Source organism: Mirounga angustirostris, unplaced genomic scaffold (assembly GCF_029215605.1).
Source record: "Mirounga angustirostris isolate CCGP_5_RB_7025 unplaced genomic scaffold, mMirAng1.0.hap1 SCAF_2, whole genome shotgun sequence".
Classification (NCBI taxonomy): Eukaryota; Metazoa; Chordata; class Mammalia; order Carnivora; family Phocidae; genus Mirounga; species Mirounga angustirostris.
The window spans coordinates 59,951,640-60,511,664 of NW_026991710.1; the positions used below are offsets into that span (position 1 = coordinate 59,951,640).

At 40.2% G+C, this 560,025-nt stretch overlaps 8 protein-coding genes, 4 long non-coding RNA genes, 1 other non-coding gene and 1 pseudogene across 33 annotated transcripts; 4 read left to right on the top strand and 10 right to left on the bottom strand.

Moving 5' to 3' along the window:
* Positions 1 to 52,057: 52,057 nt before the first annotated feature.
* Positions 52,058 to 133,011, bottom strand: RCHY1 (ring finger and CHY zinc finger domain containing 1). 9 transcript variants are annotated; one of them, XM_064584597.1, is made up of 10 exons: positions 132,879 to 133,011; positions 127,565 to 127,684; positions 127,211 to 127,326; positions 117,196 to 117,274; positions 115,191 to 115,235; positions 114,338 to 114,396; positions 114,223 to 114,249; positions 112,762 to 112,882; positions 81,354 to 81,478; positions 52,058 to 52,307 (listed from the first exon to the last, which is right to left on the bottom strand). In XM_064584597.1, exons 1-10 carry the CDS (start codon positions 132,966 to 132,968, stop codon positions 52,073 to 52,075), a joined length of 1,017 nt encoding a protein of 338 aa, XP_064440667.1. In that variant the 5' UTR covers positions 132,969 to 133,011; the 3' UTR covers positions 52,058 to 52,072. The 9 variants fall into 9 exon arrangements, with proteins under 9 accessions (XP_064440667.1, XP_064440673.1, XP_064440674.1 ...); XM_064584603.1 differs by lacking the exon at positions 132,879 to 133,011 and adding an exon at positions 132,679 to 132,810; XM_064584604.1 differs by lacking the exon at positions 132,879 to 133,011 and adding an exon at positions 128,301 to 129,183.
* Positions 133,012 to 133,073: 62 nt separating this feature from the next.
* On the top strand, positions 133,074 to 156,738 carry THAP6 (THAP domain containing 6). Its single transcript, XM_064584606.1, has 5 exons — positions 133,074 to 133,198; positions 134,105 to 134,207; positions 135,404 to 135,611; positions 142,349 to 142,474; positions 153,982 to 156,738. The coding sequence occupies exons 2-5, from the start codon at positions 134,128 to 134,130 to the stop codon at positions 154,234 to 154,236; spliced, it is 669 nt and encodes a 222-aa protein (XP_064440676.1). The 5' UTR covers positions 133,074 to 133,198; positions 134,105 to 134,127; the 3' UTR covers positions 154,237 to 156,738.
* Positions 156,739 to 158,238: 1,500 nt separating this feature from the next.
* Positions 158,239 to 175,719, bottom strand: LOC135363603 (uncharacterized). The gene is made up of 3 exons (XR_010409431.1): positions 175,359 to 175,719; positions 160,386 to 160,513; positions 158,239 to 158,506 (listed from the first exon to the last, which is right to left on the bottom strand). It is a non-coding gene; the product is annotated as an uncharacterized LOC135363603 (long non-coding RNA).
* Positions 175,720 to 176,405: 686 nt separating this feature from the next.
* On the top strand, positions 176,406 to 183,854 carry ODAPH (odontogenesis associated phosphoprotein). The gene is made up of 2 exons (XM_045879503.3): positions 176,406 to 176,483; positions 182,669 to 183,854. Exons 1-2 carry the CDS (start codon positions 176,417 to 176,419, stop codon positions 183,004 to 183,006), a joined length of 405 nt encoding a protein of 134 aa, XP_045735459.1. The 5' UTR covers positions 176,406 to 176,416; the 3' UTR covers positions 183,007 to 183,854.
* Positions 183,855 to 186,201: 2,347 nt separating this feature from the next.
* On the bottom strand, positions 186,202 to 188,407 carry LOC129045991 (uncharacterized). Its single transcript, XR_008506590.2, has 3 exons — positions 188,280 to 188,407; positions 186,849 to 186,933; positions 186,202 to 186,547 (listed from the first exon to the last, which is right to left on the bottom strand). It is a non-coding gene; the product is annotated as an uncharacterized LOC129045991 (long non-coding RNA).
* Positions 188,408 to 193,277: 4,870 nt separating this feature from the next.
* LOC135363602 (uncharacterized) lies at positions 193,278 to 195,533 on the bottom strand. Its single transcript, XR_010409430.1, has 4 exons — positions 195,315 to 195,533; positions 194,681 to 194,844; positions 193,708 to 193,759; positions 193,278 to 193,411 (listed from the first exon to the last, which is right to left on the bottom strand). It is a non-coding gene; the product is annotated as an uncharacterized LOC135363602 (long non-coding RNA).
* A 4,034-nt stretch (positions 195,534 to 199,567) lies between these two features.
* Positions 199,568 to 242,649, bottom strand: CDKL2 (cyclin dependent kinase like 2). 3 transcript variants are annotated; one of them, XR_010409428.1, is made up of 15 exons: positions 241,021 to 242,649; positions 237,576 to 237,771; positions 222,341 to 222,535; positions 221,639 to 221,817; positions 220,006 to 220,118; positions 218,651 to 218,790; positions 215,905 to 215,993; positions 213,765 to 213,900; positions 212,007 to 212,305; positions 211,311 to 211,404; positions 209,126 to 209,249; positions 208,777 to 208,883; positions 207,845 to 208,073; positions 202,732 to 202,820; positions 199,568 to 201,221 (listed from the first exon to the last, which is right to left on the bottom strand). XR_010409428.1 is itself a non-coding variant. In XM_064584596.1 (14 exons), the coding sequence occupies exons 2-13, from the start codon at positions 237,741 to 237,743 to the stop codon at positions 202,755 to 202,757; spliced, it is 1,710 nt and encodes a 569-aa protein (XP_064440666.1). In that variant the 5' UTR covers positions 237,744 to 237,771; positions 241,021 to 242,645; the 3' UTR covers positions 199,568 to 201,221; positions 202,732 to 202,754. The 3 variants fall into 3 exon arrangements, 2 of the variants coding, with proteins under 2 accessions (XP_064440666.1, XP_064440665.1); XM_064584596.1 differs by lacking the exon at positions 207,845 to 208,073 and having other exon boundaries at positions 241,021 to 242,645; XM_064584595.1 differs by lacking the exons at positions 199,568 to 201,221; positions 202,732 to 202,820 and having other exon boundaries at positions 207,574 to 208,073.
* Positions 238,428 to 238,534, bottom strand: LOC123849069 (U6 spliceosomal RNA). The gene has a single exon (XR_006791914.1). It is a non-coding gene; the product is annotated as a U6 spliceosomal RNA (small nuclear RNA).
* An 11,591-nt stretch (positions 242,650 to 254,240) lies between the features above and the next one.
* Positions 254,241 to 331,056, bottom strand: G3BP2 (G3BP stress granule assembly factor 2). 4 transcript variants are annotated; one of them, XM_045880991.3, is made up of 12 exons: positions 288,770 to 288,985; positions 272,410 to 272,528; positions 269,914 to 269,995; positions 268,948 to 269,121; positions 267,988 to 268,078; positions 266,429 to 266,531; positions 265,679 to 265,859; positions 264,602 to 264,700; positions 260,242 to 260,344; positions 258,752 to 258,880; positions 257,593 to 257,711; positions 254,241 to 257,174 (listed from the first exon to the last, which is right to left on the bottom strand). In XM_045880991.3, exons 2-12 carry the CDS (start codon positions 272,502 to 272,504, stop codon positions 256,902 to 256,904), a joined length of 1,449 nt encoding a protein of 482 aa, XP_045736947.1. In that variant the 5' UTR covers positions 272,505 to 272,528; positions 288,770 to 288,985; the 3' UTR covers positions 254,241 to 256,901. The 4 variants fall into 4 exon arrangements, with proteins under 4 accessions (XP_045736947.1, XP_045736952.1, XP_045736951.1 ...); XM_045880996.2 differs by lacking the exons at positions 264,602 to 264,700; positions 288,770 to 288,985 and adding an exon at positions 330,917 to 331,056; XM_045880995.3 differs by lacking the exon at positions 264,602 to 264,700 and having other exon boundaries at positions 288,770 to 288,983.
* Positions 275,920 to 285,355, bottom strand: LOC129045990 (large ribosomal subunit protein eL42-like; annotated as a pseudogene).
* A 191-nt stretch (positions 331,057 to 331,247) lies between the features above and the next one.
* USO1 (USO1 vesicle transport factor) lies at positions 331,248 to 421,761 on the top strand. 2 transcript variants are annotated; one of them, XM_045880989.3, is made up of 24 exons: positions 331,248 to 331,528; positions 355,350 to 355,436; positions 355,729 to 355,793; positions 365,414 to 365,490; positions 374,106 to 374,206; positions 374,555 to 374,657; positions 374,810 to 374,865; positions 380,608 to 380,728; positions 391,902 to 392,080; positions 395,586 to 395,726; positions 397,785 to 397,873; positions 398,276 to 398,430; positions 398,836 to 399,047; positions 400,474 to 400,494; positions 406,699 to 406,809; positions 407,143 to 407,261; positions 407,414 to 407,595; positions 408,486 to 408,607; positions 411,282 to 411,420; positions 412,775 to 412,938; positions 414,050 to 414,139; positions 416,776 to 416,874; positions 420,418 to 420,633; positions 421,557 to 421,761. In XM_045880989.3, exons 1-24 carry the CDS (start codon positions 331,463 to 331,465, stop codon positions 421,644 to 421,646), a joined length of 2,805 nt encoding a protein of 934 aa, XP_045736945.1. In that variant the 5' UTR covers positions 331,248 to 331,462; the 3' UTR covers positions 421,647 to 421,761. The 2 variants fall into 2 exon arrangements, with proteins under 2 accessions (XP_045736945.1, XP_045736946.1); XM_045880990.3 differs by lacking the exon at positions 400,474 to 400,494.
* Positions 421,762 to 447,108: 25,347 nt separating this feature from the next.
* On the top strand, positions 447,109 to 458,746 carry LOC123847602 (uncharacterized). 2 transcript variants are annotated; one of them, XR_006791576.3, is made up of 3 exons: positions 447,109 to 447,251; positions 454,224 to 454,399; positions 456,855 to 458,746. It is a non-coding gene; the product is annotated as an uncharacterized LOC123847602 (long non-coding RNA). The 2 variants fall into 2 exon arrangements; XR_010409432.1 differs by lacking the exon at positions 456,855 to 458,746 and adding an exon at positions 455,941 to 456,743.
* A 27,415-nt stretch (positions 458,747 to 486,161) lies between these two features.
* Positions 486,162 to 519,443, bottom strand: PPEF2 (protein phosphatase with EF-hand domain 2). Of its 5 annotated transcripts, XM_045880983.3 has the most exons (17): positions 519,330 to 519,443; positions 514,484 to 514,556; positions 509,673 to 509,800; positions 509,462 to 509,519; positions 508,416 to 508,591; positions 507,468 to 507,582; positions 506,453 to 506,499; positions 505,277 to 505,443; positions 504,588 to 504,624; positions 503,969 to 504,118; positions 499,290 to 499,676; positions 497,181 to 497,366; positions 495,247 to 495,389; positions 491,995 to 492,101; positions 490,212 to 490,375; positions 489,402 to 489,489; positions 486,162 to 487,107 (listed from the first exon to the last, which is right to left on the bottom strand). In XM_045880983.3, the coding sequence occupies exons 1-17, from the start codon at positions 519,354 to 519,356 to the stop codon at positions 486,854 to 486,856; spliced, it is 2,307 nt and encodes a 768-aa protein (XP_045736939.1). In that variant the 5' UTR covers positions 519,357 to 519,443; the 3' UTR covers positions 486,162 to 486,853. The 5 variants fall into 5 exon arrangements, with proteins under 5 accessions (XP_045736939.1, XP_054364865.1, XP_045736937.1 ...); XM_054508890.2 differs by lacking the exons at positions 514,484 to 514,556; positions 519,330 to 519,443 and having other exon boundaries at positions 490,290 to 490,375; positions 509,673 to 510,011; XM_045880981.3 differs by lacking the exons at positions 514,484 to 514,556; positions 519,330 to 519,443 and having other exon boundaries at positions 509,673 to 510,011.
* NAAA (N-acylethanolamine acid amidase) lies at positions 510,078 to 551,798 on the bottom strand. Of its 2 annotated transcripts, XR_010409433.1 has the most exons (12): positions 551,389 to 551,798; positions 550,653 to 550,817; positions 547,045 to 547,171; positions 542,336 to 542,426; positions 538,329 to 538,405; positions 534,183 to 534,355; positions 533,981 to 534,043; positions 532,939 to 533,005; positions 532,541 to 532,569; positions 528,813 to 528,890; positions 514,484 to 514,556; positions 510,078 to 510,129 (listed from the first exon to the last, which is right to left on the bottom strand). XR_010409433.1 is itself a non-coding variant. In XM_045880984.3 (11 exons), the coding sequence occupies exons 1-10, from the start codon at positions 551,787 to 551,789 to the stop codon at positions 528,815 to 528,817; spliced, it is 1,269 nt and encodes a 422-aa protein (XP_045736940.2). In that variant the 5' UTR covers positions 551,790 to 551,798; the 3' UTR covers positions 527,819 to 528,170; positions 528,813 to 528,814. The 2 variants fall into 2 exon arrangements, 1 of the variants encoding a protein (XP_045736940.2); XM_045880984.3 differs by lacking the exons at positions 510,078 to 510,129; positions 514,484 to 514,556 and adding an exon at positions 527,819 to 528,170.
* Positions 551,799 to 560,025: the final 8,227 nt, after the last annotated feature.

Sequence of the window (560,025 nt, forward strand, 5' to 3'; positions counted from 1 at the left end):
AAATCTTGCCATTTGCAATGACATGGATGGAACTGGATGGTATTATGCTGAGCGAAATAAGTCAGTCAGAGAAAGACATGTATCATATGACCTCACTGATATGAGGAATTCTTAATCTCAGGAAACAAACTGAGAGTTGCTGGAGTGGTGGGGGTGGGAGGGATGGGGTGGCTGGGTGATAGACATTGGGGAGGGCATGTGCTATGATGAGCGCTGTGAATTGTGTAAGACTGCTGAATCACAGACCTGTACCTCTGAAACAAATAATACATTATATGTTAAAAAAAAAGAAGAAGAAGAAGATAGCAGGAAGGGAAGAATGAAAGGGGGGTAATCGGAGGGGGAGATGAACCATGAGAGACGATGGACTCTGAGAAACAAACTGAGGGTTCTAGGGAGGATGGGGATGGGGGGATGGGTTAGCCTGGTGACGGGTATTAAAGAGGGCATGTACTGCATGGAGCACTGGGTGTTATATGCTAACAATGAATCATGGAACACTACATCAAAACTAATGATGTAATGTATGGTGTTTAACATAACATAATAAAAAAAGAAAAAAAAGAATTTATACAACTCAATAGTGGGTAAAAAATCTCATTCAAAAAATGGGCAGAGGAACTGAATAGACATTTTTCCAAAGAAAACATAAAAAATGGCGAACAGGTATATAAAGAGATGCTCCTGGGGCACCTGGGTGGCTCAGTCAGTTAAGGGTCCAACTCTTGATTTCGACTCAGGTCATGATCTCAGGATCATGGTATCAAGCCTCACATCGGGCTCTGAGCTCGGTGGGGAATTTGTTTGGGATTGTCTCTCTCTCCCTCTGCCCCTCTCCCTGCTCATGCTCTCTCTCTCTCTTTCAGCTAAATCTTTTTTTAAAATGGTGCTCAACTTCACTAATCATCAGGAAAATGCAAATCAAAATCACAATGGGATATTGCCTTACACCCGTTAGAATGTGTATCATCAAAAAGACAAGAAATCGCAAGTGTTGGAGAGGATGTGGAAAAGAGGAAGCCTTGTGCACTACTGATGGGAATGTAAATTGGTACGGTCACTGTGCAGGTTCCTCAAAAAATTAAAAATAGAACTACCATATGATCCAGCAATCCCACTTCCGGGTATATATTCAAATGAAATTAAAATAGGATCTTGAAAAGATCTTCTCACCACAAAAAGGAAATGGTAATTATGTGACATATGGAGATGTTCACCAACGCTGTAGTCATAATCATTTTGAAATTTAAGTGTATCAAATCAACATACTGTATACCTTAAGCTCACACAGTGTTGTCAATTATATACTAATAAAGGTTAAATACATATGTAATTCATACACATATACAACCAAAGCCCCAAGCCTGTACATCAGAGAAAACAAATGCCTGTACATCTGCAAAAAGTGGCAGCCGCTCCGGGGATGCTCTAAGTTCTGAGTTAGCAGATAAGGAGGGCCCTAAAAGGGCCTGAAGACAAACTCTTGGGGTAGTTTGTCAAGCACCCCGCCATTCCCCCCAACAAAGGACCATCCAAGAGATCAGTCCTTCCCTGTAAGCAGGTAGTAGAACAGTTATGTCATCAGCCCCCAGGAGGGGCAGTGAGTGTGGGTTCTTGGACAGGACCCTGATTAAAAAGTGAAGTCTCCACTTCGCTTTACAGGAATCCTCCCACCCTTCCCGTAGTCACCGGAAGCAGTCTGTGATAAGCAGATGCAACATTCAGACATGCTAAGCGGAACTCCCACATTCAGAAATCAGTACCCCCAACTGTAAGAGGAGGGGTCATATGGGCGCAGGCCGGAGTTCCATGCCCACCAGCTTCCTGGTGGTGGTGCTCATGGAGGCACGGTGGACATTGGCCAGGATGAAGCAGGAGACAAGCCCCCCACACACATACCCCACAGCAGGGCAAGCCTGACTGCCCGAGCCTGGGAGATGGGAGCCTGGGAGATGGAAGCCGCAGAAAAAACAGCCCTTGCTTCAACGATGCGGAGGTAGAGAGACAGTTTCTTTGAAGGAAAGAACATGGCGCTTTCTGAGGAGGAAAAGAGCAGCAACGCCACGGAGCGACAAGCTGGGCAACTACGCCGACAAGGCCAAGCGTAATGGCGCAGGAGGACAACAGGAGGCGGGCGGCCAACAGCCCGCACATGCGCACCTTCACGGACACGACCTGTCCTGCCTCCAGCACATTCTCGCGAGATGCTGTTCCTGCGCCTGACGTGATTTGGGGTGGCGGCCGGCGGCCTGAATTCCTCCTTCCTCGTGTTCCTGTGTTGCACTTGCGGGAATGACCGTCGCTAGTCCCCGGGGTGTGGAGTCTTTGGTTTGGGGCAGCGACAGTTGGACATCAGGGGACTGTCCATGTGGACACCTGCGGGCTCTCCAGGGTCCGCCACACTGAAACCCCAGCGCTGCCTGAGCAGACTCCTACCGCAAGGGCAACCACCTCAGGAAAGCTGGTGCGAACGCTTTGAAGTTGGGTTGCCCCGGGCGGGCGGGTGAAAACTATGGATCCAGTGGGAAGGCCTCTTGCATAACCGCATCTGCGGAAGTACGGAGGGTGTGCACCTGGTGGCCGAGGGCTTTCGCGGGCGCTCTCACCACTCGTGAGCCTCCTGCGTTATGGTAAGATCTTCTTCCAGTATGGAAGCACCTGGGCGTCTCACGGAAGGAAGGGACCCACGCCAGTGACTTGTTCAGCCTCAGACCCCCGCTCGCCACACACCCCAGACCAGCCTCTTAGCCTCCACAGGCCTGCGTCCCATCCTGCGTGGTTAACACGGATGGGACGCAAGCCTGCCTTCCACTGCTGTGTTGCGTCTGGTTTAGCCTCTGAATGTACCTTAACGCCTGCTCCACCTGCCTCTTTCCTACCTTATTCTTGCTATGTGGACGGTTATTCACATGTTCTGGTCCACCAAGTGTCACCTGGAGACATTCTGTCTGAAATATTCAAACAATACAGATGAGCGAGAGTCCCCTAGACTTGGCCACCCTGCCTGTTCACTGGTGGTGTCCTGGCCACCCTGGGGGCCTTTCCCTGTGCCCCCACCTGCAGCCTGCAGTCTTTGCAGGCTGTGGTATGCCCATCTAAATAGTGTCACCTTGTTCTTCCTGTTCCATGACATTTCTTTAACTTAGGAGTCTGGAAGTTATCCTTGGAGTAATTGCCACCACCACCACCATCAACAACAACAACAAAAGGATACAAACCAATAAAAAAAAGGGGGGGGGGGTCACAGATCCAGTAATCACTAGTAATTTGAGGAAAACAAATATCATAAAAGAAACATCACTGTTTAAATTGAAAAACGTATACACAAGTGTGATTGACTTGCTAGTGGCCTACCCAATATCCATTCTCCCTTTCTTCCTTACTACCAGAATTTTGATTGAATGACTTAACAAAACTCTACCTCTCAACCATGTCAGAAGAAACATACTGGCCAGTGAGATAGAAGTCTGCTGGGTATTTCTGGGTAAGTTTTGCTTTCCTAATTGTAACAGAGCTGTCCAGTTGTCTCCTAACATTCATTCTTCTCTTCTTTATTCTTGTTAGGACCCCCGATTTTAGCCCGTCTATGGCTGCCTAAGGGGTAGGGGGAGACTCCCTAGCAGCTAAGTGTGGTCACATTACTAAGTTCTAGCCGTTTTCTTGCTAGCTGGAGTAAAGAAATGATGACTAGATCTTGAGCAACCATACTGGATCACATTAAAGGAGCCACATATTTTATATGGCAGAACAAAAAGAAAAGGAGCCCAGGTTTCTGACATCATGTGGAATATCAGCTCTAGACCACCGACATCCAGATTTCATTAATACAATTTTCATCTTTAAGTCATAATTTTGGATTTTGTCAAATGCATCAGTTATACTAATATGGACACCAATCCTTCCTCTTCATTCTGTCTTTCCTTTTCTGGCCTGTAATACATACCCAATGCTTGGAGGTGCAATAGTCATGAAGCCACATTCTCAAAATGTTAGGATAAAAGGATAGAAGAAAAATATATATAATTTTTTTTAAAAAAGAGGGGAGGAGACTAGTCCCTGGATGACAACTCTAGATATTCATTTCTGGACTTTTGAATTCATGGGGAAAATTAACTCATTACTTGTTTAATTTACAGTTTGTTGTGATTTCTCTTACTTGAAATTGAATACAATTGAATACAATTTCAAGTACATCTAGTACTATCTAGTACATCTCAAAGAAAATAAGGCTGATACAGAAAAAACAAAATTTGTTTGTTGTATCCATAAAATAAGAATAGGCTATTAATGAAAATGAACCAATTATAAATCCTTAAATGAAAATATAAGTGGTGTAAAAACAAACTGAATGGACATAGCTCCAGAACAAATTAATGAGCTATGAGAGCAAGTTGAGAAAGTCTTCTGGGTAACAGAAGATAATGATGTCTGAAACGACAAAACAAATGGAGAGCATGGGCACAGTTATATTAGTTTCTTAGGGCTGTAGTAACAAACTACCACAAACTGGGTGGCTTAAACAACAGAAATCTATTGTCTCAGTTCTGGAAGCTAGAAGTCAAGGATCAAAGTGTTGACAAAAATTGTTCATTCTGAGGGCTGTGGGGAAGAATCTATTCTATGCCTCTCTCCTAGCTTCTGTTGGTTTACTGACAACCTTTCGTATTTGTTGGCTTACAGATGCATCACCCCAATCTCTACCTTCATGTTCACATGGCTTTCTCCCTGTGTGTGTGTCTGTGTCCAAATTTCCACTTTTTATAAAAACACTAGTTATATTGCTTACAGATAAGAAACAATTGAAGAATGAAATATTTTTTTAAAAAATAAATAATGGTAGAAAAATTCCCTGAGCTGATGAATGACATGAGTCTGTATGTAGAAAGAATCCATTGAGTACTGGGCAAGATGAATTAAAAAAGACCCACTCCTATGCAAATCATGATAAAATTTGTCAGGAATAAAGACAAATTTTTTAAGTATCTAAAATAAAAAATAAAGATTATACTTCAAAACAAAAATTAGATACACATCTGACTTCATATCAACATGACTAGAGGCAAGAAAACAATGGAGCAATAGGCTCAAAGTTTTAAGGGAAAATTATATTTGAACTAAGAAAAACTATAAGTCAAGTGAGATGGCAAATTAGAAATGATATCAGTTAGCAAGTGAGTAACTGTTGATCCAACTGCATTTCCATGAGCAGGACCTGATTAGTTCCAGCCAGTCAGAAAAATCCTGTTCTCTTGCTAGGGCTTGGCTCAGAAATGAGTAATGACACATTCCAGCTGAGACACCAGAGAAATTTGTTAGGCCTCTGGAGAAGTCCCTCCTCATTCTCCTTGGACTGGATCTCTTTTTCCCACTGGAGCAAACATGGAAAAATATCATCCATTGCTACAGCAGTTACCCCACAGCCACAAAAAACCAAGATTTAAGATGAAACTAACACCCACATTGCCTTTCTTAACTGAGATTCTGCAGAAGAATTAAGGCCTACTGAAAATGACTTGTGTGACTATTTTCTCCGTTGTCCCAAGGATGATTCAGAACTAGGTACCATGCTAGATGCATAGAGGATAAACTAATGTATTACATTCGATGGATACCTTATGTCATTAGAGCTTAATTTCTAGAACTGGGGGGCAACACACTATGATCCACAGGGCAAATCAGCTCACTACCTATTTTATTGGAACCCCAGGCTTATTTGTTTACATATTACCTATGGCTACTTTTACCCTACAAAGGCAGAGCTCATTATCTGTGAAAGAGATGGCCAAAAAAAAGTCTAAAATATTTACTATCTGGCTCTTTACAGGCAATGTTAGCCTCATTGAGAAGGACTGTGAAGAGACTTGGTTTTGTCCATCTTGACCTTTGTCCCATTATCAGCAAGCAGCAGGGGGATCAGGCTGATGAGTTTTGCTGAGATGTTACTTCTGCCTGTCACTTCATTCATAACCCTATCACAGAGTTGTTATGGGGATTGAGTCAATAACTGTAAAGCATTTAGAATGCTGCCTGGCACATAGTAAGCACTCAGTAAATGTTGGCTCTTATTCCAAACCCGATACCAACTACCATTTACTATTCTGCAGGTAGACAGTTTGGTCTGGGTTCAGTAGAATGATCCTTCTGATACTGGCCAGATTTGATCTTGCAGCTCCAAATAGCTATACATCAAATGTAGGCGACTGCTTCTCCAGGTTGTCTGGTCCAGGATGGTCCCACTTGCATGTCTAACAGGTGGCCAGCTGTCACCAGAGCAACTGAGCCATGTGGCATTAGTCTCTCTTTTTTTTTTTTAAAGATTTTATTTATTTATTTGACAGAGAGAGACACAGCGAGAGAGGGAACACAAGCAGGGGGAGCGGGAGAGGGAGAAGCAGGCTTCCTCCTGAGTAGGAAGCCCGATGCGGGGCTCGATCCCAGGACCCTGGGATCATGACCTGAGCCGAAGGCAGACGCTTAACAACTGAGCCACCCAGGTGCCCCGGCATTTAGTCTCTTATTCCCCAGCAAGCTAGCCTGGCTTTTCACATGGTGGTAAGAGGGTTACAGAGGCTCTAAAGTGAGGATGGCTTCTTAAGGCCTAGGCCTGGAGCTGAAACCACCACTTCCACTATATTTTATTTGTCAGACACATCACAAGACCAGTTCATATTCAAAGGATGGGGAAATAGACTTCACTTCCTGATGGGAGGACCTGCAGAGACACTCTGCAAAGGGGCATGCACACAGGGGAGAAGAATTGCAGTCATTTATATAAACAATCCACATTAAGTTAATATATCTTAACCTAAATTCAAATATCAAACAAATATTTAAGTACTTGATAAATGCCAATACTGTATGAAATGGTTTTGCTTTTCTCTTTCCTTTTGAAATTCAAAATTTTATTTGAACAGAATCCTTTTAGAAAGAAAAAAATAAATTCTTTTGCTCTTAGTAATTGTGTTTGTGGGAGGACATCTGAACACATGTTTTAACAAACCATCAAATTTAGCTGATTGATCCTCAGTCTTTTCCAACCATAGCAAAATGTTGAGCTTATTCTTGAATTTTAATTCCTCTTTAAATAAAACTACAAAATTAAATTCTAATTTTGCTTTAAATGCATAAAGTGATAGGTAATTTGATCTAATTTTTTTTAATTTTATTATGTTATGTTAGTCACCATACAATACATCACTGGTTTTTGATGTGGTGATCCACGATTCATTGTTTTCGTATAACACCCAGTGCTCCATGCAATACATGCCCTCCTTAATACCCATCACCAGGCTAACCAATCCCCCCTCCCCCCTCCCCTCTAAAACCCTGTTTGTTTCTCAGAGTCCATAGTCTCTCATGGTTCATCTCTCCCTCCAATCGCCCCCCCCCGCCATTTTTCCCTTCTTTCTCCTAATGTCCTCCACGTTATTCCTTATGTTCCACAAATAAGTGAAACCATATGATAATTGACTTTCTCTGCTTGACTTATTTCACTTAGCATAATCTCCTTCAGTCCCATCCATGTTGATGTAAAAGTTGGGTATTCACCTTTTCTGATGGCTGAGTAATATTCCATTGTATATATGGACCACATCTTCTTTATCCATTCATCTGTTGAAGGGCATCTCGGCTCTTTCCACAGTGTGGCTATTGCGGATGTTACTGCTATGAACATTGGGGTGCATATGGCCCTTCTTTTCACTACATCTGTGTCTTTGGGGTAAATACCCAGGAGTGCAATTGCTGGGTCAGAGGGTAGCTCTATTTTTAAATTTTTGAGGCACCTCCACACTGCTTTCCAAAGTGGCTGTACCAACTTGCATTCCCACCAACAGTGTAAGAGGGTTCCCCTTTCTCCATAACCTCTCCAACATTTCTTGTTTCTTTCCCTGTCCATTTTTGCCATTCTAACTGGTATAAGATGGTATCTCAGTGTGGTTTTGATTTGGATTTCCCTGATGGCTAATGATGATGAACATTTTTTCATGTGTCTGTTAGCCATTTGTATGTCTTCTTCAGAGAAGTGTCTTTTCATATCTTCTGCCCACTTTTTGACTTGATTGTTTTTTGGGTGTGGAGTTTGAGAAGTTCTTTATAGATCTTGGATACCAGCCCTTTATCTGTAGTGTCATTTGCAAATATCTTCTCCCATTCTGTGGGTTGCCTCTTTGTTTTGTTGACTGTTTCCTTTGCTGTGCAGAAGCTTTTTATCTTGATGAAGTCCCCAAAGTTCATTTTTGCTTTTGTTTCACTAGCTTTTGGAGATGTATCTTGAAAGAAGTTGCTGTGGCCCATGTCAAAGAGGTTACTGCCTATGTTCTCCTCTACGATTTTGAGTTTCCATCCATTTTGAGTTTATCTTTGTGTATGGTGTTAGAGAATGGTCGAGTTTCATTCTTCTGCATGTGGCTGTCCAATTTTCCCAGCACCATTTATTGAAGAGACTGTCTTTTTTCCATTGCATGTTTTTTCCTGCATTGTCAAAGATTATTTGACCATAGAGTTGAGGGTCCATATCTGGGTTCTCTATTCTGTTCCATTGGTCTATATGTCTGTTTTTGTGACAGTACCATGCTGTCTTGGTGATCACAGCTTTGTAATATAGCTTGAAATTGGGCAACACGATGCCCCCAGCTTTGTTTTTCTTCTTCAACGTTTCCTTGGTGATTCAGGGTCTTTTCTGATTCCATACAAATTTCAGGATTGTTTGTTCCAGCACTTTGAAAAGTGTCATTGGAATTTTGATCGGGATGGCATTGAAGGTATAGATTGCTCTGGGTAGCATAGACATTTTAACAATGTTTATTCTTCCGATCCATGAGCATGGAATGTTTTTCCATCTTTGTATGTCTTCTTCAATTTCTTTCATGAGTGTTCTGTAGTTCCTAGAGTATAGATCCTTTACCTCTTTGGTTAGGTTTATTCCGAGGTATCTTATGGTTTTTGGTGCTATTGTAAATGGAATCGTTTCTCTAATTTCTCTTTCTACAGTTGCGTTGTTAGTGTATAAGAAAGCAACTGATTTCTGTGCATTGATTTTGTATCCTGCCACATTACTGAATTGCTGGATGAGTTCTACTAATTTGGAGGTGGAGTCTTTGGGTTTACCACATAAAGTATCATGTCATCTGCGAAAAGAGAGAGTTTGGCTTCTTCTTTGCCAATTTGAATACCTTTTATTTCTTTTTGTTGTCTGATTGCTGTTGCTAGGACTTCTAGTACTATGTTGAACAATAGTGGTGAGAGTGGGCATCCTTGACGTGTTCCTGAACTTAAGGGAAAGGCTCTCAGCTTTTCCCCATTGAGGATGATATTCGCTGTGGGTTTTTCATAGATGGATTTTATGAATCTGAGGAATGTTCCCTCTATCCCTATACTCTGGAGAGTTTTAATCAGAAAAGGATGTTGTATTTTGTCAAATGCTTTTTCTGCATCAATTAAGAGGACCATATGGTTCTTCTCCCTCCTCTTATTAATGTGTTCTATCACATTGATTGATTTGCAAATGTTGAACCACCCCTGCATCCCAGGGATAAATCCCACTTGGTCGTGGTGGATGATCCTTTTAATGTATTGTTGGATCCTATTAGCTAGGATTTTGTTGAGGATTTTGGAATCCATATTCATCAGGGATATCGGTCTGAAATTCTCCTTTTTGATGGGGTCTTTGCCTGGTTTGGGGATTAAGGTAATGCTGGCCTCATAGAATGAGTTTGGAAGTTTTCCTTCTGTTTCTATTTTTTGAAACAGCTTCAGTAGAATAGGTATTATTTCTTCTTTGAATGTTTGGTAGAATTCCCCAGGGAATCCATCAGGCCCTGGACTCTTGTTTTTTGAGAGGTTTTTGATCACTGCTTCAATCTCGTTACTGGTTATTGGCCTATTCAGGTTCTCAATTTCTTCCTGTTTCAGTCTTGGCAGCTTATAGGTTTCCAGGAAGGCCTCCATTTCATCCAGATTGCTCAGTTTATTGGCATATAGTTGTTGATAATAATTTCTAATAATTGTTTCTATTTCCTTGGTGTTAATCGTGATCTCTCCCCTTTCATTCATAATTTTATTAATTTGGGTCCTTTCTCTTTTCTTTTGGATAAGTCTGGCCAGTGGTTTATCGATCTTATTAATTTTTTCAAAGAACCAACTTCTAGTTTCATTGATCTGATCTACTGTGTTTCTGGTTTCTAATTCATTGATTTCTGCTCTAATCTTAATTATTTCTCTTCTAATGTGTGGCTTAGGCGTCGTTTGTCCCTTTTTCTCTAGTTCTTTAAGGTGGAGAGTTTGTTGGTGAATTCGAGATTTTTCTATTTTTTTGAGTGAGGCTTAGATGGCTATGTATTTCCCCCTTAGGACCGCCTTTGCAGTATCCCATAGGTTTTGGACCGATGTGTTTTCATTCTCATTGGTTTCCATGAATTGTTTAAGTTCTTCTTTGATTTCCTGGTTGACCCAAACATTCTTGAGCAGAGTGGTCTCTAGCTTCCAAGTGTTTGAATTTCTGCCAAATTTTTTCTTGTGATTGAGTTCCAGTTTTAGAGCATTGTGGTCTGAGAATATGCAGGGAATAATCTCAATCTTTTGGTATCAGTTGAGACCTGATTTGTGACCCAGTATATGGTCTATTCTGGAGAAAGTTCCATGTGCGCTCGAGAAGAATGAGTATTCTGTTGTTTTAGGGTGGAATGTTCTGTAAATATCTATGAGGTCCATCTGGTCCAATGTATCATTCAATGCTCTTGTTTCCTTGTTGATTTTCTGCTTAGATGATCTGTCCATTGCTGAGAGTGGAGTATTAAGGTCTCCTACAATTAACGTATTGTTATCAATATGACTTTATTTTGGTTAACAGTTGGCTTATATAGATGTCTGCTCCCATGTTGGGGGCATAGATATTTACAACTGTTAGATCTTCTTGTTGGATAGACCCTTTAAGAATGGTATAGTGTCCTTCTGTGTCTCTTATTACAGACTTTAGTTTAAAATCTAATTTCTCTGATATAAGAATTGCTACCCCAGCTTTCTTTTGAGGTCCGCTGGCATGGAAGATGGATCTCCATCCCTTCACTTTCAGTCTGGATGTATCTTTAGGTTCAAAATGAGTCTCTTGTAGACAGCATATGGATGGGTCCTGTCTTTTTATCCAATCTGCAACCCTGTGCCGTTTTATGGGAGCGTTTAGGCCATTCATGTTGAGAGTGATTATTGAAAGATATGAATTAATTGTCATCATGTTGCCTATGAAGACGTTGTTTTTATAGATTGTCCCTGTAAATTTCTGTTGTATATTACTCTTGGGGTCTTTCTCCTTTTATAGAACCCCCCTTAATATGTATTGCAGGGCCGGCTTAGTGGTCACATATTCTTTCAGTTTCTGCCGGTTGTGTAAGCTCTGCATCTGTCCATCCATTCTAAATGAAAGCTGTGCCAGATAAAGTATTCTTGGCTGCATGTTCTTCTCATTTAGTACCGTGAATATGTCTTGCCAGGCCTTTCTGGCTTGCCAGGTCTCTGTGGATAGGTTTGAGGTTATTCTGATGTTCGTCCCTCTGTACATAAGGAATCTCTTCCCCCTAACTGCCCTTAAGATGGTTTCCTTAGTTCTAAGATTTGCAAGTTTTACTGTTACATGCCAGGGTGTTGGCCTGTTTTCCTTGATCTTGGGAGGGGTCCTCTCTGCCTCTAGGACTCGAATGCTTGTTTCATCCCCCAGATTAGGGAAGTTCTCAGCTACGATTTGCTCAAATACATCTTCTAGTCCTCTCTCTCTCTTCACTCCCTCCGGGATTCCAATTATTCTGACATTGGAACGCTTCATGGTGTCACTTATTTCTCTGATTCTATTTTCATGGATTCTGAGTTGTTTTTCCCTGGCCTCCTCTTTTCCCTTTTTATCTATTATATTGTCTTCCCGGTCGCTTATTCACTCTTCTGCCTCAGTTACCCTAGCTGTTAGATTATCTAGATTGGATTGGATCTCATTGATAGCATTTTTAAGTTCTGCCAATTCACCTTTTATTTCTGCCCTTAGAGACTCTGTGTTGCCATTAATTGATTTCTCCATTCTAGCCATTGTCTTCACAATTGCTAGCCTGAATTCCATCTCCAACATCTTGGTTATATCTGCATCCATTTGTAAATCTGCAGCATAAGTCATAATCTCTGAGTCTTTTCTATTTTGGGGGCTCTTCCTCCTAGTCATTCTGTTGATGGGTGTTTGAGGGAATGTATAGAGTCCAAATTATTGACCAGAACCCAAGCAAGATGCACCTGTTTTCTTGGGACCCTAGGGTTGCTGGCCTCTTGTTTTCCCAGCCTGTCTTCTGCAGGAGGGGCCTGCTGTGCTGTTACTCAGGCAACCCTGTTCGGGTGGAGTTGCCCTGTGCCTCTGTGGCAGGGGATGGGCTCAGTGGGAATCAGTTTGGGGGGCTTTTGTTCTCTGGAGGCTTTCCCTAGTGGCTTTCCGCATCTCTTCTGCAAGTCAGAGCAGAAGAGACCATTTCCCACCCTCTGCCTCAGAGCAGAGAGATCACAGTCTGTTCTTCAGTGAGCTCTCCAGGCCACACTGTCTCCATTTCTGTCCGTGCTGCTATAAACTGCAGTGTCCTGGGTCCTGCGCCCCTCCGCAGCGCTCCCAGTCCTGCCTCCAGGTCAGAGCACGTCTCTGCCCTTTGTGCTTGTAAAACCGCCAGCCGCTCCCAGTTCGCGCGCGCACGTGCGACCCCGCCGCTCAGGGTTTCCACCCCGGGGAATGCCCTAAAGTCCTTTCCCCGCTTCTACCGGTCTGCGAGTCTGTGCCCTGTCTGCAGCGTGCGAGGCTGTCACTCACCAGCGGTGTAGGATCCCCACGGCCAGGCACCCTCGCTGCCTTTTATCCTCCGATATCTGCCCGTGGAATCATGGCTCCCCGCTTCGTACCTCAAAACCAACCACCTGCGATATTCTGTTTGTAGAGATCCAGATCTTCTTACATCTCAGGCTGGTTTCGTGGGTGCTCAGAGTGGTCTGGTAGATATCCAGCTCAATTCTGGGGACCAGTCCCCTACTCCTCCACCATCTTTCCCCCCCTCCCTGATCTCCTAATTTTTTAACTTGTCATGAACATCTTTACAATATACTAAACCAAATATTGCCACATGTTAATCACCTCATCTTCAAAAATAAAAGAGTAATTTGACTTTTTTCCTCCACTTGAAAATAGAAACAATAAATAAGGATGAGAATTGGAGAAGAATCTAACAATGTTCTGGGACCTCCCAGCCTTCCTTTCTCCAGATGTATAAATCATCGAGTATTTAAATGATTAATACATTCATGATAAAGCTTACTAGAATAAATCACTTATACGTCTACCCTTGACTATCTAGATTCATTAGTGCTCTTAAGCAAATTAATATGTCTTCACATTCCAAGGCCTAATAAATATTATAGTCCCTTCTATTACTTTACATACTGACTTTCCAATACTTTTTCTATTAAGAGGATTTGTTGGGTGCTTGAGTGGCTCAGATGGTTAAGTGTCTGCCTTCGGCTCAGGTCATGATCCCTGGGTCCTGGGATTGAGTCCCACATCAGGCTCCCTGCTCCTTGGGAGCCTGCTTCTCCCTCTGCCTCTCTCTCTCTCTCTGTCTCTCATGAATAAATGAATAAAATCTTTAAAAAAAAAAAAGAGGATTTGTTTTCTGTCCTCCACCCCCAATTCAAGCAGGGTATATATTCACCTGCTTTCTAAGGCTTGGCTCCATACCATGGGGGCTAGCAGAAGAGGATCTTTTGAAATGCAACTGGAAAAAGAGAAGGGACATATTGGCTATTAGCATAATATAGTAAGATGTAATAGCAAACACTTATAAGTCACTTAGGATGTGCCAGACACTCTTCTAAGTAGTTTACGCACATAAATATATTAATTTATATAATTCTATAATACTATGATATAGGTGCATTATTTTCCTCATTTTATAGATGAAAAAACAGGAACAGAGGTTAAAGGCTTGCCCCAGGTCACAGAGCTAAGTGGTAGAGCAGGGATTTGGACCCAGGCAATCTGGTTCTAGAACTTATCAATTTAATTACTACATTATACTGTCTCTCCATAAAACACCCAGGAACCACGTTGAGATTATGAAAAATCTGATGATAGTGTAGATGCTTAATCCTGAGCTTGGACCAATGGGTAGCATTTCCAGCCATCCTTTCTTATTCCAGCTTCATCCTGGGGAAAACGAAATGCAGCTCAATGACTAATACCCAGAGCCAAAAAAGAAAAATTGTGGGGATTAGGAATTGGAGCTGGGGTTATAGGAGAAGGGCTTTGGGGAAATAAGGTGGATCAAGGTGAAGAGGGTGAGCCCACAAGACAAATGTTCCTGGGCTGGATGGGAAGAGAGTGATAGCATTGAGGATCACACAATATCTAGTGAAGGAGCACCATACACATTCAGGAAGGGGTGGAATGAGCTGAACAAAGTAAATGTACCACTCACAGTTTCTTGTCCTAAGGGGGTTCTTAATATGGATGGCCGTTGACTTTAGCCTGGGGTAAAAATCTGCCTGCACATCATCTGTATCAAAGACTTATGCCTAAGTAATTCTATCACCATGCCCCTCCAAGATTAAGAGCAATATAAGGGATACTATCATATCTTAAGCTAGAAAACATCTCTTCCACCTTCTCTCTTTTCCAGTCCTCTCTCCCCTTTTCTGTTTTTATCAACATGCAAACATATTGTTTCCTCCAAATGAAATGTATATGTTAATTTATTTGATGGCCTTAACAAAATTGGTCTAAAATAAGGCACCAGTACTCCAGTACTCTATAAGTAGTCACCAATAAAAGATCCTGAACTTTTCCAATAATTTACAGTAATTTTGTACACAATGATGACATGTTCAAAGGAGCAAGCTGGTTATAAACACAATTAAGATAAATTGAAGAGGGACAAGAGAAAGTAGGACACTGCAGTACAGATCACTACTGCCCTGGAGCAAGACTATGACCTCTAATAGAGAATTGCTCTCAGTTTGAAAAAAACTCTCAATATTTTACTGACCAGAAGCAATGTGTTACCCACTGAGTCAAAATTCAGTGGTACTTGGGGACCAGGCATAGGCAGGTCCAAAAGGTGTGAGTAACTCATATGAATAGGAAACTCAAGACTCCTCTTGGTATTGGACTGATGTTTCTTCCTTCATCCACGCATACAGTTTCACAGAGAGTTCTCTATGAACAAACATTGGAGGAAGGAAGTACTAAGACCTGGTTCACAGACAAGTCTACATGATATTTTGGTGCTGACTGGAAATGTACTGCTGCCACTGTACAGTGCTATTCAGGGATATCCCAGAAAACATGGGTGAAGGGAAATTGTCCCAGGGGGTAGATTTCCAAGCAGTATACTTGGTTGGAAGTTTGCCTGAGATATGGATATGAACAGTTACTTGAATATTAACAAATGGTTTGGCTAATTGTTCAGGGCCCAGAAGGCAACAGATCTGAAATATCAGTTACGATGAGGTCTGTGAAAAGGTCTATTGATGGATCCCTGGGAGTAGACTCAAAATGTGGATGCTTATGTCTTATGTGAATGTTCACCAGAAATCATCTATCCCAGAAAAAGAGCTCAAAGACCAGATGGACAAGATGATGCAACCTATGGATGTCAGCCAATCTCTCCTCAGTCAGCCTCTGAGGAATACCCCAGTAGGGCCATGAACTGAGTAGATTTGGTGTCAGAGATAGAAGCTCTGCATGGGCCCAACACATAGATTCCCTCCCACCAAAGCCAATCTAGCTACTGCCATTGCTGAGTGCTTAACCCACCAGATGCACCGACCAATGCTGAGTCCTCAGTATGGCACCATTCATCATTCAACACCTTCTACCTTAAAGAGACAGCAGTTCATCTTTATCAGAATTAAGATCTACTCCAGATCACCCTCCCTGGCTGCACTGTCTCTGGCAGCTCCAGCATCTGGGGATTTATAGGATGCCTAATCCATCAACATGGTATACTATCTCACCCTATACTATCTCAAACAAAGGAATCCATTTTAAGGCAAAGTCCTACTCCTACTTCATACCCCATTACCAGAAGACCTGAAAAAGTAATGGCAGAGCCTACTGAAGACTCAGCTAAAAAGCCTGTTTGGGATACACTGTTGGGTCACTCTTCTCCAAGATTCAATATATGCACCAAATCAAAGGCCAGTATATGGTACTGTGTCTCCACAGCTAGACTACATGGATCTAGGAGCCAAGGTGTAGAAGCAGGAGTAGTTATTCTAACCCTTACTTTCCCTAGCATAATTCCTATTTCCTATCCTGAAAAGGTAAGCTATGCCAAGTTAGAGTTCCTATTTTTCATTTGGTGTGGGGAGTCAGGAAATGTGGAGAACACTTCTACCAAGTGACACAGTGAAGATCTCACTGAATTAGAAAGCCATGACATTACCACCTGGCCACTTTGGGCTCCTTAGGCCCATGAACCAGCAGGCAAAGAAAAAGTCACTTCCTACTGAGGTAATCAACACTGATTATCATGAGAAATTTGGGTTGCTACTACACAATAAGAAAAGATTATTTATAGAATCCAGAAGATTCTGTGGGCTATCTCTTAACACTGACATTGCTTAGTTATAACTGTTCATGGACAGTTACAGTAAATACTACAGACAAAGCAACTAAGCATTCAGACCACTTAGGGAGGATGGTCTAGAACTCCTACCAGACTAGCAACCAAGATGAGCCAATGTGCTTACCCAGGGAAAAGGTAATCTAAAATGGATGGTTAAAAAGGCTGATGGTGAATATCAGTTATGTCCTTGGGATCAGCTATAGTAGTAGGTACTGCAGCTGAATTCACTAACCCACTTTAAGGGTTTTTAGCAGATTGCAAGTAATGTGGATTCTATGATGAACTGATTTTGTACCTCCCCTCTCAAGAACAAAATGAGGGCATCTTGGTCTTATAAAACTGAAGGCCCACTACCATAGCCTGAGAGCCAGATCTCAGACGATGGTCTGAGCAGTGTATCAAACACAGGTTATACATATCTCCAGATCTGTTCAGCTTTGTCTGCATCCTGGGCCCATGACCACTTCACATCTAGCTCTGTGAGCTATCTTGCCCTCCCTCTTACCAACCCACCCCCCCGCCCCCAGGAGAAGGCCGGACTCTGGTAGAAGCCACAGCAGCTCAGGTACCTGGACCTAACACAAGATCCACAGAAGCTCTAACTTCTCCAACAGCTGCCCTCCAAAGCCAGGTAACAAACCCAAAACTGCAAGGGAGTTAATGCCCCATGGAATAAACATTAAATGGCAAGAGACAAAAAATGGGAAAGAGCTGTCAGAAAAATTCTTCTCCCTTCCTTTCTCTGAAGTGGTGTGGTCCTTTATGGCTTGGCTGGCAGTATGCCATGTAAGTGAGCACCTGGTTGTGTTTTCTCATGAAGCCATGGCTGCTTTGCCTCCTGCCATGCCTCACATCCCATTTTTCATTTTAATATCCTTCAATAAAGGATTAGCACATAAGCTTTGCCTAAGTTTCTATTTTCTAGGAAATACAGGTCAAAAAAGATGGTATCAGACTCACTTAGGGAACTGTTTCAAAAGACAAGTATGCCACCATAAATACCACTTTGATAAATTGCGAGCTTCAAGTTTGTAAGGATGAGAAAAGTAGTAACACCACTGCATTAAACTTTGAAATATTTGACCTAAGTTTGATCCTCTGCTGTTTACTGTGTGATCTTGAGCAACTCACTGAGCCGCTCTGAGCCTCATTTCTCCATCTGAATCAACAAAGGATCAGCATGATACACATGGGCTATCAGGGAAGACTGCTTGGAGTGACTGTAAAACTTCAGGCAATTGACATAACATCTCCTAAGCCTCAGTCTTTTCATGCATACAATGAAGATAGTAATGCCACCTGCCTCACTGGTGTGTTTTAAAGATTAAATGAGATTATCATTCATACAAAGCACTTATAAAGTCTTTTATCTATTATTATCACCTCTGAAAAAGGGTACAAACTCCCTGCCTTAAAAGGTTGTTATGAAAATTAGCTGCCTTCTCCGGGCGGCTGTTGAAGTTGATTGGTTTAGGTCTGCGCACCTGAGTGAGCTGTAGTAAAGCATAGCATAAGTGTAAAATAATTTATTTTTCTGGGGAAAAAAAATTATTGTGTTATAATTTTTTCCAGTTTTATTGAGAAATAATTGACGTGCATCACTGTACAAGTTTAAGACCTACAGCACAATGGTTTGATTGACATATATTATGAAATGATTAAAATAGATTCAGCAAAAATCCATCTTCTTATATAGATATAGTAAAAAGAAGAGAAAAGAATAAAGGGAAAATTTTTTCCCTTGTGATGAGAACTCTTAGGATTTGCTCTCTTAACAACTTTCCTATATTTTCATGCAGCAGTGTTAGCTATAGTCACCAAGCTGTACATTACATCCCTAGTACTTATTTATCTTAAAACTGAAACTTTGTACTTTTTGAAAACCTACCTCCAATTCTTCCCCCCCCCCCAACCTCTGCATCTGGTAAGCACAAATCTGAACTCTTTTTCTATAACTTTCGTTGTGTGGGGTCTTTTTTAAGATTCCCATATATAAGTGAGATCATACAGTATCTTTCTCTGTCTGACTTATTTCACTTAGCATAATGCCCTCACATTCTATCCATGTTGTTGAGAATGCCAGGATATCTTGTTCATGGCTGAATAAAATTAATAATTTCCAATATTAATTTTATGTATTCCATTGTGAAATAGATAGATATACTTACACACCACATTTTCTTTATCCATTCAGCCTCTGATGGACACTTAGGTTGTTTCCATGTCTTCCTATTATAAATAATGTTGCTATGAACATGGAGGTGTTCTTTTCAAGTTAGTGTTTTCATTACCATTGCATATATTCCTAAAAATAGAATTGCTGGATCATATAAAAGTCCTATTTTTAATTTTTTGAGGATCCTCCATACTGTTTTCCACAGTGGCTGTGCTAGTTTACATTCCTACCAACAGTGCACAAGTGTACTCTTACCTCCACATTGTTATCTCTTATCTTTTTGATGGCAGTCATTCTAACAGATGTGAGGAGATATCTCATTGCAGTTTTAATTTACATTTCCCCAATGACGAGTAATGTTGAGTATCTTTTCATGTACCTGTTGACCTTTCATATATCTTTGGAGAAATGTATATTCAGGTCCTTTGCCCGTTTTTAGTTGGGTTTTTTGTTGTTTTGTTTCATTTTGTTTGCTTTTGAAATGTATGAATTCTTCATATGTTTTGGATATTAACCCCTGTCTTATAATTTATGTCTGGTCATTCTTCCCTTCCCTACTGATAGAAGCCTGGATCCTTTTACATTGTCTTCTCAGCTCAGTGAGTTGACTCCATGCCAGCACACATTTCAGCTCATATCTCCCCTGCCCCCCAACAAAATTGATCATTTCCTGCTTCTTCAGTCTCCACCCCTCATTTTCTCTAGCCCTGGCTACCCCCACACGAGGCAGATATAGCAAATAACAATATTGATAATGATTCACACCTTCATTCAAGACTTCACTTGAAACAAATACTCCAAATGCCCAAATCTGAGGAGAGTGGGTTCTTGCCTAAGACTTGGAAAGACAGATTCATATCAAGTGACCTTGTTTTGACATATGATTTAAAGTAGCCCCCTCTGCAAAACAATTTAGAATATAAAGAAAATGAGCTTAGCAAAAATGCCATGTCAGAATATATTATATAAGATTTTATAGATCTGTGTATAAAATCTGAGTCTGTTAGGTTGGCCAAGGATTATATTACCTTAATAACCTGAGAAGCAAGCATTCATCTATCCCTTCAAGTAATTATGTGAGATGGGAACAGATGAGCACCAGATTTTGCAACAGATCCAGGTTCTTGAGCAACATTATTAGAGCAGCTATGCTTCCTTTGCACTTGACTCACAGTCCTGTAACAAATTACCCATGGGCTCAGAGTAGCTAACAACAACAACAACAACAAAGCATGGAAGCACTGGGATCCAGTGCCATCATAATTCAGCAAAGATACAGCTAATGGCTGCTGAATCAGACACCAAAGTCCACAATGACCCTGTCCAGTTCTCATTACCATGTTGACCTCACCTGGAAATCCTCCAAAAATATTCATCTCCCACTTGGTCCCTCTTCAGAGATTTCTAATTACCATGAAACACTGTAATTCATACAATTAATGGTTTATTCCAGACATCCAGCTAATACTGATTTCCACTGTTTGCCTGGATTAAATGCTGCCTGTTACCAAGAGAACTTTGCAGCAATCCTTCCAGTTAATTAACATTTTCGGGCACTTCTCTGGAAGACAACAACAGAAGTTGCTATGTAATTGCCATTGTTTACCACAAACTGCAAGGTGCCATGGTTACTTCATCCTTGTCACTGTGATCACTGTCATCATTGTCATCATCACTATCATTACGAATATTTATTGAATGCCCACTTAAATGTACTCTTTTCCACTAAGTGCTCTAATGTGTCCTACAGCACAGCTTGACAAAGAAGCTAATCATGAAATAGCACACCAGAGTCTTTCCACTGTTCCAGTACTTTTTTAAAAAAAATCATTTTTACTCACTTTGGAACCTAAAAGTATGGAAGTATAAACATCAGCAAACTGTCCCTTTATTTGCTCATCTATACTTATTGGTATCTGACACATTATAGGCTCTTTCCATACTTGCTAACTAAATGAAGATATGAATGAATTTAATAAATAAGCATGCAGAAGTCCATAGTAAAAATATCCAATGACATCTGAGACTCCATATGAACACAAAGAGATTAAAAAGTAGCTGGTGCCTCTTGAGGGGTGGGTATTCAGGGGCATAGCACCCTCCTCCACCCAACATTTTATCCAGGGAAAATCAAGTCATATTTTTTCCTTTCAAAGGGAAAAAAATCATAGAAGGACAGACTCTCAGAGGCTCTCTTGAACATCATATGATCTTACATCGTGGTAGTTAAACTTTTTCTGTTAGGACACAGCTGATACATATGCAAAAACATTCTCATGGATATATCCAAGATTGAATGTAATCCCCAATATTTTCTCTTCAGGAAATGATGGAATGTAAATAAGGGATATGGGCATGACTGTAGGAATAGCCTTGAATTTTTTTCTTTTTTTTTCTTTTTTTATTATTATGTTAATCACCATACATTACATCATTATTTTTTGATGTAGTGTTCCATGATTCATTATTTGCATATAACACCCAGTGTCCATGCAGAACGTGCCCTCTTTAATACCCATCACCAGACTAACCCATCCTCCCACCCCCCTCCCCTCTAGAACCCTCAGTTTGTTTTTCAGAGTCCATCGTCTCTTATGGTTCATCGCCCCCTCCGATTTCCCCCCCTTCATTCTTCCCCTCCTGCTATCTTCTTCTTTTTTTTTAACATAATGTATTATTTGTTTCAGAGCTACAGATCTGTGATTCAACAGTCTTGCACAATTCACAGCGCTCACCATAACACATACCCTCCCCAATGTCTATCACCCAGCCACCCCATCCCTCCCACCCCCCACCACTCCAGCAACTCTGTTTATTTCCTGAGATTAATTTCTCATATCAGTGAGGTCATATGATACATGTCTTTCTCTTATTGACTTATTTCGCTCAGCATAACACCCTCCAGTTCCATCCATGTCATTGCAAATGGCAAGATTTCATTCCTTTTGATGGCTGCATAATATTCCATTGTGTATATATACCACATCTTCTTTATCCATTCATCTGTCGATGGACATCATGGCTCTTTCCACAGTTTAGCTATTGTGGACACTGCTGCTATAAACATCGGGATGCATGTACCCCTTTGGATCCCTACATTTGTATCTTTGGGATAAATACCCAGTAGTGCAATTGCTGGATCATATGGTAGCTCTATTTTCAACTTTTTGAAGAACCTCCATACTGTTTTTCAGAGTGACTGCACCAGCTTGCATTCCCACCAACAGTGTAAGAGGGTTCCCCTTTCTCCGCATCCCCGCCAACATCTGTCATTTCCTAACTTGTTAATTTTAGCCATTCTGACTGGTGTGAGGTGATATCTCATTGAGGTTTTGATTTGGATTGGAATAGCCTTGAATTTTGCTCTCATTTCTTTAGAACAAAAAAAAAAAAAAAAAAAACTTTCAAAAATCTTGGTGCCTGAACTCTTATTGGTAATGAATTACTTGGAAATACATTGCAGCTGATTTTAACATGGCTGGATCTCAACACAGCAGCCAAGAGACCTGGATTCTAGGTCCTGATCATACACTGGTTAGCTTTATGATCTAAAGCAAGTAACTTCCCTTTATTGAATTTCAGTTTCTTTATTGTAACATGAGAAGGTTGAACAAGAGTCACACTTCAGTTCTAATTACTCTAACTGAGGTCTGGTTGAGAGCCCTCCTCAGATTCTGAGGCTAGGAGCTAAATGTGGCAATCCTGGGAAAAGCCAAATCGGACTTAGAGCTTTATCAATGGTTTTTATATCTCTGAAAATAATTTCTCCTCCCATCACTTCTTATAGTGACTTCTACATTGTATAAAAAAGAGAAAACTGGAAAGTTTTCTCAAGCACAAAATATCTCACAGTATGCCTAGATTCTATAAGCAGGCTCTTTTGGACATTCATTGTTTGCCTAATCTTTCTTCCATTGGAGATCCACCTTCTCCTATTCTATAATAACCTTGCTCAGTCTGTGTTGTTCAAGTGCAAGTCACTGCACCCCAGAACAGACACAGACATAAGCCTTACACTTGCAGGATTCTTAATTCTCACAACTGTTTTGTGAGAGGGACAGAATAGGTATAGCTCTACTTCCCACTGTAATTGTAAGAAAACAAAATTGATTGGGTTTCTTGACTTGATTAAAATTATACATATAAGGAGCTACTATGACACAAATCCTAGGGGTTTTTTTTTTCCATTTCAAATCTGGTGTTCTTCCATTTCTCCGTAAGATTATGAACCCATGACTTGTCATTATATCCTCATCCTAGATAGAGACAGAGAACTTGCCCAAGATTCTGAGAATAAGATTAATATAATCAACCAATGTAAAAGAATAGAGCAGACATTAGCCCAAGTCATTACAAAGATACAGAATGTCTTCCAGGTTAAAGGTAAGAAGAGCAACACTGACTGTAACTTAATAATACTGATTTAAGGGACAGAAATGTTGTAAAAGAAGAATCTTTACATAAAAATATTTTAAAGGGTCCAAGAAGAAAAATATGACAATGCTCATCCAACAATGTCTGTGTAAAAGAAACATATAATCAGGGGGACAAAAGAATTTTAGTCAGTAGAAAGATGGTCTATGATGACAGGCAAGGCTGGTTCATCAAAACTCACCATAGCCTAAAAAAAAAAATTTCACAAGATTATCCTTTTCACTTTGCTCAGTATCTGTGTACTAATCCATGACATTAAATATCTAAACACACTAATTTATTTAGTTCAACAAACATGTCTTGAGTGTCTTCTGTGTACCAGACATTGTACTAGGAATTGGTAATGAAAGGATGAGCAAGAAATAGTCCCTATATTCAAGGAGGCAGGTGAACAAGAGGAAGGAGTTGAGAAAGATCCCTGAGATTCTGACTTGGGCAACTGGGTGGGTGCCATTAACTGAAGGAATATAAGAGGAACAGAATGGGAGCGGAAATGGGAAAGGAGTTTGGTTTGAGACATCAGATCACTAAAGAATGACTTTGCCTGCAAGAAACAACCTTAACCAGCAAAATTTAAACAACAAACATTCAATTACCACAGTATGAAATCTGGAAAAATGCAGTCCAGCCCAGTGCAGTGGTTCAACAGTATCATCAAGGATGAAAGCCCAATCCATCTTTTAATCCACCATTCTTGGCATGTTGGCATTTTGTCCTTCTGCTTGTTACCTCATGTTACAAATTCCAGAATGTATGTCAGCTATTTGATTAAAATGTCATTTGTCATCCCTCTTTAATCACTGTAATGAGTCACCTAAACCCCGATAATAACAAAATCAGCGATTCCAATGCATTGATCCAACAGGGAAGATAAGTACCAAAAATATACAAAACCTATTCTCCACTCTCCATCCAGCTATTACATAGGTAGTAAGAAGCATAAAAATACAGTCTTGATTGCTAGCTGGATATAAATAATTTCCTAATTCCAGAAAATCAAGCAAACAGTCATTAAACTTGTAAAAAATCTAAAAACTAATTTGTAAATGGCATTTTCTTTAGAAACCATGGGTAGTCCAGGAAGCAAGGGTGGAATGGCATTCTACAGATTATCTCCACTCTTCTCTTTCACATCCGTTAGAATCATGGTTCACCTGTTGAATGTAAATTGCTTTATGAACAGCTGTTCCTTCCCCCAAAGTAAACAGGCTGGACTTTAAAATAGCCATCTAGTCTGGGGTTTGCTGATATCATAGCTTCCTAACTTCCCCAGATGAAAAATAGTACATATAAATTTATTTATACATATGAAATATAAGAGAGTAGGGTTTTTCCTAGATAACTAGGTTAGCCCTTCACTGTTTCCCACCATCACCTGTAAATTCAGGAATGAGATTTGAATATTTATCATTAATGATTCATTAACATTCAACCACCTGAGGAAATTACTGTATTAATGTACATAAATGTCCGTTGGAATGTGTAAACAAGTTGAGAAACCTGACTCCTTTCATTCAAGGAAGTTATTATTCTCTTTATCAAAGTTAAAGATTTCCAAAGTAGAATTTCTGTTTGGGTTAGGAGGGCAAGAAGCAATAAAATAAAATACATCTTCCATAGACCAGAATGTTTAGTCCTCTAAAGAGGACACCATCCTCTAGAGGCAGACCTGGTAAAATGGTTTTTAAAAAGCCCTGATTGCTTCCCACCATCCTTTTTGACACCTGCTCACTTAAAGGGCATGCAAACATACACACATATGCATGCACACACACGTACACACACATGCCAACATGCCCTGGGCATGCCCTTTTTTGGATAAGCCCCTGTTCCTGAAAAATCAGCCTTACTTTCATTTACCACTTCCTCTAAACTCTTAGTATCCTCAGAATCTGATCTATCCAGAAGCCAAGAAAAAAGCTAATTATACTATTTACACCAGCAGGAGAAGGACTGATAGGATTTCCCCAAAGGGCAGTTGCACTTTAAAAAGCATGACTTATGCCAGACATATGGAAATCTAATAGTAGACCCTCAGGCAAAATAGGCTTTATAAAAGGGGCCTTTCTGGCCTCTAATCACAGCTTTCTCTACTTACAAAAAAAAGCTTTGTCAAATGTTTTTACTGTTCTCCAACCAAGGCACTTGACCAAAATAAAAACATTCCACAATACATCCAGACAATATTATAAGCCAAAAACAAAATAGAGATTTTTCTTTTCCTTAACTGCTGAGCAAAGTCAGTTAATGCCTGCATGAAATTTGACAGCTCTTTCTAGTATGTAATCTTCAAAGGACTATGCCATTAAGGGATTATAAAACTAAATGGAACTCTCAAATACCCCAAGTAGATCCTCAAAAAGAAAGTGTCCTTGGTTTTGCTTTTGGGAAACAGGGTGTGCAAAGATGCTCATTTGGGGAACTCTTGATTACCCAGTCCAACGGAGAAGAGCATCAGAATAGATACATTGAAACTGTGAAGCTAGATATCCAGTTGGTTTAGGAATGAGGCTCCTTATATAGATCTGGTAAAGCTTCCTAAGCAGAGAGGACAACAAAGCATATGCCTTGCACGGGGAATGAATTTGACTTTTCATAGAACAAAAAGAAGATTAATGTACAGATGGAAATTTATGGGTGAGGATATCAGAGTGCTAGAAGGGAGCCAGAAAATGCAGGACTTTACAACCCGATCACCTAACATCTAGAGTTCTCAGAAACCCTCATACAAAACATACATCATCAGTCAGGGTCCTCCCAAGAAATGAGAAACCGCTCTGGATCTTAAAACTACAGAGAACTGAATTTGAAGGATTGAGTAAACAGGTAGTCAAAGACCCCAGAAAGCAGAGACAATATGGCAAGGCCATAGCAGGAATCTGATACCACCCTGGGGCAGGAGGAATTATACAAGGAAGTGGCATCATCAGAGCCTAGAAGCACAGGCCATTGGAAAAGTTAGAAACAGGGCAGGGGGCACCCCATAAAGAAGCTGGACATCGTGAAGGTAGCTGTCTCATGAGAGAGTCCTCTCACCCTGGACAGGGCAAAAGAAGGAGAAAAACAGATTTCCCTACTAGAGCATTCCTACAAAATCTTTCATAAGCCAAAATGGCGTAAAGAAGCAATCACCATTACTTTCTATGGAAACATTTTTGAGCATTCCCAGACCCAAAAAAATAACCTCTCTTGGGCTTTTCTGATGTCTTAGGACATATCCCGCTAACGGATGCACAAAATAAATCGAGATAAAGCCCAGATGCTCACAGACACCGTTCACAGCTATGGCAGCTGGATGCTGAGATGCTGTGTGTAGTTGCCCGGGAAGAAGCTCGGTGGGGCCGCCCTCACTCCTCCGGGTGTTCTGCCTCTGTAATGGCTCACTGCAAAACAAATGCTGAATGTTATTTTCGCTGCCTTTTTTCGTAACAGCGAAAATTCTCTTTAGCTTTCCTTCAGTTAGCAAAAACAAGTACTAACATAGGTCTTTCATAAAAGCAAAGTGGCATAACGCGAACTTTTGGAAAAGCGGGGAATTATCTGTATCGGACTTCCCCCTCCTCCTCCTGCCCTGCAGTCTTCTGCCAGTACCTTCCACTGGCCAAACCTGTCTGGAATGCAACTGGCCAAACCTACCTGGAAATAGAACTCCCTGAGATACAGAGCAGACCAAGGGAAAGGTGTGAATTGCATCTGAGAGAAAACAGGCAAATGGCGAGCATGTAAGTCAACTCTAAGAGGAAGAGGAAATTCCCCCTGCCTGTACCTGGTCTAACCACGCAATTCTCTGGCAAGTCTTTCCTTATCGATCTGATTCCATCTGTGTGGCCACACAACTCCAGGACACGACCAGAGGGCAGGGTCCCTAACTGTAGTCAGTGTGATGGGTTTTTCGTGGAAGCTACAAGTCTCTCCTAGAGCCACACAGTGGCTAATTCTTACTGATGGAGATGATGGTGACTGCAGATGCAGAAGGAAGTCAAACTTTTAAAAACAATTCTATGGACACCTAAACAAATGTTGGGAATTTTATTATTTATTTATTTATTTATTTTTTGAGATGGGTTTGGAGGGACAGAGGGAGAGGGAGAGAGAGAATCTTAAGCCCAGCACAGAGCCCCATGCAGGGCTCAATCTCACAACCCTAAGATCATGACCTGAGCCAAAATCAAGAGTCTGACAGTTAGCCAACTGAGCCACCCAGGCGCCCTGGGGAATTTTCTAAGATCATTGAACGCACCAATTAGTTCTTTTAATATAACATCAAACTAATTTCATTGCTCCTCAGTGACCGCAATTATCATCTATCCAGTTACTTTAACCAGAAACTTGGGGGTCATACTTGTCTTTCTTTTTCCTTTTCCCCAATCAATCCCCGATGGCTTAGCCTTTAAAATATATCCCAAGTCCACCTATCCTTCACCCAAAATCCCCTCCATCTCCACCCCTAATCCTATTCACTTTTATCTCTTCCCCAGACCATGACAAATGGCCTCTCAACTCCCCACCCACTCCTATCTTCCTATCACTCACAGCCTCCTCTACCCCCAAGACTTCATATGATGACTCTTTTGTTATCTACACCTCAGTGCCAATGGCGGGTCCTCAGAGAAACCTTTCCTGACCACCTATTGAAAACTAGCCTCTACCCCTGCCATGTCACCCTGTTTTATTGTTTTCCTAGTATTTGCAGTGCCTGAAATTACCTTACTCTTGTATTTGTTTTCTTCTTACATTCTCCATTAGGAGGTAAGCCACATGAGGGCAGTAACTGATCTGTCCTAGTCACCACTGAAACTCCAGCACTATAAAAACTGCCTAGCACTAAATAGGCACTTGATAAGTATTTATCAAATAAATGAAAGAATTCATTCTTCTACTCTCCCTATTAGATTGCTTGACTTGGTCAACCATTTAGACAGCAGAGAGGCACACTATCTAAGATAAATTTATATTTAGAGTTCTGCATGTTTTGAGAGGGCTTTGAAAAGTAAAAGTTACCTCAAGAAATGTTTTAAGCCAACTGATCTGTCTTAGTCTGCTTGAGCTATCCTAACAAAATACCATAGGCCAGGTGACTTAAAAAACAGAAATTTATTTTCTCACAGCTCTGGAAGCTGGAAGTCCAAAATCGGGGTACCAATATGGTCAGGAACCGGTGAGAGCTCTCTCTTCTGGACTTCTGGATGATTGCTTTCTCAGTGTCCTCACATGGCAAAGGCAGATTTCCCTCTCTTTCTCTCTTCCTTTCATTATAAGGGCACTAATCCCATTATAAGGACTCTATCCTCATGATCTCATCTAATCCTAATTGCCTCCCAAAGGCCTATTTCCAAATACCATCACATTGGGGGCTATGGCTTCAACATATAAATTTTTAGGGGGACACAACTCAGTCCATAGCATGGCCATTAGAATAAAATTCACAAACATCAACATGGTACTAAGAATGAGTTGTCCCTCAGCTATGTCCACAATTTCCCTGGATTTCAGTCAAACCATACTCTGAAAAAATGACATGCTTTTTTCACACCTCTGCCTTTGCAAATTCCCTTCCTTCTGCCTGGAATATTGTTCCTCTTTTGTCTGCCTGATACCCTTGAAGATTCAGCTCAAGACTCCCCTTCTCCTAGAAGCTCTCCTCCCCCTACTTCATCCTAGATGGAGGTAGACATTTCTTTCTCTTTTTCTCTCTCTCTCCTTGCATTTCTCTTTTTATGCTCTTAGGATATTTAGCCCAGACCTTAACCCTAGGCTCACCTAGATTTTCATACCTTGTCATGATTTTTACTGCATGTATCTGTCTCTTCAAGAGGATTGTATGCTGTTTAAGGTCAGAAGTTATATTATATTCATCTCTGCATTTCTGGCACCCAACTTTTAGATGCTTAACCTGTGTTCAGTGAACAAACATAGAAATCAAATAAAACAAATAAATAAATTGGGCTCTGAATTCCTGGGTTCTAAAGTTCAGGAAGTGGGGTATATAAAGAATATGGTGCTTAAAAGACCTGGAATCATGAGAGAACATTGTCACTCACATCTCTCGACCTTGAATACAGATTATAAACCTAAGGAAAATCCTTTTAGTGCAGAGGACAGTGGGGGAAGGGAGGGAAAACTGAAGGGGAAGAAATAAAGGGAGACAAACCGTATGAGACTCTTTACTCTGGGAAACAAACTGAGGGTTGTGGAAAGGGATGTGGGTGGGGGGATGGGGTAACTCAGTGATGGGAATTAAGGAGGGCACATGATGTGATGAGCACTGGGTGTTATATGCAACTAATGAACCACTGAGCAAAAACTAATGATGTACTATACGTTAGCTAATTGAATTTAAATTTAAAAAAAAAAGAAAATGCCTTTTCTTCAGTGCTCTCCTATAATGGGCTTTTTTCATCACCACATCCACCTGTACACATTTTTATTTATTACATGAGGAGGACACTGTAGAATCTTTTTTTTTTAATAAAGCTCTCGAATTACAGGCATGTCACCATGCTATGCATTTGCTCTTCCGTTGCCTTGTATAAGTGGATTGAAATTACTTCTCTGATGAAATGTCTATGGAGAGTTGTCTCTTTGCCTTGTGTAGTCAGAGGGAAAGAAGGCAAAAGCAACTTTGTGAGATTGATGCCTTTCCCAGAACTCCCATTTATATCTCTTCCTTAATAAGTCAGTAGCCATGACAACCTCCAGGGAGCCCCAGAAAGCTTGGAGGCTACCTGTATGTGCCATCTGTTTTGCTCCATGGGCCTCCATCCAGGGGACTCAGGTCTGCATCTGGCTGAGCCACAGGCAAAAATACAAGCCTTTCCTGAAGCCAGTCTTTCTTTAATATGGCCATCCTGGCTCAGAGTCTACCATGGTTGCTACAGACTTATCTTTGACCCAGGTTTCTCTGGCCTATTGGCTTCCATCTCCTCTTTGGCTTCTGACTATGGCTCCCATTTGCTCTTCACTATTCTCTGACTTCACACTAAGTCCTTACCCAGAATGCCCTGCCCTGGGTTCCCAGTGGCTGCCATGACACTCTTGGTCCTGGCCCCAGCCTGTCTCCTTTGATTAATGGCTACCCAGGCCATTGCCCACATCCCTCTCACCCTCAACTCCCCCCTAGCCCCAATTCATCCCTTGTCTCTACCAGTTACCCACCTCTGCTAGGGCCATGATGATAGGTGAGTGTAGAAGCTCACACAACCCCATGGATGTAATAAGTGTGTTGCTGAGACATTTTTATCAGCTGAGATTAGACCTGGCCATCCGAATTAGGAACACCATCTCATATGCAAATTCGTATGTGCTTGGTTCTACCCTTGATTCTAGACTCCTGGATTAGACCCTTGGTAAATGATAAGAAAATGTATGGCTAGAAAGACCCCTGATCTCATAATTCCTTCAGTGAAGTTTTCTCTACTTTATCCATGGACAGTTATTTAAAGCTTAAGATTTTAAGATAGCAAGACCGATTATCACTCATTTTTGTCTTCTAAAAATGGCATAGTTCCAGGCACACGGTAAGCACCAAATATTTTAATAGAGGGAAGGGAGGAAAGAAGGAAGAATGGAAGGAAGGGGGAAGGAAGGGAAGGAGGAGGAGGGAGGAAGGGAGGGAGGGGATGGGAGGGAGGGAAGAAGGCAGATTTTTGGCACATAATAAAATGCGGTAGAGATAGAGGTAGCACTGTAGAGATGAAAAATCACTGAACTGGGAGTCAGTAAGGAACCAGGAACTGTAAACCTGACTCCACCACCAATTTGCCACATGACCTTAAGACATTCTGCCCCAAGTTTCTTTGTAGCTTCAAGGTCTGAGAAATGGAATCCAGATTTCATCAGGGTCAGCTGTACCCTCTTTTCTTTTCTTTTTTGTTTTTTAAGTTTTAATTTAAATTCCAGTTAGTTAACATATAGGGTAAAATTGGTTTCAGGAGTAGAATTTAGTAATTCATCACTTATATCTATCACCCAGTGCTCATCACAACAAGTGCCCTCCTTAATGTCCATCACCCATGTAGCTCATCCCCCACCTACCTCCTCTCTAGCAACCCTCAGTTTGTTCTCTATAGTTAAGAGTTTCTTAACTCTTGCCACCCTCTTTTTTTCCCCCTTCCCCTATGTTCATCTGTTTTGTTTCTTAAATTCTATCCATGAGTGAGATAATATGGTATTTGCCTTTCTGACTAACTTACTCGCTTGGCATAATACACTCCAGCTCCATCCACTTCGTTGCAAATGGCAAGATTTCATTCTTTTTGATGGCCAAGTAATATTCCTGTGTGTGTGTGTGTGTGTGTACACACACACACACATCTTCTTTATCCATTCATCTGTCGACAGACATTTGGGCTCTCTCCATAGATTGGCTCTTGTTAATAATGCTGCTATAAACATCAGGGTGCTTGTGCCCCTTCAAATTGGTATTTTTTGTATCCTTTGGGTAAATATCTAATAGTGCAATTGCTGGGTCATAGGGTAGTTCCATTTTTAACCTTTTGAGAAACTTCCATACTGTTCTCCAGAGTGGTTGCACCAGTTTGCATTCCCACCAACAGTGTAAGAGGGTTCCCCTTTCTCCACATCCTTACCAACATCTGTTGTTGCCTGTGTTGTTAATGTTAGCCAGCCATTCTGACAGGCGTGAGAGGGTATCTCATTATGGTTTTGATTTGTATTTCCCTGATGCCTGGTGATATTGAGCACTTTTTCATGTGTCTGTTAGCCATCTGGATGTCTTCTTTGGAAAATATCTATTCATGTCTTCTGCCCATTTCTTAACTGGATTATTTGGTTTTTGGGTGTTGAGTTTGATAAGTTCTTTATAGATTTTGGATATTAACTCTTTATCAGATATGTCGTTTGAAAATGTTTTCTCCCATTCCATAGGCTTGCCTTTAGTTTTGTTGATTGTTTTCTTCACTGTGCAGACATTTTTTATCTCGATGAAGTCCCAATAGTTCATTTTTGCTTTTGTTCCACTTCCCTCCAGCGACCTGTCTAGTAGGAGGTTGCTACAGCAGAGGTCAAAGAGGTTTCTGCCTGTGTTCTCCTCTAGGATTTTGATGGTTTCCTGCCTCACATTTAGGTCTTTCATCCATTTTGAATTTATTTTTGTTGTATGATGTAAGAAAGTGGTCCAGTTTTATTCTTCTGCATGTAGCTGTCCAGTTTTCCCAACACCATTTGTTGCAAACATTGTCTTTTTTCCTACTGGATTCTCTTTCCTGCTTTGTCAAAGATTAGTTGACTATGTCATTGTGGATCCAATCATGGGTTCTCTGTTCTGTTCCATTGATCTATGTGTCTGTTTTTGTGCCAGTAACATACTATCTTGATGACTACAGCTTTGTAATATAGCTTGAAGTCCAGAATTGTGATGCCTCCAGCTTTGCTTTCTTTTAAAAGATTTCTTTGGCTATTCAGGGGTTTTTTGTAGTTCCATACAAATTTTAGGATTGTTTGTTCTAGTTCTGTGAAAAATGCTGCCAGTATTTTGATAGGGATTGCATTAAATATATAGATTGATTTGGGTAGTTTAGACATTTTAACAATATTTCTTCTTTTAATCCATGAGCATGGAATGCTTTTCCATTTCTTTGTGTCATCTTCAATTTCTTTCATAAGTGTTCTATAGTTTTCAGAGAACAGATCTTTTACCTCTTTGGTTAGGTTTATCCTATGTATCTTATGGGTTTTGGTGCAATAGTAAATGGGATTGATTCCTTGATTTCTTCTGCTGCTTCATTATTGGTGTATGAAAATGCAACAGATTTCTGTATGTTGATTTTGTATCCTGTGACTTTGCTGAATTCATGTGTCAGTTCTAGCAATTTTTTGGTGGAGTCTTTCAAGTTTTCTACATAGAGTATCATGTTGTCTGTGAATAGTGATAGTTGACTTCTTCCTTGCTGCTTTGGATGCCTTTTATTTCCTTTTGTTGTCTGATTGCTGAGGCTAGGACTTCCAGTACTATGTTAAATAACAATGGTTAGAGTGGACATCCTTGTCTTTTTCCTCTCCTTAGAGGAAAAGCTCTCAGTTTTTCCCCATTGAGGATGATATTAGCTGTGGGTCTTCTGCATATGGCCTTTATGATGTTGAGATATGTTCTCTCTATCCCTACCTTGTTGAGGGTTTTTATCAAGAATGGATGCTGTATTTTGTCAAATGCTTTTTCTGCATCTATTGAAAGGATCAAATGGTTCTTTTCTTTTATTAATGTGGTATATCACGTTGATTGATTTGCAAATATTGAACCAACCTTGTAGCCCAGGAATAAATCTCACTTGACCGTGTTGAATAATTCTTTTAATGTACTGTTGGATTCAATTTGTTAGTGTCTTGGTGAGAGTTTTTGCATCCATGTTCATCAGGGATATTGGCCTGTAATTCTTTTTGGTGGGGTCTTTTTCTAGTTTGGGAATCAAGGTAATGCTGGCTTTGTAGAATGAGTTTGGAAGTATTCCTTCCATTTCTATTTTTTCAGAACAGTTTGAGAATAGGTATTAACTCTTATTTAAGTGTCTGGTAGAATTCCGCTGGGAAGCCATCTGGCCCTGGACTTTGTTTGTTGGGAGATTTTTTTTTTTTTTTTTTTTAGATTTTATTTATTTATATGAGAGAGAGAATGAGCAGTGGGGAGGGAGAGAGAGAGAGAAGCAGACTTCCTGCTGAGCAGGAAGCTGGATGCAGGGCTCAATCCCAGGACCCAGAGATTATGACCTGAGCTGAAGACAAATGCTTAACCAACTGAGCCACCCAGGTGCCCCTATTGGAAGATTTTAAATTACTGATTCAATTTCTTTGCTGGTTATCAGTCTGTTCAAATTTTCTCTCTTTCTGTTTCAGTTTTGGTAGTCTATATGTTTCTAGAAATATATCCATTTCTTCAAGATTGCCCAATTTGTTATCATACAATTTTTCATAACACTCTCATAATTATTTGTATTTCTGTGGTGTTAGTTGTGATCTCTCCTCTTTCATTCATGATTTTATTTGTTTCAGTACTTTCTCTGTTCTTTTTTGTAAGTCTGGCTAGGGGTTTGTCAATTTTATTGATCTTTCAAAGAACCAGCTCCTAGTTTCATTGATCTCTTCTACTGGGGATTTTTTTGTTTCTGTATCATTTATTTCTGCTCTAATCTTTATTATTTCCCTTCTTCTTCTGGGTTTAGGCTTTATTTGCTTTATTTATTTCCTTTTCTAACTCCTTTAGGTGTAAGGTAGGTTGTATATTTGATACTTTTCTTGCTTCTTGAGGTAGGCCTGTATTGCTATGTACTTCGCTCTTATTACTGCTTTTGCTGCATCCCAAAGATTTTGGACTGACATGTTTTCATCTTCATTCACTTCCATGTCTTTTTTAAATTCTTCTTTAATTTCCTGGTTAACCCATTCATTCTTTAGTAGGATGTTCTTTAACTTCGTGTATTTTTGGTCTTTCCAAATTTTTTCTTGTGACTGACTTCAAGTTTCATAGCATTGTGGTCTGAAAATATGCATGGTATGATTTGAATCTTTTTGTACTTGTTGAGGCCTGATTTGTAACCCAGTATGCGATCTATTCCCTTCCTGTCTATTCTGAGTTTCCTAGAGCTTAACTGTTTTTGGTCATGCTTTGTTCTCTCTGAACAGATCTGTGTTGATCAACTCCAGGGGGTCCCTGAGATTTGTGGGCTCTACCCAAGCTTTCCTATAGCACCTAGGTCTCAGAAATGTAACCCTAACTTGTCAAAGGCCAGGCAAACCTCCTAGCCAGCTCCCTGTCAAAGGAATCTACAATCCTCATTTAGATATCCCTCGATACCTCTCCCCCAACTAGTATCCCAGAGGGTTTTGGAAAAAACAGCCCTAGAATCTTCAAATAGCCAATACAGATGGCCCTAGATCTGAAAAACAGGAAATATCAGGTTCTAGGCTTGGGCTCCCATTCTCTAAACTGCCAACAGATCTGTAATTTCACTTTAAATTTGAATTCTATATAGTGTTTTCTAGTCTTATCTTAAAGTGACTTGTTGATTTTTAGGGTACTCCACAGCTTTATGTAAGTCACAGGCAGCAGGAAGGATAAAAAAAACTCATCAAGAGTAGCTTGAGGGGCACCTGAGTGACTCAGTCAGTTAAGCATCTGCCTTCAGCTCAGGTCATGATCCCAGGATCCTGGGATTGAGCCCCATGTTGGGCTCTCTGCTCAGCTGGGGGCCTGCTCTTCCCTCTGCCTGCCACTCTGCCTGCTTGGCACGCTGCCTCTCTCTCCCCCCCACCCAACCCCACGCTCATCAAATAAATAAATAAATAAATAAATAAATAAATAAATAAATAAATAAATAAATAAATGAATGAAATCTTAAAAAAAAAGAGTAGCTTGAGCTCATAGCAGTGGCATGAGGTATTTCAGACATTAATGCTTTCACCTACCCCAGAGCCTTTCATGTTGGGCCTCAGTGGAGGACGCTGCTTTTTGAAGACATTTTCAAGAGGAAAGAATTCATAAACCCTAAGTATAAAGAAAACAATAATTCTTAAGCTTTTTTCCCTCCCCATTCAGCCATTTTTGCCCTCTCTGGCTAACCTAGGCTATGACCCTCCCAGGCACACAACAGGGTGGGCATTACTAACTTTTATACTTTGCAGCAGGTGCCCCCCTTACCCTCAGCTTGGAAGAAATCCTTGAGTGTGCAGGAGTTTAGGCTGTAAGATGCATGGTTGCTCCACAGCCCTAAGACCTACCCAGTCCTCAGAACACTATGAAAAAGAAACATTGCCAAAAGACTAAAATCCCAATGACACAGGCATATATGGTTTACAATGGATGGTGCACATGTTTGCTTGAACTGTTCAGGATTTTTAAATTAAGGTTTATGAGGAGAAATTACTTTGAATCTTTGTCAAAGTTAAGTTCTAAAGCCCATCTTTGATAAGATCCCTATCCTCGGTCAATGAGATAAGAGGAAGAGGGTGAGACAGACCTATGGTATGGGCATCCAAGGCTGCTAGCTCAGAATATGTGCAAGATCCCAACCATGACTCTAGGATAAAGAGGCTCAGCCCTCATCCCTCTGCAACCAGGGCCCTCTCCAGCCCCCTGGGCCCTTGTAGCTCCCTCCTTGCCTATAGGCAAGACTGCAGGACCCCATAAAGCCTAACTTGTGCCTTCTGTCCCCACTTTCATACCCTAGTCCAGTCTTATCTGACTTCAGTTGCAGACCCTTTGCTTTAGACTCTGTCCTTGATTCATCACCAACTCTCTTTGGACTCTGTATTTTAGACAGTTCCTGTGGACCTTGGACTGTCCTTCACCTAGGATGTCGTCTCCATTCCCTTTTGCTCCCCAACTACTACCATGGACCAGTCCCACTCTACATCCACACCCAGCTCCAGAATCCTCATCTGTGCCAGAACCCTAGGACTCCCCACAGCTGCACAGGAAAGTTCATACTGACTATGCCCAGACACTTAAATATGTCATGTCACCTCTCAGGACCTAGAGGCTATTGGCCAAATCCTATGGGTTGGGATTCAAGGAAAACCTGCTCTTCAACCCATGTTCAAACGGGAATCCTTAGAACTCCAGGGATCCCACAAAGGTGCCACAGTGGTCACTCCAGACTCAAGGAAGGGTGACAAATAAGATGGTTTCTATACAACCAGCCTCCCTTCACCCAGAGCAGTTCGTTTTTGATCTGTCTCGCATGTTTGCCATTCTCAAATATGATTTTACTTAAAGTAATGGTTCCATTTTTTTTGGTTTCCAATCCACTGCTTAAATTTCTTCATGTAAATAATTATAACCAATTTGAATTATGACACTTCCCTTCAGTGTTTTAACTCTATAGTTGCTTTTTATTTTTTTAATAGCTCAAAACTACTACTAAGTGAACTTGGACAGAATCTTCTTCTACACACCTCAAGTGCAAAGCATTTGTTTGAAACCATTTCTGAGTGGGATCAGTCACCCCTGTTTTCTCCTCATTATCAGAAAAAAAAAAAAGTCTATTTTTCCTCAGCAGGATCTCTTTAGAGTGTCCATATTTATAACAACATAATTATAACCGATGAGAGAGAAATAAAAAATGTTAATGACCATTTTTCCTGAGAAACAGAAAGTCATTCAATGTTTGTAAATAAAATGCTATGGAAATGATCTTAAAAAAATACATTTAAATTTGGCATTGACCTTTGTAGCAGCCAGCCCTAGCTCTCTCTCAGCTGGGAACAGTATGCATAGGTATCTACAGCTTTCAACAGTAAATCTGTAAATCTCCTTCATTATGTGCTGCCCCTGAGCTGCCAATATAATCCTCATAAAAAGAAGCCACCTCCACCTCCTCGCTAGTTAACACATCTCCACAGAAGTAAGAGATGGAAATGAATGTTCTTTTTTTTTCCCCTGTGAACACAATATACATGTTTCTCTGAAGCAGACCCAGTGCGAAAGAACAGGCCCTGTTCTCCCAGGGTTGGCACCTGGCAGGAAGGAAAAGAAATTCTTCAGTCCTCCAGGCTGCTTTGCCACTCTTCCATGTTTCCCAGACCACACGCCTCATCAAAGGCCATTGTGAAAAAGGATTACACGTCTACACAATTACATGTTGTTTCACTTTATTAAGTTCGGGGCTCATGATACAGAGTTACCTACTTGCAAGAAAATAGGACACTTTCTCATTACATACAAGTCGACAAAAATAAGCTCAGGCCAAGCTCTGGCTTCATTCACTGCAGCCAGCCACAAAGCCTTCCTCAGAGTGGGAAGAGTGGCTTCTCTCCTCTCTGCCGGTATCCTGGCTGATCTCCTCCCAGTTCTTTTCCAAATCTACCACCTCTACAGAGAGCTGATTATCTGAGCCCGGTGAGTGTTTTAAACCCCTGTTAGTGGCTGCAGTTCCTTTTGATAAGGCCAAAATAACAAAATCTTCTCATTGTATCTTTACCAAAGCATCAATACATATAAGATAATCCTTGCCTTGTAGCCCATGTCCTCCCTCTTCCGGGATTCTTCAAGGGATGGTGTTAAATAATTTCACCTCATTTCCCAGCAACCACAGCAACCACCACAAAAGCCCTAATATTTTTTCTAGAAGTCATTTTAAATGGTTCTGTGATCTTGGACCATAGGATTATGACTTTTTCCTTCAGATGTTCAAACTATATTTCTCAGAGTTCTAGGATTCTGCAGAGTGTTTGGGTGGGGGAATGGTAGTGTCTTCCATTCCCACACCAAAGCAGCCCTACTTTTCTCTGTGTAATGCACTGGGGTTATGTAGCTATCCCTTAACTATTGGAAAGGCAGCAAGGTACAACCACTTCTAAACAGAACCCATACTATTAGATAATCACTCATACACCAAGACACAGGCGGGGCCAAACAGCTCTTTAGTTATCCCTTGAGTCCTAAGCCCACCAGAGGGTGGGTGTCAGAGAACCCAGCCTCTCTGGTCTATCCCCCCACATCTTCTTCTCCCCTCATTGCCCCCCTCCATCTCTTCAACCCACTTCCCTCCTCTTAGAATTCTACCTCTTCTTCTCTGGGAAAGGGGGAGACAAGTTGGGAAGAAGGCACTGCACATCCAATCCTTCTGGAGATAGAGCAGATAAAGAGCAAAGAACTCTATGCTTCCAGACTCAAAGTGAAATGTCCACAAGGTAAATCTTGTTCTGCTACCATTGCTCACTTCTGTAGCAAAAATAAAGGCATTATTGTGCCAACAAAGGCTCTAAATCTTTTTACCTTTGGCAAATACCCTTTTCTATTATCCTAACCTGATACAGGCTAGTGTTCCAGTATGAGAATTTCATAAGAAATGAGGATAAAAGAAGAAAACTGTGCCCTACCACACTTTGGACAGAGTTTTATTCCAAAAAAAAAAAAAAAAGTAAATTTGAGATTCTTTTCTCTCTGCCAAAAGAAGGACTATTCCTTTATCCTGGAAGCCAGAATGAAGAAGACACTTGAACAGGGTCATAGGCTAAGAGCTGCCTTTGATCCAGAATTGGCATGCTGGCACAGCATGTAGCAAGAATTAGAGCTTTGTTGTTGCAATCCACTAGATATGGGAGCTGTTCCACTGCAGTATAACTTAGAAAAGGCTGACAAATAAGAAATAACAACAAAGAAAAACTTAAACTGTGTGGCATTTTCTTTGGGACCAGGTGACAGGTGAAAAGAAAGTTTTTTTGAAATGATATGTGCCACCTCTGAATAGAAACTAGAAAGCCAGTACATGGTCCATCCCTCACTGCTCTTTTTCCTCCACCATGAGACCAAGATTGGGGCAGTTCCTCAGCCTAGATCCCCAAATGAAGAAGACACACGGGGCCAACCACAGAGCCATGGCCATGACAAGGATTGAGGAATGCACCTTTGTTGTTTTAGGAACCCCAAAAAAGTGTGAAAGGATACATTTATACATCTTTGTGTCTGCAGGAGAAAAGGAGGGAGGAAGGGAGAGAGAGAAAGAGAGGACAAGAGGAAGAACATGTTCAGGTTATCAATGACAAGAGAAATTTTAAAGGTAGAAGGATGTTTGGCATATTGTCTGTCGCCAATCGGACTCAAACAAGACCTAGATGGTAGATGAAGGGAGAAAATGCAAGAATTTCAATGGAAGCAAGCAGCTGCTGCCCTGGACCTAATTGATTATGGTTCTGAAGGAGGCACCACAGTGAACAAGTAACACTCATCACACTTACAAACCTTTTGTCAGCAATACCCCCAAGCAACTTCTTCCCTCCCCTTCCCAGCTCACCAAAAGCTCACCCTGATAATCCATATGCCAACATTAAAGACTCGCAAGAAAACTTGATTCTTTTTCCATAGCATAAATGCATTGTGAAAACCTTTCTAAATGTGAAGTCCTCAGGAATAGTGGCATTAAAAAGTGTCATGGTCCATCATAGAACCAGAATACCTTTTTGTATATGGCTGTAATGATAAATAAGAAAGACTTGCACACCGTCATCACAGCAGTTGGTGGGAGGGGGAGGAAGGAAGCAGGCAAAGCCTGCTGAAGGGGATGTATGCAGAAGGGGATGCATGTAAGCTTATTGTTCAGCCAGGAGAGGCTAGTATCCTTAAGAAACAAGTGGAGTTGGACAACCCCCAGATAAGAAAAAACAGAAAAGTCATTCTCGATTTCTCTTTCCTGTTGAGGCTTTATATTCAATCAATTACCAATTTCTACTAATTCCAACTCCACGGCATTTCATCTCTAATGGCTCTTCTTTTCCCTGACACTATTGAGTATAGCAATAGCTCTTCCTGGACCAGTGCAATATTTACAAGCTATGTCCCTGCTCCCCAGCCTCGCCCATCCATTCTACACAATGCCAATGGATTAATCTTCCTAAAACACAGTTGTGATATCACTCACCTGCTCCCTCGTGCAATGGACCAGAGTTCCAAGTCCCTACCCTAGCTTCCAAACTCCTCTCCAATCTGGCCCACCATTAACCTTCACACACTTAGAAATCTGACCAAAATAAAGGATTCATTCCTTTACACAACTGCCATCTTTTCCTTTCCGTACCTTGTTTGAGCTATTGCCTTCTCCCTTTATTTCCAATGTCTCAATCTTACAAATCCTTCAATGAGCCTCCTTGCCATGTCCTCCCTGAAGTTCTCTATAACCCTTCCAGTTAGCAGTCATTGCTCCCCACTCTGAATTCACAGCTCTCATCATGTGAGTTTCTTCTTGGATACTTATCACTCCCAGCTGGGGTCATTTGTGTACATGCCTGTCTCTCTTATAGCTTGCTGCAAGACAAAATCTGTCTTCTCCTTTATACTATGGAAGGAAGGAAGGAGGGGAGCAAGAGAAGGAAGCTTTGCTAGTAACCTCACCTCATAGCTAAACATCCCAAATGCCCTGAGTAGTCCCCCTGACAGATTTGGTGCCTGCTTTACTGCCTCCCTAGACTTTCCTTGTCTTTCCAAAATGTGGTGCAGTTATGGTCTCTACTTTCTTCTTCTCCCCTCATTAACTACCAAAAACAGTCCCAGATTAGGTTGCCAGATCCCTGAGCCCATCATTTCTCTATAGCAGTGATGGGAAAGCCAGGAATAGGGCAGAACACTTAGGAAGAGTCAGACCAGGCTGGGGAAAGGAGGTAGAAATTTCACAATGGAGAGTGCTCTGCACAACCATGAAGTTGAGGCATCAAATCAATTCACTTGGCTGCCTCTGTGCTACAACCTCAAATGCAAAACAGCCAGGTATCCCAACACCTTCCAGGGACAGAAGCACAAGGCTCTGAAGTGAAGAGTCCTCCCACAGCTCTCCAGGCATGCTGTCCTAGGAGCATCCATAGGGAATAATAACAGTTTGCTATGTTCCAGGCCCTCTGCCAAGTGCTGCACATGAATGATTTCATTTAATCCTCAAAATTCCTGCCATTTTATAGGGGAAGAAGCTGGGGCTCTCCTCTGTGGCCCTCTCACAGAGATCGTTAGCTGGAGTTGCCCCATGTCACTCCTGCAGCTTTGATGTGATGTGTAGACAGCTCAGATGGCAGGAGGGCCCCCTGCCTCCCACCACCATCACCACCACCACCCTCTCCTGTTTCCCTGGGAAGCTTCTCCTGGGAGGTGACTGTTTCAGCACAGCGATTTGCATGCAATCTTTTATTGCATCACCTGTTGTGCTCTGCCAACCGGCACTTCCAAAGCCCCGGCACTGATTGTAAAGCCCCTGTGTGACTTAATATGTTTGATTAGTTTTGAGTGTGGGGACAATGGATGCTGCCTATCTCCCATCAGATGTCATTTTTTCTTCTGGTCCCGCCACCTTTCTGATATCAGCGGTGGTAACCAGTCAGCGAGCACAGTCTAGTCATTGATGTTGGGTTTGGGCAGCCTGTCATTCCAAGAGGGCTGTCCTTTAAATCAAAGTCTGAGTCCATGCTGGTCACACATACCATCCCAGAAGAAGTCTTCACTGCCTCCTATAACCAGAATCTCTCCACTCACTCTGTATCCAGTTGCCAAATGCATCTTGCTCAACAACTTTCAGTGGCTCCTCATTGTCTCAATAATTAGGGGCAAGGGTTCTTGTCTCATGTTTCCAGCCCTTTCTGTTCTGGTACAAACAGCTTTCCAGCCTCATCTCCAGCCCTGGACTCCTGCTGAGTCCCCTCCTCCAAACTCTGAAATGCTGGCAGTGGTCTCCCTCTCTACTTCCATCCATAGAAGTCCCAATACTACCACAAGACTCAGCACAAAGGCTGAATATTTTCAGAACTTCCTTCATGAGTTCTTTCCTGATTCCTCATCCTGGATAGGATTTTTCCAATTGCTATGACTCCATGCAGTTGTGCCCCTGTTACTGCCCTCACAGCATTCTGTGCTCACCTACATTTTCCTCTAACTCAACTCAGAGGCAGACTTCCCTGCATGTCCTTCCCCACCAACACCACAATAGCAGCTAGCAGGGGCTCTCACACCCTCTTTATTGAGTTACATTATAAATTAAGTAACTACACGGACAGAGTCATTGGATTTATTCCTTTATCCCGGGGTTTTATCCTGAGATTTGTTGTTTTCCTTTTCCTCATTTCTCATTTCCTTTTCCTCATTTCTCATTTCCTTTTCCTCATTTCTCATTCCTCATTTCCTCATTTCTCACCAATCAAGTAGTGATTGTCCATTTTAAATCTAGTAACAATCCAGAAGTTTTCTAAATATCACTTACACACAACTGATCTGAATATGCTGGGAATTTCTCCATGTTATGAAGACAAAATGTGAAGGATACTGAGAAATGGCATTTTTTCCCCTCTACCGTGTCCTTTCCCAGCCTGGAGTCCTATGCAAAGCATGAGGGACAAACCTCTTTTTATTCCACAGCTTGTCCTATAGGTTTTACACTTTTCCTGAGTTAGAAAAATGATTAAGTACTTTTTGGTCAAAGGCTCCTGCTTGGCTCTAGACTCCAAGGGTAGAAAAATACATTAAGGGGCGCCTGGGTGGCTCAGATGGTTAAGCATCTGCCTTTGGCTCAGGTCATGACCCCAGGGTCCTGGGATCGAGCCCCACATTGGGCTCCTGGCTCAGGGGGGAGCCTGCTTCTCCCTCTCCCTCTGCCTCTCCCCCTGCTCATTCTCTCTCTCTATCTCTGTGTCTCAAATAAATAAAATCTTTTAAAAATAAAAAGAAAGAAAGATACATTAAAAAAGAGAAACCAAAGAGGCAGCTGGGTGGCTCAGTCATTAAGCATCTGCCTTCAGCTCAGGTCATGATCCCAGGGTCCTGGGATCCAGCCCCACATAGGGCTCCCTGCTCGGCGGGGAACCTGCTTTTCCCTCTCCCACTCCCCCTGCTTGTGTTCCTGCTCTTGCTATCTCTCTCTCTGTGAAATAAATAAATAAAATCTTTAAAAAAAAAGAGAGAAACCAAGGACATTAAGACGTATTCTGCTTAATTATGCCAATAAGAACTGAAAAACACAAGACATCATTAAGTGAAAAGTCAACACACAGAATGGGAGAAAATATTTGCAAATCATATGTGTGATAAGGAACATGTATCCAGAATATATAAACCCTTACAGCTCAATAATAAAAAAGACAACTATTCCTAATTTTAAAATGGATAAAGGGTCTGAATAGACATTTCCCCAAGGAAGAGGTACAAATAGACAGTAAGCACACAAAAAGATGCTCAACATCCTAGTCATTAAAAAAAAATGCACAAAACCACAATGAAATACCACTTCATACCTACTAGAATGGCTAAAACGTCAGATAACAATGAGTATTGACAAGGATGTGGAGAAATTATAACTCGTACACTGCACGATAAGAATGTATAATGATGCAGCCATTTGGAAGACAATCTGACTGGCATTTCCTCAACTGATTAGATTTAGAGTTACCACATGGGGCAGCAATTCCACTCTAAGATGTATACCCATGAGAAATGAAAATATATGTCCACCCAGAAACTTGTATATAAATATTTATGGCAGCATTATTCATAGTAGCCAAAAGGTGGAATCAACCAAATATCTATCAACACATGAATGGATAAACAAAATGTACTATATCCATACCCTGGAATATTATTCAGCTATAAAAAGAAATGAAGTACTAATACATGCTATGACATGGATGAATCTAAAAACATTTGCTAAGTGAAAGAAGCGAGTCACAAAAGACCACATGCTATATGATTCCTTTCATGTAAAAGTCCAGAATAGGGAAATCTATAGAGACAAAAAGTAGATTAGGGGTTGGTGTGGGCTGAGAAGGGGGATAAGAGAGATGAGGGATGATATGTAAAGGGGTTTCTTTCTGAGGTGATTAAAATGCTCTAAAATTGATTATAGTGATGGTTACACATATCTCTGAATATACTAAAAACTATTTATACTTTAAATGGGTGAACTGTATGGTATATCTCAATAAAGCTATTTTTTAAAGAGAAAAAGACCTCCTCTGCTTCATTCTGCTAACAGAACTGAAAAACAAAAAATTTACCCCTAAACAAATAAGGATTGTTAATCAGATGGATAAATTAGATAGAAAGAAAAAATTAATTACTAGCACCCCCACTACCACCACCTGCTGTTTCCCCACCTGAAAGGATCTTGTGCAGCCAAGGACTCAGACAAATCTAGCTACAATGGTCAGAGTTCTTTCCATTGTGAATTACAACAACTGAACTCAAATGGCTTAAGACAAAAAGAGAAAACATTGGTCCACAGAACCAGGAAGTATAGGGTTGGATCTGGGCCTCACACTCAACTAGGCCCAGGGATTCAAACGAGGTTGTCAGAACTCTCTTCCTTTTCCTTCCCTTCCCTTCCTTTCCCTACCTTCTCCTCCTCTCCCTCACCATGCCCCCTCCACTCTCTCCATCAAGAGTGTACTCCACAGGGACACCTGGGAGGCTCAGTCGGCTAAGCGTCCATCCGACTCTTGGCTTTGGCTCAGGTCATAATCTCAGGGTTATGAAATCAAGCCCTGTGTCAGACTCTGTGGTGAGCATGGAGCCTGCTTAAGATTTTCTCTCTCTCTGTCTCCCTCTGCCCCTCCCCCCTCCACTTTCGAGCTCTCAAAAAAAAAAAAGTACACTCAGTAGAGTCTTTATCAGTTTGCCAGAGATAGTATTGAAACATGTGGTCCAAGAGCAGAGAGAATGTGTTCATCAATCCTACTTTCATGGATGAAATTCTTAATTCCTGAGGAAGACTTTGGTTGACCTGGCTTAAACACATGTCCATCTTAGGCAAACTTCCATGACCAGAGAATGAAATGCTGTGTGTGGCTGGCCGGGTCTGGGTTACATGCCAAGGGGGTATGGATGTTAAAGGGACCAAAACAGTAATTGTCCATAAACTGGACTTAAAGACTGTTAGGGAAATTTTTTTACCCACCAGGAAAATGTCATCTAGGTCTGCTCCCTAAACCAGTCAATGTGCTTATTTGAACAGAACAGAATTAAGGAGATTAATTTGAGGAGAAATAATATTAGAAAGCCAACAGAATTCCAGGAAGGCCAGAGAATAAGGTCAGAAACAAGGGGTACACCAGAACCAAAGCTAACATCATGCTATCAAGCCATTGCCAAATGTTGTATACAATAGCTCGTACCCCTGCACTGGATCTTAAATGTCACCACTGTTGCCACTGCTACTCTGTGCCTGGAAACTGGATGGCTCGGTTGCCAGCCCACTAGAAGGATTATTCCCAGTGGCCAAGTGTTCAGCTGAAAAGTGAGGACTCTGTTCCTAAGAATGAGGAGAGAATGAATTTTGAGTATTCTGATCATGTATCCTGGTTGGCCTAGGACAGTCCCAGATGTTGTCCATTGTCCATTATCCCTTGTGTTCCTAACACTTTAATATTTGTCCTCGGCTTTCATTTTTTATAAAATTTAATTATCAAATATTGTATTAACGGAAGCTGGGAAGGGTTTGGTAGAGCTCCACTTTTCATTTCTGTGCTTTGGACCTGTCTGGTTATGTGTGAGATACATGCGAAGTCTCACATAAATACATGCATGGTAAAACCCAGAAGACAACTAGCAATAATAACACTTTTCTCTTTTTTTCATCTTTCCAGATGCAACAGAGCTAACACCTCCCTATAAGGGTCCAGATAAGGGAATTCATTGATAAAACAAAGTGTGTTCAGACAACCAACTCCTTCCAGTCTTGAGTGATAGTGGGCAAAGTATTTTGTGATGCTATCCCTGCCAGCTACTTGATGGATCAGCCAGTTGTGTTCTGACCTGTAGCATCAGCTATGAGGTATACAAAGCCTCTAGGCCACCAGTCAGTGGAGTCAATGGGAAATGGCTAGGGTGGATGCACATGAAATAAATGTGCAGAAATGGAGGCTGAGCAGTCTTGATGTGGGGTAAACAGGGAGTAGTAAGAACTCTCTTGCTACAGTGGTTTTGTCATTTAATATTCGGGATAAATCTACAATTATTGATTTTATTGTGTGGTAATGATTTTTTTTTATTTTAAGTTAATTGTAATTGCATAGGCTAATTATTTTAAGAATCCCCTTCCATCCTTAGAAGTGTCCCCGTTTAGACTGTAAATCACGTAGGCGCTGTAAAATGGCAGGAAACTAGCAATATGCGTCAGTCTGCCCTTCACCATCCAAATACCCATGAACATCTAAGCACCTCAAGGGAGATAACCACAAAATCTGCCTGAGTTACCATCCAGCTCAAACTCCAGGATCTCCGAGTACTATACAGCCTTCTCAATCAGGTCTAAATGCTGTTCCTCATGGTCTGGCAACCTCCAAACAAAAAATCAAGCTAGCTACTTCCAAAAGGCCCAGTGTTGGAGAATAAGACAGCAATTGTTATCCCTGCCCTGGCAGTAATGTCCTGGTTAGTGTGATGGTTAATTATATGTCAACTTAACTGGACTAAGGGATGCCGGGATAGTTGGGAAAACATTATTTGTGGGTGTATCTGTGAGGGTGTTTCTGGAAGTGATGAGCATTTGAATAGGTAGACTGAGTAAAGAAGATCCCTCTCACCAATGAGAGCAGACATCATCCATTCTGATGAGAGCCTGAATAGAACAAAAAGGTGAAGGAAGGGGAAATTTACTCTCTTCTTGAGCTGGACATCCATCTTCTCCTGCCCCCAGACAATGCTGCTCCTGGTTCTCAGACCTTCACACTCAGACTGATTCTTTAAATATCAACCTCCCTGATATTGGGCTTTTGGACTTGGACTGGAACTTACACCATTGGCTCCCCTAGTTCTCAGGTCTTTGGGTTTAGAGTGGAACTATACCACCAGCCTTCCTGGGCCTCTAGCTTATAGCTGAAAAAGTGTGGGACTTCTCAGCCTCCATAACTGCGTGAGCCAATCTTTCATAATAAACCTCTTTCTATACTTCTGTATATATCCTATTAGTTCTGTTTCTCTGGAGAGCCCTGACACCTGACAGTCAGCTAGTCTAGCAATTCCCTTGTTCTGCTCTCTGAAAAGAATGTTCTGGCCTGGGGCGCCTAGAAGGCTCAGTCGTTAGGCGTCTGCCTTCAGCTCAGGTCGTGATCCCAGGGTCCTGGGATGGAGCCCCGCATCAGGCTCCCTGCTCCGTGGGAAGCCTGCTTCTTCCTCTCCCACTCCCCCTGCTTATGTTCCCTCTCTCACTGTCTCTCTCTCTGTCAAATAAATAAAATCTTTAAAAAAAAAAAATAAGAATGTTCTGACCTACTGTCCTTAATAACCTTGGCTCTATCTTCGTAGAGATTCTATTTTTCTTTGTTTGTTATCCTCCATGAAGACATCTCAGGTGGGTATTAAAAAGTATAAAACAGGAGGGATGGGGTAATTGGGTGATGGGCATTAAGAAGGGCACTTGATGTAATGAGCACTGGGTGTTCTATGCAACTGATGAATCACTAAGTTCTACCCCTGAAACTAATAATACACTATATTTCAACTAAACTGAATTTAAATATAAAAAGCAAAATGAACTATTGGGACTTCATTAAAATAAAAAGCTTCTGCACAGCAAAGGAAACAGTCAACAAAACTAAAAGGCAACTTACAGAATGGGAGAAGATATTTGCAAATGTCTTATCAGATAAAGGGTTAGTATCCAAAATCTATAAAGAACTTATCAAACTCAACACCCAGAAAAATAAATAATCCAGTCAAGAAATAGGCAGAAGACATGAGGAGACATTTCTCTGAAGAAGACATACAAATGGCCAAAAGACACATGAAAAAATGCTTGACATCACTCAGCATCAGGGAAATGCAAATCAAAACTACAATGAAATACCACCTCACACTGGTCAGAATGGCTAAAATTAACAACTCAGGCAATGACAGATGTTGGCGAGGATGAGGAGAAAGGGGAACCCTCTTACACTATTGATGGGAATGCAAGCTGGTGCAGCCACTCTGGAAAACAGAGGTTCCTCAAAGCTTAAAAATATAACTTTAAATCACCCTTCATGGAGCTTATGGGAACCTCTGTGCACCTTCCATGCCACCTGGAAGTTTCAGGAGACTTTAAATTGCCCCATCCAAGCCCTCCCTTTCTATGTCACACCTTAGTGCCTGTTTTATACTTAAAAATTTTTTTCTTAAATTTTTTATTTAATGAAGGTTCCTCAAAAAGTTAAAAATAGAACTACGCTATAATCCAGCAATTGCACTACTAGGTATTTACCCAAAGGATATAAACACAGTGATTCAAAGGGGCACATGCACCCCAATGTTTATAGCAGCAATGTCCACAAGAGCCAAACTATGGAGAGAGCCCAGATGTCTATTGACAGATGAATGGATAAAGAAGATGTGTTATTTATTTATTCATTTATTTATTTATTTATTTATTTATATACATTATATATAATGTATTATACATTATATATATACATATATAATGAAATATTACCCAGCCATCAAAAAGAATGAAATCTTGCCATTTGCAATGACATGAATGGAACTAGAAGGTATTATGCTAAGCAAAATAAGTCAGTCAGAGAAGGACAAATACTATATGATTTCACTTGTATGTGGAATTTAAGAAAAAAAGCAGATGAAAATAGGGGGAGGGAAGGAAAAATAAAAGAAGAAGAAAACAGGTAGGGAGGCAAACTATGAGAGATTCTTAACTGTAGGGTACAAACTGAAGGTTGCTGGAAGGGAGGTGGGTGGGGGATGGGGTAACTGGGTGATGGGCATTCAAGAGGGCACTGGATGGAATGAGCACTGGGTGTTGTATGTAACTGATGAATCACTAAATTCTACCTCTGAAACTGACAATGCAATATATGTTAACTAAATTGAATTCAAATTAAAAATTTAAGAAAAAAATTTTTAAGTATAAAACAGGCAGTACCAGGCACCTGGGTGGCTCAGTCGGTTAAGCGGCTGCCTTCGGCTCAGGTCATGATCCCGGGGTCCTGGGATCGAGCCCCATGTCAGGCTCCCTGCTCAGCGGAGAGACTACTTCTCCCTCTTCCTCTGCCTGCTGCTCTGCCTATTTGTGCTCTCTCTCTATCTCTCTGTCAAATAAATAAATAAAATCTTTAAAAAAAAAAAAAAAACAGGCAGTAAGGTGTGACATAGAAAGGGAGGGCCTGGGTTGGGGATTTTAAATTTTCCTGAAACGTCCAGGTGGCATGGAAGGTGCACAGAGGTTCCCATAAGCTCCATAGCACTGGTGGTGTCAACTGGCCAGTCTTCCAAGGAGGTTACTGTGACAAGGGCACAGTGATCCTGGCCTGAGGGCTACAGGGCAAATGGTCTGATCTGGGTACTGGGTAGGACTCATAGCTGGGAGGACCTCAAAGCTGATAAAAACAAATGGAAGACATCAGAAGCAGAAACTAGCAGGATGCCCAGAAATGGGATCAGACCAATTGGCTCTCAGTGGACACGAGCCAGAGCACAGAAGGGACTGCCCTGAGCCACCAACATTAAGAAATTACCTTAGCTTCCATCTTGGAGAGGAGCAGATTTTCAGAAAATCTGAAAGCCCGAATCATCCATAGAGACTGAGCTAATTTAAAGAGACTGTTTCAATTACAGGATCAGCCTGACTGTACCATGTCGACCTAAAATTTCATTTTCACGCTCTACCCGATAGGGTGGAGGACTGATGAGAGCCCTCAGATCAGTTCTATGTTTACTTTAAACACATCTGTAGTGTCAGAAAATTTGCAACCACATTACAAGCAAAAAGTTTCTATGTTTATAGGCATTTTATCATGATAGTTTCATTTGCAGTGCATTTTTAAGAATGTGAACAGCTGTAGTAGTGTTTGCAGGAGTAAATTTCATCACGATGGCATATCAAAGACACATTCTAGCAGCAGGGAAATGGGAATTAGGAGAAATAAAATCTGGAGTGTCATATAAACTCCTACAAAGTGTGTGTTTGTGTGTGTGTGTTTTCACACATGCTTACACACCATGCACTGAGAAGAGAATTACCATTGCCAGAAACAAGACCTTGTGAGATAGAGAAGTAAGATAGCTGGGAGCGAGATCAGGAGCAGGGCAGTGGGGAGCCTATGAAGTTGTGCTAACACGTTAGGGCTCCTGGAAGCTGATGCTGGGCCGCCCTGGAGGTCACCTGCAGCTTCGTGGGGAGTTCACGTGCACGTTCCTGCTGGCCTCCTTCCTCAAGCACCTCCATCTCTCTACCTGCAGTCTTTCTCTGGGAATGTGCTCAGCATACCACCCTGGCAGGCTAGAAACGCTGGAGAGGTAATACCCCAGGCCCAAGTCTCAACAGTGACTGATGGGAGCTAGTGGATCAATACCCCATCTTCCTCTCTTTTCAGTAGGACAATTCTGAGAAGTGCTCTACCCTGTCTCAGAGGGCCCCTATCAGACTAAATCCTGGTTGTCTGCTGGAGCAGCCCACTCATTAACTCGGCTCCCCTCCCATGCCTGCTTCCCTTCTCCACTCTGCCACTGTGCTCCCTGGGGTAGCCTCCCAAGTCCAATCAAACACAGAGCCATGAGTCGGGGTCTGTTTTTAGGGAAACTCAGATAAGACAGCTAGCTAGACTGGGAATGGAAAGTGACCTGACTGACAAGCCCTAGCAATGAGCAAAGTATGGAAAAGAGCAGAAACCTCTATGTGTAAGATAACTTATAAAGGCTTATGCATCTCTAACAAACTTGTCCCGTCACTATGTTGTACACCCAAAACAAAGGTAACACTGTGTGTCAACTATACTTCAATTTTTTAAGAAAGGGTTTATGTATCTCTTTGCTCTTTTAAAGCTTTTAATATGCTGGCTAATTGAACATAATAAAAATAAATAAATAAAGCTTTTAATAAATTCCAGACCACCTTGGCCATGCTGGGGGAAACTAAGGGAAGGACTTTTGCTTAGGTGTGAGTGAGAGCCTAAAAGCTGACCCAGAATTGCTGCAGAGACTTGGGGGCCACATGGTCTGACTGTAGGAGCCTTTCAGAGACAGAAAGAGGCTTGCTTGATCTAGTCACCTCTTGACCAGCAAATAGTCTGCTGGGGGCTAAATCTTAGAGGTTGTGGGTTTTACCTTACCAAAGAAGACATTTCCCAGAATCTGTTTCTCCGAACCCACCATTTTCCTTCTTTTCAGGCAAGTATCTCTAATACACTACGGTGGTCATGAAACACATGCACAACAAGGTAGAGTGCAATTTAGTCTATGAGTTGACAGAAATGCTTAAAATGATGAAACAGAATATGGCTGTAGGATGAAAAACATTTCTTCTGCTGTGAACATATATTTAGTCCAGCTGCTTCTTTATTCTTGAGTACTTTGTTCCAGCAGTGCGGGCACCCACTGAGAATGTTATGCTAATACGACATTCTTCTGAGATGGTTTGCTGTGGCATTAATATTTGAGCTCACTTGTTGCAGCCTTCCCATTGAGCCAAAATGGGTGTGCGACTGACGGGTTGTGTTGTTCTTGTTCACCTTTCTTCGGATAATTATTCACCTTGAGAATGGTCAGCGCTGCTTTCCTGCTGGGCTCAGTCATGTCTAATGCTTTGATCCACTTCTTCCATTGATGTTGCCCTTTCTTATGACACTTGCTAATTGAATTTAGATCAGTGCCAACAGTATCTCTGAAGAAAAGAATTCAGGGGAATGCTTAAGAATATAATCATATTTTTCTCTCCATGTAGCATTCATTATGGTGTTCTCAATGACTTGCTCAACTTCACAGAGACATTAGCTTGTAAGGCCTGGGTCTGGATTTAGGGTCTTAGGAATGCAGCAAGATTTGGTGAATTGTTTATCCAGAAAACAGTGGCTAAGAACAATGTCACTAAGAATACAAAGTAAAAATTGTGATCAAGAAGAAAAGTAGAAACCAGACCTGGAGAAGCAGTGGCTGGCCTTAAGTTTTAGGAGAGCTACAGCTCTGAAGATGTAAATAAGCCAAGGGTCAAAAGCTGAGGCTATCAGAAACAGGTCTAGAAGCAGATTGTAAGAGGTTGGGTGAGGTTTTTTGGACTAAGGCCATGAACAATGCAAAGGTGACAGGGACTCATTTTGTGGTAGGCTAGTTTCATGGCTATAGTAATAATTATCTCACCAATTATATGCCAATTACTTCTGTGGTTTCCCCATTCCTGGGAATAGTGCTGTGTTGGACTTTCTGGCTCCCTTATGGTTGGATAGAGGCATTTTACTGGTTCTGAGCCATGAGTTTTAAGCAAATGCCATGTGTTTCCCTTCCAGCTCAGAGCATTTAATTGCCATTGCAAGACTCACCAGAGCCATCTTTTCCCACTGGAATGAGGATTGGCAACCTTCAAGATGGTGACTGCAACAGCAGCCTGGGTCTTCAAGTAAGAAACCATGGCGCATATTGTCATAGCAATGTAATAGGACAGATGGTGGCTATACTTGCAGTGAACACAGAAAAATGTATAAATGTGTCAAATTACTATGTTGTATACCTGAAACTAACATAACATTGTGTGTCAACCAGAATCAAATTAAAAAAAAAGAAAAGACAGTGTGGAGCCAAGCACCTAGCTGACCTGTGATGGATATGAAATAGCAAGAAATATTTTGTTTTTAAAGCCACTGAGATTCTGAACTTATTTGTTACCACAGGAGAATCTTACCTAACCTGTCTAATATAGTGAGAAAGAGGCAATTCTGCTGGGTTCAAAGAGATGAATTTGCTGAATACTACTCACATTTATACAAGAATCATGATGTAGTGAAAAGAACATGATAGGGTGGTTGGATGAGAGAGTGGGTGGATGGGTAGATACAAAAATATATAAGATGGTAGAAAAAAAAAGATAGTAGGAAGGGAAAAATGAAGGGGGGGAATCGGAGAGGGAGAGGAACAATGAGAGACTATGGACTCTGAGAAATAAACTGAGCGTTCTAGAGGGGAGTGGGTGGGGGGATTGGTGAGCCTGGTGATGGGTATTAAAGAGGGCACATGCTGCATGGAGCACTGGGTGTTATACGCAGTGAATCATGGAACACTACATCAAAAACTAATGATGTAATGTACGGTGATTAACATAACATAAAATAAAATTTAAAAAAATATGTATATATATAAGATGGTTAAATACTGATGATTGTAGGATGGAACTAAGACTTCAGGGATCCTGAGTTTAATCTGACCTCCTATTAACTGTGTGCTCAGGAATACCAGCTCATTTAACCTCTCCCATAGAACATCAGTATCTTCATCTGTACAACAGAGGAAAGAACATCTCAGCCTTCTCGAGAACTGTATTGACAACTGTGGCCAAGAGACTCCAGGTGGCCCACTATGATCCCTACTTCTTGGTGTCCAATCCCCTCCCCTTGATGTGGGCAGGACAAGTGGCTTACTTCTAGTCAATAGAATATAGTGAAAGTTACAGCTCATTCTCTGATTATATTATGTCATGTAAGGCTCCATCTTGCTGGTGGACTCTCTCTAGAAACTCTTTGCCAGACTTATTAAAATCAATGGGTAAGTTGAAAAAGCCCATGTACCAAGAAACAATGGGCAGCCTCTGGGAACTGAGTGCCCAGTAGCTGAGGACCCAGCAAGAAACCAGAGCTCTCAGTCCTACAACCATAGGAAATTAATACTGCCAATAACTTGAGTGATCTTGAAAGCAGATTCTTTTTCAGCTGATCCTCTAGGTGGGAACGCAGCCTAGCTGACCCCTTCATCACACCCTTGTGAGACCCCAAGCAGACAACCCAGCTAAGCAGTGCCCAGACTTCTGAACGACAGAAACTGAGAAAATAGATGTGTGCGCTGTTTCAAGCTGTTACATGTATTACTGTTACTTTATTATGCAGCAACAGAAAATGAATATAATACTTTCATGAATTAAGGCATGTCACAGCATTAAATAAACTGAGATGTGCTAAATACATGTTAGGTATTCGCTTCAAAGTACACCATAAACTTCATGGACGCTCTACATGGTACAAAGTCAAAAAAGTTACTCATATGTTTTGGGGATGGGGGGATCCACAAGTCATTTTTTAACCAAGTCTTCACATAAACTTTTCCCATTTTCCTTAAAATTACAGCATCTACTCTTTTATTCTGCCCTTGAAGTTCTGACGGCTGTGTCACTGATTGCTTTTGGTCTGTGATATACATAACTTCTATATTGCTGTCAATAAAGACAAAATCTGGGGTTTACTACTCCTTCTCAGAGAACTCTGAAAAGCCCAGGATATTTTAACTATGGATCCAATTTAATAGGTGCGCTTCGGCTCACATTCCAGTGGAATTGCCACTTTTATCATTTTTACTATTACCCTACATGTTGCCCTAACTACAGAGAGCATCAATAAGTGCTTGTACTTTGTGTCTAAGTTTTTCTTCTAGAGACTTAAAATGCATGTTGAAGGGATATTGTCCATGTTGATATGCCAAATTTCATCACAATTACGGAGTATAAATGATATGCTCTCAATTTCTGTTACCAGTAATAACACTCCTTGCCTTCTATGGCAAATCTCCTTCCAAGAACCCCTGACCCATGTATAATCAGCTCTGTGGCTCTGGGATAGGACAACATAGAGCTTTTCCCCTAATCATTCCAAATCTGCAGTACAATGATTATGATAATGCCCAACAAGGAGTATCCTCTAAGGGCCAGGCTCTTTGCAAACACTTTATCTAATTCTCAAAATGACCCTGCAAAGTAAGTGTTTTCATTTCCATTTTATAGATCTGGAAACTCTGACTTAGGGAGAATAATTTCCCAACCTGAAGTCATAAATCTGTTAAGTCACTCAACCAAGATTTTAAATCAGGTGTGTTAGACCATAGCCCACCTTCTTCCTCCACCCTACCAACCTTCTAACACTAAAAATTGAGAAAACATCATAGCACCAATTTAAGAATATTTCCCAATCTTCTCCCATTCATTAACATTTTTTAATGTTCTAGCCCTTTGTAGGTGGTATCTGTCTAATCACCAGTTTAGATATACAGTGATGCCAAACTCTGTAAAGGGATCTTCTATTAGTTAGGAGTACACTCGGCTATGAGTGATAATGCAAAATTACATTTGCTTAGGGGCCCCTGGGTAGCTCAGTTGTTAAGTGTCTGCCTTCGGCTCAGGTCATGATCTCAGGGTCCCGGGATCAAGCCCTGCATCGGGCTCCCTGCTCGGCGGGAGGCCTGCTTCTCCCTCTCCTCCTCCCCCTGCTTGTGTTCCCTCTCTCGCTGTATTTCTCTCTGTCAAATAAATAAATAAATAAAATCTTTAAAAAAAAAATTACGTTTACTTAAACAAGATACGAGTTTACTTCTCTTTCAGTAGGCCTTGTATGGATTTGGACATGATTAAATCCAGGACCCAGCCCTCAGGAAATTTACGATCTAAAGGAAAAAATAAATAACTGCTGATAATGTGAAACGGAATGTACACTTTGCTATAGTAAAAATAGGAGTAATGGGCTGGGGAGCACAGAAAAGGTGGTTCTAATTGGTAAAACCAAGAAGATTCCTTTGAGGAAGTGACATTGAATTAAGCTTTGAAGGTGAGAAAAATTTCAGTAGACAACAAAGGAGTTAGGGAGATATGTAAAATGCAAGGGGGAGACAAGGGCATTCCATGCTAAATAAATAACATGAACAAAAACAGAGAATAATAAAAGTGCTAGTCCATTTCCCATTTATAGAGAGGGTATGCATCTGGAAGAGGCTCCTTTTTTTCTTGTCCCCTCAATATCCACCCTTCCTTTCTTTCATAGTAATAGAATCTTTAGCTAAGGACATGGCCGCTCAAAATAAAGACGACATTCCCAGACTCCCATATAGCTAGTCTGACCACATGACTAAATTCTGATTGATGGGATCTATACAGATAGATGTATCATTAGATAGCAACTGAGAATCATCCTTAAGAAACCGGCCAGCCCTGTCCTTGTCCTCCTCTACTTCCCTTTACTTCCTTCCTACATGTAAGAATGTGATGTTGTGGCAAAAGCTTGAGCAGCCATCTTGGAATTTGAGATGCATTTGGGCATCATGTTGGAGGTTCCAATATCCTATAATTTGCATAGAACCTTCCCATAGGTCCAGACCAGCTTTTCCATTGGGAACAGGGTCAGTGGGGAAAATACTATGCCTGACCCTTGCTTGAGATCTACAATGAGAATGTGTCCTACTGAACAATGTTGAAAAGAGACACAGGCCGCCAAACAGACATCAATTCTAGATTAACACACATTCTTAGCTGTGTTTTTTGAATACATGAAGGGGATGGGTACCTGCTTAAATCCTTGTTTAAATCCTCCTTCTCTCCATATCTACTTCCCTCCCTACACTTTTTCTCTCTTTCAATCTCCAAATTCCCTGAAAATTTCCTTCAAAATCTTCTCCAGTAACTTTAACTTTGTTACTTCTCCTTGTACCCCTCTGAAGACCCCAGGCATGCAGCATTCCACAAAATATTTTATTGTTTTGTAGAATTCAATAAAAGGTGGTATTTTCAATGTTAGTCTTTGATTTTAACCCCTGAATGTGTCTCTGTTTCAGTAAGCAACCAAGAACCTCTAAAGAAACAATAGAAAATATGTGCATCAGACAATATTGCTTGCCTTCTCCAAAGGCATTTCCCTTGTTTCCTTACTAATAACACTTATTTTGTTCAGATTTGAGGAAGCAGTGTGCTCAAGGAAGTTTGGACTCTATCCCAGCACTAGAAGATTAAACATAATTAGCCAAGCCAGCCATGCTGATTCCATTTCCTCTACCAGTGATTGGTGTGAGCGTGGGCATATGACCCACTTCTGGTCCAAAGGGCCTGAGGAGAACCTAATAGGAACTTCTCAGAATGACTTTTCTCCATGATTAAAAAGAAGAAGAAGGGTCACCTGGGTGGCTCAGTCAGTTAAGCGTCCGACTCCTGATTTTGGCTCAGGTCATGATCTCAGGGTCTTGAGATTGAGCCCGCATTGGGCTCCATGCTGGGCATGAAACCTGCTTAAGATTCTCTCCATCTCCCTCTACCCCCCTCCCCACTTGCAAGAGCACTCTCTCTCTTAAAAAAAAAAAAAAAAAAAAAAAGGAGGAGGAGAAGCATAAAGGAAGCACTCTCTTTCCTGTTTGAATTCAGTTATGTGAGGACATGATGCTTGCAGCTATGGCAGTCATTTTGTGACCATGAAATAAAAATCAGAAGAATCACAGAGAAGCTGACCCGGGACCCAGATATCAACTGTGCTGCTGAATTAGCAAACCTCAGAAACTTATTTCCAAATTTGTGCTATGTGAACAATAAACTTTTTTTTTAGTCTCTATTAAGTATTCCATCTCTTATAGCAAAAAGCACCCTAACTGATAAAATATTCACGAATGACATCTATTTGCTTCCCTTTCACTCAATATTTCAAGGTTATTGAAGTTATTATAAATAAAATTATTGAATATTATTATAAATACAATCTTCATTTTTAGTTAGGTATAATTATAAAACAGACATAATTCATAATCTCTACTGATAGTATTTGATAGATACAATTAGACCTCCTAGACACATGAAGCTAAATCTTTATGGTCATCACAGTCAGGTCATTTTACAATGTCTGAAGGCAGTCTTTACCAGATGGTAAATCTCATTTTCATTTCCTTACCTGACTGGCTGAACCCACTGGCTGCCCAGCCAAAGAGGTTGACAGCCATGCGGTGTGCTCATCGAGTCTACAGCCAAGCTTGGTGCTTGACCTGAGACTGGGGGCCTTAGATGGCCCCAAGCCTCTCAGCAGAATGAAAAGCCAAGTGGTCAAACTGGAAGATCTGCACAGAGACCAAAGGTTTCCATAATAGCCTTGTTGAAACATTTCAGTGTTTCCCTTGGAAAATTCATGAGAAAGTAACAACGAGTCTGAACTGCTTTCTCCCAGCTGATGCAGGGTTGTTTTGAGTGCCCTAGGACAGCATAGGTTTGTATGCAGCCTTCTTCACAGTCATTTCTCACTATCACTGGATCTGGAATATCATGTACCCAGCTGTGTAATGTACCTGCCCTAATGCGCAACACATTTATTTTAAAATGCCATTTGTAGATTTTCTCAAGCCTACAAAGGACATAATGAGATAATGTGGTGGAAAGCACTCGGTAATCTGTGAAGTACTATAAAAATGTTGCTATTTTTATTACAACTCTAGATTTTTTTTTTATTTTAAAATGTTAAAGTGAGCAATGGCTTTATAAAAACCCTCTCATGGTCCCAGAGAGCTGCTACTAAGACATTGGGACACATACCTAGAGGTAGATCTGTGCTAATGGTTTCTACCATTTTTAAAGGCTAAAATTCTGTCCAAGAGACAGAAATAGTTCAGGAATCCCACCTTTTCCTCTGTCTCTTAAAACAGATAAATATGTAGTGAGCACTTCCAACCCTGAACAATTAAAACAGGTGTGGAAATGCCTTAAGGAAACCTAACTCAAAATTGGAGTAGGGTTGCCGTGAAAGCGGGCTCTCACACACGGACGACTGGTTGCAGCTTGCAAAGTCCCTGAGAAGAAGGAAGATTTCCTCCCCGCGGGGCCACAGCAAGCTGCCATCACCTGCAGCCAAGGAGAAGCCGCCACTACTTCTGGCTCTCATTTTCCTCCTGTCACCGGTGAGACCCCCTGAACTTGGAAGAGTCCTTAGGAGCCTCTGTCTAACTATCAATTTTATCTCGTAGAGACAAACTCATGAATTGCTGGAACAGAAAAAGAAAGATCTAGAGTACGGCCTGCACAGATAAATCATAAAATGCCATAAAGTGTCAACAGTTACCTCAGCTTCCTTGTAATGTTTCATTAGTATGACATTAATGTACATATAGGCATATTTTCTGAGCCTGCATGCACAACTTTATGCATGCCCATTCAGAGGCCTCCCCCTCTCAATATTCATCCCAAACCCTAATAAAGGCAGCCTGCTTACCTCTGTTGGGGAAGTCACTATTGCCCAAGACCTCATTTGTACCAATAAAGATCACTCTGTGCGGTCATTCCACCTGATATAGTCTCTGTCTGGAACTCACCAAGGAGTGGGCCCACTTTGGTCCAGTAACACTCCAATGGACTTTTGTTCAAAACAAGCCTCCCCAACTTACTCCTGTCCTCCATGAAAAGACACTCTCCTCTTTTGTTCTCCAGACTTGCCTGGAGCTCATAGTCTTTGCTTGTCCCAAATTGCAATTCCTCTGCTATTCCTGAAAAAACTGGAATTTGCTGGCTGAATTGCTTATCTTTTTCTTTTAAGAGGTTGACACAGGATAAACCCTAAAATCATCTGTAAAGTGAATGCAATACCTATTCCCTATGTTCTCACTATTCCCTGTGTTAAGCATAGTATCCAACCCAGCAGGTGTTCCAGAAATATGTGTTGAACTGAGCTGAATTCAGGAAAGACTGTGGAACTCTTTTTTGTTATTTAGATTCAGTTAATTAACATATAGTGTATTATTAGTTTCAGAGGTAGAGGTCAGTGATTCATCAGTCTTATATAACACCCAGTGCTCATCACATCACATGCCCTCCTTAATGTTGATCACCCGGTTACCCCATCCCCTCACCCACCTCCCTCCAGCAACCCTCAGTTTGTTTCATAAAGTTAAGAGTCTCTCATGGTTTGTCTCCCTCTCTGATTTCATCTTGTTTTATTTTTCCCTCCCTTCCCCTATGCTGCTCTGTTTTGTTTCTTAAATTTGTGGAACTCTTTCTATTCAAAGTGTGGTCCATAGACGAGCTATGGTGGCACCAGAGGGAGCCATACAGAATCTTGGGGCGCCTGGGTGGCTCAGTCGGTTAAGCGTCTGCCTTGGGCTCAGGTCATGATCTCAGGGTCCTGGGATCAAGCCTCACATCGGGCTCCCTCCTCAGCGGAGAGTCTGCTTCTCCCTCTGCCTCTCCCCCAACTCGTTCTCTCAATCTCTCGCTCTCTGTCTCAAATAAATAAATAAAATCTTTTAAAAAAAAGAGTCTCTTATTAAAAAAAAAAAAAATACCAAATCTCGGACTGCACTCCAGACCTACCAAATTAGAATCTGTTGGGTTTTTGTTGTTGTTGTTGTTGTTGTTTTAAGATTTTATTTATTTATTTGATAGAGAGAGACACAGCGAGAGAGGGAACACAAGCAGGGGCGTGGGAGAGGGAGAAGCAGGCCTCCCGCTGAGCAGGGAGCCCGATGCGGGGCTCGATCCCAGGACCCTGGGATCATGACCTGAGCCGAAGGCAGATGCTTAATGACTGAGCCATCCAGGTGCCCCATTCCACTTCTAATAGTCTATGCTTTCTTTCTAATCTAGCCCCTTGCATTAGTCTGCTCAGGCTGCCATAACAAAATACCATAGACTGGGTGGCTTAAGCAACAGACTTTTATTTTCTTGCAGTTTTAGAAGGTGGAATTCCAAGACCAGGGTACCAGCCTTTCTGGTGAGAGTTCTCTTCCTGCTTGCAGACAGCTGCCTTCTTGCTGTGTCCTCACAAGTTAAATAAATACCCAATAGGTCAATGAGATCACATAGATCAGAGCAAACAGGGAATTCAGCCAGCTCGCTTCTAGTCCTGGTTCTACCACTAAGCTCTGTCTGTTCGACTGAAGAATCGAGATGTTAGACAAGGTGATCACTAAGGTATGGTAAGTCTGAGTCCTGGGTAGGACAGCCAGTCCAGGAACCAGGGTTTCTGGACTCCAAGTCCAGGGTCCCTTCCAAACACATCAAACTACTTCTCCTAACAATGTTGTTAGGAGCTTAAAGAGCAACAAAAAAACCAACAAGCTATAACATTAAACTAAAAAATGTACCTCACTCTTTTGTTCCTTAAACCTAAATCACTTTGATTACAACCAATTCATGACAATTCACACTAATGAAAGGAAGCATTGCCATGAATAATTCAGAAACTCACTAATAATTGGCCCAGCTGTAAGGTGCTCCCGCCAAGAGAAGCATCCCGGGAGGCTGCCCTGGCTGGGTAGGGGGCAGGCCAGACTCACAATGCATGCAGATGATCTGCAGTATAGAAACAGCCTGTTGCCAGCTTCCAGATCAGGTTTACAAAAGCACAGTCACTTTCAGACCCTCTAGTGGTGGGGATTTGAGGACACCTTCAGTACCTGTGGCCAAGAGGCGAGGGGAGCTGTGGGTTTTCAAAAGCTGACATAACACAGAAGTCTACAAATATTCTGCCAGCTTCTCAATCAATTCGCATCACTTCTTTGTTCCAGGAGCTCTGTCTGCAGCCACCCTCACTCCACATGGCCGCTCCTGGCCTTGGGTACTGCTGTAGGAACCTGATGGAGCACAGCAGGAAAGACGCCAACAATCCCACGAAACTCCAGCGAGCCACTGAGCAATGAACTCCCTTCAGTATTCTCAAAGGAAAAGGGCGGGGCCTTTTCTACAGTGAATACTGTAGAAAATCACCTGTTGAGCATCTCCAAGCAATATACATTCTCCCCCTTCACTCCCTTCCCACTTCCCCCTGCCAAGAGTATGATACTCTGGGAAAATCTTCCCAAGCAGATCTGACTGAATTCACCCCCATCATTGGAGCCATACATCTTTGCTCCCACAACTTGGAGTTAAATTAAGCCTATTTCCAGCTTCCCTGAGCCATAGAGGAGCACCTTTTATGCTACTGCAGTCCTCAGAAAACATCAGCAACTACATTTGGTCTTACGCCAAAAACGTATCTGTGCATGTGGCACTAGCTACAGGAATGTAATCAAGTAATTGTTTAGAAAAAGCACGGGATACTTGTGCTCAGTGTGACCTTGAGTCTGTACCCCAACAGCTGTGAATGCTTGATGAGAGGGACTGAAGAGGACGGCAGCGCCCCAACCAGTAATGCCCCATATGTGGTATAATTTGAAGCTGACTAATCCAGACTTTAGGAAGTGTCCTATTGTTTGCTATTTTGTGATGATTTGTTGAAGGCATAGAACAAGATTGTATCCGGATCTGACACCTCTTATGTCCCAGTTTACATCCTCTCCGCCCACCTGTTTACTCATCATTACTGACGGAATCCACAGCACTCAGATGGAAACTGACCACACATTACGTCAACCACCCCAAATATACAGCCCACTTTGTGCCCCCAGGCTTCTCTGTCACTGTCAAACCATGTGATATGCCTGCAGACCAACCATTCTGGTCACACAGGTGGCTAAAAGTGGGAGGACGTTAACACCAGGGAGCAACCCTTGACCAATGGGCAACTAGAAGCAATAGATATGTTTTCTCTCCTGTCTGACCTTTACATTTTACACAGCCCCTCAAAGCGTCCCTGGAAGAATCGAGCTCTGGTGTCCCATCCTGGAGACCATAATGCACCTTGGATTGGTTTTCTCCCCTTTCCACTTTCATGCTTCCCAATCTGAACATCTTGAAAGCAAGACCTTTTCTCAGGCACTGCTTTCAGGAAGAACGCAGACCAGAATAGCTGTCACCAAAAGTGTCCTTAGAAAGCAGACCTTCTAATTATGCTAAGCGACATAAGTCAATCAGAGAAAACCATGTATCATATGATCTCACTGATATGAGGAATTCTTAATCTCAGGAAACAAACTGAGGGTTGCTGGAGTGGTGGGGCGTGGGAGGGATGGGGTGGCTGGGTGATAGACATTGGGGAGGGTATGAGCTATGGTGGGCGCTGTGAACTGTGTAAGACTGATGAATCACAGACCTGTACCTCTGAAACAAGTAATACATTAGATGTTAAAAAAAAAAAGAAGAAAGAAAAGAAGATAGTAGGAAGGGAAAAATGAAGGGGGGGAAATCGGAGGGGGAGATGAACCATGAGAGACTATGGACTCTGAGAAACAAACTGAGAGTTCTAGAGGGGAGGGGTGTGGGGGGATGGGTTAGCCTGGTGATGGGTATTAAAGTGGGCATGCACTGAATGGAACACCGAGTGTTATACACAAACAATGAATCATGGAACACTACATCAAAAACTAATGATGTAATGTATGGTGACTAACATAACATAATAAAATTAAATTAAATTTTAAAAAAAAAGAAAGAAAGCAGAACTTCTAGATGGGATTCTGGTTCTGAATCTCTTGTGGTCAGACAGAGATAAGGACCACTTAGGTGTTGGTATTTCAGGAAGTAATGACCCTGGGCATGCAGCAGCATCATGAACACCAAGATATTCCCATGGTGGATTATAGAAAGGAGCAAAAGAAAGTGAATCATTGAAGTATGTGACTTGAACAGTATGCCCAGTATGTTAACTCTAATGATTGTGAAGCTGTCCGGTTTCATTTAATAGATTTAGAAACCTTGACAAAAGACAGGCTCAGGTTAGCTAACTAGCAATTCAAGGCACACCGTGAAAGTCATAAAGTCTCCCTTGCAGAGTTTAAAGAGACCCTTAATCCTGCAGTCTGTGCTAAAAACCAGAGCCAACTGTCAGGGTAACAGAGCCACAAAGAAAACTGAATGCACAACTTCAAGAGTGTCCTGTGCTGAAGTCAGGGCCCCAGTGTGGAGAAAGGGAGAACCTAGGAGGTAGTAGAGACTCAGCATAGGGACCTGGCTGGAGGTGGGGCAGAAGCACCTGTGGGCCCTTCTCTGTTCCTGGGGACATATGAGGCAGCCCCAGGGCACTCAGAACTAGCCTGGGAACACCATGGCCTTGGCCATAAAGCCAAGGGAGACTCCTATCACTGTAATTTGAGTTGAATTTTGTAAATGTATCATTATCTTCATCATATCCAAAGAAAATCACTCTTAGACTTTGTTATATACATAAATATATTCAATCTATATATTTTAATATTTTAATATTTAAAGAATTTAAAAGGCAACTGACAACAAACTGGAAAGGAGCTAACTTGGGAGATTAGAAACAGCAGAGGCTTTCAAACCATACAGATGAGAGTTCAAATACCAGCTGTGCTACTTACAAACATACCAGTTTCTTCATCTGTAAAATGGACGATCTTGTTGTGAGTTGTTGGATGTTAAACAGTATGAAGTGTGTAAGGCTCCTAGCTCATAGGAAGCATTCAATACATGTTATCTAGATGCTTTTTTCACCAAGTAAACAATTGAGCCATGTCTTTCAGCATAAAATAAGCACTGGCAATTATCAATATTGTATGTTTGGTATAAACCAGGAAAATAATTCAGTTTACTAGTCTAGAGGGAAATTTCCTCATTTTAAGGATAAAATCAACCAATTTCTCACAATACTATAGCAATCCCCTCCTGGTTAATTTATGTGTAATATGTGAATAAGTTAAACTCACTCTTTACTAACAAAGCTAGCACAGAGAAATTTATATAAGAAACACTTGATTGAAGGTTTGGCTTAATTTTTATGGCATTAAACTGTTAGAGAACTTGGACTGTTAACAGTTTTTAATAATTACTGTCAAGGTTTCAAAGCTCCAAAATTGGCAGGGGTGTTATTTTACTTTTGAGTTTTAGTTCCATAACATAATATGGAGCAGAGATTTGGCTACTGTCCAGGGAATCTGATCCTGTGGACAGCTAAATAGGCCAAAAACATCCATTTCTGTAGCTAACCCTATGGTAGCAGATTTTGAATTGGCCACTTCATTCTGAATTTTTCTGGGTAATTTTCATGCCCAGGACCATGGTGGAGAAGGCTTAGCGTAGCCAGATCAGACAGTGAGAGATGGCTGCATAATTCAGTTCGGAAACCTTCACAAGACAAAGATCTACAGGGGATTGAATCAGTATTCTCTAGTTTAGAGGCTCCCTTCAGAGAAACCATTTGTAAAGCATTTCTGTAGGGTGATCCCTACTGAGAAAAGTCCTTCCAGAGGAAATGTGCAATTCAACTGCCAAGTCTCATCACTCACGTGAATGAGTTTTGGGTATTTAAAAATCATCTTAAGTGAATATTTTTCCCATCTAAGAAAGGCAGTCCAAAGCACAATGTATTTTAAAAGCAATACTGGTAGGTTAGAAAGGACCAGGCAACAGGTGATAGCAGATTATAAAAATACAAAACCTTAATTTTTTTGTAGAGAAAATGCAGTGTTACTCATTCTTTCATTCAATGCATGTTTATGGAAAGTGTATCAGGCCCCAGCATTAGGAAGGTAAAGACAACGAAAACATAGTTCTTGTCTTCCAGAACCTCATGGTCCATTCTATCTCAAGACAAACTGATAAAATATAAAACTATCTATGTAAATAGAATGTAGGAGTACTGGGAAAATAGAAAAAATAAAGCTACCAAGTCTAATCAATGGGAACAATAAAAGGTACATACACTGGCCAAACCTGAGAAGACTTCTCAGAACACCACGATTGGGAACATTCTTAAATAAAATAGCTAAATATTGCTTTAGTAGGTTAAGAGCTGGGACATGATAATGGAGCAGTAAAGGAATTCTTAAAATTATTCTGAGAGGAAAAAGTTGAGGAAGTTTCCCATGTGTGATAGAAGAGTGGGTAAAAAAAATATAGACAGTTATTTCTGTAGCCATCATATTATTTCATTTGCATATTTTGACCTATCAGTTGGAATAGGGGAGAATATTTGACCAAAGCCCAGACAATCAGATTCCTCCCCAGGGAATTTCGAATGAGGACCCAGTCAATCAAGTGTTTCCACCATGTGCTCAGAGAAGCAGAATAAGCCAGTTAACCTAGAAAGAGGACAATGAAGCAAAGAGAGAAACTGAGGTATTAGACTAGGCGCTCCAGGAAGAGGAAGAGTGGTCTCCTCTGTTCCTGGCTGGTTTCAAAGCCCTGGTTCCAGTCCCACCCGAGACCCAGGTGAACCAACTGCCCGTGTTATAGGAGATAGCCTTGCATCCATCTAGAAAATTCCCCCTTTGGGCTTAAACCAGGGTGAGAGATTTGTAACAAATAATCTCTGACTACAACACACCCCTCCAGCAAGACTGACCTGTTCACTAACCTCAAAATGCCATTGGCACGTCTAAGAAATATAAATTTCTACTATCCCCTCAGAGTCCCACCTCCCCAACACCCGCCCCACCCCTATACAAGTCCCTTGTCCTCAGTAAAGTCTTCATGCCTCACTACCTTTTAGATGAACTCCTAGGAGATCAAGACTAGAAACATAGTTTTGTCTTACTTTCACACCGCAGCACCTCCCAGATGCACCACAGTGTGAAAAGTTTTTGAAATCCAACATGCATCTCACATCGTAATTCCAACCAGCCACATTTCAAGTGCTCCATCATGACATTGGGCTTATAGCTACCATATTGGCCAGTGCAGCTCTACAGTTTGAATCCAAGATCTGCCACTTCCTTACTATGTGACACTAGATAGATTACTTACCCTCCCCGGGCCTCGTGAAGTTGTTTTTGCTTAGCAAATGATGTATTTCCTACAAATCCCTTAGCATCATGTCTGCCACAGAGAAATTTCTCAAATTTTAACCACTGATTTTATCACAAGATACAAGGGTAAACGGAAGGGAGAATCAGAGAAGATTCATACTTTGGTGGCATTCAGTAAAACAATTTAGCATAAAGTAACAAATGAATAAACATCCTATTTTCACTGTTAGAACTTCTGTGAGTTTTGTAGTGCTTAAGAGCTAGTTTGAGATTCAAATCCCAATTCTGCCATTTACAAGCTATATGAAATTGTATGAAAGTTCTTTAACCACTTGATTCTACAGTGCCTTCATCTGTAACCTGAGGAGAGTAATGGTATCTACCACATATCATTATCATCACTATCATTTTTATCATCATCATCATCACTATTGCTATTGTTATTCTACCATCCCAGATAGTTAATAGCATTGTAATCACTGGGTCTCAGGTCCTCAGCTTTCACTAAATACATGCTGACTTTTAGTTGACCCGAAATCAAATAATCTATTGTATACATAATCATGAATTTTCTCTATTCAATGTATACAGCCACACAAGGGCAAAAGCATAATTACAACAGACTAGTTAAAAATACCTGGTTTGCAAACATCACAATCCAATTCATAATTATAAGTGCTATGAAATAAAAGTAGGATGCTGGGGACTGGGCATATAAAATTAATGATAACCAGATATTGTCTATGGGCCCTGCCTACTCTCCCATCCCCTTCTCTGTTCTCCTTTATATCACAAGGGCTGGGAGCTTGGGAACTAAATGTCATGTATTCAGTTGCCAGCAGGATAGTGGGTAGGGTTTAGTCTAGAATACAGAGATACACTCATGTAAGATTCTGCTAACATTAGCAGAGAGGTGGGCTTTACAAAAGGGGGTTTTAATAATAGCTTCCATGTTCCCTTTAAATTCATTCCCTGAGGGCTGCAAGGATCCATGTAGGCTGGCTCTGGTTTCCTAACTGTTCCTGACCTGTGGTAGCATTAGAATCTCTCTGGCTCCTTGGATGGACCATACCATACCAGGTGGTGTCCTCTTGACTTTTGCTCCTTCAGTCCTCTCAGTGATTTCTGTAGGCAATTCACTTCCCATATTAAATCTTGTTCTGTTTGAGATACCTAGAGTGATTTCTGTTTTCCTGCCTGAACCTTGACTGATACTGTTGCTTTTCTCTGAAAATTGATCTTGACTCCCAGATCTAGCTGATGCCCCTAAGAGATGCAGGTAGTAAAATGTCAGGAATTAAATTTAGAAACTCTAATTCATTAACAAAGTTTAATTTCAATAAGGGTAACAGTAACAATGAAAAGCAAAAGCCACTGTCATTTCTAAACAGCAAAGTAAATAACTCTTTACAATAAAAGAGACCTCTTTTTTATGACTCTTTGCCTGCCTCAAAAGTCAACCTAAAAACACCGGTATGGACTGATTTGTTTATCCCCATCCACAAAAAAAAAATTCATATAGTGAAGTCCTAATCCTCAATATTATGGTATTTGGAGGTGGGACCTTTGGGGTGTAATTAGGTTTAGATAAGGTAATGAGGGTGAAGACCTCATGACGGGACTTATAAGAAGAAGAAGAGACCAGAGTTCACTCAGTCTCTGCCATGTAAGAATACAGCAAGAAGGTGGCCATCTGCAAACCAAGAAGAGAGCTCTCACCAGACACCATATCTGCCAACACCTTGATCTTGGACTTCCTAGCCTCCAGAACTGTGAGAAATAAACGTCTGTTATTTAAGCCACACATTCCCACACTAAGACAACATGTAATGCAAAAGCCCATGCTCTTAACCAGAAAATTGTATCTACTGCATAGCATGTACCTGAGAACCCCTATCACCCACTGGGGAGATAACCTTGGGCCACATTAATACCTATGCTCAGTCTCCAGCATCAGTGCCATCACCATGGAGAGATACCATATCCTGTAACAACTCTACTTAAAATCTTGCTTCCTTGACCACAGAAAACATTAACCATGAGTTAACCTAATCATTCCCATTACTGGAAACACAGAGGTAAATGCTGAAAAAATCTACAGTTTCAAAATAAGGCTGAAGCTAAGGTGGACCCACTTGATCTTAATTGAAATAAGTATGTGGTAAGTGCAATTCCCAGCAGTCATTCTGAAAACCATGCAGCACAAGAAGATTTTGTTTCCATCTAATTTAGCAAACCTTACCTAAAAATACCCCAAGATTCCCACTCACCCAGGAAAAAGTCCAGGGGTGGGGCCCTTCTCTAAAGAACTGGATTGAACAGAGATGTGGTCAAAGCCTCCTGTCTTGCTAGGCTCCTACTCTAATGAGACACAAAGCAGATGGATAAAGCAGCTGGGATTAGAACAGAGTGTTCTTTGAGGCTTCAGGCTCTGTGTTTCCACAGCAACATCATACCTGGAGGGAAGCAGCCTTGCAGCCTTGTGATGAAGCCTGGCACGTCTGTCTCCATAACGACAGGATCATGGCAACTTGGCCATGACCCCTCCCTCTTCCTCCTCAGCAGTGACCACAGTAACAATGCTACACACCCTCAAGTTCCAGACAGGCAAGTGTCCACCTCTGAACTTCTTTGATGGATGTCTTAGTCAGCTTCCCCAGATGCAGACCTTGAGATGAGGATTTGTGAGCAAGTGATTTATTAGAGAAGTGCTCCCAAAGAAAACCAGGAAGAAATATCACCACTTCAGAAAACAGTTTCGTGGTTTCTTACAAAACTAAACATATTCTAACCATATGATCCAGAAATCACATTCCTTGGTATTTGTCAAAAAGGAGTTGAAAACATGTCCACAAAAAAACCTGCACACAGATATTTATGGCAGCATTATTCATAATTGCCAGTATTTGAGAGCAAACAAGATATCTTTCAGTAGGTGAGTGGATAAACTGTGATACATCCAGACAATGGAATATTATTTAGTGCTAAAAAGAAATGAGCTATCAAGTCATGAAAATACATGGAGGAAATTTAAATGTATATTATAAACCAATCTGAAATAAGCCAATCTGAAAACTCTACATACTATAAGTGTCCAACTATATGACATTCTGGAAAAAGCAAAACTATGGAGACAGTAAAAAGATCAATGGTTGTCAGGAGTTAAAGGGGAAGGAAGAATGAATAGGTGGAGCACATAAGATTTTTAGGGCAATAACTACTGGATATTTACCAAAAAAAATACAAAAACACTAGTTCAAAGGGATACATGCACCCCTGCATTTATTGCAGCATTATTTACAATAGCCAAAGTATGGGAGCAGCCCAAGCACCCATCAATACATGAATGGATAAAGAAGATGTGTGTATATATATATATACACATATACACACACACACACTGGAATAATACATATATAATACACAATGGAATAATATATATATACATATATATATACACAATGGAATAATACTCAGCAATAAAAAGGAATAAAATCTTGCCATTTGCAACAACATGGCTGGAGCTAGAGAGTAAAATGCTAAGTGAAATAAGTCAGTCAGAAAAAGACAAATACCATACGATTTCACTCATATATGGAATTTAAGAAACAAAACAAATGAGCAAAGAAAAAAAGAGAGAGAGAGAGACAAACCAAGAAACAGACTCTTAACTATAGGGAACTATAGGGAACAGAGGGTCACCAGAGGGGAGGGGGTGGGGGATGGGTGAAATAGGTGAAGGGGATTAAGAGTACACTTATCATGATGAGCACTGAGTAATGTATAGACTTGTTGAATCACTATATTGTACACCTGAAACTAATAGATCAGTGTGTGTTAACTACACTGGAATTTTTTTTAAAACTTAACAAAATATTAAATATAAAAAAATAAATAGGGGTGCCTGGTGGCTTAGTCGGTTAGGCTCTGCCTTCGGCTCAGGTCATGATCCCGGGGTCCTGAGATCAAGCCCCGCATCAGGCTCCCTTCTCTACGGGAAGCCTGCTTCTCCCTCTCCCTCTGCCCCTCTCTCGTCTCTCTCTCTCTCAAATAAATAAATAAAATCTTTAAATAAATAAATAAAATAACATGAGTTTGTCAATTAAAAAAAAAAAGAAAGAAAGAAAGAGCTCCCAGAGTTAGTTCTGTGACATTATGTGCTGAGTAAATGCTGGGAAGAGGAGCAGCAGTACCCCAGAGGGAAAAAAAGAATTTTAGGGCAAAGAAACTATTCTGATTGATACTATAACTGAGGATACATGTCATTATAAATTTTTCCAAACCCATAGAATGTACAACACATGAATGAACCCTAATGTGGGCTCTGAGTGATGATGTGTCAATGCAGCTTTATCAATTGTAACAAATGTACCACTCTTGGGGGGATGTCAATAATGGGACAGGATATGCGTATGTGAGGCAGGGAATATATGATAAATCTCTGTACCTTGTATAATATTTCTATGAACTTAAAACTGCTCTTAAAAATGAAGTCTATTTTGGGGGGCGCCTGGGTGGCTCAGTCATTAAGCATCTGCCTTCGGCTCAGGTCTTGATCGCAGGGCCCTGCATCAGGCTCCTGCTCAGCAGTAAGCCTGCTTCTCCCTCTCCCACTCCCCCTGCCTGTGTTCCCTCTCTCACTGTGTCTCTCTCTGTCAAATTAATAAATAAAATCTTAAAATAAATAAAGTCTATTTTTAAATAAATAAAGTCTATTTAAAAACAAAAACAGGGGGCCTGAGTGACACAGTAGGTTAAAGCTTCCCACTCTTGGTTTTGACTCAGGTCTGATCTCAGGGTCGTGGGATGGAGCCCCAAATTAGGCTCCATGCTCATCAGGGAGACTGCTTGAGTTTCTCTCTTTCCCTCTCCCTCTGCCCCTCCTCACCGTGCTCTCTCTCTCTCTCTCTCACAAATAAATAAATAAGTAAATCCTTATCAAAAAAAAGAAAAGAAAAGAAGAGAAACTATAACTTATAGGAAAAAAAATAGAAGAAATCCTTGGAATCTAGGATGAGGCAACAAATTTTTAGACTTAACACCAAAAGCACAATCCATAAAAGAAAAAATTGACAAATTATACTTCATCAAAGTTTAAAATTTTTGTTCTGTGAAAGACCTAGTAAAGAAGATAAAAAGATAAGCTACAAATTGGGAGAAAATATTTGAAAATCACATATCCGACAAAGGACAAGTGCCTAGGATATATAAAGAACACACGAAACTCAACAATAAAAAAACTATCCAGTTGGAACACGGGAAAAAGACATGAAGAGATATTTTAGCAAAGAAGATACACAAATGGCAAATAAACAAATGAAAAGATGTTGGGTATCATTAGCCAGGAGATGGAGGTAGAGCAACCTTAAGCTTGCCTCCTCCCTCAAACACAGATAGAGAAATATCAAATCATTCTGAACACCCAAGAAATCGATCAAAAGTCTTAGAGAACAAAGCTGCACTCTACAGACTGGAAAAATGACCCCTGCAAGGTAGGAACTGCTGAGAGTTGGTTTATGGGAGAAAAGAGGCGTGGGCGCTCCCCAGCGGAGGGAGCCCTGATCGCAGTCGGAGTATAGCGAGAGGAGGAAAGAGAAAGCATGGGGGGAAAAAAGAGTGAAAACAGGCACAGGGGACTACACAAGAAAACTATTCCCCAAAACCACTAACAGGGAAAAAGAAGAAGGTTACAATACCAATTTTTTATAAACAGAGAGGCAGAGTCTCAAGTTTCAGAGGTCAGGCCTGGGGAGCTGAGTGGTGCTCGGGTGGAGGGGTAGGGTGGAACCCCAGCAGAGGGCAGCCTGAGGATCCCCAGACTCACACGGGGATAAAGTGGTTCCCCTGCTTGGAGTGCGTTTGGTAGAGATGATATGGCCTCTCTGCAGGCAAAGGACACTGCGGCCACCATTGAGCTGTCCTACTCACCAGTATAGGAACAAGGGCTGGCTAAGAGCAGCAATCCCGGGCACCGGCTGTGTTGCAATTTACCATAAACTCCAAACCGCTGCTTGGTTGCGCAATTGTTTTTCTGTGACAAGTTGACACTGGCCACAGCTTGGAGTGCATCTGAGAGAGGTGATACCGCCTCTCCACAGGCAAAGGACCCTGTGGACACCGTTGAGCTGCCTCGCTCACCAGTGTAGGAATAAAGACACCAGCGGAGGGCAGCAAGCCCCGGCGCTAGCTGTGTGCTGTGATTTACCATAAACTTCAGCTGCGCGATCCGCAACTATCTTCTGGGACAAGCCGCCACCAGCCACAACACAGAGACACCCCCCCCCCCCCAGGAGATCAGTGTGGGTCTGTGCCTCTGGGGTCTCTGAAGTGTGGGGTTTTGAAACACAGCTGCACCTGAGATAAACACAAGAGTGCCCTGCCATTTGGCAGGGGGACAGCTCGGACACAGAGTGAAGGCAGGGATCTGGTGGCAACCAGGGACACAGGAGATCATTGTTTGTGTGTCCGTGAGAGCTTCCTGAAGCGGGGTGGCGCACATTTCCCACTCCGAAGGCAAGAAAAGGGGTGAAGCCATTTTCTCCCCCACCAACCAGCTTGATCCACCTCAGTGAGCTAAACAGCACCACCAAGTGGAGAACAGAACCACTACACCATACCCCGCCCCCCGGCGCCCTGCACGCACATCCCCACGAGGAGGATTCCACCTGAGAACCAGGGCAGCAGGCTCCTCCCCCAGAAGACCGGCACAAACCCTTTGCCCGAGCCAAGTCTACTGAGAATGCTGCAGAGCTTCAACAATAGGGGCAACAGGCTCTAGTGTCCTTTGGATTTTTTTGTTTCTTAGTTTTTGTTTTTGTTTGTTGGGGGGGAATATAGAAAGAGCAATTTTTTTTAAAGATTTTATTTACTTAGGGGCGCCTGGGTGGCTCAGTCGGTTAAGCGACTGCCTTCGGCTCAGGTCATGATCCTGGAGTCCCTGGATCGAGTCCCGCATCGGGCTCCCTGCTCGGCGGGGAGTCTCTGACCCTCCCCTCTCTCATGTACTCTCTCTCTCTCATTCTCTCTCTCTCAAATAAATAAATAAATCTTTAAAAAAAAGAAGATTTTATTTACTTATTTGAAACAGAGAGAGCACGTCTGTGAGAGCACACAAGCAGGGGGAGCAGAAGAGAGAGAAGGAGAAGCAGGGTCCCTGCCAAGCAGAGAGCCTGCCACAGGGCTTGATCCCAGGACCCTAGGATCATGACCTGAGCCGAAGGCAGACGCTTAACCAATTGAGCCACCCAGACACCCCTTCAGAAAGAGCAATTTTTAATTTTTTTAATTTTATTTTTTATATTTTTTATTTTTTAATTTTTCTTTTCTTTCTTTCTACCGGTTTTTCTATCAAGTTTCTCATAACAAGCAGACCAAAACACACCTAGAATCTAGCTTCCTTTATTTATTTTAATTTCTTTTTAAAATTTTTATTTTATTTTGCCTTTTTTTCTCCTCCAAAATTTCAAGACAGAGGAATTCACCCCCAAAAGAAAGAACAAGAAGAAATGACAGTCAGAGATTTAATCAATACAGATATAAGTAAGATGTCTGAACTAGAATTTAAAACAATTATAAAGATACTAGCTGGGCTTGACAAAAGCTTAGAAGACACTAAATAATCCCTTACTGCAGAGATAAAAGAACTAAAGTTTACTGAGGCTGAAATTTATTTATTTTTATTTTTATTGTTATGTTAATCACCATACATTACATCATTAGTTTTTGATGTAGTGTTCCATGACTCATCGTTTGTGCATAACACCCAGTGCCCCATGCAGAACGTGCCCTCTTTAATACCCATCACCAGGCTAACCCATCCTCCCACCCCTCTCCCCTCTAGAACCCTCAGTTTGTTTTTCAGAGTCCATCATCTCTCATGGTTCATCTCCCCCTCCGATTTCCCCCCCTTCATTCTTCCCCTCCTGCTATCTTCTTTTTTTTTTTCTTAACATATATTGCATTATTTATTTCAGAGGTACAGATCTGTGATTCAACAGTCCTGCACAATTCACAACGCTCACCATAGCACATACCCTCCCCAGTGTCTATCACCCAGCCACCCCTTCCCTCCCACCCCACCCCCCACTCCCGCAACCCTGTTTGTTTCCTGAGATTAAGATTTCCTCATATCAGTGAGGTCATATGATACATGTCTTTCTTTGATTGACTTATTTCGCTCAGCATAACACCCTCCAGTTCCATCCACGTCGTTGCAAATGGCAAGATCTCATTCCTTTTGATGGCTGCATAATATTCCATTGTATATATTATACCACATCTTCTTTATCCATTCATCTGTACTCAGGCTGAAATTTAAAAATGCTATTACCAAGTTGCAAAACCAAATGGATGCCATAAAAATGAGGATGGATGAATCAGAGTAATGCATCTGTGATCTAGAAGATCACATTATGGAAAATAATGAAGCTGAAAAGAAGAGGGAAACAAAGGTAATGAACGACAAAGGTAAACTTAGGGAACCCAGTGACTTATTAAAACAGAATAACATTCATATCATAGGAGCCCCAGAAGATGAAGACAGAGAAAAGGGGGCAGAAGGTTTATTTGAGCAAATTACAGCTGAAAACTTCCCTAATCTGGGAAAGGACAGACATCAAAATCCAAGAAGCACAGAGAACTCCCATTAAATTCAACAAAAGCCAACCATCACCAAGGCATATCACAGTTAAGTTCACAAAATACACAGACAAGGAAAGAATCCTGAATGCCCCAAGGGGAAAAAAGTCCTTAACCTACAAGGGAAGACACATCAGGTTCACAGCAGATCTGTCCACAGAAACTTGAATATATGGCAGGATACATTCAACATGCTGGGTATATTCAACATGCTGAATGGGGAAAATATGCAGCCAAGAATGCTTTATGCAGCAAGGCTGTCATTCAGAATAGAAGGAGAGGTAAAGAGTTTTCCAGACACAAAAACTAAAGGAGTTCAATGACCACTAAACCAGCACTGCAAGAAATATTAAGGGGGACTCTTTGGGGGCGGGGGGGAGACCAAAAGCAACCAATACTAGAAAGGACCAGAGAACATCACCAGAAACACCAACTCTACAGATAACAAAAATGACACTACATTCATATCTTTCAATAATCACTCTGAATGTAAATGGACTAAATGCTCCAATCAAAAGACATAGGGTATCAGAATGGATAAAAAACAAAAACAAATCCATCTATATGCTGCCTACAAGAGACTCATTTTAGACCTAAAGACACCTGCAGATTGAAAGTGAGGGGATGGAAAACCAGCTACCATGCTAATGGACATCAAAGGAAAGCCAGAGTACCCATACTTACATCAGACAAACTAGATTTTAAAACAAAGACTATAACAGGAGATGAAGAAGGGCATTATATTGTAATTAAGGGGTCTATCCATCAAAAAGATCTAACAATTGTAAATATTTATGCCCCAACTTGGGAGCACCGAAATATATAAATCAATTTATAATAAACATAAAGAAACTCATGGATAATAATACAATAATAGTAGGGGACTTTAACACCCCACTTACAGCAATGGATAGATCATCTAAGCAGAAAATCAACAAGGAAATAATGGCTTTGAATGACACACTGGACCAGATGGACTTAACAGATATATTCATAACATTTCATCCTAAAACAGCAGAATACACATTGTTTTTTAATACACACAAAAATAGAATAGATCACATCCTGGGTCACAAATCAGGCCTTAACAAATACAAAAAGATTGAGATCATACCATGCATATTATCAGACCACAATGCTATGCAACTTGAAATCAACCATAAGAAAAAATTTGGAAAGACCAAAAATACATGGAGGTTAAAGAACATCCTTCTAAAGAATGAATGGGCTAACCAGGAAACTAAAGAAGAAATAAAGAAATACATGGAAGCAAATGAAAATGAAAACACGACAGTCCAAAACCTTTCAGATACAGCAAAGACAGTCCTAAGAGGGAAATATATTTCAGTACAGGCCTACCTCAAGAAGCAAGAAAAGTCTCAAATACATAACCTACATTACACCTAAAGGAGCTAGAAAAGGAACAGCAAATAAAGCCTAAAGCCAGCAGAAAAAGGGAAATAATAAAGATTAGAGCAGAAATAAATAATACAGAAACAAACAAACAAAAAAACAGTAGAACAGATCAACAAAACTAAGAGCTGGTTCTTCAAAAGAATTAATAAAATTGATAAACCCCTAGCCAGACTTATCAAAAAGAAAAGAGAGAGGCACCTGGGTGGCTCAGTTGGTTGGGCATCTGACTCTTGATTTCAGCTTAGGTCATGATCTCAGGGTCGTGGATGGGGCCCCACATGGGCCTCGGCGCTCAGTGCAGAGTCTGCTTGTCTCTCTTCTTCTCCCTCTGTCCCTCCCCTGCTCACATGCGTGCATGTGTGCTTTCTCTCTCTCTCTCTCAAATAAATAAATTTAAATTTAATTTAAAAAAGAAAAGAGAAAGAACCCAAATAGGTAAAATCATGAATGAAAGAGGAGAGATCACAACCAGCACCACAGAAATACAATTATAAGAGAATGCTATGAAAAATTATATGCCAACAAACTGGGCAATCTGGAAGAAATGGACAAATTCCTAGAAACTTACAAACTACCAAAACTGAAAACTGAAACAGGAAGAAATAGAAAATTTGAACAGACCCATAATCAGCAAAGAAATCGAATCAGTAATCAAAAAACTCTGAAAAAAAACAAAAGTCCTGGATGGGATGTCTTCCCAGGGGAATTCTACCAGACATTTAAAGAGTTAGTACCTATTCTCCTCAAACTATTCCAAAAAATACAAACGGAAGGAAAACTTCCAAACTCATTTTACGAAGCTGACATTACCTTGATTCCAAAACCAGATGAAGACCCCACTAAAAAGGAGAATTACAGGCCAATACCCCTGATGAACGTGTATGAAAAAATCTCAGTAAAATACTAGCAAATTGAATTCAACAGTACATAAAAAGTATTATCAAGTGGGATTTATTCCTGGCCTGTAGGGGTGGTTCGATATTCACAAATCAATCGATGTGATACACCACATTAATAAAAAAAAAAGGATAAGAACTATATGATCCTCTCAATAGATGCAGAAAAACCATCTGACAAAATACAGCATCCATTTTTTAGAAAAACCCTCAACAAAGTAGGGATAGATAGAACATACCTCAACATCATAATGGCCATATATGAAAGACCCACAGTTAACGTCATCCTCAATATGGAAAAACCGAGAGCCTTTCCCCCTACAGTCAGGAACAAGACAAGGATGTCCACTCTCACCATTACTATTTAACATAGTACTAGAAGTCCTAGCCTCAGCAGTCAGACAATGAAAAGAAATAAAAGGCATCCAAATCAGCAAGGAAGAAATCAAACTTTCACTATTCACAGATGACATGATACTCTATGTAGAAAACCTGAAAGACTCCACCAAAAAATTGCTAGAACTCATATATGAATTCAGCAAAATTGCAGGATATAAAATCAACATACAGAAATCTGTTCATGTCTATACACCAATAATGAAGCAGCAGAAAAAGAAATCAAGGAATCAATCCCATTTGCAATTGCACCAAAAACAATTAAGATACCTACAAATAAACCAAACTAAAGAGGTATAAGATCTATATTCTGAAAACTATAGAACACTTATGAAAGAAATTGAACATGACACAAAGAAATGGAAAAGCATCCCATGCTCATGAATTGGAACAAATATTGTTAAATGTCTATACTACCCAAAGCAATCTACACATTTAATGCAATCCCTATCAAAATACCACCAGCAGGGCATCTGGGTAGCTCAGTCAGTTAAGTGTCTGCCTTCAGCTCAGGTCATGATCTCAGGATCCTGGGACCGAGGCCCATGTTCGGCAACCTGCTCAGCGGGAAGTCTGTTTCTTCCTCTGCCTCTGCCCCTCCCCCATTGACTCGTGCTCTCACTCTCACTCTCTCTCTCCCCCAAATAAATAAATAAAATCTAACAACAACAACAACAAAAATACCACCAGCATTTTTCAAGAGCCAGAACAAACAATCCTAAAATTTGTATGGAACTACAAAAGACTCCAAACAGCCAAAGCAATCTTGAAAAAGAAATAACTGGAGGCATCACAATTCAGATTTCAAGCTGTATTACAAAGCTGTAGTCATCAAGACAGTATGGTACTGGCACAAAAATAGACACATAGATCAATGGAACAAAATAGAGAACCCAGAAATGGACCCACAACTACATGGTCAACTAATCTTCAACAAAGCAGGAAAGAATATCCAATAGGAAAAAAGACAGACTCTTCCACAAATGGTGTTGGGAAAACCGGACAGCAACACACAGAAAAATGAAACTGGACCACTTTCTTACACCATATACAAAAATAAGTTCAAAATGGATGAAAGACCTAAATGTGAGACAGGAAATCACTAAAATCCTAGAGGAGAACACAGGCAGCAACCTCTTTGATCTTGGCCACAGCACCCTCTTACTAGACATGTCGCTGGAGGCAAGGGAAACAAAATGAATAGTTCAAAAATGAACTATTGGGACTTCATCAAGATAAAAAGCATCTGCACAGTGAAGGAAACAATCAACAAAACTAAAAGGCAACCTATGGAATGGGAGAAGACATTTTCAAATGAAATATCTGATAAAGGGTTAGTATCCAAAATCTATAAAGAACTTATCAAACTCAACACTCAAAAAACAAATAATCCAGTTAAGAAATAGGCAGAAGACATGAATAGACATTTTTCCAAAGAAGACATCCAGATGGCTAACAGACACATGAAAAGATGCTTAACATCACTCACCACCATGAGATATCTCCTCACACCTGTCAGAATAGCAAAATTAACAACATAAGAAATAACAGGTGTTGGTGAGGATGAGGAGAAAGGGGAACCCTCTTGCACTGCTGGTGGGAATGCAAACTGGTGCAGCCACTCTGGAAAACAGTATGGAGGTTCCTCAAAAAGTTAAAAATAGAACTACCCTACAATCCAGCAATTGCATTAGTAGGCATTTACCCAAAGGATTCAAAAATACAGATTCAAAGGGGTACAAGCACCCCAATATTTTTTAGCAGCATTATCAACAATAGCCAAACTATGGAGAGAGCCCAAATGTCCATTGACTGATCAATGGATAAAGATGTCTACACACACACACACACACACACAGTGGAATATTACTCAGCCATCAAAAAGAATGAAATCTTGCCATTTGCAATGACATGGATAGAGCTAGAGTATATATATTATGCTAAGTGAAATAAGTCAGTCAGAGAAAGACAAATACCATATGCACTCACTCTTATGTGGAATTTAAGAAAGAAAACAGATGAACATAAGAGAAGGGGGAAAGGAGAGAGGGAAACAAACTATAAGAGACTCTTAACAATAGAGACCAAAGTGAGGGTTGATGGAGGGAGGTGGGTGGGGGATGGGCTAGATGGGGGATCGGTATTAAGGAGAGCATTGTTGTGATGAGCACTGGCTGTTGTATGTAAGTGATGAATCATTGAATTCTCCTCCAGAAGCCAATATTGCACTGTATGTTAACTAATTAAAATTTAAGTAAAAAAATATATCATTAGCCATTAAGAAAATGCAAACTGAAACCACAATCAGATATCCTTATGTACTTATCAAAAAGAGTAAAATTAAAAATAGTGAAAACATGAAATAAAATAGCAAGAATAAATTCTAAATAACAGTAATTATAACAGGTAATTAAACTCTTGGTTTGGATGAAGAAAACAAAACAAAACAAAAAATCCAATAACTGTTGCTTAGAAGAGCTACCCTTAAAATTATGTGGAATGATTGAAAATAAGGTGATTATATACAACCTTTTTCATGCACACGGATGATAGATAGATGATAAAGAATAAAATAAAATTCGCTTGTCAAGTTGAACATTTGCATAGCCTATGCTTGAGCAATTCCATTCTTAAGTGTATGCCCAAAAGAAACTCTTGCCCCTGAGCACTAGGAGAGGTTCAGGAATGTTCACGGTGGCACTGTTTGTAATAGCGAAAAAGTTAAAATCCTTTGATAGCATGATATGTTCGAATCATGAAATACTTTATAGAGGTAAACATGAACGAACTGCAATCCCACAGAACATGGATGAATACAAGGAGCATAATGTTAAGCGATAAAAGCAAGTCCATAAAGACTTACACATGGCATGGACACTCTTTAGAAGTTTAAAACCAGCTAATGAAAAACAATGTGTTGTTTACATATAATTGATACCTATATGTATGTGTGTGGGTATTTATGATAAAACAATTTTTTAAAGCAAGGCAATGATAAACACAAAATATAGGATAGCTCTTACCTTTGGGAAAAATAGGCAAATGGGTGGAGGAGCAGTGAACAGAAGCACATAGGCAGATAAATTGTTACTGTTTGAGTTCTTGAGGCAAGTGGTGAGTTAAAAAATACTCTTTTAAATCTATCTTCCTAAAGGGGTGAAAAAAGACAAACTAATTAGATATAAACCAGAAGAAGTCAGTATAGCAATCTTAAAACTAGACTAAGAAAGGATATATAAAATGAAAAACATCATATGGGATAAGGAGGGGTATGACATATTGGCACTAGGAACAAGAGATGAAGATGTAATGATCATGAACATATATATATATATATATATATATATATATATATATATATATACTTAATAATGTAGGCTTTAAAATATATGAATAACTGACAGAACAATGAAATAAATTAATCTTCTACTTGGAAATTTTTAAGTTACCATTTTCAGAAACTGATAACCTAAGTAGAAAAAGAAAGAGCAAAAGGGTAGCACATTTAATTCCCAAACTCAAACTGAAAAGCATGTTACTAAAAATACATGCAAAATGTATATAACCCATTCCAAACTGAGTTTGGGGCTTTTCAGAGCTGCCTCTTTTTCTTTTCATACATTTTAACATTTAGCCTTGAAAGCCTAGAGACTCTTCTAACTCTGGTGACAAAGTCTTTGCAAGATAAGAAGCAAATATCGCCACTTCCCCCTGAAGCTGCCAGAAAAGCACAGAATATTCTGCATCAGAAAACTGACCTGACAACTTTAAATCTAACAAAGATTTGTAAGACATCCAGATTTCAGAAACCGTTGTTATATCCTGGGGAAATAGTTGCTCATCACTAAGAGGCTTACAATGCTGATTGGCTGTTTTACAATGTGTTGCCCTGGTGATAATATTTAATATGGCATCTTTAAGATACACTTGTTGACTTTCTTTGTTAAGCCAGAAAGAGATCATTGGCACTTAAAATGCCTAGAGAAAACAAGTAAAATGGCTTTTAGATTTCCATTTTAGAGTTTGATTGAAAGTCTTGTCTTATTTAAATAAATGAATAACACTTGGGTTAAACAGAAAATCATGAGGGAAATTATAAGCTATTTGAACTAAATGACAATGAAAATACTATATATTAAAATCTGCGAGATGCACTTAAATAATATGTAGAGGGAAATTTGTATCTTTGAATATATTGAAAGAAGATTAAAAACAAATTAACTATTTCCCTTCTCCCTCTTCCTTTCCTGAACAATTCAATCCTAAATGTATCAGATGAGCCCAATTCTAAGATAGGTAGGCATCCACGCCCTCTGAATGGGGAGACGGTAAACCAGGGCAGCCAAGAGCTTAGAGTAGAAATATAAGAAGAGCGTCCACACACAGGAGTGGCCCCAACCTATCCATGCTGGGTAAGAGGTGACCTCCACCCAATGTCACAGGGAGTCAAGAGCCCTAGCAGGTGGGCAAGTCATCCCTGTGGAAGGGACAGCTGGCATGGGAGTTTGAAAGAATGAGCACAGGGGCGCCTGGGTGGCTCAGTCGTTAAGCATCTGCCTTCGGCTCAGGTCATGATCCCAGAGTCCTGGGATCGAGTCCTGCATCGGGCTCCCCGCTCAGTGTGAAGCCTGCTTCTCCCTCTGCTTCTGCTCTTCCCCCCTGCTCATGCTCACACACTCTCTCTCTCTCTCTCCTCTATCTCACGCTGTCTCCCTCTCTCAAATAAATAAATACAATCTTTAAGGAAAAAAAGAAAGGAAGGAAGAAAGAAAGAAAGGGTACAGTGAGGGCCACACAGGGGAGGGGATGCTGGCAGGGATGAGAAATTGACTGTATACAGGGGATTAATCAAATAAGTAAATAAAGGGTGTCCCAAAAGTCTTCATGCAATTTTAAGCTTTAATAATTTCAGAACCATAAATTCTACAAACATAACAAATTAATTTGAATATTGAGTATTAAAATTTCTTCTATACTTATTTTGATTTGCATACTTTGAGTGATACTTAATTTAAAATAAATTTTGTTTCAGTCTCTCCGAAGATGGCAAATGTTGACTGAAACAGGATAAAATTTAAAATGTATTATTCAAAATTCACAAAAATAAACAAGTGTAAAATTAATTTAAATAATTAAACTTTCAAATGATGATGGGAAGGGGAAAAAAAACCTAGATTATACCTGTTAGGTTGGATTGGAAATTAAGATATTGGTGCAAAGTCATGGTTTTCAATTTATAAGTTCAGAAATTAATAGACATGTGTGAGTCTGTGAGAGAAAGAGAGAGAAAGCGAGCAAGAGCAGGAAATACAAATATCCCCTAAAGTGTCCATTAACTGGGCAAGAAGCAGCGATACCCCCAAAATCAATGGGCACACCTAGCATTCAGATAATACCATTCTCCAGCAGAAGGAACCAGATCTTTTTGGAGCAATGGCTAATTCAGGCTGGGACAAGGTAAATACAAAGTTGACCCTAGATCATATTGTTGTGCCAGAGGGTAAGTAAGGATTCAAAGAATGATGGGAACGTGTTGAAAGAACACATAAGCTATCTTCAGAGGGCTTCCACTGACCAACTGGCACATTTGGATGTTGAAATAACTAATGATAGGGAAAATTATATCTCACTTAATAAATTTGGCAACATGACTCCATACTGATGTAAACAAATAAGTAAATTGAATGTTTGAGGGGAAATGAACTGTTTGCATAGCTTCAAAGTATCTCCCAAAAATATTTATCAAATAAAACGGGAGAAAGAATAACTTCACAGTGAACAAGTGGGGCAGACAACACATTAATCACACAATCAAAGTTTACAAAATTAGTAACAGGGCAAGTATGAGGCACGTGCCACCAGGCAGAACCCAAAAGAGAACACAACACCAATTCAGTGCTGTTCCCGCCAAAGGTGCATAACCTGAATGTAATCATGAAGAAACATCAGACAAATCCAAACTGAAGGACGGTCTACAAAAACAAACAAAACAAAACAAAAAACCTGGCCTGTAATCTTCAAAAGTACCAAGAATATGAAAGTCAAGGAAAAACTAAAGAACCATTCAAGACTATAGCTGACCCTTGAACAACACAGATTTAAACTGTGCTGGTCCATTTATACATGGATTTTTTTTTTCAATAAATACAGTATAGTCCTATAAATGTATTTTCCTTATGATTTGCTCAGTAACATTTTCTTTTCTCTAGTTTATTGTAAGAATACAGTATATAATACATATGACATAGAAAATACGCCCTAGTAACTGTTTATGTTATCGGTAAGGCTACCAGTTAACCGTAGGCTATTAGAAGTTAAGTTTGGGGGAAGTCCAAAGCTGTACATGGATTTTCAACTGCACAGGGGTCGGCGTGCCTAACCCCTGCATTGTTTAAGGGTCAACTGCCAAGAGACATGACCATTGAATGCAGCACACACAGGACCTTTTTTTATAACAGAACATTACTGGGGGGTATCTGGGGGGCACAGTCAGCTAAGTGGCTGACTCTTGGTTTCAGCTCAGGTCATGATCTCAGGGTCGAGAGAGCAAGCCCTTTGTCCGGCTCCACACTCAGCTCGGAGTCTGCTTAAGATCTCTCTCTCCCTCTCCCTCTGCCCCTCCCCACTTCTCTCTCTCTCTCCCTCTCTCAAATAAATAAATACATCTTTAAAAATAAATAAATAAATAAACAAACAAACAAATAAAAGAACATTATTGGGACAGTTTGTGAAACTTGAAAGGAGTCTGAATTGAATGGTAGTAGTAGAGCAATGCTATTTTCATGAATTTGATAGCTGTGTTGTGTGTATGTTGGAGAATTTACTTATTTCTTGGAAATAAATAATATGTAAGACTATTTATTTCCCTGGATCTCTGTCCGCAAATAGGTGTTATTGACTTTACTTTTCTTTTCTTTCTTTCTTTTTTTTTTTTTTTTGCAGTATGATAGATACTAAGTGATATTTCACTGTTACTTTAATTTGCATTTCCTGATTGCTTGTGAGTTCAACCGTCTTTCATTAAGATCATTGCCATTTGAGAAAAAAAATACACACACACATATACAATATAAATTTTGGATTTCTAGTCCTACTTGAGATATTTTCCATCCCTAGATTGTAGATTATTTTCCTGCAATTCTCTTTTGCAGATTTTTCATTGTGGTTTCTTTTCTTCATTTACATTATTAAACAATCTTAAAATTACATTTGTATATGGTATAATACAGGCACCAAGTATAAGTTCTAGATTTTTTATAGATTTTGTATTTATTAAATAATTCTAACTTCTCCCAACATGGTAAAATACCAGTTTCATGCATTTTAAATTCTTTTATATGCTAAGATCTATTTCTGTACTCCCTTTTGACCCATGTGTCTATTTCTTTATTCCTATGCCACTGCCATATTGTTTTGACTTGAATGGCTTTGCAGTGTATTCTAATAACTGATAAGAAAGTCCCTCCTTTGCTAGTTTATGTTGTTAAACTTTTCTTGACTATTATTAGGCATCTATTCTTATTCTTAAACTTTAAAATAATTTTACCCCATCCCAAAGAGATTTTTTTTAAAATGCCCTGTTGGTGTTCTGATCTAAATTTCATCAAATTTATATTAATTTAGGGGAAACTAACATTTTTATTATATTGTCCTCTCATTTAAAAACATTTTCTCCCCATTTGTTCAAATCTTGTTTTATGTCATACAATAAGATTTGGTGGTTTTCTTCATATAGTTCTGTGCTTTTCTTCTAAAACTTATTTCTGGGACACCTGGGTGGCTCAGTTGGTTAAGCATCTGCTGTCAGCTCAGGTCATGATCCCAGGGTCCTGGGATCGAGCCCCTAGTTGGGAATCCCTGCTCAGTGGGGAGCCTGCTTCTCCTTCTCTCTCTGCCCCTCCCCCTTCTTGTGCTCTCTCTCTCCCTCTCCCTCTCTCTCTCTCCCCCAAATAAATAAATAAAAATTTTTTAAAGAATAAATAAATAAAATGTATTTCTAAGTACTGTACTTTATAATGCTTGTCACTTATGTAAATGCTATTTTTACTCAGTGCTTATTATTAAAATAGAGGAAATGACTGATTCTTGCACAAGAATCTTGTAGCAATACCTAACCAAATTTTCTTATTAATTCTTGTGTATTTTTATTTACTGGTATCTTGGGTTTTCTAAATATGAAATCATATCATCAGCAAAAAGTAATAGTTTTCACTCTTCTTTTCCAATATTTATATCAATTACTGTGTTTTATTGCCTCACTACATCACTAATACTGCCCAGTCACTGTTAAATAGTAATGGTGATAGTAGACATTCCTGATTAGTTCCCAATTTGAGGATTTTAAATAATATTTACGGTCAGGTTTTGGTACCCAGTTTTTAATTAATTCTGTAGTAGAACTGGAAATAACCAGCCACACTGGCGATTCATGTGTAAACAAAGACAGGCCTCCAGGGGAGAGTCAGTTATCAGGTTAAGTTGCCTTCATCCCCTTGACCTTGCACAATTTTCTACGGTCAGGTAAACAACCGATCTCGAAACATCTCATATCACAGGAATTAGGAGAATGTCATGAGCATTTTGTAACATAAAGGAGTTTGGTGATTAACTTAAAAAGGAAAACTTGTGTGGCTAGCTAGTTCTCTGGAAATTTATGGGTTAACTGGCCAGTTGTTTGCAGTCAGCTGGTTAGCAATTTGGAATATTTATATGTTATCATACAGGTAAGAAAGCTTAATTTTTAAAATAATGGGACAAATAATGGTTGTCACCTAAAATGTACCAACCCAAATAATTCCCTTCTGCTCCTATTTTAGTTATAGCTTAATTGGGAATGGATGTGAACTTTTATCAAATATTCTTCCATATCTATGGAAATGATCATACGATTTGCTGGTAGAATAAAGTATATTGCTACATTTCTTATTATTGATTATCCTTAAATTTCTAAAATAAAAATACTTGATCAAATTTATTATTCTTTTGATTCATTGCCAGATTATTTCTGCTAATACTTTATAATTTTTGCATCTATATTCATAAATGAGATTTGTCTATATTTTCCCCCTATCTTTCTCAGGTGTCAGTATTAAAGTTACGATAATCTCATAAAATCATTTGGAGACATATTTGTCTTTTTCATGGCCTGGACTCATTTGAAAAACAATAGAATTATTCCTTTTTTAAAGATTAGATGATAGTTCTGAACCCATCTGTTCCCGAGTGTTTTGAATAGATCTGCCATCACCTTTCCATTCTCATCAATAGTAGTTTTCCATGTGTTCTCTGTTCAATCTTGATTATTTATATTCTCCTGGAAAATAAACATTCCCTAGAGCTTTTCAAATTTCTTATAATGAAATTGCACCATCATGAGTTAAAACGAGAATAAGCCTCAGAAATGAGAGTCAAATAAAATGAAATGGATACTAGCCCTTTATCTGATATGTCATTTGCAAACATAACATAAAAAAAAAATTTTTTTTTTAATGAAATGGGAAACTAAGTAAAATGAGAGTTAGCCTCAGAAAACCAGCAGCGCCTCTCAGCTGCTTCTCTCCATCATCCATCCGAGTTCCCACATGGCCTCAGTTTGCTGCCCTAGACTGGGAGGGGGGAATGGGGAGGACATAAGCAAATTTCCACTGACCACTTACTGGCCATGGGATCCTCTCAGGATCCCCATTCAAGCCGCTCTAATCTCGTCCCTGGACAGCAACAGCCTCTTCGCTGGTCCCCCTGTGTCTTGCCCTACTATGGTTTATCCTCCACACAACTATGAGAATATTCTTCAAAAGTATAAATTAGATGAACTCTCTTACTTGGAACTTTCCAAAGTCTCCCACTGAACCAGAAAAAATATCTGCGTTTCTGGCCACCGCATTCAAAGCCCTCCGTGAACTGGCCACCCTTGAAACTCTCCGACACGTGTCACTCTGCTTGTACCCCCGCCACCATGCTCCAACCACTCCGCCCTTTCTCTCTCTCTTAGAAGATGCCAGACTTGCTTCTGTCTCTTGCCCTTTGCATCTGCCATTGCTCCTGCTTGCAATGCGTTTCCTCCTTCCTGTTTTTCAGTTCTCACCTCAAATGTCCCCACCTCAGAAAGACCAGATCTGACCACACAGCTAGAACCCCAGGCATTGTCCTTCCTAACACTGTTTTATCTTTATAACACTTACCACTACCTACTTCTGTGTTTATTATCTATCTTCCCCCGTAGAATCTAAACCTCTTAAAAATAGAGACCGCCTCTGACTGCTATGTTCTTAGTGCCCAGTTCTTATTACCCATAATAAATACCTGATAAATATGTGTGATCAATTACCTGTTACTTTCTAGACAAAATTCAAACTTGTACCAATCAAGTGCTCCATCATCTGGCCTGGTTCCATGTCTTCAGGCTCACACTTCCCTACCTCCTGCCAGGATGCAACTGGGAGCAAGTGTGAAGTAGTGCTGGTCTGATAAACCTTAAAGAATAACCCTAAGGATATGAATGGCTGGTATCAAATCTTTACCACAATCCAAATATAGGGAGGGAAGGAAGGAAGGAAGGAAGGAAGGAAGGCAGGCAGGCAGGCAGGCAGGCAGGCACGTGGGGGGTGGGGGGTGAAGGAAAAAAGATAATCAAAATAAAGAGTTTGCTTCTTTAGAGGAGGATTCAAATAAAGAAAATTAGAATAAAGGACAGGAAAGTTTCTATTGCATGTTGAAAATTATAATACAAGATAGAAGATATTATAGGTATTAAAGGTACGAGCAAGAAAAGTGTTCTAAGACACTGCTAATTTGCTATGGAAATTTTACATATACATTTTAGTTTTCCAATTACATAATTGGTTTTTCCCAAAGACGAACTACCTGTAGTCCTTCCTTCCTCCCTTCCTTCCTTCCTTCCTTCCTTCCTTTATTTTTCTAGAGTCTCCAAAGCCTTGAGTACAGCATTGTCTGTGCAGCAGAAAATCAACCAACGCTTACTGAGCAACTAAAGGAATGGATGAGTCCAGGGTTCATGGGGTTGGAAGTGGGTCGTGGATGGCACTAACGTTGATGCCTCCTTCTGCAAAGTCAAAATATGTCCATGGAGGTAGCCCAAGAACCCATCCAAGGCCAGAGTCGGAATCAAGAATCACACTTCAGCCATGAGGAAAAGGCATTGGAAAATCTTTCCTGACGAGATCAGTGTGACACCACAAGTGTACCCGTCGATGAAGAGAAAATACCTGGCCCTCTGATGGGAGCCACTACATGCTTTCAGCACAGAAAGATAATGTGCAAGCACCAGAGCAGAAAACACTTAACATAATGATGAGCTGAGACTCACAATTATCTCCCTTTCTTGCCACTCCACTGTGAGCAGGAAAATGGCTGCCAGGGTCAGCTGTAAGCGTAAGGTGGCATTGAACAGCAGCTGGAGGGAACCTGCCTATTTCAACAGCTTCCACGGGAGTGCCTTCCTGGAGCATCTGACAGGTGATGCTAAGTGTCTAGGAACAGCAGCCTGAGGAGGTGAGGAGGACAGCCCGCCCATCCATTCTGTCCTGATCTGCTTGAGCATCTGAGCAGCACTTTCCTTGGGGCAAGTCAACAGCACTTGTCTCTCCGTAAATGAAAGGCAAGTGTGGATGTTTAAAGTGAGGGGAGGAGAGGGAAGATAAAATTCTTGCCTTAAAAATAGGGAGAGGGGCGCCTGGGTGGCTCAGTTGTTAAGCGTCTGCCTTCGGTTCAGGTCATGATCCCGGGGTCCTGGGATCGAGCCCCGCATCGGGCTCCCTGCTCCGCGGGAAGCCTGCTTCTCCCTCTCCCACTCCCCCTGCTTGTGTTCCCTCTCTCGCTGTGTCTCTCTCTGTCAAATAAATAAAATCTTTAAAAAAAAAATAGGGAGAAAATCATTCTGTGATCAACTATGTGTGTTCAACCAAAAGGGTTTCACCTGAGTGAAATGGTCCTGTCCCCAAACACCTAACACCTTTCACTTTCCTGAGGTCACCCGCCTTCGGGGAAGCGGGAGGATGGAGGTGCAGGTGCTAACTGGTACGAGTTAGGCTATGAGATGGAATCATGCAAGCTCCAAGACAGCAGTGATGTTACCAAGACTGAATTCCTTGTCAAATAGTCAACTCAATGGGTAGCAACTAGCAGTTCTTCAATGCGATAATGAAAAGAAGAGAGGACATCTGAGTACAGCTAGCATATTAAGGGTATTGTGTCTTGACAATATTTTTTCAGTCATATATACACACTGGAATGTGATGTCAATTATTTCTCGCTAAGTGGTTACAAGTCACAAAACTTTAAATGCTATGGTCCAGAAGGACAAAGATGGTTAAATCACCCCAAGTGACTGCAAACTCCCATTCCAAAAAACACTGGGGTTTCCTCTGAAAGCCTAGAAACTTCCTTTCTACAAATACAAAAGTATTTGTCCTTTACACAACAAATAAACATTCACAATGGGCCCTGTCCATAGGAAATTGTTCAGGCCGAAAACATTTTAAAGCACTTTTAGAAAACATTAAAAAAAAAAACAAAACAGGGCGCCTGGGTGGCTCAGTTGGTTAAGCGACTGCCTTCGGCTCAGGTCATGATCCTGGAGTCCCGGGATCGAGTCCCGCATCGGGCTCCCTGCTCAGCAGGGGGTCTGCTTCTCCCTCTGCCCTCTTCCCTCTCGTGCTCTCTGTCTCTCATTCTCTCTCTCTCAAATAAATAAAATCTTTAAAAAAACAAACAAACAAACAAAAAAACAAACAAAACACACGTTTGAAAGTTTCCCAGTCTATCCCTGGGGCTCCTACATGTGTCCTGGAGGAAATCAAAGCATGTCCACACTCCCCAGAATACCCTCTTTGGGTTGGCTGTTGGGATCTATAGGCTACATATGCATCTCAGTTAATAAGTATTTATGCAAAAAGCAGAACTTGAGGAAGGGTGAGAAACCACATGAACCATAGCGTGGCCTGGGGAGTGTTCTGCCCTGCTATGGGAGTGATCCCAAGGTAACAAAGACCATAGATTAAAAATATTAAGTGCAAAAACATCCGCAATTATAGCTGAAGGTTTCTCTCTCTGCTCACTAATGCAGCAAGAGGTTCACTACTGAAAAAAGCTGGCCTTTTCATCCATGACGATTGTGTCCCCTTCTTGCTTCACCAAAATGAATGGGGTGAGAATTACCTCAAGATCTTATGAATTCAAATGGCTTAGACTCAGAATTCTCCCTTTTGGCAACAGGTATTCTCGTTGTGTCAGGGTTTCTTGCTCTTTCCCTCCCACCCTTCCTACTTTTTGAAATGAACATGTGAACACACATAATTTACTAAGTATCAGACAGCATTCCAACCACTTTGTGAATATTAATTCATTGAATCCTCGCCACATCCCTAATGGAGTAGGTGCTCTGTGCCTCCATTTTATAGATGAGAAAACTGAGGTCTGAAGAAGTTACGTGGCTTTCCCAGGATCACACAGAAAATACATAGACTGCTTCCAGAGGCCAGGCTATTAACCAGGCCAGTCTGACTCTCTTGGCTATGACTTGCTAATAATTGTGCCAGAACCAAAGGTCTTTCTATAAAAAATGCATTGTTAATGTTTATTATGGAAAATATCAAATATATAGAAAAGTAAGTAGTATAATGAACCCACTTGTACCCATATCTCAGCTTCAACAATTATCAAATCATTTCCAATCTTGTTTCATCTAGAACCCTAGCTCCCAATAATAGATTATTTTGAAGGAAATTCCAGGCATCATATCATTCCATTTAAGTGGAATGATTTCTTGAGTGCAGTGCTAGCAGATCTTTTTTAATAATAGCTTTATTGAGATATAACTTACATACCATAAAATTTACTCATTTTAAGTATACAATTCAATGGTTTTTAGTATATTCACAGCATTGCACGATTATTACCACAACCAATTCTAGAGCACTTTCATCACTCCAAAAAGAAGCCCCATACCCATTAGCAGTCACTGCTCAACCTCTGTCTTCCTTCCCCCAGGCCCTGGTAGCCATCATTCTCTATGGATTTGTCTGTCCTGAATATTTCATATAATGGAATCACACAATATGTGGTTCTCTGTGACTGGCTTCTTTCACCTAGCATAATGTTTTTAAGGTCCATCCATGTTGTAGCATATATTAGTACTCCGTTCCTTTTTATGGCTGTATAACATTCCATTCTAGAGCTCTACCATATTTTATCCATCCATCAGTTGATAGACATTTAAGATGTTTTCACTTTTTGGCTAATGTAAAAATGATGCTGTGAACATTCACGTTCAAGTTTTTATGTGGACATATGTTTCCATTTCTCTTGGGTATATACCTAAGAGTGGAATTGCTATTTAATATAGTAACTCTATCCTCAACCTTTTCAGGAATTGCCACATGGTTCTCCAAAGTGACACCATACATATTCCCACCACCAGTGTTTGAGTGTTCTAATTTCTTCAAATGCTTACCAACACTTGTTATCATCTGTCTTTTGATCATAGCCATTCTAGTGGGTGTGAAGGAGTATCACATTGTGGTTTTGATTCTCATGTCCCTGATAACTGATGATGTTGCAAATCTTGTTCATGTGGCTAGCAGATTTAAACCTGCATTTCTCTCACTTGAGGATTCTCTCTGGAACACCTCTTTTAACTCTAAAATGTTTGCTCTCTATTCTTTTACCAATGAAATGTTTATCTGCTTTGGTGTCCTACTTTCTGCCTTTTTCACCCCAGTTCCCCATACTTCCAACTATTCCAAATATAGTATCTAGCCAGAGACCCCCACAAATAACTTTTTCTAAGTAGCTGTTCCATGTTTTATAGTCTTTGCAGAATCTATCACAGTCTGAAATAATCTTGTTTACCTGTTTATTGTCTGTTTTCCTATACACACACTAAAATATAAGCCCCATGAGGGAAGAGACCCTGTCTATTTTTTTACCACTGTATTCCCAGTGCCTGGAAAAAAGTCATAGCAGAAATTCAATAAATATTTGGTAATTGAATGAACAGTTCCTAGATTGTAGAGTTCTTACTTGATTTTGTTATGTATTTTTAAAATAAGGCATATTTCCTAAGGATGGTCTCTGAAATACAAAAGAGTGAAGTATGTCACACTTCATCACAGCACATTTACAAATGAAAAGCTATCGGTAACACTCTAAATACTTAACATGTAATTGAAATATTATGCAAGACAGTTAAGTGGTGTTTACATAGAGATTGTAGTATTATAGGGATGTGTTTGCTCTACTATATGAAAAAGAGCAAGGCACAAATATGTGTGTGTTACATTATGATCACAAATGGGGTTTTTTAAATGCTTAAAGAAGAGATTGCGAGAAGGGGCCTCTGGGTGGCTCAGTCGTTAAGCGTCTGCCTTCGGCTCAGGTCATGATTCCAGGGTCCTGGGATTGAGCCCTGCATGGGGCCCCCTGCTCAGCGGGAAGCCTGCTTCTCCCTCTCCCACTCCCCCTGCTTGTGTTCCTCTCTTGCTGTCTCTCTGTCAAATAAATAAATAAAATCTTAAAAAAAAAAAAAAAAGAAGAGATTGTGAGGCAATAAACTAAAATATTTACAGGGTTGTCTTTGGGTGGTACAATTAAGAGTCACTGTTTTTCTCAATAATCCTAAAATTTGTATGGAACCAGAAAAGACCCCGAATAGCCAGAGGAATGTTGAAAAAGAAAAGCAAAGCTGGTGGCATCACCATTCCGGACTTCAAGCTCTATTACAGAGCTGTAATCATCAAGACAGTATGGGATTGGCACAAAAACAGACACATAGATCAATGGAACAGAATAGAGACCCCAGAAATGGACCTCAACTCTATGGTCAACTAATCTTCGACAAAGCAGGAAAGAATGTCCAATGGAAAAAAGACAGTCTCTTCAACAAATGGTGTTGGGAAAATTGGACAGCCACATGCAGAAGAATGAAACTGGACCATTTCCTTACACCACACACAAAAATAGACTCAAAATGGATGAAAGACCTAAATGTGAGACAAAAATCCATCAAAATCCTAGAGGAGAACACAGGCAGCAACCTCTTCGACCTCAGCCACAGCAACTTTTCCTAGAAACATCACCAAAGGCAAGGGAAGCAAGAGCGAAAATGAACTATTGGGACTTCATCAAGATAAAATTTTGCTTTTGCACAGCAAAAGCAACAGTCAACAAAACCAAAAAACAACTGACAGAATGGGAGAAGATATTTGCAAATGACATATCAGATAAAGGGCTAGTATCCAAAATCTATAAAGAACTTATTAAACTCAACACCCAAAGAACAAATAATCCAATCAAGAAATGGGCAGAAGACATGAACAGACATTTCTGCAAAGAAGACATCCAAATGGCCAAAAGAATCATGAAAAAGTGCTCAGCATCACTTGGCATCAGGGAAATGCAAATCAAAACCTCAATGAGATACCACTTCAGACCAGTCAGAACAGCTAAAATTAACAAGTCAGGAAACGACAGATGTTGGCGAGGATGTGGAGAAAGGGGAACCCTCCTAGCCTGTTGGTGGGAATGCAAGCTGGAGCAGCCACTCTGGAAAACATAACGGAGCTTCCTCAAAAAGTTGAAAATAGAGCTACCATGCGACCCAGCAATTGCACTACTGGGTATTTACCCCAAAGATACAAATGTAGTGATCCAAAGGGGTATGTGCACCCCAGTGTTTATAGCAGCAATGTCCACAAGAGCCAAACTATGGAAAGAGCCAAGATGCCCACCAACAGATGAATGGATAAAGAAGATGTGGTATATATATACAATGGAATATTATGCAGCCATCAAAAGGAATGAAATCTTGCCATTTGCAAATGTGGATGGAACTAGAGGGTATTATGCTAAGCAAAAGAAGTCCATCAGAGAAAGACAAGTATCATGTGATCTCACTGATATGAGGAATTCTTAAGCTCAGGAAACAAACTGAGGGTTGCTGGAGAGGTGGGGGGTGGGAGGGATGGGGTGGCTCTGGGTGATAGACATTGGGGAAGGTATGTGCTATGGTGAGTGCTAATGAAGGGGGGGTAATCGGAGGGGGAGATGAACCATGAGAGACTATGGACTCTGAGAAACAAACTGAGGGTTCTAGAGGGGAGGGGAGTGGGGGGATGGGTTAGCCTGGTGATGGGTATTAAAGAGGGCACGTATTGAATGGAGCACTGGGTGTTATATGCAAACAATGAATCATGCAACACTACATAAAAAATAAATAAATAAATAAAGAGTCACTGTTTTTCTCTCTTCTTTCTACTTTTCCATATTTCCTATCATGAACATGTGTTAACTCTAATGATAAGAAACAAAACTAACTTTATTAAGAAAAACTAACTAATTACGGGGCACCTGGGTGCCTCAGTCGGTTAAGCGTCTGCCTTCAGCTCAGGTCATGATCCCAGGGTCCTGGGATTGAGCCCCGCATCGGGCTCCCTGCTCAGCGGGAAGCCTGCTTCTCCCTCTCCCACTCCCCCTACTTGTGTTCCCTCTCTCGCTGTGTCTCTCTCTGTCAAATAAATAAATAAAATCTTTAAAAAAAAAAAAAACTAACTAATTTGCATAGTACTCTCACCATAACTTAGAAATAGGTATTTTTACTGATTTTTATATAATTCTGAAGCAATAATTTATAAAATAAAAGCATCAGACCACAATTATTATTTACATTACCAAGTTGATTAGAGTAGTTTTCTCTTTATAGTAATGTTCCTGCAATAAACAAAAGATGAATAATAGAATAGTCTTCAGCCCCTAATAAAGTAATGGCTCTAAGACAATGCCTCAATGGCTACCAGTCATTATGTGTCCCCTAATGGAAGAAAACAATATAAGCTACAAGTACTCTTGACAAGAGTTTATGTTAAAACTGATCAATTTTATAGATCACGTTATCTGTTTGCAGGAAATACAGGGACTAGAAGAACATGACAAATGATACTACAGGGATGCAAGCAGCAAAATCCAGAATGTGAAGAATTTATAGGACAAACAACACATTTTCTTTAACAAATAAATTACAAAGGAATAAAATGAGGCAACTCTTTCTGCCCACGGATCCTGTCCCCATGCTTTAATAAAATCACCTTTTTGCATACACACACACATACACACACACACACACAAAACACAAAGGAGTAAAATGAATAGGGAGGTAGGGGGAAGGCTCTTATAGATTAAAAGTAACATAAGAGACATATCAACCAATCACAGTAAATAGATCTCCACTGTCCAATTTGATAGTCACTAGCCATTTGTGGCTAGTCCAAATTGAGGTAACTCCCTGATTTCAGACTACATTATAAAGCTATAGTAATCAAAGCAGTATGGTACTGGCAAAAAAAAACAGAAACATAGATCAATGGAATAGAAAACTCAGAAATAAGCCCATGTATGCAGGGGTGGTCAATATTCACGAATCAATCAACATGATACACCACATTAATAAAAGAAAGGATAAGAGCCATATGATCCTGTCAATAGATGTAGAAAAAGCATTTAATACAGAATCTATTCCTTTTTTTAAAAAGATTTATTTATTTATTTTAGAGAGAAAGAAAGAGAGGGGGAGAGGGGCAGAGAGAGAGGGAGAGAATCTCAAGCAGACTCTCACTGAGCACAGAATACAGCATCCATTCTTTTTTTTTTTTAAAGATTTTATTTTATTTATTTGACAGAGAGATAGAGAGCACAAGTAGGCAGAGCGGCAGGCAGAGGGAGAGGGAGAAGCAGACTCCTCACTGAGCAGGGAGCACGACACGGGGCTCGATCCCAGGACCCTGGAATCATGACTGGAGCTGAAGGCAGACGCTCAACCGACTGAGCCACTCAGGCGCCCCTACAGCATCCATTCTTGACCAAAAAAAAACTCAACAAAGTAGGGGTAGATGGAACATACTTCAATATCATAATGGCCATATACGAAAACCCACAACTAATATCATCCTCACTGGGGAAAAATTGAAAGCCTTTCTCCTACAGTCAGGAACAAGACAAGGATGTCCACTCTCACTATTACTATTTAACATAGTTCTAGAAGTCCTAGCCTCAGCAATCAGACAACAAAAAGAAATAAAAGGCATCCAAATCGGCAAGGAAAAAGTCAAATTTTCACTATATGCAGACATGATACTCTATGTAGAAAACCCAAAAGACTCTACCAAAAAATCACTAGAACTCATATATGAATTCAGCAAAGTTGCAGGATATAAAATCAATGTGCAGAAATCTGTTGCATTTTTAAAAAGATTTATTTATTTGTTTGTTTTAGAAAGAAAGAGCACACATGGGGAGAGGGGTAGAGGGAGAGAGAGAGAGAGTTTCAAGCAGACTCCATGCTCAGTGTGAAGCCCAACACAGGGCTCAATCTCACAACCCTGAGATCATGACCTGAGCTGAACCAAGAGTTGGACACTTAACCAACTACACCACCCAGGTACCAGTCAGTTACATTTCTATACACCAATAACGAAGCAGCAGAAAAAGAAATCAAGGAATCAATCCCATTTGCAATTGCACCAAAAACAATAAGATACCTAGTAATAAGCCTAACCAAAGATGTAAAAGATCTGTACTCTGAAAACTATAGAACACTTATGAAAGAAATTGGAAAGGACACAAAGAAATGGAAAAGCATTCCATGCTCATGGATTGGAAGAACAAACATCATTAACATATCTAAACTACACAAAGCAATCTATACATTTAATGCAATCCCTATCAAAATACCAGCAGCATTTTTCACAGAACTAGAACAAACAATCCTAAAATTTGTATGGAACTACAAAAGACCCTGAATGGCCAAAGCAATCCTGAAGAAGCAAAACAAAACTAGAGGCATCACAATTCCGGATTTCAAGCTATATTACAAAGCTGTAGTCATCAAGAGAGTATGGTACTAGCACAAAAATAGACACATAGATCAATGGAACAGAATAGAAACCCCAGAAATGGACCCACAACTATATGGTCAACTAATCTTTGACAAAGCAGAAAAGAATATCCAGTGGAAAAAAAGACAGTCTCTTCAACAAATGGTGTTGGGAAAACTGGACAGCAACATGCAGAATGAAACTGGACCACCTTCTTACATCACACACAAAAATAAATTCAAAATGGATGAAAGACCTAAATCTGAGACAGGAAATCATTAAAATCCTTGAGGAGAACACAGGCAGCAACCTCTTTGACCTCGGCCGCAGCAACTTCTTCCTAGACACATCGCTGGAGGCAAGGGAAACAAAAACAGAAATGAACTATTGGGACTTCATCAAGATAAAAAGCATCTGCACAGCAAAGGAAACAATCAACAAATCTAAAAAGCAGCCTAGAGAATGTGAGTAGATATTTGCAAATGACATATCTGATAAAGGGTTAGTGTCCAAAATCTTTAAAGAACTTATCAAACTCAACACCCAAAAAACAAATAATGCAGTTAAACAAATGGGCAGAAGACATGAATATACATTTTTCCAAAGAAGACATCCAGATGGCTAACAGACACATGAAAAGATGCTCAACATCACTCATCATCAGGGAAATACAATCAAAACCACAATGAGGTATCACCTCACACCTGTCAGAATGGCTAATATTAACAACACAAGAAACAACAGGTGTTGGTGAAGATGTGGAACTTCCCACAAAAGGGGACTTTTCTTGCACTGTTGGTGGGAATGCAAACTGGTACAGCTACTCTGGAGAACAGAATGGAGGAGGTTCCTCAAAAAGTTAAAAGTAGAACTACCCTACAATCCAGCAATTGCACTACTGGGTATTTACCCAAAGGATACAAAAATAGAGATTTGAAGGAATACACGCACCTGATGTTTATAGCAGCATTACCAATAGCCAAACTATGGAGAGAGCCCAAATGTCCATCGACTGATGAATGGATAAATATGTGGTGTACACACACACACACACACACACACACACACACACACACACACACAGGAATATTACTTAGCCGTTAAAAAGAATGAAATCTTGGGGCGCCTGGGTGCCTCAGTTGGTTAAGCATCTGCCTTAGGCTCAGATCGTGATCCCAGGGTCCTGGTATTGAGTCCTGAGTCAGGCTCCCTGCTCAGCGGGGTGTCTGCTTCTCCCTCTCTCTCTGCCCCTCCCCCTTGCTCGTGCTCTCTCTCTCTCAAAATAAATAAATAAAATTTTAAAAAATGAAATCTTGGGGCGCCTGGGTGGCTCAGTCGTTAAGCATCTGCCTTCAGCTCACGTCATGATCCTGGGGTCCTGGGATTGAGCCCCGCGTTGGGCTCCCTGCTCTGCGGGAAGCCTGCTTCTCCCTCTCCCACTCCCCCTGCTTGTATTCCCTCTCTCACTGTGTCTCTCTCTGTCAAATACATAAATAAAATCTTTTTAAAATAAATAAATTAATTAATTAATTAAATAAAATAAATGAAATCTTGCCATTTGCAACGACATGGATAGAGCTAGAGTATATTATGCTAAGTGAAATAAGTCAGTCACAGAAAGACAAATACCATATGCGCTCACTCATATGTGGAATTTAAGAAACAAAACAAATGAACATATGGGGAGGGCGGGGAGAGAGAGAAACAAACCATAAGAGACTCTTAAAGATAGAGAACAAACTGAGGATTGATGGAGGGAGGTGGGTGGGGTATGGGCTAGAAGGGTGATGGGTATTAAGGTGGGCACTTGTGATGAGCACTGGGTGTTGAATGTAAGTAATGAATCACTGAATTCTACTCCAGAAACCAATATTGCACTGTATGTTAACTAAGTAAAATTTAAATTAAAAAATAAAATAATAAAAAAAAGAAAAGAAAAGAAATAAGCCCATATTTTTGGTCAGTTAATCTATGACAAAGGAGGCAAGTATATGCAATGGGGAAAAGACAGTCTCTTCAATACATGATATTGGGATAACTAGATTGTTACATGTAAAAAAATGAAACTGGACCGCTATTTTCCATCATATACAAAAACAAATTCATAATGGATTAAAGACATGAATGTAAGATCGGAAACCATAAAACATCTAGAAGAAAACATGAGCAGTAAGCACTTTAACATCAGTCTTAACAATATTTTTTTGGACAGATCTCCTCAAGTAAAAGCAACAAAAACTAAAATAAATAAATGAGATTACATCAAACTAAAAAGACCTTGCACAGCCATCAACAAGAACAAAGGAAGCCATCAACAAAACAAAAGGGCAACCTACTGAATGGAAGAAGATATTTGAAAACCATATATCCAGTAAGAGATTAACATCTAAAATATTAACTTACACAATTAATATTTTTTAAGCCCAATTAAAAAATGGGCAGAGTACTTGAATAGACATTTTTCCAAAGAAGACATGCAGATTGGCAATAGACACATGAAAAGATGTTCAACATCAGGAAATGCAAATCAAAACCCCAATGCAATACCACCTCACACTGGTCAGATTGGCTATTATCAAAAAGACCAAAAATCCCATATGATTTCATTTATATGTGGAATCTAAAAAACAAAACGAACAAACAAAACAGACTCAGATACAGGAAACCAACTGTTAGTTACCAGAGAGGAGAGGGCTTAGGGGAATGAGCAAAATAGGTGAAAGGGCATTATGAAGTACAAACTTCCAGTTATAAAATAAATAAGTCATGAGGATATAATTTAGAGCATATGGAATATAGTCAATAATATTGTAATTACTGTATGGTGACACATAGTCACTATGGGGATCACCATATATCATAATAATATAAAAATATCAAATCACTATGTACACCTGAAACTAATAGGATATTGTATGTCAATTACACTTCAACAACAAAAAATTGAAGTGTGTAAAATATATGCCAGATTTCAAATACTTAATATGAAAAGAATGTATATCTGATTAAAATAGTTTATACTGATAAATATGAAATAATAATGGTAATATTTTTGATAGATTAAATAAAATATTTAATTTCTTTTACTTTTTAAATTATCATTAGAAATTCGTATATAGATTGCATTATATTTCTATGGTGGTCTGGCTTTTTTTTTTTTTTTAAGATTTTATTTATTTATTTGACAGAGAGAGACACAGTGAGAGAGGGAACACAAGCAGGGGGAGAGGCAGAGGGAGAAGCAGGCTTCCCGCCAAGCAGGGAGCCCGACGTGGGGCTCGATCCCAGAACCCTGGGATCACAACCTGAGCCGAAGGCAGACGCTTAACGACTGAGCCACCCAGGTTCCCCGGCATTATTGATATTATTCAGATTCTGATTTAAACATAAAAGTTGTTACATAAATATATAATTGTTCATTTGGTCATTGCTTTAGGTATGATAATAATATTGTGGTTATGGGTGGGTTTTTTTTAATAGTCCTTATCTGTTAGAGCTGTTTCTGAAATATGTAGGGACAGTATGATATTATGACTGGGATTTGCTTTAAAGTAATGTGAAGGGGGAAAGTGAGTAAGGGTATAGATATATAAGGCTGGCCATGAGTTGATCATGTTGAAACTGGGCAGTGAATTTGGAGTTCAGTGCATTAGACTCACCACTTTTGCATATATTTGACATTGTCCATGATACAAAAAGTTAGAAGGGGCCAGCATCGGGGTGGAGCTACGACTGTGTGCTTACTTTTAAGAAGAGCAAGATAAGGTGGTGGGGGCATGGGGTAACTGGGTGGTGGACATTAAGGAGGGCACGTGCTGTGATGAGCACTGGGTGTTATACACAACTGATGATGAATCATTGTACACTACATCTAAAAGTAATGATGTACTATTATGTTGGCTAATTGAATTTTAAATAGATAGATAAAAAGAAGAGCAAGATAGTAAATAGTGTGCCATGTCACAGAACCCCGACCAGTCATGCTTCGTTAGAGACTCCCTTCATGGCTACCCCATGCTTGATCTCGAGTCCTCCTTCTGTACTCAAACTCCTTTCTGCTCTTAGCTCTTACTTTGGAAATGCATCCTTGACTTAACTCTCTTATCCCAGATCCTCATGCTGATGGACCTTAATTTTGTATTTCAGTTGCTATTGCTGGGTACAAATCACCCCAAAACTTGGTGGATTAAAACAACAACAACAATCATTTTCTCATTATCTCTCATGGATTGAGCGGGTTGAGCCAGGAAGTTCTCAGCCTATCGTGTGGTTACAGTTAGGAGGTGATGGAGGCTAAAGCCATCTGAAGGCTTCCTCACTCTTGAGTCTGGCAGTCAATGCTGGCCGAGGCTGTCAGCCAGCACACCCACATGCAGGCTCTCCATGTGACCTCGTTTCCTAATAGCATGGTGGCTCCAGCATCCCAGTAGTATCCCAGGTAGGAAGTCTATATGCTTTATGACCAAGTGTAGGAAACGACTTCAACCATAGTCACCAGCCACCCACATTCAAGGGGAGAAAAAGTAGGTCCCACCTCTTGCTGGTAAAAGTGTCAATGTCACATGTAAAATGGACATCTTGTTGCAGCCATCTTAGAAAATTCAGTCAGCCATATTTCGGATTTCCCTTGGTATATACATTTTTTTTTCCTCTGGCGTGACCAGCTTCCAATTATCAGCAAGCCAAAGAGCACTTCTCCGCTTAGAACTATCATCCATCTTGTCCTGCTCAGCTTGCAGAGTCCCCATAGCAAATCATTCCAGCACCAGTGCTGCCTGCTCCCGGACTTCTGGCTCTACCCTTTACCCCTCACCATGCCTCCCTGGTCTTTAGCCCATTCCAAAATGCATAAGGACATAACACTGGCATTTAATACTGCTCACATGGAACACAGCTCACATACTCTGGAAAATACTCCACCTTTACAAACCTGATCCAAGAAATACAAACAGGCAGATATGAAATATGGTGGTGACAGGCACGTTTAATTAAGTTTTAAAACTATTCAATGACATGTTTGTGTCATCATTATATAATGGACAATAAGAGCCCTCAATGTCAGTAATCCCACAAAAGCTCTTACTTTTAAGTACCAGGTTGGAAAAAAAAAAATCATTCTGCACAGAAGAATCCTATTACCAGCAACATTGTGGCGCCCTCTGCTGTCAGGAAACAAAGTTTAAAGGTACCAGCATCCTTTAACTATAGACTGTCAATCATCTTATCCAGATGTAAAAGCAGAAATCAGAGGCGGTGGGAAATTATGGGGCTTAATTCAGGCAACAAAGTAAAGAATGAAAATCCAATCAGTGTAAGTAGCTTAATGGTAATAAGTAGGAAAGGAGCTAGGTAGAGAATCTCGAGAGGTAGCAGATATCAGAGACATCACAATATAGCTCTCTTTGTCTAAACCTTTTACATAAGTTAATCTTGACAAATTACCTATGAAACACAGAAAGGTTAAATAAGTTGCCCAAGGTCACAGCAAGTGAATGGCAGAGCCAAGATACAAACCCCAGCAAGCTGTCTCCAGAGCCTGTGACTTTAACCACTCTTCTCTACTGCCTAATAAACAATGATGATTATTAATGGGGAGGGACTTCTTCAAATGTATCAAGAATTATTATTAGGTATTATTGCTCTTACCTAAAAGAAAACGGACTACCAGGAAAATTACTTGCTCCATACTAAGCAGAGAAATTAGGCAGTAATCCAAGTCTCCCATTCACAATTAAGCCATTCTGAAGTTTGGAAGGTTCTTTTCCCTTCTAAATTTAGGAACATATTTGTTCTTTTGTGAAATCAAAATGTATTACCATGACCCCCAAGGTAATGTCCCTCATCCCAAACTCACGGAAGTCTGTCAGCTGATTTACAAAGAGAATGGATTCCTCCTACAACAAGCTGAAGTCTTACACAACTGGACTGATTCATCCACCACCCAACCAGTCAGCTGAGCAGATAGTCACTCAGATCCAAAGACTGGTTCACTTGCCAAGTGAAACCTGTATGGAGGAAGGAGAGAAAAAGCCTTTCTTCATAAAGGACAGAACAATGGGTTCCTATCCTCCTTCAGGAAAAAGTGAGTCAAACAGATCTGGGCCAGGATGAAAAGTATGTCCAGGGGGTTGGAGAGCTCTGGGCTGCAGGTTAAATAGGACGGGACCAAATTCCTGGTATGGTGCTGGAAGAACCTCACAATCCAAGGCCCTCTAGGCAGAGCAAGGAGCAAGGCCTAATCTGCTTGAGGCCATGTGTCCCTGGGCGGACTCCCAAGCCCCCTTCAGTCAGCACCAAGGTGATAATGGTAGAACCTAGACCCTGTTCCAGTCTTGGAGACTTGGGGACACTGGTACCATTCGCTGGGAGCACATGCTGCATATCACCTAAATGCTGCAAACAGGAAGATTATGAGCCTAATGTCCACTGAGCACTCAGTGTTTATCTTATTTAAACTTCACAACACAAACCCTATGCGATTATCACTATCCTTATTTTACAGAGTAAAATGTCTGGGTAGTGAAGAACTGACCCAAGGTCACATGCCAGTATGTGTTAGACTGAAAGAATCTGAACTTCCATCTCTGCTTCCAAAGTCCCAAGCTATTTCTATTGTATCAAGCAGTTCATGCGACAAACAATTCATAACATTGAGTAACTCTGAGTGGCCCTTCCCTGACATTTTAGACTAGACTAGAAGCCCAAATATTTGGATCTACAAATACACCTAGATTGCAATGCCCAACTATGACACTGGGAAGTACAGTTTGGAGGAGATGCCTCTATAATTCCATTATTTTAAACAAATCCATTAATCTTCACAATGAAATGGCCCTAAAGAAATACATCAACTTACAAAGAAAAAGGTCAAAAGAAAGGGATAGATTAATTCTAACAAATATTGCACTTTGCCTAGGACAACATGATTTGATTAAAAAAAAAAAAAATACACAGACTTACACCAGCCAGCACTGCTTCCCTCTTAAAATGACAGATGGGAAGGGGGTCTTGCTGGTGCCACAGTTCACACCATCCCTGAAGGTCAGGCCAATTTTACAGTCTGTACCAGAAAGAGGTTATTCATCTCATCCTCTGCAAATTACATTCAGCCCACAGGGGTTCACCGGATCCAGATTATCTTCCATCCAAAGAATGCCAGGAACTAGGGCTGCCTCAGGGTCTCTGAAGGAGGATTTCTCTGTATTCTTGCCTCAGCTACACAATTCTGCCCCCTTTGGAAATATTAGGAAGAAAGCCTCCATCCCTCCCTCCACGGCTTCCCCATTCACCCCACCCCACCAGAGGAGAGTCACCTGATAATGTTAAGATCTGAGAAAAAGCCATTGCACCTGCGTGGTCTAAGCCCTTTCTAGGGCTCTAGCCTTGCCCCAGGCAGCTGCAATATTTAGAACTCACTGCTCCTCTCCCTAGGACAGAGCCTCCTCTGGAGAGGGACGCCTGTAGCCTGTGACCTTATGGGTAAACTCAACTGAGAACAAGGAAGAGCAAGCTCAGTTCGGCCTGGTTCCAAGCCACAATCCCCTTTCCAGCTTTAGCAGCAATATCTGACTCCCATATTTACTTCTCAATTGATTTAAAACTTGATTCAGAACTCTGGAGGAATATAACCCTTTAAAACTTTAAGAGAAAGCACAGATCATATGAAGTTCAATGTCAGACACTGTACGAGACGCTCTAAAGGAAACGAATTCGACAAGGGACATTAACATGTAAATAATCTAAGCAAGGCAGACTGGAACAAATGCCAACCAGAGATTTCAAGCAAATGTTGTTGTGATGCCAAGTGGGAGGTGCGGAGAAGGGGGTAGGGACAGCAGCCCAGGGCATTCAGGGCTGGGTTTCTAAAAGTCCTTTGATGGATGTTGTAACCAGGCCCTGGAAGAAGACCCAGAACCATCCCTGCCTTTCAAGGTTCTTCACGTGCCAGCAGGCAGGCTTAATTCCTCAAGGTCCCCACACACTTGAGGATGAGGAGCCAATGGCCAAGCCCCACCTAAACCCACTCTACCAGCAATGGTTGCAGTTCCAGGAGCCTCTAGACAGGCTAAAGAGCAGTTTACCATACTTAGCTCTTTCTGAATTCTGACTCCAGAAAAACAGAACATGTGCACATGAGACGAGGAAAAGGACAAAGGGTGAAAATGGGACAGAAGTTGGAAGCAGTTTGCTGATTAAGTTTTGACTCCAATTTGAATATATGTTGTGTCTAGGGGGAAAAAGTGCAACCAGCCTGAAGCTTTGATCTTGATCAGAGGTTTACAAGAGTAGATGGTTGGCATGCCTAAGCAACATCATCTGGGCAGGGGCAATCCTTAATGAACTGAGGAGTGACAGGCGTCCCACCAGGGACCCACCATACCACGTACCACAGACTGAGCCTCTGTTAATTGACATCCATAGGAATCAAAGTTTAAATGCCTATTCTTAAAATAGAAGGCATACAAGTCACAAGCTTATGCGCACCTCCCAAAGATCCTATTTTTGTGGTCCCTGTGTGGCAGAACCAAGCCAAAAAGTTGTCCTGAAAAGGTTGGTTCTCAGGACTCCCTCCTTATTAAGCCACTGAACAGTCAGGTTAGAATTCAGCCAAGGCACTCCTGAAGCGCGTTCTGTCGGTCACACATTGGCCTCCCCCAGGCGAGGAACAATTCAAGGTCATTTACTGTCTTGCTCATTCTTTTTATAATCCAGCTCTACATACTGTGTCTGGCACAAAACCAGTGCAAAATAATTTTTGTTAAATGAGATAAATGAACAGATGGACCTAACAACCAGATTCCAACATGACTTGATTTCTGTCTTCTAGTTTGAGAAAGGTATACCAGCACACTTCAATCAGTATGTTCCAGTGTTAAATACTTGGGGGATAGGGAAGTCTCAACCAATTTTTGTATATTTGTGTACACACACTTCTATCAGATTCTTATGTATGATGAAAACTTAGGAAAAAGATTTTAACCTCACTAGAAATTCAACAAATTCTTATGAGCAAGATATGAGATGAAAACCCTATCACTGTCCTCAGAATGTAATACTCTTTCTCTCACCCTGACCCTGATCAGTTCATTGCTTCCTGTTTTGTCTTGCACGAATCAACTGCTAGAAAGCTTTCAGTAGCTTTAGTTGTACCCCCACCCAACTTTATAAACTGTTTTATAAACTGAAGCTTTATAAACTGTTTCATAAACAATGTTGAAATGAGGGGAAAAGAAAAAACTGAACTATAATAAAGGAAATGCTAAGTACTTTAAAACTGGTAAAAAGTGCTTATTGTTTAGAAGAGAGAGAGATTACAAAAGAATTTTGGACATTAATTAGCATTCATGGAAAAAGTAAACTTTGAGCTGGACTATGAAGCAGCAACAGGCCTTTGACAACTACATTTTTCGAAGAATGATTGTTCCGTGAAGGAACCATATGCACAAAGGAGCAAAAATTCAGAGGCTGTGTATTTTAAAAATATATGTAAATGAATAATGAAAAATAAAACTGAAAAGATAAAATTGGAACAATATTGTAAAGATTTCAAAGTAAAGAATCTGGGCTTAATCAAATGAACATTAGGAAACTTGTACATTACTTTGGCCTAGACTGTAACGAGTCTAAGTTTAGGAAAAGTAATCTGGCAGGATGGATAAATAAGGGGAGACAAAGTGAAATTCGGATGTAAGATAACCAGGTAGGTGTAAGACTATTAAGGGACTGAAAAGGGTGTGTGAGAACAAATGAAAAAAGTAGACCTGCCCAAAGGTGGCATATAATCTAAAGGATTAATTGGACAAACACAAGGAAAAAAATACACATGAAAATGACAGTAAGAAACAAGTCCACTTAGTAAGACATAGATTCAGTGACTATAAGGCAAACAGCAAAAAGTTTTAAGAGAATTTAAGCAGAGATGATTAAAGAAATGGAATAAAGAATGAACATCATTTCAAATTAATTGATTTCAAATTAATTTATTCACTACTGACCACCTATTAAGTGCCAGGCACTTATAAAATAGGATCTTGGCTCCACAGTACTCACATTCATTTTGATTCATGACCGAAACTTGAAAAAAATTAAATGAAAATTAAACATGCATACATTATAAAAATGTTTTAGTGGAAAAAAGCTTGGTTTTAAAATCTATGATGCCATAAGCATTCTTCAAACACGAGCACAAGTTAGTATCATACAGAGCTCCCTGTACTAGTTAAGATTCTAAAAGCTACAAGAGATAAAAACAACTTCATACATATTCTTGAGTGATAAAAGGAACCAAATGAGTTTCTGTGCACCAAGAAATTCATAAACGTATTGAATTATGGGCTTTTAAAATAAGTACACACTATATATAAATTCTGTGGCAGGGCAACCTTATTTCAGGGATGAGTCTGCTATACCTTATTTCATGGACAATTCTAACATACTTAAAATCAGACTAAGGGTTTAACATTTCTCTAAGCTTTTCTAGTTTCTAAACAGAAAAAGAAAAAACAATGAAGTTATCTGTTAAAATGTTAACATGGAAAATGTTAACCTCTGGAAGATGAGATTTTGAGTTTTTCACCTTTTCTTACATATTTCCTACAATAGGTATTTTTGAAATCAGAAAAAGCCAAAAAAAATTGATTACCCATTTTAAGTATTACATACTGAATGCTAAGGAGCTTCGAATTGTGAATGAAAACTGTAGGATTTTAAACATGAATTAACATGCCATGGACAAATCTTTGAAGAAATCCTGAGTACTACAGCCTAGAGACTTCATGGGCATCTGAAAACTGCTTCACGCACATGACTGGATGTAAACAAGCGGTTACATATAAATCCTGCATTATTTTGGACAAATATGGATCCTGAGTTGAAGATTCATGTAATCAGATTTTGAATTAAAGTATCTAAAAATGGACAGTCTATCAAATCATGAGCTCCTCCATGTAGAGGACTTAGCTATTACACAAGTAGTTGAACAAAATGGAAGTCTGAGTGAAAGGCAGGGTGCTACAGGGTGTTTGGGGTCACAGACCTAATCTGATTCCCAGCTCCCAACATTTAATAACGATCATTTACTCAAGCAGGTCATTTAACCTCTGAACCTCAGCTTTCTCATCTATAAATTGAAGACAACACTTACCCTACAGAATTATGATGATCAATACTAATGCATAAGCCTGGCACATAGCAGATGCTCAAAACATGAAGCTTGGTTACTTTTATACACTCACTCCTACTCAAGATCCAATGATTCTGTGATTAAAAGCAACAGGATTTAAATTAGTTTAACATGGTGAGATAACAGAATTAAAAAGTAGTACGTCTGGAAAATTAGTCTTTCCTTATCTGTATACTGACCGCTAACACCGGGCACAAGAACACATCAGCATTGCTGCTCTGCCTGGGCCAAGGAAACCGACACAGGGAGAGAACACAAGAAGAGCAGAAGACAGAAGACAGGAAGGCAGAAGAGAATAAAGATCTGGGCCCAAAACTGGAAATCAATACTACTGCCTTTATCCAGGTAAACAGATTTCAACAGAAGAAATAAATGTACCAGAAATGTTAGGATTTCTAGTTTTAAGACAAACTTTATTTGCAGGGGACTCAACTAGCTCAAAATTACAAAACTGGTGTTCAATAAATACCCATCAACTGATATGTACACATTTTACTTCCTAACCTAAAGCTCTTTATAAAACAGGCTAAGTTGGAGACTGGAATACTACTGTAAAAGCTGTACGATCATCAAAGCATTTTTGTGTATTTTGTTCCTGAATTAAGAGGTATATTTAATTCCATTACATGAGCCCAAAAAAGTATTATAAAATCAGAGATCTTACCAGGAATATTCCATGCCCCTTTCACTCATCCATACCTACTCTCAAGCACTTCGGAAAGAAAGAATCCACCCATTTACACCAAAGACAACCACTTCATGCATAAAAAAGGCAAGGAAAAGGCTAGTCATGAGGCATATGAGGAATGAGGCAACACCATGAGGGCAGGGACTTTTGTCTATATTGTTCACTGTTGTCTCCATAGCCATCTAGAACCTTACCCAGCACATAGTAGTTGCTCACTAAATACTTGCTGACCGAATGAATGAATTATTCCTTGAAGAAATAACTTTGGGAAACCAAACCAAAATTATTTTCAGTGTTGTTTTTCTTAAGGCTTGGAAGAGTTCTATTTTTTTTTTTTCCCCAACTACCCTAACGGAAGAATACTTCAAAAGAAAAAAAAAAAGAGGTTTTCTATAGAAATATATATGCACACATATACATGCATGCTTATTCGTATTTATAGAGAAATACATATGACTATATTGCCCAAGTTGAGCCAAAAATAGATAACCCTGAAAAAAACTTCCCATAAAACACTGTTTCAATATAATTTTATTAACAGTTATTACATCAAAATTCACATTTACAGGATCCAAAGGACTGTCTTAGAAAATTCTAAAGTATGCGCAGTAAGATTTCAACAGTAAGACAGAACATATTCTCATTATAGCACAGCCCTTAAAAAGTCAAGAATAATACTGAGAAATAAGTGCAGTTCTATCAAGAACTTTAGAAATGAACTCTTCGTGCATAGTGTCACTTAAAGCAAAGTCCCAAGGAAGTATAATATACTTCTATGGATGTGAATTTCAGTGGCAAACATCATTGGCTTCCAAACAACTGACACTAAAGGAATTTCCAATCAAAACACAAGCACAGTGGCTTTCGTCCAATATAAAGCTATGATAATTCTATAAAGAGACCCTGAATCCTTAAGTACATGTAATATGATTTTATGTTGTGACACTAGTACAAAACACATCAACTCTAATGCATAGTTTCGGACACATTATGACAACAGAATACTAAAGATAGCCTTTTTCTAGATCAGAAAATGCTGTTTTCCAGTGTAGTATACACTGGTCATTGCTGATCTAGTGAAATTCTACATCCTCCAGCTTGAGCAGTATTGTAGGATTCACAAATATTACATTTCATGCCTAATATATGGAACTGGACTGTAGATCGCCCATTGCAATCATTGCAGAGAATCTGAAAAGTGAAGAGATGAATTCAAATTAAGTATATTAAACCTTATAGATGGAAAATGGCATTGTCTGCTCAAAACAATTCCTCAAAAATCATACCGAAGAACTGAAACACATATAGCTAAGTCTAAACATTTCCCTAAATAGAAATGCCTTTTATTTGTTTTCTGAAAACTCTCAGAGACTATTAAGGTAACTTTGAATTTAGAAGATGAAAGTGTAGATTTGAGTCAAGAAGTCTTATTTTAAGACTGTTCCCAAATAGTATAAATAGTACTGAGCACAAAATCTAACATAGGCATAATCTGATTGACACCTATACTTAGAATTCAAAATAACATACATGATTTATTTTTCCTTGACACCTGCAAATTATCTTAGTTAATAAAACAAATCTTTACATAATTTTAATATTTTTGCTCATTCTTTAAGTTTAATATACTAAGTTCTTAATGCCTCAGGAATGAATCAAAGTCCAAAAAAGTATTTCCTAATTTAATAAAAAGAACCTTTTGGCATATCCCCAAAATGACAATTAGATGTCACTTGGGAATTAATCTCTTCTAGTACTGAGATCCCGAAAAATAAAAAAGGGGTTAACCTGAAAATAAATCAATGCATTACTATGTGAGAAAAGCATTAGCTTTAGAAGTCATACCCATAATAAATAGAAAACTTCCAAATTTGCTCAAAATTATAATCTGGAAAATTAAAAATACAATCTGAATGTAGAAAGATTAGTGATTGCCTAGAGCTAGGGGATTGGGGAATGGCTGCTAATGCGTATGGGATTTCTTTTGGGGCCAATAAAAATATCCTAAAACTGATGGTGGTGATGTCTGCACAACTCCAAGAATATACTAAATAGCACTAAACTGTACACTTTAAATAGACAAGTTACATGGCATATAAATTTTATCTCAATAAAGCTGTTATTTGAAAAAATTATCTACACGGAACATAGCACACTGAAGCCTATAGTAAAACATCACATAATTATCAATTAGTATTCTAAAAGTGATCCTTCATTGACCTTACTAGCAATTCAATTATCCACATGAATAAAAAGGGTAATGAACATTAAAAAAACAAATGTTTTTTTAATCATCAAATCAACAAATATGTATGCCTGAAATAAAATTTAAAATAATTACAAATAAAACATAATTAAAATAAAACATCAGACCAGTAATTCACCTCCACTCAGTTCCATTACTGACTGGCTCTGACGAGAAAGGTGTAAATAATTCAGAATAAAGTTTTTGCCTGCCATCTAGTGTTGGGAAGAATTGCATAAAGGTATTCTTAGTATTTTTTTGGTCTGGTCCTGAATTCAAAGTAACTAAAATCAATTTTTGGTCCTTTCCATTAATCATCACATTGGTGTCTATGCCAAAGCAGTATTTTTTAGACAGATTTGAGCAAAAAGGCAAAAATAAACAAGAACATCAACCAGGAACCTAAAAAGTTCTAAGCACGAATTATACTCACATCCACAGTCATGTTCTGATACTCTGATGGCATAGGAGTCTGTGCTACCTCATCATCCAGCTGTCTCCAGTACCGAGTCATATCTAAAGCAGAGTGCATACATAATGGACACCTGTAGCCTCTAGAAGAGATAGAAAGGTTATTTTCCAAACATTAAACAAGGAGTGGATCAACTCAGGTATACAAGATGATGCATGCTAACTGGTACATAAACCATCCAAAACAGAGCATTATTCTGTATTTCAAGATGACCTGTTACAAACCTGGGAACTTTTACACTATAGTTTCTAATTAAATCCTGTAACCTATGGTATTTTTTACACCTTCTTCTTTTTCCTCAGTTCTCTAAAGTGGGAAGGAATTCGCATTCTTCGTAGAATTTATTTAATATATTTTTTATATGAAGTTTTTTTTTAAAGATTTTATTTATTTATATGACAGAGAGAGATAGCAAGAGCAGGAACACAAGCAGGGGAAGTGGGAGAAGGAGAAGCAGGCTTTCCGGCAAGCCAGGAGCCCAATGTGGGACTTGATCCCAGGACCCTGGGATCATGACCTGAGCTGAAGGCAGATGCTTAACGACTGAGCCACCCAGGCACCCCTTATATGAAGTTTTTTATTTTAAGTAATCTCACACCCAACATGGGGCTCAAACTCACAACCCAAGGCCAAGAGTCATATGTTCTTCCAACTGAGTGAGCCAGGCACCCCTATATTTAATATATTTTAAAAACCTGTTCATCATGGAACACTACATCAAAAACTAATGACGTAATATATGGTGACTAACATAATAAAATAAAATTAATTAAAAAAAAAACACCTGTTCAGCTCCTTTTTTTAGCTAAATAACCTCAATTTCTTAATATATTCAGGCAATTCAGATTGTATCATTTTCTTTCTAAAAATTCTGAAGAATTCCCTTCTATCTGGCTCTTAAATTAAAAGTTCTACTTACGAATTTGCAGGACCAAAATACATTTACACAGTCTCTTATCTCCTATTTTCATTTCATTTTAACATCCTTCCCCCACAATAAAGTCTCTGCTTTAGATAATCTTGTTACCAGCTTTCTTTGCAGATGATTATCCGGGCCAATATAATGCTTTAACAGAATTTTGAGCAACATGCCTCAGCATTTTTACAGTGCTATGGATTGCCTTTGGCAGAGCCTGCACCCCTGGTAAGCACAGCCAGAAAAGAAGAGGTAGCTCTTGTGAGTTGTGGGATGAAATTAGGCATAATATAAGCATGGGGACAAAGATGCAGTCCTATATCCACAAGACGCTCTGCCCAATTTAACACTATTCATTCACCCTACCCATCTCAAGATAAATATCTGCCATGCCAGTAAGATGTATCAGCAATGTTAGCCCACTTCCACACCCCACACCAAAAAAAAAAAAAAAAAAATCAGACATCTTACAATTATAACTTCTAAAAATCCCATCAAACACTCACTCTTTCAACATTTCTTCATAACACGTTCTGAAAAAAATATATGACACTATTTTAGTAAAGCAAAAAGCATCTCCACTATTTTCAAACACTTCTGAGGAAAAAAGAATTACTTTACCTATGTAAAAGATGTCCACATGGCAAGACATGAGCAACAACACGGGATGTGTGAATGTCCTATAAAGGAAATAAATGTTAGTGTTTGCATGAAGACAATATAAATATCCAAGTACTTTAAATTCAAGAGGGAATATTTCCAAAAAAATGAAATCTTGCCATTTGCAACGATGTGGATGGAACTAGAGGGTATTATGCTAAGTGAAATAATCAATCAGAGAAAGACAATTATCATATGATCTCACAGATATGTGGAATTTGAGAAACAAGGCAGAGGATCATAGGGGAAGAGAAGAAAAAATGAAACAAGACGAAACCAGAGAGGGAGACAAACCATAAGAGACTCTTCAATCACAGGAAACAAACTGGAGGGGAGAAGGGTGGAGGGACGGGGTAACTGGGTGATGGACATTGGGGAGGGTATGTGATGTAATGAGCACTGGGTATTATATAAGATGAATCACAGACCTGTACCCCTGAAACAAATAATACATTATATGTTAATTAATTGAATTTAAATTTTTAAAAAATTTAATCTCAAAAGATGGAATGTTTTAAAGTTAGTAACGCCTCACAAATTTGCTACTCCCGAATTTATTTTAATATTTTAAGTAGCCTCCACGCCCAACATGGGGCTTAAACTCACGACCCTGATATCAAGACTTGCATCTCCACAGACTGAGCCAGCCAGGCACCCCTTTATTGCAATTTCAACATGACTTTTGCTAAGAAAATATTAGTTCTCTCTCTTTAGATGTCCTCAGGTTTTCTGGAGAATAAATGGATTGTAACTAAAAAAAAAAAAAAGAGAGAGAGAGGGAATATTTCCAAAGCAAATAACATTTTAAGCTTACCTCCAAACATATTGGACAATTCTGCCGGGAAACATTTTCAATACACTGTTTAAAAGAGAAACTCAAGTTACTAAAAGCTTAACTAGATGGAATGACAGTACATATTAATAAAAACCAGTGATAACGAAAACAATGATGCTAACTTACGAAAGATAATAATTAACATTAACACATGTCTCTTATATGTCAGATAGGAACTGAACAGTTAACTCACACAACTATTTCAGGCTTTGCACATTACTTGAAACAATGAAATTACTCAAGAAATTATCTGCATTTTACAAGTAAGGAAAATCAGTGAATCGAGATTTACCAAAGATGCAGAGGTAATAACGTTTGGAATCTTTTCAGCTTGTATGTGTTTTGTTCCAAAGCTACTTAAGGATATCGACAATGATAACGGTTCATGTTACTGAAGTTTACTACATGCCATATATTAAGTACATTACCTGCATTAGCTCAATCAGGTCCCACAACTATAAATGCAGGTACAATTATTACCCCATTTTACAGATGAGGTATTTGAGGCCTAGAGAAGCTCAGTAACTTCAAATGCAGTGGAACTGCATTTGAGCTCCAATAGGCTGCCTCCAGTGCCAGAGCTCTTAACTTGGTAAGACAGGGTGATTAAATGCGGGAAGGTAAGGGGAAGCACCAAGCCATAAATGATGCCCAGGTTTTTTAAGTGAGCACCTGAGTATATGATAATAGGACCATTTACTAAAATACAGACAATAAAAAAATAACTGACAAAGATACCGTAAGAGAAAATGTGCATATAGTTTTTGAAAGACCACACAGCTATCACCCTCCAAACTCAAGCCTATAAAACCAAACTCAATCTTTTAATTCCAGCAAATTCACTGTCCATTAATCAATTACTTAAAGCAAGGGCTAAAAACCTTAAGAGTCATCTTTACTCAGCCCCATTCTTTTTCCCTTCTACCTTGTCACCATATCCCAAATGCTCATTATTCAATTTCTCTTAACATTTGACTATTTTAGGCCAGCATCTATTTAAAAATCCTCATTAATGTTACCTATATCAAATTAAAATAAAAAATTTAACTGAAAAAAATCCTCATTACTCTCTCTAATCTCTGATGTTTTTTAGATTTTTTCTAAATAATGAAAAATAATTTTAAAGGGCCTGGTATCATGTTATAATTAATAGATCCAAAATTTAAAATATTTCTAACTATGAAAGGAAATATAAAAATATTTTCTGAATTTTCTTGAAGTGCTGTTACATTGCTATTGCTTCTTTATTATGCTATTTTAGTTATTCTTTTTTTTTATGACTTCTTATTTATTTATTTGACAGAGAGCGAGAAAGCACAAGCAGGGGGAGTGGCAGGAGAGGGAGAAGCAGGCTCCCCAATGAGCAAGGAGCCCCATGCGGGGCTCGATCCCAGGATCCTGGGATCATGACCTGAGCCAAAGGCAGATGCTTAACTGACTGAGCCACCCAGGCACCCCTCATTTTTAGTTATTCTTAAAACCAGTACCAATGAGATGAATCCATAAACCTACTTAGAAGTTGTCAACATTATGCTAATAACTGATATAAGGATTCTTAGACCCTATGGGGCACCTGGGTGGCTCAGTCAGTTAAGCAGCCAACTCGTGATTTCGGCTCAGGTCATGATCTCAGGGTCCTGGCATCAAGCCCCACATCGAGCCCCATGTCAAGCCCTGTGCTCAGCATAGAGTCTACTTGAAATTCTCCGCCTCCTTTTACCCCTCCCCCTGCTTGTGTGCTCTTTAAATCTTAAAAAAAAAAAAAAGTGTTCATATACACTATACAGAAGAAAAAGAATTGTAGATCAGATATTCTGAGGCATAGGTCTTAGAACACCTACTTAATAATGCTCAAAAATAAAAAGCAACATAGTTGTACTTGGTAATATCTGAAAATTAGCATGCTTCCAAACATATTAGGATTTAAGCTGGTTTTCAAACACAGTATTAATACTTCTTAAATTATGCAAACTTAATTATATACCTTGTGCTTTCCTTGGAGATTCATAGCTAGGCATAAGTTACATTTCAAACAATGGAAAAAGTCTTCCTTTGGACCAATCCTAAAAATATATGTGAAAGCCAAAAAATTAGGTTCATTTTTACTACAATGGCAATTTACTCATTTTTATGTTAAGTTTAGTTTCACTGTAAAGTTAGTTCAAATCACAATGACTAACATGGGGTAAACCCCCACCTCCCCAATATCCACTCCCCAAATGTAAGCACTATGAACAGAATGGTATCTATCCACGTTTTTTCTATAAAAGTATATACACAACACATATACACACACACACACCCTTTGGGTTTTATTTTTTACATAAATGGATTCTTTCTATATATCCTGTTCTGTGACTTTTTTTCACTGAACAACATATCCTGAAGATTATTCTGTCTATATAGAACCACTTCATTCTTCTTCATAATTACATAATATTACATGGTATGGACAGATCATAATTTTTAAAAGTATTCCCATATATAATTTACTACCTTGAGTTAATACAATGATATAAAAAAATATGCTTATACAGGGATGCCTGGGTGGTTCAGTCAGTTAAGCGTCTGCCTTCAGCTCAGGTCATGATCCCAGGGTCCTGGGACTGAGTCCTGCATCGGGCTCCCTGCTCAGTGGGGAGCCTGCTTCTCCCTCTCCCTCTGCCCCTGCTTGTGCGCACTCTCTCTCTCTGACAAATAAAAATAAAATCAATCAATCAATATGCTTATACAGACATCACTTAGCCCATCTGTTGATAATTTTTATAAGATGCCTAAAACTGAAACTATGGGATCAGAGGGTATTACACATCACTGGTTTTGATACTGACAGACTGACCTCCAAAAAGACAATACTAAATTATGCTCCCGCTAACAATGTGTGACAACACCTATGTTCCCCACACCGTAGTGAACACTGGTTACCTAGATGATAGACAAATAAAAGGCGTCATTTTAATTTGCATTTCTCAGGTTATGAGACAGGAAATATATTTTAATGTTTATGAACTATATGGATTTCTACTGTGGATTTTTCATGTATGCTCTGTTCATTCTAGGGTATCTTTTACCATTTTAAAACAACTGTTTATATATCCTGAATATTAATCTTTTTCATTTGTATATTTACCATATCCTGGTATGTCACATCTTTCTTGATTTATATATTTTGTCATACAGCCATTTTAATTCCTATGTACTAAAAGCCACTGATATTTTCTTTTATGGCTTATGCTTCTGCCTCTTGTTTAGGAAAGACTTTTGAAACCTATAGGTTATAAATATATGTATACCTCTAATACTTATGATTTTTAATTTTTATATTTTTCTTTCATCCATTTCAAATGTATTATGCATAATAAAGACAAGATAGCTAGTTGTTCCCAAATTTTTATTATTCCTTTCTTTCACCACAACAAAACACTTAGCTAGGCACAAGGGTGTCCTGAATAAAGACTATTTGCAACTTCTCTGGAAGTTGTGAACAAAAAAGATAGTGAAAATTTTGTGTCATGCCCTTAAAAAGGAAAGCTCAACAAACCCTAAACACAAGCAATATGAAAAAAACCCTATCATGGAACATCATAATCAAACTGCTCAAAACCAAAGATAAAATCTTAAAAGCAGCCAGAAAAAAAAAAAAGGCCTGTACAGAGGAACAAAGATAAGGATGACACCAGACTCCTTACTGCAAACAATGCATAATATATTGTACAGAATACAGTAGAGGAACATCTTTAAAGTATTGAAAGAAAAAACTGTCAGCTTAGAATTCTGTATCCAACAAAATATCTTTCAAAAATGAAAGCAAAATAAAGATGTTTCTAACATACAAAAGCTAGAACAATTCATTACCAGGAGATGCTGTTTAAACAAATCAGTCAATTTGGCATCAGTACTTGGAAGTCACAGTTAGAGGTGATCTGGCAGGCTCTGCAGCTCTCAAACTTCACCCCAACGCACAGTAAATCCTTTTACATCCTAACCCAGTTCTCCCTTCCCCTCTCACACATATATACACATACTCAAAATGCTAATAAAAGTTCCACATAACAATACTTATCCTTACCATGTATTTATCTATTTTTTAGTATTTTTTTAATGGTGGCAGGACTCACTAGATTCGCTTCAATTTAAAATTCACTACTCTATATAATACATCCTCTTTACTTCCATCCTCAATTCCAGTCTCTACCTCCACCTCCACTGTCCCTCACTCCGTTCTTTTACTGCCTTCTCTCAGGCTTGGTTATTTATTTACACCCGGGACCATTCTGATCTATTCAGCCTTGGCCTATCTCTGTTAAAACTTTACTCAAACTTTCCTAAAATTAAGACCACTCTAATCCGTATAATCTGACAAACACTATAGTAATGACTGCTTTTTAAGCCTATTCTTTCACAAACAGAATATAAATTTAAGAACCAGAATCATGCCTTCTATCCAGTCGTGCTCAATACATAACAAAGATTTGTCTGATGCTTATTTAATAACCTGCAGAAATGTGAAAACACACACTTCCTTAAAGTATCATTTTATCAGATGTTTTATTTCCCCACTGTAGTTACAAATTTATATAACTTTTTCAATTTTAAAAGTAATACTCATTCATTATTTAAAATGTGTAAAACCAGGGCACCAGGGTGACTCAGTTAAGTGTCTGCCTTCAGCTCAGGCGATGATCCCAGAATCCTGGGATCAAGCCCCACATGGGGCTCCCTGCTCAGAGAAGCGTCTGCTTCTCCCTTCCCACCACTCGTGCGGCATGCCTGCTCTCTCTCTCTCTCTCTCAAATAAGACCTTAAAAAAAAAAAAAAAGTGTAAAACCCAGAAGAACATGAACCAACAAATATACCAACAAATACCAAATTTAATCATGATCCCACCACTCATTGGTAACTACTGCTACTATTTTGGTATGTATGATATCCTGACAGACATTTTGTACCAATCATTCTCTCAATCCCTAAATATTATTTAAGAACTTACTTTTAATATGGGTTTGTAAATTTAACAATTTTCCAAGATACAGGCTGGTTCTCATTTTTCATTATTATATTTTTGTTATATCGGTACAAGACATAACACGATATATTCTACACATAATTCTTGGTACATATCTCAACTTCCTTGGGATAATCTAAAAATGGAATTATACAAAGGGCTGAAACATTTCTTAAGATCAGAAATCAGAACACCAAAACCACATCTGCCATATCATACTCTCATAAGTATCCTGGTGCTTATTTTATAACAATAAGAAATTATATTTCCCCATTTAAAAAAAAAAGAAAAAAGCTCATTCCAGTACATTTCAGGAAGGATGTATGCACCCACTGCCAAAAAATTCAGTGTCTGCCTGAACACTGTCTGCCTCTAATTAAAGAAAAACTGAAACCCTATCTTTAGGGCACATCACACTTGGAGAGACTTACTATCATAGTCAAAAGATTATCTAACTATCATGGAGCTATTTTAAAATATAAAATCAGGAATAACATATTACTAAACTCTGTTAAGAAGCACTGATTTCCTTATAGTGATTATTGCCTAAAGATAACAATTTTCAAGCCCAGAGACCAGAATCAAGCTTAGAGGTGTTTTAAGTACCAAGCACCAGTAGGAGAAATCTGATCACCTTTACCTTGCAGATGTTTAATGGACTAAAAGCAATAACTAGCAATAACTAACTATATTTCATAATATAGTTAAGACAAAAAAACCTGTCTTTAATATCCAAAAAAGGACTCACTGTAAAAGAGTATCAAAGAAGATTCAACTACAAAATAAGAAGACTGATATTTTAGCAAAAATATAATAATTCATGCATTCAAATGATTTTTTTAAATGTCATCATGACAGGGTAGTTTCCAACAACACTGCTATTGCAAAAACATTTTTTAACTTTAACTCTTTTGATATTTTTATTGTTTAAAAAAATTGTCATTATCTGATGGCCATGTCATTTCTTTTTTTTTTTTTTTTAAGATTTTATTTGACAGAGAGAGAGAACACAAGTAGGCAGAGTGGCAGGCAGAGGGAAAGGGAGAAGCAGGCTCTCTGCTGAGCAGGAAGCCGGATGTGGGGCTCGATCCCAAGACCCCAGGATCATGCCCTGAGCCAAAGGCAGCGGCTTAACCGACTGAGCCACCCAGGTGCCCCTGGCCATGTCACTTCTGACTAAACACAGTATTTGCCAATCTTATTTAATGAAAGATTTTGCTCCCAATGTCTTTTTCTTTTTTGGAGTGGGAGGGGGAACTGGAGAGTGGCAGAGGGAGAAAGAGAACCTTAAGACAGCTCCACACCCAGCATGGAGACTGACTCAAGGCTTGATCTCACAGCCCTGAGCTGAAATCAAGAGGTGGATGCCTGGGGTGCCTGGGTGGCTCAGATGGTTGAGCGTCTGCCTTCGGCTCAGGTCATGATCCCAGGGTCCTGAAATCGAGCCCCACATCGGGCTCCCTGCTTGGCAGGGAGCCTGCTTCTCCCTCTCCCTCTACTGCTCCCCCTGCTTGTGCTCCCTTGCTGTCAAATAAATAAAATCTTAAAAAAAAAAAAAAAAAAAGAGGTGGATGCTTAACCAAATGAGCCACCCAGGCACCCCTACTCCCAACATCTCTTAGCAAGTTTTAAAAAAATAAAAATGAATACCTCTGAAAATCCCCAAGGGGAGTGAATTTTCAGTGTGCCATAGACACTCTGAAGAACTGTAAAAAGACATTCCAAAGATTTTTGAACAATGACAATAGACATAATGCTACCTAAAATACCTACCTGAAGTGATCATAATCATGTCTATAACACATACCCTAGATGAATGGCCCCACAAGAAAATGAATGAACAATGTATTTTTTTTAAGATTTACTTATTTTTATTTGAGAGAGAGCGAGAGAGCAAGCGAGTGGGGGGGGAGGTGCAGAGGAAGAGGGAGAGAGAGAATAACCAGCAGACTCCCGCTAAGCATGGAGCCTGACGCAGGACTCGATCTCCTGACCCTGAGATCATGACCTGAGCCAAAATCAAGAGTTGGATGTTCAACCAACTGAGCCACCCAGGTGCCCCTGAACAATGTATTTCTAAGGAAAAAAAAAAATGGATTCCTCACCTAGTTATTTAATAGGAGGGACTTCAATTCACAGTATTTTATTACATGAAACCAGACCATCCCATTTTGCTCAAAGGATCTAACAGCATTCTTCCATCTTCTATGATGTTTATACACCAAAATTTACTTGGTATGGCTCCTAAATGGAGAAATGTTGAAAGGGAAGTATGTGTATAAACTATGTGGAAGAGGGGCATGTGGGTGGCTCAGTCCATTAAGCGCCTGCCTTCAGCTCAGGTCATGGTACCGGGGTCCTGCGATCAAGCCCCTCATCAGGCTCCCAGCTCAGCAAGGAATCTGCTTCTCCCTCTCCCTTTGCCCCTCCTCCCACTTGTGCTCTCTCTCTTGCTCACTCTCTCAAATAAATAAAAATCTTAAAAAAAAAAAAAAGTATCTTGAAGAAAACAGATGATGTAAAAATTGAAAAAATTTACAGGATTGACCATCCTAAATAAGGTGTTTATAAATCTAAAAATAAAAAATATTTTGTTATATTGAAACTAAAAAGTCACCTTTAAATACAATTACAAGCTCTCAAAGGTTTCAAAAACATTGAATTTGACAATGCATAGACAGAAGTAATGATAAGCCAGAATCTATTAGTGATGTATTTGAGATCTGGAATCAATATTATATTTTGATGGTATGAGTGCAGGAACTGAATAAATTTACAGGACTGTAAATTAATTACAAGCTAGAACCTACTAGAATTGTATCTAAAACCTGGAATCAGTTATTAACAAGATGGACATGTGCCAGACATTCAAAGGATATTGTCAAATGTCGTACATATCCCTTTAGAACTAGAAAAATGTGGAATCAAAATTTAGATTTGCAACATTTAAATTCTTATTAAAATTTCTAATGAAGTTGTTTTTCACTGCCTTTATTCTTCTGTCATTCACAATAAATATATAAATTATATAAATAAAAAATATTGTTATTTGTAAAAGGATTTAAAAATAGATGTTAAATGTTGATGACAAATTTTCTTCATATACAGACAGAAATCATAACACCAAAAACATTGTGCTAAAGATACACAACCTACACATTACTAAGTACCTACTGTATACATGGCACTCCCAGGTATACAAATTTAAAGTCTGAAAATACCTTGATCTCACGAAGCTTAATATTTACCAGGTAGAGGAATTTAAAAATTTGAAAACATCTTAATTTCATGAAGCTTAATATATGCAGGGTAAGATGAAATGTCTATTCTGCAGTCTCAACAACTTGAAAGTCAATAAATTAAACATAAAATGTATTGATTCCTTTGTTATAATAGTGGTAATTAAAAACTGTGTGCAGATCTGACATAAAAAATAACTCAGTACAAAGTGAAAATGAATTGGAGCTCATGAATCAAATAGGATGAACCCTAGAAACGAAGTTCTGTTAAAAAAAAATAGACAAATATATAGAACATGAGTTTAAAAATAAGCAAACCTAAACATGTATTGTAAACTTCCACTCCACAAAGATAAAGTAGCTTGTATAGGATCAAAGCTCCCACTGACAACTACAGAGGCTAGATTCAAAAAAAAACAAACAAGCTACTTAATAGCAGTAAAGAACAACTAAGGGCTTAAAGGGTCAATACCCTAGAGAGAAGGGAAATACCCTGAGGCAAAGCCAACATTCCCTGCTTCTTCCTCCTTAGGGAACTTGCAGTCCCTACACTATTCTATAAGAAGCTAAGCAGTAAGCAGTAGGTAAGAGGATAGGAAACCAAGTAAACCCTCTGGCAATTTCTCTGCTAGGAAGGCAAAAAACTGAAGGCCAGGTCCCACCACAAGAGATGCCCTGGTAAACACCCCTGGCTTTAAGTCAAGCCCCCTGAGGAACCATGTACTAGGAGCCTGAGTGTTAGGGAAAACAAAATAGAAGAGGACTTAATAAATGAAACTTGGCCTCTAATCATCTCAATCTTTAATTGGATCAATGGGATCTGTCTCTAATTAACTGCCTGCCAAAAGAAAATCTCTTTGGAAAAAATTAGCATCCAGAGCTTATACAATTTTGTCCAACAACCAACTAAAAAAAAATACGAAGCATGCCAAAAGGCAAGACTAAAGAACCAAACACCAAAGGAAAAAATATATAGAAATCAGAACTGACCCACAGATAATGAAGATAGTGGATTTCTCAGACACTGCCTTTAAATTACCAGTGATTAATATGTTGAAGGAAAAAAAAAAAAAGGTGAAGAATTTCACCTAAAAAATGGAAGGTACAGAGAGTGGGGGAGGATTAAATGTAAACTCTATAATTTTAAGAAGAAAAAAAAAAAAAAACCTAAAATGAAAAACTCAATAGATTAAATAGAAGATTCAACACAGTACGAGAGACCTGGAAGATAAATCAGTAGGAACTATGCAATTTAAGCATGAAGGGGTGGGGGGGAAGATAAATACAGAAAAAAAAAAACTTAAGAGACATATGGGACACAGTGAAAAGGTCTATACCTAAAGTCTCAGAAGAGGCAAAAGCCGGGGGCAGAAATACTGTCTGAAGAGATATTGGCCAAGAATATTTCAAAACTGACAGAAAACATCCTCAAGCCACGGATTCAAGAAATTCTACAAACTGCAAGCTGGATAAGTATTTCACAAACCTGTACACATCATGGAAAAACTGCTAAAAACCAATGACTTGAAAACATCGAGAGAGGGATAAAAGACAGAATATCTTCAAAGAAGCAGTAATAATCCTGTTAGGTGACTCTAAAACAGAAACCATGGCACCAGAGTATCTTTAAAATGCTAAAAGTATTTCTATACCTAAAAAAAGATAAAAATCTTAAAAATGAAGGCAAATAAAGACATTTTCAAAAGAGACCAAAAAACTGACAGAATTTGTCACCAGCAGAGCCTCACTAAAATAATGAAAATAATTCTTTAATTATGTTATGTTAATCACCATACATCATTAGTTTTTGATGTAGTGTTCCATGATTCATTGTTTGTGCATAACATCTAGTGCTCCATGCAGAACATGCCCTCTTTAATACCCACCACCAGGCTAACCCAACCCCCCACTCTCCTCCCCTCTAGAACCCTCAGTTTGTTTTTCAGAGTCCATCGTCTCTCATGGTTCATCTCCCCCTCCGATTTCCCCCCCTTCATTCTTCCCCTCCTGCCATCTTCTTAATGGAAAGAATTCTTGAAACTGAAGGAAAATAATCCTGAAGACAAAGGAAATGCAGAAAGGCAAGAGGAACAGAAATGGTAAATATGTAGGTAAATCTAAGAGAATATTGGCTGTTCAAAACAATGTCTGTAGAGTTTAAAATATACAGATTAAAAAACATGACAACAATTGCATGTAAATCCTCTTAGATAAGGTTCTTGCACTGCCCAGAAATAATAAATACATTACTTCAGTAAACCAAGGATGTATGTTATAATTTCCAAGATAACTGCTAAGAGAATAATAGAATGTATCTCTAACAAGTTTATAGAGAATAAAAACAAAATAGAAAAATTGCTGATTAATCCAAAAGAAGGCAAGCAAGGAGAAAAAAGGACAAATAGACAAATACTAAGGGAAAAGAAAATACTAAAATTGTAGATTGAGTTGGAAAATTGTACACTGTAGAGTTATATATGTATATTTATACAATTATATTAATAAGTAGACTAAATATGCTAATTAAAAGACAAGAGTTTTCATCAAACTCCATTAAAAAAAATCAACTATATTCTACTTACAAGATAAATGCCTTAAATATAAGTATACAGAATGTTTGGAATAAAAAAAGGGATAGATACACATGCAAAAACTAATCAAATGAAAGCTGATCTAGATATAGTAGCTCTTAAGACAGGAAATATTGCTAAAGATAAAAAGAGACATTTTATAATGATAAATGGGTCAATCATAAAGGAATATAGAACAATTCTATGTAAACACCTAATGATATTGCCTTAAAATATATAAAAACACAAAATATAGAAAAACACAAAAAAGCATATACTATATGATCCCATTTACAAAAGCTCAGGAGAGTGGTTACCTTTGGACTAGTGTATTGACTTGAAGGGGGCATAAGAGAGGCTACTACATTGATATAAACATTCCACTCTTTGATCTGGGTGGTGATTAAAAGAATGTTTTCCTAAGTAAATTCATAAGATACTTTATGATTTCTGCATCTTTTGGAATGTTTGTTATCCTTCCTTAAAAACAAATTACAGAAAAGCTAGAAAGTGATTTAAAATATTCAAGACTGGTTATCTCCAATGGGAAAGAGGAGAAATGACTAACGTGGAACACTTGGAGCTTCAACAGTATTGGTAACATTCTATTTCTTGAACTGAATGACTTATTGTATTAGTATACTTTATAACATGTTACATATGTGCTTTTGAATATATATTACTTCAGAATTTTTAGAAAAAAAAAATTCCTATATATGGCATGTCGAGAACAGCTTATCAGTGAGAGACTGGACTGTAGGTTATTTTTATTCTTTCTTTTTCCAATTTTTACAAAATCAGCCTATACTTTGAGAATTTTTTTTAAAAACTAATTTTTAAAAAAGAAAAGTCCACCTTAATTTTCCACTTCAGTTGCCAACAAAACACTTCAAAAGCATATTTTATATCCCAACGTTAGAATTTTAAATAGCTACACAATAACTGATGGGCTAATTAAATTATTACTACAAAAGAGGCATGAAAATTTTTTTTAGAGTAACGGAAATGTTTATCTTGATCAGGTTGGTAGTAACACAGTTATATATATTCGTCACACTAAACTGGACACTTAAAATGAATGCATTTTATTAGATACAAATTATATCCCAACAAAGTTGATTTTAAAAACTATTATTGCCCAGGTAAATTAAAAGTAATTAGAAAAGAACATTTTACATACAGTACCTACAAATTCCACAGTTTTCACAATGATACTGCTTCTTGTCTTTGTCAAAGAGATGGCATATACTGCAATAATATTCCCCAAACAATGTGCTACATTCTTCGCAAGTCTGTTGGGCCTAAAACAGACACATGTAATTAAAAATTAGATTAAATTTACCAAAACATTTTGTATTATTATTTGAATATCCACAATTTATGTTACAATATATGCAGATTTTTACAAGGTTTTAAACATTTAAATCAAAGATATTGCTTAGAGTTAAAGAAGTCTTACTTGCAATACTCGATTAAATTTTGTAAACCACCTTAACAAACATTTTTTAAAAAGAAAATAGAAATGTGATAAAATCTTACGTGTTGAATTTTTTCACAGTTTATGCACTGCACTTCCTTTACTTTAAAGCGATCTAGCTGATGATCTTCATTGTTATCATGACACAACCGACAAGTATAAAGTTTGTCACAGCAAGGTGCCTAATGTCCAGGGGGAAAAAGAGGTATAAGAAGAGAAAAACAAGTTTACAAGTTTACAATGCAAAAAAAAATTTTCTTCCTCCTCCTTCTGGAACAAAGTCAAAGAATACAACCAATGGATGAGTTTGTAAACTGATCCTAAACATAACTTTTCACTGTTTCTTAGCATATTTTAATTATTCCCCCACAATATCTATGTCTTTATCAAGCTAAACATAATCTAGTCCTTAAAGACTAAAGAATTATGAAAAATGGACATCCTCAGACAGAAGAACTAATCCCACAACACCCTAAACTCATCCTCAGCCTAAATGGCAGGCAGGCAACTTCTTCTGAGACATTTCCAGATAAATTCATTTACCTACTTCAACACTTAAACATTAACTATAATAAAGATTATATTTTAATTCACTTGTAATTATTAATCATCAACTATATCCTTGATATTTTAGAGGATACAATAAGTGTAAGAAGAGATAGTCTTTGTTTTGAAGAGTGGCAGACTACCAAAATCTTTTCTCTCCTTCCTGGACACATGATTGCCCAGCTATACTACAGTTCCCAGCCTTCTTTGATTTCAGCTGTGGCCAAATGACTAAGTTCTTACCAAAATTACCTCAATTGTGACTAAGTTCGGAAGAAATCAGTGCCACTCCTGGGCCTGAGTATTAAGAAACTGGGCATGCCTCCTCCTCCACGCTCCCTTTCCCCTTTCCATCAGACGAAACCTGGACATGGCAGCAACCCAGCTGATGACTGAATTCCCTAAAACATGGCAAAATAATACAATGGGAAAAACTTGTCCCTGGAGTGATCATGTGGGTCAGCCTCATCACCAAACTGGGTAATTCACCTTGAAATTGTTAGGTGGGAAAAAATAAACTCTTAATTCTTTAACCCACATTACTGTTGGCTTTTCTGTTACCCTTAGTAACTTAGCCTTATCCTACCTAGTACATCAAGAAGTTTCCAAGCCAGTAAGTTAACCCAGTACTTTCCAGTATACTGTGACCTTCCAGATCCACTCATTTTTGAAAATTTCTGATGATTTACTACAACACAGCTCATTCCTTAAAGATTTTAATGCTCAACTGGTACCCTTTCTCTCCCAATACTACTCTTGTCCTAAATCTTAGTGATCTGCACATCCATCATGATGGATACTCTGAACTCTGAACTCTCAATTCCTTGACTTTCTTTCTTCCAATGGTCTTGTCCTCCAACCCTCCTCAGCCACATATTCTCACAGTCATACCACAGAACAGTAGTTCTCAAATGTTTTGGTCTCAGGACCCCTTTACACTCTTAAAAATTGTTGAGGATCTCAAAGAGCTTTTGATTATGTGAATTATCTCTACTGACACCATACTATAAAATAAAACTGTAAGTTTTTAAAAATATTACTTCTTTTAAAAATAACAGTAACGAACCCATTACATGTTAACGTAAATGACATATTTTAATGAAAAATAACTAGTTTCCCCCAAAATAGCTGGATTCTCATTTCTGCTTCAAATTCTGTATTCAATCAGTTTAGTTGAAGTATATGAAGAAACTCTGTACTCCCACAAATATATAGTTGGAAAAAGGAGGAGTATTTTAATAGACTTTACAGAGAATTATGGATACTCTTCTCTGATACTACACCAAAACTCAACAACTCTAGTTGTAACATGGGCTCTGAAATTGTATCGGTGAACTTTTCTCCCTCTGTTACATCAAAATCCATTGCTCTATCTTGTACTTTGAATCAATCTTTTACCCACACATTAGTCATTTGGAAAATACCAGTTCACTGAGTTCTGTACCTCTTCCAAATGTTCACACATTTTACAAGCAATATAAAAAAATCCTATTTGTTAACATCACTACCGATCTCATCAGCAAAGTCTTTAGGTACTGGGACCCTTTTAAGCTCACAGAGGCTTATATAAGTGTTTCAAAATTCTAATTTTTTTTTTAAAGATTTTATTTATTTGACAGAGAGAGACACAGCGAGAGGGAACACAAGCAGAGGGGAGTGGGAGAGGGAGAAGCAGGCCTCCTGTCGAGCAGGGAGCCCGATGTGGGGCTCGATCCCAGGACCGAGTTCATGACCTGAGCCTAAGGCAGACGCTTAATGACTGAGCCACTCAGGCGCCCCTCAAAATTCTAATTTTTATGTGAAAGCTTGAATTTACCACTGTCGATTGTTTTCCTTGTAATGACAGTTTCTTTTCAACAGTTCACTTTTCAAGAAAGTGTCCACCAAATACACAAGTCTGAATAATCAGATTTCAAGTAAAAACTGTTATACGAGAAACTAGTTCAGTTCACAATCCAACTGCATAAGAACTTTCCTCACAATGACCGTTTAATTTTAGTATGCAAAAGTGCTTGACGAAAACATCCCATTTCATCAAACATGTAAAAAGACACGTATTCAAGAGTTGAGATTTTATAAAATTAGTATTTTATTGCTTTAATTTTATCAATGACATTCTTAAGTGAGACTTTTTTTTAAAAAAAACTATAGGTGTAGTACAGGTCAGATGCCAGCAGTTTTAATAACTGCTTTTGCACACACTGAAAAAGACAACATCTTAGTATCAGAAAGTAGTTTTGACTCCAAGGATCCCCCGAAAGGGCCTCAGGAATCACCAAGGGGGTCCATTCACCACATTTTGAGAACCACTGCTCTAAAACAAGAACTGAATCCTGTTTATATCATAATTTCAAGCATGAAATTCTCTAACCACTACCTCCTCTTTCCAACTCACTTCAATGTTTCCCTTGCACATACTCTAGTTCCTTCCTTCTCTCTCCCTCTACATACTCTCCTAACCAAAACCCCAAATCTGGTTAAATCCAATTTTCTCCTATATAAGGAATATCCAGATATAGCTGAAGAAAAACACACTGTTCTCACTTCTAAGTCATGATTACTAATAAAAAGTGGGTTTTTATTCATTTCCCTAGTCGATTCCCTCACTCTTCTACAGTCTAGGACCTAAAATCTAGATGATTATTTCACATTACTTCACATATTCTCTCTTTAAACCTTTAAACCTTTTCCTCCACCCTTACACTCCGCTCATAATCTTGATTATTAAAATAGAAATAATCAAAGAGGGGCGCCTGGGTGGCTCAGTCATTAAGCGTCTGCCTTCGGCTCAGATCAAGATCCCTGGGTCCTAGGATCGAGCCCCACATCAGGCTCCCTGCTCAGCGGGAGCAGGGAGCCTGCTTCTCCCTCTCCCACTCCCCCTGCTTGTGTTCCTTCTCTCACTGTCTGTCAAATAAATAAAATTTAAAAAAAAAATAGAAATAATCAAAGAAAACATTTTCTCACAAACTCTATCAACCTACTTGCAAATGTACCTAATACTTGGTCTTCCCTTCTGTTATGTTTTTCTCTAAGGCCAACTGCCCCACTTGTGCACTGGATCCCATCTTTGATTATTCAAGAGCAGTAAATGCTCCTGCAGTTTTTCCTTTCCCTCCTGCATTATAAAAAATGTTATCATTTCATGGGATGCCTGGGTGGCTCAGTCAGTTAAGCATCTGCCTTCAGCTCAGGTCATGATCCCAGAGTCCTGGGATCAAGCCCCACATCCGGCTCCTTGCTGAGCAGGGAGCCTGCTTCTCCCTCTGCCTGCAGCTCCCGCTGCTTGTGCACTCACACTCTCTCTCTGACAAATAAATAAGTAAAATGTTTTCACTTCACTGGGTCATTTCCAATATGCAAACATGCTGCAATACCTCCCATTTTAAAGGGAAAAAAATCTCATGATCCCACATCGCTCAGCAACCACAGACTCTTTTTTTTTGCTCTCTTTCACAACATAACTCCAAGAATTGTCTATGAAGGCTATTTCCAGTTTCACTATTCTCATTCTCTCAAATCCACTCCAATCAGGCTCTGTCCCAATCTCTCCACTGAAACTTCTCTTGTCAAGATCACAAGTGACCTCCTCACCAAATTTCAAAGTCAATTTTCAGTTCTTATCTTACTCAAACAGCAGCATTTGATTTAGTTGATTACTTCCTCCTCAAAATTCTTCACTTGGCTTCTGGTATTTAAGGAAGAAGGAGGGGGAAGGCAAAAAAGTATTTGATACTCAGGGTCAAGCATCTCAGCGCTATGAAACACAGACATATTTATGTGGTTTCTTGGGGGAAAGGGCCAACATGCTGAATTCAGTTCTAGTCATCAAGTTACAAAGAGTAACAGTACATATCCGTGGAAATGGAATCAGAAGGATAGCATTCGATTTGCTTACACAACACTTGGTGAACAACTAACTTTGAAAGAGCTTCACCCAGTGCACTGAAGGAATGTTCACCAAGCCTGGCCTACAAGAAGGCTCTAAATTGTCCTTTCAAGCCTCATACTTTTTTTTTTTTTTAATGAAACAGGAACTTCTATCACCTCTATTTTACAAATGGAGCACTTGCTCAAAAGCACGGATCTATCAAGGGTCAGAGCTAGATTTGGGGGCAGGGCTGTGGGACGCCAAAGCTCAAACTTTCTAAGTAAAATCTTTAAACTGCTTTTTGCAGCAGCAACAACAAAAATCAGGCAACTTTAATTGAATGGGTGCCAATTTTAAAAGTTCTAGATTGACTAGCAATTTTCCTCAAAGTAAACAACAAAAATAACATATGCATAGTGGGCACTTTCCTACACATAATCTATTTAATGGCAATTACACGGCTGTCTTTCTATTTCACAGAAACATTTTCTTGGCAGGCTTAGGCATATCCACTGACTCTAAAATGAAGCTGGCAAGCTGTAAAAGTTACTACAGGAGCTGAATTCGTATTCCGATTCTCCACTTACTTATCCCTCTTCCATTATTTCACCACACACCTGGAAGTCACCCTGGCGAAAAGCCAGCTCAGGCCCGGGGCTGCCTCAGTCTACTTATAGTAGCAAAAGACTTAAATAAACCCATTGATGAAGTGACTGATGTGCACGCCCAGACCCTTCCCAAGCAGAGAGCTTTGCTTACAAAGTGTTAAACAGGAGAAAAGGTGGGGCCTGTGGTGGCCTTGCCAAAACGTTCTCCACGGCAGGAACCCAATTCGAGATGGAGAAGGTACCCTGACAAACGGCTTAGCCTCTAACTTAAGCCCAAACCTAACCGCCTTGCCCACTCCGCCCCCGCCCGGCCCGGCGGAAGCCTGTAAAGGAAGAGCCCATTGAAGTCACCTTCAGGAGACATCCTCTGTCATAGTGCTCGCAGCCCCGCCGCCCTTGCTTTTGGCCGCGGGCGCCATCTTCCCACGCCGAAGCCGCCATCTCCTCCACCTCCCCACAAACTCCACAGACCCTTCCCCCAGAATGAAAACCTCGCCCAGAGTAGCGTCACTAGCACACCCCCTCCCGGCCACAGCAGCCAGCCGAGCTGATATGGCGGCTGAGCACGTGACCCGGGGCAGCCGGATTTCCGGTTCCCGGGGCTACGGGGCGGAAGTGAAGGGAAATGCAATCTCTGTGTTCGACGTTAGTCGCTGACTTCGCTGCTAACGGTAATAACTCTTAGGTTGCTTCTCCTCCCCCCACCCACCCCCATCGCTACTCGCCCAAACTCTGGGCGTGGTTCGGGGCGAGGTGGACCTTAGCGGCGCGGAGACGCCCGGTGGGCCCCCTCACCCCGAGGAAGGGACGCTCTCCGGCCGCATCCGCACCTGTGACAGGGCGGCCCCTCCTTTTCTCCCTGCGGCGGCCCGGAGCCTCGAGAAAGGGGCGGAGCTCCGCGGGACCCTGGGCTCTGAGCCGGCTACCTGCGCGCGCTGCTCCTGCAGCTGCTAGGCGCCAGGGTCCTCGCCGACCGTTCGAGCTGCTGCTTTTACTCGTTCTTCATTCCTTCCAAATATGCATTGACGTTTACTATGTGCCAGTCACCAGTTAAGCATGGGGACAAAAAGCGAGAAAAAACACAAGCCCCACCATGCCCTCTTGGAACTCCCACACTAGTAAGGGAGAAAGACATTAATCAGAGAATCACTGAAATAAGATTACAACTTTGAGAAGTGCTAGGTAGAAGTGTGTGTTCTATGAGAGCTAATGCTAGATGCGATCTGATTGAATCTGAGTGTCAAGGAAGGTTTCCCTGGGAAGCAACACGTAGCTAAAAGATGAGAAGAAGTTAGTATGCAAAGGCCTTGTGGCACGGTGCCTGTAAGAAGCCGCGGAAGGGAAATGTACAAGACTGCAGGATTGACTCAGACACCTCAGAATGCGTAGTGAAATACGATTTGCCTTATAAAGAGCCAAGCCCCTGGAAAATTTTTAAAGCTGCCGGTGTTGGAAGAAAATATTTGCCTTTGGCTTTCTAGCATGGTTTCACAGTACCTAAAAACATGCTGGGAAAAGTAAATATGTTGCCCTTAGCTTTGAAGTTACTAACTCTTACCGTTTTAATTTTCTTTCAGTTCTGTTATGAGTTGCTAAAATCATGGTGAAATGTTGCTCGGCCATTGGATGTGCTTCCCGCTGTTTGCCAAATTCCAAGTTAAAAGGACTGACATTTCATGTGTAAGATTTTGCTGTAGTTAAGCCAAGTACTTCTGACTGTTATAAAAAGCCAAAGACAGTTCCACTTAAATCTTCAGTTTTGATCTTTAGTTCCCAAATCTGTAAATAGCTTTTTTTAGCTCAATTTGAAGTGACAGTGATAATTTACATTTTTATAATTTAGTTTAAAAGTTTAAGATACCTGCCAAGGTATCAGAGGCTAGTAAACAAAAATATCAAGCTCATTTTTGCTAATATTATTACTTTGCATTTTAACATACCTTCAAAGAAATTCAGTTTTGTTTACATGGAGTTTACAACCTGAAGCAAGAAAGGATCTTTGCCCAAATATGTCCTGTCCTTTCTATTTAGAAATAGATCAAACTTACGTTGTAGAGAAAAAAATATAAATTACAAGCTCAGACCAAGGGTTCTTTAGCAGTATTACCAATAAATCAAGATGTTCCAAATTTTCTATTTTAGCCATTCTTCTGACAGCAAAGGAAAGGAGTAATAAGATTTAATAATTATTCATTTGCTAAAGGTTTATTTTGCTGCTTTTGCGCCAGGCACTGTGCTACGTGCTAGAGAAAGATCTGTTAACTACTTTGCTACGTATGAGGAAACAAAAAATGAGTACATGTACCCTACCTTTTCCAAAAAAGATTTGAATCAGTTTGGAAAATTGAAAAGATACGGTTATTGGTTTCCAGATCTCTCAAAATAGTTCTTATCTCTAGAACTTCAAACTCTGCAGCAGTTCTTTGCCTCATTCACTAAGCATTTATAGGCCTGTTGTGTATTAAATGCTCTACTAAACAACTTTCTGATGCTGACAGAAGAATGAAAGTACAAGGTACTCTATTCATCTGGGATAAATTCTGGATATCGCTTCATGTAGGCAAAGGCCGAAGTGATATTATCACGTATAGATGAAGAAAAATCTCCAGTTGTGGGTCTTCCTATAATATCCATTGAAACTTTTCTTCTTTATAATATGAAGAAAATTGAAATGAGGGCTGTATTTCTGCAGCATGATTGGTAGAAAAATCTATTAAAACTGAAAGTTCTGAAAGCATGCTTCATGATGGCTTCCTGAATATTCCATTTCCCAAGAGTAATAACAAACTCATCAATGAACCAGTTTAGTCCAGCCTTAATTCAAGTATCTATCAATAGTGTTCAATTTTAAAATACTTTTTGTATTTTTTTTCTAGATTCCCCACAGATGAAAACGTCAAAAGAAAATGGGTATTAGCAATGAAAAGACTTGATGTGAATGCTGCAGGCATTTGGGAGCCTAAAAAAGGAGACGTGTTGTGTTCAAGGCACTTTAAGAAGACAGATTTTGACAGAAGTGCTCCAAATATTAAACTGAAACCTGGAGTCATACCTTCTATCTTTGATTCCCCATCTCACTTACAGGTTTGTGTATGAGACACTGCTTACCATCATTACTCATTTTTTATGGTACTGTTGAAGAACCTTTACCACTCAGGCTAACATTTTATTGTTTGCTTATTCCTCTGAAATCCATTTTTTGAGTTTTTGTATTTGTAAGCTACTGCTTCAGCTTTCGTAATATGTAGTAGGAGTATTTTACCAGTAACCACTCAGAAATATTTGTATGTTACTAAGATTTGTTGAAGGAGACTGGCTTTAGGAGTTAACATAACTCAGGATTTGTATCTAAACAATGGAGGAAAATAAGAGGGTTGAACTGAAGTTCCAAGTTGCCAGTCCTCCTCATACTGGAGCAAAAGTCAAGAGCAGAGCCACTAACAGGACCAAAGCATACTTTAGAGCTACATGCATTCAAGCTTAAAGCCTAGGTAGAACTAAAAGGAAGAAAAACAAAACAGATGAGAACAGGAGAATGAAAGGAGAGAAAAGGTGAGAAAAAGAAAAGGATTGTATAAGTAAAATCTAATTGAATTTTGTGTTTTTTCTCAGTGGTATTAGTGTTATAGATTGACTGCCTTGCCTTTAGTATCTCTCTTAATATACGGTAAAGTGTTTCTAGTAACCATAGAGTAACTGATTCCAGTGTAGAAAATTCAGGGAGAGCCTGTGGGTTCCCAGAACAACAGTAATGAACCTCCACTGAAAGGTACCTCCTTCCCAACAGCTGAAAATAAGGGAAGTATAGAAGGTCTTTGACTTACAACTTTTCAACTTTATGATAGTGCAAAAGCAATATGCATTCAACAGAAACCATACTTTGAATTTTTAATTTTCATCTTTTTTCTGGGCTAGTGATACGCAGGATGCAATACCATACTCCTATGGTGCTAGGCAGTGGGAATGAGCTGCAGCCATGTGGTCACAAGGATAAACAACCAATACACTAACAACTATTCTGTACCCATACAACCAGTCTGTTTTTCAGTTTCAGTACAATATTCAATAAATCACATGAGACATCAATACTTCATTATAAAATAGGCTTGGGGCACCTAGGGGCTCAGTTGGTTAAGCATCCAACTCTTGATTTCTTTTTTTTTCTTTTTTTTTTAATGTGTTAACTAAGTTTATTGTGGTAATCATTTACAGTATAAACATGTCAAATCATCACACTGTACACCTTAAACTTATACGTTTCATGTCAATTATATACATATTTTTTAATTTTATTTTATTTTATGCTGCTATGTTAGTCACCATATAGTACATCATTAGTTTATGATTAGTAGTGTTCCATGATTCATTGTTTGCATATAACACCCAGTTCTCCATGCAATACGTGCCCTCCTTAATACCCATCACTGGGCTAACCCATCCCCCCACCCCCTCCCCTCTAAAACCCTCAGTTTGTTTCTTGGAGTCCATAGTCTCATGGTTCATCTCCCCCCTCTGATTCCCCCCTGCCCAACTCCTGATTTATGCTCAGGTCATGATCTCAGGGTTGTGAGATCGAGCCGTGTGTTGGACTCCATGCTGGGTGTGGAGCCTGCTTAAGAGTCCCCCCCTCCCTCTCCCTCTGCCCCTCCCCTCCTTGCTCTCACTCTTGCTCCCTCTCTCTCTAAAAAAATAAAAACATAAAATAAAAAATAAAAGAGGCTTTGTGTGAGATAACTTTGCTCAACTGTAGGCTAATGTAAGTGTTCTGAGCATGTTTACAGTAGGCTAGGCTAACTATTCTGTTCAGTAGGTTAGGTATATCAAATGCTTTTTCAACTTACAGTATTTTACATTTACATAACCCCATCATAAGTCAAGGAAGATCTGTAATCCACAAGTGTACCTGCTCCTATGTGGTCTTGGCCACTATACCACTGTCTTTACTTGGTCATATTCCAGTGCCTGAGTGATCAAGTAGAGACTGCCTCACTCTCTCCCATATTAATAAATGTACAATATCTTGTGCAATTCGTTGTGAAGGTTTTTTTTTCCCTTATAGCAAGTGTCATCTAGCTTTAATGTTGAGAACCTTAAGAAATGTGGGCATAATTAAATAAACCATAAGTTACTGACTTTCAAAAACTATTTATATCCTTGTAACAAAAGAAGTTTTTCATTATAGGAAATTAGATGATGGAAGCAAAAAGAAAATAAAAATTAACAATCATCAGGGGCGCCTGGCTGGCTTAGTTGGTAGAGCATGCGACTCTTAAATCTCAGGGTCCTGTGTTCAAGCCCCATATTGGGCATGGAGCCTACTGTTAAAAAAAAAAAAAAAGTGGGCGCCTGGGTGGCTCAGTCATTAAGCATCTGCCGTTGGCTCAGGTCATGATCCCAGGGTCCTGGGATCGAGCCCCATATCGAGCAGGAAGCCTGCTTCTCCCTCTCCCACTCCCCCTGCTTGTATTCCCTCTCTCACTATGTATCTCTCTGTCAATTAAATAAGTAAAATCTTTTAAAATATATATATATTAAAAAAATTAACAATAATCACATCCAAAGATAATATTTTTAACACTTCAGTGTGTATCTTTCCAGTCATTTGTTTGTGTATGTATATAAATTCATCTATAAATATTCTTACAAAAATATAAGTACACTGTAGATTTGAACCTTCAGCAACAGAGTTTGAATGCATGGGTCCCTTTATACACAGATTTTTTTCAATAAATAACAGTATAGTACTATAAACATTTTTTCTTCCTTAGGATTTTAATAACATTTTCTCTAGTTTACTTTATTGTAAGAATACAGTATAGAATACATATACAAAATATGTGTTAATCAACTATTTGTGTTGTCAGTAAAGCTTCCAGTCTACAAACAATAGGTAGTTAAGTTTTGGGAGAGTCAAAAGTTATACACGGATTTTCAACTGTGCAGGGGAGTTGGTGCCTTTAACCGTGCATTGTTCAAGGATTAACTGTATATCCTTTCTTAATTTGCTTCCATATCTCTCCCCCCACCTCGCTCTCATCTCAACATTTATATAGTGTTTATTATGTGCCAGGCACTATTCTAAGCACCTTATATGTAAACTCATTTAGTCTTCTTAACAACCATGTGAAATAAATACTATTATTACTCTCATTTTACTACTTGAGGAAACTTAGGTCCAGAGAGCTGGAATACCTTCCCCAGGGTGGCACAGCTATTAAATGGTGGAGGCTGAATTTGAACCCAGTCATTTTGGCTCCAGAGTCCACTGTTAACTACTACTTTCCAGGATGTTAAATGTTTTTCCATAACAATGGCTTTCAAACTTTAGTCTATATAAGAATTATCCAGGGAGCTTGTTTAAAATGGAGAATCCAGGACACCTGGGTGGCTCAGTCGGTTGAGCAACCTACTCCTGGTTTGGCTCAGGTCATGATCTCTAGGTCATGAGATGAAGCCCTGCATAGGGCTCCATGCTCAGCAGGGAGTTTACTTGAAGATTCTCTCCCTCTGCCCCTCCCCCTGCTCACACTCTCTCTCTCTCTCTCTAAAATAAATAAATCTTTTTTAAAAATAAAATAAAATGGAGAATCCTGTGCCCCAGATAATGTGATTCACTAAGTTTGGGCTAGAGTCCAGAAAGCTGCACATTTTAACAAGCATCCCACATAATTGTGTTGCAGATCTACAGATAATATTTTTAAGAGAAACCTATATAGACATCAATTTTTATTGATTATTATTTTAGTATAAAGTTTATATTAAAATATACATATGGGAAAGTGCACACATCATAAATGTACCTAGCAATAAATTGTCATAAAGTGAATTAACTCCCTTTAAACCAAGATATAAAATATTACCAGCACCCCAGAAGCCTCCTTCATGCTCTTTTCTAGTCACTCTACCCCCAAAGGTAAATACTATCCTGACTTTTATCACTGTCTCTCATATAAATCGAGTCAGTATGTACTCTTCTTTAGCTCAACATTTTGTATGTGTGATTCGCCCATGTTTTTTTTTTTTTTTTCCAAGATTTTATTTATTTGAGAGAGCACGAGAGGGGGCAGGGTCAGAGGGAGAAGCAGACTCCCCACTGAGCAGGGAGCCCAATGCGGGACTCGATCCTGGGACTCCAGGATTATGACCTGAGTGGAAGGCAGACGCTTAACCAACTGAGCCACCCAGGCACCCAGTGTTGTAGTATGTGATAATAGTCCATTTACTTTCTTTGCAATATAGTATTCTATTATCTAAATAAACTATAATTTTGCTTTTCTACTGTTGATAAACATTTGGGTTTTCACCTCAGGTCTATTATGAATGATGCAACTCTGAGTGTTTTTGTCCATGTGCCTTTGGGTGCACATAGGTTCACATTTCTGCTGAAATGAAACCTCTTCTGAAGTGGAACTGCTGGGTCCTAGGGTTGTGTATGTCCAGCTCAAGCAGTATTGCCATCATTTTCCAAAGTGGTTTGCCAATTTGTAGTCTCACCATCCACATATAAATGTTCCTCTGGTTCCATATCCTTGTCAGTACCTGGTGGTACCAGTTTTACAAAACATATTTAGTGACCATGTAGCAATTGATTTGATGTAGGAACAACAGTTTATGTAACCAATTACTATTGTATATAGATTATCATCACTTACTATTTTAAACAGTGCTGTGATGAACATTATTCTAGCTGAATCTTTGTACATATCCTTATTGTCTCAAACTAAATTCCTGGAAATAAAATTGTTGCATCAAAGATTACACACATTTTTAAAGCCTTTGCTTTTGATACAGATCCCCAAAGGCCCACCAGAAAGCTTATACCAATCTACTCCCCTATTACCTTTGCATGAAAGTATCCATCCACCCTAGTCCTCAGAGTAAGTTGTGTTTTTAACCTTTGTTAAAATTGATAGGCAAAAATGGCATTTTAATTTATTTTTAATTTATTTTGAATATTGGTCTCTACATTTTTTATGCATTTATTAGACATTTATATTTTTTCTTTTGTGGGTTACTTATTGAGGTCCTTTTCTCTCTTCATCTTTTTCTAAACTACATGTAAAAACACTGCATATTGAAGATACGGATTATTTAACTGACATCTGTGTTGCAATTACTTTTTGCTGTTTTTAGTACTAATTATCAGGTTGGTTTCAGTTTTCTGTTTTGTTTGAAATTCAGATGTCTCTTTTAAATAGTCAGTTCTATATTTTCTATTGAATTATCTGCCTTTAGCCTTCCCCACCTTAAGATAATATAAATATTCCCTATTTTTTTCTACTTTCTAAGGATTTTCATTTTTACATAAATTTTCAGTGCTAGAATTTCAACATGATTTATTACATATTAAGGATATAACTTTTTCTTAATTCATTTTTACATGATTTATAGCCTTTCTCTTTTTTTAAGTATTTTTTTTAAGATTTTATTTATTTATTCGAGAGAGAGCAAGAGGGAGAGCACAGAGAGACTGAGAGGGAGAAGCGGACTCCCTGCCAAGCAGAGAGCCTGATGCAGGACTCAATCCCAGGACCCCGAGATCATGACCTGAGCCAAGGCAGACGCTTAACCGACTGAGCTACCCAGGCGCCCCTATAGCCTTTCTTCACTTATTTTTTTTAAAGATTTTATTTGAGAGAGAGAGAGAATGGGTGCATGCGCATGTGCGTCTGAGGTGGGGGGAGGGGCAGAGAGACAGAAGCAGGCTACCCACTGAGCGCAGAGCCAGAGGCAGGGCTTGATCTCAAAACCCTGAGATCATGACCTGAGCTGAAACCAAAAGTCAGATGCTTAACCAACTGAGCCACCCAGGCACCCCAGCCTTTGTCCACTTATTTAGACTGCAATTTTTTTTCCTAAAGCCTTTTATCCACTTGATCTATTTCTAGATTTTCCTGTCTCATCTTTAAGAGGGTAGCACATTCTATTAACTATTGTTACTGAGTGATGTATCTTTAATAAGTGGTAGGACATATTCTTTCTCAATAGCACTCTTATTTTTTTTAGGAAAATTTGTGTTTCTAGATGAACTTTAGAGTTATTTTCAGGAAGTTCCTTTAAACTAATCGCAGAGATTAAACTCGTACTGTTGTTGCTATGTTATATGTGGACCAATATTGCCTGTAAAAAGATTTTATATATAAAAAAGGGCAATATTGGTCTATACACTACAGAATACCATATAATACATACTAGTTCATATGCTAGAACATCAGCTCTAGTCTCCTAGCGGCCAATAAAAAGAATAGAATACATTGGGTTACCTGGTTTGCACAGTCAATACATTTTCTTAAAACTCATGCTCTCTGTTAAGGAGAAGCAAAACATTTTTCAGCAATAGCTATGAAAAGAATGTTTCTCTTGAGGCCTCTTAAAGGAGACATTGCCTAATGTAGTGGACAAGACCTCAGTAACATCCTTAAAGTAAACATGACAGCCAATTTCGTATTAAAAATGCTGTCTCTTTTACAAGCTGAGTGCATACCACCAGAAAACAATTTAAAATAAAATTTGAGAGTGGATGTAAGCACTTCAGACCAAATCTGCCTCTCTATGGTGGCCTCTCTTGACCTGGGGCGGGGGATGGGGAAAGGGGATCTCTAGGTTATTTGGAGGATTGTATGAATGGCAAATTATTTTTTAATAAATACTAGTTTGTATTAAAAAAATAATAATCTCAAAGGAATTTAAAATTTACTGAGTTTTTCAAGCAGTGTCCATGAAAATAAATACTGTATTCCACTACACAAATTTAAGAAGGAATAAAAATTTTAAAAAGGACAGAAGTATCTACAATAATTGTTATTAACTCTTCTTAACAGGGGAAAAGAGAAAAACTTCATTGTAGAAAAAACTTCACCCTCAAAACCCTTCCAGTCACAAACCACAATCATCAGCTTGTTGGTGCTTCCTCATGTACTGAAGAATTCCAATCCCAGTTCATTTTTGTAAGTAAAATTACTTACTGACCTAATGCTGATGTTTTTAAGATAATATGTCTTCTCCATTAGGATTAGAGTAGAGGTTTAGGTGTTTGAGATAGAGATATAAATATAGATATAGATATAGATATAGATATAGATATAGATATAGATACAGATACCATGTCCAAAAATAATATTGCTTCCCAGGGCCATTATAATTTTTATATATGCAGTAATAATATAGAAGTAGTTAATCCTTTGGTTACATATTTAGTTGAAAGAATGCTTTCACACAGATATATTTACCAAGAAAAATGCAATAATTAATTCCTCCCTTTAGGTACTGTATCTTCTACATGAAAATATCTAATAAAAAATATAGTTACCTCTTTAGGTTTTCTTAAAGAACAGTCATACACATACAGAGTTTTCAAGCTTGCATTATTATTCATCTCATTGTGTATTCCTGTTAGAGCCATACCTGGAATCCAGATGTTTTACTTTCTTGATTACTATAGCTTTATAATAATTCTTGAAATCAGGCAGTGTTTGTCTTCCAACTTTGTTACTTTTCAAAGTTGTTTTGAATATTCTAGATCTTTTGCATTTTCATGGGAATTTTAGAATCACTTTATAAGGATTTCTACAAACATTCCTGCTGGAATTTTAACTGGGATTGTGTTGAATCTACAGATTCCATTTGGGAAGAATTGACATCTTAATGAAACTATTTTAAGTCTTTGAACCTGTGAACTCAATTGTATCTCTACATTTATTTATGTTTTGAACTTCTCTCAGCAACATTTTGTAGTTTTCAATATACCAGTCTTTCGCTTTGTCAGATTTATCCCTAAGTATTGTATGTGGTTGGATGCTATTATAAATGGTGTTGTTTTGTTTTTACTGATAGTATATGGAAGTTGATTTTTGTATGCTGATCTTGTATTTGGCAAACTTGCTAAACTCACATATTAATTATAAAAGCTTTTTATAGAGGCTAATAGATTTTCCACATAATCATATTGTCTGTCTTTAAAGACAGTTTTAATTCTTCCCTTCCAATACGAGGCCTTTTATTTCTTTTTCTTGCTTTATTGTACTGCTTTGAACTTCCAGGGCTATGCTGAATAGAAATATTTAGAGCTGATCTCCAGGCTTTCTCCTAAAATCAGGCTTTGCTCCTGATTTTAGAAAGCAGGCATTCAGTCTTTCACCACTAAATATGTTAACTGTAGGTTTTTCATAAATGCCTTTTATCAGATTAAGGAAGTGCCTTTCTGTTCTAGTTTGGTGAGAGTTTTTATCAGAAGTGAATGTTAGTTTTGTCAAATGCTTTTTCTGTATCGAGATCATGTGGTTTTCTTTTGTAGTTTGTTAATATGATTAGTTATATCAATTGATGTTTGAATATTAAACCAGCCTCATAATAAACTCTACCTCATGCTGTGTTATCATTTTTATATATTGTTGGATTAGATTTGTTAAAATTTTGTTTAGAATCTTTCCTTGTATGTTCAGTCAGGATATTGGGCTGTAGTTTTCTTTCCTTGTAATGTCTTTGTCTGGTTTTAGAATCAAAATAATGCTGACCTCAATGAATAAGTTAGAAAATATTGCCTCCTTTTTTGATTTTCTGGAAGAGTTTGTATAGATTCGTTATTATTTCTTCCATAAGTATTTGATAGAATACCCCAGTAAAACTATCTGAGCATGTGGTGGGAAAAGTTTTTTTGGTAGCTTGTATCCTCCAAGGGATTTGTCCATTTTATCTCAGTTGTCAAGTTCATTAGTTTAAAATTTGTTCATAATATTTGCTTATTATCCTTTTAACATATATAGAATCTGTAGGGATATTATCTCTCCCATTTCTGATATTGGCAGTTTGTTTCTGTTCTCTTTTATTGCTGATCAGTCTGCCTAGAGATTTCTCAATTTTATTGATCTTGTCAAAGAACTAGCTCTCATTGATTTTCTTGCTTTTTTGTTTTTGTTTTCTACTTGACTGATTTCCATTCATCTTTATTATTTTATTTTTTCTACTTCAGTAAAATTTGCTCATCTTTTTCTAGTTTCTTAAAATGAAAGCTAAGGTCATTGACTTGAGGCTTCTTCCTTTCGAATATAGGCATTTAGTGACATTAATTGCTTCCTAAGTATTGCTTTAACAACCCTCCATAAATGTCTTCATTTTCATTTAGTTCAGGATATTTCCAAATTCCATTTGGATTTGTTCTTTGAATTATTTAGAAGTGTGTGCCATATAGTTTCCAAATATTGGGGAATTTTCCAGTTACCTTTCTATTAATTTCTAATTTAATTATATTGTAGTCAGAGAATATAGGTTGTATGGCTTGAAATATTTTTAAATTTATTGAGACTTGTAGTCTAGAATATGGTCTATCTTGGCAAATGTTCTGTGTGCATTTGCAAAGAATGTACATTCTGCTGATGTTGGCTAGAATGTCTTAGAAATATCCATTAAGTCAAATTGTTTATAGTGTTGTTCACTTTTCATCCTTACTAAACTTCTGTCTGCTTGCTCTATTATTGAGAGAGGAATTTAATCTTCTGGTAATCTTCTAATTCTCCTTGAAGTTGTCAGTTTTTACTTGTTATGTTTTACAGCACTGTTATTGGGTACTAAATATTTAGGATTGTTATGCCTTGATAATTTAACCCTATTATTATTAGGAAATGGCCTTCTTTTTTTTTTTAATTTAATTTTATTATGTTATGTTAATCACCATACATTACATCATTAGTTTCTGATATAGGGTTCCCTGATTCATTGTTTGCGTATAACACCCAGTGCTCCATTCAATACGTGCCCTCTTTAATACCCATCATCGGGCTAACCCATCCCCCAACCCCCTCCCCTCTAGAACCCTCAGTTTGTTTCTCAGAGTCCATAGTCTCTCATGGTTCGTCTCCCCCTCCGATTTCTCCCCTCTTCATTTTTCCCTTCCTACTATCTTCTTTTTTTTTTTTTTTTAACATATAATGTATTATTTGTTTCAGAGGTACAGGTCTGTGATTAATCAGTCTTACACAATTCACAGCACTCACCATAGCACATACCCTCCCCCATGTCTATCACCCAGCCACCCCATCCCTCCCACCCCCCACCACTCCAGCAACCCTCAGTTTGTGTCCTGAGATTAAGAATGCCTCATATCAGTGAGATCGTATGATACTTGTCTTTTTCTGATTGACGTATTTCGCTTAGCGTAATACCCTCTAGTTCTATCCACATCATTGCAAATGGCAAGATTTTGGTTTTTTTGATAGCTGCGTAATATTCCATTGTGTGTATGTATGTGTGTGTGTATGTGTGTGTATACCACATCTTCTTTGTCCATTCATCTGTTGATGGACAGCTTGGCTCTTTCCATAGTTTGGCTATTGTGGACATTGCTGCTATAAACATTGGTGGCATGTACCCCTTCGGATCACTATACTTGTATCTTTGGGGTAAATACCCAGTAGTGCAATTGCTGGGTCGTAGGGTAGCTCTATTTTCAACTTTTTGAGGAAGCTCCATACTGTTTTCCGAAGTGGCTGCACCAGCTTGCATTCCCACCAACAGTGTAGGAGGGTTCCCCTTTCTCCACATCCTCGCCAACATCTGTCGTTTCCTGACTTGTTAATTTTAGCCATTCTGACTGGTGTGAAGTGGTATCTCATTGAGGTTTTGATTTGGATTTCCCTGATGCCGAGCGATGTTGAGCACTTTTTCATGATTCTGTTGGCCATTTGGATGTCTTCTTTGCAGAAATGTCTGTTCATGTCTTCTGCCCGTTTCTTGATTGGATCATTTGTTCTTTGGGTGTTGAGTTTAATAAGTTCTTTATAGATTTTGGATACTAGCCCTTTATCTGATATGTCATTTGCAAATATCTTCTCCCATTCTGTCGGTTGTCTTTTGGTTTCGTTGACTGTTACCTTTGCTGTGCAAAAGCTTTTTATCTTAATGAAGTCCCAATAGTTCATTTTTGCCTTTGTTTCCCCTGCCTTTCGCGATGTTTCTAGGAAGAAGTTGCTGCGGCTGAGGTCGAAGAGGTGCTGCCTGTGTTCTTCTCCAGGATTTTGATGAACTCCTGTCTCACATTTAGGTCTTTCATCCATTTTGAATCTATTTTTGTATAAGGTGTAAGGAAATGGTCCAGTTTCATTCTGCATGTGGCTATCCACTTTTGCCAACACCATTTGTTGCAGAGACTGTCTTTTTTCCATTGGACATTCTTTCCTGCTTTGTTGAAGATTAGTTGACCATAGAGTTGAGAGTCCATTTCTGGGCTCTCCATTCTGTTCCATTGATTTTTGTGTCTGTTTTTGTGCCAGTCCCATACTGTCTTGATGATTACAGCTTTGTAATAGAGCTTGAAGTCCCAAATTGTGATGCCACTGGCTTTGCTTTTCTTTTTCAACATCCCTCTGGCTATTTGGGGTCTTTCTGGTTCCATACAAATTTTAGGATTATTTGTTCCATTTCTTTGAAAAAAGTGGATGGTATTTTGATGGGGATTGCATTAAATGTGTAGATTGCTCTAGGTAGCATTGACATCTTCACAATATTAGTTCTTCCAATCCATGAGCATGGAGCGTTTTTCCATTTCTTTGTGTCTTCCTCAATTTCTTTCATGAGTATTTTATAGTTTTCTGAGTACAGATTCTTTGCCTCTTTAGTTAGATTTATTCCTAGGTATCTTATGGTTTTGGGTGAAATTGTAAATGGGATCAACTCCTTAATTTCTCTTTCTTCTGTTTTGTTGTTGGTGTAGAGAAATGCAACTGATTTCTGTGCATTGATTTTATATCCTGCCACTTTACTGAATTCCTGTATGAGTTCTAGCAGTTTTGGGGTGGAGTCTTTTGGGTTTTCCACATAAAGTATCATACCATCTGCAAAGAGTGAGAGTTTGACTTCTTCTTTGCTGATTCGGATGCCTTTTCTTTTTGTTATCTGATTGCTGTGGCTAGGACTTCCAATACTATGTTGAATAGCAGTGGTGATAGTGGACATCCCTGCCGTGTTCCAGACCTTAGGGGAAAAGCTCTCAGTCTTTCCCCATTGAGAATGATATTTGCTGTGGGTTTTTCATAGATGGCTTTTATGATATTGAGGTATGTACCCTCTATCCCTACATTCTGAAGAGTTTTAATCAAGAAAGGATGCTGTACTTTGTCAAATGCTTTTTCTGCATCTATTGAGAGGATCATATGGTTCTTGTTCTTCCTTTTATTAATGCATTGTATCACGTTGATTGATTTGCAGATGTTGAACCAACCTTGCAGCCCAGGAATAAATCCCACTTGGTCGTGGTGAATAATCCTTTTAATGTACTGTTGGATCCTATTGGCTAGTATTTTGGTGAGAATTTTTGCATCCATGTTCATTAGGGATATTAGTCTGTAGTTCTCCTTTTTGATGGGGTCTTTGTCTGGTTTTGGGATCAAGGTAATGCTGGCCTCAGAAAATGAGTTTGGAAGTTTTCCTTCCATTTCTGTTCTTTGAAACAGCTTCAGAAGAATAGGTATTAATTCTTCTTTAAATGTTTATAGAATTCCCCTGGGAAGCCATCTGGCCCTGGGCTTTTGTTTGTTGGGAGATTTTTGATGACTGCTTCAATTTCCTTAGTGGTTATGGGTCTGTTCAGGTTTTCTATTTCTTCCTGGTTCAGTTTTGGTAGTTGATACATCTCTAGGAATGCATCCATTTCTTCCAGATTATCTAATTTGCTGTCATATAGTTGCTCATAATATGTTCTTGTTGTGATCGCTCCTCTTTCATTCATGATTTTATTTATTTGGGTCCATTCTCTTTTCTTTTTGATAAGTCTGGCCAGGGGTTTATCAATCTTGTTAATTCTTTCAAAGAACCAGCTCCTAGTTTCGCTGATCTGTTCTACTGTTCTTTTGGTTTCTATTCATTGATTTCTGCTCTGATCTTTACTATTTCTTCTCCTGTTGGGTTTAGGCTTTATTTGCTGTTCTTTCTCCAGCTCCTTTAGGTGTAGGGTTAGGTTGTGTGTTTGAGACCTTTCTTGTTCCTTGAGAAAGGCTTGTATTGCTATATACTTTCCTCTTAGGACTGCCTTTGCTGCATCCCAAAGATTTTGAACAGTTGTGTTTTCATTTTCATTGGTTTCCATGAATTTTTAGAATTTTTCTTTAATTTTCTGGTTGACCCATTCATTCTTTAGTAGGATGCTCTTTAGCCTCCATGTATTTGAGTTCTTTCCAACTTTCCTCTTGTGATCGAGTTTTAGTTTCAAAGCATTGTGGTCCAAAAATAGGCAGGGAATGATCCCAGTCTTTTGGTACTGGTTAAGACCTGATTTGTGACCTAGGTTGTGATCTGTTCTGCAGAATGTTCCATGGGCACTAGAGAAGAGTGTGTATTCTGTTGTTTTGGGATGGAATGTTCTGAATATATCTGTGAAGTCCATTTGGTCCAATGTGTCATTTAAAGCCTTTATTTCCTTATTGATCTTTTGCTTAGATGATCTGTCCATTTCAGTGAAGAGGGGTGTTAAAGTCCCCTATTATTATTGTATTGTTGTCGATGTGTTTCTTTGATTTTGTTATTAATTGGCTTATATAATTGGCTCCTCCCATGTTAGGGGCATAAACATTTACAATTATTAGATCTTCTTGTTGGATAGACCCTTTAAGTAGGATATAGTGTCCTTCCTCATCTCTTATTATAGTCTTTGGTTTAAAATCTAATTTGTCTGATATAAGGATTGCCACCTCACCTTTCTTTTGATGTCCATTAGCATGGTAAATGGTTTTCCACCCCCTCACTTTCAATCTGGAGGTGACCTTGGGTCTAAAATGAGTCTCTTGTAGTCAGCATATCGATGGGTCTTGTTTTTTTATCCAATCTGATACCCGGTGTCTTTTGATTGGGGCATTTAGCCCATTTACATTCAGGGTAACTATTGAAAGACATGAATTTAGTGCCATTGTATTCCTGTAAGGTGGCTGTTTCTGTATATTGTCTATGTTCCTTTCTGGTCTATGTTCCTTTTAGGCTCTCTCTTTGCTTAGAGGACTCCTTTAAATATTTCGTGTAGGGCTGGTTTGGTGTTCACAGATTCTTTTAGTTTTTGTTTGTCCTGGAAGCTTTTTATCTCTCCTTCTATTTTCAATGACAGCCTAGCTGGATATAGTATTCTTGGCTGCATATTTTTCTCGTTTAGTGCCCTGAATATATCATGCCAGTCCTTTCTGGCCTGCTAGGTCTCTGTGGATAGGTCTGTTGCTAATCTAATGTTCCTAGGTTACAGACCTCTTGTCCCGAGCTGCTTTCAGGATTTTCTCTTTGTCTCTGAGACTTGTAAATTTTACTATTAGATGTCGGGGTGTGGACCTATTTTTATTGATTTTGAGGGGGGTTCTCTGTGCCTCCTGGATTTTGATGCCTGTTTCCTTCCCCAAATTAGGGAAGTTCTCTGCTATAATTTGCTCCAGTATACCTTCTGCTCCTCTCACTCTTTCTTCTTCTTCTGGGATCCCAATTATTCTAATATTGTTTCATCTTATGGTATCACTTATCTCTTGAATTCTGCCTTCATGATCCAGTAGTTGTTTATCTCTCTTTTTCTCAGCTTCTTCATTCTCCATCATTTGGTCTTCTGTATCACTAATTCTCTCTTCTGCCTCATTTATCCTAGCAGTTAGAGCCTCCATTTTTGATTGCACCTCATTAATAGCCTTTTTGATTTCCACTTGATTAGATTTTAGTTCTTTTATTTCTCCAGAAAGGGTTTCTCTAGTATCTTCCATGCTTTTTTGAAGCCCAGCTAGTATCTTTATAATCGTCATTCTGAACTCTAGTTCAGACATCTTACTAATGTCCGTATTGATTAGGTCCCTGGCAGTCAGTACTGCCTCTTGTTCTTTTTTTTTGAGGTGAGTTTTTCCTTCTTGTCATTTTGTCCAGAGGAGAATAGATGAATAAGAGATAAAATGCTAACAGGGTAACAACGACCCCAGAAAAATATACACTAAACAAATCAGAAGTGACCTTCCAGAAAGTGGTCACTTTTCTGTTCAGAGAGTTGCTGCTATTCTTTTCTTCGATCTCCTGTTGAGTTTGTAGGTGTTCAGAATGGTTTGATACCTATCTAGCTGAATTCCTAGGACCAGATGAAATTTAGGTCTCCTACTCCCCTGCTCTCTTGCTCCTCCCCGGAAATGACCTTCTTTATCCCTGGTAATGTTCTTTTGCTCTGAAATCTATTTTCTCTGATAGCAGTATACCCACTTTTTTCTTTTTCATTAGTGTTATATATTGGTAATCGTTCCCAACTTATGGTGATTTGACTCATGATTTTTCAACTTTACGATGGTGCAAAATCAGTGGACTTTTCAATAGAAACCGTATTTCTTGTTTTTAATTTTCATCTTTTCCTGGGCCAGTGATATGTGTCACTATACTCTTTTATGATGCTGGGCAGTGGCAGCAAGCCAGTCAGCCACACGATCACAAGGGTGAACAGTCAGTACACTTAGAACCATTCTGTGGCCATACAACCATTGTGTTTTTCACTCCCAATAATAGTTTTCAATTAATTACATGAGATATTCAACACTTTATTATAAAATAGGCCTTGTGAAACCCATCATAGGTGGAGGAAGGTCTGTATCTTTTTTCGCTCTTTTACTTTCAACCTATTTGGTTTGAAGTGCGTTTTTTTAGGTAGCTTATACTTTTGGGTCTTGATTTTTTTAATCTAATCTGATAATTTCAGCCTTTTACTTGGGTTATTCAGACCATTTACACTTAATGTGTTTATTGATATTGTTTGGTTTAGTTAAATCTGTCATCATATTTGTCTCCTACTTGTTCCATTTGTTCTTTGTTCCCATTTTCTTCTTTTTCTGCCTTTTTTTGGATTAATTGAATTTTTTTGGTTCTATTTTACATCCTTTTTTTGACTCATTGGCTGTAACTTTTTGTTTCATTTTAGTGGTTGCTTTTGAGTCTATAGCATTCATCTTTAAATTATCAAAGGCTATATCCAAGTGATATTATTCCACTTAACACATATCATAAGAATCTTAAAATCGTCTACTTTCATTTCCCTTCTCCCAATTTTTGTGTTACTGCTATCATACATTTCACTTTTACATATGCTATAAACCCCACACTACATTGTTAGAATTTTTGTTTTAACAATAAATTATCTTTTAAAGAGATATAAATAATAAGAAAAAAAGTCTTATACCTTACCCATGTAGTGGGCATTGCCAGGGCTTTTCATTCCTTGGGGTAAGTCTGTATTTCCCTCTGGTTTCATTCTGTCTGAAGAACTTTAATTTCTTACAGTGCAGCTATGCTGGTGATGAATTCTTTCAGCTTTTATATTTCTGGAGAAAAATCATTACTTAGTCTGTTTTTGAAAGATTTTTTTCATTAGGTATCAAATCCTAGGTTGATAGTTTTGGAGATTGTTTTTAGTTCTTCAAAGATGTTGCTCCACTGTATCCTCACAGACATTGTTTCTAATGCAAAATCTGTCATCTTTATCCTCTATATATCTAATGTTTCTTGTTTTCCTTGCTTTTAAGAATTTTTCTTTCCCAGTGGCTTGAATAATTTGATTATGATTTACCTTAGTTTAGCTTTCTTCATATTTCTCATGCTTGGGATTTTTGAGCTTCTTTATCTGTGGGTTTATAGTTTTCATCAAACTTGGACAAATTTTGGCCAAGGTTTCTTCAGATATTTCATTCTACCTCAACATTTCTTTCCATTCCTTCAGGGATTCTGATTGCATATGTATTAGGCTATGTGAGTCACACTACCACTCACTGATGCTCTCCTAATTTTTTGGTTTTTTCTAGTTTTGTCTTTCAATATTCCATTTTCTCTCTGTAGTCTATTCTGGATAGTTCATATTGCTGAGCCTTCACCTTCACTAATCTGCCATTAATTCCCTCCAATGTATTTTTCACCTCACACACTGTAGATTTTATCTCTAGATGTTCTATTTGTTTCTTTTTTATATCTTTCATGTCTCTGCCTAACTTTTTGAATATATAGAATACAATTTTAATAACTTTCTTAATTCCCTTATCTGCTAATTCCAACATTTGTGGCAGTTCTGGGTTAGTTTTCATTGACTGATTTATTTCTTATTATGGCTCACATTGTCCTATTTCTTTGCATACCTGATAAATGTTGTGTGCTGCACATTGTGGATTTTACTTTGCTGGATGCTGGATATTTTTGTACCCTGTATTCTTGAGCTTTGTTCTGGGATACCACAAAATTATTTGGAAACAGTTTGATCCTTTCAGGTTTTGTTTGTTAGGCAGGACTAGAAGAGTGTTCTGTCTAGGGCTATTTGTTCTCCACCACTGTGGCAAGACCGTTCTGTATACTCTACTCAATGCCCCATGAATCCTGGAATTTTCTAATCTGGCAGGAGTGGGAATAGTGGCCATGCCCTCTGAACACAGAGCACTGCTGGTCCTTTCTGGTCACTCTTTCCTCAGACTTGAGCAGTTCCCTACCTGTGTGCACTGAATACTAGAAGGGGAGCCTGTCAGGATCTTCAGAGTTCTCTCTCCTCTCTAGTACTCTCTCCTGTGAATGGTAGCCACTTTGGTCTTCCTGGACGCTCTGCACAATCTTCTCAGTCTCCCGAGCTCTGCAGCATACGCACTCTCCCAAGGCAATAAGCTGGGGCAGTCGGCCATAGGGCTCACCTCTTAGTTTCCCATCCCTCCAGGATTGCTGCCTTCCTTGCCTGATATCGGTTATCTTCGTAACCTTTTTTTATGCCTTTTAGCCACGTGTTGGGTTTTTTAGAGAGGAATCCATCCAATCTCTGTTATTTCATGTTGGCTACAAGCAAAAGTCCTCTTTGCTAATTTTAATATTAAATAACAACTTTTCAAGATTATTTTATAGTGCCTTTTTAAGATATGTCACTGTTACTTTCCCTATATTCAAATGAAAAAAAAGTATACCCAGCAAACTTAAGCATAGCCATAGTAAATATCAAGAGAGCTTAAATTCTCTCTCTAAAAGCCCCAAACCAGAGTCCTCTCTAAATATATAACACTCAGCCTGAGGACCTGCTCAAGTGCTCCTTTTCTGTCATCTCCTTTAACATGAATATTCATCAATATAAAATAAAATAGTTGAAAGTGTAATGATTAAAGATTTGTTGGTAGGTAAAACATAAACTTAGTGGCCCTACACCTAGGGAATGAAAGCTGGATAGTCATTACAAGTGTCATGTTCATAGCAGATATTTACCCCCCAAGGAGCAGCGCCTCCCCTCTGTAGATTCTGTACCCCTCATGTTACGCCTAGCCTTAGATAAAGGAGGGAGGCACTAGGCACCCAAAATACTGCTTTTACCTGCATCTTCTTCCTGTGTTCTTTAAACCTCTAAGTATCACCAACTTAAAGATATCTAAGCATTGTGAATGGAAGAACAGCCTAGCTATAAGCTTTTATGTTAACTACTTGTCTCTCTGATTTAATAACTTGGTGTTTATGTTTTTAGGAACATAGCTACAGTGTAATGGACAGTCCAAAGAAACTTAAGCATAAATTAGATCATGTGATCAGCGAGCTAGAGGATACCAAGAAAAGTCTGCGGAATGTTTTAGACCGAGAAAAACGTTTCCAAAAATCATTGAGGAAGACAATCAGGGAATTAAAAGATGAATGTCTCATCAGCCAAGAAACAGCAAATAGACTGGAAGCTTTCTGTTGGGAGTGTTGTCAGGAGAGCATAGAAAGAGACTATATTTCATGAAATAATTCCATGTTATGTTCTACCTAAAATTAACATTGGTACAGCTTTTTAGAAAATAATTCTCATTTGCCATCATTAAATATTATCCATCATTTAGAGTGCTTCTTTGGATCTCCCATAGCATTATGCATTTAGTTGTTACCCAAAGATTTTTTTTGAAGATGTACAGAAATGTGTGCTAGTTATCATGTTTTTGTGTGATTTGTGACAATTATGTTTTTATAGAGCTAAACTAGTGCCAGGTCACTATCGTAAGATGTTAAAAGATCAAGAAGATTCCACAGGACTTAGGAAATGATATCAAATTAGTCACATTCAGCAATGGTAGTAGGAACTGGACTCTGCTTCAGCAGCATCAGATTTTTGGCTTCAAAGGAGTACCTTTACTTATGTATGCTTTATGGTAAGTATGTTGAATTATACTTTAAATGTATTTTACTATAAAGCAGAATTCATTTATAACACATGTCTATCTTGGATCCAATCCAAGGTGCTTTTGTTACTTGTAATACCAAAATATTTTTTTTACATAGCATCCCATAGTCCTGACCCTGAGAATCGCATATGGTACAGATCTGTTGGCTTATAAAGTTGTTCAGAACCAGGTTGAGAAGACCTCTGACAAGGTCTCAGTTTTTCAGTACGGTACATCGTTCCTCCCCTCTAGGAACACTTTGATATAAGCCCACATTGGTTTAAAAAGTGAAAAAGAGTACTAAATCTGATTTTTAAAAGTTGGTTGTGGACAGTTGTTCTGAACATTTTGTTTCATTATAAAGGAACGTCTTCAAAATCTAGACGCTAGTACTAGCTGAATATTTTTAATGCTCCTTTTTATTTTACAGAAAGTAATATTGCTGACATTTCTAAAATACAAAATATAGGTGAAATCATTAAAAGATAATGATACGGCTCTTCCAATTGCGATAGGATTTGGAGAAAGGGTTAGAATATTTTCCTGTAATTAGGAAAGTATACTATCCAAACACTTTTGTTTAAAGAAAGAAGGTAAAGCAGCAGCTTTAGAATAGCTTCTAACTGAATATACAAAAGAAGAACCCTTAGCTAATTTTTTATCTAAGTGTCAGAAATTTAGCTTTTCTTCTAATTTCTTATTAAGAACAACTGAAATTAAGAATCAAAAATACTGTGGATTAGAATAAAAATTACCAGCCCACAGCCAAATTCTACTTTGAAACGCATGTACGTATTCAAACCTTGTTCAGATGTCTATGCTATAGTAGTTAGAATTTGAGTATCAATTGTTTCATTGTGTCAACTAGAAATGAATTGCATTTTGTGCTAACATATTCATGGAAATTTTGTGTTATATTAATATCAGTAAGGATATGGTCACTTGAATTTTCTTTGTATTCAAGAATTTTCTACGTGTTAATGCATGTTATATTTTTATGTAGGATTCCAAACCTTCCCTCTAAATGGGAACCTTCCCACATTTCAGAGGTCAGAATTATATTAAGAAGAAACACTGAGGTCATATCTTTTCACTACCTAGAAAAAAATCTCATTAGCTACCCATTATTTATTTTAGTTATTTAATTTCGAATTAATAACGGACATTCGAAGGGGAAGTTTGGGTGTGATCTTAGGTTTTATAGAGATACTGTGATAGAGATGGAGACTTATTTTGAGTATAAAAATTAAAGTCAGTGGACAGTGAAGAAAAGTAGGATCGATCCAAACACAGTACATCCAAATTCTGGCTCTCTACTGGCTGCTTAGAATGACTCCAGCCTGAGAGACCTTTCCAAGAGTCAAAGCCCAGTTGGAGCCTTGGTCACAGTTGCCACAGTCACTTTTACCACTTGTGTTCACAGTGAACTCAGCCCTTGTCTTCTTTGTCATTGGGCTTAGTATCACTGAGAGATAGGTGACTGAGAACAAAATATTGGTATCATCAAAGACCCGGAGCTACCCATTTGCTCTTTATTCTTATGGAGAAATGATTACCAATAAAAATCGGACATAAGAAATAGGGTTCTCCTCACCCGCCACCCCAAACAAATGCCTAGCCTAGACACAGTAAATACCTCAGTCCTCTGTTCCAGATATTCCAGCCTAGCCCAGGGAGAAACGGTCCTGTGCAGGGCAAACCAGTCACCCCATCCAGAGATGCCTCAGGCAGCTGAGGCCAGCCTAAGGGTTTCACTTTGCTTTAAAGCTTAGAGTAGCCTCTGGATCCTGGAACAAACCAATACACCAGTTAAACCTCAGCACCAAATCAGGTACAAAGGACTTGACATGGCATTTTTCTCCATATCAAGTTTAAATCGCTAGAAATAGACTTTGGTTGCTAAAGATAATCACAATTATACCACAGTCTTTGGGAAAAGGTGAAGTGTATTAAAATATATATTTAGTTTTTAAAAAGGGTAAAATATTACAGAAATAATTGAGGAGTGAAGAATGCATTATTCATTTGAAAAATAAATATTTTCTCCCGTAATGTATGTGGGTTTTATACAGTTACCCAATAAAATGAGCAGAGAAAAATAAAGAGTATATATACTGTGGTTTTGCTTTCATTTCTTCTGCACTTTTTCCCTCCACCAATACCTCTAATATCATAGGGTCTGCTACGTTAGATGACCCAAGTGGCAGACCTGCTTTTACCACAATATGGATGTGCCATATTAGAGCCCTTTCCTGCTTGGGCTTCACTCAAAACTGGCAGCCTTTCGTGTCACCCAGTGTGACAGCTGAGAGCAGTATTTTTAGGTGTGAAATGTGCTCCCTTCTTTATAGTGGGAGATGTAGGTCATAATAATTTGTCTGTTACTTCGGAGGGGATATTTTAGCATGCCCCTGCTCCCTGGACACTCCTCCCCGCAAATTTTACTGATACGGTAGGCTTTGGAATGCATGGGGTTTGGTTTTTTTTTTTTAAGATTTTATTTATTTATTTGACAGAGAGATAGAGAGCACAGGTAGGCAGAGTGGCAGGCAGAGGGAGAGGGAGAAGCAGGCTCTGCGCTGAGCAGGAAGCTGGACATGGGGCTCGATCCCAGGACCCCAGGATCATGACCTGAGCTGAAGGCAGCCACTTAACCGACTGAGCCACCCAGGTGCCCCGAGTGCATGGTTTTTATCTTACCCTCTAGAGCACATGTACTTTATCAAGGCCTCAGATTTACAAGTTACATCTTGCTCGTGCCATTGGATTAATATAATCCATCAGTTTGGTGACCTCAGTGACTCTCTGTAGGATATCTACCTGGTCTGGGTCTCTTTCTGTTATATTAGTAGAAGCCAGAGAGTTACATGGCCTTGTTGTTCATTCCATGTGAGTGTGAACTGTTTGTGATTCTGTTTTACAGGGATGGAAAAACATGTGCCCACCAGATAGGTAGTTACGTACCACGTACCCATAGCCATGTTAACCTGCTCTAGCAGGATGTCACATCTGGCGCAGCATCTGTAGTCGGGGCTCCTCCTCCATTGAATTTGCCTTAGTCCACTGTTATCTTGCAGGCTCTGTCTAAATTTTGCAGAATAAATAGAGCTATGATGAAGACTACCACTCCTGCATCTGGTATGTAGGGCTGTCAAGGTGGCACCTTAGCCAACTCCACAGAAAAATCTGAAGCTGAGCTGGTGAGGAGAAGGAGTTGACATAGCAGACCCGAGACTGCTGTCCTTAGAAAGACCTGCCTACAGGGTTGGCTCTTGGCCGGCATCTGGTGGCTTCAGTTTCGAGAGGATTCCCGCCCTTCCAAACTGAGAAGAAGCTCACTGTGCCTAAACTGTTTGTAGAAACAGTATGGTTTGTAGTGAACACCTGCTTTCCTTCTGGGAGTCTGGAATTCGGGAATGTGTCAAGCAGGGCCCCTGCCTGTATGACGAGCCACAAAAAAAACCTTAGACACTGAATCTTTAATGAGCTTCCCTGGTGGACAACATGTCATACCTGTTGTCCAATTCAGTGCTTGTTGAGGGCCTGAGTCTGCGTCCAAAGAAAGAACTGCTCTATCCGTAGGAAGATCAAAGGTGTAATTGGCTCCTCCATTGGAGCAATGGGGGGAATGTGCTAGGCAGTAGCTGAGCAGAGCCAGGTTCCAGCTCCTGGAGGCAAGCCTGGGTGGGGCGTGGGCTGTCTGCACCCATTGCCTGCCTTCTCATAGGCCTCACGGCCTTCCTTTCATATCGCTTCCTCACCCTTCAGCACAGTTCTAATCATTGTTGCAGCATCTCTCACCTTCCTCCCCGCTGTGCTTCTGGTCGTGGAATTGGGCCTGACGCAAGACAGGAGCTGGCAAAGGCAGAAAAGGAAGAAAAAAATGTCAGATCAAGACCAGGAAATCCAGGAGCAGAAGAAGATACACTTTGTAATCAAAGAACCACATGGTAATTAGTAGCACGAGCAACAGCAGTTGAAGAGCAAGTGCTGAACTGAGCACATTCAGTAATTCTACGCATTTCTCAAGTGCCAGGAACTGTGTGTCAGGGAGTGTGCTGGGCACTGCAGAAACAACAAAGACCCAGTTCCTGTCCTCGAGGAGGTTACAGACTAGTAACGAGTTCCAGACCCCGTAATCCGGGGACAGCAAGGAGGGCGTGTCAGGAGAAGAATGGGCTGTCTGAGGCCTTTCTCCGAACCGCTGTGCACTACTTTGTAGGACCACACACATGCTCAGATTCACATCACAACTTCTTAAAGCATCAGTCTAGGAGTCTCATTCTCAATCGTCTAATATTTGTCTTTGGCACATAGAGAAGTTTATAGACTAATAACACTCAGTGCAAAAACCCATCACATGTATGGTTTTTAAAGCCCCATACCCTATCATGAGGGATACAAAAATGATAAGATGAAGGTATTCACAACCTACAGGGACACACAAGTATCTAACGAATGCAGAGAAGTGGCCAGTGTGGCAGGACTGTGGCAATTAAGGTGCCAGGACTGGGAGACTAATGGAACCTCAGAGTTCCAAAATGGAACATTAGTGTGTCAGTGTGGGCGTTTTTCAAGTTCTGTCCCAGGATCTGGATTCTCTCTCTCTTTTTTTTTTTTTCATAGAGAGCGAGAGCCCAAGCAGGGCAGCGGCAGGCAGAAGGAAAAGCAGGCCCCCCGCCGAGCAGGGAGCCCGATGCGGGGCTCAGTCCCAGGACCCGGGGATCATGATCTGAGCCGAAGGCAGATGCTTAACAGACTGAGCCACCTAGGTGTCCTGGACCTGGATTCTCTTTGTACCTCTTCGGATATGAGAGTAGAAGACCAAACCACCTGGGAGAGAGCCAAACAGACCTAGGTTCAAGGCCCAAGCCTGCCACTTTATTACATGTAGGACCAAGTTACTGAAACCCTCTGAGCATTTACAAAGTAGTAATACACCCAGTTGTGGTGAGAATTGTATTTAATTGTGTGCAAAATATAAAACATACAATGAGCTTTCATATATTATTTTTCTTTCTTTAAATCCCATGCCAAACGCATGGAAAAAGAAGATTAGAACAAGGAGAAGGGCAGAAGCAAGAGGGGAAATGCATTTCGTAGTGAACTGATGATGGTACAGACGATGGTGGCCTTAAATAAGCTTCTCTCTGTAGGGTAGCTCAAAAGCAGTCCCTCTGAAAGAGAAAACTGTCATCGCCATTCTCCTCTCCATCCTCCCACCTCAGCCCTGGAAAAGCCATTCAATCCAGATTCAATGTCTCATTTGTTCATTTGTTCATATAGCATCTTAGTGCTGCTCAAAATGTGGTTCACGGACCAGTGTACAAAGTAAGGAGCGCGCTCCAGAATATAAATCAACTATGTCACAAAGCACAGTCAGTTCAGTTAACATTTGTTTTAAAGATTTTCATATATTTATTTGAAAGAGAGAGTACAGAGGGAGAAGCAGACTCCCCACTGAGCAGAGAGCCCAACACTGGGTTCGATCCCAGGACCCTGAGACCATGACCTGAGCCAAAGGCAGACGCTTAACTGACTGAGCCACCCAGGCGCCCCTTCAGTTAACATTTTCATACCAAGACCTTTTCCCATGAATGAAACAGTATAATGCTTTACATTCTGGACCAAGTGCATTAGCTCATTCTGGACCAGTAAAAAAGAGTTCACAGGCTAGCAGCTTGGAGTAGCACTGTGTCAGAGTATCAGGTCACCAAATAGTCTTTGAACTAACCTTAGCTCCTTGTGGTAGTCAGCAGCAGAGGAGTCCCGACAGATTTGTGTCCGATAATAAACTTCCCAAATCCCTGTGGTGGAGCTTGTGCAGTTGAAGGATATCGCATCTGACTCAGCAGATCTGACCTGGTGTTTTTTAAAATAGAAATGTTTTATTAAACAATGCTAGTGAGGTGTCCAGGCGGTGCAGGACGCTAACCACAAATACAGATGATGAGCACCTTGTGGAGACGGGCATTCAGCTACAGACCTGCCAGCAAAGGGTACTCAACAGACAATTTAAAATGAATGGTCCTGGTGCTTATAAAAAAGGTTGATTTTATAATGGTCCAAAATGTTGCCAGGCTACACACAGTGAAGGAAATTACCTCTGAAATCCTGAGGATTTCAACAAACGTTTTGGTTGCCACTCTATCACGCACTTGTAGATGGGTCTTAAGAGTAGAGAATGTCATACTGATATGTACATTTCACCTTTCTGTGGCCATCAACATGATCTGGCCATATTTTGTTGAAAAAATGGGAAACAGTTTTAACCAGCAATAAAATAAGGCTATCCAAAGGCTCAAACCCACCAAGGCCCCCATAGCTACTGGGAAATTTTAGAGTGAAATGAAAATGCATTCTATAAATCTAAAAACAGTTTCAGCAAGTTATTTTTAAATGTGCCCTATGGCAAAAAAGCTCTGCGTGTGCCCAGAGACGGCTACTGAAGGACTGCAAGAGCAAAAAATGGAAAGCAGCTCAAATTCTATCAAGTGATGATAAACTATGGTGCACCCAGATAATGCAATAATAAGCAATAATTGAAAAGAGAGATCAATCTGTATGTATTGGCATGGAATGAAAAGGCATTTTAAGTGGAAAGAAATAATTTTGGGGGACCTGAATGACTCAGTCGGTTGAGTGTCCACCTCTTGGTTTCAGCTCAGGTCATGGTCTCAGGGTCCTGGGATGGAGCCCCACATTGGGCTCTGCGCTCAGCGTGGAGCCTGCTTGTCCCTCACCCTCCCTCTCTGCTCCTCCTTGTGCACTCTCTCTCTCACTCTCACTCTCTCTCTCAGATAAATAAATAATCTTTAAAGAGAAATAATTTAGATGGCAACTCAAAATAGCCCATTTATAAAAATTTTTTAAAAACCCTTTACAAAACAGTTTCTAAGTGTGTGTGCAAACATACAGAAAAAGGAATCAATATATGTCAAACTGGTAAAAGTGGTTATTTCTGGAGAGGGGAGCATATACTTCCTGGGACACACAGAGAGAAAGGGAGAAGACGAAGGAAAAAAGGGAGGGGAAAAAATTCTAACAGCATTCTACAAATGTAAATCAAAACCGTTTCATCTCTGAAACCCTAAGGGTTGCTTGCTATCAGCCCTCATCATCTCCTTGAGACATTGGCTAATGTTGGATCCAAGTCTTGAATTACTACCACTTCCTGTGCCACCTGGATATTTCAAAGAACTCTCTCAAACCCCTACCAGCTTAACTATTGAGATGTACAGAAACCACTGTCTGGGTAGGTGTGGTTACAAGATTGTAGTTAGCTTGCCTGTGATTGGTCACCTAGCAGAACCCTAGGGGAAAAAAACAAAAAACAAAAACAATGTCTTCATCCCCTGTTAAGAAACTTCCAATGAAGGGGCGCCTGGGTGGCTCAGTCAGTTAAGCGTCTGTCCTCCGCTCAGGTCATGATCTCCCTGCTAAGCAGAGAGCCTGCTTCTCCGTCTCGTTCTCCCTCTGTGCTCGCTCTCTGTCTTTTCAAATAAATAAAATCTTTTTTAAAAAAAGAAACTTCCAGTCAAGCTTTCCAACTGACTGAATACCTCAGAAAGCTAAAACACATGACTTCAAAGTCTTATACCTGAGAAGTGTTGCACACTCTCACAGAGTATTTCACAATTTTCATAAATCCTCATATTTTTGCCTTTTCTTTGTCTTGTTTCAGATATCCAGGTTCTAGAGGAAATATCTGTCTGAGGCAGAAAATTATTATTTTTCAGTAATAATGATAGTTAACATTTACAAGGTGCCAATTTCTATTCAAAGTCCTTAAAGGTAATAACTTATTTAACCTCACAACAACCCTATGAGGTAGGTACTATTATTATTCTCATTTTATAAAAGGGTGAGGGAATTAAACAGAAAAGTTCAGTAACTTGCCCAAGGTCTCACAGTATAATGGTATAATGATACATATTCTCATCATTATACAAAGAGACACATTGTCAACCCTGATCTATAACACCAAGCCCAGAGATTTGGATTCACTAAATGTGAATTACTGTTGAACATTCCTAGGACCCACAGGCTAGGCTTCAATCATTCCATTCAGATGCTCTGTTTGGGGCATTTAGAGTCTGAAAGATAAAATGTGACCTCATCCTGTGTCTGAAGCTGGGGAAAGCCCAGAGTTACTCATCACCACAATCTGGATCTGTCTGATGCCACCACCAAGCATAAGCCAGGCAGCCGAGCACTCAGGGTGAAGTCACCTTCCCACACACAGGGGCAAGACATTCAAGCATCCTTGGGTTTCACCTGCTCGGGAGTCTGTCTAGTCACCTGGTTGCCCTCAGTGCTTGGGAAGAATGCATGGAATGATAAATACATTGATCCTCATCTCTGTCAGTGCCTTATCTAACCACTGGAATGGAGACAATCTTCTACTCTGTCTACACCTATCGTTTATAAATAAATACAAGAGAATAAAAGTTAATGGTTCTTTCCTAGCAACACTAGGCTTAAAATAGAATCTTCATTCCGTATGTGCTTTGCTACTATGAGATTGTGTAGGTTATATTTCAGAGTTTTAGCAAACCACATGCAGTCCACTGTATGGCTTCAGGTACAGCTGGACCCAGGGGTTCAAATTGCTGTCCTCATAATCTGATATCTCTCCACTCTGCTTTATCAGGGAGGCCCTCCCTTCAGGTAGGCATATCTCTTCCCAACTTCAAGTTCAAAGGCAAGGTATGTGTCTCTTTTCCAGTCACTCATAACGAAAGTCCCAGGATTCATTTTTACTGGGGCTGATTGACTTGGCGTCAAATGCCCATCCTGAAACAATTGCTGTGGCCATAGGAATGCTATGTTAGGACTGGCAGGCACAGGTTACAAATAATCCCGGAGCCAGGCGAGTAATGATGTTGGTTCCTCACAGGGAACTCAAGGTTAGATAATCAGAAGACTTGGGATGATTCTGGGATGGCACTAGAGCTCAGAGCAGAGCATGGGCTCTGAGAGGTGTGGTGATGGGGACATCACTCCAGAGTGAAGATTTTTGTGTTAGTAAATCTCTTCGTGTGTGTTTGTCTACCAGAATAAAGGGGAATGGTGGAGGAGTATTTTTAGTCCTTATTATGATTGTAGTAGATAAAGCTGCCCTTAAGTACACAATTTCATTAAATGGGAAGCATACAGAATCATTTTATCATTATATTTGGCCCCGAAGTTAGATCCTCTTCCTGATCTCAGGACAGAATCATCCTCTAACTCACTGTACACCAGTCATTCCCATTCACTCATTCATATGCTCATGCATTCATGCAGTCTGGAAGAATCTACTAAGTTATCTGCCACATGAACAGCACTGGGGGTCATCTTCAAATAAATGACACTCTTCTAAGCAGCGTTCCACCCATTCTCTCCCTATGGACTGTTATTCTTCCCACTAGTCCTGTGAAGTAGGTGCTTTCAACATTTCTGAGAGAATATAATAAACATTCAAACAGGGTGATTGTTTTAACTTTTTATAATGGGAAGTTCCAAACAAAAGTAGAGAGTATAATGAGCTCAAATGCAGTCGTCATCCAGCTTCAACTATTATTAAACATGGGTGATCTTGTTCTATTTATATCCCCACTCACTTCCCATCCTCTTGATTATTTTGAACAAATCTCAGACAGCATATAATCTGTAAATATATCAGCATCTATCTCTGAAAGGTAAGCATTCTGTTTTTTTTTTCTTTTGGACAAGGCCATGTATCATTATTACACCTAAAATAACCGCTTAATATTAGAAAAAAATGCAGTTCACATTCCCCTAATTGTCTTTTTTTTAGTTTATTTGAAATAGGACTCAAAGTCCAAACATAATTGACTTAAATCTTTTAACCTGTTGATTCTCCTCTTCCTCTTTATTTATTTTGCCTTGAAAAACAGTTGTTTTAAAGAGGGGCAAACCAGAAATCAGACTCTTAACTACAGAGAACAAACTGATGGTTACCAGAGGGGAGGTGGGTTAAATGGGTGATGGGGATTAAGGAAGGCACTTGTGATCAGCACCGGGTGTTGTATGGAAGTGATGAATCACAAAATTCTACACCTGAAACTAATATTACACTAGATGTTAACTAACTGGAATTTAAATAAAAACTTGAAAAAGAAAAAAAAAAATAAATGGTTTTAACAAATAAGTCTTTTGTCCTACACCACCTGGATGAATTTTAAGGATACTGTCACACAGCTTTCCCATCAATAAATTGACAACCAGGGTCTCAGGGCACACCTAGCCCAGTGATTAAGAATAAGAGTTCTGGAGCTGAACTGCCTGGGTTTCTATCTTGGCTCTACCACTTATTAGCCACAGGACCACCTCTCTGTGCCTCAGTTTTCTCATCTTTAAAATGGGGGTGAGAGGCGCCTGGGTGGCTCAGTCAGTTAAGTGTCTGACTCTTGATTTCAGCTCAGGTCATGGTCTCAGGGTCGTGAGATCAAGCCCCACATCAGGCTCCACGCTGGGCATGGAGTCTGCTTAGGATTCTCTCTCTCCCTCTCCCTCTGCTCCTTCCCACCCTCCCACCCACTCATGCCCTCTCTCTCTCTCTAAAAAATAAAATGGGGGGGGGGCGCCTGGGTGGCTCAGTTGGTTAAGCGACTGCCTTCGGCTCAGGTCATGATCCTGGAGTCCCTGGATCGAGTCCCGCATCGGGCTCCCTGCTCGGCAGGAAGCCTGCTTCTCCCTCTGACCCTCCCCCCTCTCATGTGCTCTCTCTCTCTTGTTCTCTCTCTCAAATAAATAAAATCTTTAAAAATATACATATATGAGGGGTGCCTGGGTGGCTCAGTTGGTTAAGTGTCTGCCTTCGGCTCAGGTCATGATCCCAGGGTCCTGGGATCGAGTCCCGCATCGGGCTCCTTGCTCGGCAGGGAGCCTGCTTCTCCCTCTGACCCTCCCCCCTCTCATGTGCTCTCTGTCTCTCTCATTCTCTCTGTCTCAAATAAATAAATAAATAAAATCTTTAAAAAATAAATAAAATAAAAAAAATAAAATGGGGGGATAAATTGTTTTGAAGATTCAATGGCTTGATGTATGTGCAATGATTAGAACAGTGATGCTTAGAATACGGCAAATGATAGATGAGGAAATTGAGGGTCCGTGAGGCAGAGTGGTCCTAGCTGTGGCTGCTGCTAATTGGTGGCAGGGCAGGGACTAGAACACAGATTTATCCCACTGCTTTAACACTGTTTCAAACCATTGACGAATAGGCGCTCTCTGCCCTTGATCAGGATGTTACTGCTATTCTGTTGTCAAATCACTAGGATGACTTTAGGAACCTTCTCCAGGCCTCAGTCTCCTACTCTGCAAAAATGGAGGAACTGGAGATGTGCCTGAAACTCCTTTTAGGAGAAATCCCAGCAGAAGACACCCTAGGCAGGCGTGCAGGGCAGCCAGGCAGGCCCCACGGAGCAGCATCTTCAAATCAGTGCCAAGCACAGAAGCTTTCGATTCCCCGCAGGAGCATCTGCCCCGCTCCTGACAGAGAACCCTGAGCCACCCCCAGGCCTCCGGGAGATAGTCCTCACAGCTAGGCCCTCAGCCTGACTCCCCCAGCACCCCTCAGGCTGCCTGACACGCATGAGCCCGCGGCCCCGCACCCCTAATGGTGGCCTCCTGGACCCCTCACGGGCCGTGTGAGGGGAATGGCTCCCCACACAGCGTTGGCAGTTCCTGCTGCGGGAGACCAGCCTCACTGGGCATAACTGTAGCTTGCCTTTGCTTCTCCCAGTCTGTGCAACAGACAGGGCCTTTAGGCCGACGGGACTGCAAAGATGAGGGAGACCAGGGGCCGCTGGCCCATCCCTCAGGCAGGCATCCTGCTGGGTCCTTGGCAGTGTGAACGGGGGTCCGCAGAGCAGCCCAAAAAGCCACAGATGGACCAGAACAGTCCGGCCTTCTGAACATCGCTGGTCCAAACTGCTGCTGCTGGTGCTGGTGGTTTGGTTTTTTTCCCTCTCAGACTTCCATTTCAATTAATATAGAAGGCTGGTTTATATTGTCTCCGTTTGAACCCTAAAACCAAAAACCATTTTCGTTGTAGCCAAACCCAGTATCTTCAGAGTTTGAGCGCCTTGAAATTCTAAACACATTTTTAAACCACCAAGAAGGAGGGCAAAGGAGACCGCGGTCGGGGGGGTGGGGGGTGGCAAAGCAGGGAGGTCTCCACTATGAGAGTCTCCCCAAAATAAAGAGGTTCGACCTAAGTTAGAAGACAGGCTGCCCTGAGCCCAGGAGGGGCTGCTCTCCTCATGGGCATCTTGCTGAAGGATACGCGTGAGAAGCAGTGCAATGCTCACAAACCAGCCAGAAATTCCTCAAGTCATCCCACACGTGTCTGGTCAAGGAGCACTTGGCCGTGCCTTTCATTATCCACCAACACTGAGGTTCTTCTTTAGAAGCATTTGGCTTCAGTCTCTTCACCTGTACTTGTCCCCTCAACCCTCAGGGCCACAGGAATACATGTGAACGTGCGAGAGAGAGAGAATACGGTGGGTATTCATCAGGGTCCTCTGAAGAAACAGAATAGGATGTGTATGTAGAGAGGGGACGATTTATTTTGAGGAACCGGCTCAGGTAATTACAGAGGCAAGACCAGAATCTGCAGGCTGGGCGGGCAGGCTGGACCCCTAGGGAAGAGCCCATGTTGCCGCTCAAGTCCCCAGGCCATCTGCTGCAGGACCCCCCTCTTGCTCCCACTCAGGGGAAGTCAGTCTTTTGTGCTATTCAGGCCTCCAGCCGATTGGAAGAGGCCCACTCCCAGTATGCCTGGCAACCTGCTTTACTCAACATCCACCAATTTAAGCGTTAATTTCATCCAAAAAACATCCTCACAGAATCATTATTTGACTAAACATCCAGGCACCACGTCCCGGCCAGGTTGGCAGGTAAAAGTAAGCCTCACAGGGTGCAAGTGGGAAGAAAAAGGAGATTAAACCCCCGCTGAGGTCAGATCCGAAAAGCAGGGCATGGCAGACAGCTGAGACCCTGGGCAAAGCCACCTTCCTGCCCTCGCACCCCCTTCCCTGAGCAGGACTTGCCAGACAACGAGGTGCTCGAACACCTGTACACCAGCAGACCCCCTCGTCCCGCTCCCTCCCAGGCATCTGTCTATGGTTTATTCTGGAACAGTTTACTGAGTGCTCACTCTGTGCCAGGCACTGTGGCTCCAGTGTAATCACGGCTCAGGTCTTCTGTATCCCTAAAAATAGTTAAAATGGTAATCTTTATGTTGTCCATTTTATCATAATTAAAAAAAAAAAAAAAAAAAAGACGGAGTCCTTGCCATCAAGGGTCTCAAAGTCCAGAGAGAGAGGACAGACAGAAAGCAGTTTCAGCGTAGGCGTTACCCATGGTGAGAGAAAGCATCCAGAGAACCCAGACCCACCTCGGTACAGAAACTGCCCCTCCCTCGTCCGCTCATCCTGTCCTTTCCCTCCACTGTGGGCAGAGCTGCTCTGGACATAATTATCTCCTGGCCGCCACCACCAGTCGGGCTCCAAGCAGACCCTTCTTACTACCTACGTATGAAAAGCTCACTTCTCCAGTCCTGCAGCTTCGAGGTAGCACTCCACAGACTAATCACTTGGTACCAATTTTTACTGTCCCAATTTTTCTTTATGGAAGAAGCAATATTATAATAACTTTTTAAAACTCACTATAGGGGCGCCTGGGTGGCTCAGTCGTTAAGCGGCTGCCTTCGGCTCAGGTCATGATCCCAGGGTCCTGGGATTGAGCCCCGCATCGGGCTCCCTGCTCGGCGGAGAGCCTGCTTCTCCCTATCCCTCTGTCTGCTGCTCTGCCTATTTGTGCTCTCTCTCTCTGTGTTAAACAAATAAATAAAAATCTTTTTTTTTTAATATTTTTTTTTAAAGATTTTATTTATTTATTTGACAGAGAGAGACACAGCGAGAGAGGGAACACAAGCAGGGGGAGTGGGAGAGGGAGAAACAGGCTTCCCGCAGAGCAGGGAGCCCGATGCGGGGCTCGATCCCAGGACCCTGGAATCATGACCTGAGCCGAAGGCAGACGCTTAACCAACTGAGCCACCCAGGCGCCCCAAATAAATAAAAATCTTAAAAAAAAAAAAACAAAACTATAATCTCACCAGCTGATCATCCCCAATCTCACAGTCAAACGCTCAGACCAAAGGTGTGGTGTTGTCTAGGACTCCGGTGTCACTCATAACCTCCTTCCAATTCACCAGGAAATCCTATCAAGTCTACCTTCAAAATTTGTCCAGAATCTCCCTATTTTGTTCACCTCCACTGCTGCCTCCCCAGCCCATGTCACCATCATCTCCTCCCTATACTATTGGTATTTTAAGTTCTCCCCTTGCCCCGCAACAGTCTATTCTCTACAGAGTGGCCAGAGTCATCCTTTCAAAATGTACGTAAGATCGTGTCATGCCTCTCCTTACAATCTTCCAATGGCTTCCCATTTCCCTCAGGGTAATGATCTGGCCTCCATTTCTCCTTGACCTCATCCCCTAGTCTGCTCCGGCAATCATGGCCTCCTTGCTGTTGTAGGTTACACACCATGCCTACTTCTGTCTCAGGGCCTTTGCACTGGCTGTACCCTCTGCCTGATACACTCTTCTCCAGATAGCCACATGGATAACTTCCCTAACTCCCTCAAGCCCTTGGTCAAACATCATCTTCTACTTAAATATGCAACACTGTCCAACATTTCTTACCCTGATTATCTTTTTATTTTTCTATACCACGTATTACAGAATCTTTTAACATTCTAACGTATTCTAACATGTTATAGAATTTACTCCTTTTTTTTTTTTGGTTGTTGTTTATGCTCTGTCTCCATCCTAGTAAAATGTGAACTCAAGTAGGGCAGGTATTTTTGTCTGTTCTGCTCACAGATGTACCCCAAGCCCCTGGAATGGTATCTGGCACATACTGGGCGCCCAAGACATAGTTGTCAAGTGAATGATGAGGGCAAAGTGCACCTCCCAAAGCAACACTCCCCAGTCCCAAATGCCCTGCTTCTCTGGGCTCCAAACCAGGGAGGGGGAAGACATGAGGAACTTCCCTCTAAAAATGTCACAAAGCCTTCTTAGACTAGCGCTCCTTCTGTGACAACACATGTCACTACTGTATAATGGAAATTTTTTATCAGGGCAACCTGAGCCCAGACAGTGGACAGAATGAGACATGCAAGTAATTCCATCTTGGTTGACATGTGGTGGGGACAAGTTCACGTGCCAAGATGCAACTGAACCATACGAACCTTCAGGCACCAACAACTATTTCCTGACCAAAAAAAAAAAAGGCATTATAAATATTACTATCTTTGTCGTAGTCTCAGGCATTTAGTAATAGAAAGTTGTTCTCTTATTTTTCACAGGAACATCGATTAGCTTCCGTCTGGTTTGTTGGGGTTTTTTTTTTTTAAGATTTTATTTATTTGACAGAGAGAGACACAGCGAGAGAGGGAACACAAGCAGGGGGAGCGGGAGAGGGAGAAACAGGCTTCCCGCCGAGCAGGGAGCCCGATGCGGGGCTCGATCCCAGGACCCTGGGATCATGACCTGAGCCGAAGGCAGACGCTTAACGATTGAGCCACCCAGGCGCCCCCAAACCTCCGTCTGTTAACAGACATTCTGTTTAAGTGACACATATGGGAGATTGACTGTGGGGCGGGAAGGTCATGTGGCACCACAGGAGTAATAGACACAAATGAAGGTAGTAACATCTCCAGTGGCCCAGGCCCCATGACCCCCCACCTCTCTTCTTCTAGTAACTGTGCCCACCTGCCCTTCCCCAGCCACCTGACCCACAGGCTGGGCCACCCAGAGTTCTTCCCTGGGTTGTTTCTAAGTGGAGCTATCAGGGAAGAGCCTCTTTCCTCACAGACTGTTAAACCAGAAGGATATAAAACAAAAGATGCCATTAAAAGAAGAACATAAATGCACTAATGAGTTAGTGAGTATACGAATGAATTTTTGAAGCAATGTAAATACACTGAATTAGAAGAAAGAACATGAATTTTGAAGTCGGGAAAGTCCCGGTTCTGAATCTCTACCTTACCACTTAATATTTTTGAGTCTATGAGAAAGAAATGTAACTCCTCTTGAGTCCTACATCACCTCCTCATAAAATTATTGGCGGGGGGAACAACACCTAACACAAACCAGCTACATGGATCCTTCCCCTTAAGTCAGTGTATTATGGAACCCCGAAATCAGACTCGTGTTCCCAAAACGCAGTGAGCCAACCTCTGAGTCAGCAGGTCTGATCCACAGAAAGCTTTATTACCAGAAGGGCAGCCCAACGGGAAGGCAGGGAATCAGTCCCAAGTCTGCCGTGCCCTGTTGGGCCTAGGAACAGTTTATGTATGATTAGCAAAGTATGCAGTGGTTAGGGCAGGAACCGAATGGGCCTGGAAACTTCTTGAGGAGGTGGTTGAAACTTCTCCAGGTTACATGCCCCTCCACATCCCGGCACCATCCAGGGGTCCTAGTTCCTTACCTGTTAACCTCATGTCTGATATCGGTTCTGCAAGACGGACGTTATCAACCTGCATCCCTCCCCTGGTCCCTATAATTTACTTCAGAAAAAAAGAACAAAAATGGGGCGCCTGGGTGGCTCAGTCAGTTAAGTGTCTGCCTTCAGCTCAGGTCATGATCCCAGGGCCCTGGGATCAAGCCCCGCATCAGGCTCTCTGCTCAGCGGAGAGCCTGCTTCTCCCTCTGCCTGCCGCTCTGCCTATCTGTGCTCTCTCTCTATCTCTCTGTCAAATAAATAAATAAAATCTTAAAAAAAAAAAAAAAAAAAAGAGCAGTGACCCAGAGCCCTGAGAGCTTTCCTGATGTTGAGAATATGGACATTAGAATCTCACTGATTAGCCTTCAACTAAATGAAAAAGTGATGATTTGTAGATTTTTTGAAGTATATGACTGCAAAGATTTTTACCAAAATCACCGCATTTGAAATAAGTTTTCAGAAATATTTCCTTTTTTTAAGGTAAATAAAGACTTTCTGCAAATTAAGCTAACCTCACAACAGCTTCACTGATTTTACGTGTTGTTGAACACTTGGTTCCACTCAGTATATAGCATCCAAATAAAATATGGCAAGACTTAGTAACTATATACATCACCAATAAAGAAGTAAGTTAGAATTTTGTCATGGGACACCTGGGTGGCTCAGTCGGTTAAGCGTCTGCCTTCGGCTCAGGTCATGATCTCAGGGTCCTGGGGTCGAGCCCCACATGGGACTCCCTGCTTCTCCCTCTGACCCTCCCCCTGCTCGTGCTCTCTCACTCACTCACTCTCTCTCAAATAAATAAAATCTTTTTTAAAAATCCTGTCAAATAAGAATACTATGAAATTTTTTAAAAATTCTGTTCCTTTTGATCTATCAGCTATTGGGTGCTACTGGAGATCTTAAGGTCCCTAATTTGGTCTCCTGACCCTGTAGTTTTGGTCTTGAAACAACAGGACTGGAGGTTTGGCCCATCCTCCTAGGTCTCCATCAAAGCATTTCTATGTTAGTACTGGCTCGAGAAGCTTGAAAAATTAAACTGGTGAGGAGAGGCAGAGCAGATGCCTTTCAACCCTACTTCAGCTACCTGTGCTTCAGGATGAGAGCAGTCTTACTTGTGTCGAGCAGAGGGTGGGACCCGGCTCCTTGTTGAATATACTCATTCCTACTTCTCGAACTCACTTTGACCGAAGGGAGAAAACTGGCTTTGCAGGTTGGCAAGATTTTGAAACTGATTTGATCACCCATGGTGGGCAAAAAGTCTTTCTCTTAATAAATCTGTTTCCATTGTGGTGTTCTTTTTAACTGAAACTTGGTCCTCCTCTGTAGCAGTTTTCTAAAGTCTCAAAGAAATGATCAACCCACTTCAGATGAGGTTGCACTGTACGTTATTTTTTTTAACAGCAACACTCTTGGCTCTTGGGGCCAGAGATGACTTTGTCGTGGGGCACTGTGACAACAAAAAAATGTCTCTAAACATTGCCCGATGTCCTCCATGAGAGGAGGGAGCAAAATGCCCTCCAGCTGAGAACCACTGACCTATACAGATATTTTCATTCATTCCTTGGAAGAGCAAGACAAGGCTGAGGATTAGAAGCAGAGAGATATGGTTGTGGTTGGGATCTAAGTTAGAGACTGATGGAAGATAGAGTAAAGCCATTGATGAAAATAAATCAGTAATACAATTTTGGATATTCATCTAAGGAATGTGGATTTTGTGTTTTAGGCAACAGAGTATCATGAAAGGATTTTTAGAAAGAGAGTGATACCATCGGATATTTGTGTAAAGAACATTTTCTTGATCTTAGAATGAGAGAGGATTGAAACGACAGTGGCTATCACAAAACTCTGACATGGTAACCATGTGAAATGCAGCCTCGGAGGTGGAAAGGAAGTGACAGCCCCGCCTGCTGATGGAGCTGACAGGGAGGCTCTCAGGACGCGTCATGCCCACCTCTTCTGTATGCTTTGAGTAGTTCTTTGGTTTCCATATCAACATCACCATGTGTGGCTTCCTTTGCAGGTGACCTTTTCAGGGTATTTTCACTTTATATATCCTGAGTTTGTTTGGTTTTTAGTCTTATTTGCCACAGGCTCTAGTACACACACACCCTTCTTTGCCTGTTTCCTCTTCACATGGGTTTACGCGTTCAAAGGAACATCAGGGAATCTGATCCGCCAGCTCCAGGGCAGACCTAGCAGGGGAGCTTAGCCCCATTTGCATGAGTATCTTTTAAGTCTCCCAGAAAAATAACAGAACAAATTTAGGGTCTGGTGGTTAGATGCCATGCATTCAGAATTAATATTTTTTCAAAGAGAAGGGGGCAGAGTCAGCAGCCTGGGTCCACCTCTCCATAGCTTGTTCCTGGTGGGCAGGAAATTCATCCAAACAGAAGAATAATCTATAGTGTAGAGCACTACCCGAGACACTGTTTGATTATGTGATAGACAAATCTACCTGTCGGCTCTTCTCTCACTCCACTTCTCTCTCGTTCCTTTTGATATTATCAACAGAACAAAGGTTTTGTTATATACTTGAAAAAAAATCTGTTCCTTTTGAAGCTTCATTACTTTATAAATTTTAGGACAATAGATGCAAACAGGGGAAAAAATTACACCATTTTGCTTTTGTTATTTATTTTCATGAACATTTAAATGGAAAACTCATCAGATATCCAATACAGAAAAGAAAGAGGATCAGAAGAAATAACACAAATCTCCAACAACTAAAAGTTTGGTTAGTGGCGCCTGGAGGCTCAGTCAGTTAAACGTCTGCCTTCAACTCAGGTCACGATCCCAGGGCCCTGGATCAAGCCCCACATCGGGCTCCCTGCTTCTCCCTCTCCCTCTGCTCCCCAAACCATGTTCATGCTCTCTCTCACTCTGTCTCTCTCTCTCAAATAAATAAAATATTTTTTAAAATAAATAAAAGTTTGATCAAATAATTTACAATAAATCCATAAAACGGAACACTAGGCAGTAGGTAAAGAGATTACATGGATCTAATTTGATTGGCAAGGCAATGTGTTTCCAATGCAGGGGGCAAAGTAGCATATGACATGGGGCTATGAGCAAACGCCAAAAAAGATTTCTTGAGACGTTTTCGGTGCAAAAAGGTGGTTTTACTTTAGCACGGGGACAGGACCCATGGGCGGGAAGAGGTGCACTTTTGCTGTGTGAAGCTGGTGGTTATATGCTTCATGCTCAAGGGGGAGGGGAATTGCAGGGAGTATTAGATCATAGATGTCTTCTTCGAGTTTCTACTTGTAAAACTACTTTCGCAAGATTTCTCTGGAGTTTATCATTCAGCTGCGTATTAGCTATCAGTGAGATGTACAGACAGTCATGAGACCCTTTAAGAATGTAGCAGCCAGCAATATTTGATCCTTATCAGAACGATGCAGGCTATAGGTCAGCTTTCTGGGCTAAAGATGAACATTTTTCTGCCTCTGTCCCTCATCAATATATGTAATACTCACTCACGTAAAATTATAGATGTTTCTCTGCTTCATAACCTCCAGTACTTCCTCTCCCTTAATCCTCAAAACCCCTTATTGTTATTCCCTAGTTAATATTTGATGTCCCTGCCAGACCATAAGCTCCATGAGAGCAGAACCCCATCTTTTAGCCCTGGCACCGAGACCAGTGTCTGGGATGTGATGAATGCCTTGAGCTAAGGAACTGAGCTTGTTCTCCATGATCCCTGCTTCCTTTCCAAACTGCTAACGAACAGTCCATCTGTCCTAGAATTTTGCCTAGGATCATTATCAGGCCTGTACGATTTACCACTTTCTAGTTTGTGATTCTTTGCATTCTTACTCATTTTGGTCCTCAGTTTGCATGGTCTCCCCCGTTAGATTGTTAGCCCTTCAGAGCCAGGGACTGGGTTCCGTTTTGCTCTTCCTGCAATGCCCAGGAAAATGTTCTGCTCAAAGTGAGGCCTTTTGAGTGACTGAATGATTGGACAAGTATAACCTCCTAAGAGAACAAATTAAGAATTGGAGTCACTATAATTTAATCACAGCCATAACCTCTCCCTTCCATGGGCCAGGCACTGTGGTTGGAGCTGTAGGTCAATCACTTCTTTCATTCAGCACAACAATCCTCTGAGGGAAATACCCATTTTACAGATGAGGCACCTGCAAGCTGGTGCAGCAAGGGCAAGGGAAGCAAGGGCAAAAGAGACTCACTCTTGGTCACGCACATAGGAAGAAAAGGCATCAAGACTGGAGCCAGTTATGGGGCGCCTGGGTGGCTCAGTCGTTAAGCGTCTGCCTTCGGCTCAGGTCATGATCCCAGGGTCCTGGGATCGAGCCCCACATCGGGCTCCCTGCTCGGCGGGAAGCCTGCTTCTCCCTCTCCCACTCCCCCGCTTGTGTTCCCTCCCTCGCTGTGTCTCTCTCTGTCAAATAAATAAATAAAATCTTTTAAAAAAAGAAAAAAGACTTCTTAAAAAACAAAAAAGATTGGAGCCAATTTTTCCAACTCCAAGATCCATGCTCTTACTCACCTGTGGCCATCCCCTCCCATTCCCTCCAGACAGACAAGAGTTCTTCTCTCAAGAAACAAACCAGGCACAGATGTATCACGTCCATCATAGGGGCAACATGATGAATCAGAAGGAGCCCTGGAAGGACAACTCAGTTAATCTCCCAAATGATTCCTGTTTATGTAGACAGCGACCATGGCGGCTGCTCGACAAGATAGCTTTCGGACACCGCTGCCCTTGGTTCCTCGACAAAAGCAGAGAAGAGAAGAAACAGCCGGAAGCTCTGATCCGAAGCCTGAGAACAGCGTCTTCAAGCCACCCGGGGCCGGAAGCCTTTGGATAATGTCCACCCCATCCTGTTCAGCTTTTTTTGAGTAAGTAAACTACACAGAGGGAAGCACTGTTGAGTATTTCCTAGAGAGACTCTTTCTCTTGCAGAGGGAGGCCCATAGAGCAAGTAAAGAGAAGACGCTAACGGGAGAGAAGATTTGAGGGGATTAAAAGGATAGTGAGGGCGCGGTTCTCCACAATCTGACTCCAAGGACAGAGGAATGACGTTTGGCTGTCATTGCAAGAAGCTTCTGGTTGATAAATACTGTCTGGAATTTCCTTGCTGATTTCTCACCCTCACACCGCAGGCCCCATCCCTGTGGTCCACTGTGCAAATGCAAATTACCTGAATCAGGCTGCGGGTGACTCACCGACCCCCCCTTTAAAGCAACCTTGGGTCCGGGGCAGAGACTGTGCAGGGTGGAAGTCATGGCTCGCAGACTCTGCTTCTCCTACTGGCTGTTGGTCTGCTGGGTGGTGGTAACTGTGGCAGAAGGTAAGGGTTTTGTGTTTATGATCCTGTGGGTCCCTAATTAATAAGTTGTGTGAAAAGACAAGATTTGGCTCCATGACTATATCCATATCCATACATTGGAAATCATTTTGTCAGCTTCCATTAGCTTGTGTGATTAAAGGAGAAAGAAGCTAAAATTTATCATCTGAAGACCTTGATCCTACTCTCAGCCCTAACTATGTGACGTTAGACGTACTTAACCTTTCTGATATCAGTCCCCTTGTATGTGAAGTGACGGATAAGGATAATCATTATGGGGGTTATGAGGACCAAATGAGCTGTCATGCCAGAAAAGCTCTTCAAGCTTAAAACACTATACTAGTTATTACTGTTGTAGAGGTAACAATTTCCACCCTGAATTACAGCAACATCCTTCTTGTTATCCCCAGCAGCACCATAATTTACATATGGTGGCTGTTCAGTCTCTGTTTGTTAAGTGATTTAATTAATCGCAACTAGTCAGCTGAATCTTGGTGCTACTAAAGTGAGCATAGATTTCTTTCTCTAAGATTATATTAGATTCTATCTCTTCACTGCTCCTATTCTCTTTCCTTTCCCCCATGACAAAAATTCCCAGGTGTCCTGAACTTTAAAATTGGTCTGCAAACCCCTGGGGGAAGGAGAGAAAAGGCTAGGGAGGAGAGGATAACGAGGAAGGAGGGGAAAAATTGCTGGGGGACCTGGGTCTAATGTTTCACAGTTCACCTTAGTTCCAGAACTAGATACTGTTCAGGGAGGCAAGACCCAGGATCAGACCAAGTCCCTGAGGGCTCTGCAGGGGCTCAGCCAAACCCTACTCATCCCCCAACACGTTCTTTGCTCCCCTCCCCCAAGGCTGGGGGCGAGACCACCAGAGATCACCTTGCCCAACCTGTGCCCGAACTCTGGCGATCAGAGGGCGATCACACCGCCCTGTTCCCAAGACCAGACCCCCAAGCACCACCTGCGGAATGTGACATCTAAAAGAGGCTTCGTGGGGCGCCTGGGTGGCTCAGTTGGTTAAGCAACTGCCTTGGGCTCAGGTCATGATCCTGGAGTCCCTGGATCGAGTCCCGCATCGGGCTCCCTGCTCAGCAGGGAGTCTGCTTCTCCCTCTGACCCTCCCCCCTCTTGTGCTCTGTCTCTAAAATAAATAAATAAAATCTTTAAAAAAAAAATAAAAAATAAAAGAGGCTTCGTAAAATAGAACTAGCCACCTGACATCTTTCCAGAAAGTGAAGCACTCTTCAGGAACCTTTGCAAATATACAGCTGAACAAGTTCTAATGGCATTATGGGTTTGTTCGCATCTAAAAAGCACCAACTAAAAGGTGAGATTTGACTTCTGGATTTGGCTCATGCCTCCCCACCGTCCGGCAGACTGGCCTGGGAATCCTTCAAATGTAGCTTCGCTCTATCCAAGCAGCCTCGGTGCCAGTTCGCCGCTCACTTAGCCGGGCTGCGGCGCCGCCCGGTCGCGCCGTGTGCGGGTGTCCAGACTCGCCCTGTCGTCCTCTCCCTCCTCCACGGCGGCTGCGGCCGCTCCCTCTTGCGGCTCTCACCTGTTCGTTGCGATTCGGCTTCGTGTGCTGGCGTTTAAACGTCACGATGGTGTTGCCCTCGCAAAGACTTTCTTAAGCCACATAAATGAAACCTCGCAGTCTCTGTCCCTCTCTCTGTGACATCTGGGAGTTCTTACAGCCGCTTGTACATCATCCGTGACCCGTACCGCATTCTGCGCCGTAGCACAGACCCGTGTATCCGCCGCGTCTGCGCGCTTCTCGAGGCCGGCCTGGGTCTTTACCTACCGTCTCTGCATTTGCCATAGCACCTAGCACAGTAGCCTGCACGCTGGAGAAATGAGATGTGAGCACGGAACTGAAATCGTTCTTTCTCTGTAGAATTAGAGATTTGGCCAAAATAGCCAATCATTCTGTGAGTCTACAAAAGGAACTCAGTTGCAGTTATTGTGAGTAAATTCATCCTGGGAGCTATATTCCTTTCTGGTTCAACGCTGAAAGCCCATGAGAATTTTTCTACGATTCCATGAGCCATATAAAGGAAGAACTGCATACTCGAACATCATGTATAAAGATTACTTCTCTTAAAAATCAGTACTGTTCATTACAAACCATTTATTGTCTGCCCAAATAACCACAGACTACAGGTAATTGTGGTTTTTTTTAAAGAAAAGGAACTTCTCATCCTTACTTAAAAGAAAAAAAAAAGTATTAGCTATTGGTATGCTATGCATTTCATGTCTAGACTATAATAAACCCACTTAAAATTGATTTCCAAACTTCAAGCAATATTTTGGCTTGATTTTTTATTACACTCTAAGTTTAAATGTAAGTTATTATTGAAAATTTTCTGGGACTGGAATTAAGTACTCACTGAGCTTCACAAAAATCTACAGAGAGGAACCCTCAACATCTGCCTGCCCATTCATTCAATTTCTTGACTATGTCCTGAGCACCACTCTAAGCCAGGGACTGCTGTGGGTGCTAGGGACAGAGCCGTGACCAACAGAATCAACAGTCTCTGCTCTCATGCAGGTCCTGTTCTAATAACATCTGTAGGCTTTAGTCCTATCAGTAGTGTACAGATTTTATATATATAAAGTGTAACAAGATGGGCCCAAGAAAATGGGGCTTGTATTGATAGAATCTTTCCATAACATTCAAGATGAATAATAACACTAGGAAACACCTACTAAATGCACACCGTGAGTCAGACATGTTCTGAGCACTTTACATATCTTATTTCAGATAACACAAAAAGCCAATGAGATAGGGAGTATTATTTTCTTCATTTTATAAATAAGGATAAGGAAACTCAGAAAAGTTGAGGAACCTGTCAATGGTCACAGTTACTAAACGGCAGAGCTCAGGGAGCCCAGTTCTAGAGTCCATGCTTTTAAACACTATGCTCTTCTGCCGCTCAAAGTGTTTTCAATCTGCATGGAAATATTTGACCTACTTTGGTCTGATCAAGGTCGCAGAAGGGTTCTCATCTTTGGCGGCATGTCAGTATGCTACATATTGAAAAGCATTTATTTATAATGATCACATTATCCCTGAGAGGTGGAAAGACGGTAACTTTTGCAATTATAGAAACAGAGATTTCTCCCAATCAATTCAATTCCACTGCAGGCCCTAGAGATGAGGAGACAGCGGTCTACAGGATGGTCATGTGGATGTTTCAGTGGAGGAGGAATATAACCACGAATAGTAATGACATGACTGATGAGTATTCCAAAAGTGGACCCCCAGGGTGGTATGGAAATATACTGCCAAGGGCCTTAAGCCAGCCTCAGGGTAGGAAAGGCTTCCTGAGGAAATGAGGCATGAAATCTGTGTAGGAGTTAGCCAGGCAAAAAAGACAGGAAATGGTCCTTAGGCTTCTGGAACCAACTTGGTAAAAGCTCAGGACCATTGATGACTTTGCCAAGGTAGTTTTTGTGGAGTAGAGAAAGCACAGTCAGATTCCAGTAGATTAAATGTGGGGGGGAGGCATGAGAATTGAGCTGGAACTGTGTAGACTTCTCTCTGGAGAGAAATAGGAACCAAGGAAGTTCATTAGCAGATCACTGAAGTTTTCTTTCTGAAATATGAAGCTAGGTAGTCTACTTAGAAAGGTAGAGAGACTTTTGAAGAGAATTCTTCAAATGAATGAAGAAGAATGAGAATTTTGAAGAGGCTTTGAGGAGAATATCAAAGGTTTAGAAGACAGCGGGAATGGAGCAGAACAAGGAGAAACAAAGAATGGATGAGCAGTGTCAACTCAGCCAGAGTTGGAGACCATGAATGGCATCAACCTCCTTACCCAAATGTGTGGCCTTACCCTGTGACAATTTCCCAAATCAATCCCTGTGGTTCCCACATTTTACAACACTTGTGCTGGCCAATCAGTGACCTGAAATAGTCATCATGTGTCTAGTTCACCGGAAGAATGTAGTTTTATGTGGTCCTGCCCACATTCTTGGGTTGGTTACTGGGACAAGCTTGTATCTTGATCTGGAGACCTTGGAAATTCCCAGAAGGCTGAACACTGCAGGACATCCCAGAATTAGAGAAAAGCTGCCTAGCAGGTTCTAACACCCCGTAGTCAGCAGGAGGATTTGGTGAGTAGCCTCAGGTTTAAGAAATGAGATGAGCACAAGGGGTGGGTAGTTGGTTTGTTTTTAACATCTGGAATACAGCCTGAGTAGCAGAGCTCAGGCCTAGCTAAGTCTGATCTGATAACAAAAATGTCAAGATGGAGCTTAAGAATAAAGCTAGTTCGCTAAGGACTGGATTCTCATCTTACAGAGTTTTCATGTTACAAAGGTTCAGAACTGATCTGTGTAGGAGGAAAGAATGAGTGATGTGGGATTTAATCATCTTCTGTGGTTTGAAACGTCTTAATCTAGTTTTAATCATAGGATTTCAATACTCAGTAACCTGGGTGGGTATGGAAGAAAGGGTCAGTATTTCATTCAGAGTAGACACCCATTCAACTAACTTAAGAAAAGAGTAGAGTAGAGCTGGAGGTAGAGTGATTACTAAAAGGATATCTCCATGAACCTTGAGGACATCCAGGCTTCAGAGGGATCAGAATATATATATATATATTAGAATATATATATATATAAGAGAGACAAGAGACTATGTTACCACATAGTCTCTTGTCTCTCTTTTTCGGGCCTTCCCATGTTATAGCTTCTTTGGAAAGACTGGCTTCTCTACTTACTCGGCATTCAACTGGCCAAAACCTAATACTCCAGTCCCTGCCCTGCACTTTCTACTAACATCTTCCACCAACTGAGTCTCTGTTGAAATTCTCAAATGAGAATCTGATTGGTCACTGGTCAGCCAATGAATGAGCTGAGTGTCTATCAGCAGGCCAATCAGCCATAGCCAAGGATATGTAGGACCGACCTTTCCAGAGGTTGTGGGTAAAACAGAATCTCCAGAAGGAGCTATGAACACAAGCAGGCAATAGGCATATCCTATACAACCAAGAAATCTGGATTAGGTTGTTCCAAAATTAAAGGGAATCTAGCTCTTTTGAAGCACTTCAGTACTCTCAGCTTCCTGTAGGAGTTTGTTTTGTCATCGTTCACACTCAGCAGCCCATTCCAGGCCTGTATCGTAAGCCTCCAAGAAAATGAAGGAATAAGTTTCTGAAGGGAAGCTTACTATTTCACAGCCAAGTCAATTGCATGATATAGAGAAGGGTCTTCTCTCTAGAGAAGACCTTGAGACCTTGACACTTGAGCTTGATCCAAATCTCTTCTCAGAAACGAATTTCATCCTGGTTCTCAGTGCTTGTTCCCCTTCCTCTTTAGGGAATGATTTCACTGCTAGGTCCAGTGAAGCGCACCTTTGGGATTAACAGCCCTCAGGAAGGGCGGTTATTTTTATTTTCTTAACATTAACTCTTTTTCTCTACTGAATTTTCTTTATTCAGTTATAATTTATGAACAATAACATAGACAAATCTTAAAGGTACAGACTGATCACATTTTACATATACACATATATGTATGTTATATACGTACACGTGTGTAAATATAAATATGTGTGTGTGCATGTGAGTGTGTGTGTGTGTACCTCTGTATCCACGTGACAACCCTCTGGATCAAGATCTAAAGAATTCTACTTTTTCCACAAAATAAAACCTACCCTAACTGTAAATTAGTTACTTTTCTGCAATTTTTTTAACCGTAGATCAGTTTTTTCCTTGAACTTACGTAAGTGGGATCTTACAGTCTATACTCTTCTGTGTCTAACTCCTTCTGCTCAGCAGAACACCCATGGATGCCCCCGTGTTGTTGTAGTATCTCTTTCTTCTCGTGGCTTCCTTTTCATTGTGTATACACAATTTGGTTAACCATTCTCCTACTGATGGACACTTGCCCTGTTTCCAAGTTTAAGCTAATATGAATCGGGCTGCTATGAACATTCCTGAAGTAGTCTTTTGTAGATATATGCACCCGTTTCTCTTGGATACATTCCCCAGTGTGGGACTGCTGGGTCATGAGGTGTGTCATGTTTCATTCTGTTGGACCTTGGCGGTTTTTTCAAACACACTTTGAGACTTCTCTAGTTCTCTCTCCTAGTCTTTCTGCCCTGCTACCACCTAAAGGATTTCCCTTCTGCTTCTGTGATCAGGCCTGTTTCCTGACTTGCATGTTTCTCTCCGCAGGACAAAAAGAGGGAGCCACCCCTCCTGGAGGCTCACAAGATAATGGAGGTCCTACAGACTGCCAGATCTTTACGCTCAGCCCTCCACCCCCCAGGAAGAATCCAGTGACAAGGATCCAGCTTGTCACAAGGACACCCAAGTGTCCCTTTCATTTTTTTCCATGGCAAGGGCCTAGAGTCCACTTTAGGTTTCCACACAGACCTTTCCTTCCTCAGAAGTGCAACCACCGGTTTCTGTTTCGTCCATTTTTTTGGCCACACGGTCACCTTACTCCTCATTATAAATATTTTCCCAGGGGAAGACTCTGGAGAGGAAGCTCATCTGAGGAAAGCAGATAGAAAAGAGAAGCCCCAGGGGCGCCTGGGTGGCTCAGTCGTTAAGCGTCTGCCTTCTGCTCAGGTCATGATCCCAGCGTCCTGGGATCGAGTCCTACATAGGGCTCCCTGCTCGGCGGGAAGCCTGCTTCTCCCTCTCCCACTCCCCCTGCTTGTGTTCCTGCTCTCGCTGTCTCTGTCAAATAAATAAATAAAATCTTTAAAAAAAAAAAAGAAAAAAGAAAAGAGAAGCCCCAAATATGCTGAAGCAAAAGAAGCCAGTGCCTCAGAGAAGACTATAAACAGATTTCTGCTTTCTTCTTCCAAACTAAAACAACTGGACTTGAAGTACCTTAAACACCACAGACTAGAAATTGTTCTTCTTGTCAGCAGGGAAGATACCGGTTTAGAGGTTATTCAGGTTTGCAAAATGGGAGCAATAACTGCATTACCCTTATCCCCAACTTTTTAAGATCACAGGATATTGATGCAAATAAGATCCTAAAATGGGTAGTTCCAAGAATTCCTCTACATACTGAGATGCCAGAAGAATCAGCTGTCTTCTAAATTCAAGTGAAAAGCATTTAAATAAATTGATATAAACCAATGAAGACAATAATGACACCCTTTTTACTCACTGTAAATGCGCCCTGCTCTGTAAGTTTTCCAAAGTAAACTTTAAAGGAAATTGTAGAAAACTGATAGTTTTATTTTATTCTCTATTTGGCAATGGTGTAGCTGGTGGTTATTCATTTACTGTTTCACTGAGGTGTAACTGACATTACATTATATTAGTTTCAGATGTGCAATGTGATGATTCCACATTTGTATATATTGCAAAATAATCACCGCAATAAGTCCAGTTAGCAACCATTACCATACATAGTTACAATTTTTTTTCATGTGAGAACTTTCTAGATCCACTCAGTTTTCTTTTTTTTTAAGATTTTATTTTTTGACAGAGAGAGACAGCAAGAGAGGGAACACAGTGGGGGGAGTGGGAGAGGGAGAAGCAGGCTTCCCGCCGAGCAGGGAGCCCGATGTGGGGCTCGATCCCAGGACCCTGGGATCATGACCTGAGCCGAAGGCAGACACTTAACAACTGAGCCACCCAGGCGCCCCCCCACTCAGTTTTCTAACAACAACAACAACAACAAAAGAATTATAAACATTAAAGCAAAACAAACTTACAGGGAGTCTGAGAGAATACCTTGAAGATATCATAAACCAAACTACCTACCTTAAAAAACTATTTTTAACTGTAATATCTAAAGTTACTTTAATGGTGACTTTTTAAGCAACCCCCTCCTCTCTCACTGTTTCTCCCATTATCATCGTATGGATACTAGCTTAGATTACATAGTTCCCCTAAAACTTTCGACACGGGTCTAGGCCCAACAGTCTGATTAGAAGTTTACATGGATGTTTTGGTAACTCTAGAGCTCCACAGACGTAAGTTCACTCACCTATAGGAACCCAAGGGTGCAACAGAAAGAATAAATCCCACTGACTGCATTCGTTGGCTATCACTGTAGCCATTCCGTAAAATGCTGCCTCCTGCTTGTGCCGCTCCCCTTGCCTGTAACACAGAAACGGGGCTTTTGCGTATGGGGTCAGTGGTTACACCTGTCCCTCCCAGGTGCAAAAGTTGCTGCAGTGCAGGTACTTCGACAAAGGGAAAAAGGGGACACAAAGGCGTGAGGGCGCTGGGAGTGTTGCCTGGGGAATGGAGGGACCGAGAAAACCACCATGCTGTTCTGCTATATGAAAAAATAAAAAGGAAGAAAATAAATTATTTCCTTCACTCACTTCATAGCAAACTTGCTTATAAGGACAGATATTTGCTGCAAAATTACAGGCTTAAATAAAACCTGTATTTGAAATCCTTGCTAAAAAACTCGTATTTTGTAATGTATTTGCTCTCTCATTTGCTTTCTTTCTGATTAGTGGGGCATAACCAGAAAAGGACCAATCTAGGGGCACCTGGGAGGCTCAGTCGGTTGAGCATCCAACTCTTGATTTCGGCTCAGGTCATGATTTCGGGGTTGTGGGACTGAGCCCCAGGTCAGGCTCCACACTCAGCATGGAGTCTGCTTAAGATTCTTTCCCTCAGGGGCGCCTGGGTGGCTCAGTTGGTTGGGCGACTGCCTTCGGCTCAGGTCATGGTCCTGGAGTCCTGGGATCGAGTCCCGCATCGGGCTCCCTGCTCGGCGAGGAGCCTGCTTCTCCCTCTAACCCTCCCCCCTCTCAGGTACTCTCTAGCTCTCTCATTCTCGCTCTCTCAAATAAATAAATAAATCTTTAAAAAAAAAAAAAGATTCTTTCCCTCTCCCTCTGCCCCTCCCCCCACTTATGTGCAGGTGTGCTCGTTCTCTCAAATAAGTAAAATCTTTAAAAAAGAGAGGGAGGGAGGGAGGAGAGAAAGAAAGAAGGAAGGAAGGAAGGATGAAAAGGGCCAACCTTGGGCAAACTTGAAGACAGGGAAAGGCTCGTGTTTGAATCTCACCTCCCTTTCTGGACCCCTTCTCTTCCAGCATGCTCCCCACCTCCACCGCTCGCTGCTCACCTAGGCACTCCATGTGCTCACAGGGCCACCAGCTGCCCAAACGAATTTGCTTGGACGGGGCTTTCTCTCCCCAGACATTAGAACTTCTGCAATCCAAGACTCAACTACTCTGAAATGTAGTCCATGAAGACCTCATTGGTTGATAATATAAACCTCAGGAAACCAAGACAAACTGAAGCTTAGCAGCTTCAGTCCTTCACTCACTGCATCTGTTATAGAAAGCAGGCTGCTCCTGTAGGGTTTTGTAACAAGGACTGTTTTCAAAATAAGTCTGGGTATAATTGCATCATTCCTCACCCTTGAACATGCATAGAGTTGCCTATATGAGAAGTAGCCTACACCTGGAATTAAAAACACATGCCTCATGACTTTAAAAAAAAACGCATCCTTCTGCCTAATAAATTGTTCTTTAAAAATACAGTGATGGGGCGCCTGGGTGGCTCAGTTGGTTAAGCATCTGCCTTCAGCTCAGGTCATGATCCCAGGGTCCTGGAATAGAGTCCCTGCTTCAGGCTCCCTGCTCAGTAGGGAGTCTGCTTCTCCCACCCTCACTGACCCTCCCCCCATGCTCTTTTTCTCAAATAAATAAAAAAATCTTAAAAATATATATATATAGTGATGCCGGGGCATGGGCTCTGACCTCCACAGGGAGTATGCTTAGGATTTTCTCTTCCTCTCCCTCTGCCCCTCCTCCCACTCCCCCACTCCTTCCCCACCCCCAATAAATAAATAAATCTTTAAAAAAATAGTGATGCCTAGCAGGTGTATTGACTCAGGGGGAGAATACTCTTCATCACTAATACTTCAAAGTGATTTTATTTATCAGATATGTTCCTCTTCGGGGCACCTGGGTGGCTCAGTCGGTTAAGCGTCTGCCTTCGGCTCAGGTCATGATCCCGGAGTCCTGGGATCGAGTCCCACTTTGGACTCCCTGTTCAGCGGGGAGCCTGCTTCCCCACCTCCTCTGCTGCTCCCCTTGCTCGTGCTTGCTTGCTCTCTCTGTCAAATAAATAAATAAAATCTTTAAAAAATATATATGTTCCTCTTAGAATATAGGTGGTATTTGCTGCTTTTGAAGCAGTGGAAGGGTGTGATAACTGTTGCATGCATCTTTGCTTTGTGGTGTGAACAGCTATGCAAGTCTAAAGTTCCAATTATGCTAAAGAGGCATAACCTGAACCTAATCATCAGACAAACCCAGACTGAGGAACATTTACAAAACACCTGCTGTGTAATTGTTAAAAATGTAGATGTCATGGTAGACAAAGTTTAAAGGAGATTAAAGAGATATGAGGGGCACCTGGCTGGCTCAGTTGGCAGAGCATGTGACGCTGGATCTCACGGTAGTGAGTTCGAGCCCCATGTTGGGTGTAGAGGTTACTTACCTAAAATAAATAAACAAACAAACAAGATTAAAGAGACAAGATAATTATTTAATTATCTTTAATTAAACTTTAATTATTTAATTATTTAATTATCTTTAATTAAACATGTGGTCCTAGAAGTGGGAAGGAGAGGAGAGATTGCCAGAAAAGAAATTATTGGGAAAAATGGCACAATTTTAATGTGGACCATGTGTTAGGTAATAGCCTTTGTCAGTGTTAAATTTTCTGAATTTGACAATTATGTAAGAGAACATTCTTACATAAAAACATGAAGTATTTGAAGGTAAAGGAGTATGATTTCTGCAACTAAATCTCAAATTATTCAGGAGGCAGCCAAACCAGGAGAGGAAGAACACGCAGGCTGCATGGGGTTCGCTACTGAGTGATTGGTTTGTGGCACATTAAAACGCTGGGGTTTGCTAAGCTCCTGATTAACAATGGAAAATTTTCTGTTCTCTTTCAGAGAGCTGACTTATTTTATAAATGTTACCTTTTGGCATCCGGAAACTCACTCGAGGAGGCGTGTTAGTTTGCCAGCTCCACTATCACGAAATGCCACCGCCTGGGAGGCTTAAGCAACGTGAATTTACTTTCTCACCGTTCTGGAGGCTGGAAGGCCGGGATCAAGGTGCCAAGAGGATAGGCTTCCTCTGAGGCCTCTCTCCTCGGCTTGCAGATGGCTGCCCTCTGCTGTCTCTTCACATGGTCTTTCCTCATGCCTCGTGTCTTTCCCGTGTACGCAAATTTTCTCTTTTTTTTTTTTTTTTAAGATTTTATTTGTCAGAGAGAACAAATAAGCAGGGAAAGTGGCAGAGGCAGAGGGAGAAGCAGACTCCCCGCCAAGCAGAGAGCCCAATGTGGGGCTCGATCCCAGGACCCTGGGATCATGACCTGAGCCGAAGGCAGACGCTTAACTGACTGAGCCACCCAGGTGTCCCCAAATTTTCTCTTCTTAATAAGGATACCAATCAGATTGGATTGGGGCCCACTCTAAAGTCCTCATTTTAACTTAAATCACTTCTCTAAAGGCCCTATCTCCAAACAGAGTCACAGTCTGAGGTACTGGGGGTTAGCACTTCAACATATGAATGTCAGGGGATAAATTCAGCCCCTACAGGAGGTATCCAATTTTGATAACAGTTAACTACTAAACTCCCAGAACAGCTGCATGATCTAGAGAAAGCTGGCTTTGATTCTAAAGAGTATTACAATGCTCAAGCACTTTTAGACATAAAGAAAAAGAGAGAGAGAATCAGCACTTTCCTGTTTTAAGCACAGAGCATATATTTGACTTATTTTTATGATAAAATATAAGTAAATATCAGGTTCCTACTAGAACCTCCAACCTTGTTCTAAACAGCAGAGAGACGAAGGAACCCAGGACGGGAGGTCTGTTGCAAGAGGAGACACAGCTGAAGCAATGTACTGGGGCCGTAAGTTGTATAGACCTCAGCAAGTCCTAGGGTCAGCCAAGTAAATCCGCCGAGTCATCGTGAAAGAGCTCTAAACTGGAAGCACAAAGTCCATCCACAGTAGAATGGCTGGATAAATTGTTATTGTATTGTATACCGCACAGCAAGGCAAAACCATGGATTACGGCTTCACACAACAACATAAATGAATCTCACAAGTTCATGTTGAGTGAAAGAAGTCAAAGGTAAGAGGGAGCCTGCTGGGAGCTGGAAATATTCCAGGTCTGTACATTTATGAAGATTCATCAAGCTCTATGCTTAAGGTTTATGTATCTTACTATAGGTAAGTTATCACTTAAAAATCTTTAGTGCTGTAGTGTAAAGGAAATCTGTAAATATATGCTAATTATAATTGTAGATTTATCAAACAAGCATGCAAATATTCTATTGACTGGTAGTTGGCAAGGTTATATAAAATAATACTTAACTGATAAGTCAGACAAAGAAAGACAAATACTGGGGCGCCTGGGTGGCTCAGTCAGTTAAGCGTCTGCCTTCGGCTCAGATCATGATCCCAGGGTCCTGGGATCGAATCCCACATTGGGCTCCCTGCTCAGTGGGGAGCCTGCTTCTCCTTCTCCCTCTGCTGCTCCCCCTACTTGTGCTCTTCCTCTCTCTCTCTGTCAAATACATAAATAAAAATCTTCAAAAAAAAAAGACAAATACTGTATAATATCACTTATATGTGGAATCTAGAAAAGCTAAACTCTGAGACACGGAGAGTAGAGTGGTGGTTACCAGGGGCTGAGGGTAACCTGGGAAATGGGGAAATACTGGTCAAACTTACAGTCATAAGATTAATACGTTCTGAGCATCTAACATGCAGTATGGTGTTTATAGTTAATAATACTGTATTATAGACTTGAAAGTCGCCAAGAGAGTAGATCTTAAATAATCTCACCACGAAAACCGAACTGGTAATTATGTGACAGGATGGAGATGTTAACAAACACGACAGTGGTAATCATACCACAATATGTAAGTATGTCAAATCACCATGTTGTACACCTTAAATTTACACAGTGATAGATGTCAATTGTTTCTCAATAAATTGGGGGGGAGCAATATTTCACTGGAACATCAGCTCATAACAGTAAGCAGAAGACTGCATAGTATGTACCAATAAGCGTTTATCTTTCCCAGCTAAGGCAAATTTAAACCAGAGTAGTTTGAATAGCCTCAAATATAACCCTATACTTCATACAGTTGGTGAGCCAAAGAACGACACAAAGAGATTAATACACATTCCAAACAGAAAATATCTCTCACAATTTCAACATTGGAAATGTACAATAAGTGGGGCACCTGGGTGGCTCAGTCGTTAAGCGTCTGCTTTCGGCTCAGGTTATGATCCCGGGGTCCTGGGATCGAGCCCCGCATCGGGCTCCCTGCTCGGCGGGAAGCCTGCTTCTCCCTCTCCCACTCCCCCTGCTTGTGTTCTCACTCTTGCTGTCTCTCTCCATCAAATAAATAAAAATCTTTAAAAAAAGGAAATGTACGATAAGCATTATTACTACGACAGTAGCAGTTCAATGATTTGTACAGAAGGAACCATAACAAAGTGTTAGATCTGAAACCCCCTGACACAGATGTCAGGTCCTTACAGTGACCTACGTATGACCTGGCCTCCCCCTCCCCATCCTCAGGCCCTCTCGCTCTGACCTCATCTCCTACTATTCTCTTCCTTTCTCACTCCACTCAGACACACAGCATTCCTCGCCGATCCTCAAACAAACCAAACACACTCCCTCCTCAGGGTTCTACGCTTGCTGGTGCCTCCTTCGGCAATGCCCCAGATATCCGCATTCTCCACCGGGGTCCTTCCCTCACTTCTTTCAGGACATTCATAAAATACCACCTCTCCTTTCCCTGGCAACCCAATCTAAATATGCAGGCACAGATGCTCTTCCTCACCCAGTTCCCAGCTGTGTTTCTATCCCTAGCATGTATCACATTCAATTACTCTAAATGTATTCCTAGTTATCTTTTTATTATTTGTCTTTCATATCAGAAAATAAGTTCCTTAAAGGCAGTGATTTGTACCTATTGCGTTCACTCCCTTATGTCCAGGACTTAAAACAATACCTGCATATAGTAGGGACGCAATAAATATTTGTTAATGAACTTTTAAACTTCCTGATATTCAACCCCTAATTGCTTCCAAATCAGTTTCCACATATCAGGAGAACCTCAGGATTTTAAAATCTCTAGAAAAAAGGAATTCCTATTGAGGAGCAGAAAATAAGGCACATACATTCCTCTCAAAAAAAAAAAAATTACTGCCACCCATGCATATCTTTGACCTTCTTTTAGGAATTTTAACATGAATATTCCTCTGTTTCACTGCATATAACATTTCTCTCTTTTGGTAGTTTGCTCGAGAACAGGTCGGAATGGCAACCAGAGATAGAGAATCCACCAATTTAATTGCTCACTCATTTTGTAATTTTTTTCAGGCTTTTACTAGCAACATCTATATCTTAAAAAAAAAAAAAAATCTGAGTCCAGTCCTCTTTGTAAAGTTTTCCTCCATGCTAAGGCAAGACATATAGGTTTCCTGGGAGGACTAATTATCTGAGATGTCTCTTCAAACTGTTATTCTTTAAATCTCTGTTCACCAGGCAAGAGAAACTGATTTTCTGGCAACAAAATTAATAACACATCTTCGTTCATGTTCTAAACAGAAGGCTTATTACATGTTCTGTACATAGTAAATTCTTTAATTTCTTTAGAAAGGTCTTTTAGAGGCGAGGGGGTGGGGGGGAAGGGTGAGCCTGGTGATGGGTATTGAGGAGGGCACGTTCTGCATGGAGCACTGGGTGTTATACGCAAACAATGAATCATGGAATGCTACATCAAAAACTAACGATGTACTGTATGGTGACTAACATAACGTAATAAAATAAAAAATAATAAATAAAATTATTATCATAAAAAAAATTTCCTTCACTTGCCAACCTTCATTCAGAATAGAGGTAGAGTTCATACAGTAATTATAATAAAATTGTGTTCAAAATGTGTTTGAAAGTTCCGCTCCCATATTGGCAAAGCATTTCTTGTTTTCTATAGTTCCTTTTCAGTTTTGCTCGGTGATACTTTTCTCAAATCATCATGTGGAGAAGTACATTAAGGGCTTGAGTTTTAGAGACAAAATGGATCGCTTATTTCCCCTCAACAACATGCTCTACGCTATTTCAAATTCCGAGTTCCGGTGGACTGCCGGCCGACGTCCACATACCAGCCCGCGGACACCAAGGTCGCAAGTGCCTGGGCTGTCCCAGGCAAACGGCCCAGGCCACACGCCAACAGAAACAGCCAGTGTCAGCGCAGACCGTCAAACTTCCATTCATCGTGAGCATCGGCTTACATTCTGCTGCTTGTACAGAAACCGCACGCGAGAATCATGCTTCCAGTGACTCACAAAATGTCCCGAGCCCTCTTTGGATTAGCACTCTTGGAAGGGGCCGGATCGGAACCTCCTGCAGCTCTGCTTTTGCTCTTCTGCTCACATTGCATCACCGCGAGGCAAACTTCCTTTCATAATTCTCCAACTACCTTTTCTTTTACTCGGGATTGTCGGTGAAGTCCCCAAGCTTTCCCCACCCAACCCGGACTCCCGCCAGCCTAGCCCTCCTCCAGCCACCGCTTCTGCCTTCTGACCTCTGAGTCACTAGCCACCTGACCTCAAGGCAGCGCGGACGCAATCTCAGAGACCAGGGCCATCTGCGCAGGTCCCTTCTGCTCCCCTGGTGCTTCTTAAACCCCTGGGACGGGATCCACCGGAGTGTTTAACTATCAATGTCCACTAGAGGGCGCCACTCCGCGGGTTGTACCCTGTGACGGACCTTGGATCACAGTTCTCCCTTGCCACCCCTTCGGTTCAAATAGATTAGGAACTCATCAACACTGAGCCCTTAAAATGGAAAAAGACCATGGGCAGAAGGAGCGGATCATACCCCTCAGGTGAAGTTCATCTCTGGTTTTAGTACTTTGGCCCTTGTGGAGGAGATGGCTTACAGGGCGTGCTGAGTACAGTGAGTGGGGCTTTACTGCCACCTCCTGGATCATGGCGTGGCAGCACTGGGCTACCCGGGGCAGAGCCAAAGGAGTGGGCTGTCATCTTAGTGACAAGGATTTAAAGCCAACTGTAGCAACCCCCAAGCTCAGAATTTTCACAATTCTTAAATAATTCCTGTCCGCCCAAACAGAACTGACTTCTCCTTCAACCTCTACCCGAGAAGGGAGAAGTGCTTATCTCTTACCGATTTATTTTTTCTCAGAACCCAGCAAAAGAATGAGAACATGACCACCTTATTTAAAAAGACAAGTGTATTTAAAAATACTTTCTGCTGGCTAGCACTGTGGAAGACAAGCATGGCGGTTCCTCAAAAAATTAAAAAGAACTACCATGGGCGCCTGGGTGGCTCAGTTGGTTAAGCGACTGCCTTCGGCTCAGGTCATGATCCTGGAGTCCCTGGATCGAGTCCCGCATCGGGCTCCCTGCTAGGCAGGGAGTCTGCTTCTTCCTCTGACCCTCCCCCCTCTCATGTGCTCTCTCTCATTCTCTCTCTCTCAAATAAATAAATAAAATCTTAAAAAAAAAAAGAGAGAGAGAACTACCATATGATCCAGTAATTCCACTACTGGATATTTACCCAAAAAATACAAAAACACTAATTCAAAGGGATACATGCACCCCAATGTTTATTGCAAGCATTATTTATTTACAATAGCCAAATTATGGAAGCAACTTAAGTGTCCATCAATAAATGAATAGATAAAGAAGATATGGTGTATATATACATAATGGAATATTATTCAGCCATAAAAAGAATGAAATCTTGCAGGGGTGCCTGGGTGACTCAGTCGATGGGCGTCTACCTCCGGCTCAGGTCATGGTCCCAAGCTCCTGGGATCCAGCCCCGTATTGGGCTCCCTGCTTGGTGAGCCTGCTTCTCCCTTTCCCTCTGCTGCTCCCCCCGCTTGTGTGCTCTCTCTCTCTCTGTCTGTCAAATAAATAAATAAAATCTTTAAAAAAAAAAAAAGAATGAAATCTTGCCATTTGCAACAACATGGATGGATCTAGAGAGTAGCATTAGCTAAGCGAAATAAGCCAGTCAGAGAAAGACAAATACCATACGCTTTCACTCATATGTGGAATTAAAAAAAAACAAAACAAATGAACGGAGAGGGGAGAAACAAACCAAAAAACAGACCCTAAAATAGAGAACCAACAGAGGATTGCTAGAAGGGAAGGGGGAGGGTGGATGAAATAGATAAAGGGGATTAAGAGTGCACTTACCTTGATGAGCACTGAGTAATACATAGAAGTGCTGAATCACTATATTGTACACCTGAAATGAATATAACACTGTATGGTAACTACATGGAATTAAAATAACATTTAAAAAATAAACAAATACATTCTGCTGGCTGGGTTACATTTCCCAGTACAAAATAATTTTGATCTAAAATATAGCTTGAGGGGCACCTGGGTGGCTCAGTCCGTTGAGCATCTGACTTGATTTCAGCTTAGGTCATGATCTCGGGGTCTGGGGATCAAGTCCTGTGTTGGGCTCCCCACTCGGCTCAGAGTCTGCTTGCCCCTGTCCTTCTGCTCCTACCCCTGCTCTCTCTCTCTCAAATAAATAAATATAAAATATAGCTTGAGCCAAATTATATTATCTAAATCTGGTGCTTGCCTTTGTTTTCAGTAGATAGGAAAAACATTTATAAAGGAAAATCTCCAAAACTCAAGCTATAATCTACCTTCTTTTAAAGACCTTTAATATCTTTCATTTACAGGAGGAACCCAAATGACTGATAAATATAAAAGAAAAAATACATAAAAATACATGTAACTGGGGTGCCTGGGTGGCTCAGTCGCTTAGGCGTCTGCCTTCAGCTCAGGTCATGATCCCAGGGTTCTGGGATCGAGCCCACATCGGGCTCCTGGCTCAGTGGAGAGTCTGCTTCTCCCTCTGCCCCTCCCCCTGCTTGTGCGCTTGCTTTCTCACTCTCTCTCTGTCAAATAAATAAATAAAATCTTAAAAAAAAAAATACATGTAACTTCAGTAGTAAACAAGAAAATGTAAACTAAAGCAAGATAATTTTCACCCATCAGACTGGTCAAAATGGAATTATTAGTAATATCTAATATGGTCTGGGTGTGGGGAAATAGATTTTCTTACACACTGTGGGTATAAATATACACTGGTACAGCATTTTTGGAATACAGTTTGGCAGAATCAGTCAAAATCTAAAGTGAAGCATACCTGGGGCACCTGGGTGGCTCAATGGGTTAAGCGTCTGACTCTTGGTTTTGGCTCAGGTCTTGATCTCCGGTCATGAGATCGAGCCCTGTGTTGGGCTCCGTGCATAGCAGGAGTCTGCTTGGATATTCTCTTCCTCTGCCCCTTCCCCTACTTGTGCTCTCTCTCTAAAATAAATAAATAAATCTTCAAAAAATAAAAATAAAGCATGCCTGGGTGGTTCAGTCAGTTGAGCTGCCTTTGGCTCAGGTCGTGATCCAGGGGTCCTGGGATGGAGCCCCACGTTGGGCTCCCTGCTCAGTGGGGAGTCTGCTTCTCCCTCTACCCTTCCTCCCTGGTGGTGATCTCTCTCCCTCCCACACTCAAATAAATGAATAAAATCTTTAAAAATAATTAAAATAATTAAAATAAAATGAAGCATAACTTTTGCCACTTCAACTGTCCATCTCTGGTGAGCATTGTGATTTTTTTCTCCAGCATCCTTTCCACATATATTTCCCTAGCTTTGTAGAAGCCAGGTGGTACCACAGGTAAACTTCATTGGCCTAAACCAATCAGCACCATCCTGTTTCCTTTTGCTCCCATTATTAATTCCGACAAAGGAATTTAACAAAGGCCCAAGCCAATAAGTACATACCATTCCCTTGGCTACAGTGCTTGATTCACAGTGAGCAATATCCAAATTCAGCTTAGGATGAAGTGAAGTTTTGTCTGAAGGCTAGAGAAACACACGTCCTCCTCCATAAGTGAATGAAGAAGCACGTGGCTCCGGGAGTCAAATCTCCCAAACTGTATATTATCTAAACAAAAATTTAAAAATTCATTCCAGATCTAAAGAATCATACTCCTGTACTTAACAAACACATATGTCTCTACCATTTATTGAGTGATGCTGCGCACGTTCCTTAAACCTCCTAAGCCAAGTACCTTGCCTATAAAATATGATTTACATTCTTTCCTTTGTAGGATTATTATTACTATTGTCACAAAGAAATCACTGTGTTAGGGGCACCTGGATGGCTCAGACAGAAAAGCATGTGACTCCTGATCTTGGGGTTGTGAGTTTGAGCCCTATGTTGAGTGTAGAGATTACTTAAAGAAGGGGTGGGAGGAGAGGAGGGAGGAGGAGGAGGAGGGAGGAGAAGAAATCAATGTGTGAGATGGTGTGGAACTGAAATAGATAAATAACTTATGATTCCCAATCTTTAGAGACACAGACAATTTAGTGGGGGTGGTGACACTGGATTATTGTTCTTGCCCATGTGACTTCAGAATCAGGGCCTGACTCTTCTGGAGGGTCTAGGAACAACTTAATTAACAGCTTTTCTACTAAAAAATATATATAGTGGGGGCAGGAGGAGGACAGATAGTAGGTATACATGTAAGCAAAAGGAATGATGATCCAAGGAAGAGGCTAAAAACACGTTGGGGAGGGAAGTGGCCAATTAGAACACTATTGTCATGGGGTGGAGGGAGAGTTTTCAATTCTAGCAGCTACATTAATAGAGATCATTTTCTAGATCTAGAGACATGGAGATAGCCAAATGGAAATTAACTGACAAAAAAACCTAATGCTCTTGACTGATAGGAGATCCTCGCATGAACTAGGGACAGAAAAACATGCTGAATTAAGATATTTTTGTTTCGTTTCCCTTATTCTTTCTTATTTTAATTCATGTTAACCAATAATACATTTTCTAAAATTTTGCTAGAACCTTCCTCACTTCTACAGGAGATGACCCTGCATGCCAAAGTAGAACATAAAGGATTGAATGAGACTATGCAATGGGGGGGAAATAAAATTTCACTGAAAGCAAAAGAAAATGATATTTTGTGGATGGGCTGGTAGGGAAAATTTTCTCAGTGTTTATACATTCAACATTAGATATCCACAAACATCGATAAACACAAAGCTCTAAATCACAAGTTACTTACAAGTGTTGGGGCGCCTGGGTGGCTCAGTCGTTAAGCGCCTGCCTTCAGCTCAGGTCATGATCCCAGCGTTCTGGGATAGAGCCCCTCATCAGGCTCCCCGCTCGGCGGGAAGCCTGCCTCTCCCCCCTCCACTCCCCCTGCCTGTGCTCCTCTCTCACTGTGTCTCTCTCTGTCAAATAAATAGATAAAATCTAAAAAAAAAAAAAAAAACAAGTGCTGACAAGTGATGTCAAGGTTTGTGGTAAGATACTTCTCCAAAGGACATGTTAAGAAACAAAATGTATGTTAACTACAGTTTAAATTTTTCTCATGTCTGAAGCTATCAAGAGGAAAAATAAGGCCCTCAAAAAGCAGTGAATGAAAAACATAATTTTTCATTCACATAGAGGAGTGTTAAGAGTCCATTACTAATGTAAAAACACAACACAAAACAATAAAGAAAAATCCATTTAGTCCAATTAATGAGGACCAGCCTTAAAGCCTTAGGAGCAGTGACCCTGCTGTTTCTAATTCCCTGCCAGTGGTTCATTTATATTGAGGAGGGCTTAGAAAACAAGTCAATCACATTTTTCAGTCTAGTCTGATTCAGAGTTCACTACAGATTGAGACTTCTACTGTCGCACAACTCAGATAAAAGAACCAATAATGAGCAGCGCCGGGGTGGCTCAGTTGTTAAGCGTCTGCCTTCGGCCCAGGTCATGATCCCGGGGTCCTGGGACCGAGTCCCACATCGGGCTCCCTGCTCCCCGGGAAGCCTGCTTCTCCCTCTCCCATTCCCCCTGCTTGTGTTCCCTCTCTTGCTGTGTCTCTCTCTGTCAAATAAATAAAATCTTTAAAAAAAAAAAAAAAAAGAACCAATAATGAGAGAGTCACATAAGGAAACCCATCTTCTTTGTTTCCATTTCAATAGGAAGTCAGCTATTCCAAACAAGCAAGGGATTCTCAGTCAGGAGACCCAAGTTCTAAGCCTCAGTCTGTCACAACTTTGACCAGGTAGTCTTTACAAGACATGTTTCTTTATGACCACGCTGCTTGTATCATGTGCTGTACAGGAAAATTAACTCAGCAACACCCCCAAAACAAATAATCTGATTAAAATGAGAAGACATGAACAGACATTTCTCCAAAGAAGACATCCAGATGGCCAACAGACACATGAAAAGATACTCAACATCACTCATCATCAGGGAAATGCAAATCAAAACTACAACAAGATATCACCTCAAACATATCGGCAAAGATATGGAGAAGGAACCCTCATGCACTGTTGGTGGGAATGCAAACTGATGTAGCCACTGTGGAAAACAGTATGAAGTTTCCTCAGAAAATTAAACCCAGAACTACCATATGATCCAGTAATTCCACTACTGGATAGTGGAATACAAATATACTAATTGTATTGAATACAATACAAAGAATACAAAAATACTAATTCAAAAAGATACATGCGCCCCTTTGTTTATAGCAGCATTATTTACAATAGCCAAATTATGGAAGCAGCACAAGTGTCCATCTATAGATGAATGGGTAAAGAAGTGGTATATATATATACAAATGGAATATTATTCAGCCATTAAAAAGAATGAAATCTTGCCATTTGTAACAACATGGATGGATCTAGAGAGTAGCATTAGCTAAGAGAAATAAGCCAGTCAGAGACAAATACCATATGATTTCACTCATGTGGAATTTAAGAAACAGAACAAACAAACAAAGGGGAAAAAAAGACAAGCCAAAAAAAACCCCTTTTTTTTTAAAGATTTTTTTATTTATTTATTTGAGAGAGCGAGAATGAGAGAGAGAGAGCATATGAGAGGGAGGAGGGTCAGAGGGAGAAGCAGACTCCCTGCTGAGCAGGGAGCCCAATGCAGGACTCGATCCCGGGACTCCAGGATCATGACCTGAGCCGAAGGCAGTCGCTTAACCAACTGAGCCACCCAGGCGCCCAAAACCCCCCCTTTTTTTTTAAAGGTTTTATTTATTTGTTAGAGAGAGAGAGAGAACAGGTGGGAGGAGGGGCAGGAGAGGGTGAAGTAGACTTCCCACTAAGCAGGGAGCCTGATATGGGGCTCGATCCCAGGATCCCGAGATCATGACCTGAGCCGAAAGCAGACGCTTAACCGAATGAGCCACGCTGGTGCCTCAAAACAGACCCTTAAATAGAGAGCAAATAGAGGGTTACCAGAGGGGAGGTAGGTGGGAGGATGGGAGAAATAGGTGACGGGGATTAAGAGTACACTTACCATGTACTGAGTAATGTATAGAATTGTTGAATCACTATATTGTACACCTGAAACTAACATAACACTATGTTAACTATACTGGAATTAAAATTAAAAACTTAATTTAAAAAAAGACAACTTGCCACCCCTGTATCCAGAGTTTCCAAAAAAGAATTAACAGATTATTTCAAATTTATTTGTTGAATTCCATACAATGTTGTATACATTATTTGTATGCTCTTAAATAAATGCAAATAAAACCATCTGTGGAGCTCAGTAAGATATAATATTTATTAATTGTAAAACATACATCCACACAGCAAGCCCATTTCTCTCCACGAGGACATACACATATTTCCTATTAGGTTTAATTGCATCCTTGTAAGGAGAGCAAAGTAATCTTAAACTGAAAGAATTATTTTTGGTTCAGTATCTATAGCTCCAGTTTGCAAAATCTTCTTTTTCAAGTAGTTCTGCCAAGGTTCTAACCACATATGATCCTCCAGTCTCAGCTTGCACTTACAGTAAATTATATTTAGTTCCTTAATTCTAAAGTTCACGAACTGTTTTCATAGACAAAAGATACCAAAAGCAAATATAGAAATGAAAAAGTAATTGATCTTAGATCCTCAGACATTGAGGTGATATGGTCATACTGATCTTTAAATAAAAATAACACCAAAATAAGCTGGAAAGCCACTTGGCTTTTAAGTATTGTCTGCTTCCCACACTGTACAGTCTGTTGGCAATACTTTTTAAAGTAAAAATAAAACAATATCTCAGTGTGAAGCCTATTCATGCCTACACATTAATTTTGTCTACCATGTTAGTCATACCAATCTAGTCAAACACCTGGTCAGAGGTTAAAAATAGAGCTTCAAAATCAAGACCGAATTTTAATTGAACCACCTATAGACTTCTACTTTGGAATCCCTCAATTGGCCTCCTCCTGAATGTCCTGCTCTTCTGAGGACCAAGTATCTAAAGTCAGAATTTCAATATTAAGCTCCGCAGAGTAAGAGAGAAAAGTGCTAGTTAAATTCTTGGGCTAAGTACTAATCAGTGCCTTTTGGAAAAAAACAACACATTGTCAACTGGTTAAGGCAAAAATCCCACACAAATTCTGGTCCCCTTAACAACCATTCTCTAAAACAATAAATGCCAAGTATGACCAGCACACTAGAAATCAAAAACCTAGAGCCAAACTGGCTTAAGCTTCCCACCTGAAAGTCGTGGACTGGGGCACGAGAAAAGATGTGTGGACTGTAGGTAGACAGTTTTGCCTGTTGATGAAGAACTTTCGGGAAGGCCTAAGGGTTTGAGGAAACGAGAAGACGGGAACCCCTCTGGGTGCTGTCTGCTATCACCTTCAAACTATCAGCAGACAGGAGTGAAGTCCATAACAGAGGACATTTCCTTCCCAAAGCCTCTTCAGAGTGGAGTTCAACAGTAATTGGCCAAGAGAAAAGTAATCAGTCCAAGTCAGTCGGTAAGCCAGCTTCCCATCTCCTAATTCTGTATGTATATACTTCCTTTCTCAATGACAAGCATAGTCCTCAACTCGAAAGATTACCTACAAAATTCTCCTTTACCATTCTTAGTTCAATCCTGTTCCTGCATGCAGGAACACTGGCACCAGAATCTTACAATAAAGAAGACTATCTAAGGTCAGAGTCACACTAAATCATTAGACATAAAAGGTTTCTTTGAGAAATTTGCATCAGTGTGGTTCTTAGAAAATCAGCAGAGAGGTCAGATTCCCATAATATAATGATCAAACATCAACAATAATCACAGAAACCAAAGACATATGTCTATCTATAGAGAGCAATTACATATCTCCTTAAAGCCTAGAAACAAGCAAGCTTTTTAAATGTATATTTATAGTTAAATTAGGGTAAAGGAAACATTTTCTCTTACTGATCCTAATTTTTTCATTTCTTCAACAGATCCTAGTTGTTATCACCTCCTCCACCAAACCCATTCCTAAATAAATGTACACGTTTATACAGATAACACAGAAAGTTCATATAACATGACCATTATAATGTTTCTTTGTCCCTTTTTAAACTCATTTTTAATCTTGGGTAATTTTAAATGCACAATCTACTAATAGTAAATACACATTCATGTAACAAGAACCATATCACTATTCTTCCATCGGATATATCTTGAAATAGCAACAGTGGACTTGAAAGGTGACAGGATATCAGTCGGGGAGGGGCTTCCTGGGAAACACTTGGAAGTCTTTGTCTTTTTTCTTCTGCAAGGCCTTTCTCAGAAAATGCAGGCAGTTCCGAAGTAAAGGACAAACCCACGAATCTCTCTTTGTAGGATATCAGCACTTTTGTGGCAAGACGATGTCATCTCAAGGGCTAAAGCAGCATCTAAAATCACAGGGGGACATATGCCCAAATGGTCTACATAAAATCTTCCTAGAAATGGATTTCTATCTCACTTGCTTCCTCACATTGAATATATTTGTAATATTGTAAGTATTACACAGTCTAAGAAAACTTTAGACCATATATATCAAAAACAAGATTTTAAAGGCAATCTTTAGGACAATTATCAACCGAAACTGTCATGTATAGCATACCATCTCCTTGTATGTAAATAATGACTAGTTTTGACAACATAGATCCAAGTTTCATAGGGGCACAGTTTATAGAGTATGTGTAATGAGTGCATTGCAAAGACTTCTCCCAGGGCCTGGGAAGGGACCCATACCAGCGAGGAACTGAAACTTAAGACTTGTTCACTTCACAGTAAATTCACATATGATGTCACAGACGTTCCAAAGGCTTTGTGGAGGTTAACAGATTAATTCCAACAACACATTTATGAGAATGTGGGATTTTATTATCATCACATTTTACAGAGTTAATAAGATACTAAACATTGGATGACTTGTCACATAGTAAATTACCACTCAAAAGGTCCGATTTTTGTTTTTCGGTTTTTTAGTACTAAACAGTTATACTTAAAAGGAAGGCAATCCTGTTACCATTTAAAATTGACATTTAATTTTTCAAATCACTGTTGGTGTCTAGTCACTTATTAATTTATTCTGTTTTCTTTAAAAAAACATGTGTGACATGTGTTTATCCTGCGAGTAGGTCCACAGTGGGGTGGGAAAGTGTTCCAGTGGGCCCTGTTTTCACTGTGGTGACACATGGTAAAGCCTGGAGCTTGCGGGGCCCTTTTTACTGTGGTGTTGGAGCAGGACAATGATAAAGTCCATTAGAAGCAAAAAATAAAAATAAATAAAAGGAAGGCAATCATCTAGTATAGTGCTGATCCTTCTTTATTGGGAAAAAGATTACCAAGCAATCATTTTGTCTTTCTTGCTTTAAAAGCCCAAAGGGGGGGGGGGCGCCTGGGTGGCTCAGTTGGTTAAGCGACTGCCTTCGGCTCAGGTCATGATCCTGGAGTCCCTGGATCGAGTCCCGCATCGGGCTCCCTGCTCAGCAAGGAACCTGCTTCTCCCTCTGACCCTCCCACCTCTCATGTGCTCGCTCTCTCTCGTTCTCTCTGTCTCAAATAAAAAAAAATAAAAATAAAAAAATAAAAGCCCAAAGGGACAAATGACTGATAATGGAGATAAGTATATATCCTTCCACAGCACTTGTCACTGTAAATTCACATTACTGTAGCCAATAAAATACAGGAGATTAGTTTAAGAGCAAGAGATGCAAGCTCTATGAAAAGGGATTTCATCCCAGAGACAAATGCCACTTCTGGTTTTTTTTAAGTGGCACATCTCTTTCTCTATCAGGAGTTCTCATGGAATCAATCACTGGAGAATACTTTAGCTGCAGAATTTGAACTTCAGCAAGCTATAAAATATTTCCCATGGAGGGTTACTTTGCTTTAAGTATGAGAAACCAGACATACCCAGTTCAGAACCAAAATGATTCTCAGTGCTGGTGTTCCATTCGACGCAAATCAGCCTCCGAATCATCTGACAGGGGAGATCCTGATACCTATAAGTTAATAATCAAGCATTACAGATTCTCAATAATTATGAAAGTCCCAATCCTCCCCAAATCCAAATTCTTGTTGTTCAAATATCAGATGTTTAGAATTAACTACTCATAGCTCAAGTTGTTGGCACAGAAGAGGATGATGAAGTAAAGAGATGTTATTCTTTGACCTCTTTGTTGATACATATGTTACAAGATACTTCTGACGTGCAGAGGTAGTACAAACCTGCTGCAACCCATCTCTCCTACTTACCGAACAAATAAAACCCTTTAAGAAAAATATAAAAAACAACTGAAGATTAAGGAGAGGAGTCAAAAGTTGGTAATGTGGTCCTTCACATGGGGGTCAGTTTCCAATTTTGTCTGTTTTTCACTCCTATGCCTTTGCCCAAAAAGCAGGCCCTAGTCTCAGAGTAATGAAGAAGTACAAGAGGCCAAAAGTCTGAAAGAAACTCCCTTGTTATCCCAGAGAAACCAGGAAAAAGGGTCCCTGCAAGCCAGGAAGTATGGGGGGAGAGGGATGGTCCTGGAAGGAAGAGAATTAGAGGAGGGGACCCTCTAATTCTGTGTATAGACCCACAGGAGTCTCAGCCCAGTTCCTGAAGCATGTATGCATGGGATAGCCCCACCAGCACAGCAAAGGCTTGGGAGGACTGAACTGAGATTTGAATTACCTTCACAAGCCTCTAGCTAACCCCGGAGCCACATAAGCACAGGACAGATGCAAACTAGGATATCAAAGACTTAGAGAACTGAGGTTTGAAACACTTCTCACAGGAGATAAGGCAGAATTTATAGGGTGAACAAAACTTGGATGACTGCCTGCTAAAACAAAAATTTCAATATTCTCCAGAAGATTATAAATGATTAGAACAGGACCCAGAGACTACACAACATAACATTCACGGTTTCCAAGATACAATCAAAATTATTGGCCATAAAAAGATCCAGCGGGGCACCAGGGTAGCTCAGTCGGTTAAGCATCTGCCCTCGGCTCAGGTCATGATCCCAGGGCTCAGGGATCAAGCCACTCATCGGGCTCCCTGCTAAGCCAGGAGCCTGCTTCTCTCTCTCCCTCTGCCTGCTGCTCCCCCTGCTTGTGTGCTCTCTCTCTCTCTCTGTGTAAGATAAATAAATAAAATCTTAAAAAAAAAAAAAAAAAAAATCCAGGCATGTGTGATCAATTCTCAAGGGAAAAGGCAATCAACAGATACCAATCCTGAAATGGCCCAGATGTTGGGACTTTATAAACTTAGATAAGTTATATAGATAGATAGGGAGAGAGAGAGAGAGAGAGACTTTAAAGAAGTAATATAACTATGTTACATGAGGTAAAGGAAAACAAACTTGAAATGAATGAAGAAACAGGAATTCCTAGCAGAGAAATACAAGCCCAAAAAAAGAACCAAGTAGACTTTTAGGACTTAAAAATATAGTATCTGAAATTTTAAAACCTCTCTGGACGGGCTTAAATAGCAGAATGAAAATGACAAAGTGAAGAGTCAAAGAACTTGAAGATAAATCAATAGAAACTACCCAATCTGAACAGCAGAGATTAAAAAAAAAAAAAAAAAAGATGAAGGAAAGCAGAGTCTCAGGAACCTGTAGAAAATACCAAAAGGTCTCATATCTATGTCATTGGACTCTCAGAAAAAAAAGAGACAGAAAGATTATGGCACAAAAAAATATTTGAAGAAATAATGACCAAAAACTTCCCAAATTTGGTAAAAGAGGTAAGTTTATAAATCAAGAAGCTCAGCAAATGCCAAACAGTATACATTCAACGAAAACTATGCTTAGATGCATCATATCCAAGCTAATGAACATAAAAAGATAAAGATAAAATCTTGAAAACAGCTAGACAAAAATGAAACATTACATACAGGTGAAAAATTCAAATGCCTAAAAATGTCCCACCAGAAATCAGAGAGATCATAAGATAAAGGAATGATGTCTCGTAGTCCTGGAAGAAAAATTTTTAAAAAGCAACCTACCAACTCAAATTCTTTATCCATTGAAAATATATTTAAGGAATGAAGGCAAAATAAAGTTATTATCAAATGAAGTAAAACTAAAAGAGTTTGTCACTCATCAGACCTGCTCTGGAAGGAATGCTAAAGAAAGTTTTTCAAGCTGAAGAAAAATGATACCAGAAAACAAAACTGTAATCTTTAAGAAAGAAGGTAAGAACAACAGAAACGGTAAGTGGTTAGGTAAATACAGAAGACTACTTTTCTCCCTTAATTGCTTAAAATATTTATGACTGTTTACAGCAAAATGTATGACCTAGTATAGTTTTCAATGTACGTAAATAAGACATATAAGTCTAACATAAAGTCCAGGTTGAAGTAAAAGGAAATATGTTTGCAAGTTTTCTACATTTTATAAGTGGTACAATATTTACCCTAAGTACACTGTGAAAGATTAGTTATGTACATTGCAAAACCTAAAGCAATCACTAAAAAAAATCATACCAAGAAATATCCCCAAAAAGCCAATACTAAAAATATTCAAATACAAAAGGAGACTGGAAAGGGAAAACAAGGGAACAAACAAAAAAACAAATAATATAAAGAGCTAGATCTTATATCTATATAAGATATATATTATATATATTGTATCTATATAATATATAGACCTAGATCCAGATATATCAGTAATCACATTAAATGTTAATGGCCTAAGTATTCACTAGCAGGCAGAATTCTGAAGCTATCCCCCTAAGATTCCTGCCCCTGCTTAGTCAATCAAACTAATTTAGCTCCTGCTATGAAGCAGCTTTGCACAAGGAATTAATGTTACTAATAAGCTGACCCTCAGATAGAAAGATTATCCTGGCAGGCCCAGGATAGGCCTGGCAAACCAATCACGGGCACTCTTAAAAGCAGAAGAGTAAGTCAGAGATGAGACAGAAGGGGAGGCAAGAGAGGATCAAAGAGTCAGAAGGACTTGCCCACTATTGCTAGCTTTGTAGATGGGAGAAGTAGGCCCCAAGGCAAGGAATGTGGGTAGTCTCTAGAAGCTGACAACAACCCCCAAGGGTCAGCCAGCAAAGAAACAGGGACCTCAGTCCCACAACCTCATGGAACTAAATTCTGCCAACAATCTGAGTGGGCCTGGAAATAGATTCTCCCCTAGAGCCTCCAGAAAGAAATGCAGCCCTGCTGACATCTTGATTTCGACCTGTGAGACCCAAGGAGAGAAGCAGCTATGCCCGGGCTTCTGACCCACGGAAACTGTGAGATAGGAAGTATTTTAAGTTGGTAGCAGTATATTAGCAGCAAGAGAACACCAATACACATTTCAATTAAAAGAACTGAACTGACAGAATGGATACAAAAGAAAGACCCTACTTATAGGAAACACTGTAAATTTTAAAAACAGACTGTATGAAAGTAAAAAGATATACCATGGAAACAAATAAGTATAAGTAGGCTGGAGTGGCTATCTTAATCTCAGATAAAATTAACTTCATGGCACAGAGCACTACAAGAGATAAAGTCAGACATTTCATAATGATAAAAGGAACAGTGTATCAGGAAGACAAAAACAATTTTAAGTGTATATGTACCTAATAATAGAGATTTAAAATACATGAAACAAAAATAAACAGATATAAGAGAAAAATAAGTAATTCCACAGTCAGTAAAAGATTTTGACAGCACTCTTTCAGAAACTGATAGGACCAAACAAACAAAAAAATCATTAAGGACACAGAAGATCTGAAGAACACTATTACCACCTTAATCTAATTTCACATTTATAGTAGGGTATATCTGACAACTGAAGAATATATACATTATTTTCAAGGGAACAGGTTCATTCACCAAGATAGGCCATATGCTGGGCCATAAAACATATCTCAGTGAATCAAAAACAATCAAAATCATACACAGTATATTCCCTGACCACATGGAATTAAATTACAAATCAATAATAATAAAATACTAGGGAAACCTCAAATATCTAATTATAAGACAACACATTTCTAAATAATTCCTGGGTTAAACGAGAAATTACAAGGGAACTAAGAAAATGTTTGGACTGAGTATAATGAAAATACAACATATCAAAATTTGTGGGATGAAGCTTCACCACTGCTAAGAGAAAAAAACGTGTAGCTACGTGCATAGAAAAGTACATAACGGGTGTAAGTGTGTAGGAAGTGGGCGAGTGGAGACAGATTCCATGGATTATGCCATACTTTACTTACAAAGATCTATCTTACAGATGTTCCACAAGTCTATAAAAATAGACTTTTATAAATATGAAAATGTTTGTGTTAGGCACAGAAACAAAATTTGGTTCAACGTATTGATCCATACCATGAAAAGCGCAAGGCAAGTCACAGCTTCTGCCAGAAAGCCTCTTGCTTTCAGTCTCCTGTTGTTTCCCTTCCCATTCAGATTTTCCACACACACACATTCATCTTATTTTGGTATTAATTTGTGTTTTTCACTACACTTACTTTCTCCTTTAGTGTATTTTAAATACAACTGGGAAATGAACAAGTAAACTAAGAATAAAAATGCAGAACCAGTTTATAAATATAAGAGGATTAGTTCAAAGGAACAAATAAAAATTTGAAGTATGAAGGCCGCCAAAGCTTTTCTTCCATTTCATGAAACTAGATTTGGTTATGTACCCCTGAAAAGTGGTTTTGAACAATAGTACACTCACAGAGAGCAGGTGAAAATTCTGCACCTTTAAAATCCACATTAAGTTTAGAAGTATAAAAGGAATTTATTGAAACTCTGTAGTTCCTAAAAGTAAAATGTGTGATGGTAATTAATCTTCACACAACAGGAATTTGTTTAGTTTTGATTATGTTGCTGCAGAAATTGTTAGCAGAAGATAAGGCAAAGTAATAGCAGTCAATAAACCTGTTTCTCAGTATCGCTGGGTAACCGTCTCTGTAATTTGTTCCCCTCAACAATATTATTCCCCGTGTTGTAGAGCTCTACAAAATTATTTAAAGAGTAGTGGTAGAAAAAAACATCCACATAGAGACAGAAGCCACATACAGGTGCTTTCTAGGGAACAGAAATGCTTCAATAACGAGGATGCAGAATTAAATTCCAAAACAAAAGTTGTCCAGCGTCAAGGAGAGGTGAGAAATCTGTAAGTGCGATGATGCATATCCAACGTTTACAACTAGTTATGGTTGGCTCAGGAAACTTAAAAGTCTGCCTGTTTTCTTAATGTGAAAATGGGTGATACGACTGTTGTTGAAGCAGCAGAAACACAAGTATTCTGAAGAATTAAGAGAAATTACAGAAAAATAATTACATATGGAAGAACCCGTCTTTAACATGCGTGGAGTGGATTGTCTTGGGGGGAAATGTCGAATAGATGATACATTTTAAAAGAATAAAAACAATTCAAGGAATGAAATATGGGTTATAACATTGGGGTTAATGCAGTGAAATACTATAAATTACCACAAACGTTATATAAAAGCCATAGTTAAGCTTTATACACACACACACACACATACACACACACATGCATTTTTAATCTCTAAAAAAGTGATTACTGTAAGCTAATCTATATATAGAAAATGTCTATATAACTATATATGTAATAAAGGTACTGAGGGCAATGAACAGTAAGAAAAAATTTAACAAACAAAATGGTATAGATCCTACCAATAAATGTGCCCAATCCTTAAAAGCAAACTTTCCCTAAGCTAGTTTAATAAGGAATTATGAGACCCAAGTTCTATCCAACCAAGAGAGGATTTCTGGGGCGCCTGGGTGGCTCAGTCGGTTAAGCGACTGCCTTCGGCTCAGGTCATGATCCTGGAGTCCCGGGATCGAGTCCCGCATCGGGCTCCCTGCTCGGCAGGGAGTCTGCTTCTCCCTCTGACCCTCCCCCCTTTCATGCTCTCTCTCTATCTCATTCTCTCTCTCAAATAAATAAAATCTTAAAAAAAAAAAAGAGAGGATTTCTGTACCTGATGTAATGCAATACTGGGCGTGTGCAAGTCAATAGTGGCCAGAGAAGGAATTCGAGATTCTGAAAGATTTTTGTTCTCTTTCCTTATTAACCTGGAATTTCGAGCTAAATAAAAATAACCATAAACACAGTGAAAAAATTAGACATTTTTTTAGCTTTTCCACATTCTGAATCTGTCCCTCAGTGTGTACTTAGTGTATACATTTACTTACATACAGCTGTACATATTTACATAAATATGTAAAGTTACTCTAATTTTTATATTTAGTATTTTGTTAGTTTATTTAACATACATTTTCAATAATGTATACAAAAAGGCTGAAAAAGTAAAAGCATTATAAACATACCTATGCCTTCCAAGGCTCTTAGTTCAGGGAGATGATTATAGTTTAGTTCAGGCAAACGGACATCTGTCTTAGAGTATTCCCTTCTTTTCTTATTTGCCTCAAGTAGGCTCTTTTCACTAGTGACCTAATATCAGAATGATTAACACAAGTGAATTAGCTTCCAGGTAAGCTTGGCTTGCCCCTTTTGTAACTAATATATTGATATCCTAAACTTTAGGAATTTAAGAATAACACAAAACTTCAGAAGTCCTGCAATGAGCTTTTGAGTTTCTTTAACTGGATGTTTCTTCTTGTTCTCTGAATAGAGTAAGTGTTAAGGCTCTTGGTTCAAATCAGTTATAAAATAATTAGTTCAAAAGAACTATCTGTAAGTACAAAAAAAATAATGAGTTCAAACTACTAGATTTACATATTCAAAGAGTGACAAATAAAATATATAAGAGATGCTTATAATAATACATTATTCACATCTCAGAATTAGAGCATGAGGCAGGCGAGAGGGGTATTGGTCTTCAACCCAGATGTTGAAGAAAGTTTAGGCTTAACTCTGCCTCCATTAATTTTCATCAAGAAGAGACTCAAGTGTGTCTTCTCCCCACTAATCTCTACCTCCTCTCTTGACTGCCTCTTAAAAATAAGGACAAACAGAAATAAGATCTAAAATTAACAGACAGCCTTGATTATGCAATGCCTGAAAGAAAGCCGATATCAATTCCAGCAACGTGGTATTGAGCCAGCTACTCTGAAAAGCCTTGCTGATCAAAGTAATCTGCCAAAGCAGACCAAGAATGTAAAACACAAAAATATCTACAGAGAAATCAGTAGGGTGTGGAAGAAAAGGGAAGTACTATGGTTATAGAAATTGTGGGCCAAGAATAATAAAAAGAAAAACAAATGCAATGCCCAAATCATGAGAGATATGAAAAGAAGGCTATATTTTTCAGACTGAGGATAATGAGAAGGGTAGAGGAGGGAAATCTGGGAGAAAAATACTCCTTTGGGAACACATCCACACCTCCCATTCCCTGGCAGAAGAATTAATTCACCACATTCCTTAAACATCTTCTATGTGCTAGACACTGTATTAGGTATAGGGTAGAGCTGTAAGGAAGGAAACAAACAAAACACATATTTCTGCCTCGGAAACTTACATTCTAGTTGGAAGAGACAGACAATATATAAATAAGTGAATATAGAGGCTGTTAGGTGTATGCAATGGGAAAAAATTAAGCAAGGAGAGAGGATAGAGAGTAATGGGAGACAAAATGAGTTCAAATATTAGGGAGGACCTCACAATAGGCTTCATGTAAGCCAAGGAGGAGAAAAAGCAAATTCTTTGGATTATCGGGGGAAAGAATTTTCTAAAGCAGAGGAAATAACAAGTGCAAAAGCCCAAATGTAGGAGCATGTCTGGTCACGTTCGATGAATACAAGGAAATCAGTGGGTTGGAATGGATTGATCGAGAATGAGAGTAGCCGGAATGGAATAAAGGGATGAGGAAGTCAATCAGGGATTTCCAGGCCCTGTCAAGGACTTTGGTCTTTATTCAGAGATGACAAGACAATGGCGGGTTTTGAGTGGAAGAATAATGATGATTTAAGTTAACTTTAAAAAGAAGCATTCTGGCAGCTATGTTGAGCATAATAACACTCCTCTGAATCTTCAGAAGACCTCTGAACCTTGTACATGATTCCACTATTATAATCTGTCACTGTTTGAATATGTTGATCCTAAACTAGACCATGAGCTCCTTGAAGAGAAGGATTTGATTTATCGATCTCCAGTGTCTCATATATAATACATAATAAATTTTTGTAAATGAATAAACAGAATACTTTCACCAAAAATCTGGCATGAGTGAGGTACAATTTATCTTGTCACCTACTCTACAAAAGAACCTATCACCAAGTATTAAGAAAATGTAGTATTACCAAAAAAATTAAAGCAGATGTCATTTAAATAATATCTTATAATTAAACTTCTAGACTTGCAAAACTTACTTAAACCTTAAGATTTTCACATTTCTGATTATGACAGGTTGGGATGATATACATATAATTAAGGTTCCACTTTATGATATGTCTCCAAATAAAAGACTCAGTTCTTCGCTATTATATTTAAAATGAGTAGAAGTCTAGAAATGACTAATGCTTGCTCTTCTACCACTGGGAATAGTTCACTTACTGATGAGGTCACATTAATATTATAAATGCCTGATGGAGAATGTTTATTTGGTTTAACAAATGGAATACAATACTTCTTGGTTTTCTCATCCACTCTGTAACAACAACAAAAAATTTAAGTTAGAACCAGCGGTAATTATTTTTCAAGCACAAAACCAAAACCAAATGACACAAAACCAAGCGACCTGCAGTTTAATCAGCATTTAATGCCTGTTCTTAAATACACAATGAATATAGATCTGGTGAAACATTCTGTCCTTTGCCGCTATCCTCATGCCTCCCACCTAGCTCCCAACTCCAACCAAATAAATTACTTTCCTTCCAGCAAAATTTCCAAAATAAGCTTCTTTGGACCACCAAACTCCCACAGCCATACCATGTAGCAGCAGACCCTTAAAACCAATTACTGCTTTTATTATGATAACCTCCTTTCACATTTTTAGACTAAATAGTTGTAAAGCTTCTTCACCTTAAACAGTACACAATCCTTCTTTCTTAATACTCAGGTGAGGTTTTTTTAATCAAATGCTAGTAATTTTCATCACGTAGGCCAAAAGGCTTTTGAAACAGAATCCTGACAAGAAAGAAGAGCACCCAGAAGCCTGAAACTAACATAATATGGCTGAATTGACAAACACTTGCAATTTGCAAACATACCCTTTAAACAACTCTTTGTTCTTATTTTCCTAATTCATACCTGTAACTCGGAACTCCTGGGATAGTCACCATTCCAGAATTAATACCGGGAGCCACCCCAGCAAGGCTGTGCGCAAGGCGAGGGATTGCCACGCCCGGACTTCTAGAGTGGTCCACACTGCCATCGCTGCAATCTCGGAGGTTGGTAGGAGGCACCGTTCTGAGGTGGCTCATCCCATTGTCAGGGAGACAGCTCGTATTTGAAGCTCGACTGACTTTTTCAACCTTTTCTCCATCCATTTTTGACCCTTTTATTTTAAATACTTTAGAATCCTTAATTTTGGGATCAGCATTGGTATCCTGACCATTAATAAAAATGTTAATAACAGTATGTCAAATATACTGCAATAAACAAAATATATTGCCTTTGCTAAAAAAAAAAGTTAAAAACATTAATGATCTGAGGAGAATGAAAAATCATCTCTTCCTATAAAGAATTTGTCAACCAAAGCAAAATTCCATAAATACCACCTCACTGTGCTCCTGTTTTCTTTATTCTATCTATAGAATTAAAATTAAACCCAGGATTCTTGGTCAGACATGTATTTTGAATAAAAATGCAGGGGCGCCTGGTTGGCTCAGTCGTTGGGCATCTGCCTTCCGCTCAGGTCATGATCCCAGGACCCTGGGATCGAGCCCCGCATCGGGCTCCCTGCTCGGCAGGGAGTCTGCTTCTCCCTCTCCCGCTCCCCCTGCTTGTGTTCCCTCTCTCGCTGTGTCTCTCTCTGTCAAATAAATAAATAAAATCTTTAAAAAAATTTTTTAAATAAAAAATAATGCAATTCACGGGGCACCTGGCTGGCTCAGCCAGTAGAGCATGCAACTCTTGATTTCAGGATTGTAAGTTCGAGCCCCACAGTGGGTGCAGAGATTACTTAAAAATAAAAAGTCTCTAAAAGAAAAAGAAATGCAATTCACACTAGCATCAGATTAATATGATACATACATATAGCAAATTTATATATATATTTCAGTAGAAAAAAATGTGAAAGAGGAACGAAGTATGCCCACTTTTGTTCTTATATATATAAAGTACAAATTGAAATATAAAATTGATAACTCCTTCTTCTTTCAGTTCACTTGAGAAACTGGGAGTGGGTTGGCAGTGGACTTGAATTACCTCACCAAGAACAGATTCTGGATAACCTACCTGCAAAAGTAAACTTCAAATAATTTGAATATCAATTTTAAAATGCTCTATACAAAATTTTTAAAGTGATCTTTTTCTCTCCTATCACTTAAGGAAAAAAATGGTTTGTGTCTATGTGTTTACATGTGAGCACAAGTATCTAAATGTTCTTAGATGAATATGATTTCCTGACAAGATCTATTGCACAGTCTGATACACAGTAGGCACTCAATACATGATATGTTAAGACAGTTTTTTAAAAGGGAATGTCTAAAAAGAAGATAACATTTTTACAACTAATCTAAAAGTTAACGTGTTCACCACTCAGAAAACCTTTCTTCATCTTCATTTTTTAACTCCAAAAATTTAAGGACAAACTAAATCTAAAACTGAATATACACTGAAGCACCTAGGAGGATCAGTTGGTTAAGCGTCTGCCTTTGGCTCAGGTCATGATCCCAGGGTCCTGATATCGAGTCCTGTGTCGGGCTCCCTGCTCAGCAGGGAGTCTGCTTCTCTCCCTGCCCCTTCCAACCCCCGCCCCTTGTGCTCTCTCTCTCTCTCTCTCTCAAATAAATAAATAAATAATCTTAAAAAAAAACTTAATACACATTAAGACATGGTCATTACCTGTACCACAAGTGTTTTTCTCTCTTCACATAAGGAATCATCTTTTTCCTTTTCCTTCTTTCTGTTTTGGGATTTTTTAGATAAAGAAATATTTCTGGCATCTTTCTGTACTTTCAATTGTAATTCCTGAGAAAATCTACATAAAAATACATTTGTCAATTCAATAAAATTGCATAAAACAGATAAATCTAGAAAAAAATTCATTTTCAAGGTATTTATTTTTAAAAATTGAGTATTAAGGGACACCTGGGTGACTCAGTCAGTTAAGCATCTGTCTTCAGCTCAGGTCATGATCCTGGAGTCCCAGCCCCACATCTGGCTCCCTGCTCAGCGGGGAGTCTGCTTCTCCCTGTCCCTCTGCCCCTCCACCTGCTCCTTCTCTCTCTCTCTCTCTCTCTCTCTCACTCACCCTCTCTCTCAAATAAATAAATAAAATCTTTTTTAAAATTGAATATTAAACTAGACTATGGGGGCACCTAGGTGGTTCAGTTGGTTAAGCGGCTGATCTTTGGCTCAGGTCATGACCCCAAGGTCCTGCGTTCAAGCCCAGCATTGGGCTCCCTGCTCAGCAGGGAGTCTGCTTCTCCCTTTCCCTCTGCCCCTCCCCCCTGCTCCTACGCTCTTTCCCTCAAATAAATTAAATCTTTAAAAATAAAAAAAAGAAAAGGAATTGTGTATTTGAAATACAAACTATACTAGCCACTTTATTCATGGAATATTTTTATTTAAAGACTGACAGAAAACTACTACAGTTATTCAGACTTGGGGTATTCTGCAGACTTTTTTTTTTTTAATGAAGAAGGGAAAGCAACAGGTAATATTTGTGTTAATGATAAAATTCAAATTTTTATGCAAAATTAGAATTCTGTTAAACTTGTGTCCACTACTGTGACCTTAACAGATTCCCAATACTTAAAACGACTTTTCTGATGACAGAGAATGTGGCTTTTTGAAACCATATAATGAAACATGTTATCATTTTAAAGATCTACATTATTTAACAAAACAATATTTTCCAAATGACTCATAATGATGTTACAAAAGCATGCATGGGTAAAAGATCTATTCAAAGTGCAAGTTAGAGGGGTGCCTGGGTGGCTCCGTCGTTAAGCGTCTGCCTTCAGCTCAGGTCATGATCCCAGGGCCCTGGGATCGAGCCCCGCCTCGGGCTCCCTGCTCGGCAGGAAGCCAGCTTCTCCCTCTCCCACTCCCCCTGCTTGTGTTCCCTCTCTCGTTGTGTCTCTAATCTGTCAAATAAATAAATAAAATCTTTAAAAAAAAAAAAAAGTGCAAGTTAGACAAATGGATTTTAATGTAACAGGGTAAGAAAAGTTCACTGATATGTTTCAGATTCCACAACGCAACCAGCCTTTAAGAAACTACCACTGTCAAGTTTTGGTATAGTATCACAGTTTTGGGTATGGCATCGATAAAGAATACTCACAATTATCTAAAAGGGCTATTAAAATACTCTTCCATTTTGCAACTATATATCTGTGTGAGGCCAAAGTTTCTTCATACATCTCAACCGAAAGAACATATCACAACTAATTGAATGCAAATGCAAATATGAGAGCTGGGGTATCTTTTATTAAGCTAAAGATTAAATCGAGTTGCCAAAATATAAAGCACTGTCATTGCCCCTCATCTCACTATCTTTGGTTTTGTCAGCTGCACGGATGCCAGCAGCTGGGGCAGCACAGGAGCCCACGCTGGCAGCTCTGGCGCACCCAGGTTGGGCCCAGCAAGGTCCCAGCACAGCAGTGGCAACAGCGTCGTGGGACTGGCTGTGGTGTGAGGTCAGGGGCAACGGGAGACGGCACCTTTGCAAATGCATCAGTACCCAAGATGATGGCATCTCACAGCTGGCAGCAACATACTAATCAGTGACCTGAGGGGTAGATGTCTCCAGTGGGACACAGAAAAAAAAGCACGAAGTGACTGCTTCACGAAAACCAAGATCCCTAATTTAGTGAATTCAGGGGGCCACTTCTAGGCACTGCATAATTGCTAAGGGTGAATAGAGGTAGGGTTGTAAATATTTGAGATCCTATAAAAGCAGGTGGGTAGAGAAATAAGAGAATACCCTTACTTTAACTCTAGGATGGGGTGCCCCAGAAAACATGAGTCGGTACCATACCTCTCAGCAAATCCATCCATATGAAAGAAATCATGATGGAGGAGCTCAGCACAGAAGGGTCTTTTGTCTGGGTCAATATGTAAGCATTTCTGGAAAACCAAGGAATATACACAGCTCATATCAATGAAAAACTGCCTACATTTAGATTTCTAAATATAGAAAAATAGAAAATTGGGGTGCCTGGGTGGCTCAGTTGGTTAAGCATCTGCCTTCAGCTCAGGTCATGATCCCAGGGTCCTGGGATTGAGTCCTGCATCGGGCTCCCTGCTTAGCGGGGAGCCTGCTTCTCCCTCTGCCCCTCCCCCCTCCCCCCTGCTCATGCTCTCTCTTTCTCTCTGTCTCTCAAATAAATAAATAAAATCTTTTTTTTTTTTAAGATTTTATTTATTTATTTGAGAGGGAGAGAATGAGAGAGAACACATGAGAGGGGATAGGGTCAGAGGGCAAAGCAGACTCCCCGCCGAGCAGGGAGCCCGATGCGGGACTTGATCCAGGGACTCCAGGATCATGACCTGAGCTGAAGGCAGTCGCTTAACCAACTGAGCCACCCAGGCGCCCCAATAAATAAAATCTTTGAAAGAAAAATAGAAAATCGCTCTTTATGGTCAATGAATTTTAAAAGCACATAATAAATGATAAAGAATAAAGAACAAATCTAGGCCATGACCACCAATGGTTGCTAATATCGCAAAAAGAAAGACCACCAGATGTAGTCTTGCCAAAAATCAACCTGATTCAGATCAAGCTCTAGTTCTGAGTTTATAAGAAATACAGGACAGGGAGGAACATAAAAGCTATACTATGTGGAAAATTCTAAGGGTCAAACCACCTATTTTCTTTATCAAATAAATGGCAAGGTTTAAACAAAAAAGAAAGAGATGAATATGAGCTTGTAAATTAAGATATATCAACCAATTGTGATCTACAGATGTCATGTAGATCCTAATTCAAACTATAAAAAGAAATTATGAGAAAATCAATGAAACTTTGAGCATTGGCTAGAAGTTTTATAATATTAGGGAATTACTGTAAATTTTTAAAATTTAAAGCCCTTGCAGAATGGAAGGGAAAGGGCCTATTCTGTGTATATTACTGTGCCGGATACTTTACATTATTTTATTTTAATGCAGGTCTTGTTCTGATTTATTGGAACCACTCAATGCCAATAAAAATAGAAGGAACTCAATAAATAGCTTTAAGTGAACAAGAAAAGTTCTACAAATAATTAAGGTATTTATAAGTGAAATAATATAGTATCTGGGATTTGGTTCAAAATACTACAGAAAACATAGTTGAGGAGGGTGAAGATAGGTAAAAGATTGTCAAAAGGTTATTAATTGCTGTAGCTAGATGATAAGTACACAAGGGTTCATTATACTAGTATATTCTTTCTTTTCTATATTTGAAATTTTCCATTATAAAATGTTTAAAAGTTATATAATTCTGTTATAAGGGACATAAATTGGATAATAGTTTTACCTTAATTCCCTTTAAATCTCTATAGACATCATAAAGCTGGTCTCAATAAAAAATATTTGAATCTGTTAGAAGATTATGTAGAAAAGTAGACATATATTCTTCTAAGAACTTGTTATAATTTTTTATAAGCTTACTAAACTTTTTTTAACAACTCGTTTAAAAATTTTAAAAAGTAAAAAACATCTTGCGAAAATGTCATATGATCCTGGTGTTTCAGATATACTGTACTTATTTTATCAATACTTCAAGAGAGTCCAAATTAATAAGAATTTTTTTATTTTATTATGTTATGTTATTCACCATACATTACATCATTGGTTTTTGATGTAGTGTTCCATGATTACAATTCCAAAGGTCCAGTAAGAATTTCCCTAATATCTTCCTCAAAGACAAGGCAAAGGTGATGATCTTTTATTTGTTAAGTTCACTTAGTGAATCCAGTGGCTAAGCAACAGCCTCTTTAACAAGATAGTACAGGTCATGATCTTATGCCCTATATTTTAATATTTTGCTACTTCTTTTCCTTTCTTTTTATTTCCTTATCCTACTTGTCTTCTCTTTTCCACTTGCATAGGCTTACATCTTAAGTGTTAAACATATTGTTGTGAGGATGTTTTCATACTTAAAACATGCTAGATAACAATAGTAAATGGTTTCTTAAAACAAATAAATTTTTCAGGCCTTTCTCTCTGAAGATCCCCCTGCCAAATTATTTAAACTCTTTCTTTATGTACAAAAATTAAAATCAGGGGCGCCTGGGTGGCTCAGTCAATTAAGCCTTCAGCTCAGGTCATGATCGCAGGGTCCTGGGATCAGAGTCTTACATCAGGCTCCCAGGGAGCCTGCTTTTCCCTCTCCCTCTGCCACTACCCCTGCTTGTGCTCTCTCTCAAATAAATAAAATCTTTAAAAAAAAATTAAAATAAACAGAAGGGTGTCTGGCTGGCTCAGTCAGTGGAGCATGCAACTCTCAATCTGCCGGTTGTGAGTTTAAGCTCCAAGATGGGCTTAGAGCCCACCGGCCAAAAAAAAAGGCGGCAGGGGTGGGGGGCCTCCTGGCTGGTTCAGTCGGTAGAGCATCAACTCTTGATCTCAGGGTCGTGAGTTTGAGCCCCATGTCAGGGGTAGAGTTTACTTAAAATAAATTAATTTAATTTAATTTAATCAATATTGAAATTGTTGACCTAAAAGATCAACTAGACAAGAATAAGAGAAAACCAAGTCTCTATAATATAAATTCACTATAAGAAAGTAAACAGTATGATTACCTTTGCTAAATCTATCACAACTTCAGAGAGCTTGGGATAGCGTCTTTCAAGAGGTTCTGTTTCCTTGATTTCCGGCAACCTTACTCCAGCAAACACAGGATTTTTATAAAACAGCTCCTGATGTCTTGGAATTAGATTACCTGGAAGTGAGAATAGCACATATCTCTGTCATTATACATCATGATAGAAAGAGCAAAGAAATGGGTAAAGTGGATTGGACAAAAGAGTGGAATACTACTTATGGACTCGGGGCTCTCTCAGCATGCAAAATCAACCAAAACAGTGTTCTTATGGTGGTGACACCCGGCAATCTTCATAGTGGTGTTAATGCAAGTTAACTCAAGAAAATTAACATTCTTATCTCAACCTACTCATTTAGAAAATTCAAAAGCCACAATATATAGAACTGAAATCATAAGGGAGCACAGATAAAGGACAAGTAAAGAACATTTTATAATTTTTTAGATATAAGTACCAACACTTCTTTTCTAACAACAAAGCTTAAAGTGCTGTCCAAAACAATGAAAATATCATTAGTCATATGATCCGAATCCAATCTAGATAAATCAGTTCCACCCTTTAAGAATTTAATTTTAAAATTAAGATTAAATTGTTTTAATTTTTTTTAATTAAAATTGTTTAAAAAATTCTTAAATCTGCTGATTTTGTACCTGTGTCTAAGGTCTGATTTGAGCACTTTTATCTTTTTCTTCAATTTTAGTACCTACTCTAGTGTAAAATATGAAAATTCTGCTGTAAGAACCTATTGAATTGTTTATTGAATTTTTACCCTGGAAATTTAAAATCCAATAGTTAAATAAATCAAGTATTTTCCCATTATTTCCATTTTCCAAGTCCCATCTATGAACATGAAGTTGATATTTCAACAAATGTAAGAAGACTTTGATAGTCTAGCTTTAAAATTCTGTCCAAAGCACTAAGATTAAACTACCTAGGAAGTCTCTGTGTCTCTCAGTTTGAAGGAGAGGATGAGGGTAATAGTCATATTACAGCAAACGCTTGCTAGCCCAAGGAAAATAAATCATCATTTGCATCCTCTACATGTGATTTACTGAGTGCAAAAGTACAGAAAAAATTTACAGTCTTTGCTCTTTTCTTTGTGGGGAGTGAGACAGGAGGGTGGATGAGAGCATGAATAAGCCCATACGTCAGACAGGCCAAAGCCAGACTGAGAATGAACTAATATAGACAGATAGATGAGATTTTCCTATCTGTTCCTTGCTGCCACTTAAAACACATACCATCTTTAACATACCGACAACTTGTAAAACCAAGACGAGCAAAAACATAAGGGAAAAACCTCTAAAATTTAAAATGCAGATGTATAATCTTACCTAAACACATCATAATATGATATAGCTGATCAATATCAGAATCTCCAGGAAAAAGGGGTTCCCCCATGAGCATTTCAGTCACCAGACAACCAATGGCCCACACATCAACAGCCCTGGAATAGAAGAAATGTGGTATAAAATCTGGCATCCTACTATGTTTATTGTCACTGAGTCTGTTCTGCATATTACTACTTGGTATTTTGGGTATTGAGAACAGTAGTAGTAGCAAGCTTTAAATTACCCATAAAAATACATTTCCCTATAAACTTCAAGTACTAATTCCCAATTTTACCCAAGTCAAATTTTCAGGAACTTCAATTATGTGACATAAGTGGGAAAAGGCTTCTGAAAAGTCAAAATCTTTATTATGTGTACTTTATTCTGGAAATAAGCCTTTTGGGTTTCCATTCAGAGCCTATTTGTTCTTTGTTTACACGTGACTCTAACAAGGTTGATTAGTCTATCCCACCATACACTGAAAACAGCATCCCAGAGGTTGTCGGAGACACATTCAGTAACAATAAGGAGAACTGATAGTAGTAACAGGGGAAAAAAATAGAAGAACCATCTTAAAAATCAGTCACAAGAATTTAATGGGCTGGTGTCATTAGCATAGGGACAACTACCTTGAAATTTCTTTTTTTTAAGATTTTATTTATTTATTTCCCAGAGAGAGAGAGAGAGCACAAGCAGGGGGAGCAGCAGGCAGAGGGAGAGGGAGGAGACTCTCCGCTGAGCAGAAAGCCCAATGACAAGGGGCTCGATCCCAGGACCCCGGGATCACGACCTGAGCTGAAGGCAGATTTTTCACCGACTGAGCCACCCAGGCGCCCCTACCTTGAAATTTCTTAAGGTCAGAGCTGAATTATAAAATGGTACAGGGGCGCCTGAGTGACGCAGTAAGTTAGGCGTCCAACTCTTGGTTTCGGCTCAGGTCATGATCTCAGGGTCGTGAGATCCAGCCCTGCATTAGACTCCATGCTCTGCACAGAGCCTGCTTAAGACTCTCCCTCTGCCCCTGCCCCCTCTCTGAAGTAAATAATTTTTCAAAAAAATAAAATAAAATGGTACAAAACTTACAGTATAACAATAAAATGAGAACTGAGAGTAATCAAGAAAATACTAAATGATGTGTGCACTGAAAACACAGAAAATACAGAAAACATTTTAGAAAGGTTTCTACCCAAAGCAGTAGAAGTTACCATCCCTTCTTCTCTGAAGAATTCGTTCATGCAGATAAATCATGTTTTAAAAACACTTCACTCAATTATGTTTCCACCCCAATTTGCCCGCTCCACCTTGCCTCATTCCTACAGTGTCAGACTTATCCAACGTTCCCTCTCTTTACAAGTGATAAACATACCTATTTCCGACCCATCGTAAAACACAGACCACTTACTCACCTTAATTTCCCTACCTTTAAAATAAGTATGCTTTCCCCAACTCACTGCACAAAAAAAACCTTTAAAGGAGAAGCACCAAAAAGAACAAGTCACCTTATAAAGGTCCCTAAATGCAAAACTTCCTTTCAGTGTTAGAGGGATCTTTTATTATATTAGAAACATTCCATTTTATCAAGAAAAAAGTATTAAATCTGCCCTCCCTGCCCTCCACCCCCTTGTTGATATCTTACTTGCCATACTTGACATCACCAACCAATAGTTCTGGAGCTCTGTACCATCGGGTTGCCACATAATCAGTATAAACTTCCCCAGGGGCTGCCAATGTTCGCGCAAATCCAAAATCACACAACTTGACAACGCCAGACTGGGAGACTAATATATTCTCTGGCTTTATATCTCTGTGTATGATCTAAGAAAAAAAACCAGAATATGACACATATGGGCACATCAAGTTAGGCAAATTATTTTTTGAGCACCTGCCATGTGCAGGGTACTGTTTTTGTCCCTATGATGAATACAAATAAAAGCATATAAAATTGTTCCTGGCTTTAAAGTAACTGGGACCTGGCTAGGCAAGAAAGGACACTTATGCTTGAAATTTCACTTAAACAATCAAAGATATTGGATGAAATATATATTACTAAATACCAAATCAATTGTTCTATTAATGACTACTCTCAAGACTAATGGAGTAAGGCTATCACTGAACACTAGAGTGGTCATGGAAAATTTTTATGAAAGGAGTGCCTTCTAATATAGGTCTCTAATACTACGTGTGACCTGGATAAATATAGAAATGGAAGGACAATCCGAGTGAAGGAGAGTAAAAGAGCGAAGCCTGGTCCAAACTTCAGGCTAGGCAAGTGTCTCATTAACTATGGTCTCTGGTAAGTTAATCATTGGCAAAATAATTATTTAAACTAAATACTTACATTGTGACTGTGACAAAATCCAATTCCATTAATAATCTGAAACAAATACTTTTGAACCAGTTGGTAGTCTAATCCATTGGGAAAGAGCTCCAAGTCATCAAGAATTGTATGGTCAACAAATTCAAAGACTAGGTACCATCGTTTTTTTTTCTTACACACTTCCAACAGATTCACCAGATTTTCATGCCTCAGTTGCTGTTGTAAAAAAAAATGCAAAATCATTTTTACAACATTGAATTATTTAGCAATCAGTCACAATCTAAAATATTAGCATAAGAAAAACATATAAATAAAATTCATGAACAGTATAAATTGTTAAAAGAATAGTCTTGTTTTTCAATTATAGTCAAAAGACCATACTGCCCTATTCTCCTCTCAAAGAACACAATAAAACCAATGAGAAAAAAAAATGTAGCTCCATCTTTGATGAAACTAAGCAGGATCTATGACCCCTACCCACAACAAATGAGGTGGGACTGCCAAATGTAGTCAAGGTCAAAACAGAAGTTTAGGAAGCTACCAAGAGATGGCCTGTGGCTAAAAAGCTGGGAGAGCAGAGTAATCCAAAATTGGTGACATACCCTGAAAAGGAAAAAAAAAAAAAAAAAAAAACTCCTTCTTTGATAAAATAGGAAAAAGATTCATGGGCTGTCAGTGAAAGCAACCCTGGAACTGAATGGTACCAAGGAACAGCAGGGAAGTGAGGCCTGAATAATCACACAGAAACTCCTCCGCTGGAAGCAATCTCTTGGTGAGGCCAAATAGAAGGCAAAATAACTCATTATGAACAAACCAGCAAATGCAAGGATTAACAGAAGTCAATCCCACAAATCAGGCTTGCATTGTAAGGAACATTGTGAACCATGTTGGATTCCTGCTAGCCTGGAACAAGATCACAGTTTCTCCCCCAAATGAACCTTCTACAGATAGCTAGTCCAGGAAGGGCTTACTTTGTTACAAGATAAGAAACAATCAAAAAGAAATCAATCCAGGATCTATTCAAAGATACTATAAGAAGGGGCGCCTGGGTGGCTCAGTCGTTAAGCGTCTGCCTTCAGCTCAGGTCATGATCCCAGGGTCCTGGGATCGAGCCCCGCATTGGGCTCCCTGCTTAGCGGGAAGCCTGCTTCTCCCTCTCCCTCTGCCTGCCGCTCTGCCTACTTGTGCTCTCTCTCTGTCAAATAAATAAATAAAATCTTTAAAAAAAAAAAAAAGATACTATAAGAAAAGAGGAAGAAAGGGGAAGGAACAGAAATGGTGGATGAATACTCATCAGATAATGTCACCACCATTAAAGGGAAAGAAACTACTAGAACACAGCCCTGAAAACCTTCAACGAAATAATGATCCAGGAAATTTATACCCAAAAAAATTGTCATTCATATAAAAGATGACAATGAAAATTCTGAATATAAACAGTGAATCCATTAGTGAGGGACTAAGTCTTAGCAAATGTGGGCATCATGGTCACAAAACTGAAAGTGAATATTTAAAACCTAACAAGGCACAAATGATATTACTAACAAATTTTGAAGAAAGAAGAAAAGATGCAAACAAGAGTGTATGTGTGCTGATTTCCTTGTCAATGGGTCAAAATTATATTTTCAAACTGCAATTTTAAATTACAAGGCCTAATTATAGGTTTCATGGTAAACACTAAGATAAATAAGATGTTTTTGAAAATCAGACGAGTGGCAGAGAAAAGGAAGTAGAAACATAATAATTACAAAGGATTAAGTATATACAAAATTCTATAGTTATAAAAGTAACAAATAGGAAAAAATAGGAAAAAGTAAAAAAATACTAACAAATAATTACAAAAGGTAATTTCCAAATTATCAAAGGAAACATATCCAATATTTTAAACATAATTCAGAGATTATATAGAAAAATATTTTTAAAGGTGTACTAAAACAGCATAATATTATAAATAATGATAACCAATATTTACATACTCCTTACTATGTTCCAGACACTATTCAAGCACAAAAACCCTATGAAATAGATACCATCATTATTCTATTTTATAGATGAGGAAACTAAAGCACACAGAAGTTAAGTAACCGATCCAAGGTCACAAAGCAATAACTGCTAGAGGCAGGATTAGAACCCAGTCACTGTGACCTCTGTCTTTTCCTGAAAACACTTCATTTTTGTTTAGTTCCTCCTCCATGTCTAGAATGTCTGCGATATAAGCACATCCAGACCTGCAGCTGACTTGAAGGCAAAATATTTAGATTTCTTATTCTTTTTTTTTTTTTATAAAGATTTTATTTATTTATTTGAGACAGAGAGAATGAGAGACAGAGAGCATGAGAGGGGGGAGGGTCAGAGGGAGAAGCAGACTCCCCGCCGAGCAGGGAGCCCGATGCGGGACTCGATCCAGGGACTCCAGGATCATGACCTGAGCTGAAGGCAGTCGCTTAACCGACTGAGCCACCCAGGCGCCCTTAGATTTCTTATTCTTAACCACTAAGCCATACTGACATTTTTTTAAAGATTTTATTGATTTATTTGAGAGAAAGAGAGCAGGAGGAGGGAGAGGGAGAAACAGACTCCTCGCTGAACAGGGAGCCTGATGTGGGGCTTGATCCTGGGACTCCGGGATCATGACCTGAGCTGAAGGCAGACGCTTAACCGACTGAGCCACCCAGGCACTCCCATACTGACTCTTAAAGTGAAAACTAAGACTGCACTTATCTGTTACATCATAACTATAAATGGGCTAAACTCACCTATTAAAATAAAAGATTCCAGATTGAATCACAAAGCACTTTCCAAATATATCACTGGTTAAGGGAATTAAGAGGTATCCATACAACGAAATAAACCGCAGCAATTAAAAGAAAAAGGTAGAGGCAGCTGGGTGTTACCTTTTCAAAAATCAAGGTAAGTAGATAAATAAAATATGTATCAGTGTGTGAAAAGAGAAACTGAAGCACATTAAAATTTATGTGAGCTTATTTGATCAAACGTCAATTTGCACAAGGCATCATCAAACTGAGAGAGGTTAAGAGTACTCTAGTGGTAGAAGCTAAGGGAAAGGATTTTATAGAGCAGACGTGGAAGCAAAGTGAGGAAATTATTTGGTTGGCTGTCCTGTATGTGGTTGCATTACTGGTAAAAGCCTAGTTTGCTGTTTGTGAGTGGTTGTTTTTAAGTTCCAGTATCTGAACTGGAGCAGACTCACAAGTGGAAACCTTTGCAGGAACCAATGCCAAGGCAGGAAAACCTGAACTGCAATTGACAAATTACTGGAGGCTCAGCGTGGACAAATCTAAAAGTTAAAAACTCCAGAAGAACCCAATCACAGAGGGGCCCCCACAACATTGTGAGATTTATCTCCAGGAGCTTAGCCAGATTCCCACAGTCAATTTTGGAGAAAACTCTCCTCCTTCCACAGGAGGAGGAGAAAGGAACCATTCTGAAATATGCCAGAGCTGTGTTCTTAACAAGGCCTGCCCTCAGCAAAAACTAGTTAAGCAGAGTCTAAGCAGCTGTGGTATTATCAGAGCCTAACTGGCCTGAGGAAGGGAAATACTCAACTTCATCCTACTCTAGCCATCCTGTCCCACCTAAGGAAGGGAGAAAAAACTGAGAAACACTTGCAAAGTTCACTGTCCAGAACTATAGGCAGACTAAAAGACTGAGACCTACCATAAGACTATAAAGCTCTTTGCCTCCCCCTTACCTCACCTCCACATTACTAAAGCCTATTTAGAGCAGCTCCTTCTACCCAGGACATCATGCCCAGCTATCAAGAAAATATTACAAGAGGGATGCCTGGGTGGCTCAGTCGGTTAAGTGTCTGCCTTCAGCTCAGGTCATGATCCCAGGGTCCTGGGATGGAGCCCCTCATCGGGCTCCCTGTTCAGCGGGGAGTCTGCTCCTCCCTCTGCCTGCCACTCCCCCTACTTGTGTTCACTCTCTTTCTCTGACAAATAAATAAATTTTTTAAAAAGAATTAAAAAAAGAAAATATTACAAGATATGCCAAAAGGCAAAAAACAAGAGACAGAACAAGTATCAAAACCAGACATGGCAGGGATGCAGGAATTTAAAGCAACTGTGATTGATCTGCTAAGGGCTGTAATGGGTAAAGTTGACAGCATGCAATAACAGATGGGCAATGGAAGCAGATAGATGAAAATCCTAAGAGCCAAAAAGAAACGCTGGAGAGGGGCGCCTGGGTGGCTCAGTCATTAAGCATCTGCCTTCGGCTCAGGTCATGATCCCAGGGCCCTGGGATCAAGCCCCGCATCAGGCTCCCTGCTTGGCGGGAAGCCTGCTTCTCCCTCTGCCACTCCCCCTGCTTGTGTTCCCTCTCTTGCTGTGTCTCTATCTTCAAATAAATAAATAAAATCTTAAAAAAAAAAAAAAAAGAAACGCTGGAGATAAAAAACACTAACAAAATGAAGAATGTCTTTGATGGGTTTATTTGTAGACTAGACACACCTGAGGAAATAATCTCTAAGCTAGAGGATATGTCAATAGAATTCTCAAAAAACAAAAATAAAAGAGAACAGGGACAAGAAAAGAAAAATACCCAAAGACTGTAGGACAACTATAAAAGGTATAGCATACATGTAATGGGAATACCAGAAGAAGAAGAAAGAGAGAAAGGAACAAAGAAAATATTTGAGGGGCGCCTGGGTGGCTCAGTGGTTAAGCGTCTGCCTTCGGCTCAGGTCATGATCCCAGGGTCCTGGGATCGAGCCCCGCATCGGGCTCCCTGCTCTGCGGGGAGCCTGCTTCTCCCTCTCCCATTCCCCCTGCTTGTGTTCCCTCTCTCGCTGTGTCTCTCTGTCAAATAAATAAAATCTTAAAAAAAAAAAAAAAAGAAAATATTTGAAACAATAATGATTGACAATTCCTCAAAATTGATATCAGATACTAGACCACAGATCCAGGAAGCTCAGAGAACACCAAGCAGAATAAATTCCAGGGAAAAAACAAACAAAAAACCTACACATAGGCATATCATTTTCAAAATATAGAAAATAAAAGATGATGAAAAAAATCCTGAAAGAAGCCAGAGGACAGAAACATCTTACCTACCCAGAAACAAAATAAGAATTACATCCACCTTCTCCTCAGAAACCACACAAGCAAGGAGAGTGGAGAGAAATATTTAAAGTTTTGAGAGAAAAAAACCACCAACTTAGATTTCTGTATCCTGCAAAATAATACTTCAAAAGTAAAGGAAAAATAAGAGTTTTGAGACAAACAGAAATTGGGGAAATGTGTTGCCAGTGGACCTACCTTGCAAGAAATGTTAAAAGAAATTCTTTAGAGAGAAGGAAAATAATATAGGCCAAAAAATCTGGTCTACATAAAGGAAGAGCATCAAAGGAGTAAGTGAAAGTAATATAAAAACTTTATTTTCCTTATTCTTTTTTTTTTTTTTAAGATTTTATTTATTTATTTGACAGAGAGAGAGCGAGAGCAGGAACACAAGCAGGGGGAGTGGGAGAGGGAGAAGCAGGCTTCCCACAGAGCAGGGAGCCCGATGCAGGGCTGGATCCCAGGACCCTGGGATCATAACCTGAGCTGAAGGCAGACGCTTAACGACTGAGCCACCCAGGCGCCCTATTTTTCTTATTCTTAATTGATATAACAGATAAGTTTGTTCAAAATAATAAGAGCAATAATGTATTTGATCATATATGCTTATGAATATATCTTATGTATATATATGCTTAGGTATGCTTAAATATAAGTGAGATGTGTGGCAGCAATGATACAAGAGACAGGATGAAGGAATTAGGATTACTTTATTATTAAACATTACTCATACACACGGGAAGTGGTATAGTGTGTATCTGAAAGTGGATTTGGATTAGTTGCAAATGTATGTTGCAAATTGGAGGGCAACCACTAAAAAAAAAAAAATTTAAAAAGAACTCTAACTGATAAGCTAAGAAAGGAGGAAAAAAATGGAATCATATTAAATACTCAATTACAACCACAAAAGGCAGAAAAAGAGTGGAAGACAAAAACAGAAACAAAGAACAAGGGCAACAAATTGAAAATAGTAACAAATATGGTAGATATTAACCCAACTATATCACAAAATAGTCACTTTGAATATCAATGATCCAAATGTACCAATTAAAAGAAGCAGATTGTCAGAATGTGGATCAAAACAAACTTACTATATGTTATCTATAAGAAATACACATTAAGTATAAAAATACATATAAATTAAAAGTAAATGGATAGAGGGGCACCTGCCTGGTTCAGTCAGTAGAGCATGCAACTCTTGATCTCAGGGTTATGAGTTCGAGCCCCATGTTGGGTGTAGAGATAACTTAAAAACAAAATCTTTAAGATAAATAAATAAGGTAAATTAAATGGATGAAGAAAATATACCACACTAATCAAAAGAAAGCAGGAGCAGTTATTCCAGACTAAACCAACCTGCAAAGTAAGAAAAGTTATCAAAGATAAAGAGGGCATTACATAATTAAAAGGTGTCAATTCTCCAAGGAGGCATAATAATTCTTAACATGTATGTGCCTAACAACAGAGCATCAAACTATATGAGGTAAAAACTATATGAGGATAGAACTGCAGGGAGAAATAAACAAATCCACTATCATAGTTGGAAATGTCAACCATTCCTCTCAGAAATAGATAGATCCAACAGGTAGAAAATCAGTAAGGACACAGAGTTAAATTCAACAACCCCATCAACCAACTTGATATAGCTGACATCTATAGACTACCCAACAGCAGAATTCACATTTTTCTAAAGTCCAAATGCAACATTCACCAAGATAGACCACATTATAGGCCTATAGAAAAGCTGGACAAAATTATAAAACCACTATTCTAAGGGACAAGAGAGATAAGATAATAAAGAATATCTAGATAAGATCTTGAAGATGGAGACCCAGGAAGTGAGCCAAGCAATTAGAGCTATTTTTTTTAAACCCTGGAAACAAGGGTGCCTGGGTGGCTCAGTCGGTTGGGCGGCTGCCTTCGGCTCAGGTCATGATCCTGGGGTCCTGGGATCGAGCCCCACGTCCAGCTCCCTGCTCAGCGGAGAGCCTGCTTCTCCCTCTCCCTGCCACTCTGCCTACTTGTGCTCTCTCTCTCTGTGTCAAATAAATAAATAAAATCTTGGGCGCCTGGTGGCTCAGTTGGTTAAGCTACTGCCTTCGGCTCAGGTCATGATACTGGAGTCACAGGATCGAGTCCCACATCAGGCTTCCTGCTCAGCAGGGGGTCTGCTTCTCCCTCTGACCCTCCCCCCTCTCATGCTCTCTCTCTCTCATTCTCTCTCTCAAATAAATAAATAAAATCTTTAAAAAATAAATAAATAAATAAATAAATAAAATCTTTAATAAATAAATAAATAAATAAACCCTGGAAACATACCAATTCAGAGAGAAGATTAAGAGTCTGAGTGGCACTTTTGACAGTCTTGTGGCCTAACGTAATAGTGATTGGTGTCTGGGGACCATCAAGGTAGAAAGAAGGGGTACAGCCTGATGAGACACTTTCACTTTGGGTTGGCCCTAAAAGTCCACAAACTATGGTAAGGGTGAATAATAAATAGGCATTCTCATGGACTACAATTCAAATTCAAATAATCTGAATTCCTCAAATTGGATTAAGATGATGACACAATGTTAGGTTTCCTTGTGTACCCTCAAGAGTGCCCTCAAGAGGGGCGCCTGGGTGGCTCAGTCGTTAAGCGTCTGCCTTCGGCTCAGGTCATGATCCCAGGGTCCTGGGATCGAGCCCCGCATCGGGCTCCCTGCTCGGCAGGAAGCCTTCTTCTCCCTTTCCCACTCCCCCTGCTTGTGTTCCCTCTCTCTGTGTCTCTATCAAATAAATAAATACAATATTAAAAAAAAGAAGTGCCCTCAAGAGCCTCATAGAAGCAAATACAACTCCTCTCAGGGGAAAGATATCATCCAGAGACTCAAGCTATATGTATACAATTTTTAAAAATTAATACAGGCATATCAAAAAGTTAACTTAATAAAAAACCAGGAGAAAAAAACCAAACAATAGAAATAAACATATGGGAGATCCAGATAATAGGTACTAGATAAAGACTTTAGAAAAGCCTAGGGGCGCCTGGGTGGCTCAGTCGTTAAGCGTCTGCCTTCGGCTCAGATCAGGATCCCAGGGTCCTGGGATCGAGCCCCGCATCGGGCTCCCTGCTCAGCGGGAAGCCTGCTTCTCCCTCTCCCACTCCCCCTGCTTGTGTTCCCTCTCTCACTGTCTCTCTATCTGTCAGATAAATAAATAAAATCTTAAAAAAAAAAAAAAAGCCTAATTTAAGTAGTCAAGAAAGAACAAGAGTTTTGGCAGCAAAATGGAAACTATAAAAAAAAAAAATCCAATGGAAATACCAGAATTGGAAAATATATCTTTAATTAAGAAATCAATGCTTGGGCGCCTGGGTGGCTCAGATGGTTAAGCGTCTGCCTTCGGCTCAGGTCATGATCTCAGGGTCCTGGGATCGAGTCCCGCATCGGGCTCCCTGCTCCTTGGGAGCCTGCTTCTCCCTCTGCCTTTCTCTCTCGCTCTGTCTCTCATGAATAAAAAAAAAAAAAAATCTTAAAAAAAAAAAGAAATCAATGCTTAATCATAAAAGTTGATTGGAAATTATTGAAACCTAGCTACTGAATTGGAGGATAGGTCAGAAGAAAATATCTAGAATGAAGCAGAGACAAATGAAAGGTTGAAAAACACAGTATAAGAGACATATGGGGAAGGTCTAATATATGAAACTGAATTTTTTTTTTAAAGATTTTATTTATTTATTTGAGAGAGAATGAGATAGAGAGCATGAGAGGGGGGAGGGTCAGAGGGAGAAGCAGACTCCCTGCTGAGCAGGGAGCCCGATGCGGGACTCGATCCCGGGACTCCAGGATCATGACCTGAGCCGAAGGCAGTCGCTCAACCAACTGAGCCACCCAGGCGCCCCTGAAACTGAATTCTTAAATGGAGAAGAGAGAATAAGACAGTAGCAATACATGAAACAATAATAGCTAGGAATTTTCTAAAAGTGACAAATGACATTATTTTACAGATGGAAGAGACATAAATTCAAAGTAAATAAATATAAAGAAACCCACATCGAGGCACATTATTGTAAAATTGCTGAAAATCAAAGTCGAAGAGAAAACCTTAATACATCCAAAGGAAAAAAGACATACTAAGAAATATCTGACATTTCAATAGAAGCAATGAAAACCAGAGGAACAGTGGAATGATACCTTGAACACACTGAATGTAATGAACTGCCAACTTAGAATTCTATATCCTTTGGAAATAGTCTTTTAAGCAGAAAGTAAAATAAAGACTTTTTTTCAGACAAACAAAAGTGGACAGCATTTCTTACCAGTGGATCTGCTTTAAAGAAAATAAAGGATATGTTTTAAATACAAGGGAAATGACCCTAGATGGAAGCTCAGAAGTATAAGAATGATTGATGAGTAATGGGAAGGGTAAATATTAGATATGTCCTAATAAATACTGACTGAACATTTGGGAAGGGATTTAACTATATGTAGAATTAAAATACATAGCAGAGATATCACATATATCTGTAGTGATTCGCTAGAATGAATATGACTGTGAGATACTGGCACAAACTTAGACAAACAGACCAATGGAACAGAATAAAGAGTAGAAAAGTCACCCCTACATATAAGGAAATATGGCAAATGAGGAATTCAGAGCACTGGAGAAAAGATGGTATTTTCAGTAAATGTTTCTGGGACAACCAGACATCAATAAAGGAAAAATAAGACTTGACTGTGCCATACACCATAATGAAGATCAATTCTAGGTGTATTGAAATATAAATAGGAAAACCAAAGCTATTAAGCTTCTAAATGATAATATGGAAGGATACCCTAATCTCTTAAGTAGTAAAAGACTTCTTAAGCAGATATAAATGGCACCAACCATAAAAGAAAATATTAAAAACTTGACTACATTGAAATTGACTACTGTTGAGTAAAAGATGACATTAAGAGAGTGAAAAAAAGCTTTTTATGAGGATGATAAGTGGTTAGGAATGCTTGTTTATTTGGTAAATGTGGGGGGAAAATCATGGCAGTGATTAACATACAAGTCAGGATAGTGTTTACCTTAAAGGAGAAGGAAGGAGCTAAAGTGACTGGGATAGTACAAGAAAAGCATTGTTGACACTGTTTGATTTCTTGACCTGGTGGTGGTTCTATGAATGTTTGCTTTCCAATAATTCATTAAGCTATAATTATATTTTTGTGCACTATCTATATATTGGTTATATTTCATAATAAAAAGTCATTTAAAAATACAATACTCAAAATTAACAATTCAGTGATGGAGATTAATCATAATGAGGAGAAAATTAGTGAACTAAATGATGAATCAGAATAAATTATGCAGAACAGTGCATAGAGAGACAAATAGATGAAAAGAAAAACAGGTAAAAGACAGATAATTCAATAAGAAGATTTATGTTAACTGAAGCCCAAAAACAGAAGAAAGGGAATGAGTTGAAATAATATTTGAAGAAATAATAAGTGAGAATTTTCTGGAATTAATGGAAGAAATCATATCATAGATTCATAAAGACTTCAATGAAGCAAGATAAATTAAAAGATACCCAAACTAGATACACTATAGTGAAATTTCAGAAAAACAAGATCAAAGAGGAAATTTTAAGTAGCCAGAAAACAAAACCAACTTATGCTGATTAGAATTAGGATAGTTGTGCAGCACCTGGGTGGCTCAGTCAGTTGAGTATCTGACTCTTGGTTTTGGCTTAGGTCATGATTTCTGGGTTGTAGGGCTGAGCCCTGCATCAGGCTCCACACTCAGCACGGAGTCTGCTTGAGATTCTCTCCCTCTGTCCCTCCCCCCCTCAAATAAATAAATAAAATCTTAAAAAAAAAAAAAAAACGTGGGGCGCCTGGGTGCCTCAGTTAGTTAGGTGTTTGCCTTCAGCTCAGGCCATGGTCCCAGGGTCCTGGGATCAAGCCCCGCATCGGGCTCTCCACTCAGTTGGGGGTCTGCTTCTCCCTCTGCCTCTTTGATCTCTCTTGCTTTCACTCTCTCTCAAATAAATAAATAAAATCTTTAAAAAAAAAAAAAAAAAAGAAATACTTGTGACCTGGATAGAGAAGGAAGGAAGTAGTGCCTGGAGGATACATAAGGGAAGCTTATGAAGTGATTTTAATGTTCTCTCTCTTGACTTACATGGTGGTAACATGGAGTTGTTTAATTTTTTAAAATACACAGAGATGTATTCCTATGAGATATACACTTTTCTATATGTCCATTTTATATCAATAAAAAGCTGAATGGAAAAAAAAAGATGCAGAAATAAAAAAATAAGTGTATAAAAGAGCAGCAACTGGACTGACACCTGACTTCCCAGGAGCACAATGGAAGCCAGAGGGCAAAGCAATGTTACCTTCATTTTGTTAGAAGAAAACAACTGCCAACCTAAAATTCCATATATAGCAAAAATATCTTTCAGGGATGACAGCAAAAAAGACACTTTCATGCAAACTAAAAATGAAATGTTTTGTCTACAGTAGATCCTCACAAAAGAAAATCCTAAATAATACACTCCAAGAAGAGAAGAGATCCCAGATAAATGGCCAGGTTTGCAGAAGAAAAGGAAGAACAAAGAAAGTTATAGGTAAATATAAACCTAAATGAACCCTGAACAATAATTATGTCTTGTGATGTTTAAAAAATATATAAAAATAAATAAATGAATAAATAAATAAAAATATGTTAGAGTTAATACACAACAATGTTAGCATATTAGAAGGGAATAACCAGAGATAAGTATTGTAAGGATGTGTACTACCTAGAAGAAGAATACAAGTATCAGATAATGTTAGACTTCAACAAATGTCTATGATAACCACTAAAAAGTGAGAAATACGATGTATAATTTTTAAATTATTAGAGGGAAATAAAGAAAGGATAAACATAATTAATCCAAAGAAAGAAAAGAAAAAGAAAGACAAAAGCAGTAAGACAAATGGCACATATTAAGATGGTAGATTTAGGGTGCCTGGGTGGCTCAGTCATTAAGCATCTGCCTTCAGCTCATGTCATGATCCCGGAAGTCCTGGGATCAAGCCCCACAACAGGCTCCCTACTCAGCGGGGAACCTACTTCTCCCTCTCCAGCTCCCCTCTGCTTGTGTTCCCTCTCTCGCTGTCTCTCTCTGTCAAATAAATAAATAAAATCTTAAAAAAAAAAGATGATGGATTTATACTGAAATATACCAGAAATTGCATTACGTGTAAATAGACTAAATATTCCAATTAAAAGGCAAAGGTTGTCAAACAAGATGAAAAGCAAAATGTGACCATATGATGTTTACAGAAGACACATTTAAATAAGAATTGAGAAACTTCCAAGTAAAAATGTATAAAAAGACATGCTATGCAAACACTAACCAAAATTAAATAGTGTAGCTTTACTAGTTTCACACAAAACAGACTGTAAGACAAAACATTAATAATTTATTTCATGATGCTAAAACATTTGATTCAACATGTATAATAATTCTAACTTCAATGCACTAATAACATAGCTTTTCTGTTTGTAAGGTTAAACATGAAATGAACTATAATGAAAAACAGACAAACCAATAAACTCAGAGGAAGTTTTTTTTTTAAGAGAGAGAGCACTTAAAAAAAGAACTCTTTTTTTAAGAGAGGGAGCTGGAGAGGGAGAAGCAGGCTCCCCGCTGAGCAGGGAGCCCGATGCGGGGCTCCATCCCAGGACCCTGGGATCATGACCTGAGCCGAAAGCAGATGCGTAACGACTGAGCCACCCAGGCGCCCCTCAGAGGAAGATTTTATTTCTTCTCAGTACTAGATAGAAAAAGCATACAAAAAATCAGTAATAATTTAGAAGATTTAGAAGATTTAAATAACACAGACTTAATGGAATACTTTTCAAGCACACAAGCAATTTTTTTTCATTGACTTATACTCTGAGCCAAAAAAGAAAGTATCAAAAAATTTGAAGGGCGGGGGGGCACCTGGGTGGCTCAGTTAGTTAAGGGTCTGCCTTCAGCGGTTTAGCATCTGCCTCCAACTCAGGTCATGATCCCGGGGTCCTGGGATCAAGCCCCGTATCTGGCTCGCTGCTCAGCAAGGAGCCTGCTTCTCCTTCTCCCTCTGCCTGCTGCTCCCCCTGCTTGTGCACATGCTCACTCTCTCTTTTTCTGTCAAATAAATAAATAAAATCTTAAAAATTTTTTTAAAGGGATAAAATGTTACATAGTATATATTCAGATTATAAGGGCCTTGCTTGGCCCCTGGGAACTTGGATTTCATGAGGGTTCCCTTCATCTCTAGACCTGATAAAGTGGATCAATGTACAAAAAGTTAAAAATAGGGGCACCCAGGTGCCGCCGTCAGTTAGGGGCAGCCTTCGGCTCAGGTCATGATCCCAGGGTCCTGGGATTGAGCCCTGTGTCAGGCTCCCTGCTTCTCCCTCTGTGCCTCCCCCTACTCCTGTGTGCTCTCCCTCTCTCTCTCTCAAATAAATAAATAAAATCTTTTTTTAAAAAGTAAAAAATAGAGCTACCCTATGACCCAGCAATTGCACTATTAAGTGTTTATCCAAATGATACATAATGATCTGAAGGGGCACATGCACCCCAGTATTTATAGCAACAATGTCCAATAGTCAAACTATGGAAAGCGCCTAGATGTCCATCGACAGATGAATGGATAAAGAAGATGTGGTGTGTGTGTATATATATATATACACACATATATATGCATATATAATGGACTATTACTCAACCATCAAAAAGAATGACATTTTGCCATTTGCAATGACATGGATGGAACTAGAGGGTATTATGTGAAGCGAAATAAGTCAGAGAAAGAAATATATCATATGATTTCACTCACATGTGGAATTTAAGAAACAGAATAGATGAACATAGGGGAAGGGAAGGAAAAATAAGACAAAAACAGAGAGAGAGAGAAACCATAAGAGACTCTTAAGTATAGGGAACAAACTGAGGGCTGCTGGAGGGGAGATGGGTGGGGGGAAGGGATAACTGGATGATGGGCATTCAAGAGGGCACTGGATGGAATGAGCACTGGGTGTTGTATGCAACTGATGAATCACTAAATTCTACCTCTGAAACTAATAATATACTATATGTTAATTAAATTGAATTTAAATTTTTTTTAAAAATTAAATTTAAAAAAGAAAAGAAAATAAAGAAGATCAAACATTGGTTCTTTCTAAAGATAAATAAAATTGATAAACTTTTGGTGAGACTGATTACAGAGAGAGAGAGATCACATAGCAGGCCTGAGACTTAGAAAGGTCTGCTTGCAAAGTGAGCCCTTGCTTGGCCCCTGGGAACTTGGATTTCATGAGGGTTCCCTTCATTTCCAGAACTGATAAAGTGGCTCAATGTACAAAAAAAATTGTTTATGCTGAATATCTGCATTCCTTCTGGGATTCTGGAATTTTGGTAGAGCCAGGCAGAGGGTGTCTACATGAACATCACCCAATAAAAACCCTGGATGCTGAATCTCCTGAATCTCCTTGGTAGACAGTATTTCATGTGTGTTGTCACAGCTTGCTTTTGGAAAAAACAAGTGCATCCTGTGTGACTCCACTGGAAGAGGATTCTTGGAAACCTGTGACAGGTTTCCTCTGGAATTCACCCCATGTACCTTTTCCTTTGCTGATTTTGCTTTATATCCTTTTACTGTAATAAATCATAGCCATGAGTACAACTATATGCTGAGTGCTCTGAGTCCTCTTATTGAATCATGGAACATGGAGTGTCTTTAGGACTCCCAACACAGATGACAGATAGATATAGATAGATAGAGAGATAGATAGATAGATAGATACAGAAAGAAGCAACAAATACTTTCAAAATCATGTTTATATTCATAGGATAAATGAATATGCATATATAATTATTTTATTTGTTTATTGTCAAAAAAGAAATTTATGTCTTAAATCTTGGCATGGAAATTAATATAAAAACAGTAATTTTTTCCTAAAAATGTAATCTTGGTCAAGAAACAACTTATTCGGGCTCCCTGCTTGGCAGGGAGTCTGCTTCTCCCTCTTACCCTCCTCCCTCTCATGCTCTCTGTCTCTCATTCTGTCTGTCTCAAATAAATAAATAAAATCTTTAAAAAATAAAAAAAATAAATAAAAAAGAAACAACTTATTTTTTTAACTCAATATTGGTATTTACTCACCTTTAGTAACTTGATTTCTCGCATAGCAATTTTTTTAACCATTTTGTCATCATCACTTTCTAAGAACTTCTTGATGGCCACAATTCTTCCACTATCTTTATTCCTACACTTCATCACCATTCCATAGCTCCCTTCTCCAACCAATCCTAGGTTCTCATATTTTTCCATTTTAATTCAAAACCAGTAGGAATTCTTGCTGGGGAAACCAAAACACAGAGTTAATAATGTTGAGTATATTAATTTCTTCCACCTTCCCAGTAAATTAATTCTTCCGCACTTGTTTTCCATATTAGAGCAGTTGCTGTGTTAATGGCTGTTCTGTTCTGACTCACAATTTCTTACTGTTCCTGCATCTAAGCTATGTTTTCAAATTATTTCATTTAGACAAGACATTTCATAATAGACAATAATTAAAGCCATTAAATTTAAATTATTAAATGTTATGTTAATGAAATTCAATATATATATATTTTTGTAGTTTTTAATTTTATTATATTATGTTAGTCACCATACAATACATCATTAGTTTTTGATGTGGCGATCCACGATCCATTGTTTTCGTATAACACCCGGTGCTCCATGCAGTACATGCCCTCCTTAATACCCATCACCGGGCAAATCAATCCCCCCTCCCCCCTCCCCTCTAGAACCCTGTTTGTTTCTCAGGACCATAGTCTCTCATGGTTCATCTCTCCCTCCAATTCCCCCCCCATTTTTCCCTTCCTTCTCCTAATGTCCTCCATGTTATTCCTTATGTTCCACACATAAGTGAAACCATATGATAATTGACTTTCTCTGCTTGACTTATTTCACTTAGCATAATCTCCTCCAGTCCCATCCATGTTGAGGTAAAAAAATATGGAACGCTTCATGAATTTGCATGTCATCCTTGCACCAGGGCCGTGCTAATCTTCTCTGTATCGTTCCAATTTTAGTATATGTGCTGCCGAAGCGAGCACAAATTCAATATATTTTTAATTCAGATAAAGCAATATTTGAACTATCATGCAAAACAATTACAGCTTATTTTAGAAAAACGCAACTCCTTTTCACTCAGAGGTGAAAAAGCACAAGTGAGTTTTGTTTTGTTTTGTTTTTTAAGATTTTACCGTTCAGTAATCTCCTCACCTAAGTGAGACTCAGACTCACAGCCCTGAGATCAAGAGTCACTCACCCTACCAACTGAGCCAGCCAGGCGCCTCAATGAGTTTGGTTTTAGTGAAGATCAAATTTATTTTTTTTTACATCAGGTTTAAAAAAGCAAAGTTGAGGGGCACGTAGGTGGCTCAGTCAGTTAAGCGACTGACTCTTGGTTTCAGCTCAGGTCAAGATCTCATGGGTGGTGGGATGGAGCCCCAAGTCAGGCTCAGTCTCAGGCTGGGGGGGGTGGGGGAGGGGAGTCTGCTTAAGGATGCTCTCCCTCTGCCCTTCCCCCCACTCATGCACTACCTCTCTCTCTCTCTCAAATAAATAAATCTTTAAAAAAAGCTAAGTTGAACATCTTTATGCACTTTCTACTCAGTTGGAAAAAATATTTGTTTACAAAATCATCACCAAGTTAACACTAAGAAACTTTGATAAACTATTTTTCTTTACTTTTCTCTGTAGTAATTAAATTCCCACATTGAAAGTACAAAATAACAACACTGACATCACAGTATATAAGCAAATTGTTTAAAAATTAAATTCTAATAGTAACAAATACAATATTTCAAAAGTCCTTTTTATGATTACTCACTGTAAGTATGATCATTTGAATTTTGTGTTTAGAATTCTTTTACATCTCATGATATGACATTTTTTGGATAATGGCAATTCTAATAATGACTGATGGAGGATCAGTGATCATTCCACTACATATTTTGGTATAGAAAAAAACTTTTTCAGTTCAAATACAAATAGATTCTAACTCACAAGTCTTGATTGTCATGAAATATAAAAGCTAATAACTCCAAAGTTAAATTTATTTTTTATATCTGATTTTGCAATTAAATTCCAGAAACAAAGAATAAAAAATATTTCTCCTAATCCCAGTATGATTCTAAAAGTTTTGGGAGAAAAAAACAATCTTTGGGTAACTATATATTCAAATGATGATTTATAGTTTATTTTTTTAACCTAACAATACAAAAATACTCATTCATAAAACGTGGAAAGAAAAAAAAAACTCTCACTTATCTCATTAATTGTGTCCTTATGGTAATCTAAAACTAATTTACCCAGATTGTGAATTGTGATGTTTTATTTGCTTCCATATTAGTACACTGATAACAAAGACAAAACAAATACCCTCTTTGTTCTAGCAAACTGTGATAACCCAGTGTGTACACATTTTCATCAGTTTACCCTAATAATTTAGGGTTTAATATACATACATAATAAGGCATAGATATACATGGAAAACCAGAAGACTGACCTGAAGGGGGAAAAGATGAAAGTAAATTCCAGTCAACACCAACTCCAATTATTTCATATTTTACCACTAGCTTTGATAGTAGGTTCTATAAACTGTTTACAGAGCAGTGTCCATAACACTAACTTTCCACATATTTGACATATTAACTTCCATTTAATATCTACTATTTTTAAATAAAATGTCTGAAAAAAATTCTCAGTGTAATTCTCTCTCCTTTACTGAATTTTTTTCCTTCCATTAAGACAGCATGCTTTATTAAGATCTAGACTTTAGGTTTCTCATGCCAAGAACAAATATAGCTGGACTTTATAACCTGGATCATTTTCAAACATTTTGCAATTGGTGTCCTCAATATTTGAAAATGCAAAGTGAACAAAATTAAGATTACCTTAAGCATGTCTAAGATGTTCTGAAGCATATCACAAGCTAAGATTAAGCAAGTTGGCCAGTCCAAGTTTATTCTGGAAACCAACCACACACGTAGTCACAGCACATTGAACACACCTGCTTTTTCAAGTGGCACTGCCCACAAATACCTTAGAAGTCTCACAGTTCGGGGAGCGCCTGGGTGGCTCAGTCGTTAAGCGTCTGCCTTCGGCTCAGGTCATGATCCCGGGGTCCTGGGATCAAGCCCTGCCTCGGGCTCCCTGCTCGGTGGGAAGCCTGCTTCTCCCTCTCCCACTCCCCCTGCTTGTGTTGTCTCTCTCTATCAAATAAATAAAATCTTTAAAAAAAAAAAAAGAAGAAGAAGTCTCACGGTTTAAAAAGCCTCTTGTTTCCTGAAACAGTTACTCATAAACTACAATTTTTCACGTCTTCTACTCCTGGTGTGTAAGGGTAATACAAACTAAAAGGATGCCTGGCCAATTGGCAATGCGGTATTCCTGGACATGTGCCATGTAAGCATACGGTTCTAATACCAACAATCAGATAATAAAAGTAATGCTTTTTATTTTGTTAAAGACAGATTGAAATCTATCACAAATCAGAGAACGAGATAATAGAAGCTTTTAAAAGTATTATACTTACTGTTTCTTTAAAATCCTTTCACATGGAAAGACCCAAAGGTTTTCAACTTGGAAACAAATTTGAGATGAAATGCATCTCGCTCGCAGGTCTACAAGATGCTGATTAGCAAACTAGCAATTCCGGAGCTGGTCTGATTTCTCCTGGAGACACAGTCACCGGACCGGGGCGAATCAGGCAGGGAGGCAGATTGGCCTCGGCCTGCCGCAGGCTCACACTCAGGGGGTCCGCGGGCCGCATGCTGCCGTCGTCAAGGCAACGACCTCACTCTGCCCCAACCATCGGCACAGTCTCCCGAGAGGGATACAGCGCAGGTCAGAATGCGTCCACGGCAGGCACCAACACGCCTGTTAAGGCCAAGGCCTGTAAAGAAATTAGTTGGGTGGGAGGGCACCGTCTCCCAGCTCTCAAGGTGCCCAGTCCCTGGAGTCTGTGAACCTGCTTGTCTCCAGCAAACCCTGGGCGAAGGCGTTGGCCACCGAGCTAGCTGCAAGGGGGCGGGTTCCCACCCGTCCGGCCCCGCCCTGAGGGCCCCAAGCCTCCCGCGTTCTGATTGGCTGGGCCCTGTCGTCACGAGCTACGATTGGCTCAGCGCCAACCGCCCTGCCCCTTCACCTAGGGCTTGGCCCAGGTTCTGTGCACTGATGCGCAGACACCAGCACCCACTTTATACTTCAATTCTCAAGTAGAGCGGCACCTTTCTGCCTTTGCCGGGAGACCTTTCCTCGCAACTGAGAGCAAGAGGCGATTCCGGCGCTCACGGAGAGAATAAGAGGGTGGTGGTTTTGTGGGATTGGGAGAAAACAGAAGGGGGAAAACAGGCACAGAGGGCGATGAAGCATTCCTCGCAGCTTCCCTGCGGGGGCGGTGAGCAAGACCCGCCCCTGGCGCCCCCACCCGGGAGGGTTCCCCCTGACCGCGATTCGATGCTTCCTTTCCAGTCGGGGCAGTGGGGCCAGGCTGGGCCAGGTAGGTGATGAGGGTGACAGCCTAGGAAGTGATGATTAGTAGGTGAGGCAAGGTGAAAGCAAGTAGGTGACAACACAAGTGACATTAGGAGGGACCTCGAGGAGGACAGCCTGGGCACTGAAAGCGAGGGACACACTTTAAGTGGAGATAATGGAAGAGGGAGAAAGAACATGAATGAAATAAGAGAAGGGCTAGGCCATCAGAGGAACTAGAAGAGATGTGCGATACCGGCCTGTGGCAGCCAAATAGGGTGCAGTTGGGGGTGAGATGTTAAAGGTACAGACCATGGCTTAAGGCTAGATCCATGACCAGGCAAGACTGGTAGATCAGAATGACGCAAAGGCTTGAGTCACATAAGAAACAGGGATTTCCTCATCTTCAAGTAGTTTGGGGTTTAAGCCATACCCCTCCAGTGAAAGGCCTTAAGCACTCAAGTACTTATTTTCACATTGTATCACGAAGAGTATGGGAGCCTGGCTGGCTCAGTCCGGGGAGCATGCGACTCTTGATCTCGGGGTCCTGAGTTTGAGCCCCTCGTTGAGTGTAGAGATTATATAAATCTTTATAAAAAGAAATCATGAAGACTAAACGTTTTATAATCGTATTTGGGCTCTAGAACACCTTGATCCAATTAAGAGAATGTCCTGGAACAGCAGATATTTATAACTATAGTCAATATTAAGGTATTAATTCTTTCTTGTATACTAAGAAATAAATATTCTGATTTATAAATTATCTTTTGTAAGCTTGGTTAGCATGAATTAATCTTCCAGTGCTTGATCACCTTGGTCAAGCTGCTTAAAATCTAGTTCCTGAACCTGTAATCATGAGGAGCAGACCTAGGACCTGGGCATGGAAAGAATATAATTCTTTGGCCAATCCAAGATGTCCTCATGTAGAAATTAGCTCTATCCCTGGATGTGACCAAGTAGGAGGGAGCCATGCCCTGTTTTGTTACCTCTATAGGCTATAACAGAATCTGATGAATTTTTTATATGAATTCAGGAGACCCCCTTTTATAAAGTGGCAAATCCATGTTTGTTAGGACTGAAGTTTGAGAACAAGAATACAAAAATATCGGGGCACCTGGGTGGCTCAGTCGTTAAGCAGGGAGCCTTCGGCTCAGGTCATGATCCCAGGGTCCTGGGATCGAGCCCCGCATCAGGCTCCCTGCTCAGCGGGAAGCCTGCTTCCCCTCTCACACTCCCCTTGCTTGTGTTCCCTCTCTCGCTGTCTGTCAAATAAATAAATAAATAAATAAAATCTTTAAAAAAAAATACAAGAATATTTTATTTTTCCAACCTTACAAATATATTCAACAATATGAACATTTAAAGGCCCCTCCAGACAAGAGGCCCTGAAGCTTAAATAACCTGTTTATATCCCACAGGGAACCAAAAGGATAAAGACTAAAAAACTAGATTCGGTGAATAGAATGCTTTCTTTCAAAAAGAACTAAGTTTGAAAGCCAACTGTGAAGGAGACATAGGGTATTCAACAATTATACATCCTGGGTAAAGCTACCTACAGGTTTGCTGAAGAGGAGGTAGCATTAGGTAGAAGCAGGATTGGGTTATTGCTTATTTTTCGTTTTCAACTGGGAAATCTTTGTAGGGAAAAAGAATGGAGAGAAGCTTTAAAGAGGCAAGAAAAGGAATAATGAAAAGCCTAGGACAGGTAGTGAAGGTGGTAAAGTATGAGAAGGTCTTAGCCTTGAAGAGGCTTAAAGAAAAAAGGAAAAACTGAGAAAAGTGTAGGACAGACACAGTGGCTGGTCTAGATCTTCTCAGTAAAAGAACTTCATTTTTGCTGAAAAAGATAATGGTGAGATTGAGGCTCAAGGATTTGAGAGCAGAAATACCTTGAAATAGTTACAAAGAAGTCATTTTGATATGAAAAGAATATAAAATAGTAAAATGTGCCCACTTGAGCCTGGACACCATGAATTTGCAGTGAAACCAACTGACTCTATTTTATAGGACTTGGCATCCCCAGGGGCAAGAATGGAGAAAACAAATGGCACACAAGCTAACTCTTAGAGAATTGGTACAGCAAGAATAATAAACAAAGGAGTTAAGAAATCAAGTATGATGGAGGGGCACCTAGCTGGCTCAGTCAGAAAAGCATGTGACTCTTGATCATGAGTTCAAGCCCCACACTGGGTGTATAGCTTACTTAAAAAAAAAAAAAAAAAAGAAAGAAAGAAAAGAAATCAAGTAGGATGGAGAAAGCACCATTGAAATGGCTTGCCATGGGTTCCAGCTAGATAGGAAGACAAATTTTGACAGAATTTAGCTAATAAACTGAAAATGCAGAGGCACTGAAGGAGTGGAGTTCACATAGGCATGAAGTTTAATGGGAGTGAAATAGGAGAAAAAGTGACTGTTAAAGCAATTTGTGAATTTAAGACCTTGGAATTGGCACAAGATGATGACAATGATGGGTTCTAAAGGGTGGAATGTTTGGCTGTTCCTTTGGGTAGCTGAAGATTACTGAAGACTGTCATTGGAATTGAGTTCAATTCCATGAGGTCACAGTATGAAAAGTGATGAACTTTTTTGAAAAATCATAACATGAACTACTCAAGTGGGAAAATACAGGGAGAGGTTGAGAGGGACATTTTAATCACTAAAAAAAGTGAAAATATTGTAAAAATCTAAAGAAAACAATGTGGGTGTGCATGAGATTGGCAACAAGAGAGGAGAAGTGGAGATATGGCAAAGAAACAAAAGATAAAAGAGACTAAGGACCATATGACCTAGCAATTCCATTCCTAGGTATACACCCAAGAAAAATGAAAATATATGTTCACATAAAACTTTAAACAAATGTTTATAGCAGCAATGATATTCATAATAGCTAAAAAGTGAAACTCAAATGTCCATCAACTGATGAATGGATAAACTATGGTATATCCATACAATGGAATATAAAAAGAATGAAGTATTGCTACATGCTACAACATGGATGAATCTTGAAAACATTATGCTAAGTGAAAGAAGTCAGATACAAAAAGCCATGTGTTAATTCCATTTATGTAGTGTCCAGCATAGGCAAATCCATAGAAACAGAAAGATTAGTAGTTACCAGGGACTGAGGGAGAGATGGGAATGGATTTGGATTTGGATGGGTATGGATTTCCTTCTAGGGTGGTGAAAATGTTCTGGAATTAGATAGTGGTCATGGTTATACAATCTTGTGAATATACTAAAAACCACTGATCTGTATTAAAAGTGTGGATTTTATGTATGTAAATTATCTCAATACAAAATAGACTACAGGACAAGAAATATATGGCCTTCCCAGAAATCTTTTTCAATAAATTTACATATTTTAGCTTAGAGTAGCCCAACTGTCTTCCTCACTTTAGTGATCATCCCTATTAAATGACTCTTGGCAATGATCATTCTCTACACATCTTGACATCCAAAAACTATGTGCTTGGGTCAGTTTCTTGCCAAACAAACAAACAAACAAAAAATACCTCTCACTTAGGTCCCATGAGATACTGAATTATCATAGGTTTTTGGCATCACTTCAAATGAGTCACCAAGTGAACAGAAGGGTCATAAAACTTCAGACTACAGAAAGTAGTCTTTATTTTCAGTATATTATAGAGCATGGAGCTATGTATGAATACATCTCATTCTATGAAGAAAATGGACTTATTTTGAAATCCTGGTTCTTTGATGGAAGGACACTTGCCATAGAAGAGAGAATTCTGTTCTCAACCTAGTAGTTGATTCAATGACCTCATTACTACATATAAAAGTGATTAAGATGACAATTAGTTTTGAACACCTAAAGTACAATATACCACTCACTTTGCCAAATTCAACATATATCTATACTATAACAGTGTGAACCTGGAAATCCATTCCTCAAATGTTAAAAACACACATTGTTTGCACTGGTAACATGCCTCTTACAAAAACTCCCCCTTGACGTTCCATCTCCCTCTAACCTCTACCCCATTCCTCTAATCTTTATAACAAAACTTGGGAAAAACTATTTCAGTGATATGATAAGGCTGAAAGAAAGCCTAAGAGAATCAGAAGTAAACGAATAGACTTTTTCTGTGAAGTCACTATGGCCTATATCTTGCCAAGGCCATCTGTAGCAGAGATTACTAACTACTCACAAGCTGGTTCCTTTTTCCTGTACGTATGGCTTGTTTATTTTCTGCAATCTCCATTGAGATTGGGGTCATGTGACTTAAGTCAAGCCAATGGAACATGTGGTATCTACCATTCCCAGTCCTGGCCCATAAAAATCTCCACACAAGATCCTCCATATTCCTTTTCTCTTTCACCTGGCTATAACAAAGATGACTACAGCATGATCTTAGAGCCACACATTAAAGCTGGTAGAGCCTTCATTCATCTGTGTTCCTAAATGACCAAGTGGGGCAGGGCCAGACCACTGGCCTCTTCACTACCACTCTTTTTTTTTTTTTTCAAGATTTTATTTATTTATTTGACACAGCGCCAGAGGGAACACAAGCAGGGGAGTGGGACAGGGAGAAGCAGGCTTCCCGCCCAGCGGGGAGCCCGATGCGGGGCTCAAACCCAGGACCCCGGGATCATGACCTGAGCCGAAGGCAGACGCTTAATGACTGAGCCACCCAAGCGCCCCAACTCTCCTATTTTTTATAGGTAAAAAACAATTGTTGGTGCCATTAGACACTTTGGGGTCTATTTACTATAGCAGATAGCCCAGCTTAATTAATTCACTACCTTATTTGACCTCAGCAGCATTTGACACAACTGTCTATTCTTTCCTTTTGAGATAAACTCTTGAAACATAGCTTTCCATGACACCAGTACTTGCTATATTTTGTCTCCCTCAGTTTCCTTTGCAGGCTTCTCCTGTACTAGAACCCTGAATTTTTTTTTTTAAGATTTTATTTATTTGACAGAGAGAGCACAAGCAGGGGGAGCGGCAGAGGGAGAGGGAGAAGCAGGCTCCCTGGGGAAGAGGGAACCTGACGTGGGGCTCGATCCCAGGACCCCGGGATCATGACCCGAGCTGAAGGCAGATGCCCAACTGACTGAGCCACCCAGGTGCCCCTAAAACCCTGAATTTTAAGAGTATTTGAGGGCTCAGTCCTCACTCAGCCTCTTCTCTTCTGTACACTTACTCCCTAGGTGATCTCATCTCATCCACCAGCTGCAAAGACCTATACTGGCCACTCATAGCACTGAGCTCTCCTCAGAGAACTCCAAAATCAAACCACCTGACATTTCTTCCTGGCTATTCAATTGGCATATGAAACTTAGCATTGCTACTAGAGAACTGTTGATTTTTCCCTCCACAATCTACTCCTGCTCCTTCAATATCTCAATAGAGTACAGCTTTCCACCCAAGTTCCATAAAAATCCCAGGGATCATCCTTAAACATTCTTTCCCTCACATTCAGAATCTAATCCATAATTAAGTTTTCTAGGTTCTATCTCCACAATATATCTTACTAGCTGACCATTTATCACCGTCTTCACAACTGCAACCCTATTCTAAGCTACCATGTCCATCACCTGATATCCCTTCCTAACAGTCTCCACACTAATTCAGACCACATCACCTCCCTGTTCAGATCCTTACAAGCCCCATACAAGGGTAAAATCCAAACTACAAGGCCACCCACAATTTAGCTCTTATCTCTTGTTATCTGCTGTTATGGCCCCACTGGCCTTATTGCCCACGTACACACCAAGCTTCCAAACACAGAGCCTGTGCATTTGCTCTTCATTCTATTTGGAATGTCGCCTACCAGTTCTTATCAAGACTTCCTTCTATTTTGGACCTCAAATGTACCTCTTCAGAGAGGCCTTTCACCACCACCCTCGGTAACGATTACGCAACAGCCCATTTCCTGTCACTATTACATTCTTCACTACTTCTGCCCTCTGTTAGCCATGTGATCTTGGAAAAGTAGCTAACCCCTGTGCCTGAATTAACTCTTTTGTAAAATAAACAGTACTCTTCCTCACAGGATTACTGTTCGGACTAAATGAGTTGTACTGTGCCCAGAACTTATCAAGACTGAAATTACTTCTTTCCATGTTTGTTGCCACCCTCCCTCAAAAGATACAAGTTTCCAGAGGGTAGGCTATATACCTGCTGTATTGCTAACCAGCACCTAGGATGATTTCTGGCACATACTAAGATTCTAATAAATATTCATGGACTGCTGTGTAAATCCTTCTCACTTCTGTCACACATTTGTTACTTGAGTGCCTGCTTTAAAACATCACTCTAAGTCACTTCTGGTAAGTCATCATGCTACAGCTCTCATGTCTGTTTTCTAAGTCGCTATCCTTATCACCAATATGCAAGAATTTTTTACCTCTACAACCTTTAGTTCACCTTCTTTCAAGATTTTATTTGAGAGAGTGAGCAAGCAAGAGAGAGAGAAAGCACTAGCCAGGGGAGGGGCAGAGAAGCAGACTCCCCACTGAGCAGGGAGCCCAATGTGGGACTGGATCCCAGGACTCCGGGATCATGATCTGAGCCGAAGGCAGACCGATGCTTAACCGACTGAGCCACCCAGGAGCCCAGTTCACCTCTTTAAAACCAAAAACAGAGCACCTGGGTGGCTCAGTTGGTTAAGCGACTGCCTTTGGCTCAGGTCATGATCCTGGAGTCCCAGGATCGAGTCCCGCATCGGGCTCCCTGCTCAGCAGGGAGTCCACTTCTCCCTGACCCTCCTCCCTTTCATGCTCTCTCGCAAATAAAATCTTAAAAAACAAAACAAAAAAAAAATTAAACTTAATAGGGTATTCGGTTTTAAAAAATATATGTAAAATGGTGGGCCCTCAGACATTATTCCTTTTTATCAGCTCAGAGATGTGGAGTACTTGACAGCAATTTGATTTCTCAATGACTTTTTTTCAAAGTCTACCCCTAACGTAGGGCTTGAACTCAAGATCCAGAGTTCAAGAGTCACGTGCTCTACCGACTAAGCCAGTCAGGCACCCCTGCAGCGATGTGACTTCTGTCCAATTCTCTACTGTGCCTCATTACTTAATGCTGTGCTTCCTGAATGTAGTTCCTGATTAAGGGAGCCTTAATTTTAGGATCCAACTAAAGCTGGAGGCTGTGATTTTACAATTTGCTAAAATAACCCCAGGATAAAAAAGCATTGCATTCAAAGTTTAAATTTCTGGTATTTCAAACTTTTTTTAAAAAAAGATTTTATTTATTTGAGAGAGAGAGAGAATACAAGCAGGCGGAGCAGCAGGCAGAGGGAGAGGGAGAAGCGGGTCCCCCATGGAGCGGGGAGCCTGATGTGGGGCTCGATCCCAGGACCCTGGGATCATGACCTGAGCTAAAGGCAGACGCTTAACTGACTGAGCCACCCAAGCGCCCCTCAAACTCATTTTCTAAAATAAATCATCCTTTAAAGCAGACTGACCCTTTTGGCTAATGCAGTATTTCAAATTATGTCATACTAGTATGACTGCAATATCCTTTCTGAGCTTCAGTCTACTTGGCTGTAAAATAATGACTAACTTGCCTAAATATTAAACCAAGATGTAAAGCTACCAGAAGTGTGACTCAATTTACCTTTAAATATTATAGAAAACTCATTTTAGAAATAAAAATGGGGGGGGGGCTGGGTGGCTCAGTCGTTAAGCATCTGCCTTCGGCTCAGGTCATGATCTCAGGGTCCTGGGAGCAAGCCCTGCATCGGGCTCCCTTCCCTGCTTCTCCCTCTCCCACTCCCCCTGCTTGTGTTCACTCTCTTGCTGTGTCTGTCAAATAAATAAATAAAATCTTTAAAAATAAATAAAAATGGGTGTAAAGATATTTTACTGGTTGCACTATTTTAAAGTGGAAACGTCTGCTTTTCATTGATAGCTGTATGTTATCCAGAACTTGTCATTGTCAATTCCTTTTATCAAAACACCTCCTAAATTCAGGTGCCAAAAAATGAGCTACGTCTATTTCCTTCCCTCTGATGTTAAGTCTTGAATTACAGTAGCTTTTTAGTTTTCCTGCTTCCATTCTTGTCCTCCTAGCGTATTTTTTTTTTAAGATTTTAATTACTTGAAAGAGACAGAGTGACAGCACAGGTGGGGAGGAGAGGGAGAAGCAGGCTCCCGGCTGAGCAGGGAGCCCCATGCGGGACTCAATCCTAGGACCCTGAGCTCATGACCTGAGCCAAAGGCAGAGACACTCAACCGACTGAGCCACCCAGGCGCCCCTCATACCATGTATTCTTGACATGGCATTATTCTATCATTCCCGTGCTTAATTTTTTTTAACGGCTTCCTGCAGGAATTAGAAAAATAATCAAATAAATTCCTTACCCTGGTTGAAGTGATCTAATCCCCTTATGTCTCCTACACTACCTCTTAACCATTCTGACAACTCTTGACCCCACTTCACCAATCCCAGCGTCTTCCTACCTTCCCTGCTTTTCCAATTTTACAGGCTTTAAATTAGCTGGTCCCTCTGGCTGGAGTGCCAGAATGGGTGGTCAGGGAACACCATCCTAAAGTCAGTGGCTACGTTATCTTAATGCTTTGCATAGCATTTACAACTACACTTTATCATTATTAATAAGCTCAGGGAGATCCATGCTTCTCTTATTCACTCACATTAACTTCAAAATCAAGAACAGTGTCTGGCACGCAAAGGTGGCTCAATCTACACTTTATCAAGTGTTAAATGGTTTGTCATTAACAGTGTAACAGTATATAGGAAAACACATACACCCATGCTAAAGTATTTACAGGGACCATCTAGATTAGACTATGGGAGTTCATTCTTTTGGATTATCTGTATTTTCTATAATGTGCACAGCATGTTTTTAATTGCAGTTAAGTATACATAAAATTGACCATTTCATATACTGAAATAAGGCACAAACCAAAATTTTACACAATCCTAGACAGCCTGATCCTTTCAGGTCCAGTTTAACATCAAAATCCAAGAAGGTTTCACTAGCACTCCTGCCTCCTCACCCAGAAAGCCTGTTTTCCCTTGTGTTTCACAAAGCATTTTATTTCTCCAATTATGCAAGTGAGAAACTTAGAATTCTTCTGATACCATCCTTTCCCTCACCAAGCCCTGGCCATTTTACCCAAGTCTTTCAAATTCTTTAGATTTTTTTTTTTAATGTTCTTTATTTATTTATTCATGAGAGTCAGAGAGAGAGAGAGAGGCAGAGGCAGAGGGAGAAGCAGGCTCCTCGCCTAGCAGGGAGCCCGATGCGGGACTCGATCCCAGGACCCTGGGATCATGACCTGAGCTGAAGGCAGACGCTCAACCGTCTGAGCCACCCAGGCGCCCCCAAATTCTTTAGATTTCTAACACCAATACTCTAGCAGCACACTTCAGTACAACCTAGTACCACCACTCGAGTATCACAGCTCTTGACTGAGATACTGGCAGTATCCATTCACCTTATTTACTCATCACAGAACTCCTTCAATTTGTTTACTATGTAGCTAGAGACATTTCAAAATAGAATTACGTGGGGGCGAGGGGCGCCTGGGTGGCTCAGTCGTTAAGCATCCACCTTCGGCTCAGGTCATGATCCCAGAGTCCTGGGATCGAGCCCCGCATTGGGCTCCCTGCACCACGGGAAGCCTGCTTCTCCCTCTCCTACTCCCCCTGCTTGTGTTCCCTCTCTCGCTGTGTCTGTCAAATAAATCTTTAAAAAAAAAAAAAAAATAGAATTACCTGCCCCCACTTGTTAAAATTTTCAACGTCCCATTGCTCTTGAGATTAAGACCAACCTCAAGGCCAGCAAGGCCATTTATGGTCTGCCCTCTAGCCACCTTCTTAAATATGCACCCACATACTTCTTACAGCCTGAAAAATGGATAGGAGGGAGACAGAGAAAATTGAGAACAGATGAGACTTCAGATATTTCTAGGTTAAAGAGGTCAGAAAAGTGGGATGTTCATTATTAGAGAGCCAGGTATGCATAAATCACTTAAGAGAAAATACATTGTTTTGGACTTCTGAACTTTGAATTATAATTTTTAGGACTTCAAAGAGGTCCATGGCAGAGAGGATTTAAAAAAAAGTGTTTGGGGGGCACCCGGATGGCTCAGTTGGTTAAGCGTCGGACTCCTGATTTCGGGTCAGGTCATGATCTCGGGGTCATGGAATCAGGCTCCGAGCTCTGCAGGCAATCTGCTTCCTCCTCCCCCTCTGTCCCTCCCTCCACTACTGCTACTACTGCTCTCTCCCAAATAAATAATCTTAAAAAACAAACAAAAACGTATTTGGAACACAGGATAGGACGACAGCAAAAATGTAATGGAGTCAAAAATAGTAACAGGTTAACACTTGCAGAGGACCCACTACATTGTTTGAGGTGCTTTATAAGATTAAGTCACTGAGAATCCTCACAATCACCCACCTTACAAATGAGTAAACAGAAGCGCCAAACAAGATCAACCACTGAATGGCAGAGCTGCCACCACTGAAGCCCAGGCTGTCTCCAAAGGCCTCCTTCTTGACCATTTTACTATATGGAAGCTACTGAATGTACAGTATGTTGAAGCTAAAGTTGTGCCTGTACTAAATGACACCACCCAGACAAAGTTTACCAGGAAAGAGACTGAGGACAGAAGGGATTGGGGGTGGGGGTGGTTGTCGTGCCTGGAGTTTTGAGGTGGTAAGATCAAGTACAGAAAACAAGAGCAGTTAAAAGAATACTAAGTCACAAAAGTGAAAGAAAGGATTTGAATAGGCAGCCAGCTTTATCAAACTCTTAGAAGGAAAAAAAAAAGAATCTCCCAGATCAAGGCCAAAGAGATCAATTAATTTGGCAACAGAAGCATAGTAATCTGTCTGTGAATGTTTAATTCTGAATCTGCATTTAGAGCATTTTCACCGGTATTTGGTAATACTAAAAACACTTTCCTATTCTGAAGCATGTTAAGCATAAAATGTGCATATATACATAAACAGATCCAAAGATTTTAGTCTCTGTCAAAAAAAAAACCAAACACAACAACCCAGAAACTTCATTACTTAGGAATTATTTGGCTTAATAACATAAATTATTTTAAACAATTACTCTGTATGAACCTACTGAAACCTATCACAAAGGAAAATTTTGTTCATGATGTAATATTGTTCATTTATCCAGTCATTTTAAATAATTTAGAACTCTGGCATCAAACTAACCAAAATAATCTACTACTAAATAATTAGAAAATCTTACGGAACACAATAAGAAGGGGAAAAAAGGGTCTCTGTTCTTCTGTAGTTAAAATATAAATTATGATGAGCAAGTTGTCCTAATTTAAAGGAAAAATATGAACATCTACCCACTAAATTCTCTTTCACTTGCCACAGACTACATCATATTGTAACTGAAATGGAGCATCTTGTGTGGCTGAAATCATCAAACATTTTGTTTCACATAAGCTTCCTGGACCAAATGATCATTTGCTGCTTCAAATTTGGTTGTTTTCAATGTTTCAATAAAACATATATTTTATCCCTTCTAAAAAAATGTTTTTACCTAGTCGTAACGTTAGATCAAAGTTATTACATTATAATTAAAATTGAAAGTGAATTTACTATACATTTACAAAAATCTTAAGTCTTCCTTCCTTGAGAGTATGGAAATAATGATTATTCTGGTTTCTCTCCAGTACAAACTTGTGAAGACTGATTCAAGTAATCTTCATAAACAGTGTTATGAATACATCATCAGGAAAAAATGATTTATAACCATCCCCTTTAATAAAAGTCTCAAGTTCTAAAATTATATATGCATTAGGACCTCATTTTGCATTTGAAATACATGCTTGTGAATGTGACTATTTTTCCTTCAATATTCTATTAGAGCTTGACAAATTTGTTCCAATTTCTGAATTTGGTCATGCCTGTAACTTCAGAAAAACTCAATCTTCCCATCCTCTTTTCCTTTCCTTCTGAGATAGGAGGTAGCAATCGCCTGGAAAACTCAAGTTTTGGTTTTTCATTAAATAAACATTTAGTATAAGTAGTTTAATTTCGATCATTCTCACCTTCCTTAAACTTATTCCCTTATGCGATTCTTTAACTTGTATTCAAGTTAGCTAAGTGAACTGGGATACACCTATAACCATGTTCAAGTTGTACTTAAATGTTTTTACTTTTTTAGACATCAAATTTCACAAACAAGCAGCAGTTGGTTTTAGAACAATTCCTTATTTTTACTTAGGTTGTATGAAATGCAATTAGGAGAAAATACTTTGGAACACAAACCTACAGATTAAATTAGGGACATAGATAAACGCTGCAGACATCAGTAGTTTATTGTTTGTTTAGTCCAAACACATTCAAAATGGAAACTCAAAAGAATACTTTTCCACCTGAAACAATTAAACTAGGTTCTACTAGCATATAATGCTTAACACATTACAGCAATAAAGATGGTAATCCATTGTCTTCTATACTTACTAAAGCCAAGATGGTAAAGCCAATTTGGTTGCAATAGTGTCATAAGGATAGAATATTACCATCAAAAAAAAAAAAAAAAAAAAAAAAAAAATCAGCAAATAACAGTAATGGTCAATGAATATTTTTACTCTGGTTCACTGAAAAGGGGACAAAATGTTAAAAGTCCACAGTACTGCAGGTGAACAATCACCATGTAAACTTCTCCATGTGATGTTTTAATGTTTTATTCATGGTATGTAAAGACTGAAGCTGAATGGCTCTTTAATTTTCTATTACACTTAACATTGGTCATTACTTTTGGTGCCAGAACACAGTTTTCATGGGTGGCAGGGCAATATCTTAGATTGGAAATTATATATATATTTAAAATGGGAAGGAAAGAAATAAAAGAGTAGAGGAAAAATATGCTATAAAAAACAACAAAACAAAACACTGACAATAAACCACTTATTTAAAAGTAGTTTGAATAAAGGCTTCAAAACTCAAAAGTAATTTTCTGGTAAGAACTTCAAGTACTATACATCAGAAAGTGTAAAAGTGTTCAAACAGGAAAAAATCTTTAAGCCCCCCAAAATGGAAACTATGAGAAATCTGTGTCCCCAAAATATATGCAATAGTGCAAGACTTTTCCCCAAACATGGAAGACCTCATTCAAGGGGGAAAAAGGACAAATTTAATTTCACTTATATTGCCCAGTACATGAAAAACAAAATATGTGCATCATTTGCTAGTTTACTAAATAGCAAACAGTTTCATAATTCAGATCCAGTTTGCTACTATGTCAAGTGCATTTTTTTGTTTTTACTAAGAATGGAGAAGTCTTCCATGCTAACAAGCAGCTTTAAGTGGTCACACTTAATTTACCTCACTCCTAGCCTGAAACATCAGAAACTGTTATGTACCGAATGCTCCAAGCATAAAATTGGATATCCTTTGCCATACTTGCGGTTTACTGGAACTTGCTATAAAGACAGACAATAATCCAGCAGCTACAAACTTTGCTCACAGAATTGTTTAGAGATTTATGTAAAAATAAAAGATGTCGTCCCAGACTTAAAATTCAGAGCCACTCGGGTGCTGACATCAGTTCAAGAATTGTGCAAAATGAATGACAGTTCCCTGCCCCCCAAATAGAAAATGCAAACACTTAGGAGCTGCTGTTCTTCTCTCTGAAAATTGCAGTATCCTCACTTCAGGTTTACTTGCCGTTTATGGAATCTGACTGCTTTAAAAAGGTCATAAAAAATGTACATCAAGTTGACTGACTTTTCCAAGCACCTCTCAAGTGATACGCTTCAACGTTCACATTCATGCTAAGAGAAAAGTCAACAAGAGACTTACTCAAATAACTGACTTCCTCCTCCTTCCCTCTCCCTCCCGAACACACAAGACTCCCTCCCACAGAGAACACAAAGTTGTTAACTGAAGAACAAAGTAAATAATATGCTAGTCAATTTTACTGATTTTAAAGATACTGCAATTTTTATACACTTCAATGATTTTTCAACATTTTGCAGCTGTTTGGCTTTGCAGCACAGCAATTCATACACTATACTGTACAAAATTACCAGCAAGACTGGAATGATGTATTAATAGAAGGCACCATCATGCTTATTACATTACCAGAGAACAAAAATACAGTAAAGACAATTTTCACTGTACACAGCTTAAAGAAAGGAAAAAGGGAGGAGGAGTGTGTTGAGCAGCCAGCCATCCCTGTACTGAAGAGGGGCAGGTAGAAAAATCTTAGATATGGAGCTACTAAATCTGGTCTAATATTCAAGACCATAGCATTTGAAGTTCTGATTTTTGTTATTTAGTTCATAACTAAATGATTCCCTTCTGGAATATACTTGTAGTCTTGTTAAGGTTTATGTGTACACACGCTGGTCACAGCAAGCAGATAAAATGCCCTCATCATTTCATAAACTATTCTCTACTGGAAAAAAAGATGAAAGATTTTTTTTCCCCTGTTGCCTCCTGTTGCAGATGTCAATGTTAATGAGTTCAGAGTACCCATTAGTGCATTCTGATGAGTGCATAACAAGTTTCTGTTGGGTTGTATTTTGGGGGGGAGCCAAGAAAAAAGGCAAGATTCTCCAATTGCACAAATTGCACTATTTGTGTTTCCAACATTAATAGGCAGAAACAGTAACACTTAAACAAAATGTGCAGCAGAGGATTTTTTTTTTGACTCAAAGGACCTGAATTCAGTTGGGCATGTCCTTTTAAGTTCATTTTGTTGTAGATAGTTTAAGATATGGTCATTTCTCAGTCCTTAATTCTCCAAGTCTAGATTTATAAATTAACAATGTGAATCCTGTTGTGAAATTGGGGAAATAATGTCCACCTCAATTTAACTGATAACCAAAAGATGCTTTTCACATCAAAGAAATGATCAAAAAGGCTGTGTCACATTCCAAAGCCAAAAAAAATTAACAAGAATGCAAACACGATGAATAATGTACCACTGCCAAGACTTTGCCAACAGTGGAGCTTCAGCGACGCTGTCCTGTGAAGCGGCCTTCCATCTGCCCGGTTCCTCTTCCAGAGCCCAGTTTCTGTGCCATGCCACCTCTCGGAGGAGGTCCTCTTCCATCCCGGTCACGCATCATTCCACCACCCACAATGCCACGTGGACCACCAGGACCTCGATCATTGCGCCTAATATCCCTGCGATCATCGCCACCACCTCTGGTTTCTCGCTCTCTTGCGGCTCTTGTTTTTTTCTCTTCCACATTTAAACGTACTTCACCTCGGAACATAATTGGCTTTAAAAGGAGAGAAAAAGATTTACACAGGCAGGTTAGAGAGTTAACTGTCATGTATTCCTTTACTTACCTAAGTAAGAAAATCCTGACAAAAAACTTCCAGGAAATTTTTAATATACAATCTGTTCGAACCTTCTTCACCAGAGCAAATAATGCAATTTAAAATAATCCACACCTCAAACTGGTCTGTCATAAGTAATTAATTGTGTGGTAAAAAAAAATAATAATAATAAAAAATAATCCACACCTCAAACTTTAAACTACTAACACATCTTTATTCTTTGCATAAATACCATTTCTGATAAACTATTTTAGCTTCACCATTAAGAAAACATCTTCCATGGCTTTAAAATGCACCTAATCAGTATTACATACGGAATAATAAAGTCGAACTATGTATACCCTTTCAGTCACTTACTTTTGCAATTAAGATTCTCTGAACTGGTTCAGAGTCATCAAAAACCACAAAACCAAAGTTTGGAAGCTTTCCCCCAACACCCTTGGTATTGATGCGAAGTTCCACAACGTTTCCAAAACCTGTGAAAATATATATTATTACACACCAAGGGTTAAGTATTTTTTTTCACATTTTTAAATTTTTATTATGTTAATCACCATACATCATTAGTTTTTGATGTAGTGTTCCATGATTCATTGTTTGCATATAACACCCAGTGCTCCATTCAATACGTGCCCTCTTTAATACCCATCACCAAGCTAACCCATCCCCCTACGCCCCTCCCCTCTAGAACCCTGTTTGTTTCTCAGAGTCCATACTCTCTCATGCATGGTTTGTCTCCCCCTCCGATTTCCCCCCCCCTTCATTTTTCCCTTCCTGCTATCTTCTTCTTTTTTAACATATAATGTATTATTTGTTTCAGAGGTACAGGTCTGTGATTCAACAGCCTTACACAATTCACAGCGCTCACCATAGCACATACCCTCCCCAATGTCTATCACGTAGCCACCCCATACCTCCCACCCCCCACCACTCCAGCAACCCTCAGTTTGTTTCCTGCGGTTAAGATTTCCTCATATCAGTGAGGTCATATGATACATATTTTAACAGAATACTTTGTAGCTTTAATTGTTGAGGAGAAATAACCTTAATCTACTTGAACCAATTCAAAACAAATGTTACAAGCTGCTACATCCAGTGACAACCAAGGTACATTCACTCATACAAGTCATTCACACAAAGATGCCAACAGCCTGGCCGCTTGGTTTGTTACCCTTCTGAATCAGTCCTCTCCAAAGGAAAGTTGTATGCAAGGTTTTACAAAAACAATGATATTTTCTATTTCTGACTTATATTTTCCAAAAGCATCCCATCCCCAAATTTAAGGCTGAATCAGCTCTTTGTTTTACCCTCTCCAACTAGGCCAGTCAACACTAAGTACAGTCATGGGGAAACATCTAATAGAACCTTCTACTCCCTTCTGATCGATTAAAGTGATTGGTACCTGGAGACCTACAGTTTATAGAGAAAAGTTTTTCTAAAAAGTTCTAACTCCATTATGAGAAAAGCTCTATTCCCCCCTGCTTAATTTTCCAATAAAGCAAAATAAACCACTCACTCATGAAGAACTCTTTCAGTTCATTTTCATCAATATCATGTGGCAAGTTACCAACAAAAAGTTGATGACTGTCTGGATAGCGAATTATTCTACGGTTGTCAGATTCGTTCTGTTCAATATCTCCTCGGCCTGAGAAAAGGAATAGGACAGATATTAAAGTTTATAATGTCACATAATAACTAAGCTCAAAGCAATGAATGTACAATAGATATTCTTGTTTTAGTTTAATAAGAGAGTGAACTCCTTGAACAGAGGTGGAAGTGCCTATTATTAGTAGGTTAGTTAAAAAACAACATGACACAAAGTGTAAAGTGAGGGTATTGACTAGACCGCTAAAGTACCTTCTTCTAGATCTACTTGTCTGATTATATGAAAGTCCAACATTAGTACAAATGTTCCTCCTTAACCAAACTCTTGCCATCACCCAGGAACCAAACAAATTTCAGATATTGTTTAGTATTTTGAAGTTTGCAAATTAATCTTTGGTTGTATGAAATTATAGCCAAATCAGTAAATTTAATAGTAATAATATCTTATTTAGGCAGCCTGTACTGATCCTCCCAATAACACAAAGAACACAGTGAGGCATATTAAGGAAAGCATCACATAAGAAAAGTTTGTGTAATAACTAAATGGCGTAAGAGAAGCTCATATTTTAAGGGTCTCACTGAAGACCATAAACTCAAGCAGTAGCAAAGCTAGGACAAACCCCAGTTCCCATGACTTCTGGTTTAGTAACACATCACTTTATTTTACTTTTGTGGGAAAAATTACATATGCTATTAATAGATACTATCTCCCATCTCCTCCCAAAAGCAATCTAAACATACTTATAGAATTCAAATAGAGGTGCTACATATATTAGCTAACAATGGAAACAAGTCAAAAATCATGGCAACTTACTTAATACCTAAGACAATCAAAATAAGAAGAATCAGGGTGTGCTTATTGTTTATCTGTGAAGAGATAAGAGTGCTAAGTAAGAGAGTAGGTTATTGGCAGCTCGGTTTTGAATTCTTAGAACCAGTGACAATAACCAAATAAAATCTGTCTCAAAATTTTTACACCTTCAAAATACATGTCTCCATCGCATGGCATCTAATCCTCCCCTACAAGTCAGTTGTTCTGCCCCAGACTGTACTTTAGCAAGTTACTTAAACCTTTAAGAAATTTTGTATTGAAAGGAACTGTATATAAAGTACATTATAGTAATTTTTTTTTTTTAAAGATTTTATTTATTTGAGAGAGAGAGAATGAGAGAGAGCGAGTACATGAGAGGGGGGAGGGTCAGAGGGAGAAACAGACTCCCTGCCAAGCAGGGAGCCCAATGCGGGACTTGATCCAGGGACTCCAGGATCATGACCTGAGCCGAAGGCAGTCGCTTAACCAACTGAGCCACCCAGGCGCCCTCACATTAGAGTATTTTAAGTTCAGTCTTTTCCAACTTTCCAAGTACTAAATGCAAAAGGCCACAGAGGCGGCTGACTCACCTGGTCTTGGTCCTCTAGGAGGGAAACCAGGTCGTTCTCTAGGTCGTTGTTCACGCACACGAGGTGGCTGAGACTGAACTTCTGGTTTAGCTTCAACTCTTGGCTAAAATACAAGGGAAAAAACACATTATAAAGAAACTCATTCCACAGGAGACAAAACAACTAAAGCAACTACCAGCAAGTCACCAGCACACAAAATGGTAATTTTAAGTTTAGAATATTTTTAACATAGTGTCCTATGTATGTGAAGAATAAATTTTTATAAAGATATTCTGTACCAATCTAGGACTGTAGGGTAGGTTTGTTTTCCCATTCAAGGATACATAACTCAAAATAAGCTGCTTTTTACAACCACATTTTTTCAATAAATTTCCACACTGAGACAGCATTAAAGGTACTGCTACAAAAGTCACAAAAATGCAAGATGAGCCACTCCATGTAAATGCATATGCAAAATAGCCATCTTTATTTTAGACAAAATTATGACACATACTTTCTAATTATCTAGCTGCCCTTCAAATGTAAGTGCTTAGCCAGTATCTTCTAAACCCCGCCACATAAATAAATCTTAGAACAATGGATAGTTCAAAATATACAATTCAGCTTACTCTAGCAACTAAAAAATCCTACCTTTAAGTTAAAATTAAATAAACAAGACAGAAGCATGTATAAAACACCTCAGAATCAAGGAGTCCTTTAGCTCCCTATTGTTCTTCCTTATGGAAAAGGTAGGCAACTCTTTAAGGACTGACCCCAACAATTTTCTTTAACTGCACCTTGGGGCAGGGGCAGGGGCAGGCAAGGAATAATAGGACATTTTAAGAGGACTTCCAAAAATTTCTGCCAACTGCTGAATTACACACATATAATTAACTATTTTACAACAAAATAACATCTGCATCTTCTTTTACCTTTTCCTCAATACAGTGGCATTTTCAGTATTCCCATACTCTTCGGCCATCTATTGCCCAAATATTTATGGTCCAAGGAAGAGACAAAATACACCTTTCAAAGAATGCTGAAAACACTCAGCAGGATATGAACAAAATGTTCTCAAAGTCAGAAAACTAGTGATTTCAGCCTATCTTCATGTCTGATCATCTCTGAGGACCTCAGTCCAGCCAGTGTCTCAAACTCTTTCGTCATTTATATGACTGGAATATCATAACTTACAAGGACAAATTTTGATATGAAGAGTTATGTTTCTTCCAAAAATGACAATTTACTTTAAAGGATTTCACCCACTGTAATCAAAAGGCATATTAATTCCTATCCTAGCAGTTTTTAACAGATGTCTCTTTCCAAGTTGTTTTTCCATGAAGATTTCCCATTTCCCTCAAGATCAAGTTGCTTCCCATGTTCTAAAACTTTGCTAGTTAAAAAAATAATTTAACTCTCTCCAGTTTTCTCAATTACTTATATGTATTTATTCCTCTAAGGACTGTATCTTATCTTAATTCATTTCTGTAACACCCAAAAACCAAGCACAGTGATGTTAGGCATAGATGTTCAGTAACTCTTAGGTTCATTTAAAATTAAATTACATTTTTAGTTCTTTAACATGTTCTGTGCCTGACAAGGGATCCTATGTTATAACCCTGGGAATATTGCTATTTGTATTTGGAGTTTAACACTATATGGTAATTTAACCCGAAATGTGATGCCTAAAAAGGACATTTACAAATTTCACTACACTAAGGGGGCCTAAAAGCACCAACTTACTTCAGTATGAACATAAAACAGAATTAAAGAATAGATGTACCCTAACAAAGTTCGATGAAGCTAGTGTGTTTAGGAAATAAAAATAGCAAATGTGTGTAGCTTTTAATCTAAAAATTTCAGAAAAACCTTAGACACATTGAATCCAAAGGATATCAAAGAAATTAAGAGGTGTCCTCACTGACCTAATTTAAATTTTTTTCAAAACTGATTACCAAAACAAAAATAATGGCAAGTAGCAAAACAGAAAAATTCATTATCCTTTAAGGATTTAAAATTAAAAACAAACAAGTAATTTCCAATGTCTTTCAAATAATTCATACAGTGATTTAGCAACCTGACTTTCAGAAGGTATTTGAGGATGCTAATGCAAAAAAAAAAAAAGAGAGAGAGAAACAAGATCTAACAATATTCCTTTCAATAACTGATTAATTTATGTCAACTAAGCCAGCTGTGCATTTATAGTTCTTCAGACTCAATTTCATGATTAGAATGATTTACTCCAACAAAATAAAATGTCTAACATCTCACATACTACACTTTAGAGCCCTACAAATTAATCCCATGCAACCACAAAGTGTGCTCAGATGACAAATTCCACAAAAGAAGGTCAAACAGAATATGAAATAAAAATGGAACCATCAAATCAAACCAATGACAGCAGGTAAAACCACAGTAAGTTCTTTAACTGAACATAAGCTACTTAGATAATCTAGTCAATTTCCAGACAAAACCTTTTCACCAAGAAATTAACTTACCTACTTCTAAGTTAATTCCTACCAATACACTAAATTAAATTTAATTCTCCTTTTATTAAACTATGCTAAAAGTGTTAAGGCAATGGATATACTACACCAAAGTAATTAAATTGAAGGATTTATTAAATCAAATGGAAAAATCATGAATCCATTCTAAATATAGCCTAAAAAGATCAGAAAGGTTTTTTTTTTTTTTTTTTTTTAAGTTTTATTTATTTAAGTGAGCTCTACACCCAATGTTGGGCTGGAACTCACAACCCCAAGATCAAGAGTTGGATGCTCTACCGACTGAGCCAGTCAGGCACCCCAGAAAGTTAAGGCTTAAACTGTACATGTTTAAATATGTCTTAATAAGGGTATGGGTTAGAAAATACAATCTAATCTCCTACAATTAAAAAAGAAAAATAACCTCACAACTCAAAAAAAGATTTTCCCCTGTGCAAAAGGATAGGATTTAATGTAATTCAGACATGCCTTAAATATAGTACTCTTCTTTGATGTAAATGGAGATACATTCCCCTCCAAAGGGATAAAGAAACCTATAGGTTTAAATGAGTCACAAAGGGACTCTGGTGTCTAACTGCATGAATTCAAAGCCAAGCCATATGCTATTTATACAGCTGTCTGATCTTAGGTTGAGGTACTCTAGGCCTCAATTTACTCATCTGTGAAACAGGAATAGTAACAGTAACCACCCTTACAGGGTGACTGTGAGGATTAGATGAGAATGAATATAAAGTACTTTGCACAATGCCTGGCACATACTAAAGGCATAATAAGCATTAGCTATTTTAACTTTTAACTAGCAGTAAGAATAAAATATAGCCAACACTCAGAAGATGAAGTAACAATCCAAAGGACTCCAAATGCAAATCTGATAAATCAAGCATTTCAAAAGAAAATTCAGACGTCACTCATCAGGTCTTCAGAAGGGTTGAAAAGCACAACCAATACTTGACAAATTAATTTTCTTCACTAAAACAGAATTCTGGTTTGGATCTGACATTATTCAACATTTCCTGAACGTCAGCTGAAAAAACAGGTATCTTGAGGCTATGTATTCTATTATGTAGCTGACTACATGTACCAACACCATAAAGACTGTCTAATGATTACTACTTTTTTGAAACCTCAAAGTTTCACTGTTTAGAGCATATAAGAGGCATATACAAAAATAATTGTATATGCATTAACGATTTTAAATGTAAATTTTTTAGTGGAATAAAGTTTGATTCAAAATGTAGAAAAAAGAATTGAATACCTTTTAACTGCACTATAAATTTAGTTATATTTTTAGTTAATTCTAAACTATATCTAATAAACCATTAGGTAGCCAGTGTCTTATTTTCAATGTTTTTGAAAGCTCTGAAATGGGTAAGATGACAAACAGATGAAAAGCAGAATACTGGAATGATCAGTTAAGTGAACACTACAGTCATAAGTTGGTACAGGCTTCAATTAAACAGAATGAACCACTTACAGACTGAGAGCTTAGGCAGTGTATTTTTAGAAGCTGTTTTTTTTTTTTTTAAAACAGTGATTTTTATAATGCCATATTACTTTGTGCCTTTCCTTAAAATATTTTTGCTAAATAAAACTTTAAAAGGAACATTTTTTTGTTATTTTAAGAAGCCTTTTAAATGACTCTATCTATCCATCTATCAATCAAACCAACTTAATGTGTATTTCACACCCAAACCCCAAATACCACCTATGCAGATGATAGAGATTTGGCATTTAAAGTGGGTGCACTGACATTTAATACAATTTTTTTTGTATATTTAATCCATAATTTCTGATTGACTCATTTAAAGAAGTATAAAAAAGATAAGCAATTGGCAATGTAACAAGGATACAATCCAATGTGTTCACAGATTGGTTACCTGTGAGACTGGTGCTTTAACATGGGGTGGAATTCCAGAGGAAGAAACAGTACCACTAGGAGGCAGGTTTTTACTGGTCACTGAAGCCCAGGAGAAAGCCTGCAGGAAATGCAACAAACCTAGACTACTAATCATGGAAAACCACCAACATTCCTATAGGGAAACTTCCAAATATATATTTTCTTTTCATTTCTAAACTATTGTTCTATATTGGAGGACTCCTCAAAAGAAAGGCACACACACACATGCCAGTCTATGTGCCAGCTTTCAAAATCTCATTACGCAAGATTATTTGTTTCGTCTGAACTACTAAATAAATCCACAAGCAAGTTCCTCTTTGCTCTAAGGAGATGAGCAATGGCAAACAAAACCGCTAACTACACATGCTAGGAAAAAAAGAACCTAATAGAACCAATTTCTTTCCCCTTTTGGGGGAAGATAAGGTGTGTGATGGTGTTGAGGGGAAGGATAGGAAAGAAGAGAGTACTCACTGGAAACTTTAACAGACATTCACAAATTGAACAAGGAATCTCCTCTCACTACTCATATATACTTCAACCTTCTACTTTACAGAAAGATAAAAGATGTTTTAGGTAGGCTTAAATGATACACTATGGGTGTCACTTATCTTTCCAAGATAGTTTAATTGGTGTATAAGGAAATTGCTCCCATTTTAACCAGAAATAACGGTATCTCTTCTTTTAATAGGCCAACTTGTTTAAGTTGGGAAATTTCATGACTCCAGTTGCATCCGTGCATAGAGGACTTATACAGAATGGAAGAGCAACTCTCAGCTTTATACATGGACTCAAATAATTTCATGTAAGAGACTAAACACTGCATACAGACAAGGATTAATCCTAAGTTTCACTCTTAGGGGTATTTGGGGAGGAGGGGGAGTGTGAATACAAAGAAATTTCCTCAGGATTGCAAAAACCCCACAGCTTTCATTTCCATAAAAAAGCATAGTTTACTATATTAAACCATTTAACATAATAGAACAAAGGTCATGCTTCATCAATGGCACCAAATGTGGAAGTGTGCTTTTACAGGCCTAAAGAGTTCCTCTGATCTAACCTTTGGTGGTTCCTGTGGCAGAGAAACAGGTTCAGCGGGAGGAGGAGAAGTAGACTTCTCCTCTAACTCCTCTAAGTTCTTCTCCTCCACTTGCGGCTTTAGTTCTTCAGTCTTTGTTTCAGATTCTGGCTCAGGTTCAGGTTCATGAGAGGATTCTTCCAAAGGCTCCTCTATGCCATTACTATAATAAAATATTTTGTTCATTTTTCAGTATGAGTGAAATGATCAGTTCTAATAAAACAAAATGTAGTATTTCTCTAATCTAATGGGCATAACTAGTAATAAGTTGTTTTGAAGCAGAAGTCCAATAAGAACTAGAAGGCAGAAGGAGTAACAGTCTTAAGCAGCATTTCTTTAACCCCATCATTTTTAAATGGAATACTAAATTACTAAAAATGTTTACTTCAATACTACCTATAAACAAACCACATATTTATAAAAATAAAATGCAATGCTCTCTGTGTTGTCCCAACTATTCTGCATTATCAGTAAGTAAACACTGTTTTGGGTAAAACCATGTTCAATTTTTTATGTAAATAAAACAACTCCAAATTTCTTGCATATATATATAATATATACAAATATATATTTTTTATATATATATTTGAGCACTATACATAGTGCTCCAATACTGGCCTGACAGGTACCTTTATCAAAAATTTACTTCTAACAGTAATCCTAGGAACAAAAACCAGCTAGCAACTACATTATAGCTTAGACCAAATCTGGCCTTGCAAACACTATTCTTACGCCACAGGGTGAGCTTCATAGTAACCACTATCAGCATTTTCTTGCACAGGTTCTGGAGATGGTTGCCTTTCTTCTTGTTCCTCTTCTACCTCATCTTCTGATTCTGACAATACAGAACACACATTTCTTTTTTAAGAGACTCAACAAACAATTTCATATACATATTTTAAATGTTTAAGGAAGTGATAGGATAGTTTTAAAAATTGACCTTTATCGGGCACCTGGGTGGCTCAGTTGGTTGAGGGACTGCCTTCGGCTCAGATCATGATCCTGGAGTCCCAGGTTGGAGTCCCACATTGGGCTCCCTGCTCAGCAGGGAGTCTGCTTCTCCCTCTGACCCTCCCCCCTCTCATGTGCTCTCTCTCTGTCTCATTCTCTCTCAAATAAATAAAATCTTTTAAATAAATAAATAAATAAAAATTGACCTTTATCTTACAAAGGCATTCAAATGCAGTATTCCCTGTTCTCTTAACAACTGAAAAGCAAGCAAGATGAAGTTTGGTATTTATTTTTATTTTTTAAAGATTTTACTTATTTGGGGGTGCCTGGGTGGCTCAGTTGGTTAAGCGACTGCCTTCGGTTCAGGTCATAATCCTGGAGTCCCGGGATCGAGTCCCGCATCGGGCTCCCTGCTCGGCGGGGAGTCTGCTTCTCCCTCTGACCCTCCCCCCTCTCATGCTCTCTGTCTCTCATTCTCTCTCTTGCAAATAAATAAAATCTTTAAAAAAAAAAAAAAAGATTTTACTTATTTGTCAGAGAGAGAAAGAGAGCATGCGAGAGAGTAAACACAAGCAGCGGGAGTGGCAGGCAGAGGCAGGCTCCCCGCTGAGCAAGGAGCTCGATGCAGGACTCGAACCCAGGACCCCAGGATCATGACCTGAGCTGAAGGCAGACGCTTAAACAACTGAGCCACCCAGGAGTCCCTTTATTTATTTATTTAAGTAGGCTCTAAGTGTGGAGCCCAGTGTGGAGCCCAATGCGGAGCCCAACGTAGGGCTCAAACTCATGACCATGAGATCAAGACCTAAGCCAAGATCAAGAGCCTGACACTTAACTGACTGAGCGATGCAGGTGTCCCTATATTAAAAAATGATCTAGTAGTAAGAAAAGGAAAGGATAGGAAATAAATTATTTTAAGCTGTAACTCAGTTTCCTATGTCACATCTATTCAATAGTACAATAATGAAAACTAATATAATAAATGCAAGATCAATAATTATGATACAGCCAAAAAATTGACAGCCAAAAGAGATATATTAAATAGGAAAGAGCAAGCTTTGAACCAGCATAATTCCATTTTCATAAAAATACCTAAGGATGGGATACAACAAAATTCTAATAGGCACCAAACTCTTGGTTATATATAGAGGATGAGACTGAAATTTGTTTTATTTTCTATGTCTGATTTTTATATAATATCATACAAACACACCTATTTCTTTTTAACAAAAAGGAGAAAAAGGGGTTTGACTCAGTTACAATAGAGGCAAATTTCTTTAAGTTTCGTACTTTTCATGTCCTTAAAGAATACTGATAGAAGCCTTCTATCTTAACCTCACCTTCATCAAGCTCTGGTTCAGAATCACCAAATACTTCATCTTCATAACGAAACATATCATTGTGAACATAAAACTTATTTGGAACAGATCCCTACAGGAAAACAAAATCCAAATATTCCATTAAATACTCATAAATGTGGCAGTGCATAAAAAGAACAAATTACATGGCATATGCAATATCTATTTTAACACTACAGAAATATGTAGACTCAGTATAATTTTCTAAAATTAAACACGCTATATTAATATAAAGTATACTATAGAAGGTCATTCAAATATTGGAACTCAAGAAATGGGTACTCAACAGAAGAGAACCAAGACTAATTAACAAATGAAACTGCCATTTTAACATATAACTTACTAAATAAGATACTTTTTATATTACTTTTGTAATCTTAGTAAACCTATTGATACATTCCTATCAGTAGACTTTAACTTCTAAATAGGCAGTGAAAAAAATAAAACAAAAAAGACAGGCAAAGTGCATACACACACAAAGCTCAAATTACAGTTGACCCTTGAACAACACAAGTTTGAACTGCACGAATCTACTTACACATGACTTTTTTCAATACGTTACAGAACTGTAAATGTATTGTCTTATGTAATACCATTTTCCTTTCTCTAGCTTACTTTATTGTATGAATACAATATAGAATTACAGAATACATATAAGCTATAAAATGTGTTAATCGACTATTTATACTATCAGTATGGCTTTTGGTCAACGATAGGCTATTAGTAGAGTTAAGTTTTTGAAAAGTCAAAAGCTGTATGTGGATTTTCAACTGCCCTGGAGGTCAGTGCTCTAAATCCCTATGTTGCTCAAGAGTCAAATGTTTATCAACGGGTTCAATACCAAGTTCTCAAGTTTAGCTACATATAAACCTGTAAGAAGAAACTCTGGACACTTCACGCAACAAATAACAATCAAATAAAATCATACAAATGAAAACTTACTTCAGGAGCCAGAACAAAGGTTTGCATAAACTTCCTCTCTGGCTGTCCACTATTAGATAGCAAACCCATAACCTGGACAACTACTCCATCACTCAAGGTTGCATGAGCATCCACATGACGAATTTTAGTATGACATTCACTGAAGTTCAGAGATAGTACTTTGTGGTGTATATCCTTTAATAGAAGAAAGGAAGGAAGAAATACAAACTGTTGTGATACTTCATTACTTAATACTATTGCGCTTCACTGATTTCCTCCTAACTCTAAAATATTAACTACATAATCTTTCTGCCTCATCTGAATCCCTTCCACCATGATATGCATTACTGCCAGGTTGATGTTCCTAAGCCACCATTTTCAACATGTCACAGCTCAGTACAAGAGGTCACTATGGCTATCTCATATTAAGCAATAATACGGGCTTTATATAGCTCTCTCCCAGTATTCTGTATTAAGTTTTTAATCATTCATACAAAGGGTGTTGACTACTCCTTGACCTCACAGCTGATTTTACTTTACTCGGTTTGTTGGTGCCATTTCTTCTGCTTTTAATTTCCTCTTGTACACTAAGGCCAAATTCTGTAATTCAGCATCTAACTAAAGCCCCATATCCTATATAATGTCATAAAGTACATATACTTCTGTGCACTCCTATAACATAAGGTTTAGCCCATGTTTGTATAAACTTAATATATTGTTCTCAACTGTTTCATGTATAAAATACATCAAGGATAGATAATTTCCTAATTTCCTATCTTCTTTGTATCCAATCCAGTGTAGCACCCTTATAAATGGTATTTGTAAGAACTGAAAGCTCACTTAACAACTACTGTAACATAAATTTCTAGTTACAAGTAATGATCACATTCAGGAAGAAACCCATTCGCACAAAAAGGCTATTTTCAACTATCTTAACACAAAAAAAAAGGGAAAAAAATCTAAAATGTGTATGAAATTGATACTTACATTTTGGCCATAAACAGCTTCCTGGGGCTTTCCACTAGCATCTACTCCACCATGAACATAGGAAGAATTCCTGCCATAAAACCTATAAAGTCAATGATATTTGATTAACATTCAATTGTCAAGAAAAGCCTAAGAGGCAGGAGAGTTCTGGTATAAAACAGACCTAGCTTGCATATCTGGCTTTGTCACTCAATAGCTGTATAATTCTGATGAAGTTACTTATGGTCCTTAAGTTCAGTTTCCTTGGTTATCAAACACAATTAACAGTAACTACTCCACAGGGCTGTTGTAAGGATTAAATGAGTAACGACAGGATTCAGGCCTGGCACACTAAAAATACACTCAATTTACTTGCAATTCTCATCTAATTCCTATCATATCTATTTTTTGAAGTGGAAGAATGAGATATTCAAAATACATTCTAAATACTGATGCTGGGGTAACTGACCCAGTTTTTCCCTTTAGATACAAAACTCAGTTATCTAGATTTGTTTGGGAATCAGTTGCTGTTTAACATTCTACTCAAAGTTCCAAATGATTACTAATTCCAAAAGCTTAGATTAAAGCAGTTTAGTTAGATTTACAATCATTGAAATAATTCAGAGACCAAATAAGAAAATCTACATTACTTCAGTATCTGATATCTCCTTAATATTTTATACTGCTCTTAAGTACATGATTAATTAGTATTTCTCTGGCATTACCTAAAGCAATTAGAATTAATATCTTTCTAAATTAAGGTTATCAAACATGCAAAATTAATATTTTCATAAACAGAACTCAGCTCCTATTGTTAATGAAACATTTAAGACTTCATCTATGCCAAGCAATGTCTCTCAGTGCATTACATATATTAATTTATTTACCCCTCCTCTAACAACCCCATGAAATAAGCACTATTATATAAATGAGCAAACTGAGGTTCAGAAGAAATTAACTCTCCTAAGGCCACACACTAATCAAGTGGGGTAGCTAAGACATAAACCCAGACAGTCTAGTTCCATAGTCCATGTTTTTAACTACTACCTGTATTGTTAAGTTTACACTATTTTCTCGCATGTACCACTGGCAAACATGTAAACTTCTACCATTTTTCTGGAGGACAACCTGGCTTTTCTAAGGAAAAGCCTTAGAAAAAATTACACCTTTAACAATTCTGCTTCTAGGAACTTAAGAAAATAACTAGAAAAGTGCACAAAGATGCACGTATAAGGATACTGATCACAGTTTGTTAACAAGTGAAAAATTACAAACTGATTTTCATTAATAGGTAAATTGGTTATATTAGCTAAGTATAAAACAGAAGTTTATGGGGGTTTTTCTGGAAATGATGGTGGATAGCCTTATTGTCACTATAAAAAAAAAAACAACCCACAAAAACATGCTAATACCTACATTAAAAAAGACTAAATTTCAGACAAGGAAAGGCCCTATTAATTCCATTCTCCCCCCCCCACCCCAAACTCCTTTACATACACTGTCAGCAAGAATATCTTTTATTTCTCTAATTAGAAAAATGTACAGGTATTCACTTTTTTTTTTTTTGAGGAGGGGTATTTGTTATAGAAAAATGTCTTATGGAATAATACAAGACATATTGCAAAATCTAACTTTAGAATGCCCCGCATACTTATAAAGAGGACCTAGCTAAAAGAAAATAAGTCCTTTTAACAGCTTTTCCCATATGAAGTGGCAATGATTTATCCCTTAACTCACGTGGCTGGTGTGTTCTACAACAAAAACTTGCAAAACCTAATCCTTATAAAAGGATCATTTATCTTTCACCTGCTAAAATACACAGGAAGAACAAAAATTATAAATACCACTCACAATACAAATCAATTTCATTTCAACCTCTGGAAAAAATAAGCTAACAGATGTCCAACTCCTGCCAAAATAGTAAACAAGGCTACTACTGCTGTTTTACCAAGAAATACTATTTTGCAGATCAATCAGAAGAAATTTTCACAAGTATAATCACTTAAATGATTCATTTTCTAACACTGCTATAAGGAACTTAAAAAAAAGTCAACTAATGACTATGATTTCAAAGTGCAGACTAGAACCCATTAGTTGGTCAAGCCCAAGCTTTATTTAAATGAAATACAAAATACTGAAGGATATAATTGTGTACACAGATATGAATGTGTTATATAATGGGATATAATGTGAAGACTTTTTTTTTTTTACCGTGGATTTCTTTCTTTCTTTCTTTCTTTTTTTTAAAGTAAAACAGGACTTGAACTCACAGCCCTGTGATCAAGGCCTGAGCTGAGATCAAGAGCCAGACACTTAACTGACTGAGCCACCCAGGCACCCCTGTGGATCTCATTTTTTTAAAAACTTGAAAAAATGATTTTAGCCATTAGACAATTAAAATATTGGTTATGGTTTGCAAAGAAACAACCAGAACACGAATAAAGACAAAATACTATGTAGTCCTATTCAAGAAAACAAAACTAAATAAAAAGACTAAATAATCCATTTAGAATTTACCTGTGTAAATATTCTGGAGCTTTATTCAGCAAAGTATAATATTGCCTCACAAACTCCCGCCCTACAAGCAGCGGACTGGGCTTCTCCATAACCATTTCTTTGCTGCACAATGTCAAATGCTAAGGGAGCAAACACAAGAACAATTAACTATTAAAAAGTCATCTTTGTAAACTTCCAGGAAGTAAATTTTCTTAGCCATACCAAAAGGAATAAAGAAAATTAATACATTTATTGAAAACCAATTAACAACAACAAAATAATAAATTCTCAACTACTGGTAACTTCCAACACCTGCAGTTCCTCGTCGTCTCTGTTCCTCGTTGCCTCCCCACCCTCCCCCACACAGTTCTTCTTCTTATTCCCCAGAAAGTAGCGTGCTGCCTCACAGTATGAACACCATAACCAAGTCTTTTCCATTCACAGTACCTCTTTCCTCTGGGGACTATAATCTAGGTCCGTGGATTCCAATGGTTGATTTTTTGAAAACTAGGCAGAAAGCACAAGTCAGGACCAGAAGATTAGACTTATTATGGGAAAGTACTGACTAGTATCTTCTTTGTATTCGCTCTCCTTAGAATTATTTCACTGCTTCAAAATGATAATTACCATTAAAAACCGGCAATAACCTGAGTACTCAGAGAATAGTATTTTTTTACATTTGGTATATGTAAAAAAATTCTTTCCATTAATTAAGTAATAAGCATCTAACTACATTGCTAGGTGCTCTTTAATAAAGGGGACAGCCCAGTGGGTGAACAAGATTAAGACTTTACCCTCAAGAAGCTTATAATCTGGTGGAATTTAAGAAACAAAACAAACAAGCAAAAGGAAAAAAAAATAAGAGACAAATCAAGAAACAGACCCTTAACTCCAGAGAACAAACTGATCGTTACCAGGGGGGAGGTAGGTGGGGGGGTGACTTAAATAGGTGATCAATATGATGTATGGAAGTGCTGAATCAGTATGCTGTACACCTGAAACTAATATAATACTGTATATTTTAATTCCAATTACTATTTAAATATATTCAACTGGAATTAAAATAAAAACTTAAAAGTTTATAATCTGTCATGGATTATAAACAAGCACATAGGAAACAGAAGGGGTTAGGCACTATAATAAAGTACTGCTAAGCTGAAATCTCAAAGATAAATCAAGAAAAACAAATACACAGGGCAGGGGGAGGGGTCTATGCTGACAGGGAGGGGGATTAAAAATGAGAAAAACAAATACAAAATACAAATAGAAACACAATCATTTAAAGTAAATGACTTATATATGGTTATAGCCCCCATCAGTCAAAATTATAACATTAGGAATTGGAGAACAGGGAGAAAAAAAAGAGGAAGTTAAATATTACTTGTTTAAATATATATTTATAATCAAATGCCCTTTCCTATTACACTTTAAAGTACTGAAAAAAGGGCACCTGGGTGGCTCAGTCATTAAGCATCTGCCTTCGGCTCAGGTCATGATCCCAGGGTCCTGGGATCCAGCCCCACATCGGGCTCCCTGCTCTGCGGGAAGCCTGTTTCTCCCTCTCCCACTCCCCCTGCTTGTGTTCCCTCTCTCACTGTGTCTCTGTCAAATAAATAAAATCTTTTAAATAAATAAAGTACTAAAAAAAAAAAAAAACCCACAGCATCTGTATTTATTGGGCAAACTGGGATACAGTTTAAATTCCTGCTTAACAAATGAATCTCAATGTAGATTTCTTTCTTTTTTGGTGGGGGGGGGGGGGGAATGGCAGGGGGGAGAAGAGAGAGAATCCTAAACAGGCTCCACGCCCAGTGCAGAGGACAAAGGGCTCAATCTCACAACTCTGAGATCATAACCTGGGCCAAAACCTAGAGTCACACTTAACCGACTGAGTCACCCAGGTGCCCCTAGGTTTCCTTTAAACAAAAAACTTTAGGGCGCCTGGGTGGCTCAGTTGGTTAAGTGACTGCCTTCGGCTCAGGTCATGATCCTGGAGTCCCAGGATCAAGTCCCGCATCGGGCTCCCTGCTCACCAGGGAGTCTGCTTCTCCCTCTGACCCTCCCCCCCCCATGTGCTTTCTCTCTCTCATTCTCTCTCAAATAAATAAATAAAATCTTTAAAAAAAAAAAAATTTATAGCGAAAGATAACCTGCCATAATCATTACAATTATGACAGTATTTTTAAATAAAAATCAGGAGGGGCACCTGGGTGGCTCAGCTGATCGTCTGACTTCAGCTGAGGTTATGATCTCAGGGTCCCGGAATCGAGTGGGGCTCCACACTCAGCGGGGAGTCCGCTTGTCCCTCTCCCTCTGCCCCCACCCCCACTCGTGCTCTCTCTCTCTCTCATATAAATAAATAAAATCTTTTTAAATAAATAAACCATGGCAGAGCCTACAGTCAAGACTAGCTCTATACAACCCGAGTGACTCCCAATTCAACTTTTACATAAGACTCTATTAGGTTTTCTCTCCTTTTACAACTGTCCTGAAACAGTATACAAAACCCACAAATCTGTTTAAAATTTTCAATAACGCCTCACCTGCTTTCAAAAATGGTTAATTCACTGCTTCCAGTGGCAGGGTCTGGGGATGAGGCAGTGGAAAGAAGCCTTTGAAGCAGTTCAAGGAGATGGAAGAGGAAGATAAAGTTTTCCAACAGAAACAAAAAGACAAGAAGCTGGAGGAGCTAAAGTGAAGGTTATAGGGAAGGGTCCCCGGGCCACAGGTAGAATTGAGAAATCTGGCAAAAAGTAAGCAGTTACTTGTGTCTCCATTAGGAGATGGTAACCCTTACTTACACTGCTGTTTAAAACACCTGGATTCTCTGCCATTAACATCTGCTGCTACCTATAGCTAGAATGAGTGTGTCTAGGAGCCTGTTGTACATTCAAGAATAAACTTCGGGAAAGAAAAAAAAAAAGAAAAAAAACCCCAAACAGTGGGACTCATCTTCTCTTTACTCCCTCTTACTCAGCCATTGCTGCCTTAACTGTAAGGTCAGAGTAAACCCAGACTAGAATCCTGCCAGTCTGCTCTTCAGTCTTTGTTCTACCTTGAATTCAATACCACCTACAATTATACCAACTCTTTAAAAAAAAAAAAAGAAAGAAAGAAAAATTTAATTCACAAAGTAGAGTCAGATAGTGTCATTTCAGGTGTCATTAGTTTCCCCCCAAACTTAAAAACTTCCAATAAGGACTAACAAATCCTAATGCATAAATGAATTCTCATTTGCTATTTATTTTTTATTTTTTAAAGATTTTACTTATTTATTTGACAGAGAGAGACAGTGAGAGAGGGAACACAAGACTGAGAAAGGGAGAAGCAGGCTTACCACTGAGCAGGGAGCCCAACGCGGCGACGCGATCCCAGGACCCCGGGATCATGACCTGAGTCGAAGGCAGACGCTTAACGACTGAGCCACCCAGGTGCCCCCCATTTGCTACATTTAAAGTAACAAAGCGGGCGCCTGGGTGGCTCAGTCGTTGGGCATCTGCCTTTGGCTCGGGTCATGATCTCAGGGTCCTGGGATCAAGCCCTACATCGGGCTCCCTGCTCCACAGGAAGCCTGCTTCTCCCTCTCCCCTCCCCCTGCTTGTGTCTCTCTCTGTCAAATAAATAAAATCTTTAAAAAAATAAGTAAATAAATAAAATAAAGTAACAAAGCTAAGCAACATAGTATTTTTATTTTGAATGATGGGGAAGTGTGAAGAACAGTAGACTTATCTAATAAAATTTTATAAAATAACTAAAATGTGAAAATTAATACATACTTAAATACTGTAACTGATGCTAAAATAATACTAAGATGTGGGAAGATGCTCACTTATCCTCTAAATAAAATAGCTATGTACAAAATAGTTTTGTTCAAATGATGAATAATAGAAATACTATTTGGGACTGTTTATGGATTTGGAGATTCCCATGTTTTTCTTCTTTCTCTTCCATATTTCCTACAATGACACTCTTGTCATTTATCCCAAATCTTTCATCACATTTATAAAGGATATATTTACCTACCATTTTTGTCACATACATATAACAGTAAAGTTAAAAAAAAGTACTGAATACATAAATCAATATCAAAGAAAGGTCAAAATATACTAAAGAGTTATTGTAACAAAGTTTGAGAGGCTTTCAAATGCCCGCCATCTATATATACAATCACGAAAGTATGGTGGTCACATCATCAATACAGATCAGATAGACAGGCAAGGTAAACACACAGTGAAGGCAACTTTCAAGAGATTATTATTCAATAAATTGAATTATTCAGGGGAGGTAACTTGAAAAGTGAACCTCAAATGGTGGATGAGGTAAGGCAATGCTAATCTGTTAAAAGCCTAAACAAAGAGCTATACAGAGGCTAGGCAGAGTCCATCTTTAGCTGTAGGGAGGCTTCCCTCCACAGGGAATGATAAAACAAAAAGAAGTTACCTATAGAATGGTGCTACAATTTATACTTAAATATAACTTACAAAGCAGTTACTTCTTCACTATTAACTCTGATTTAAAGTGAGTCAGAATTTAGTGGGCTAGGGGCACCTGGGTGCGCAGATAGTTAAGCATCTGCTTGGGCTCAGGTCATGATCTGTGTCCTGGGATTGAGCCCCCAGAGTTGGTCCTGTCTTAGTGGGTAATCTGCTTCTCCCCTCCCTTTGCCCCACCCTCTGCTCATGTTCTCTCTGCCTGTCTCAAATGAATAAATAAAAAAAATCTTTAAAAAAAAAGAATTTAGTGGGCTAAAATATAATTGGTGGAAATTAACCATATCAACCAGAAGATAAAGATATTAGGGACAAAAGGGAAAAAAGTAACCTCACTGACTTACCTATTTTTTAATGACACACTAATTTATTTGTTCTACACAAACAACTGACATCTTGCCCATCTTCCCATTTTCTCCCCTACAGTAGGAAAATTAACAGTGCAATACACAAGGAATGCATCAAAGAAGCATTAGAATTTAATTATAAATGAACCACCAACAGGTAGTTTGGGTAGCTGTAGGAAGTTAAGGCTTGGAAAATTGAGTAATACACAGTTTGCATTTATAATTCACACACAACCAATGTATACAAAAATCTGGTCAAGAGGAAAAACAAAAGAGACAAATTACACCTTCAGAATAAATGTGATTACAAGAACAATTATGCTGTTTTTATTATTCACAGCGAAGTACCCAACTCTTAGGTAAGCAATTTCTGGGATTTGGATCCTTCCATTTCTTTTTTTAATTCCTTTTTTTTCTTTTTTTAAGATTTTATTTATTTGAGAGAGAGAACACGAGAGGAGGGAGAGGCAGAGGGAAAAGCAGGCTCCCTGCTCAGCAGGGAGCCAGACACCGGCTCCATTCCTGGGACTCCAATCCCAGGACTCTGGGATCACGACCTGAGCAGAAAGGCAGACGCCTAACTGAGCCACCCAGGCACCCCTAAAAAAATTTTTTTTTTTTTTGAGAGAGTGAGAGAGAGCACAAGGGGGGGGGGGCAGAGGGAGACGCAGGCTCCCAGCTGAGCAAGGAGTCCAAAGCCCGATGTGGGGCTCGATCCCAGGATTCTGGGATCATGACCTGAGCTGAGGGCAGACGCATAACCGACTGAGTCACCCAGGTGCCCCCCCATTTCTTTTTCAAAAATTATTTTAAAAAACCACACAGAACATGGGACAAAGATTTTAACTAAGACCATGAAAAAGTTATGACCTTTTTGGATCTTAATTTTCTAATTTACAAATTGAGATGTGATCTCTGGTCAAACCTACAAGACTATAGATTCAACAAAGCCAAGATTAAAGGATACTTATGTACAAAAAGAATCTTCAGTTGGTTGTTAGCTCTAGCACCTTCAAAGATATGAACAATCGGGGTGCCTGGGTGGCTCAGTTGGTTAAGCGACTGCCTTCGGCTCAGGTCATGATCCTGGAGTCCCGCATCGGGCTCCCTGCTCTGCAGGGAGTCTGCTCCTCCCTCTGACCCTCCCCCCTCTCATGTGCTCTCTGTCTCTAATAAATTAATTTAAAAAAAAAAAAGATATGAACAATCATCTAACGTTTTCTTAATTAAGGTAAAATTACATGTATTAAACCCCACTTTTCCCATGAACACTTGAAAATGTGGAGATTTCTGTCACACTGGGATGCATACTGTAAAATTTATTTTCCTTATTAATTAAAAACAATTGGTCCTTTTAATTCATCCAGATACCAACATGATTATATCTAGTTTCCCTCACTATTGAGAGCCTCAACTACTTCAGAAATCTTATCCCACTTAAAATCCCCACATACTGTATATCTTCATCAATAAATATCCTTTTATTCATTCTTGTTTCTTAAAATGATTCCTCTCCATTTGCCTAGACTAATTCCTGAAATATAGCTACTCCAGCTCTCATGGGATATTGCTATCAATTGCCACTATCTTTTCTGAATTCCTTAATATCATTGAGAGGGAAGTGGAGGAGAAAAAGGAAAGTAACACATATACACAAGAAAGAAAATAAAGTCACACTGGGCTTCATCCTACAATATACTTCGATTTCTTCAATTTCAAAATACTTAAAAAAAAAAAAAAGTTATCAACCAAAGGAATTTTTGGTTCCTTCCTTGAATAAAACTTCAGGTTTTAGTTAAGTACTTAGGTTTTTTGCTTACTTTCTGGTTAAAAGTAAGTTTGGTGAATCACTAACTAGTACAATGGAGCTGCCCACAAAGCATACAATCTCAGGCTACAACATAAATGTAATGTCTAAAATGAGCTGACAATTCTACTCTGTAAAAGTTAAATACTGATTGAACAGTAAATGGAAATTACAGGAAGGTAGATTTAGGTTCAACATAATACAAGATTAACCAGAATAGAGCTATTTCATAAATAGCCAGTCACTGTATTTATTTCAGAGACTGACAACAATTTAGCAGGAATATAGTAAAATAATCTATGTCTAACAACATTAGATTAGGTTGTCCCAACATTAGGATTCTAAAAGTCTATTAAACAAGAACTAAGACCTTTGATTCCTACTCCAATACTCATTCCATACCTTCCTATCCCTAATGACTGAAATCCTATGCATTTTTTGGGAACAGATATTGTACCCCTGAAAATCTTTCCTGATTCTTCTATAAACTATTATCTTTCCTCTGAATTCTCGAAGTACTTTGAGTTTTTATCATGGAACTTTATTAATCATATTGTTCCCTAAATTACTAACTGCATTAGTCTTCCTCAACTCTCCTCTCAAATATCATCTGAGCTCTCCCTTAAATATAATTCTCTGGAAAGTCACAATGTTTTTTTTAATTGATGGCACTACTTTATTTCCATCTTAAAAGACCAACTGCAGGGCGCCTGGGTGGCTCAGCTGGTTAAGCAACTGCCTTGGCTCAGGTCATGTTCCCAGGGTCCTGGGCCCTGGGATCGAGCCCCACCATCTGGCTCCTTGCTCAGCAGGGAGCCTACTTCTCTGCCTGCTTGTGCTCTCTGTCAAATAAATAAAAAAATAAAATTCTTAAAAAAAAAAAAAAAAGGCCAACTGCAACCAAATGAAGTGAACATAACCTCTAGATTTTATTGTCTTCCTAATATAACAAAGTATGAAGCTTAGAACTGGATCACTTGGCCCTTTCTCTTATCTCCTCCCCGTTCAAAATGCTTGCATCTCTTAATAGCCATCATTCTCTTATATCTGCAATCGGGCTCAACACATTCAAGCCCTCAGCACACTCTTCTTTGTAGTTTTAGCCTTTTTACAGAAAATCTTAGTCTGCCCACCACAGCCACGCTGCTTCCTGTCATAATGCTGCTTTCCCTGGGCATAAAGAGAATCTTTGCCTTTCTTGTACTGTGTAACTTTGTGGAGTTGGTGCTTGCCACACGTCTTGCAGAAAGTCCGGCGGGTTTTAGGAACGTTCACATTTGTCAGAGCACTATCAGCACAGAAAGTTGCAGAGTCACAATTCTTAAAAATCCAATGACCTCTGCTCAGTCTTCCACTTGTCTGCACTAGCATTGTTGATAACCTCCTCCTAATGCTTCTAGGTTTCTACGGATAAGGCAACTTCCCTTCTCATCAAAATGCAGAAGTTCTCAAAGTTCTGTCTTCTAACCTGGCAATTTCAGAGTCTAATGGCTTTAGCTCTCATATCTACCTAAATGTAAATCTAGTCTCTACCATGAACTCAATTTTTACATTTTAACCCCATGCTGAATAACCACACATGCCCTCATAGGTTACCAATATATGCATCCCTCAAAATGTTTTCCTTATTTCTGTTAATGATGCCACCATCCTCCTGGCTAGAATGCTCAGTCCTAAGTGACTTTCCTTCTTTAAGCTTCAAACTGTGAAATCCTGCCGACTCAAAAGTCTCTCGGAATTTGTCCCATTCCTTCCACTCCCACTGAATTTACACTCTACATCTTCCTCAAATCTTCCAAGCTTCTTTATCATGTGCAGCATACATTAAATACAGTAAAATCCAAACACCTGAATTTAATTTGAAGTATAAGGCACTCCATAGAAATCCAGTCTGACATTCATGGTCCTGACAAACTTTGCAAATTTATCTCCCATTATACTTTTCACCTCTGTAACAAATTCTGTGTTCGAAGAACACTATGCCACTCACCATCATTCTCTGAACCTGCAATTTTCATTCTTTAGGTGACTGTCTTATTTCATTCAACCTAAGATGGGTGAATAAGTGGGAAAACACAAATTCTTCCAACATTTAATGAATGTCTACTATATATGTATCAAAAACTATGCAAGGAAAAACAATGGTGAACATGAAGGACTTGATCTGCTGCTCCACTGACTAAAGTCCAGTGGGAAACAAAATTCCTAAACACAATTATGTTAGAAATCCTACAGCCCTATCACAAAGAATATACCATTTGAAAACTGGAACAGGCATAGAAATTAGACATGCAGAAAATGAGAAGTTAGTATCTCAAGCTAAAGCTAAAAGAAAATTTTAGGGGATGTCCATCTCCTCAAAACCTCATGCCACCAAATTCTTCCCCTATTCACTCTTCAAAAACCTGCTCAAGATCTCATTCCAGGGGCACCTGGGTGGCTCAGTCGTTAAGCGTCTGCCTTCAGCTCAGGTCATGATTCCAGGGTCCTGGGATCCAGCCCCGCATCAGGCTCCCTGCTTGGCAGGAGGCCTGCTTCTCCCTCTCCCACTCTCCCTGCTTGTGTTCCCTCTCTGTCTCTCTGTCAAATAAATAAAATCTTAAAAAAAAAAAAAGATCTCATTCCAATTCTACCTCTGGCTTTCCTATCTAGGCTCCATCAGGCAGGATTAACCATTTCTTCCTCTTAGTATCATAGATCTCTTTATTAGTGTACTTAATCCTAATAATACATGTACATGAGCACAGGCACATCCCTCTCCTATTGGGAAGACCTCTACGCTAATGCTAAGCATAAGCCTGGCAGCGTTATGCTTCCTGCAAGGTGCTCAAGAGACATAATCTTTGCAGCATCCACCACTGCTGTGCATATAACAGGATTAAAAAATCTGTTGAATGATTCTGATACTAAAACCCTAAGAGAAGCAACAACTAAAATACAAAGATATTTCAACAGTTAATAAATAAAACTATGGAAGAATGTTAATGAATAGCTTAAACACATTAAGCACACAATTTCAAGATATCTTTAAAGTCAATCACTGGCGCGCCTGGGTGGCTCGGATAGTTACACGTCTGCCTTCGGCTCAGGTCATAATCTCCGGGTCCTGGGATCAAGCCCCACATTGGGCTCCCAGCTCAGCTGGGAGTCTGCTTCTCCCTCTCCCCTGCTTGTGCTCTCACTCTCTCAAATGAATAAATAAAATCTTAAAAAGTCAATCATCTACACTCCTGTGCTTATTTATATGTAAATGTATATTCGTACACAGTCATCTACAAGAATACGTACTACTCCTGTAATATGAAGTTAAGAGAGTTTTGAGGTTAAAGGCCCAAACAAATCAAATATAGCAGTTTTGGCACAAATAATTTTAAGAACTTTTAGAACTTTTTTTTTTTTTTAAAGACTTTATTTATTTATTTGAGACGGAGAGAATGAGATACAGAGAGCATGAGAGGGAGGAGGGTCAGAGGGAGAAGCAGGCTTCCCGCTGAGCAGGGAGCCCGATGCGGGACTCGATCCCGGGACTCCAGGATCATGACCTGAGCCGAAGGCAGTCGCTTAACCAACTGAGCCACCCAGGCGCCCCAGAACTTTTAGAACTTTAAAATCAGAACTTAAAGCTCTAATTTTAGAACTTTAGGAAATTTTAGAAATTCCACCCCCAAAATTAGCATTACAACAGACCCACACAATATAGTCAATTTCTTTTCAAAGGTACCAAGGTAATTTTATCTTTCCAACAAAATGATTTGGGGACAACCTGACATCCACACATTAAAAACAAAAGGAAGTCTGACTCATACTTGGGACCCATGTACAAAAATTACGTTGAAATGGACCACAGACATAAATGTAAAACCTAAAATTCTAGGCTTCTAGAAGAAAACTTTCGTAAACTTATGTTAAGATTTTAATAAGACACAAAAAAATTTTTAAAAAAACCCTACAAATTGGACCTCCATCAAAATGTAAAACCCTTCACTTAAAGTCACCATTTAGAAAATGAAGACAAGCCACAGTCTGAAAAAAGGATCTGTAGAATAATATATGATAAAGGACTTGTATTCAGGGGGAAAAAAAAAAAACCTCTAATAAGTTAAAAAAAAAAAAAGCATTACTGAAAGCTAAAGAAGTTGGTATTACATGATTCTACTGATAGGGCATTCTGTAAAATGCAAAACTATAGGGTTAAAACAGATCAGAGGCTGGAGGCAGAAATGAATATCAAGGAATAGGAGAGAACTTGATCGTGGTGGTGGTTTCATGACTGTATGTCTGTCTAAAGTCATTAAACTGCGCATAAAGAGTGGGCTCTACTGTTGGTAAATTATTCCTCAAATTTTAAATTTAGCAATACAATTATGCTTCATTATGTCAATCATTTCATGAACATTTATGGAGAATCCCTTAACGCAACGTAAGGGTAACCATGGTACCCTGAAATTGAGAATATCCAGTTCAAAAAAGGGCAATTTATTCAATGTCGACACCTTTCACCTATAAAATTAACAAAAATGAAAATTATTGGTAATATCCAGTACTGCTGAATGTGGGGAAATGGGCTCTTCCACAGTGATGGTGAAAATATAAACTGTTACAACCTTCTGAAGATGTAGTTTGGCAGTTTTAATAAAATTAATTAAAATTGAATGCATATAACCAGTAATTCCACTTCTAAGACACATTACAAAGAAATACACATACAACTGCACAGAGATGAATATTCAAAGTTGTTCATTGCTACAAAAGAAAATCAAGCAGTCTAAATGTCCATCAACAGGAAAATGGAAAGCTATAAAATACCAAATTATTCACGCATTTAAAATAGGGAGAAATAAGATTAAAGTTATAAATGTGGACAAGAACTGCTGTCCACAAAAGTAATAATCAAATTGTAAAATAATTTACAAAGCCCATCTTTGGAAAAAGCATGATTAAAAAACATACACACACACTTATGGGTGGGGGGTGCGGGGGGGGGATACAAGCTATATACCAATTCTTAACACCACCGGTAAGACATTAAATCCTATTTTAAAATTTTCATTTAATTTCTGATAACCTAACAGATACATGTTACTGGTTAGAAAACATAGCTCTAGGGGTATCTGGCTGGCTCAGTCGGTAGAGCAAGCAACTCTTAATCTGGGAGTTGTGAGTGTGAGCCCACACAGGTGTAGAGATTACTAAAAGAAATAATTAAACTTAAAAAAGAAAAGAAAACATGTCTCTAGAATAAAGGCCAAGAGTGAGAATTCATTCACCACTACTACTAAAACAAGCAATCCCTGACATTATGCCTATATTAATGACAATTCATGGTTAAAGTTTAAGTGTGCTTAAATATTACCAACTAATTGAAGATAGGATTGAGGAGGCTGGGATGGGGAAAACAGACTAATACCATGCTGGAATTAAAATTGAGCAGTTACATACAGAATGAGTAATAAAGAAAAACTTACTGGAAAAAAAAAAGAAAAAAAACCTTACTGCCTAGGATCCTAAGGTGCACTCTCCAAGGCTTCCAAAAGCTGATTTAAAAAACATTTGATACGCTCACTTGATATAATACTACTTTTTGGTAACCTGATATTAACGGTCTTAGAAACAAAAATGTAATAAATCAAACGCTGACTATAATATAAAGCACCAATTCATATAATCATTAAAATACTGTCAAAGACAGTAAAACCATCGAAGAAAATACTGCACACGGTATAAAATTTACAAATAAAGTATGATTTCAATAATGTAAAGGCTATGCATGCACTTGGGCAAGAAAATGTAATTAATTTTTTAGATCTACTCTAGCAAAATAGTTTTCAGAGCAGATTACAATAGAAAAGACATGGTAATACAAGCAAAAAAATGTATTCCATCAGTTCTCTTTAATCTCAGGGATCTCTGAAATGGCATCTCCATTCTCATTAAAGGAACTTCTCCATACAGTGATAAAATGGCTAGATCTACATAAATCATAAAATCTATTACTGTTAACTTCAAACACCTGGCTGCAACCACAATATATAAGCCTCGAAATGCACAGTCAAAAATTCACTCTGAGGAGCCTGGAGTGTCCTGACCACCATTTATAAAGAGGGATAACTGCAGCATCTTTGGTCAAGTATGGGGGGGGGGGGGGTGGCGCACGCAGGAAACGGGACTAGACTTCTAATCACTGCAAACTACTGACATGAAATTTCATGTCACATTTGGATGGCCATTTCAATGCTTGGAAAAAACAGCCAAAATGAAAATTGCTAAGAAGCTTAGACACTATGTCATCTTATTAAAAAAAAAAAAAAAAAAAAAAAATCAGGAAACCAAAAGAAAATTACAAAATTTTTTCAATCTACAAAAATATTGTTTCAGCACTGTAAAGTTACATGTACTGTATCTTGATTTCTATAAAAAGAATAAGATCTCTAGTAACAGGATGCAGTTCTTTACAAGAAAGAAACCATGTTACCAAAGGCTATGTCTATGCTAGGACACAGCTTATCTCTCGCATTGTATACTTAACTCCTTTTCCCCTCTAGAGCCCCTTACTCAGAGCTGGGGTCACACCAGTCAGGCCCAGGCCCTTTCTCACTGAGCCATGGACTATTCCCAATCTCAACACCTAACCACATATTAAAACTGGACTTTCTGAAACTCCAGACGTCTTTACCAATCCAAACAGCAAAGAATCTTTTTAAGATCTTTTTATTTTTAAGTAATCCCTACACCCAACATGGGGCTGGAATTCACAACTGTGAGATCAGGAGTACCATGTTCTACCGATTGAGGCAGCCAGTCGCCCCCAACAATGAATAGCTCATTTAAGTACCAGTGGTAGAAATAAATAAAAGCCTTTTCTTTTCTCAGACCCCAAAGTGAAGGAGGCAAATTTTGAAGTTCAGAAACTCTTAAAATTGACCAAGCATTAGGAAAAGGACAGCTGTGTCATGAAAATAAAAGCATATATTTATGTTAACCTTTAAAGTTTAACAAGTAACCTACAGGTTCCTTTATCTCCTTGAAATAGACAGGATATTTAACTTCATTTAGAGAAAAGGAAACTGATGGTTAGAGAGCCTAAGGAAAGCAGTTTACAAGGTCCCTCAGTTATAGTTAGGAGAGAGGATTTGAAATCAGGTCTCCTGTCTCTAGTGATATTTTCATTACACCTGGTTAAGAACAACTACTTTAGAAGAACAGGTATAGACACAAGAACATAAAAATCTTTTGAAGTCCAACTGCTAGCTTATTTGATACTGTTGGGAGGAGCGAAAAAAGAGATGGCAGTAACATAATACAAAAAAAAAATCCAAGAGTCATCCCAAAATATCTACAATGATGTACCAAAATAAGGTAAACTATCTAGAATTTAAAAGATATGAATAAACAGGATATGAATAGCCGTCAAGAAACTGATTCTATTGCTTCTGAAGCCAGTCCAGAGTTCTGGGTTAAGAACCAATTTGTCCTAGCAGCTCTTAAACAAGCACCTATCAATGTAGAGTAACTAAGTCATGTTTGTCAAATTCTACTGAAATTAAATTCAGAAGCAACCCTTAAGTTTGTACCTATCAAACCCAGCCTTGAAAAGGGGTCATTCTCCACTTCTGTATCAATTCAGCGTAAAATGTGGAAGTCTTAAAGTAACCTAAGAATTAATGTTCAATCCTGATAATGGGTAATCAATAGCAGTAATTTTGCAGGATATGAAAGCTGGTAAGAATCTAAACACACCATTAGTATTTACAGATTTTCAGCAACTGATATAGAATTTTTTATTTTTGATCTCTCATAAGTAAAATATGGATAGAGTATTTCCTGCTACCAACAGTACCAATATTACTGAAACTCAAGAATCAAACTACTAGGAGCACTGCATCAAAAACTAATGATGTAATTAATGTATGGTGATTAACATAACATAAAAAAAAGAACTAAAAAGAAACTACTAATAAACACTAAATTAGAATATCAAATTATTTAAAGACTTTTTTCCGGTGATGGGGGGGGAAGACTTTTTTCCTTCTCCTTTCTTTTACTTCTGATCCCCACAAATATTTTGGTTCTCTACTCAGACTTGTTCACCACTAATATTTCAACCCCAAATATTTAAAAAACCTGAACCATAACTCTTAATAAGCAATCCATTGGAGGTCCTTATCCTCCCAATTCCTTGATAGCCTTTCAGAATTAAACAGCCTCTAGAGACTAAATCATAACACAGGAATACACAGGACTAATTCCCCAAATTTAAGAAAACAGGAAGGTAGTATCACCAAGAAACTACACATAATCCAGTTCTAAGAAGTTCAAACTAATCATACCGTGTATCTTTTAAAACCAGGAATTTTGGACATCAAAAGGACCACTGGATACTAACAGGGCCAAGTGTTTACTCAGAAACTTTGTTCACATGCCTAAGGCTATATTAACTGCCAAATATGGAGCTAGACAAGGAATTCCCATCTTCTTTCCCTCTAACATACAGGGCTGCCTAACTGCAGTTGAGGGTTCACGGATCCAGGTACCGGCAATCCTAACATTTAGAGGACTAGCACAGTGTGTGGAGCCTTGAACCTAAAAACCGTATTTTAACCCAAGTTGAAATCTTAACTTAGGGGGAGCGGGGTCAACTTTGCTATCATTGCAGGTTTGGTGCACGAGTTTTGTTGTTTTTTAAAGCAAAGGCACCTACCCTCAAAAAAAAAATCTGTTAAGAAATTAGGTGTGCCTTGGGGGGAAAAATTCATCTATGCGGAAAACTGTAAATGCAAATCTATATTCACTCCAAATCGGCACAGAGCCATCTTAAGAAATCTGCTTTTAAAGACGCAGATAAAATTCGATCAGATTCGGCTAACAAAAATCAACACAATCTAGGGAAGCTTATATTCTTCCCGTTGACTATTCTTCCCGCACCCCCCCCCCCAAAAGTGGGGGAATAGGAAGAAACCCATTTCCCAAAGCACTGAAACATCTTTTCTATTCCTGGGTCAATATAGGATTGTCTGCGTAAAAAGAGCAAGAAAAGGTGTACGTTATATACAGCCCGGGTTTCTGAACACGTTAGGGATAAACCCGAAGGGGGGTCAAAGACCGAGGAACACTAGGTGCTGGGTAAGCAAAGCGGCGGCTGCCTTCAAACCCGGATTCTGTTTCGATGCACAGAAATGGTGCCCGGAGGCCGCTACTTTCGCATCTGCGTCGCTTCTGCCTCCGCCGACACAGCCTCTTTTCCCCTCCCCCACGGGCGGGGCGGCGACGGCCTCCCGGCTCCCTTAGAACCGGGGAATAAGAGACGCAAACCCCTCGGAGACAAGGCTGGTGGGCTCCCCACCCTAAAACATCCTCTCCGGAAAGCCTACTCCTCCACGTCTCGTATTGGCCTCCACCAGCGCGCCTCTGGGAGCTGCTGCGTCCCTGTTCCCAGCTCGCCACCCCATCTCCAACAAATCCGGGCCCCACCTGTGCCCTCCGGGCCCTCCATCCGCACAACGCGCGCCGGTCACCTCCCTTCCCACGCGGTCTCCCACCCCTCACCTGAGAAGAAAGGTTTGGCTTCTTTCACGCACACACGGCAGCGCAGGCAGCCGGCAAGAACAATGTCTCTCTCTGCCGCGACACCTCCGACACTACGGCTCACGCACAGGACGGTTGCCTCGAGCCGCGGCGCGCGAAGGGAATGTCCCCTTCCGACCACCACACCGACCTCCCTTCTCGGCCCCCGTACACACCTCCAACCAACAGCGGCGGCGGGTACGTCGCGCGGAGGTCAACAGGAGAGTCGCCGAGGACCGGCTGCAGCGGATTCTTCTCGCTCGCCGCCCCCTCCCTCCGACAAACCTCAAGCCTCGGAAGCCGGAGAGCCGCGAGCTCGTTTCCTTACAACCACCTCTTCCCGGGCGCCAGGCGCTGCGGCGAGCGACAAGGAACACGGACGTCCCGCCCCCTTTGCCACCGCCCCCTCTTATTGTTTTACCCCTGCCGAAAGGGCTGGGGAACCCCCCAGCACGGCTTCAGCCAATCACGCATCTCCTTCGCGAGCTGGACCCAACCTTCTCGTTTCTCTGCGGAGCACGCGCAGAACGCCGCCGCGCTCACGTACTCTCGCGCCCAGAAAGCCGGGGAACCGGAACCGGCCTCAAGCCGCGGCGAGAGTCCGCTGATTTGACGTCACAAGGAGGCTGTTTTTTTTACTGCTCTACGGCTCTGGCCTCGCCGCCCTTCGAGATTGCGCCCGAACAGGAACCGGTTGGCTGCAGCGCTGTCTTTTGCGGCGTCTTTTGGAGAGCGATATTTCTGGTCCCTTTTGATTATTAATGTTGAAAGGGAAGGAATTTTCTCTTTGAACTAGGTGTCTGCAGGTTGCTGCTCTAGACCATAAAATGCAGCCGGTGGTTTCAGCTGTTTGCACCCCAAACTCAACCTATATTGTTTATTAACCCATCCTAGGAAACGGAGGTATTAAACTCCACCGAGAAGGTCAAATTCACCCTAACCGTTCAAAGCAATATATGTTACGGAATCTACTAGGTGCTAGGCCCTGGGATGTAGAAAAATATGATGTGGCCTGCAAAGAGAGGGAAAGAATCTCTTTGTGTGCCTGTTGTGTATTTAGGTGTTGCTAAATACACACTAAGCGTTTTACATACTAAGGCCGCTAAAAGGCTGAAATCCCAGGAGATATCAGGATTACAGCCCTGTCCTAGATCTAGGCCCAGACTTGGCCCCAGGGCATAGCTGGGAAAACACTAGACACTGACTCTCGTGACCTTGATTCATGGAAAAAGCCAAATCTTAACAGTCAAGGAAGCCACTTTGCACCTTAGTTCTGGCAATGTCTCTCAAAAGGATATCAAGACAGCAGAGGCATTTTTGGAAGGAAGGGCTGAGAAGATGATGAAAGAAATGAAAGGGCAATTAGAAAAGGAAAGAACATATTTATTATATGCCCATGTACCAAACATAATGTGGGAATAGACATTTCATCAGTTTTAAGAGCAATTTTAAGGTATTTTCCACATGTGAAACCCGAGGTTTACAGAGGCACTGGCAACATCTGAACCTTCAAAAACTACACTGTTTTTACCTTAGTTTGCTTAATCATTTTGTTACATGAAAAATATTTGAGAAGACCATAACTTTTATGAAATGAACTTTGACGTTTTTTTTTCCTTTGAAGCATAACATATTACATGAAGATTGCCCTTTAAATCTAACTCTTCAAATTACTTTATGTAATTGTTTAAGCATAACAATAACCCTATAGAGTAGTTACTATTTTATGCCCATTTTACAAATGAGGAAGCTGAAGTTTAGAGAGATCAAATAACTTGCCAAGCTCAGACAGCTACTGTTGGGTGAAGCTAGGAATTAAACACTAGCAGTCTGCGATCACACTCCATGCCCTTAGAACCACAAGTTGTAGAATACTCTCACTGTATTAATTGTCAGGATTTACCTCCTCTACTACTGATTGACATTTTGATTATTTCCAGTTTGGGGTTCTTATTCACAACCACTGTTATTCTTCCCGAAATGGATCCTAGTGCATAGATACAAAAGTTTCTCTAGAGCAATGGTTCTCAGATCTTAACGTACATCAGAATCACCTGGAGTGCTTGTTAAAACACAGATTGCCAAGCCCCACTCCCAGGGTTTCTGATTCATCAAGTCTGGGTTGAGGCCTGAGAATTTACGTTTCTAACAAGTTCCCAGGTGATCAATCTATCGCTCCTCTCCTAACCACACTTTAAAAACCACTGACTGGGGCGCCTGGCTGGCTCAGTCAGTGAAGCATACAACTCTTGATGTCGGGGTTGTCAGTTCAAGCCCCACGTTGGGTGTAGAGATTACTTAAAAATCTTAAAAAAAAAAAAAAAACGGGCACCTGGGTGGCTCAGTCGTTAAGCGGCTGCTTTTGGCTCAGGTCATGGTCCCAGGGTCCTGGGATCGAGCCCCCATCAGGCTCCCTGCTCCGCGGGAAGCCTGCTTCTCCCTCTCCCACTGCCCCTGCTTGTGTTCCCTCTCTGGCTGTCTTTCTCTCTGTCAAATAAATAAAATCTTTAAAAAAAAAAAAGAGTCGGACACTTAACCAACTGAGCCAACCAGGTAGCTCTATCCATACTCTTATATAAAATAATATACTAGTTACTTCATTCAATACTTTCCAACTGAACTGAATGCCACCATAGGTCTTCTCTGAGCACTGAATCAAGAGGAAACCCTTCACTCTCCACCTCTCACCCTGTTCTATTTCTGTTCCTAGCACTTCTCACTGCCTGACATGTATCATTTGGTGGGTTTTTAAAAATTGTTGGCCTCCCCAATAAACTCTAGTTTCATAAGGGTTCAAATTTAGTCTGTTTTGTTCATAGATGTATCTCTGCCACAAAGGAGACATTCAAAAATAATTAATGAATAAACGTGTGTGTATGTGTGAGATATATATATATATAAAGATAGATGGAAGAAATGGGGTCATAATTAAACAGTGTTTTGCAGGATACTACTTTTTTCTTTTTCTTTTTTTTTTTTTTTAAGATTTTATTTATTTATTTGACAGAGAGAGACACAGTGAGGGCAGAATCACAAGCAGGGGGAGAGGGAGAGGGAGAAACAGGCGCCCCGCGGAGCAGGGAGGCCGATGTGGGGCTCGATCCCAGGACCCTGGGACCATGACCTGAGCCAAAGGCAGACGCTTAATGACTGAGCCACCCAGGCGCCCCTTCTTTTTTCTTAACAATATAATTTGGGCATCCTTTTATGTTAGTACATAGGTCTGCTTAATGTTTTTTTTTCCCAATGGTTACATAGATGAGGAATAACTTTTTAAGCTTAGAGGCAGGAGAATCAATTATAAAGAAAATTATGAGGATATAACCAAAATAAATATAAGCTATGTACTTGTACACTGCTGTCATAAATTTGAGTCAAAGGACTAATAAAATTTGATAAGAAATCAATATGAAAACCTAATCAAGGGGCACCTGGGTAGCTCAGTTGGTTAAACATCTGCCTTTGGCTCAAGTCATGATCCGGGAGTCCGTGGATTGAGCCCTGCATCAGGCTCCTTGCTCAGCAAGGCATCTGCTTCTCCCTCTCCCTCTGCTCCTCCCCAGCTCGTGCTCTCTCACTTGCTCCCTCTCTCAAATAAATAAATAAAATCTTAAAAAAAAAAAACAACCTTGGGGTGCCTGGGTGGCTCAGTTGGTTGAGCGACTGCCTTCGGCTCAGGTCATGATCCTGGAGTTCCGGGATGGAGTCCCGCATCGGGCTCCCTGCTTGGCGGGGAACCTGCTTCTCCCTCTGACCCTACCCCCTCTCATGTGCTCGCTCTCTCTCATTCTCTCTCTCTCAAATACATTAAAAAAAAAAAAAAACCTAATCAGAAAACATGCAAAGGAAGTCCAATTCATAGAAAAAAGTGCATAGCATTAAACACATATGAAGAGCTGTCAAAATGAAACAAGGGCAAACCATAAATAAATGTAAATATTTGTAAATGAAAACATCCAATATTCAAAACCAAGCCCCTTTGTACATTTCTGTTGGAAGTAAATGTTAATTAATCCTTTAAAAAAAGTAATTTGGCAAGATATATCAAAAACTTTAAAATGTTTGCACTTTTTAAGCCAATAACTCCACTTCTAGGTATATAGCCCTCTTAGGATATGCACCAATAAGTTTGCTATGGGGATGCCTGGCTGGCTCAGTTGGTGGAGCATGTGACTCTTCATCTCAGGGTTGTGAGTTCAAGCCCCACATTGGATATAGAGATTAGTTAAAAATAAAATCTTAAAAAAAAAAATAAGTTCATTGTGATGTTATTTATTTATCACCATTTAAAAACTGGAGGCAGGGGTGCCTGGGTGGCTCAGTCGTTAAGTGTCTGCCTTCGGCTCAGGTCATGATCCCAGGGTCCTGGGATCGAGCCCCACATCGGGCTCCCTGCTCAGCCGGGAAGCCTGTTTCTCCCTCTCCCACTCCTCCTGCTTGTGTTCCTGCTCTCGCTGTCTCTCTCTGTCAAATAAATAAAATATTTTTAAAAAATTAAAAAACAAAAAAAACAAAACTGGAGGCATCTTAAAAATAAAAAAATTAATTAAAAAAATTAAAACTGGAGGCATCTTAAATATCCAAAAATCATAGTCTGTAGTCTAGAAAACAAGAATGGAAGTGACTAATGAGTAGAAATTTCCAGTCTCTATCACAGTTTAACATGTCTGGCAAGAGTAAACTACTCTAAATGTTTTATTTTTTTTATATTAAAGATTTTATTTATTTTTTTGTCAGAGAGAGGGATAGAGAACAAGCAGGGGCTGCAGCAGGCAGAGAGAGAGAGGGAGAAGCAGATTCCCTGCTGAGCAGGGAACCCAACGTGGGACTGGATCCCAGGACCCAGAGATCATGACCTGAGCTGAAAGCAGGTTCTTAACCGACTGAGCCACCCAGGCACCCCAACCTAACCGGATCTTAAAACGCATTATCACCATTTTGCTGAGGAAGTAGGTATGTAAGAGATGACTTTTCATGCATGTTTCAAGGCGCCCGTAGGACTCCAAAATATGAAGACTAGGCACTGGGGGTCAAATCCAAATCCTGAAAGGATACTTGTTTTTCTTGCAAAGTATCTTTACTCATCACAATTTTAGCATTCCAACACTTACATGACATTTAACCTTTTGAGACAGGCATAACAAATGTCTTGGGCTAGGAACCAATTCAGTTAGTAAGGATTAGGATGCCAGCAGCATAGTCTGGGCTTTGGGGCCAGGCTGCCTGGATTTCCATCCTAGCTTCACTTCAACACTTGTTAGGTATATTACCTAGGTATTTTACTTCAGGTAGGATGCTTAACTTTTCTGTGCTTCAGAGTTTCTCATCTGTAAAATGGGAACAATAATATTTATCTTATTAGAGTACTGTGAAGATTAGATGTAAAACATCTACAACCATGTCTGGCCCATGGGTAAATGCTCAATAAACATAAGCACTGAATGTTTGGTGCTTTAAAAAGCATAGGCACCGGGGCGCCTGGGTGGCTCAGTTGGTTAAGCGACTGCCTTCGGCTCAGGTCATGATCCTGGAGTCCCGGGATCGAGTCTCGCATCAGGCTCCCTGCTCAGCGGGGAGTCTGCTTCTCCCTCTGACCCTCCTCCCTCTCCTGCTCTCTGTCTCTCATTCTCTCTCTCTCTCAAATAAATAAATAAAATCTTTAAAAAATAAAAAATAAAAAAAATAAAAAATAAAAAGCATAGGCACCAATTGCTTTCAACTGATTCCTTCTTCCATGAATGCTCATTGATTTGCTTGGAAGTAAAACTTACATTTGTATAGCATTTCACAGTTTTCAAAACACTTTCAAACACAATTCATTTCAGTTTCACAAGCAATTCACCAAGTAGGCAAGCTGCGCAAGGCTAAAAGTGGCCAATTTAGAAAGAGACCCCAGAATCTCCCGGGGTTCCTGCCACTATACCACATTCCACTCTTAAATGATGAACCTCCGCAGCCTTGGAGCAAGGCTTCCGATGGAAAACAAGTTACTTGGGAATTTCAGGGCTCTCTTGGTGCAGCTGGCTCCTTTGCAAAGCTTTCTGATGCAAAGAGAAACCCGCTCCCAGGAGTAGGATGAATCCATTCCTTTTAGAACAGAATAGAAGAAAGGCTATTATAGCCTGAAGAAAGAATCAAACGTTAATTTTCCCTGAAATCTTTCCATCCATTATCCTTGTAAGCCTGGGACAGGTTAGGGTCTAAAGAAATGTTCTTCTCCATTTGATCATTGTGTCAAAATACGTCACCCATCCAGAAAGGTGCGTAAAACATTTGAGTGACCTACCCATTTGCTAAGTATAAAATGTAACAATATGACTGCCTGCAGTAGGTGGTAGGTGTTAGCTACCTAACTGGTTTTGATCATACTATTAAAGTCTTCAAGCAGAGGAGATTCTTTTTTTTTTTTTTTTTAAGATTTTATTTATTTATTTGAGACAGAGAGAATGAGAGACAGAGAGCATGAGAGGGAGGAGGGTCAGAGGGAGAAGCAGACTCCCTGCCGAGCAGGGAGCCCGATGCGGGACTCGATCCCGGGACTCCAGGATCATGACCTGAGCCGAAGGCAGTCGCTTAACCAACTGAGCCACCCAGGCGCCCAAGCAGGGAAGATTCTAAATGCTACCAGCTTGGGAGAAAAAAGGCTGCAGACTTGAAGGAGGTCACTTCGTCAGAATTTAGAGATGAGAATCTCATCAAAAATCACCCCAAAGTTGATTTCAGTCGGAAGAGCGTGTGACTGTTGATCTCTAGGTGGTGAGTTCGAGCCTCACGTTGGGTGTAGAGATTCCAAAATAAATAAATAAATAAACTTAAAAAAAAAAAAATCAACCCAAAGAATTAGGTTACAGGATTACAAAAGTAACCCATCTGATTAATGGTTTGTAAATTCTAACAGATTCTATCCAATGCTCATGAAGTTATGATGACAGCTAAAATCACCTCGGGCTGAGTGATCTAAAAGATACAGTAATCCTGGGAAGTACAACTAAACATAATGTAAATAAAGGAAGAGTCATCTGCCCTGAGTTGCCTGAAGTCCAAAAAGTGATGACTTTGGAAGGAGGCAAAATTTCACCAGTATTTATCTTGCACTGTCCAGGGTAGATTATATTTGGCAGACACGAATATTCTAGTCATTACTGGGTTACACGGTGTGTTTACTTTTTCAAGCCTTATAGTCTGGATATGAGATGCCTTGAGGTCATCCAGTTCTCCCCTCTTAATGCTCACCAAGCACTCTGACCCAGAGGAGGGGCCCTGCTCAGCAGATAATCTATTCATTGAAAAGGCATATCCCCCTTTGTGAAATAGTATTCTGGTGGGTTATTAATCAGTCTCTAATGGATTAACTCAGTGTCAACCAGTGTACCTGAGCCAGATTTCCTTGTTGTGGGAGAGGAGGGAAGCTGAGGGGCAATCCTCCACTTAAATATAGGAGTGGGGGAAAAAAGGGATGAAATCCCATTTTCTTCACTAACTAGTTTTTGTTGTTTGTTTGTTTGTTTAAGTAATCTCTCCATCCAATGTGGGGCTCGAACTCACCACCTGGAGATCAAGAGTTACATGCTCTTCGATCAAGCCACAGAAGCACCCCTTCACTAATCGGTGTTTTGATACTGGTCAGGTTAGTTCACTTTTTCGACCTTTAGTTTCTTCAGGGATAAACAGCCAGCGTTAGGTTTGTTGGCAGGATTAATCATAGTGTTTAGCACAGTTTCTACCATAGATGGTATATAGGTCTGATTCCTATTATAAAACTGAGGCAGACCTTCAATATTGGGGGACCTCAGCACGGCAGGGTCATAAAATCATAAACAGACATTAGCCTAGGTCTACCCTCCATCCCTCCACTCTCCATTCTCCTCTTGGGTCAAATATGTGATTTGGTAGTACAGAGAGACCATTCCATGAGTCTTTGTCTTAAAAAGACAGTCAAATTCAGGAGCAGGAAAAGCATACAGTACCTTTAAAAGCAAATTTATTTTCACCAAGTCTCTTTTAGCAACCAGGCTATAAAACTGTTCCAGGTAGTGGGGCACCTGGCTGGCTCACTCGGTGGAGCATGGGACTCTTGATCTCAGGGTTATTAAATTCAAGCCCACACACTGGGTGTAGAGATTATTTAAAAAAAAAAAAAAATCAGAAAGAAAGGAAGGAAGGAAGGAAGGAAGGAAGGAAGGAAGGAAGGAAGAAAACAAAACTATTCCAGGTAGTAAAAAACCCAACTGTATGCAAACTACAAGGCGTTCATCATACAGACCAAAAACTTAAAAGACAGGAAAGAAGTTGTGAAATTTCTTCTGATTGGAAAAAGATCATCATAAAAAATTATACCCTTGATACTCCCTGAAAGCATTTTGGCTTTCTTCTACATTGCCCAGTTGAGAGCAAAACACTGAGTCTCAGCAACAGGCCTTATTTTCCACCCACGGGTTTCCAGGTGTAACCATTTCCTTGCAGGTTCTAGGCTAGCTAACGTCTGGATTCTGGCCCCATGGCAGCAGAATACTTCTCTAGGCTTTACCTCAGCAGGAGGCATATATGAGGTTTATGACGAAGGCAAGAATCCTCCTCAGAATCAAGATTTGTCCTATCCTTCTGGTCAGACCAGATGCCTGGCTTTTAAAAATATCTCTACCTCTCTTATTCCGGATTGCCACTCTGACCTATGCCTTGTTGACTCACACTCTCTGGGTGAGCCGGGCCATGGAAGAGCATTCCTGGCTCCTACAAGCTGGCTCAAAACAGCAGCTCCCAGTTACATTCCCACATCTAGCTGGGCTTCAAGGATCCCAGACCTGATCTCTAACACCAGAGCCATGGCCCCAAATTACCCAAGTTCTTGTGGTGACTTGAAAAGGGAAAGACAACTGAAAGTTAGTGACCAGAAAGTAGTCCCAGATAAAGTGTGTTCACAGGGGCAATAATGTTGGAAGCAGAGGTTTTTTCTCTAAGCAACCAAGAACTGTAGAAAACCCAAGGAACTTTCAGCCCGTTAAGTAAAAGAATTATAAAAGAGTTTGGGGCTTTTCTATAAGCAGAGTTAGGAAAAGATTTTTTTAAAAAAAGCGCTCCTAAGAATTGTTAGAGTTTCAGATCTATTTATTTCCTTTATGATTTTCCTTAATGTATTTCCTTATATGTTGTTCTAAACCAGTTTTTAACCTGAGGTCTATGCACATTTTCAGGGGATGGAGATAGAGGATGTTCATGAAACCATGCACATTTTGTACCTATGTGTGTATAGTTGACCCTTGAACAACATGGGGGTTGGGGTGCTTACTTGCGTGCAGTCAAAAATCTGCATATAACGTTTGACTCCCTGAAAACTTAACTACTAATAGCCTACTGTTGACTGGAAGCCTCACTAGTAACATCAACAGTAGATTAATACATATGTTGTATATTATATGAATTCTATACTATATTCTTACAATAAAGTAAGCCAGAGAAAAGAAAATGTTACTTAAAAATCATTAAGGAAGAAGAAATACCTTTATAGTACTGTACTGTATTTATTGAAAAAAATCTGAATATAAGTGGATCTATGCAGTTTAAAAACCGTGTTGTTCAAGGGTCAATTGTATATGTCTTTTTTTTTTTTTTTCTGAAAAAGTCTGTATTTCATTGTCTTCTAAATGCATCTATGTCCTAAAGGGTTAAAAACCCACGATCTGGGGGTGCCTGGGTGGCTCAGTCGATTAGGCTCTGCCTTCGGCTCAGGTCATGATCCCAGGGTCGGGGATCGAGCCCCGCGTCAGGCTCCCTGCTCAGCGGAGAACCTGCTTCTCCTTCTCCCTTTGCCTGCCACTCTGCCTACTTGTGCTCTCTCTCTATCTCTCTGTCAAATGAATAAATAAAAATCTTAAAAAAAAAAAAAAACCTGTGATCTGAACCACATTCTTCTTCAGTGTATATCAAGGTAAGTTGGTTTATTAAGATGAAGGCTTTAGGGGCACCTGGCTGGTTCAGTTAGAGCACGCAACTCTTGATCTTGAGGTTGTGAATTTAAGCCTCACATTGGGGGTAGAGTTTACTTTAAAAAAAAAATGAAGGCTTTATAGTATAAAGAATGCTATGTTCTTCTCTTTTTTTTAACGTTTTATTTATTTATTTATTTATTTATTGGAAGCACTCATGCACGTGCTTGAGCGGGGGGAGGGGCAGAGGGAGAGTGGGAGCATCTCAAGCAGAGTCTGCTTGAGATGCTCCCACTCTCCCTCTCTCTTCTTGCCCCTCTCCCTCTCTCTAATTAATTAATATCTTTTTTAAATAATTTTTTTTTTAGATTTTATTTATTTATTTGACAGAGAGATACACAGCGAGAGAGGGAACACAAGCAGGGTCAGAGGGAGAGGGAGAAGCAGGCTTCCCGCTGAAGCAGGGAGCCCAATGCAGGACTCGATCCCAGGACCCTGGGATCATGACCTGAGCCAAAGGCAGATGCTTAATGACTGAGCCACCCAGGTGCCCCAAAATAAAATTTTTTTTTATTTAAATGGTTTCTATTTAATAGTAGACAAAATAAGGATAATGTGCATTTCATAAAGCTGCATGTTTTCCATGAAGGATTATTTAACTAAACCTAAAGTTTAGAAATGAGGTAATATTATGATTTCTGAAAGAAAACTAAAAGAAGGGTCACATAATTAATCATTTTTATTAATAACTTGCTTTCAAGGAGTGTGTATGCTGATAGGAGGGATGCATACCAAGAATTTTAATGTCACTGTAACAGAATAAGGTTTAAGACAGAGATCAGCTCCGGGCGCTGTGAGAACAGAGAAGGGGCAGTTAAGTCAAACCAGAGGTTCGAATTCACGCAGGAGGTGACACCTAAGCAGGGTCTGGAAGGTGAAGCGAGAGGGAGCCACGGAAGAAAGTGCAAGGGCTTACAACCACTGTCCCAGGCAGAAGAACGGCAAGAGCAAAGGTGATGGAACCTGTGTCGGGAAGTACAACTGTTTGCTCTAACTACAACATTGAGTTCAAGGTGGGGCATGACGTCTCAGAAGGCAGGCGTGGGGAGTAAATGGCATTTCACAAAAAATTTTCTTCAAGTTTTCCCACTGTATATAAATCCTAGAAAAGTAATTTGTGCAAACACTTCCATCACAGAACGCTTATTTCTGTGAGGAACAAAGACAAGACATACATCTTGGAAAAGCTGGGCTTAATTTCCGTGAACTAACTCCACCTTTCCTCTCTATTTTTCTCTGCGAACTGAGAAAATGTACAGTTTTTAAGCATTTAAAAGCAGTACTTTTTTCTCGCCTTGGAACTTTCAGGGGTCTGATGACCTTTCTTGTACAATGTGGGATCTTAAGGGAATCACAGAGGAAGCTGGAGCAACGCTTAAGTCATAGAAACCTGCAGAAGTAATTGGTTTCTGCCTGACTGTTTGCTTGGGGATACATTTTTCAAACAAATCATTTTTAGGGATTTCTGACTAAACATCAGGACTAAAAACATCATTGCTAATTTTATGGGCACAAGGGAGTAGTTATCTAGTGAAAGAAGCACATTTATTGGTTATTATGTTTGTTGGGTGTATTTTATTTTTATTTTTTTTATTTTTTTAAAGATTTTATTTATTTATTTGACAGAGAGAGAGACAGAAGAGCACAAGCAGAGGGAGTGGCAGAGGGAGAGGGAGAAGCAGGCTCTGCACTGAGCAGGGAACCCGATGCGGGACTCGATCCCAGGACCCTGAGATCATGACCTGAGCCAAAGGCAGATGCTTAACCATCGGAGCCACCCAGGCGCCCTGTTGGGTGTATTTTAAATGTCAGAGCCTCTGTTATCAATGCTTCTGATCTGGCTGGCCTCAAACCAAGATACCGACCTCATACCCTAGTTACTCTGTGAGGCTTATTTTGGGGAAGAGACCACAGCAGGAGACCTGAACCCTTCCCCCCACTTTCAGAGCTGCTATAAGATACCTGAACATTCAAATACATTAGGGAAGGCTTAATCCACAAAGACCTTCCTCCTGCTTTATCGTGGAGGGCAAATCTTGTTGGTCCATAAAAAGAAATTCCAGAGGACAAATTTCTGTGCAAAGTACTTTGCCATGTTTAGCAAGCATTCCACTAGTCTGTTTGAGAGTGCAGGGAGAGAAGAAATTGCCAAGGAAACTAGGCACTTTCTAACACTTGTAGGTATAAAACCACTACTTCATCCCTAGCTCTATGTTTGGTCTTATACTTAGACATTCTTGGGTGAAGAAAGGGGCTGGTCTACAGTACTGGATATTAGACGTGAAAGAGAAAAAAAAAAGTTTAAATAGGAGGAAAAATCATAAGCAGTTCCCAAAATAAAGATCCCAGGGAAAAAATCCCAGAAAGAAAGACCTAGATAAGGAATTCAAACTCTTATGTTTGTTAAATGTTATAAACATTTAAATTTATTCAGTTCAGGGGGTGCCTGACTGGATCAGTCAGTAGATCAAGAGTCCTTTGATCTTGGGATTGTGAGTTTAAGCCTCACGTAGGATATAGAGATTACTTACAAATAAAATCTCTAAAAAATAAAATCTCTAAATCTCTAAAAAACCATAAATTTATTTAGCTCAAATTTAATGAGTTGGCCAACTAGCTCTGCAAGACCAAAACTGTATCATTTGCCTTCAACAATGTCAGTCTTCTGAATTAAAATTCCCAAACAAATCCTTCAGGTATGGATTATTTTCATACTGAGCAAGGGAGGTAGCTTATTTAATAAATCATGTGAAGAATATTTTGGAGTCTCAATGAACCTTTCAAGTAACTTGTTCTGAAGAAAATTAGGTTAATTTAACATCAAAAGATCATCATGGCTATGGGCAATAATATGGTTGAAACTCACAAACATAATGTTGAGTAAAAAGGCAGACACAAAAAGGGACATATTCTATAATTCTATTGGTACAAAGTTTTAAAAAAGGCAAAACGAATCTATGTTTGTAGAAGTCAGAAGAGTGATTACCCCTGAAGGAGGGAGGCATACAGGAAGCTTGAAAGATGCTGAGAAGGTTTGGTTTCTTGAACCCAGGCGCTGGCTACATGTGACTTGAGTTTGCACAGTTTTACTGAACTGTATACTTATGGTTTATGCTTTTTTCCTGCACATAAGTAAGAAATAAATTAAAAACAACAACAGGGGCGCCTGGGTGGCTCAGTCGTTAAGCGTCTGCCTTCGGCTCAGGTCATGATCCCGGGGTCCTGGGATCGAGCCCCGCATCGGGCTCCCTGCTCCACGGGAAGCCTGCTTCTCCCTCTCCCACTCCCCCTGCTTCTGTTCCTGCTCTCGCTAACTCTCTCTCTGTCAAATAAATAAATAAAATCTTTAAAAATAAATAAATAAATAAAAACAACAACAACAAAGATCAACATGGGTCCTGCATCAATGAAGCACCTGGGTTAAAAACCAACATTTGAATCCAGAACAGGGAAATCTATAGAGAAGGAAAGTACATTAGTGGTTGGTTAGGACTGGCAGTTGATGGCTAAGGGGGACAGAGTTTCTTCTTGAGGTGATGAAAACATTCTAAAAATGACTGTGGTGATGGTAGCACAACTCTGTGTATATCGTAAAAAAAAACCAACCACTGAATTGTACACTTTAAAAAAACAAAAACAAAACCTATATTTGAAGAACTATTGTTATTTTTTTAAGATTTTATTTTTATTTTTTTTTAACTATTTAATTAATTTATTTATTTGACACAGAGAGAGACAGCTAGAGAGGGAACACAAGCAGGGGGACTGGGAGAGGGAGAAGCAGGCTCCTGGCTGAGCAGGGAGCCCGATGCAGGCTCGTTCCCAGGACCCTGGGATCATGACCTGAGCTGAAGGCAGACGCTTAACGACTGAGCCACCCAGGTGCCCCCAAATAAATAAATAAATCTTAAAAAAAAAAAGAGAGATCAGGTAAGTATTAGGATTTGGATCAATGGAGAGAATGGCGTTGGGCAGTCCAGATAATGGGACATGAAGAACAAAAAAAAAGAGCCATAACGGCACAAAGTATCAGGGAAAATGGAGGGACTTGAGAAGTTTCTGGAGAGCAGAGATTACAACCTGGGAGCCTGTAGGCCAGATCCAGCTCACAATTGTTCTGGTTAGCCCTCACAGTGTTTAAAAGGTTTCTGAATTGATGCTTCATATTTAAAATTGGGAGATTTCATACCAAAATCCAGATGGCCAGCTTTTCTTGAAAAAGATGATGATTTGACAGCACTGGACACACACTCCACATGTGAACAGTGGGAAGATCAGTAGCTACTGCTCCCTCAGGATGGGGCACCCTCTCTTCAGTTTTGGGCAGCCTTTACCACCACCTGCTTCATCTCTTCATTTACTGGCCTGCTTCTCCAGGTGTTCAATAATTATCTAGTTAATGAATCAATTAGAATAGGAGGGAGAGATGGGGCGCCGGGGTGGCTCAGTCAGTTAAGCATCTGACTTCAGCTCAGGTCATGATCCCGAGGTCCTGGGATCAAGTCCCACATGGGACTCCCTGCTCACAGGGGAGCCTGCTTCTCCCTCTGCCTGCTGTTCCCTTCTGCTTGTGCTCTCTCTCTCTCTCTGACAAATAAATAGATAAAATCTTAAAAAAAAAAAAAAAAAGAATGGGAGGGAGAGAGAAAGAAGAGGAAGAGAAGGAAAGAGAGTCCTCCTATTAATACCAAAGAGTTATATCAAATGCTCACACTGTATACCTTAAACTTATAGAATATTATGTATGACTTATATATCAATAAATCTGGGGGGAGAAAAAGAAAAAAATAGGGCGCCTGAGTAGCTCAGTTGGTTAAGCGACTGCCTTCGGCTCAGGTCATGATCCTGGAGTCCCAGGATCGAGTCCCGCATCGGGCTCCCTGCTCAACAGGGAGTCTGCTTCTCCCTCTCACCCTCCTCCCTCTCATGCTCTCTGTCTCTCATTCTCTCTGTCTCAAATAAATAAATAAAATCTTTAAAAAAGAAAAAAAGAATAATACTAAAGAGAGTAACTGTAGAAGACCTCACCAAATAGCACACCAATTTAAGTGTAGACTATGGCATGGGGTGAAAATCACCTGAAGGCATTTTCCTACGCAGCAATATGATCAAGGTGAGTGCTTGAAAATTTTACGTGCAACTTTAGCTAGCACATATGTCAAAGGAGTGCTTGCCTGACTTTATGGAACACTAGTAAAATTAGGCCCTCCGACTTTACATATGATACACAGTTGAAAATAAATAATGAAAAGAATGCTAATAAAATTAATGATTTAAAAAAAAATCTACTTCTGAGGTAAGTATACATTTATATCTCACCAAGTTCCAGGATTTAAGATGAGAGGAAGAGCTGAAGTGTGAGGTGCCACATCCAGAAACAGTTGGGGGGATTTTCAGTAATTTTGAGGATGAAGTAAAAAAGACATGAAGGAAATTGTGGCAGGAGGACACAGAAGAAGGGATAACAATCAAGACCTAATGAATGTCCAGGAGAATGGCCCTATGGCTCAAGGCCCAGTTCCCAGAAGACTCTGTCAGTGAAGGTGGGGGACATCGACTGGTGGGACTGGGAAAAAAATAAAACAAAACAGGATATGATTGTCTGGGAAGGGACCTGTTAAAACTAATCAACACTTCAGGGCCTCAGCAAAACAGGCCTCATACCTACAGGAAGCACGACATTCTTGGGAAGGCAAGACAAACATCATTGAGGTCCTCAGGATGGAAGGCTATGTGACTGCAGGCCCTAGCAGGCCCGCCAATCAGACTCAATTCTAAGTTTGCCAAATTGTGATCCTTCAGTTCCTGCCCTGATGTTTCCTGAACTGGGCAGGTCTGAGTGTGGAGGGAATGGATACAGGTGTGCAGCCCCTAGAGTTCAAGATGGGAGCGGGGCTAAGAAGTCCCGGGCATCCCCAGAAATTAGCTAGAAACATGCATCAGGAGCTCAGGAAAGAAGGCTGGAAATTGAGATTTGGGGGGAATGCTGAGAAATCAGTGCTAAGGGAGAAGCACATCACCCTCAAAGCATTCACATTTAAGGGATGTAGGGATGGGAAGGAACCACCATAAGAGTCAAAGATTCACACAGAAAAACCTGAATAGAACAGAATCATTTAACATCACAAGCTAAGAGAGCAAGGAGTTTAAAAGAAGGGGCTGTTAAGAGACTCTTAATCATAGGAAACAAACTGAGGGTTGCTGGAGGGGAGGGGGTGGGGGGACGGGGTAATTGGGTGATGGGCATTAAGGACGGCATGTGATGTAATGAGCACTGGGTGTTGTATAAGACTGATGAATCACTGACCTCCACCTCTGAAACTAAATACATTATATGTTAATTAATTGAATTTAAATAAATTTTTAAAACTTTTTAAAAAAATAAAAGGGGGGCTGGTAACAGGCATTTACCGAAGAAAGGACACACAGGACAGAGACTGAAATAATGTCCAGGATCTGGCTGGTAACCTTCAGAAGAAGAGTTTTCATGGAAAGGGGTGGAACCCGGCTTGCAAGAGGTTAAGAATAGGAAATTAGTGGGTGCCAACCAATCCATTGGTATTTATGGCAGTAAAGTTGGAGGTGTGTTTGTCTTGGCTGTGGATTTGCTAGGCTATGACAAGCGCACACTGAACTCCTGCCAGGCCACCCCCTTTCATGTCTGAAAAGAAATAAGAAATCACCTAGATCATGTATGCTTACTTAGTCCTGTACTTGTTATATTTCTTCTTTTTCAAAATGGAAGCCAACAGCTCTCCAATTCCATCCATGGTTGCCAACAGTCCCTCACGGTCTGGGCCGTGTTGAAAGAAGGACCACGGGGCTCATTCCTCTGGGAACATGGAGGGGTCAAGGAGCAGTAGACTGACTACGCAGGAGGGGATACGTTCTTTCCTTTGCTGCGCATTTGTGTTTTTACTTCCACACAAGTGCCCAGTGGCCTTGGCAAAACAAAAACAAAAACATTTCAACCTGTAAATGATGCAGGCGCAACAGGCAATTGCCAACCTTCTAGCAGTTGTTCCCGGTCATTGGTGTCGTCACGGAAAAAAGACTAAATCAAGAGTGCAGACACCAGTGGGCAGCCTGCTAATTTTATAATTATAATCCTTTTATACAGTTCCCTGTTCACATGCACACAAGGTCAACAAAATTAAATTCACAGCATTTTCTACAGGGTAGGTGTTCAAATATACTTGTTTTTAAGCAGCCAGAAAATGGTCATTGCTAATAAAAACGATTTAAAGGAAACAGAACTTCCTTGAAAAGTACAAACCCTTATATTCGGACTTTATTTCACATCCTCTTTAAAAAGACAAGTGATTTGGGCTTTCTTATACATGGCACCGAAAACAGAAGCCTTAGAGAAAATAATATAAGAAAATTTAAATTATGAAATAAATGTATTTTGCTGAAATATTTATGGATGAAATATGATGCCTGGGATTTGCTTCAAAATGATAAATAATTTAGGGGATGTGGGTAAGGATATATATATATATAATATATAATATATAAGATTAGCCTTAAATCGATAATTATTTAAACTTGGCAATGAATATGTAGAGATTTAATACAGCATTCTCTCCACTTTCATTTGTTTGACATTTTCCACAATATAATGTTTTTAAAAAGTACTGTACTTTTGTAAATTAGATAATATCTTGCAAACAAAATTGAAAGGCAAGCAATAAACTAGGGGGAAATATGCAAAATGCTACCCTGTAAGGGTTTATATCCTCAAGGGAGAAACAGTTCTTACAAATGAATTAGAAAGACTAATAACAAATAGAAAAAAATGCCAGGAATGGGTAGTTCACAAAAGAAGAAATACAAAAAGCTAATAATCATATGAAAACATAATTATGGGAGAGAGAATAATGGTCCCCCCAAGGATGTCCATGTCCTAATCCGCAGACCTGTGAATGTTACTTTACATAGCAAAAAGGGACTTTGCAGATGTTGATCACAGATTCTGGGATGGGGAGATGATCCTGGATTATCCTGACAGGCCCAAAGTAATCACATGGGTCCTCCTGAGAGGGAGGCAAGAGGACCAACTTTAGAGAGAAGGCGACCTGAGGAAAGAAGCAGAATCTGTGAAGGAGATTCAATGAGGCCAAGCTGCCGGCTTTGAAGATGTAGGAGGGACCATGAGCCAGGAAGTGCAGGTGGCCTCTGGAAGCTGGCAAAGGAAGGAAACCGATTCTCCCCGAGAGCCTCCAGAAAGAAGCAGCCCTGCTGCCACCTTGTCTTTAGCCCAGTCACTGTGCCTGGAGGAAAACACACAACACTGCCTTCTGACCTCACTTCAAATTCCTGCCTACTGACTCCCAGGGGCCCTACCTCCACCACCACTACAATTCCGCACAATTTCTTGTCAATTTCCCCTCCTAGGTAACTATGTCACAGCTTTTCTGCTCTCCTCAAGTTTGTAGACAACTTCTCCCCACTTGGCCTCCCAAGGCATTCCTGTTGTCTCTGCAGTTGCTGGAGGGAGGGACTTCATCACGTGCCCACAACCCAGCTGAGCAATCAGGGCTCTTTCCTGTTCTCCTGCCCTACACCCTGCACTCCTCTGTCCCTCCTGTTGCTTTCCATATACCATGCTCCTTCCAAAGGCCAAGCATCCCTCTCACCTACCCAAGAATATCACTCTGGCAATTGTCCATCATCACGTTTTTCCCTCTGTACTGGATCGTTCCCATCAACAGAGAAACACTCTTTAAAGTTGCCCCGCTGAAAAGCAGTAACAAACTTCCCCTACCATGTTCCCTTCTAGCCACATCCCCATTTCTCTGCTTTTCCTCAGAGTAAAAACTCTGCTATCTCTGATTCCTCTTCTATCCTTTTTGAACCCACTCCAATTGGTTGTTAATTCATCCTGGGCAAAGAGCTGCACGGTGGGAATCATTATATCCATTTCCAGAAGAGGAAATGGAGTCTCAGAGACGTGGGGCAGATTGTTCAAAACCACACACCAGCACCCAGCTGATTATGATGGCGGGGCCCTTCCTAGTCAACGCTTCGGTCTGGCTCGACAACTTTCTTATTTTCTCCTGTACATTGGACCATGCAGCCAGTCTCCTGTAACACTGGCTTATAAATGCCGATAAAGCATTTATAAGATGTAATTCCAATTACTTTATGGACTGCAACATAATATATAATATTTCAGATTTTATGTCTGTGTCATGGCTTACATGGAGATGTTTTCTCTTGTAGTTTCTGCTTTTAGGAGAGATTGCATGAATATTTCCTTAAGCTATGAGGCTACATTACTATGATCTATACTGTATCATTTTATTCGTAAGTTTATTATTTTAACTAATACATGCTCCATATGGAAATGTAGGAAATGGGAAGCAAAAATAGATGAGCCACAATCACATGACCAAGTACAAATACTGTTAGCACTTTTTTTTAAATTAACATATAATGTATTATTTGTTTCAGCACATTTCTTTCTTTCCAAGTTTTCATGTGTTTTTTTTCTAGTTATACTCATAACAAATATAGAAAAGCAATCTTGCATTATCTACTAAACTATGCAAAGAAATCAACATAAATAAAAACATGTATACTTAAGGATGGGGACTGTTTAATTCCGCATAGACAAAAACAGGAAATAAATGTTCAATAGAAGAATAGTTACATAATTTGTTTCCTCCTCCCCAGAGTCAAAATAATACTAGAACTTCATTGCATTGTTGTAAGAATTAAATTAGATAATGTGTAGAAAGCATAGAGTATATAAATAAAAGAGAACTGCTCAGAGAGCATGTTACTTTTACCTTGGCTTATCTCCTCAACCCCGTGTTCTCTAATTTAGCCATTTCCAGCTCAGGTCAAAGTGCTCTAACCTGGCCCCACAATTCCAGAATTTCCATTCTAAGGCTCCAATGAGATGAGGTTATTCTGTCAGCCAAATAGATACCAAGGAAACTTAGTCCTCTGTGTCCTATTTCTCACAAAGATGAGTTCTGCTGCATTGTTTTATAGGTGTTCAATATGTCTCTCTGATGGACCTAAATCCATCTCTTAGCCACAAATTACCAACTGTAAGAAATTATCTTTGAGTTTGGCCTACACCCCTGGTTTGGCCTATACCCCTGGTTTGTCCCTTTCTCTTTTGATGACTACTTTGTCAGAGTTTTCATTCACTTCTCCCTTGAGACAGCAAGCACTCGGTCTTTTTAATCCTGTATTTAGTTTTCTTGTCCACTTTTAGCATCTCACACATCAGGCATAAAATAAAACTCCGAGCAAATTAAATAGTGTTGGTACAGTAAGTATTTTTGGAATGAGATTGTCTTTCCCTTTTTTTTTTTTTTAAGGTAATCTCTACACCCAATGTGAAGCTCGAACTCATGACCCTACAATCAAGAGTCCAGTACTCTACTGTCAGCCAGGAGCCCCAAGATTATTTCTTTTTATTGTCCAAAAAAATGTGCCTAAAATATACTATTAGAGGGGCACTTGGGTGGCTCAGTTGTTAAGCATCTGCCTTCAGCTCGAGTGGTGATCCCAGAGGCCTGGGACCTAGCCCCACATCTGTTTCCCTTCTCAGCGGGGAGCCTGCTTCTCCCTCTCTAGCTACTCCTGCTTGTGTTCTCTCTCACTGTCTCTCTCTGTCAAATAAATAAATAAAATCTTTTAAAAATAGATATATACGGGCGCCTGGGTGGCTCAGTTGGTTAAGCGACTGCCTTCGGCTAAGGTCATGATCCTGGAGTCCTGGGATAGAGTCCCACATCGGGCTCCCTGCTCAGCAGGGAGTCTGCTTCTCCCTCTGACCCTCCCCCCTCTCATGCTCTCTCTATCTCATTCTCTCTCTCAAATAAATAAATAAAATTTTTAAAAAAATTAAAAAATAAAAATAAAAATAGATATATACTACTAAAGTTTATTAATGGTACACTTAAAAAAGGGGAAAAGATTAAATAATATTGGACAATAATTTTAAACCACTTGGTTTAAATAAAATATTTTTCTTATGCGCCTTAATTTGCTAAAAGGAATCTTGTTGAGTAAGCAGTATTCTAAATGTGGAATGACAGTGTCATCTGGATCCAGTAAATAATATCCTAGTCCTCATGTTTGTTTATATTTGTTGTACATTCCAGCCACTTGTTAGAAAGTTTCTAGGCTCAAATACAAATACTGATATAATTTTGGAGAACAATTTTATCCAATTATCTTATACCCACTAGCATACTCTAGAGGAAAAAAATAGACCATGAAAAGGGGTCCAGAATATGCCACTGTGGCATATAAATTATTTTGAGAAGGCATTTGACTTTTTGAAATCTTTTATCTTCCTAAAAGCAGAGCCTCCCAAAAGAACTCAGAACCCAAACTGTCACAGAACAATGAGGTTAGATTGATTCTTATCACCAGAGACATTGAGAAGTCTCCACACCTAAACAGACATTATCACAAAACTACCATCTCTCCCATCTATACTGGTAGGAGCTGATGAATCTTTCCAAAAACTCATCTGTTTTCCCATAAATGTCCCTTTCCCTCCTCCCCTTCCCTTACTAAGAAGTCTTTTGTTTTCCAGTTAAGTGCCCTTCCTCCATTCTCTTCCCCCATTAAGATGGTACAGTACAAGCCCCAAACTGTAACTGCCCCTTTAATGCACATTTTCTATAAAGTCCCATATATATATATTAATAAAAACACGTGATTAATTTTTGTCTTTTTTCTTGCCAATCTGTCTTCATTCGGTTTAACTCAAAAGCTCCCAACAACTGAACCTAAGAAGAAAAGTTTTTTTTCCTCCCTGACAACCTTATGATCTAGCATTTCCAATATTTCTTTGCAAATGCTGAATTTTAAATCTTCCTACATGCCCTACCATAAGAAAAGCATCATGTATGGATTCATTAGCAGGACGATATATGGAAGCTACAGCAAAGGTAACTAATGTCCTGGATGTCCCTGCGCACCCACCCACCCTGGAATTTGGGAATAAGATTGGCATCAGACAGAGCAGAGATAAATCAAGTCATCCCGAAGAGACTTCCAAATGATTCCATGAGGTAAAGCTGGACCATAACCAGACTGAATACGTAAATATATTTACAGATGAAGAAGTGAGTGAAAAGGGTGGTTGGTCAACCCTTAAAGGATTAAAAGAAAGGAGCCCAGGGAACAACCTTGGGGCAATGCCTGCATTATCCAGACATATGACCATTTGGCCACTACACAGGAACAGTAGGGTCTCCAGAGCAGGGAAAAAGAGTCTCCTATACTTCCTCAGTTGAAGGACAGTCCTGAAAGTCACTCACTTTCTTTTGTTTCAACAGAGTAGGCACTTAATAAGTGGAAGGAAGGAAGGAAGGAAGGAAGGAAGGAAGGAAGGAAGGAAGGAAGGAAGGAAGGAAGGAAGGAAGGAAGGAAGGGGCGAGTGAGCAGGGGGTTCCCACATGCAACCTTTGGACTGTAATATGGATTCCCTGTAACTTCCTATAGGGTGAGAAAGTGCTGGCAAGAAATCTCTTCCTCCTGACAGTTGATATTTCTTCTTACATATTAACAAAGGAGCAAACTTGAGGGTGGTGCAAGGTTACGTTGGCAGAAGCCCGTTTCTCAGCATTTCAAGCAATTTGCGGACCATTTATGAAGACCAGGTTCTGACAACAGGTAGGTGTAAGGAAGCGGCCAGCAGCCTACAAGACAACACCTCTCAGCCCTCCATCCACAGCACTTGCCGCTTAAGCAATTTCCATTGGTTTCCTCAGCCCTCAATCCTTTCATTCAACAACTATTAACTAAATGTCTAGAAGGGCCAAACACTAAACTGTGTGTAGGCCCACGAAACAGACAAAACAGGGTTCCGGGCCTCCTGACGTCTGCTTAACTGGGTGTACAGATTAGCAAACAGGCCAGTGTAACACGGTGGGGGTAAGCATAGGGGAGCACCAGATTCATGGGTGGGGGTGGTGTCTTCTAAATTGAAAACCAAAGGGCGAGCAGGAGCCAATTTTGTGGATGGGAAGTGGTCCAGGTGGAGTTTGGTAAGCAGAGGCAGACTTCTGGAGGTAAGAACAACTAAAGCTGTTTAGTCTAGAAGCTGGAGTTTAGGAAAGGCATTGGGGAAGAGCAGAGGACTGGGGGGTGGGGAGGGACAAGGCCAATTTTGAAGTCTGAGGGGCTGTAATAAATCAAACATTTTGAATTTTATCCTGAGCACAGTTGGGGGTGGGGTGTAGGTACTGAGGTGTGTTAGCCCAGAGAGAAACCAGATGAAGTCTTCTTAAAAATATCACAGGCCACAGCAAGAAAAAAGGAGGGGCAGGAGGAAGATGTAAGGCAGGGAGTCCCTTTAACAACTTAGGCAACTGGCGTAATAACGTACCTTTAATTCATCATTTCTTTCCCTCTTTTGCTATTTAATTTATAAGATGTTTTCAAGGTCATTTCATTTTCTTCTGAGTTTTAAAGATAATTTTAACCTAAATATAATTTCATTTGTTGGCAACATCTTTTGTCCATCTTGGAGTAAATGCTTCTCTTGATAAATAAATTTTGGATCTTAGGCAAAATGCACACCCCTCTGTAATTTTTTTTTAAGTTTTTTTGTTGTTGTTGTTGTTAATCTCTACACCCAATGTGGGATTCGAACTCACAACCCCAAGATCAAGAGTCCCATGCTCTACAGAGTGATCCAGCCAGGCATCCTTCCAATTCCTTAATGATTTTTAGATTTAATTTTATTTTTTATCTCTAGCTTTACATTGAGATCTCCTGAACAAAATTGGGGAGGAAGTGCCCGAGAGGATAATCCCCCGGGAGGGGAGGGTCTTGGGTAGTACATTTAAATGCCTGATGTCCCCACCTGGAGTTCTTCAGAGATGCAAACTGCCCACTGGAGGAAACAACACTCACAAAATCCTGGGCTGCACCTTCAGGCTACCTGGGAGGTAAAGGCCCACCCAGGGAAACCTGGAGGCGGAAGTCTGATGTAAATCTTTATATTCTCAAAGTGAAAGCACAAAGGCAGGGCCCCACAGGCATTCTGTTGACCATTTCAACCGAAATCAGGAACAAGTTAAGTCACCTTTGTACTTCCCTGTGAATTTTCCTGTGAATTGTGTGGTCTGTTTCCCTGTGCTGATTACCTACAAAGCTCATTTAAAAAAAAAGAGAAGAAAGAAAGAAAAGAAAAATCCAGCCTGGGCTAGTCAGGATTGCCAGGTTGGGAGAGCATATTCTGCCTAGCATGAGGCCTGGGCAGGAAAGGTCCCCTGGGCAGAGTGAGGGTGTGGAGAGCAGGCTGGGAAGAAAGGAGTCTGGGCACGGAGGACGCCCCGAGGCTCAGGAGTGGAAAGCCCCTAGAAAGTTGCTTCTACTGCCACTTAACAGGAGCTCCTGAATGAGCACTGGCAGGGTCCTTAAAAAGGCGTGGACAAGCCCTGTGGAAGAGGACCATGAGGAGGGGATGAGTATAAAGGCTTCCCCACATCTACAGATCATTACGTATCAGGAAGTTCTGCTGTCCTTAGAACTCATGGATAATAGTACCAATAGTTATCATTCATTGAGCACAAGAATAGAGCTTAGAAAAATGAACACTCAATATATGCCAGGTACTGTGTAAGAACCTTACACAGTGCCTGGCATATTCACACGTGAATGTATACACACACACACACACGCATACATATACATAATACAAATACATCTCACTCAGTGAATCTTCAAAGTAGTCCGACCGGGTCAGTTGCATTATTTCCATTTTATAGTGGAGGAAATGGTCTTCAAGTGCTTATATATGCAGCAAAATATAATTCACAGTAAGTGAACTGGAACACAGGAAGTGCTCAATACAAGTTGGCCACTACTAAAGATCTACATTAGATCACAAGTAGCAAATTAACAGTGGAAGGACTATTATGCACAGCAATGGAAACTAAAAGCTAGTAACCTTAACAGCAAAAGGGAAATGTAAAAAACAAACATCCAAGTGCATAAGTGGAAATGTGTTTGATGGGAGAAGAGCATAATTTTAACACAAATATGTAAAAAACATATGATGCTCCTATACCCAGATAAAATTATACATTCATAACCAGGTTAGGGTGAAGCAATGGACCTGGGATAATGTCTATAACATTTTTTTTAAATCTATAACATAAAACAATTATCAAATTGATGAATGAGGATGCCATTCACATTTCTTCAATAAAGCATCATCATAGGTTAGCTTAATTCTTTTTTTAAACAAAGATTTTATTTATTTATTTGAGAGAGAGAGAGCACAAGTGAGGAGGAGGGTCAGAGGGAGAGGGAGAAGCAGGCTCCCCACTGAGCAGGGAGCCCAACTTGGGACTAGATCCCAGGACCCTGGGATCATGACCTGAGCCAAGGTAGCCACTCAACCGGCTGAGCCACCCAGGCACCCCTAGGTTAGCTTAATTGTAATCCTATGGTTTAACAAATCAATTTTAAAAAAATGTTGGATTGGGCTTCTTTAGTCTTGTTAAATATAAATTTTATAAAATTAAAATAAATTCGTATTTTTCTTTTCTTTTTTTTTTTAAGATTTTATTTATTTATTTGACAGAGAGAGAGACAGCCAGAGAGGGAACACAAGCAGGGGGAGCGGGAGAGGGAGAAGCAGGCTTCCTGCAGAGCAGGGAGCCCGATGGGGGGCTCGATCCCAGGACCGTGGGATCATGACCTGAGCCGAAGGCAGACGCTTAACGACTGAGCCACCCAGGCGCCCCTCTAAATTTGTATTTTTCAAGCTTTATGGCATTGAGCGGAATAGGATTTAATGAAAGTAGACTATTATTTAATATTACATACTGAAGCGAGAATAAGTCTTGAGAATAAAAATGTAGACATAATCCTAATTGAATGAATTAGCTAATTGGTTTTCTTAGCTACAGTTACCATTAATAGATGCTTTTTGGTCAACGTGTATCTAAACTAGAAATTATTATGAAATAATAAAGGCAAATGTATATGTAATACAAATGGACCCTCTATTATTGAATATGGGCATCAACAGAATTAAGTGAGGACTGTGCCGTGCGCTGAAATGCTACCTCTTGCTTGGTGGGGAAAGGTGCTGTCTGAAGGGAGGTATTCTTTTTTTTTTTTTTTTTTTTTGAAGTAGGCTCCACCCAATGTGGAGCTTGAACTCACCACCCTGAGATTAAGATTTGCATGCTCTACTGACTGAGCCAGCCAGGCGCCCCTGAAGGGAAGTATCCTTGATTTCAAACCAAAAAACTAGGCTGTGTGAGGGTGGGCCTCAGGAAGGTTGTCAGGACCTCTCCCTTGCCCTGACTCTTGGCCTGGTCTTGAGGAATCTAGGTTACTACCCCTCTCCCACTAGGCTTGGCTCTGAGAAGGGACCTAGCATTTTATTCTGCCCCAGCTCCTAGCACCAAGCCCGATAAATGATTGCTGCTTTTGGGGAGTAAGGAGGGCCCCATCTGCATCAATAGTCCAAGAGCTAGGAATTCAGGACCCCCAGTGAGCTGCAAGCTGAGGATCAATAAACTCTCCTAATAACCAGTTTACCTAGCTTGACATCACTCTCACTCTCTGTATGTTTCCCTGTGACATCTCCTAGCAGATAGAACCCAGCTTTAGTGAGGCTCAGCTGTATACTTGATTCACAGCCACTGGTCCTCAACCTTGGAGGGGAAACAGTGCCTCTCAGAGGCCAACATGCGGTGGCAGCAGTAATGTGTTAGGGACCTGAGAAGATACATCTTGGGGAACAGATGATTATGGTCCAGGTGATCATCTCCACTGGGATCTTCTTTATGTTAAAGTCTGGAAGGCTTATTTTTATTTAAAAAGTGTCTTTAAAAAATTTTTTTTAAAGATTTATTTGAGAGAGAGAGAGAGAATGCTTGACTTGAGCAGGGGGAGGTGCAAAAGGAGAGGGAGAAAAGCAGACTTCCCCCTGAGTGCCGAGCCCTACACAGAGCTTGATCTCTGGACTCAGAGATCATGAACAAGATCATGACCGGAGCCAAAGGCAGGTGCTTGACCGACTGAGCCACCCAGGTGCCCTTCCATTAACTGTCTTAATATTGCTACTCCCATCCCCTTTCAAAATGTTTTTAACAGAATCATCTATTCCAAAGGTTGCTAGCCTGTTAATTAATTATGATTCCCTTCAATAGTAACTTGGTGCTAAAGTCTGAATGTTTGTGGGCGCCTGAGTGGTTCAGTCTGTTAAGCATCTGCCTTCGGCTCAGGTCATGATCCCAGAATACTGAAATCGAGTCCCACATCGGGCTCCCTGCTCAGCGGGGAGTCAGCTTCTCCCTCTACCCTTCCCCCCGCTCATGATCTCTTTCTCACTCTCAAATAGATAAATAAATAAATAAATAAAATCTTAAAAAAAAGTCTGAATATTTTTGTCACCCCCCTCCACCCCCCAAATTCATATGTTGAAATCCTAACCCCCAATGAGATACTAGAGATGAGGCCTTTGGGAAGTTATTAGACCATGAGGGCTCCATATGGGATTAGTATCCTTACAAAGGCAACCCAAGGAAGCTCTTTGTTCCTTCTGCCATGTGAGGACACAGCAAGAAGCCAGCCATCTATGAACCAGAAAGTGGGTCCAGACAGGAATCTGCCAGCACCTTGATCTTGGACTTCCCAGAAGCCTCCAAGACTGTAAGAAATAAATTTCTGTTGGTTTTAAGCCACCCAGTCTATGGTATTCTGTTATAGCCACTCATATGGAAAAAAACACTTGGGTAATAATAAACCAGTTCTGCTTACCCTTGGCTTCAATTTTATGAGAGGATAGAAGCTAAAGTTGGCTAGTTCAGTTAAATGCCAGGGAGAAAGCTTATTGATCATCCCATCACATACCAGGTACTGTGCCAGGTGCTAAGCACCGAGCTATTATTGAACATTAACAATACCTTATATAAATGGCAAAGTGTAGTGTCCATTTGGACTGCTTCTGGAGTTGGTGGATGACTCCACGTGAGAGACAGAGCAACCTCACCTTATCTCCATATGTTCTGGCAAGAACACTGCTTTGTCACAGACTGCAAACAACTGGGAAACAATGTTACTGGGTGGACCTTTGGAACCCACTGGTTAGTATTCCCCTTCCCGCAAATGATCTACTTCCCCAAAGTGAGACAGCTTAGTCTGGGAAAGTAAGTACCAGGGTTAATCTATGGCAGTTGTCAGGAACGGCCAATGAAATGATTAGAGATTGATGTGGGAAAGCAGGAGAGGGCAGAGGCTCTGCAGTCAGAAACCTCCGATCAAATCCCAGCCACTGAGCTCTGTGACCTTCAGCAAGTTACTTTACCTCCCTCCTTCGAGTTTCCTCTTGCAAAAAGGGGATGAGAATAGCGATATTAAGACAGTTAATGGAGGGGCGCCTGGGTGGCTCAGTTGGTTACACATCTATCTGCCTTGGGCTCAGGTCATGATCCCAGGGTCCTGGGATGGAGCCCTGTATCAGGCTCCCTGCTCCGCAGGGGGCCTGCTTCTCCCTCTGTCCCTCCCCCTGCTCATGTGCGTGCTTGCTTTCTCCCTCCCTCTCAAATAAATAAAATCTTTGGTTTTTTTTAAGATTTTATTTATTTGACACAGAGAGAGAGAGAAAAAGAGAGAGAGAGCACAAGTGAGGGGGGGAACGGGAGAGGGAGAAGCAGACTCCCAGCTTAGCAGGGAGCCCGATGCGGGGCTCGATCCCAGGACGCTAGGATCATGACCTGAGCTGAAGGCAGACACTTAACAGACTGAGCCATCCAGGCGCCCAATAAATAAAATATTAAAAAAAAAAAGACAGCTAATGTAGACAATATACAAAGTGCTTAGCACAAGGACTTGTTGGTACTAATTGCTGGTGTTAGGAAATAATACCAACTACTACCACGCGCAGGTAAAACTGAAGCTCAATGAGTCTTCACAACAAGATACACCAAATCTTCTGTCCTCCCACCCCACGTACACTCTGTAAGCCCAGATACAGAAGAACACAGGTATAATAACGAAACATTGATTAAGCACAGGTCCTATCTGGGCCACAATAAACACCTGATGCAAGCTGAGCCGATCAGATTTCCAGAGTCTTACGGAGTCAGTTACAAAGAGCTGGGCTGTGAGGTTCTGGTGAGTTTGGGCCAGGGTTGGGGCAATGGCAAGCTAATGCCACTTGCAAGCTTAACATAATGGCAGCAGAGGGGCCATGAGTCAGCAGAGAAAACGAGGAGGAAAGAAGCAAGACAGTGGAACAGACTCATGGAAAAAAGCATAGGAAAGAGAATATGAAGCTTGACAGACCTGAACTGCACCCCCCCCACACACAACCCCCCTACCCCCCCACATAGAGTATCCTTATGTTGACTCTCCAGTTCTCATGAGGCTGGGCTGTACTTCCTGCCTATTTCCTTTAAGATTCCCCCATATCCTTACAATAGACCCTTCTTTTACCTGAATTCTTTTTTGTTGTTGTTGTTCCTTTAAACAGGAGCGGCTGTAGACTGTCCTAGAACTCAACCTTTACAACCTTCCATGGTGCAATTTCAGAATAATGGAAATAGAGGCATCACAGTGAATGAGGTGAAGGGTGAACCAGAGGGAGGATGTAGAGATGTAGCTATAAGTGACAGCAGAATATTGGCATCTACATATTTTAAATTTTATTAGTGAATTTTCACTTAAATATGTGAGCAAGAGGCAAGTTACCGAATAAGCAGAGGTCCGGCCTTTGTACCTCAATGGGGCTGTTATTCTATTTCTTTCTTTTTTTTTTTTTAAGATAGATTTATTTATTTATTTATTTATTTATTTATTTATTTATTTATTTATTTATTTTAAAGATTTTTATTTATTTATTTGAGACAGAGAGAATGAGAGAGAGAGAGCACATGAGAGAGGGGAGGGTCAGAGGCAGAAGCAGGCTCCCTGCCGAGCAGGGAGCCCGATGCGGGACTCAATCCAGGGACTCCAGGATCATGACCTGAGCCGAAGGCAGTCGCTTAACCAACTGAGCCACCCAGGCGCCCCAGTAACTTTCTTTTTAAAAGATTTTATTTATTTATTTTAGAGAAAGAGAGTGTGAGCAGGGGGAGGAGTAGAGGAGGAGGGAGAAGGAGGGGGAAAGAATCTCAAGCAGATTCTACACTGAACGCAGAGCCCAATGTGGGGCTCCATCTCAAGACCTTGCAATCATGACCTGAGTGGAAAGCAAGAGTCAGACGCCTAACCAACTGAGCCACCCAGGCGCCCTTTTTAAGATTTATTTATTGGGGTGCCTGGGGTGGCTCAGTTGGTTAAGTGCCCAACACTGATTTTGGCTGAGGTCATGATCTCAGGGTCGTGAGATCGAGCCCCATGGCGGGCTCTGTGCTGGGCACAGAGTCTGCTTGGGATTCTCTCTCTCCCTCTGCCCCTCCCTTCCCCCTCCAACCCCCCCACCCACGCTCTTGCTCTTTCTCTCTAAAATAAATAAATAGTAAGGTGCCTCTTACTATTTTTTTCTTTATTTATACCTTACTCATTTTGTGGAGGAGATGGTACACTCTAGTAGGAGTATTTGACAATGAGAAGGATTTGGGAAGGCTACCGATATATCCCTCTATATTCCAGAATCTGGAATATCCAGGCTATCAGGGACTCTCAAAAAGACGTGGCTGCAAAGATAAGGAAGAAAGAAAGGTAGTACCTAAACTTGGGAAGACTTTTGGATCTTTCCCCAAGACAAACTCATGTGTTAAGGGTAAAATTTGTTTCCAGAATCTTATCATTGTTCTTTTCTCAATGTGCCCTTCCTAAGTTACCTGTTGCCACAGGATACTCATACTGCCTACTCTGAAACCCACTCAAGTCTACCCTTCCTGAATATTATCTAATGGTCCTCTCTTCAATTAAAATGTTTATTCTTGCAAAGCATGGCTCTCATTTAGCATTTAAGACATATGATAGAAAAAAAAGATACGACAGAATTAATTTATGCTAATACATAAAGGACCGTTTAGTCTAATGATGATGTACTTTTCCCACTGATATTTCCACTTTTTTTTTTCTAGAGAGAGAGGAGAATGAGTGGGAGGAGGGACAGAGGGAGAAGTAGACTCCCCACAGAGCAGAGAGCCCGATGCGGGATTCGATCCCAGGATGCTGGGATCATGACCTGAGCCGAAGACAGATGCTTAACCAACTGAGCCACCCAGGTGCCCCTGACATTTGCACTTTAAAAGAAGATATTTGTTGATCCAAAGTCCTTCAAAGCATACTTTTATGCACTGTAATTATTGGGTTAGGCAGATACTTTTTGATCTAGGGGTCTTTTCAGGGCCTCTTAACCCACATGGTCTTCCCCTACTGGAATATATATTACATAAAGGCAGACATTGTTGTCTGTTTCTAATCATTGTTGAATCCTCAGTGCCAAAGACCGTGCATGGCATAGTAGTTGCTCAAATAATGTTTGTTGAATGAATAAATGGTGATTTCAGGATTCAAATCCAAGTCTGTCTGGCTTTAAAGTATAATGTTCATTCTACTATATAAAATGGTCTTTTTCTTATGCACAATGAATCATGGAACACTACATAAAAACTAATGATGTATTGTATGGTGACTAACATAATTTTAAAAAATGGTCTTTTTCTTACAATGAATCTTGTCACCTACCTTATATTAAGAGGAAAAGAGAAGATAAATAAAGGAAAGGAAGAAGAGAGATGGTATCAAAGTGGATGAAATGAAATTCAGGCTCAGGCATTAGCTGCAATATGGGGCCCGCTGGGCTTCTTCTCCCAAGCAAATCAATAGTTTTGTCAGGGCTCCAGATGTTTCTCTTCCAAAACTGTTTCTATTTAATATCTTTCCTAAGTTTCTTATTATTTGTGATTTTTAAAAATTTTTATTTTATTTTTTAAACTTTTATTTTTTATTTTTTTTTAAGATTTTATTTAATTATTTGACAGAGAGTGAGCACAAGCAGGGGGAGCAGGAGAGGGAAAAGCAGGCTCCCCACTGAGTAGGGAGCCTGATGCGGGGCTCGATCCCAGGACCCTGAAATCATGACCTGAGCTGAAGGCAGACGCTTAACAAACTGAGCCACCCAGGTGCCCTTATTTGTGATTTTTTTTAAAGCATGCTTGTTAAAAAAATAATTATCCAGTGGAAATGATGGAACAGCTGAAAGAGGAAAACATTACCTAGGATCTTCCTACCAAAATACAACCACTCTGAATTCACACCTTTGCTTCTTCCTATGCTTATATTTTATTTTTATTTATTTACTTATTTTTAAAAGATTTTTATTTATCTTAGAGAGAGGGAGCATGTGCACGAGTAGGGAGAGGGGCAGAGGGAGAGGGAGAGAATCTCAAGCAAACTCTCCCCTGAGTGCAGAGCCCAATGCAGGGCTTGATCACACGACCCTGAGATCACGACCTGAGCCAAAATCAAGAATCAGATGCTTAACCCACTGAGCCACCCAGGCGCCTCCCTATGCTTATATTTTAAACTTAGCTATTATCATTCAGTATATATAATTTGAATCCTGATTTATTATTTTTCTACCATCACTTTTTGTCCTGTACTGATATTATTCCCTGATGTTCAGTGTAAAATCCTCAGTTAACTGAAGTGAGACTTTGCTGCCAATTGGTATTAAATTTTCATAATCTTACATACTGATTCTGTGACAAGGGAATTTTAAAATTCCAAGTATTATCACTGACAGAAGAGGAAAGGTTTTTACAGTTCCCTCTCTCTGTTAAATATTTTAAAAACTGCAAAGAATCAATAAAACATACAGTTGTGTTTATTTATAAGACTGAGCAAATGCCATTATTCTCTAACCACTTTCTCCTCCCAGATCTTTCCAAATGATTATCCCTGGGGGAATGAAGAGCCATTCCCCCAAAGAAGAACAAATGTCTTAGACTCTAAGGAGGTGAATATGCCCAAATATAAAGAAATTTGCATCGAGTTCTTATTTAATATACACATAATGCTGTCTTAGTAAATGGTCCTAGAACAACCACTCCTCAGTTGTGTAGATTAATACAGCATAGAGGTAGTTTTAGTTGTATAGCTGAAGAGATGCCAAAGGATTCGAGAAAATATAGAATTTCCAAACCAGTAAAAGGTAACTAAGGTGTAGTGACTATTTATTACCTGTTCTATTTATTACCTGTGTGACTACAAGTGGTTTAAAAAAACCCAAATAAATAAAAACCTGTCCCCACTAGTTGGGGAGGGGTATTTTTAAGTATCAACCATGTTACTGGCTTCTTGGTAGATGTTTTACAAGCATTATTTAATCCTTACAGTGATGCTTCTAGGTTGGCAAGTTGCTTATTCTGTGTTTATTCTTCCTTCTTTACTATAAGAATCTTTATTTATTTATTTTTGGCCCTTCACCTTTGCTCTTCTTCCTCTCCAGAATAAGGATGCCATGCTGGAGATGAAGCAGCTAGCTTGTCACCACCTCAAGCCGGGGATGGCTGAGCAGAAAGATTCCAGCTTAGACCATGGATGACATCTTAGAGCTACCCCATGCCAGCCCTGTTCTTCCTCCCTCCTAATTCGTCTAAGACACTCTTGGGTTTCCTGTGATTTGTTGCAGCACACGGTCATCCCAACTGACACAGCAATGTTAAGTCACTTCCCCAAGGCGACACTGTCCAAAAGTGGCAAGATGAGAATGAAAACCCAGGTCTGTCTCGGTTTGCAAACAAAACTTGCCTTTCTGACCCAAGCCATGCTGAAGTCTCTGGGAAATAGGAATAAGGATTTCTAGCCTTTCAGGAGGATAGGCACACAGGAGTGTACCTATAGCAGCACCTCTCCCAGAGGACAGACACCCAGTAGTTTGCTGAATCAGGAGTTCAAGAACCCAAGCACAACTGTTTTCAGTATTCTGCTTATACGGAGCTATTTTAAGTACTGAGGAAAAAAAAAACACACACACACACAACTGTTTCTGTGGGTGTAATACTCTAGCTACAGAGATTAGTCAGCAGTTCCATTGAGTTTCTCAGATCTCTCGCCACTCTATCCCCTTCCTCTTCTCTGCCTCCTCTCTTCTTCATAGAAGCCCTTCTCATCTTATCAGTCAGCTCCTGCAAGCCCAGCTCCCCACCCCGTCCCACCCCCCAAAAAGGAGGAGGGGGCCTATGGATTCCAAGAGAAAAGCTCTATGAACAAAGTGGCTCATTCTGCTGGGGAAGACAGGAGTTAGCCCACAGGAGGGGCCATCCTTCCCAGATTGGCAGGGAAAAATCAAATACAGGGAGCTGAACAGCAATCCAGAGGAGCAGATTCTAAAAGCTCCAGGCAGGGGAGCTAAAGCTGCAGGAAGGCACTGAATCCTGCAAGGACACAGTGGAGCTTAGAATCGCTCATTTCTATTACAAGGAAATGTTTTAAATGTGTAGTTTTATTGATTTGTTTTGAAAGGTATGAATTATGAACTTTGTAAAAACAAAGATCTTGAAACTTACTATACCATGAAATAAGTACCAAAATACCAGGAGAGTCATTTTGCTCTGACCCAGATACTAGAACCAGACCTAGATAGCAGGGCCCTCACAGGAAGGAGACTGGCTGCGGCAGTGACCTATTGGGACCTTGGACTCTGATCTACTTAGGAGTCACTATTCACATACCTGGGGAAGAGGGAGCAGTTTTAGGACTTGGGTCTGGAGCACTTGGGTCCAACAGGCTATGGTCCTGCCCTGGAAGAGCCATGTGTGTATGAGAATATTGGAGGTGGGGAGAGGGTAGTGGGGAGAGCAAGCTGCAGCTCTTCTAGCTCGTAATACTACCTACAACTAGGGTGGTGTTTATGAGATCCCAGCAAGACAGCATCAGGGAATGGTCAGGCTGAAGAGACTTCTCTTCTTTGCCTCTCTGCTCATGATCTTCTAATCTTCCATTTCTCTGCAATGGACACCTGAGCCCCTGGCAGAGAATTATGTCCTTAACCAACTCCCTCTTTTCTCAAACCATCTGCCTGTGTTGGTAATACTAATATCAGCCTTTAACTAATATCTGCAAGTTACTGAGCCCACCCCCAATTATGTGTGATGTATTCAACAACCACAGGCCATTGGCACCTCATAGTCAACTTCATTAAAGGGCTGGAATTGGGGAGAGAATGGACTTTGGAGGTGTGAGCTGGCTTTGAAAAGTTCTGGTCCGGGTCAGCTAACCATCCTGCTGGCCTGGCGGCCCCATCTACCTTCACAGACTGTATTCTGATCTCAGGAGACACCCTACAGAGTCCCCGGGCACCCCATCCCCTCACACGTACTCACTTGGGCCATAGACTCAGACAAATGAATTAGGTCAGCTGCAACTTGCTCTGGGATCATGGATTGCTGGTAGACGTGGCAACAACTCCATAATAAACCATCTTAAGCTTCCATGGAATCTTGGCATCAGCCAGGATTGTGAACTTCAAAGGATTTGGTCTAGCAATGGACTGAGACAGTAAAAACCCCATCCTAACTATTCAAGACCTGCCTGTTGGGCTAGCTGGAAGATCGTGGGTGTGGTGAGGAGGTGAACGCAAATTCTCCACAGTGGGCAAGAGTGCCGGGGCCTGGATCTGATAAATCCGTCCCTCAATAAATCGTTTTATAAAAAGTCCTTTGGAACTGAAAATGGGATCTCCCAATTTAGATGTTTCCTAAGTAAACAATTTGGTTTATTGTATTTTCTCAAAAATGAAAACACACCTGGACCACATTTTTTTTAAAGGGTAAAGATACAGCTTTGCTTGTAGACAGAAATACAACGCAATGTGAAGTTACTTTTATTACATAATGCAGTATGATCTTTTGAACCTTTTGCAGAGAAACAGAACTGAGGCTAGCAATATGTTAGTAGCACTGCTGAAAAAATATTTTTCAAAAAAATTGGCAAGCAGTCAAGTCCATTAGGGCATAGTGAACATCTATTGTTTTTTCTATCCTGATAAACTTTCCCCTGGCACAGTATTCCAGATTTCCTTTGAAGAAAGTCCCTGTTCCCCTATTCTTATGCCTTATGCTTTGAGATGAACTGAGGACTCTCACTGCTGGCTTTGGAGGTGGGCACATGAATCAAGGCCAATCAATGTATCTCATGCACTGGGCTATAGGAATTGACCCAACATGTGGGCACATGACTCAGCCAGATGCAACGAGTCACGAGGAGAGAGGTTAGGAGTCTTCAATGATGAACTTGGACCTAAAAGATTACAGGACTGACAGCTGTCTTGCCCCTGTATGTAGCCAGAGAAAGAAACCGATAAAAAGAGCAGAGCCCAGGGCGCCTGGGTGGCTCAGTTGGTTAGGCGACTGCCTTCGGCTCAGGTCATGATCCTGGAGTCCCGGGATGGAGTCCCGCATCGGGCTTCCCTGCTCGGCAGGGAGTCTGCTTCTCCCTCTGACCCTCCTCCCTCTCATGCTCTCTGTATCTCATTCTCTCTGTCTCAGATAAATAAATAAAATCTTTAAAAAAAAAAAAAAAAAAAGCAGAGCCCAGAAATAGAGGAAGCCCAGATCCTGGGGACATTGTCTTGATGCCCCAGATTAAACCATATCTAAAGTAACAGACTTTCCAGTGACATCAGTCAATATAGTTTCAGTTAAGTATAATTATAGAGAAATATCTTTATAGTTCAGTTTTTGAGAAAATGATAGCGCACAAAGATGATCTGGCTCGCCATTCCAACCTTTACTGAGTACTTACTATGTTTCAGATATTAAAGTAATTTTTCCTTTTTTTTTTTAAGATTTTATTTATTTATTTGACAGAGAGAGACACAGCGAGAGAGGGAACACAAGCAGGGGGAGTGGGAGAGGGAGAAGCAGGCTTCCCGCGGAGCAGGGAGCCGACGTGGGGCTCAATCCAGAGACTCCAGGACCATGACCTGAGCGGAAGGCAGTCGCTTAACCAATTGAGCCACCCAGGCGCCCCAATAAATAAAATCTTTAAAGAAAAATAATATTTTGAAAAGCACTTCACGGGACACAATAAGGATAAAGATATGTACACTCTCTACATACTGACCGGGAACAATCTCCAAGATATATTAAATGGGATAAAGGTGTAGAACAGCATATATGATGTGCTACATTTATTTATGTTATTTTAAAGAAAGAGAAAGACAGAGGGATTAAATATACATATTTGACTATCTAGAAGGATAAACAAGAACGGTTTACATATTGATTGCCTGTGTAGCCAAGGAATTCAGTAAGGGAACTTTTTACTATATACCCTTTTGTACTTTTTATTTTAACCATGTGAATGTATTACCTGTCTTAGAAAAGGAGGAGGAAGGGAAGGAGGAGGAGGAGGAGAAGAGGGAGAAGAAAACCATTTATTAGTGTGAATCTCCAAGCAAGGTAAGCTGACCATTGGGAGGTTGAGATGGTTCTCCCAGTGCACTGAGATCTAATCCTAAAAATACAAATTCTTTCTCCCACAGAACATTTACCTTTACATATGACTAAACATGAATTATTAAGTTAGTCATGAAAGGCCAACAAAATGGGGCGCCTGGGTGGCTCAGTCGTTAAGCATCTGCCTTCGGCTCAGGTCATGATCCCAGGGTCCTGAGATCGAGCTCTGCATCGGGCTCCCTGCTCCGCAGGAAGCCTGCTTCTCCCTCTCCCACTCCCCCTGCTTGTGTTCCCTCTCTCACTGTGTCTTTCTCTGTCAAATGAATAAATAAAATTAAAAAAAAAAAAAGCCAACAAAATATTCATCAGCTAAAATTAGCATGTTAATAAAATTTTCTGAGGACCCTGATACAGACTCTATTGAGGAAGCGGGGCTGCCACGCAATGCTTAGCAACGCTGCAGAATTTCTGCTCCCATGCACACAGGCTGAAAGCAGGAATTTCCTCATCTGGGGAATTCATTCACCCACTAGAGTTACCAAGTGCTTACTATGTGTCAGATACTGTGCTAAGCATATAGCATAAAGCATTTCACAAAAGGACTAAAATCACTGCCCTATGGACTTACATTCTGCTGGCAAGGAAGATATAGACAATAAAAAAGATAAAGATGTTAAATATATACTATACTCCATGAGTCCTACAATGAACGTTTTTTTCACATTTTATGAGATCTGAAATTGGGATGCATCTTTTGGTAGATGCATCTGACAATTGGGAGGGCTTAATTTTTTTCTTTCTCAGAGGGACACTTAATGGTGTCTTAGGTCTGATGAAATATAGGAAAATAATACATATGGGAAAATATTTGGGAAATATTTCCCAAATAATACATATGGGAAAATACCGTATCACACTGACAAGTGCTACAGAGGAAAATAAGCAGAGCAGAGGGAGAAGAAGGAGTATGGGGAAACTGCAACTTACAACAGTCAGGAGAGACCTAGGTAACATCTGAGCAGACTTAATTAAACCGGTGAAGGAGCCAGCCATTCCTCTATATGATGGAATAGCAGCATCCCCAATACAGGAAAAGAACAAGGGGAGAGGGGAGAGTAAGTTTCAGAAACACAAGTTGCTAGTGCAGCTAGAGTGGAGGGAATGTAGCAGATGAATTCAGGGGGATAACAGAGGGGCCAGATTATATAGAGACTCACAGGCCATATTTCTACTTAGTGCATGATCATTGCCTTGAGGGTACAAGAGGCTGGGTAGTATAGTACCTACGAACACAGGCTTTGGAGCCAGATCTCGGATTTATGTCTTACCTCTGCCACTTCCTAGCTGTATGACAGCAGGCAAATTATTCTCTGCTTGTTTCACCATCTGTAAAATGGAGCAACTCTCACTACCCACCTCCTAAAGTTGTTGTGAGGATTAAGTATTTTATGTAAAACATTTTGGATAGACAGAGCCTGGTAAATAAGGCACACCACCTACGTGTTTAACATTGTTATTATTGATTATGAATTTCAATAGCTGCCTCATCATTAGTAATTTTTCTGTATGTTGTTTGGTTAATGGACAGTAATGCATAATAGTATCAACAATGTTTTTGGGGGCACCTGGTTGGCTCAGTTGGTAGAGTATGCGACTCTTGATCTCTGGGTCACGAGTTCAAGCCTCATGTTGTGCGAGAGTTGACTTAAAAACAAAAAACAAAACAATGTTTTTGGACACTGACTTTGCAGTAATTAGTCTCTAAAGACCTGTGTCTGGTGTATTTCAAATACAAATTATCATCTCATCTTTCTAAGCAGGTATAGACAATACTCAACCACACCACCATCCCTCCAACCAAAAAACAATCTTGTGTAATTATATTTCATTGCTTTGTTGAGTTTGCCATGAGAAAGTAAGGATGGGGAAAGTGGGCCACTGAAGAGACACTGAAGTAGGGGATTGTAAAGAAGCAATTTAAAAAATGAATTTCAAACCAGTTAATTTTGTTAGTTGCTTTGTTATCAGGTTTGGTTTAAAGAAAAACCACTTTTATTCACCCAAGTTAAAATTTTTGATTATGTGTATTTTAATGATTTGTGGCATTCTTATCTGGAACGTTTAGATTTATGGAACTCCGAAGTATAAATGGCGTAAGTTAGGTAGTCACAACTTTTTCATGTTTTCTCTTCCTTTATTTAAGAAACTTGAACATCTATCATACTAAAGGAATTATACTAAATGATTAACGGGTACAAACAGGAAAAAGACAAGATCCTTGACTTTTCTCTATAAAATCAGTGGAAGTACATTTATATGTAACTCCCTTTCTCTTAAATAAGGAGTCCATTTCATGGCTATTCCACAGTCATGATGCCTCTGCTCCCCTTTCAGACCCCAAATGAGGGACAAATTAGCTACTGTATCCTCTCTACTTCCTCTTTTTTTTTTTTTAAAGATTTTATTTATTTATTTGATAGAGAGAGACACAGCGAGAGAGGGAACACAAGCAGGGGGAGTGGGAGAGGGAGAAGCAGGCCTCCCGCCGAGCAGGGAGCCCGATGTGGGGCTCGATCCCAGGACCCCGAGATCATGACCTGAGCCGAAGGCAGACGCTTAACGACTGAGCCACCCAGGCGCCCCGCTCTCTACTTCCTCTTGAGACTGGAAGTAGTGAGCAGCTCCACCCCTTGCCAGACACCAAGACAGAGGCAAGACTCTGAGGTCAGGGGCAGAATGAGGGCTCAACCGTCACCTCTTCTGGACGCAACTGTCCATCCCTCCTGCCCACAGTCCTTCCCGCCCAGGGGATGCTGTCAGGGAAGAAAACAGGTCAACTGGAGGGAAAACTCACAGTATGCTGTTACTGACCTACAATAGTCACCAGTTTAAAATGAAGCAGGGCACTTTGACAAGGTCGGTGCCTTAAAAGAATTTAGCTAAAATGTCAAAGCACTGTTTTTTTATTATGAAAGAATATATGCAGTAGATATCCATGAGCTCCACTCCAGATTATGGGGTAGAGTGAGGCACAGGAAGGTGAGGAGAGGCTCAGGAAGGGGTGGGGCTTAGAGACTGAGTGAGGTTCTCGGCACACAATTACTTGGGAATAGCAATGCTGAGCATTTATTGGTCACTTTTTTAGGCTGCAATAAAATGCCCCCACGGAAAATGTCTGAAGCAAATGTCAAGCGTCCAGTTTTAAAGCAGAAGACAACGCTTAGTGCAGTATGATCCCAACCATTCTGCAAGTCACCCAAGCTTAAAACCTTGGCAGCAGGATGGGGCGCCTGGGTGGCTCAGATGGTTAAGCGTCTGCCTTCAGCTCAGGTCATGATCCCAGGGTTCTGGGATCGAGCCCTGCATCGGGCTCCCTGCTCTGCGGGGAGCCTCCCTCTCCCTCTGCCTCTGCCTCTCTCTCTCTGACTCTCATGAATAAATAAATAAATAATTAAAAAAAAAAACAAAAACAAAACCTTGGCAGTAGGAAAGCAACCTGCACCATAGCCTCTGTGATATCTGTTATCTACAATTCCACCTCACAGATGAAAAAAAGGACCCTCCTCCTCGGCATAATATTCATATATCCATAATGTCTTCTTCATTTATCCATCAACATCACCTTTTATGACAGTGCCAAACATACAGAGATACAAAAATGAAAAACATAGTCCTGCCCTTAACAGTTTGGCTTCACAAGCATTTATTGAGTGCTTTCCACATATTAACTGCAAAGGGCTATCACAGACATATGTATCTGAATTTCAGGGAAAGTTTTTCAGATGACGCCAGAGTTAAGTCTTAAGGAACCAGTAGGAGTTTCCTTGATGAGGAAGTGGGAGGGGAAGGGCATATACAGGCATAATTGCAGAGTATGTGGGGGAGGCGGGAGCTGGAAAGATAGGAGCCAGAACATAACAGGCCTGTATGCCAAGCTACAGAGACTGGATTTTATTATGGAGCAGGTGGACAACCACCGGAGGATTTTAAGAAAAGTACCAACATGGACAGATGTTTTGTTGTTGTTAGGCTCATCCAAGGGTGACTGGACTGGAGACTGGACTGGACAGAAGCCAGGGCTTGAATGCAGACAAACTAGTTAGGAAGCTACTGCTATAATCGTGGTGAAAAATGATGAGAACATAAACTATGTCAGAGGCAGAGAGGATGAAGAGCATGGGACCTGTTTGAGAAATATTCTATAAATAGAAATGAAAGGACTTGAATACTGGACATGTGGGGGTGAAATCCAGAACATAAGATTCCTCCCAGTGTCCTCCTTCTAGCTTAGGCAATTATTTGGCTAGTGGTACTGTTGAGGGTGGCAAGACACAAAGAAGCATATTGATTTTTTTTTTTCCTTTAATGGAGGCTGGGGAAGATGATGAGGTCAATTTTAAATGTTGAATTTGAAACCTGTAGGGGATCCAAGCGGAGAGGTGTATGAATTAGTAAGCTAACTCGACTCTGTGCTTTTTAAGCTCAAGAAATTTACAAGAATACTCCAGGAGCATGTGTACCTACCTGGGCAATCTCATTTCGAAAGGGACAGGGCATTCCATTTTGGAAAAAAATGACATTTTTCATGTTTAAAAAAAAAACACTGAAAATGCAGGGGTTGAAAGTTAATAACAAAATATTATGCTACTAGCTGCCAAACTGACACTACAGATCAATGTATTTTCTCTAACAAACTAAATGCAGGCAGGGTTCGATCGGTTTCCACCTCACACCACTTGAAAAGAGCGGCGTACCTGGTGTTAGGATCTAGGAATTCCTTTTATAACAGGTTTGAAGAGCAAGAACTGAGAAATGCGCCCTCCGGTGGCAGTGGAATGAGGGGGCTCTAGCACCCTTTTTACCACCAAACAAAGCCCTGTAAAGAAATGCAATTTACTAGGATCAGGAGGCCATAAGGCTCATTCTGCCAAACCGCAAAACAAAACGAACCCTCCCAGGGGCCGGGACCCCTTACCTGTCACGTCGGCCGAAGTAAAATTTCACTTTCGACTCAACAAAATACGACCCCAGATTCGATAGCTTGCAGTAAGTCCCTTTCGGCGACAATTAAACACCCCGCAAGCCAAAACACGTACACTACCGGGATTCTCTCCAGCCGGCAGGGCCGGGCTTCGACCACGTGGGTGGTTGGGGCCAGCAGTAGCTACCCGCGAAGGGCGGGAGTAGGAGGCGTGTCTCTGCCGAGGGAGGCGGGACCTGCGCAGTGGGCGGGGCTTGGGCGGATACGGGCTACCGGCCTCCTCTCGCCTACTTTTCCCCTTTGCCTTCGCCCTTCGAGCCGCCACGTAATGCCACGTCCCCGCGCATGCGCATCTTGACTAGTGGTGGCGGCTGTTTCCGGGCTTAGGGGGCTGGAGCGGCCGGCCGCGGAGTAGGAGGCGTTGGTGGTAGCGGCCGGGGAGTGCGGAGTGCGGGCTTGGGGGCCAGGCCCTGCTGAGGGCAGGGAAAGTTACCTTTTCTTTCCCGAAGGGGCCGGTAGAGCCGGTGGCTGAGCGACAAGATGAATTTCCTCCGCGGGGTAATGGGGGGTCAGAGTGCCGGACCCCAGCACACAGAAATCGAGACGGTGAGAGGAGCGCGATGGGTCCGGGACTTGGGAAGGGTTCGGGCAGGAACGGGACGAAGGATTCGGGGGCCTGGAGGTGACTTCCCGCGCCCCGCCGTGGGCTGGGGGTCCACATGCCACCTCTGCCTTTGCCTCCCTTTCTCTGCTGAAACCCCCGAGTTATTCCCTTACGCCCCCAGCGCAGCCCCCACCGCGGCGTTTCGGCCAGGCTGACAGAAGCCGCGCCGCAAAGCTCCACAGGCCCGGCGTGGAGGGTGGTCCTCGGGTGGTGCCGCCCGGGAAGGGCTCGATCCTGGGCTCAGGTGGCTCGACCTGTCTCCTATACTCCTCGGGGCCGCGGGCCCTTGCCTCCTTTCGCCTGTCTCCACTGGCCGAGAGGAACCTGAAGTCCTGCTCCCTCCGTCGCAGCCAGGAATGGCACATGGGGGAAGACTGCAAGGTTTAAAACCCAGCTGTTGACTCGAGCATGTGGCTAAGAATAAAACGATAGTTTGGGGTCACAAAGCCACCTGCTCCTGTCCCTTCAACTGGAGGAAGGTCGTTCTGCCAGGTGTTAATAGTTCAGACCTCGTTTTTCGGGCTCCTCCAACTCTATGCCATTTGGGAAATATTCGCTTGGACTTACAGGGGTATTTCGCGCTCAAACCGCTTTGGGACACATCCCTGGCTTTCCCTTACACTCACTCCATTCAGAAGTCTGAACCCTTGGTAACACGATTTGCAGCGTCACTTTAAAAACTTGTTAACCACTGAAAACAGTATTTGGTAGTTGGTTCAACGTTAGGTTTAGGATAAACTTCCTTTGCAGTTTGGTTAGTTTCTATTAGAAATGAGTGTGTGTGACATTTTAAAAATAAACTATTTGAGAATAATTTTAGATCTACAGAAAAGTGAGAAAGTATGACATTTTAAAGGTAAACTTTGGGTAGTATTCATAGACATAATTGGGATGTCTGTGAACATAGGTCCTATGTTCTGTGTTATCAGGATCTTGAAGGATAATAATAGCTTTCATTTGTCAAGTTCTTACCGTGAGGTAGGTACTATGCTGAGCTCTTTATATTCTCCATTAATCTAACCACTCTGCAAGATGGATGATAGTACCTTCACTTGACAAATAAAGAAACGAGGTTTAGAGAGGTGAAGTAACTTGACCAGGGCCACACTGTTAGTAGTAGTAGAGCCAGGATTCAACCATGGTTTGCCTTACTTCTCAGCCTAGGTTTTCTTGCTGATGCTCATATTTTAATATTTGGGAATTTTGGAAATGTATCTAATATTAAAATTAATCTCTCACATCTGGATTAGAACAGTTTAAAGCAGAAGTTGAAAGCTGGTGAATCTCTTTTCCTTCATTTGAAAATCAGGAGATTTCATGTGTGCACACGTGCACACATGCGCACGTGCACACACACACACACACACTGATATTTGACTTCTTTTGTCTGCTCCCACATGGCTACAAGGCACCCAAAGTGCCCTATTATAAGACAATGCTCTCTACAGATTACCAGAGTCACAGCCTACTTCTTCAGCTTGTGTTCATTTATTTTATTTCTGATATTTTTTGAGGCAGCAAGTATGGTTTATTAGAAAGTGCTTCGGATTTAGACCTTGATTTGAATCCTTGTCTTTCACCTCTAATTTGACTGGACCAGGCAAGAGATGGATAACACCCTGTGAGTAAAGTAAGGAAACCGCCTGCTTTTATGGGTGTAAATGAGGATTAAGTGAAATAAAAAATAGAGCCTGGCAGGGCGCCTGGGTGGGCTCAGTCGGTTAAGCATCTGCCTTTGGCTCAGGTCATGATCCCAGAGTCCTGGGATCGAGCGCCGTTAGGGGCTCCCTGCTCAGAGGGGGAGTCTGCTTCTTCCTCTCCCATGCTTGTGCTCTCTAGCTCTGTCTCTCTCAAAGAAATAAGTAAAATCTTAAGAAAAAAAAAAGTAAATAGAGCCTGGCACTTAGCATGTGCTCAATAAAGGGTAGTTTTTATTACATGTTTTTTTTGTTTTTTTTTTTAAAGATTTTATTTGTTTATTTGACAGAGAGACACAGCAAGAGAGGGAACACAAGCAGGGGGAGTGGGAGAGGGAGAAGCAGGCCTCCTGCGGAGCAGGGAGCCCAATGTGGGGCTCGATCCCAGGACCCTGAGATCATGACCTGAGCTGAAGGCAGACGCTTAACGACTGAGCCACCCAGGCGCCCCTTTATTACATGTTTTTAGAGGAAGACTATTCTTTTTTTTTAAACAGTTGGCCTTGTCACAATGACTTCTGTAGAAAAGATGGTGTACAGTTGAGTATAGGATTTTAAAGTTAGAAGGTCCTTTGCAGATCATCCAGATTGAACCCCCTCATTTTACAAGTTAGGCACAGATCACTAAAGCAACTTGCACAGTATTACAGAGCTGAGACTAGAACACTGATCTTGCCATAGTGAATGGAACAACATAATTTTTACACCGTGATTTCAAAATGAAGCTTGAGTATCACTTGTGTATGTTGTTTATGTAAACTGAAAGGAAAGTGAGGGTCCTTGTTCTTGCCTAACTTTGAGCATGTATACTCAAAATTGGAAAAGTAATTTGTCTTATGGAGAGAATTAAAAGTTTACTCCCAAGTTACAGTGTGAATTAAGTTTGTTTCACCATCTCATTCCACTAGGAAATATAATGGGTAAAAAGGCTTATGGGTCACTAATTTGTAAGTATATTTGTAGAGCATCAGTAGAATGAGTGGTACAGTTTTAGATGTTTTAATTGGTGATTTGATCTGGTCAGGGTATTCAAGTTGCCAGAATTGGGAACCTCCAACTTACACATTATTGTTTAATATTTTGTAATTTTTTCCATTTCTGTAAAATTATTTTCATTGTGGTTTTCCATCTTTTGTGCTTTTCTCCAGCAGAAAGCCTCTTTGTCTAAGGTCTACCCGTCCTTCATTTTTTTATATCTTGTTTATTATTTTTTTTGTTAAAGATTTTTAAAAAAATTTTAAGTAATATATACACCCAGTGTGGGGCTCAAACTTACAACCCTGAGATGAAGAGTTGCATGCTGTAGCGACTGAGCCAGTCAGACACCCCTAAAGTCTAGCTGTCCTTTAAATTTTTTTTTTTTTAAGAGAGAGAGAGTGCAATTCTGTGCCAGGTGGTGGGGATAGGAGGTGGGCAGGGGCAGAGGGAGAGAGAGGGAGCGAATCCTAAGCAGGCTCCACGACTGGCGCAGAGCCTGACCTGACGTTGCCTCCATCTCAGGACCCTGAGGTCATGACCTGAACCAAAATCAAGAGTCGGATGCTTATCCAACTGAGCCACTCAGGTGCTTTAAATCCACCCTTATTTTCCCTCCCACCAAACTGCAGATAATCTCTTTCCCCTCTGAGCAGTCTTCACATTTTAACTACATTGCATTTCTTAAGCTTTCTACTATTTGTATGTTTCATCTTTTCTAGACTCTTAAATGTCTTTAGGGAAGAGTTCATAAGTATTTTAATCTTTGTTTTTCCATAGTAGTAGATATTCAGTAAGTATTCGTTGAATGAATTATAGGGGTGTCTGGGTGGCACAGTCAGTTAGTCCGCCTCTTGATTTCAGCTCAGATCATGATCTCAGGGTCATGAGATGGAGCCCTGTGTTGGGCTCCGAGCTCAGTGAGGAGTCGGCTTGAGATTCTCTCCCTCTGCCCCTCCCCCTGCTTGTACTTGCTCACTCTCTGTCTCTGTCTCTGTCTCTAAAATAAATAAATCTTCAATAAATGAATGAATGAATTACAGTGGTATATGAAAGAAATCCCACATCTATGATCATAACAGCTTACAAATTACTAGGTGCTAAAACAATACCTTTTAAAGACTGTAGGAATCAAAGTTCTAGAATGATTGATGTCCATTTTGTCAAACTTTTTATTTAAGGGATTTTTCAAATTTACTGTGCTTTTACTGCTTTCTTTTTCTTTTTTTTTGGTGGGTAGCAAAGCAGTTTATTGAGTAATATTGAGTGATAATACGAAGCTCCCCAAGAGGGAGGGGACCCGAGAGGGTTGCCCCGTTTTCCTGTTTTCACTTAGTGAACTTAAGTATCTTCTAAATGTGTTAGAGTTACCTTACTGATTTTTTTTAAAGATTTCATTTTTAAGTAATCTTTACACCCAACGTGGGGCTCAAGTTTACAATCCCGAGATCAAGAATTGCATGCTTTACTGACTGAGCCAGGCAGGTGCCCCTATTATTGATTTTATAGTACCTAACTTATAAGAGTAGCTTTGGATTGGTATTAAGATGTTCTCTAGAGACAAAGTAGTAAATACTTGTATTTGTATCATATGATAAGTAATTCTATAAAATTTTAAATATTTTAAGTCTAGAATTTCATCCTCATTAAACTTTGCATATTTTAGAGTCAAATACCCGTTTTAAAAAAGTTTTATTTGTTTAAGTAATGTCTACACCCATTGCGGGGCTTGAACTCATGACCCTGAGATTAAGAGTTCGCATGCTTTTCCAACTGAGCCAGCCAGGTGCCCCTTAGAGTCAAATACTTTTAAATTTGATTTCTCTTTTTCGCCTTAGAGAAAGGCACTGATTTCTGGTGATTGAAGCCTCCTTAGGCTGGACATACTTTGCTGGGTGCAAATAAACACTAATTATACTAAAACTCCTACTTATTTTTTTGTATGCATACATAGTTAATTTTCTGTCTACCTTTCAACTAATAACCTTTTTTTTAGATTTTATTTATTTGACAGAGAGAGTACAAGCAGGCAGAGTGGCAGGCAGAGGGAGAGGGAGAAGCAGACTCCCCGCTGAGCAGAGAGCCCAACATGGGGCTCGATCCCAGGACCCCGGGATCATGCTGAGCCGAAGGCAGTCGCTTAACTGACTGAGCCACCCAGGTGCCCCAACACATGGGATTTTCAAGAAACTAGCTTTTTATTTTTTTTTTAAAGATTTTATTTATTTATTTGACAGAGACACAGCGAGAGAGGGAACACAAGCAGGGGGAGTGGGAGAGGGAGAAGCAGGCTTCCCGCGGAGCAGGGAGCTGATGCGGGGCTCAATCCCAGGACCCCGGGATCATGACCTGAGCCGAAGGCAGACACTTAATGACTGAGCCACCCAGGCGCCCCAAGAAACTAGCTTTTTAAAAAACATTATTGGGGTGCCTGGGTGGCTCAGTCATTAAGCCGCTGCCTTTAGCTCAGGTCATGATCTCGGGGTCCTGGGATGGAGCCCCACATTGGGTTCCCTGCTCAGTGGGGAGTCTGCTTCTCCCTCTGCTGCTCACCCCGCTTTCTCACTCTCTTTCACTCTCTCTCAAATAAATAAATAAAATCTTAAAAAAAACAAATCCCAAGTGTTAACATTTGATGATAAATCATGGGGTGGGGGGGGTTTCTTTTCTCAAGTTGTATTCCAAGGCATAAAAGTTGCTTAAGTCCTGAAAAAGTGTGTGGAATTACCGTACTGAGAAGTTGTCTCTATTTTTTTTTTCTTTTTTTTTTTTTTCTTTTTAAAGTAAGCTCCAGGCCCTTTGTGGGGCTTGAACTCATGACCCCAAGATCAGGAGTCACATGCTGTACTGACTGAACCAGCCAGGTGGCCCAAAGTCATCTCTTTTTAAATCAAACTTTGATCAGCTGGCTTAAAAAGCAGAAGAGCTAACAATATAGAGACAGCTATACTTTCTTATGATAAAAATTATTATTAAGGAATGTGTGCTTAAATTTCGAAATGGTTTTGGTTTGGTCAAGCATATTTTATACCACGTTACTATAAATGTATAGTCCGAAACTCTTATTTGGGTTCGAGTTTCATATTCTACATTAATAACCGGGTCATTGTCATCACTGCAATGTGTTTTCTCTCTTGGCTCTCTTGCAATAACAGTGTCAGAGAAACCATAATAATGATTTGTGTTTTGATCACTTCTGTATCCAACCAAAGATGTCTCATATTCTTTTCATGTAGTGTCTATTGAAAACTACATGGCTTTTTGAAGGGTTAATATATAGATTATTAAGGGCAATTTTAAAAAACTAGAATCATTTAAATATTAGACATGCTACCAGTACCAATGTATGTTCCAAAAAAAGTGAATGGATGTACCTAAATTTGTTACCAATGAAGTGTGCTGGGTAATGATCAAAAACAAAACAAAAAACCTAACATTTATACAAGGTTTATTTATTTATTTATTTATTTAAGTTGTTTGTGTTTTTTTATAGATTTTTATTTTTTTTATTTATTTTTTGACAGAGAGAGAGAGACAGCGAGAGAGGGAACACAAGCAGGGGGAGTGGGAGAGGGAGAAGCAGGCTCCCCGCTGAGCAAGGAGCCCGATGTAGGGCTCGATCCCAGGACTCCGGGATCGTGACCTGAGCTGAAGGCAGACGCTAAAGGGCTGAGCCACCCAGGCGCCCCTATACAAGGTTTATTAAGCAGTTTACAAATATTTTCAAGATGGAGATATAAAGCAAGTTGTGTTTGCCAATTTTATTTGACCAGATCCCTTTTTTCCTCAGGAAACCTTGTGGATCTGAGTGTTCTGAAGAATATACTTTAGGAAAAATTGTCCTAGAGAATATATTTTTTATTTATTTATTTTTTAAAGATTTTATTTATTTATTTGACAGAGAGAGAAACAACGAGAGAGAGAGAACACAAGCAGGGGGAGTGGGAGAGGGAGAAGCAGGCTTCCCGCCTAGCAGGGAGCCCTATGCCAGGCTGGATCCCAGGACCCTGAGATCATGACCTGAGCCAAAGGCAGACCCTTAAACTGAGCTACCCAGGCGCCCCGAGAATATATTTTTTAAAGGAATGCTACATTTAACAAGTCTTTCATTAGCATCTGTTTTATGTAGTTTTTGAGGTGTTACCCATTTAAATACCTAAAAGATAAAGCACCAGATACCTAGTGCTTTATGGTTTGATAATTAATTATAATCTTGAATCTGATTATCTTTTAGGAGAGAATAAAATAATTTCTTATGTAAATTTGCTGATAGGAAGTACCATTTTTCTTTCTTTACTCATTTACCTTCTGTTGTTTATACTGCATCATTTTTTTTGTCTGTTGTGGAAATCCTAGAAAAGGCCTGCTTATATTTTTATACCTCAGGCAGAAATGCTATAAACATTTTTGTACCAAAAGTTACCTTTAACTTGAAATCTTTTGTGGTGTTAAGACTTTGAGATGCTAGCATTTGTGTTAGGTTAGTTGGTAGACAAGTTTCATAATGATGCCTTGCTTGGAAAGAATGTATTTTCGGAAAGCATTGTTCATTTCTTAGAGAAAGCATGGAGAATAAATGAAGCAGCATATTACCTTGGCTGACTTATTGTTAACTGTAATGGAAATAGAGTGTGTTAGAGTCATTGGATTTATTTTGTGAAGAGACTGGTGTTTGACTTTGTAATGTTCTCACATTTTTTTTAGATCTTAATAATTTAGGTCATCTAAAGATAAGACTGATAAGACTTTTGCTTGTTTTATAAAACCTTCTGAATTGTAGAGTTCAATTTAAAATAAATTTCTGGTTCTTGTGTTCTAGAACACTAATTTTTTTTGTTCCATTAAAACAATGTAAATGAATTCGTTATTGGTTAACATGAATTATTTTTTTTTTTAAGATTTTATTTATTTAGTTGACAGAGAGAGAGAGGGAAGAGTGAACGCAGGCAGAGGAAGAGGGAGAAGCAGACTCCCCGCTGAGCAGGGAGCCCGACATGGGGCTCGATCCCAGGACCCTGGGATCATAACCTGAGCCAAAGGCCAACGCTCAACCGACTGAACCACCCTGGCGCCCTTATTTAAGTTCTACAGTAAATAGTCGTGGTTGGGGAAGTTCTCTCCAGGGAAGCTGTAACTATGTTTTAAGTTTCATGAAGGCAGTTGTATGATCAAATATGTTGGTATTAGATGCTTGATAAACATTTATTGAATAAATATGATGGAATAACTGAGTTAGATTTTTTTAACTGGCATTCCTGTTCTTTATTTTTTGCATGTCAGTTAAGTAGTTAACTGAATACTTTAAAAAAATAAGGGTTTCTGTTAGGAATTCTGAGGAAATACGGCAAACTACATTATGTCAGTGTCTTTAAATTGTAACCGTACCTTCAGCATGCTAGTTCTATGCCACCTTCCTCTTTTCCCTTTTTACTTTTCAGTGGTTTTTCATTTTCACATTCCTCATCTCACTTTTTTCTTTCCTAGTCATTCCTGTTCCCACTGCTGCTTTTTTGGTCCCTTTGTGTATATCTGAATAAAAATAAATGGAACTATTGGTTAGCAAATAACAAACAGATACTAAATTCCAGTTATTAGGCTGTCATTCTGATTATGCTCAATTTACCAATTGTTAGTGGATTATTTGTCCTTTTCAAATTTTTCTTGGTAAAATTGTGAATGTCACATGACGATTACTAAAAACAATGAATAGTTCTGATACGTAATCATCTCCATGAATTGCATTATGTTATACATACTATTTTACTAATTAGCTTTTTAATTTTTTTATGACACAAAATGGCAAACAGTACTAGTAAACTTTAAGACCCCTTTGACTACCATCTTTAATTTCAGTTCTCTTTGCAGAAATAACCATGAGGCTTTTTTTTTTTAAGATTTATTTATTTAATTGAGAGAGAGAGAGAGAGCAGGTGTGCAAGCAGGAGATAGGGGGAGGGAGAGGGAATCCCAAGTTGACTCCATACTGAGCGCAGAGCCCTTCATGGGGCTTAGTCCCACAACCCTGAGTCACGACCTGAGCCGAAACCAAGAGTCTGAACACTTAACCAACTGCACCACCTAGGTGCCCCCAGAAATAACCCTGATTCTTTTTTCTTTTTTTTTTTTTAAAGATTTTATTCATCCATTTGAGAGCAAGAGAGGGAACACAGGCAGGGGGAGTGGGAGAGGGAGAAGCAGGCTTCCTGCTGAGCAGGGAGCCAGAAGTGGGGCTCGATCCCAGGACCCTGGGATCATGACCTGAGCCGAAGGCAGACGCTCAACGACTGAGCCATCCAGGCACCCCATAACCATGATTCTTAATGTGGTATAAATCCTTCCAGAGTTTTATGACTAATTATGCATTTGTACAATATAGAATTATGTATTTGTGTGAACATATTTATCTTTTTTTCATAAACGATATACTGTTTATAGTGTTTTGCAGCTTACCTTTTTCATTGATATGTCCTGGAGATCTTTGCATATTAAAACATAGAGCCACTTTATTAGAATTATTTAAAATATCAGATTTTCAGTTACTTTGTTAACCACACTATACTCAGATTATAAAAGCATCTTTTTTTTTTTTTTAAAGATGTTATTTATTTGACACAGAGAGACACAACGAGAGCGGGAACACAAGCAGGGGGAGTGGGAGAGGGAGAAGCAGGCTTCCCGCAGAGCAGGGAGCCCGATGCGGGGCTCGATCCCAGGACCCTGGGATCATGACCTGAGCCGAAGGCAGACGCTTAACAACTGAGCCACCCAGGCGCCCCTAAAAACATCTTGATAACAGGATACATGTCCAATGCATCATTGTATTTATCTCTCAGAACACCTAATACTTTGCATGATACAAACTAATTGAAGAACTACTGTCTTTGAGTTTTTCCTTATTACCCCTTTCTGATCCTTCTAAATTAAACTTAACTCTGAGTCAAATTTTATTCAAATATGTTTTTTCTTTTTAGAACTGTTTTTGTTAATAAATAGTATTCTGTTGTTTAATGCAAGAGTCCACAAACTCAAATCCCAACAGTGTCAGTTGTGTAACATCATTGTTCAATCTAGTAGGTCAGGTTAGAAGAGAGCAGAGCTCTGGATGAAACTGGAGCCTGCACATCCTGGTTTGACAGTGTAGATGGAGCTCAACTCCAGCCAGTTGTTGCCTCCAGAAATGTAGGCTCAGAGAGCCAATTTAATGTAATGGTTAAGCACTCAAACTGCTTGGCTTTGAATTCCATGCAACCACTTACTAGTTTTGTGAACTTGGGCTTACCCACTGTGCCTCTTTTTCCTCACCTCTAAAATGTGGGATAATAATAGTGCCTATTGTATAGGGTTTTGTGTAGATTAAATGAATTTAAAAATATATAGATCTTTAGAAAAGACTGGCACATACTAAGTGGTATATATTGCCATATTTTAACAATTCTGAGATGCACATTAACGTGTAAACAGCTCTGAAGTCAGATTGCATCATGTAATTATAATTGGCAATATATCTTTTTTCTTGGTGTTACATTAAAAACTGGTGGATCTTGGGGCGCCTGGCTGGCTCAGTCAGTAGAGCATACAACTCTCAATGTGGCGTTTGTGAGTTCGAGCCCCACATTGGCCATAGAGATTATTTAAAAAAGACGATGGATCTTATAATTGATGGCTTCTTAAATTGTGTGAAATACAGTATTAGTTGTCATTAGCTATCAGGCTAATTTTCTTCAAGAAAAGGTGGAAATCTGGATTTTTATATGAAATCTTTCAATTTTGAAATGTTGGCTTAAGGGGCACCTGGGTGGCTCAGTTGTTAAGCATCTGCCTTCGGCTCGGGTCGTGATCCCGGGGTCCTGGGATCGAGCCCCACCTCTGGCTCCCTGCTCGGCGGGAAGCCTGCTTCTCCCTCTCCCTCTCCCACTCCCCCTGCTTGTGTTCCCTCTCTCGCTGTGTCTCTCTCTGTCAAATAAATAAAATCTTTAAAAAAAAGAAAAAGAAATGTGGCTTAAAAATTATATCAAACAGTGTCATAGGCCAAATAGATTTTTCAAATAGTATACCAAACAAATACATAATTACTGATCAGGTAAAATTGAGTTTTTTGGGTTTTTTTTAAGATTTTATTTATTTATAGGACAGAGAGAGAGACAGCGAGAGAGGGAACACAAGCAGGGCAAGTAGGAGAGGGAGAAGCAGGCTTCCCACAGAGCAGGGAGCCCGATGTGGGGCTCGATCCCAGGACCCTGGGATCATGACCTGAGCTGAAGGCAGACGCTTAACGACTGAGCCACCCAGGCGCCCCTAAAATTGAGTATTTTTAACTTATTCTAAGTTTTGAGTATTAAGCAGCCTTAGAGTTTATCTAGTTTATTCTTCCATCTTGCAGATGATGATACAGACTTAGCAAGATATTTAAGTTTCAGTCAATCCTTATTATTCATGGATTCCATATCTGTAAATTCACCTATCTGTTAAAATTTATTTGTAACTCCAAAATCAATATAAGTAGCACTTTCAGGTCATTTGTGGACATGTGTAGGGTAGTGAAAGGTTTGAGTCACCTGATGTGTATGTCCCAATTTGAGGTCAAAGAAAGAGATGTTCTACCTTCTTGTTTCAACTCTCATATTAAACCATTGTCCTTTTCACAGTCTATTTAGTGTCGTTTTTGTGCTTTTTGTTTGTGATTTCGCTGTTAAAAATGACCCCTAAGCATAATGTGGAAGTGCTGTCTAGTGTTCCTAAGCATAAGAAGGCTGTGGTGTTTTCACAGAAAGTATGTGTGTTAGATAAGCTTCCTTCAGGCATGAGTAATAGTGCTGGTGCTGTGAGTTCAGTGTTAATGAATCAAGGACATGTACTGAAAAAGATGTCTTTAAAGAAATACACATAAAACAAGGTTATGTATTGGATTGATTGAGGAAAATGTGACCGCAGACTCACAGGAACGTAGCTCTGCATTCTTCTTAAATGCAAAGGTTCAGTATCTGCTAATTCATTGTTTATAGTCACTCACAGAACATAGAACTACATGAATGACAAGAATCAACTGTATTCAGAAAGTAGATGAACAGTGAGTCATCCGGTGCTATGGTAGAGCACATAAGAGAATAAAAGCTAGATCTAATATATTCTGGAAATTTCTTTAAATTTTTGTTTAGTTATTGAAGCAATAGTGAAAACATGCTTGTTATAAATAATTCATATCAGTATGTAGTCTAAAATTGCCACTTTCTTCTTCTTTTCACTGTCTCATTTCCCATTACCAGGGGTAATTGCTGGTGAAGTTTGGCATACATCCTTCCAGAATATTTTCTTTGCATTTACCAATATGTTTATTATACAAATGAGTTTCTTTTTAAGAGTGGCATAATTATATTCACAGATATTTGTTTTGTTTTTTTTTAAATTTAATAGGGGTGCCTGGGTGGCACAGTTGGTTAAGCATCTGACTCTTGGTTTTGGCTCAGGTCATGATCTCAGGGCTGTGAGATAGAGCCCTGCATCAGACTCTGCGCTCAGTTGGGAGTCTGCTTGAGATTCTGTCTCCCTGTGCCTTCTCCTCCCCAAGTAAATAATCTTGAAAATTTTAACAGTAGGTATTAGGATATTTCTATTCACTAATCAGTAAACAGATTTTTTCCCCCACAGAATTTATTTAGTTTTAAAGATTTTGTTTATTTATTTGAGAGAGAGAAAGAGCGTGTGAGCAAAAGAGCACAAGCAGAGGGAGCACAGAGAGAGAGGGAGAAGCAGACTCCCACTGAGCAGGGACCCCAATATGGGGCTCTCTCTCAGGACCCTGAGATCATGACCTGAGCCGGAGGCAGCCAGTTAACCGACTGAGCCACCCAGGTACCCTTCCCTCCCCACAGTTTTATTTTATTTAGAAGTTTCTAAATATATATATAGTTGTTGGGTTTTTTTTTTTTTTTTTTTTTTTTTTTTAGATTTTATTTATTTCACAGAGCACAAGCAGGGGGAGCAGCAGGCCGAGGGACAGGGAGAAGCAGGCTCTCTGCTGAGCAGAAAGCCCAACCCCTGCAATCATGACCTAAGCCAAAGGCAAATGCTTAACCGACTGAGCCACCCAGGTGCCCCTGCCATCATGTCGATGAGAGTGTTGAAGACTCAGACAAGAGTTTGTGACTTCAAATACCCAGTAAATTTATGAATTTTGCTTTGAACTATGAGTTGGCTTCCTTGGTTAGTTTCTGAGATAGTGAGTTGCTAGTAACAAAGTCCCTCACCTCAGGATCCCATTTGAGACACTGAATAAATTAATCCTTTAACTTTGAAATACTGCCCTTTTCCCTTCTGATGGTATAACATAATCATTCCGTCTGCTTCCCTACTTTTCCACTTGCTTTGTTCTTGTTACCCATTACCCACACTTCCGACTATATCCAAATCAGTGCTTAACTTGGGGCCATCTGACCAACTAGGTTATGTAAAGTAGTACTCTCCACCTAATCACTATCTCATTTCCCTGATTATTTCCCCTGTCATGCTTATCACTTTATCTTTTTAAAATTTATTTTATAGTCTCCTTGCCATTATCTTTTCATTAGAATGGGTACCTTCTATAGTGGCTCATTGCTATTCCCCCAGAATAGAATTTTGCAAGGCCTTTCAAAATGTCAAGCACTGTAATAATATTTCTCAAACTGTTTGTGGTGAAAGACCAGTTGCTTTAGTTGTTGGTTTTTGGTTTTATTTTGATTCTTTTTTTTTTTTTTAACGCAATTCTCACAGACCAATATTTCTGTAAAATACAATAAAAATGAATGGCTGGGAAAATGGAATGACAGTATGCATACACGTACTCATTGCATAAAAACATTAAGACCTGGTTTTTTTATTAAATAGATACAAAATTAGTTGTTGTAGAAGTTTCTAAATGCTTAGTCCCAGTTTCTGAACTGAACTTGTCACAGACCACTGCTTTCTGGTTGCACTGATCATAGCTCACGTGAGGGTAGAAGCACTCTAATATTTGTTGAATGAATGAACGAAATCACCCACTTAGGATGATGGTACTGAATTCTTCAGATACATTGCTCCTTTGACCTTTGTCCTTGCCAAAACCCAGAATATTTGCTAAGATACAGAAGAGTGATTGCGGATTCATGATATCACACTTCAGCTAGCTTAATCACTGCTGGCTTTGATTTTCTAATTATATCTTTTAAAAAACAATATTTGACTACATGTTTGTTTAAGGAAAAGCTGTAGAAGTTGAATCCCAAACAGTGGCTGTTCCAGACATTTTATTCTTTACAGCCCTAGCCTCTTAAATTCAATTAAGTTCTTTCAGTTATTCTTTTGCCTTATTTATCCCTTCAGCTCTTTGCCCATTACCACCACCCTAATACTTTTTTCTTAACCTTATTCCTTGTCTGTTATAATGAGCTGACATTTTTTTTCTCTCTCTAATCTCCAATTTGTCCTTATTTCTCCAGTCCAGTTTGTCCTTATTATCTCAGCCGAGTTAATTCTAAAAAAGTGAGTATGTATTGGGGCGCCTGGCTGGCCCAGTTGGTGGAGCCTGTGACTCTTGATCTCGGGGTTGTGGATTCGAGCCCCATGTTGGGTGTAGAGATTATTTAAAAATAAAATCTTAAAAAAAAAGTGTGAGTATATTATTTTTTGTTGTTTTTATGAAGTACTTACAGAGTGCTGATTTTTTTTTTTAATACTTGGTAGGTTCTTTTTTTTTTTTTTTTTGGTAGCTTCTGATTATAGCTTTCCCAAAGTAAAGCTTCAACTCCCTTAGAACAGGGGACTACCCTGGCTGAGCAGTTAAGTCAAAGGCTTATCAGGGTCCTTAGTGGGCTGTAGTGTAAGTAAAACCTATTCATAAAAACTGCATTTCAGTCTCTCCCTATTTATAAAAAAAAAAATCTTGCTGTCCATGTAGTTTGCAGCAGTAACTCAGATTCACATTTTTCTGTGTAGGAGGCAATATAGGCTATTAGAGTGTGGGCTTTGGAGTGAGACAGCTACAGCTTGGGTAGAGAGAATCTGAACTGTGCCACCAAACCGGCAGTGTATTTTGGGGTGTATTGCTTTGTTTCTGAGTCTTAGTTTCTTCTGTAAAATGAGTTTCTTAGCTTAGGCATTGCATCAGCTGCCATAACAGAGGCCAGAAAATGGGTCTAACCAAGATAAAAGTTGATGTCTTTCTCCAGCTAAAGTCCAAATTAGAAAGCAATCCCTAGGATAGGGTAGTTCTGCTCCTCAGGGTGGTCCAGTGGCCCAGGTGCTGCTTTTTATCTTGTTCTACCATCCCCCTAGGATGCTGCCCTTGTTCGAATTGTTGAAGTTGCCTCAGTACTACCAGGTTCAAGTTCCGGGTTGAGGGAAAGAGAAAAAAGAATGAAGAATAAATAGCTTCCTTTTTTTTTTTCCTTTTTAAGATTTTATTTATTTATTTGAGATAGTGAGTGAGACTGCGAGAGAGAGCACGAGTACAAGCCGGGGGTGGGGGTTGGGGGGGTTGGGGGGGTTGGGTGTAGGGGGTGGGCAGAGGAGAGGGAGAAGTAGGCTTTCCGCAAGCAGGGAGCCCAACTCAGGACTTGATCCCAGGATCTGGGATCAGGACCTGAGCCAAAGGCAGATGCTTAACCAGTTGAGCTTCCGAGGTGCCCCAAATAGCTTCCTTTTAAAGACAAGGACAGGACCTGGAAGGTACTAACAACTCATTGGCCAGAATATAGTCACTGTCTATGCCTAGATGCAAGGATGACTTGGAAAGTAGTCTAGGTAGACAGTCATGTGCCCAGCTAAAAGACCGGGGGTCCTAATAACTGAAAGGAGAAAATGGAAAATGAGGGACAATTACATTGCATTGAGTTGGTTTTTCAAGTAAGGAATAAATGGCATTTATGGTCTTTGAGATCTATAATTTCTGAATATAAGTTAAGCATTCTTGTGCTACAGAATTTTTGCTTGGTAACTATCAACTGAAAAATATAGACGGTGTTTGGCCTAAAACATGGCTAAATCTTTGTAAGGTTTGGAACTTATATAATATGTTTTCCTTTCATTTGGTTTCAGCTGTCTATAAAGAGTAGCAATGTAGCACTTCATTATAGAGAGATCACTTATTTGGAAACTTCAACAATCTGAAATTTTAACAGGAGGTAGTAGGCTTTCCTGTAGCAAAAGTAGAAGTTGCAAGGTTCATGTCCTCAATCTTGATTTCAAGCCTGAGTGGTTTTTTGTTATAGAAAAATTATATTAGTATCTAGCTTAATTATCAAATTCTCGCTCAGTAACAAATTAAAATCTGCAAAATTTGAATGGTCTGTTAAAAACATACATGATAGAAGTGACCACCAAAAGCCTGATAGGATAGAAGAATAATACAAAAAAGTCATAAGAAGCTTGGTAATAATAGAGTTTGTTAATATTTATTGATCATTTATAGGTACGAGGTACTAGGCAAAGCCTTTTATAGTCATTACTTCATTTAACACCTAAGACATCCCCATATGTGATATTGGAGAGGACTTAAGTTTAAATGCTAAGAAAGCTTATAATTATGTTCAATTACAAGACAGAAGCTTGTAATTAATTTTGGGTTACTATCAGAAATAACTAAAATGAAAAGACCATTTCAGTGCCTGACAGAGGTATCTGAAATAGTTCAATCTAATGGTTCTAGATAAATAAGTTGTTCCTATAATTGCTTTGATTCTCATTGGCTTGCAGTATGGTTGACTGCTTTGAGTTTATCTTAAGTTGCAAGAAAGAAAGTTCTGATTAAAATCCCCAATTTGGAAGAATATGTACTTGGCATTAAAACCCAGGTTTAATAGATAAAAAGCATGTTTATCTTCTTAAAAATAGTCTTGATAGGTGTTTACCCAAACTCAAGAATGGATTTTATTTCTGTAAGTATAAATAGTACACTTCGAAATGGTAATTAATTTTAATATATATATATTTAAGATTTTATTTAACGAGAGAGCATGAGCAGGGGGGAGAGGCAGAGGGAGAGGGAGAAGCAGAGTCCCTGCTGGGAGCAGAGAGCCCCATGTAGGGCTCCATCCCAGGACCCTGAGATCATGACCTGAGCCAAAGGCAGATGATTGACTGAACCACCCAGGCGCCCCAATTCTAATATTTTTAAGTTACATTTTGCAACTACCTAAAAATAGTGATTTGCTCATTAATCAGAGCTTATTGAAACAGATACTTTGAACTCATTAGAAAAGAAATATATTTTTAACTAACCTGTAATCTTACATATTCTTATTTTTTCTCCACATTATTTTAGATCAGTTATTATTCCCAGAAATGGTAAATTACTGTAAAAGGGGAAGTTTTCATATTTTAGAAAGTCTCTTTTGGTGTATTGTTTTAATAGAACAAGTATATATGTTTGTATGTGTGTGATATAAAAATTACTTTTTTTGGTTCATAGATATATAAAATTTAAAAACTCAAATTAGACCAATTTTGTTCTTGTGAACATGAAATGCTATTTTATACATTAAAATATGTGCAGTTATAAAGAAGTAATTTTCTGTGCCTGAAATTCCTTCCCCATGTTTTCTTTTCTTTTTTTTTTTTTTTTTAAGATTTTATTTATTTATTTGACAGAGAGAGACACAGCGAGAGAGGGAACACAAGCAGGGGGAGTGGGAGAGGGAGAAGCAGGCTTCCCGGTGAGCAAAGAGCCCGATGTGGGGCTCGATCCCAGAACCCTGGGATCATGACCTGAGCTGAAGGCAGACGCTTAACAACTGAGCCGCCCAGGCGCCCCCTTCCCCATATTTTCTGATGAACTACTTATCTTTTAATTCTTGACTCAAGCATGACATCCTTAGTATACCTTTTTTTTGGTTAAGATTTTATTTATTTGTCAGAGGAGAGAGAGAGCACCAGCAGGGGGAGCTGCAGGCAGAGGGAGAGGGGGAAGCAGACTCCCCACTAAGCAGGGAGCCCAATGCGGGGCTCAATCCCAGGACCCCAGGATCATGACCTGACCTGAAGGCAGATGGTTAACCGACTGAGCCACCCAGGCGCCCCTTAATAAACCATTCTTTTTTTTTTTTAAGATTTTATTTATTTGACAGAGAGACACAGCGAGAGAGGGAACATAAGCAGGGGGAGTGGGAGAGGGAGAAGCAGGCCTCCCGTGGAGCAGGGAGCCCGATGTGGGACTCGATCCCAGGACCCCGGGATCATGACCTGGGCCGAAGGCAGACGCTTAACGACTGAGCCACCCAGGCACCCCTAATAAACCATTCTTAAGCAGTATCTGTCTTAATCTGTTTGGGCTGCTATAACAAAAATATTAGTCTGGGTGGCTTAAACAAGCAACATTTATTTCTCAGAGTTCTGGAGTCTGGGAAGTCCAAGATCAAGGCATTGGTAGACTCTGTTTGCTGAGAGGCCGGCCTGCCTTCTGGTTCACACGCAGACATCTTACCGTGCCCTCACTTGGCAGAAGAGGGCACAGGAGCTCTCTGGGGTCTCTTGTATAAGGGCACTAATCCCATTCATGAGGGCTCCCCCCTCACAGCCTACTCACTTTCCCAAAGCCCTATCTCCTAATACCATCACATTAGGGGTTAGGATTTCTAAGTTTGCATTTTGGCGGAACATAAACATTCAGTCTCTAGCAGTTTCACTTTCAGGTAGAATTGACTACATTTTCTTTTGTGCCCCAGCTTTATCCAGCACATACTTACATATCTTTAGCTTGTTATACTTTATTTAGGGGACTGTCTTTCTGGGCAAGCTTGTTGTGGCCAGAGACCATATCTTATTTTGGTTGGTGCAACAACAAATACATGTGTACTTAATGTGTGTGTATTGACTGAGTGATGACTGTGCATTCTAGTTTAAAAAATTTGGACTTTATAAGCAACAGAGAACCAATTGATATTTTTTATTATGCTAGCTTATTTTTATCAATTAGGAGCTGGTTTCATAGTATTTTGATCAAAGTGAAGATAGCATCTTTAAAAGATGAGTTCAGTCAGTTATGAAAATATCCTAGAAATTCCAATAAAACATAAACCATTTCATTTTACTCCATTATTCTTTTTTGTTTATAAAGGTGGTACCTATTTTATCAAAATGTAAACATGAGAAATAATGTAAAAAAAATGAACATTTCCAGCAATCTACGAAAAAACAATATGGTACAGTCTTAATTTTTTCTATATATATTCACATTGTTTATTAATGGTATTATTTTAAACCAGAATGAACTAATGCTAAACATACTGCTTATAGGGGTTTTTTTTCCCACTTAAAGTATCTTGGACATCTTTTCATGTACGTAAAAATGGATCTGCTTCATTCATTTCATCACCCACATAGTCTGTGTGTACTATATGTTAATTAACTGTTCTCTGATTGATGGATGAGCCTTTGTATCCCCCCCACCCCACACTTTTTTTTTCCAGTAACTTGCAGGAATTTATTGCTCACAGTTCTGGAGGCTGGAAGTCTGAGATCGGGGTGCCAGGCCTCAGACTTCTTATTATACTCCTCTGTGGCGGACGCTGGATTTCCTTTTTAGCTATTAAAAGTACTGCTACAAAGAACATCCTAGAATAAAATATTGTGTAATTGTGGGGGTGTTTTTAAAGGCTAAATTCCTAGAAGTAGGAATGCCTGGCTAAAAAAAGGGTATGAACATTTTAAGTTGTAATAGTTTTTGCCAAATTGCAGCTTTTTTAGGTTACTTTCCCTATAATAGAATATAAGCAAGTTAATCTATATCCTTACCTATCGTGGATAGTTGTTCTATCTTTTTTTTTTTTTTTAAGATTTTATTTATTTAGAGATCACAGGGTCCTGTGATCAAGCCCTGTGTCGGGCTCCCTGCTTGGCAGGAAGCCTGCTTCTCCCTCTCCCACTCCCCCTGCTTGTGTTCTCTCTCTCGCTGTGTCTCTCTCTGTCTGAAACTGCTAGAGACTGAATGTTTATGTTCCGCCAAAATGCAGGGGGGTGGGCAGAGGAAGAGAGAGAATCTCAAGCAGACTCCACACTGAATGTGGGGCTTGATTTCAGGACCTCAGATCACAACCTGAGCCGAAATCAAGAGTCAGCACTTTTTTTTTTTATGATTTTATTTATTTATTTGACAGAGAGACAATGAGAGAGGGAATACAAGCAAGGGGAGCGGGAGAGGGAGAAGCAGGCTTCCCGCGGAGCAGGGAGCCCAATGCGGGGCCTGATCCCAGGAACCTGGATCATGACCTGAGCCGAAGGCAGGTGCTTAATGACTGAGCCACCCAGGTGCCCCAAGAGTCAGCACTTAACCAACGGAGCCACCTAAGTGACCCAGTTGTTCTGTTTAAAAAATCATTTTATTGGGGTTCCTGGATAGCTCAGTCCTTAGAGCGTGTGAGTCTTCATCTCAGGGTTGTGAGTTTAAGCTCCACAGGGGTGTAAAGATTGCTTCAAAATCAAATCTGAAAAAAAATTAAAATCATTTTATTAAAGTATATAGAAAAGTATGCATGTCAAATAACCTCACAACCTGAACACACCCCTAACCAGCACCCAGATCAAGGAACAGAACATTACCAGAACCCAAAGTCACCTTTGTGCTCCTGTTCAGTCACTGCCTGTCTCCATGAGTAACCACTATCCTGACTTCTAAAAGCACAGTTTAGGGGCGCCCGGGTGGCTCAGTCGTTAAGTGTCTGCCTTCGGCTCAGGTCATAATCCCAGGGTCCTGTCATGCGTTGGGCTCCCTGCTTGGCAGGAAGCCTGCTTCTCCCTCTCCCACTCCCCCTGCTTGTGTTCCCTCTCTCGCTGTGTCTCTCTCTGTCAAATAAATAAAATTTTTTAAAAAATAAAATAAAAAAAATAGAAGCACAGATTAGTTTTGCCTGTTTTTTTATTTTATAAAAATGAAATCATATAGTATTTGTATTTGGTACTATTTTAATTTTAATCTTAGTGAGTCTTATAGGTAAAAATAACGTATTTTAACTTGTATTTATCTTAATAACAACTGAGGTTAGCTTTGTGTATATCTCGAAGCTTTTTTAAAAAATTAACAAGGCTCAAATATTCGCATATTTAAAGCACAGAAAGTTCACTGAAAATAAAAACAAAGCAAACCGCCAAACTCTAGGATTACCATCATCTTGAGGCAATATTCCTAAAGCTAAGTTTCTCCATCAGCATCAAGTAGATTTCAAGTGTCCACATTCAACAAATAATTGAAGAGTTTCTAGACATGGAAGATCATATTTTGACACAAATCTTTATATACGTTAACCAGAGATGAGACTGAGGCTAAAGTTCAAGCCCTGCATGGTACTGGGACTCAGTACTCCATGGGAGATGTTCGGAATCTCATATATAGAACTAGTGCTTGGGTTTGGGGCTAGGAAAAAGCAGAAAATGCCTATAAATGATTTCCTATTCATACTAGCAGTTATAAACTACCTAGAAAAAATTAACAAAAGTTGTACAAGACCCAAGCAGAGGAAACTACAGTCATACTTAGGAAAACTATTTTGGGCCTAAGAAATCCCTTAAGATGAGAGCAACAGGCCTCATGTTTTCAAGAGATAATTATGTAGTTTTTCTAATGAGAAAAAAACCCAGTTGTTTAATAAAGAGAAAGTTGTACTGTTAGCATTTTGGAAAGTCAGTGTAATTATTATGAAAGTAAATGCAACTTAAGGTAGAATAATTTCTAAGTGTGAGCAGTTAGAATGAATAAAATCAAAAAGTAAGGCTAGGCTTGGTTATACTGTATCTGCAGTATGAAGAAATGCAAATCAGCATAGTAAAGACTTAGAAATCTTGCAGTGCAGAAGCCTATTTAATTTTGTATAACCTTGTGTTTCCTGCTGCTTCTGTGATCATTAGAAATCTATTAATATCTTCTGGGACGCTAGAAGTCTGCAGAACATAATTTGGAACACACGATATGTATTTAAACACCACTAATTCAGATACGTAGGGTACAAAAGTGTGACTGATGTGCCAAAGTGTTATTTTTAGACTCTTAGTAAGAACTGTCATTAAAGAGTAATAACTTAAAATAATAACTGTTAGAACTTAAAAGGACCCGAGTATCATGGTTTTAAAAACTGTTCTTTATCAGATGTTTTCAGGTATTTTCATCCAGCGCACCTGGGTCGCTCAGTCAGTTAAGCGTCTGCCTTTGGCTCGGGTCATGTTCTCAGGGTCCTGAGATCGAGCCCTGAATCGGGCTCCCTGCTCAGCAGGGAGTCTGCTTCTTCCTCTCCCTCTACCCCTCCCCCCTGCTCATGTGCGCGTTCTCTCTCTCGCACGCGCTTTCACTCTCTCAAATAAAATCTTTAAGAAAGCCAAATATTTTCATCCAGTCTGTGGTTTACCTTTTCATTCATTTTTTTTTTAATTTTAAGACATGCAGTTAATTCTTTTATCTGTTACAATTTTTTTTTAATCTAATTTTTTTGAGAGAGAGAGAGATAGAGCGGGGGGGCACGGGGTGTGGAGGTGGGAGGACAGAGAGAATTTTTTTTAAAGATTTTATTTATTTATTTATTTATTTATTTATTTATTTATTTATTTATTTATTTGAGAGAGAGAGGGCGCACAAGCAGGGGGAGCAGCAGAGGGAGAGGGAGAAGCAGGCTCTCTGCTGAGCAGGGAACCAGATGCGGAACTCAGTCCCAGGACCCCAAGATCACGACCCAAGCCAAAGGCAAATGCTTAACTGAGCCACCCCCGTGTCCCAAGAGAAAAGCTTAAGCAGGCTCCATGGTCAGCATGGAGCCTGACACAGGGCTCCATCTCATGACCTGAGATCATGACCTGAGCCAAAATCAAGAGTTGGAGGTTTAATCAACTGAGCCACGCAGGTCCCCCTTCCAGATTTTTTTTAAATGCAATTTTACATACATAGTTTGGTACTTTTGCTTCAGTGGGCTCATAATTTATATCAAGTTTTACAACTTGCTTTTCTTTTTTTCCCACTGTTTTATTATCATGGTATTTACACATCAGTACAGTTAATTGTTTTGAATAGTTACATAGTATTCTATCAAAGAATGTATGATAATTTAGTTTTTCTTTTTTTTTTTTTTTAAAGATTTTATTTATTTGAGAGAGAGAGAGAGACACAGCATGAGAGGGGAAAGGGTCAGAGGGAGAAGCAGGCTCCCCGCTGAGCCAGGAGCCCGATGCGGAACTCGATCCCAGGACTCCGGGATCATGACCTGAGCCGAAGGCAGATGCTTAACCGACTGAGCCACCCAGGGGCCCTAGTTTTTCTTTTGACGCACAGTTGTTTCCAGTTTTTTTCCATTGTAAACACCCAAAGGTTTATTTTAAAATTCAGCTTGAACTTTAATTCCTGTTAAGGAATTAAAAGCTTTTATAATAGAAGCAGTTCATCTTTCTAGTTCTTGAGGCACGCTTAAAACTTAAAATTTTTGATATATCAGTTCTTGTTCAAATATTTAGTAGAAACATTAGGGTGAAGTTTAAATGTAAACATGTACTTAAAATTTTTTTTATTTTATTATTTTTTAATTTTTAAATTTTTTTTTCAAGATCTTATCTATTTACTTGACAGAGAGAGAGCGAGCACAAGCAGGGGGAGCAGCAGGCCGAGGAAAAGAGAGGAACAGGTTCCTTGTGAGCAGGGAGCCCAATACGGGGCTCGATCCCAGGACTCTGGGAACATGACCTGAGCCGAAGGCAGACCCTTAACTGACTGAGCCACCCAGGCGTCCCTAAAAATTTTTTTTTAATAACTTCCCATCTTCTACCATAACCCTGCTTCCCTCTTGGCTCAAACAGTTGTAAATGGCATGTTTCGAAAGCTCTGATTCTACTAATGATTTCTCCTAATTCCTCAATTTATATGACTTAGTTAACTTCTCTTCCACCACTTTTCTTTTTCAGGAGTCTGTGAAAAATCTTTCTCTGAAATAAGATTATAAAACCACCTAAATAGTTACTTAGATTTGTGAGAGACTATTTCCATGACATCCCATTTGTTGATTTTTTTTTTTTTTTTTCAAAATTAGATGGTATAAATTTAGGGGGGAACTTTATGTTTCTTTTTTGTTTTTTTGGATTCTGTTAATGCTATTTCATTTTTCCATGACAGATTCAAAAGCTTTGTGACAGAGTGGCTTCATCTACTTTACTAGATGATCGAAGAAATGCTGTGCGTGCTCTCAAATCATTATCTAAGGTCAGTAACGCTTTATCACTTACTAAGCTTATTAAGTTGGACATTAGTTACTTTATTTTTTTTAAAGAGTTCATTTATTTATTTGACAGAGAGAGAGATAGTGAGAGAGGGAACACAAGCAGGGGGAGTGGGAGAGGGAGAAGCAGGCTTCCCGCCGAGCAGGGAGCCCGATGCGGGGCTCAATCCCAGGACCCTGGGATCGTGACCTGAGCTGAAGGCAGACGCTTAACGACTGAGCCACCCAGGTGCCCCCAGACATTAGTTACTTTAACAACATTTTTCTTTTATGCAGAAATACCGCTTGGAAGTGGGTATACAAGCTATGGAACATCTTATCCATGTATTACAAACAGATCGGTAAGTCTCTTTTTAATGATTTTTCTCCCTAATTTTTCTTGCAATTTTAATTAATTTGTTTTAGAATTACTATTCTAGAAATGATTAACTTATTAAGGTTATTAAGTTTTTATTGTCAGTTGTCGTTTCAATAAATATTGGACACAAGGAGCAAACCACTGTGCTAAGCATTGAGACAGACATAATCTCAGGGGTTGAAATCTTTCCATTATATAAAATGAAATGAAGTGACTTCTCATTAAAAGCTGAAGATTTGGGGTTTGAATTGGGCAATTGGATGTTCTGATACTCACTTAGATGTACTCAAATATACTATTCTATAATATAGTATACATATTATTATATATCATTTATCCAGACTTGTTTTTTTGGAGAAATAAACTGGACTAATAGAGTGAAGTGTTAAATCTGAGCATGTCCTAAGAGACATGTTAAATCTGAGCATGTCCTAAGAGAAAGGTCGCTCAGCCTATTTTTATCTCTTTCAATTCCTCTTTAAGAGATTTTATCTGCATTTTTTTTTTTTTAAGATGTATTTATTTTACAGAGAGAGTGAGTGCACATGCAGGAGGGAGGGGCAGAGGAAGAAGGAGAGAGATTTTTTTTTTTTAAGATTTTATTTATTTATTTGTCAGAGAGAGAGAGAAAGAGCACAAGCAGGGTTAGTGGCAGGCAGAAGGAGAGGGAGAAGCAGGCTCCTGGTGAGCAGGGAGCCCAATGTAGGACTCGATCCCAGGACCCTGGGATCATGACCTGAGCCGAAGGCAGTTGCTTAACCGACTGAGCCACCCAGAAGCCCGAAGGAGAGAGATTCTTAAGCAGACTCCATGCTCAGCCCAGAGCCTGATTCAGGGCTCTATCTCACGATCCCGAGATCGCCACCTCAGCCAAAACTAAGAGTCAAGGACTTAACCGACTGGGCCATCCAGACACCCTGCCTCTTTGGTTTTAATTAACAGCTGTGCATGGATAAAAAAAAATCTTACCTCTAATTAAATATATATTATAACCTTTAACTGCTCAGTGGACATTTTTACCATATCAAGATATCTCACAGATATCTCAAATTCAGAATGTTCAAGAGTTAATTTATCTCTTGTTTTCCTGCTCCTAACTGCCTCCTCCCACCATCTCCTTCAACTGCCTTTTGACCCAAGTCCAACCTAGTTGGTATTGCCTTTCCATTCAGGCAAGAAACTATAGGATTCGTGCTGAACTTAGCGCTCTCCTTAACCCATTACACTCATCTAGACCAAAACCCAGCTGGAATCCATGAATTTCTCCCGATTTCCTTTTTTAATCTTTAGTTCTGGCTCAGTATCAATCACTGAAACCATTTTCAGAGCCACTATATTAGTTATCTTTATTATTATTATTGCTTTTGCTGTATAACAAATTACCTCAAAACTTGGTGGCTCAAAATAATCAATATTTATTATCTCACACTTTTTGTGGATCAGAAATTCAGCAGTGACTTAGCTAGGTGGTTCTGGTTCAGGGTCTCTTATGAAGTTGTAGTCAAGATTTCAGCCAGGACTGCAGTCATCTGAAGGCTCGGTTGGGAAGATCTGATTCCAAGATGGCTCAGTTACTTTGCTGATGGCCGGAGGCTTCATTACCTCACCATGTTGCTCTCTTTATAAGGCTGCTTGAGCGTCCTTATGATACGGTAACTGGCTTCTCCCAGAACAGGCAATCCTAGAGACAGAGCAAAGAGAAAGCCACAAGGCCTTTTAGGACTTAGTCTCACAAGTCACATACCATCAATTCTACCACATTCTGTTTGTTAAAAGCAAGTTAATAAATACAGCATATGCCTAAGAGGAGAATTAGATTCTATCCTTTAAAGGATCTGTATCAGAGTTTTTGAACATAGTTTAAAACCACCACTACCTCCAAACTGTATTCTTTGTCTCCATTCAGTCTATGCATTATAAGTCTGATGTATAAACCTTTTTTTACTTAATGCATTTCAGCAGCTCAGTGCAATGTGAAGTCTAAGTTTTTTTTTTTTTTTAAGATTTTGTTTATTTATTTGAGAGAGACAGAGAGAGCACAGCAGGGGGAGAGGCAGAGGGAGAGGGAGAAGCAGACTCCCAGCAGAGCAGGGAGCCCGACTCAGGGCTTGATCCCAAGACCCTGGGATCAGACCCTGGAGATCATGACCTGAGCCCAAGACAGACTCCCAACCAAATGAGCCATCCAGGCACCCCTGAAGTCTAAGTTCTTAAACAAAGCAAAGCATATAAGCTTTTTAAAGGTCTTGGTATTGCCTGTCTAACCTCAAAGCCTCTTTTTCAGTTATATTTCAGCAATGCCCAACTGCTTGTTCATACCAGTTAGGACCTTTCCTCTTCTCAGACAGTACAACCCACATTGACTACCTTTTCAAAGCCAACTAATTCTTTTTTTTTTTTTAAAGATTTTATTTATTTGACAGAGAGAGATAGCGAGAGCAGGAACACAAGCAGGGGGAGTGGGAGAGGGAGAAGCAGGCTTCCTGCCAAGCAGGGAGCCTGATGCGGGACTCGATCCCGGGACCCCGGGGTCATGACCTGAGCCGAAGGCAGACGCTTAACGACTGAGCCACCCAGGCACCCTCAAAGCCAACTAATTCTAATGCATTTGAATAAATGCATTGGATATGTTAGGATTATCTGTTTTATTGACATCATAGTGAGTAACTGTGGTAGGCAAAATAATAGCCCCCCAAGGATGTTCACATCCTTATTACCACAGCCTATGCATGTTACCTTAGAGGGCAAAAGGGACTTCGCAGATGTGATTAAGGACTTTGAGATGGAGAGATTATCCTGCGTTATCCCGGTGGGCCCAGTATAATCCCAAGGTTTCTTAAAAGTGGAACAGGAATGCAAAAGAGGTCAGAATGAGGTGATATGGAAGATCTGCGCCTGTCGTTGCTGGTTTCAAAGATGGAGGAAGGGGGTCTCTAGAGAACTGCAAAAGGCACAGAAACAGATTTTCCCCTAGAGCCTATAGAAAGGAAGGCAGCCCTGCTGAGACCTTGATTTTGGTGCAGGGAGACCCATTTCAGACTTCTGACTTCCAGAACTCTTAAGATAATATATTTGTATTGTTTAAGCCACTAAGTTTGTGGTAATTTGTTATAGCATCAATTGAAAACAATTACAGTAAACTAAAGTTAGTTATCTGCTTTAAATAATATTCCAGGTTAGAGAAAATGGATCCTAGATCAAAAAAACTTCAGTGTGATGATTATACATACATATAATCTATAATTTTTCCTTTTTATTCTATGTACACCTTTTCTCACCGAGTCTTACAAAGTTAGTAATGAAATGACTAACATCTCAGTATGGAAAATAGAATGCTATCTGTTATGGAAAGTGATTGTCATTTTAAGTGCCCAGCTGAGAATGAATGTGTAGATATTAGATATTCTTTTTTTTTTTTTTTTTAGATTTTACTTATTTATTTGAGAGAGGGAGAAGCAGGCTCCCTGCTGAGCAGAGACCCCCAATGCGGGACTCAATCCCAGGGATTCCTGGGATTATGACCTGAGCTGAAGGCAGACGCTTAACTGACTGAGCCACCAGGTGCCCCGGTAGATTTTGAAAGCATGATGGATGATGATGGCATTTAGAGTAGAAAGCAATAGTGAGACACAGGACACAAAGATTCAGTGAATATGAAGAAGTGATTAGGAGTGATAAATGAAAGCTAAGATGATGGACAAAGTGGATCACAACCAGATGTAAATCTCAAATGAAGCAGGCTTTAAAAATTATTATTTATAAAAAATATTATTTTATCATTTTGTTTTTGAGAAATTTTGAGGAACATCTTTTTTTTTTAAGATTTTATGTATTTATTTGAGAGAGAGAGAGAGAGTGAGAAACAGCATGAGAGGGGAGAGGGTCAGAGGGAGAAGCAGGCTCCCCGCTGAGCCAAGAGCCCGATGTGGGACTCGATCCCAGCACTCTGGGATCATGACCCAAGCGGAAGGCAGTCGCTTAACCAACTGAGCCACCCAGGCGCCTGAGGAACATCTTTTAAGAGAATATTAAGGAACTGGGAATAGAAAGAAATTTCCTCAAAATGATAAAGAGAATCTATGAAAATCCCAGAACATCAGATGCAATGGTGAAAAACTGAATGCTTTCCACCTAAGATCAGGAACAAGATCACGATGTTCCCTCTAGCCACGTCTATCCACACTGAAATTGAAGTTCTAGCTAAAGCAATTGGGCAAGGAAAGGAAATAGAAGGTATACTGATTGGAAAGGAAGAAGTACACATAAGAAATTATGTAAGAAATTACACATATTTGGGGTGCCTGGGTGGCTCAGACAGTTAAGCATCTGCCTTCGGCTCAGGTCATGATCCTAGGGTCCTGGGATCAAGCCCCACATCAGGCTCCCTGCTGGGCGGGGAGCCTGCTTCCCCTTTCCCTCTGCCTGCTTCTTCCCCTGCTTGTACACTCTCTCTCTCTGTCAAAAATAAATAAAATCTTGGGGCGCCTGGGTGGCTCAGTCGTTAAGTGTCTGCCTTCGGCTCGGGTCATGATCCCAGGGTCCTGGGATCGAGCCCCACATCAGGCTCCCTGCTCAGCGGGAAGCCTGCTTCTCCCTCTCCCACTCCCCCTGCTTGTATCCCCTCTCTCGCTGTCTCATAAATAAAATCTTTAAAAATAAATAAAAATAAAAATAAATAAATAAATAAAATCTTAAAAAAAATTACACATATTCACAGATGATATGATCGTATATATAGAAAATCCTTAGGAATCCACTAAAAAACTATCAGAACTAATAAATTCAGCAAAATTGAAGGATATAAGCTCAATATAAAAAATTATATTTCTATACACTAGCAATAAACAATCAGTAAATGGAATTAAGAGGACAATTCCACTTAAGTAACATAAAAAAGATTAAAATACTTTGAAATAAATTTTACTAAAAAAGTACAAGAATTGTTCACTGGAAACCACAACACATTATTGAAAGAAATTACCCGAGACACAAATAAATGAAAAGACATTCTGTGTTCATGGACAGAAAGAAGGAATTATTATTAAGATAGTAATACACCCCAACTTGATTTATAGATTCAGACAATCACTATAAAAATCCTAGTTGCCATTTTTGCAGAAATTAACAAGCTGATCGTAATGCACAGGATCCAGAATAGATCCCAAACTACCTTGAAAAAGAACAAAGTTGAAGGGCTCATATTTCCTGATTTTAATACTTACTACAAAATGATAATAAACAAGACTTTGTGGCACTGGCATAAGGATAGACATAAAGCTCAACAAAATAAAAAGGCTAGAAATAAAACCTAACATTCATTTGAACTGATTTTTGGCAAGGATGAAAAGACCATTCAATGGAGAAAGAACAATTTCTTCAACAAATGGTCCTGAGACAACTAAGTATTCACTTTACACCATACACAAAAATTATCTCAAAAGGGATCAAAGAGGAGCGCCTAGGTGGCTTAGTCGGTAAGCGTCTGCCTTCAGCTCAGGTGATGATCGAGCCCCGCATCGGGCTGTCTGCTCAGCAGCGAGTCTGCTTCTCCCTCTGCCCTTTTCCCCCCTGCTGTGTTCCCTCTCTCGCTTTGTCTCTTTCTGTCAAATAAATAAATAAAATCTTTAAAAAAAAAAAAAGGGGATCAAAGACCTAAATGTAAGAGCTAAAGCTATAAAACCCTTAGAAGAAACATAGGCATAAATTGTCAAAACCTTGGCTTAGACAATGGTTACTTAAATATGACACTAAAAGCATAAGCAAGGAAAGACAAAACAAGATAAACTGGACTTTGTCAAAATTAAAAACTTTCATGCTTCAAAGGACCCTATCAAGGAAGTTAAAAGACAACCCATAGGATGGCAGAAAGTATATGCAAATCATATGTTTGATAAGGGACTTATATCTAGAATACATATATAATTCAACAACAAAAAGATAAGTAACCCAATTAGAAACCGGCAGATGGGGCGCCTGGGTGGCTCAGTTGGCTGAGCGTCTGCCTTTGGCTCGGGTCATGATCCTGGGGTCCTGGGATTGGGCTCCGTGTCGGGGAGCCTGCCTCTCCCTTTCCTCCCTGCTCGTGCTCTCTCTAGCTATCTCTCTATCTCTCTGTCTCTCTCTTTCTCTCTCAAATAAATAAAATCTTAAAAAAAAAAACAGGCGAAGGATTTGAATACAAATTTCAACAAAAAAAGTATACAAATGGTCAATAAACAGATGAAAAGATGCTCAAAATAAATAGCCAATAAGGAAACACTAATCAAAACCAAAATGAGACACCAAGCTGCGCTCACTAGGATGGCTGTTAAGGAAAAGAAAAAGGGGACAATAACAAATATTGCTGAGGAGAAACTGGACCTTCAAACACTGCTGGTGGGAATATAAAATGGTGCACCCTCTGTGGAACTTTGGCAATTCCTCAAAAAGTTAAACATGGAGTTACCACATGACCTGACGGTTGCATTCTTATGTATAAAACATGTTCACACAAAAACTAGTGCTTGAAAATTCGTAGCAGCATTGTTCATAATAGCCAATACAATGAAAATAGCCCCAATGTCCATCAACTGACAAATGGGTAACAAAAGGAGGTTCATCCCCTACAATGGACTATTGAGCCATAAAAAGGGATGAAATACTAATATGTGTTACAAGAGGGATGAACCTTGAAATATCGTTCTAAGTGAAAGAAGCTAGACACAAAAGCCACATATTACATGTTTCCATTTATATCAAATGTCCCAAATAGTCAAACCTATAGACACCAGGCGGCTCAGTGGCTGACTCTTGATTTTGGCTCAGGTCGTGATCTCAGAATTGTGAGATCAAGTCCCCCGAGTTGGGCTCGTGCTGGGCATAGAGCCTGCTTAAGATTCTCTTCCTTCTCTCTCTCCCTCCACCCGTCCCCCTCAAAAAAAAAACCCCCAAAATCTATAGACACAGAAAGTAGATTAGTGGTTGCCCGGCACTGGGGGGGAGGAGGGTATAGGGAATGATGGCTAATGGATACGGGGATTTCTTTTGATGTGATGAAAATGTTCTGGGTTTTGGGGCACCTGACTGGCTCATGCCGTGGAGCATGCAACTCTTGATCTCGGGGTTGTGAATTCAAGCCCCGTGTTGGGTGTAGAGATTGCTTAAAAATAAAAGTTTTAGGGATGCCTGGGTGGCTCAGTCAGTTAAGTGTCTGCCTTTGGCTCATGTCATGATCCCAGGATCCTGGGATGGAGCCCCGCATCGGGCTCCCTGCTCAGTGGGGAGCCTGCTTCTCCCTCTGCCTGCAGCTCTCCCTGCTTGTGCTCTCTCTCTCTTTCTCTCTGACAAATAAATAAATAAAATCTTTAAAAAATAATAAAAAAATAAAAGCTTTAAAAAAAAACCAAAAAGAAAATGTTCTGGATTTAGATAGTGCTGATGGTTGCACAACTCTGTGAATATACTAAATCCACTGAAATGTATACTTTAAAAGGGTGAACTTTATGGTATACAAATTATATCTCAATTTTTATTTATTTATTTTATTTTATTTTTTTAGATTTTATTTATTTATTTGACAGAGATAACAGCAAGAGAGGGAACACAAACAGGGGGAGTGGGAGAGGGAGAAGCAGGCTTCCCGTAGAGCAGGGAGCCCGATACAGGGCTCGATCCCAGGACCCTGGGATCATGACCTGAGCCGAAGGCAGATGCTTGATGACTGAGCCACCCAGGCACCCCTGTATCTCAGTTTTTAAAATTACTATCTAGGTGTCATGGTTTGGAAACAGTGAGAAATTAGACAACTTTCAGGCTCTAAGTGTAGAACTTAAGAAAATGAGCAGTCTCTCCTCAATATGACTATAAAAGAAGCAGACCCATGGATGGACAGATGGAGAGTTTCAAGCCATGTCAAGAAAGGAAGCTTTCTGATGCAGCCAAGGATGAAGGAGATGCAGTGGAAGAATTCTGGGAGTGTTAGTTGGAAAGCCAGGAGAAGAAGCATAAAACAGTAATGAAGAGGGGCGCCTGGCTGGCTCATCCCATAGAGCATGTGACTCTTGATCTCCAGGGTCATGAGTTCCCCAGGCTCAAGATTGGGCATAGAGTTTACTTAAAACAACAACAACAACAAAGCAAACAAACAAAAAAACAGTAATGAAGATGAGACGTGGAAGGAGATGGCTGCAGAATACAGACCTTTCTTTGCACTCCATGAAGTTAAAAAAAATAACTCCAAACACTTTGAAAACAGAAAGCAATAAATATCAGAGGCAAATGGAAAGGGAATTTAATTTAGTACAAGAAAGGGAATGAAACACAAGAGGGCTCATAGAAGCTTAGCTTTGTTGTCTTAAGAGGCACAATAAAACACCAAGCAGCCCCTAACATGATACAATTATGATTTCACACATTCATTAGCTAATAGTACACCCTATTTCCAAGCATGGTGCTTGGCACATAGTAAATGTGCAGTAAATGTTTTTAAAAATCTAGTTCTTAACCTTTATCTCAGGAATATCTAGGGATGCCTGTGTGGCTCAGTCAGTTAAGCGTCTGCCTTCAGCTCAGGTCATGATCCTAGGGTCCTGGGATCAAGTCATGCATTGGGCTCCCTGCTTGGCGGAGAGCCTGCTTCTCCCTCTGCCCCTACTCCCCACTGTGCTCTCTCTCTCAAATAAATAAATCTTTAAAAAAAAACAAAACAAAATTTTTCTGTGAACAACTATGATCTCATACTCCCTGATTTTATAAATAGTAGTATTTTTACCATAAGTTTTTTGTTTTGTTTGTGTGTTTGTTTGTTTTTAGAAAATAAAGTATAGATCAGGGAAACAAATTCTAGTAGTCCAACCAGGGATAACACTGTTAAATACATATCTCACAAAACATGTATATAAACATAAACACATACCCATAAAATTACCTGAGTTATACCAATTTTGCTGGTTTTATTTTTTTTTTAATTTTTATTTTTTTTAAGATTTTATTTATTTGATAGAGAGAGAGACAGTGAGAGAGGGAACACAAGCAGGGGGAGTGGGAGAGGGAGAAGCAGGCTTCGCGCTGAGCAGGGAGCCCGATGCAGGGCTCAATCCTAGGACCCTGGGATCATGACCCGAGCCGAAGGCAGACGCTTAACGACTGAGCCACCCAGGTGCCCCAATTTTGCTGGTTTTAAAGTTGAATTTACTTTACAAATTTATTTACAAGTTGTTTTTTAGGAAAAAAAAAATATATATATATATACACACGCACACACACACACAGGAATGTATATGTATTTTTTGCTAAATGGGGCCATTCTATACATTAATTTTTATATTTAAGTTTTTCTGCTGGCATTATATCAAGGGTGTTTTAATTACCATGTCATTAAACATTCTTTAAAAACACTGTTTTTCATTGCTGCTATACTTTTTTTTAGTATTATACATTTAGGTTGCTTCTAATCTTCCACTATTATAAGTAACCTTTATACGTTCTTTAAGTTTGTACTCTGATATTTTCTTAGTGTAGATTTTAGATTAATGTTTTATACTGTCTTGCTAAATAACTGTCTAAAAATGGTCATAACAGTTTATACTTAAGCAGTGTGTAAGTGTAATAATTTCTTTTTTCCAGTTCGGATTCTGAAATAATAGGTTATGCTTTGGACACACTATACAATATAATATCTAATGATGAAGAAGAAGAAGTAGGTAAGTTTCTTTTATTATGTTTTCTTTTTTTTCTTTTATTGTGTTTATATACATAAAATAGCATATGCTATATATCGTGGAGTTGTGCCAATTTTGCTGGTTTTAAAGTTGAATTTATTTTATGAATTTATTTATAAGGGTTTTTTCTTTTTTAACCAGTAAGGAAAGACAGGCTTAGTCCCAGAAAAATATATTTAAAATGATTGCTTTGTATGTTATTTAGAGATGGAATTAGAGTCTTCTTTTTTATAAAATACTTTTTTTTTTAAGAGTTGGATGCTTACAGAGCACCTAGGTGGCTCAGTCGGTTAAGCATCCAACTCTTGATCTCAGCTCAGGTCTTGATCTCAGGGTCATGAGTTCAAGCCCTGCATGAGGCTCCATGCTGGGCGTTGAGCCTACTTGGAAAAAAAAAAAAAGACAGTCGACTGAACCACTGAAGCACCCCTTTTTTATTTAAAAAAATACATATATATAAATATAATTTACTTATTTATTTATTTTATTTGAGCGAGAGAGCAACAGAGAGAGCATGAGCAGGCAGAGGGGCAGAGGGAGAAGGAGAAGCAGACTCCCTGCCAAGCCAGGAGCCTGATGCGGGACTCGATCCCAGGACTCTGGGATTATGACCTGAGCTGAAGGCAGATGCTTAACTGAGCCACCCAGGCACCCCTATAAAATCTTTTGTCCTCTTTTTGTATTTGGTTTTAGTTAGGCAGTATGAATATTAGTAATTTCAGATTAAATAAATCATTTTTGGCTATTAAAAAATGAACTTTTGGGGTGCCTGGGTGGCTCAGTTGGTTAAGCGACTGCCTTCAGCTCAGGTCATGATCCTGGAGTCCCTGGATTGAGTCCCACATCGGGCTCCCTGCTTGGCAGGGAGTCTGCTTCTGCCTCTGACCCTCCCCCCTCTCATGTGCTCTCTCTTTCTCATTCTCTCTCTCTCAAATAAATAAATAAAATCTTAAAGAAAAAAAAAATGAACTTTTATTTATATGTTATTATCCGGTGACCAATATGAAATTAGAGGGGTTTTTCCTAATAAATACTTCAACTTTTAACATAGGACTTTTGTTAATTTATAAAGGGCAACAACATATTAAATTTAGAAAGTTTCTTTACGTTAGTCTGGTGTGAAATGATACAAATCAGTTCAAAACTCACACACTTCTTTGGTACATCTTTTTTTTTCCTATTTTTGTTTCACATTACTTGCATATTTAAAATAAGGTAGTCTGTCATCTTACTTTATTTTATTGTTGGTATGTGAAATACTTAGCTAGAAGTCTATATACATTTCTTTCTATATATTGTAAAAACGTATTCACTGAGTAACATTTGACAGTGCTGTTGAAGAATGCATTCTTCACATCAGGTTGGCTATTGAAGGACATAGTGGATGTTTCATTATTCTAGACAACCAGAAAGGTGGGCATTTTTGTGCATTTTAGAAGTTTAATTTAGATTATAAGCTCTTTTGAAATTGTAAGTAGACAAATTATAAAGAAATGTAGATAATTATAAGTGTGTATATATTTTATTATGATAAAAATAGAGCAGAAATATATATAGATATTAATTTCATAGAATATCAGTAATAGGAACATTTGAAATGGGTCAGGTCAAATGGTCACAATTTCTTGTACTTAAATATCCTTTTTCTTAAATTTTTATTTCTCTGTGGTATCTAGCTAACAACTTAACTTTATTAATTTCTCAGGGTTGAGAAAAAAATTTTTTTAAGATTTTATTTATTCATTTGAGAGAGAGAGAGCACAAGTGGGGAGGAGGGGCAGAGAGAGGAGGAGAAGCAGACTCCCCGCTGAGCAGGACGCCTGACGTGGAGCTTGATCCCAGGACCCTGGGATCATGACCTGAGCTGAAGGCAGATGCTTAACTGACTGAGCCACCCATGTGCCCTGAAAAAATCTTTAGTAAACATGATTTGGTACCCATGGAATAAGAGGCTGTCAGTCACTGGACAAACACTTAAATACAATGCACACAAGAACACACTCTGAAGAAAAAGACACTTACCTTCCTAGTTATTTCTCAGATGAGAAAATTAGGTGTAACACACTTGTTAGAACATTACAATAAAAGACATTTTCTTTCTTTCTTTCTTTCTTTTTTTTTTTTAGTTTTAGATTAGAAATTTAGCTCTTTTTCTAGTCTGTAGCAGATAATTTTTGTGTTTTAAAAAATTGCCTGGTGATGGGTATTAAAGAGGGCACATTCTGCATGGAGCACTGGGTGTTATGCACAAACAATGAATCATGGAACACTACATCTAAAACTAATGATGTAATGTATGGTGATTAACATAGCAATAAAAAATTTTAAAAAAATAAAATGAACTGGTCAAAAGAAAAAAAAATCGTGTAGCAGCAATATTTTTAGTTAGGTGGTTTTACTTCATTATAAATTTATAATATAATCATGTTTAGAGTCCAATTTTTTGTCTCTATGTGTTTGGGCTCTGTATTTTTAATTCATCCAAAAAGGATTCTTTGGATAAAATAAGTTAAACAGTTCTTTGGGGAAACAGTAGTAGAATCACTTTTTCTAGGGAAGATTAAAATAGGAACTTAAACTTTGTTCTGAAAATTTACTTATCCTGAAGGACCAATTTAAAAAAATTTAGATATTGAGAAATATGCCCTTCAGTTCTATTATTGATACTTTTCCTCTATTGCTTCATCAAAAAGTAATTCTTAGCTGATATTATGAACTCCATCTTAGAGTTCTTTACCTTGGGGATATTTACAGTCCTTTAATTTAATGATAAATCTGTCTCATAATCCTGAATATATTGTGTGTGCTTGCTGTATCTCTCTTAGGCATTTTGAATAAAATGAATGAGTCTTTTCTTCCAAGAGATTATATTGCTTATTTGACATTTTTAAGCTCTTATTTATTTTATTGTGAATACTACTACATAGAAACTGTTTTCTTGGGGCGCCTGGGTGGCTCAGTCGTTAAGCGTCTGCCTTCGGCTCAGGTCATGATCCCAGGATCCTGGGATCGAGCCCTACATCGGGCTCCCTGCTCCGCGGTAGGCCTGCTTCTCCCTCTCCCGCTCCCCCTGCTTGTGTTCCCTCTCTCGCTGTGTCTCTCTCTGTCAAATAAATAAATAAAATCTTTAAAAAAAAAGAAAGCTTTTTCTCTGTCAGGACAGTCTATTCAAATTACTTTTTGTGTACTTCTTGGAGAAAACTTTTGAGGCAGTTTATATAAAATAAAAATATTTGAATATGTATACATAAAATTTTACGTGTACTCAGCAAGAACTGGACAGTGTTCCAGTTTAGAGAATACTTACATGTTGATATTGTCCCTTTAAAATAATGCATGCACAATAATGTCTAGTGACTTTTTTTTATATTAATTCATAGAACTCACCAATTCATTGTCTTTCCTTTTTCTCGTGGTCTGTTTCAAGTTCCATTAATTTTTAACATTAATATTTCTGTTCCTCATAATTAAAGTAACCAAGCTTTATTTTGTTTTGCCATTGTTCCTAAGATCCTTAACTTTTTAAAAATGAGGATGGGAATAGTCTTATCTAAAGTAGGTTTAAAATGGTGCATAACAAAGTTAACTATACTTAACAAAAAGCTAACTAACTTATTAAAGTGTATAGCCTTACCATTGTGATATTTGAACCCCTTGTTTGAAAGCAGAAAATACCAAAACATGATGCCTTTACTCTGTGAAAATAAGCTGGTTTCCTTTCTGGGTAATAGAGATTAGTCATAGTTGTTTCTATTATTGTTTCTTCATTTTTGTATAGAGCTTTAAAATTTACAGTGCTTTCATGTCCATTGTCCTCTATTTGAGCCTCATAGCATCCTGTGAGGTAGGTGGTATTTTTCTCTTTTCTAAAGATGAGAAAAGTTAATTAATTAATTAATTAATTAATGGTGAGAAAATAGAAGCCCAGAGATCATGTAACTTACATAATATCAGCTAGTAAGTAGGATAACAGTATTAAAAAAAAAAAGATTTATTTATTTATTTTAGAGAGAAAGAACATGAGCAGTAGAGGGAGAGGGAGAGAGAATCTCAAGCAGACTCTGTGCTGAGTGCAGAGCCTGATGCAGGGCTCGATCTCACAACCCTGAGATCATAACCTGAGCTGAAACCAAAAGTTGGATGCTTAACGGATGATGGCACCCAGGTGCCCCAATAGTATTTTTTAATATACTTTTTTCTAAATATCCCATAGATTTCTTTTTGTTTGTTTGGTTTGGTTTGGTTTGAAGTTTTTATTTAAATTCTGGTTTTTTAAATAGATTTCTGATTTAATAAATTGTGGCTATTTTTCTGAGTAGATTATCTTTAGTAAATCTTGTGATTTACATAACTAGTTTATAGAAGATTTAGACAAACATTAAAAAACACAGGTGTGCTTGTTTAATTGAGCACAGTGTAAAAGATAACTTGATATTCATTCACTATGAGTTAGGACTACTTTTACTAGAATATCTCTTTCTATAGAGCAGTTTTGTCCTCTGTAATACAGGTTATGACCTTGATATGGAATGGAATTCCGAAGAGAAGGTCCAGAAATATTTTTTTTTTGGTGGGGTTTTTTTTCGGGGTTTTTTTTGAGAAAGAGAGCACGTGAGAGTGCATGTGTGAGTAGAGGAGTTGGGGGAGAGGCAAAAGGGGAGAGAGAATTTTAAGCAGCTCCAGGCCCAGCACAAAGCTCACCTTGGAGCCCAACACCAGGCTCAGTCTCAGAACCCTGAGATTATAACTTCAAGCAAAATCAAGAGTCAGTCTTGCCCGACTGAGCCACCCAGGTGCCCCCCAGAAATGTTTCTGAATATTGTTTATGCCTCTGGGGAAATTAAAACTGTAAATAAACATTTGAAGAATAAAAATATATATACATATTTTGTTAAAAGCCAGTCATATAAATAGGCCTAAAATGTTTTCAGAGGTATATAATAAGGACTTTTAAAAAGCAATCTTTAATTTGATACAACTGTCTTAGACTTATTTTCACTACAGTAACAAAGGACCATTTAATTCTTACATTTTCATTTATCTTACACTAAAGAGTCATTTACTTTTACAGGCTATATAACATATAGTATATAATATCTATACAATGTAAAAAAATAGACAGTTCTAAAAGTTTTAAAATAAGTATATTGGATAAGAGAGGATGGTTTACTTGTCTCATACCTTGGCTTACATATAAAATGTGATTTCTCATGAGTTTAATTTTGGTTTATAGCTTTTAGATATAATTAGTGTAGTAGTTGGCTTATGTAAACTACTTATATATAAACTACTATAAATAGCTTAATTTACTGCTATATGAAAATAGTTTGTATGTTACTTTAATTGCATAGCTAATTTTTTGCAAGACTCTAAATAAAGTTGAGAAGTGCTGTTATGACTATAACTTAAAGGAAGTGGAGTTTATCTCACTAACACTGTTTTTTAAATCAATAACATTAAAACAGAAGGAACTGTAGATCCTTGGAACAGGATCATATTTTACTAGTTCAATTCAAAACATAGATCTTAATTATATACTGTTAAGCTACAGTATTTTATACAGTATAACTACAGAACAAATCATATGTATTAACTCTTATTCTTGCCAAGTTATTAGCTTGTGCTCAATGCAGACATTGAATTAAACTCTCTTGGGTTAAACCTGCATTCCTTTAAAGTATAGCACAAAAGTCCCAGAGTCCTCTGTATTAAAAGGTCCCATAGTTAAATAAACATAATATACTATATTCCCCTCTGAAGCATCACAAAATTTACATTAGTACATTAAGTGCTGAGAATTCTGCAGTAAAGAAACCGATTCAACTTTGTTTAATCCAAATACATTTGGGCAAAGGTGCTTGCTTTCATCAGATACTTACTAACATGCCACACTGTCCTGCATTTTGAGAAATACTAACCAAGGCTTAAACCCATAGCTTGGTTATTTGCATTTATCTACATAAAAACTTTTCAGCATTTTAAAATAAATTTCATAGGAAGAATTCATTAAGTCTGTATATGTTTTTTTCCCTTCCTTTAATCTTAGATTAGTTTTTTTTTTTTTTTAAGATTTTATTTATTTATTTGACAGAGAGAGACACACAAGCAGGGGGAGTGGGAGAGGGAGAAGCAGGCTCCCCAAGGAGCAGGGAGCCCGATGCGGGGCTCAATCCCAGGACCCTGGGATCATGACCTGAGCCGAAGGCAGACGCCCAATGACTGAGCCACCCAGGCGCCCCTCGATTAGTTTTAATAATATTCTCGCAAATGTCAGTGACTTACTCTGAGCTTGTCTCCAGAGGTCACAATCTTTTGGTCCAAGGGCATTGTCTGTCTTATAAGCAAGGTTGTTTGACCCACTTAATATTTAAAATAATTTAAATAAGTTGCTGGTATTACAAATTGGGAACTTTCACATGAGATTTTGGATTTTAGATTTCTGTTTTTAAAAAATCTGCGGACTGACGATAGCTGGGCCTGCATTCACACTTGGCAGTCAGTTGCTGCTTCCCCTAGGCAGGGCATATACTCTCTCCAGCCTTCCTGTCATCTCACACCCAGCCTGCTGCACTCACATATATTACTGTCTTGCCCCTACAGTTTTTATTCTCCAGCATAGTCACACCGCTCAGAGAAGAACCAGCTTTGGATTTCTTCTCCCTCACAGCAGCTTTCTTCTTCTTCCTTTTTTTAAAGATTTTATTTTATTTGAGAGCAAGAGCGCACATGCGTGTGAGAGAGTGCAAGGGGTTTGCAGAGGGAGAGGCAGAAAATTCCAAGCCCGAGGCAGGGCTCCATCCCACAGCCCCAAGATCATGACCTGAGCTGAAATGAAGAGTTAGACGCTTAGGGGCGCCTGGGTGGCTCAGTCGTTGAGCGTCTGCCTTCGGCTCAGGTCATGATCCCAGGGTCCTGGGATCGAGCCCCGCATCAGGCTCCCTGCTCTGCGGGAAGCCTGCTTCTCCCTCTCCCACTCCCCCTGTTTGTGTTTCCTCTCTCACTGTGCCTCTCTCTGTCAAATAAATAAAATATCTTAAAAAAAAAAAAAAGTTAGATGCTTAACCCACTGAGCCACCCAGGCGCCCCACAACAGTTTTTTTTTTTGTTGTTAAGATTTTATTTATTTGCGAGAGAGAGAATGAGAGAGAGCATGAGAGGGAGGAGGGTCAGAGGGAGAAGCAGACTCCCTGCTGAGCAGGGAGCCCGATGCGGGACTCGATCCCGGGACTCCAGGATCATGACCTGAGCCGAAGGCAGTCGCTTAACCAACTGAGCCACCCAGGCGCCCCACAACAGTTTTCTTGAAGTATAATTGAAATATAATGATTACACATAAATAAATGTACAATATGATGAGTTATGACATATGTATAAACCATGAAACTGTCACCACCACCACCAAAATAATGAACATATCCAAAAGTTCCCTTGTGCTTGTTTGTAATTAGTCCCTCCTCCTAGCCCCCATTTAGTCACCCATCTGCTTTATCACTGTGGATTACTTTGTGTTTTTCTAGAATTTTTTATAAATGAGATCATACAGTATATACTTTCTTCTTGGGTTTTTTTTTTTTTTTTTTGGTCTGACTTCTTTCCCACAACATAATTATTTTGACTTTCATCTGTTTATATCAGTAGTTCATTTTTTAAAATTGTTGAGTAGTATTCTATTGTATGAGTATACAACAGTTTGTTAGTTCATTCCCCCCTTGGTGGGCATTTGGGGTTGTTTCTAGTTTTTAGCTGTTTCATGTAAAGCTTTTGTAAACATTCATATACAAACAAGTCTTTGTGTGGACATATGTTTTCATTTCTCTTCAGTAAATACCTAGGAGCAAAATGGCTAAGGGATATAATAGGTATATCTTTAGCTTTATAAGAAATTGCCAAACTTTTTTCAAAGTAGTTGTACCATTTTACATGCCCACTGGAATGTGTATGAGAGTATATGAGAGTTCCAGGCCCTCCACATCCTCTCCAATTCCTGATATGGTCAGTCTTTTAAAATTTTAGCCATTCTAATAGGTGTGAAATAGTATCTCATGGTAGTTTTCATTTGTAATTTTGTAATGAATAATAATATTGAACAACTTTTCATGTGTTTTTGGGGGGGGTCATCCATATAACTTTATTCTTTGATGAAGTATTTATTCAAATCTTTTGTTCATTTTTACTGTTTTTTTTTTATACTTGAGTTGTAAGAATTCCTTATATATTCTAGATACAAGTCCTTTGCAGCGTTTATTTCACAAATATTTTCTTCTAGTCTATGATTTTCCTAACATTGTATTTTGAAGAGCAAAATTTTTAAGCTCCCTTGTACCCTAATTAGAAGTTTAACCTAAAAATGTCTTTGAAAAGATGTGGAAATTTAGATGTCTTTTCTTTGACTATCATATTTAAACATTTAAGAATAACTATTTATTTAAATGATATTGAAAGTTATTTTAAGGATAATCTTTTCAGCATAATTGTGCTATCACTACCAGCCATACTGTTCTAAGAAAATTACCATTTCTGCTTAGCTCCCTCAACAAAAAGGATACTTTAAAATAACGTAGCATCATATTGAAGTACTTTATCTTTGAATATTACAGAAGAAAATTCCACAAGACAGAGTGGGGATTTGGGAAGCCAGTTTACAGAAATTTTCATTAAGCAGCAGGAAAATGTCACTCTCCTGTTATCTTTATTGGAGGTAAATAATCTTGCTATTTTTGTCATCTTAATAAGCTTTTTTTTGGGGGGGGGTGTTATTGAGGAAGCAACATATACATACCTTTTTAAGGTCGTGAAATTTGTAGTATCATTGCAAGAGATTCACATGCATGTTTTAAGGTATTTTGTTAAAGTATTGTCTGCTTATTTCCATTTTTACCTTACCAAGTTTAATCATTTATGTTAACTATTTTCTTTTTATTTCTTAAATTACTTTTTTAAAGTTTGCTAAACTGTGTTTGTAGTTTTTAATACCACTATTGAAAAAAATGTTTTTCTTAAAAACGTAAATTACAGATGTTAAATATTTTAAATACTTATGTTGCAGGAGTTTGATTTCCATGTCCGCTGGCCTGGTGTGAAGCTTCTTACTTCTCTTTTAAAACAACTAGGACCTCAGGTGCAGCAAATTATTTTAGTCAGTCCCATGGGTAAGTGACTCATCTTAAATAATTTTGATTTAAAAGTGAGGATCATTCCTAAAGAGGGGGACTGAAATGATGTGTTAATAAATTGCATAATTTAAATCACTATTTTTGTATTTTTGATCTGCCACTATTTTTCACACGGTTATATGTTCTAGGTGTTTCAAGATTGATGGACTTACTAGCAGATTCCAGGGAAGTTATACGTAATGATGTAAGTTAAATTCGAAGAAGTCTAAGAATGTGCAACTTTTTTTCCCCCTCTCTTTGCAAATGAAATCTTTGTTGATCCTTATTCAGTGTCATAAGAAGTTAGATTTGGAAATTGGAGGTATTGGCCCATATTTTAGACTTTTTTTTTTTTTAAAGATTTTATTTATTTATTTGTGAGAGGGAGATAGTAAGAGCAGGAACACAAGCAGGGGGAATTGGAGAGGGAGAAGCAGGCTTCCTGCCTGAGCAGGGAGCCCGATGTGGGGCTTGATCCCAGGACCCTGGGATCATGACCTGAGCAGAAGGCAGATGCTTAAGGACTGAGCCACCCAGGCGCCCCTGTTTTAGACCTTTTTAAGTTATATACAAGACCACATTATTTCTTTGTTTCCTGCCTATCCAGTATTTTGGTGTAGACAGATGATTTTCATATTCAAATTTATGCCTTTCCACAAGTTTAGAATTTCTTTCATCTTCTTTTGAAAGGCTATATTGACACTAAATTCTGCCTTCAGAAAAAGTAAAGGAAACATCCCCAGACATTGAACTGTGTAAACTTAAAGCATTGCATTTGGAATCTTCACCCTCATTTGACTGAATATGCATTTCAAAGGATTTTCCTTGTAATCTGCATTTAACTATAGAGCATGATTTGCTTTGGAGTTATCTTCCATTCTGATTTATTTTATTATTTGCATATAAGTTTGAATATTTTGTATTGATGTATTTTTTTGTTGTTTGAACATTTTTCTGGTTGTTATCTATAACTTGGTCAAGACTGTGGTACTTTTTTTTTTTTAATGCTTTTAAAGATTTTATTTTTAAGTAATCTTCACACCCAGTGTGGGGCTCGAACTCACAACCCTGAGATCAAGAGTCTTATGCTCCACCAATTGAGCCAGCCAGGCACCCCTAGACATAATACTTTAGACAACAATTGGAAAAATCCTTTTAAAATTAAATTCTAGAGCCAGGAGAGCATATCAGGTTAATTCATTCTCCATATTAACACTGAGAAGCCCAAGACTTACGAAAACCAAGTGACTTGTTGTTAGTGATGTCTATTCATTTTTGTATATATGGTAACTGGCCTGTGCCTTTCTCATCCTTACTGCTAGTAAATACCATTTGGATTGCTCTTAGCTTCACAGCTGGTTAGTGGCAGAGCAGAGACACAAGTGAAGTGCTCTTGACCTTTAGTTCACATACAGTTTTTTAACTTTGTATTTAACATTTTATAGTATATATGTCAATGCAGTATTATAAGGGGTTAAATAATAGGGTAATGTAACTGATGAGAGGGACATTTTTAAGTCTCTATTATTCTTTTAAGAATTGTCTTATTTAGATGGGTACCCAGCTACTTAGGAATTTTGAGCATCTTTCCTTTACTAAAATATTACTATATACTTAAACTTGATGTTGTTGTTCTGTTCTTCTCTTGGCCCTAAGTATAAATAAGATAATGCCATACAAACCTTTTATTTAAAAAATTTTCCATTCCATTCTATTTTATTATTTATTTATTTACTTTTTTTTTTTTTAATTTTATTTTTAAGTAATCTCTACACACCCAACATGGGTCTTGAACTTACAACCCTGAGATCAAGAGTCACATGCTCCATTGACTGAGCCAGCCAGGTGCTCCACCATATAAATCATTTAATAAGGAAATTCCCTCTCATGGATCGCTATTAGTATCATTACCATTATTTTCATTTTCGGATAGAATTTGTGTGTGTGTAAAACTGTATTAGCTTGGTTCTTAAATATACCATTTCCTTTAACCCCTACTCTTTTTTCCTGCTCTTAACCTTTTCCTCGATTTTTGTTTTTTGGGTTTTTTTGTTTTTTGTTTTTTTAAGTAGGCTTCAAGCCCAGCATGGAGCCCAGTGCGGGGCTTGAACTCATGACCCTGAGATCAAGACCTGAGATGAGATAGAAAGTCAGATGCTTGACCAACTGAGCCACCCAGGCGCCCCACCTTTTTCTCAATTTTTATTTGAGACCGATAAAATGATTCTCTATTTATGTTGCTTTTCATTAATTTTATGATTAGGGATTAAGTTATGTATATTTTTTAACATCTGGATTCTTGGTTTTTATGTTTTACAGCCATCCTTTCTTTGGGTTTAGTAAACCTATTCATTTGAATTTTTTGTGGCTAATTACTATCATAACATTATATAATACACCATGGTACACCTCAGTTGACACCAGCAACCAGAGGCAACTAAATGGCACCTCTGGTAGTTCTTATTGGCATTCTGTGATTACCTGGAACAATACACTACCCTTTTCCTCCTCTTGTGTCTTTTCTTTTTTTATTCTTCTTTAAAAATTCTTTTCTTTTTTTCTTTTTAATCAACTTTCTAATTGTACTCAATAATAGTTTAGTAGTTGTCAACATTGACTAGCTTCCCTGGGTGCATATCGGTAAAGATTTTTAGCCCCAGTTTGTTTTATATTTGAAACATTAATTTTGATCTGGATTAGAGAATTAGTTGGTCCTTTACCATAGGTGCACTGACACTATCCTATTTATTTATGTTACTTAGTGCTTAAAAATTAGCAGGAAAGGTTGAAAAACTGAACTACCTGCTCACTCCTAAGTGATAGATTTAGATAGATAGATTCTATTCTTTAATTTTTTATTATGAGAAATGTAAACACACACAAACACACAAACCTGTCCCTTAAACCCATCAGTTTTCAAAATTTTGTTATACTTGTTTCATCTACCTCTCCTCTCACCACCGTCCTTTATTTTTGACTGGAATATTTAAAAACATTGAAACAATCAATATAATTTCACCATTACATACTTTTAGTATACCTATATATACAGTTATATATATCCTGATATAACTGTAATGCCATTATCACATTTAACAAGTTAACAATGATGTCTTAGCCCTCAGTTTCAATAAGATAACCATTCCATATTCAGGTTTTCCATTTGTCTCAAAGATACCTTTTACAGTTGTTTTTTTCATATTGGGTTCCAGACAGGGTTCTCTTATTACATTTGATTGTTATATCTGTTAACTTATCTAAAGGGCTTGATTAGGTTTTGGTTCACCTTTTTGCTAGGGTATTTCCTAAATGATACAGTGAACTTAATTTTGCAACACATGAGGAAACATAATATCTGGCTGTCTCACTTTTAGTGATCAGTGGATTTGATTTGGATCTCTCCGTTGTAAATTCTCTATCAACCTTACATCAGATTCATCAGTTACATCTGATCATCCATTAATGATCATTGCTTTAATCAGTTTCTTTGTTAAGAATTGCAAAATGATGATTTCTGTAATTCTGTCATTATTTCACATGTATTAAGTTACAATCTTATAGCTTCTGCAAAGAAGAACTTCATCGAGTAGTCCAATTTGTTACCCTGAAATATAGTTCATACATGAAAAGCAGAATAAATGAATAAATGCCTTTAATTATCAGTTTTTAAAGTAAGGACTTGGTATCCACTTACTTTAATGACTGATGAGTATACTTTTGTTCTTAATAGCATTTTAGTGGTTATGTTTGATTAGAACAATGTATCTCTTTATAGTCAGGAAAAATAAGTGAACATGTGTTGAGAACAAACAATGAATCATGGAATACTGCATCAAAAACTAATGATGTAAGGTATGGTGATTAACATAATAAAAAAATGCTAATAAAAAAAGAATAAGATAGAAAGTCAGAAACAGAGTAAGTGGTGGTTACTAGGGGCTGGAGTGTGGGAGAAATGGACAGATACTGGTCAAGGGTACAAACTGCCAGTTATAAGATGAATAAGCTCTAGAGATTTATTGTATACTATGGTGATAATAATATTAAGCTAATAATACTGTTTTATATACTGGAAAGTTGCTAATTGAGTAGATCTTAAATGTTCTTACCACAAGAAAGAAATGGTAATTTTGTGATGTGATGAAGGTATTAACTAACACTACAGTGGTAATCATTTTATAGTATGTAAGTGTTTCAAATCAACAGGTTGTACGCCTTAAACTCACACAATGTTCTATGTCCATATCTCAGTAAAGCTGGGGGAAAGAAAAAAAAAGAGAACTTAAAATATAAGTACTATATACATATAAACCTGGTAGCTTCCACAGAAGTTATTTTATCTGCTTTACTTCTAATAAAAATCCTGTAACAAAGATATTATCCTTGTTTTACATATGGGCATACTAAGACTTAGAATTTATGTAATTTGCTTAAGGTTGCACAACTAGTACATAGGACAACTGTTTTTAAAACCCACTTTATTTAACTCAGAGCCTTAATGTTCTTTCTGCTGTATTCCTTCCCCCCTTTGGTAGCAGTTAAACCCAAGTTGGCAGCATTAAGTGGGAGAATTTGACACCTAGAAATAACTACTTTTGCCTTTCTCTTATCTCACTGTTGAGACTTGACAGTCAGAAAAATGAGTAGAACAAGTCTAGTAAAGCCATGGGCTTTTTTTTTTTTTTTTTTGGTCTTATGTGAAGACTTATCTACTCAATAAGGTAATTTGCCTTTTTAGGACTTTTGAACTACACCTTTGCTGTTCTTCTTTCTCTTAAGTAATATCTGCTTTTTTCCTAAAAACAAAACAAAACAAAACATTTTTCATAAAAAATGCTATTTCAAAGAAACAGAAAATGGTATTGTTACAAAATACTTGTTATTTAATGGTGAAATAAACAGAAATGGGAAACTGAGTTTTTCTTGAATGATAATGAAGAGGTTACAGAATATATAAGCTAAATCCAGCTTAAAGGAGCTGAGAAAAACTAAGAATCAGAAGCAAAGACTACTGTTAGTTGTTTTATGCATCTTTTTTCTATTGACTTAGAATCAAGTCTCGGGAATTTAGGGGGCCAGATAATTACAGGAAAATATAAACTTTCTCTGCTAGAATGTGATGATGTTTGAAGATTTATATTATTGAATTCACAATTTCATACCATTGCTATTGTGAAGCACATACAGAAGCATCCCTGAGGGGCGCCTGGGTGGTTCAGTCGTTTTAAGTGTCTGCCTTCGGCTCAGGTCATGATCCCGGGGTCCTGGGATCCAGCCCCATGTCACAGGGAGCCTGCTTCTCCCTCTCCCTCTGCCTGCCTCTCTGCCTGCTTGTGCTCTCGCTCTCTCTCTCAAATAAATGAATAAAATCTTAAAAAAAAAAAAAAAGCATCCCTAAGACATATAATTATTCCCAGCTCTCGTAAGCACAATTAAAGCTAAGTAATGCTTGATGAATATGTAAGAATTATTGTACATTTATATTGTGCAGTTTAAAGAGAATGGAATTAGGAGTTGGTAGACATGGATTCTAGTCTAGGCTCTGTCCCTTTGAGGTCTATAATCTTAGGGAGGCATATTGTTCACCTTATCTGTCGTTTTTTTCCCCATCTATAAAGTGAAAGAGTCAAACTTGTGAAATACCTGCACTTCTAAAATTCCGTGGTTTTTATTTTTTATTTTTTTTATTTTTTTAAAGATTTATTTATTTAACAGAGAGACAGCGAGAGCAGGAACACAAGCAGGGGGAGTGGGAGAGGGAGAAGCAGGCTTCCCGCGGAGCAGGGAGCCCGATGCGGGACTCGATCCCAGAACCCTGGGATCATGACCTGAGCCGAAGGCAGACGCTCAGCGACTGAGCCACCCAGGCGCCCTAAAATTCTGTGGTTTTTAAATGTCTTGTAAAAGTTGTTCTCTACTAAACGTTATCTTTTTTTTCCTCCGTAAGGGTGTGTTACTACTGCAGGCACTAACAAGAAGCAATGGAGCAATCCAGAAAATTGTTGCTTTTGAAAATGCTTTTGAGAGACTACTGGACATTATTACAGAGGAGGGGAACAGTGATGGAGGTATAGTATGAGGAAATTGATTTAAAGAGGTTCCTTTTGTGCTCACTAAATTGTTAACTTTTAGGGAATGCGATTAGAGGGAGAAATGAGGATTCGTACTTTATATTCTTTCATTATGGTTTGTGGAGTATGGATTTCTTTTTATTTATCCTATTTGATATTTGTTAGGCTTCTGGAATCTAAGTTGGGGTGTTTCATCATTTCTAGAAAATCTCAGCCATCTCTCTTCAAACACTGATCTGCTACATTTTCTCCTGTCTTATTTCTAAACTCAGAATCAATTCTCTGTCATCTGATTTGACTCTCACTTTATCGTACTTTCTCTTCTGTGTTTTCCATCTTTTGGAGTTTCCAGGCTTTATTCCGTTTTATTATTTCTGACCTGTTATCTATTTCAACAATTCTTTCTTCACCTACATTTACTTATTTATTATTATTTTAAATTTTTATTTAAATTCCCATGCTTAATATATAGTGTAATATTAGTTTCAGGTGTACAATGTAGTGATTCAACACTTCCATACATCACCCAGTGCTCATCATGACAAGTGCACTCCTTAATCCCATCACCTATTTGACCCATCTGCCCACCTACCTTCCTTTTGGTAATCATCAGTTCATTCTCTGTAGTTAAGAGTCTCTGGTTTGCCTCTGTCTTTTTTTTTCCCCATGCTCATCTGTGTTGTTTCTTAAATTCCACATATGAGTGAGATCATACAATATTTGTCTTTCTCTGACTGACTTATTTTGTTTAGCCTAATACTCTCTAGCTCCATCTATGTCATTGCAAATGGGAAGATTTCATTCTTTTTTGTGGCTGAGTACAATACAAAATATCTGCGGATATCTTCAACTTACTATTTATTTCTTCAAACACAAGAAACAATTATTTCAAAGTCTGTGTCTGATAATCCCAATATTTTAAGTCTTTGTGGATCTGGAACTTTTGCTCCATTGGTTCTTATGCATTGCTCAGTGTTTTCTTTGTGCATGAATATCTTTGATTAAGTGTTGTGTTGTACTTAACAGAATTATTCATAGGAATTTGAAGCCTAGGATGGAGGTAATTTCTTTTAGAGAAAACATAGTCATTTCTGCCAAGTCCTGGCAGTGCAGTTTATCTGGGATCAACTTAATCCAGGTTTAAGGCTTGAGATTCCCTAGACCACTCAGGCAATTCAAACCCAGACTGTAAGATCTATGAGGACTACTTAACTTTTGGTTATTCTCACGCTGAGGATATAGCCCTTTGAAGTCCCAGCTTATTAGTGGAGAGTTTTCTGTTAGATTCCTTTCCCACCTTGTATGTGCTCTTGGCTTTGATTTATTTTCCCTCTGCCATGTGAGTCTGTCAAAATGAAAGTTTTAGGTTTTTTAAGATTGAGAAATATACTCCCAGCCAAAAGGTATTTATACTTCTTTACCTCACTAAGATACCCATTTTCCTATCATTGTTAACTTGCTAAACTGTCAAATCTTCATTGCTCCTGAGGCTTTTTTGTTTTTTAATTCAGCATTTTTAGTTGTTTTTAGTGAGAGGTTGATCCAAAAACCTAGCCCTGGGATTGAAAGAGAAAATTAGTTTATTTGCATTGACTGAAGTGAGATTAGCAAGTTGAGTAGTATAGATGACATTTGGCTATATTAATCTGGAGGGGAGGGCCAGCCTGGTGATAAAGATTTGCATGTCTAGAAGATAGGTGATAGATGAAACAAAGTTAGATAAATGAGATAAAAGATGAGATGAGTCCATTAGGGTGAGTAATGAGTGAGAAGGGAAGTGCTAAAACAAAAACCTGAGCAATACTAATAGTTAAGGAATAGTAGAGAGGAGCAAGTATTGGTAAAAGAGACTGAGGGCCGAGAGGCAAGAGGAAAACATCTGTGGGAGGGTCTGGGGAGTGGGTAGCATTGTTAGAAGCTGCTGAGATGTCAAATAAGATAGAGCAGAAATGTACCTTTGGGAACATGGACATCATTGATGACCTTGGGGAGAGCAGTTGTGTATAGTGGTTGCCTCAGAATCCATATTGCAGTGAGAGGAACGTGTTAGAAATGGGAAAATAGAATAGTAGAGAAAACTCATGCAACGAATTTGGAGAAGTCGGGGGAGAAAGGTAAATAGGAACTGGAGGTTGACGGGGAATGTTTTTTATCCTCTTAAATTTTTTGTTGACATATGAAACATTTTTCAAACATACAGAAAACAGTAAGAAATAGTGTAACAAACCCTTGTGCACCAATCGGCCAATTCTATTAAACGTTTACATTTTGCTATACATGTTTTAGATTTTTAAGAAAGAAAACACAGAGTTAAGACCTGTGTATATAACTCATTCTCTGTAAAACTATAACTATAACAAAGTCTTTGTAGAACTGTTATTCTGCCTTCCTTCTCTAAGATTACTGTATTTTGATTTTGTTTTCCCATTCAATGAGTGTTTTTATACTTTTTAAAAAAGATTTATTTATTTTAGGGGCGCCTGGGCGGCTCAATCAGTTAAGCATCTGCCTTCGGCTCAGGTCATGATCTCAGAGTCCTGGGATCGAGCCCCGCTTTGGGTTCCTTGCTCAGCGGGGAGCCTGCTTCTCCCTCTGTGCTCTCTCTCTCTCTCAAATAAATAAATAAAATCTTTTTTTAAAAAAAAAGGCTTGAGATTCCCTAGACCACTCAGGCAATTCAAACCCAGACTGTAAGATCTATGAGGACTACTTAACTTTTGGTTATTCTCACGCTGAGGATAAAGATTTTATTTATTTTAAAGAGAGAGGCTGCATGAGTAGGGAGAGGGGCAGAGGGAGAGGGAGAAGATCCCAAGCAGACTCCCCGCTGAGCGTGGAGCCCAATGTGAGGCTCAATCTCACAACCCTCAGATCATGGCCTAAGCTGAAATCAGGAGTTGGGCACTTACCCGACTGAGCTACCCAAGTGCCCCTGTTTTTATACTTTTAACATGTATTTGTGTGATTCTGCACACACACACACACACACACACATCATATATTAATAAACCATATATAGCATTATTTTGCATGTTCTCAAACTAGATAAAAAGCATCCTTCTGAATATAACTTTACAACTTGCTGTTTTTTATCCAACATTATGTTTTTGAGATTTATCCATGTTGGTACATATTACTCTAGTTTATTCTTTTTTTTTTTTTTTTTTAAAGATTTCATCCATTTATTTGAGAGAGAGAAAGAGGGACAGAGAGCACGAGAGGGAAGGGGATCAGAGGGAGAAGCAGACCCCCCGCTGAGCAGGAAGCCCGATGTGGGACTCGCTCCCGGGACTCCTGGATCATGACTTGAGCTGAAGGCAGTCGCTTAACCAACTGAGCCACCCAGGCGCCCTCTAGTTTATTCATTTTAAGTGCTATATATATATATATTTTTTTTTTTTTTTAAGATTTTATTTATTTATTTGACAGAGAGAGAGGGAACACAAACAGGGGGAGTGAGAGTGGGAGAAGCAGTCTTCCCACTGAGCAGGGAGCCCAATGCGGGGCTCAATCCCAGGATCCCGGGACCATGACCTGAGCCGAAGGCAGACGCTTAACGACTGAGCCACCCAGGCGCCCCTTAAGTGCTATGTTTTATTCAGTAGTATGAATATTCTATGATCTATTTTTTTTAAGATTTTATTTATTTATTTGAGAGAAAGAGCGTGCACACAAGCAAGGGGGAGGGGCAGAGGGAGAGAGAGGAGATTCCTGCTGAGCAGAGAACCTGACACTGGGCTCCATCCCAGGACCCCAAGATCACAAACCAAGCTGAAGGCAGAAGGCTCAAGCCACCCAGGTGCCCTTATGATCTTTTTTTTTTACTGAGTTGACAGGCTGTATCTGTTTTTGCTAATATAAACTATTGTTGCGAATGGTCTTTATGTGTCTACTTGTATATGAAGTTTCTCTACACTGTATACCTACAAATAGAATTACACTTTTTTCATCTTTACCACATTGCCAAATGGCTTTCTTAAGTGGTTTTATCAGTTTGTATATCTATCAACAGTGTTTTTAAGTTTCTTTTTCTTCACATTCTTGTCAGTCTTTGCTTGCCAGTTTGATGGGTGTGAGATGGTATCTCATTGAGATTTTCACTTTTCATTTCGTAAACTAATGAGATTAAGCATATTTTCATGGGAGTTTACGCCCTGATTTTGTTGATTTGTCTTTTACCCCTCTGAATTAGCTGCTTGCCCATTTTAGTGTAAGATTGTTTTTCCTTTTCCAGTTGATTACTGAGAGTGTGTATTCTGGATACTAATCCTTTGTGAATTATTCATGTTTAAATTATTTTCTTCTAGTTTGTTTATAGTGTTTCTATTAAAGTTTAAAATTTTAACATAACACATATATTGGCTTTTTTTAAAGATTGCATTTTCTTTTTTTAAAATATTTTATTTACTGATTTATTTGAGAGAGAGCGTGCACAAGCAGGGGGAGGGGCAGAGGGACAAGCAGACTCCCCACTGAGCACTGAGCCTGATGTGGGGCTCGATCCCGGGACCCTGAGATCATGACCTAAGCCGAAGTCAGATGCTTAACCAACTGAGCCACCCAGGTGCCCCCATATATTGGCTTTTTAAAAAGAGTTAATGCTTTTGTGTCTTATTTTAAAAATTTCTCTCTACCTCAAGGTTGTAAAGAATGTTTTCATCATTTTCTTTTACTAAAGGCTTTGCAGTTGTCTTTTACATTTAATTAATATGGATTTTGCATTTGAATGATGGTATAAGATTTGTAATCAAACATCCATATGTGTGAAGGGCTGTTTCTGAGTTCTCTGTTCTGTTACATTTGTCTCACTCTGCACTAAAACCACACTTTCTTGATTACTAAACCTCATAATATCTCTTATCTATTAGAATATAGGAAAAATCTTTTATATTGTCTACTTCCCGGATCCAATTCCAGCATTAGATACCAGCAGGGTATTTGAGAATTCAACTCAGTTCTGACACTGTCTACCCACAGATAGCATCAGATTCCATAGGTTGAGGGTTTAGTCCTACAAAACTGCCCTCCACCCTCCCCCTTAGGATGCCAGTCACAAGCCCCAGGCTGTTACCTATGCTTCTGACCTACCTCACAGAATTCAGGGAAACACGTTTACCGGTTTATTAAAGGATTTGAATCAACAGCCGGATGAAGAGCTACATAGAGGGAGGTCCTGAACAAAGGAGCTCCTGTCCTCGCAAAGCTTGGGTCCCAGCTCAATGACACATGGAAGCATTCTGGTTCCCCAAGTGTGGAGGCTCTCTGAAAAGGAGCAAAAAACTGTCCTCTTGGTTGTTTATGGAGTCTTCATTAAAAATTTTGATTGACTAAGTCATTGGCCATTAGCTGATTCAACCTGTAGGTTCTCCCCCCTCCCTGGAGGTGGGGAGAGTTCTTCGGGGCACTGAAAGTTCCAACCCTATAGTCACATGGCTGGTCCTACTGGCAGCCAGTGCCCACCCTTGAGTGGGGTCCCAAAATCACCTTCATTAATAAATAGCAAGATACCCATTTCACCTTTGTGGCTCTGAAGGGTTTTCAGGAACTGTGGATGAAGATCAAATATAACTGAGAAATATATTTTGATCATCTGGATGAATTCTGAAGCCCTCTTCTCAATTGCCTTAACACGCCTTTTCCTTTTGTTCTTCCATTTGAATGAAATTTGTTCACTAAGTTCTATATATTAAATATAAGTGTGTGTGTGTGTATGTATATATGTATATATATATATTATTTTTTTTTAAGTAACCTCTGAGCCCAGTGTGGATCTCAACCTTACCAACCCCAAGATCAAGAGTCACATGCTCTACCGATGAGCCAACCCTCCCCATTGGAATTTTTTTGGAAATATATTGGGTTTACAGATTAAGGAGAATTGTCATCTTCATGCATTGACTTTTCCCATTCATGAACCCAGGTCTATCTCTTAATTCAGATCTTCCTTCAGATCTTTGAGTCATGTTTTATCATTTTGAGCAAAAGATGTTACACCTTTTTTATTAGATTGATTCCTAGGCATCTTACCATTTTTGTTACCATATGAATGGGATCTTTTTCTTTTACATTCTCAAACTGGTCACTACTTGATTTTTGTATGTTGATCTTGTGTCCAACCACCTTATTAAACCATTAGTTCTTTTTTTTTAAAGATTTTATTTATTTATTTGACAGAGAGAGGGACACAAGCAGGGGGAGTGGGAAAGGGAGAAGCAGGCTTCCCGCCGAGCAAGGAGCCCAATGCAGGGCTCGATCCCAGGACCCTGAGATCATGACCCGAGCCGAAGGCAGTCGCTTAACCGACTGAGCCACCCAGGCGACCCTAAACCATTAGTTCTAACTGGGCTTTCTGTGTAGATAATCATATTTTCTGCTTATAAAAGTAATCATTTTGGGGCGCCTGGGTGGCTCAGTCGTTGGATGTCTGCCTTTGGCTTGGGTCATGATCCCAGGGTCCTGGGATCAAGCCCCACATCGGGCTCACTGCTCAGCGGGAGGCCTGCTTCTCCCTCTCCCACTCCCTTTCTTGTGTTCCCTCTCTCGCTGTCTCTCTCTCTGTCAAATAAATAAAATCTTTAAAAAAAAAAGTAATCATTTTTCTTCCTTTTCAATTCTTACACCACTTTTCTTTTTTGTCTTATTGCACTAATTAGAATCTTTAATACAGTGTTGAATGTTGCTGGCTTTAATAAGAATACTGATGTCTCACCATTAAATTTGATTTTTGCTAAGAGTTTTTATCATGAATGAATCTTGAATTTTAGTGAATTTTTTTCTATATCTATGGAGATCATCAGATTATTTTTCTCCTTTAATCTGTGAGGGTCTTTTCTTTAAAAAGAGAGACTGCAACCAATATAAGCAAGTTGAGAAGAGGGAGATACAGGAGAGAGAGAGGATGATCAATCAGTGATACATAATACCTAAAAAGGGAGGAAGGAATGGAATCCAGAATAGGGGTAGGAGTTGGCTTTTAAGATAGGAAAAGAAGCACATCTTCCATCATAATGGGGAAGGCATAGGTGGAGATGTAGGTCCTTTTTCAGAGAAGTTGAATTGAAAATAGAGTCATATGCTAAGAGTGAAAGAGGAGGACACAGTTGAGAATTATGGAGAAGGTAAAAAGTCTTTTGGAGAATAGGAGAGTTAGTTGACTGTTGTAATTAGGAAGATTTCCAGGCAGGGATAAAAGCCCCATTGAGGGTTTTCACTGTGATTTTACAGTACTGCACACAGCTTGATGAAGTGATTCTGTCCCCCCATTCCCCATACTCCGCTGCCTAGGTGTGATAGAGAAAAAAAACAAGCAGTTAATTTTTCACAGGGTTGTGTGTTTTCCAGGAAGTTACTATGAAAAGACAGTAAGACAAGAGAACTTAGTTTATTATCTCCAGAGTGAAGAAATGAAGATCTATATAGTCTAAGCTAGATAGGGAAGGAAGTAAAGACAGAGGCGTTCCTAAAAAGGAAGAAAGAAGACTTGTTGATGGTTTGAAAGTCTCAGGGAAGTCATAGAATACTTGAGCGGAAAAGATGGGAGGTTTTTGTAATGGAGTAAGAATTCTCTCTGATGATGAGGCCAAGAACTGAGAAGTCCAGGTATTAAATGGATTGTCACTGAAATCAAGAGGGACAGCAGGAAGTAGAGAAAGATTTTGAGCTAGATGCCAGCAATGCTTTCAGTGAATGGAGTAGTGACCACAGTTTTGTTACATAACTGCAATTAGGAGTGGTAAGATGGTATGGGCAGATGGCCTGATCCTCAAGGAAACAGGCGATTTTGTGAGAAGGCAGAGGAACTATGGTCTCTGGAAAGTACACTGGGCTGGGAGGATCATAGATTCCACATTCTGACTCAGATACATGGGATTGAGAGCATGAACTGCCTGCACTTTAGAATGTTACAAGGTAAGGCAACTTCTTTATTTTTTTTTTAAAGATTATATATTTATTTATTTGACAGAGAGCACAAGCAGGGGGAGCAGCAGAGGGAGACAGAGAAGCAGGCTCCCTGATGAGCAGGGAGCCCAATGTGGGGCTTGATCCCAGGTCCTGAGATCATGACCTGAGGTGAAGGCAGGCGCTTAACTGACTGAGCCACCCAGGCACTGAAGGCAGCTTCTTTAAAGAAAAAAACATTTCGGGGCACCTGGATGGCTCAGTTGGTTAAGCAGCTGCCTTCGCCTCAGGTCATGTTCCTGGGGTCCTGGGATCAAGCCCTGCATCAGGCTCCCTGCTCAGTGGGGAGTCTGCTTCTCCCTCTCCCTCTGCCCCTTCCCCTGCTTGTGTGCACTCTTTCTCTCTCCAAAATAAATGAATCTTAAAAAAAAATGAAGTGACTGAGGCTATAGTAGGTTTTATTAATATTTGGGAGTTTGGGGTAGCATCTTGAAAGAGTTTGAAAGGAGATTAAGCATTCTAAGATGAGAAAATGGAAGTGCGTAGGTGATTAGCGAGGTATATATTTTCAGAGGTGACCAAGGAAAACAGAATTTTAAGGCAGGGTAGAATTAGCTAGTCTTTAGGATTGCTAAGTTCTAATGGCTCCTTGTAACTGATGGTGGACTTCAAAGCTCTGGAATTCACTTTGCACATTGGAGGGAAGGCCTGCCAGTTATAGTGAGGGCTTTGACATTCTGTTTCCTCCAGAGCCTTCAGATGGTCCTAATGGCAGATCTTATTTAATCGAGATGTATGGCCCTGCATAAGAGACAGATACAGTGGTTCCTCCTTAGAAGGTGAGGATCCACATGTTTCAGCAGTATGAGGTAAGGAAGCCTCTAATTTGGGAGATCAGGACGGGTTAAATCAGAGATTTTAAAAGGAATCTGAAATATGCACCTTAAACATTTTATCTCAAGTTAAATGTAATAATTTGCATTGATTTGATATACTGATCTTTGGAGTTAGGGCCAGAACGTTTTCTTCAAATATGGGTGGACTGATAGGAGTTTTTCCATCATCTTCGTGCATCTTTATTACATCACATCTATAATACATCATGTAGGATTTGATCTTTGGCTTCTTTGAAGTGCAAGATCTTTATGGGTTTTTACAATTACTTTTTTTGTTTCTTAGGCTTGCATTACCCATATATAACAACAACTATTCTTAATGACTTGGCTTTCATTGAGTTTTGCCAAAGACTTAGTTTTTATAAAAAAAGCTCTATTATATAGTCATTCTCTCATATCTGTAGGGAATACACTCCAAGACCCCCAGTGGATGCCTGAAATCATAGTACCAAACCCTATATATACAGTGTTGTTTCCTATACTTACATACCTATGATAAAGTTTAATTTACAAATTAGGCACAATAAGAGATTAACGACAACTAATAATAGAACAACTGTAACAATATACTGTAATTAAAGTTACGTGAATGTGATCTTACTTTCTCTGTCTCTGAAAATGTGCTGTACTCACCTTGCTTCTTGTCATGACATGAAATGATAAAATAACTATGTGATGAGATGAAGTGAGGTAAATGATGTAGGCATTGTGACGTAGCATTAGGCTACTATTATTAACCTTCTGACACTAAATCAGGAGGAGGATCATCTGCTTCTGGACTGCACTCGATCACAGATAAGACCTCAGAAAGTGAAACTGCAGATAAGAGGGGACTATTATTTGACAGTTTATATTATAGTTAATTAATAACTAGTGCAGATAGCATGGTAGATTTGTAAATTACAAAAGTAATTTACTCTTAGGTGCAATAATCTAGGCATGATCCATCAAAGAAAAAATTGATATGTGGGACTTATTTAACATTGAAAACTTCTCTACAAAACACTGTTAAGGTGCTTTAAAAAATAGTCTTTTTTTTTTTTTAAGTTTTATTTATTTAAGTGATCTCTACACTTGACATAGGGCTTGAACTCAGATGACCCCGGGCCAGGATCGACAGTTGTTATGCTCTTCCGACTGAGCCAGCCAGGCACCCCCAAAATAAAGTCTATTAATTAAAAAAAAAAACAACTGATTTTTGTAAACATAAAGCTCAATTAGTAGGAGTAAAAGTGTGGATGTACTATACAGAGGAACCTATTAACTGTGAACATCTAGTATCAATCATATTTTTAACAGGAAACAGATCCTTGGTTAAACTAGCACGCGGTAAAGTAGAGATCAGTTGGCGAGCTTTAAACCATGATAACAGTGTAAGCTGTAGTGTGGATGAAAGTACCCTATAGAATAGTATGTTGTAAGCAGAGATAGGAATAAATGGAGAACAGGAACCAGGAATGATAGGAAGCCTGAGAGTGGCCAGAGATCTGTAAGGAAAATGAAGAGAGAGTAGTTAGTGTGTTAGAAACCAAGGGAAAAGTAAGTTTCAGGAAAGAGACATCAAGATAGCAATGTCAGGTCCTTCTTAGAGATTAAGTAAAATATGGTTGATGCATTCAATGAATATTTAATAGTGACCTGATATTTATAGATCTGATATCTCTGTCTCTGCTGAGGACAGAGTAAGTCACTGTATCCTAGTAGGGCATTCACATTCCTGTCTTTATGAATTATAATCCAGTGGAGAAGACAGATAACAGCATAATAAAAGGAGCAGGCTTTTGTGAAAGCATGTAGCTGGTGATACTATCCTGGTCATCAGGTCTTGATGTTTAATCTGGGATCTAAAGAAAAATATGAGTTACTGAGGTGAGTGGATAGTTGAACAGAGGGGTCAAGAGATCATGAGAAAGAGCACACAGCTTGTGGCCTGTGGCCATCAGGAGTCAGAACAGGCTTTCTGCCTTGCTGTACTGAAGAAATGCTGAGCTTGGGATTTGTCTTTAAAAGTGTTTGGTGGAGGGATCCGGGTGACTCAGTCGGTTAAGCTTCTGACTCTTGATTTCTACTCAAGCTCAGGTCATGATCTCAGGGTCATGAGATTGAGCCTTGCCTGGGGCTCTGAGCTCAGCATGGAGTGGAGTCTGCTGGTCCCTCTCCCTCCCCCTTTGCTCTTCCCCTGCACGCAGGCATGTGCATGTCTCTGTCTCTGTCTCTCTTTAAAATAAATAAAATCTTAAAAAAAAAAAAAAATTCTCTCCCTCTCCCTCTGGACCCCCTCTCCCCGCCCCCCCCCCAGCAAAAAGTGTTTGGGGATTGAATTTTCCTTCAGGTTTTATCAGCCTTAACACTTCCATTTTACATTCTTTTCCCAGGTATAGTAGTGGAAGATTGTCTGATTTTGCTCCAAAACTTGTTAAAAAACAACAATTCCAATCAAAATTTTTTTAAAGAAGGCTCATATATTCAACGTATGAAACCTTGGTTTCATGTTGGAGATGAAAATTCTGGCTGGTCTGCACAGAAAGTGACTAATCTGCACGTAATGCTACAGGTATACTGTAGTTAGACATAAATGTGATAAGAATTTTGACAATGTTCCTTTCAAAGAAAATTGCTTGTGTTTGCTAAATTTAGGATGTTGAGTTGGTTTCAGATGGGCTTTAAAGAATCTTTTAATATGAAGATTTGCAGTTATGTTCAGAGATCCTCTGCCATTAACCTCTCCCCCAACTCCCATTGCATATACCCATCACTCAGCTTCAATAATTATTAACATCTGGCAATTTTGTTTCACCTTTTATTCCCCTTTCTTGTCCTGCTGGATTATTTTAAAGCAAATCCAAATATATAGTGTCCTGATGGGTTTTGCACCCAGAGAATAATAGGTTAGATTGTTGATTTGAATTTTTAAAATCTGATTTCTTCAATTAAGGTTTTAATGTTCAGAATACTACATTCGGCAAATAAATTCATTCAGTAAACATTTTATGGGAGCTATGCACTGGCTGCTAGGAAATGAATGATAATGTGCCTGCCCCCAAAGATTAATAATCTGTTTTAAATCCGATACGGACTAAACTGACACATCACCTGTAATTTTATTTAAGCTTTATGGTGAAAGCTTAGTGGTGATGGATAGTAAAAGTGAAGACAGTAGGATCCCAAATGATTTCTCCATCAGAGAATATATGAAATTCTTTGAAGTATTTTACTTACTTATTCCTTTATTACTTCTCAATCCTTAAGTTTATACATTAGCCTCCCAACTTACTGACTCGCTGGTGATTCTTGTGGGTCTTCGAATATCTCTGAATTGTGCCTCCATCTCTGAAGTTGTTTTCCTCAAAACTAGATGGATAGTTTCTCTAGTAATTAGAGTCTGAATATTGCTGCATGCCTTGGGAGTTGGCTGTGTAGGGTTGATTGATAATTAGGGTGACCAGATGCCCCATTTTGCCAGGGTAGTATTCATTTTGTAATTACTGTAACAGTGTCCTCTTTCCCTTCTAAACTGTCCCAATTTAGATAACAAATTATAGTTACCCTATATAGAATATACCTAAGAACAGGATGATATTTTATGGGAGCACATGGATAGAATCTTCCTTTTTTATACTCCCCCCTTTATCATTTCTATTTTCGTGTGTCGGTGTTACACATTTCAAGACTGTATTGGTTTTTTATACTTTCAAATTAGCATCCCAAGTAGTAAGCTTGATATCTTTGCCCAACACCACTTTCTTAATAAAGGAAATTCCTCTAGAAAAGTACCTTTCAAAATGTGATTAGACAGAGTGAAGGGATCTGGTGATGTGCAAAAAGTTATATAAATATCCTGCCAAGCAGTGAAAATTTAAAGTGCTGGAGGAGTCCATTCGTGTTTTATAGTTTAAGGTACTATGTAAGGAATTATTTTTGAAGAAAATGTCACTGTTTAAAAAGTAAAGTAGTATTTTACCCAAAAAAATAAAGACTAGGGTACTGAATATCAACAAAAAAATTCTAGGTACATACTAAATTGTTTCTTTAAGTACTCTTGACTTACAAGAAGTGAATAAAATGTTGAAGAAAGTAAACTTCAAAATAAAGAAGCTGAGTTTAATTCACTTTAATATATTCTCCATCTCAAAAATTGAGTAGTTGATACATTCATGACTTCACAGGCCACAGGTTATCTTCTGCTTCTCAGTCGGTTCTAATGCTATTTCTTTGTAGCTTTATGTATGTTACTTATACTTCCAGTTCTTTATTATGCACCAAATGAAAATGCATCAAAAATGGTGGTAAATAGTCCTATTTGGATAGATAACATCCTAACTGGAACTAGTCATCATTGCATTTGAAGCCATGATTGATTTTTAAAATTCTCTAAGTTGAAATTGATGTGCTTAAGGATATTTATTCAGATTCTACAGATTAAATTTGGGGGAAGCATCGTCTCAAAAATTTTTTTAGTCATAAAACATTTTAATTTTGTCCTGAAATGATAGTGTTATGACTAGTTCTGCCTCCTCTTCCTACAGGCATGTATACCCTTGTAGACCATTTTTTGGACAGATACTGCCAGCTACTCTCAGAAAGCTCATTACCTTATGAGAGAATCCTTTTCATTTTGGGGTAATTCTAGTTATTAAAAACTTAATCCATATAATGGGTCAAAGTCTGCCTTGATGTAACTGCTACAAACTTCCCTTGTTTTGCTCTCTGGGAAAATACAAGTTCATTTCTTATGGTATTACATATTTGAATGTTGTTAATAAGTCTTCCTTTATTTTCTTATCCTTATATTAAGTATTCCCTCCTTCTTCAATCACCTTTTCCTACTTCTCTGTCATCTAGAAAATTGATAATGCTTTTTTTTACATCATCAATAAAGATACCCAACTGCTATTAGATGATATTAAGGAATTGTTGATTTTGTTAGGTACGGTAATCCTTTTTAGTTAGAGATGCATATAGAAATATTTATGGGAGAAATGACATCTAGCTTGGTATTTGCTTTAAATATATATATATTATCTGTGTGTGTGTGTGTGTATTTTTTTTTTTCCCTTTCACGTAAGGATAAGAGGGGAATAAATTAAAAAAACAAAAAGCCATGGAGGCCTAACTGGAAAGGTCTAAGGATTTAAACCAATAGGTAATCCTAAAGCCTCTCTCTAGTGACATCAGTGTATTAATTAACCCTCTCTTTTTTTTTTTAAGGTTTTATTTATTTATTTGAGAGAGGAGAGAGAGAGAGCATGAGTGGGGGACGGCCAGGGGGAGAGGGAGAGGCAGACTCCCCGTTGAGCAGGGAGCCAACTCGGGGCTTGATCCCAGGACTCTGGGATCATGACCTGAGCCACTTGATTCCAGGACCCTGGGATCATGACCTGAGCCAAAGACAGACATCCAACCAACTGACCCACCCAGGCGCCCCTTAATCAACCCTCTTAATAAAGTATTATCACAAATTTCCCATTTGATCTTAATATATAAGGCTTTGTACACACATAGACCTATGAGTGTAGTTTTAAAATACAAGATACATATAAAATTATTTTGAAGATCTAACTGTGCTGAACATATTTGGGATGACGTTTTTTATGTTTCTCAGATGTCGTGTTCAAGTTCAGACTACTCATAGAGCTATACGGATTTAATTAGCATTACAATCAGTGAGGCCAACCCCTTGCCTAATGCATAAATCTTGTACCCGGTAAATCTTCGGTTGTTAGTTTTAGTCTCTCTTTAAGTATCTCCAGTTGAAGGGGAATACATCACACCTCAAGCCACTCTGTTGTCAGATCTACTCTATAATTAGGTAGTTCATCTTTACTTTGATAAGAAATGTACCACCCTGTTCCTTATCCATTCATTCATTTATTGAATTTAAACTATGTTATAAATACTGGGGTCATTCTTTGGAATCCAAAAAATGACAGAGGCAGAGTGTGCTCTGGAAGTTCACAGTGGCCTGAAGGAGACATAGACATTCTTGTTCATATAGATAATTTCCCTCAAGACTTTTCAAATCTTTAAAAGACAAATGTTGTTTTCTCTCTCCTGCACAGCTTGTCCGTGTACTGGTGTCTCCCACCAACCCCCCTGGTGCTACCAGCAGCTGCCAGAAAGCTATGTTCCAGTGCGGCTTACTGCAGCAGCTTTGCACCATCCTCATGGCTACTGGAGTTCCTGCTGATATCCTCACTGAGGTAAACCACGTGGGGGCAGGGGCTACTCAGTGCAAGTTGAAATCGGGAATCCTAGGAAGTAGATGTCAGCTAAAGGAAAAACAGTAAAAATTAACCATTTTTACATGTTAAATTCCTTATTGAGCCTCCTAAAACGTAATCAGCATAGTGATGACAGTATTCAGCCCCAAAGGTATACTCATTCCTCAAATTTAATAGTATATAAATAATGTGAAAGCTTACAGGATTTCTCATTAATTTTATTATATTCAGCAGGAATGCACAGTATGATTTATGTTTTCAATTTTGAGAACAGTATGACTTAGTCAAATAAGACTTGAGACTTAAGTAGTCTTACATATTCCTACAATTGTAAATTCTTTTTCCCTGATGTTTGGCATTTTTTGTTTCCTACCTAATAAGAAAAGGAAGTTAGTTTGAAGAAAAGAAAGGTTGAGTTTACTTAAACTATTTTTAAATTTTTCTCAAATTAACACATGCACCTTAAAAGAACAGATGATAATAAAATTTCTATTAACAGAAACCTCTATCTTTAGCCTTACTCCTCCCTGACTTAAGTCTTGCTTCCCCTTTGTATAACCCTCTCACTTTACTTTTTCTGTCACCCCAGTAATTTGTGTTTAAATCAGTAATCAGGGTTTATAATTTTATGACTATATAAATACTGTTCCCTGCTAAGCCAGAGCCCTAATATCTTTTTTAAATATCCCTTTCTCTTTCCTGAGTTGTAGTAGTGTTTTTTTCATCTTACTTATTTTCTGTGTGCCTACGTATTAGTATTATCACATGCTTAACATGTCATTTCCATCCCAGGCATTTTTCTTTCTGGGAGCCTTCCATCCATCTGCTCCAATATGGGCTGGTTATTCTCTCCTGTGCACATCTCTTGTCCTGGGACTTTTCACCAGCCCCCTAGGAGCTCTTGTTACTTTTCTCTTGACTTAAATCCCTTAGTTATCAGGCCATGTCTTTAACCCCCCCCCCCCCCACCTTTTGGCTCATTATCTTAGTTTACTTAACTTCCTGAGAAAGGTAAATGGCAAGAGAATTTGTTCTTAGCTCTTTGATGTCATTCCTCTACTTTCAGAGTTATTCTGATGTTTGGCTGTGTATGGATTCAGAGTTGGAAATCATAACACTCAACTTTCAGAACATTATTTCAGTGCTGCCGTTAAAAAATCTGAAGCCATTTTTAATCTTTTTTTTTTTTTAAAGATTTTATTTATTTGACAGAGAGAGATACAGCGAGAGAGGGAACACAAGCAGGGGGAGTGGGAGAGGGAGAAGCAGGCTTCCTGCTGAGCGGGGACCCCAATGCGGGACTTGATCCCAGGACCCTGGGATCATGACCTGAACTGAAGGCAGACGCTTAACGACTAAGCCACCCAGGCGCCCCTAATCTTAATCCTTTTTATGTAACCTTTTTTTCTCTAGAAACTTTTGGGATCTTCTCCTTCTTTCTCGTTTCCTGAAATATCCTGATGATGTGCAGTACTACAGACTTTTTTTTTTTTGTCCTCCCCAATTATTTTTGGCACTTACTGGGCCCCCTGTAGACATGTGTCCTTCAGTTCTGAGAATGTTTTTTCATATTTCTTGATAATTTTTTTTATATTGTTTCTGCAACTCCATTGAAAGATTGTTGGACTTTCTGTGACCCTAGTTTGTCTTTTTATTCTGTTTTCTTGGAGGTATTTTCAACTTCATCCTTAAATTGAAATTTTAATTTTTATATTTTAAGTTTGTTCTCTGATTTTATCCTAAAGCATCCTTATTTTGTAGAAATAGATTGTCTCTCAGAGAATACTATTAATTTTAGTTTTTTGATATTTTAAATGCTTCTAGTCAGGTATTATTTCTAATTAAAGGCCTACGCTTAATGTTTTAAAATGTTATTTCAAAAAAGTGTTAGAAGATTATAATGCTGTCACTGCTCTTTTTGGTGTCTGAATTTTGGCATTTAAAAGCAAAACACAGAAGGATACAACATTTTCTTCTTTTGAAAAGAGGTTTTCTTCCTTGACTTTCTCTAAATTGTTATTTTTCCCCCCTTAATAGACCATTAATACTGTATCAGAAGTTATTCGAGGCTACCAAGTAAACCAGGACTACTTTGCTTCTGTAAATGCACCTTCAAACCCACCAAGGTAGGCAAAGGGAAATCTTGAGAGTCCCTCCAAGGAAGTCAAAACTTACTCTGGGTTTTTAGTATATCTCGTATGTACCTCTTATTCTCTTAAGTTCAACTGTCTGTTTTGAGACTAAAAATTATCTGACAAGATAAACATGTTGCTATTTTTAAAGAGTTTTTGTGGTGCTCGGAGCTTAGGTATTTGGGCTCAGATACCACTCTTCCAACTCCTCTTCCGTGCCTTAAGCAAACAGATCACTTGTCTACGCTGCAGTTCTCGTTCCTGTGAAATGGAGACGGAAATAGTAACTTGCTGGACTTCTGGTTGTGCTTCTACAGCCAGCAGCAGTGACTGGTTATTGATTTGTGCGCTTGGGTTGCAGTGTTTCTTTTTGTTCTCTTCTTTTTAACACAACAGACCGGCAATTGTAGTTCTTCTCATGTCCATGGTCAACGAAAGGCAGCCGTTTGTACTGCGCTGTGCTGTTCTCTACTGTTTCCAGTGTTTCTTATATAAAAACCAGAAAGGACAAGGAGAAATTGTGTCTACGCTTCTGCCTTCCACTATTGATGGTAAATAATTTTGTTCTGATTTCTGTTTTAAAATGTAAATCGTCTTTCAAGCTGTTAATGATAAAATATATCCTAAATGATGAAAGACCCTGGATGTAGTAGAATATTTAAAATATGGCATTTCCTTGAATTTGCTTTAGAAATGCAGTTTTTAGTTAAGACAGCAGTTTTCTGGAATATCATCTCATCAGTTTGATGCCTAAAATGTTCTAATATTTCTTTGTCCTGCTACCCTTCTTCCAAGGTTCTTTTTGTCATCTTTCACTTTGTTTTGAAAAGCAGACTTTTACACATGTAACTTAATACTGCTGATTAACACATTTTAAGAGAGTATTTTGTACTGTTCGTGTGTGTCTGTAAAACAACATTTGGTTTTGTACTATCATCTGCCTGCCATCTTTGTAGCAACAGGTAACTCAGTCTCCGCTGGTCAGTTACTCTGTGGAGGTTTATTTTCTACTGACTCACTTTCCAACTGGTGTGCCGCTGTGGCCCTTGCCCACGCTTTGCAAGAAAACGCTGTCCAGAAAGAACAGTTGCTCAGGGTTCAACTTGCTACGAGTATCGGCAACCCTCCAGTTTCTTTATTACAACAGTGCACCAACATCCTCTCACAGGTAATGTGGCGAGTGGAACTCTTTAAGCGGGGGAAGGTCCTAGCTGTACATTTTTATGTCAGTGATACAAGGATTTAGGGAAGTCCTTAGTAGATGCAGGTGAAAAAAGAAAGTGGTGTGGACTCATCTGCTCATTGGCTCATTGTAGCCAGAAGCAGTTTGTGGAGAGAAATCAATGAATGTTCTTACACGAATGGTTTTGCCAAATAGTTAATAAGGTCTGCTTCATGATAGAAACGCACACTCTGGACAGAAAGGTGTTTCGTTTTTCTTTCTGTTTCCTTTTACATTATCCACAGTGTTCTTGCATGTCCTCTTCTTCTGCTCTGTAGCCAAATTTGGGTCCGATTATAAGAGGGCATGGAACACAGTGGTTCATAGCTGTGTGCCTCCCTCCTTCTCTTCCCAAACCAATCAATCTTCCTTTCAGGAAACAAAGGTAGAATACCAGTCCATCACTTATATAGTTAACCATTGTACTCCTTGATGTTTATGCGCTCTCACATCTTCAAAACCCTAAGGCACATAATTTAGCTAGTAAGATAGAGAAAAATGTAACTGTTTGCATTCCTCTAATGAGAACAGCAAAGCTTCATTGAAGTGTGGATGCAAAGGTATTTAGGAATGTCACTTACTCTTGGATGATTTGTCCCCATGCACCAGCCTTGCTGTTGAACAGTTCAGGTTTACTCTTTAGCAAAACCACAGTCATCAACATTCAGAATCACTCAGAGTAAAAATGTACTTAAGTCTAAAATTGTGCTGTGCCCTGGAATTTTCCAATTTTCCTGCCTCCCTCTCTGTGATAAGGTCCTGTGTCCTTATTAATTTTTAATTTTGTCACACTTGTTGAATTGTTTTACTGTGAGCTTTTAAAGAGACATCAGTGCCATCCACAGGAAGCAATAAATTAAAGGTGAAGAATTATGAAGAATTAACTATAGTGAAAAGAGGGTTGTACACTCCCTTTGTTGTTTAAAATCTGTTTACTTAGACTGAAAGCTTATTTTATCTTGGAGTTACCATTTATTTCTCAGTGATTTGAAAAAACTACCCCCAAATATTCATATCCTTATGTATTTAATACTTGTCATTCTCATGTTGCTGTCTTTTGAAAACAGCTTCTCGTAAGCCAAACAGCAATTAACTGACCACTGCCACCAGAGAGCTTGCTCTGACATTGTCTTCACAATTAATGCATAATGAGAAATTCTCAAGATAGTGGTGTCTTCCCACTCTGAGTCATCACAGTGCTATAAAACTGATCCTTTCACCTCCAAAATGTAGATGCATTGTTACATAATAAAAGATTTGAACTGTCCTGTCCCAAAGTATTGGTGTGGGTTTGTAGAGACCATCTGTGAGGGATTTTTCTAGATTTAAATTTTTCTAAAGCAGTAATATTTATGAGTAATTTGTATTGCAGGGTGATAAGATCGACAGACGGGTATGTATTGCTTGTTTAAGCTTAGGCATTTCCCTCTTACAACAAGGCTTTTCTTTGTCTTGGGTTTTGCTGATGGTTTTTTTTAACTGCTTGTTTGAAGTTGTATTCTACTCACACTTTCATGCGTCAGCAAGTTTCTCTCTATCGTAAGTGGCTCTCCAGTTTTTCTCCGTGGGATGTTTTCTCAGTGTAGTGGTGTTACTAAGAACTGTGGGAATGAGGCTGAAGCTGTACTTGCGCTTCCTTTGGGTATGCTTGCACTTTCTGGAATTCCTTGGTTTGGGTTTTTTTGTGTTTCTTCACCTAAGCTTGTTTATTTCCTCCTGAAACCATTTCGAAGCTAGTAAAATTCAGGGTGAAGAATTTTGTCTTTAGCTAGTCAGTACATGAAAGAATATGATGCCTTTTATATTAAATTATTGAAAATGTACAAGAGTAAGTATAATTTTGTAATTTGAAAGATTTTTGAGTTAAATATTTGAGATTTTGAGTTAAATATTATGGGTTATTCTGGACGTAACCCATATGGTACAGTTACCATTGGGGGTTAGTTTTTGATGTGTGTGGGGGAGTGTGATTTGTGTTTGGTTTTGGTTTTTTTTTTTCTTGTGGAGTGTTTGGCAAAAATGGAGTGTACCTTAATATTTATGTTTGGTCATATGTTCCATTGTGCAGTGTTGACAGTAATAAACTGAAGTCCTGTTACGAATTGTATCTTTGTGTATAAGCATGACTTAATACCTGTTAATCACCCACACTGACATACTTGGCAGCTTTAGCTTCCAGAATTTTTGATATTAAGTATTTTAAAAGTATACATGTCAATCATTTAGAAGGGAATTTTTTGGAAGTATAACTTATACACAGTAAAATGTACAGACCTTAAGTATTCAGTCAGATGATTTTTGATGGGTGAATATACCTTTGTAACCACCACCCAGAATAAGATGTAGAACATTTTCATAATCTAAGTTCCATCATGCCCCTTTCCCATTAATTCTCTATTCCCAGAGGCCACTGCTAGAAAGTGAATCTAATCATAATACTCTAGAACCTCATTGTAATACTTGAAGAGTAGAAGTTTCAAGTGTTAGCTTTTTGTATTTTTATAAACAATGTAAAATACTAAACTTGAAATCCACAAAGTAGGAATAAGAGGGATTTTTATTTAGAAAATAATAAGGAAAACATAATAGTTTATGTTAAAGGTAAGATGACTCAGCTTCATTTATTTTGTTTGTGGTTCTCTTCCATCCTGTAAAATCTGTGATTTCTAGTCATGAAACCCTTTAGAATGCGCTGAAATTATAATTTCAGCATCCATTTGTTTTTCCAACTCTCAGTGGTTCATACACTCTCAGGGGCTAAAAGATATGTGCTTTTTCTTGACTTGAACCTGTAAACAATCATTCAAATATAAACATATAAACAAAATGAATAGTTTCATGAAATTATTCTAGAAAGTGGAATGTGGCTTTTTTTTTTTTCTTTTGGGCTATTCTGGGTAATTATCTTGTGAAGAATCCATCAGAAGATCAGAATGCAATGACATAGAATGTTTTGACAGCCTTTAAGGTCTAATTTCTAATTTTATTTTTTGGAGGATAGAGTAGCTTGATCAGGATTTTGTTGGATTGATCTTACTGACAGTTTGTAATTGTGCACTGGACAAATACTATAGCAATTTTGTACTTATTAATAGTTTATTTTCTTTTCATTTTGGAAAATTAAAAAAAATTAAGACTAGAAAGTAGGAATTCTACTACCCAAAAGTAACGGTTGGTTAATTTTTTTTTTTTTTTAAAGTAGGTTCCACACCCATTGTGGAGCTTGAACTCATGACCCTGAGATCAAGAGTTGCATGCTCTACCGACTGAGCCAGCCAGGCATTCCCAGTCTTTATTTTCTATACTGTTTATTTTATTTTATTTTTTTAATTCTTTTTTTTTTTTTAAGATTTTATTTTTTTGACAGAGAGAGAGACAGTGAGAGAGGGAACACATGCAGGGGGAGTAGGAGAGGGAGAAGCAGGGAGCCTGATGCGGGGCTCCCCTGGGATCATGACCCGAGCTGAAGGCAGACGCTTAACAGCTGAGCTACCCAGGCGCCCCTATACTGTTTATTTACATAGGAGTGATCATACATTAGATTCCATTTTGTATTCTGCATCTTTTCTTACACATATTTTCCAAGTTATTAAACACTAAATAAACATCACTTTATATGATTGCATAATATTTCACCAGATTGGTTAGCTGACCATCTGCTTATTTTCAGACATTTAATTATCTTCCATTTTCTTCATTATAAATCATGGTTTGATGAGCATCAGAATAACATAGTCTGCACAAAAAACATTCTTACACAGTCCTCACTTTGTATATTTCTAGTATGCATAACTTTTTATTAATGTAGCAAAGCAAGGAGCACCTGTATTTCACTAAGGGTTAAAAAAAAATTTATGGGGGCACCTGGGTGGCTCAGTCGTTATGTGTCTGCCTTCAGCTAAGGTCAGGATCCCAGGGTCCTGGGATCGCGCCCCACATCGGGCTCTCTGCTCGGCGGGAAGCCTGCTTCTCCCTCTCCCACCTCCCCCTGCTTGTGTTCCCTCCCTCGCAGTCTGTCAAATAAATAAAAAATCTAAAAAATAAATTAAATAAATAAGTAAAATTCATGCCAGCAATTTTACTGTTTTTTCATTTTCCCAGTTCAAACTTTATTCTGCCATCTATTTTAAATTTGGGGCATTAGTCCTACTTAGTAGGTAGAGAGCAAAGAATTGCATAACTAGAAGGGATGATTCATAGTTTATAGCACTCATAGAATACTTATTTGTGTACCATATGCTGTTATAAGTTTTAACAGGTATTAACCCATTTAATCTGCTCCACAGCTTAATGAAATGTGTATTGACTATTTCCCCCATTGAAGGATAATGATAAGTTTTCATGCTGTTGAGTTTTAGAACCAGGATACAAATCCTGGTATTCAGAGCCTATCCTTTTAATTTCTGTGTTTGAGATTATTTAATCCAAAGGCCTCTGGTTAACTGAATGAGGGAATTGGGGCCCACATAGCATATTGAACTTGTACAAGGTAGGGCAGTGGATGATTTGGTTCTTCTAATTCCCAGCCAGATGTTTTCACTGGTACCATACTGCCACTCTTAGAATTAAATTCAGTCTTTAAGCATATATGTATGTACTTTAAAATACATATATATGTATTATACATGATTTAGAAATTAAAATGATATAAAAAGTATACAGTAAGAAGTCTTGGCCCCACCCACCTCTGTCATGGTTCCCTGCCTCCTATTATGTATTTCTTCTGTTGTCTTCAGGTGCTTTTTATGCATAGCCACTGGTTTGTTTGTTTTCCAACCTAGTACCATTTTGAACCACCAGCAAAATCAAATAAGATTGCAGTGGGTTAGATTATGTAATTCCCCACAACCTCACGAACAGTATGTTATCAGACTTGTATTTTTATTTGGATTACATAAATTTTATAGATTAATATAGCACTAATATCTTCATGATTTTGAGTTTTTCTGTCTAAGGACATGGTGTCTTTCTATGGATTTAGGTCTACTTTTGTGCTCTTAAATTTTCCTTGTGTAGTTTTTTTTTTTTTAAGGTTTATTTATTTATTTTAGAGAGAGAACAGGGTGGGAGGGCACAGAGGGCACAGAGGGAGAGAGAAAATCTTGAAGCAGACTCCCTGCTGAGCCCAGAGCCCGGATTGGGGGGTGGTGGGCAGGGCTCAATCCCAGGACCCTTAGATCATGACCTGGCCTGAAATCAAGAGTCTGCCACTTAACCTTAATCGACTGAGGCACCCAGGTGCCCCATCCTCATTTTGGTGTTAGACAGTTTTGGTTAGGCTCATTCCTGAGTACTTTATCTTCTTTTGTTGCCATAGTTTAAGTGGGGTGGTGCATTCTATCTTGATTCTAACTAGTTTTGTTTAACTTTGCTGTTATCCTTCAGTTAGACCCCAAAAGGTGTACTTCTAGAAGATCCACATTTTTTAAAATTTTTTATTGTTATGTTAATCACCATACATTACATCATTAGTTTTTGATGTAGTGTTCCATGATTCATTGTTTGTGTATAACACCCAGTGCTCCATGCAGAACGTGCCCTCTTTAATGCCCATCACCAGGCTAACCCATCCTCCCACCCTAGAAGATCCACATTTGAATCTAGTTACATTTTGTTTATTCAGACACCAGCCAGTGATTTGATAGGATGCCCTGTATATACAATGTAGGTATTTTTGGTACTTGCAGATAGTATTCCAAGTAATAATAAATTTTTTATATATAACTAGGGGAAATCAATGAAATATTTGTATTTATTTACTTGAGTAATTAGTTGAAAGTTCTCTGTGGCACATAGTCAGTTGAGAATAACTATATTTTTTAACTTTCAAATCTACTTGGGTAACATGAAGATATACTGTGGGCATGGTAATGACGGAGAGGCAAGGAAAACGTAAGAATAATGCATCATGTGAAAGCTAATGCTTATTTGGCAGATCGTTTTGAAGAAGTCTAGTTTGAATTTGTTTAATTAAATGTGAAATATACTTGAAAATAGATTATAGAAAGGCCAAGATACTGACCTCAAGGTTCATGAAATTACAACAGTCTTTTTTTTTTTTTTAAAGATTTTATTTATTTGAGAGAGAGAGCTCATGAGAGAGGGGAGGGTCAGAGGGAGAAGCAGACTCCCTGCCGAGCAGGAAGCCCGATGTGGGACTCAATCCCAGGACTCCAGGATCATGACCCGAGCCGAAGGCAGTCGCCCAACCAACTGAGCCACCCAGGCGCCCAAATTGCAACAGTCTTGAGTGATTTTTCAAAACACAGTGATAGTTACTTTAAATCCATTCTTTGTCTGGCTTTGAATAATTGTATTTTGGATATTTTCTGAAATTACCTCAAAGTAATCCATTACTGTGCTAAATTCCATTTATTTGTTTCAAACCACTTTTGTTCTCTTAAACAAAAATAGGTTATGTAATGTAATATGGGCAGTGGCAATATTATGAGCTAAGAGACTATCCCACATAGGAGATATAAATGTGTTTATTAAAATGTAGGAAAGTGTCATTTTGATGGATGTGCTAGTTTTCAATATTGTTTAATTATAGTTAGCAGTGGTATAGTAGTGGTTTGGGGCAGTTAGCTAATTTAAATAAATCTTTTTCTTCATTATATTTGTGATTCTCATCTGGCATGTTGTAAGTGAGTCTGCAACATGGTTTATTTATTATTCTTGTTAGGGAATATATTCTCTAATGGAATTTGACTAAATAATTCAGGAGATTATTTCTTTTTATTTTTCCCGATAATTTTTGAAGGAGGTAGAATTTGTCCTTTTATCAGAAACTTGTTTTTAAAATTTTGATTGAAACATCTAGGCAAATTTATGTTATTATAAAGTGTTTTCAGATTGATAAATTTTTTCAAGTACCCACATCATGCGTCTTCCTTAGCAGACCAGGTTTTTCCATTAGTAGTATTTTAGATAACTTGATATATGTTTATGAACATAAATCAATTTTTTTTTTTAAAGATTTATTTATTTGACAGAGAGAGACACAGCGAGAGAGGGAACACAAGCAGGGGGAGTGGGAGAGGGAGAAGCACGCTTCCCGCCGAGCAGGGAGCCCGATGCGGGGTCGATCCCAGGACCCTGGGATCATGACCTGAGCCGAAGGCAGCCTCTTAACCGACTGAGCCACCCAGGCGCCCCGAACATAAATCAATTCTAATTTCTGCTCTCTATTCATTTTGGGAAGTACAGCCCATAGAGAACACAAGAATGCATTCTTTTGTTCAAATTTTTTTTTTTAAGATTTTATTTATTTATTTATTAGAGAGCGAGCGAGAGAGAAACAGCATGAGAGGGGAGAGGGTCAGTGGGAGAAGCAGGTTCCCCGCTGAGTTGGGAGCCCGATGTGGGACTCGATCCCAGGACTCCAGGATCATGACCTGAGCCGAAGGCAGTCGCTTAACCAACTGAGCCACCCAGGCGCCCACCTCTTGTTCAATTTTTTACGTGTGGATTCCTAACATATCTTTTATAAGATGTTAAAGATATTTTAATGGGAATGGAGAGGGATCTTAGGGCAACGTTAAGTTTGAAAAAAAAAATAAAATGAGACTTCTGTCAACTTACCTATTTATTGCAGGGAAGCAAAATACAGACAAGAGTTGGATTATTAATGCTGCTCTGTACCTGGCTAAGCAACTGTCCCATTGCAGTAACGCATTTTCTTCACAATTCAGCCAATGTCCCATTTGTATCCTTTATGTTTCAGTAAGATATGAGTAAGTATTTATTCTTATTTCTTCCTCTCAATGAGAGGTAGTTCTGTATTCTAAATATGTGAATTCATCTGTGTTGCAGCTTTTCCAACTGTTAAGGTGGTGATGATGCTTATGCTGTATGTATATATGTGTGTGTCTGGTACCATTGTTTGTTTATGCTTGCTCGGACTACGTTTTATGTTTGTTTTAGCTTGATATAGAAGCTTTTGTAGAAATTCTTACATAAAATATGTGTCAAATTCAAACTGTAAAGTAAAATACTCTAGATACTATGAACCGTTAGTCTCCTTAACAAAAAATTTCAGCTTACAGGACAAATTGCAGAAAATCTTGGCGAGGAAGAGCAGTTGGTCCAAGGCTTGTGTGCCCTTCTGTTGGGCATTTCAATTTACTTCAATGATAACTCACTTGAGAGCTACATGAAGTAAGTAAGGGGGAAATGCTAGGGGGAAACAACCTGCTAATGTCATCAAGTGATAAGGATAAATTTTTTCTGCCAAAGTATAGTGTAGACCAAGTTTTATGTTTTGTTACAACTTTTTTTTTTAAAGCATCTCAATATGCTTATCTCTGTAGAGAGAAATTAAAACAACTAATAGAGAAGAGGATTGGCAAAGAAAACTTCATAGAGAAACTAGGATTTATTAGCAAACATGAGTTGTATTCCAGAGCGTCTCAGAAACCACAGCCAAACTTTCCCAGTCCAGAATACATGATATTTGATCATGAGTTTACGAAGCTGGTAAAAGAACTTGAAGGTAAGACAAAGTTTATATTGATTTTCATTTAAAAATACCTATGATTATTTTGTATATGTATATTTTGGACACAGCCCAAAGCAGGGGTTTTTTTTCCTAGCTCTTGGTTTATAGTTCATTGAAGGATTTTTGGTGTTCAATAAGATTGGAAAGACTGTATCTTATCTGTCAGGCAGTTAGGCCATATGTTTTTGCTGGTTAAGTCTTAATAATAAAATAGGATTTAAATTTTTTTTTTTTTTAAGATTTTGTTTATTTTAGAGAGAGCCCACGCATGCGTGCGCACTTGTGAGTGGGGAGAGGGACAGAAGGAGCGGGAGAGAATCTTGTTTTTTTTTTTACATTTTATTTATTTGTCAGAGAGAGAACACAAGCAGGCAGAGAGAGAAGCAGGCTCCCTGCTGGGCAAGGAATCCGATGAGGGGCTCAATCCTAGGCGCCCCGCCCCGGGATCATGACCTGAGCTGAAGGCAGATGCTTAACCGACTGATCCACTCAGGCGTCCCAGCGGGAGAGAATCTTAAGCAGACTCTGCACAGAGTGCAGAGCCCAATGTGGGGGCTCGATCTCAAAACCCTGAGATCATGACCTGAGCTGAAATCAAGGGTTGGTCGTTTAACCAACTGAACCGCCCAGGTGCCCCAGATTTTAAATTTTTAAAATACATTTTTTTTAAGATTTTATTTATTTACTTGACAGAGAGAGACAAAGTGAGAGAAGGAGCACAAGCAGGGGGAGAGGGAGAGGCAGGCCTCCCGCCGAGCAGGGAGCCAGACGCGGGGCTCGATCCCAGGACCCCGGGATCATGACCCAAGCCGAAGGCAGACGCTTAACGACTAAGCCACCCAGGCGCCCCTTAAAATACATTTTTAATAAGCTTTCTTTTATAGGTGTGATAACTAAGGCTATTTATAAGTCCAGTGAAGAGGATAAAAAAGAAGAAGAGGTGAAGAAAACATTAGAACAGCATGACAGTATTGTGACTCACTACAAAAATATGATTCGAGAACAAGTACGTACTGATAAATTGTAAACACTGTCTGATGTACTGATACTTTTCTCCTTTGGGGAAGAATTTTTCCTGGCATTTCATATGCAAGAAGATACAGAAAGTAAAGCTCATTTTCCTAAATTCAAAACTATCTGAGTATTCAACAAACTGAGAGCTTAATATTGTGCTAAGCATTGTGCAGGATGTGGATAAAGGCATGAATCAGACATGTTCCCCTATCACGGTCATAATGAGAGAAAACTATAAACAGGGTATTGTGACACACATAACATACTAAGTCTAGTGATGCAGCTCCTGGAAGGTGTGTGCCAGCGGAGAGGCACCTAATTTAGCTCGGTAAGAGCAGGGGCTTGGAGAAAACAATGTGAGTGCCAAACGGGTAGCTACGAATAAGCTGCGCAAAAGGAAAGATCGGGAAGAGGGGCAGGAATGTTACTGGCATGAACATAGAACAACACTTGGTGGCTGCACCAGCTAGAAATTTGAGAGGCAAGGCCAGAGGGAGGGACCTCCAGAAGGAGGTGGTTGTGGTGGGCTAGGGGAGGGACCTGGGGCGCTGATGGTGGTAACAGCCGCTGTGTTTTGTTTATTGTGTTCTAGGTGCTCACAAAACACAGTTTAAACACTATTTCATTTAATTTCCATAGCATCCCTACAAAGTAGTTAATACCTTCATTTAAGACTAAATGAGGAATCTGAGACTGAGAGAATTTAAACTTGTCTAGGGTCACTCAGTGGTTGGTGGAACAGGATTCAAAAGCGTGTGTTACTGGGACTCTCAAAACTCCTACTGTGTGCTGTAGAGGGGGCAGACCTGAGAAATGTGGAAACCAAAGCGGATGAAAGTGGCAGGACGGGGTAATGATTGGATGTGGGTGTGAGGGAGCATAACGGGTCAGATATGATCCTGAGATCTCCGTCTTGCACGACTGAGTAGATGATGCTGAGAACAAGAGGGAGCTGATTTATTAGAGTGGAGAATGGAAACTACCCTCTCGAAATCATCAATTGACGTTTTCTCGGCAGGATACCAGAACCTCCACGCTTGGATTGTGTTGAGCCCCTTAAACTTTCCATTACATTTCTTCAAAGTGTGTTGCTTTTTTTTTTTAATTATATTTTATTATGTTAATCACCATACATTACATCATTAGTTTTTGATGGTAGTGTTCCATGATTCAAAGTGTGTTTCTTGTTCTTTTCTTTCATTTAATTCTTCATCGTGGTATATACCTTGACTGGAATCCTAAAAAGTGCTGCAGTATTATCTGGAAAATGAGATTACTGAGGTTATTAAAATGCTAGGGTCATTAAAAACAATACACTGGTGGCTGTCCATGTGGGGCGGTTGCACCCCCTTCCCTGCACTGCCCTCCACCCCCTGCTGACTATGCATAGCTTGAGGCAAGTGTGGCAAGAGCTTGGGTAGAGCTCTCTAAATGAGAACTGCCTGTGTGTTCTTCCCCACAGTCTATATTGTTGAGATTGGAATTCTAAGAATAAAAATATAGTGGTATATTTAGCATTCAGTCTGAGCTTTTCAGTTTATAAGCAGATCAGTAAATTAGAATCATCTTTGAGCGATTCAGATTTAAATCATTAAACCACCCATGGTTATTAGGATTTTTCATCTATATTTTAGTACAAATATGGAGTCATTCCAGATGGTAAAACGTAATATCTTTAGAGCAATGGAAAAGAAATACTTGGAATGTGATGTTACAGCCTACGCTTGGGGCTGATAAATGTGGTTAATTTAGAAGAAGAAAAGAGTGATTTGACACAATTACCATAATGAGTCTGCTTTGGAAATGTTAATTTTAAATATTCTCACCATTTAAAATGCCATTTGACAATTAGGCAACAAGCATTGAGAACTATAAAATGTTTATATAAACTGAATGACGTTTGAGAATCCATCCTAAGGAAATTCTTCAGAATTCAGGAAAACAAAAATATGACTATGATATTTATTGTAATAATATTTATTATTTAGAAAAATGGAAAGCAGCCTCGGTGTTGCTTTTAAATGTAAATTGCATCTACTGATATTGAGTAAACATTAAAAGTTACGATTGCGAAAAAGTAGCAGTATGAGGAACTAACAATTGAATAGTAAGTAAAGGCTACAAAATGACATATGGACTGAGTATGACACATTTAAAACACTTGAACTGGGAAAAAATTAGCAGAAGATAAAGAAATAGATCAAATTCCAACTAGTTATATTAGGGTGGTGAGAGTTGGAAGTTCTTTTCTTGGCCTTCTAAATATTCTGTTCTAGAATTATCTTTTATGTTAAAAGTAGTGTAGATGCATATGTATATATATACTAAGTTTCTTAAATAGTTTGGTATAAATTTCTTAAGTGGTTTGTGGACCATAAAATGGAGTTTTTAAAATTGACCGTCCCCCACCCCAGTAACTGCAGTGAGATTGCAGGCTGTGCCATGGTGCTTATTAATGGGGCCTTACTGGAAATTGTACAGTTGTGCTGCATGTTAATTGACCTTGGTGCATACATTAATGTATTATTACTTAATTGTTGAGTGATTCTGGAAATGTTGAATACTTTAACACTATGACCCAAAATAATCTCTGATTTTTAATTTGTTCCTTTTCCTAATGCTAATTAGTATAAATTAAAACACTTGAATTATGTTTTGTTTCACAGGATCTGCAACTTGAGGAATTAAAGCAGCAGATTTCTACGTTAAAATGTCAAAACGAACAACTCCAGACAGCAGTCACACAGCAAGTATCTCAGATTCAGCAACACAAAGATCAGTACAATCTTCTTAAAGTACAGCTAGGTAGGTATAGCTAGCCATAATTATTACAGTGTCCCCAGAGCTGGACTAAATCAAGTAGATTATTCTTGTGGACTGGTCTTTCTCTAACCTTAATCACTGTAACAAACAGATTTGTAAATCAGAGTTTGAACTCCACGTCCTTGCTACCTGTTTCAGTATCTGATCCATTGATTCTCAGCCTTGGCTACACATTAGAAAATATCCTGAGACCCTTTTTTTTTTTTTGAAGAGTTTATTTATTTATTTGAGAGAGCACAAGCAGGGGGAGCAGCAGAGGGAGAGATGCGGGGCTCGATGCAGGGCTCGATCCCAGGACCCCAAGATCATGACCCAAGCCAAAGACAGATGCTTAACCGACTGAGCCACCCAGGCACCCTCCCCCCCTTTTTTTTAAATGCCACGCATGCGGAGACCCCACTCAAGTTTCTGATTTAATTAGTTGGGGTTGGAACCAAGCATCAATAATTATTACAAGCTGCCTGGGTGATTCCGATGTATAGCCAGCTGGGAATGACTTCTCTAACCTGTCTATCTCCTCATCTGCAAAATGGAACTGATAATAGCATATGTGTCATCTGAGAATTAAATGAAATAATATATATAAAATTTTAGTTAATTACCTGGCACATGATAAGAGTCAAATGCTTGTAAATAGTATCATCCTATAGTGCTATGATTGGAATGCTAGCTATTTAGAAATACAGTTTGTTTTATTTATATGAGGGTGACTAAAATTTTCAGAAAAAATTACCTCTTTCACTTCCTTATTTATAACTATAATTTGTCAGTTATTTTAGTACATATAGAAAGCTATTCCTTTGTGAAGGTTTTAAAAGGGATTTTGTTTTCTCTTATATTTATTGACCAAATTGGAATTGAAACTGCTGTAATTTTTTTAAGATTTATTTATTTATTTTAGAGAGGTGGGGAGGAGCAGAGGGAGAGGGAGAGACAGAATCACAAGCAGACTCTGCGCTGAGCAGAGAGTCCAACATGGGGCTCCGTCTCACGACCCTGAGATTATAACCTGGGTGGAAACGAAGAGTTGGACGCTTAACCGACTAAGCCACCCTGGAGCTCCGAAACTACTGTAATTCTTAAGTATAGATCACCAAACCATGCAGTTTAGTCTTATTAAGACTATGCTGTTTTTCTTCCCAGAAACCTAAAAATATCATCACTTCACCATTTCTATCAATACGCTGTTTTGCAAAAATGAAATGTGCTTATAAAAGTGCTGCCAAAGTAATTGAATTAAGGAAATTTTATATTTTTATATTTAAATCTTTTCATTCAAGAAATGAAAAACTTAAGTTTCATGCTGGCTTTTCAAATTTTATTCCTGTGTTAATAGGAAAAGATAATCAGCATCAAGGTTCTTACAGTGATGGGACTCAGGTGAATGGCATTCAACCAGAAGAAATTGGTAGGTTACGAGAAGAGATAGAAGAATTAAAAAGTAATCAGGAACTTTTACAAAGCCAGCTGGCTGAAAAGGACTCTCTGATTGAAAATTTGGTGAGTAAATGTTAAAAAAAATTTAAGAGGTCAAGAATAATTCTCATTATCCTGCTTGTTTATTTTCCTGGATCTCTTAAGCCAAAGTATCATAGTAAGGTTTTAGAATATGAGCTTTGGGGGGCGCCTGGGTGGCTCAGATGGTTAAGTGTCTGCCTTCGGCTCAGGTCATGATCCCAGGGTCCTGGGATCGAGTCCCACATCGGGCTCCTGGCTCAGTGGGAAGCCTGCTTCTCCCTCTCCCTCTCTCCCTGCTCATGCTCTCTCTCTCTCTCTCTCTCTCTCTCTGTCTCAAATGAATAAATAAAATCTTTAAAAAAAAAAAAATAGAATATGAGCTTTGGGGGGCACCTGGCTGGCTCAGTTGCTAGAGCATGTGACTCTTGATCTGGGGGTCATGAGTTTGAGCCCCACATTTAGCACAGAGTTTACTTAAAAAAAAAAAGTGGGGCACCTGGGTGGCTCAGTTGGTTAAGCGACTGCCTTCAGCTCAGGTCATGATCTTGGAGTCCCGGGATCAAGTCCCAGATCGGGCTCCCTGCTCAGCGGGGAGTCTGCTTCTCCCTCTGACCCTCCTCCCTCTCATGCTCTCTGTCTCTCATTGTCTCTCTCGCAAATAAATAAAATCTTAAAAAAAAAAAAAAATTAGAATATGAGCTTTGGTGTCAGACTATCTAAAGCTTCAGCACTTTCTGACTAATTGAATTTAAGCAGCTTGGTTAACCTCTTTACACTCGTTTCCTGATCTATAAATTGGTAGTGGTCGTATCTGTTTTGTTATTGTGAGAATTAAATGAGCTACTCCGTATAAAGCTCTTTTAATACATGGAAATCACTCTATTAATACCTGTATTTATGCTCTTTCTCCATATGACCTCCTAAGTGCTTAGATTTAATAAATTACTTGGTATAAGTATAAATTTATTAGCTATGGAAAAGTTGTAGACTGTGTGCTATGTTGAAGTTTTATCTTGGATATAAAAACTGAAATGTTGATGTGAAATTTTTGGTAAACCTCTATAAGGCATAGCTTATATATGTACAGCTTTGTTTTGTTTCCTATCTCTTTAGACTGAATTGATTTCATAGTTCATTTCTATGCTATTTGTAGAAATCTTCCCAAGCATCACCTGGCACAAATGAACAGTCTTCAGCAACAGCTTCTGCTAGAGATTCTGAACAAATTGCAGAATTAAAACAGGTAATTTTCTGGCTTGATCCAAGTTCTAGTTTGTGTTGTTTTAATTGTAATAGAGTAACAGCCATGTAGTTTCATTACTCAAGAACTACTTTGTTAGTGTAAGCAAAACTTGATAGTGAAGAAGTTATTTGAAAGTCCAGAAGGTTTTTTAATTATATGGTAATGGTATTTTGCTTTTTATTAAGTGTTTTTATTTTTTAATTATGTTCTTTATAACAGATTTGAGCATCTCACCCAGGTTATTTGTAGATTATCCGTGAACTAACAATTAAGGAAAATTTAAGTATATTTATAAGCTGCAAATATGAAGATATAAAATCTTATGCCTAATTTTCATATACTATTGACCATGACAATTGCATGGTTAAATGTATTGAGCATTTAAACCATTCTGTGCAGAATGTTTGTTTTTAGAATTGGAAAATGGAATAAATTTGTGTATATCTCAATTAGATGACTACCTAAAAAGCAAAACAAACTTTTTCTGCTGTAGTAATTTATAATGTCTAGAAAAGCAAATTAAATTTTTTCCTACTTGGTTATTTGTAATATTTATAATTTCCTATGAGACTTGGTAGTGCACATTTAACTTTATCCGATGAGAATATTAAATGTATTTGTTCAAGAAAAGAAGAAAAAGAACTACTTATGTATAGAATTAAATATTGAAAGAAAAGCCTAGAAAAGTATCAGATTGCTCATCTGTATACTATCCCTAAACAAGTTATGTTTTTTCCTTATAAAATTTTCTTTCTTTCCTCCTTTCCTTTTTCTTCTGTCCTACCCTCCTTCCTTCCTTTCTTATAAAAAAGGAACGTATGTTTCTTCTGTTTCTTTTTAAAAAACAAAAAAAAGTAATACTAAAGGAAGAAGTGAACAACCCCACCAACCTAGGACTGACTTCCTTCCCCTCCAGTAGTCATGCGGTCCTAGCCCACTGACATGGCTGATCTGAGAGAAGAATGACTGTACGCAGAGAAACTGTGTCATATTTTGATAATGTCCATGTACCCCAGAGTAGATTCTACAGTCAAGCTTTTCAAAACAAATCATATGTCGTTAAGGATTTATAAGTTATAAATTCGTCTGAGGAAAATTAATATGCCACTTTGGTTTTATGAAGTCTACCTACACTAGAACTGTATTAAAATTAAAGGGAATTAAGTTATTAATAAATGATCTTAGTTTCTAAGTCCCAAGTAAAAATTTTACTGTGTTTCCCAATGAAACTTTAGATATTTCTAAAGAAGACAATTGCCTTTGGTTTTTTACTTTCTGTAATTTATTTTATCAATTTTACATTGTTAAAAAGATATTTGGGGGCACCTGGGTGGCTTAGTTGCTAAGCATCTTAACCATGGGCTCAGGTCATGATCCCAGAGTCCTGGGATCAAGTCCCGCATCGGGCTCCCTGCTCAGTGGGAAGCCTGCTTTTCCCTCTCCCACTCCCCCTGCATGTGTTCCTGCTCTCGCGTTCTCTCTGTCAAATAAATAAATAAAATCTTTAAAAAAAAAAAAAAGATTTTAAATGACAGTTTTGTTTCTTATAATATATCATAAAATCCTGTATAAAAAAGAAAACTAAAATTGTCCATAATCTCAGTGTCTATATAATGTCTATGTAATTCATTAGGTAACTGAAAAAAAAACAAATCAGAGGAAAGCCACATATGTGCGTGATAGAAAGTTTTCAGAGAATGAAAGAGCTTTTTACATGACCGTGTCCCACCACTTACCTCATGTCTGCAGACATTGTCAAATATTGTGAGGGAGATTCCCCTGGTTGAGAACATGGTTATGTGCATTTTTGATGGGGAGAGGGCAAGAAGGTTGGGAATTTCAACATTAATGATATATAAACTTTTGAATAATTCCCTCCTTTTCACTACAGTACTAACCACTTTCATCTTATAGGGAGGCCTGTGGTCTAAAAAATGTCCTGTTTTCCCTTTCCAAATAATAAATGTCTAGTCTTTGGCCAGGAGAAGAGGAACAGTTGCCTGATGCATGAGATTGGAACAGGGATCCCGTGGTCTTCCTAAGCAGACTTCAACCAGCCCCGCTGTTTTTGACCCCATTTTTACCCACACTTCCAGAGATAACTGGTGGTACCAGATCCCAAGCCTTTTGGTAGTCATGCATTGCAAGTCAGGTAGCAGGTCAACTTTCTGGAATATCACTTTAGGTTGTTAGCTTTCTCAGGTATGCTGCAGTCAGTTACCACTGCCATTTGCTTTCTGAAATTCTCCAATTTTATTGCTCTTGTTCTTATTCTCTTTGTCTTTGTGGGTTTCTCTCTCCCTTCCCCTTCTTCCCTCCTTCTCTCCCTCCCTCCCTCCCTCCTTTCCTTCCTTCCTTCCTTCTTTCCCTGCTTCCCCCACCTTATGAATTTTTTTACATGGGATCTCAGGAAGAAGCAGAGGTGAATATGTATAAGGAACTTGCTTAATTCTCTATCTTGAACCCAAAGTTCAAGGATAGTTTTTTTTAGAATTAGATTTTAAAACTTGGAGGTTGTGATTTTAGACAGAGGGGCCAAGAAAGGAAATAATTTTAAATTTCTTCCTGTAAGTAGACATTTCCTCGATGAAATTAATGCTATTTCATGTTACAACTCAATTATTTTTGTCTCCTAGGAACTGGCAACATTAAAGTCACAGTTAAACTCACAATCTGTGGAGATCACCAAACTGCAGACAGAAAAGCAGGAGCTGTTACAGAAAACAGAAACATTTGTATGTTAAAAAAAAAAAAAAGAAACATTTGTATGTTAATTACTACTTTTTTTTTTCCTGCAAGATAGTAAACACAAGGTTAACATGTTATTTCTTAGCCACTCTATAATAGAAGCGAATGTGTTGGAGAGGATAGCGTCTTCCCTTTAGGTGACTTACTGGCCACAGGTCTAGTCACATAGGCTTCTGGGCCGTGGTGGCAGCCACATTACAGTCAGACTCCCCAGGTCCGTGTAATCAGTTATTTAATGGTTCATTTTGCTGGTATTTTGTATTTTATCCCATTTGTGTCCCCTTCAGTCCATCAGTCCAAGCTGGCAGGTTTTCTGCTGGTCTAGAATTGTCAGAAGCCTTCTTAGTAACCATGCCATACACAGGGATCCAAGCCATCAGACAAGAAGGCCCTCCTGGATCATCCTGTCTCTATTCCAGCTTCTGCTGAGATGGTTGATTGCGTCCTTGATATTTCAGCAGAACATGCTTTATCATTTATTGCAATAGGGATAGGCTGAGAATTTTCTACATCTTCACGTTCCGATTTCCTTTTGCTTAACATTCCTTCTTCAAATATTTCTCTCCTGTCATGGTTTACTGTAGGCATCAAGGAGAAACCATGCCCCACGCCTTTAATACTTTGCTTAGAAATCACCTCAGCAAAATATCCAAGTTCATCGCTTATAAGCTCTACTTTCTACAGAGTACTGAAACACAATTCAGCCAATTACTTTGCCACCTGATAACAAGGATCAACTTCCTCTACTTTCCAGTAACATGTTCTTCATTTCCATTTGAGGCCTCACCAAAACTACCTTTCCATCCATATTTCTGCCAACATTCTATTCATGATGATATGTTTTCTCCAAGACCCTAGAAGCTTTCTCTCTAGTTCCCCTTTTTTTCTGAGCGTTCACCAGAATTGCCTTTAACATCTGACAATCTCTTCAAGGCAGTTTCGGCTTTGTCTGACATGCACCTCAAAGCTCTTCCAGCCGCTAACAATTCTGAAAGCCCTTCCACATTTTTAGGTATTTGTTACATCAGCACCCTCTTTCCCAGTTCTTTGTAGAAAAAAGGCAGGGAGAGATTGGAAAACCATGGTTTTCCAATCTTTGGTTTTTTACTTTCTGTAATTTATTTTATCAATTTTACAGTGTTATTTTGGGGCGCCTGGGTGGCTCAGTTGTTAAGCATCTTAACCTTGGGCTCAGGTCATGATCCCAGAGTCCTGGGATCAAGTCCCGCATCGGGCTCCCTGCTCAGTGGGAAGCCTGCTTTTCCCTCTCCCACTCCCCCTGCATGTGTTCCTGCTCTTGCGTTCTCTCTGTCAAATAAATAAATAAAATCTTTAAAAAAAAAAGATATTTTAAATGACAGTTTTGTTTCTTATAATATATCGTAAAATCCTGTATAAAAAAGAAAACTAAAATTGTCCATAGTCTCAGTGTTCCATCTCAGTGATTTAGGAATACTTCCTAGAGCACTTAAGAAAATCTTTGCATTTTGGGTGGCACAGTCGGTTAAGTGTCTGACTCTTGGTTTTCGGCTCAGGTTGTGATCTCAGGGTCATGAGATCGAGTCCCACGTCATCAGGCTCCACGCTCTGCTCGGTCTGCTTGAGTTTCTCTCCGTCTTCCTCTGCTCCTCCCCCCATGCTTGCTCTCTCTTTCTCTCTCTCTCAAATAAATAATATCTAAAAAGCCAAAAAACAAAAAAAACTTTACATTTCACCAGTTAATAGCATTCAGCTCAATTTCCCCAGCTGCCTCTCTGAGGTAACAGTGTGGACTTAACTTACAGAAATATTGTGAGGAAAGGGCTTTGAGAACTATTCTCTGCTTACTAAGTGCTCTTACCGCTCTGGTCTGACCTTGAGGCTGCCTAACCCAGCCTTCTTCGTGCTCGGCTGAGATCTGATGCCGCAGCTCTCCTGCCTCAGCCCCAGCACCCCCGCTCCACTGTAGGCACCGCGGCCTTCCAGGGAGAGCACTGTAGTGTGTGTCAGTACATGAGGAATTCTGTTTTCCGTTACTGGACATACAGTTTCAAAATAGCGAGAAAATTAAATCACCTTTGGGATTTCACCTTGGTTGTGCTTTAAAGAAACTTTTTTTTGGTTCCCCCTCCGATTTCTACCTTGAGGCAAAGTCAGCTGCCGCACCAGGAGAGAGTGGAGCTAGAAGGGCTGCAAAGGCCACCGATGGGGACAGCCGGCTGTTGGCGTTGCTATAGGACACGAATGACTTGAAGGTTGCTCTGTGGTGGAGCTTTTACTTACTGCATAGCCTATGATGTAAACTCCAGGAGACTTGATCTGATTTCATTGAGTTTCTCAAATCTTTAGATGTATGAGGAAAGCTAATAGGGTGTAATTTTCGCTCACAACGTGTGCGTTGCTATTTGGATGAGTGAGGATGGCACAAGTGGAGATTTTTAAGTGCCATTTCAAATACTGATAGCGCATATATAAAGCAAGAATGTGTATGAATGTACTTGGAAAGTAGAGATCATTGAAAGTTAAATTTTCTTGTCAATCTCTCATCACAATAAGAAATAAAGAGTACAGGGGCACCTGAGTGGTGTAGTTGGTTAAGCGTCTGACTCTTGGTTTCCACTCAGGTCATGAATTCAGGGTCGTGAGATCAAGCCTCTTTCCCAGTTCTTTGTAGAACTTTTCCCTCTCCCACTCCCCCTGCATGTGTTCCTGCTCTCACGTTCTCTCTGTTCTCTCTCCACACTCAGCGCAGTCTGCTTGAGATTCTCTCCCTCTCCCTCTGCTCCTCCCGCTCGTGTTCTCTCTCTCTCAGATACATAAATAAATCTAAAAACATTTTAAAAAGAAATAAAGAGTACAGCTTTGGCTAAAACACAAGCCACACATAGGCTTTCCATTAGGCTAAGGACACAGGCACGATAGATCCTGCCAGCCTACGTGACAGAGAAATCAGAATAAGCAACATGTAGAGAAGAATGAGATAAAAGTAACAAAACTAAAAGGCACAAACACAACCATGGAAAAGAGAAGATAATGTGTGATTGTGCCTTTCAGATTGTGGTCGGATTATTTTATCTTTAAGCCATGGATTTTATTTGCAGCTACTTTTCTTTCCCATTTGATTGTATGCATGAAGTTGGGATAAAAAAATTTTTTTAACCTGAGTTCTAATTCTTATGCCCATCAGGCTTCTCTTGTAAAATGTTTTGTGTCTTTATTTATTCCTCTGGTTATCTGAAATGGTATTATCTCTTAGGGTTTTTTTGAAAAATAGCTACTTAAAACTATTTTTTGGATGTTAAACTCTATTTTTCACAATAACCATCTTTGATGTATGGCCTAACGTAAATTCTCATGTTACTGGATGAGAGAGAGTGTGTGTGTGTGTGTGTGTGTGTGTGTTCTATCCCCAAAACCGCCACCCCGCAAAACCCTCAGATTTTCATAGAAAGAATGAACCTAAAAATAAAAGAGAAAGAAGGAAACTATTTGTTAAAAACCCTATGAGAGTGAATACTAAGATTAATTGATCTTCCCCTTTCTTTTCCTAGAATGAAATTAAGGCTCTGTCTGAGGAAAGAACTGCTATTAAAGAGCAGCTGGATGCATCTAACAGTACCATTGCCATTTTACAAAATGAGAAAAACAAGCTCGAGATGGATATTACAGATTCTAAAAAAGAACAGGATGACCTGTTGGTGCTGTTGGCTGATCAGGATCAGAAAATATTTTCATTAAAGAATAAACTCAAGGAACTTGGTCATCCGGTAAGATCGAAATGTTTCCAAAAATGATTTATGGTATATTTTAAAGAACTGTGCTGTAGCATGGCAATGTTGTGCCTCCATATCCATATCACAGGTATAAATACGTAGGTCCATGAATCCAGGATCGTGTGCACTGTTTTCCTGGTGTTCAGTGAATCGACTTAAGACACACAGGCAGTTTCCAGCATTTGTTAACTGTTATCTTTTGGGCTTTGAGCCTACAAGTGAATTGATTTGCTCCTGTGGTCACAAGACTCTCATCATTCACATGTGCCATTCTCTTTTGTCATGTTTGATCCACATTTGTGTCTAGAGAGGTATGGCCACCTGTCAGCAAGTTAACCTGTAACATCTCATCTCATATTAAAAATGGCAGAGAGGGGCACCTGGGTGGCTCAGTCGGTTAAGCGTCAGCCTTCGTCTTGGGTCATGATCTCAGGGTCCTGGGATTGAGCCCCGAGTTGGACTCTCTGCTCAGCACAGAGTCTGCTTCTCCTTCTCACTCTCCCTCTGCGCTCTTCCTCTCTCTCTCTCTCTCAAATAAATAAATAAAATCTTTAAAAAAAATGCCAGAGAGCCTTGAGCAGTAAATCAGGGAAATCAGATGGCTTGTAATCTATAATTACTGGAATAAAGAATTTATCAAGGGGCGCCTGGGTGGCTCAGTCGTTAAGCGTCTGCCTTCGGCTCAGGTCGTGATCCCGGGGTCCTGGGATCGAGCCCCGCATCGGGCTCCCTGCTCCACGGGAAGCCTGCTTCTCCCTCTCCCACTCCCCCTGCTTGTGTTCCCTCTCTCACTGTGTCTCTATCAAATAAATAAATAAAATCTTTAAAAAAAGAATTTATCAAAGACTATGTGTCAATATGTGTTAAATACGAAGTGATCAAATCTTAATAATGATAAGTGTGCATATTCCCTTTAGGTAGAAGAAGAGGATGAACTTGAATCCGGAGACCAGGATGATGAGGAAGATGAAGATGAAGATGATGGCAAGGACCAGGGTCATATCTAGCTTTCAGATCTCTAGGAATGATAGAGATTGTATTATAACCTTGAAGATGGAGTCTTAAGACAGTGCTTTGGTTTACCTCCACAGAAAATAAAGATTTAGAAACCCAAGTGGAAAACACTCACTAATAAGACTATTGATGTATTTTTTTAAATGATGCCACCCATGTTGGAAATGCTAAAACTGACTTCTTGCAGAACACACATCTTTTACTGAAATTCATCCGAATTGTCCCAAAAGATAATTTGCAAAGAATTTCAGACACTAAAAATACACCATTTTAAAGCATGTGGTGGCAGTGCTATTTATCTTAGTTTACTGGTTGTTTACACAAGTTCTGTATTTGTCTATTATTTTCACTTTTCAGAATATGTGACTTTAAGTACTAACACATTTGATTTAATGTGTATTGGAATCATTATTTCTAAATTGAGTACTGGGCTTCTTAGCTAATGATTTCCCTTTAAAGAAATGGATTTACTTAAAGGCAAGGTAGCATAGGCCAGGGGATATCATCAGCCCTGCATCCGATGTGACTCCTATGAGGCAGGATAGGACAGTTTAGGACAAGTGCCTTGACACCTGATCTGGCTGAATTGTGTACGTCAGGGAAGAAACAGAAGGAACCTGACACACAGGTGAGGAGGGCGTTTCTCAGAAACTTTTGCAACAGCGTATTCGCATGTGGTTGGTTTTGGTTTTATGTTAAGCTAAACTTTAAAACATTACAAATTAACAGCTTGTACAATTCAGGTTTAGTATCGTTATTTGATTATCATGAAACATATTATGGACCTAGTTTTAAAAAGACCTGAACTATGATTTATATAATTTATTGGCATTTTTGCTGAATAGGCTTAAGTCAGATAATAGATTTTTAAAAAGCAAATGAAACAATGTGTCAAGATTTAATGTTTCATAATAAAAATAGATACTATGTTCACTTAATCCCTGGTCCTGGTCATGGTTCCCTTTTTAAAATTTTTGAGGAAAGTATTTTATTCTTACTAAAAGCTGAGGCAAGTGGAAGTGGTAAGAGGAGTTCTCTTCCTAAAAGTACATTATTATAACTGACTGCTAAAAGCAGTCTTACCGTTCAAAACTCATTAGGATTCCATAAGACTGGAGAGTCTAATTGGAGCAGAAGCAGAAGAGGTTGGAGAAGGGCTTGGGTGTTTCTAAATTGAGCCCTGGAGTTCTTAGCAGTGATTTCCATTTAAAGAAAGAAGTTTACTTAAAGGCAAGACAGCAAGAGTTGGGGGATAATGTGTGTCATCTGCCTCCTGACGTCAGGAATAGTTTGAGCAGTCCATTAAGGGGCACAGACTTTTGAAAGAAGAGAAATATCTTCCTGTGTCCTGAAAAGGGGGGGGTGGCTGTGTGTTACAGAGCACCTGGGAGGGCCCCAGCCCGCTTCTGCCCCTTGCTCTGCAAGAACCTCGTGGCTATCACTGGACCAGCTCAGAGTATATAAAGTCTTCCGAAAGTTGACACTTTAATGAACAAAAATGGCTAATGACTGTATTTCAGGCTACTGTTATAAGGATAAAGAAAAATAGGTCAGAAGTATGAATAAGACTTCTGTAGATGACTTTAGAAAGGGGGGGATGCGGTGCCTGGGTGGCTCAGTTGGTTAAGCGTCTGCCTTCAGCTTGGGTCATGATCTCAGGATCCTGGGATCAAGTCCTGTTGTATTGGGCTCGCTGCTCAGCAGGGTGTCTGTTTCTCCCTCTGCCTCTCCCCCAGCTTGTGCTTGCTCACGCTCTCTCTCTCTCTCACACTCTCTCAAATAAATAAAATCTTTTAAAAAAAGACTTCTGTAGATGATGAAGTACCGAAGATCTTCAGAAAGAAACATCTGCAAAATCAGTGATAGTTTGCCAAAGCTGTCATTCAGGCAGGCCTGGAGTAGAGAAGACACATGGAGGCCTTGTGGCTACACAGTTTAGACTGGAGCCCAAAGGGGTATCGTCCTAACTGTAGCCATAGTTTTTTGCCTGGATTGCTTCTGGAACCTCCTAAAAGTGGCTGCCTCCAGCATGGTTGTTGCCTCTACCCCACCTTCCCACCATCCTGTGTATTCACCCCAGTAAGCTTTCCCAAGCGCACATGTGAGTGGAAGAGATTGCTGTTGTCTACCATTGGAGTCCTTAGCCGGGTTGGTAAGACCCTTTGTTCTCTGCTGCTCTCTAGCTTTATCTCCCTTTGAGTGTATTTTACAACCACACCAAGATACTTGCTATGACAGCACGTATCCTGCTTTTTCACCTCTCACTGCGCTTTTGCTCGTGTTCCTCACCTCCCTGCCACCCCATGCCCATGTGCCAGCCCACTCAAAAGGCAATTGCCACGTTCAGAGAGCTGCAAGAGTAGAGCATTTGTCATAAAGCACAACACACGTTTGTCCTTAAGTTTCAAAGTTTTGTTGCAGCCAGGTAAGGGCCTCATAATGCTCATCAACACCTTTACTGTTAGAGCAAAATTCATTAATTCACTCAATGAATATTGAGTGGGTAATGTGTTGGGTACCTCTGTAGGCACTGGGGATATAGCAGTGAATAATACGAAGTCCCTTTCCCATATAACTTACATTCTGGAGGAGTAAATGGCAGTAAACAAGTACATAAGACGATGTCAAGTGCTATGTAGCCTCTGGAAAGGAGTTTGCATTTTATTTTCTGAGTTTGATGGGAAGCCAGAGGAGTGATCCGGTCTGATTTCTGGTTCACAGATTACTCTCTGCTGTGTGGCAAACTGCCTATGGGGAGGAGGCTTTTGCCACTGTCTAAGCAAAAGCAGATGTAGTTCAGACAACACGGTATGGATGGAGTGTCTAAAGTGGTAGGATTGGGTATGTGTTTTCCAGGTAGAGCTGTGTGGACTTTCTGAATTTCATGTGACTGGGGAGCAGGGAAGTAAGAGAAGTCAAAAGTCAAGACTAATTCCCAGGGAAAGGTGGTGTCCCTTACTGAGCTCAAGAAAACTGGAAGAGCCAGTTTGGGGTGGTGGTCCACAATTGTGTTCTTAGGCTTGCTAAATCTGAGACCCAAGCAGATACATTTATACAAGTAGATCTGTTTAATAGGCAGGTGGATATAGAAACTTGGAGTTCATTAGGACTGGAAAAATATATAGATGATATTTAAGTCTATCCAGCAGGATAAGTTCTTGCAAGGAATGAGTGGGGAGAGAAGGCAGCCAAGAGCTAGGCCTTTGAGCAACTCAGTCTTTAGTGGTGAGGAAGGAATCTTTTTTAAAAATAATTTTTTTAAGTAGGCTCCACACCCAGCATGGAGCCCAACACAGGGCTTGAACTCAAAACTATGAGATCAAGACATGAGCTGAAATCAAGAATCAGATGCTTTTTTTTTAAAGATTTTATTTATTTATTTGACAGAGAGAGATAGTGAGAGCAGGAACACAGCAGGGGGAGTGGGAGAGGGAGAAGCAGGCTTCCCGCAGAGCAGGGAGCCCGATGCGGGGCTCGATCCCAGGACCCTGGGATCATGACCTGAGCCGAAGGCAGACGCTTAACGACTGAGCCACCCAGGTACACTTATAGTGAGGAAGGAATTTTAAGTAATGTTAAATGCACAATGAAATAATCTTACCCCAGAGCAAATTTGAGCTTTGGAGTTAAGGGAAAAACTGAGAAAGCTCTGAGCTTTAAACTGATTTCCTAGTGTGTTTTGGAAAATGAAAAATGAGAACTGCTTTAATGAAACATTCTATTGATGCAGACTTTTTCTTTAACAGTGAACCTAATTAAACCTGTTTTTTAAGAATTCTGCCCTGCTAATCAAACAGAACTTAAGTATCTGAAGAAAATATTTAATTACATTATATCATTTGAAAGGGTTTTTTTAATGCAAGTTATCAAATTGCCCCATTAGTGAATTAATGACTTGCTTCCCTACCAGAAACTCTGACGAGAAGTTATTTTTGTAATTTTTCCATCTACAACTCAGAAACTTCAGGATTTTCTACAATCTTTCAAAATGAAAATTAAGCCAGAGGGAAAACATTAAGATGTGACACATATCTATCTTAAGATGTGGTTTCCCATCCTGGAAATTAATTTTGTCTAGACATAGGTTTTTTCCATATCCACCGTAAGCAGTTGTGACTAGTTGTTTTAGTTTGAAAAGGCTTTACGCATTGCCCTTGCTGCAATTACTACTTTTGATTTCACTCATTACAACAACATGAGACCATTTTGTAATTACATTTTTCCACCTGTGAGGATGTAAACACATGAATTTCTAATATCTGGTTTCCAGTTCTGGCTTTTAATTCTAGATTGATTGATTGATTGATTGATTGATTGATTATTTTTTTAAAGATTTTATTTATTTATTTGACAGAGAGAGAGTTAGCGAGAGCAGGAACAGAAGCAGGGGGAGTGGGAGAGGGAGAAGCAGGCTTCCCGCCGAGCAGGGAGCCCGATGTGGGGCTCGATCCCAGGACCCTGGGATCATGACCTGAGCCGAAGGCAGACTCTTAACGGCTGAGCCACCCAGGCGCCCCAATTTGAGATTTATTTAAATAAATTTATTATTAAAGCACATACATATATACATACATTTATTATTCTCTAACTCTAGAGGAATATCTATAGCGGCAAAGCTTGCCATTTTGCCGCTCTTCACTTAAAAAAGTGCTTTCACGTCTCTGTGACATTTCATGTTCCTAATGCCCCTATGAAACAGCTTGTTCCCCATCACCGACGTGGTAGACAGATGTGAGTTAGTTGCTGTGGTGACCATGGGGCAGACTTTCTGATTCTTTTGTACCATTCTGTTCTTAACCCAAAATGTGCTTGCATAAGAAAAGCCTTTAAAACAAAAAAAGTAGGGGCGCCTGGGTGGCTCAGTTGGTTAAGCCGTTGAGCATCTTCCTTTGGCTCAGGTCATGATCCCAGGGTTCTGGGATTGAGCCCCACATCAGGCTCTCTTCTCAGTGGGGAGTCTGCTTCTCCCTCTGCCCCCCACACTTGTGCGCGCTCTCTAATAAATAAAATTTTAAAAAATAAAAAAAGTAGGCAACTGTTTTGCAGCAAAAAAAGCATGTTTAGGGTAGGATGAGCTGAATAAAAGCTTAAGTATTACATAGGTTTCTATACCACATTACAACTTACCCACAAATTTAGTGACTTAAAAACCACATACATTATCTCATAGTCTTTGGGTCAGGAGTCTGGACACAGCTTAACCAGGCCCTCTGCTCTGGATCACAAGGCTGCAGTCACGGTTCAGCCAGGCTGTGTTCCCATCTGCAGGCTTACTTGGGGGAGAACAGGCTTCCAAAGCTCTTTCACGTTGATGGTAGAATTTATGTCTTTATAGCTATAGAACTGACAGCATCCGTTTGTTGCTGGGTGGTTGGCTGGAGTCTGCCCTCAGCAACTAGGAGTCACCTCTAGTTCCTTGCCTCCTAGGACCCTTCAGTATGCTCACTTACTTCATCAGACCAGCAAGGGAAACCTGTAGCCCCAGTCAGGTAGCTAGGCTGAGGCTCAGTATAAAGTAATATAACCGGGGCACCTGGATGGCTCAGTTAAGCATCTGCCTCTGACTCAGGTCATGATCTCATGGTCCTGGGATCAAGCCCCGCATCAGACTCTCTGCTCAGTGGGGAGTCTGCTTCTCCCTCTCCCTCTGTGCTCGCTCCCTCTCAAAAAAAAAGTAATATAATCACGGAGTGGCCTCCATTACCTTGCCATACTTTTTTGGCTAAAAGCAAGTTAGGTCCTGCCCCCATGTAGGAGGGAATTCCACAGAGGTATGGAGGGGAGGTGAAGCTCATGGGATGCCACATACTTTTACTCTCTTGAACCTTAATTCTTAATCTGTCAGATATTCTCAAAATAGGGGAGGGGGGACAGTATGGTTGGAAGGGAGTGGCAAATTTAATAGGAAATGATTGTGTTAAACCCTACCTTATTTAATTAATTCCAGGCTGGGTTCTTTGCAAATCGACAATGATATAGGTCAGAGTAACTGTCAAATTGGTCAATAATACATACAACAGTATAAAGCTTACCAACCACAATTTAGACGTTTCTGTCAGAAATGCCTATCTTCAGGCCAGTTCTCTTCTCTGAGCTTCATATCCCCTTCATTGTCTCCGATTGGTCTTACAAAGGCACCTCAAACCCAACATATTTAAAACCAAATCCATGTTCCTACCTTCCCTAAATCTGGTCCTCTTGTATGCTTATCCCAGCTGAACTGCCATCCTCTTACCTGATTCTACAAATGAAATTTCAGACTCATCCTTAGTACCCACCTGTCAATTTTGGTTTTAATGCCTAAAAAGTTCTCATTTCTGTGCATTTTATTCCATTTTGCCGTTAATTCAGTCCTTGGCTCTTCTCAAGTGCTTGCTCTTATTCAAGCAAGTTTGGACATGAGCGTTTCTTTAATCTTAGTTTAGTCACATTTGAAGGTTATTCCAATGTACTGCTATTTCAGGGATGGATTTCTCGTATTGGAGTACACTTTCTCCCAATTTAATAATCTTGAGTCATAGTAACTGCCAGTATCCAAGGGGGAAAAAATTTGTTGAGTTTGTGAAGTTATAATATTTAAGGTAATGGGTTACAAGTAATAGAAAATTCAGAAAAGTAAGACTGGAAGAATTGGAGACAACAGACACAGAAAACTCTTGAGATGTGTTAATACAATGGGCAGTAGAGAAATGGGCCATAGCTGGACCAGGGTGTGGGGTCGAGTGAGAGAGATTTTAAAATAGAAAATCTGAAGATTTTGGTTGGGAATAATCAACCAGAGAACAGGAGGCTTACAGTTGCTGAAATGATACCCTTGAATGCGAGTGGGGACAGAGTCTAAAGCATATGTGGAGGGCATGACCTTGCAGTGGAGTGTGGACAATATATCCATAGTAACAAGAGGTGGGGGGATGGGATGGGTAAAAAAAGAAATTGTTTGGTAGGTGGTGGCAGGAATGTGCAGAAGTTCTCTTCTGATTGCTTCTGTTTGCTCAGGTAGAAGGCAAGAAATCAGTTGGAAGTAAGAGCTGTGGAAGAGGTTTGAGGAGAGTGGAGAAAATGAGAAAAGAGATGTCTTAGGGTGGACCTTGGGAAACTGAATGGACCAGGAAAATATAGTTCTGAGCATCAACTTCAGACACAAAAATGCCCAGAGGAATAAGACTTTATCTTCTTTTGTGTCTTTTAAGAGGCTGGAAACCTTTCCTCTGAAGCCACCAACCAATGTCCTGGAAAGGTTAGTATCTGGCCTGGGTCTCAGGATAGATTTAAGCCCACCTGGGAAGGTGACCTTGGATCTGCCTTCCCGCCGCACTATTTCCTTGGCAACTACCAAGTTAAGCTCGAGAGGAAGGCTTTGTGCTGGCAGCTCTCTGCCTGGTTGGCTTTGAAATGTGCGGAACTGTACCTGCATAGGGAGAGCTGTAAGTTGGCACCAGGTAGACACCAGTGAGAAAGCAGTCAAGCGAACCTATGCACCTTGAACTTGGCAGCTGTATATGACCCTGGGGGTGATGGGGGTGAGAAGCTGAATACATGGATAGTCCCTGAGCCTCCTGATGGCACAAAGATACTGTGCAGTTAGTATTCTTGTTTGTGTCCCTCTGGAGAGTTAAAAAAATGATTAGGATGAAGTCTGTTGTATCTTAGGAGTTTGATTGAGAATCGACACCTGTGACAATGGCTGATGGGGGGCGGAATGGCATTTGAAGCAGGATTGGTTCTCAGATCCTTAACTCGATTTGTATCTTGGGGTCTCTTGGCCAGAATTGGCTGGCAGACCCATTTACTGGCAAACCAATTAGCATCAAAGGAAATACGGCCATAGAGACTGCCACAACAAATCGCAGTTCACCCTGGGGTGTGATGAGTGACTGGGCAGCACCTCTCAGAGCACACGGCTTTGTGGGCGTGGGCAAGACTTGGACAAAATTAAAGTACTGTTAGAAGAAGGAAAGCTAGGGGCGCCTGGTGGCTCAGTCAGCTAAGCATCTGCCTTTGGCTCAGGTCATGATCCTGGGGTCCTGGGATCGAGTCCTGCATCAGCCTCCCTGCTCAGCGGGGAGCCTACTTCTCCCTCTCCCTACACCTTGCTCGTGCTCTCTCTCTCTCTCTCAAATAATAAATAAAATCTTAAAAGAAGAAGAAGAAGAAAGAGAGCTAGAGGCCGGGGGCTGGCAGTGAAGAGGATATTGGGTAGGCAATCAGTTGCATCTGCTGTATATAAGGTGTAAGCACAGGACAAAATAGAACCTTCTCTCAGGTCTCTATAGCTGTTTGCTGAGAGGTTGGTATCAAAAAGTCCTACTTAAAACTTAACTATTTCATTTTATTTTATTTTTTAAAGATTTTATTTATTTGACAGAGACACAGTGAGAGAGGGAACACAAGCAGGGCGAGTGGGAGAGGGAGAAGCAGGCCTCCCGCAGAGCGGGGAGCCCGATGCTGCAGGGCTCAATCCCAGGACCCTGAGATCATGACCTGAGCCAAAGGCAGACACTTAACAACTGAGCCACCCAGGCGCCCCTTAACTATTTCATTTTAGACATGAATTATATCACAGACCAGATATGTAACCAAGCACTAAACCCCACCTCTCAATTTTCCAATATAATCTTCATACTTATATGAAATTCAGATTTTATGGTTTTAAAAATACTTTAAAATATTTAAAAATACTTGGAATGCTAAGTCCTATCTTATCAAATAATTTTCATTTAACATTTTTTATGATAGCTAACCATGCGTAAAGCGCTGTAAAATTACTGGTGTCTGAAGATTAGTGAAAAACTCATTACATCAGTGTCTTCTTAAACAACTTCTTTTTATTCGTTGGTTCTTTCTTAACAAGCATTTGTTCACCTGCAGACAGAACTCATTAGAAATGTCGTGTTCCCCCGCTGGTGAGCACTAATGTTAAGTTGTTCTCCCATCTACCCTATGCATTTCATATAGATGAGCAAATGGTCCAATACTTGTAGTAGAGAGGATAGACAGACTTAAGTCCAAACCCTTGCTCCTACTCTTTTTAATTTCAGTGTGTTTTAATCAGCCCAGGCTACCATAACAAAATACCACAGACTGCATGGCTTAAGCAACAGAACTGAATTTCTCATTTCTGGAAAGGGAGAAATGTAAGATCAACGTGTGGGAGAGGGAAGTTTCCTTCTGAGGCCTCCTCTTGGTTTGTAGGAAGCTGCCATCATGCAGTGTGCTCATAATGACCTCTTCTGCACATGGAGAGAAAGAGAAGCTCTGGTGTCTCTTCTTTTTTTTTTTTTTAAGATTTTATTTATTTATTTGAGACAGAGAGCATGAGAGGGAGGAGGGTCAGAGGGAGAAGCAGACTCCCTGCCGAGCAGGGAGCCCGATGCGGGACTCCAGGATCATGACCTGAGCCGAAGGCAGTCACTTAACCAACTGAGCCACCCAGGCGCCCGGTGTCTCTTCTTTTAAGGGCACTCATCCCATTATCAGGTCCGCTCTCATGACCACATTCAATCCTAATTACCCCCAAGAGTCTAGATTCTGGAGACAGGCTGCCTGAGTTTGAATCTGGACTCGGCCATTTTCCACCTGTGTGGCCTTGGGCAAGTTCCTTATCCCCTCTGTGCCTCCATTTCCTCCTCTGTAAAATGGGAATAATAACAGTATCCCTGCCTTAGAGCTGTGAATTAAACTCATTAATATATGTAACATGTTTAGAACAGTGCATGGCACATAGGAAGCGCTACCTAACTGGTAAGTTGTTGCCGCTGCTGTTACTGTTATTGAAAGAAACCTGGCTTGAAGTCATAAGACATGTAAAGTGCTCAGTCATATTGGAAGCGTTGATTTAAAATCTCCACTCCTCATTCTATTAGTAACCTGGAGCAAGTCACTTAATTGTTCAGCACGGATTATTTCTTCATCTGTAAAATTGGAATAACACTCATTTCTAGAGCATCTGTGAAAGAGAGTGGTTAAAAGCATAGACTGCAGGGCTGGCTGGCTGGCTCCGTCGGTGAAGCACGCAGCTCTTGATCTTGGCGTCATGAATTCAAGTCCCATGTTGGGCGTAGAGATTACTTTAAAAAAAAAAAAAAAGCATAGACTCTGGAGCTGGACTACTTGGGATCAGATTCCAACTATACCACATTCAAGCTGTGTGACTTGGTGCCAATTAACCCCTGTGTGCCTCAGCTTTATTACCTATAGAACAGGGGTAATAATCCTACCTTATGTTCATAGGAATGTTACAGGAATTAAATCAATACTAGTTAATATGTGTGAAGGTGTTAGAACAGTGCCTGGCACTTAGTACACACGTGCTTAATAACTGGATGGCACATGGAGGAAGTGTTAATAAGTTGTAACTAACATTCTTTTCTCCCAGGGTTCTGAGGATCAGCTATATGAGTAGGCATGAAAGTGCTTTATATAAAGTACTGGTCAGTATGAAAACTCAAGGCGTCTGCAGCATAGATTTCCATGGCTATGGAAATAGGCTTAACCTAGCTTAGCATGTCCAGGCTTAGCATGTCCAGTGAACATTTTCTTTTAGAATTTTGTCCACTTCAGAGCAACCCCCTTAGCTGCCTCCTTTAGGTGGGGACGGGCCCTGGCTATGTTTATAGCTTGTGAATTGTAGAAGCAAAAGCTGAGTGGTGCCTGGGTGACTCACTCAGTTGGGCGTCCAACTTTTGATCTCAGCTCAGGTCTGATCTTGGGGTCATGAGTTCAGGCCCTGCATTGGGCTCCACACTGGTCATGGAGCCCTCTTTAAAAGGAGGAGAAGAAGGGGGAGGGGGAGGAGGAGGAGGAGAAGAAGGAGGAGGAGGAGGAGAAAAAGAGGAAGAAGAAGAGAAAGGGAAGAGGAGGGGGAGGAAAAGGAAGAAGAGAGGAAAAAGAGGAAGAAGCAATCAGCAGTGGGAAAAGCTGACACTTGGCCCTGCTTCCAATATGACTGAGCACTTCACATATCAAATTCAGGACAAACAAAGCTTTGCACCCTGAGATAAATCAAAAAGACTGGAGTCACCCTAACTCATTCTGACCTCCGAAATAATACAGCCTTGAGTATTTCCTGTAAACCTGGACTCCCTAACCAAAATGACTTTATCCCTGTTTAAACTGTGCTGATAGCTAAAGACACAGTGACCTTTGGGAAAATGCTAATCATGTGGGAAAGTTGCTGTTTTCTCACCACCAGCAGACTAATGTAATTGTCATAACCTTGGCAATTCGAGTTTCTTTCCCTTTAAATACTTGTGTGGAGTGGGTTGGTTGGTTTTTGTTTTAATTTGGAAGCCTGTTGCCTTGCACTCTTTGTAAGTAAACTTTATCTTTCCTTTTCTAAATGTTTCTGTCTGGGCTTTCGTTGATTGGACTCGAGGTTGTACCCCTGACCCAAGATGGACCAAATTCTCCACTCCAGGGGGCTGTATGTATATTCTTTTTCAGCTTCTTCAAAGCAGGAAGACGTGAACTGAAGGGCTGTGGAGCAGTGGCCTCCACCGGATAGGAGACAGGGAGGTGGAGAAATTCATCTGCTGAGCAGAATGAGGCGGAGGCCAGGTGGGGTGGGAGGGGGACGGGGATTGGAGGACAGCCCTACCGCCCAACATCCTACAGCTTCCATCCCATCACGCTGTTTTATTAGCCTCACAACACTAATCACTGTCTACAAATATTTTCTGTCCCTATAACTACAAGAATGAATGTAAGCACTATGAGGACAAGAAATTTGTCTTGCTCATCATTGAGTCCCAGTGCCTCAATTAATGCTTGGCACATAGTGGGTACTCCATAAATCCTGACTTTATAAATGAGTTCTGTTCACTTGTTCATAATCAAGTTGGAAATCTGAGAACTTCGTGCCATCATTTCAAAGATCTTGTTTTCTCTTTTGGGTTATTATACATTCAATTGGCCAAATAATAATTTTAGGTGATTAATTTTAAAGCCTGAGACTTTAAAATCATAAGAGCCCACACTGCAGGGAATGAGTTGCATTATAGCATCACTTCGGGAAGGCAGACCTTCCTGGATCATCACGTAGAGGGATCTGGGATGATCTCTCCCAGCCATCCTGGCGTTATAATGATAGCCCTGAAGAAAAGGAGAGGGGGCAGTCATCTCGTGGTCCTGTTCCCTGCGAGATCCTAGGACCTATAATTGCTTGGTTCTATGTGTGACTTACATGGAACATTAATTATTAATTAAGGAAGTTTCCTTAAAATTGCCTTTTTCTTCTAAAATGTTCAAAGGAATGTGTTCTATAAGTAGCTTATTAACATGGGCATTTTCTGGGGCGCCTGGGTGGCTCAGTTGGTTAAGCGACTGCCTTCAGCTCAGGTCATGACCCCGGAGTCCTGGAATCGAGTCCCGCATCGGGCTCCCTGCTCTGCGGGGAGCCTACTTCTCCCTCTCCCACTCCCCCTGCTTGTGTTCCCTCTCTCACTGTGTCTCTCTCTGTCAAATAAATAAAATCTTAAAAAAAAAAAAATGGGCATTTTCTGCAATTTATAATGATGAACTAAAATTTTTCTTACTAGCCACCAAATACTTGTTCATGATAAATCGGTTTGGCCATAATGAGTGTTTTTCTCTGATTGGGTATTTAATCTTTGTTAATAAGGAGCTAACTTCCTATCTTAGTTAAGGAGTAACATGGATCTGTATGGTTCATTTTTGTTTGCTGCCCATTGACTTTGTTGAACTTCCTGAATCAAAAATTTTTCTATGGGCTGAAATGCCATTCCATAAGCTTAAGTACTCCTGAATTTTTTTTTTTTAAGATTTTATTTATTTATTTGACAGAGAGAGAGATAGCGAGAGCAGGAACACAAGCAGGGGGAGTGGGAGAGGGAGAAGCAGGCTCCCCGCCAAACAGGGAGCCCGATGTGGGACTTGATCCCAGGACCCTGGGATCATGACCTGAGCCAAAGGCAGACGCCTAACGACTGAGCCACCCAGGCACCCAAGTACTCCTGAATTTTTTAAAAATTTAAATACTGATGATGTCCATCTGTTCTCAGAGTTTCCTTCTTTTTGAGTTTTTAAATTTTCTCTCCAATGTGAGTGTGTGTGTGTGTGTGTGTGTGTGTGTGTGTGTTAGACACAGGGAAGGAACTATTGTTTTTCTTTAGAGAAGTCATTTTCAAATGATGTGGCAGGATCTTTGACAAAGTTTTAAAAGCCTGTCTTGCTATATTTAGCTTTATAGAGGATTTATTTATAATGATGAACCCTTAAGGCACAGAGCATATTGCAACTGCAGCTTGTTCCTGTCTTCACTGCAAAACCAAGTATCTTTGGTTTATGTGCTCCATTGTATTTATGTTTATTTGGGCAAAGAAACATTTACTTTAAGTCCTCCTATATGAATAGGCTGCTGAGTTGTGCTCTCCATACTTTTTCTTCATTCTTTCTGATTTTCATCTGCTTTATATTATCTGATAATGCCTACAATTCTGTGATAATTTTATGTTTTCTTTTTCTTGCCTTCAAGAAAGAAGGCAACTTTTGTTCAAATTATTATTATTTTTTTAAGTAGGCTCCATGCCCAACGTGGAGCTTAACTCACGACCCTGAGATCAAGAGTTGCATGCTCCACAAACTGAGCCAGCTAGGAGCTCTCTGTTCAAATTGATTTGAAAGCATTCTTAGATTTGCGGGATCTTGGCTGAAAATGGACCCATAGTCAGTCACTGTTGTTGAAAGTTTTACTACTATCTATTACACAGCAATTGAGTTCTTGTGCAACTAATCTGATTCTGTATCATTCTTTACATTTTAAAAAATCTGGAAAGTTTTGGGCTTTGGTCTCTATTTTCTATCCTTCCTACTCTGTATAATTGAAATTACCCAAACTGATTAAATTAAATACAAAGAAATTGCAAGAGAAGAGTAAGTCTACATGAATAAAAATTTGCACTTGTCGTCAAAAGGATATTAGAATAGAGATGACCTTGATGGTTCTCACAGATGCCTGCACACTGAACTCTGTCCCTGTTGATAAGGAATTACACACCGGTCGGTTGATCTCTCCAGCACTTGTTTCTGCATCAGCCTCCCCAATTCTCTATCAACTACAATCTAAGTGATGGTAATTTTTCTAAAGGCTTGAAATGTAAATGATTCCTATTGGGCACAAGTGCAGACGCTGAGCCTACTGTTAATGGCCTGCTCATCCAGTTGCCTGTGATGGAGATAAAATAGCCATTAAGATCTTTTCCAGGTCCTTCGGTATCAGATGCAATTCTTTGCAATCCGCAGAGCAGCAGCTATTGGTTCTGAACTCCTTGCAGCCACGAGTTTGCCTCGAAGCAGCTGAGTATTTTCTTCAGTGGTAGAGCAGAAGACTCTTGTGTGTTTCCTATGACCACATGAAATTATTGCTGTTTGTATTTTTTTTTTTTTTTTGGCAATCCTCATTTATTCAAGGCCTTTCTGATGACTTGCCTTAGCCAGAATTGGCTAGTAGGTTTCACTGTATATGACAGCTGGTGTACTGAGTTGAGATCATGACACCACATTTGGTCAGTGAGACAAGATATTCTCCTTGATTAGTCATGTGTGCCATAGAAAAAGAATGGATATTTTATTTATTTTTTAATTTTTAAAAAATTTTAGTTCCTGTAGAGTTAACATACCGTGTTCTGTTAGTTTCAAGTGTTCATTATGGTGATTCAACAATTCTCTACATTACCCAGTGGTTATCATAATATGTGTACTCTTAATTCTTATCACCTATTTCACCCATCCCTGCACCCACCTCCCCTCTGGTGACCATCAGTTTGTTCCTGTAGTTAAGCGTCTGTTTCTTGGTTTGTCTCTTTTTTTCCTTTTGTTCGTTTGTTTTGTTTCTTAAATTCCATATGTAAGTGAAATCATATGGTATTTGTCTTTGCTTAGCATTATACTCTCTGGATCCATCCATGTTGTTGCAAATGGCAAGATTTAATTCTTTTTTTGGTTGATTACTATTCCATTGTATATATATATACCACATATTCTTTATCCATTCATCTATCGATGGACACTTGGGTTGCTTCCATATCTTGGCTGTTGTAAATAATGCTACAGTAAACATAGGGGTGCATATATCCTTTCGAATTAGTGTTTTTGTATTCTTTGGGTAAATACTAGTAGTGGAATTACTGGATCATATGGTAGCTCCATTTTTAATTTTTTGAGAAACCTCCATACTGTTTTCCACAGTGGCTGCACCAGTTTGCATTCCCACCAACAGTGCATGAGGGTTCCTTTTTCTCTACATCCTTGCCAATACTTGTTGTTCTTGTGTTTTTTATTTTAGCCATTCTGCCAGATGTGAGGTGATACTTTATTGCGGTTTTGATTTGCAAAAATAGATATATTTTTTAAAGATTTTATTTATTTATTTGAGAGAGAGAGCACGAGAGGGAGGAGGGTCAGAGGGAGAAGCAGGCTCCCCACTGAGCAGGGAGCCTGACGCAGGACCAGGACCGATCCTGGGATTCCAGGATCGACCTGAGCCGAAGGCAGTCGCTTAACCAACTGAGCCACCAAGGCGCCCCAAGAATAGATATTTTTGATGGGCGATGCATCCGCCACATGTAAGCCCAGTAAAATCTTCAGGCAAGCTTTGAAAACCACTAAGTTACCTTTAATATGTCCAGTAGGAACGTATTCCCTCTACCAGCTCTTAGGTTGGATGAATGGGGGCCTGTGAATTTAACTAACAAAAGACGGATTAACAGAAAAAGAATACAAATTTATTAATTTTTTTATGTGCACAGAAGTTCAAAGAAAAGTGAAACTAAAAGGAAGGGCTCAACTTTAGGGTAGATTTGGGGTTCACAGGACAATAAAGTGTGGGGAAGTAGGAAATATATGGGAGAACTAATAGAAAGTTTTAGTGAAGTTTGTTTATGCAAACTCAGGTCAGTGTTGACTCTCCATGCTCTGTCTCTGATGATAAGAGTGCTCTTCTCTTCCCAGCAGAGTTGGGAGGGGCACCTTTACATAGGGAGACTTATGCCCTTCTTTCAGGCAGATAAGGAGAAGGTAGGAATCAACTCCTTCTGGAGCTGTTAACTCTTCAATTGCCTTCAGCTGAAAATTATCCTTATGTCAAAGTGGCATATTTCGGGGTGACATATTCTAATCCCCTTCAAATGCTAACCCATTTTTTCAGAGTAGAAGATTGCAGTGTAAGAAAGAAGTGAAAATCATGTGTTGCCCCAGCTCCTTTCCCTATGATTTTGAAAATGTTTTCTCTTGTCACATCTCCCTTGAAAGTCAGCAAGTCTGTAAAGCAAGAGAGTAAACTTCTATTTCTAAACTTCAGTTCTTGCTACAGGAGCTTTTGTGATGTCTAGGACTCAAGGACCAAGATTATTCCAAACCAGAGAAGGGCCACATTAAATCGCTCAGTTGCTCTGGTTTTGCCCAGCTGCATGTTTTTCTTCCTTTTCTCCTATTTTCTTCATCCCATGCTAGCACATGCCTTGGTGACAATAGCGCTGTCCGAGTATTTCCTTTTCCTTTCTTCTGGGCTCTTTATTAATGAACACGCTTTCCCACATGCAGTACAATGTAGAAAAGTCCCAGTGGTACCGTACAATTGGAATCACCAGGATTTCTATTTCTCTTTTCATTTTACAATTTTTCTTAATGTTTCTGTGTCATGTCCAGGAATATAAGATACTATATAAATATAAGAGAACTAGAAGATACTCATTCTGGTACTGCAAGATTCCCTTGTGGCTGCTTCTTTTTACCTTCTGATTTCATCTTCTTGCCTAGTGGTGTGCTGGAGCTGGATAATTTTTTAGGGATTTTGTGAGCTGCCTTTCAAACATGGCCCTCATGAAAATTGAATTATATAAATATACAATTAAATAAACTATATTAAAAACAAAGGTAATAAGTACTCGAAGCTCACCGGTTCCTAATTGTTTACTTTATCTATTCTTATCTATGCTCTTGAGGCTATCTGTGCCCATCATATCTCTCTGCATTGAGGACACATTGCATATGGCGTCACTCCTGCACACCTCCTCACAATTCCATTAGTGACGCCATGGCAAAAACTATACATCAGCTCTTTACCTGTCCAGAAAGCCACTTGCTAACCATTTGCCAGCAACACCACTGTCTAAGCCCACAAAATGTTCCTCATATGAAGCTTTCATAGCCAAATCCTCACATTTGCATCGTTCCTCTTTCTTCCAATGTCAAGATTGGTGCAACCAAGTTCATAGAAAGTTCCTATCAAGTCACACGCTTTGTCCCTTCAACCTCATCTAAATAAGATGGTTTTAACTTGAAAGTTAGATGAACTTGTTTGTCAAATCCGTTAGCTTCCTCCTTTCGAGCCGGCTCTAAGTTGCTGGTTTCATTTGCTGCACGCAAGATGCCGCTAAAAGTCTGGGTGAATCTCTTGTCAGCTGTGCCGCAATGAAATCCCGTGGTTGCCGCCGCTTGTCCCTAAGGGTGGTGGCCGGTGGGCGGCCAGGTCAGCCGAGGCTTGAGGCTCTCCTGTGCACTCACTCTTCATTATCAGCCCCACCCATTCACTCTCCCAAGACATCTAGTCAGTGCCGCTGTTTGCACTTGACGGAGAATCTGACTGAACTGTGAAGAAATCTGGCGTATTTTTTAAAATTTCCTGCTGAAACAGTCCCTTTCCTTTAAGATTTTTCCAATTTAGAATTTTCCTGCTTGTTACAATCTGGGCTATCCCTTTCACTCTGGAGGCCACAGCTCAAGTACTGGAAACCAATGACGTCAGGATTATTTTAATAGTCTGAAGAGTACTGCAGGAATTAAAAATGTAAATGACCAACTTTAGAATCTTTCCAGATTTGGTAGAAACAATTTGAGCATGGGCAATTTTGATTCCCAGAGCAGGAAGAAAAATGCAAAAAATAAAAAATAAAAAATAAATAAAAGGACTGGGCAACAGATGTCAAATTCCTGTGGCTTCCCAATTTTGCCTGAAATTGGCTTTTTCTTTTTTTAAGATTCTATTTATTTATTTGAGAAAGAGGGGGAGAGTGGGGGGAGGGGGAGAGGGAGAGAGAATCTCAGGCAGACTCCCCGCTGAGCGGAGCCACCGCAGGCTCGCAGGCTCGCAGGCTCGCAGGCTCGACCACAGGCTCCATCCCGCAACTCTCCATCCCGCAACTCGGGGATCAGCACCAGAGCCGAAATCAAGGTCCCACCCTCAACCGACGCAGCCACCCAGGCGCCCCTGAAATTGATTTTTCATACACATCCTAAACAGTTCAGGGATGATCTAGGAGTTGCCCTGGTTTATTTCTAGGGACCAGTGAGAAACCGCGTCAGAGTCACAGAGCGCGGGCCAACAGGACTGTCCGGGGCTGTGCAGCTTCTGCGCGAAGAATTTCACTTGCAGAGGAGCTGGCGATTGAGGGGAATCCCGTCATGCAGAGTGAGGTTCTCAGGGGCGACCGACCCCAGCCGGGGGCCCCCTGGGGCTGAACACTTCCCTCCAGAGCTGCTCGCCACCCCCAGACGGCGGCGCAGGAGAGGGGGGCACTGCCGCGTCCGCTTACACATCGCCTCTGGGCTCCTTGGTGGCGGGGGAGGTGGGGAAGCTGGTGCCGTGAAGGGCTCCGTTCGTGGGGAGTCCTGGGGTGGGCAGAACTCGGGGTGTCGGAGGAAAGCTGGCTGACACGGTGACGTGGTCCCCCGGGGCGCCTCCACTTCTCCCTGGCAGCCGGGACTGGCTGGGGAGGGCGGGGACAGCGCCCCTCGGAGCCGCGCTGCCCACCGAGGGAGGAGCGGGAGCGGCGGCTTGTGTCCCGCCGGGGGCGCCGGCTGAAGCTGCGCGCAGGCCGCCGCGCGCACTGGGGGTCCGGCCGGACCCGGCGCTGCCCAAACACTGGGAGGCCACAGAGCTCGCCAGTCGGCTGCCTTCCCGTCAAAAGCAGTCTCCGGTTTCCCGTTTTGAATTGGCTGTAAATGGAAGGACAGAGAGCCAAGTTAGAGAAAGCCCTTCCTGACTGGAAGACACAGGTGGCTCCATGCCAACGGACAGAGCCTCGGCCTGAAAGATCTGAGGGTGGGGATGGGGGGCAGCGTACATGTGACTCCTGCAGAAGATGAAATGGGGGGGGGGTGCTGAGGCTGGGGCCACATACAGCAGGTAGCTGCGGTTGAGGCTGGGCTACACCAGGAACTGGTTTGGCTTTTGCCTGATTTGCCTGCGTTTTGAATGCATCTATCCTGTCTCAGATACAAACTTAGAGCACGGGGACACAGGTCATAGGGATAAGTCCGTAACAATGCACCCAGGTCCTAAAGTTCGCTTAGAACCCGCCTATATCCTGGTCACCACCACCCGCCACTGAGTAGTTTCCATGCTGGTGCTTTGACTGAACAGGTAAGATGGGCTAGATACTTCCTATCCTTTCGTTTTATTGTTTTCCCTGATTATCAGTGTGACACAATGCTAGGACATTTTCTTTTCTTTTTTAGAGAGAGAGAGCACGCACACAAATGGGAATGGGGGGGAGGGGCAGAGAGAGAGAGAATCCCAAGCAGGCTCCATGCCCAGGAGGGCGCAGATGCAGGGCTCAATCTTACCACCCTGAGACCAGGACCTGAGCTGAAACCAAGAGTCGGAGGCTTAACTGACTGAGCTACCCATAGGCCTCAGTGCTAGGACAGTTGCAGCCAAGAAATGTTTTTGGCACACCTGTGCTTTATTACACATACCGCAGGGTCCATCAGTGTCCTTTCACTTGGCCTAGTGTTTTTATATGTCCTTCTTGTCTCTGTTGACCTGTTTATTATCATAGGTCCTATGCCTGTTAGAATATGTAACTGCTGGGGCGCCTGGGTGGCTCAGTTGGTTAAAGCATCTGCCTTCGGCTCAGGTCATGATCTTGGGGTCCTGGGATTGAGCCCTGCATCGGGCTCCCTGCTCAGCAGGGAGTCTGTTTCTCTCTCTCTCTCTCTCCCTCTCTCAAATAAATTTAAAATTTTAAATAAAAGAATATGTAAGTGCCACATGCAAATATACGTAAAAATTTTTCTTGAGCCCAAGTTCTGTTGGCTAAGGAAGCCCGTGAACTTTTTAGGCAGGAATTAGATCCTATAAACATCCTAGTCCTGGGGCGCCTGGCTGGCCCAGTCGTTAAGCGTCTGCCTTCGGCTCAGGTCATGATCCCAGGGTCCTGGGATCGAGTCCCACATCGGGCTCCCTGCTCGGCAGGAAGCCTGCTTCTCCCTCTCCCACTCCCCCTGCTTGTGTTCCTGCTCTCGCTATCTCTCTCTCTGTCAAATAAATAAATAAAATCTTTAAACAAAACAAAACAAAACCATCCTAGTCCTTAGGCCCTACATGACTAATCTTTTTGTTGGTGGTGGGTGCTATTTTAGTCTTAGGATTTCCTTCAGGATGATATTGGATAAAGTTTCAACTTTATATCTTCTACACTTGGCCTAATACTGAATTTTTCTAGTATGACAGACATATTTTATCCCCCAAAAAAAATCTGTTCTCACTGAATCCAAAACATTTCTATTTGGGTTCTGTACACAAGAGGTTTGAAGAATCCAGACACACTCAAGTTTTACCAGCCCCTCAAATATTACCACTGCATAAAGTTTCTACAATTCAAATACGGACTTCTCTTATAAATTATCTAAAGCTAGTATTTTAGACCAGGAGCAATTTTGCCACACAGAGGAACTTGGCAATGTCTGGAGACACTGTTGGTTGTCACGTGTGGGGAGTAGGGGTGCTATCGGGTCGAGGCCAGCGATGCTGCTAAACATCCTACAGGGCCCAGGACAACACAGCGCAGTGAATTATCTGGCCCCCAAAGTCAGTAGGGCCACTGTTGACAAATCCTGATCCAAAGGAACTCAATTCATTTTTTTAGGAAAGGCAGTATGCCATTGACTTACCAGCATCTGAAGTATATAGTAGCTTTTCCTGTATCCAGGACTGCTGTCACTGCTCTCATCTGACAAACCAAGCACCCCCTTCTAGAAACAGGAGAATGCAGTTGTCTTAGAACTTCTTTTTCCTTTCAGTCTGTTGCTTCCTTTCCAGATGGGTACATATTGCTCAACACTCGGAGAAGAGCTACTCAAAGTAACTACCCTAAGTTAGTGGCTCTGCCAAGGTATGCAATATCTTGGATAAAATGGGAACCCCCCAAACGGATTTGGGGGAAGTCAGGGCCAGAGGCTGTCTCTGTCACCATCCCTCCTTCTCACCACAGCCTTGGGCCCACATCCTTCTTGCTGCGTCTGTGTATCCCCACTCTGCCCCAGTGCCAACCTCGGCCTTCTCGCCCCAGCTCCCTCCCCTTCTGGGATGTCAGAGACAGTCCAAGATGGTCTACTAGCCCATGTGCATAACCCTAGACCACCCCCTCCCAACACACACACACACACACACACACACACAGAGCCAGGCCCCAAGGAGCAGCCAAGTTTTGACCTGGATTTTTATCTTCTCCCCCCTCAACACAAGCACCTTTTCACCCGTGTGTGCATATTGCCTAAAATTTCCTTTTTTGAAGTCAATAGGATTTCCACTTCAAATTGGGGTCTTCTGTGACATCTTAAAATATTCCAAATGTTTTCAGCCCCTTGGATGAATTTAAGTGGATAATGACGCCAAAAATATCTCGTGAAAAAAAACAACTTATTTGTAAATAAAAAGCATTGTTCTGAGTGTACTGTTATTGAAGTCAGTGATTAAAACAACATGCTTTCATTTCTGATACCAATCCTACAAAGAAGGTACACAGGAAGCACAGATGTCCTTTGTTACTGAAGCTATAACTGAGTTATTTGTGTTGCCTTAAGGTTCATATATTGAATTCCTAATGGCTAGTGTGATAGTATTTGGAAGTGGGGCCTTTGGAATGTAATTAGGTCATGAGGGCAGTGCCCTCATGAATGCGGTTGATGCCCTTATAAGAAGAGACACACAGCAGCTTGCTTCCTTTCTCTCTCTCTCTCTCTCTGCCATGTGAGGATCCAATGAGATGTTCGTCTGCAAATCGTAAAGAGGGCCCTCACCAGGAACGCATTGGTGGCACCTTGATCTTGGACTTCCCAGCCTCCAGAACTATGAGAAATAAATTCTTGTTCATTAAGCCAGACAGTCTATGGTATTTTGTTATAGCATCCAGAGCAGGCTAAGACATGGGCTCAGCACGAAAAAGCACCAGGATCATCTAGCAATGACTATCCTGATCAGGCAAATGGGCAGCAATGGCATATATGCTCATATTTGCCATTAATTCTAGATACACCTAGGAGACATGTACCTATATCTCTACCTGTCATCTGTTTGGAAAGAGCAAGAACTGTTTGTGGGGTTTTTTTTCTTGATCATTCTTATATCCCCATACCATTGATCAATAAATATATGTTGAATAAATCACTTGTACAAATTCTAAATGTCACACATGACCTTGTATTTGATCACATCTGCCCCAGAATGGGTGAGAACCAGAAAACAATGTTGCTGAGCCCAGATGGTTAAGCTGGGTGATCATCCAAACTGACTCACTAGGTCTGTAATTTGTTTCCATAAAGCAGCCTACAGCAACACACGACTGAAATTTCTACCTTGACAAAATAATAAATTATATGTTATAGACTACTAGGTTGCCTGTAATTAATAGGCGAATAATGAAAACTGAGATGATAAATCCCAAACTTTTGCTCTGAAGTGCCCCATCAGCAAAAGAGTAAATGCCATTCCTCTGGAGGCCTAGCAAGAAAGACATTGCCTAGCTCAAAAATATGCTAGAGTCACACATTTCATCTTAAAAATTCATGTGAATTTTGTATTTATACCACAGTAGATTTATTGTAATATTAACATGTTTTAAATTACCAATTAAATTTTTCTCAAAAAAAAAACATCTAGAAAACTGATAGTCTTAGAAGATGTACCATGTTCATCTTGCGTGTGGCCCACCTCTGACCCACCACCAGGTCCTCTGAGGGAGCACATTATGATACACAAGAAGGGTGAGTGTAATGCCCTAATGTACGTGGTCAGTGTAGCTGGTTGAACTGTGTTCCCTAAAAAGATAGTACAAGTTCTAACCCTCAGTATCTGTGAATGTGATCTTATTTGGAAATAGGACCTATGCAGATACAATTAAGTCAAGAATCTTGAGATGAGTTCATCTTGTATTTAATCCAGTGAGAGAGTTTTTCAGACACAGAGAAACGGGGGAAAAGTCATGTGAAGATGGAACCAGAGATTGGAATTCTGCTGCCACAAGCCAAGGACCCCAAAAGCCACCAGCAGCTGGAAAGAAGCAAGAAACATTTTCCCCTAAAGCCTTAGGAGAGAGCATAACCCCACTGAGGCCTTGATTTCTCACTTCTGGCTTCCGAGAGAATAAATTTCTACTGCTTTAAGTCACCGACTTTGTGGTAATTTGCTCCTAGGAAAATGATACACCCGGGAACTACAAAAATTACAATTCTGAAGATAATACCACCAATATTTGAACCCTGCTCCGGCCATAGAGTCAGAAGTTAATTTTAACTACTGTTGTCACGCAAAGTGGCAAACTACAATGACTCTTAAATCCAGAGACGAATAGCTTGGCTAACTACCCTCACAGATGCTTTGCAAGTAGATCTTTATCTTGAGAACATCAGAGATGTTTCCGACCAGGTGCAGGCCATACAAGAATGTACAAATTTGAATGTATATCAAGAAAAATATTCTTGCCTATAAAAATTGGATAATTTGTGCTTCAGAGTATTTTGGTCTGACTTCATAATTGGCCTCAGCTGAACACTCAACCTTGCTGTTCACCTACTGTCTGTTGCCATTTTGTACAAGTATCTAGTAGTTTGTTGAATAGTTGTGAAGTTGCCGGATGATATATTTTCATATATTTTAAAGTATTTTAAAATAACTTAAAGGCGTAAGTCATCTGGTATCGGCAAAATCAGTTCAGTATATTTTTAGACCATGCTAGTAGACAATTAGGTCACATCCATAAGTGTAATTAGAAGAGCAGGAAAATGGGACACCCTCTAGCAGTGTATGATGTTAAAAACTTTGAAAAGTGTTCCACAAAATGCTAGAAACAGGAAAAACCTTTCAAATATGGCTGATGAGAGAGAACTGATTGGAAAACAAAACCAAAATAAGCAGAGACCATGGCGCTGAAGGTGATATTAATGTTCCGACTTTATAAACATTGAAAACATAATGATAATGGCATTGAATGGATTCCGAGGCTGCTTTCCTCGTGAATTTCAGGAGGTGATCTTTCAAGTTTGGTCAGTCAGTGTGTGTGAGAACAAGCAAAGCTCCCCTCGAATGGGAGAAGAATGCCGTGCGCCTGAAATTATCCCTGTTTCTGAAATTGCCCCAATTAAATCCTTTCTTTTTTAGCTTCACTGTCGTTCAGGTATCCTCTCCTAAGATTCCTAAACGGGTATAAAGTTGCTACCCCCTGAATGGAGAGCAGGAAACAGAATTAAAAGTGGCTCCCACTTCAGAATACTTGTTTCAAAGCGGAGAAGAGCTTTTCTTCTGGTCACTTCTGTACTCTGGTTACACTGTTCTTCAAGCAAAAACTGTGAATTGGTGGTGACAGCCTTTGGATTTTTTTTTTTTTTTTGAGAGAGAGAGAATGAGAGAGAAAGAGCACATGAGAGGGGGGAGGGGCAGAGGAGAAGCAGACTCCCTGCCGAGCAGGGAGCCCGATGTAGGACTCGATCCCGGGACTCCAGGATCATGACCTGAGCCGAAGGCAGTCGCTTAACCAACTGAGCCACCCAGGCACCCAAAGCTCAAGTCCTCTTTTTTTTTTTTTTTTTAAAGATTTTATTTATTTATTTGAGAGAGAGAGACTGAGAGAGAGAGCACATGAGAGGGGGGAGGGTCAGAGGGAGAAGCAGACTCCCTGCTGAGCAGGGAGCCCGATGCGGGACTCGATCCTGGGACTCCAGGATCATGACCTGAGCCGAAGGCAGTCGCTCAACCAACTGAGCCACCCAGGCGCCCCTGGTGACAGCCTTTGAATAGTTTCTTTAGCCTGATGGTTTAAAGGTACTGTGTGAATAAAATAGAATTTCAGGGATTTGTTCTTGTGACTCACCATGTAACTTCTAAAGTGCTAGTTTGTAGAGCAGCGCTCAGGAGCTACAGCTTCGGGTTAGAGTTGCAGTGTTGAGGTCAGGCTCCCCTACAAGCCTTGCAGAGCGAGCAGCAGACTCCATTTGTTATCTACATTAGAAAGCTAGAAGTAGCGAAGAATGTGTTCTTGACTGCAAGAAAAGACATTCATCAAGGAAATTGATACCATCACCCCCTTTGTTTTCACTAGGCTGTTCTTGAGTGACAAGGGTCTACTAAAATAACTTCAGTGGTGACTTCAGCTTCTAATAATGGAATACAATTACAGTAGTCCCCTCCACCCCCACCCTGTAGCCACAGTTTGCTTTCCACGGTTTCAATTACCTGTGGTCAGCTGTGGTCGGGCAGCAGGTGATCATCCTTCTGACGAGTGGTCGGAGGTCAATGGCCTAACCCTACGTGATTCACCTCACTTCATCTCATCGCGTAGACATTTTATCATTTCATCAGAAGAAAGGTGAGTGATGTACAATAAGATGTTTTGAGAGAGAGACAGAGAGAGGCCCCATTCACATTACTTTTAGTACAACAAGTTGTTAGGATTGTCCTATTTTATTAGGATCCTATAAAGAGGGTTCAGTACTGTTTGTGGTTTCAGGCATCCACTGGGGGTCTTGGAAGTTATCCCCCCCAGACAACGTGAGGACTACTGTAGTGTTAAAAAATAGGTTATTTAACTTTTAACTATTACAAAGTGGTTATGAAGTAAAATCATCCAACTACACTTCTGGCATGCTTGCAGACACAGGATACTGTGGCAGGATCTCTGGGAGAGAGATTTTTAAGGATACAAGTCAGAATTTAATTTAAATCCCAATTTTGTTTCTTGTTTTCTAAAGAAACACACCAAACTGGAAGGTAACAAAAATGTACAGAAAAAGGTCTGGATTGGGGCGCCTGGGTGGCTCAGTTGGTTAAGCGACTGCCTTCAGCTCAGGTCATGATCCTGGAGTCCTGGGATCGAGTCCCGCATCGGGCTCCCTGCTCAGCGGGGGGTCTGCTTCTCCCTCTGACCCTCTTCCCTCTCGTGCTCTCTGTCTTTCATTCTCTCTCTCAAATAAATAAATAAAATCTTTAAAAAAAAAAAAAGAAAAAAGAAAAAGGTCTGGATGGAAGTGCCCCGCATATGGTGATATTATGGATAGTTTTTGTGTCCTTTATCCTTTTTTATTTCTGATTTTTCTACTATGAGCATGTAGACCCTTTATAAGCAGGAAAAATTATTTTTAATTTTTTTAGGAAAAATTATTTTTAAAAGATTTTAACTTTAAACACTCTCCTCCTTCCTCTCATTTAGTAGGTCAGGAAACAGGCACACATACACAGATATAGATCATGCATACTTATATATATAGTTAAATTGTTTGAGAAAAGAAAATTCAAGTTAGTCCCTCTATAAACCAATTTTAAGGAAAAAAATGAATTAAAATACTGATAATGTGGGGAAGGAGAAGGATATTAGGGAAAGTAAGTCCCCTCTTGCCCCTTCTCCCAGGCCTCTGATTTTTCAGCAAATCCATATCTGTTTCTGCTTTATAAACATATATATATAATTTCAAACCAGTCTCCCTACTCCTGCAGTCCAGATATAATCCTTATTAACGTTTTGCTACCTATCACTTCAATCTGTTTCTATATCTGTACTATAGAACATAGTGTGTGTGTTTTTGATACAAATAAGATCATACTGTAGATATTGTTTTTCCACTTACTTTTCTCATCCGGCAAATATATCACAGACAGCTTCCCCGGGAGGTATCTACAGCAGGATATTCCGCTGTATGCTTGAATCAAACTGTACTGAGATTTCCCCACTGCTGAATATTTAGATCGCTTTTTGCCATTATAAATAATTCTGTAGTGAGTATCATGAACATTATTTTAAAAGTAGAAAAACACAGAATACAATTTGTTTTCCCTTTTTCAGGTAGGAAGAGTAGTGACCTAGTCTCGCTAATTGCTAAGGAAGGCCAGGGTTGTGGTTTTATCTTGATGGAAATGTCCATATAGAAATTAGGAATTTTTTAAATGACTTTATGGTGAATTTTAAGAATCAAAAACAACTTCAAAGAGGATGCAAATGGCAATGAAATGTTTTTATAGTGCATATACTGTTTAACCCAAGGGAAGAAATATGCTCCCATCCTGCCCTAGTCAGTAACATCTGAAAAGCTTAGGGCATCTTGCCCTAGCAAGAGGGGGAATATTCCATTCACACTTTCAGAGTAAGGTATAAAAACGCCTGTCTCTGCACTCGGGAAATGAGGCAATCATAAATGACTTATCTAGATTACAGACTTTTTTTTTTAATACCTTTTTTTTTTAAGGTTTTATTTATTTATCTGAAAGAGAGAATGGGAGACAGAGAGCATGAGAAGGGGAGGGTCAGAGGGAGAAGCAGACTCCCCGCTGAGCAGGGAGCCTGATGTGGGGCTTGATCCCGGGACTCCAGAATCATGACCTGAGCCGAAGGCAGTTGCTTAACCAACTGAGCCACCCAGGTGCCCCCAGACTTTTAAAAAGAAGTTTATTTATTTAAGTAATCTCTAGACCCAATGTGGGGCTCAAACTCACAATCCCGAGATTAAGAGTTGCATGCTCTTCTGACTGAGCCAGCCTGGCTCCCCTAAATTATAGGCTCTTATACGCACCAAAATTTAGACATTTGTAAATGTGTCAGGAAACGTCTATAAGGACTGCACACTTCCAGGCTATCTTAACTGGAGCATGCTAAACACAGTTTGCATTTTATTGACAATTTAGGGCCTCCATAAATACTGTCTATCCACTGCAGTACTGTGACCTGCCCCGCGCTCGGTGTTGCTAAGCTGAAGTTCGAAGTCAAGCAACTTGTTGGCTTGTGATAGTGGAGGAAGGAGGGGAGAAGTGTTGCAACTCTGCATCACATTACATGTTTTGTGTGTGTTTGGTCTCCTGAGAGTCAGCAGCTCTGGCTAAGGATTGACCCAGAAATTTGTGGGACATAATTGATGAACTCCGTAAGGCCAGTCCCAGTGACCAAACTGAACATGTCCACTAAGGGGTTATTTGATTAGGAAGAGGGAAGACAATGAGATACTGGATTCGACATGCAGTTGGTAGACAGGATTCTTAAAGCATCAAAGCTCTGGGGGACGGAGAGTTGCTTGTAGCTAAAACGCCAAAAAGAGAGTCACTGGTAGCAAAAAGATGGAAAATATCATTTCCAAGTTCCTTTCCAACTCTATGAGGCTATGATTGCATTTTCACCGAGGGATCCCAGTTGCAAGCACAGACAACCAAGACCCCAAAAGCTGTTTTTCTAAGAATGTAGTGGTGGCTGGGAGTAACTTAAAAGCAGAAAGGACAGTGTGAATCAGGGGGAGAAGAAAATGAAGCAGAAGCCCAAACAAGGAGAAAACGCCCAAAGACTATAGCTCTTTTTCTCAGACCAAATCATGCAACTAGATACTACAAATGCTTCATACTCAGTGCCATAGATTAAAACAGAAGAGGCTGTCATTCCAAATAGTTATGATTTTTAAAAAGGAAAGAAAATGGTACAAGGACATGTGTACAATAAAGATCAATAATTTATCTTTTACTTCATAAATATTAAATGCCCATTATATATAAATGGCAAAAAGATATAGATATTGCAGGCAGTCTGTGTGAAGAACAAGGAATTGGGAAGACATTTCCTTTGAGAGTGACATGGAAATCTGCTATTTTCTGAGTAGCTGGCGTTCTAGGCGGGCTGACGGTATTCAATGTCGTGGCCTTGCCCCGATGTCTGGGACCACTGGAAAGCCAACAGCAATGGCAGCCCCACGCCCCCCGGCTGCCTCTCGCGTCTCTCTCCCTCGATTCCTTTCTTTCTCCCTTGCTTCCCATCTCCCTCCTCTTCCTCACAAGTCTGAATGAGAGAAATTCTCATGCAGAAATCCCATCTGCCAGGCTGCTCTAAGACACCTCACTTTTGACATTTAAAGTGAGCGAGAAAGCCGACTTTGCGAGGCCATCCAGAATGCTGGCTGTAGGCCAGGAAGACACCACCTGCTAGGTCAGCCGCGGCAGTGAGAGAGGTGTTTCGATGAGCAACATTTCTGTTTGTCTCACATGCAGGGAAGTGGACAGCAGCTGGCCTTTGCATAGGGCAACAGTCCTGAACCCCCAAAGTCCATGGATTTCTAGAGGGTCTGCTTGAAATTTTATGCAAGAGGTGTATGCGCAGGTGGAAGATCCAGGGTTTTCACAGATTCCCCAAAGGGCACAATGACCAAAAGAGGTGAAGCCTGGCATGGAGGATGTCAGATAACCCTGGTGCCTCCCCATATCCTTAGACCCTGTGTGGTGTCCCCAGGGCACTTCCTGTTGAATCTCCTGATACGACTAGAATGACGTGCCAAGTTCAGCTGACTCTGGCAAGGGTTTAGGGAGTGAATCCATGAAACAGGACCTACTGAACTATCCAGTTGCAACTTTCCCACCATCTAACCCTTGGGTCTTCATCTATCAGAAAGAGGAGAGGGATCTGTGTTTTTATTTTACTCTGTGCCATTAAAGGATATTTTTTAAAAGAATATAATCACACTTCTTATACAAACATGAAAGGAACAAGTATCAAGGATTATATTTAAGTCATTAATTAATAAGGGAACTGGAAAGACATTACAACAGTTTAAGAAGACAACTCAGAGGACCACATGTCTACACTCAGAAACGGAATGCCAAAATGAATTTACGAATAGTGCAAAACTTGCAAAACTCATCAGTGTCCATAAGGTGATGATCAATTGCATCCCAACAGACCAGTTGCATTTTTTTTTTTAAAGCTTTTATTTATTTGACAGAGAGAGACACAGCAAGAGAGGGAACACAAGCAGGGGGAGTGGGAGAGGGAGAAGCAGGCTTCCCGCAGAGCAGGGAGCCCGATGTGGGGCTCGATCCCAGGACCCTGGAATCATGACCTGAGCCGAAGGCAGACGCTTAACGACTGAGCCACCCAGGCGCCCCACCAGTTGCATTTCTAAACATAGAATTTAATTGCTTTCCTATCAGTTTTGTACAAGTTAACTTCTATTTCTCCAGAGTCTCAAATAGGCAAAGACAAAAATAGAGATAACCAAGTGCGCTAACTAGCCAGAGCATTTCCAAATTGCAAAGTATTTCACAATTTTTCTTTATGGTGCCTTTGTTCTTAGGAAGCTTTCTTTGAGACAAGTCTCATGTGTTAATGGCTACCAATTCAGTGTGATTTGGGGACCCCCAAGAAGACCCTTCTTTATCACCCAATTCTTACCTACCTGCTTGCAAGATACCTGAAATTCCACCCTGGGAGCTTTGATCTTCATGTGGGCCTTGATTTATGTCACTCAGAACCCCCCCCCTCAAAGAGCAAGGTTTATCAGATGCCTTGGAATGCACAGAGCATTCTCATGGGTATTAACACGTCTGATTCTCGTAACAACCCGTTTTATAAGTGATGAGACCTGGAGGCTTGTCCAAAGTGACACTTGGGGACTTGCACTCGGTTCTCCTGGTTTCAGAAGGTGTCCATTGCCTGCTGTGCTATGGGGCCTTAAAAGGCCAGTGCTTGGGGGAGCTGTTCTACTGAAGGCAGACTGAGGCACAGGAAGAGGATTCACACGTGCTCTCGAAGTCCTCAGACACAATCATTGAACATGGAAAGTTCATTCAACATCCATGCGTCACGTAGTTATTGGGTACCTACCTTGTGCCAGGCCCTGGGAACCTAGTATTGAAAAGGCAGATAGAGTCCCTGGGCTTGGGGAATTAAGTGCTCTAGGGAAGACAAACATCAAACAGCCCAATGCTCTATGAATTATTCAGTCACGAAAGCGAGAAAGAACTGCAGAGGTGGCGTGGCCATATCCAGATGGTCTGACTTTAGGTGAGGGTTGGGGAAGGAGGGACAGGGAAGGGTTATTTAAGTTCTGCTGTCAGGAATGACTAGCAATTAACGGTGTGTGTGTGTTGGTGGGGGGAGGTTCTGTATGGGGGAGGGGTGGAAGAAAAAAATATTTCAGGCAAAGGGCACAGCATGTTGAAGGCTCTAAATCAGATGCTCGTATTTCTATCATTCTCCTTTTCTATCTCCCTCTGTACCTATGGGCTCTTCTCTCTGCATCTTAAAACAAAAACTAAATATTTTCCTAGGTAGAATGTACTGTGGAGACATTCTTGAGCAGAAGGACCTTTTCTCCTTATCTAGACTCTCTCTCTCTCCCCACCTTAAGAGGAATCTAGTAACTTCGTCATTTCTGAAAATTCACTGAGTCCTAAGTTGCTTTTAGTCACCCTCATTTTATCAAAAATAAATGTATCCTTTCTTGAAAGAGGGAGTGGATATTGTCGATGCAAAATGAACAAACCTTTTAGAATCTCTAAAAGTAAGAAAAAGAGGGGTGTCTGGGTGGCTCAGTTGTTAAGCGTCTGCCTTCGGCTCAGATCGTGATCCCAGGGTCGTGGGATTGAGCCCCGCATTGGGCTCCCTGCTCGGTGGAAAGCCCGCTTCTCCCTCTCCCACTCCCCTTGCTTGTGTTCCCTCTCTCGCTTCTCTCTGTCAAATAAATAAATAAAATCTTTAAAAATAAATAAATAAATAAAAGCAAGAAAGAGAGCTTTATTCAAGCCTGGGAAACACGGCCTTCACGGGGAAGAAAGTGTTCTGGAGAATGAACAGTTTTTACAGGGTTCTATACTTTTTTAGATGTTGTAAAAGCTCAGGAGATTATAGATTAGCCTATAGGCAGGAATCATGAGTTTTATTGTAAAAGGAACGTAGAGAATAGGAGCACTGGCTGAGCTCTCCAGGATGAGATGCTTTCCTTTGGGCAACTCATTCACAGTGCATGCGTGGCCGGCCATCACTCAGGCCTGTGGTGTGAACAAAGTTTATAGACAGTCATGTTGACTTAGAAAGAAATGTAAAGTGGTTTCCCTTGGCTCCCTGCTCAGCGAGGAGTCTGTGTCTCCCTCTCTCTCTGCCCCTCCCCACCACTCATGTGCACTGTCTCTCTTGTCTCTCTGTCTCTCTGTCTCTCTCTCGCTTGCTCTCTCTCTCAAATAAATAAATAAAATCTTTAAAATAAAGTAAAATAGGGGCACCTGGGTGCCTCAGTTGGTTAAGCGATTGCCTTCGGCTCAGGTCATGATCCTGGAGTCTCGGGATCGAGTCCCGCATCGGGCTCCCTGCTCAGCAGGGAGTCTCCTTCTCCCTCTGATCCTCCCCCCTCTCATGTTCTCTCTCTCTGTCTCATTCTCTCTCTCAAATAAATAAATAAAATCTTTTAAAAAATAAAATAAAATAAAGTAAAATAAAATGGCTTCCCTTGTATATCAGACCTTTAGAGAGTTTTTCTCTCATCAATATAAAAAGGTGTAAGAATGGGGGGAAAACAACTGACAATGTTAATCTTATCTCTAGAGTATCAGAATCTGGATGCTATGCAGACCGAGCGCTGTGTGACTCTGGGTCCCTGTTAGTAAATTTCGAAGCCCTGGAAGGGAAGAATTGGGAAAACCATGGTTGTTACTCACCGTCAAAAATGCGAGAACTCCATGGAAAAAGACCAGAAGACGCACACACTGGAGCATGTTGAGGTGCTGAAAGCGCAAGAGAAACTTTTATTCCTACAGATAAACATGGGCATGTACATACATTGATGCTGACTCTTCAGTCTTTATTGAGCACCGACTGTGTACCATGGAAGCAGTAGAGCCCAGGCTGACTTTGAAACCCTAACTTTGATGCTTGCTAGCTGTGTGACTCGGGCAAATTATTTAACCTCTTTTTTTTTTTTAAGATTTTATTTATTTATTTAATTGACACACACAGAGAGAGAGACAGCATGAGGGGGAACACAAGCAGGGGGAGTGGGAGAGGGAGAAGCAGCTTCCGGCTGAGCAGGGAGCCCGATGCGGGGCTCGATCCCAGGACCCCAGGATCATGACCTGAGCCGAAGGCAGTCGCTTAACCAACTGAGCCACCCAGGCGCCCCTATTTAATCTCTTTGTACCTCATTTTCCTTACCTATAAAATGGGGGTAATATTAAAAGGTATTCCAAGAGTGGTTATGAAATTTGAATGAGGTAGTGTATACAAAGCACTTAAGATAGTGCATAGAACACAGGTGGCCCTCCAGTTTTTAGCTTTTATTGTTACTACCATGCTCTGAGCCGGGCACCAAATAGATACAGGGCTAGGTAAAATGAAGGTCTGACTGTCAAGGAATTCATAGTCTATTTAAGAGATTAAATACAAGGAACAGATTTCTGCTTCCACTGCTTCCTGCTTTATTCCTTACTTACAGTGGTTACTCATCAAATGTTTGTGGAGAGAATCCCTAAACTGCATGTCACTCAGAATGACATTGACCTGCTTTGCACAACTGTCTAGGTCAGAAGATGGAACTTTCGAAAGCAAAAAACAAAAACAAAAACAAAAAAACCCCCTAAAGTAGAAATAACTAATGGGTGTGTGGCTCCCAGAAAATCAGACTCTTTTTAACTTGACGCCAAGATCCTTGGTGGATCCTGGGGTTCCTTGACCTTGATCTTCCCGCCCCATCACAGGCAGGAAGCACATTTAATTTGCAGCGCCCCCACCCTGGCCAGAGGCCCTGGAGGTATTTCCCAAGGATTCTGATTCAGTAGGGTGGTGGGCAACATTGCAGCCTCCCCCAGGGACCGCTGGAGACCCACCGAGCCCTGTGAGTCAGCAAGCCTGGTTCCCAGAAAACAAAGAGAACGGTGGACACCCCCACCCCCTCGCTGGACTTGTCCTTCTCCTGGCCTTATTTCCTGGTGTGGGGAAGACACCGCACATCATCACTCCTTTGGAAGCAGGAACTCTCTGAAGAGTTTTGATGTGAATATTTGCTGACTATCGAAAAGTACCAAAATATGCCACCCCAAAATAGGCCTCTATGGCATCTGAATTATTTTGAGCCAAGGCCATCGAGAACCAGCAGATGCAGGGAAAGTTCTAAAAACAGGACATAGGTTTTCCTTTCGTAAAGGAAATTCCCATTTGTGAAAGGTGTCTCCCTCTCCAGTACCAAGAAGAGGAGAATTCTCTCTTTTTTTTAAGATTTTATTTATTTATTTATTTATTTATTTATTTATTTATTTATTTATTTAAGAGAGAGCGTGTGAGCGTGCCTGCAAGCTGCGGGAGGAGCAGAGGGAGAGAGACAAGCAGGCTCTGCACTCCGACTTGGGGCTGCTTCCCTTGACCCAAACCGAAATCAAGCCTCAGCCACCCAGACACCCCAGGAAGTGGAGAATTCATAACAATTCTTACTGACGTGAAGGCACTGACTTGAATCTGCATAATAAGCCTTACTAAACAAACCTTGTTACCATTCTCTCCCTGGTCCCCTTCCCATAATTTGCTTCCCCAAAACTCTTTTCTTCCGTTTTAGCTGAGATGGTATATAAGCCCAAGTTCTGACCACCTCTTTGGGTTACTCATCGCCGGGGACCCCCATGTGTGCATACATGATGCACATGTTAATAAACTTCTGTTTGGTTTTCTCTTGTTAATCTTTTTGCCAATCTAATTTATAGGACCTCAGCCACAGAACCAGACAGGTAGAGGAAAAAACATTTTTCTCCTCCCATACACTATTTCTTGCCTACCCATCTCCCTCAAATCCTTTATTGAGAGATCTCTATATTCCAGGTCCTGTGTAGAGTGCTTTCCACACATTATTATTACATTTGATCCTCACAGTTCTATATCTGGTGGGTATTTTATGCCTATTTTATAAATGAGGAAATCAAGGGTTAGAAAAGTTAATAACTTCCTCAAGGTCACACCAAAGTAGGTGGTAGAGCCAGGGTTTGAATGTCTATCTGACTCCACTTGATTCTTTTTGAGTGACCCAGGTCTCCAGGCCTCTGTTTCTTACTTAACTCTTTGGAGTCAGGCAGGGTAGTGGGCATGTGTGAGTATTTTACCATTTACACCGAGCTTTCTCAAAACAGCCTAGGGCAGTGGTTCTCAGGTGTATCCAGGCAAAATTGAACTTTGTTTTCTTTGGAACTTTCCCAGGAGGAGTCCACCATTTTGGACCATCACATCACCAATGGCCACATTTCCTGCCATTTGCATTTGTTCCTGTTGTATTCACGGTGATCTGCCTGGAAGCACAAGGAGCCGACAAATACTGTGTCTTCTAACAGAGTCATGCCTGAGCAACTACATATTGAAATATCTATTGTTTCATAATAAATCACTCTCTCTTTAGTTCTGCTTTATAGTATAGTTAGAGCATTATATTTGTTTTTTTAAGGTAAGCGTATATACAGATGGTTTTATTTATGCACTTCATTACTGAAGACTCCCCTGAGCATTACAAATACTTGTACTTAACAGGGGTATAAGATCTGACAAGCCTGGAAGAAAAAGGGAGAACCAAGTGACACAGAATCTGGGATCTAAAAAGACTGCTGTACTATCTGGACTTTCTGCCCCAGGGGTGGCTCTTTGTCCCAAGCATCTCCCGTTCTGGTGGCCTCTCTGCTGATTCTCACTTTGGGGATTGAAGCAGAGGAAAAACTAGGGTGGGTGTCAGCCCCTTGGCAGCAGCGAGTCCTGGTTAGGTGTCTTGAGGAGGGAATAGGGGTCTTTGGCCACCAAAGAATGGCTGCCAAAAACCCTTCCCATGAGAAGGGAAAAAGTGAGAGACAAAGAGAGATGCTGAGAAAAGGCAGCAGAAAGAGCGGGTAGGCCCAGTGGAGGCAGAGGAGGCGGAATGACATGCACAGGGGAGTAGATAGAATGGGGGCAGACAGGTAGAGGTGCCTAGGCTGGTTCCAGGTCATTGGCTTCCAACTTTGAGGCCACTGGTAAATGTTGTCCTGGCTAAAGCGAGTGCTCGGCGTGGGTCCAGTGCAGAGCTTGCCTTCCACCTAATCAAATGTCTGTTTGGGGGCGCCTGGGTGGCTCAGTCGTTAAGCATCTGCCTTCGGCTCAGGTCATGATCCCAGGGTCCTGGGATCAAGCCCCGCATCGGGCTCCCTGCTCAGCGGGGAGCCTGCTTCTCCATTTCTCTCTGCTCCTCCCCCCAGCTTGTGCTCTCTCTCTCTCAAATAAATAAATAAAATCTTTATTAAAAAAATCAAGTGTCTGGCCGCCCCCACCTCCTCGGGGAATAATAGCCGATAATACAAATAACTCACGGCGTGTCTCACACCTGCCATACTGCATCCTGTTCCAGCTCCTTGAACTAGGTTTACTCACTCCTCTCAGCAGCACCCTGAGGTAGGGAGTATTTCTATTTCTATTTTACTGATGAGGAAACTGAGGCACAGTGCAGTTGAATAATTTGCCCAAAGTCCTGGCTATGAAATGGAGATCAGGGTTCTAACCCAAGTACTTTGGCTGCTGTGGACGGTATTCTGCTCCCCCAAGTTCATACATTGAAGCCCGACCCCTCCAGGTGATGATATTTAGAGGTGGGCCTTTGGGAGATAACAAGGTTTTGATGAGGTTGTGCAGGTGGGATCCTCATGATAAGATGGGTGCCTTAGAAGAGGAGACTGGAGGGACTGCTTGCTCTCTCGCTCTCTCTCGCTCTCTCTCTCTCTGCCATATGAAGATACAACACAAAGGAGGCCACGTGCAAACCAGGAGGAGAGCTCTCACCAGCACCCGACCATGCTGGCACCTAGCCTCGAGACCTGTGAGAAATGAAGGACTGCTGTTGAAAGCACCCAGCCGATGGCATGGGGCCACAGGAGCCCAAGCTAAGACCCAGGCCCACCATGTTGCTCTTCGGGCCCCTTGGTTCTGTGTGTGGCACAGTTCCTGGTGTTGGGGCAGCTCCGGCCCTGGGAGCCGATGTTCTGTCATGAACGATGACACTGGCTACTTTCATTTTCGATGAGGCCTAGAGTCTTCCTCTAGCATCCTCCTGACCAGCAGTCCCCAAATGGGGCCATTCCCCACCACCACTCAGTCACCTGCATTGAGGAAGGACAGCTGGACAGACTCTGTGTGGACAGATTAAGCTACTACTCTGTAGTATTGTCTGAAAAATATTAACCCCTAAAGATGACCTCTCCGCCCCTCCCTAGGATATTGTCTGATATTCCAACTTCACAGAGTCATTCCTTTGAGTTGACTTACTGCCTCTCCTAATCAATTCAATTCCATAAACATTTATTGAGCACTGTGCAAGGTGGCAGGGACAAAGAGAAGAAAGATATTCTCTTTTATAGTGAAGGCTTATCAGGCCTGCCAGTTCCACGGGTGCCTTCTGAATCGGGAAAAGCAACCTGGCTGGTATGACCACATTACAAGGGAGCTGTTCAGTAAGAATGCTCCGTGTCAGGGGACAATTAAGCACCCACGTTGGGTCAGGGACAATGGGAAGTGAAACCAGACCTGCCTGGAGAGAGAATAGAGACAATACATCTGAAGGGTCCCTAAATCTAGAGAACTACTGGAAATCTAGAGATTTCTCCCAGAAACGTTCCAGAAGTCTAGAGAACCATCTCAGGAAAGTTAGGCCAAGTGGGGAGCTATGTCATGATAATAACATTTTTTAAGAATAATAAAACAATAATAACGAAACAAATCCTTACTGAACTCTCATTACAAACAAGGGCAGTCTCATTTGCTCTTTGCAACAATGCTACCAAATAGGTTTTAAAAACCAGTAAATGTTTAAATAAGTAACTGGTACATGTTTAAATTACCTGTTCTGTTAGTTTTTAAAAAGCTTGGCTGGAATAACTTTAGAAAAGCTACAGTAAACAATCTGAGTAAAATGTCTTTTTTATCCAGTAGCTCCTAATTTTTAAAACAGATCTTGTAGGTGTGGGATTGTTTTCTTTTCTTCAGCTCTGTTAAATTGAGCGTTCCTCCAGAGTCCAGCAAAGGGAAAAACATAATGACTACAGTCTTATCATTTCGAATTTGAAACAACAAAGAAATGTAAGGAAAAAATCTTTCCTAGCCACACACTTTGCTGATTCTGTCTCTGCCTTTTCCCTTCAGCAAAATTGCTAAGGCAGAGCAGGAAAGAGAAAGAACTGGAAGCCTAGCAGGACTCATCAACAGAGTTGCTTACCTCAGGTCTCTGATGTTTTTTGCTTGTTTTTACCATACATATAATCTATAAAAAACTATTGAGCATGGACCATATATACGTATATAAACAGAATTTATCATTTAATTATTTATCAGTTTTAAGCATGTTCTACTGCATATATCCTATGTACATTATAGAACTCACTAAAAAATAAGTTTTGAAGTATGGTATTTAAAATATACAAATTCTAAAACTCTTTTTCTATTCTAGTGGGTCTTGTTGCCCACTCTTAGGATACAAACACACTACTCTTACTCTGGTGACCACCGCACCTGCCACATCCATCCGACATAGCTCCAGCATGTCCTGAAGCCTGAACGTTCACTCTGCCCAGAATAAATCAATGAATTAGAGTCGACACTTCCCTCCAGACCCCTTGAGACTTACCTGCTGTCACTGGAGTGTTCTAAGACAAGCAGAAGATTCTATCAGAACGCAACACCAACAAGGCATTCCCTTGACCCCACGGAATATTCCTGGTAAAGAATTCTGTGGTTTTGTGTGTTTTCTATACAGGAGACCTTACAACCCATGATGTCAGGTAGGGCGCAACAGTCTGTTTTCAGGATTTGTTTTGAGAGAATTGCTTACCCCTGGCTTTGCAGCCAACCACACTGCCCCTCATGGCACATAATTATACAGAGGCTTCCAGAGCTGGTCGAGGCCGGAGTCTATGGTGCACGGATCAGTGAATTCCTAACCACCAGAGAACCCCTAAAACGAACAGAACCAATCCTGTAGGCAAGTTAACATTGAAATGTTGTGTGCGTCAGTTTTATTTTTTTCAATTGACTGATTAAAAATTTACAATTGTCAGAGAAAAATATAAGGCAGATGTCAAATTCTAATTAAATAAACTTAAGTTATATCACATCTTCTGTGCTGGCCTTTGTCTCAGACATTATTTTGTTATTCAGAGATCTAAAATCTGGATGGTGTTCATTATAAAAATTCTTCCACTTCAGGATGTAAACAATACTTGCTTCTCACTTCCTACGGTGTTTCAGTAAATGCCAGGAAAATACAAAATGCTATGTTTGGTGGACACATAGGAATGTACCAGAATGTGGGGCACCTGGGTGGCTCAGTCAGTTAAGCGTCTGCCTTCGGCTCAGGTCATGATCCCAGGGTGCTGGGATCGAGCCCCACATTGGGCTCCAAGCTCTGCAGGAAGTCTGTTTCGCCCTCTCCCTCTGTGTGCACTCTGTCAATCTTTCTTTCTCTCTCTCTGAAATAAATAGTCTTAAAAAAAAAAAAAAAAAGATATGTACCAGAACGTGTACACATATAAATCCTGCAAAGGAAGTTCATACAACAGAGCTTTCTAGAGAGCAAACTTGTATCCCTCACAAATATGTATGAGAAGTACACTGATTGCTAGCAGAGGAAGCTGGGGAAACTTACACCCAGTCTTACTTTAGCAGACTTTCCAGCACACTCTAACACATGGTCAAGCCGCAACGGGCTACTCCAGTCACAGAGCCCTGCGCAGGCTGCGCCCCCGCCCTACCCCCGCAGCGGGAGCCCCTCTTCACCCAGCGGTGCTCACCGGCGTCTGTTGGCTAAGCTAGCCTGGGCAGCAATCAGAAGTCCTTCTGAGCACCCATGCAGAGCGGTGGGTCTCAAACCTGGCTGCCCATGAGAACCATCCCAGGCAGTTTTAAAATACTGATGTCCTGGTTGCTTCTACAACCCAAATGTTCCATTCGGTTGGTCTGGGATAAGATTTGGTGTGTTTTTTAAAGGTCCCTAGATGATTCTAGGGTAGAGCCAGGGCTGGGAAGTTCTGGGTAGGCATTTACCCTCCAGGAACCAGCTGTCAAGATGAATGTGACTGCATCGTTTATTAACGATGTAAATATTTGTTTTACTAAGGACTTTATTTGCCCTCAGTACTTTGATCACGGAACTGTAATTCATAGCCTTTAAGGTCCCTGCTATATAGTCAAATATATCTTATTGTTTTTAGCAGCACCCTCCCAGGTATAGCAAATAACTGCTTCTTCAAAGCAGCGAGATCCCATGAGGACAGAGGCGCAGGATGTCTTGCTCTCTTCTGTCTCCCTAGGGCCTAGAACTAAGGAGATGTTAAAAAATTACTTGTTGAGGTGCACCCCGATGTTTATAGCAGCAATGTCCACAATAGCCAAACTGTGGAAAGAGCCAAGATGTCCATCGACAGATGAATGGATAAAGAAGATGTGGTATATATATACAACGGAATATTATGCAGCCATCAAAAGGAATGAGATCTTGCCATTTGCAACGACATGGATGGAACTGGAGGGTATTATGCTGAGCAAAATAAGTCAGAGAAAGACATGTATCATATGACCTCACTGATATGAGGAATTCTTAATCTCAGGAAACAAACTGAGGGTTGTTGGAGTGGGGGGTGGGGTGGGAGGGATGGGGTGACTGGGTGATAGACACTGGGGAGGGTTGTGCTCTGGTGAGCGCTGTGAATTGTGCAAGACTGTTGAATCTCAGATCTGTACCTCTGAAACAAATAATGCAATATATGTTAAGAAAAAAAAAAGAAGAAGAAGGTAGCAGGAGGGGAAGAATGAAGGGGGGGAAATCGGAGGGGTAGACGAACCATGAGAGACGATGGACTCTGAAGAACGAACTGAGGGTTCTAGAGGGGAGGGGGGTGGGAGGATGGGTTAGCCTGGTGATGGGTATTGAGGAGGGCACGTTCTGCATGGAGCACTGGGTGTTATGCACAAACAATGAATCATGGAACACTACATCTAAAACTAATGATGTAATGTATGGGGATTAACATAACAATAAAAAATTTAAAAAAAAAATTACCCGTTGAATGGGTAGATGATCGAACAGAGAAAGCTAAGACCATATATTGGGCTAGTGAACTCAAATACATTGAATGATAGAGTCTGGATGAAACTGATCTCTACATGTGAGAGGAGATGAGATGGAAGTCTAATCAGAAAAGTGATAACAGAGGTAAATGTCAGGTCCTGTTCTTCAGTCTAAAGGCACAGGGATAGAACACACCAAACATGTTTTCAGAAATGCCTGAAAAGGACTTAGTAGTTACCCCAAAAGACAGTCCTAGCCCTAGATCATAGTAATAGATGTAGGGTCTAGCATGTAGGAGGCCATCATTCCATTTTTGTCATTTTCCAGATCACATCAGCAGCATTACATGCACTTCTGAAACCCACCATCAAGAGTGGGAACAAGATAAAAACTAGAGCACATTTGGAAAAGCCTCCTAGGATATGGGGAGAAAGTGAACCATGTCATAAAGAGAATGGTTGGAGGACTGGGGAATTTTTGCTTAGAGAAACTTGGGACTGTGAGGGTTATTTTTATGTATATTTAAGGGGTAATCATTGGGAAGACAGGCTAGATTTATTCAGTGTGACCCCAAGAGTTGAGCTAGGACCACATTTTAGCCCCATACAAAGAATAACTTTCCCCATATCAAAGCTATCCAAGAAAGGATTATGGAATGGGCTGTCCTACATAGAGTGAGTTCTCTGTTGCTAGAAGTTGTTCTGGAAGATGTCTGTATGCTGACGATATTGTGGAGGACCCTGAGAGTCTTGTTTAAATGCCAATACTATCTTAGTTCATCTGGAGTAGAGACTGCTCTCTTCTGCATTTCTAACAAGCTCTCAGATGAGGTTTACTCAATGGCCTTCAAAGTCATTTCCAAGCCTGAGACAGGTTTTTATGAAATAAATACATGTCCTCTCCTACATGAACTCCATTCCCTTTCACTTCTAGGTGTGGCCCTATTGCAACCATTTGTGAGGAGAGACCTTTGGGAAATCTCCCTACTGAGGCCAAAGTCCCCTAGGAATGCCATACAATGATTTTTCCACATGGAGGAACAGAAGGGACTAATACACTGTGGTCTTTGTTCTTAATTAAGAGCTATGAAGTTTACTGTTCTCTTTCCTGGAAAATGGACTACATATTTGCACAGATGGAGAATGAGTAACATCTGTAAAATCTTTCTTGTTCCCTTTTGCTTTGTATATCTGCATAGACAGATTAGGGAGAGACTTGTAACTTTGGCTCCCAAATAAGGTAAAAGGAAATTTTAGTGCATTCTCCCCTGGCTTCATCGATTTCTGTCACAATTGAATGGGTCAGGACAACCTCTCTTCTTGCTGGAAACATCCCAGTAGCCTCTTCTAGGGCTTGGATAAAAGCTGGGGACAGAATCCTCCTGTCACCCCCTACCTCCCCAAGTTTAGCAGAGACCGCAGCCTGTGTGCCCCTCCCCAATGGTGTTTTCTTTCTTCCTTTGTTGTAGAACCTCTGATTCTTAGCTAGGCATAGGACGTCCCAGAGGAAAAAATTTTGATCCTATTTCCTAAATTCCTTTGCTCATTTTCCTGATCCCTCTTTAAAATGCCAATAATGATAGAAAATCACATTTCACTTGGGAATAACATAGTGATATAAACATTTTTAATGAAGCACTGTCATTTTATCCAGGATGTTGAAAAGGGTACACTGGGATAAGGAGCTGCGAGATAATGCTCTTTGCTCTTCAGCTGTGATATTAAACGATGGCTGGAGGAAGAAGACGCTGCCTTTGGCTATGAAGTTCCTGCAAAATCTCATGACTCATGAATCTCCACGTCTATCAGGTGTACGAGGGACTGTTCGGTTGGGTACAAGGGACGGTTCGGTGATTGGTGGAAATGGTGGCATTGGGACTACAGTAGTTGGTCTGATCATTGGTGGTTTCCTCTGATAAAATAAAAGTCAAGACAAAATGTATTTATAAAAACTCAATATATAAATATTACATAGCTGTTACTTACGTAACAAAAAATATCTTGAAATTTATATAGGTAAGGAGGGAAGAATTTTCAGCTAATACCATGTGTTTTTTTTTTTTTAGTTCCATTAACTTATTACCAACTTTCTCTACTTTTCTGTGTGTGTGACAGTTAATTGATGGAATTTCAAATGTTTTTATTTGATCTTTAAAAAGAAAATCAAGTATTCTCTTTCCAACCTGATTGTCCCAGCTAATCCTCCCAGGGAGAGCAACTAGAAATTTTTTTAAGCATAGTTCTGAAGGCTGCAGAGTTCTAAGTAAGTGAGGCTTTATGGACTCAAGATTGGCCAGAACCCCAAGAAGGCGTTTTTGTCTGCTCTTCTCAAGGAAACTGACAATGCCAAAAGTAGCGGTAAAAGGCTGAGAAGCTGAGCAGAACTTTTGACAAACTGACAAGGGGTGTGTGATAAAATTCAAATTCAGGAGCTGCCAGGGAGAAGGAGACTTAGTAAGTAACCAGGTTTATGGCTGGAACCCCAGGGTCCTCACCCTGGGGGTAAGAGTGAGCCGGAGGGGCTTGGTCTAGTCCTCTCAGTGTCCACCTGGAATGAGGTGGTCTGCGAATGCTGTGCCCATAGCCACCTGCCCAAGAGAAACAAAACTAAATCCTCTCTGGAGAAAGACAACTTCATCCAGAACCCCAAGTATTCTCTACAGTTTTCAAAAACAATGTTAAAAAAAAATAATAAAAACAATGTTTACTGCTCAATCAAAAATAACCAGGTTAAAAAAAAGGATCCAAAGTCCATGTCGTGGGAGAATAAGACTCAAAAAGGAAAAAGTAGATAATAGAAACACACCCTCAGGAGATCCAAAAAAGTAGGTACTGGACACTGACGTTAAAATAACTGTGATTGGGGCGCCTGGGTGGCTCAGTTGGTTAAGCGTCTACCTTCAGCTCAGGTCATGATCCTAGGGTCCTGGGATGGACCCCCGTGTCGGGCTCCCTGCTCAGGGAGGGAGTCTACCTGTGCCTCTCCCTCCACCCCTCCACCCTGCTTGTGCTTGCTCTCTCTCTCTCTGAAATAAATAAGTAAAATCTTTAAAAAAAAAAAAAAGTAACTGTGATTAAAGTACTCAAGGAATTAAAAGTGAAGATGGTGACTTTGCATCACATGGACATTTTAGAACTGAAAAATAAAATAACTGAAATTCAATCAGTTGCTTTAACATCAGATTAAATACAACTGAAGACAGAATTAAAGAACAGAAGATAGATCAGAAGAAAATATTCATATGAGCCAAACAAAAGGATAGAAAACATAGAAAATAGCAGAAGAGACACAGAGAGTCAATGTGAAGGTTGGATGTGTGTCTGAAGTTTAAGAAGAGTACAGAAAATAGTACAGATGGAATCTTTGATCAGATAATGGCTAATAATTTGGGGGGAAAATGGTGAAAGACTGAATAAGCACCATGAATTCCAAGCAAGATAAATACAAACAACTACACATTACAGTAAGACTTCTGAAAACCAGAAATTAAAAATAAAGTTTTAGATATTTGTAAAATCAAAGTTACGTGGATTTTAAATGAATGTTTTCTTTCTTAAACAATTTCCTTCTCAGATATTTTTAGTAGGAAACATGCAATGGCAGCTTTGAGAACTGTTAGTTAATAATTGTCTTCAACATTTTCAAGAAATTATAACACTTTTCAAACAGATTCACAAGTTTTAGTTCTTCCTTTAATTGGCAATTCTGTTAGTATTTCTGTAACCTTCTTAGTTCCCAAAGAATTATTTAAAGTTTTATTAAAAATAAGATATAGGGCGCCTGGGTGGCTCAGTCGTTAGGCGTCTGCCTTCGGCTCAGGTCATGATCCCAGGGTCCTGGGATCGAGTCCCACATCGGGCTCCCTGCTCAGCGGGAAGCCTGCTTCTCCCTCTCCCACTCCCCCTGCTTGTGTTCCTGCTCTCGCTGTCTCTCTCTCTCTGTCAAATAAATAAATAAAATCTTAAAAAAAAAAAAAAGATATAAATGGGAAATCAGCCAGTGTCGTGATGACAAAACTCTCAAAATACATTTCACATTTCCTTGTCTTTCCCTTTCTTTTCGTGAACGTTCACTCTTCCTTCAAGTCTTGAGAATGCTAGAAAAGTCACAAATGGAAACTTACACAGGGGCTCCAGGGTTTCAATAATCTCTGAAGGTGCTGCAAGAGAGTACAAAGTGACATGGCATTTAATTGTTCAGAAACCTTGTTTCAGTTCAAATATATTCTCAAAAGTTCTGAAAAAAAAAATGAGACACTTCTAAGAAGAAATTGCAAAACTGCCTTAAGGTCTGTGAATAGTAAAGGTGCTTGTTGTAATCACACAGAAGACAGGAGTTAGCTGAGATGAGTAACAATACAAACGTTCTCCAGATACTAACTCAAGTTGAAAAACAACCAGAGACCCTAGAAACATAGTGATTTATCTCTGCCTTTGTATTCAGGCTACAAAAGGAAAGGGAAGCTGAAAGCCAAAGTGGGGAGCAGAGAGCTGTGTGCTTTGGCAATTCTCTCTGAGTAAACACCTGAACTTTCAAAGACACTCCAAGCATCTTTAGGAAGCAAACTATATACCAAGAGGCCACGATCTATAGATCAAAACCTATGCTAAAGACAATTACTGAAAATAAGTATAAATTTGTCTCCATTTTTGCTTGGCAAAAAAAGTAGAAATTTGTCAGTTGAGATAAAGTCCTCTAAAAGGAATGAACACATGTAATTTTTAAGGGGAATTTCGAGTATTATAATGATGTATTCAAATCCGTTTACTGGGAGAAGCAGTAATAGTCTGTATAGGATCATTCTTGATGGAGCCTCTGAAAAGTAGAGATATGATATTAAGTTGCAAAACAAAACATTCTGGTAGTTTCTGGGTTCTAATTAATTGAGTCCTATTGAAATCAGATTATGTTAAACCTGAAAAAGTTTCATGACTTATGTTATCCCTTAATTTGCCAAAGAATTTAAACAAGTTGTATATTGAGAAGGCTGTTGTTCACCTGGACAAGAGATGACTCAGGACTCGTGTTGCTAACTTTCCCAGGCCCAGAGAGGGTCTCTTTCTCTGGAGATGACCCCCAGTTGGCAGGGACTGCCTCCAGACTCCTAGCTATGCCAAGCAGCCTCTTTCCTATGCTTTCCGACGTAGGTTTTTAGTGTTTACCTTGGAGAAAAATCTTTTTTTTTTTTTTAAGATTTTATTTATTTATTTGACAGAGACAGAGACAGCGAGAGCAGGAACACAAGCAGGGGGAGTGGGAGAGGGAGAAGCAGGCTTCCTGCTGAGCCGGGAGCCCGATGTGGGGCTCGATCCCAGGATCCTGGGATCATGACCCGAGCCGAAGGCAGACGCTTAACCAACTGAGCCACCCAGGCGCCCTACCTTGGAGAAAAATCTTATAATCATACTTTAAGCTCCCGAAAATGTTACTTCTTGAAAATGTCAAATATCGGGGCGCCTGGGTGGCTCAGTCGTTAAGCGTCTGCCTTCGGCTCGGGTCGTGATCCTGGGGTCCTAGGATCGAGCCCCGCATCGGGCTCCCTGCTCTGGGGAAGCCTGCTTCTCCCTCCCCCACGCCCCCTGCTTGTGTTTCCTCTCTCGCTGTGTCTCTCCCTGTCAAATAAATAAATAAAATCTTTAAAAAAAAAAAAAAAAAAGAAAATGTCAAATATCTTCTCCCTACATCATATCTTTCTGGAGACAGCAAACATTCCTAATTTATGTTTAAAAAAAAAAAAAGAGCAATTACCTTCAAGTATAAGAAAGCGTGATAGGGACTTCCAGAATGAAATTCTCGTATCTGTGAAAAGTGAGAGGCAGAGTGTGGAGAGTGAGGAAAGGGTTATGACTGGAACAGTAACAAATTAGGGAGTTTAGACTCTGAGTTCCTTGAAGACCCTCAGTCTTGCGATGGCGTAACCCCGGGCACCTGGCATGGTTGCCCGGCTCTCCTGGAGGTTCAGGAAAATTTTGTTTATAGAATGAGGGAATGGATCTTGCACATGTTCACATCAGTCACAAACCCTTTTTTATACCAGGAATATTATCTTAGAGAACTCTCTCAGCCTGCTCACTTCTTGTTTGCAGTAACAGGAGCTGTAGCCTTGCTTAGCCAGCTCCCGATGGCGTCGGTCTATCGGGGCTTCTCCGGAGCAGCCCCAGGTAACGCTGCCCCCACGGCCACTCCCTCGGGCGCTGCTTCCCAACCTTGCCAGCCCCGTGGCATAATCACCCGAGGAGTTTATAATAATCCTCATGCCTGCGTCACGCCCCAGGCCAATGAAGTCAGATGGAGGGGGGGACCCACATACAAGGACTTTTTAGTTTCCCGAGCAATTCCAAAGTGCAGCCAAGATTGACAATCACTGCTCTCCTTTGGGGCCGGGAGAGCTTGCCCATGGTGCTTGACTCCAGTCTCCGGCTTTTCTAACAGGACCTTTGAAAATAAGTTGACAGACCTGCTTTCAGCTTCAGAGAAACTTGAAATGGAGATTATAGCTTTGACTCCAATGACAGATTTTTTTTTATTTTTTATTTTTTTCGGATTGAGCGTAACCAAAAACTTCGGAACGCCTAAACCAAGGCTGATTCGCACAAGAGACATTAAAACGTTACTTACTGGTGTGCAGTGAGCTGTGACTAAAAGGAAAGTGATCATAAACACCGCCTTCATCTTTCAGCTCTATCTACAAGTGAAACAAGAGTATTATTTCTCAACTTAGAAAATAGGAAGCCCTTTCCTGCTCAGGTTGCATGACACCAGATCAGGCCTGTTACTAAGGATCATGCCGTTGGAAACCAAAGAATGTGTAGATTAGAGATCCTGGAGAATATTAAGCAGTTGCAATATAGATTATGATTTAAACATCCTAAGAATGGCGTGTGCCCTAATTCAAGATCTACATCACACACACACACACACACACACACACACACATGCATGCAAAAATTACAGTATAAAACATTTAATGCTTATTAGGAATATTTTCCTAGTAATTTAAAAATAATATTGGTCCATTCTATTAACTGCTTATAAAAACACAGTTTTTAGGGGCACCTGGGTAGCTCAGTTGGTTAAGCATCTGCCTTTGGCTCAGGTCAGGGATGGAGCCCCACATCCTCAGGCTCCTTGCTCAGCAGGGAGCCTTCTTCTCCTTCCCTCTGCTTCTCCCCCTGCTTGTGCTCTCTCTCTCTCACAAATAAATAAATAAAATCTTTAAAAAAAAAAACCACAGTTTTTAAAATGTTTATCATTGCATTTGATTCTTACAATGACTTTGATAGGTAGATCATTAGTATAATACTCATTTAGAAGTGGGTATTTGTCCTGTCTACACCCCTATATTATAATGTAGATTTTTTACTTGATGCATTAGTAAATTTCCATCAATAAAAGGTTTTTCTGTTTTCTACTGTATCATGGCAACTTTTATTTCAATCATTTTCATTTTTTATGAAAGCAAGAAAAATTCCAAAGTGTTAATAATACACCTTTAAAATGATACAAAATGCTTTTTTGTATCGTTTTGAGGGAGGAGAATATTTGAGGGAAACTTCAGGCATTCTGAAGATGAATATAATTGCTATATTTCCCCATAAGCAGAATACTATAATTTTCATCAAGAATATATTAACTGATTCATTTTTGTAAGAAATGTCATTCTTAGTAAATATTTATTATAAAAATTCTGCCATTTGAAATACTTCTTTACAAAGAAGGCTATAAATGTAATTTTAAAACAAATCAAGACAGAAAATAACAACACATACCAACAATCTTAGATCTGCAAAATACCGTAAGAGCATACACCCTGAATGAAACTGCCAATGGCTGATTAAAAAAATCCATCTTCAAACATTAAACAACACTTGAAATGGGGAGAGCCTTCAGGAGGATCATATGAAGATTAAGTTTATGTAAATACTGTTGCCTATTAGGAAGGCTTACATCCTTCGTGTTCACCTCTTAAAACTGTTGCTGTTCCCCTTATTTTTCCTTATATACATTGCTAAAAATATGGAGGAGGGCAAGAAAAGTGTGCATTTGCAAAATAACTTTAAAAAGTTCACTTATGTAGAATTTTTGTCACTGTTATTTTTCTATAATTTGTTTTCAGTCACTATTTTAAAGCCCTACTATAACCCAGAACAAACATCAGAGTAACATATTTAAAGTAAATATACATGTGACTATAGAAGACAATATTTACAGATTCAAATAAAAACAGATGCCATGACTATAAAAGTGAATTAAAATGTTATGGTCAATAAAGTAAACTGAGTTCTTTAATTCTCAGCCTCTCCAGTCATCTGTATCTTTTATAAGATAATATAATTTATAATTAAAAAGGTATTACCTTGTACACCAGGAAAAATGAAATGTCCAATATCACTACGCTTACCCTGAAGCCTCGTTTTCACATGATCTGGGTGATCAAAAGATATTTATATATGTAGATACTAATGACGTATAATATCAGCACATTAAAAACATGAGTTCTGATGATCCTCATTTACATAGGGCTGGGATTTCCCTTGCAGACCCATATCGCCTTCTTTGTGGGCTAAGACCCTTGTCTCTGATCACAATACATTTTTGTGGTTATTCTTGGAGCATGAATAATTCTTTCAGGAGACTCTAGGGTTTTGTTAATGAACAATGAGGAAGAATAATTGCAACAACTAGAAAAGCACCAAAATGTATTAGTAGTCTGGTTAGGAGATAGACCTTGAGGATTTCTACTTAATAGATTTAAAATAACTCCATTGAAATTTGCATGAATCATGCATTTACAGAGGAAGTCTTGTTCTGCCATCTCATGCAGTGGGGAGGCAGAGGCTTCTGACCTGGATAAATGGAGGGATCACTGGCCTGAGACTCAGGCCCCTGGTGTCCAGTCCAAGTTCAGCCACTTTGCTGTCTCCACCTGCTGAACATCAGTTCAGTTCAGTTCCCACAAAGAAAATCAGCTAACTCAGTTCTAGAAGAAGAAGGCAATTCTTTCCTCCAACAAAAATCTATTCATCTCCTGCTCTAGTATGTTTGACAAGATAAATAATCTATTTCTTTTCAGAGAAGTCCTATACTTTGCACATCTGTAGGTTTTCCTTCTATGTTCCAGGCAGATCAATGCGGTGTTGCAGCATTTTTACCAAAGTCCAGGTCATTCGGTCTGAAAAGCCCCTGTGGGACACCAAGAGCTCAGCCAAGGCACCCCTCTGCCAAGCCTTATGTACTGTCTAGTGTGGTTCTGGTCTCAGGATCCTCTGAGCCAATCTCCCTCCTCCCCAGTTATAAGTTAAACTTCCTATTACAACTCACACAGCTATAAAAAAGAATAGAGATTACTTCTATAGACTACCATGAAGTGATCATCAAATATAATCTTAAGTGAAAAAAACAAGATGGGGAAAAGTATATACAGTGCTTTCTTCCAGTTTTATTGAGATGTAATTGACATTAGAGCATTGAGTAAGTTTAAGGTGTACATCCTACTAACTTGACTTTCATATATTGTGAAATAATTACACAATAAGTTTAGTTAGTATCCATCATCTCATATAAATACAAAAATTCCTTGTGGTGAGAACTCCTAGGATCCATTTTCTTAACAACTTTCAAATATACCACACATGAGTGTTAACTATATTCATCATGTTGTCATTACATCCCAGTAATAATTTATCTTGTGACTGGAAGTTTGTACCTTTTGACCACCTTCATGCAATTCCTCCACCTCCCAATATTTTATTATGGAAAATTTGAAACATAGAGTCAAGTTGAAAAAAAATACAATGAATATCTGCCTACAAACCTACTAGAGTCTATTATTAATGATGAACTATATTTGCTTTATCACATTTCTATACATCTATCTGTATTTCTGTCAATGTATTTGATGTTCATTTAAAAAACTGAATAACATGTCTTTTCCTTATCTGCTTTTGGAAGATTTTATCTGTCATATGTTGCAATGATCTTTGCATCTGTCTTTTGACTTTCTTTATGGAACCTCGTTGCTTCTAAGCCAGTGTGCCAAGAAGCATGTTTCAGTAGAACACCGTACATAGTAAGGGGACATTTGAGCAAACTGTCCATTAGCTGATTAGAGGACGCCAAGACTTAAATAGTTAAGTGGGAAGACAGGTTTGAGCACAAGGGAAAGTGCCAGGCGCCAGCCCTTAGCCGTTCACAAACATACTAAAGCAGGGGCTGGGAATGGGGGTCCTGACTAATTTTCTGGGACAACTCAATCATGAGAAGACTTTCTATTCCCTCAGAAAGTCAGGCATGATATAATCGGTGTAACTTAGAAAGATTTTGGATGAATGAACTTTTGTTCTGCCAACACTTGGAAAATCCATTGAGAGGCACAGAACACTTGGGTCACTGATGTGTTTGCTGAGTGGATCGAGGCTGGTATAAGCCCCTGGAGGCTTACCTGCCAAAGCTGGCACAAAGGTAGGTGTCCTGAGCTCAGTAGATATGACTAACTCAGGAAGCCGTTCCATAAAAAACTTAATAAAAGAAGAAGAAGGAGGAGGGGAAGATGTTTCGCATTGCTAATCTAGGTTTTCAAAATAAAAAGATAAGGGTGCACTTAATTTTTGAACAAAATTTATTTCATCTCATAAAACCAACATATGCCCCTCAGAAAATTTGGACCATATAGAAAAGAACTCCACTTCAGCAATGTCACTCCTATGTATATGCAAGAGAATTAAAAATTATAAATATTCATAAAAACTGGTAAATAAATGTTCACAGCAGCGTTATTCATGATAACCAAAAAGTGGAAATAACCCAAATGCCTATCGACTGATGAAAAGGTAAACAAAATTTGTGGTATAGCCACAATATGGGATATTATTTGGCAACAAAAAGGAATGGCACAATATGTTCAAAGGCTGAAAGAAAAAAAGTTTCAACCAAGAATACTCTACCCAGCAAAGTTCAGAATTGAAGGAGAGGTCAAGAGATTTCTGACAAGCAAAAGCTAAAGGAGTTCATTGCTATGAAACTAGCCTTACAAGAAACATTTATCCCAAAGTGAGAAGAATTTGCTGAGTAATATTCAGGTGACCACTTTAGGGTAGAGATCATTCTGTTGCTGATATTCTAAGGATGACACTGGATCATGAAATAGCTCTTATTTCTCCAATTCCAAGGTGAACGATGCCAAACTACTACATTTTCTGCCCTTTGATTCCAGCTTTCTTATTGCTTTATCTGTATCTTTATAAGAAATCTCCCCCCTCACCAGCTTACTTGAGTTAACAAGAGTTAGCTTTTTTCAACCAAAAGACCCTAGGCAAAAAGGATATTTTTAAAATTTGATAATTCAACTTAAGTTCTTAAACATATGGGCTACTGATATTTTCTGACAGAGACTATAGGGAATATTCTATTAGATTAACTAATCCCCAGCTGAATTCTATCTAAAGAGGCACTGATTAGTAAGGGCTCAGAACTAAATTGTTCTTCAAGTAAAATGGGGAAAGTGAAGCATAGAGACAAGACATATTTGTGAGAGAATAAATTAAAATCACCTGGAGATCTTGCTCTCGGCTGAGATGGAGGGTGGAGGCAGGAATAACAATGCATATGGGGCCAGAACCATGAGAATTTCAGTAGAAGGAAATCGAGGCTGGGACTGAGAGATGTGGGATGGAGAGAGTCTTTGACGTCCAGCAGTGGTTCCCAAGTGACAGTCCATGGACAGGCTGCCTCAGATTAATCTGGGGAGATTTAACCACCTGTGGGAGTGGGGGGCAGAATCATGGCCCTCCCCAAAGATGTCCAGACATGAATCCCTTGAACCTGTGAATGTTACCTTATGTCGCAAAAGGGAGTTTGCTGGTGTGATTAAGGGCCTTGAGATGTTGAGCTTATCCGGCATTATCCAGATAGGCTCAATGTAATCACAAAGGCCCTTAAAAGTGAAGGAGTGGAGGAGGGAGGCAGAAAGGATCAGAGTGAAGTGGTATCAGGAGAGATCATCCCGCCATTGGAGGAGGGCCTCCATGAGGAAGGGGCCATGAGCCAAGGAATATGCGTGGCCTCCAGAACTGGAAAAGGCAAGGAAGTGAATTCTCCCCTAGAGGCTCCAGAAAGGAAGACAGCCCAGCCAAGACTTTGATTTTTGCTCAGTGATACTCAGGTGGGATTTCTGGCCTATGGCCCTGTCAGATAATAAATTTATGTTGTTGTAAGCCACTGAGTGTGATAACTTGTTACAGCTGCAATAGGAAGTGAGCATGCCATCTACAAGTTCCGAGGCTCCATCCTTGGTCATTCTGATTCAGCATTTTTTACAAAGCTGATATTTGTCCAGGTTTGGAGAATCCTGCTTCTAAGCTGTAAATATGGCTTTAAATCCATTTAGGAGAATGGATTTAGGGAATGTAAGCCATGTGGTTTTCCCTCTTGTCTTTGGAGATCTCATTTTTCTAAAGCATGTCCAAACAGTCTTCCCAATAGAGGAGAGTGTGAGCATGGCAAAGGGTCCAGAAAATCCAGAAATCAAGTCTTAACGTGTATTCATTTTAAGTGGATTTGGTAAATGCGTTATCACTTCACAGAATTCTGTTACATTTGCCAACTACTTCATGGTACAGTTAATTCCAAACTGATCTCTCAGGGAAAGAGATTAAGTTTTGAAATCTCTTTTATAGTTAAAACCCTTTTTATTTCAAAATTCAATGTGTCTGGCCAGTATTTGGTAAGCATTCCCTGTGAGGCCCACAAAGCCCTCCTTCCCCTCAGGGACAGGTCAGCAATCCAGGGGTTTGCCAGGTGGCAGGCAGCCCTTGGTTCTGTGTTCTTACCTCCAAGCAAATCATCCTCACTATGGGGGTAAACACACCGACAGCATCATTGCAGTGGTTAAAACTGCTGCTTAGCTCAGACGAGTGCTCATGTTTTGTCATTAAAAAAACCTTGGCGTCTTATGTTTTGATGATCATAGCTCCAGCCTCTTCATCTTTGACTACCATTTTTGCTCTGATGAAGGTAAAAATAAGACAAAACAAAACAGAAACCCTCTAAGGGAGAAGTTTTCAACATGGCCACACATTAGACTGACTTTTTAAAACAATTGTTGATGCTGAGTTTCCAGACATTCTGGTTCCATTGATCTGGGATGAGGCCCAGGCATCAATATTTTCTTAAAACCCTTGACTTCCCAGATGACTTTAATGTGAAGAGCCTCTGTTCTAAGGGACTTGAATCCTGAGGTGCCTCCCTTCTTTTGAGATTTGAAACCCCTGAGAATTCCTGCTGCTGGTGGTTGCGAGGTACTTACTATTGGGGGGCCAGCAGCAGGCACTTTGGCCTCTACAACATGGTTCCTTCTAGGATTGGGAGAGCAGATGGGACAACGTACTCTTTTGAGTGGAGTTAAAGATTGCCTAGTGATCATGCCCTTGTTCCCAGGGGCTCGGGAACTGGTTACATTACAGCAGGTTACCCCAAGGAAAGGTACGATGATGAGAGCCCCAAATCTAAATGTGCATGAACGTCTGGTACAGGAAACAGCTGTTAGCTAAGGCACTAATTACGGCCCTATTTGTAGCTCTCCCGAGAAGAATAATCTCCAGCTGGCTTAAGCAGGACACGCTTGGAGAACTGATGTTTTGGGGGAGACATTGTGCAGCTCGCACAGGATAGTGGGGAGATCCCAGCTCTGTTTTCACTTGCAGATCGGTAACAGCAACAACTAAACGGAGACTAGAATTCCAGCCAATGCTGTCATGTCCCATGCTCAAGAGATATGACACAGCGCTTTTCCATGTGTCCTATCAGTAAAATGGTAAATACAGAGGAAATGTTTCCTACCAGACTGGGAGGGAGGCAAGCACCCAAAGGGTGAAGCCAATGTTCCCTATTTATTTATTTTTAAGATTTTTATTTATTTATTTGTCAGAGAGAAAGAGAGCACAAGCAGGGGGAGCGGCAGAGGGAGAAGCAGACTCCCCACTGAGCAGGGGGCCTGACTCCCAGGACTCGATCCCAGGACCCTGAGATCATGACCTGAGCCAAAGGCAGACGCTTAACCGACTGAGCCACCCAGGTGTCCCAAATGTTCCCTATTTAGGCCACAGGGCCCATCTGTAGTCTGAAGTACAAACATAAATGCGGAAGACAAGGCCTCAATTGATGTGGGAAGCATCTGCTTGGGAGACTTGGCCTAAAAAAGGCAGCAAAACAGCAAAAAGTGGAGAGTCCCTCAAGTAAGATCCTATCTGCCTATATAAAGAGACTGCCCTGATCTGAGCAAGATCAAGGTGTTGTCCGGAGTGAGGAAGAATTGCATCTGCTCTAGCTAGTCACGCGTGCTGGTACTGTGGGGGTCACGGAGAGCAGGGACAGAGAAATGCCTTAGATACCCTGTAAAGTGCGGCGTGAATTGGGATGGTAGTGGTTCATTACTTAGAGGACTTTGCTGCTCAAAGTGTGGTCTTCAAACCAGATCATCAGCCCGGGAGCTTGCTAGAAATGCTACTGAATGTGTGGTTGGTTGGTTGGTTGGTTGAACTTTTTTAATATATTGTAAATGTACATACCCAAATCTGCCATCTTACCCATTTTTAAATGTACAGTTCAGCGGCGTGAAGTACATTCACATTGTTGTGCAACCTTACACTCCATTCCAGAACTTCTCCATCTTCCCAAACTAGAACTCTGTACTTTGAATGTGCTTTTAAACAAGGTCTCCAGGCGATTCATATGCATAGAGAAGTATAAGGAACATTGATCTAGGGGACTTCTGGTAGTAGATCCTCTGATAAACTTGATTATAGTTTATTATTCAGTGGACACTGTGCTAAGCATTCTTTATCTCATTTAATCTCATTCCAGTTTTATCGCCTTTAATCCTCCAGCAACCTTATGAAGTAGGTACCGCCATGAACCCCACTTTACCGACAGGAAAACCTCTAAACATTTTACTCAAGATTGCACAGCAGGTAAGGGTCGGAGCTGGGGTTTCACTTAGCATTTGTGATTCCTGAGCGTATGCTTTCTTCCCTCTCGGCTTCCTCTGTGCCCAGAAAGGTCCTAGCTAGGTGCTTGCATTTGAGCCTATGTGTTGAGGGAGAAAGGTGCCTGGATATGTAGAGAAAAGTCAAGTAAGATGCCACTGCAAGTAAATCTTTATTGCCATGGTTTTATACAACTCCTACCTCCAAGGCAGAGACTTGGAGAATCTGGGACTCTGCTCTCACAGCATTATTTTATCTTGTCTCTCCAGAAATTTTACTTTCTTAACCAAGTTTTTCTTTCCTTTCTTAGGCATTTCCACTGATCCTATTTTTCTCTTTTCAGAACCTTCTGGAACAAACAGGAAGATGGAACAGGAAGTTCCTCCCAGGGAATTCTGTGCTGGGTAGAATGGTGCAGCCAGGCTCACGGCTCTCCGACCTCAAGCCCCACGGTTTCAGGGCTCAGCATGACTCAGGGGTGCAAATTCTGGAAGGTCTGACCTGGCATGTGACTCAGGAGTTCTGAACGGTCTCCCTGGCTCATACCTGAAACTGGGAAGTTTACAAAACCCAAAAGCTTTTATAATCAGAGAAGATAAATTCCCTACAAGGAAGAAAAACACAACGTTAAATTCCACGGAAAATGTCTGAAATTGTCTTACTCTTGTGTCAGCAACAAGGATGTCAGATGTGGCCAGCGGACAGCATGGCTGTCTAGCTGGATGAAGCCTGTTCTTCCAGAAAGTGAGCACCTAGAGGATGCCTCCGGTCATTAAAAGTTGTTTGAGAACCACATAAACTAAGATCTTTGTAATGATTGCTCAGTGCTATTCACTGATCAAAGATCAAATGCACAAATGGTTCTCAACCCTGGATGCACAGTAGAATCAATCACTTGTGAAGCTTTAAAAATTAAAAAATCCCTATGCCAGGACCCATACCTAGAGATTCTGATTCAATTGGTCTGGGGTGATGCCCAGGCATTGGGATCCTTAATGTGTATCTAGGGCTTGAGAAGCACTGAATTAGACAAAGCAGAGCTAAATCATATAGTGCCCAGATTGGTATCTGTGGTGCGAACACAGCATCTGGCATCCCATAAATGTTTATAGAACACATGTGTGGATAAATGAGCTAGTGTTAACACAGAAACCATATTAGTACTTGGGTAGTACTTTATGGATTCCAGAATACTCTTTCATATACTTCTCTCATTTACATCTCATGGCTCCCCTGGAAAATACCATTGTATGATGCCCATCTTACAGATGAGGAAACTGAGGCTGAATGAGATGAGGTGATTCCCCTCCCCCCATTTCCACAAAACAAATAAACTGTGTTTATTTAACTTTTGTCCACTCAGAAGTTTGATGACTATGAGGGTTAGACCGCTTGTTTGGTTGTGTGCTTTGGCAAGTATGGAATCTGCTCCTTCTACTGCAACACTGATGTCTAATTTTAAACAATGCTTATTACAGAAAAATTCAAACAAAGGACGTAAAAAAATAGTATAATTAACTTTCATGTAATCATCAACCAGCCTCAATAATGATCAACTCAGGGCCAGTGTGATTTCATCTATATTCTCATCCACTGCTTCCTATTTTGAAACAAATCCCAGTAAATATTTCAGTATGTTTCTCTAAGGACTTGAAAGCAAAATAATCTCAAAATCGTTATCATACCTAAGAAATGAATAATAATCCCTTAATATCATCACATACCTGGTCAGTATTCACACATCTCTGATTATCTTTTTTTTTTAATTTATTTGATCAGGGATCCAAGTAAATTCTATACATTGCAATTGCTTGATATGGATCTTAATCCTCTTTTAATCCGAGGGCTTTCCTTTCATCTCTTTTTGTTTTGTCTCCCTGTAATTTATTTTTGAAGAAACCAGGTCATTTGTCCCATATGGTCCCCATCCTGGATTTTGCTTGACTACAAACTCCTGCTGTCATTTAGCACGCTTCTCTGGGCCTTGTAGCTCCTGTAATTTAGTAGGTACCAGAAGTTTGATGAGATTCTGGCTGGATTTTTTTGTTTTTTTTCCAAAACTCCATCCTAGGTGCTGGAAGGGTTTTGCCTGAGGGTAGCCATTTTGGAAACAAAACCAACTGTCAAGGCTACACAGCCAACGCACGTAAATCCAAGGCCGGGGAAATAAGGAGGGAGCTGCGCGACTGTGCCGCCGAGGGCGGTGTGAGAGGATCCCCTTCCCAACTCCGGCGGCGGGCTGAGCCCTGCCTCCCCGTAGTCCTGGCTTCACCTGGCTGTTCCTGCCTCTCCTTTCCTGATTCAACCACTGGGCGCCAGGACTTCTATGGGACCAGAAGTCAGCGATTCCCTGAGACCAGACTACAGGCTATTTCTAGCTGATTGATGAGGGATCAACATTTCTGGCCGCGACCGCTGAGACTCAGAGCATTTGCTCAGGGTGACACCTAGTGGCTTTAAAAGCATAATTTTAAGGCGTAGAGGCCCTTTTTTAGTTTTTAAATATGTATTTTTATTGTATTTTTTCAATTGCAAAACTATGCCATGAGGATTAGAAAACCTCAAAGGATATTGAGTAATAATAGCCTTGGTGATAAGATTTGTTTTTTCGAGATTTCCCTCACAACTTCCCTGGGGCGCTCTTCCCACTTAGTGGGGAGTCGGCTTCTCCCTCTGCCTCTGCCCCTGCTTGTGCTCTCTTTCTCTCTTAAATAAATAAATAAATATCTTTTAAAAATTAATTAATTAATTAATTAATTAAAATACGGATCAAAGGTTTGAGTTCTATAGAAACAAACGCTCACATTTAAAGCAATGATTGTTAAAGATTTATGAAACATTAATTATACCTGCATGTGTATTCTATGTCCAGCAGCAGGAGTAATTGTTTAATAATAACAACAAAGCCCCAAAATACTTACGAATTGAAGACATGTCGAAAATCTCAAAACAGAAAAAGACTTTCATGATAATTAATATATTCTTAGAAAACAATGTTTTTGGGGAGTATGAGCACTTCCTAAAATTATCCTTCCATTTTGATTAACATGGCTAAACTTTAATTCCTTGCATTGTCAGTGTTTGGGGTTATTTATGCAATTATCCCAAAAGCTAGTGGCTTAAGACAACAATAACCATTTATTATATTTCATGATTCTGTGCATTAATGGGGCTCAGCTGGGTGATTCTTCTGCTCCATGTGTTATCAGCCAGGGCTGCTATTGGCTGGGTTGGAACACCAGCAAACCTAGCTTTGTTCAGTTATAGGTGTATTCCTGGTGGTCTTTGGCTGTATGGTGTTCACTGCACAAAACATTTATGGATGTTATAAATTATTCGTTTCTACTAGCATTTAAGAACTACCATTTGTCAAATTTTGGTGTAGTATCAAAGAAAACTGATTACACACAATTATCTGAAAAGGTTATTAAAATACTCCATTCTTTTTCAATTACATATCCATACGAGGCTGGATTTTTTTTCATATACTTCAGCCAACAAAACATCACAGCAGATTGCCAGCAGAAGCAGATATAATAATCCAGCTGTCTTCTTTTTTTAATTTTTATTTTTTTAAAGATTTTATTTATTTGACAGAGAGAGACGCAGCGAGAGAGAGAGAGAGAGAGAGAGAGAGAAAGCGCACAAGCAGGGGGTGTGGGAGAGGGAGAAGCAGGCTTCACGCCGAGCAGGGAGCCCGATGTGGGACTCGATCCCAGGACCCCAGGACCATGACCTGAGCCGAAGGCAGGCGCTTAACGACTGAGCCACCCAGGCGCCCCTCCAGCTGTCTTCTAATAAGCCAGACATTGAAGAGATTTTCAAATATGTAAAACAATGCCACTCTTCTCAGTATTTTTTTTGTTTTGTGATATGTAGTTAATCTTCTTTAAAATGTGTTATTTATTATCAATTTCTTGATTTTGATAAATCACTGTAATGAAGTAAGATGGAGGAGGGTGATGGGAACATGGGATCTCTCTGCATTATTTAACTTCTTATAGTCTATAATTACTTCAAAATAAAAAATTTAAAAATATGTTACTTATGTTGACATTTAATAAATATATTGTTCTTTTTAAACAATTAATAAGTATCTTAACTATTTCTCAGTTTCAATTTCTAATACAGTAAACATCAACAGATATAACCCATATAAGGAAAAGCTCTTTGAGACCTTCAATAATTTTTAACAGTGTAAAAGGATCCTGTGATCAAAAACTTTGAGAATAGCTGTGATGTAGGTAATGGAGGAAGTGGAGAGAATGAGAAATAATATGGCTTAGACTAGGGAAGAGTAAGAAGAAGTTCCATTCTGGATGTGTTTTGAAGGCAGAGTCAACAAGATTTGTGGATGGATTGGTTGTGGGAAATGAGAAAAAGAAGTTTTTGGGGTTTTGTGTGGGTTTTTTTTTTTTTTTTTTTGCTTGTTTTGCATAAGGAAACTGGTAGGATGAAATTGACATATAATCAGATCATAAGAGGAAAAGATTTTGGGGGGAATATAGGAGCTTATTTTGTAAATGTGAAGTTTTGAATGTCCATTAAAGCTCCAAGTGAAGTAGGTATGTTTCATTTCTCTCCATCAGTCTGTTAATACTACTTGTGGGTATTTGGCAGTTTCCTCATCTTAAATCTAAATTGTTAGGTTTCTGAATTGGCCTCTCATACTTACAGTTAAACCAGTGCAAAAAGTGCTTAGAGTCTTACCAAATAATCACCCTTCACTATCGCAGGGTAAACTAGTTAGCTCAGCAGGATTCAAGCCTGGCTGCACATTAGAATCACCTGGGGAGGGACGCCTGGGTGGCTCAGATGGTTAAGCATCTGCCTTTGGCTCAGGTCACGGTCCCAGGGTCCTGGGATCGAGTCCCGCATCTGGCTCCCTGCTCGGCGGGAAGCCTGCTTCTCCCTCTGCCGCTGCCTCTATCTTTCTCTCTGACTCTCATGAATAAATAAAACAAACAAACAAAAAAAAAATTAAAAGAAAAAAAAAGAATCACCGGGGGAGCATTTTAAACATTCCGATAGCATGGCCTCAAGAGATTTTGATTTAGTGCATCTGGAGTGAGGCCACAGGCAGCCTGTGTTTTAAAAGCTCCCCAGAGGGTGCCTGGGTGGCTCAGTTGGTTTAGCGACTGCCTTCAGCTCAGGTCATGATCCTGGAGTCCTGGGATTGAGTCCCGAATCAGACTCCCCGCTCAGCAGGGAGTCTGCTTCTCCCTCTGACCCTTCCCCCCGCCCCCCCCGCCCCCCGCCTCATGCTCTGTCTCATTCTTTCTCTCTCAAATAAATAAATAAAATCTTTAAAAAAAATAAAAATTTCCCCAGATGATTTTTTTTTTAAGATTTTATTTATTTATCTGAGACAGAATGAGAGAGACAGAGAGCACATGAGAAGGGGGGAGGGTCAGAGGGAGAAGCAGACTCCTTGCTGAGCAGGGAGCCCGATGCGGGACTCGATCCAGTGACTCCAGGATCATGACCTGAGCCGAAGGCAGTCGCTTAACTGACTGAGCCACCCAGGCGCCCTCCCCAGATGATTTTAATTAGCAGTTTAAGGCCACATCACTGGATTAGAGGTATGATTTTGCTATTTCTTCCTTGCACAATTTTAAAATTCCTTTTAAATTAAAACTCCCTTGAAACAACTCCCTACTAATTCACTATGCTAATGGAGAAAGGAAATCTTTTCTGAGCCTTGAGTGTGCGCATAGGACTTGCCCACTGTGGGACACAGAGCCAGAAGGCTGTAAGACAGCAAACAGTGAGTGCCCCTGAAGAAGGCAAGATGCTTCCCAGAAAACTGGTTAGAATGAGCAGAACAGCCTGATATGAATCTGTGATTGTGCTATCTACACTCAAGAAAGGACCTCCGGGGGCGCCTGGGTGGCTCAGTTGGTTAAGCGACTGCCTTCGGCTCAGGTCATGATCCTGGAGTCCCGGGATCGAGTCCCGCATCGGGCTCCCTGCTCGGCAGGGAGTCTGCTTCTCCCTCTGACCCTCCCCCCTCTCATGCTCTCTCTCTCTCTCTCTCTCTCTCTCTCTCATTCTCTCTCTCAAATAAATAAATAAAATCTTTAAAAAAAAGAAAAAAGAAAGGACCTCCAGGTTTAGCAATCAACCCACAGAGCTCCACTACAACCAACCGTTTCTGGATCGACAAGCCAAGGACTTGTTTCAACTACCCATCACTTGTGAAGCTTTGTGACTTTTGCCTTGATAAGCCTCACCCTTGCCTTTGTTTGGAGAGAGATGGTCTTTGTGGGCCATTGCCCAGATGTGAGTAAATCCCCAAAGCTCTATCTCACTGACACTGAGTTATCCTTTTGTTTGTTTTATGAGTTATTGCTTTGAAGCCTCAGAATATTTGCTTACCTTTAATCACAATGAAGTGGGGAATGTCATGAAATGGCATGAAAATAACAAGCACTTTATTTGTTGAATTTGAGCCATTTGCACAAGATATGTCAGACAGATATAAACATGAATTCAGGGGCGTTTGGGTGGCTCAGTGGTTTAAGCATCTGCCTTCAGCTTGGGTCATGATCTCAACGTCCTGGGATCAAGCCCCATGTCGAGCTCTGCAGGGAGTCTGCTTCTCTCCCTCTGCCCCTCCCCACTGCTGGTGCTCTCTCTCTCTCTCAAATAAATAAATAGAATCTTAAAAAAAACATAAATTCACTAGTATATTTGATCTCTTAGTTACTAATTCAGGCAAGATAAACACATGGGTCATATGTATTCACTAAAATATCTTAACTCTTCTCTGGATTGTACTCACCGAAGGAAATCCAGACTTTTCTAGAGTAGTAGAATAAGAAAATAAAACATTTTCCAAGACGCAAGTTGTGTTCGTTTTCTATGCTGTGGAGCAAATGACCACAAACTTAGTGGCTTAGAACAACATACCTTTATTATCTAATAGTTTTTGTGGGCCAGGAGTCTGGGCATGGCTTTACTACATCCTCAGCTCAAGGTCTCACACACCTGCAGTCAAGGTGTTGGCCAGGCTGCATTTCCATCTGGAGGCTCAATTACATCTGGAATAATCTGCTTCCAAGCTAAATCAGGTTGTTTGCAAAATGTGTTTCCTTACAGCTGTATGATTGAAGACCCTGGCTTTGTGTAGCCACCCATTGGAAGCCATCTGTAAATCCTACAAGCCACCCAAAGTTCCTTGCCACACGGGTTCCTTCAACATCACCTGTTGCTTCGTCAAGCCAGCTAGGATCATCTTTTGCTCCAGTCTACTAACAAACATTTTTATATAATGTAATGTAATCACAAGATTAACACCCACCACTTTTGCCATATTCTGTTGGTTAGAAGCAAGTCACAGGTCCTGCCTGCATTCACGGGGAGGCATCACACAAAGGCAAGAACATCAGGAGGCAGGAAATCATTGAGGGCAGGAGGCACTTTAGAGATTGTTTGCCACAGAAGAAAAAGGGCTCGCTCAATGTCAAACCAAACAGATGATGTAGTCCTGGCAAAACTGGAAAGAACACTGGCTGGAGCAGGGATCACGGGTCCTGGTCCTGGCCGTGTCATTAACTAGATCTTTTACGCAGCTAGCTTTCTGGACCTCAACTTCCTTACTTTAAAAATAAAATGAGGTGGGAAGACTCTAAGTCAGAAAGGTAGATTAAAATAGCACAGAAATACCAACATTCACCCTTAGCAAAAATTACAGATGATTACACTCAGAGCTTGTGAGTTCATGGATGTGCTCAGTCCTAAAAAGCAAGCTGCCATTAAAATGTTCACACCTGTGTCAACTTGACCATGGATGCCCAGATTTTTGGTTAGATGTTATTTCTGAGTACACCCAATGAGGTTAACATTTGAATGGGTAGACTGAGTAAAGCAGATTGCCCTCCCTAATGTGGGTGGGCCTCATCCTATTCCCTTCAGGCCTGGATAGAATAGAAGGCTGAGTAAAAAGGAATTCTCTCTCTCTGCTTGACTTTCTTCTTTGAGCTGAGACCTCTGTCTTCTCCTGCCTTTGGATTCAAGCTCAGACTGTACTTAAACCATTGGCCCTCCTGGTACTTAGGCCTACAGACTTGGATTGGGACCACACCACGATCAGCTCTCCTGGGTCTCCATCTTGCTGACTGCAAGTCTTGGGATTTCTCAGACTCCATAATCATGTGAGCCAATTCCTTATAGGAAATCTTCTTATAGACTGATACGGTACTCTGTGACAAAGTAATCCGTTCCTGGGATTTTATCTTAAGACAATGTATAATTCCAAAGACTTTTATAAAACAAGCTATATGTACAAAGTTATTAACCATGGTGTTATTGATAATAATGAAAAACTAAAAACAATGCACATGTTTCACTCCTGGAGAGTAACTGAACAAATTACAGTGCATCCAATTGAAAGAAAATTATGCAGCCATTAAACTAATAATCATGAGGACTATGTAGCAACACAGGAAAGTATTTACAAGTAGATGTGATTTTATTTTTTAAAAAAGCAGAACATTAAATTATATAAAAACTATAGTTATAACAAGAAAAAGTAAATAATGAAAAGAATCCATGTTTGGGTCATGGGATTGCACAATTTTTCATAACTTTCCTTTATCAATAAGATTTTTTAAAAACAATAATTAAGGGGCGCCTGGGTGGCTCAGTCATTAAGCATCTTCCTTCAGCTCAGGTCATGATCCTAGGGTCCTGGGATCGAGCCCCGCATCGGGCTCCCTGCTCTGCGTCAAAGCCTGCTTCTCCCTCTCCCACTCCCCTTGCTTGTGTTCCCTCTCTTGCTGCCTCTGTCAAATAAATAAAATCTTAAAAAAAACCCATAATAATTAAAATGTATGAAATGAAAACAATGAGGGGATTGAATTATCAGTGGTTCTTAACTGGGGTACACTTGAGAATTTAAAATATTTATACCTGGATCTTACCCTGTGAAACTTCTGAGATGGGGATGGGGTACCTACATATTTAAACACACACACACACACACACAAACACACAAACACACCCAAAGAGCTGATTCTGACGCACACTGGTAGGCAATTTCTCAGCCTAAAATTCCACAAACCTCTGGAGAATAAGGGAGCTATTCCAGGGACAAGCTCAGTCTTGGCTATGAGGCACCATGGGAACCGGACACCAGGCTGCTCTTAGGGTGTGCCGGGCTTGCTGCAGCCACTGTCGTTAGTGTTTGTGGCTTGGGGGCAATCTGAGGCATCGCCCTCTGTGCAGGATTGCTCCACAAGGCGGAAGGCCTCCAGGAACTCATTGATGTCGATGTGGCCATCCTTGTTGAAGTCAATGCTCCGGGCAAGGTCACAGATGCAGTCATCTGTAATGTCAATGTTCATATGAGAGCTGAACAGCTTCCAGGTCTGCCTGAACTCGTCCAGTGAGATGAACCCTTAGCAGAGAGAGGAACTCATGTCAGTGAGTCAGTCTAAGTTTCAATGTTCACTTCCTCTGACATTCTTGCAGGGACACCTGTTCCTTACCGTTGAACAGACAAAGATACCCAAGGCCTTGTATCTAGTTTAAACTCCCAAGGGGGTGGCACAAAACCAGTGGATCACCAGTGGTTCTCAACTCGGAGCAGTTTTGCTTCCCTTCTTCTGGAGACATTTTTGATTGTCATGACCGGGGTGGTGGTGAGTGTTACTCGTATCTAGTACATAAATGCCAGGGATGCTGCTAAATATCCTACAATACACAGGATGGACCCCAAAACAAAGAAATATTCAGGCCAACATGTCAATAGTGACACTCCTGAGAAGCCACATGTTAAGTCATCCCAAACATATAATTTATTTTGCTTATTAAAAGCCTTTGGACCCATACACCTATGGTCAATTGATTTTTTTTTTTACAAGGGTTCCAAGACCATTCAATGGGGAAAGAATTGTGTTTTCAACATATGGTAGTAGACAACTGCATATCCTCATGTAAAAGAATGAAGCTAAACCCCCTACCTTGCACTACCAACAAAAATTGACTCAAAATGATTCAAAGGCCTAATTGGAAGAGCTAAAAGTATAAAACTCTTAGAAAAAAAAACATAGATGTGAATCTCTGTGACCTTGGATTATGTCATGGTTTCTTAGATATGACACCAAAAACACAAACAACAAAAAAGATAAATTGGACTTTTTTTTTTAATTAAAAAACTTTGTGCATCAAAGGAAACTACCAAGAAAGTGAAAAGACAATCTATAAAGTTGGAGAACATATTTGCAAATCATATATCTGATCATGGTATAGTATCTAGAACATATAAAGAACTCTCATAACTCAACAACAAAAAGATGAATAACTCAATTAAAAGATGGGCAAAGGATCTGAATCGACATTTCTCCAGAGAATATATAAAAATTTCCAATAAGCACATGAAAAGATGCTCAGTATCATTGGTTATTAAGGAAAAGCAAATCAAAACCATGAGATACTGCACACCCAGCAGGAATGGCTATAAAACAGGGTGGGGGTTGCAAGTGTTGGTGATGATAGGAGAATAAGGAGAAACTGGAGCCCTCAAACCTTGTCAATAGGATTCTGAAATGGTATAGCCACTGTAGAAAACAGTTTGGCTGTTCCTCAAATAGCAAAACATAGTTTTATGATATGATTCAGCAATTGCACTCCTAGGAATACATCCAAGAGAATAAAAAAACATATGTTCACATAAAAAGTTGGACACAAATGTTCACAGCGTCATTATGCATAAAAGCCAAAAAGTGGAAACCATCTAAATGTCTATCAACTGATGAATGGATAAACAAAATGTGGTATATATATCCATACAATGGAATATTAGCCAGCTATAAAGAGGAATAAAGAACTAATACATGCTACAACATGGATGAACTGTGAATACATTACGCAAAGTAAAAGAAGCCAGACACCAAAGGCCATAATATTGTAGGATTCCATTTATACAAAATGTCCAGACTAGGCAAATCCTTAGAGACAGAAAGCAGACTAATGGGTGTCAGGGGCTGATGGAGAAGGGACAGGGATAGAGAGTGACTGCTAATGGGTCTGGGTTTCTTTTTAGGGTGATGAAATGTTCTATAATTGGATAGTAGCTTACACAACCTTGTGAATATACTAAGAATTGGATAGTAGCTTACACAACCTTGTGAATATACTAAGAACCAGTGAACTGAACGTTTTAAGTGAATAAATTATACGGTATGTGAATTATACCTAAAAATAGGTGGGAAGAGAGTAGTAACATTGAAAAAGGTCTTTGGACCATTGGGGGAACAGGATGAGAGCATCCAAGACATCCCTGTACATTTTTTGGTATGTCCTGTAAATCTGTAATTATTCCAAAATAAGGAGTTTAAAAAAGAATACTTCGGGAGTGAGATTGTAAAATTCTTTCTGCTCTAGGCACTCCTCATTACTTTATGGCTATTTTTGATACAACTATAAGGGACACCACATCTTCTAATCACAGTTTTTTCTATGAGAAGTTCTCATCCAGTTTGTCTGCATTCTCTGCCCTACCCCCCCCGTATGGATTGCTCGTAGTGCCCAAATATTTTTCTAGTTTCTGCCATTTATTTATAAGCATAATCATTTACTTTGCTCCCGAAGTGCTCGAGTAGAGAGCTAAATGATCAGGAAGGAGACTGAAGGGTGGGAGGTAAAGTACGTATTTTGCGTCAGAAGTGATAGGCTAGTGAGTGTCTTCACCTGAATGATCACTGTCTATGATCCTAAAGATGGTCTCCAGGTTGGATCGGTTCCGATACAGTGTTTCCAGCAAACTTGACTGTATGTTCTGCAAAAGAAAATACATGTTCTTTCTATATCTTATGTTTAGGCTTGCCCTAATATATAATTAACCCACAATCGACCCTGACAATAAGATACTGTTGAAACAGACTGAAGAGATTTTATTCCCAACCCCTTCAGCCTACCAAATAATCTAAGGGTTTAAGAAGTACTTATAGACCATGATGAAAATGTTCTAAAACGGACCCTGGTAATGGCTGTACGTATCTGTGAACATATGAAAAACCGCTGAATTGTACAGTTTGAATGGATGAATTGTATGGCACATGCATTATATTGAAATAAAGGCATTTTAAAAAGTACCTAGCCCAAGGCCTCACATACATTATACATTCATTAAGTATTTACTGAATAAATCCTTTTTTTTTTTTTTTTTAGTGAGGGAAGCAGGATGGTGCCAGGGAAGTCAGACAGACCTGGGTTTGAGTCCCAGTTCTACAATCTAGAAGCTTGGTGAGCAGTGCCTCGTAGGTATAATGGTGCTGATAATACCATACTCTTGGGGTAGGTATTTTGAGGATAAATTGAGGCAACATATGTAAGTCACTTAACACAAAACCTGACATATAAAAACTCAACAAGTAGTTCCCTTTTCGCATCTATCGTCTTTTCTGGGTTCTCAATATCTGACTGTTTCTGATTCAAAGTTCTCCATCGGGAGCTTCATGGGCCCCAGTATGGCTTCATCCAGCATCTTCACACCATTACCTCATGGCTCAATTGTTCTTTGGCCAAGCCCTCCAGCCAGGACTTGTATTCCAACGTGTTATCCATAGAACTGCTCACCAGCTGTGGCCTCAGCATCCGCCAGGGGAGTCCTAGACGCAGCACAGACTCCACGGCTTCTGCCCAGTCACTAAGGGAGATGAAACCTACAGCAACGAGATGATTTGTTGGCTTGTCACTTATAAGTCCAGTGTCCTGCAGTGCAGACTTTTTTGTCCCAACATACTTCTTGCTGTCTGCAGGTAATAGAAATAATGGGCACTGTCACTATTTTTGTGGGTCCAGGTAGAGTTTGCTGGAAACTGGGGTTGCAAGATAAAATACAGGATGCCCAATTAAATAAGAATTTCAGAAAGACCACAAAGTATATGGCCCAAATATTGCATGGGACATAATTATATTTTTAAATTATTTGTTGTCTATCTATAATTCAAATTTAATTAGGCATCCGGTTTGTTTGTTTGTTTTTTAAGATTTTATTTATTTATTTGACAGAGACACAGTGAGAGAGGGAACACAAGCAGGGGGAGTGGGAGAGGGAGAAGCAGGCTCTCCGCTGAGCAGGGAGCACGATGCGGGGCTCGATCCCAGGACCCCGGGATCATGACCTGAACCGAAGGCAGACGCTTAACGACTGAGCCACCCAGGCGCCCCTAGGCATCCTGTTTTTGTTAAACATCCTGTTTTTGCTAAATCTGCCAACACTATTGAAAAGTCACATAACTCTCCTATAAAGGATATCCTAAAACTATATGTATATATCTATATATAGAGAGAGATATATGTATATATCTCTATATATATAGCATTAGTTGTTGATACATATATGAACAGATATTGCTGTGAATTTATGATTGTTACTGTTATTTTCTAATAGGGCTATATATATGTGGTCAATGTCTATTAGACATTCTATTGAGTTGAACAAAGACAAAATTTCTAGCTTTGATTATAGAACACAGAATAGATATGTACACACTAAGCAAGAACAAGAAGCCAAATCATTGATCTTTTGCTAATTTTGGATATATGCTTGTAACCTCCCCCACTAGTTGCTTTTTGCTTAGTTCTGGACTTGTCACCATCCCTTTCACTCCATTTCTTTTCACCATCTCCGTCTATATTTAGCTAAATTCACATTCTGTTAAAAGCTTGGAATTTTAGGGGCGCCTGAGTGGCTCAGTTGGTTGAGCGACTGCCTTCAGCTCAGGTCATGATCCTGGTGTGCTGGGACCGAGCCCCGCATCGGGCTCCCTGCTCCGTGGAAAGCCTGCTTCTCCCTCTGCCCTTCACCCTGCTTGTGCTCTCTCTCACTTTCTCTCAAATAAATAAATAAAATCTTTAAAAAATAAATAAAAGTTTGGAATTTTAAAATTTAGAAAAGATAACTGGAGCATTAAGTTGAATAAAATGAAGAAAGTAGTCAAAGATGTCCTTTGGTCATTAGTTCAACAAATATTGGTTTGATAACTTCTGCGACACAGTTTTTCTTGGCCAGCTTCCTTTTAGGAATATTTTCTTGCTTGGTCTCACCGGTTCTTTTTGTTTTTGTTTTTCTTTTTTAAAAAAGATTTTATTTATTTATTTGACAGAGAGAGGCACAGCGAGAGAGGGAACACAAGCACGGGGAGTGGGAGAGGGAGAAGCAGGCTTCCCGCCGAGCAGGGAGCCCGAGGCGGGGCTCGATCCCAGGACCCTGAGATCATGACCTGAGCCGAAGGCAGAGGCTTAACGACTGAGCCACCCAGGCACCCCATGGTCTCACCGGTCTTATCTGCATCATGCTTCTTAAATTCACCAAGAAGATGGGAGGAATGAGCAAATAACTTTTCCCGCAGAGATCTCAGAGCTGACTCCTCTACTCTGCTAATCCTGGGACAGGAGATGAAAATAAACATTTTTAAGAAGTTAACATAGAGGAAATAGCCATGGGTTTGTTTTTCTTACCACACTCCTCTCTCTCTCTTAACATCTCAATCTCCCTAGAGCTCAGTTTGGGGGAGGAGAGCTCAGTTTTTGAAGGAAAACCTCCATCTCCTATTTCTCCCACTTCTCCCTGCTGGGTACAAATAGGACCTGCCCCTGTCCTTCCCAGTGCCGGATAGTGGTTACAGAAAAGTTCTGGAAAAAGACCACCTTTATGGTAAAGTTATCCTACTGTACTGCACCTCAATTTCCCCATTTGCAAAAGAGGGATAAAAATGGTACCTACCAAGAAAAAAAAAAAAAGGAAAGAAAGAAAGAAACATGGTACCTACCTCATAGGATTATTGTGAAAATTTTAAAAGTAAATTCATATAAAGCACTTAGAAGAAAGCCCAGCACATTGAAAGCACTCAGTAAATAGTATCTGTTATCCTACTCATATGCTTTCCTTATAATTTATTATTATGTTAAATATGCACAAGGCAAGATTTATGAATAATGAAATAACACTAATTTAGTTTTTTCATTCTTATTGGATCAAAAGAGTAATGCTGGGCACAGCACTAGGCCCAAAGTAAGTGCTCAAATATGCGGAGTTGAATGAATAAAAAGATAAAAAGGGATAAAGGTAAAGAAAAAAAGAGATAAAGGTAAATCTATACTTTGTCCTGCCTCATTGAGGAACCAGCCATTCTATAAATGATGACCAGATAACCTATCTTTTGCCACACTAACAGTTCCACACACACATGTGCACACACATACACAGAGTTTCAATCATGTTTGATGAAAATCTTCCTTGTAGTTTAAGGTATTTAGCATAATAGTCCTTAAGTGGGCTCCATAGACCTCCCAGGAGAGTGTGAACCGCCTAAAACTCATCCTTAAATGTATGGGTATGTGAGTGTATTTGCTTTTTCTGGAGGGAGTTCATTGTTTCATCAAAGGTTAGAAGAAGTATGGGACTCCCTGGGGCACCTGGGTGGCTCAGTCAGTTAAGCGTCCAACCCTTGGTTTTGGCTCAGGTCATGATCTCAGGGTTGTGTGATCGAGCCCCACATCAGTCTCTGCACTCAACAGGGAGTCTGCTAGAGATTCTCTTCCTCTCCCTCTGCCCCTCCCCTGCTTGTGCATGCTCCCCCTCCAATAAAAAAATAAGCAGATCTTAAAAAAAAAAAAAAATATGGGACTCCCTCTCCCCACCAAAGTTTACAAACCATTGGTTTGGCAAAGCATTTAAACTATCTTCTGTTATGTTGTCGTCATCCATCATTATCATGCAGGGATGTAGTATGGTGATGCTCTCAGGAGCTGTCTAGATGTACAAGGCTCTCTGTTTCTACACCAAGCAGCAAATGGTGAACACTAACTAAATGCAGGTCTCTCCATGGATTATCTCAGTCCTCCAACACCCACTGAGGTAGGTCCGATTATTATGCCCATTCCAAGGTAACTAATTCAAGGTCAGATAGCTAATAAGGGGTGGGACCAGCAATCAATCTTGACAGGTGAATTCTAGGCAAGCTAACCTATTATTGTGAGGTGTGGATGTGAACCAAAAGTAAATGGATGCCGAATGAGGCCTCTTCTAAGAAAAACATGATCTTGAGTTTATGGACACTGAGCCATCAATTATGGATGGTCAGGGACATTTCCCCCTTACTTCTGCTCCAGGGAGTTGAAGTTGTTGGACAAGTGATTTCTGGGTAAATTAGGTGATGTTTACTTGCTTTCATACAATCAATGAATATTTCAAAGAGCTCTTACAACACCTAAATCCCATGGAATCGGGCATTCCAGTTGCCCGGGGCCCACCTCTGAGACTGTGGTGGTGAGGCTGCGGTGAGCCTAGGGTGGCTGAGTTTTGGTCAAGCTCCCCTGGTTGATGCCTCTGCACAGTAGGTTTGACTATCACTTAATGAGTTTAAATTCTCATATGAAACTTCTTCTTGAGTGATGCTGGCCTTGATTTTTTAATAACTTGAGGGTTTAATAACTCTTGATAGTTAATAACTCAAGAGTGATTTAAAATAAGGCACTTTTATAGCACTCACACAAGGCAGATGTTAAATATTAATGTGTTCTCTTTCCACTGGGTTTATGTTAACTTTGTTTTGATTTCTAATTAGTCCATCTGATAATTAAAGAAGCTTGTTCAGGAGCACTAAAACTGCATCTGTTAGCAGCTTATGTACTCTGAGACCATCTTCTTGGTGGGAGGCAGGACTGCAAGTCTGTGAAGGGTGTGATTTCTGAGATAAGACTGCCTGGCTCAAGGCTTGCCTTCACCGTGTGTTAGCTGTGGGACCATGAGCCAGCTGATTTAACCTGTGTTCCTTGATGATCTCCTCTATAAAACTGAAATTCGTATGTATTTCATAAGTTCATTGTGAGACAACACATATAAATTCTTTATAATAGCACTTAGTGGGTGGTAAGCTCTCAGCTAAGGTTAGAACTCAGAATCATCTCAACAGAAGCCATGTAAGTAATATTACACACTTCCTTCCCAGGAAGAAAAGGGCACTGTCAACAAATGTGTGGACTGAAACCCATCTGTCAAATCCCTAGAAAACAAAGAAACTTTGTCTGTGGCTTATGGGGCAAAACAAACTCTTTAAGGATGAGAAAAAATGTAAGAGCGACCCTGGAAAGACTCAGTGGCCTGGTATATGGACTTTACCCAAGATGCTCCCATTGAGAATAACTTCTGGAGGAAGCAAATTTGTTGCTTCCATTAATGGTGGGTAGGTACAGATCTTAAAGTGTATGGAGGAGAAGAAACAGGACCCTACATTCTCCTATTGTAGACCTTATTGCTGACATAGCTAAGTTTTGTTGTTGTTGTTGTTGTTTTAAGTAGGCTCCATGCCCAGCGTGGAGCCCAATGTGGGGCTTGAACTCACAACTCTGAGAGCAAGACCTGAGCTGAGGTCGAGTCGGACGCTTAACCGACTGAGCCACCCAGGTGCCCCACACATTATGAATTCTCACTTAGAATTTGGATAAATGTAATGATGCTGGACATTTTGAAGTTCCTACAAACACCATAATTCTGTTTTTCTGAAAATCGTTCATTAAAAAGTCTTGCCTTTGCCTCATAGTCAGCATGTGGGTTGCCTTGTTAGCTTGATATTGCACGATGTATGGAGTCAAGGCCGGCCCCAGCTTGACGTAGGCACCTCTGTTACTGCCAACTTCATAGTAGTTGGAGGCAGAAAAGATGGTTAACACCTACATCAGAACAGAGAGAGAAAGGCATTCAGGTTCACTGAAGAACTCAAGAACTCTTCACCCTCCTCGACCCCACCCATGGATCTTTTCAATTTTTAAAGTCATCAATGCTAGTAAGGCAGGAGTTGTGATTCAAGCAGTAACAACTTGAATTCTGATGGGATATCCATAACATGATATCTTTTTTTTTAAGATTTTATTTATTTATTTATTTATTTATTTATTTATCTGAGAGAGAGTGAGCGTGAGAGGGAGAACACCAGTGGGGAGGGGCAGAGGCAGAGGGAGAAGCAGACTCCCTGCTGAGCCGGGAGCCCGACAGGAGCCTGGAGCCCAGGACTCCCAGGATCACGACGAGCTGAAGGCAGACGCTCAACCAACTGAGCCACCTGGGCGTCCCACAACACGGTTTCTTCACATTTTTATCTCAAGGACAACAGCAGGGGTCAGACAAAACACTTCATTTGGTTCAACTTAGAGGCAAGCTGGATCGGATAAGTTGGGAAGGCCATTATAATCGGTACACCAGTTGTGAAAGCTGGTGTGAGGCCTCACCGTGGAGCTGCCTACAGAGAACTGTCTTCTAAGATGTTCTGTGAAAAAAGTTTCCACACTGTCGGTACATCGGGAAATGGTAGACACTGCATCTCTTCTTGGAGATTTACAAGGAATACAGGAAACTAAAGGTCTCGGAAGTCCTGCAGTAGACGAACTTGTATTAACCAAACGTTTCTTAGATTAGTTGATCTCACTTTTTGTTCCCCCCGCATGGAAACCTGTTATTCTCCTGAAGAGTTAGTTTTCCTGGCAATACTCTCATCCTAGCGGCACTGGGCTAGGCAAACGTTGTAGGATTAAGATGTGCAAAGATGAGTCAGGACATTAAATATGCTCCTGAGAAGACAAACAATCCTGAATCCCTGCTGGGGCGCAGTGCAGAAATCCTGTCACCCCGTAGTGATGTGACTTAAGGAATGGAGATGTGGCTGGGAAAACCCCAGGCCATATTTCTGTCCTCAAGATGGGACAATATCCGCCCCTCTGTTCTCCTCTCAGGGCACTGCTGAGTGGTGGCAGCAATCAAATTTTGAGCTTTAAAGAGGCTGTGAAGGGCGCCTGGGTGGCTCACTTGGTTCAGCATCTGCATTCGGCTCAGGTCATGATCCCAGGGTCCTGGGATCGAGTCCCACATCGGGCTCCGGCTCCGCGGGGAGCCTGCTTCTCCCTCTGCCCTTCCCCCACTCACGTGCGTGCGCACGCGCGCGCTCTCTTTCAAATAAATAAAAATAAAATCTTTAAAAATAAAATACATTAACATACTTAATCTCAGGAAACCCTCAACAACTGAGGGTTCCTGGAGTGGAGGGAGGTGGGAGGGATGGGGTGGCTGGGTGATGGACATGGGGGAGGGTATGTGCTCTGGTGAGCGCTATGAATTGTGTAAGGCTGATGAATCACAGACTTGTACCCCTGAAACAAATAATACATTATATGTTAATTTAAAAAATGTGAAAAAAAGAATAGAAAAATAAAATTTAATATTTTTATTCTTTAAAAAAAATAAAATAACATACTTTGAAAACATTTGCCATAAATAAATAAATAAATAAATAAATAAATAAATAGGCTGTGAAAGTCAAGGATCAGTGACTATAAAGGACCTAGCTGCCTTGAGCAAGTGGGAGAACAAACACAAGGCGCAGTTGACTGTGAGCAACCAAGCGCCTGAGCTCGTCCAGGCTGGGAGGAGTGGTCTGGCCCACCCCCGCGCCACTGCCGCCTGGCGCCCACCTTGCGGCTGTGGCAGAACTCGTAGCCCTCAGGTTTGCACTCATGGGAGCGGATCAGGAACTGCAGGTTGTATTTCTGTAGCAACTGTTCTGTCACATTAGGTCCAAAATAACAGCCTCCTCCTCGAACGGTGTTAGCCTTGCAACCCTCCTGGGCCATGGGATCACTCCACAGGATATCGACCACCTGGAGAGACCAAGAGATGGATTATTTCCTAAAATCTAGACAGATATGCAGAGTCATTCCTATGAAAAGAGGAAGAGAAGGAGGAGGAGTAAATAGCAGAGGAGGAGAGGAAGAAGAGCATACAAGTATTTGCATAAGTGAATAATTTTCCATGTGATCAATATTTGACATATGCTTTTATATTTTTTAAAGATTTTATTTATTTATTTGACAGAGAGACAGGGAGAGCGCAAGCTGGCGGAGAGGCAGAGGGAGAGGGAGAAGCAGGCTCCCCACTGAGCAGGGAGCCTGACTCAGGGCTTGATCCCAGGACCCTGGGATCATGACCTGAGCTGAAGGCACTTAACTGACTGAGCCACTCAGGTGCCCTGACATATGCTTATATTTTGAACACCTGAGGTTCCAGAATTTTTTATTACTCACAGAAGGAGCGTGTGTATATGTGCATATTGTTTGACAAGCATGTTACCCACTTTGTTGGAAATAAATCTTATATGACAGCTCAACATGTAAACCAGATAAAAGGGAGCTGCTCTGGGAGAAATCTTCAGTTAGCCCCAGTGCTCCAGGCTCCTGGACATTTGCCCCAAAGAGAAGGCAGAAGTTATGGGACTGGCAACATGATCTCTCATGCAGTGTTCACAACGCCCCGGCTGTGGTCCTGGGAAAGTGCAATCAAATGTTTCAGTTCTTCAAGTAATTTCAGCATTTTTAAAAGAATTTGCAGAAGAGCTGAACAACTTTTCCAGCAATTCAGGTTCTATCCTTTTGTTACTACTCAGGAAAACACTGATGACCAATCTTCTATAATTTACATGAAATAATCAGGTGTATTTTGGTTGTTGACACCCAATACTTTCTAAACGTACTTTTGAGGGGGAAAAGTGCATTTGATTTGTAAATATTGGAACACTATTATTGAGTCATGTTTTGCAAAAGGAGAGATTTGCATTTATTTTAAAATTTCCACTCTACATTGCTGCTGAAGCCCAGGATCGATAGCTCAGGGAGAATGTAACGGAAACCCAATATCTATCTCTCTGAGGTGTCTAGCCTCAGAGTCAGCTGCGACTCCTTTTTCTCAGCACCCTCCATCCAATCAATCCACAAGTTCTGCTAATTTTAGCTCTTAGCTAATTCTGCATTCTCTCCTTTTCTTTATTGGATAAACCATAAAAAAACTGCCAGGGTTATAGTCAGAAATGGCTGAACACCAGCAAGGTCCCATAGGGCTACTAACTCCGCGGCGCAAGCTCACCGCGTGGATCTCCCGCACGGATTACAAGCGCCCCTGCCACAGCCTTGTCCCGGCGGAATGTGCGCACCGGGCGGCTGCCAGGGTCCTATCTAGGCGAACACTGAGGGCCTACTCTGTATTCGTTCTCCTTCTTCCTTCCTGCTACCAGAACTCTGATGGGGAGTTTGGGGTGGCAATGGGCATCGCTGAACGCTTGCTTTCCCAGTCTCCCTCGCAGCGAGGGGCGGCTCTATGACACACTTCGGGAGATTCTGGAAAAGCCTTTAGTTGCCTAATAACAGAGGCCCACAGAAGCTGCTGACCTAACCCATTTGGCCTTGAGCTACATAGTCATCTTTCTGACACATTAAAAACAAAACATCACGGAATAGCATCCAGTAAGTCCTGGCTTACCTTCCCACCCCAAGGAGGCTAGGTCACTAAACCACGTTTACTCGGGCAACAGAGCCCACCGGCCACAGCCGACCGACCTCTACGAAACTCTAAAATATGTGAGTTATTAGGCAAATACTAATATCCTTCTGGGCTGTTCTAACCCCAGGGGGAGAGGGAAAGGGGGTGGGAAAAAAAACCCCGAATTCACAGGGAGAGAAGAGATTCGCTCTGTTTAAAAGCCCCCCCCGAAGACAGCCAAACGCCAGGGAGCAGCCCCTGGCCACCCCCACCTGCTTCCACTCCTCCGGAGTGGGCTCGGGCGGCTCGTCGGCGTCCGAGTCGGCTTCTGGCGTGACGAGCAGCGGCTCCCCCTGCGCCCGGCTCCCCGGGAAGCCTGCCTGCAGCCGGCCCCTGTCCAGCTCCAGGTCCCCGGAGCGCCGCGCCCGCCGGGCCAGCTCCTCCGCGTCGGCCGGGCCGCTGCAGGGGATGCTGGAGGAGCGGCCGGCGCGGGGCGCCCCGCAGGAGCCCAGGCGCAGGGGCGAAGCGGGGAGAGAGCGGCTCTGGGGCAGAAACCACGGGGTGGGTCGCCCCGCGCAGCTCGGCGGGGTGGCCTTCTCCTGCGTCGTCGCCGGTTTCCCGTTCTCCTTCCTCGTTTGGCGCCTCAGGGTGGAGACGATCTAAAAACGGCCAGAGAAGACACAGATGGCGGCAGGAAACCCGAGGTGGTTTCTTGAGTAGCCCCTCTAGGTCAGCGCGCTCACTAGCGCTGGTCCTGCTCCACCCCCCCCTGCGCAGGATGAGCACAGGGCTGGCGAGGAAGCCTCTAGAAACGGTCAGGGCAGTTGGATACTGCTGTGATATTCAAGCACGTGATCCGTGGGCTTAAATTTTTTTGTTCGTATTTCATTTTTCTTGTACTTCATATATGTTGTATTTTACAAAAGTTCTCATGTGTGACAAACTGGACATTTATAAAACCCGGTCCTCTGCCACAGGTAATTGGAGAAATCCTAAGCAAAACTACTGTTTTCTCTAGGAGCCTAGTGAATTGTAGACAAGGATGGGAAAGGGCACGTCTCAGGAAGGTGAGCCTGTATGGACTTTCCTGTTGTTCAACCGGGTGCTAAAACAAAGGAGAAGAAATGCAGCTTGTGGTTAAACTATGTTGGAATAGGAAACACTTGTTGCTTTGCCGTGGGAGAGGCAGGACTTCGTGGCATCTCACAGGAAGTGCTATTTTACCTGTTGAGGAAGGGGAAGAGCACCTCTTTTCAGCCTGGACCTAATTGGAAAGGGAATCTTTTGGCCAAAGAGACTGAGTATGGTCCCTGTCACTGACTCAGAGGCATCATGGTACTGGGACCAGGCTGACGATAGAGTCACAAGCTGGAAGAATTCTGATCATGGGAAAGAGAAGGGTCAGGCCACAGAGCACAGCTGTGGCACCTAGCCCCCATTCCTGGCATGCCTGAGTGCCACAGTGGAAACCGAGGCACACAACATTGGAAGGGTATCAACGACAGAGGTCTGACGCACAGCGGGAACTCTCTGCAAGCGCATAATCAAAGAATGAGAAGAAGAATCGATTTCTGCAAATCGATGTAAGGACTGTGATCCAAGGAAGCCATGTCTTGGTGTGGACTGGCTTAGGGCAAGGACAAAGGACACTCAGAGAGGGTCAGCAGAACCTGAATGATGTTTCAAGAGGAATCCAGATTGAATAGAACAGAACAGAGGTGTTCTCTAACTTTGGACAAGCTCTAATGACTTCCTAGGCAGCTTAGCCCGGGGCATAGAGGGTGAAAGGCCACCAAACGTGAATGGAGTGGTAACCCCCTCCTTCTCTCCTTGTTGCAACTCAGAGTGAGGGCCGGACCAGGTAACTGGTAACCTTTCCATCCTCAGGTAACTTTAAGGATGTTATTATCTGCCCTCAAGAGACATCCCTAACTTTGGTTTTTAAGGAGAATAACAGCGTTAATATGTATTGCGCCCTTTGTAAATAGATGTTATGCTGGGCACTTAACATGAATTCATTGATACCCTCAGGCCACCGCTATGAGACTGCATCCTCATTTATGGTTTTACACGAATTGATTGATTAGCCCTCACACCCTGTGAGATAGCATCCTCATTTATAGTACAGATGAGAAACGTGAGGCACAGAGTTACTAGAACATTACCAGGATTGAATCCAGATATCTGACTCCGGGGCTCCTACTCTTGTGTTTCCCGCCCAAGTGATCCCAGGACTTGGTACAGATGGCTACATCATCCCTCCCCAGAGCTTTGCAAACCAACTATTGGGAAGTTAGCTTTTTGCTAAGCTACGGAAGATAAACTGTTCTTTAGCATTCTTTCCCAAAGTCCCTACTTCTCCTGTATATATTAAATGTGATTCTTCCCATTAAATGTGAATCTGCTTTATCGTGACTTGCTGTCTCTACCTCCAGACATAGATACAGCAAAACAGAATATTTGAATTAAAAAAAAAGTGAGGTGCCAGACATCATGCAGAATTGACAAAAGAAATACTAAGAGCTAGTTTTAGGTCCCTTTGGGCCCCTCCTCCTTTATTAAGAACATGAAGGGGTTGAGATTATGGAGAAGCAGAGAGGGGATTTATAATGAGGATTTTTGGAGGAAGCTATTGAAAATGTTGCAGGTGCCCCCCCTTCCACCTCTGCTAAGGAGTTATCCTTTTCCCTTTCCAACACTGAGTTTGTGGGTGCAGGGACACATATCTCGTCTTTCAGTCACCAGACCACAAGGGGCCAGAGCCAGACCTTGATATATAGGACTTGAATCCAGAAACCTTGGACTGGATGCAATTATGGGATGAGACCTGAGTGTAGACTCCATTGGGGAGGGGATAAGCATGGTTCTACGTGTGGCAAGCAGGATGTGCATAGAAATTTGGGGAGCAACAGGGACAGATCAAGGCAGAGTGTGGCTACCCAACATCTGTCTACTCTTCCTCCTTAGAAATAGAAACCCAGATTCTTACAGATACCACCTGGAATGAAGAATACACTTTCCAATCTGCCTTTCGGCTAAATGTTAACATGTGACAACATTCTGAACAGAAATAGGAACAAAAATTTTGTGTACATCTGAGTGTCCTTAAAGGGAAGAAACATGCCTTTCTTCTACACTGCTAGAACATGGTTGTGACGGTTTGGGCTCAGGTAGCCATGCTGGGTCATGATGCAGCATGGGGGAGCAACAAGAAAGCAGGAAACTCGGTCCCTAGTGACTTCGTGGTGTTACTCCCCCAGCCCTGGACTATTGGCTTCCAGTGCTTATTTACAGAAAGGAAGAGATAATCATTAAGCCATTGTTATTTGAAGTTTTCTGTCACTTCAGCCAAATGTAGTTCATACCATTTCCACTTGCTGAGTACAAATTTTGTAAGGCATGTGTACACACATTTTCATTTAATCCTCACAACATCTAGGATACAGTCACTCCTATTCCTATTGTATAGATTCAGAAACTGAAGTTATAATAAATAACTTTTTCAAGGTAATATTCTATAAGTAGCAGAAACAGAATTTCTATCCATTTGTCTCCAACTTCATGGGTCATGGCATAACCACTCACCACACCTACTCAAGGGAAAAAGAACATATTTCCCTACTTCAGTATCTGTGTGGCAGACTACCACTCCCCCAAATCTAGTTTCCCCTTCTTTGCCATAGGAATGGAAACCCCAACTTTTGTACCATGCATGTGGCCAACCAGAGAGAAGACTGCATTTCCAGCCTCCCTTCCAGCAAGGTGTGATCATGGAACTATTTTCTCAACAATGGGAGGAGAGTAGAAGAGAGGTATACAACTTCTTCCCTGTATCTTTAAAGGGCAGGAATATTCTTCCCCCGCTTCCTTCCTCTCTCCTATTGCTTGGAATACAGATGTGGTGGCAAGCCACCTTGGCCTATACAGATGAGGGCATGGGAAAGATATCCTAAGGATGGCAGAGTAACAAGACATAAGAAGGCTTGGTTCTTGGAAAACCTAGTAAAACGAAGCTGCTGTACCAGCATGTTCCAAGACTCAAACCAGGGTCAGTCTGATTCTAAAGCCATGCTCTTTCATTTATGTCTCATATAACACAGACTTAGATTAGTTAGAGTTGCCCAAAGCACACTGGCTTGTGAAGTAATGAGTTCTCTGTCTTTGGAACTGCTCAGCTGAATGTTGTCAAGGATATTGCAGTAGGGACTCCTGTGTTTTGGAAGGGGTAGTTGGAGTACAGAAGCCATAGGACACCATTCAAGCATAAGAGTCTGTGATTAAAATAGAATCTTTGTTTTCTAAAGTTTTACTTCCAAAGTGAAACAGAAAACAGAGATGTGTGGATATTGGAGCTTAATGCATTCTGTCTCTCACCCCCTCCTCCTGCCGGTTCTTGTAAATCCCCTGAGGGAGGCACCATCTCTGGTTATCTCTGCATCTCCCCTACCACTTTCCCTGCACAAAGTAAGCCCTTTAAACATAGTTGTTGAGTTTAATTCGAAATTGATCTTCATCTTCCTATCTGCCAATTGCCTCCTCCCTGCATGAAGTAGGCTCTCAATATGCATTTGTTGAGTTTAACTGAGTTATTTGAGAAATAAAGGCTCTTCACATACAGTGATTGAGGGGTATTTATTAGAATCGTCTAGATCAGGGATGGCAAACAGATGGCTCTCGCTGCCACTCCCCATTATAATGTCTATAGCAAACATCACTAATGGATCATAGTGTACTTGCGCCTTGCCCCCAGACGTGGAATCTTAATCCTTCTCCTTTTAATGATTTAATGGCTTCTTTAATGATTTAATGGCGTCCCCTGGAGTCAGCATGCAAGATGACATTTATTTTATGCTGCCAGTGAAACTGGGTTAAATTATTATCAACTGGGTTATTATTATTAACTGGATTAAATTATGGTGAAATATGCAATATTTCATTACTCAGTCAGTACCTTGTGCCTGTCTAGTTTAGCCAAAAGCTCCAGGTCAGTCATGTCTGACACTCCGCCATGAAGAATCAGGACTTTCTCATCAACCAGAGTGGCCAGAGGAAGCCAACAGAAAACATCTTGCAGTATTTTTAGTATTTTCTTGCCATGTATCTGGAAAATGATATTAAGAAGCTATTAAGTTTCCAATGATACACTCAACTTATCTGAATTAAGAGAAACTTTTACTTTTATTTATTTTTTTAGAAGATTTTATTTATTTAATTGGCAGAGAGAGAGAGAGATACAGCGAGAGGGGGAGCAGGAAAGGGAACACAAGCAGGGGGAGTGGAAGAGGGAGAAGCAGGCTTCCCGCTGAGCAAGGAGCCCTGTGCGGGGCTCGATCCTAGGACCCTGGGATCATGACCTGAGCCGAAGGCAGATGCTTAACCACCTGAGCCACCCAGGCTCCCCTGGAGTACATATTCTTAAGGAAAGAACAGACATCACTCTAACATAACACTATGGGCAGACACAAAAAGGGACATATTCTATAATTCTACCCAGAATCATGACCTGAGCTGAAGGCAGATGCTTAAGGACTGAGCCACCCAGGAGCCCAAAATTTTTAAAGGTAGCATACCTTATATTTATGCATCACTTCCTTGGTAAAGCCATATCTAGATTTAGAAGCAAAAATAGATATTAAATTTAGTGACAAGAGTTATGATATAACTGAATTTTTATAAAAATTCATATTCTGTATACATATACATATACTTATATAGAAAAGAGACTGAGGAATAATTGCCAAAATGTTTACAATTATAGCATTATCTCGGTTCAAGAAATTATGGGATATTTTTATTTTCTTCCTTTTGCTTATCTGTATTTCTTACCTTTTCTAAAGAGTATGGGTATGTGAAAAAAAATTAATGGTTTTATTAGGAGTAGGATAATGTGTAAGTTTTAAGGAAATATTTTAAATGTCAGATATTGTGTATTCCTTTATACAATTGGAAAACTACTTTTTTTTTTTTTTTAAGATTTTATTTATTTACTTGTCAGAGAGAGAGCACAAGCAGGGGGAGCGGCAGGCAAAGCAGGCAGAAAGAGAAGCAGGCTCCCCGCTGAGCAAGAAGCCCAATGCGGGACTCGATCCCAGGACCCTGGGATCCTGACTTGAGCCAAAGGCAGACACTTAACTGACTGAGCCACCCAAGCATCCGGATAACTACTTTTAAAATGCACCTAACAAATCAGAAGCTCTGACAAAATAACTTCTTACAATCACAGGTAAACATCAAATACCCAGCGTGTTTAGTTTGTTACCGTAAGTTCACCATATAGTCCTCATGGTTTCCTCGGTTAAGATGGAACTCTTTTGGGTAAACCAACATGAAGGCAAAAAGAACCATCAGGATCTCTACTGAATCCTTGCCTCGATCCACGAAGTCACCATTGAAGACGTAGGCCTTCTCTGGTGACGGGAGGCCATTCTTCCCAACAAGACAAGTCCGAGAAGCAGCAACAAAGGAAGGGAACAGGAAATCAGGTTGAGCCACTGTGTATTTGACAGTTAACGTCAGATCGAAAAATTCTGTGCTTTCTGGCTCTCCTCCAAACATGAATTGTCAAGAAAAGATGCAAGTATCTTTTTTATTGGTCTTATATTTCCTTTCTAGCCAGGCTGAGGTTATGACATGCTCATCAAAATAGTGCTTTATACAAAGCTGGAGTCTTGCCATGTGGTATGTGCAAAGGAAACCAAACTTGTGATCCAAAGGCCAATTTTAAGTTCTGGCCAAAATATCTTTTTTTTTTTTTTTTTAAGATTTATTCATTTATTTGAAAGAGAGCGAGAGAGAGCACACCCATAAACTGGGGCGGGGGGCAAGGGAGAGGGAGAAAGAGAATCTTAAGCAGACTCCCCACTGAGTGCAGAGCCCAACGTGGGGCTCAATCCCATGACCCAGAGATCATGACCTGAGCCAAAATCAAGAGTCGGACACTCAGCCTACCGAGTCACCCAGGTGCCCCTGGCCCAATATCTTTAGTAATAACAGCAATAGCTGTCAGATTTCTCAGGATTAAACAAGACAATAAGTGGGAAAATGCTTTGGGAAGCACAGTATATATAAAGTAACTTTACATTAATAGGACATTCATATATGTTGTTACATGTTCTATATTTTATAACTAAAAACAGGAAAATAGCTTTCAGGTGCTTTGATAATCAACAATTTTCTTTATTTGGAAAAAAGGAAATCAATTACTAAATAATGATTCCTTTTCTTTATTAACCTCAGATTTTTAAAACAGTTTACAAAAATATACTAAAATATAATACAGTGCTATCTTTTATATTATTTGCTACTATGTAATTTTTAATAATTTAAAATAATATTTTAAAAAATCCAAGCAATGGTTAAGCATTTGTTTAATAGATACTGCATCTGAACTTCTAGAATAAGCCTCAGAGCAAGACAGGATCTTAAACATTCATACCTTATAAAATATAAATATTAAGTCATCCAGCTGGCCATGTAAGTCTCCTAATAAAGATAGAAAAAGAATATCAGTTTCTGTTGGTCCTTACCACTGTGTCTCATTTTTACTGTAAAAAGGGAAATACCCAGAAAAATCTGACAAAGTGATGGTAACTCATTTTTCCATATGTAAGATAGAGATAAATATGAATTTCCCTTTTGCAGGGATAGTTAATATTGAAAGCAGAAAACACAGTATTCGTTTTCTACATGATTATCATAAATAGTAAAGGAAGCAAAGATAGGACAGAATAGTGCAGGGTTGCCAACTCCAATGAGAACTGGAGAGATTCTGCCCCATCCAAAGTAGGAAGCTGCTATTCACTTATGGGCTCCTGTTAGGAGATTTTTCAAGATATGCTGGAAATCTGGATTTTAATATGAAATCCTCCAATTTTCAAATGTTGGAAATTAATTTTAAAAATTTCAGAACATTCCAGGCCAAGCAAGACCCATCTGCAGTTTGCGTGTGGCCCTTGAGGTGCCAGTTTACAATCCTTGGCGTCTTACAGTCTGCATTCCCCTACGACACGGGACATCAGTCCGTAGCAGATGTGTCAACATCACTGAAAACATCAGGATGTGGCAAGAATCATGATTGACAGGATTTCTCTCTGGCAGAAGACCATCTGTGGGTGGAAGGAATCATGTGCTGGGCCATTAGGGCCTGCTCAAGTAACAACAAATAAACTGTCTTCTGACAAAGGAGGATCTGGCTCTTTGCAGGGATTTTGCTCTGAATGGAGGTCGTGAGGGAGGGGGCAAATCTGAATCGCCTGGGAAATAGAGCAGAGCCTGGGCCCTCTTGCCCAGTAGCCCTTCTTGGCACTGCTTCTATTTCAGTGAACGTGGAGTGAATGCATGAGCGCTGTCAGCGTGCATCCCACCTCCGGCCAGCCGGCCTCTAATCTCCCCATCCCAGGAGCTCTCTTGTTTGCATCTAGCACGTGGCGCCATCTCTGACCGGCTCTTACCGCACACAGTGACCTCCTCGCTGTAACAGGTGGAGACACGGTTGATGTTTGGCAGTTGCACCAGGTGTTTCCTGGCTTCATGCAAAAGATTCAAGACGTAGCGAGCATGGAGCTGCTACTAGGAGGAAGAGGGGGGAGAAACAAAGCAACACTGATAGTCCTGCAGCAAAATGGGCCTCGCCTTTACTGCTTAATGACTGACCCCAATCACCCGAGACCCCAAGACTGACCCTAGTAAACTGCCCCTGGGACCCAATGCATGAATCCTCTCTTTTTCACCCATCTTCTGCTCTCATTTCTGCTTTTCATCGTCACCAAATATTGAACTAATTTCCTCTTTCCTATCAACTCGATGAAAGCTTTCCTTGCCTTTTGCTTGGGAGAGATGCATGCTTGTCTCAGCGAGGTGTGAGTTAAGTGCACACATGTTGATGGTACTGAGTGATCCTTGACATTACAGGGGAAACCATCCCAACTCCTCCTGCAATGAATTCTCTTCATATGGAAGAAAGAAAGGGCTGGAATCCGGCATAGAACCAAAATCTGACCACTTCTCACACCTCTGCCTCTACCACCAGGGTTTCAAACCACTGTCGCCTTTTGCCTGGACCATGGCAGGACCTTGACTGGTCTCCCTGCTTCAGCCCTTGCTCCCTACCCTCTATTCAGAAAACAGAATGATTATTTTAAAAAGCAAGCCAGATTATATCATTTCTATGCCAATGTCTCCCTATCTCTTTGAGAAGAATAGGAGTCCAACCACCCTCCCCTCTGCCTCCATCCCCTACACTCTTCCCCGACCCCCTCCTCACCAGCGACAGTGGCCTTCCTGAGGTCCCATGACACTAACCCCCTAAGTCCAGGGCTGCTCCTTTTGGGTTGGGTCTGGCCTCCCTCTACATCTTACATGGAGTTGTTGGAGACGCAGGGGCCCCAGAGTGAGCTTACTTGTTTCAGTCTGAAAGCTTCCACCAGGGCAGTCGCGTGGTCAGGAAGAAGTGGGAAGGAGAGACGTGGCCCTGTGTAGCTGTCCGGGACCGCTATAGATTCATAGTCACTGAGTTTCTCCATCTCAGCGTCCTGGGGGAATGTCTTCTCAGTGAACATGCGGTTCAGGAAGTCTCCTGGTCAGGACAGAGAGGGAAGGCCAGCTTGTGATCAGATGGGCAGTCCACGGGCAGCACGAACAGTCTTCCCCTGGACCATGCTTGACGTGGAGTGGGCCAGTCTGGTGTCGGCTCCAACACCAGGGAGGAGAAAGGAATGGGAGAGTGACAACAGATTAAGGTGGACAGGAGAAGAGGTTATGCTTTTATGTCAATGCCATTTTACTTTTATTTTAAAAGATTGCGACGTGTCAGACTTAGAATGAACAGAAATTTAGGAGCCGAGGCTTGTAAGCAGGAGGAAAGGGAAAAGCCTTGGTGGAAAAAAGAAAAAGCTCACAGGCATTTTGGTGCACTGTGAGTGTGGCAGAAGCCATGAGACCTTCCAGGGCCCTTCAGGCAAGGGCCCACCGCCAGCCTCCTCATCTCTGGCCCAGGAGCTCGGCAGGCCGATACTGTGGAATTAACAACCTTTCCGATCCACCCGGCCAGCGGCCTTTAACCAGTGAGCCTCAGGAGTTGACATATGAAGGCTCCAGTGCCCTGCCTTCGGTGGGATCATTCCAAAGCGTGGGTTTTGCACTGTTTCCCAGGCACACTGAGTTGCTAGCTTAGTAGCACACACCCCCCTTTAATGGCGGCTTTCCGTTCCCTGAATTCCTTCCCCACTCCCTCCCCACCCCCCACTGTTCCCTGCATTTATTCCTTGCACCCAAATTCTTGTCTCCAGGTGTGCTCCTGGGAGAACTCAGAAGCTGCCATTGATTTGTCAGCCTCCTTGCTCGTTCCCTGACTGTCACCAGATCTACGCTTCCTCTGCCGCCCCGCTCCGTCTGACATCTACGACCCTGAGACAGGAGGATGTGCTGTATGGCAGCTCGTACTCACGCTCATGGTTGCTGCTGGGGGTAAAGTGATCCACAAGGTAGCTGAAGAAGTCATGGAGCTGAAGAAGAACCAGAGACTCGGCTTTAGAGATGAGTGCCAAGAGAACCAGGAGGGGTCCAGATCCGCCGCGCCCGTTCCGGGCACTGGGGCCGTGCTGCCCCTGGGCTGGAAGGCAGAGCTCTGGGTGACTCCACCCCCCATCCCGCCGCACCTTGACCTGGTCTTGCTGTCCCGCATACTCTATCGACTGGAAGATGCGCCAGGTGCAATGCCGCCTCATCTCCAGCCGGGCCGCATAGCGCCGGTACCATCTCTGGATGAGGGTTGCTGCCCTGAAGGCTGTGACAGGGACGGAGAAGCGAGCCTGTGAGCCGGGACTCCCCGGGCCGAGGGGGGGAGGGGGCCGGGGGGGGTAGGCGAAGGGCACCTCTCCTACCTTAAAGTGGGGGCAAGATGGGCAAAGCGCCAGCCATTGCCACCGGTAGGAAGGATTTGCCTTACCACCGGCTGGGGTGCTCTTTTCCCCCTTCCCACCCCCACCCCCCTTCATTCTTACCTCGTCGTTATGCTACTATCACTGGAGGTTTACTGGAATTCCTACTTTTTGCTGAAAACACTATGGGTAGAGCTGGAAAGGTTGGATTGCCAGGATTCTCAAGAAATGCAACCTGGAAAGGTGGCAAGCGGGAGGCATCCTTGGAGAGTGGGACGATGCGGGGGTAGAAGGTGGGAGGACATTGTGACATTGTAGCAACAGACTGGCTATCAGGCTTCCTGGGTTCTAGGCCTGGAAATGCCCTCATCGGCTGTGTGGCTTCCCAGGAGTTTTACCTTCCTGGGCCTCAATGTCCCCATCTGGAAAGGGGGATGAACTAGAGGACTGGGGAAAACAAACAACAGACACACAGATGACCGCCTAGAATGTCAGGGGGCAGTAAGTGCTTGCTGGGCTGTGCGCTTGCTATCCCCAGACTCGTGACGGCCCTGCGGGCTGTCAGTGTCCCCATCACCATACTTGGGTGACTGCACTGGCCATCTGATCTGTGGGTGGCCTTTGGGCCTCTCCTTCTGCCGGGACCTGTGCTGGGTGGCTGCGTCCACAGGGTGACAGGAGGAGGCTTACTTCTTCCCATGACCTTTATCACCCGTGGTCAAGGACCACGGCCAGAGAAGAGAGCCGCTTCACATAAATAACGAGGTTCTTCTTAAGCTCCTGGGCCTGACTGTGCCACTGGTGATGAATGGGGTATTTGTGGATAAAGCGGGATTAAAAAGGAAACCCTGCAGGTTAATTCAGGTCAACCTCGTGAACAACAGGCAGACTGATTTAATATATTTAGCCTGCATTAGAGAGCTAATAGAACTCTGGCTGATTTCCCTGAGAGGAAAGTCACTGGTGGAGTGGAAAAAAGAGAACCAGGGAGGAACTTAAGCAAAGCTGAATGTGATTTCCTATGACAAAAAAATGTCAAACTGTAGCTGTTTCTCAAAGGCACTTACCAAATGCTAAGTGACGAGGCTGAAGCTCTACGGCTGACGTCTGTAGACCCATGTTCAGAACAGTGAATGCAATGTCCGGAGTAAGTGCTACAGACCTTCTAGAAACTGACGGGAAGCACAGATAGCTGGACCTCGCCCTAGGCCTGCAGCGTTAGACTCTCTACAGGGAACCCAGGGGCCTTCAGGTCTCACAAGCTCCCCACACGGTTCTTATGTGCCATGAAGTGTAAGCAATCCTGAGGAGTATCGGGGCCACGGAGGTTCTGTGAAAATGTTGTTTGCTAACACCTTGCTTCAACATTTCGAGGCGAGTGCTGCCAACTAGACATATTCCTTCCTCAGGGCCGAGAGAGCAGGCAATGCCTCTTTCCTACCTTTCCCCCCACCCAGTCCTGCCAGTGGTTACCTTTAACCGAGATAGGGGCTGTGAGGGGCAGGGTGGTCTAAGACCCTCTACCCCCTCCTTCCCAACAGCACAATCTAACACGCCTGGGTTCCTCTTGTCCCAGCTTTGTGTGCACTACATGCAGGACTACAAGTTACAAATGTGCCTGGAGGTTAAAACGTCACGTTAAGAACAAGGCGACTGCATGGACAGGGAAAGACCAAGGGGCACCAAGGCACCAGATAGCAAATAAAGGGCTGTCTTGGCAGTATAGCCTCCTGGAGGGCCTGGCTGGTGTGGTCAGGAGAGTATGCGACTCTTTTCTCTCTCTCTCTCTGTCTCTTTTTTTTTTAAGTAGGCTCCACGCCCAGTGTGGGGCTTGAATGCACAACCTGAGATCAAAAGCCTCATGCTCCCCCAACTGAGATAGCCAGATACCCCTAGAGCTTGCAACTCTTGATCTCAGGGTGTGAGTTTGAGCTCCATGTTGGGTGTTGAGATTACTTTAAAAATAAAATCTTTAGGGGCGCCTGGGTGGCTCAGTCAGTTAAGTGTCTGCCTTCGGGTCCCGGGGTCCTGGGATCGAATCCCAGGTCAGGCTCCTTGCTCGGCGGGAAGCCTGCTTCTCCCTCTCCTGCTCCCCCTGCTTGTGTTCCAGCTCTCACTATCTCTCTCTCTAATAAATAAATAAAATCTTAAAAAAAAAAAAACAAAAATAAAAACAAGAGCCTCCAGCCCCAGCTACCCAGAGAATCATGGACAAACCACCCAGCTGGACCCTTTGCAAATTCCAGACCCACAAAATCACGAGCAGATAAAACGGCTGTCTTAAGCCACTAAGTTTTGGGATAGTTTGTTATGCAGCAATAGATACTTGGAACAGGAATTATATAAATGCTTTACAAAGTTATAAAACAGATTTAAAGCAAAATGAAAAATAAATCTATCCCCAAAGATTAAAAGCAAAAGTTTAGGGGTGCCTGGGTGGCTCAGTCAGTTTAAGCTTCCAACTCTTGATTTTGGCTCAGGTAATAATCTCAGAGTGGTGAGAATGAGCCTGGTGTCTGTCTCCACGCTGAGCATTGAGCCTGCTTAAGACTCTTTCTCTCCCTCTCCCTTTTCCCCTCCCCCACAACTCACACATGCTCTCTCTCTCTATCAAAAAAACCCAAAGGTTAAACAAGTGAAACTAACCTTATATAAGTTGGAAACACAGAATAGAGTTACTTTAAATGACTTGAGAATTCAGTAATTTGTACATCCCTAGTGGACATATCCAAAGGACAAAAAGAACTACAAAGAAATCTTAAAGAATTTTCAGTAATCACATTGTTTATAATAGTATTGTTACTGTTCTGAAACTATTATTTATATATGGTAGGATAGAGTAAATAATAATAGTGTAAATAGTAGTGTCATTAGGGAAAAAGTTTTTTTTTTTAAAGATTTTATTTACTCATTTGAGACACAGAGATACAGAGAGAGAGAGAGAGAGTATGAGCAGAGGGAGAGGCAGAGGGAGAGGGAGAAGCAGGCTTCCCGCTGAGCAGGGAGCCCGATGCAGGGCTCGATCCCAGGACCCTGGGATCATGACCCGAGCTGAAGGCAGATGCTTAACATCTGAGCCACCCAGGCGCCCCGGGAAAAAGATTTTTAATGAAGAGATAGATATAAATATATCAAGTCTGTTAAGTAAAAATATTGTGTTCCTAAATATAAATTGGTCATGGTGAGTTTTTTTCTCTAAATAATACATGTTTTCTGGATCTGTTCACTGAAAAGGGATAGAAAGGTGGAGACCAACCAGGAAGCAACGAATACCCCACACCCTAAAGAAGTAGCTACTCTGGGGACAAAAAGGTACAAGATGACCCTGGGACATATTGTCAAGCTAGACAGCAAGGAAGCTTACAGAGATGCTGAAGCCCATGTAAACAAGGTGTAGTCACTATTCCCCTTGCTTTTCTCCTACAGACCTTTGGCTACCTCTCCTCAGCCTCCTTTGCTGACTCATCCTCTTCCACCTGATGCTTAAGCCCCAGAGTCCTTCATGGCTCTGTCCTAGGCCCTGGTCTCTGATTTGTCTTTACTCTCCCTCTAGGGTACTTCAGGGACCCATGGCCTCAATCACCACATAACATTCTGATGCCTTCCAATGCATATCTCTCCAGCCCAACCTCACCTCCAAAATGCAGATGTCAATATGCACCCACCTTCTCAGTCCTTCTACCTGCATGTCTCACAGACACCTCAACCCCAGCAAGTATGAACTCATCATCTTCCCTCTAGTCAGAATTGGTTCTCCTCCACTATCTTTATGTCAGTAATTGGCAATAATTCCTGCCCAGTCTTGCTAGCCAGAAAACTGGAAGTCATTCTTGATCCATCCTTCTCCCTCACCCCATACATCTACTCAGTTGGATCCTGTCAGTTCGATCTCCTGAATATTGTTGGAACTCACCCTCTCCTATCCCTGCTGCCAACAACTCTGGACCAAGGTATCATCATCTCTTGCTTAGATGACTTCAGTAGCTTTTGGACTGTTTCTTCTTCTACTCTTACTCCCTCTGATCCCTTCTTCACAGAAGCCGGAGGTCTTTTAAATGTGTATATCTTACTATCAACGCCCTATTTTGAATTCTTCAGTGGTCCTTCATGCCTTTAGGATAAAGTTTAAAATCCTATAGACGCTGAGTGATCTGGGCTCTGCCTACCTTGGCAGCCTCATGTCATGCCATCCTCCCTCTCGTTCATGTCAGACCATTCAGACCATTACTATGACTCGCTCCTTTCTACCTCATGACCCTTGTACATACTGAACCCTCTACCTGAAATGCTCTTTCATCTGCTTGTTGCCCAATTTTATTTCATTCACTTGTGCATGTATAATTTGGGATAACCCCTAGTGGACAATACTGACTCCTCAGCACACTTTAACTCAGTCAAATATAGTTCGCCAGCTCCTAAGATGTTCAGCTGACATTCTGGTGGTTTCCTCATAAGGAGGAGAAGCTGGTTTTCAGGAGTTGCCTGAGGAGAAATATAATGGTTTCCTTCTTCCATTCTAAGAAACCTCTCTCTATGCAATGTAGGCTTGGGGATACCTAGAGCAAGTTTGGGAGATGGGAAACACATACCTTTCTCTGCATTCTGGAAAGCAAAGTGATGTTGCGTTGAGGTACCGCTTCCCATAGTGTAGGTACAAGGTTTCTGCAGGACACAGATAGCAGGTCAGAGGGAGAGCAAGTTGTTTGCTGACAAAAGGAAGAGGGAATCTGAAAGAAGGGAATTCAGGCAGAGTATTAGTTAGGTAGACCAAGTTATCTATGGACCTTGTCTCCCACATTATAAAAAACATGAGACTATCATATGAGAGCACGTTCCCCACCTCTGCAGTGTCAGTGAATGAGGTATTCCTCCCCCTGAAAATTCCATTTGTCATCTCACCTCTCTCCCATATTTCCAGCCTTTCTACTAGCTTTTCCTTTTCAGTCTAGAAACATCCTGAAGTCTCTTCTCTTACAATCTCAAAGCTAATGATCATCATCATCATCCTTTGACTCCTATATCCCTCTAGCTACCAGCCAGTCCCGCTATTCTTCTCATTTAGACTTCTCTCAAGAGTAGACTACATATTTTCTCCTTAATTCCTCTTAAAACCACTTTTTACTTACCTATTGATCAAAACCTTTCATGCTGATGTCTCCAATGCCTTCGTCTTTTCAGTCCTTACCTTGCCCAAACAGCAAAACCATCTGTCTCCACAAGCCCCACCTTGATCAAAATTCTACTCCTTGGGTTTCTGTGATGGCGGGCTTCCTTGCATTTGCTCTACCTCTCTGACTATCTCTCTCCTTCTTGAGCTCACTTTTCTCTATCCTTTAAATGTCCATTTTTATTAGTCCTCTAGTCTCAAATGTCAGGTCTCCTTACTCTGAACATGGTCCCTGGATGACTGAATCAATGCTCACATATTCAACTATCGCTTCCCACCTCTCAAATCTATATCTCCATCCCAGATTATCCATACACGTTAGTCCCACATACCCAGCTTCCTGCGAAACTTTCATTGGGGTGGCTCATATTCCATGTGCCACACACAGAACTCATCTCCCTAAAAGCTTATTCCTCCAGCCTCATCTCTCTCCTCTTCTTTCTTCAAACTCTGCTCTTTGACTACCATGACCTATGCATTTTTGTTTTGACTTGGAATATTCTTCCTATCCCACTCCTCTTCCCTAACTTGGCTAACTTTACTCATTCCTTAAGGCTCACTTTGGACATCACCTTAGGGAAGCTAGTTTGACAAGCCCCTCCTGTGAGCTCCCGAATATCCTATTCACATCTCCATCACCACAATAATATATGATAGTTTCCTATTTTATGTCACTATTAGACTACCAGTTCCTTGAGAGCAAAGACTGTGTCTGAGCAAATTCATCATTATATCTCTAGAAATTAGACATGGGTCTGACATGTGGCAGGGATTCAATAAATATTAATTGAATAAATTTTTATTTTTACCGTATTTATTTATTTATTTATTTATTTATTTATTTATTTATTGCCACATTTATTTTTACATAACAAAGACCAATCTTTTTCTAGCTCCTTTTCAGGAAGCAATGTGAGATGTACTGAGTTAATGTTGAGAGTGGATTCCACTATATTTTTCCCCTCCCTCACATCTCTCCACTCTACTTCCTCTATTTTTAAAGGTTATTGTATTGGGGATTGTCAAAGAGTTATTATATTTTCCCTTGCAAATCAAAGAAAAGCCTCACCTTGCTTGTGTTAGTTAGCTTATTTTGACTAAATAATCAAAGAAAAAGACTATTACCTCTTTTGTATGTGTGTGCAAAATGATTCCCAGATATAATGGATATCATGAAACCAGAATCTGAGTAATGGGTCAAAATGAGTATCCATCATGACTAAATCAATCCAACTTTCTCTAGATACCTGAACAGTTTTAGAGCTGAAAGGGGCATCAGCAATGATTGAGTCCACCAACTCACTTACAACTTGTTTTGATAATCGGTAACTTGCCTATGGAGACACATTGTGTGCTAAAGTGTTTGGGTTTTGGAAGTGCACAGGTGCAGGTGAGCATTCCAGCTCAGCTTTTCACTAGACCTTGATCGCTTAACCTCCCATAAACTCAGTTTTCTCATCTACGTATATATTTGAGAATAATAAATAATGTATTTAAAGTGTTCTTAGAATATGGTAGAATCTCAATATATGTTGCTAGATTGGATCTGATATATTTATTTTAAAATATCAGTAACCAAAAACATGTCCCTGGCTTAAATTTAGGAGGCAGTAAAAGACATACTATCTCAATACAGCATTGTTATGAACTGAATGTGTCCCCCGGAAATTCACAAATTGAAGTCCCAACTCCCAATGTGATGGTATTTGGAGGTGGGGCTTTTGGGAGGTCATTAGGTTTAGGTGAGGTCATGAGGGTGTCCTTATAAGAAGAGGAAGAGAGTAGATCTCTCTCTTTCTCTTTTTCTTTCTCTCTCTCTCTGCCATGTGAGCAAGGAGGTGGCCATTTGCAAGCCAAGAAGAGGGCAATCAGTACAAATCAAATCTGCTGGCATCTTGATCCTGGACTACTCAGCCTCCAGAACCGTGAGAAATAAATAATGTTGGTTAAACCACCCACCTGTGGTATTTTGTTATCGCAGCCCTAGCTGGCCAAGACAAGCATAAATTGATTATTTCTGGGTCGAAGCCAGCCTCTGGCTGGCTTTTCTCTGTTGGCAAAACGTGATGGAAACATTTCCTCTATTGCCCTTCAGGGACCTTGTTTCTTATGAGTTTATAAATCCAAAAATGGTGGCAGAATAAGACAACCTTGTCTGTCACCTATCCTATAAAAAAGATGCTGAGATAGAAATATGACACTTCCATAGAGTGAGAAAGGAGTAACTATCATGGGTCAATAAATTATTTGAAACAACCTGTAGGGGTGAAAGAAATGAAGACTCTTCTCAGGCAGCACATCTACTTGTAATTAACCCTGGTCATCAAGGGCAAAAAGGATGTGCCTTCATATATTGTGAAAGGGGGCAGGGTGCATCCAGACATCAGGATGGTGCATGGATGGTGGTAATTCCATTACAGGGTTGTGACAAGGGTGAAATGAGGTTATATATGAAGAGAACTTTGCAAATGTTTGTCACTGTAATGAAAATCATAGATGTGGAAACTCTTTAAATGACACTCTCAGAAATGTCTTAAAATATCTCTCTCCCAGGGGCACCTGGGTGGCTCAGTCGGTTAAGCGACCGACTCTTGATTTCTGCTCAGGTCGTGATCTCAGGGTCGTGAGATCGAGCCCCACGTAAGGCCCTGAGTGGGGCTCTGTGCCCAGCAGGGAGTCTGCTCAGGATTCTCTCTCTCCCTCTGCCCCTCTCCTACCTCCTGTTTGTGCTCTCTCTCTTCCCAAAATAATAACCACCTTAAATATTTTATCAGTACAGAATTAAGAAAATACATCATGGTACATTAGAAGTGGAAATGAAATAGTATTCAGCCATGACAAAGAACAAGGCAAATCTATATGTAATGATATGAAAATATCCCCAAGATATATCATTACATGAAGAAAAGCAAATTGCAGAGCAGTATGCTTACTCTGATCTCATCTATATAAAAATATATCAGTAAATGTAAAATCAAATAGCATACACCAGACTGTTAATGGTGATTATCTCTGGGGAATGGGCTTTTGTGACAAACTCTCATTTTTAACTTATATAGTTTTATTATAACTTTGATAATTAAAAATCAATAAATCGTATTTTCCAAAAATTTTTCCATATAAGACAGAAACTGGAAAGTGACTCTGACTAAATAGGTAATACATATGGCTGCCTTAATAGAAGAAAGTGGTGTATCATTGACAGATCTGTAAAGAACATTCTAGAAGTCACTAAGAGAAATGAATGGAAAGGAAAACTAAAATCATTCTCAAGGGAAGAAGTGAAAGCTTCATAAAACCGAAAATGGAAAATGAGCTGATGTGATCTGAGATTGTTGAATCGACACCTTTTGGTAATGACTAACTGCTTTTCCTGCTAGTGATTTCTCAGGTAAATAGCACATCTACACCACCTAGGTGAGATCCCTGTCCTTCTAGGATTTGACTTAGCATCATCCATATATGACATTATCATTAAAAAAAAAAAAAGTTGGAAGGCGCCTGGGTGATTCAGACAGTTGAGTCCCAGACTCTTGGTTCCAGCTCAGGTTATGATGTCCTGGTCTTGGGATGGAGCCCCGCGTTAGCTCTGCACTGAGCATGGAGCCTGATTTGGATTCTCTCCCCCCACCCCCACGCTTGCTCACATGCCCGTGTTCTCTCTCTAAAATAAATAAAATCTTTTTTAAAAAATGTTGGTAATTGTTTATCTTCTCACTAAGTGAACCTCAAAACACACACGGCCAAGACCCTCCCCGGGTGAGTTGGTAACAGGGGCTTTCTTTGACCTCTGTCCTCCAACCAAGCCTGTATTTCTTTCCTGTGTAAGAACATATGTCTGTTGGGGGCGCCTGGGTGGCTCAGTTGGTTAAGCGACTGCCTTCGGCTCAGGTCATGATCCTGGAGTCCCGGGATCGAGTCCTGCATCGGGCTCCCAGCTCAGCAGGGAGTCTGCTTCTCCCTCTGACCCTCCTCCCTCTCATGCTCTCTGTCTCTCATTCTCTCTCTCTCAAATAAATAAATAAAATCTTTAAAAAAAAAAAAAAAGAACATATGTCTGTTGCCCTCATTTCTGTACTTTAGGCTGGAAAGAAAGCTCTTACCCTCTTTGATATTCTTTACTATGACACGAAGGAGGCAGAAGCCTCTTTAACACACAGGTGTGACCTCTATCCTGTCTTTCCAGTTGGCTGATGGCTCCCCGGCTGATGTAGTTTCTTCCAGACCTACAAGTCTGGTAAAGAAGACCCAGGCCCAGGCCGGCTTACCTTGTTCCAGAAAGGCAGTGAGGACATCCACAGCTGCGGCCAAGCGTGCAGGGCTCCCCACCTCACGGCAGTAGGCACCCCTTCACCTCAATTGGATCAGGCCTGCGAGGAGGACTTGAAAGGGGAGACTGCATAGTCAGGGTGTCTCCCTCACACCTAGGCTTGACTCCTGCAGACAGTTTCTCCCTGGCTCTCTCCCGCCCTAGCCCTGGGTCTAAGCCTTCTTACGCCCCCAGATTAGGAGGCTGTGTTTCTCAAGCCACGTAGGTGCAGCCTGAGCTCCTTAACCCAGAAATAGACGAGTGCTGACCACACAGGGCGTGGGGCTCAGAGCGGTCTGGACCCGGGGTCCTCCCTGCAGGCCCCCGGGGACACCAGGCACTCTTTCCTCCGGCTGGCTTTTCTCTGTTGGCAAAACGTGATGGAAACATCTTGCCTTTTCTTGTCTACATCTCTTACGTTTCTTGTTTACTTTTCTTAGGACATAACATAAACGATTAATATGTTAAAATACTAATCACTATTCCCAGACAACTTATTTGTCAATTAATCTAAGATGCTCATGTGTATGCTGGTAGGTACTAAATGTGCCATGGGAATCTGCAAAGAAATTTATGCTTTATTTGCATCTGTTTAGGAGGTCAAGCTTGTTATTGTTATTCAAATCTTCTGTATCCTTATGTATTCCTCCCTATCTGTTCATCTTGGAAAAAAATGTTTCAAAGATTTCCATGATAAGTACAGATTTAGCCATTTATCCTTGGATTTCTGAATCTTTGCATTATGTTTTGTAGCTCTATATTAAATACATATTGAATCATATAAAATTGCCATTACATAATTATGTATTTATAATATATGAAGGCTTATGGATGCTTTTCTTTGTAGAGGGTGATTTATGCAAAATAAAATATCACTCTGCCAAAATCCATTTTGGCTTGAATTCTCTTTTGTCTGATATTGATATTTTCACATTGACTCACTTTTGTTGGTGGTTGACTGCTAACATTTTCCCTCCAAATTCACTAAAAGTTAAAAGACTGATAAAATCCTGTATTATTGAGAGTATGAGAAAAGGAGCCTCTCCATATACTACTGATGGGAATGTAAATTGTTTCACTTTGTTGGAATTAAACTAGATTAAATTTTAATTGTGATTTATTAAGTTGTGTACTTATTTTTTAGCTGAAAAACATTATTCTTTTTAAAATATTTTTTATTTGAATATAGTTGACACACAATGTTACATTAGTTTCAGGTATACAACATAGTGATTCAACAACTCTTTATGTTATGCTGGGCTCACAAGGGTAGCTACCATCTGTCACCATACAACGCTATTACAGTACCATTGACTGTATTCCCTATATTGTGCCTTTTCTTCTCATGACTTATTTATTCCATAACTGGAAACCTGTATCTCTACTCCCCTTTACCTATTTTGTCCATCTTCCCACCCTTTTCCTCTCTGGCAACCATCAGTTTATTCTCTATATTTACAGGTCTGATTCTGCTGTTTATTCGTTTTGCTTTTTATATATGAGTGAAATCATATGGTATTTGTTTTTCTCAATATGACTTATTTCACTTAGTATAATACCCTCTAGGTTCATCTATGTTATCGCAAATGGCACAATCTTATCCTTTTTTTATGGCTGTGTAATATTCCACCAGATATATATACACTGTACCTTCCTTACCCATTCATCTGTCCATGGACACTTAGGTTGCTCCCTTATCTTGACTATTGTTAATAATGCTGCAATAAATACAGGAGCAAATATATCTTTTCAAATTAGTGTTTTCATATTCTTTTGGGTAAATACCCAATAGTGGAATTATTGGATCATATGGTGATTCTATTTTTAATCTTTTGAGGAAGCTCCATACTGTTTTCCATGGTGGCCATACCAATTTACATTCCCACCAACAGGGTATAAGAGTTCCTTTTTCTCCACATTCTCACCAATACTTGCTATTTCTTATCTTTTTGATTTTAGACATTCTGATAGATGTGAGGTGATAGCTCATTGTGGTTTTGATTTGTATTTCCCTGATGATTAGTGATATTGAGCATCTTTTCATATGTCTATTGCCCATCTCTATGTCTTTTTTGGAAAAATGTCTCTTCAGGTCTTCTGCCTTTTTTTTTTTTAATATTTTATTTATTTATTTGACAGAGAGATGGAAAGAGAGCACAAGCAGGGGGAGCAGCAAGCAGAGGGAGAATCTCAAGGGAAGCTGGCTCTCCGCTGAGCAGGGAGCCCGACGCGGGGCTCGATCCCAGGACCCCAGGATCATGACCAGAGCTAAAGACAGATGCTTAACTGACTGAGCCACCCAGGCGCCCCTTCTGCCCATTTTTAAATTGGATTGTATTTATGGTATTGAGTTGTGTAAGTTCTTTATATATTTTGGATATGAATCCCTTATTGGATATGTTATGTGTAAATATCTCCCATTCAGTGTTTTTTTTGTTTTGTTGATAGTTTCCTTTGCTGTACAGGTTTTTATTTTGGTGTAGTCCTAACAGTTTATTTCTGCTTTTGTTTCCCTTACCTTAGGAGATGTATCTAGAAAAATGTTGCTATGGCTGATGTCAGAGAAATTACTGCCTGTGTTCCCTTTTAGGTAGTTTTATGGTTTCAGGTCTCACATTTAGGTCTTTAATCCATTTTGAGTTTATTTTTGTGTATGGTGTTAGAAAGTGGCCCAGTTTCATTCATTTACATATAGCTGTCCGGTTTTCACAGCACCATTTATTAAAGAAATGATCTTTTCCCCATTGTATATTCTTGCCTCCTTTATCATAAATTAACCATATAAGCATGGGTTTATTTCTGGGCTCTCTATTCTGTTCCATTGATCTATGTGTCTGTTTTTGTGCCAGTCCCATACTCTCTTGATGATGACAGCTTTGTAATAGAGCTTGAAGTCTGGAATTGTGGTGCCTCCAGCTTTGTTCTTCTTTCTCAAGATTGCTTTAGCTGTTTGGGGTCTTCTGTGGTTCCATACAAATTTTAGTATTTGTTCTAGTTTTGTGAAAAATGCTGCTTTCAATTCAATTACAAATCTGTAATATGTAAACCCTTTGATCTAGAAATTTCACTTTTAAGTATCTTCTAGAACTATACACCCATACAAAAAGTATTTAAGGATTTTCATTACCATGTTGTTTATGATCATGAAAAATTGGAAACAACTTAAAAATTCATAAATTGCAGAATGGATAGCCAAGTTATTATACATACAGGATGGTCCTATGTAGTCATTTAAAAATATATAGATCAATATCCTCTGTCAAGAAAAGATGGTTCCTATTTTTTGTTAAGTGAACAAGGCAACCTTCTGAAATATATAATCTAACCTCATTTTGAAGAAAAATCCTATTTTATTGATCATGTTTTCTAGTTTATGTATTGATGCTTTGGCATCTTGGGGCCTTGCTATCCCCCAGCAAGGCAGTGCCCTTCCCAGGGTTAGCTGATTCCTACCTATGGCAAAGGACCGTGAACTAGGCTTTCCTAGGCAAGCCACCCAATACAGAGCCCTCATCCCCCAACCATGGCCTGTAAGAGCTTTTATACTCAGGGACACTATTCCCCTGCCCTCATTACCCAGGGCCACTATCTGACAACTTAGGGCAGCTCCTATACCCTGGAGCTGATGAAATTATTCAAACTAGCCAATCCTAGACCTGTCTAGCCTGCTCACCCCATGTCAGCACATTCCTTCCCTCAAAAACCACAAAAGTTCTTTAACTTACACACAGTTCCCTGCTCTGTCTGCCTGTGACCAATCTCGGTATTCTTCCCTGTGGCCCGGCAGGCACCTGCTGTGCCCCCTTCCTCTTGGGAACTGTAACAAACTATCTAATGGCAACTGGCCCCTGATCTGTTAGCCTCACCAGAGTTGAATCAAATCTACATTTTAAAACCCATATGCATTAAAAAAAAAACTCTTCATGAATACAGATAGCAGTTATCTCTAGGGAATGCTACTGGGGAGAGAGCAATCTATGAGTGGGGAAGACAGGCAAAAGGTTACTACTATGTACTGTTTGATTTATTGATTTATTTAAAGATTTTTATTTTTATTTACTTTTATTTATTTATTTATTTATTTGACAGAGAGAGAGAGAGAGATAGCAAGAACAGGAACACAAGCAGGGGGTAGTGGGAGAGGGAGAAGCAGGGTTCCCAGAGCCCAATGCGGGGCTCAATCCCAGGACCCCGGATCATGACCTGAGCCGAAGGCAGACGCTTAACGACTGAGCCACCCAGGAGCCCCTTGTTTTTATTTTTAGAGAGAGAATGAGTGCAGGGAGGGGCAGAGGGAGAGAGAATCTCAAGCAGACTCTGCGCTGAGCATGAGCCTGACGCAGGGCTCGATCTCATGACTCTGAGATCATGACCTGTGCCCAAACAAAGAGTCAGATGCATAACTGACTGAGCCACCCAGGTGCCCCTGATTTATTTAACTTTTAAGGATTTTCTTTATTTGCGAGCGGGTGGGAGGGACAGAAGGAGAGGGAGAGGGGAAGTTAGACTGCTGCTGAGCGTGGAGCCTGACGAGGCAGGGTTCAATCCCACCCCTGAGATCATGACCTGAGCCGAAACCAAGAGTGGGAGGCTCAACCAACTGAGCCACTGAGGCACCGCGATTTATTTTTATACTTGTATACTTAAAAAAAAAAACAAACTTAAAAATCAACTCTATCCATCTCCTATACAACCACTGTAGGACAAGCCATGTTCATTTTCTAAAAACACTTTTTACTAAACTTATTTTTTGGCTTTTAAAAATTTTTATTGTGATAAGAATGCTTAACATGAGCTCAACCTTCTTAATGAATTTTTAGGTGTAAAATACAGTATTGTTAAATACACCATAATATAGTATATATGCACAATATTGTACATCAGGTATCTAGAACTTACTCATCTTGCCTAACTTGCAGAACCTCTCCCTAGCTCTGGCTTCTATGAGTCTATTTTATATATTTTGTAGAGGAGGAAAAAGTTTTTTCCTACCCTCTTAGGATCCCTAGCTGGGTCTGAGAATTGAACTGACAAAGACAGATTAACAGGAGAAAAACATACAAATTTATTCAATTGAAGTTTCCATGACACGGGGGCCTTCATAAGGAAATGAAGACCCAAAGAGATGGATCTGTGCATTTTTATGGGATGCTGGATGAGAGAAGGCAGACATGGAGGCATGTGGTAGGTTAAGGAGTATGAGGTAATTATAGTAAACCAGGGGAAACTCAGTGAGGACTGTTTGTTAGGATTCTTTTGGGTCCCACTGTCTTCAGAGACAAGGATGCTCCATTCCTCTGGGTACAGGGAGGACACATCTGCAGGAGGGTTCTAGGACACCTGTTTTCAGGAATAAAGGCTAGGAGGAGGAAGTCAGAGCAGGCTTCCTGCTTCTGCTGTTCTCCCAAATTCCTTCAGCTTAAAATATTCAATATGCCAATGTGCCATATTCTGGGGTAGTGTGTCCTGAGCCCCATCAACCTCAAATAAGTGGAATGTGTGGTATTCGTCCTTCTGTGACTAGCCTGTTTCACTTGGTGTCATGTCCTCAAGGTTCATCCATGCTGACACCTATGGCAGGATCCCCCCTTTATAAAGGCTGAGTGATATTCCATCGTATGTCCATACCACATTTTCTTTATCCATTCGTCGGTCCATGAACATTAAGGTTGTTTCCACATCTTGCAATCCATCTTAATTTCTTAGCTGGTCTACTAAAACATCAAGCTAACTGATTTTCACTTTTCCATTATCAGCCCATCAATGCACTCTTCATAATGACACAGAATGAACTTAAAAAAAAAAAATTGCTCATCAGCTCTTTGATTTCTGGATACTTTGGAGGGATAAATACCCTGAAAAAACATTCCCACTACAAAACTAAAGAGGAAAAACAAGCATCTTTCTTAAATGCTGAATACTTAGCTGAGCTAGCACATCATCAGAGAGGATGAAGGGAAAATAGGGAGGATGGGGAATAAAGAAAAGCTTGGGAGGGAAGCAGGCACGGGGGGCATGGTGGCCTGAAGGACATTTGCTCGTCCCAGGAACTTAGACCCTTGGGTTCTTCAACAATTTCATTGGGAGGTGGGGATAAAGGGACACGGCCTTGGATGCACACAAGATAGAGTTAGAACATGAGCCTGTGCAAGGGCTGGCTCTCCTCTGTGAAGGTGGAACCACAGGCTTGCCCTCATACAATATAAACTGAGGCTTCAATTCATACTGAATGTTCTAAGAAACCACAAGCTGAGAAATTAACAGACACACATCCTTTCTGGGCGGCGTACCGCCAACCCCGGCCTTCAGGATTTCCAAAGGAACACAATCCAAAACTATGGAACACCACAGAAACCTCCATGAGGGAGAGTTAGCAAAACAAACAGCAAAGTTAGACACCTGAAGGCTTGATGACTGAATTTAGAAGCAGAGTATAAAATAAGTAGGGGCTAAGAAGTTTAACAACAACAACAACAACAAAAACCAAAGCTAGGAACAGATGCTATCCAATAAAGATCCTAGCAGTTTGAATAAATAGCAAAGAGCCCATCTAAAATAAAAATATTATCCTTGACGGGCACCTGGCTGGCTCAGTCAGTAGAGCATGCAACTCTTGATCTGGGGTTGTAAGTCTGAGCCCCATGCTGGGTGCAGAGATTACTTAAAAATAAAATCTTTTAAAAAATAAATAAAGAGGGACACCTGGGTAGCTCAGTTGGTTAAACATCCTACTCTTGGTTTCAGCTCAGGTCGTGACCTCAAGCCCCACATCAGGCTCTGTGCTCAGCAGGGAGTCTGCTTGAGATTCTCCCTCCCTCTCTCTCTACCCCTCTGGCTCATGCTCTCTAAAATAAATAAATAAATCTTTTAAAAAATAATAAATAAATAAATAAAATATTATCCTCGATATTAAAAACTCAAGAGATTCACTAAAGAAATATTTCTGATTTTACAGAAAAAAATAAAGACATGGCTTGGAATATGTCATTGAGAGAGATATCCACCTCTCCTCCCCACCCACCCCAAATCCCAAGGGCTGAGACAGAGGTTAGAAGGTGTGATAACACACACACTTGGGAGTTCAGCTGAGAAGACGCAAGAGAATGGAGGACAGCAAGAGAAAAGTAACTGAGCACTTTTTCCAAACTTGAATAAAAGAAATAAATTTGAAGTTTGGAGAGCATAACAAAGCCCAGCAGGCTAAATAACAAGAAATCTACATCTAGACACATCGCAGTGAAACCACACGGCACAAGGAACACAGGTCTTAAAAGCAACCAGAGATTTAGATTACTTAAATCACTTTCCTGCTGAAAAGTTCTCAATGCCTTCGTGTTGCCTGGTTAAAATTAGGTTATTCCCCAAATTTCCATCCAAAGATCATCTGTAGTCTAGAAAACAAGAATGGAAGTGACTAATGAGTAGAAATTTCTAGTCTCCATCACAGTTTAACATGTCTGGCAAGAGTAAACTACTCTTGGTGTTTGATTTTATTTTTTTTATTTTAAAGATTTTATTTATTGATTTGTCAGAGAGAGAGAAGGAGAGAGAGAGAGGGAGCGAGAATAAGCAGGGGGAGGGGCAGTGGGAGGGAGAAGCAGACTCCCTGCTGAGCAGGGATCCCGATGCTGGGACTTGATCCCAGGACCCTGAGATCATGACCTGAGCTGAAGGCAGACGCTTAACCGACTGAGCCACCCAGGCGCCCCTTGATGTTTGATTTTAAAAAGGACATTGAATGATGGAAATGTAACAGTGTAGATCCAACACTGTCCAAGAAGAAACAGGAATATTCTGGGCCACCAGTGAGGGGTGGGGTATGGTGAGGCAGGGGTGACTGGTGCCTGGCTCACACTCTCCTCCCCGCATCCCATTTTCCTTTGTTCTTGCTGGTCCACCAAACAAGAATATCCCATCGATTCACTGTTTGTGCATTTTAGCCTTTTCTTACTTCATCCTCAGAGAAGTTTCTTTCCTGTACATGTGAAAAACAAAATCAAATTCTACAACGCAGCTGTGCCCTCCTTTGCGTCCTGACATTTAAACAACATCACGAGAGCTGCTTGCTTGGGATAGCTGCTCAGAACCACACAACTTCGGGGATAAGAATGGAGGGACAACAGGAAATGTATTGGGAAAAATGTTTATTCTCCTTGCCAACATCTCTTTCAACATTTTATTAACTAATGAAAAATGACAATCAGAAATAATTTGGTTTCATATTGCTTTCAAAGAGCTGTAAGAAAGTAGCTATTTAGAAAAAGGAGGCCCATCAGTTTTTATAAAGAAACATTAGACACATTATGCAAAGTGAGAATCCCATCCCACGGAAACACATGATCGAAGCTCAGACTAACAAACACTCAAACAGGCTCTATTCAAACTACTTTTCTCCATTTCTTTTAGAAGAATCTTTTTTTCTCAGACTCTTCCAGAAGCACTTCATAATAAACAAAGAGGTCTGGCCAGCTTGTTTCTTCATAAGCTGAGGTCTGACAACATTGCTACATGTTGTGGGGAGAAGGGGCTTGACCTCTGAGACCAATTATCTTTGAGTTGTTCAAGTCAGTACAGACAGTGGAGAGAGGGTCAAGGCAAGCGAGGAAGAGAAGCAAATGCAAGACGCCTATCACCCACTTTGGCAATACAAAGTGCAAAGTGATCCTCCTGCCCCCACTTCACAAGACTGAAAAGCTTAATGAGGAAGGAACCTGTGTTGTTCCTGGAATAATACAATCCTTTCTTTTTGTTTTGTTTTTTAAAGTACAGCTCTTCAAGAATTTCATTTTTAAGACCTCATCTGTAAGGGAAGAAAAATAAATGTACTTAATTCAAACACCAATTTTTAACACTGCCATGATAAGCAAAGGACCAAAACATCAGGCCAGGCTGACAGGTTCCATAAGACCCCGGCAACAGGGAAAACTGCCTAGATTTGGTTTCAGGCACAGCAAAAAGGACGCCTGCTTTTTCCTCATGTTCTACCCCACACCGATGGGCTCACCAATGCCTGAAATAAATTCTGCCGCTGTCCTCTGCCTTCATTATCTGTTTTCTCAGGTTGCCAAGGTGCTGGGCCTGCCTCACTATTATTCTGAGGACAAGCAAGTCTTCCCAGTTATTTCCCCCTCTGTGTCAGTGAAGTTAACACCCTGCCCTGAGAACGGGTCTGAGTAAGGGACGAAGGGCACTGGGCAGAGAAGATGAGCTCTCATACCAGCAAATTCAAGATAAATACCTAACAGTGACATTAACCTGACCCACATGACAACCGTTTGCCAGATGTCTGTCAGAAGATATTCTATATGTATAGATGTTAAAGATGTTACCACCCTCTGTGGGAAACACCAGCACACACCCACCAATGTCCCCAAATGAACAAATAACAACAAACGAGCAGAACTTTCATAGCATGGTTGAACCCACTCTTCTGCTTACTTACTTTTAACCCAGGTTTCTGATCCTAGTCATGTACTTCTCTGGGTTGGCAGCACTCATTACTGTAGTATAAACGGTGTAGCTGAAAACAGTGAGAGGAATTTTTATATGCACGTCATTGCCTCTAATATTCCACAGAGGAAAAAAAAAATACCAACCTCACCCTTGGGACCTAGGAAAATAATACAAATAGAAGCCCATATATGTCAAAATGTTCAAACTTTATAATTCAAGTGATCACATGGCGCCCTTCCTTTCTATTTTGACAACACTACGGAAGGCCTGTTCAAATGCAAAACTTCTCGGACCCCTCAGAGTTTCACACTGTGGCAATGAGGGAGAGGCATCCGTCAGCCTCACCCCTTGCTCTGCCCTATACCACAAGTAGCACGTGTGTGGGCACCTGAGCCTTTGCATTTGGGCTTTAAGCACGACTCCAGGAAAAAGCCATGCCTTGGCCACCCACCAGGCATGGGCTGTCCATAGTGGCTACACGCTGCCATCAGGAGAACACCGCCCAGGATAGTGGATCACACAGGCCCCGGAAATAGCTTGGAGCTCTTCAGGCTAGGTACTTGGGCCAGACTCACTAAACAAATGCTCCTGGCCCAGTGGATTCCTTATATCAAGGGAGGGTTAGAAGAAGGCCAGAGAGGAGCCTCTAAAGCTGAGAGATGAAGTCAGGGGGCCCCTTTACCCAGATCTAAGGATGAAAAGCACAGTGTAATTTATTCAACATACTGCATAGCAAGAGACCAGAACAACATGAGTACATGCACATGCATGCACACACACACTAGGACCCCTTCCCCTCACTCCCTTCATCTAATTCTTGTCCAGGACACCAGCTGGGATGCATGCTCAAGGCATCTGGAGCTGGGTTGTTCAGGATTAGGAAGAATTAGTGGCCCAAATTGTACACCTGGCTGAAGACAGCTATAAGTGCATGCAGAGCTCGTCCAAGGGTAATGGAGATTCCCTGAATAAGGACTTCAGCTATTTATTTACTTTGGTCATAATTCTATTCTCCATCGCTATTTTAATATTTTCTCTGCTTACAGCCACATCAGAGGATGGAGTTCTATCGCAGGATAGTGTAATTTTGCAGCACAGCACAAGGGGGCAGCATTGAGCTAACTGTTTCTATGGAGATTTCTTTCTGAACTTTCTCACAGTGAACAGCCTTGGTTGCCAGGGATCATTACAAGGAAAGGGCCTGAGAGTCAGGGATCTATGTTAATTCTGGCTCAGCGGTGAATACCCTTTAAATGCAGTTCCTCGGGGCACCTAGGTGGCTCAGTCTGTTGAGCGGTTGAGCATCAGTTTCTTGCTTCAGATTCTTGACTTCAGCTCAGGTCAAGATCCCAGGGTCCTAGGATCCAGCCCAGCTCATCAGGGGAGGCTGCTTCCCCTCTGTCTCTCTCCCTCTGCAACACCCCCCCCCCACCACCACTCGTGCACTCTCCCTCTCTCTAAAATAAATAAATAAATCTTAAAAAAAATAAATGCAGTTCCTTTTGGGTTTTCAATTACACAACAAAGAAAAGTATTACTTGGTTAACTACAATTTCTAACAATTCTATTTCAACAAAACATTTCATATGCCATTTAAACATTCATAGCCTTTAACTCAGTAACCCTACTTCTGGGAATTCAGCCAGGGAAATTAATCCAAAAGTAGGGGGGGTTGGGGGGGCATTACAAATATGTTTATTTCAGAGTTTTAATAGAGGAAAAACTAACAACTGGAGAATGCTTAACTCAACTATACAATATATTCAATTGGCTATGGTGTACCTATTTAAAATTATAAGGGCTGTTGACAGCATGGGCAATGCTTTTAAAAAATATATCAACTCTTGGGGTGCTTGGGTGGCTTAGTCAGTTAAGCATCAGTCTTTGGCTCAGGTCCTTATCTCAGGGTCCTGGACTCCAGCCCTGAGGGGCTCCTGCTCAGCAGGGAGTCTGCTTCTCCCTCTCCCTCTGCCCCTCCCCTCTGCTCATGCTTTCTCTCTCTTAAATAAATAAAATCTTTAAAAATATATAACAACTATTTTATTTTAATACTAATTTTTAAAAAGATATAATCATTTATATAATTATTTTAAAAACTAAAAGAACACACAAAAAAAGAACATCCCTATTTTTAAAATGAATATTGGAAGGGCAAAATTGTGCCCAACTGGAAAGGATACAGTCATTTGTGTTGTGTGGTGGAAACGGCTCCTATAGGCTGGTGAGAGCCAACTGTTAGCCATGCAGGAATCAATCGTAAGCTTGAAATAGGCCAGCTGGGAGTCTTTAAGCATGGAAGTCAATAAATGCTACAATTGAAGGGGGAGGTGTCTTTGTTTTTTGGGTTCCCCTCATCCTGCACACCCACCCCCCACCCAAGGAGCTAGTTTACCAGCATAACATTGGGTATCATTTGTTACCCAAACAGCTCATTTGTTAGAGTGGCAAAGTACTGACTAATTTGTTTTTCTGTATTGGCTGTTAGAATATTGCTTACAGAATAAATTTTTTAGTGTTACTCTTTTTATCAGGCCATACTTACAGAAAAAAACTTTCAAAGGGACAATTTGAAGATATGTTCCTATCATGGTACAAAATGAAAAGGATACCACCAGTTTTGAAAATATCTTAATAGCTAAGGAATCTTAAAGTACCTGTATACAAAAGCTATTCCAGAGGCCATAGGAAAACTATTTTGTGTTTGTGTAAAAGAGGATCATTTCAAAGAAAAAGAAAAATCAGTTGGGTATTTGAAACTCAAAATCACTTTATAGGTTTTGTCTGTATTAGGCTATTTCCTGAAGAGGACCATTTTGATATTCTTGCCTTGGAGAAAGCAGATACAAGAACATGAGAAGGTAGGAAATGCTGCGTTTGGGAATTTACTGAAGTAAAAGGAGATAAAACTGCTTTGACTTGCAGATGCCTCCTCTTTCATTTCATTAAATTAAGCCCCACTGCACTAAGCAAAAGAAGGTGTCTGTGCCCCTAAGGAGCTAATCCTAGGTGCCAGGCAATGAAGCACCACCTTGAGGGGACAATGAAGGGCAGGCTGCTGGTCTTGACAGGGGGACCTTCAGAGTTTCCGGGGCAAGTCCTGTGGCTGCCTCTCAGGTTTAATTAAGAGCTTCCTGTGACAGGAATAGCTTCCGCCCAGGGGTTCACATCAGAGGATGATGTGGGCTGCAGAGCCGAGAAGCCGCTGCTCACACAATGCTCCTATCAAGGGTACAGGCTAAAAAAGAAACAACAGCTTCGATGCTGAATTATCTGTAGACGGAGCATGGTGGTAGCAGAACGTCCCAGGAAGTTAAAAGGAAGCCAGTGGTGTCTAAAGTTTAGTTCTAACAGAGTGAGATTAAGGCGCTCATAACCAGGGCAAGTGGACCCAATACCAGACTGATTTAGGATGAACACATCACTGCCCTCCTTCTTCTGGATCACTCTATCCTCCTTACCTTTGTTTTTCTTCATGGACTTCTCACCTGACTTATGATATATTTGTTTATGTGCTCCTCCCCGCCTCCTCCCTATGCCCCACTAGCAGAATGCTGGCCCCCTGAGAGCAGAGACTCGGTTTGGTTCACTGCTGTACCCACAGCACCCAGAAAGCCTGACCTGTAGGGGCCCCCAGAACCCTGCTGAGCCAGAGAGTATGGGAGTGAGTCCTCCATTCTGGGGTGATGTATGAACAGATGCGTTTAACATGTCACTTACTTGTTACACACCGGAAACACAGACAAAACCTGCAAAGGAAAAAATCATATTACAAAGACTATTAAAAGGTAGAAGAAATATGTAGAATATCTATAGGAAGAATAAAACTAACTAACACTCTAGCCTGAAGACTTAATAGAATACAGGATTTTTGTCTGTATTTTGAATCCTTTCTCCTTTTAAACAATGAACATATACTGAAACAAGTTGACAAAATATCATCGGACTTTTTAGAAAGGTTTTCAACTGGGTGAAACTCTGACTCCAACACTGTCTTCTACCACATTTGCCTGAGTTCAGAGATTTCGGAGGAGATTCTTTTTTTTTTTTTTTATCACGATTAACAAAGACAGCAAACGTCCTGGGTAAGAGCTGGACATCACGGCACGGTAAGTTACCTGGAAGAGCGTCTCCAGGCTGAGGTTTGCCTGGCCCGTGGCATTAAGGGCTTTGATGGCAGGTGTTCTGGAAGGAGAAGGGTCAAAGATTACTTGGCACTTCAGGAAATGCCATCAGCTCTCCTACTGGGAGCCTCCGTACAAGGCCCAGCTGCCTTATCTCCCTTTCACCAAAGCAGATTCCGGCCCCCAAACATGCTTCTTGCCCAGTCTCAGACCACCATGGTAAAATTAATTCAACAGTCAAGCCCACAGGCACCATCTGCTCCAGGAAGTTGGGCAGGTGAAAATGTATTGCTATGAAATTAAATATTTGCCACCAAACACGTGGGGCAGTAAAGCCAGGAGGAAATACCTAACAACCTGCTGTTTGGGGATGCATGGACTTATAAAATGTGCAAAATTAGAAGGGCCAGGGGCGCCTGGGTGGCTCAGTCGGTTAAGCGTCTACCTTCGGCTCAGGTCATGATCCCAGGGTCCTGGGATCGAGCCCTGCATTGGGCTCCCTGCTCAGCGGGGAGCCTGTTCTCCCTCTGCTGCTCCCCCTGCTTGTGCTCTCTCTGTCTCTGTCAAATAAATAGATAAAATCTTAAAAAAAAAAAAAATTAGAAGGGCCGAAGAAAGCCCCTAACTGGTTTGTTTATTTATTTATTTAAGAGAAATGTTTTCCTTCCCAAAAAGTCTTACATAGAAAACCATGATTCTTGTTCTACCCTTTATTTTTACAGTTGAGTAAACAGAGGCTCAAGGGGCCACGCAGTGAGTCATTAGCAGAGCTAGTGGTGGAATATAGGGCTCCTGACCCTGAGACCAGGGCCAGCCTTACCCTCTAACACCCAACCAACTGCCAAGAGCCCTCCTCCCACACACTCCACTACACACTCCACTCTCCCATCCCGGCCAAGACATTGGTGAGGGGCCCCAGGTACGTTTTCTGGAAGAGGGTAGCGCCTCTAGTCCTCTCTGGGTCTCTCTCATTAAAAGGGCACATCCTCCTGACCCCAAGAGCATGCTGCAAACTGGACGGGGTATAGAGGCCGACCTTCGGTCATCTTTCTTAGGTGCTGGCTTCCAGTGGTCGTAATTTGTCTCCACCCGGAACCACCTATAACAGAGCACATCGTCTGGTCTTACCCAAGGTCATGTGGCACATAGCTAAAGAAGAAAAATATACAAAAACCTCTAGTTTCACCAGTTGAAAAACACTATTGATACAAAATGACCAGAATCTTAATTCTACTCACGCTCCATTTAAAGGATCTAGAGGCCAAATGTCTGCTGGGCCATTTCTGTTCCTCGTGATGACCACTCCCTCCCAGGGGGATGTACCGCCAACAATATAATAAACATCAGCAATGAGGGGAGTCTTGGCCAGTTTATACACAGATGCTTCAAAGTTGTCCGACTCACTCAGGGTCTGAACAAAAAGACAAACCTGCATTAGCATCATCACCCACGGCAGTTATCCATACCAACTGATGGACAAATGGGCCAAAGCACATTCTCCTGACAGAGTAAGCCATGGTTGCCATCTCAAACTGCTCTGACCTCTTCCTCCTGTCATCAGAGCTCCCGAGGTGGAAGAAACCTCAGTGGGGAGCCGACAGCAGCCGGACTTTTCTCACAAAAGGAAAGAACTGTTGACAAGTTCTAGGCCTGGCTCACCAACCATGGGCCACGTGCTTTCTAGGCAGGTCACCTTCACAAAGGACTCCCCATGTTTCCTCATTCATCTGTTCTTTCAACAGGTCCTTCCTGAAGACCTACTCCATGTTAGGCACTGTGCTGGTGTGGAGACAGAACAGTGAATATGACTGACCTAACCTGTTCACTCCAAATTTCCAAGAATGACACAGAAGTCAACGGGCAGTGGTGACACAATGTATGGAGTGTCACCATGGAGAAGCAGTTGCTATAAAAGCCATAGCAGGGGACCCACCCTCACCCAGGGCATCAAGGAAGCATCCCGGGGAGGTATCACACAAGCTGAGGCCAAAGGGACAAAGGGAAGTCAGGCTGGTGAAAGTGGTGGTTGTGGGGTTGGGCGTGGGGCTGGGGAAGACAGTTCTGGCTCAATGGAATTGTTCAGCAAAGGCTTGGAGGTGGAAGACAGCATACTACATCTGAGCAGTGAGCAGGGTGTTCGGATACCCCCGGGGGCTCATGAAGACTTCCAAAGGTCTGTGGCATGGACAGTTAAGGGGATCGCTTTCCGTATCTTCAGCTTCCATAGGTGCTCCTTGCTCAAGCTGATCTGCTCAAGAACATCCTGGGGAAGAGCATGCCCTTCCCACCTGCATCTTCAAAATCACTCTTGGAAAGTACGTTTTCTGCTCACCCATCCTGAATACTGCCGAGGCACAGTGTCAGGGGTGGGGGTAAAGTCAAACAAAAGAACAATTCAAAATATTAGCGTCTGCAAAGGTGCCATCATTCAGCGCCATACACCGTCAAACCGGGGCGGGGCTTTGTGGGCCTTCCTCTCCTGTATACATCTTACTGTTAGGGGGTGAGGTATTTAGGGTTGAATTGGTTGGTTCTGAACTCAGCAAAATTATAAAGGGAGGCAATAGGAGTCATGGAACACTGTTTTATGTCGCCTACACCATCCTGCAACAACTATCAAATAATTCGTTGCCTCTAACAGAATCCTATGAGAAAAAAGCCAAAGAACATCAGTAAGGAATACTGAAGGTGGTGATGACTTGCTTCATTCAGGTGGCAGAGTCAGGGTGGGACATGCACCTTATCTCTCTGGCTCAGGAAGTGAGGGAAATAGATGGTGACTGCTCATGGGTACGGGATTTCTTTTTAGGTTCTTTCATAGGTTCTTTTTAGAACCTATGAAGGGGTTCTAAAATTGATTGTAGATATGGTTGCACAACTCTGACTATACTAAAACCAGGGAGTTGTATAATTTAAATAGATGAATGGTATGGCATGTGAATTGTATGGCATTATACCTCAATTAAATATACACCTACCTTATGACCCAGCAATTCCACTCTTAAGCACTTACTCAACTGAAATGGACATACATGTTGACTAAAAGCCTTGTACAAAGATTTCTATAGCAGGCTTATTCCTAATGGCCCAAGACTGGAAACAACCCAATGTCTATCAATAGGAAAATTGTGGCATATTCATACAACTGAATATTCTTCAGTAATAAAAATGAATGAGCAAGTGATACAAACAACATGGATGAATTAGAAAAGCACCGGGCAGAGTGAAAGAGAGAGTCTGTACTCTAGGATTTCATTTATACATATTCTAGAAAGGCAAACTTGTCTGTGGTGACAGAGGTCAAAGAGTGGTTTCAGTGGAGGAGGGTGTCAGAGGTGAGGAATTGTCAGGAAGGGAACAGGAGGGAAATTTCCAGGGACTTGGAAATGTTCTGTATCTTGTTTTGTTGGTGCTTACATGGGTGGATAAATGAGTGTGTACAACTGCCAAGACACACTGAACTAAACCCTTAAGATCTGTGCATGTCACTGTATGTAAATTTTATCTAAAACATTTAAAAATCATTTTGCTGTTAAGAGTCCACCAGACAGATCTAAATTCTAGTTTCATTTTTAAATGGCAATATTCGAAATACACTTTCATCTTATGATGAAAAGTTTTAGGGGCACCTGGCTGGCCCAGTTGGTAGAGCATGGGACACTTGATCTCATGGTTGTAAGTTCGAGCCCCATGTTGGGGCAGGGATTACTTAAAAATAAAATCTTAAAAAAAAAAAAAGTTTTAGAGGTCATCTTAAAAAGATATGAAGTATATGGGGCACCTGGGTGGCTCAGTCAGTTAAGCGGCTGCCTTCGGCTCAGGTTATGATCCCAGAGTCCTGGGATCAAGCCCCACATCGGGCTCCCTGCTCAGCGGAGAGCCTGCTTCTCCCTCTCCCTCTGCAGCTCCCCCTGCTTATGCTTGCTCGCTCTCTCTCTGTAAAATAAATAAATAAAATCTTAAAAAAAAAATGTTTAAAAAAATAAAAGATATGAAGGATACACAGTTTGTCAACATCTTCAGGAAATACCCAGGTTAGAGGTTGAGGAGAACTCCAAGTCCACAGGGACTAAGATCATTTAGAGCTAGTCGAAGAAGGGCCAAAAAGGTTAAAGCTGGGCAGGGCCAAATCCTGCACCAAATGTGGTCAAATTACAAATTAGAATTTATATGAGGCCTGGAACTCTGCTGTCTATCTAATAGGTCATGTAAAGTAAACTTTTTTTGGTTGCGTGCAGAACTACTTTCTAATGCCTTTGTTTTGCTAATTCTGATATTTGCAAATGGAGATTCTAAAAGGAGGGTACATTTTTATCTGCAGAAAAAGCATACTGTTATCTCTTATCTCAATCAGTTATCAAGATTAGGCTATAGGCTAAAACTGTAGCCTGTAACAAAGATTCTCTCCTTAACCAATCTTTGGCTAGGCTCCTCTGAGCCCTCTCCTTGATAAGGCCTTAATCTTGGCCTATAAGGACATGAACAAACATAACAGAGTTTCTCACAGCTCAAGGCTACATCCCTAAGGTGGCCCTAGCCCTTCTTCTAGTGCCTGCCTGAGAAAATAAGGCTGCCCAAAGAATTTACTGTTTGTTCCAGCCAGCGCTTAAAGATAGGGCCCCTGTTTTCCAGTCTCTGCAGGAGGGTAGAAGGCTAACTTGGATGAGCACCAGTTAGCAACCCCAGATACGTTTGACATGGACAACCCCTCTTTTACACTTTCTGTAAATTTTCACGTCTCCCTCTCTAGAGAGACATCCCTCTCTACTCCCTCAATACTCCCTTTAAAACACCTGGTCACCTCTGTACAAATCAAAGTTGAGTTCAGTTCACCTTGGACATTCTTCCCTACTACAAGAGTACACTACTGATTAATCTGTCCCTACCACTGATTTCTTTTTATTGAGGTATGACTGACATGTAACATTATATTAGTTTCAGGTGTACAATGCAAGGGTTCAATATTTGCATATATTGCAAAATGATCACCACAATAAGTCTAGTTAACATTTGTCACCATCCACAGTTACAAAAAAATTCTTTTCTTGTATGAAAACTTTTAAGATCTACTCTTAACAACTTTCACTTATGCCATATAGTATTATTAACTATAATCACCATGCTGTACATGACATGCCCATGACTTATTTTATAACTAGAAATTTATAATTTATAACTACTCCTTTAACTAGTGTCCAGCTCTGTTTATCTTTGATACTTATTATCACAAAGGCTGATATGCATTTTGCAAACCCTTAGATGCCTATCCTTTTTAGGAGCTTCTTACATGAAAGATAACATTGTTAAATGACACAGAGCATTACAACATGAACCCACAGAAGATGAAGTTAGGGTGTGCGGGGCTCAATAGTAAGAGTACTCACAGTGCGGATAAGCCAGCTGATTGGATAGTGTCTCTGGAAAAGGGCAGCGATCACATTCTCCCACCACCAGCCTTTGTCTGCCGAGTTGAGGAAGAAACAATAAGCATAAATACGAATTGTTGCCCCAGTTCCACATTTTAAAATTCCTTATATCTTATTTCTTTCCCATAGTACAAGCTGATGGGAGAGAAAAGTTGGTGGATGAAGAGTGATTTTACGGGCGCCTGGGTGGCTCAGTTGGTTAAGCGACTGCCTTCGGCTCAGGTCATGATCCTGGAGTCCCGGGATTGAGTCCCATATCGGGCTCCTTGCTCAGCAGGGGGTCTGCTTCTCCCTCTGACCCTCCCCCCTCTCATGTGCTCTCTCTCTCTCATTCTCTCTCTCAAATAAATAAATAAAATCTTTAAAAAAATAAAATAAAATAAATAAAAAAAAAGAGTGATTTTACTGGCATCCAGTTTTCAAAGATAAAGCTCAAATTTCATGGCACCCATAGAAAAATGTAATTTATATATATATACAAATTTCTAGGGATTTGGAAATATTCTGTGTGTGTGTATACATGAATTTTCTGTATACATATTTTACATATACATAATCTTTTGTGCCTAGAAGCAATGATAATTATGTGAAAGGAAATAATTTGATTAATCATCCCAGGCAAAGCAGAATTATGTAGCTATCAACAGAATTGGCTCAATAAGGATTAGGAAGACTACAGAGAATATACCTTTCAGAACTTTAAGTTTGATTTGGGCTCACATTTTTTTTTTTTTAAATACAACTTTACAGTCATTCTCCAAAATTATTTTTTTTAACATCTTAAAAAAGTCTTTGTTGGGGATTTATTTCCAAAGAAATAGTTTCATTCAAGACATAAGCACTGAGCATCTACTATGTGCCATACTGTGATCTGGTCCAGTCCCTTGGAATTTAACAGCAAACAGAAGTAATTAGGGTGCCATGAAGCACACAAAATTTTGGTAACTGTAATAAAGAAAATAAGACAGAATAATGTAATCGTGAGTAATGAGGGAGGGTTCTTTTTGAGAGGAATGTTCAGGGTAGCCTCAATGAGTTGTAGACATTTGAGCTAAGATGGGCAGAACATTCCAGACAGAAGGCGTGGGTGTCAGGGCCCTAAGGCAGGGACAAGCTTGGTAGGTGTCAGAAAAAGAAAGATGCTGGTGCCCATGGAGCGAGGGAGAAGGAGACAGGCATAAAATGAGGTGCAGGAGGTGGCCACAAAGAGTTCTGAGGTCAGTCAGGACTCTGGAGTCGTTAGGAATGGAACGGAAATTCAGTGCAGGTTTTAAACAGGGGACCAACCTGGGCAGGCCGGCTGCCGGGATGAGAAAGAATTAGAGGAGGGTGAGAAGCCGTGATGCCAGATGAGATGCTACTCCAGCAGCACAGGTATGACGGCAGCTAGCCGAGCGGTGCAGGTGGACAGGATGGTCAGGGACAGCCCGGTTTGCATGGTGAAAACTGACCCAAGGAATGACCGGTCAAAAAATTCTCCTGGTACAATCAGTGCAGCGGAAAGAAGTGCCGTATCCTGAGACACGGAAAAACCAGGAGAGGAACAGGTTTGGGGCGGGGGAGAGTGAGGGCAAGAAGAGGGGAAAAGAAAAAAGCAAGAGCTCTGCATAAGCATGCCAAGGGTGAGGCTGCTAGCGGCCATCAACGTGGAGAGGCCGAGAAGGTGGCTGGGTATTCCAATCTGGGGCTCGGAGGTCAGGCCCAGAGATGGGACCATGACAAGTAAGTGCTCCATGCCCCTACTCTGTGCCAGGCACCGCTCTGGGCGCGTCACATCCATGAAGCAGTTCATCCTCATCCCCTGCTTTCCAGGTGAGGAGACAAGCACAGGGTTAACACCGCGGTGGCGGCTGCCGAGCAAGCAGGTGACAGCCCCACACAGACACCGGGCAGGCTGGCTCTCGAGTCTGAGATCTTACCTGCCGGGTGGTTTGTTAAGCCTCCCCAAACTCTACGCCACTTATTGGTCCCCCTCATATCCCTACCTTTTCCGGGGAGGGGGATGTCAGAGGCCCTGTTGGCATTCTCCATAATGTCCAGAAAGTTAACTGAATATCTTATCTCTATTAGCAGAGATATCTTACCTTATTGTTCAGGCATTTTAACTCCATCTTAGCAGACTAAAATAGAGCTAGTTTTCATTAAAATAAGGATAAAGTAAGTATTAAAAAGGCAGTTTGACAGTATTCAGTTAAATGTGCATGTCACGGAAGAACTCAGTTATTTTTAAACTGCAAATACCTTAGGTTCTACTAATCAGTTGTTAAACAGTTTGAGTCACAAGATGATGGAAACAAAACCCACCCTTTAAATATACACTTGTTTACAGACATTCTGTGTAAAACCTTAGTAACTGTCATCTGTGGTCTGAGTACCATTGGTTGAGAATCAGTCTCACAATGGGGTACCTGGGGGGCTCAGTCGGTTACGCAGCCGACTCTTGATTTCGGCTCAGCTCATGATCTCAGGGTCTTGAGATCAAGCCCCGCATCCAGCTCCTCACTCAATGTGGAGTCTGCTTGAGGATTCTCTCTCTTCCTCTGCCCCTGTCCCCTGCTCTCTCTTTCTCTCTCTAAAATAAAGAAATCTTAAAAAAAAAAAAGAGAGAGAGAGAGAGAAATCAGTCTTGCTCATAGCTGACTTTTGAGAAAATGCTGAAGGAACCCATTAGGATAAAGAACTGACTACTGGACGCTGATAACATACTCAGCCAGCAGCCTCCTGTTAAAGCCTTATGTAAAAAGGTAAGAACAGACCTAACCAAAGGAAATAGCAACGTGAAGTCAATCGGGTTCGTCCAATGACCAACCCTAAACTTTAAGTCTTTCTTCTTAGCTCAGCTGCAAGTTCCTGAGGACAGAGACAAGCGTTGGTGGACCTCTGGGTTTCCCACGCTCTGTGGAACTGACTGATGTCCCTGAGACCTGGGGAACGGCAGCGGGGTCGTATAACCAACAGAGCAACTGGGCCAGGACCTGGGAGACCAGTCTGAGAACTACCTTTCCACTTCACCTCCCAGCCTCAGCTTCCTCCTCTGCATCATGAGTGGGGTCGATACTATCAGCCCTGCCTGTCTAACAGGACCGTCGAGAAGGTCTACTGAGAAAACTGACCAGAAAGTGCCCAGGAAGCTGTGGAGTGCTTTATAGCTGTTGCTTGTAGGAAGCCATCACACAGCCTGTACATGACTGCAAGAGCTTGCTAACAGTCTTCTGCTTCCATGGTTACCCCCACACGATCCAATTTCTAGGTAGCCGCCAAAGTGATTCACTTCCTGGCCTAAAACCCTCCTAGGGCTTCCATCACACTTAAAATCCAAACTCCTCAGTCTTCCTCTCCACCTCTAATGCCAGTCCCCCATGGTATAACCACACTACCATCTTTTGTTTCTAGAATCTGCCAGGATTGTTTCGTTTCTAGAGTTCCCCCAGCTTCTGCAGACCTGGCTCCGGGATTACGGAACCCGCAGTAACCGCCCCACCCCCTCCTCTGTTCTCTATCACATCTTCCTGTTTTGCTTTCTCTCTCTCTTTTAAAATATTTATTTATTTATTTATTTATTTATTTATTTATTTATTTATTTGAGAGAGAGAGAACACAAGCAGGAGGGGCAGAGGGAGGGGAGAGAGAATCTGAAGCAGACTCCACACTGAGTGCAGAGCCCATTGCGGGGCTTGATCTCAGTTCCCAGAGATGATGACCTGAGCTGAAACTGAGAGTCAGATGCTTCACCGACTGCAGCACCCAGGCACCCCGTTTCACGTTCTCTGTAGCACTCATCACTACCTGAAATCATCTTCATTGCTTATATGCACACTGCCCATCGCCCGCGACTAGGCTGGAAGTCCTTGCTACGTAGTGTAGTCGGGATTCATCTATATGTTCAGTTGGGGGAGCAAATGAAGTACCTGAATAGAACTGACCAGGAATATGGCTAAAAATGCTCGGGAATGTGTTTTGATTACCTCGTTCATTGCCAGAAACTGTAAACTTGTATGGACTCTGACCAGTCCATAATCCTACATAGCCAATAAACGTGGTTCCTGTGAATGCAACCTGAAATCAAGAGATAGGTATCATTTTGCCATTCCCACCAAACATATATTGAAATCCTCTGTTTTGTCCCCCTCATGGATTTTTTTTTCTTTTAAGTTCCAACATAATAAAAACTCTTAAATAGCCTTCTGGAAGGTTTAACCTGGGGGTTCCATGGATAGAAATCAGTGGGTCTGTGATCTTGCATGGGAAAAAAGGTACATCTTTATTTTCACTCATTTCTAACTGAAATTTCACTTCTTTAGTAATGGATGCACGAAACAAATCCTGTGCTCACAGCAGGGCCTATGATTCTGCCACCACAGACACAGCAGGTATTTCCACATATATAACGCTATCATACCTACCTTGACGTGGTATAATTACATATCCTGAAACACCACTCATAATTATCATTATGTGAGTTATTAGATGCACAGCTAAAATTTACTATTTAATGTGTTGAGAAAAAGTATAACATTGAAATGGCTATATTCCAACATAACTGGTTTTCTTTGTAATCCATACATTTTATTTTGTGTATTATAAAACATTCTGAGAAGGGATCATAGGCTTCACCAAAGGGGATCATGCCCTAAAAAGATTGAGAAACTCCAGGGGCGCCTGGGTGGCTCAGTCGGTTAAGCGTCTGCCTTCGGCTCAGGTCATGATCCCAGGGTCCTGGGATCGAGCCCCGCATCGGGCTCCCTGCTCCGCGGGAAGCCTGCTTCTCCCTCTCCCACTCCCCCTACTTGTGTTCCCTCTCTCGCTGTGTCTCTCTCTGTCAAATAAATAAATAAAATCTTTTAAAAAAAAAAAGATTGAGAAACTCCATCCTAGAAATAGCAAATGGGCTCCGATTAAAAACTTGTGTTGACTTGATCATAAGTCATGCATCTTATAAGCTCTGTGAGATAAGAGGAAATAAGTGAGATTGTTTGCCAGTCATAATCATATTTAAATTTTAAATATTAAAAAACTATTTTACATGTATCTCTCATGTAATCCTCATGGCTATCCCATGAGTTATAGGGATCACTTCCACTTTAAATTAAGGTAACAAGCTCCAATGGTTGCAAGATACCACTATAGGACTATGAGGAGAAAAATAACACTCTAGCAGTTACTGCAGATACCAGATTTCATTTCTTTAAAGAGATACTTAGAATGCCTGTTCAATAAAGGTTAACCAGTATTTTTTATTTTGAGAAACAAATAGGCCTGGGTTAATATTTTTCCTTAGAAAGCTGAATTTTAAGGGCACCTGGGTGGCTCAGTCAGTTAAGCATCTGCCTTTGGCTCAGGTCGTGATCTCTGGGTCCTGGGATTGAGCCCCACGTTGGGCTCCCTGCTTTGTGGAGAGCCTGCTTCTCCCTCTCCCTCTGCATCTTCCCCTGCTTGTGCACTGCACGCACACTCTCTCTTCCCCCCATGCTGTCCCAAATAAATAAATAAATAATCTTAAAAAAAAAAAAGGCTGAGAAATAAGTCAATCAGAGAAAGACAATTATATGATCTCACTGATATGAGGAATTTGAGAAACAAGACAGAGGATCATGGTGGGGGGGGAATGAAACAAGACGAAACTAGAGAGGGAGACAAACAATAAGAGACAATCTCAGAAAACAAACTGAGGGTTACTGGAATGGTGGGGGGTGGGAGGGATGGGGTGGCTGGGTGATAGACATTGGGGAGGGTATGTGCTATAGTGAGCACTGTGAATTATGTAAGATTGATGAATCACAGACTTGTACCCCTGAAACAAATAATACATTATATGTTAATAAAAAATAAATAAAAGCCATTTATAGAAGACCTAAAAAAAAAAAGCTGAATCTAAAGTCTGTAATCTTTTTCATCATTTATTTCTACCTCATCTGGTTGTAAAAATAATTTAAGGTAGCTAAATTACAAAGAAAAAATGCAGTGGCCTTAGTTTTTTAATGACCTTTTCCCAGCTCATTGAGGGCTTTCTTTTCTTTTTTTTTTTAATAAAGATTTTATTTATTTATTTGACAGAGAGAGATACAGCAAGAGAGGGAACACAAGCAGGAGAAGTGGGAGAGGGAGAAGCAGGCTTCCCACTGAGCAGGGAGCCCGATGTGGGCTCGATCCCAGGGATCGTGACCTGAGCCGAAGGCAGACGCTTAGCGACTGAGTCACCCAGGCGCCCCTCATTGAGGGCTGTCTGTGAATTCTACCCACTTCCATTCACAGCAGTAAAATGGGCATAATTCTCCCTCGCTGCTAAAGCCTTTACAAAATGTAACTATATGAAGAAAAAAAATAATCATACTGTCACTTCATTCATATGACACACTGACGCTCATATTAGGGTCACTCTTGAAAGGCAGAGCAAATTAAAGTTTGAAAATAAAAATCACGTTATAGTTTCCAAGATATGATAACACATAATTATAAATGATTCTGGGGTATAATTTGCAAACTCTTTTATCTTGTGGCTCTGAAAAACTGTCTTTATTTCTAAATGCCCGTGCTTTCCATTGTTTCTGCCAAGTCAGTTAACATAAACAGTCCCTTAGCTGTAGCAAGAAACTCTAAAACACGGTCTGAGTTTGGGGGGAAGAAAGCCATTGGGCTTTGGTCCTGCCTCTGCCACTTCTTCCCAGTGTGAGCTGGGGACACATCCTCTGTGTAAGGCCTCCCCTGCTCACATGGAAAATGAGGATGAAAATGTTGATTTGTGCTGCTCAAAGGGCTGTGGTGAGGATCTAATGAAGAATGGTATGTGAAAATATTTTTAAAATTATGAACAATATTCAAGAGATTAATTATTTTGTACATAACCTGTTCTTAATTTAGCAAAACAATTTCTTGGCCATGAGCCCTTAGCATAAAGACAATACTCAAGTGTACACCGTTAGATTTGGTAATAATAACTTGAGCACTAAGAGTCAAGCCATACCAGCAGACTATTTCTCATGGGCGCTCCAGGACACACAGGAACAAAAGAAGCATCAACATTTGGGGTGAGGTCTAGGGGTGCCTGGGTGTCTCAGCTAGTTAAGCATCTGCCTTCAGCTCACGTCATGATCTCCAGGTCCTGGAATCGAGTCCTGCATCGGGCTTCCTGCTCAGCATGGAGTCTACTTCTCTCTCTCTCTCTCCCCCTCTGTCCCTCCCCACTGTTTGTTCTCTCTCTCAAATAAATACAATCTTTTTTTTTTTTTAAAGGATGAGTTCTAGAGAGAACCGTTGAAATAATTTATTTTTACCGCATTTATTCCTTTGTCTACTTAGAAGAATTTCTGCTTATTGTAGGTAATGGAGAAAAGCATAAAGTAGTCAATTAAAGTAATTATTGTCCCATCATCCAGTAATAACTGCTAACATTTTAGCAGATTTCCTTTAGGAATTTAGTATGCATGTATATTCTGTCATTGTTACCACTTAAAACCATTTTTGAAGTAGTTCTTCAGCTACAAACCAAATTGTTAACAGTGGCGAAGTAAAGGAATGAAATGGAAAAATGAGAAACTTTCACTTTATGTATTTCTGTATTGTTTTCATTTTTATGAGAAAAAGTTTTTGTTTGTAAAAGCAGATGACCAAGTATTTAATAAATGAGTTTGTAGTATTTGTGACTCAACCCCTAAATGCAAACAACATACGAAATATAGTCCTTGTCCTTAAACAGTGTCGCCCAAAGCCAAAATCTGGCTTTAGCAGGTTGTTTCATGGCAATAACATGCTTTGTGTACTCAATGAACATTGATTAAAGCTGTCTCTCCAGATGTTTACACAGAAATGTGAAAACAGTACATATTAGTTTGTATTTTTATGATGAAAATAAAGTGATCTAAGTATAATTTCTTTTTTTAAAGATTTTTTATTTATTTATTTGAGAGAGAGAGAGAGCACGAGAGGGGGAGGGTCAGAGGGAGAAGTAGACTCCCTGCCGAGCAGGGAGCCTGATGCGGGACTCGATCCTGGGACTCCAGGATCATGACCTGAGCCGACGGCAGTCGCTTAACCAACTGAACCACCCAGGTGCCCTAAGTATAATTTCTTAAAGATCATACTTAGGAGAGTGCTGTGGGTCAATCATACTTATAGAATGAAGGACCATTTATTACTTGGCCACCATTTATCAAGCATTTATTACATGCTTTGCAGAGATCACTTCATGTAACCTTTATAACTACCTCCATAAAGTAATTATTAACCTCTCTGAGCTGTAGTCTGCAAAATGTGTCTAAATAATTTCCCATGTTCTCAAAGGAAGTAAGTGACAGAAACAGAATTCAAACCCAGGACTGTCGGACCTCAAAGTTGGCTGTTTCTAGCCATGACACCACGCAACCCCTCCCTATTCCAGGAGCAGCCTCAACACGGGAAAGCTGAGAAAGAGCTGATATGGACGACTGATCATATTGATAGTTATTTCCCTAAGGAAAACTGGCTGACATCTTTAAATAGATGCTCAATAATAATAAATGACCCTTCTTTCCACGAGCCTAATGGACGTAAACCTCTCTGTGGTTTTGTTTTTCTAGGAGTTTGATGTTTTCTATACCTTAAACTGATAACACACTTAAGCAGCAGGCCATCCTAGTGATTGCAAACTTTGGTTAGCAAGTCTCTCTGATTTCTGAATATTACAGTGTACAAACTATACCTGCCCATTCTTTAAGAACTGCACATTCACAGTCAACTTGCGTAAGAAATTTCCAAAAGGATAATCCAGATTCCGGCCATGGTAAATGTGGCCTCTGGAGTCTTGAGCCACAATACTGGTGCAGAATCTGAGAAAATAGAAAAGTACAATATGAATGAATGAGAAAAATAAGAAAAAGGAAAATGAGGTTTCATTTAAAAAACAAATCCTTAAAGTAAAACAATTCTTATAATGGATACATATGATAGGTGATCCTTGTACAAGCATATGGATTCACAATTCAAGATGAAAAGCACAGCTAGACACACCTCATCAGTGTTCATTTGGTGTTATTAGACCGTTGCCCTTAGCACACATGGCAGTGAAAAGATACGGAAAGAGAATTTCATCCTAAATCTAAATCTGAGGGGCTCCTGGGTGGCTTAGTCCGTTAAACATCTGCCTTTGGCTCAGGTCATAGTCCCAGGGTCCTGGGATCAAAACCCACGTCAGGCTCCCTGATCAGTGGGGAGTCTGCTTCTCCCTCTCATTCTGCCCCCACTCATGCTCTCTCTCTCAAATAAACAAATAAAATCTTTAAATAAATAAATCTGAAACTGACCCATTCTGGGCTTAGCTAGACCTCAGAACTTTGCTTATTCCTCTGCTTGGCAGTATGTAGTCTATTTAACATACCATTCAAAGTTAGTTCAAACTCACTTCTCTTTTATGAATTTCTCAGAGCATGTACAAGGGCACTAAATCATTTTGTTCCACAAAATGTTTCAGTTTGTCCTCTGAGGGAAAACAGTCAACTCTTTAGGGGCTTGGCACTTTCCTGTCCCCATCAGGGCTCCCTGCACAGAGCTAGTAAGAGAAAAGGAACTTTTAAAAGAACTCCCAGCTGGGGCACCTGGGTGGCTCAGTCGGTTAAGTGTGTGCCTTCAGCTCAGGTCATGATCTCAGGGTCCTGGGATCGAGACCCAGGTCTGTCCGGGTTCATCCGGGTCCATCGGGCTCCCCGCTCAGCGGGGAGTCTGTGTCTCCCTCTCCTTCTGCTCCTCCGCCCTGCTCATGCTCTCTCTCTCTCAAATAAATAGAAAAAAAAAAGAACTCCCAGCTGGAAAGAAGTATTTTGTGGAAAGGAGGAAGAGGTTTGTTAAGATATCTAAGTGTCTGTTTCTTCTGAGAATATGTAATGTTCTATAGAAAAATACTTAAAGACAGCATACCCAATTCTGGGGAAAGAGATATACATCCATACAAACAAAACGGAGAAGTATCCTGAAAGACTGTTGGTCATTTCTGAGTAGCAGAATTGTGGTTAATTTTTTTTCTTCTTTTCTGTATTTGCTAATTTTCTATAGGGACTACATATTACTTTTATAATAGGAGAAAATAAATGTTACTTAATTTTTTTGTTTGTTTAAAAAAGGAAGTTTGGTTAGTTCTAAATTTTTCCCAGGATTTCTGGTCCTCAAAGAGTTGATGTCAAAGAGGGGGCTGATAAAACACTGGAAGTGGCTAAAGCAAAGTTTGTGGAATCTCTCCCAGAGAATTTTTCAAAACTGGCAAGACAACAATATTTCTATGTCAAGCTGAGTACTTTTTTTTAAGTAGGCTGCACGCCCAGAATGGAGCCCAACGTGGGGCCTGAACTCACGACCCTGAGATTAAGCCCCGAGCTGTGATCAAGAGTCAGACACCCAACCGACTGAGCCACTCAGGCACCCCGTAAGCCAAATATTTTAGCGTGAGGTAACCCACAAGCTCAGGGAACAAGAGGGGAGCTGTGGGCTTCAGGGGAAGTACTGCAGTGTGCTGGGGACACAGGAGCTTTTAGCAGCAGCTCTGACCATTCACCAGGCACCTGACTTTCAGCAAGTTTTCCCTTCTGAAGCTTGGTTTCTACACAACGGGTAATAACCATTCCCAGTGCCTGGCACTCAGGAGGCTCAGTAAAGGGTAGCTAGTATTATTCTGATTCAAAAAGCCCTACATCAGAAATGTGAACAGAACATTTCCTTTGTTCTTTTTTTTTTTTTTTTTTTTTTATCTGACCAGAGAGAGACACAGCGAGAAAAGGAACACAAGCAGGGGGAGTGGGAGAGGGAGAAGCAGATTTCCCGTGGAGCAGGGAGCCCAACGTGGGGCTCGATCCCAGGACCCTGGGATCATGACCTGAGCCGAAGGCAGATGCCCAACAACTGAGCCACCCAGCTGCCCCTTTTTTTTTTTTTTTGAAGATTTTATTTATTTATTTGAGAGAGAGAGACAGGCAGAGATAGCGACAGAGATAGCGAGAGAGAGCACAAGCCGGGTAGGAGGGACAAGCAGGCTCCCATTGAGCAGGGAGCCTGCCCATGCAGGGATTGATCCCAGGACCCCAGAATCATGACCTGAGCTGAAGGAAGAAGCTTCTCTGCTTAACTAACTGAGCCACCCAGGCACCCCCCCTCCTTTGTTAATTCTAATGGCATCTGATGGTGCTTTTTGTTGTCAGGCAATTCAATACATACCTTAAATCAAATCCAAAAGTTAGACTGTTTTTATTAGAACTTTTGCTTAAATCTGCTTGCATACATAGACTCCAACAACAACAACAAAAAAAAGTGGAAGTAAAATTTTTCTTTTTTGTAACTGAGAAAGTCACATGTCAGAATAGGAAAAAGATGGGGGTAGGAGATGAGGAATGGTAAAATTAACTTGGTTCAATTGAAAAGCATGTTCATTTAACAAGTTTGTCTTATCTGTGTCTTTAAACACTTCCCTAAAGAGGAAGGCACTCCATGCTTCTTAACCTATCCTGCCTAGGGGTTCAGGGAAGATACCAGGGGACAGTAAAGCTGCCTTATCCCAAGAACCCTTTTTCCCCCCATATCTTTTGGCAGCCAAAAGCTATTAAACATGTCATTAGATAAGGCTGGTCTGGTGGCAAAACAGTAAGTCCCGAAGGCAGAAACCAGGTCAAACCTCTCTTACTTCCAGGACCTACTACTGAGCCAATAAGACTTAAGACTCTCCCTGCACTTTGCATGGGATCAGCTACACACTCTTAAGTGCTTTCACTTCTGTGTGCCATTTTATCCTGCCCACACTGCCTACCAAATACTGGCTCTCCCTATTAGCCAGAACAATGTTCCCTGTGACCCCAGCCCTGGAGGGTACAGACTCTGAAAGAGAAGCCAGGATCTCCAGCCATGACAAACATGGAGGGATAAATGCAGGGGCACAAATGAGTGTTGGGATGACCCCCTGCATTATAAGGGTGCAGGGTCACTGGGCTACCTAGAGGGTCCATATGAGATTGGGGTTAGTTCTAAAAACTTCCTGTTAACGAACATGTTGAGTTTGGAAAGTGGGATACTACCTGAATTGGTAGAGGGATAAAGAGGGGCTTGGGGAGAGGAAAAGGTCAATGTTGAGGTCAGAGAAGCTGCTTTCCTTCTCGAAGCTCATGATGTGCTGCTCAGATTTACTCAGAGAGGCAAAGAGGAAGCACTGGAAGTTTCAGGGCAGCCCCGGCACCACCCTATTTTTATCACAGTGGAAATAAGTCTCCTCCCAGCCAGATGTGGCAGGAGTCCCTGGTAAGTCCCAGGTAATCCACGCTAGCGTGGGACACTCACGCGGTGGACTCATAAACCAGGTTGAGTAGCAGGCAGTCGGCCAGGCTGTAGTTCAGGACTTCGCACATGCCACGGATCTCGTCGGTGAAGGGCTGGGGCAGGAAGCGCGCCAGCTCCTCGACCACCTTTCCAATCAACGCGTGGACCCACTTGGGGACCTTATTCCTAAAAACGAAGAACCACGAGGGTGTTTGATCTGCTCAGGGGTCGAAGGGGTGCGACAGCCCACGCCCGGCATCACCCAACCCGCAGCATTCCGAAGGGAAAAAAGAAAACTCGGAAAGGGAGGTAGGGCGAGCGAGTGTGGTCCCCAAAGGGGCGGACTTGGGGAGACTCGCCAGACCTGCAACAGGGGCGTCGGCTGCGTTCCCTACTCTGCGTTGAGCAGGCAGGTGACAACCTGCACGCCACCCTGACCCAGAATGTCTGGGGGAAGGGCGTGCCTCTGGTGACACCGAACTTGAAAGTCAAACCAGCCGCTCCGATCCTCCTCAAGCCCGACGCTTCCCAGAGCAGCAACAAATGCCAGCTCTGGTCTCCGCCGAGCCCGCACGCTCCTGAGGCCGCGGGTGAGGAGGCTGAGGTCGAGGGCAAGACGGTCCCCGAGGGCGAGGAGGGGTAAAGCGGCTCGGTTTACGGCCCAGCTGGCAGCACGCATCTGGGCTTCCGGCACGCGGACTCAGGCCGCAGGCGGTGCCCCGGGGCTCGGGCCCCGCGCCCGCGCGCCCGCGCTCACCCGAGGATGTGCGCCATCGTGGTGCGCAAGAAGTCCAGGTCGAAGTGCCGCAGCACGGGCAACCAGCGCCGCTCGGGCGCCGCGTCCAGGCTCACGTTGAAGAGCGGCAGGGCTGGGGGCGAGGCGGCGGCCAACACCCCGGCCCCGGCCAAAAGTAGCAGCAGCGCCAGCCCCGGGCGCGCCCCGAGCCCCGCAGCTCGCATGGCTCGGGCTCCGGAGGCCGCAACTGGGACCGCGGCGGCCAGCGGGCCCGGGTAAGGGCTGGCGGAGGAGGAGTCGGGGCGGTGCCCAGAGCTCTGGAGGCGGAGCCCGCGGCGCGGCTGGGCCCGCCGGGTCTCTCGCGGCTGCAAACCGCGGGAGAGCAGCGGGCGCCGGCTCGCCTCCGCGCTTCCGGCCCCCATCCCTCCCGCGGGGGCCGCAGCCCCGACTCCGGAGAGCGCTAAATGCTGCGGACCTCTCACACTACTCCCCGCCCCATTCCTCCCCATGGGGCCCAGAGAGTGTAAACTGGGGCCTGCAGGTTTGAAAACATGAAAACATGATTTTCAGTAGCGAAGAGGTAGCAGGAAATCCTATTGTAGGAAGGGATCTGTCCCTTCCTCTCCGCCTCATTTGCTTATATTTAAATTCTTCAAACGTTTATCTGGGTTTTACAAGGAGAATTATTTTCTGTTCAACACTCCCACGTCTTTTCAGTTAAAAAAAAAAAAAAGCTTGAGTCAGTTAATACTTATGTGCCAAACGTTTTTGCTGACTCTCGTTTAACCATCAAAAGAGGCCAAAGATAGGTTCTACTAACTCATCCCCGTTTTCCCGATGAGCAATGTGAGGCTTGGAGAGGTTAAATAATTTGCAGGATGACACCCCACTGGTGGGCCTGCGTGCTAGCCTCCAAGCCAGGCTGTCAGAATCCAAACTCCACCTTCAAAATCTTTAACTGCACCTCTCCGTTCCCATTATCTGGGAGACAGAAAACTTGTCTTAGGAAAATCACCGGACTCAGCGAGGCTGGGACGTTCTTAATGGTTAGCAGGGGCTAAATGTGTAGAGGAAATTTAGAAAGTTCATTTATCCCAGGTTTGTTTTTAACTCCCCCCTACCCCCCATCAAATAGAACACACCGCTGGTACCTCTGATTTCCCCCCTCCCCCCATTTTTTATGGCCTGTATGTCACTGGGTTAACAGTTTCAAGCCTCTGCTTCCACTTTTAACTGGACTTGGTGTAAAATCTAAACAAAGACCCTGGTCTTAATTTGCTCATTTGCAACACCAGTTGTGTGCTTAAGCCACAGGCGCATCCTGAGAATCACCAAAGGAGTAAACAGATTAGTTGAGTTTAAAGAGGTGCACTTGCATTTAAAAAAAAAAAAAAAGCGCGACTTTCTGTCACTTAAGGTTGATATTAAAAAGTTAAAAATAAAAGATCTGTAAGACAACCATGATAAAATGTATTGAATGAACAAATCTACATTGCGGTTAAACAGGCATTATTCACAATTAAGCTGAGCTTCATATAATTTTCTATATTACATTCTTCTAGTATTAAGAGGTTACACATGTTATAGGACAGTTTAAAACAAACGTTAAAAAGGAGATTTGAAATTACAAAAACTTTTAACCCTTTCCTTTCTGCTGCTTCTATGCTGTGCAGATTCCAGAGATGGTGTACATTGATTTCATGGTTCATCTATGGATCAGAACCTAGAATTTAAAAAATACTTCTGTGGAGAATGCATGAAGGTAAATAACCGTGTGAGAAACATGTGATATAATGTTTTATAGCTTGTATCTCATTTTGTTCAGTTTATTTTTTCATTTTTTTTCCTGTTCTGGTAACACTTTATTTTTTTTTAAGTTAAATTCAATTAATTAACATATAATGTGTGTTACTTGTCTCAGGGGTACAGGTCTGTGATTCATCAGTCTTATATACCCAGTACTCATTACAACACATACCCTCCCCAAAGTCCATCACCCAGTTACCCCATCCCTCCACCCCCAGCTCCTCCAGCAACCATGTTTTTTTCCTATGATTAAGAGTCTCTTATGATTTGTCTCCCTCTCAGGTTTCATCTTGTTTCATTTTTCCTCTCTTCCCCTAGGATCTTCTGCCTTGTTTCCTAAATTCCACATACCAGTGAGATCATATGATAATTGTCTTCCTCTGATTGACTTATTTCACTTAACATAATATCCTCTAGTTCCATCCAGGTCATTGCAAATGGCAAGATTTCATTTTTTTGATGGCTGCATAATATTCCATTGTATATATCTATCATATCTTCTTTATCCATTCATATGTTGATGTACATCTGGGCTCTTTCCATAGTTTGGCTATTGTGGACATTGCTGCTATAAACTTTGGGGTACAGGTGCCCCTTGGGATCACTACACTATCTTTGGGGTAAATACCCAGTAGTGCAATTGCTGGGTCATAGGGTAGCTCTATTTTCAATTTGTTTGAGGAACCTCCATACTGTTTCCCAGAGTGGCTGCACCATCTTGCATTCCCACCAACAGTGTAGGAGGGTTCCCCCTTCTCCACATCTTTGCCAACATCTGTCATTTCCTGACTTGTTAATTTTAGCCATTCTGACTGGTGTGAGGTGGTATCTCATTGTGCTTTTGATCTGGATTTCCCTGATGCCAAGTGATGTTGAGCACTTTTTCATGTGTCTGTTGACCATCTGGATGTCTTCTTTGGAGAAATGTCTGTTTATGTCTTCTGCCCATTTCTTGATTGGATTCTTTGTTCTTTGGGTGTTGCATTTGATAAGTTCTTTATAGATTTTGGATACTAGCCCTTTATCTGATATGTCATTTGCAAATATTTTCTCCCATTCTGCCAGTTGTCTTTTGGTTTTGTCGACTGTTTCCTTTGCTGTGCAAAAGTTTTTTATCTTGAAAGTCCCAATGGTTCATTTTTGCCTTTGTTTCCCTTGCCTTTGGTGATGTGTCTAGCAAGAAGTTGTTGCAGCCGAGGTCAGAGAGGTTGCTATGTTCCCCTCTAGGATTTTGGTGGATTCCTGTCTCACATTTAGGTCTTTCATCCATTTTGAGTCTATTTTTGTGTAAGGTGTAAGGAAATGGTCCATTTTCATTCTTCTGCATGTGGCTGTGCAATTTTCCCAACATCATTTGTTGAAGAGACTGCCTTTTTTCCATTGGATATTCTTCCCTGCTTTGTTGAAGATTAGTTGGCCATAGAGTTGAGTGTCCATTTCTAGGTTCTCTATTCTGTTACATTGAACTATGTGTCTGTTTTTATGCCAGTACCATACTGTCTTGATGATTACACCTTTGTAATAGAGCTTTAAGTCTGGAATTATGATGCCACCAGTTTTAGTTTTCTTTTTCAACATTCCTGGCTATTTGGGGTCTTTTCTGGTTCCATACAAATTTTAGGATTATTTATTCCAGGTCTGTGAAAGAAGTTGATGGTATTTTGATAGGGATTGCATTGAATGTGTAGATTACTCTAGGTAGCATAGACATTTCAACAATATTTGTTATTTCATCCATGAGCATGGAACGTTTTTCCATTTCTTTGTGTCTTCCTCAATTTCTTTCGTGAGTATTCTGTAGTTTTCTGAGTACAGATCCTTTGTCTCTTTGGTTAGGTTTATTCCTAGGTATCTTATGGTTTTGGCTGTAATTGTAAATGGGATCAACTCCTTAATTTCTCTTTCTTCTGTCTTGTTAGTGTATAGAAATGCCACTGATTTCTGTGCATTGATTTTATATCCTGCCACTTTACTGAATTCATGTATGAGTTCTAGCAGTTTTGGGGTGGAGTCTTTTGGGTTTTCCACATAAAGTATCATATCATCTGCAAAGAGTGAGAGTTTGACTTCTTCTTTGCTGATTCATATGCCTTTTATTTCTTTTTGTTGTCTGATTGCTGTGGCTAGGACTTCTAGTACTATGTTGAACAGCAGTGGTGATAGTGGACATCCCTGCCGTGTTCCTGACCTTAGGGGGAAAGCTCTCAGTTTTTCTCCATTGAGAATGATATTTGCTGTGGGTTTTTCATAGATGGCTTTTATGATATATCCCTACACTGTGAAGAGTTTTAATCAAGAAAGGATGCTGTACTTTGTCAAATGCTTTTTCTGCATCTACTGAGAGGATCATATGGTGGTTGTCCTTTCTTTTATTAATGTAGTATATCACATTGATGGATTTGCAGATGTTGAACCAACCTTGCAGCCCAGGAATAAATCCATTTGGTCATGGTGAATAATCCTTTTTATTACTGTTGGATCCTATTGGCTAGTATTTTGGTGAGAATTTTTGCATCCACGTTCATCAGGGATATTGGTCTATAATTCTCCTTTTTGGTGGGGTCTTTGTCTGGTTTTGGGAACAAGGTAATGCTGGCCTCATAGAAAGAGTTTGGAAGTTTTCCTTCCATTTCTATTTTTTGAAACAGCTTCAGAAGAATAGGTACTGGGCACCTGGGAGGCTCAGTCAGTTAAGCATCTGCCTTTGGCTCAGGTCATGATCCGAGGGCCCTGGGATTGAGTCCCGCATCAGGCTCCCTGCTCGGTGGGGAGTCTGCTTCTCCCTCTGCCCCTTCCCTCCCACTCATGCTCATTCTCTCTTTCTCTCTCTCACACAAAAATAAATAAATAAAATCTTTTAAAAATTAAAAAAACATAAGAAGAAGAATAGGTATTAATTTTTCTTTAAATGTTTGGTAGAATTCCCCTGGGAAGCCATCTGGCCCTGGGTCTTGTTTGTTGGGAGATTTTTTTTTTTTATTACTACTTCAATTTCCTTGCTGGTTATGGATCTGTTCAGGTTTTCTATTTCTTCCTGGTTCAGTTTTGGTAGTTTATACATCTTTAGGAATGCATCCATATCTTCCAGATTATCTAATTTGTCGGCATATATATAGTTCCTCATAATATGTTCTTATAATTGTTTGTATTTCTTTGGTGTTGGTTGTGATCTCTCCTCTTTCATTCATGATTTTATTTATTTGGGTCCTTTCTCCTTTCTTTTTGGTAAGTCTGGCCAGGGGTTTATCAATCTTATTAATTCTTTCAATGAACCAGCTCCTAGTTTCGTTGATCTGTTCTACTGTTCTTTTGGTTTTTATTTCATTGACTTCTGCTCTAATCTTTATTATTTCGATTCTCCCACTGGGTGTAGGCTTTATTTGTTGTTCTTTCTCCAGCTCCCTTAGGTGTAGGGTTAGGTTGTCTATTTGAGACCTTTCTTGTTTCTTGAGAAAGGCTTGTATTGCTATATACTTCTCTCTTAGGACCGCCTTTGCTGCATCCCAAAGGTTTTGAATAGTTGTGTTTTCATTTTCATTTGTTTCCATGAATTTTTTAAATTCTTCTTTAATTTTTTGGTTGACCTATTCATTCTTTAGTACGATGCTCTTTAGCCTCCGTGTACTTGAGTTCTTTGCAAGTTTCCTCTTGTGATTGAGTTCCAGTTTCAAAGCATTGTGGTCCAAAAGTATGCAGGGAATGATCCCAGTCTTTTGGTACCAGTTGAGACCTGATTTGTGACCCAGGATGTGATCTATTCTGAAGAATGTTCCATGTGCACTTGAGAAGAATGTGTATTCTGTTGTTTTGGAATGGAATGTTCTGAATGTATCTGTGAAGTCCATCTGGTCCACTGTGTCATTCAATGCCCTTATTTCCTTGTTGATCTTCTGCTTAGATGATCTGTCCATTGCAGTGAGGGGGGAGGGTGTTAAAGTTCCCTTCTATTATTGTATTATTATAATGTGCTTCTTTGAATTTGTATTTATTGGCTTATGTAATTGGCTGCTCCCATGTTAGGGGCATAAATATTTACAATTGTTAGGTCTTCTTTTTGGATAGACCCTTTAATTATTGATATAGCATCCTTCCTCATCCCTTATTATAGTCTTTGGTTTAAAATCTAACTTGTCTGATATAACATTTGCCACCCCAGCTTTCTTTTGATATCCATTAACATGATAAATGGTTTTCCACCCCCTCACTTTCAACCTGGAGGTGTCTTTGGGTCTAAAATGAGTCTCTTGCAGACAGCATATTGATGATCTTGCTTTTTTGTTCAATCTGATACCCTGTGTCTTTTGATTGGGTATTTAGCTATTTACATTCAGAGTAACTATTGAGAGATATGAATTTAGTGCCATTGTATTGCCTGTGAAGTGACTGTTACTGTATATTGTCTCTGTTCCTTTCTGATCTATGTTACCTTTGGTCTCTTTCTTTGCTTAGAGGACCCCTTTTAATATTTCTTATAGGGCTGGTTTGGTGATCACAAATTCTTTTATTTTCTGTTTGTCGTGGAAGATTTTTATCACTCCTTCTATTTTGAGTGACATCCTAGCTGGATAAAGTATTCTTGGCTGCATATTTTTCTCATTTAGCACCCTAAATATATCATGCCAGTCCTTTCTGGCCTGCCAGATCTCCATGGCTATGTCTGCTGCCAATCTAATATTTCTACCCTTCTAGGTTACAGACCTCTTGTCCCAAGTACTTTCAGGATTTTCTCTTTGTCTGTGAGATTTGTAAGTTTCACTTTATATGTCAGGGTGTTGACCTACTTTTATTGATTTTGAGAGGGGTTCTCTGTGCCTCCTGGATTTTGATGCCTGTTTCCTTCCCCAGATTAGGGAAGTTCTCTGTTATAATTTGCTCCAATGTACCTTCTTCCCTCTCTCTCTTTCCTCTTCTTCTGGGATCCCAATTATTCTAACATTGTTCTGCTTTATGGTATCACTTATCTCTCGAATTCTCCCCTCGTTATCCAGTAGTTGTTTATCTCTCTTTTTCTCAGCTTTTTTAGTCTCCATCGTTTGGTCTTCTCTAGCACTAATTCTCTCTCTAGCACTAATTCTCTCTTCTGCCTCATTTATCCTAGCAGTTAGAGCCTCCATTTTTTATTGCATCTCATTAACAGCCTTTTCGATTTTGACTTGGTTAGATTTTAGTTCTTTTATTTCTCCAGAAAGGGATTCTCTAGTGTCTTCTATGCTTTTTTCAATCCTAGCTGGTATCTTTATAATCATTATTCTGAACTCTAGTTCTGACATCTTACTTATGTCCATATTGATTAGGTCCCTGGCAGTCGGTACTGCCTCTTGTTCTCTTTTTTTGAGGTGAGTTTTTCCATTTTGTCCAGAGAAGAATAAATAAATGAGAGAACAAAATATTAAAATGGCAACAACAACCCCAGAGATATATACACTAAACAAATCAGAAGAGACCTGAAACCGGAGGGGGGGAGGGGGCAGGGATGAGGGAAGAGAGAATATAATCAGACAGGTGAGCAGAGTAAAGCAATACCGTGGAATCTGTGTGTATTTTGGTCTGTTTTTTAGAAAACTATAACCCAAAATTGTTAAGAAAGAAAAACTTACATATGTATAAAAATAAAATTAAACACAATTAAAGGGTAGAATGTATCTGTAAAAATGGAAATTAAAAGACAAGAAAAAACAAAAGGAAAGAAAACAACAACTACAACAAAGGAAGGGATATAAACAGACAGGTGAGCAGAACAGAGCAATACACTACCTCCTGAGTGTATTTTGGTCAGTTTGTTAGAGGAAACTACATCTCAAAATTGTAAACAAAGAAAAAGTTACATATACAAAAATAAAATTAAATACACTGAAAGGATAGAATGTAACTGTAAAGACGAAAATAAAAAAAGACTTTAACAAAACAAAACAAAACAAAAAAGAAGAAAAAAAAAGAAAGAGAATATGATCAGACAGGTAAATAGAACATAGCCATTTACTAGATTTTGGGTGCACTTTGGTCTGTTAGAAGAAACTCCATCCCAAAATTTTAAAGAAAGAAAAAGTATATATATATATATTTAAGTATATATGTATATAAGTATATATACTTATATAAGTATATACATAGTGTATATATATGTAAAGTGTATATATATATACACACACAAATATAAGATTACAACGAAAGGATAGAGTATAACTAAGAATGAAAATTAAAAAAGAATTTAAAAAGGAGCTGATAAAATAAGAAATTGGTTGAAAAAGGAAAGAAAAAAAATTTAAAAAAAAGAAAATTAAAAAAAATTAAAGTTGAAAGACTAAAGAATCATGGGGAAGAAAGCCATGAATTCTATGTGCTGTATTCCCCTAGCGCTGGAGTTCTGCCATTGTCATTGATCGGTAAACTTGGTCTTGGCTGGCTGTTCTTGCTGATCTTCTGGGGGAGGGGCCTGTTGCCGTAGTTCCCAAATGTCTTTGCCGGAGGCAGAATTGACCCGCCCTTGCCCGGTCTGGGCTAAGTAATCTGCTCGGGTTTGCTCTTGGGAGCTTTTGTTCCCTGCAAGATTTCTGAACAGCTTTGGAGGACGAGAGTGAAAATGGCGGCCTCCCAATATCTGCCCCGGAGGAGCCGAGAACTCAGGGCTCCACTCCTCAGTGACCCCTCAGAGAAAAGCAATCAATCACTCCTGTCTCCCCCATCTCCCGCTGCACTCGGTGCTCACCCGGCCTGTGACCAAGCATTTCTATCTCTGGCACCCAACCCTGTGTGGAGTCTCCAAACCCAGCAGATCCCTGCAGTGCGCTCCCGGGCCACTCCTCCTGGGGCGGGGGGGGGGGGGCGAGGGAGGTGAGTATCCCTGGATCTGCC

Bases quoted from the DNA above. Each gene is read 5' to 3' on its own strand.
- RCHY1 (XM_064584597.1), bottom strand. From the start codon at position 132,968: ATGGCGGCTTCGGCGTGGGAAGATGGCGCCCGCGGCCAAAAGCAAGGG. The intron at 112,883-114,222 runs GTGAGTGTTTGA...TATCTCTTCTAG, and splicing joins TATGAAGAAATGTTGAAAGA to AGGCTACAGGTGTCCATTAT. The intron at 81,479-112,761 runs GTGAGTATAATT...TCACCCCTTTAG, and splicing joins ATCAGAACATGACTGTGGAT to GAAGATAGATTTAAAAGAGT.
- THAP6 (XM_064584606.1), top strand. From the start codon at position 134,128: ATGGTGAAATGTTGCTCGGCCATTGGATGTGCTTCCCGCTGTTTGCCA. The intron at 135,612-142,348 runs GTTTGTGTATGA...TCTTCTTAACAG, and splicing joins ATTCCCCATCTCACTTACAG to GGGAAAAGAGAAAAACTTCA. The intron at 142,475-153,981 runs GTAAGTAAAATT...TTATGTTTTTAG, and splicing joins TCCAATCCCAGTTCATTTTT to GAACATAGCTACAGTGTAAT.
- ODAPH (XM_045879503.3), top strand. From the start codon at position 176,417: ATGGCTCGCAGACTCTGCTTCTCCTACTGGCTGTTGGTCTGCTGGGTG. The intron at 176,484-182,668 runs GTAAGGGTTTTG...TTCTCTCCGCAG, and splicing joins GGTGGTAACTGTGGCAGAAG to GACAAAAAGAGGGAGCCACC.
- CDKL2 (XM_064584595.1), bottom strand. From the start codon at position 237,743: ATGGAAAAATATGAGAACCTAGGATTGGTTGGAGAAGGGAGCTATGGA. The intron at 209,250-211,310 runs GTAAGTGAACTA...TTCTGATATTAG, and splicing joins ATATTAATGTGACCTCATCA to GTCACTAGTGAAAAGAGCCT. The intron at 208,074-208,776 runs GTACAGAAATCC...TTAATTCTTCAG, and splicing joins CCAGTATTGCATTACATCAG to AATACTTGTGTTTCTGCTGC.
- G3BP2 (XM_045880991.3), bottom strand. From the start codon at position 272,504: ATGGTTATGGAGAAGCCCAGTCCGCTGCTTGTAGGGCGGGAGTTTGTG. The intron at 269,996-272,409 runs GTAAATTCTAAA...TTGACTTTATAG, and splicing joins GCTCCAGAATATTTACACAG to GTTTTATGGCAGGAATTCTT. The intron at 268,079-268,947 runs GTAAGTTTTCAT...GTTTTCCTGTAG, and splicing joins CCTTTGTTCTGGCTCCTGAA to GGATCTGTTCCAAATAAGTT.
- USO1 (XM_045880989.3), top strand. From the start codon at position 331,463: ATGAATTTCCTCCGCGGGGTAATGGGGGGTCAGAGTGCCGGACCCCAG. The intron at 331,529-355,349 runs GTGAGAGGAGCG...TTTCCATGACAG, and splicing joins AGCACACAGAAATCGAGACG to ATTCAAAAGCTTTGTGACAG. The intron at 400,495-406,698 runs GTATGTATTGCT...TATTTATTGCAG, and splicing joins GTGATAAGATCGACAGACGG to GGAAGCAAAATACAGACAAG.
- PPEF2 (XM_045880979.3), bottom strand. From the start codon at position 510,011: ATGAAGGGGGGTGGGGGTGGGAAGGGGGAAAAGAGCACCCCAGCCGGT. The intron at 506,500-507,467 runs GTAAGAGCCGGT...TATCTTTATTAG, and splicing joins CGAGGAGGTCACTGTGTGCG to GAGACTTACATGGCCAGCTG. The intron at 490,466-491,994 runs GTGAGACCATGG...TATTACCTGCAG, and splicing joins GCATGATGCAGATAAGACCG to ACAGCAAGAAGTATGTTGGG.
- NAAA (XM_045880984.3), bottom strand. From the start codon at position 551,789: ATGGGGGCCGGAAGCGCGGAGGCGAGCCGGCGCCCGCTGCTCTCCCGC. The intron at 533,006-533,980 runs GTCGGCCTCTAT...TTCTCCTTCCAG, and splicing joins CCTAAGAAAGATGACCGAAG to AACACCTGCCATCAAAGCCC. The intron at 528,891-532,540 runs GTAAGTGACATG...CACTGTTTTCAG, and splicing joins GTGTTTCCGGTGTGTAACAA to CTACACCGTTTATACTACAG.